The 541,168-nt window shown below is 44.7% G+C and overlaps 6 protein-coding genes and 2 long non-coding RNA genes across 8 annotated transcripts; all 8 read left to right on the top strand.

The window, feature by feature from the left end:
- Positions 1-97,695: 97,695 nt before the first annotated feature.
- Positions 97,696-106,928, top strand: LOC138666449 (oocyte zinc finger protein XlCOF6.1-like). The gene is made up of 3 exons (XM_069754673.1): positions 97,696-97,981; positions 98,159-98,508; positions 106,887-106,928. Exons 1-3 carry the CDS (start codon positions 97,696-97,698, stop codon positions 106,926-106,928), a joined length of 678 nt encoding a protein of 225 aa, XP_069610774.1.
- Positions 106,929-111,739: 4,811 nt separating this feature from the next.
- LOC138663355 (oocyte zinc finger protein XlCOF6-like) lies at positions 111,740-165,240 on the top strand. Its single transcript, XM_069749534.1, has 7 exons — positions 111,740-111,946; positions 114,102-114,251; positions 114,381-114,560; positions 114,644-114,767; positions 114,851-114,948; positions 139,462-139,552; positions 162,600-165,240. Exons 2-7 carry the CDS (start codon positions 114,174-114,176, stop codon positions 164,198-164,200), a joined length of 2,172 nt encoding a protein of 723 aa, XP_069605635.1. The 5' UTR covers positions 111,740-111,946; positions 114,102-114,173; the 3' UTR covers positions 164,201-165,240.
- A 10,382-nt stretch (positions 165,241-175,622) lies between these two features.
- On the top strand, positions 175,623-275,979 carry LOC138663356 (gastrula zinc finger protein XlCGF7.1-like). Its single transcript, XM_069749535.1, has 3 exons — positions 175,623-175,701; positions 257,007-257,089; positions 274,238-275,979. The coding sequence occupies exon 3, from the start codon at positions 274,279-274,281 to the stop codon at positions 275,032-275,034; it is 756 nt and encodes a 251-aa protein (XP_069605636.1). The 5' UTR covers positions 175,623-175,701; positions 257,007-257,089; positions 274,238-274,278; the 3' UTR covers positions 275,035-275,979.
- LOC138663357 (zinc finger protein 777-like) lies at positions 183,352-232,523 on the top strand. Its single transcript, XM_069749536.1, has 5 exons — positions 183,352-183,530; positions 183,619-183,716; positions 183,916-184,006; positions 188,817-188,911; positions 231,966-232,523. The coding sequence occupies exons 1-5, from the start codon at positions 183,398-183,400 to the stop codon at positions 231,969-231,971; spliced, it is 423 nt and encodes a 140-aa protein (XP_069605637.1). The 5' UTR covers positions 183,352-183,397; the 3' UTR covers positions 231,972-232,523.
- A 16,702-nt stretch (positions 275,980-292,681) lies between the features above and the next one.
- Positions 292,682-462,290, top strand: LOC138663353 (zinc finger protein 585A-like). The gene is made up of 13 exons (XM_069749533.1): positions 292,682-292,809; positions 295,220-295,369; positions 295,499-295,678; positions 295,761-295,884; positions 295,968-296,047; positions 316,638-316,654; positions 317,014-317,028; positions 321,557-321,568; positions 332,260-332,272; positions 332,774-332,804; positions 348,694-350,408; positions 356,884-356,888; positions 461,858-462,290. The coding sequence occupies exons 2-13, from the start codon at positions 295,292-295,294 to the stop codon at positions 462,144-462,146; spliced, it is 2,559 nt and encodes an 852-aa protein (XP_069605634.1). The 5' UTR covers positions 292,682-292,809; positions 295,220-295,291; the 3' UTR covers positions 462,147-462,290.
- LOC138663354 (uncharacterized) lies at positions 419,007-419,552 on the top strand. Its single transcript, XR_011318170.1, has 3 exons — positions 419,007-419,129; positions 419,218-419,315; positions 419,515-419,552. It is a non-coding gene; the product is annotated as an uncharacterized lncRNA (long non-coding RNA).
- Positions 428,327-435,358, top strand: LOC138667399 (uncharacterized). The gene is made up of 2 exons (XR_011318741.1): positions 428,327-428,422; positions 433,482-435,358. It is a non-coding gene; the product is annotated as an uncharacterized lncRNA (long non-coding RNA).
- A 12,733-nt stretch (positions 462,291-475,023) lies between the features above and the next one.
- On the top strand, positions 475,024-540,625 carry LOC138663352 (oocyte zinc finger protein XlCOF6-like). The gene is made up of 7 exons (XM_069749532.1): positions 475,024-475,243; positions 477,421-477,570; positions 477,700-477,879; positions 477,962-478,085; positions 478,169-478,266; positions 503,781-503,871; positions 537,957-540,625. Exons 2-7 carry the CDS (start codon positions 477,493-477,495, stop codon positions 539,555-539,557), a joined length of 2,172 nt encoding a protein of 723 aa, XP_069605633.1. The 5' UTR covers positions 475,024-475,243; positions 477,421-477,492; the 3' UTR covers positions 539,558-540,625.
- Positions 540,626-541,168: the final 543 nt, after the last annotated feature.

The raw sequence follows: 541,168 nt of genomic DNA, 5'->3' as shown, positions 1-541,168 counted from the left end.
GAGGTGAAGTTCTTGGTTGATAGGATGTACGAAAATGGGATACCACTGGACCCACTGACATTCCTACTCGGATTAAAACCACCGGGGGTTTCCAAAAACCTATATAGGTTGGTGATTTTATTGGGAATGGCGACCAAAATACACGTAGCATCAAAGTGGAGGACTTCCTCACTCTCAATGTCCCAGGTTAAAGACAAAATGAACCCTATCATGATGTATGAACGTATTCAAGCGACGAGAACTGACTGCTGGAATTCCTTTTTTCAAATCTGGTCTCCGTGGCTAGACTTAAACCCCGGAGATCAAATGACGCTTGCTCTTACACTTTCTCCGTGAGGCATTGACTGGTAGTCCCTAGATGGACCGAATTGCTGCACCCCTTTTTTTTTCTCTTCTTTCTTCTTCTTACTCTGTGAGTTGATGACCTAAAAATTAGCCTATGTCGGTGTCGGCCTGATGTTTATTATTATGAGGAAAAATTATTATAAAGTGGATTTATAATGCTCCTACCCTAATGTACTTACCCTATTGTATCTGTCCTGTCTTAGTCTTGTCTCAAACTAATATGCACAAATGTCCTTTATTTGTTATACTATGTTTTTGTTGATATAAGTGCAGTTTGTGTACTTTCAAAACTCCCATGTTGGGAGACCATTGTGTTATTCTCGAAATAAAAATTATTGAAACAAAAATAAAAGTAAGAAAGTGTTATTTTTTTCTAACATTTTGGGGAGCCCAGCCATATCTGATTTTTGTGCTATTTTGGGTGGATTCCTTTCGATTGCACACAGGGGGAGGAGAGCTCTGCTAAACACCTGTTGTTCAAGGTGCAGGAATTCCACTATTTCACGTCACAAGAATCAGACAGAGCCTACAGAGGAGTGAAGATTTGTGTCTCCAACCATAAAGAGCTGCATGTGTCCCATCCAGTCGGAGGTCTGAGGAGTCAGTAAAGATACGGAGGACCATCCATTGACCATTGGATCAATCCACTAGAGGAAAAGACATTCCATATGTGAGAAAATGGATTTTATTCATGATTATTCTGAGAAAAGTATTATAGAGTTTGTTTGATCATAGCCATACAGATTCACAATTATGGTCTAGTTTGTATAGCCAATGTGAAGCAGAGAATCTTAAAATTGATAAGAGGTTTTTCTCAGTAAAACAAGTTACAGAGAAAGCTTAAAAATGGAATGTACATGGTCTGAGTGTACAATAATTTAGTCTTTGAGAAAACTGAAACACAAACACATAAAGCATGTACTATCACACAAGACATTGGTCATACTGACACACAAGAGTCTGACGGGGATTACTTCGATTGTCCAAATTGTTTGATATTGTCAGAACATAATGAACAATTGGAAGATCAAATTGATACTTAAACAGAATTATTGTCCAAATTGCACCAAGATATAAAAAAGGCTTCTGTTGTTACACGATCAAACAAACAGGAAGACAATGCGCCACATCATTTTTACCAGGCACACAAAATCCAGATGTTTCAGTAGAAGATTTACAGGCAGATGAACTACAACAGAAAAAATTATATGACAGAGCAGCACAAATTAATCTGAAAATACACAATCAGTTAATGAAAATTGTAAAAGACGTTCCTAACTTCAATGACAAGATGGATGCCTATTATAATGTGGACATTTTTGAATCAAACACAGATGAATTCATAGTAACATAGTAACATAGTAACATAGTTAGTAAGGCCGAAAAAAGACATTTGTCCATCCAGTTCAGCCTATATTCCATCATAATAAATACCCAGATCTACGTCCTTCTACAGAACCTAATAATTGTATGATACAATATTGTTCTGCTCCAGGAAGACATCCAGGCCTCTCTTGAACCCCTCGACTGAGTTCGCCATCACCACCTCCTCAGGCAAGCAATTCCAGATTCTCACTGCCCTAACAGTAAAGAATCCTCTTCTATGTTGGTGGAAAAACCTTCTCTCCTCCAGACGCAAAGAATGCCCCCTTGTGCCCGTCACCTTCCTTGGTATAAACAGATACTCAGCGAGATATTTGTATTGTCCCCTTATATACTTATACATGGTTATTAGATCGCCCCTCAGTCGTCTTTTTTCTAGACTAAATAATCCTAATTTCGCTAATCTATCTGGGTATTGTAGTTCTCCCATCCCCTTTATTAATTTTGTTGCCCTCCTTTGTACTCTCTCTAGTTCCATTATATCCTTCCTGAGCACCGGTGCCCAAAACTGGACACAGTACTCCATGTGCGGTCTAACTAGGGATTTGTACAGAGGCAGTATAATGCTCTCATCATGTGTATCCAGACCTCTTTTAATGCACCCCATGATCCTGTTTGCCTTGGCAGCTGCTGCCTGGCACTGGCTGCTCCAGGTAAGTTTATCATTAACTAGGATCCCCAAGTCCTTCTCCCTGTCAGATTTACCCAGTGGTTTCCCGTTCAGTGTGTAATGGTGATATTGATTCCCTCTTCCCATGTGTATAACCTTACATTTATCATTGTTAAACCTCATCTGCCACCTTTCAGCCCAAGTTTCCAACTTATCCAGATCCATCTGTAGCAGAATACTATCTTCTCTTGTATTAACTGCTTTACATAGTTTTGTATCATCTGCAAATATCGATATTTTACTGTGTAAACCTTCTACCAGATCATTAATGAATATGTTGAAGAGAACAGGTCCCAATACTGACCCCTGCGGTACCCCACTGGTCACAGCGACCCAGTTAGAGACTATACCATTTATAACCACCCTCTGCTTTCTATCACTAAGCCAGTTACTAACCCATTTACACACATTTTCCCCCAGACCAAGCATTCTCATTTTGTGTACCAACCTCTTGTGCGGCACGGTATCAAACGCTTTGGAAAAATCGAGATATACCACGTCCAATGACTCACCGTGGTCCAGCCTATAGCTTACCTCTTCATAAAAACTGATTAGATTGGTTTGACAGGAGCGATTTCTCATAAACCCATGCTGATATGGAGTTAAACAGTTATTCTCATTGAGATAATCCAGAATAACATCCCTCAGAAACCCTTCAAATATTTTACCAACAATAGAGGTTAGACTTACTGGCCTATAATTTCCAGGTTCACTTTTAGAGCCCTTTTTGAATATTGGCACCACATTTGCTATGCGCCAGTCCTGCGGAACAGACCCTGTCGCTATAGAGTCACTAAAAATAAGAAATAATGGTTTATCTATTACATTACTTAGTTCTCTTAGTACTCGTGGGTGTATGCCATCCGGACCCGGAGATTTATCTATTTTAATCTTATTTAGCCGGTTTCGCACCTCTTCTTGGGTTAGATTGGTGACCCTTAATATAGGGTTTTCATTGTTTCTTGGGATTTCACCTAGCATTTCATTTTCCACCGTGAATACCGTGGAGAAGAAGGTGTTTAATATGTTAGCTTTTTCCTCGTCATCTACAACCATTCTTTCCTCACTATTTTTTAAGGGGCCTACATTTTCAGTTTTTATTCTTTTACTATTGATATAGTTGAAGAACAGTTTGGGATTAGTTTTACTCTCCTTAGCAATGTGCTTCTCTGTTTCCTTTTTGGCAGCTTTAATTAGTTTTTTAGATAAAGTATTTTTCTCCCTATAGTTTTTTAGAGCTTCAATGGTGCCATCCTGCTTTAGTAGTGCAAATGCTTTCTTTTTACTGTTAATTGCCTGTCTTACTTCTTTGTTTAGCCACATTGGGTTTTTCCTATTTCTAGTCCTTTTATTCCCACAAGGTATAAACCGCTTACACTGCCTATTTAGGATGTTCTTAAACATTTCCCATTTATTATCTGTATTCTTATTTCTGAGGATATTGTCCCAGTCTACCAGATTAAGGGCATCTCTAAGCTGTTCAAACTTTGCCTTCCTAAAGTTCAATGTTTTTGTGACTCCCTGACAAGTCCCCCTAGTGAAAGACAGGTGAAACTGCACAATATTGTGGTCGCTATTTCCTAAATGCCCGACCACCTGCAGATTTGTTATTCTGTCAGGTCTATTAGATAGTATTAGGTCTAAAAGTGCTGCTCCTCTGGTTGGATTCTGCACCAATTGTGAAAGATAATTTTTCTTGGTTATTAGCAGAAACCTGTTGCCTTTATGGGTTTCACAGGTTTCTGTTTCCCAGTTAATATCCGGGTAGTTAAAGTCCCCCATAACCAGGACCTCATTATGGGTTGCAGCTTCATCTATCTGCTTTAGAAGTAGACTTTCCATGCTTTCTGTTATATTTGGGGGTTTGTAACAGACCCCAATGAGAATTTTGTTACCATTTTTCCCTCCATGAATTTCAACCCATATGGACTCGACATCCTCATTCCCTTCGCTAATATCCTCCCTTAAAGTGGACTTTAGACAAGACTTTACATAGAGACAAACCCCTCCTCCTCTCCGATTTTTACGATCCTTTCTAAACAGACTGTAACCCTGTAAGTTAACTGCCCAGTCATAGCTTTCATCTAACCATGTCTCGGTTATTCCCACTATGTCAAAGTTACCTGTAGATATTTCTGCTTCTAGTTCTTCCATCTTGTTTGTCAGGCTTCTGGCGTTTGCGAGCATGCAGTTTAGAGGATTTTGTTTTGTTCCAATCTCCTCACTGTGGATTGTTTTAGAAATGTTCTTACCTCCCTTCAGAGTATGTTTTCCTGGGTCGTCTTTGTTCGAGTCTAATGTTTTTCTTCCCGTCCCCTCTTCTTCTAGTTTAACGCCCTCCTGATGAGTGTAGCGAGTCTTCAAGTGTAGCGAGTGTAGCGAGAATTCAATCTTAATGATGAACAAAAAAACAATATATTCAAAGTATGGTTACCCTCACATATGGGAAAAAGGTTACAGACCACACCCAGATTAAATGATAATGAATTGACACATAGCACAAAAGAAGACAGACTTAGACAATTAATACTGTTTACGACCGGCGAAGCCACTCCTACAATTGATGTCCTGGAAAATGTACGAACTAATATTAATGTTGACCCATTTGCATTTTTGGTAAAATTTGAACAGGCCTTTAGGATGGTGATGAATCTTAGGCCTCAACCGGAGCCAACATCCATGATCAGATTTTTTGTAAAAAAAAGTTCAAATATTTAGAGCCTGCCTCAGAGCAATTGGCTAGTGCTCAGCCATCATTGCAAGAAGCAACAGTTTTTGACTAAAATAGCTGTAGTTCATGAGAAAGAAATCAGCTGAAACCTAGACCCACAGTAACATCCAAGAACAGAGATTATATTGATCATAGAGGTAAAAATACTACACAAAGGAACAATATCCATTGTTATTTTTGTGGTATACCTGGACACTTAAAATGGCAGTGCAGAAAATTCTTGAGAGCAGAATCAGACAGGTACACAAGTTGCCAGTTTGAGGAAAAGAGGTTATGTAGATTCTTCTAATAAGACTCTTGTACATAGTGACACACTGAAAACAATTTTTGAAATAGCATCAAAAAACCCTAATGGTTTTGCTATTGTCAAAGTCCCTGCCCATAAAAAAATCTGATGAATTATCTGTTGGAAATGCAACCACAGATACTTTAGCCAAAGAGGCAGCCCTGACAGAAGAAGAAGTGTTTCACCCCAGTGGTGTAGGAAGGGGGGTGCGGGGTGGCGGGCCGCCACGGGCAGCACAATGCGGGGGGTGGGTCACCGGGCTGCGGCCAGCGCTGGCTGAAGAAAAGCGCGATTTGCGCTATACAACGGATTATCGCTGGCGGTGGCCATCTTCCGGAGGCCGCGCATGCGCAGATGGTAGTGCTCGGCTTCCCGGGGAGTCAGGAAAATGGCCAGGGAATGCCGCGCGTGCGCAGATGGAGATCGCGGCGGCCATTTTCCTGAAGCCGAGTTCGCATCTCGGCTTCAGGAAAATGGCCACTGCGATCTCCATCTGTGCACGCGCGGCATCCCGTGGCCATTTTCCTGAAGCCCCGGGAAGCCGAGCACTACCATCTGCGCACGCGCGGCCTCCGGAAGATGGCCGCCGTCAGCGATAATCCATTGTATAGCGCAAATCGCGCTCTTTTTCTTCAGCTGCGCAGTGGATTCGGCTGATGGGCATGCGCAAACCACGACGCCACCAACGGAAAGATGAGCAAGATCTGGGGGAGAAACAGCGATGTCAGCACGCCCATATTACCAGACCAGCGTGAGTGACAGCCCAAAATGGCGACTTTACAAAGGTATTTCGGCAGCATAGGTGGGGAATAAAGGCACAAAAAATACACTACTGTAAAGCACAGCTCTGCCCCTATTTAACGCTATTTTTATCTCATCTTGAAAAAATGGGGTGACAGGTTCCCTTTAACGCTATTCACGTGCGGGCCCGCACCCGCACGTCAATAGTTAACAGCCGCCAGCCAATCTGAGGCTGGCAGCTGACGTCAGTCCCAGCGTGCATGTCGCTGTCATCGCCAGTTAAACAGCGTGCATGTCGCTAGTTAAACAATAAAGAGTTTTGTTTCTGTGCGTGTTGTCCTGACTATTTTTGGTAACCTTTGTGTGTATTGAGCCGGAGGGGGGGGGGAATGGGGCAAACTCGGGAACAGCCCCGGGCAGCAAAAGCTCTAGCTACGTCTCTTTCACCTTGAAACTTTTGAGATTTTAGCAGTTCAAAGAACAGACACACATATCACTTCTTTTGTGGAAGAACAAGAAAAAGACACATCTCTTGTTGCTTCCCGGGTTGATCCAGAACCTCCCTTTGTTTTTGAAAACGGGGTTTTGTGCCATGACTTAAACGGGGAGTTGCGTCCTGTTGTACCAAAACATCTACAGGTTGAGTTCAGAAAATATAATCATGGGTCAACAGAAATTGTTAGGCATTCTCGGAGAGATATTTTACTGGGAAGAGACTGTATAACGTATTGTTCAATTATGTCTCATTTGTGCCCAAATGTATCCAAGACCAAAAGGACAGAAAGCGCCACTACTCCGAACCTCACCTACAGATGGTCCATGGTCTATGTTACAAATCGACTACATTGGATCATTACCATCAGGTAAAAATGGTCTCAAGTATGCATTGGTTGTAGTAGATGTTTTTTCTAAATGGGTTGAAATATTACCTGTCAGGAAAGATGATGCTTTGTCTACAGTTAGAGCATTAGTTTATCATGTCTTTTGTAATTGGGGATCCCAAGAATGATCTCCTCTGATCGAGGAAGTCACTTTACAGGAAAAATCATGCAAGCAGTTTGTACTATTCTAGGCGAACAACAACAATTCCTTGTACCTTACCATCCACAGTCTGCTGTTATTGTGGAAAGGATGAATAGACCAATAAAATCCAGAATTGCCAAAATGTTATTGGACAAAGGCAATACTTGGGTCGATGCCGTACCTTTGGTACTGTTGAGTGTGAGAGGAACAACTTCTTCCACAACTCAATTTACTCCTTTTGAACTAATGACAGGAAGAAAATGCCAATGATTTTTCCACTTGAACCATTTTTGTTCACACCTCAAAAAGATGCTGTTGCAAGATCCAAATGGTTGCAATTGTTGCCGGAAAACTATTCTTCCACATGTTGCATCAAGAATGCAGAGAATGGAGCCACCATATGAATCCAAATTCAAGAAAGGGGCTCTAGTGATGATTAAAACTTTCAGGATGAGTGGACCTTGGGAAAGTAACTGGGAAGGTCCCTTTGAGATAATCAAAACCATGGGACAAGGTATGATTCTTGTACAACAAGCATCTAATGTGGTTAAAAATACCTGCAGACAACAAAGAGTGTGGGTACATGTCGATCAATGCAAATTGTATGTTGCAAAATAATGATACTGCATTTCTTTTAGGAAGAAATGGATTCTAATAGGAGCTGTAATATGAAACAGCATGTCCTTGATGGAAGGGATTCAACATCAATCCTTCAGGAGAAGACATTTCCCAGGAAAAGCTACTCTCTGATGGGAATTAAATTTCTGCTACTTTGTACTATTTCAACTGTGATCTATGCAGAAGATATTTTATATCATGGAACGAATATTTGTGAAATTAATGAACCTTTCAAAAGAACTCTACATTCACAGAAACCAAGAGGATCTAGTCTACAAGACCTAATAGATAAAGAAATACTGGACGATTCAGTAAATATTACCGGAAACACTTGCATGGGTTATGGTGTAAAATGCTATTTTGAACTACACTTCATACATGACACTGACATAATATTACATTCTACCACAGGACCTAAGATGGGTTTATACAGTTACAAGGAGATTATCGTACACAATAATAAGATAGGCACATGGAAATGTAATCCTTCAGATGTTACTGGAATATAGAGGTAAGAGGTGAAGAAAAAGCTGTGTGCTCAGGTGATATTACAAATGATGTGATCACAAAACGGAAAGATGTAAGATCCAAAACAGATATTTGGTTAATGACACAACTTTTGGGAAAATTTTGAATCCTTCATTACTTTCTGTTACAGAAGGAGGTGAAGATTGGGTAAAAATATTGAACTTACAGAGAACCAGTACAAGTACAGGTATCTGTAGTTTTTACAGTAACAAATACTCTAGCTCCAGAAGTAAGGGTTACACCACAAGCAATACATAGTCAAGAAAATATGTCTCCTTTATTATTAAAATGCAACACAAGGTTAGAGTTACCTTGAGAATCTCCATTAACATGGATCATAGATAGATAGATTATTTTGGGAAGTTTTTCAAATGGTCCAATAAATGTTATACACAGAGGTGAATCCGGTAATGTGAGTTGGTTGAATAAGAATATTATTTTTTCTGTAGATAATCCACCTCCTTAGGATTCTGGACTTTACCAATGTTGCGTTTTAAGTAAAAATAACTACAAACAATGTAAAGATGTGAATGTGAAATGGATGATCAGCAGAAGACAAGGTTTCAACCATCTACTCCTTTCCAAATCAATCAATTCCAATCTAAACCTTTATTTCGAGATGGAGTGTTTATGACTATGATATGGACTTTTATCATGTCTAACTTCTATATATCCCCAGTGTCAATCACATCTCATTAACATGGAAATGGGAATAGAACAATGGTTGTCGGGAAGAGAAGAAACCCTGGTTCCTATAACTGTTCTGGGAATTCCTGTTAGTCATACACAATTGCTATATTATCAATTACAGGACACAGATTTTGCATTTGATGGCACAAACACTGAACAATTAGACATTTAGTCATGCTTAAATGTTGTTTCTAATGTAATGTGTCTACCTGGACAGGATAAAGTCATTAATTATTCATGTTTCCATAATCATACCTCATGACATGCCAGAGTGGAGAATGGACACTCGATACATGACTTGGTGACACCAGTAAGCGCTAACATTGTATTGCGGAAAATGTGAAAACTCTCAAAAAAGGAAGGAAGTATAAATATTACCGTACATCAACAGGCACAAGAAATCTGAAAATCCTCCCGATACAGTTCAGTTTGTCACAAATAATTTTCCTTGGGATATGTGGACAAATGAGATAAAGAAAGACAAGGGTTTGTTATAGGGAACCTGTCACCCCCAAAATCGAAGGTGAGCTAAGGCCACCGGCATCAGGGTCTTATCTACAGCATTCTGTAATGCTGTAGATAAGCCCGCGATTTAACCTGAAAGATAAAAAAAGAGGTTATATTATACTCACCCAGGGGTGGTCCCCCTGTGGTCTGGTCCGATGGGCGTCACTGTCCTTTCCGGGGCCTCCCATCTTCTTACGATGATGTCCTCTTCTTGTCTTCACGCTGCGGCTCCGGCGCAGGCTTACTTTGTCTTCCCTGTTGAGGGCAGAGCAAAATACTGCAGTGCGCAGGCGCCGGGAAAGGTCAGAGAGGCCCGGCTCCTGGGCGCTGCAGTACTTTGCTCTGCCCTCAACAGGGAAGACAAAGTACGCCTGCGCCGGAGCCGCAGCATGAAGACAAGAAGATGGCGTCATCGTAAGAAGATGGGAGGCCCCGGACCGCGACGCCCATCAGATCGGACCGCCCGCCCAGGTGTGTATAATCTAACCTCTTTTTCTCATCTTTCAGGATACAAAGGGGGCTTATCTACAGCATTACAGAATGCTGTATATAAGCCCCTGATGCCGGTGGGCTTAGCTCAACTTCGATTTTGGGGTTGATACAAAGTTTTCAGAATAAAGAATGAATGTGATATGAATGGTGAGAGAATGAGTTTAGGATTGATTATAATACTTCTCAAATCATAATCAGGGGGAATGCAAAATATCTATTTCAATAATGAAAAATATAGATTACTTAACATGCAGTTAAGTCTAACTCTGGTTAGTGGGCGACTGAGTTATTCTGAGGACTTTGGTAGATACATCTGTTCTCTGTTTGTCAGAACTATAGGGCTTTTGTCAGAACTGTCAATATGTGGCTATTTAGAGATAGTAAATGGTTCCTAAAGGTCATAGGCTATAGGCTTAAGTATTTCAAAATGAGGTAATGTACAAATAATTAAAAATCATATTCCATAAGTTACTAGTGTTGTTCTAATATGGTAGAGGGTATGAATATAGTGGCAAATCGCCATATGTGGTTAAGAGACAGGAAAAAGAGCAACCAATGTAAGTCTATGGGTCAAAATAGTATATAAGCCGACCTAACTCCTGTTCAGACAGAGCTCTCATACCTTGAGAATCTCCAACCCAGACCACATCAACCTCAAGACCATATGTAAGAACCAATGAATGCTTGTTTTCTCTTCTATAATCTCATACATATTTTTGTGTGCTATGAACTTTTCTTCATTTTTCTAATGGATCCAATCATTGTTTTATAAAAAAAAATCTACTTATTAAACGAACAAAGCTCAGCTCCATACACCTCGTACACACACGGCTCCGCTCCATACACCTCGTACACACACGGCTCCGCTCCATACACCTCGTACACACAGCTCTGCTCAGTACATGTCGTAGACACACAGCTTCGCTCTGTACAAACATAGCTCCTGTCCATACACAAACAACTCTGCTCTGTACATACAGTACACGCACGGCTCCGCTCCGTACACCCTGCACACACACAGCTCCACTCAACACACCCTGTACACAGGCGGCTTTACTCCATATATGACACATGGCTCCGCTCCGTACACACACGGCTCTGCTCCGTACACCTCGTACACACACGGCTCAGCTACATCCACACTGTAAACCCCTCCTGACCCCACACATAAACTTCCCCTCATCCAGCACCATGACAACCAGCACAGCAGAGTCCTGCATACACTGAGGCCCCTGATCATGTGACCCTGACTCCTCCCCTCCTGTGACCTCACAGGTCCTGTGCGCAGCGCACAGAGCAGCCATATATGTGGGTTTACCCATATATGTGGTGTGCGGCTCTGCAAGTGAAGGTATGTGGAGATTCCCCATTACTGGCGCATTAATATTAGAAATATATTGCTTGGTCTTCCAGACCTTATCTTGACCTCCACTGTTCCTGGTAACTGCTATTTCTAAATTACATTTAGGACTGAGGAAAGGGCAACTTGAAGACACTTTGTTATCTTCTTCTATCCTCCTCCTGCTTTGTGGCCTCCACCATTGTCAGAGCTCGGCAGCTGCTTAGAACCCATGGCTGCTGTTTTTTGGCATAAGGTTAGAGGAGGCTGGGTTTTTACAAAGTTGGTAAATTTGCATCACCTGACCTTTCCTAACAATGATAGTGAACAAGCGATAACCCTAACAGGTTAATTAAGGTGTGAAACTTGGGTCAAAGTTATCTGAGCGCACCAGAGGCGTAGCTAGGGGTTCAGCTCAGGGGGGGGCGAGATATCTGAGTGGGCCCCTAACCCCTGACTACAACTACGGTGTGGCACTATAATTGCGTGTATAAGAACCTCAGCCGATGATCCCCCAGTAACTAAAAAAAACTCCACAAAGACCATCACTACCAGTCCTACGGAACATAGATCACTGCACAGTTACAGATGGTGACTTACCACTGACGTTCTTTCTGATGGAGTCGTCACTTTTCCCGTCTTTTCCAACTGACCCAGACCGACATGACAACTTCTTCCAGCAACGACTCGGCTACAGAGAATACAACAAAGACACATTTCACTTCCAGCCCCATCACCATCTACTGAGCCGCTGCTGCCGTATGTGTCCTTATTACTGACCCTGATACCCCAATACTGAGCCACTGCTGCCGTATGTGTCCCTATTACTGCACCCGATACCCCAATACTGAGCCACTGCTGCCGTATGTGTCCCTATTACTGCACCTGATGCCCCAATACTGAGCCGCTGCTGCCCTATGTGTCCCTATTACTGCACCTGATACCCCAATACTGAGCCACTGCTGCCGTATATGTCCCTATTACTGCCCCTGATACCCCAATACTGAGCCACTGCTGCCGTATGTGTCCCTATTACTGCACCTGATGCCCCAATACTGAGCCGCTGCTGCCCTATGTGTCCCTATTACTGCACCTGATACCCCAATACTGAGCCACTGCTGCCGTATGTGTCCCTATTACTGCCCCTGATACCCCATACTGAGCCACTGCTGCCGTATGTGTCCCTATTACTGCACCCGATACCCCAATACTGAGCCTCTGCTGTCGTATGTGTCCCTATTACTGCCCCTGATACCCCAATACTGAGCCACTGTTGCCGTATGTGTCCCTATTACTGCACCTGATACCCCAATACTGAGCCGCTGCTGCCGTATGTGTCCCTATTACTGCCCCTGATACCCCAATACTGAGCCACTGCTGCCGTATGTGTCCCTATTACTGCACCCGATACCCCAATACTGAGCCACTGCTGCCGTATGTGTCCCTATTACTGCCCCTGATACCCCAATACTGAGCCACTGCTGCCGTATGTGTCCCTATTACTGCCCCTGATACCCCAATACTGAGCCGCTGCTGCCGTATGTGTCCCTATTACTGCACCTGATACCCCAATACTGAGCCACTGCTGCCGTATGTGTCCCTATTACTGCACCTGATACCCCAATACTGAGCCGCTGCTGCTGTATGTGTCCCTATTACTGCCCCTGATACCCCAATACTGAGCTGCTGCTGCCATATGTGTCCCTATTACTGCACCTGATACCCCAATACTGAGCCGCTGCTGCCGTATGTGTCCCTATTACTGCCCCTGATACCCCAATACTGAGCCTCTGCTGCTGTATGTGTCCCTATTACTGCCCCTGATACCCCAATACTGAGCCACTGTTGCCGTATGTGTCCCTATTACTGCACCTGATACCCCAATACTGAGCCGCTGCTGCCATATGTGTCCCTATTACTGCCCCTGATACCCCAATACTGAGCCACTGCTGCCGTATGTGTCCCTATTACTGCACCCGATACCCCAATACTGAGCCACTGCTGCCGTGTGTCCCTATTACTGCCCCTGATGCCCCAATACTGAGCCACTGCTGCCGTATGTGTCCCTATTACTGCCCCTGATACCCCAATACTGAGCCGCTGCTGCCATGTGTCCCTATTACTGCACCTGATGCCCCAATACTGAGCCGCTGCTGCCATATGTCCCTATTACTGCACCTGATACCCCAATACTGAGCCGCTGCTGCCATATGTCCCTATTACTGCACCTGATACCCCAATACTGAGCCTCTGCTGCCGTATGTGTCCCTATTACTTCACCTGATACCCCAATACTGAGCGGCTGCTCCATATAGGTCCCTATTACTGCACCTGCTGTGTGGTACAAAAGCATTATTCCAAATACTGCTTCACATAGTAATGCCACCATTGTGCTCTTACATACTAAAATGTCTATGTGCCTTCACAGTAGCCCCAAACCCTTTAAAGCCCCCACAGTGGTCCCAACACTGTATATACGCCCCTACACTGTATGATGGCCCGACAGCAGCTTCCAAACTGTATAACGGCCCTTGCATTATCTCTCACACTGTATAATGACCCCCGCAGTAGCTCCCATGCTGTATAATGGAACTTGCAATAGCTCCCACTCTTTAGAATCTGGTCACTGTCTGTCCCTGTCTGGGCTGCTACTTTTACAGGCCTGATATACTTAACAAAGAGCTAAATAGAAGAAAATAGAAACAGCCAGTGGGTGCGTATAGAGGCCAGTGTATTGGTATAGCTTCCAGAATTTATCCAGGTAAGGCTACTTTCACACTTGCATTGGTACGGGGCCATCGCCATGCGTCAGCCCGATGTACCGCTGGACAGTGTGTTAAATGTAGCACAACGTGGGCACGCACAAAAAAAGTTACATTGAACTTTTTTTGTGCGTCGCGTCCGCCAAAAACACTACGCATCCGTTGCACGACGGATGCAATGTGTGGCCATACGTCACAATGCGTTGCTAATGCAAGTCAATGGAGAAAAAACGCATCCTGCGGGCAACTTTGCAGGATGTGTTTTTTCTCCAAAACGACGCATTGCGATGTACGCCTAATAACACAAGTGTGAAAGTAGCCTAACCCTAAAAAAATACTGTTGTCTGGACAAGATCCCAAAGAGGGAAAAGGAAAGGAGCCAACCAGAAGAAAGAGGGGGAGGTAGAATATTACTTCTAAAGAAGAAAGTACACCCCCTGGCTTATCTACTCCCCTCTTTTTCCCTTCAACCCCTTTGGGGTCTTGTTGTCTAGACTGAGTATATGTTCAGGGGCCCGCACCCATATGTGATTTTCTATTCACACTTACTTATGATGCTTTTTTCTTCTGTCTGGCTATTTATCACACTGTATAAACTCACTGAAACTTTTATTTTAATAAAAGGTTTTATAATGGGGGTTTTGTGTTTACAACCTTGGATTTACTGATATGAGATCATACAGACACTGGACTAATAGATCCTGACCCCGGCTATAGGACTGCATTATTTATATATAGATATAGATATATATATATCTATATATATATATATCTATATATATATATATACATATATATCTACATATATATCTATCTCCTATAGCCGGGGTCCGGATCTATCAGTCCAGTGTCTGTATGATCTCATATCAGTAAATCCAAGGTATATATACTGACAAGACTGGTCAGCAATATACACTGATAGACGTGACCCCGACTGCAGGACCCCACAGATGAGGATATGTTTCTTTCCTATATATAAAAAGGAGACGTGTATCCTCATCTGTGGGGTCCTGCAGTCGGGGTCACGTCTATCAGTGCACATTACTGACCAGTCTTGTCTGAGGAACCATTAGATTCAGCTGCTCTCCAGTGTCTCAGAGAGTGCAGATACAGTATGTGGCTGGGTCTTCTGGAGAGAAGCAGCGTCCTGTCACCTCCTCCCTGCACAGTGCAGACACCTCAGGCCACTACGGACAGAAGTGTGAGCTGTTACTTAGGCTACGTTCAGACTAGCATTGTGCGCCGCTGCGTCGGCGACACAACGCACCGAAAAACGCGGCAAAACGCACGCAAAAACGCTGCGTTTTGCGACGCGTGCGTCGTTTTTTGCCGAAAATCGGACGCAAGAAAAATGCAACTTGTTGCGTTTTCTTGGTCCGACGCTTACGGCAAAAAAGACGCATGTGTCGCAAAACGCAACAAGCAAAAACGCATGCGTCCCCCATGTTAAACATAGAGGCGCATGACGCGTGCGTCGCCGCTGCGTCGTCCGACGCAAACCCGATGCTCACTAGCACAACGCTAGTCTGAACGTAGCCTAACAGCACGTTATGTCCTGCTCCTCTCTGGAGGGAAGCCCCAGCGCCATGGTCCTGACTTCTCTGCCACAGACACGTTCACTTCACTGAGCGTGCAATGTGGGCATGTCTGCTGGACACAGGTACAGTGTCAGCACTGGGGGAGGGGGCAAAGCTTCACTGCCTGTCTCCAGCCCCTGCCCGAGGTAGAGCAGGGAGATGGTATCTCCCTGCTCTATCACCAAGCTAATTAAGTGTAGCTCCAGGTGGGCCCCTGTGAGCTGTGGGCCCGGGGCGGCCGCACCCCCTGCCCCCCTGGTAGCTACGCTACTGGAGCGCACACATCTCCAAGCATGCCCAAACTTTTTCATCACCGTCTTTTCCTTTTTGTACTTTTTAAAATGTAAAAAATGCAAATATATATATATCTCTAAAATACAAAGGAAATCTGTCGTCTTTAACTTTAGTCCTTTTAGGGTATGTGCACACGATGTGGATTAGGCTTAGGAATTTCTGGTGCGGATTCTGCCTCTCCTGGCAGAAAACGCACCTGCGGATTTGTCGCATTTTTTGTGCGGTTCCGCAGCGTTTTTTGTGCGTTTTGGCTGCGGTTTTCTTGCGGATTTGCTGCGTTTTTTACCCCTGCAGTTTTCTATAATGGAATGGGTACAAAAACGCTGCAGATTCATAAAAAAAGAAGTGACATGCTACTACTTTTAAACCGCAGCGTTTCCGCAGCGGATTTTCTGCAAAGTGTACACAGCATTTTTTTTCACATTGATTTACATTGTACTGTAAGGGTATGTTCACACGTTCAGGATTTCCATCCTTTTTTTTTCAGGACAGTTTTTTTAAAAAACTGCAGCTCTTGGCAGAAAACGCAGGTCCTTTTTTTGGTCCTTTTTTTGTCCTTTTTTGATGCGTTTTTTTATGCGTTTTTTTATGCGTTTTTTTATCCTTTTTTTATGCAGTTTTCTATGCAGAGACTGTGTGTTTCCTAGGAAGCTTTTTAGGGCTAAAATGGCTGAAAATACCCTAACCCTACCCCTAACCCTACCCCTAACCCTACCCCTAACCCTAACCCTAACCCTACCCCTAACCCTACCCCTAACCCTAACCCTACCCCTAACCCTACCCCTAACCCTAACCCTACCCCTAACCCTACCCCTACCCCTAGTCTAACCTTAGTGAAAAAAAAAAAAAATTCTTAATTTTTTTATTGTCCCTACCAATGGGGGTGACAAAGTGGGGGGGTGTCATTTACTATTTTTTTATTTTGATCACTGAGATAGGTTATATCTCAGTGATCAAAATGCACTTTGGAGCGAATCTGCCGGCCAGCAGATTCGGCGGGCGCACTGCGCATGCGCCCGCCATTTTGCAAGATGGCGGCGCCCAGGGAGAAGACGGCCGGACGGACACCGGGACGCCGGGTAAGTATAAGGGGGGGAGATTAGGGCACGGGGGGGGCATCGGAGCACTGGGGGGGGGCATCGGAGCACGGGGGGGGCATCAGAGCACGGGGGGCGGGATCGGAGCACGGGGGGGCAGCCACACTCCGCCCACGCACTTCCGCCCGCTCCCCCGCACTTCCTGCTGCAGCGGTTCTGCACATCAAATCGCAGTAAAACCCGCAGATATATTTTTGATCTGCGGGTTTTACTGCGATTTTGACCTCACAATGGAGGTCTATGGGTGCAGAACCGCTGCGGTTCAGGAAAAAGAAGTGACATGCTCCTTCTTTTTTGCCGCAGCTATTCTGCGCGGCTTTTTAAACGAAATTACGGATCATGTGCACAGCAGTGACTGTTTTCCATAGGGTTACATTGTTATGTACCCTGCATGGAAAACAGCTGCGGAACCGCAGCGGCAAAACCGCTGCGGTTCCGCAGTAAAAAACACACTGTGTGAACATGGCCTAAATCAATTGCGGATCTGCAGTGTTTCTGCACTGTAAAAAACGCTGCAGATCCGCAGAGAATCCGCAATGTGTGCACATACCCTAAGACATCATTTAATCTTTAACTTACTTAACTGTTCACAATAACAGCAAAAAACATCTTCTACAATTGGGATAATTATCAGTTTAATACTTAGCAGCACATCTGCACTTTTATTATTTCCCTTTTTGCACAGTAACATTGCATACACTAGTCCCATATTTTCAGTTTTCTTTTTAAAATATTTTTATTTGGTTTTGTATTAAAAACTGGGATTAGGGAAATGAGGCAGGGGAAGGGTTTACAGTAGACAGAGGAAGGGATCAATAAAGTTAGAGAAGCCTAATAACAGTCTCTAAGGCTACGTTCAGACTAGCGTTGCGCGCCACTTCGTCGGCGACGCAACGCACGACGCACACAAAAACGCGGCAAAACGCACGCAAAAACGCGTGCGTCGTTTTTTGCCGAAAATCGGACGCAAGAAAAATGCAACTTGTTGCGCTTTCTTGGTCCGACGCTAGCGGCAAAAAAGACACAAGTGTTGCAAAACGCAACACACAAAAACGCATGCGTCCCCCATGTTAAACATAGGGGCGCATGACGCGTGCGTCGCCGCTGCGTCGCCCGACGCTAAGGCGACGCACACTAGCAGAACGCTAGTGTGAACGTAGCCTTACAAATACTGATTTGCAATTTGAAGAATGTTGTACGTAGATGTCATACTTTAAAGTATACAATTTTGAGGAAAGAGGCACAAAATGGCAATTTTAAACCTTAAATTTGCTGTTCCAGATCTTCCATTTCTTAAAATGTTTGTAAACACTGCTATTGTTAGCCGCAAATCTCCATTCCAGAGCGCTATGTTGGTGAATTTTGTCCAAAATATCTGAGAATTTGGATCTTTTGGGTTTTTTCCACCAGAGTGCCAATGCATTTTGACAACTAGAAGGATCTGTATGATGACATTTCTAACCGAGGGGTCAAATTGCTCCATGTCGAGGGAAAGAAGCGCCCTTTGAGGGGTGATCACAAAGTTTTCAGAAAAGGAGTTAATATGGTGCGATACCTGGAACCAGAGATTTTTTATTATTGGACAACCCCAAAATAAGTGAAAGAGAGTACCCCGTTGTCCGCAGTCTCTCCAACATAAGGGAGAGTGTTCCTGGTTTATATGTGACAATCTGATGGCTGTCAGATATCATCTTGTCATTATTTTAAAGTAGGACTCATGGATCGCTGTTGATATGTTTGACTGGCATGTGTTTTTTTATAGCGCTGTCCCATTGTTCAGTTCGCAAGTCTGTACCAAGGTCGGACTCCCACCTCTTCACATATACGTTTTTAGTGCTAACATTGTCCTTGATAAAGTACAGTGCCTTCCAAAAGTATTCGGCCCCCTGGAACATTTCGACCTTTTCTCACATATCATGCTTCAAACATAAAGATACCAAATGCAAATTTTTGGTGAAGAATCAACAACAAGTGGAACACAATTGTGAAGTTGGAAGAAATTTATTGGTTATTTTAAATTTTTGTGGAAATTCAAAAACAAAGTGGGGCGTGCAATATTATTCGGCCCCTTTAACTTAATACTTTGTTGCGCCACCTTTTGCTGTGATTACAGCTGCAAGTCGATTGGGGTATGTCTCTATCAATTTTGTACATCGAGAGACTGAAATTCTTGCCCATTCTTCCTTGGCAAACAGCTCGAGCTTAGTGAGAGTTGATGGAGATCATTTTTGAACAGCAGTTTTCAGCTCTTTCCACAGATTCTCGATTGGATTGAGGTCTGGACTTTGACTTGGCCATTCTAACACCTGGATATGTTTATTTGTGAACCATTCCATTGAAGATTTTGCTTTATATTTGGGATCATTGTCTTGTTGGAAGACAAATCTCAGTCCCAGTCTCAGGTCTTTTGCAGACTCCAACAGGTTTTCTTGAAGAATGGTCCTGTATTTGGCTCCATCCATCTTCCCATCAATTTTAACCATCTTCCCTGTACCTGCTGAAGAAAAGCAGGCCCAAACCATGATGCTGCCACCAACTTGTTTGACAGTGGGGATGGTGTGTTCTGGGTGATGAGCTGTGTTGCCTATATGCCAAACATATCATTTGGCATTGTTGCCAAAAAGTTCAATTTTGGTTTCATCTGACCAGAGCACCTTCTTCCACATGTTTGGTGTGTCTCCCACGTGGCTTGTTGCAAACTTTAAACGACACTTTTTATGGATATCTTTGAGAAATGGCTTTCTTCTTGCCACTCTTCCATAAAGGCCAGAGTGATCATGGGCCTCTTGGCTGCATCTCTGATTAGTCTTCTCCTTGTTTGAGATGAAAGTTTAGAGGGATGGCCGGTTCTTGTAGATTTGCAGTGGTTTGATACTCTTTCCATTTCAATATGATCGCTTGCACAGTGCTCCTTGGGATGTTTAAAGTTTTGGAAATAATTTTGTATCCAAATCCAGATTTACACTACTCCACTTCTCCATGTAACCTAGGCGCTCAATACAGTACTGTTGCCTCCGGTATATAGGTTAAATTGCTTCAGTGATTATCTGACTGTCATCCCAAACAGGGTGTTGTGTGAATATTATAGGAGGAAATGCAGGGCTATTGGTTTATAGGCGTATCCTCCCTGTCAGCACTGAGCAGCACCAAGCCCCCCTTTATTCTGTTATGCTTAGGGCCTTCCCTACACCGTCCCTCGGTTAGTCCTGCTGGGAGGGTTCCCTTGTACTTTAGGGTAGGCCGCTGCTGGATTCTTTGCACCGCTCCTTGATGGGTCCAAGTGGGCAACACTGGATCAGTCACTGACCACAGGGCTCCTCACAAGAGGCTCACTGGCAGACTCTGCAGTCTCTTCTGTGTCATGCTGCAACTAGATGCGAGGAGCGCCAAGAGCTGCTGTCACGTCTGAGCCTGGGTCTGTTGCAAGATGGCGCCTGTTATGTCTGCTAATGAAAGGTGTAATGAAGGCAATCCAGAGACACAGTGTGCCTAGCGATCAGAGCGCACACAGTGATCTGACAAATACCCAAAAACAAAAGAACGAGCTCTGAGACGTGGAAACTCTGTAGACTGCACACCTGATCCTATCCTAAACACAACTAAAAGTGGCTGTGGATTGCGCCTAACCACTACCTATGCAACTCGGCACAGCCTAAGAAACTAGCTAGCCTGAAGATAGAAAAATAGGCCTGACTTGCCCCCAGAGAAATACCCCAAAGGAAAAGGCAGCCCCCCACATATAATGACTGTGAGTAAGATGAAAAGACAAAACGTAGGGATGAAATAGATTCAGCAAAGTGGGGCCCGATATTCTTAGACAGAGCGAGGACAGTAAAGCGAACTTTGCAGTCTACAAAAAACCCTAAAGCAAAACCCACGCAAAGGGGGACAAAAAAGACCCACCGTGCCGGACTAACGGCACGGCGGTACACCCTTTGCGTCTCAGAGCTTCCAGCAAAACAAAAGACAAGCAGGACAGAAAAAAGGCAACAAAATAGCAAAAAAGCACTTAGCTATACAGAGCAGCAGGTCACAGGAACAATCAGGAGAAGCTCAGATCCAACACTGGAACATTGACTAGGAGCAAGGATAGCAGCATCAGGTGGAGTTAAGTAACGAAGCAGCTAATGAGCTCACCAGAACACCTGAGGAAGGAAGCTCAGAAGCTGCAGTACCACTTGTGACCACAGGAGTGAATTCAGCCACAGAATTCACAACAGTACCCCCCCCTTGAGGAGGGGTCACCGAACCCTCACCAGAGCCCCCAGGCCTACCAGGATGAGCCGCATGAAAGGCACGAACAAGATCGGGAGCATGAACACCAGAGGCAAAAACCCAGGAATTATCTTCCTGAGCATAACCCTTCCATTTAACCAGATACTGGAGTTTCCGTCTAGAAACACGAGAATCCAAAATCTTCTCCACAATATACTCCAATTCCCCCTCCACCAAAACCGGGGCAGGAGGCTCAACAGATGGAACCATAGGTGCCACGTATCTCCGCAACAATGACCTATGGAATACATTATGTATGGAAAAGGAGTCTGGGAGGGTCAGACGAAAAGACACAGGATTGAGAACCTCAGAAATCCTATACGGACCAATAAAACGAGGTTTAAATTTAGGAGAGGAAACCTTCATAGGAATATGACGAGAAGATAACCAAACCAGATCCCCAACACGAAGTCGGGGACCCACACGGCGTCTGCGATTAGCGAAAAGTTGAGCCTTCTCCTGGGACAAGGTCAAATTGTCCACTACCTGAGTCCAGATCTGCTGCAACCTGTCCACCACAGAATCCACACCAGGACAGTCCGAAGACTCAACCTGTCCTGAAGAGAAACGAGGATGGAACCCAGAATTGCAGAAAAATGGAGAAACCAAGGTAGCCGAGCTGGCCCGATTATTAAGGGCGAACTCAGCCAACGGCAAAAAGGACACCCAATCATCCTGGTCTGCAGAAACAAAACATCTCAGATATGTTTCCAAGGTCTGATTGGTTCGTTCGGTCTGGCCATTAGTCTGAGGATGGAAAGCCGAGGAAAAGGATAGGTCAATGCCCATCCTACCACAAAAGGCTCGCCAGAACCTTGAAACAAACTGGGAACCTCTGTCAGAAACAATATTCTCAGGAATGCCATGCAACCGAACCACATGCTGAAAGAACAAAGGTACCAAATCAGAGGAGGAAGGCAATTTAGCCAAGGGCACCAGATGGACCATTTTAGAAAAGCGATCACAGACCACCCAAATGACTGACATCTTTTGAGAAACGGGAAGGTCAGAAATGAAATCCATCGAAATATGTGTCCAAGGCCTCTTTGGGACCGGCAAGGGCAAAAGCAACCCACTGGCACGAGAACAGGAGGGCTTAGCCCTAGCACAAATCCCACAGGACTGCACAAAAGTACGTACATCCCGTGACAGAGATGGCCACCAGAAGGATCTAGCCACTAACTCTCTGGTACCAAAGATTCCAGGATGACCAGCCAACACCGAACAATGAAGTTCAGAGATAAGTTTATTAGTCCACCTATCAGGGACGAACAGTTTCTCCGCTGGACAACGATCAGGTTTATTCGCCTGAAATTTTTGCAGCACCCGCCGCAAATCAGGGGAGATGGTAGACACAATGACTCCTTCCTTGAGGATACCCGCTGGCTCAGATAAACCCGGAGAGTCGAGCACAAAACTCCTAGACAGAGCATCCGCCTTCACACTTTTAGAGCCCGGAAGGTACGAAATCACAAAGTCGAAGCGGGCAAAAAATAACGACCAACGGGCCTGTCTAGGATTCAAGCGCTTGGCAGACTCGAGATAAGTCAAGTTCTTATGATCAGTCAATACCCCCACGCGATGCTTAGCTCCTTCAAGCCAATGACGCCACTCCTCGAATGCCCACTTCATGGCCAGCAACTCTCGGTTGCCCACATCATAATTACGCTCAGCGGGCGAAAACTTCCTGGAAAAGAAAGCACATGGTTTCATCACTGAGCAATCAGAGCCTCTCTGTGACAAAACCGCCCCTGCTCCAATCTCAGATGCATCAACCTCGACCTGGAACGGAAGAGAAACATCTGGCTGACACAACACAGGGGCAGAACAAAAACGACGCTTCAACTCCTGAAAAGCTTCCACAGCAGCAGAAGACCAATTGACCAAATCAGCACCCTTCTTGGTCAAATCGGTCAATGGTTTGGGAATGCTAGAAAAATTACAGATGAAGCGACGATAAAAATTAGCAAAGCCCAGGAACTTTTGCAGACTTTTCAGAGATGTCGGCTGAATCCAATCCTGGATGGCTTGGACCTTAACTGGATCCATCTCGATAGTAGAAGGGGAAAAGATGAATCCCAAAAATGAAACTTTCTGCACACCAAAGAGACACTTTGATCCCTTCACAAACAAAGAGTTAGCACGCAGGACCTGAAAAACCATTCTGACCTGCTTCACATGAGACTCCCAATCATCTGAGAAGATCAAAATGTCATCCAAGTAAACAATCAGGAATTTATCCAGGTACTCACGGAAGATGTCATGCATAAAGGATTGAAACACTGATGGAGCATTGGCAAGTCCGAACGGCATCACTAGATACTCAAAATGACCCTCGGGCGTATTGAATGCAGTTTTCCATTCATCTCCTTGCCTGATTCTCACCAGATTATACGCACCACGAAGATCTATCTTAGTGAACCAACTAGCCCCCTTAATCCGAGCAAACAAGTCAGATAACAATGGCAAGGGATACTGAAATTTAACAGTGATCTTATTAAGAAGGCGGTAATCAATACACGGTCTCAGCGAACCATCCTTCTTAGCTACAAAGAAGAACCCTGCTCCCAGTGGTGATGACGATGGGCGAATATGTCCCTTCTCTAGGGATTCCTTCACATAACTGCGCTTAGCGGCGTGTTCGGGCACGGATAAATTAAATAATCGACCTTTAGGGAATTTACTACCAGGAATCAAATTGATAGCACAATCACAATCCCTATGCGGAGGTAGGGCATCGGACTTGGGCTCTTCAAATACATCCTGATAATCAGACAAGAACTCTGGGACCTCAGAAGGGGTGGATGACGAAATCGACAAAAATGGAACATCACCATGTACCCCCTGACAACCCCAGCTGGATACCGACATGGAATTCCAATCCAATACTGGATTATGGGTTTGTAGCCATGGCAACCCCAACACGACCACATCATGCAGATTATGCAACACCAGAAAGCGAATAACTTCCTGATGTGCAGGAGCCATGCACATGGTCAGCTGGGCCCAGTACTGAGGTTTATTCTTGGCCAAAGGTGTAGCATCAATTCCTCTCAATGGAATAGGACACCGCAAAGGCTCCAAGAAAAACCCACAACGTTTAGCATAATCCAAATCCATCAGATTTAGGGCAGCGCCTGAATCCACAAACGCCATGACAGAAAACGACGACAAAGAGCATATCAAGGTAATGGACAGAAGGAATTTGGACTGTACAGTACCAATGACGGCAGACCTAGCGGACCGCTTAGTGCGCTTAGGACAATCAGAAATAGCATGAGTGGAATCACCACAGTAGAAACACAGCCCATTCAGACGTCTGTATTCCTGCCGTTCCACTCTGGTCATAGTCCTATCGCACTGCATAGGCTCAGGTTTAACCTCAGGCAATACCGCCAAATGGTGCACAGATTTACGCTCGCGCAAGCGTCTACCGATCTGAATGGCTAAAGACAAAGACTCATTCAAACCAGCAGGCATAGGAAATCCCACCATGACATCCTTAAGAGCCTCAGAGAGACCCTTTCTGAACAAAGCTGCCAGCGCAGATTCATTCCACTGAGTGAGTACTGACCATTTCCTAAATTTCTGACAATATACTTCTATATCATCCTGACCCTGGCACAAAGCCAGCAAATTTTTCTCAGCCTGATCCACTGAATTAGGCTCATCGTACAGTAATCCGAGTGCCAGGAAAATCGCATCGACACTACTCAATGCAGGGTCTCCTGGCGCAAGAGAAAATGCCCAGTCTTGAGGGTCGCCGCGCAAAAAAGAAATAATAATCAAAACCTGTTGAATAGGATTACCAGAAGAATGAGGTTTCAAGGCCAGAAATAGCTTACAATTATTTTTGAAACTTGGAAACTTAGTTCTATCTCCAAAAAACAAATCAGGAATAGGAATTCTTGGTTCTAACATAGATTTCTGATCAATAGTATCTTGAATCTTTTGTACATTTATAACGAGATTATCCATTGAAGAGCACAGACCCTGAAAATCCATGTCCACACCTGTGTCCAGAAACACCCAAATGTCTAGGGGAAAAAAAAAAAAAAAAGTGAACACAGAGCAGAGAAAAAAAAAAATTGATGTCAGAACTTTTTCTTTCCCTCTATTGAGAATCATTAGTTGGCTCCTAGTACTGTTATGTCTGCTAATGAAAGGTGTAATGAAGGCAATCCAGAGACACAGTGTGCCTAGCGATCAGAGCGCACACAGTGATCTGACAAATACCCAAAAACAAAAGAACGAGCTCTGAGACGTGGAAACTCTGTAGACTGCACACCTGATCCTATCCTAAACACAACTAAAAGTGGCTGTGGATTGCGCCTAACCACTACCTATGCAACTCGGCACAGCCTAAGAAACTAGCTAGCCTGAAGATAGAAAAATAGGCCTGACTTGCCCCCAGAGAAATACCCCAAAGGAAAAGGCAGCCCCCCACATATAATGACTGTGAGTAAGATGAAAAGACAAAACGTAGGGATGAAATAGATTCAGCAAAGTGGGGCCCGATATTCTTAGACAGAGCGAGGACAGTAAAGCGAACTTTGCAGTCTACAAAAAACCCTAAAGCAAAACCCACGCAAAGGGGGACAAAAAAGACCCACCGTGCCGGACTAACGGCACGGCGGTACACCCTTTGCGTCTCAGAGCTTCCAGCAAAACAAAAGACAAGCAGGACAGAAAAAAGGCAACAAAATAGCAAAAAAGCACTTAGCTATACAGAGCAGCAGGTCACAGGAACAATCAGGAGAAGCTCAGATCCAACACTGGAACATTGACTAGGAGCAAGGATAGCAGCATCAGGTGGAGTTAAGTAACGAAGCAGCTAATGAGCTCACCAGAACACCTGAGGAAGGAAGCTCAGAAGCTGCAGTACCACTTGTGACCACAGGAGTGAATTCAGCCACAGAATTCACAACAGGCGCCTGGATGCGGCTGGATCTACTTTCTGCACCTCGAGGTAAGCACAGCCCAGAGAGTTGCAGACCTGCCGCGGTTATCCCATTCCCATTGTGCCTCACCTTAAGAGGTTGCTGTGGGTCCCTTGATTCGGGGAAGTCCGTCTTGTGTGTCCTCTGTGTGGGTAACGCTGGCACTATGGCGCAGAAGCACTCCAGAAAGATTAAATGATGAAAGAGAGGATCCCTCCGCCTCTCCTGCACCGCTGTTGTCCTCAGATTTTAAAACGCTGTGTCTTCTGATTTCTTTGTCCAAAACCCCCGATTTTGGTATCAAAATGGTCCAGGCACGATGAGAAACTGTTCTGGATCAGGAAGAGTCAGTTAGATAATATTCTTGTAGGCTTTGTGAGTCGGTTTTAAGATGTCAGGGTGGGAGCTCAGACCTTCTGCCTCCTACATTGCCAGAGCTCAAGCCACACCCCACCATATTTTCATTTTCCTTAAGTGTTTATCCACACTTTAACACTTTACAGCTCACCGCTAATATTCACACACATTAATGGGTTGCTCATAGAGGAAACACATTCTTCACCACTTCCCCCTCTATATGTATAATGCATCCTTTTTCATGTTTATCTCCATACATATTAGGCCCAGCACCCATTATACATTCCCTTGCTATTCTATTTACTGACAGCACATTATTAGTGATGAGCGAGCACTAAAATGCTCGGGTGCTTGTTGCTCTGGTTGAGCAAATTGGAATACTTGGGTATTCGACCCGAGCAACGAGCCCAAAGTAAGTCTATGGGAGACCCGAGTATTTTTACCACGATTCCCCCCAGGGGTCCTTTTAAGGTCTAAAAACATCTGAAAATGATGGAAACACTGCTCAAATGACACATGGACATCATGGGGATCCCCCCTGGCAGCATTCCTGACTCCTAGTTCACAGCTTTAAACAATTTTTTCTGAGATTCATGCCATTTTTCCTGGTGACACAAAAAACACACTAAAACGAAACCAAAACGGATTTTGCTAGGAAATATGTTAAGGCACATCCTTTGTAAGTTAATGACTTGCCTGTAAGGCCAAATAATTAACCCCAGACCACAAATTTCCTCCCCTACTTGGGCTTAGTTTAGACGCAGCGTTTTTGAAGCGTTTTTCAACTTTAACATTGCTTTCAACCACTACAAATACATTCACTAGAAAATGTCATTGTAACATTTAACACCCCTAGCTGCCCATGTCGTATGTGACATATAAGCAGACCCATCTTGTTTCATTTATGAAGGAGGGAGTCTTAGGCTGTGTGCACACGTTTAGGAATTTTTGCGTTTTTTCGCTATTAAAAACGCGATAAAGCCGCGAAAAAAACGCATACATTAAGCATCCTATTATTAGAATGCATTCCGCATTTTTTGTGCACATGCTTTTCTTCCGCAGCGGAATCACATTCCGGAAAAAAACGCAGCATGTTCATTCCTTGTGCGGAATCGTGGGGATTCCGCACGTACATAGGAATGCATTGATCAGCTTAATTTCCGCATGTGGCTATGCACACCATGTGGGAAGTAAGCGGATCATGTGCGGTTGGTAACCAGGGTGGAGGACAGGAGACTCTCCTCCAGGCCCTAGGTACCATATAATTGTTAAAAAAAATAATTGAAATAAAAAATAATGATATTCTCACCTTCCAGCATCCCCCCGGCAGGCTTCCTGCTCCTCGCGATGCTCCGGTCCCAGTAATGCATTGCAAAAATGACCTGTGATGACGTACGGGCTCGCGAGACCGCTACGTCATCTGGGGTCATGCCGGGGACGCTGGAAGGTGAGAATATCATTATTTTTTACTTTAAAAAAGAGAGAGGGAACAGCTGTCAGGGACGCCAGAAGGTGAGAATATCACGATTTATTATTTTTTTAATTATTTTTAACATTAGATCTTTTTACTATTGATGCTGCATAGGCAGCATCAATAGTAACAAGTTGGTCACACTTGTCAAACACTATGTTTGACAAGTGGGACCAACCTGTCAGTCACTTTTCCAAGCGATGCTACAGATCGCTTGGAAAACGCTAGCATTCTGCAAGCTAACTACGCTTGCAAAACGCTAGTGTTTATCGGGAAAGCGCATGCCAATTCTGCATGCGATATACCCGCGGCAGGAGTTGCGGAATTGCCGCGGAAATTTCCACAGCAATACTGCAACGTGTGCGCTTAGCCTTAAAGTCACAGAGCATATTTTTACTGGTGCATCAGGCAGCATTAATCTTCCTAAAGGGCCATTATTAAACAGTGGGTCTCCTAAGCTGTTGTAGCCTATGCTGTGAGTGGATGGGCTGCCAAGAATTACAACGCTCCACAATACCCCTGTCATAAGATGTCCAGGAGGGCCTCCTGAAAAAATGTTGCATTGACTGCAAGGCCTGCCCTGCTATCAATTCATATGCACCCCAATATGACTTTGAACCCACACACTGGATGGGCCCATGCAAATTCACTTCACAATATTCATTTTGTTCTCCCGTACTCATTTTTTTTTACACATTGGCAGCAAAGCCAGCCCTGCTGCAAAGTCAGTCATATGCACTCCATTACGCCTTGGAACCCACATACTGGATGGGCCCATGAAAATCCACTTCACAATAGTCATTTTGTACGTCCGTACTCCTTTGTTTTACACATTGTCAGGAAGGCCAGCCCTGCTGCATAGTCATATGCACCCCATTACGCCTTGGAACCCATATACTGGATGGGCCCATGAAAACCACTTCGCAATATTCATTTTGTACTCCATACTTCTTTGTTTTACACATTGGCAGGAAGGCCAGCCCTGCTGCATAGTCATCTGCACCCAATTACGCCTTGGAACCCACATACTGGATGGGCCCATGAAAATCCACTTCACAATATTCATTGTGTACTCCCGTACTCCTTTGTTTTACACATTGGCAGGACAGGAAGGCCAGCCCTGCTGCAAAGTCAGTCATATGCACTCCATTACGCCTTGTAACCCACATACTGGATGGGCCCATGAAAGTCCACTTCACAATATTCATTGTGTACTCCCGTACTCCTTTGTTTTACACATTGGCAGGAAGGCCAGCCCTGCTGCATAGTCATATGCACCCCATTATGCCTTGGAACCCACATACTGGATGGGCCCATGAAAACCACTTCGCAATATGCATTTTGTACTCCATACTTCTTTGTTTTACACATTGGCAGGAAGGCCAGCCCTGCTGCATAGTCATCTGCACCCAATTACGCCTTGGAACCCACATACTGGATGGGCCCATGAAAATCCACTTCACAATATTCATTTTGTTCTCCCGTACTCCTTTGTTTTACACATTGGCAGGAAGGCCAGCCCTGCTGCAAAGTCAGTCATATGCACTCCATTACGCCTTGTAACCCACATACTGGATGGGCCCATGAAAGTCCACTTCACAATATTCATTGTGTACTCCCGTACTCCTTTGTTTTACACATTGGCAGGAAGGCCAGCCCTGCTGCATAGTCATATGCACCCCATTATGCCTTGGAACCCACATACTTGATGGGCCCATGAAAACCACTTCGCAATATGCATTTTGTACTCCATACTTCTTTGTTTTACACATTGGCAGGAAGGCCAGCCCTGCTGCATAGTCATCTGCACCCCATTATGCCTTGGAACCCACATACTGGATGGGCCCATGAAAGTCCACTTCACAATATTCATTGTGTACTCCCGTACTCCTTTGTTTTACACATTGGCAGGAAGGCCAGCCCTTCTATATAGTCAGTCATATGCACCCCATTACGCCTTGGAACCCACATACTGGATGGGCCCATGAAAGTCCACTTCACAATATTCATTTTGTACATCCATACTCCTTTGTTTTACACATAGGCAGGAAGGCCAGCCCTTCTATATAGTCAGTCATATGCATCCCATTACGCCTTGGAACCCACATACTGGATGCGCCCATGAAAATCCACTTCACAATATTCATTTTGTACATCCATACTCCTTTGTTTTACACATTGGCAGGAAGGCCAGCCCTTCTATATAGTCAGTCATATGCATCCCATTACGCCTTGGAACCCACATACTTGATGGGCCCATGAAAATCCACTTCACAATATTCATTTTGTACATCCGTACTCCTTTGCTTTACACATTGGCAGGAAGGCCAGCCCTACTGCATAGTCATATGCACCCCATTACGCCTTGTAACCCACATACTGGATGGGCCCATTAAAATCCACTTGTATTTTTAATGATATGATGGTTTACAAGAGAATTTGGCAATTTTATTTGCCACGTTTTTGACACTAAGGTTCAGATACGGCTTTAAAGAAGGCTAATACTTGCAATACAACGCAATTTTATTGCAAATTACAAAATTCAAGGAATAGTATAATTGAATAGTATGAATGCGTACACTTTCATTTATGTACTTAACATACAAAGCTTAATCAGTACATATAAGGATTAAATACATATAATGATTATGAATATATAAAGATTAACTACATATAGTATATTTACATCATCAAGAGAATTTTAAACATCATCCATTTGAAATATCAGAGAAGCAACACCAAGACAGAGAACCCCTGGGGGATGACGGTATCATTGTATGTGTCAGGTTCCTATAAGGTGTCAGGATGTCGCCGTCTATTTCTCCATGGAGGAGTGGGAGTATTTAGAAGGACACAAAGATGTGTACAAGGACGTCATGATGGACATTCCCCAACCATTCACATCACCAGGTAATAGGATTAAATACACACGGCCTATAATTATCTGTATTATCTGTATGTAAGGAATGAATTCAGTCCCTGTGTGTGTTTCCTCCAGATCTATCCAGTAAGAGGACAACACCCGATAGAGCCCAATATTCAAAAAGGGCTCTAAAAGTGAACCTGGAAATTATAGGCCAGTAAGTCTAACCTCTATTGTTGGTAAAATATTTGAAGGGTTTCTGAAGGATGTTATTCTGGATTATCTCAATGAGAATAACTGTTTAACTCCATATCAGCATGGGTTTATGAGAAATCGCTCCTGTCAAACCAATCTAATCAGTTTTTATGAAGAAGTAAGCTATAGGCTGGACCATGGTGAGTCATTGGACGTGGTATATCTCGATTTTTCCAAAGCGTTTGATACCGTGCCGCACAAGAGGTTGGTACACAAAATGAGAATGCTTGGTCTGGGGGAAAATGTGTGTAAATGGGTAAGTAACTGGCTTAGTGATAGAAAGCAGAGGGTGGTTATAAATGGTATAGTCTCTAACTGGGTCGCTGTGACCAGTGGGGTACCGCAGGGGTCGGTATTGGGACCTGTTCTCTTCAACATATTCATTAATGATCTGGTAGAAGGTTTACACAGTAAAATATCGATATTTGCAGATGATACAAAACTATGTAAAGCAGTTAATACAAGAGAAGATAGTATTCTGCTACAGATGGATCTGGATAAGTTGGAAACTTGGGCTGAAAGGTGGCAGATGAGGTTTAACAATGATAAATGTAAGGTTATACACATGGGAAGAAGGAATCAATATCACCATTACACACTGAATGGGAAACCACTGGGTAAATCTGACAGGGAGAAGGACTTGGGGATCCTAGTTAATGATAAACTTACCTGGAGCAGCCAGTGCCAGGCAGCAGCTGCCAAGGCAAACAGGATCATGGGGTGCATTAAGAGATGTCTGGATACACATGATGAGAGCATTATACTGCCTCTGTACAAATCCCTAGTTAGACGGCACATGGAGTACTGTGTCCAGTTTTGGGCACTGGTGCTCAGGAAGGATATAATGGAACTAGAGAGAGTACAAAGGAGGGCAACAAAATTAATAAAGGGGATGGGAGAACTACAATACCCAGATAGATTAGCAAAATTAGGATTAATGAGTCTAGAAAAAAGACGACTGAGGGGCGATCTAATAACCATGTATAAGTATATAAGGGGACAATACAAATATCTCGCTGGGGATCTGTTTATACCAAGGAAGGTGACGGGCACAAGAGGGCATTCTTTGCGTCTGGAGGAGAGAAGGTTTTTCCACCAACATAGAAGAGGATTCTTTACTGTTAGGGCGGTAAGAATCTGGAATTGCTTGCCTGAGGAGGTGGTGATGGCGAACTCAGTCAAGGGGTTCAAGAGAGGCCTGGATGTCTTCCTGGAGCAGAACAATATTGTATCATACAATTGTTAGGTTCTGTAGAAGGACGTAGATCTGGGGATTTATTATGATGGAATATAGGCTGAACTGGATGGACAAATGTCTTTTTTCGGCCTTACTAACTATGTTACTATGTTACTATGTTAGATGTCCCCATCCTCTTCTTCCACAGGACTGTAAACAAAAAAATCCCAATGTTCCTCAGGATCATCAGGTAGATGGAGAGAAGGTATCATGAGATCTCCCCCATGATGTGTAGACAGCTGTGAAGATCTTGTCCTCAGTCTTGTGTTATCCACCAGTATTATATGTTTCATACTGGTGTCATGAGAACGGTGGAGATGGCAGGATTAGAGCTGATTATTGATGTGACTTTCTCCATCTGTCTGTGACTTTTACAATATTTGTTTCAGGGTGAAGATCTGCCCTATATTAATATTACAGAGACATATGTGAGGGGTGATGAGCGGTGTAAAGAGGAGATTCCTATATATGACTACCCAGGTGAGTAGTGACCACTAACTACAAAGAAGTCACAGATTCTTCTCAGTCACTGGCTGTGGCTGCTTTATCAATGGTGTAGTTCGGATGTGGCACAATCATGTGATCCCCATTTTGCCGATAGGGCATAACATTCTCCTCCATCCGAAAATATTTAAATGGCTTTGTGAAATTGTGAAAACCCTTTTGTATAGCTCTTACAACCTGCAGGTGTAAGGCGGCCAGGGTGATAGTCGTGGCAATGAGCTGTAGTGTTTCCACACCCTGGCGCCCCGCAGATGAAATACAGAGTCCTTTCTGTTTGTGTGTGTGATGTGTGCAGCAGAGTACTCATTTCATTTGCTGGAGTTCCCTCGGTCTCTTTCACTCCAGCTCCAGGATTCCAGGTTCCATAAAACACTGCAGCGTCACAGTCCTTTTCAAACAGTTCAACTTTACTGACAACATGGGCACCCATCACTTTTGCAGCACATTTCACACAAAGCATCATCTCTTGCACTTTCCCTGCCTTCTGGGCAGACTCCATTTCCTCTATAACCTCTCCTTCTCTCCTGGTAATCCATGCCATCTCTGTGGACAATCCGTGTCCTTCCGTACTTCCTGCATCACCAGCTCCCTGTCAGCCCCTTGTCTGATTCCATCTTGCAAAGGTGCCTGGGAGTTCCATCTTACTGACTCCAGCCCCAGTCGTAGATCCCAGAACCGCCCTGAGGATGATCCTATTGAGCTGATGCCCGACTGTACTATTCTCCAGCCTGGGGCGTCTTATTTCCATCCGCAGCTTTACCCCCCCCCCCACCCCCTCGGCCTATAGCTGTCTCATACATGGTATGCACCCTGCCCTGGGCAAGGCTGCCCGGGTGTCTGTCTCCAATCAGGGAGTATCCTAATTATACTTCCCTGCTCCTTGCTGTACCTCCCCATTAGTTAATCCCTGTGCTGCCTACCTCCTGCTCTATTCTATGTTATCTATCACTACTGTGCCCCCCTGTATTCTAGCCCCACTACAGTTCTAGCCTATCCTATATCCTATTCTAGCCCCAATACTATAAACAGTACCCATTGAGTACATTCACATTATGGTATATAAACATTACATCACATTACAATATATGAACAGTAATACACAGTGAGGTGCCACATGTGAACGTGCGAACAGAGTCCAAGAGAGAGAAGGCACACGAGGGCCCCCGCCACCTTCTTACACGGGATCCACCTACCCCTAGGGATTAGAACACGCTGACCGTTACCTGCCCAGGTCTGTAGACTTCAAAGCCAAATAACAATGTACGTAGAATGTGCTGACAAGATATTATGATGGGCCTGTAAGAGAAAGCGGAGGGTAATGATGCTGTTGGCTTCCTAGAACCATGATATCTTATTGGATGAATCTACCTTCTCCCCCTCCTGTGCTGCTGAATGTGCTCATATGGTCCCTACAAGACCAGGTCCAGTCTTTCTGGCCAAACTTCACTTTTATGATCAACAACATTAAATGTGCAGTGAGGCAGAGTGTGAATTTCTGTACAAAAACAGCAGAGTTTCCCTTTATCCTGACTTTTCAATTTGTATTAAAAACTAGCTGATTTCAAGGAGGATTGTGATAAACTACATAAAAAGCATTACACCTGTGCCATGATGTATCTCTAAGCTGTGCGTGGTTCATGTCTGTAATATACCGTATACAGGGTCGGACTGGGGCTCCGTGACACCGGAGAATCCTCCGGTGGGCCCCGCCCCCAGCTCCTGCCTCCTTCATGTGTGCCTGCCCTGCATGCTCGTAGGGTGCACCATCAGTGCGCACTTTATTATATAGCCGGCACCGGCTGGCAGACTGCACAGGTGATGGGAAGTGCAGGAGCAGCTCCTTCACATCACCTGCTGCCGCTGCCATTCCTCTGCCAGGAGAGCTATGTGTGCAGAGTGCCGACGCTCACTTCAGCCACCACAGTCAGAGGAACAGCTGACTGTGAGGCTGAGAGGAGACCCGCACACAGCAGCTGACCCCGCTGTCACCTGTCTCCTGTGCTGGGTATGATCTCTGCTCCTCTTTTACAAAGCCCTGCGCAGCAGTGTAAACGCTGATTGGTTGCAATTCAGCCAATCAGCGTTAGTTTTCTTTGTGTGAGCTCACAGCACAGCTCAGGCAAGGAGCTGTGCTGTGATTGGTCAGCAGTCCTACCCAAGCAGGCAGCATACAGCATGGCAGTGGAGCAGAGAGAGTCTGATGGCTGCAGTCAGTGTGACTGTAAGTACATAACTCTATGATGCCGGCACCCTGAGTAGATCTCCGGCCACAGAGGCAGTTAGGGGAGGGGGCCCATGCATCCTATAGGTGACACAGGGGAGGGGGCCCACAGTGATATTCTAATTTTCTTGTGGGCCCCCTCCCCCACCTGTATTTTAGGCTATGTGCACACGTATTCTGGGTCCACAGCGGATTTTTCTGCAGCGGATTTGATAAATCCGCAGTGGAAAACCGCGTTTTCCACTGCGGTTTTCCATAAGGGCAGTGGTAATACCACTGCAGAAAACGCAGAAAGAAGTGACATGCTGCGGAATGTAAACCGCTGCGTTTCTGCGCGTTTTTTTCCGCAGCATGGGCACAGCGTTTTTGGTTTCCCATAGGTTTACATGGTACTGTAAACTCATGGGAAACTCCTGCTGACCCGCAGCTGCGGAAACGCTGCGGATCTGCAGCGGAAACGCTGCGGATCTGCAGCAAAATCCGCATCGTGCGCACGTAGCCTTACTGTGGCTCCCCTTTCACTCTCTGAGCAGGCCCATAGGAAATTAGAGGGGAAATAGTGGGGGAGGGGGCCACAGGAAAATAGAGGTGAAACAGTGGGGGAGGGGGCCCATAGGATATTGGATGACACAGTGGGGGAGGGGGCCCATAGGAAATTAGAGGGGAAATAGTGGGGGAGGGGGCCACAGGAAAATAGAGGTGAAACAGTGGGGGAGGGGGCCCATAGGATATTGGGTGACACAGTGGTGAAGGGGGTCCTCAGGTGATTAACACCTTTACGACATCTGCCTTACATGTATGGCGCGTGTTAAATGCCAGTGTCAATCTCTGACTGCAGCATATAACACATGCCAGCATGCGTGCGTATCATTCTCTCACCCATTGGTGCCCATGAGGTGATCGTGGGTCGCCGATGGGTTTTAATGACAGCCAGGGGTCTTCTTCCTGTAGCCGAGCTTTAAAGGGAACCTGTCACCCCATTTTTCAGTATGAGATAAAAATACTGTTAAATAGGGCCTGAGCTGTGCATTACAATAGTGTATTTTGTGTACCCTGATTCCCCACCTATGGTGCCGAAATACCTTACCAAAGTCGCCGTTTTCGCCTGTCAATCAGGCTGGTCAGGTCATATGGGCATGGTGACATTGCTGTTTCTTCCCCCAGATCTTGCATATCTTTCCATTGGTGGCGTAGTGGTTTGCGCATGCCCAACTGCTGAATCCACTGCGCAGGTGAAGAAAAAATGCGCGATCGGCGCTACTTCCCTGGTGATCGGTGGGGGCAGACATCTTAATGAGGCTGCGCGTGCGCAGATGGAGTACTCTGCTGCCCGGGGCTTCAGGAAAATGGCCGCTGCGATCTCCATCTGCGCACGTGCGGCATCCCGCGGCCATTTTCCTGAAGCCCCGGGCAGCAGAGGACTCCATCTGCGCACGCGCGGCCTCATTAAGATGGCTGCCCCCACCGATCACCAGGGAAATAGCGCCGATCGCGCGCTTTTTCTTCACCTGCGCAGTGGATTTGCCTGTTGGGCATGCGCAAACCACTACGCCACCAACGGAAAGATATGCAAGATCTGGGGGAAGAAACAGCGATGTCACCACGCCCATCTGACCAGACCAGCCTGATTGACAGGCGAAAACGGCAACTTTGGTAAGGTATTTCGGCACCATAGGTGGGGAATCAGGGTACACAAAATACACTATTGTAACGCACAGCTCAGGCCCTATTTAACAGTATTTTTATCTCATACTGAAAAACGGGGTGACAGGTTCCCTTTAAAAGAGACCATAATTTCTTCTATATGCAGGGATGCTGTGGCATCACTGTATATAATAGCACATGCGATCGGAAGATTGCATCTTCATGTCCTCTAAGGCTATGTGCACATGTTACGGATTAGGCTTAGGAATTTCTGGTACGGATTCTTCCTCTCCTGGCAGAAAACACACCTGCGGATTTGTCGCATTTTTTTGTGCGGTTCCGCAGCGTTTTTTGTGCGTTTTTGCTGTAGTTTTCTTGCGGATTTGCTTCGGTTTTTACCCCTGCGGTTTTCTATAATGGAATGGGTACAAAAACGCTGAAGGTTCACAAAAAAGAAGTGACATGCTACTTCTTTTAAACCGCAGCGTTTCTGCAGCGGATTTTCCGCAAAGTGTGCACAGCCTTTTTTTTTTCTCATTGATTTACATTGTACTATAAATCAATTGCGGATCTGCAGCGTTTCTGCACTGCATAAAATGCTGCGGATCCGCAAAGAATCCGCAACGTGTGCACATAGCCTAAGGGGGCTAACTGTACCAGTGAAAGGTAAAAAGAAAATAAAAAAATTCCTAAAAGTTCAAATCAACCTTTTTATCCCATTGAAAATAAATATATTTTAAAAATAAAAAAACAACAAATATTTGGTATTGCTAGGTTCAGAAAAGTCCGATCGATCAAACTATAAAAACAATTAACTTGATCAGAAAACACCGTAAAAAGAAACAAATGCCAAATGTCCTTTTTTCTGTTCGCCACAATTCCACAAAAAAAGCTATAACAAATGATGAAAACATCACATCTATCCCAAAATCGTACTAATAAAAACAATGTCTCGCCCCCAACAGAAAGCTTCCCTGTGTGCAATAAAATACGCAGCAGTCACCGTCTTCTGCCGCTGTGTCGTTGCTTCTGTCTTCATTGCAGTGGAATATGGCCACCGGTAAGTATTTTACTACACACACTGGACTTACATTACTGCTCTCCTGTGTGGTGTAGTATATAGAGGATCTGTCAGCTCTCCTGTGTGGTGTAGTATATAGAGGATCTGTCAGCTCTCCTGTGTAGTGTAGTATATAGAGGATCTGTCAGCTCTCCTGTGTGGTGTAGTATATAGAGGATCTGTCAGCTCTCCTGTGTGGTGTAGTATATAGAGGATCTGTCAGCTCTCCTGTGTAGTGTAGTATATAGAGGATCTGTCAGCTCTCCTGTGTGGTGTAGTATATAGAGGATCTGTCAGCTCTCCTGTGTGGTGTAGTATATAGAGGATCTGTCAGCTCTCCTGTGTAGTGTAGTATATAGAGGATCTGTCAGCTCTCCTGTGTGGTGTAGTATATAGAGGATCTGTCAGCTCTCCTGTGTGGTGTAGTATATAGAGGATCTGTCAGCTCTCCTGTGTGGTGTAGTATATAGAGGATCTGTCAGCTCTCCTGTGTGGTGTAGTATATAGAGGATCTGTCAGCTCTCCTGTGTGGTGTAGTATATAGAGGATCTGTCAGCTCTCCTGTGTGGTGTAGTATATAGAGGATCTGTCAGCTCTCCTGTGTGGTGTAGTATATAGAGGATCTGTCTGCTCTCCTGTGTGGTGTAGTATATAGAGGATCTATCAGCTCTCCTGTGTGGTGTAGTATATAGAGGATCTGTCAGCTCTCCTGTGTGGTGTAGTATATAGAGGAACTGTCAGCTCTCCTGTGTGTTGTAGCATATAGAGGATCTGTCGGCTCTCCTGTGTAGTGTAGTATATAGAGGATCTGTCAGCTCTCTTGTGTGGTGTAGTATATAGAGGATCTGTCAGCTCTCCTGTGTAGTGTAGTATATAGAGGATCTGTCAGCTCTCCTGTGTGGTGTAGTATATAGAGGATCTGTCAGCTCTCCTGTGTGGTGTAGTATATAGAGGATCTGTCAGCTCTCCTGTGTGGTGTAGTATATAGAGGATCTGTCAGCTCTCTCGTGTGGTGTAGTATATAGAGGATCTGTCAGCTCTCCCGTGTGGTGTAGTATATAGAGGATCTGTCAGCTCTCCTGTGTGGTGTAGTATATAGAGGATCTGTCAGCTCTCCTGTGTGGTGTAGTATATAGAGGATCTGTCAGCTCTCCTGTGAGGTGTAGTATATAGAGGATCTCTCAGCTCTCCTGTGTGGTGTAGTATATAGAGGATCTGTCAGCTCTCCCGTGTGGTGTAGTATATAGAGGATCTGTATGCTCTCCTGTGTGGTGTAGTATATAGAGGATCTGTCAGTTCTCCCGTGTGGTGTAGTATATAGAGGATCTGTCAGCTCTCCTGTGTGGTGTAGTATATACAGGATCTGTCAGCTCTCCCGTGTGGTGTAGTATATAGAGGATCTGTCAGCTCTCCCGTGTGGTGTAGTATATAGACGATCTGTCAGCTCTCCTGTGTGGTGTAGTATATAGAGGATCTGTCTGCTCTCCTGTGTGGTGTAGTATATAGAGGATCTGTCAGCTCTCCTGTGTGGTGTAGTATATAGAGGATCTGTCAGCTCTCCTGTGAGGTGTAGTATATAGAGGATCTGTCAGCTCTCCTATGTAGTGTAGTATATAGAGGATCTGTCAGCTCTCCCGTGTGGTGTAGTATATAGAGGATCTGTCAGCTCTCTTGTGTGGTGTATATAGAGAATCTGTCAGCTCTCCTGTGTGGTGTAGTACATAGAGGATCTGTCAGCTCTCCTGTGAGGTGTGGTAATTAGAGGATCTGTCAGCTCTCCTGTGTGGTGTAGTATATAGAGGATCTGTCAGCTCTCCCGTGTGGTGTAGTATATAGAGGATCTGTCAGCTCTCTTGTGTGGTGTATATAGAGGATCTGTCAGCTCTCCTGTGAGGTGTAGTATATAGAGGATCTGTCTGCTCTCCTGTGTGGTGTAGTATATAGAGGATCTGTCAGCTCTCTCGTGTGGTGTAGTATATAGAGGATCTGTCAGCTCTCCCGTGTGGTGTAGTATATAGAGGATCTGTCAGCTCTCCTGTGTGGTGTAGTATATAGAGGATCTGTCAGCTCTCCTGTGTGGTGTAGTATATAGAGGATCTGTCAGCTCTCCCGTGTGGTGTAGTATATAGAGGATCTGTCAGCTCTCTTGTGTGGTGTATATAGAGAATCTGTCAGCTCTCCTGTGTGGTGTAGTACATAGAGGATCTGTCAGCTCTCCTGTGAGGTGTGGTAATTAGAGGATCTGTCAGCTCTCCTGTGTGGTGTAGTATATAGAGGATCTGTCAGCTCTCCCGTGTGGTGTAGTATATAGAGGATCTGTCAGCTCTCTTGTGTGGTGTATATAGAGGATCTGTCAGCTCTCCTGTGAGGTGTAGTATATAGAGGATCTGTCTGCTCTCCTGTGTGGTGTAGTATATAGAGGATCTGTCAGCTCTCTCGTGTGGTGTAGTATATAGAGGATCTGTCAGCTCTCCTGTGAGGTGTAGTATATAGAGGATCTGTCTGCTCTCCTGTGTGGTGTAGTATATAGAGGATCTGTCAGCTCTCTCGTGTGGTGTAGTATATAGAGGATCTGTCAGCTCTCCCGTGTGGTGTAGTATATAGAGGATCTGTCAGCTCTCCTGTGTGGTGTAGTATATAGAGGATCTGTCAGCTCTCCTGTGTGGTGTAGTATATAGAGGATCTGTCAGCTCTCCTGTGAGGTGTAGTATATAGAGGATCTGTCAGCTCTCCTGTGTGGTGTAGTATATAGAGGATCTGTCAGCTCTCCTGTGTGGTGTAGTATATACAGGATCTGTCAGCTCTCCCGTGTGGTGTAGTATATAGAGGATCTGTCAGCTCTCCCGTGTGGTGTAGTATATAGAGGATCTGTCAGCTCTCCTGTGTGGTGTTGTATATAGAGGATCTGTCTGCTCTCCTGTGTGGTGTAGTATATAGAGGATCTGTCAGCTCTCTTGTGTGGTGTAGTATATAGAGGATCTGTCAGCTCTCCTGTGTGGTGTAGTACATAGAGGATCTGTCAGCTCTCCTGTGAGGTGTAGTATATAGAGGATCTGTCAGCTCTCCTGTGTGGTGTAGTATATAGAGGATCTGTCAGCTCTCCTGTGTGGTGTAGTATATAGAGGATCTGTCAGCTCTCTTGTGTGGTGTATATAGAGGATCTGTCAGCTCTCCTGTGTGGTGTAGTATATAGAGAATCTGTCAGCTCTCCTGTGTGGTGTAGTATATAGAGGATCTGTCAGCTTTCCTGTGTAGTGTAGTATATAGAGGATCTGTCAACTCTCCCGTGTGGTGCAGTATATAGAGGATCTGTCAGCTCTCCTGTGAGGTGTAGTATATAGAGGATCTGTCAGCTCTCATGTGTGGTGTAGTATATAGAGGATCTGTCAGCTCTCCTGTGAGGTGTAGTATATAGAGGATATGTCAGCTCTCCTGTGTAGTGTAGTACATAGAGGATCTGTCAGCTTTCCTGTGTGGTGTAGTATATAGAGGATCTGTCGGCTCTCCTGTGTGGTGTAGTATATAGAGGATCTGTCAGCTCTCCTGTGTGGTGTAGTATATAGAGGATCTGTCAGCTCTCCTGTGTGGTGTAGTATATAGAGGATCTGTCAGCTCTCCTGTGTGATGTAGTATATAGAGGATCTGTCAGCTCTCCTGTGTGGTGTATATAGAGGATCTGTCAGCTCTCCCGTGTGGTGTAGTATATAGGGGATCTGTCAGCTCTCCTGTGTGGTGTAGTATATAGAGGATCTGTCAGCTCTCCCGTGTGGTGTATTATATAGAGGATCTGTTAGCTCTCCTGTGTGGTGTAGTATATAGAGGATCTGTCAGCTCTCTTGTGTGGTGTATATAGAGGATCTGACAGCTCTCCTGTGTGGTGTAGTATATAGAGGATCTGTCGGCTTTCCTGTGTGGTGTAGTATATAGGGGATCTGTCAGCTCTCCTGTGTGGTGTAGTATATAGAGGCTCTGTCAGCTCTCCCGTGTGGTGTAGTATATAGAGGATCTGTCAGCTCTCTTGTGTGGTGTATATAGAGGATCTGACAGCTCTCCTGTGTGGTGTAGTATATAGAGGATCTGTCAGCTCTCCCGTGTGGTGTATTATATAGAGGATCTGTTAGCTCTCCTGTGTGGTGTAGTATATAGAGGATCTGTCAGCTCTCTTGTGTGGTGTATATAGAGGATCTGACAGCTCTCCTGTGTGGTGTAGTATATAGAGGATCTGTCGGCTTTCCTGTGTGGTGTAGTATATAGGGGATCTGTCAGCTCTCCTGTGTGGTGTAGTATATAGAGGCTCTGTCAGCTCTCCCGTGTGGTGTAGTATATAGAGGCTCTGTCAGCTCTCCCGTGTGGTGTAGTATATAGAGGATCTGTTAGCTCTCCCGTGTGGTGTATTATATAGAGGATCTGTCAGCTCTCCTGTGTGGTGTAGTATATAGAGGATCTGTCAGCTCTCTTGTGTGGTGTATATAGAGGATCTGACAGCTCTCCTGTGTGGTGTAGTATATAGAGGATCTGTCGGCTTTCCTGTGTGGTGTAGTATATAGGGGATCTGTCAGCTCTCCTGTGTGGTGTAGTATATAGAGGCTCTGTCAGCTCTCCCGTGTGGTGTAGTATATAGAGGATCTGTCAGCTCTCCCGTGTGGTGTAGTATATAGAGGATCTGTCAGCTCTCCTGTGTGGTGTAGTATATAGAGGATCTGTCAGCTCTCCTGTGTGGTCTAGTATATAGAGGATCTGTCTGCTCTCCTGTGTGGTGTAGTATATAGAGGATCTGTCAGCTCTCCTGTGTGGTGTAGTATATATAGGATCTGTCAGCTCTCCTGTGTGGTGTAGTATATAGGGGAACTGTCAGCTCTCCTGTGTGGTGTAGTATATAAAGGATCTGTCTGCTCTCCTGTGTGGTGTAGTATATAGAGGATCTGTCTGCTCTCCTGTGTGGTGTAGTATATAGAGGATCTGTCAGCTCTCTTGTGTGGTGTATATAGAGGATCTGACAGCTCTCCTGTGTGGTGTAGTATATAGAGGATCTGTCGGCTCTCCTGTGTGGTGTAGTATATAGGGGATCTGTCAGCTCTCCTGTGTGGTGTAGTATATAGAGGATCTGTCAGCTCTCCTGTGTGGTGTAGTATATAGAGGATCTGTCAGCTCTCTTGTGTGGTGTATATAGAGGATCTGTCAGCTCTCCTGTGTGGTGTAGTATATAGAGGATCTGTCAGCTCTCCTGTGTGGTGTAGTATATAGAGGATCTGTCAGCTCTCTTGTGTGGTGTATATAGAGGATCTGTCAGCTCTCCTGTGTGGTGTAGTATATAGAGGATCTGTCAGCTCTCCTGTGTGGTGTAGTATATAGAGGATCTGTCAACTCTCCCGTGTGGTGTAGTATATAGAGGATCTGTCAGCTCTCCTGTGAGGTGTAGTATATAGAGGATCTGTCAGCTCTCATGTGTGGTGTAGTATATAGAGGATCTGTCAGCTCTCCTGTGAGGTGTAGTATATAGAGGATATGTCAGCTCTCCTGTGTAGTGTAGTACATAGAGGATCTGTCAGCTTTCCTGTGTGGTGTAGTATATAGAGGATCTGTCAGCTCTCCTGTGTGGTGTAGTATATAGAGGATCTGTCAGCTCTCCTGTGTGATGTAGTATATAGAGGATCTGTCAGCTCTCCTGTGTGGTGTATATAGAGGATCTGTCAGCTCTCCCGTGTGGTGTAGTATATAGGGGATCTGTCAGCTCTCCTGTGTGGTGTAGTATATAGAGGATCTGTCAGCTCTCCTGTGTGATGTAGTATATAGAGGATCTGTCAGCTCTCCTGTGTGGTGTATATAGAGGATCTGTCAGCTCTCCTGTGTGGTGTATATAGAGGATCTGTCAGCTTTCCTGTGTGGTGTAGTATATAGAGGATCTGTCAGCTCTCCTGTGTGGTGTAGTATATAGAGGATCTGTCAGCTCTCCTGTGTGGTGTAGTATATAGGGGGTCTGTCAGCTCTCCTGTGTGGTGTAGTATATAGAGGATCTGTCTGCTCTCCTGTGTGGTGTAGTATATAGAGGATCTGTCAGCTCTCTTGTGTGGTGTAGCATATAGAGGATCTGTCAGCTCTCCTATGTGGTGTAGTATATAGAGGATCTGTCAGCTCTCTTGTGTGGTGTATATAGAGGATCTGTCAGCTCTCCCGTGTGGTGTAGTATATAGGGGATCTGTCAGCTCTCCTGTATGGTGTAGTATATAGAGGATCTGTCAGCTCTCCTGTGTAGTGTAGTATATAGAGGATCTGTCAGCTCTCCTGTGTGGTGTAGTATATAGAGGATCTGTCAGCTATCCCGTGTGGTGTAGTATATAGAGGATCTGACAGCTCTCCTGTGAGGTGTAGTATATAGAGGATCTGTCATCTCTCCTGTGTGGTGTAGTATATAGAGGATCTGTCAGCTCTCCTGTGTGGTGTAGTATATAGAGGATCTGTCAGCTCTCCTGTGTGGTGTAGTATATAGAAGATCTGTCAGCTCTCCCGTGTGGTGTAGTATATAGTGGATCTGTCAGCTCTCCTGTGTGGTGTAGTATATAGAGGATCTGTCAGCTCTCGTGTGTGGTGTAGTATATAGAGGATCAGACAGCTCTCCTGTGAGGTGTAGTATATAGAGGATCTGTCATCTCTCCTGTGTGGTGTAGTATATAGAGGATCTGTCAGCTCTCCTGTGTGGTGTAGTATATAGAGGATCTGTCAGCTCTCCTGTGTGATGTAGTATATAGAGGATCTGTCAGCTCTCCTGTGTGGTGTATATAGAGGATCTGTCAGCTCTCCCGTGTGGTGTAGTATATAGGGGATCTGTCAGCTCTCCTGTGTGGTGTAGTATATAGAGGATCTGTCAGCTCTCCTGTGTGATGTAGTATATAGAGGATCTGTCAGCTCTCCTGTGTGGTGTATATAGAGGATCTGTCAGCTCTCCTGTGTGGTGTATATAGAGGATCTGTCAGCTTTCCTGTGTGGTGTAGTATATAGAGGATCTGTCAGCTCTCCTGTGTGGTGTAGTATATAGAGGATCTGTCAGCTCTCCTGTGTGGTGTAGTATATAGGGGGTCTGTCAGCTCTCCTGTGTGGTGTAGTATATAGAGGATCTGTCTGCTCTCCTGTGTGGTGTAGTATATAGAGGATCTGTCAGCTCTCTTGTGTGGTGTAGCATATAGAGGATCTGTCAGCTCTCCTATGTGGTGTAGTATATAGAGGATCTGTCAGCTCTCTTGTGTGGTGTATATAGAGGATCTGTCAGCTCTCCCGTGTGGTGTAGTATATAGGGGATCTGTCAGCTCTCCTGTATGGTGTAGTATATAGAGGATCTGTCAGCTCTCCTGTGTAATGTAGTATATAGAGGATCTGTCAGCTCTCCTGTGTGGTGTAGTATATAGAGGATCTGTCAGCTCTCCCGTGTGGTGTAGTATATAGAGGATCTGACAGCTCTCCTGTGAGGTGTAGTATATAGAGGATCTGTCATCTCTCCTGTGTGGTGTAGTATATAGAGGATCTGTCAGCTCTCCTGTGTGGTGTAGTATATAGAGGATCTGTCAGCTCTCCTGTGTGGTGTAGTATATAGAAGATCTGTCAGCTCTCCCGTGTGGTGTAGTATATAGTGGATCTGTCAGCTCTCCTGTGTGGTGTAGTATATAGAGGATCTGTCAGCTCTCGTGTGTGGTGTAGTATATAGAGGATCAGACAGCTCTCCTGGGAGGTGTAGTATATAGAGGATCTGTCATCTCTCCTGTGTGGTGTAGTATATAGAGGATCTGTCAGCTCTCCTGTGTGGTGTAGTATATAGAGGATCTGTCAGCTCTCCTGTGTGGTGTAGTATATAGAGGATCTGTCAGCTCTCCCGTGTGGTGTAGTATATATAGGATCTGTCAGCTCTCCTGTGTGGTGTAGTATATAGAGGATCTCTCTGCTCTCCTGTGTGGTGTAGTATATAGAGGATCTGTCAGCTCTCTTGTGTGGTGTAGCATATAGAGGATCTGTCAGCTCTCCTGTGTGGTGTAGTATATAGAGGATCTGTCAGCTCTCCTGTGTGGTGTAGTATATAGAGGATCTGTCAGCTCTCCCGTGTGGTGTAGTATATAGAGGATCTGTCAGCTCTGTTGTGTGGTGTAGTATATAGAGGATCTGTCAGCTCTCTTGCGTGGTGTAGCATATAGAGGATCTGTCAGCTCTCCTGTGTGGTGTAGTATATAGAGGATCTGTCAGTTCTCCCGTGTGGTGCAGTATATAGAGGATGTCAGCTCTCCCGTGTGGTGTAGTATATAGGGGATCTGTCAGCTCTCCTGTGTGGTGTAGTATATAGGGGATCTGTCAGCTCTCCCGTGTGGTGTAGTATATAGAGGATCTGTCTGCTCTCCTGTGTGGTGTAGTATATAGAGGATCTGTCAGTTCTCCTGTGTGGTGTAGTATATAGAGGATCTGTCAGCTCTCTTGCATGGTGTAGCATATAGAGGATCTGTCATCTCTACTGTGTGGTGTAGTATTTACAGGATCTGTCAGCTCTCCCGTGTGGTGTAGTATATATAGGATCTGTCAGTTCTCCTGTGTGGTGTAGTATATAGGGGATCTGCCAGCTCTCCTGTGTGGTGTAGTATATAGAGGATCTGTCAGCTCTCCTGTGAGGTGTAGTAATTAGAGGATCTGTCAGCTCTCCTGTGTGGTGTAGTGTATAGAGGATCTGTCAGCTCTTCCGTGTGGTGTAGTATATAGAGGATCTGTCAGCTCTCTTGTGTGGTGTATATAGAGGATCTGTCAGCTCTCCTGTGAGGTGTAGTATATAGAGGATCTGTCTGCTCTCCTGTGTGGTGTAGTATATAGAGGATCTGTCAGCTCTCTCGTGTGGTGTAGTATATAGAGGATCTGTCAGCTCTCCCGTGTGGTGTAGTATATAGAGGATCTGTCAGCTCTCCTGTGTGGTGTAGTATATAGAGGATCTGTCAGCTCTCCTGTGTGGTGTAGTATATAGAGGATCTGTCAGCTCTCCTGTGAGGTGTAGTATATAGAGGATCTGTCAGCTCTCCTGTGTGGTGTAGTATATAGAGGATCTGTCAGCTCTCCTGTGTGGTGTAGTATATACAGGATCTGTCAGCTCTCCCATGTGGTGTAGTATATAGAGGATCTGTCAGCTCTCCCGTGTGGTGTAGTATATAGAGGATCTGTCAGCTCTCCTGTGTGGTGTTGTATATAGAGGATCTGTCTGCTCTCCTGTGTGGTGTAGTATATAGAGGATCTGTCAGCTCTCTTGTGTGGTGTAGTATATAGAGGATCTGTCAGCTCTCCTGTGTGGTGTAGTATATAGAGGATCTGACAGCTCTCCTGTGTGGTGTAGTACATAGAGGATCTGTCAGCTCTCCTGTGAGGTGTAGTATATAGAGGATCTGTCAGCTCTCCTGTGTGGTGTAGTATATAGAGGATCTGTCAGCTCTCCTGTGTGGTGTAGTATATAGGATCTGTCAGCTCTCTTGTGTGGTGTATATAGAGGATCTGTCAGCTCTCCTGTGTGGTGTAGTATATAGAGGATCTGTCAGCTCTCCTGTGTGGTGTAGTATATAGAGGATCTGTCAACTCTCCCGTGTGGTGCAGTATATAGAGGATCTGTCAGCTCTCCTGTGAGGTGTAGTATATAGAGGATCTGTCAGCTCTCATGTGTGGTGTAGTATATAGAGGATCTGTCAGCTCTCCTGTGAGGTGTAGTATATAGAGGATATGTCAGCTCTCCTGTGTAGTGTAGTACATAGAGGATCTGTCAGCTTTCCTGTGTGGTGTAGTATATAGAGGATCTGTCGGCTCTCCTGTGTGGTGTAGTATATAGAGGATCTGTCAGCTCTTCCGTGTGGTGTAGTATATAGAGGATCTGTCAGCTCTCTTGTGTGGTGTATATAGAGGATCTGTCAGCTCTCCTGTGAGGTGTAGTATATAGAGGATCTGTCTGCTCTCCTGTGTGGTGTAGTATATAGAGGATCTGTCAGCTCTCTCGTGTGGTGTAGTATATAGAGGATCTGTCAGCTCTCCCGTGTGGTGTAGTATATAGAGGATCTGTCAGCTCTCCTGTGTGGTGTAGTATATAGAGGATCTGTCAGCTCTCCTGTGTGGTGTAGTATATAGAGGATCTGTCAGCTCTCCTGTGAGGTGTAGTATATAGAGGATCTGTCAGCTCTCCTGTGTGGTGTAGTATATAGAGGATCTGTCAGCTCTCCTGTGTGGTGTAGTATATACAGGATCTGTCAGCTCTCCCATGTGGTGTAGTATATAGAGGATCTGTCAGCTCTCCCGTGTGGTGTAGTATATAGAGGATCTGTCAGCTCTCCTGTGTGGTGTTGTATATAGAGGATCTGTCTGCTCTCCTGTGTGGTGTAGTATATAGAGGATCTGTCAGCTCTCTTGTGTGGTGTAGTATATAGAGGATCTGTCAGCTCTCCTGTGTGGTGTAGTATATAGAGGATCTGACAGCTCTCCTGTGTGGTGTAGTACATAGAGGATCTGTCAGCTCTCCTGTGAGGTGTAGTATATAGAGGATCTGTCAGCTCTCCTGTGTGGTGTAGTATATAGAGGATCTGTCAGCTCTCCTGTGTGGTGTAGTATATAGGATCTGTCAGCTCTCTTGTGTGGTGTATATAGAGGATCTGTCAGCTCTCCTGTGTGGTGTAGTATATAGAGGATCTGTCAGCTCTCCTGTGTGGTGTAGTATATAGAGGATCTGTCAACTCTCCCGTGTGGTGCAGTATATAGAGGATCTGTCAGCTCTCCTGTGAGGTGTAGTATATAGAGGATCTGTCAGCTCTCATGTGTGGTGTAGTATATAGAGGATCTGTCAGCTCTCCTGTGAGGTGTAGTATATAGAGGATATGTCAGCTCTCCTGTGTAGTGTAGTACATAGAGGATCTGTCAGCTTTCCTGTGTGGTGTAGTATATAGAGGATCTGTCGGCTCTCCTGTGTGGTGTAGTATATAGAGGATCTGTCAGCTCTCCTGTGTGGTGTAGTATATAGAGGATCTGTCAGCTCTCCTGTGTGGTGTAGTATATAGAGGATCTGTCAGCTCTCCTGTGTGATGTAGTATATAGAGGATCTGTCAGCTCTCCTGTGTGGTGTATATAGAGGATCTGTCAGCTCTCCCGTGTGGTGTAGTATATAGGGGATCTGTCAGCTCTCCTGTGTGGTGTAGTATATAGAGGATCTGTCAGCTCTCCCGTGTGGTGTATTATATAGAGGATCTGTTAGCTCTCCTGTGTGGTATAGTATATAGAGGATCTGTCAGCTCTCTTGTGTGGTGTATATAGAGGATCTGACAGCTCTCCTGTGTGGTGTAGTATATAGAGGATCTGTCGGCTCTCCTGTGTGGTGTAGTATATAGGGGATCTGTCAGCTCTCCTGTGTGGTGTAGTATATAGAGGCTCTGTCAGCTCTCCCGTGTGGTGTAGTATATAGAGGATCTGTCAGCTCTCCCGTGTGGTGTAGTATATAGAGGATCTGTCAGCTCTCCTGTGTGGTGTAGTATATAGAGGATCTGTCAGCTCTCCTGTGTGGTCTAGTATATAGAGGATCTGTCTGCTCTCCTGTGTGGTGTAGTATATAGAGGATCTGTCAGCTCTCCTGTGTGGTGTAGTATATATAGGATCTGTCAGCTCTCCTGTGTGGTGTAGTATATAGGGGAACTGTCAGCTCTCCTGTGTGGTGTAGTATATAAAGGATCTGTCTGCTCTCCTGTGTGGTGTAGTATATAGAGGATCTGTCTGCTCTCCTGTGTGGTGTAGTATATAGAGGATCTGTCAGCTCTCTTGTGTGGTGTATATAGAGGATCTGACAGCTCTCCTGTGTGGTGTAGTATATAGAGGATCTGTCGGCTCTCCTGTGTGGTGTAGTATATAGGGGATCTGTCAGCTCTCCTGTGTGGTGTAGTATATAGAGGATCTGTCAGCTCTCATGTGTGGTGTAGTATATAGAGGATCTGTCAGCTCTCCTGTGAGGTGTAGTATATAGAGGATATGTCAGCTCTCCTGTGTAGTGTAGTACATAGAGGATCTGTCAGCTTTCCTGTGTGGTGTAGTATATAGAGGATCTGTCAGCTCTCCTGTGTGGTGTAGTATATAGAGGATCTGTCAGCTCTCCTGTGTGATGTAGTATATAGAGGATCTGTCAGCTCTCCTGTGTGGTGTATATAGAGGATCTGTCAGCTCTCCCGTGTGGTGTAGTATATAGGGGATCTGTCAGCTCTCCTGTGTGGTGTAGTATATAGAGGATCTGTCAGCTCTCCTGTGTGATGTAGTATATAGAGGATCTGTCAGCTCTCCTGTGTGGTGTATATAGAGGATCTGTCAGCTCTCCTGTGTGGTGTATATAGAGGATCTGTCAGCTTTCCTGTGTGGTGTAGTATATAGAGGATCTGTCAGCTCTCCTGTGTGGTGTAGTATATAGAGGATCTGTCAGCTCTCCCGTGTGGTGTAGTATATAGAGGATCTGTCAGCTCTCCCGTGTGGTGTAGTATATAGAGGATCTGTCAGCTCTCCCGTGTGGTGTAGTATATAGAGGATCTGTCAGCTCTCCTGTGTGGTGTAGTATATAGAGGATCTGTCAGCTCTCCTGTGTGGTCTAGTATATAGAGGATCTGTCTGCTCTCCTGTGTGGTGTAGTATATAGAGGATCTGTCAGCTCTCCTGTGTGGTGTAGTAAATATAGGATCTGTCAGCTCTCCTGTGTGGTGTAGTATATAGGGGAACTATCAGCTCTCCTGTGTGGTGTAGTATATAGAGGATCTGTCTGCTCTCCTGTGTGGTGTAGTGTATATAGACGATCTGTCTGCTCTCCTGTGTGGTGTAGTATATAGAGGATCTGTCAGCTCTCTTGTGTGGTGTATATAGAGGATCTGACAGCTCTCCTGTGTGGTGTAGTATATAGAGGATATGTCGGCTCTCCTGTGTGGTGTAGTATATAGGGGATCTGTCAGCTCTCCTGTGTGGTGTAGTATATAGAGGATCTGTCAGCTCTCATGTGTGGTGTAGTATATAGAGGATCTGTCAGCTCTCCTGTGAGGTGTAGTATATAGAGGATATGTCAGCTCTCCTGTGTAGTGTAGTACATAGAGGATCTGTCAGCTTTCCTGTGTGGTGTAGTATATAGAGGATCTGTCAGCTCTCCTGTGTGGTGTAGTATATAGAGGATCTGTCAGCTCTCCTGTGTGATGTAGTATATAGAGGATCTGTCAGCTCTCCTGTGTGGTGTATATAGAGGATCTGTCAGCTCTCCCGTGTGGTGTAGTATATAGGGGATCTGTCAGCTCTCCTGTGTGGTGTAGTATATAGAGGATCTGTCAGCTCTCCTGTGTGATGTAGTATATAGAGGATCTGTCAGCTCTCCTGTGTGGTGTATATAGAGGATCTGTCAGCTCTCCTGTGTGGTGTATATAGAGGATCTGTCAGCTTTCCTGTGTGGTGTAGTATATAGAGGATCTGTCAGCTCTCCTGTGTGGTGTAGTATATAGAGGATCTGTCAGCTCTCCCGTGTGGTGTAGTATATAGAGGATCTGTCAGCTCTCCCGTGTGGTGTAGTATATAGAGGATCTGTCAGCTCTCCCGTGTGGTGTAGTATATAGAGGATCTGTCAGCTCTCCTGTGTGGTGTAGTATATAGAGGATCTGTCAGCTCTCCTGTGTGGTCTAGTATATAGAGGATCTGTCTGCTCTCCTGTGTGGTGTAGTATATAGAGGATCTGTCAGCTCTCCTGTGTGGTGTAGTAAATATAGGATCTGTCAGCTCTCCTGTGTGGTGTAGTATATAGGGGAACTATCAGCTCTCCTGTGTGGTGTAGTATATAGAGGATCTGTCTGCTCTCCTGTGTGGTGTAGTGTATATAGACGATCTGTCTGCTCTCCTGTGTGGTGTAGTATATAGAGGATCTGTCAGCTCTCTTGTGTGGTGTATATAGAGGATCTGACAGCTCTCCTGTGTGGTGTAGTATATATAGGATCTGTCGGCTATCCTGTGTGGTGTAGTATATAGGGGATCTGTCAGCTCTCCTGTGTGGTGTAGTATATAGAGGATCTGTCAGCTCTCCTGTGTGGTGTAGTATATAGAGGATCTGTCAGCTGTCTTGTGTGGTGTATATAGAGGATCTGTCAGCTCTCCTGTGTGGTGTAGTATATAGAGGATCTGTCAGCTCTCCTGTGTGGTGTAGTATATAGAGGATCTGTCAACTCTCCCGTGTGGTGTAGTATATAGAGAATCTGTCAGCTCTCCTGTGAGGTGTAGTATATAGAGGATCTGTCAGCTCTCATGTGTGGTGTAGTATATAGAGGATCTGTCAGCTCTCCTGTGAGGTGTAGTATATAGAGGATATGTCAGCTCTCCTGTGTAGTGTAGTACATAGAGGATCTGTCAGCTCTCCTGTGTGGTGTAGTATATAGAGGATCTGTCAGCTCTCCTGTGTGGTGTAGTATATATAGGATCTGTCAGCTCTCCTGTGTGGTGTAGTATATAGGGGAACTGTCAGCTCTCCTGTGTGGTGTAGTATATAGAGGATCTGTCTGCTCTCCTGTGTGGTGTAGTATATAGAGGATCTGTCTGCTCTCCTGTGTGGTGTAGTATATAGAGGATCTGTCTGCTCTCTTGTGTGGTGTATATAGAGGATCTGACAGCTCTCCTGTGTGGTGTAGTATATAGAGGATCTGTCAGCTCTCCCGTGTGGTGTAGTATATAGAGGATCTCTCAGCTCTCGTGTGTGGTGTAGTATATAGAGGATCTGACAGCTCTCCCGTGTGGTGTAGTATATAGAGGATCTGTCAGCTCTCGTGTGTGGTGTAGTATATAGAGGATCTGACAGCTCTCCTGTGTGGTGTAGTATATAAGAGGATCTGTCAGCTCTCGTGTGTGGTGTAGTATATAGAGGATCTGACAGCTCTCCCGTGTGGTGTAGTAAATAGAGGATCTCTCAGCTCTCCTGTGTGGTGTAGTATATAGAGGACCTGTCAGTTCTCCTGTGTGGTGTAGTATATAGGAGATCTGTCAGCTCTCCTGTGTGGTGTAGTATATAGAGGATCTGTCAGTTCTCCTGTGTGGTGTAGTATATAGGGGGTCTGTCAGCTCTCCTGTGTGGTGTAGTATATAGAGAATCTGTCTGCTCTCCTGTGGGGTGTAGTATATAGAGGATCTGTCAGCTCTCTTGTGTGGTGTAGCATATAGAGGATCTGTCAGCTCTCCTGTGTGGTGTATATATAGAGGATCTGTCTGCTCTCCTGTGTGGTGTAGTATATAGAGGATGTCAGCTCTCCCGTGTGGTGAAGTATATAGGGGATCTGTCAGCTCTCCTGTGTGGTGTAGTATATAGGGGATCTGTCAGCTCTCCTGTGTGGAGTAGTATATAGAGGATCTGTCAGCTCTCCTGTGTGGTGTAGTATATAGAGGATCTGTCTGCTCTCCTGTGTGGTGTAGTATATAGAGGATCTGTCAGCTCGCTTGTGTGGTGTATATAGAGGATCTGTCAGCTCTCCCGTGTGGTGTAGTATATAGGGGATCTGTCAGCTCTCCTGTATGGTGTAGTATATAGAGGATCTGTCAGCTCTCCTGTGTAGTGTAGTATATAGAGGATCTGTCAGCTCTCCTGTGTGGTGTAGTATATAGAGGATCTGTCAGCTCTCCCGTGTGGTGTAGTATATAGAGGATCTTTCAGCTCTCCTGTGTGGTGTAGTATATAGAGGATCTGTCAGCTCTCCTGTGTGGTGTAGTATATAGAGGATCTGTCGGCTCTCCTGTGTGGTGTAGTATATAGAGGATCTGTCAGCTCTTCCGTGTGGTGTAGTATATAGAGGATCTGTCAGCTCTCTTGTGTGGTGTATATAGAGGATCTGTCAGCTCTCCTGTGAGGTGTAGTATATAGAGGATCTGTCTGCTCTCCTGTGTGGTGTAGTATATAGAGGATCTGTCAGCTCTCTCGTGTGGTGTAGTATATAGAGGATCTGTCAGCTCTCCCGTGTGGTGTAGTATATAGAGGATCTGTCAGCTCTCCTGTGTGGTGTAGTATATAGAGGATCTGTCAGCTCTCCTGTGTGGTGTAGTATATAGAGGATCTGTCAGCTCTCCTGTGAGGTGTAGTATATAGAGGATCTGTCAGCTCTCCTGTGTGGTGTAGTATATAGAGGATCTGTCAGCTCTCCTGTGTGGTGTAGTATATACAGGATCTGTCAGCTCTCCCATGTGGTGTAGTATATAGAGGATCTGTCAGCTCTCCCGTGTGGTGTAGTATATAGAGGATCTGTCAGCTCTCCTGTGTGGTGTTGTATATAGAGGATCTGTCTGCTCTCCTGTGTGGTGTAGTATATAGAGGATCTGTCAGCTCTCTTGTGTGGTGTAGTATATAGAGGATCTGTCAGCTCTCCTGTGTGGTGTAGTATATAGAGGATCTGACAGCTCTCCTGTGTGGTGTAGTACATAGAGGATCTGTCAGCTCTCCTGTGAGGTGTAGTATATAGAGGATCTGTCAGCTCTCCTGTGTGGTGTAGTATATAGAGGATCTGTCAGCTCTCCTGTGTGGTGTAGTATATAGGATCTGTCAGCTCTCTTGTGTGGTGTATATAGAGGATCTGTCAGCTCTCCTGTGTGGTGTAGTATATAGAGGATCTGTCAGCTCTCCTGTGTGGTGTAGTATATAGAGGATCTGTCAACTCTCCCGTGTGGTGCAGTATATAGAGGATCTGTCAGCTCTCCTGTGAGGTGTAGTATATAGAGGATCTGTCAGCTCTCATGTGTGGTGTAGTATATAGAGGATCTGTCAGCTCTCCTGTGAGGTGTAGTATATAGAGGATATGTCAGCTCTCCTGTGTAGTGTAGTACATAGAGGATCTGTCAGCTTTCCTGTGTGGTGTAGTATATAGAGGATCTGTCGGCTCTCCTGTGTGGTGTAGTATATAGAGGATCTGTCAGCTCTCCTGTGTGGTGTAGTATATAGAGGATCTGTCAGCTCTCCTGTGTGGTGTAGTATATAGAGGATCTGTCAGCTCTCCTGTGTGATGTAGTATATAGAGGATCTGTCAGCTCTCCTGTGTGGTGTATATAGAGGATCTGTCAGCTCTCCCGTGTGGTGTAGTATATAGGGGATCTGTCAGCTCTCCTGTGTGGTGTAGTATATAGAGGATCTGTCAGCTCTCCCGTGTGGTGTATTATATAGAGGATCTGTTAGCTCTCCTGTGTGGTATAGTATATAGAGGATCTGTCAGCTCTCTTGTGTGGTGTATATAGAGGATCTGACAGCTCTCCTGTGTGGTGTAGTATATAGAGGATCTGTCGGCTCTCCTGTGTGGTGTAGTATATAGGGGATCTGTCAGCTCTCCTGTGTGGTGTAGTATATAGAGGCTCTGTCAGCTCTCCCGTGTGGTGTAGTATATAGAGGATCTGTCAGCTCTCCCGTGTGGTGTAGTATATAGAGGATCTGTCAGCTCTCCTGTGTGGTGTAGTATATAGAGGATCTGTCAGCTCTCCTGTGTGGTCTAGTATATAGAGGATCTGTCTGCTCTCCTGTGTGGTGTAGTATATAGAGGATCTGTCAGCTCTCCTGTGTGGTGTAGTATATATAGGATCTGTCAGCTCTCCTGTGTGGTGTAGTATATAGGGGAACTGTCAGCTCTCCTGTGTGGTGTAGTATATAAAGGATCTGTCTGCTCTCCTGTGTGGTGTAGTATATAGAGGATCTGTCTGCTCTCCTGTGTGGTGTAGTATATAGAGGATCTGTCAGCTCTCTTGTGTGGTGTATATAGAGGATCTGACAGCTCTCCTGTGTGGTGTAGTATATAGAGGATCTGTCGGCTCTCCTGTGTGGTGTAGTATATAGGGGATCTGTCAGCTCTCCTGTGTGGTGTAGTATATAGAGGATCTGTCAGCTCTCATGTGTGGTGTAGTATATAGAGGATCTGTCAGCTCTCCTGTGAGGTGTAGTATATAGAGGATATGTCAGCTCTCCTGTGTAGTGTAGTACATAGAGGATCTGTCAGCTTTCCTGTGTGGTGTAGTATATAGAGGATCTGTCAGCTCTCCTGTGTGGTGTAGTATATAGAGGATCTGTCAGCTCTCCTGTGTGATGTAGTATATAGAGGATCTGTCAGCTCTCCTGTGTGGTGTATATAGAGGATCTGTCAGCTCTCCCGTGTGGTGTAGTATATAGGGGATCTGTCAGCTCTCCTGTGTGGTGTAGTATATAGAGGATCTGTCAGCTCTCCTGTGTGATGTAGTATATAGAGGATCTGTCAGCTCTCCTGTGTGGTGTATATAGAGGATCTGTCAGCTCTCCTGTGTGGTGTATATAGAGGATCTGTCAGCTTTCCTGTGTGGTGTAGTATATAGAGGATCTGTCAGCTCTCCTGTGTGGTGTAGTATATAGAGGATCTGTCAGCTCTCCCGTGTGGTGTAGTATATAGAGGATCTGTCAGCTCTCCCGTGTGGTGTAGTATATAGAGGATCTGTCAGCTCTCCCGTGTGGTGTAGTATATAGAGGATCTGTCAGCTCTCCTGTGTGGTGTAGTATATAGAGGATCTGTCAGCTCTCCTGTGTGGTCTAGTATATAGAGGATCTGTCTGCTCTCCTGTGTGGTGTAGTATATAGAGGATCTGTCAGCTCTCCTGTGTGGTGTAGTAAATATAGGATCTGTCAGCTCTCCTGTGTGGTGTAGTATATAGGGGAACTATCAGCTCTCCTGTGTGGTGTAGTATATAGAGGATCTGTCTGCTCTCCTGTGTGGTGTAGTGTATATAGACGATCTGTCTGCTCTCCTGTGTGGTGTAGTATATAGAGGATCTGTCAGCTCTCTTGTGTGGTGTATATAGAGGATCTGACAGCTCTCCTGTGTGGTGTAGTATATAGAGGATCTGTCGGCTCTCCTGTGTGGTGTAGTATATAGGGGATCTGTCAGCTCTCCTGTGTGGTGTAGTATATAGAGGATCTGTCAGCTCTCATGTGTGGTGTAGTATATAGAGGATCTGTCAGCTCTCCTGTGAGGTGTAGTATATAGAGGATATGTCAGCTCTCCTGTGTAGTGTAGTACATAGAGGATCTGTCAGCTTTCCTGTGTGGTGTAGTATATAGAGGATCTGTCAGCTCTCCTGTGTGGTGTAGTATATAGAGGATCTGTCAGCTCTCCTGTGTGATGTAGTATATAGAGGATCTGTCAGCTCTCCTGTGTGGTGTATATAGAGGATCTGTCAGCTCTCCCGTGTGGTGTAGTATATAGGGGATCTGTCAGCTCTCCTGTGTGGTGTAGTATATAGAGGATCTGTCAGCTCTCCTGTGTGATGTAGTATATAGAGGATCTGTCAGCTCTCCTGTGTGGTGTATATAGAGGATCTGTCAGCTCTCCTGTGTGGTGTATATAGAGGATCTGTCAGCTTTCCTGTGTGGTGTAGTATATAGAGGATCTGTCAGCTCTCCTGTGTGGTGTAGTATATAGAGGATCTGTCAGCTCTCCCGTGTGGTGTAGTATATAGAGGATCTGTCAGCTCTCCCGTGTGGTGTAGTATATAGAGGATCTGTCAGCTCTCCCGTGTGGTGTAGTATATAGAGGATCTGTCAGCTCTCCTGTGTGGTGTAGTATATAGAGGATCTGTCAGCTCTCCTGTGTGGTCTAGTATATAGAGGATCTGTCTGCTCTCCTGTGTGGTGTAGTATATAGAGGATCTGTCAGCTCTCCTGTGTGGTGTAGTAAATATAGGATCTGTCAGCTCTCCTGTGTGGTGTAGTATATAGGGGAACTATCAGCTCTCCTGTGTGGTGTAGTATATAGAGGATCTGTCTGCTCTCCTGTGTGGTGTAGTGTATATAGACGATCTGTCTGCTCTCCTGTGTGGTGTAGTATATAGAGGATCTGTCAGCTCTCTTGTGTGGTGTATATAGAGGATCTGACAGCTCTCCTGTGTGGTGTAGTATATATAGGATCTGTCGGCTATCCTGTGTGGTGTAGTATATAGGGGATCTGTCAGCTCTCCTGTGTGGTGTAGTATATAGAGGATCTGTCAGCTCTCCTGTGTGGTGTAGTATATAGAGGATCTGTCAGCTGTCTTGTGTGGTGTATATAGAGGATCTGTCAGCTCTCCTGTGTGGTGTAGTATATAGAGGATCTGTCAGCTCTCCTGTGTGGTGTAGTATATAGAGGATCTGTCAACTCTCCCGTGTGGTGTAGTATATAGAGAATCTGTCAGCTCTCCTGTGAGGTGTAGTATATAGAGGATCTGTCAGCTCTCATGTGTGGTGTAGTATATAGAGGATCTGTCAGCTCTCCTGTGAGGTGTAGTATATAGAGGATATGTCAGCTCTCCTGTGTAGTGTAGTACATAGAGGATCTGTCAGCTCTCCTGTGTGGTGTAGTATATAGAGGATCTGTCAGCTCTCCTGTGTGGTGTAGTATATATAGGATCTGTCAGCTCTCCTGTGTGGTGTAGTATATAGGGGAACTGTCAGCTCTCCTGTGTGGTGTAGTATATAGAGGATCTGTCTGCTCTCCTGTGTGGTGTAGTATATAGAGGATCTGTCTGCTCTCCTGTGTGGTGTAGTATATAGAGGATCTGTCTGCTCTCTTGTGTGGTGTATATAGAGGATCTGACAGCTCTCCTGTGTGGTGTAGTATATAGAGGATCTGTCAGCTCTCCCGTGTGGTGTAGTATATAGAGGATCTCTCAGCTCTCGTGTGTGGTGTAGTATATAGAGGATCTGACAGCTCTCCCGTGTGGTGTAGTATATAGAGGATCTGTCAGCTCTCGTGTGTGGTGTAGTATATAGAGGATCTGACAGCTCTCCTGTGTGGTGTAGTATATAAGAGGATCTGTCAGCTCTCGTGTGTGGTGTAGTATATAGAGGATCTGACAGCTCTCCCGTGTGGTGTAGTAAATAGAGGATCTCTCAGCTCTCCTGTGTGGTGTAGTATATAGAGGACCTGTCAGTTCTCCTGTGTGGTGTAGTATATAGGAGATCTGTCAGCTCTCCTGTGTGGTGTAGTATATAGAGGATCTGTCAGTTCTCCTGTGTGGTGTAGTATATAGGGGGTCTGTCAGCTCTCCTGTGTGGTGTAGTATATAGAGAATCTGTCTGCTCTCCTGTGGGGTGTAGTATATAGAGGATCTGTCAGCTCTCTTGTGTGGTGTAGCATATAGAGGATCTGTCAGCTCTCCTGTGTGGTGTATATATAGAGGATCTGTCTGCTCTCCTGTGTGGTGTAGTATATAGAGGATGTCAGCTCTCCCGTGTGGTGAAGTATATAGGGGATCTGTCAGCTCTCCTGTGTGGTGTAGTATATAGGGGATCTGTCAGCTCTCCTGTGTGGAGTAGTATATAGAGGATCTGTCAGCTCTCCTGTGTGGTGTAGTATATAGAGGATCTGTCTGCTCTCCTGTGTGGTGTAGTATATAGAGGATCTGTCAGCTCGCTTGTGTGGTGTATATAGAGGATCTGTCAGCTCTCCCGTGTGGTGTAGTATATAGGGGATCTGTCAGCTCTCCTGTATGGTGTAGTATATAGAGGATCTGTCAGCTCTCCTGTGTAGTGTAGTATATAGAGGATCTGTCAGCTCTCCTGTGTGGTGTAGTATATAGAGGATCTGTCAGCTCTCCCGTGTGGTGTAGTATATAGAGGATCTTTCAGCTCTCCTGTGTGGTGTAGTATATAGAGGATCTGTCAGCTCTCCTGTGTGGTGTAGTATATAGAGGATCTTTCAGCTCTCCTGTGTGGTGTAGTATATAGAGGATCTGTCAGCTCTCCCGTGTGGTGTAGTATATAGAGGATCTGACAGCTCTCCTGTGAGGTGTAGTATATAGAGGATCTGTCATCTCTCCTGTGTGGTGTAGTATATAGAGGATCTGTCAGCTCTCCTGTGTGGTGTAGTATATAGAGGATCTGTCAGCTCTCCTGTGTGGTGTAGTATATAGAGGATCTGTCAGCTCTCCCGTGTGGTGTAGTATATAGTGGATCTGTCAGCTCTCCTGTGTGGTGTAGTATATAGAGGATCTGTCAGCTCTCGTGTGTGGTGTAGTATATAGAGGATCAGACAGCTCTCCTGTGAGGTGTAGTATATAGAGGATCTGTCATCTCTCCTGTGTGGTGTAGTATATAGAGGATCTGTCAGCTCTCGTGTGTGGTGTAGTATATAGAGGATCTGTCAGCTCTCCCGTGTGGTGTAGTATATATAGGATCTGTCAGTTCTCCTGTGTGGTGTAGTATATAGAGGATCTCTCTGCTCTCCTGTGTGGTGTAGTATATAGAGGATCTGTCAGCTCTCTTGTGTGGTGTAGCATATAGAGGATCTGTCAGCTCTCCTGTGTGGTGTAGTATATAGAGGATCTGTCAGCTCTCCTGTGTGGTGTAGTATATAGAGGATCTGTCAGCTCTCCCGTGTGGTGTAGTATATAGAGGATCTGTCAGCTCTCTTGTGTGGTGTAGTATATAGAGGATCTGTCAGCTCTCTTGCGTGGTGTAGTATATAGAGGATCTGTCAGCTCTCTTGCGTGGTGTAGCATATAGAGGATCTGTCAGCTCTCTGTTGTGAATTCTGTGGCTGAGTTCACTTCTGTGGTCACAAGTGGTATTGCAGTCTCTGGGCTTCCTCCCTCAGGTGTTTTGGTGAGCTCGTTGGCTGCCTTGCTATTTAGCTCCACCTGAGTCTGTCTTCCTTGCTCCTTGTCAATGTTCCAGTGTTGGATCTGAGCTACTGCATCTTTCCTTGGGCCTGCTGCTCTGCTAGATAAGTGCTTCTAGTTTGTTTTCTGTTTTTTCTGTCCAGCTTGCTATTAACTTTTGCTGGAAGCTCTGAGAAGCAAAGGGGTGCACCGCCGTGCTGTTAGTTCGGCACGGTGGGTCTTTTTGCCCCTTTGCGTGGTTTTCGTTTTAGGGTTTTTTGTAGACTGCATAGTTCTCTTTGCTATCCTCGCTCTGTCTAGAATATCGGGCCTCACTTTGCTGAATCTATTTCATTCCTACGTTTGTCTTTTCATCTTGCTAACAGTCATTATATGTGGGGGGCTGCCTATTCCTTTGGGGTATTTCTCTGAGGTAAGTCAGGCTTGTATTTCTATCTTCAGGCTAGTCAGCTCCTCAGGCAGTGCCGAGTTGCATAGGTAGTGATAGGCGCAATCCACTGCTGCTTATAGTTGTGTGAGGATAGATCAGGTACTGCAGTCTACAGAGATTCCACGTCTCAGAGCTCGTCCTATTGTTTTTGGTTATTGCCACATCTCTGTATGTGCGCTGATTACTGCACGCTGTGTTGCCTGATTGCCGGCCATAACAGTACAAGGAGCCACACCAATGATTCCCAATAGAGGGAAAAAAGAAATCCTGACATCATTTTTTTTTCTTAGCTCTGTCTTCAGTCTTTTTTTTCCCCTAGACATTAGAGTGCTTCAGGACACAGCTGTGGACATGGATATTCAGGCTCTGTGCTCCTCAATGGATAATCTCGTTGTAAATGTACAAAAGATTCAAGATACTATTGATCAGAAATCGATGCTAGAACCAAGAATTCCGATTCCTGATTTGTTTTTTGGTGACAGAACTAAGTTCCTGAGCTTCAGAAATAATTGTAAGCTATTTTTGGCCTTGAAACCTCATTCTTCTGGTAATCCTATTCAACAGGTTTTGATTATTATTTCTTTTTTGCGCGGCGACCCACAGGACTGGGCGTTTTCTCTTGCACCAGGAGATTCTGCATTGAGTAATGTTGATGCATTTTTCCAGGCGCTGGGATTGCTTTACGATGAGCCTAATTCAGTGGATCAGGCTGAGAAAAATCTGCTGGCTTTATGCCAGGGTCAGGATGATGTAGAAGTATATTGTCAGAAATTTAGGAAGTGGTCAGTACTCACTCTGTGGAATGAATCTGCACTAGCGGCTTTGTTCAGAAAGGGTCTCTCTGAAGCTCTTAAGGATGTAATGGTGGGATTTCCTATGCCTGCTGGTTTGAATGAGTCTATGTCCTTGGCCATTCAGATCGGTCGTCGCTTGCGCGAGCGTAAATCTGTGCACCATCTGGCGGTATTGTCTGAGAGTAAACCTGAGCCTATGCAGTGCGACAGGACTATGACTAAAGTAGAACGGCAAGAACACAGACGTCTGAACAGACTGTGTTTCTATTGTGGTGATTCTACTCATGCTATTTCTAATTGTCCTAAACGCACTAGGCGGTTCGATAGCTCTGCCGTTATTGGTACTGTACAGTCCAAATTCCTTTTGTCCATTACCTTAATGTGCTCTTTGTCATCGTATTCTGTCATGGCGTTTGTGGATTCAGGCGCTGCCCTGAATCTGATGGATTTGGATTATGCTAAACGTTGTGGATTTTTCTTGGAGCCTTTGCGGTGTCCTATTCCGTTGAGAGGAATTGATGCTACACCTTTGGCCAAGAATAAGCCTCAGTACTGGGCCCAGCTGACCATGTGCATGGCTCCTGCACATCAGGAAGTTATTCGCTTTCTGGTACTGCATAATTTGCATGATGTGGTCGTGTTGGGGTTGCCATGGCTACAAACCCATAATCCAGTATTGGATTGGAACTCTATGTCGGTAACCAGCTGGGGTTGTCAGGGAGTACATGGTGATGTTCCATTTTTGTCTATTTCGTCATCCATTCCTTCTGACATCCCAGAGTTCTTGTCGGACTTTCAGGATGTATTTGAAGAGTCCAAGTCTGATGCCCTACCTCCGCATAGGAATTGTGATTGTGCTATCGATTTGATTCCTGGTAGTAAATTCCCTAAGGGTCGTTTATTTAATTTGTCCGTACCTGAACACACCGCTATGCGCAGTTATGTGAAGGAGTCCCTGGAGAAGGGACATATTCGCCCATCGTCGTCACCATTGGGAGCAGGGTTCTTTTTTGTAGCCAAGAAGGATGGTTCGCTAAGACCGTGTATTGATTACCGCCTTCTTAATAAGATCACTGTTAAGTTTCAGTATCCCTTGCCATTGATTTCTGACTTGTTTGCTCGGATTAAGGGGGCTAGTTGGTTTACTAAGATTGATCTTCGTGGTGCGTATAATCTGGTGAGAATCAGGCAGGGAGATGAATGGAAAACGGCATTTAATACGCCCGAGGGTCATTTTGAGTATCTGGTGATGCCGTTCGGACTTGCCAATGCTCCATCTGTTTTTCAGTCTTTTATGCATGACATTTTCCGTGAGTATCTGGATAAATTCCTGATTGTTTACTTGGATGACATTTTGATCTTCTCAGATGATTGGGAGTCTCATGTGAAGCAAGTCAGAATGGTTTTCCAGGTACTGCGTGCTAATTCCTTGTTCGTGAAGGGATCAAAGTGTCTCTTCGGTGTGCAGAAAGTTTCATTTTTGGGGTTCATCTTTACCCCTTCTACTATCGAGATGGATCCGGTTAAGGTTCAGGCCATCCAGGATTGGACTCAGCCGACATCTCTAAAAAGTCTGCAGAAATTCCTGGGCTTTGCTAATTTTTATCGTCGCTTCATCTGTAATTTTTCTAGCATTGCCAGACCATTGACCGATATGACCAAGAAGGGTGCTGATTTGGTTAATTGGTCTTCTGCTGCCGTGGAAGCTTTTCAGGAGTTGAAGCGTCGTTTTTGCTGTGCCCCTGTGTTGTGTCAACCTGATGTTTCTCTTCCGTTCCAGGTCGAGGTTGATGCTTCTGAGATTGGTGCGGGGGCGGTTTTGTCGCAGAGAGGTTCTGGTTGCTCAGTGTTCAAACCATGTGCTTTCTTTTCCAGGAAATTTTCTGCTGCTGAGCGTAATTATGATGTGGGCAACCGAGAGTTGCTGGCCATGAAGTGGGCATTCGAGGAGTGGCGTCATTGGCTTGAGGGTGCTAAGCATCGCGTGGTGGTTTTGACTGATCATAAGAACCTTACTTATCTTGAGTCTGCCAAGCGCTTGAATCCTAGACAGGCCCGTTGGTCGTTATTTTTTGCTCGTTTTGATTTTGTGATTTCGTACCTTCCGGGCTCTAAAAATGTGAAGGCGGATGCTCTGTCTAGGAGTTTTGTGCCCGACTCTCCGGGGTTATCTGAGCCGGCGAGTATCCTCAAGGAAGGAGTCATTGTGTCTGCCATCTCCCCTGATTTGCGGAGAGTGTTGCAGAAATTTCAGGCTAATAAACCTGATCGTTGTCCGGCCGAGAAACTGTTCGTCCCTGATAGGTGGACTAGTAAAGTTATCTCTGAACTTCATTGTTCGGTGCTGGCCGGTCATCCAGGAATCTTTGGTACCAGGGAGTTGGTTGCTAGATCCTTCTGGTGGCCATCTCTGTCACGGGATGTGCGTGCTTTTGTGCAGTCCTGTGGAATTTGTGCTAGGGCTAAGCCCTGCTGTTCACGTGCCAGTGGGTTGCTTTTGCCCTTGCCGGTCCCGAAGAGGCCTTGGACACATATTTCGATGGATTTCATTTCTGACCTTCCCGTTTCTCAAAAAATGTCGGTCATTTGGGTGGTCTGTGATCGCTTTTCTAAAATGGTCCATCTGGTGCCCTTGGTTAAATTGCCTTCCTCCTCTGATTTGGTGCCTTTGTTCTTTCAGCATGTGGTTCGTTTACATGGCATTCCTGAGAATATTGTTTCTGACAGAGGTTCCCAGTTTGTCTCGAGGTTCTGGCGAGCCTTTTGTGGTAGGATGGGCATTGACCTATCTTTCTCCTCGGCTTTCCATCCTCAGACTAATGGCCAGACCGAACGAACCAATCAGACCTTGGAAACATATCTGAGATGTTTTGTTTCCGCTGACCAGGATGATTGGGTGTCATTTTTGCCGTTGGCTGAGTTCGCCCTTAATAATCGGGCCAGCTCAGCTACCTTGGTCTCTCCATTTTTCTGCAATTCTGGGTTCCATCCTCGTTTCTCTTCAGGACAAGTTGAGTCTTCGGACTGTCCTGGTGTGGATTCTGTGGTGGACAGGTTGCAGCAGATCTGGACTCAGGTAGTGGACAATTTGACCTTGTCCCAGGAGAAGGCTCAGCTTTTCGCTAATCGCAGACGCCGTGTGGGACCCCGACTTCGTGTTGGGGATCTGGTTTGGTTATCTTCTCGTCATATTCCTATGAAGGTTTCCTCTCCTAAATTTAAACCTCGTTTTATTGGTCCGTATAGGATTTCTGAGATTCTCAATCCGGTGTCTTTTCGTCTGACCCTCCCAGACTCCTTTTCCATACATAATGTATTCCATAGGTCGTTGTTGAGGAGATACGTGGCACCTATGGTTCCATCTGTGGAGCCTCCTGCCCCTGTTTTGGTGGAGGGGGAATTGGAGTATATTGTGGAGAAGATTTTGGATTCTCGTGTCTCTAGACGGAAACTCCAGTATCTGGTCAAATGGAAGGGTTATGCTCAGGAAGATAATTCCTGGGTTTTTGCCTCTGATGTCCATGCCCCAGATCTTGTTCGTGCCTTTCATGTGGCTCATCCTGGTCGGCCTGGGGGTTCTGGTGAGGGTTCGGTGACCCCTCCTCAAGGGGGGGGTACTGTTGTGAATTCTGTGGCTGAGTTCACTTCTGTGGTCACAAGTGGTATTGCAGTCTCTGGGCTTCCTCCCTCAGGTGTTTTGGTGAGCTCGTTGGCTGCCTTGCTATTTAGCTCCACCTGAGTCTGTCTTCCTTGCTCCTTGTCAATGTTCCAGTGTTGGATCTGAGCTACTGCATCTTTCCTTGGGCCTGCTGCTCTGCTAGATAAATGCTTCTAGTTTGCTTTCTGTTTTTTCTGTCCAGCTTGCTATTAACTTTTGCTGGAAGCTCTGAGAAGCAAAGGGGTGCACCGCCGTGCTGTTAGTTCGGCACGGTGGGTCTTTTTGCCCCTTTGCGTGGTTTTCGTTTTAGGGTTTTTTGTAGACTGCATAGTTCTCTTTGCTATCCTCGCTCTGTCTAGAATATCGGGCCTCACTTTGCTGAATCTATTTCATTCCTACGTTTGTCTTTTCATCTTGCTAACAGTCATTATATGTGGGGGGCTGCCTATTCCTTTGGGGTATTTCTCTGAGGTAAGTCAGGCTTGTATTTCTATCTTCAGGCTAGTCAGCTCCTCAGGCAGTGCCGAGTTGCATAGGTAGTGATAGGCGCAATCCACTGCTGCTTATAGTTGTGTGAGGATAGATCAGGTACTGCAGTCTGCAGAGATTCCACGTCTCAGAGCTCGTCCTATTGTTTTTGGTTATTGCCAGATCTCTGTATGTGCGCTGATTACTGCACGCTGTGTTGCCTGATTGCCAGCCATAACAGCTCTCCTGTGTGGTGTAGTATATAGAGGATCTGTCAGTTCTCCCGTGTGGTGCAGTATATAGAGGATGTCAGCTCTCCCGTGTGGTGTAGTATATAGGGGATCTGTCAGCTCTCCTGTGTGGTGTAGTATATAGGGGATCTGTCAGCTCTCCCGTGTGGTGTAGTATATAGAGGATCTGTCTGCTCTCCTGTGTGGTGTAGTATATAGAGGATCTGTCAGCTCTCTTGTATGGTGTAGCATATAGAGGATCTGTCATCTCTACTGTGTGGTGTAGTATATAGAGGATCTGTCAGCTCTCCCGTGTGGTGTAGTATATATAGGATCTGTCAGTTCTCCTGTGTGGTGTAGTATATAGGGGATCTGCCAGCTCTCCTGTGTGGTGTAGTATATAGAGGATCTGTCGGCTCTATATCAACGTACAGAGGAGGTTGCAGCATGCATAAGAGAGCTAGAAGGTGGTAAGACATTGATATAACACCAACGTACCTATTAGAAGTAAGAGCTGGGCATATGATTTTAACCCTTTAAGAGTGCGCTGGAATTTGGGGTAGGAAAAGGGATGCATATGAAGTGGTGTTTTGCCTCAATTAATAAGCCAGGTGTGTCAGCAAGGAGAGAAAAGACACCTACCAATTTATAGGATAAGCCAGGCGTACTGGTCTGTGGGGGCCGTTTAATGGTCTATCTGTAGATAATATGTACAGTAGGTTAATATCACTGAGGTACTCAAAAAGGTTGGGGCCTAACAGTGCATAAACTTACCAATACATCAGGAGCTATGTGCAAAGACACGGTATCCACCGCAGGTCTGGAGGGTGATCGTGGCGTGCCCGGGGTCCCTATTAATTTCTGGCTATGTGCGCACCTTATTGCTGTGTTCGAGGGCCAGAAGCAGCTAACCAGAAGTGACGTTTGCGTGTCAGGAGCCGGAACAAGCGGCTCAATGCGTTACACTTGCCAGAAGTGGCTAACAGGAAGTGACGTTTGCGTGTCAGGAGCTGGAACCAGCGGCTCAATGCGTTACACTTGCCGGAAGCAGCTAACCAGAAGTGATGTTTGCGTGTCAGGAGCTGGAACCAGCGGCTCAATGCGTTACACTTGCCGGAAGCAGCTAACCAGAAGTGATGTTTGCGTGTCAGGAGCTGGAACAAGCGGCTCAATGCGTTCCACTTGCCGGGAGCGGTTAACCAGTAGTGACGTTTTCATGTCAGGAGCCGGAACCAGCGGCGCTATGCGTTCCACTTGCCAGAAGTGGCTAACAGGAAGTGACGTTTGCTGTTGTGAAATCTGTTGTCGAACTCCCTCCTGTGGTCGTGAATGGTACTTCGGCGAGTTCTGTCCATGGACTCCCTCTGGTGGCTGTGAGTGAAGCTGCTGCTTCTGAGGTTCCTTACACAGGTGACGTGGTTTATCCTTTGGTTGGCTGCCCTATTTAAATCCACTCAGATCGTTACTCCATGCCAGCTGTCAATGTTCCTGCATTGGTTCAGTTCGCTCTTGGATCTTTCTGGTGACCTGTCTTCTCCAGCAGAAGCTAAGTTCCTGATAGTTATTATTTGTTCATTGTTTCCTTGTCCAGCTGGTTATCATGATTTTGTCTTGCTAGCTGGAAGCTCTGGGATGCAGAGTGGCACCTCCACACCGTGAGTCGGTGCGGAGGTCTTTTTGCACACTCTGCGTGGTCTTTTGTAGTTTTTTGTGCTGACCGCAAAGATACCTTTCCTATCCTCTGTCTGTTTAGTAAGTCTGGCCTCCCTTTGCTGAAACCTGTTTCATTTCTGCGTTTGTGACTTTCATCTTTACTCACAGTCAATATATGTGGGGGGCTGCCTTTTCCTTTGGGGAATTTCTCTGAGGCAAGGTAGACTTTATTTTCTATCTCTAGGGCTAGCTAGCTCTGAGGCTGTGAAGAGGCGTCTAGGGAGAGTCAGGAACGCTCCACAGCTATTTCTAGTTGTTGTGATAGTATTAGGGCCTGCGGTCAGCAGAGCTCCCACATCCCAGAGCTTGTCCTGCGTGAGTTTAACTATCAGGTCGTGCCGGGTGCTCCTAACCACCAGGTCCATAACAGTTTGCGTGTCAGGAGCCGGAACCAGCGGCGCTATACGTTCCACTTGCCGGGAGCGGCTAACCGGAAGTGACGTTTGCATGTCAGGAGCCGGAGCCAGCGGCGCTATGCGTTCCACTTGCCGGGAGTGACTAACCGGAAGTGACGTTTGCGTGTCAGGAGCCGGAACCAGCGGCTTTATGCGTTCTATCTGCCGGAACTAGGAGATGTGCGTTCCAAGGAGAGTGGTGATCGGTGTGTTACAGATTGGTGGGTGGAGACTTGAAGGTTGCAGTGGGGAATCTATGGATCCACGGTGAAGAAGTGACACAGTGGAGATGAAGTGCAGAAGATATTCAGTTCATGCGGCTCTGCAAAAAGAAAAAAGATGCCAAAATTCTGATATATGTGCACGGCTGTAATAAGAAATAGATAACATATTGCATTAAATGATACTCTGGCATAAACGCAAAATCAATATCAAACAACAATTACATGAATGATTACATAAAGGATTGCAAATCATAGTCTCTGTTAAGTCCTTTGGGAGTCAGGGTGTTTAGCTCATGGATCCAGTACGCTTCCCTCTGTGTTATTATTGAGATGCGGTCGCTCCCCCTGTGGGGGAAGGGAGGGTGAGACATGGTCGATCACTTGAAACCTTAATTGTGCCACGTTATGGCCCTTAGAGAAAATGTGTTGTGGAATGGAAAGTAAAAGGTTGTTGTACCTGATGGTAGACTTATGTTTCGAAATTCTGTCTTTGACCGATTGGGTAGTCTCACCCAGGTAAAGTAGGCCACAGGGGCACTTAATCAAATATACTACGAAATTGGAGTCACAGGTGAGAAATTGATTGATATTGTATCTCTTCCCAGTGTATGGATGATGGATAGTGTCTCCCTTCAGAACTTTGTTGCACTGATTGCAGTTGAGGCAGGGAAAAGTGCCCATTTTGGGATTCCGCAAGAAACGTTGTGTATTGGATGTACGAGTAGGGCCAGTGTCAGCTCTGACTAAGGTGTCACGTATATTGCGTGCTCATCTGAAAAGGGTTTTTGAAATCTTCAATTGTGGGATCGGCCGTCTGTAAGAGATACCAATGTTTGCAAATGGTTCTATGGCTAATATAGGCTGAAGGGTGATAATGATGTACAAAAGGGACCCGGCTACTCATAGTGTTATTGTGACTCCTAGTGGGATCATGGGTTGTGTTAACGCTTTGTGGGGGTAACCCCTATTGAGGAATTTAGACTTCTTTTCCCCAGTATTGGCATTTTCCCACTGTCCTGAGGTCACCGCAGTTCAGCCCGGCCTCGATGATGTCACCGCTGGTAAATGATGCTGTGCTCTCATCAGCTCATTCACCAGTGGTTTTAAGCCTGGACGGTTGCATCTTAGCACTGTCCAGGTTGAAAACTAATTATCCCCCAGACATGGATTACAGCGTGGGACAGAATGACAGACAGGTATGGTATATTGTTGTTCTGTTATTTTATTTTTATTACAGGAGATCGAGGACTTCGGTGGAATTAGGCGAGGTCGTAAGTATGGTTTAATTGAGAATATTAAAGGAGTCTGTGTCTTTTTTTTCAAATAAAGGACTTTATTCTGGCTGTGTCTTTATTTACCATATAAGTATAGGATTAGTAATGGAGAGATGTCTTATAGACACCTCTCCATTACTAAACTGTGGGCTTGATGTCACCTGACAATACAAAGATGAAATCAACCCCACAAATATTAACCCCTCTTGCCACCGCTACAGGGCAAGTGGGAAGAGTCGGGCAAAGCACAAAAATTGGCGCATCTAATAGGTGCGCCTTTTCTGGGCATCTGCAGGCTGCTGTTTTTAGGCTGGGGGGTCAATATCCATGACCCCTTAACAGCCTGAGAATACCAGCCCCCAGCTATGAGCTTTAGCAAGGCTGGTTGTCAAAAATGGGGGACAGGAAAGAGTGGGTACCCCTCTATTCTTGATAACTAACCTTGCTGAAGCTGACAGCTGAGGGTTGCAGCCCCCAGCTGTGAGTTTTGCTTGGTTGGTTCAAGAAAATAGGGGGGAACCCACACCGGGTTTTTCATTTATTTATTTCGATATATTGCAGGTGGCTGGTGAGGAAAATCCCCGATCATCCGCTTCTGCTGTCACTGTTATTAGCGGCAGCATTTGTCAGATGATGATAGTCCCAAAAGCCCCCACCTGCTGTCATCATTCCGACTTTAACCCCTTCATGACCTTGGGATTTTTCGTTTTTCCGTCTTCGTTTTTCACTCCCCTCCTTCCCAGAGTGATAACTTTTTTATTTTTCCGTCAATTTGGCCATGTGAGGGCTTATTTTTTGCGGGACGAGTTGTACTTTTGAACGACATCATTGGTTTTAGCATGTCTTGTACTAGAAAACGGGGAAAAAAATTCCAAGTGCGGTGAAATTGCAAAAAAAGTGCAATCCCACACTTGTTTTTTGTTTGGCTTTTTTGCTGAGTTCACTAAATGCTAAAACTGACCTGCCATTATGATTTTCCAGGTCAGTACGAGTTCATAGACACCTAACATGACTAGGTTATTTTTTATCTAAGTGGTGAAAAAAAAATCCAAACTTTGCTTAAAAAAAAAAAAAAAAAAATTGCGCCATTTTCCGATACCCATAGTGTCTCCATTTTTCGTGATCTGGGGTCGGTTGAGGGCTTATTTTATGCGTACCAAGATGACGTTTTTAATGATAGCATTTCGGTGCAGATACGTTCTTTTGATCGCCCGTTATTGCATTTTAATGTACTATCCCGTCCGAGGTCAGATAGGGGTTAATATAACTCTCATCTTTCTCCTCTGCTCGCGCCGACTGCCAGCAGAGCAGGGGAGAAGGATGAGAGCCGTTTTCAGCACCTGCCGCCGGGGAAGAGCGGTCACTGTAGCGCTTCTTCCCCGGTGCTGATGTGTGTCACACGGAGGACATAAGAGTGTGTTCTCCATGTGCAGTACGTTTTTCCGTCCATGCTGACAGTAAAAAAAGGACATGACTACTTGCAGGACACACGGTCCATGGAAACACACTGACGTGCACAGACATTCATTTGAATGGGTCTACATGTGTACGTGTCTCCGGTACGTGTGAAAACTGTCACCTCACGTACTGGAGACATGGACGTGTGAAAGAGGCTTTATGATGTTGTGGTAGTTCACTCACATGGTGGCACACAGAGGTAGGAAAAATGGGAACACTGTCTCTTTAAATCCTCATTGAGTTATTGTAAGGCAGCATAAACCAACTTGTGGGGAAAACAAACTCAGCCTTCTTGGATAAAACAGGAACAAAACGATAAAGGAATACAAAAATGCTGCAGCACAGTCCGTATGTTGTGGGTGGCACCCCGCTCTGGAGCAGGACAGGTTCTGTCTGTACTCGACGAGCCACATAGCCTCTAGAGGTTCCTCTCTCCAGGCTAGCTGAACCCAGACTGCCTGTAGAGCTCGGTTATTTCAACCCAAGCCTGTAACTTCCCCATCAAGTGATTGATCACATGATCATGACCTCATGCAGGTCCTGGCAGGTCAGCCAGGGGAGATGGACCTTCTCCCACCCGCTCTGTGAAGGTCCACATAAAACAAGCTCTATTTATGCAACTTAACCCTCACAACACGTAGTGTGCTGAAGAAAAAATGCTCTGGTTTCACATCACTGACGCCGTTAAGCGCAGTGACACAAATCTCCTCTATATCACCTTACCAGTGACTCTGTCACAATGTGTAGATGGCTGTGAAGGTCTTGTGTTCAGTGTTGCTTTATCCACCAGTATTATATGTTTTATACTTGTGTTATGAGAACGGTGGAGATGGCAGGATTAGAGCTGATCATAGATGTGACTTCTCCATCTGTCTGTGACCTTTACAATATTTGTTTCAGGGAGAATATCTGACCCATACTACAGAGACATGTGAGGGGTGATGAGCGGTGTTAAAGAGGAGATTCCTACATATGACTACCCAGGTGAGAAGTGACCACTAAATGCAGAGAAGTCACAGATTCTTCTCCGTCACCGGCTGTGGCTGCTTTATCGGTGGTGTAGTTTGGCCATGTCTCAATCGTGTGATCACAATTTTGCCTCTAGACCACAACATTCTTCTCTACCCAAAACTGTCTAAGTGACTTTGGGCATTGAAAGCCCTTTTCTATAGAACTTACAACCTGGAGGATCCACCTACCCCCTGAGATTAGAAGACTCTGACCGTTACCTCCCCAGATCTGTAAACTACAAATGACAGTGTACGTAGAATGTGCTGACAAGTTAGAAAAATATTGCGATGAGCCATTTAGAGAAAATGGAGGGTAATGATGCTGTTCCCTGATATGAGAGGAAGGAAAAAATAAGGGCTTTGAAAAGCGCTGCCAAGTGCTGAGCCATAAAATTGGCTATCAAAACAAATGAACGTAAAAAAAACCCAAACTTTTCATTTTAATACTCTGCTCATTTCCGATGTGAACCAGCTCCTTCCTCAGGCTCCTTCCTCAGGCATATACAAATGATACATTGTGGATGTTTTATATCCTCCAGAACGGCGTCACTGATCCAATTGCTTAATTCATTAATTAAACCGTGCATATAATAATAATCTTTATATAGCACTAACATATTCCGCAGCGCTTTACAGGTTGCACACATTATTATCGCTGTCCCGATTTGGGCTCACAATCTAAATTCCCTATCAGTATGTCTTTGGAATGTGGGAGGAAACCGGAGTACCCGGAGGAAACCCACGCAAACACGGAGAGAACATACAAACTCTTTGCAGATGTTGTCCTTGGTGGGGTTTGAACCCAGGACTCCAGCTGTTGTGAATTCTGCTTTTGGGCTCCCTCCGGTGGTTGTAGATGGTAATGCAGTTGGGCCTGGACTGCAGGATTGGACAGGTGTATCTGCTAATTGCCAAGCTGACTGGGGTATTTAGCTTTGCAGGACTCATTAGTTCCTGCCAGTTGTCAATGTTCTATTTCCAGTAATGGTTCTCTGCCTGGCCTCTCCTGCCTGCTGCCATTTCAGCTAAAGATAAGTGTCTTATTCTTTTTCTTAGGCTCACAGGCTGTGTGTCTATTTTTTCGTGCTGTTCATAGTTTCTATTTTGTTCCAGCTTCGACTGTCCTGTTGTTTTCTCAGTCTGGTTGGATTCGCTGGAGTTGCAGATATACTCTCCACACCTTTAGTTAGGTGGTGGATTTTTTGTATTTTTCTGCTGTGGATATTTTGTAGATTTTGTGCTGACCGCTCAGTATCCTGTACTATACTTCCCTATCTAGGTAGAAGTGGCCTCCTTTGCTAAATCTGTTTTCCTCCTGCGTGTGTCTTTTCCTCTTCTACTCACCGTCATTATTTGTGGGGGGCTGCCTATACTTTGGGGGTCTACTCTGAGGCAAGTCAGTTTTCCTATTTTCCATCTTTAGGGTTAATTAGTCCTCTGGCTGTGTCGAGGTGTCTAGGTCTGGATAGGTACACCCCACGGCTACATCTAGTGTCTGTGATAAGTTCAGGGTTAGCGGTCTGTATAGTTACCACTACTCCAGCGAAGGTTTTTTCATGTTGTTCCAAGGCCGCCGTGCTCCCCATGCATATGGTGCAGTTTTTTGTGTTAAAACTTTTCTTCGTATACAAAACAATACAAATAGATTTAAAATACATATTGGATGCACAATAAAATCCATATAAAGAAAAATATATGTACATGGAAAATCCTCCGGTTTAAGTGTGGATAGTTTAAAAATCCAATAGGATTCTCTATTCACAAGTCTTTGGGACCTATTAGACACATTTTCTGATATTTGTTCTAATATATTGAGTCTTAATCTGGTGGGATCTCGTTTATATTCTAAAGCGAAATGTCTAAACGGACTGTGACAGATTACACCTTTCCTAATATTATGTCTCTGCCTGGTCATCCCATTATGGATCGCTTGGGTCATTTTTAGATCCCTGATATTGGATGAATCCACCTTCTCCCTTTCTGTGCTGCTGAATGTGCTCATATGGTCCCTACAAGACCAGGTCCAGTCTCTCTGACCAAACTTCGATTTTTTGTTTGACAACATTAAATGTGCAGTGAGGGCCAAGTGCGAATTTCTGTACAATAACAGCCATTTGGTAAATTCAAAAAAGCTTATTTTTTTCTCATTAATGTACACTCTGCACCCCATATTGACTGAAAAAAAACAGGAATGTAGTAATTTTTGCAAATTTATTAAAAAAGAAAAACTGAAATATCACATGGTCGTAAGTATTCAGACCCTTTGCTCAGTATTGAGTAGAAGCACCTTTACAGCTACTACAGCCATGAGTCTTCTTGGGAATGATGTAAGTTTTTCACACCTGGATTTGGGGATCCTCTGCCATTCTTCCTTGCAGATCCTCTCCAGTTCCGTCAGGTTGGATGGTGAACGTTGGTGGACATCTATTATGATCCGGTGACCTTGGAGCTGCATGAGAACTTTCACTGGAGAAGGTGGCCACTGTTATGACCTGGTGGTCAGGACAATAATGGACCTGGAGGTTAAGAGCACACGGAATGACCTGATAGTTACTGATAATATAGGACGAGCTCTGGGACGCGGGAACTCTGCTGACCGCAATCCCTAATCCTATCAACCACACTAGAAATAGCCGTGGATTGCTCCTAACGCTCCCTATGCAACTCGGCACAGCCTAAGGAACTAGCTAGCCCTAAAGATAGAAAAATAAAGCCTACCTTGCCTCAGAGAAATTCCCCAAAGGAAAAGGCAGCCCCCCACATATAATGACTGTGAGTAAAGATGAAAATACAAACACAGAGATGAAATAGATTAAGCAAAGTGAGGCCCGACTTACTGAACAGACTGAGGATAGGAAAGGTAGCTTTGCGGTCAGCACAAAAACCTACAAAAAGACCACGCAGAGGGGGAAAAAGACCCTCCGCACAGACTCACGGTGCGGAGGCGCTCCCTCTGCGTCCCAGAGCTTCCAGCAAGCAAGACAACAATCCAAATAGCAAGCTGAACAGAAAAATAGCAAACCAGAGAAAAACAAGCAGTCACTTAGCTTCTGCTGGGAAGACAGGTCACAAGAACGATCCAGGAGAGAACTAGACCAATACTGGAACATTGACAGGTGGCATGGAGCAAAGATCTAAGTGGAGTCAAATAGAGGAGCCAGCTAATGATTTAACCTCGTCACCTGTGGAAGGAAACTCAGAAACACCCACAGCCACCAGAGAAAGTCCATGGACAGAACCAGCCGAAGTACCATTCATGACCACAGGAGGGAGCCCGACAACAGAATTCACAACAGGCCACTATACTGACCGCAATCCTGAACTTAACACCGCAACTAGAAGTAGCCGTGGAGTGTACCTAACACACCTAGATACCTCGTCACAGCCGGAGGACTAAATACCCCTAAAGATGGAAATAGGAATACTATCTTGCCTAAGAGAAAATCCCCAAAGGATAGACAGCCCCCCACAAATATTGGCGGTGAGTCGGAGAGAAAAAAACATACACAAGCAGAAAAACAGGATTTAGCACCGGAGGCCACTCTAGCTAAATAGGACAGGATAGGACAGAGTTCTGTGCGGTCAGTATTAAAACCCTTCAAAAACATCCACAGCAGAATATACAAAAACTTCCTACATCTAACTAAAGATGTAGGAGCGTCAATCTGCAACTCCAGTGAATCCTACAATCAGACCAGGAATAAAACTGAAACAAGCACACAGCAGTGTGCCACAGATACAAAAACCAAAAACTTATCCTTTGCTGAATTTGGCAGCAAGCAGGAGAAGCCAGAAAGTGATCCAACACTTCACAAGGAACATTGACAACTGGCAAGCGCTAAAAGATCCTGCACACCTAAATATCCCAGTCAGAATTGTAATCATCAGATACACCTGGCCAGGACTGCGACTCAGAGACAACTGCATTCCATACTGGAACATTGACAGGTGGCATGGAGCAAAGATCTAAGTGGAGTCAAATAGAGGAGCCAGCTAACGATTTAACCTCGTCACCTGTGGAAGGAAACTCAGAAACACCCACAGCCACCAGAGAAAGTCCATGGACAGAACCAGCCGAAGTACCATTCATGACCACAGGAGGGAGCCCGACATCAGAATTCACAACAGTACCTGTTGTGAGTTCTGTTTTTGGGCTCCCTCTGGTGGTTACTGATGGTACTGGGTGATTTGTGTTCTGCTGTCTCTGGTGTCCACCTGTTCTATTAGGATTTGGGAGTTTCCTATTTAACCGGGCTTTCTTGTCATTTCCCCGCCGGCTATCAAGGTTATCAGAGTGTTTTGTTACCTCAGCTTCTGGCTTCAGTAATCTTCAGGACAAGCTAAGTTTTTGATTTTCTTGTTCCACGTTTTGCTTTATTTTTGTCTTGTCCAGCTTGCATGTAATTTTTTCTTGCTGCTGGTTGCTCTAGTGGGCTGTAATTGCTCCTCATGTTCCATGAGTTGGAACATGAGTTCAAGTAATTGCAGGATGGTTTTTTGAAGGGTTTTTTGCTGACCGCGCAGTTTACTTTTGTATCCTCTGCTATCTAGTTTTAGCGGGCCTCATTTTGCTGAATCTGTTTTCATACTGTGTATGTGCCTTCCTCTCATTTCACCGTCATTATATGTGGGGGGCTGCTATTTCTGTGGGGTATTTCTCTGGAGGCAAGAGAGGTCTGCGTTTCTTCTAATAGGGGAAGTTAGATCTTCGGCTGGTGCGAGACGTCTAGGATCAACGTAGGCACGTTCCCCGGCTATTGTTATTTGTGTGTTCAGGTTTAGGGTCGCGGTCAGCTCAGGTTCCATCACCCTAGAGCTCGTTGGTGCTTGTCCTTTTGTGATTCCCTGCCATTGGAATCATGACAGTATAGCCGGCCCAAAATGTTTGGGCTGAAGTAGGAGGAAAAGTAGTCTGAGGAAGTTTTTTTTTTTCTCTCCTCTGAGGTTGCTGCCTAGCCTTAATTGCAGCCTGGCTGATTTTTTTTTTTTTTTTTTTTCCTCCTCTTAATCCTTGAATGGCTCTGACCTTAGCTGTTTATCATGGACGTCCAGAGTTTAGCTTCCAGCTTGAATAATCTTGCTGCTAAGGTTCAAAATATACAAGATTTTGTTGTACATGCTCCTATGTCTGAACCTAGAATTCCTATTCCAGAGTTCTTTGCTGGAGATAGATCTAGTTTTCTGAATTTTAGGAACAATTGCAAGCTGTTCCTTTCTTTGAAATCTCGCTCTTCTGGAGACCCTGCTCAGCAGGTTAAGATTATTATATCTTTCCTGCGGGGTGACCCTCAAAATTGGGCATTTGCATTGGCACCAGGGGATCCTGCGTTGCTTAATGTGGATGCGTTTTTTCTGGCATTGGGTTTGCTCTATGAGGAACCTAACCAGGAGATTCAGGCTGAAAAAGCTTTATTAGCTCTCTCTCAGGGGCAAGATGAAGCAGAAATATATTGTCAAAAATTTCGGAAATGGTCAGTGCTTACTCAGTGGAATGAGTGCGCCCTGGCTGCAAAGTTCAGAGATGGCCTTTCTGAGGCCATTAAAGATGTTATGGTGGGGTTCCCTGCGCCTACGGGTCTGAATGGGTCTATGACTATGGCTATTCAGATTGATCGGCGTTTACGGGAGCGCAAACCTGTGCACCATTTGGCGGTGTCTTCTGAACAGGCACTTGAGACAATGCAATGTGATAGAGTTCAGTCTAGAAGTGAACGGCAAAACTATAGGCGGAAAAATGGGTTGTGCTTTTATTGTGGTGATTCAGCTCATGTTATATCAGCATGCTCTAAACGCACAAAAAAGGTTGATAAGTCTATTGCCATTAGTACGTTACAGTCTAAGTTCATTCTGTCTGTGACTCTGATTTGCTCATCATCCATTTCCGTCGATGCCTATGTAGATTCAGGCGCTGCCCTGAGTCTTATGGATTGGTCATTTGCCAAGCGATGTGGGTTTAGTCTTGAGCCTCTGGAAGTCCCTATTCCTTTGAAGGGAATTGACTCTACACCTTTAGCTATGAATAAACCTCAGTACTGGACACAAGTGACCATGCGTATGACTCCCGTTCATCAGGAGGTGATTCGCTTCCTGGTATTGTATAATTTACATGATGTTCTAGTACTTGGTCTGCCATGGTTACAAACTCATAATCCAGTCCTTGACTGGAAAACAATGTCTGTGTTAAGCTGGGGATGTCAGGGGGTTCATGATGATGCACCTCCGATTTCTATCGCTTCATCTACTCCTTCTGAGGTTCCTGTATTTTTGTCTGATTATCGGGATGTTTTTGAGGAGCCTAAGCTCAGTTCGCTTCCTCCTCACAGGGATTGCGATTGTGCTATAGATTTGATTCCTGGTAGTAAATTTCCTAAAGGTCGTTTGTTCAATCTGTCAGTGCCAGAGCATACTGCTATGCGGGATTATGTTAAGGAGTCCTTGGAAAAGGGACATATCCGTCCATCTTCGTCCCCTTTGGGAGCAGGTTTTTTTTTCGTGGCCAAAAAAGATGGGTCCTTGAGGCCTTGTATAGATTATCGTCTTTTGAATAAGATTACCGTAAAATATCAGTATCCTTTGCCTTTGTTGACTGATTTGTTTGCTCGCATTAAAGGGGCTAAATGGTTCACTAAGATTGATCTTCGGGGTGCGTATAATCTTATACGAATAAAGCAAGGTGATGAGTGGAAAACCGCATTTAATACGCCTGAGGGCCATTTTGAGTATTTGGTAATGCCTTTCGGACTTTCTAATGCTCCTTCAGTCTTCCAGTCCTTTATGCACGATATTTTCCGTGAATATCTGGATAAATGTATGATTGTGTATTTGGATGATATTTTGTTTTTTTCTGATGACTGGGAGTCTCATGTTCAGCAGGTCAGGAAGGTGTTTCAGGTCCTGCGGGCTAATTCCTTGTTTGTAAAGGGCTCAAAGTGTCTCTTTGGAGTCCAGAAGATTTCTTTCTTGGGGTATATTTTTTCCCCTTCTACTATTGAGATGGATCCCGTCAAGGTTCGGGCTATTTGTGACTGGACGCAGCCTGCATCTCTTAAGAGTCTGCAGAAGTTCTTGGGCTTTGCTAATTTCTATCGTCGTTTTATAACTAATTTTTCTAGTGTTGTTAAGCCTTTGACGGATTTGACTAAGAAGGGTGCTGATGTTGCTGATTGGTCTCCTGCGGCTGTGGAGGCCTTTCAGGAACTTAAACGCCGGTTTTCTTCTGCTTCTGTGTTGCGTCAGCCTGATGTTTCGCTTCCTTTCCAAGTTGAGGTTGATGCTTCCGAGATTGGAGCGGGGGCGGTTTTGTCACAGAGAAGCTCCGATTGCTCGGTGATGAAGCCATGTGCGTTCTTTTCTAGAAAATTTTCGCCCGCTGAGCGGAATTATGATGTGGGTAATTGGGAACTTTTGGCCATGAAGTGGGCATTTGAGGAGTGGCGTCATTGGCTGGAGGGTGCTAGACATCGTGTGGTGGTCTTGACTGATCACAAAAATCTGATTTACCTTGAGTCTGCCAGGCGTCTGAATCCTAGACAGGCTCGTTGGTCACTGTTTTTCTCTCGTTTCAATTTTGTGGTTTCATACCTGCCAGGTTCAAAGAATGTGAAGGCGGATGCTCTTTCTAGGAGTTTTGTGCCTGACTCCCCTGGAAATTCTGAGCCCACTGGTATCCTTAGGGATGGGGTGATTTTGTCGGCCGTCTTCCCAGACTTGCGACGTGCTTTGCAGGAGTTTCAGGCGGGTAAACCTGATCGTTGTCCGCCTGAGAGACTGTTTGTTCCGGATAGTTGGACCAGTAGAGTCATCTCCGAGGTCCATTCTTCTGCGTTGGCAGGTCATCTTGGAATATTTGGTACTAGAGACTTGGTGGCCAGGTCTTTTTGGTGGCCTTCCTTGTCGAGGGATGTGCGTTCTTTTGTGCAGTCTTGTGAGGTTTGTGCTCGGGCTAAGCCTTGCTGTTCTCGAGCCAGTGGATTGTTGTCACCTTTGCCTATCCCGAAGAGGCCTTGGACGCACATTTCCATGGACTTTATTTCGGATCTCCCTGTCTCTCAAAAAATGTCTGTCATCTGGGTTGTGTGTGACCGCTTTTCTAAAATGGTTCATCTTGTACCCTTGCCTAAGTTGCCTTCCTCCTCTGAGTTGGTCCCTCTGTTTTTCCAGAACGTGGTTCGTTTGCATGGGATTCCGGAGAACATCGTTTCTGACAGGGGATCCCAGTTTGTGTCTAGATTTTGGCGGACATTCTGTGCTAAGATGGGCATTGATTTGTCCTTTTCGTCTGCATTCCATCCTCAGACGAATGGCCAGAGGGAGCGAACTAATCAGACCTTGGAAACTTATTTGAGGTGTTTTGTTTCTGCTGATCAGGATGACTGGGTTACCTTTTTGCCGCTGGCCGAGTTTGCCCTTAATAATCGGGCTAGTTCTGCTACCTTGGTTTCTCCTTTCTTTTGTAATTCGGGGTTTCATCCTCGTTTTTCCTCTGGTCAGGTGGAGCCTTCTGATTGTCCTGGAGTGGACATGGTGGTGGATGGGTTGCATCGGATTTGGAGTCATGTGGTGGACAATTTGAAGTTGTCCCAGGAGAAGGCTCAGCAGTTTGCTAATCGCCGTCGCCGCGTAGGTCCTCGACTTCGGGTTGGGGACTTGGTGTGGTTGTCTTCTCGTTTTGTTCCTATGAAGGTCTCTTCTCCTAAGTTCAAGCCTCGGTTCATCGGTCCTTATAGGATCTTGGAAATTCTTAACCCTGGAGGGCAACAAAATTAATAAAGGGGATGGGAGAACTACAATACCCAGATAGATTAGCGAAATTAGGATTATTTAGTCTAGAAAAAAGACGACTGAGGGGCGATCTAATAACCATGTATAAGTATATAAGGGGACAATACAAATATCTCGCTGAGGATCTGTTTATACCAAGGAAGGTGACGGGCACAAGGGGGCATTCTTTGCGTCTGGAGGAGAGAAGGTTTTTCCACCAACATAGAAGAGGATTCTTTACTGTTAGGGCAGTGAGAATCTGGAATTGCTTGCCTGAGGAGGTGGTGATGGCGAACTCAGTCGAGGGGTTCAAGAGAGGCCTGGATGTCTTCCTGGAGCAGAACAATATTGTATCATACAATTATTAGGTTCTGTAGAAGGACGTAGATCTGATGGAATATAGGCTGAACTGGATGGACAAATGTCTTTTTTTCGGCCTTACTAACTATGTTACTATGTTACTATGTTTCGTTTGGATCTCCCGGCATCGTTTGCTATTCATAATGTGTTCCATCGGTCGTTGTTGCGGAGGTATGAGGTACCTGTTGTTCCTTCGCTTGAGCCTCCTGCTCCGGTGCTGGTGGAGGGAGAATTGGAGTATGTTGTAGAGAAGATCTTGGATTCTCGTGTTTCCAGACGGAAACTCCAATATTTGGTCAAGTGGAAGGGTTATGGTCAGGAGGATAATTCTTGGGTGGTTGCCTCTGATGTTCATGCTGATGATTTGGTCCGCGCTTTTCATAGGGCTCATCCTGGTCGCCCTGGTGGTTCTCGTGAGGGTTCGGTGACCCCTCCTCAAGGGGGGGGTACTGTTGTGAGTTCTGTTTTTGGGCTCCCTCTGGTGGTTACTGATGGTACTGGGTGATTTGTGTTCTGCTGTCTCTGGTGTCCACCTGTTCTATTAGGATTTGGGAGTTTCCTATTTAACCGGGCTTTCTTGTCATTTCCCCGCCGGCTATCAAGGTTATCAGAGTGTTTTGTTACCTCAGCTTCTGGCTTCAGTAATCTTCAGGACAAGCTAAGTTTTTGATTTTCTTGTTCCACGTTTTGCTTTATTTTTGTCTTGTCCAGCTTGCATATAATTTTTTCTTGCTGCTGGTTGCTCTAGTGGGCTGTAATTGCTCCTCATGTTCCATGAGTTGGAACATGAGTTCAAGTAATTGCAGGATGGTTTTTTGAAGGGTTTTTTGCTGACCGCGCAGTTTACTTTTGTATCCTCTGCTATCTAGTTTTAGCGGGCCTCATTTTGCTAAATCTGTTTTCATACTGTGTATGTGCCTTCCTCTCATTTCACCGTCATTATATGTGGGGGGCTGCTATTTCTGTGGGGTATTTCTCTGGAGGCAAGAGAGGTCTGTGTTTCTTCTAATAGGGGAAGATAGATCTTCGGCTGGTGCGAGACGTCTAGGATCAACATAGGCACGTTCCCCGGCTATTGTTATTTGTGTGTTCAGGTTTAGGGTCGCGGTCAGCTCAGGTTCCATCACCCTAGAGCTCGTTGGTGCTTGTCCTTTTGTGATTCCCTGCCATTGGAATCATGACAAGTACCCCCCCTTGAGGAGGGGTCACCGAACCCTCACCAGAGCCCCCAGGCCGACCAGGACGAGCCAAATGAAAGGCACGAACCAGATCGGCAGCATGAACATCAGAGGCAAAAACCCAGGAATTATCTTCCTGACCATAACCCTTCCACTTGACCAGGTACTGGAGTTTCCGTCTCGAAATACGAGAATCCAAAATCTTCTCCACCACATACTCCAATTCCCCCTCAACCAACACCGGGGCAGGAGGATCAACGGATGGAACCACAGGCGCCACGAATCTCCGCAACAACGACCTATGGAACACATTATGGATGGCAAAAGAAGCAGGAAGGGCCAAACGAAATGACACAGGATTGATAACCTCAGAAATCTTATATGGACCAATGAAACGAGGATTAAACTTAGGAGAGGAAACCTTCATAGGAACATAACGAGACGACAACCAAACCAAATCCCCAACACGAAGTCGGGGACCCACACAACGCCGGCGGTTAGCGAAACGTTGAGCCTTCTCCTGGGACAATGTCAAATTGTCCACCACATGAGTCCAAATCTGCTGCAACCTATCCACCACAGTATCTACACCAGGACAGTCCGAAGACTCAACCTGCCCTGAAGAGAAACGCGGATGGAAACCAGAATTGCAGAAAAACGGCGAAACCAAAGTAGCCGAGCTGGCCCGATTATTAAGGGCGAACTCAGCCAACGGCAAAAAGGACACCCAATCATCCTGATCAGCAGAAACAAAGCATCTCAGATATGTTTCCAAAGTCTGATTAGTTCGTTCGGTTTGGCCATTTGTCTGAGGATGGAAAGCCGAGGAAAAAGACAAATCAATGCCCATCCTAGCACAAAAAGATCGCCAAAACCTCGAAACAAACTGGGAACCTCTGTCAGAAACGATGTTCTCCGGGATACCATGTAAACGAACCACATGCTGGAAAAATAATGGCACCAAATCAGAGGAGGAAGGCAATTTAGACAAAGATACCAAATGGACCATCTTAGAAAAGCGATCACAAACCACCCAAATGACCGACATCTTTTGAGAGACGGGGAGATCCGAAATAAAATCCATAGAAATATGCGTCCAGGGCCTCTTCGGGACCGGCAAGGGCAAAAGCAACCCACTGGCACGAGAACAGCAGGGCTTAGCCCGAGCACAAGTCCCACAGGACTGCACAAAAGAACGCACATCCCGTGACAAAGACAGCCACCAAAAGGATCTAGCCACCAAATCTCTGGTACCAAAGATTCCAGGATGCCCAGCCAACACTGAACAATGAATCTCAGAGATAACTCTACTAGTCCATCTATCAGGGACAAACAGTTTCTCTGCTGGGCAACGGTCAGGTCTATCAGCCTGAAATTTTTGCAGCACCCGCCGCAAATCAGGGGAGATGGCAGACAAAATTACCCCCTCTTTGAGAATACCCGCCGGCTCAGGAACACCCGGAGAGTCAGGCACAAAACTCCTTGACAGGGCATCAGCCTTCACATTCTTAGAGCCCGGAAGGTACGAAACCACAAAATCAAAACGGGAGAAAAATAACGACCATCGAGCCTGTCTCGGATTCAACCGTTTGGCAGACTCAAGATAAGTCAAATTCTTGTGATCTGTCAAGACCACCACGCGATGCTTGGCTTCTTCAAGCCAATGACGCCACTCCTCGAATGCCCACTTCATGGCCAACAACTCTCGATTACCAACATCATAATTGCGCTCAGCAGGCGAAAACTTTCTAGAAAAGAAAGCACATGGCTTCATCACCGAGCCATCAGAACTTCTTTGCGACAAAACAGCCCCAGCTCCAATCTCAGAAGCATCAACCTCAACCTGAAACGGGAGCGAAACATCTGGCTGGCACAACACAGGGGCAGAAGAAAAATGACGCTTCAACTCCTGAAAAGCCTCTACAGCTGCAGAAGACCAATTGACCACATCAGCACCCTTCTTGGTCAAATCAGTCAACGGTTTAGCAACACTAGAAAAATTAGCGATGAAGCGCCGATAAAAATTAGCAAAGCCCAGGAACTTTTGCAGGCTCTTCACAGATGTCGGCTGAGTCCAATCGTAAATGGCTTGGACTTTAACAGGGTCCATCTCGATAGTAGAAGGGGAAAAAATGAACCCCAAAAATGAAACCTTCTGAACTCCAAAGAGACACTTTGACCCCTTCACAAACAAGGTATTCGCATGAAGGACCTGGAACACCATTCTGACCTGCTTCACATGAGACTCCCAATCATCCGAAAAGACCAAAATATCATCCAAATACACAATCAGGAATTTATCCAGGTACTCTCGGAAGATGTCATGCATAAAGGACTGAAATACTGATGGAGCATTGGAAAGCCCGAATGGCATAACCAGGTACTCAAAATGGCCCTCGGGCGTATTAAATGCTGTTTTCCATTCATCGCCTTGTTTAATACGCACAAGATTATACCCCCCTTGAAGATCTATCTTGGTGAACCAACTAGCCCCTTTAATACGAGCAAACAAATCAGACAGCAACGGCAAAGTATACTGAAATTTGACTCTAATTTTATTGAGAAGGCGGTAATCAATACAAGGTCTCAAAGAACCATCCTTCTTGGCCACAAAAAAGAACCCTGCTCGTAACGGTGATGACGACGGGCGAATATAGCCTTTCTCCAAGGATTCCTTTATATAACTCCGCATAGCGGCGTGTTCTGGCACAGATAAATTGAACAATCGGCCCTTAGGAAACTTACTACCAGGAATCAAATTAATTGCACAATCGCAATCCCTATGAGGAGGTAGGGCACTGGCTTTGGGCTCATCAAATACATCCCGATAATCCGACAAAAACTCTGGAACTTCAGAAGGAGTGGAAGACGAAATAGACAAAAATGGAACATCACCATGTACCCCCTGGCAACCCCAGCTGGACACAGACATAGATTTCCAGTCCAATACTGGATTATGAACCTGTAGCCATGGCAACCCCAAAACGACCACATCATGCAGATTATGCAACACCAGAAAGCGGATATCCTCCTGATGTGCAGGAGCCATGCACATGGTCAATTGGGTCCAGTACTGAGGCTTATTCTTGGCCAAAGGCGTAGCATCAATTCCTCTCAATGGAATAGGATACTGCAAGGGCTCCAAGAAAAAACCACAGCGCCTAGCATACTCCAAGTTCATCAAATTCAGGGCAGCGCCTGAATCCACAAATGCCATAACAGAATAGGATGACAAAGAACAAATCAGAGTAACGGAAAATAGAAATTTAGACTGTACCGTACCAATGGTGTCAGACCTAGCGAACCGCTTAGTGCGCTTAGGACAATCGGAGATAGCATGAGTGGAATCACCACAGTAAAAACATAGCCCATTCCGACGTCTGTGTTCTTGCCGTTCAGCTCTGGTCAAAGTCCTATCACATTGCATAGGCTCAGGCCCATGCTCAGATAGTACCGCCAAATGGTGCACAGCTTTATGCTCACGCAAGCGTCGATCGATCTGAATGGCCAAAGACATAGACTCATTCAGACCAGCAGGCATGGGAAATCCCACCATGACATCCTTAAGGGCTTCAGAGAAACCCTTTCTGAAGATTGCTGCCAGGGCACATTCATTCCGCTGAGTGAGCACAGACCACTTTCTAAACTTCTGACAATATATCTCCGCTTCATCCTGACCCTGACACAAAGCCAGCAAGATTTTCTCTGCCTGATCCACTGAATTAGGTTCGTCATAAAGCAATCCAAGCGCCAGGAAAAACGCATCAACATCACGCAATGCCGGATCTTCTGGCGCAAGGGAAAACGCCCAGTCTTGAGGGTCACCACGTAACAAAGAAATAATGATCTTTACTTGTTGAACAGGGTCACCTGAGGAGCGAGGTTTCAAGGCAAGAAACAATTTACAATTATTTTTGAAATTCAAGAACTTAGATCTATCACCAAAAAACAAATCAGGAATTGGAATCCTAGCCTCTGACATCGGATTCTGAACCACAAAATCTTGAATGTTTTGTACACTTATAATGAGATTATCCATCAAAGAGGACAGACCTTGAATGTCCATGTCTACACCTGTGTTCTGAACCACCCAGATGTAAAGGGGAAAAGAGAGACAAAACACACTGCAAAGAAAAAAAAATGGTCTCAGAACTTCTCTTATCCCTCTATTGAGATGCATTAGTACTTTGGGCCACCTGTACTGTTATGACCTGGTGGTCAGGACAATAATGGACCTGGAGGTTAAGAGCACACGGAATGACCTGATAGTTACTGATAATATAGGACGAGCTCTGGGACGTGGGAACTCTGCTGACCGCAATCCCTAATCCTATCAACCACACTAGAAATAGCCGTGGATTGCTCCTAACGCTCCCTATGCAACTCGGCACAGCCTAAGGAACTAGCTAGCCCTAAAGATAGAAAAATAAAGCCTACCTTGCCTCAGAGAAATTTCCCAAAGGAAAAGGCAGCCCCCCACATATAATGACTGTGAGTAAAGATGAAAATACAAACACAGAGATGAAATAGATTAAGCAAAGTGAGGCTCGACTTACTGAACAGACTGAGGATAGGAAAGGTAGCTTTGCGGTCAGCACAAAAACCTACAAAAAGACCACGCAGAGGGGGAAAAAGACCCTCCGCACAGACTCACGGTGCGGAGGCGCTGCCTCTGCGTCCCAGAGCTTCCAGCAAGCAAGACAACAATCCAAATAGCAAGCTGAACAGAAAAATTGCAAACCAGAGAAAAACAAGCAGTCACTTAGCTTCTGCTGGGAAGACAGGTCACAAGAACGATCCAGGAGAGAACTAGACCAATACTGGAACATTGACAGGTGGCATGGAGCAAAGATCTAAGTGGAGTCAAATAGAGGAGCCAGCTAATGATTTAACCTCGTCACCTGTGGAAGGAAACTCAGAAACTCCCACAGCCACCAGAGAAAGTCCATGGACAGAACCAGCCGAAGTACCATTCATGACCACAGGAGGGAGCCCGACAACAGAATTCACAACAGGCCACTATACTGACCGCAATCCTGAACTTAACACCGCAACTAGAAGTAGCCGTGGAGTGTACCTAACACACCTAGATACCTCGTCACAGCCGGAGGACTAAATACCCCTAAAGATGGAAATAGGAATACTATCTTGCCTAAGAGAAAATCCCCAAAGGATAGACAGCCCCCCACAAATATTGGCGGTGAGTCGGAGAGAAAAAAACATACACAAGCAGAAAAACAGGATTTAGAACCGGAGGCCACTCTAGCTAAATAGGACAGGATAGGACAGAGTTCTGTGCGGTCAGTATTAAAACCCTTCAAAAACATCCACAGCAGAATATACAAAAACTTCCTACATCTAACTAAAGATGTAGGAGCGTCAATCTGCAACTCCAGTGAATCCTACAATCAGACCAGGAATAAAACTGAAACAAGCACACAGCAGTGTGCCACAGATACAAAAACCAAAAACTTATCCTTTGCTGAATTTGGCAGCAAGCAGAAGAAGCCAGAAAGTGATCCAACACTTCACAAGGAACATTGACAACTGGCAAGCGCTAAAAGATCCTGCACACCTAAATATCCCAGTCAGAATTGTAATCATCAGATACACCTGGCCAGGACTGCGACTCAGAGACAACTGCATTCCCACCTACAACCACTGGAGGGAACCCAAGAGCAGAATTCACAACAGTACCCCCCCTCTTGAGGAGGGGTCACCGAACACTCACCAGGGCCCCCAGGACAATCAGGACGAGCCAGATGAAAGGCACGGACCAAATCAGCAGCATGGACATCAGAGGCAAAAACCCAAGAATTATCCTCCTGGCCATAACCCTTCCATTTGACCAGGTACTGAAGCTTCCGCCTCGAAAAACGGGAATCCAAAATCTTCTCAACAACATATTCCAACTCCCCATCAACCAACACAGGGGCCGGTGGATCAACAGAGGGAACAACGGGCTCCACATATCTCCGCAACAAAGATCTATGGAAGACATTATGGATAGCAAAAGAGGCAGGAAGCGCCAGTCGAAAAGACACCGGATTAAAAATCTCAGAAATCCTATAAGGACCAATAAACCGAGGCTTAAACTTAGGAGAAGAAACCTTCATAGGAACATGACGGGAAGACAACCAGACCAGATCCCCAACCCGAAGCCGGGAACCAACACACCGACGACGATTAGCAAAACGTTGAGCCTCCTCTTGAGACCACACCAACTTGTCCACCACATGAGCCCAAATCTGCTGCAACCTGTCCACCACAGAATCCACACCAGGACAGTCAGAAGACTCAACGTGCCCAGAAGAAAAACGAGGATGAAAACCAAAATTACAAAAGAAAGGCGAAACCAAGGTAGCAGAACTAGCCCGATTATTAAGGGCAAACTCGTCCAATGGCAAGAAGGCCACCCAATCATCCAAACACAAGCAAACACAAAGCATCTCAAATAAGTCTCCAAGGTCTGATTAGTTTGCTCGGTCTGGCCATTTGTCTGAGGATGAAATGCAGAAGAAAAAGACAAATCAATGCCCAGCCTAGCACAAAAGGCCCGCCAAAACCTAGAAACAAACTGGGAACCTCTGTCGGACACAATATTCTCCGGAATACCATGCAAACGAACCACATGCTGAAAAAACAACGTAACCAAATCTGAAGAGGAAGGCAATTTAGGCAAGGGCACCAAATGAACCATCTTAGAGAACCGGTCACAAACAACCCAGATAACAGACATCTTCTGGGAGACCGGAAGATCAGAAATAAAATCCATCGAAATATGCGTCCAGGGCCTCTCAGGGACTGGCAATGGCAAAAGCAACCCACTAGCACGGGAACAACAAGGCTTGGCCCGCGCACAAGTCCCACAGGACTGCACAAAAGAACGCACATCACGTGACAATGAAGGCCACCAAAAGGACCTACCAACCAAATCTCTGGTACCAAAAATGCCAGGATGACCAGCCAACACGGAACAGCGAACCTCAGAAATCACTCTACTAGTCCATCTGTCAGGAACAAACAATTTCTCCACAGGACAGCGGTCAGGTTTGTCAGCCTGAAATTCCTGAAGACCCCGTCGTAAATCAGGGGAAATGGCAGAAAGGACCACCCCCTCTTTCAGAATACCGACCGGCTCTAAGACCTCAGGAGAATCAGGCAAAAAACTCCTAGAGAGGGCATCAGCCTTAATATTCCTAGAACCCGGAAGGTACGAGACCACAAAATCAAAATGGGAAAAAAACAAGGACCATCGAGCCTGTCTAGGATTCAGCCGTTTAGCAGACTCAAGGTAAATCAAATTCTTATGATCGGTCAAGACCACAATACGGTGCTTAGCTCCCTCAAGCCAATGTCGCCACTCCTCAAATGCCCACTTCATAGCCAACAACTCCCGATTGCTGACATCATAATTGCGTTCAGCAGGCGAAAACTTACGGGAAAAGAAGGCACACAGTTTCATTAAGGAACCAACAGGATCCCTCTGAGACAAAATGGCCCCTGGCCCAATCTCAGAAGCGTCAACCTCAACCTAAAACGGAAGAGAAACATCCGGTTGGTGCAACACTGGAGCAGAAGTAAATCGACGTTTAAGCTCCTGAAAGGCAGGAGGACCAATTCGCCACATCAGCGCCTTTCTTCGTCAAATCGGTCAAGGGTTTAACCACGCTGGAAAAATTAGCAACACTTCACAAGGAACATTGACAACTGGCAAGGGCTAAAGGATCCTGCTGTTGTGAATTCTGTGGCAGAGCTCCCTCCTGTGGTCACAAGTGGTACTTCGGCTGATTCTCTCTGTAAGCTTCCGTTGGTGGAGGGAAGTGGTACTGCGGCTTCTGAGTTTCCTCCCTCAGGTGATGTGGTGAGGTCGTTAGGTGCTGCTCTACTTAACTCCACCTAGTGCTTTTATCCTGGCTTCCTGTCAATGTTCCAGTATTGGACTTGTTTTCCTCCTGGATCGTTCCTGTGGCCTGCTGCTCTGCATAGCTAAGTTTTCCTTTGCTATTTTGTTTGCTTTTCTTCTGTCCAGCTTATCTATTTGTTTGCTGGAAGCTCTGGGACGCAGAGGGTGTACCTCCATGCCGTTAGTTCGGTACGGAGGGTCTTTTTGCCCCCTTTGCGTGGTTTTTAGGGTTTTGTGTTGACCGCAAAGTTATCTTTCCTATCCTCGCTCTGTTCAGAAAGTCGGGCCTCACTTTGCTAAATCTATTTCATCTCTACGTTTGTCTTTTCATCTTACTCACAGTCATTATATGTGGGGGGCTGCCTTTTCCTTTGGGGTATTTCTCTGAGGCAAGGTAGGCTTATTTTCTATCTTCAGGCTAGCTAGTTTCTCAGACTGTGCCGAGTTGCATAGGTAGCGTTAGGCGCAATCCATGGCTGCCTCTAGTGTTGTTGGATAGGATTAGGGATTGCGGTCAACAGAGTTCCCACGTCTCAGAGCTCGTTCTATGTTTTTGGATTATTGTCAGATCACTGTATGTGCTCTGACCTCTATGTTCACTGTGGTACTGAATTGCCTAATCATAACAGTACAGGAAGCCAAAGTACTAATGATTCTCAATAGAGGGAAAAAAGAAGTTCTGAGACCATTTTTTTTTCTCTGCACTGTGTTTTGCCTTTTTTTCCCCTAGACATTTGGGTGGTTCAGGACACAGGTGTAGCAATGGACATTAGAAGTCTGTCTTCATGTGTGGATCAGCTCTCGGCAAGAGTACAAAAGATTCAAGACACTATTGATCAGAAATCTATGTTAGAACCAAGAATTCCTATTCCTGATTTGTTTTTTGGAGATAGAACTAAGTTTCTGAGTTTCAAAAATAATTGTAAACTATTTCTGGCCTTGAAACCTCGCTCCTCTGGTGATCCAGTTCAACAGGTTTTGATCATTATTTCTTTTTTGCGTGGCGACCCTCAGGACTGGGCATTTTCTCTTGCGCCAGGAGATCCTGCATTAAGTAATATCGATGCGTTTTTCCTGGCGCTCGGATTGCTGTACGATGAGCCTAATTCTGTGGATCAGGCAGAAAAAAATTTGCTGGCTCTTTGTCAGGGTCAGGATGAGATAGAGTTATATTGTCAGAAATTTAGAAAGTGGTCCGTGCTCACTCAATGGAATGAATCTGCGCTGGCAGCTATTTTCAGAAAGGGTCTCTCTGAAGCCCTTAAGGATGTCATGGTGGGATTTCCTATGCCTGCTGGTTTGAATGAGTCTATGTCTTTGGCCATTCAGATTGGTCGACGCTTGCGTGAGCGTAAATCTGTGCACCATTTGGCGGTATTACCTGAGCTTAAACCTGAGCCTATGCAGTGCGATAGGACTTTGACCAGAGTTGAACGGCAAGAACACAGACGTCTGAATGGGCTGTGTTTCTACTGTGGTGATTCCACTCATGCTATCTCTGATTGTCCTAAGCGCACTAAGCGGTTCGCTAGGTTTGCCACCATTGGTACTGTACAGTCAAAATTTCTTCTGTCCGTTACCTTGATCTGCTCTTTGTCATCGTATTCTGTCATGGCATTTGTGGATTCAGGCGCTGCCCTGAATTTGATGGACTTGGAGTATGCTAAGCATTGTGGGTTTTAATTGGAGCCCTTGCAGTGTCCTATTCCATTGAGAGGAATTGATGCTACGCCTTTGGCCAAGAATAAGCCTCAGTACTGGACCCAGCTGACCATGTGCATGGCTCCTGCACATCAGGAGGTTATTCGCTTTCTGGTGTTGCATAATCTGCATGATGTGGTCGTGTTGGGGTTGCCATGGCTACAAGTCCATAATCCAGTATTAGATTGGAAATCCATGTCGGTGTCCAGCTGGGGTTGTCAGGGGGTACATGGTGATGTTCCATTTCTGTCAATTTCGTCATCCACCCCTTCTGAGGTTCCAGAGTTCTTGTTTGATTACCGGGATGTATTTGATGAGCCCAAGTCCGATGCCCTACCTCCGCATAGGGATTGTGATTGTGCTATCAATTTGATTCCTGGTAGTAAGTTCCCAAAAGGCCGATTGTTTAATTTATCTGTGCCTGAGCACGCCGCTATGTGCAGTTATGTGAAGTAGTCCCTGGAGAAGGGGCATATTCGCCCGTCATCGTCGCCATTAGGAGCAGGGTTCTTTTTTGTAGCCAAGAAGGATGGTTCGCTGAGACCTTGTATAGATTACCGCCTTCTAAATAAGATCACGGTTAAATTTCAGTACCCCTTGCCGTTGTTATCTGATTTGTTTGCTCGGATTAAGGGGGCTAGTTGGTTCACCAAGATAGATCTTCGTGGTGCGTATAATCTTGTGCGAATTAAGCGAGGCGATGAATGGAAAACTGCATTTAATACGCCCGAGGGTCATTTTGAGTATCTCGTGATGCCGTTCGGACTTGCCAATGCTCCATCAGTGTTTCAGTCCTTTATGCATGACATCTTCCGAGAGTACCTGGATAAATTCCTGATTGTGTACTTGGATGACATTTTGATCTTCTCGGATGATTGGGAGTCTCATGTGAAGCAGGTCAGAACGGTTTTTCAGGTCCTGCGTGCTAATTCTTTGTGAAGGGATCAAAGTGTCTCTTTGGTGTGCAGAAGGTTTCATTTTTGGGGTTCATCTTTTCCCCTTCTACTATCGAGATGGATCCTGTTAAGGTCCAAGCCATCCATGATTGGACTCAGCCGACATCTCTGAAAAGTCTGCAAAAGTTCCTGGGCTTTGCTAATTTTTATCGTCGCTTCATCTGCAATTTTTCTAGTATTGCTAAACCATTGACCGATTTGACCAAGAAGGGTGCTGATGTGGTCAATTGGTCTTCTGCTGCTGTGGAAGCTTTTCAAGAGTTGAAGCGTCGTTTTTCTTCTGCCCCTGTGTTGTGTCAACCAGATGTTTCGCTTCCGTTCCAGGTCGAGGTTGATGCTTCTGAGATTGGAGCAGGGGCTGTTTTGTCGCAGAGAGGTTCTGATTGCTCAGTGATGAAACCGTGCGCCTTCTTTTCCAGGAAGTTTTCGCCTGCTGAGCGAAATTATGATGTGGGCAACCGAGAGTTGCTGGCCATGAAGTGGGCATTCGAGGAGTGGCGTCATTGGCTTGAAGGAGCTAAGCATCGCGTGGTGGTCTTGACTGATCATAAGAACTTGACTCATCTCGAGTCCGCCAAGCGGTTGAATCCTAGACAAGCTCGTTGGTCATTGTTTTTTGCCCGTTTTGACTTTGTGATTTCATACCTTCCGGGCTCTAAAAATGTGAAGGCGGATGCTCTGTCTAGGAGTTTTGTGCCCGACTTTCCGGGTGTATCTGAGCCGGCGGGTATCCTCAAAGAGGGAGTAATTGTGTCTGCCATCTCCCCTGATTTGCGGCGAGTGCTGCAAAAATTTCAGGCTAATAAACCTGATCGTTGTCCAGCGGAGAAACTGTTTGTCCCTGATAGGTGGACGAATAAAGTTATCTCTGAGGTTCATCGTTCGGTCTTGGCTGGTCATCCTGGAATCTTTGGTACCAGAGAGTTGGTGGCTAGATCCTTTTGGTGGCCATCTCTGTCGCGGGATGTGCGTACTTTTGTGCAGTCCTGTGGGATTTGTGCTCGGGCTAAGCCCTGCTGTTCTCGTGCCAGTGGGTTGCTTTTGCCCTTGCCAGTCCCGAAGAGGCCTTGGACACATATTTCTATGGATTTTATTTCAGATCTTCCCATTTCTCAAAAGATGTCAGTTATTTGGGTGGTCTGTGATCGCTTTTCTAAGATGGTCCATTTGGTACCCTTGTCTAAATTGCCTTCCTCCTCTGATTTGGTGCCATTGTTCTTCCAGCATGTGGTTCGTTTACATGGCATTCCAGAGAATATCGTTTCTGACAGAGGTTCCCAGTTTGTTTCGAGGTTTTGGCGAGCCTTTTGTGGTAGGATGGGCATTGACTTGTCTTTTTCCTCGGCTTTCCATCCTCAGACTAATGGCCAGACCGAACGAACCAATCAGACCTTGGAAACATATCTGAGATGTTTTGTTTCTGCTGATCAGGATGACTGGGTGTCCTTTTTGCCTTTGGCTGAGTTCGCCCTTAATAATCAGGCTAGCTCGGCTACCTTGGTTTCGCCATTTTTCTGCAACTTTGGGTTCCATCCTCGTTTCTCGTCAGGACAGGTTGAGTCTTCGGACTGTCCTGGTGTGGATACTGTGGTGGACAGGTTGCAGCAGATTTGGACTCAGGTAGTGGACAATTTGACCTTGTCCCAGGAGAAGGCTCAACGTTTTGCTAATCACAGACGCTGTGTGGGTCCCCGACTTCGTGTTGGGGATCTGGTTTGGTTATCTTCTCATCATATTCCTATGAAGGTTTCCTCTCCTAAGTTTAAACCTCGTTTCATTGGTCCGTATAGGATTTCTGAGGTTTGGCGCATGGCCGTGCGGCCATGCGAGCCTTATATAGCTGCAGCAAGCAAAAGATCTTCCTAGAAGGACCAATGAGAGACTGCCATACCTGAGCATGTGACCCTAAATCTCCACTGAGAGATCTTGCCCTGGGCATGCTCAGTGTGTGCAAAGCAGGACTTAGTCCTAGCACTTACAGGACCTTCCTGAAAGGACCAATGGACTTAGCTGCAGTATCTGACCATGTGACCCTCGATCTCCACTGGGAGATCTTACTCTGGGCATGCTCAGAACAAGAAAAGCAGGACTTAGTCCTAGAAGCGTCTGCTCGCCGCTGCCCAGCACTGACTTCAATGGCAGAAGCAGGAAAAGCAGCAATAACTCTTTGTACAGAGTGGGACTGAGCAAGATGCTGGAACCGACCTCTCTGCTGAGCAGGCTCCACTGCGGCAGGAGAAGAATGGGAGATCGCAGCGGAGACGGACCGAGATTCCCCCCGTGCAGAGGTGGGAACTCGACCCCTAACACATAGTAGCTCCAGTAGTCCACCATAAACTCCGGTTTAGTGTTGGAGTTCTCCCCTCATACCTATGTTGTTGTTGAGGATGTAACTTTTTTTTTTTATACATGTTCATTCTGCATGATAGTTTGAATGTGGTGGGATCGGCCTGCCTCACTTATCTGAGTCTGTAGCTCCCTGGTAGTATTTAGAAAAAGGTTTCAGTTACCAAATGCCTGAGATCTAAATTTAATATCCCTCAGCTCTGCGCTATTATAAAAAGTTATATTTAAATGTCTAATATTTCTTCTTGACATTTATCTGACAGAAAATATTGGTCCTTACGATAGTTTATATTGCCTAGAGCCACCGAGTCCCATACTCCAATTACTCCAGAGAAGTTTCACCACTACTCATTTTTTTTTTCCTGAGGATGATTATTCAGCTTGATCATTTCAGTAGATGTGTTATTGTCTATAGTCACAGTTTTGCCCATTACCCTTTCACTTCTTTAACCCCTCTACATGGATTTGGACTTACACAGAGACCCCTAGGCTTGGGCCACAGTGTTACCTGCTGTTCTGTGGAGTAAAATGGGAAGAAGAAAAGACCGATAACCGTGTCAGAACCAAGAGGCCAGAGAAAATACTAACTCGGGAGACATAGGAGTAGTCAGTAAACAGGCTGGGGTAACAACAGCAAACAAATACACAAGCCGGGAGCTGAGCACAGAGGACTGAACTAGAGGAGATCAAGGCTGTATCTGGCAGATTCCAGCAATATGCTTCAAGCTTTAGTAAGGTGGGGTGCTTTCGAAGTCCAATTCTGATTGCCCAAGGTGTTCTCAATCTCAGACGGACATATTGCATATGCTTTGGGATTGTCCCAGATTTTCTCCTATTGGATTGTAGTGTTGAACTTCATTGGAGTGGTGTATGGGTACGTTATCCCTAGGGATCCGTTGATATCTATATTAGGGTATGTGGAGGAAATATTAACTGACAATACTGCTAAAATTGTAATTGCAAGATTATTGTTTGTTGCAAGGAAACTGATTGCAAAATATTGGGTTAGAGAGGAGCCTCCGAATTCATTGCTCAAATGAACCACATAATTCAACTTGAGATAAGTATTTACACCAGGAGAGACGAGCTGGATTTCTTCCATAAATTATGGCAGCCGTGGTTGGATAGGATTAATGTTCTATCAGTATATAGTATTATAGAGTACAACTTATGGTAAACTGCAACTCGGTTTGATATTGTCAACTATGGACGAATTATTGTTTGCTCCTGATATGGTTTCCATCGGGGGGTTAATTTACTGTAAAACATAAAATGAGTATGAACATGTGATCTGTTGTAAATCTTGTTATGGTTAATACAAATGTATCTGATTAAAAAGGTGTGGTGCATTCCAATTGGCTAAAACAGGGAGCAGATTACTGCAGCTGATAGCACACACACCCATACTGCCAGACTGGATGGTACTACAGATGCCAGGCACCCTAATCTTAGTGGCTGGGAAAAGCCTGCACCGCCAAGAGCTTCTGGTTCCAACCCCACCTCTGTTACCAGCATCGCCTGCAGAATTAGTAAGCCGCGTCTGGTGTCCGAAGCAGACGTTGCAGGAGCAGATCCCAGAGGAGATGGGGCACACCATTTGCAGAATCCCTAATATGACAAAATTGCAGAAAACCAGAGCAGATGAAATCCCTATAAAGTGACTCCATTTTGTAAATTATAACCCTCAATAAATTAATCTATAGGAATAGTGACTATTTTGACTGCACTGCAGTTTCCAGATATTAGCACGCGCAGTGGATGTTGGAGAGTGAAAATTGCAAATTTCCCAAGTTATTACCCAACACATAGTGCCCAAATTGTGCTCCAGGAGATACACATGCCGTAAAATAAGTGGTTTCTTCTCACTATAGTAATGCCAAAAGCATGGATGCTTAATGTGGTTTTGAGCACAGTCTGTAAACTGTAAACTGTCATTGTCTTGGTGAATAATTTAATAATTTTGCATAACTTACCATTTTTACAGACCGTTTAAATAGAAATGTTCAAAAATATAGAATTTAAGGATATTTTATTCTAAAATAATAATTGGTTTTATTCTTGGCAGATGACCGTACCAGGAGATCAGAGGGACAGCTGACATCTTCAATGTTTAAATCAGATAATCTTGAGATCCCGCAGGATACAATTGAAGTGAATGCCATTACTCCAAATATACCATCATCCCTTCACAGCAAAGATCTGTCATCTGATCATTTGGAACAGGTCCTGTCTTCTGATTCATTGCCTAGTACTAATGAAAATCAAAGTCACAAAATAAGCATTAAAAATCGAACTGCTCCTAAAGCAATGAAGACATTTTCATTTTCAGAATATGGAAATAGTTTTTCCCTAGAAAAGTCATTTCTCAAACAACAAAAACTTCACAAAGCAGACAATAGATTTTCTTGTTCCAAGTGTGGGAGATATTTTAACCAGAAATCAGATTTTGTCAGTCACCAGAGCATTCACACAGTGAAGAAGCCATTTTCCTGTTCAGAATGTGGGAAATGTTTTATTCGAAAAGTGCAGCTTGTTACCCACCAAAGAACCCACACAGGAGAGAAGCCTTTTTCCTGTTCAGAATGTGGGAAATGTTTTAACCACAAAGCGAATCTTGTTAGCCACCAGAAAACCCACACAGGGGAGAAGCCTTTTTCCTGTTCAGAATGTGGGAAATGTTTTAACCACAAATCGAATTTTGTTAGCCACCAGAAAACCCACACACGGGAGAAGCCTTTTTCCTGTTCAGAATGTGGGAAATGTTTTCTAGCTAAATCATTTCTTGTCATACATAATAGATCTCATACAGGGGAGAAGCCTTTTTCCTGTTCAGAATGTGGGAAATGTTTTAAACACAAAGCGAATCTTGTTAGCCACCAGAAAACCCACAGAGGGGAGAAGCATTTTTCCTGTTCAGAATGTGGGAAATGTTTTCTAGCTAAATCATTTCTTGTCAGACATCATAGATCTCACACAGGGGAGAAGCCTTTTTCCTGTTCAGAATGTGGGAAATGTTTTACCAGGAAAGCGAGTCTTGATAGCCACCATAAAACCCACACAGGGGAGAAGCCTTTTTCCTGTTCAGAATGTGGGAAATGTTTTAGCCAGAAATCGAATCTTGTTAGCCACCAGAAAACCCACACAGGGGAGAAGCCTTTTTCCTGCTCAGAATGTGGGAAATGTTTCGTGAAGAAACCATCTCTTTCTAGCCACCAAAGAATTCACACAGGGGAGAAGCTTTTTTAAGTTCTTAATTGTTTTTATATAGTCACATACAAGTGCTTCTAAATAAATTAGAATATTATCAAAAAGTTTATTTATTTCAGTTCTTCAATGCAAAAAATTAAACTCTTATATTAGTCATTACGGAGTGATCTATCTCAAGCGTTTATTTCTGTTGATGACTATATCCTACAGCCAATGAAAACCCAAAAGTCATTATGTCAGTAAATTAGAATAAAAACACCTGCAGTGGCTTCCTAAACATTTAAAAAAGGTCCCTTAGTCTGTTTCAGTAGGCTCCACATCTGCTGACTGGACAAATGTCTAGAAGGCAGTCATTGACACACCCCAGAAGGAGGGTAAGCCACTGTAAAATATTAGTATTTCAATAATAATAAAATGTAGATTACGTAACATATGCAGGTTCTAACTAGCAAATAGATACTCTGTATATTGAGGGAATTAGTTATTCTGAGGATATTGGCCAATACATCTGTTCTCTGTCAGAACTATAGGTCTTTTGTCAGAACTGTCAATATGTGGCTATTTGGAGATAGTAAATGGTTCTTAAAGATCACAGGCTATATGCTTAAGCATTTCAAAATGAGGTAATGTACAAAAAACTAATATTCATATTCCGCAAGTTACTAGTGTTCTTCTAATATGGTAGAGGCCATGAACATAGCGGCAGAACATCTTATGTTGTTATGAGACAGGAAAAATAGAAACCAATGTAAGTCTATGGGTCAAAATAGTATATAAGCCGACCTAACTCTTGTTCAGGAGATCTCTCATACTTTAAGAATCTCCAACCCGCACCACATCAACTTCAAGACCATATGTAAGAACCACTGAATGCTTGTTTTCTCTTTTATAATCTAATACTTATGTTTGGGTGCTATGAACTTTTCTTCATTTTTGTAATCACTTTTTGAATAAACATTAACAAGATTTGTTTTATCCACATAATTCAATATTGCGTTCCTTTCTATCCTCACCGTGCTCTTACTTAAAAAAAAAAAAAGTAAGAAAGTGTTATTTTTTTCTAACATTTTGGGGAGCACAGCCAAATCTGTTTTTTTGTGCTATTTTGGGTGGATTCCTTTCGATTGCACGCAGGGGGAGGAGAGCTCTGCTAAACACCTGTTGTTCAAGGCGCAGGAATTCCACTATTTCACGTCACAAGGATCAGACAGAGCCTACAGAGGAGTGAAGATTTGTGTCTCCAACCATAAAGAGCTACATGTGTCCCATCCAGGAGGAGGTCTGAGGAGTCAGTAAAGATACGGAGGACCATCCATTGACCATTGGATCAATCCACTAGAGGAAAAGACATTCCATATGTGAGAAAATGGATTTTATTCATGATTATTCTAAGAAAAGTATTAGAGTTTAAGTTTGTTCATAGCCATACAGATTCACAATTATGGTCTAGTTTGTATAGCCAATGCGAAGCAGAGAATCTTAAAATTAATAAGGCTTTTCTCAGTAAAACAAGTTACAGAGAAAGCTTCAAAATGGTCTGAGTGTATAATAATTTAGTTTTTGAGAAAACTGAAACACAAATACATAAAGCATGTACTATCACACAAGACATTGGTCATACTGACACACAAGGTGACACACAAGAGTCTGACGGGGATTACTTCAATTGTCCAAATTGTTTGATATTGTCAGAACATAATGAACAATTGGAAGATCAAATTGATACTTAAACAGAATTATTGTCCAAATTGCACCAAGATATAAAAAAGGCTTCTGTTGTTACACGATCAAACAAACAGGAAGACAATGCGCCAAATCATTTTTACCAGACACACAAAATTCAGATGTTTCAGTAGAAGATTTTCAGGCAGATGAACTACAACAGAAAAAATTCCATGACAGAGCAGCACAAATTAATCTGAAAATACAAGATCAGTTTATGAAAATTGTAAAAGACGTTCCAAACTTCAATGACAAGATGGATGCCTTTTATAATGTTGACATTTTTGAATTAAACACAGATTAATTCAATCTTAATGATGAACAAAAAAACAATATATTCAAAGTATGGTTACCCTCACATATGGGAAAAAGGTTACAGACCACACCCAGATTAAATGATAATAAATTGACACATAGCACAAAAGAAGACAGACTTAGACAATTAATACTGTTTACAACCGGCGAAGCCACTCCTACAATTGATGTCCTGGAAAATGTACGAACTAATATTAATGTTGACCCACTTGCATTTTTGGTAAAATTTGAACAGGCCTTTAGGATGGTGATGAATCTTAGGCCTCATGCGGAGCCAACATCCATGATCAGATTTTTTTGTAAAAAAAAGTTCAAATATTTAGAGCCTGCCTCAGAGCAATTGGCTAGTGCTCAGCCATCATTGCAAGAAGCAACAGTTTTTGACTAAAATAGCTGTAGTTCATGAGAAAGAAATCAGCTGAAACCTAGACCCACAGTAACATCCAAGAACAGAGATTATATTGATCATAGAGGTAAAAATACTACAAAAAGGAACAATATCCATTGTTATTTTTGTGGTATACCTGGACACTTAAAATGGCAGTGTAGAAAATTCTTGAGAGCAGAATCAGACAGGTACACAAGGAACAGGTAAGCTTGGAAGGGAAAATGGACTCGTGCCAAAATCATCCACCAAACCTTCTGCACCTCCATTACATTCTTCTGCACCTACTCACACTGACAACAGACAAACGCAGTCACCGTATGCACCATTAATCAGACAGATCAGAGAGACGACAGTGAAGGAGACTGAGTCCAGGGACAGAATTCCAAGTGCTTTTAAAAAGGACATTGGTCTTCTCCCATCTCCTCCATCTTCTGACAATCATAGACTACTCCTACACCCCATCCATTGGAATTTGTGACTCGTTAAATTGGATGACTCTGGAAGACCATTTATCAAAGGAAATTTATCAAGACCGAATGTTGTATTTCTTATTGATACAGGAGCTCAATTAAGTGTCACAAATCTTGATTTGATGCTACAACCAGATTCACCAGTTTGTAGGCAAGATTCATTAAAAAGCGTGGGACATGAGGGCTGCGTAGCCATGACACCGCATCAGGACACACTGCATCAATGAATCTTGCCTCCTGAGGAGCCGACATGGGGCGAAACGCGTAGAGGCGCTGTGGTCTGTGGCAAACGACGCATAGAGGTAGATAAGTGTTTGGACTATGGTATCGATACATGTGGTCACACATCTGTGTATCTCCGGGTGACACTGTTCAATTGGTTCAGCCATAGTTGGTGGGATTAGCCATGACTGGTATAATGAACCTATAAAAGACTGTGCTCCAAAAAGACTCCCTCAATAGCACATCATTGCCTGTTCGCCTTATGTGTTCTTTACATTTGTTTTTATATATGGGGATCTAGTATTCCTTTAGTGCAGGAGTATCTTTGTCTAGCCTGCAGTGGGTCCTAGGCTGTGGGTAGTGAGTGCCCCGTGGTTATCATAGGGTACATCAGGACATCCAGGGACAGCCACCGCGGAGTGGGGGTGCCATAACGTTTCCCTGTAGGGTGACAACCCCCACAGCCAGGCAGGTTGTGAGTGTAGTGCTCACTAGGCATACACAGTATACCCCATTTTTAAACTTAGTGTTTGTTTTTTGAGCATAGTATTTTTTCCTTGGTCAACGTTACAAATCAACTACATTGGACCGTTACCATAAGGTAAAAATGGTCTCAGGTATGCATTGATTGTAGTAAATGTTTTTTTCTAAATGGGTTGAAATATTACCTGTCAGGAAAGATTAAGCTTTGTCTACAATTAGAGCATTAGTTTATCATGTCTATTGTACTTGGGGATCCCAAGAATGATCTCCTCTGATCGAGGAAGTCACTTTACAGGAAAAATCATGCAAGCAGTTTGTACTATTCTAGGGGAACAACAACAATTCCTTGTACCTTACCATCCACAGTCCACTGGTATTGTGGAAAGGATAAATAGAACAATAAAATCCAGAATTGTCAAGATGTTATTGGACAAAGGCAATACTTGGGTCAATGCCGTAACTTTGGTACTGTTGAGTGTGAGAGGAACAACTTGTTCCACAACTCAATTTACTCCTTTTGAACTAATGACAGGAAGAAAAATGCCATTGATTTTTCCACTTGAACCATTTTTGTTCACACCTCAAAAAGATGCTGTTGCAAGGTCCAAATGGTTGCAATTGTTGCCGGAAAACTATTCTTCCACATTTGCATCAAGAATGCAGAGAATGGAGCCACCATATGAATCCAAATTCAAGAAAGGGGCTCTAGTGATGATTAAAACTTTCAGGAAGAGTGGACCATGGGAAAGTAACTGGGAAAGTCCCTTTGAGATAATCGAAACCATGGGACAAGGTATGATTCTTGTACAACAAGCATCTAATGTGGTTAAAAATACCCGCAGACAACAAAGAGTGTGGGTACATGTCGATCAATGCAAATTGTATGTTGCAAAATAATGATACTGCATTTCTTTTAGTAAGAAATGGATTCCAATAAGAGCTGGAATATGAAACACCATGTCGTTGATGGAAGTGATTCAACATCAATCCTTCAGGAGAAGACATTTCCCAGGAAAAGCTACTATCTGATGGGAATTAAATTTCTGCTACTTTGTACTATTTCAACTGTGATCTACGCAGAAGATATTTTACATCATGGAGCGAATACTAGTGAAATGAATGAACCTTTCAAAAGAACTCTACGCTCACAGAAATCAAAAGGATCTACACTGTGTTTCAAATTGTTATGCAAATTGTATTTAAGTGTCATAAAGATTTAATTGTTTTGTTTTTCAAATAAACTTGTGGATAGTATTGTGTCTCAGGGCTTAATGGATCACTGAAATCAATCTTAAACACATGTGATAATTAGTTTTGCAGGTGATTCTAATTAAAGGAAAACTACTTAAAAATGATATTTCACCTTATTAAGCAAGCCAGAGTTTTCAAGTAACATGGGAAAGAAAAAGGATCTCTCTGCTGCCGAAAAGCATCAAATAGTGCAATGCCTTGGTCAAGGGATGGAAACATTAGATATTTCCCGAAAACTTAAGTGTGATCATCGTACTGTTAAGAGATTTGTGGTTGAATCTGAGTACAGACGTGTTTGTGCTGATAAAGGCATAATGAGGAAGGTTTCTGCCAGGCAAGTTCATCGGATTAAGAGAGCAGCTGCTAAAAAGCCATTACAAACCAGCAAACAGATATTTGAAGCTGCTGGAGCCTCTGGAGTCCCTCGAACCTGAAGGTATAGGATCCTTCAAAGGCTTGCTGTGGTTCATAAACCTACAATTCGGCTACCCCTAAATAATGTTCACAAGCAGAAACGGTTGCAGTGGGCCCAGACATTCATGAAGACTAATTTTCCAACAGATGAGTGTCAAGCAACCCTGGATGGTCCAGATGGATGGAGTAGTGGATGGTTGGTGGATGGCCACCATGTCCCAACAAGGCTGCGATGTCAGCAAGGAGGTGGAGGAGTCATGTTTTGCACCGGAATCATGGGGAAACAGGTGGTAGGACCGGTTAAGGTTCCTGAAGGTGTGAAAATGACCTCGCTAAAGTATATAGAGTTTCTGACTGACAACTTTCCTCAATGGTATAAAAAGCAGAAACGTGCCTTCAGGAGGAAAATCATCTTCATGCATGACAATGCACCATCTCATGCTGCAAAGAATACCTCTGAGTCATTAGCTGCTATGGGCATAAAAGGAGATAAACTCATGGTGTGGCCACCATCTTCCCCTGACCTCAACCCTATAGAGAACCTTTGGAGTATCATCAAGCAAAAGATCTATGAGGGTGGGAGGCAGTTCACATCAAAACAGCAGCTCTGGGGGGCTATTCTGACTTCATACAAAGAAATACAAGCAGAAACTCTCCAAAAACTCACAAGTTCAATGGATGCAAGAATAGTGACGGTGATATCAAAGAAGGGTTCCTATGTTAACATGTAACTTGGCCTGTTAGGAGGTTTTGGAGTTAAATAGCCTTTTTGTTCAGTGAATGTGACCTCCTAATGCTGCAAATTCCACAAATGAGCATTTTCAGTTCTTTAAAACATATAAAATGTTTAGAAATTCTACTGTACCTAATAATTTGGAACAGTTCATTTTGAGATTTTATTCATTTTGGAGATTATACTGTTATCATTGGGAGGTTTCTTCAATAAAATTCGATATATATAATCTAACGGGTGATGACTTTTATTAGACTGACTGTCATTTGCACCGACCATTTAGGAAAATCCGAGAAAAATGTCATTTTCATAATAATTTGGAACATGGTGTAGTCTACAAAACCTAATAGATAAATACCGGATGATTCAGTAGATATTACCGGAAACATTTGCATGGGTTATGGTGTAAAATGCTGTATTGAGCTACACTTCATACATGACACTGACATAATATTACATGCTACCACAGGACCTAAGACTGGGTTTATACAGTTGAAAAAGCTGTGTGCTCAGGTGATATTACAAATGATATGATCACAAAACGGAAAGATGGAAGATCCAAAACAGATATTTGGCTAACGACACAACTTTTTTGGAAAATTTTGGATCCTTCATTACTTTCTGTTACAGAAGGAGATGAAGATTGGGTAAAAACATGGAACTTAAAGAGAACCAGTACAAGTACAGGTATCTGTAGTTTTTACAGTAACAACTACTCTAGCTCCAGAAGTAAGGGTTACACCACAAGCAATACATAGTCAAGAAAATGTGTCTCCTTTATTATTAAAATGCAACACAAGGTTAGAATTACCTACAGAATCTCTGTTGACATGGACCAAAGATAGATTCTTTTTGGGAAGTTTTTCAAATGGTCCAATAAATGTTATACACAGAGGTGAATCCGGTAATGTGAGTTGGTTGAATAAGAAATTAATTTTTTCTGTAGATAATCCATCTCCTTAGGATTCTGGACTTTACCAGTGTTGCGTTTTAAGTAAAAATAACTACAATGTAAAGATGTCAATGTGAAGTGGATGGTCAGCAGTAGACAAGGTTTCAACCATCTACTCCTTTCCAAATCAATCAGTTCCAATCTAAACCTTTATTACGAGATGGAGTGTTTATGAGTATGATATGGACTTTTATCATGTCTAACTGGAAAAAATCTTCTAGATATTCCCAGTATCAATCACATCTCATTAACATGGAAATGGGAATAGAACAATGGTTGTCGGGAAGAGAAGAAACCCTGGTTCCTATAACTGTTCTGGGAATTCCTGTTAGTCAAACACAATTGCTATATTATCAATTACAGGACACAGATTTTGCATTTGATGGCACAAACACTGAACAATTAGACATTTAGTCATGCTTAAATGTTATTTCTAAGGTAATGTGTCTACGTGGACAGGACAAAGTCATTAATTATTCATGTTTCCATAATCATACCTCATGACATGCCAGAGTGGAGAATGGACACACGATCCAGGACTTGGTGACACCAGTAAACGCTAAGAAGATTTGTTTCCAAGTTATGTCAGAAAAAGAAGTTGTTTCTGCATTCTTTTCATTTTGTGTACATGCTGAAAGTCTGACAATAGGTTTATATTGTATTGAGGAAAATGTGAAAACTCTCAAAAAAGGAAGGAAGTATAAATATTACATCAACAGGCACAAGAAATCTGAAAATCCTCCCGATACAGTTCAGCTTGTCACAAATAAATAATTTTCCTTGGGATATGTGGACAAATGAGATAAAGAAAGACAAGGGTTTGTTAAAGGGAACCTGTCACCCCCAAAATCGAAGGTGAGCTAAGGCCACCGGCATCAGGGGCTTATCTACAGCATTATGTAATGTTGCAGATAAGCCCCCGATTTATCCTGAAAGATAAAAAAAAGAGGTTATATTATACTCACCCAGGGGCGGTCCTGCTGTGGTCCGGTCTGATGGGCGTCACGGTCCTTTCCTCCCATCTTCTTACGATGATGTCCTCTTCTTATCTTCACGTTGTGGCTCTGGCGCAGGCGTACTTTGTGTGCCCTGTTGAGGGCAGAGCAAAGTACTGCAGTGCGCAGGCGCCGGGAAATGTCAGAGAGGCCCGGCTCCTGGGCGCTGCAGTACTTTGCTCTGCCCTCAATAGGGAAGACAAAGTACGCCTGCGCCAGAGCCGCAGCGTGAAGACAAGAAGATGACGTCATTGTAAGAAGATGGGAGGCCCCGGACCGGATCACGACGCCCATCGGACCGCCCTCCCAGGTGAGTATAATCTAACCTCTTTTTCTCATTTTTCAGGATACAAAGGAGGTTTGTCTACAGCATTACAGAATGCTGTAGATAAGGCCCTGATGCCGGTGGGCTCAGCTCACCTTCGATTTTGGGGGTGACAGGTTCCCTTTAAATGTGTTAACAAATCAATTAAAATAAGCTGAAACTGTATTCAGACATGAGCAAGGGAATTAAAATTATATTGAACATGAATGGACGAGTATGTCAGGCTCATCTTGGTGGAGAAATTTAGGAAAATCACTAACTAGTTGGTCCCAGTCTTCAGCGAAAATGGCAGCAGGAAATGTATTATCTAATCTGATTGTTATTATATTTATTGTAGTTTTGCTGTGTATAATATATCAAATAGTTATGTGTAAAATTAAGACAATTTAGAAAAAGATAAAGACAGAAATGAAAAGAGATATTTCAAGAAAGATAAAATGGAAAAATATATCTCTGGTTTAATTTTTATATAATTTTCAAAGCTCAGATGTCATTCAACACAGGTGTTGATACAAAGTTTTCAGAATAAAGAATGAATGTGATATGAATGGTGAGAGAATGAGTTTAGGATTGATTATAATATTTCTCAAATCATAATCGGGGGGACTGCAAAATATCTATTTCAATAATGAAAAATATAGATTACTTAACATATGCAGTTAAGTCTAACACCTCGCACACACACGGCTCCGCTACATAGACCTCGTACACACACAGCTCCGCTCCGTACACCTCGTACACACACGGCTCTGCTCCGTACACCTCGTACACACGGCTCTGCTCCGTACACCTCGTACACACACAGCTCTGCTCCGTACACCTCGTACACACACGGCTCTGCTCCGTACACCTCGTACACACACGGCTCTGCTCCGTACACCTCGTACACACACAGCTCCGCTCCGTACACCTCATACACACGGCTCTGCTCCGTACACCTCGTACACACGGCTCTGCTCCGTACACCTCGTACACACGCGGCTCCGCTACATAGACCTCGTACACACACGGCTCTGCTCCGTACACCTCGTACACACGTCTCTGCTCCGTACACCTCGTACACACGGCTCTGCTCCGTACACCTCGTACACACGGCTCTGCTCCGTACACCTCGTACACACGCGGCTCCGCTACATAGACCTCGTACACACACGTCTCTGCTCCGTACACCTCGTACACACGGCTCTGCTCCGTACACCTCGTACACACACGGCTCTGATCCGTACACCTCGTACACACGGCTCTGCTCCGTACACCTCGTACACACGGCTCTGCTCCGTACACCTCGTACACACACGGCTCTGCTCCGTACACCTCGTACACACGGCTCTGCTCCGTACACCTCGTACACACGGCTCTGCTCCGTACACCTTGTACACACGCGGCTCCGCTACATAGACCTCGTACACACAAGGCTCTGCTCCGTACACCTCGTACACACGGCTCTGCTCCGTACACCTCGTACACACGGCTCTGCTCCGTACACCTCGTACACACGGCTCTGCTCCGTACACCTCGTACACACACGGCTCTGCTCCGTACACCTCGTACACACGGCTCCGCTCCGTACACCTCGTACACACGGCTCTGCTCCGTACACCTCGTACCCACACGGCTCTGCTCCGTACACCTCGTACACACACACAGGGCTGCCACTAGAAATTTCGGGGCCCCATACTGGCAAAATTTTCGGGGCCCCCTTGAGACTCCGCCCAGGCTCCACCCCAGCCCCGCCTCCAGGCTCCACCCCTCGAACTGTCCACAGTCCCACCGCTCTCTCTTGGAAAGACTCCACTTCTCACCTATCACACATTAACAGTTCCCATCACCAGATCACACATATAGCAGGCAGCTTTTGTTTTGGCCAAAAGATTTTTTAAGCCGCCACCATAACACGGTAGACACTTTTGGCCGGGCCCTACTCTGCTGTAACCTATTAAATATTTGTTAAAATATGCAATACAATTTAGGTATATTTTTATTTATTTTTCAATTTTTAAAATGCCCAATAATATCACATAGAAGGAACAAATACCACAACACCGTGACCAGATGACATATTACCACCACAGTGATCGAATAATATAAAATACAAGGAACAAATACCACAACACCATGACCAGATGACATATTACCACCACAGTGATCGAATAATATCACATACAAGGAACAAATACCACAACACCATGACCAGACCACATATTACCACCACAGTGATCGAATAATATCACATACAAGGAACAAATACCACAACACCATGTCCAGACCACATATTACCACCACATAGTGACTGAATACTACAATTCTGATCAGTAATTTTTAAAAAAGCACCATACTATCACCATAAGTGCCATTATACACAGGAGATCTGTACTTAGTATGCAGTGTCTGTGTACAGATAATATAGTGATCACTAGTGAAATTATACACAGGAGCTCTGTATACAGTGTATAGTGTCAGTGTATAGGTAACACACTGACTCACCAGTGACGTCTCTAGGTGAAGTCCTTCATCTTTTATCCAGCACAGACCGCCATCATTTCATCCAGCCAGGACTTCTCTCTGCAGGAAATAACACAGTTATCTCGAGCTCCGCTTGCAGAACACATTACTTAATTTTTCACAACTTCTACATTACACCACATGAAGAAGGCGACATAGTATCACTCTATACAGTAACAGGACCGCCCCCCATTTAAAACAGTATACTCAAAAAATAAAATAAATACATCACTGCAGTAATAATATCCCTAAATTAGCCCCTATGGTATTAATAATATCACCCAGCCTGGCCCCGTGTGTCTCATTCCTGGCGTCAGCCAGATATTCTCCCATCCTGCCCTCATGAGTATCCATTCTGCCCCATATGATCTCCTTATCCTGCCCCATATGATCGCCCCATGTGATCTCTCCATCCTGCCCCATCTGTCTCCATCATATCCATCCTGCCCCATGATCCTGCACGATCTGTCTCCAATTCTGCCCCCAGTGTCTCCAATCATGCCCCATGTCTCCATTCTGCCCCCTATGTCTCCAACCATGCCATGTCTGCAATCCTGACACTTGTCTCCAATCATGCCCCCTGTGTCTCCATTCTGCCCCATCTGTCTCCAATCCTGCCCCATCTGTCTCCAGTCATGCCCCCATGTCTTTCATCCTGCCCCGTGTCTCCAATCATGCCCCGTATCTCCATTCTGCCCCGTGTCTCGCATTCTGCCACTGGGTCTCACAGTCTGCCCCTGTGTCCAGCATTCTGCACCTGTCACTGTGTCCAGCATTCTGCCCCTGTCACTGTGTCCAGCATTTCTGCCCCACTGTGTCCAGCATTCTGCCCCAATGTCCAGCATTCTGCCCCTGTCACTGTGTCCAGCATTTCTGCCCCACTGTGTCCACCATTTCTGCCCCACTGTGTCCAGCATTTCTGCCCCTGTGTGTCCACATTTCTGCCCCACTGTGTCCACCATTCTGCCCCACTGTGTCCGGCATTTCTGCCCCTGTGTCACTGTGTCCAGCATTCTGCCCCACTGTGTCCACCATTCTGCCCCTGTGTGTCCACCATTCTGTCCCACTGTGTCCAGCATTTCTGCCCCACTGTGTCCAGCATTTCTGCCCCACTGTGTCCAGCATTCTGCCCCACTGTGTCCAGCATTCTGCCCCACTGTGTCCGGCATTTCTGCCCCTGTGTGTCCAGCATTCTGCCCCACTGTGTCCACCATTCTGCCCCTGTGTGTCCACCATTCTGCCCCTGTGTGTCCACCATTCTGCCCCACTGTGTCCAGCATTTCTGCCCCACTGTGTCCAGCATTTCTGCCCCTGTGTGTCCAGCATTCTGCCCCACTGTGTCCAGCATTTCTGCCCCTGTGTGTCCAGCATTCTGCCCCACTGTGTCCAGCATTTCTGCCCCTGTGTGTCCAGCATTTCTGCCCCACTGTGTCCAGCATTTCTGCCCCTGTGTGTCCAGCATTCTGCCCCACTGTGTCCACCATTCTGCCCCTGTGTGTCCACCATTCTGCCCCTGTGTGTCCACCATTCTGCCCGTGTGTCCACCATTCTGCCCCTGTGTGTCCACCATTCTGCCCCACTGTGTCCAGCATTTCTGCCCCTGTGTGTCCACCATTCTGCCCCTGTGTGTCCACCATTCTGCCCCACTGTGTCCACCATTCTGCCCCACTGTGTCCAGCATTTCTGCCCCTGTGTGTCCACCATTCTGCCCCTGTGTGTCCAGCATTTCTGCCCCTGTGTGTCCATCATCCTGCCCCCCGGGCCCCCCTGGATCGCAGCAGCTCTCAAAGAAAAAAAAAAAACACAACTTCTTACCTGGCCAAGCTCCAGCGCCGGGTGAAGCTCCCTCTCCAGGCTCCACACTGACGCACTCGCCGCCGGGCCCGGCGGCTGACAATGACGTCAGACGCCGGCGGCGGCGAGTGCGCACTGCGGCCCTATTCAGCCGCCAGCCTCAGACTGGCTGGCGGCTGTTAACTATTGACGTGCGGGCGCGGGCCCGCACGTCAATAGTGTGCCGCTGCCACAGCGCCTGCAGGGGGGGCCCGGTGACCAGATGAGACGGGGCCCGATGCGGGCCCCCTCTGCTCACCGGGCCCCATACGCCAGTCACGGCTGTCATGCCCTGATGGCGGCCCTGCAAACACAGCTCTGCTCCGTACACCTCATACACACACAGCTCTGCTCCATACACCTCGTACACACACGGCTCCGCTACATCCACACTGTAAACCCCTCCTGACCCCACACATAAACCTCCCCTCATCCAGCACCATGACAACCAGCACAGCAGAGTCCTGCATACACTGAGGCCCCTGATCATGTGACCCTGACTCCTCCCCTCCTGTGACCTCATCACAGGTCCTGTGTGCACAGAGCAGCCGTAGAAATCTCAGGCCTCGGTGGTCTCCCCCAACTTCTGCTCTTTCTCCTCCTTTTCTTGCAGGGGCCGCAGTGGATTTCATCCTATATCCATAGATCCGAATAGAGGAGCGATGTTCCTTCAGTCTGAGGGTAATTGATGGTGATATTTGTCCAACGGCCACTTTACCGAGTAAATCCCACCAGGACTGTAGAAGGTAAAGACCCCAATATCCACAGGTGTCCCTTCTAATTGGGGGGAAAGTACCAAAGAAAATCCATCATATCCTGAGAAAAAGAAACTACATGGAGACATTGGCCTACAATCTTACCAACAATCTACTTGTTCTTACCAACAATCTACTATATAATTGTCTAAGGGTCACTTCCGTCTGTCTTTCTGTCCGTAACGGAAATCCCAAGTTGCTGATTGGTCGTGGCTGTTTTGCCGCGACCAATCAGTGACGGGCACAGTCCGGCAGCAAAATGGCCGCTCCTTCCTCCCCGCAGTCAGTGCTCGCTCCATACTCCCCTCCAGTCAGCGTTCACACAGGGTTAATGGCAGCGCTAATGGACCGCATTATGCCGGGATGTAACGCACTCCGTTAATGTGGCTATTAACCCAGTGTGACCAACTTTTTACTATTGATGCTGCCTATGCAGCATCAATAGTAAAAAGATCTAATTTTAAAAATAATTAAAAAAAGAAAAAAAAATCGTTATATACTTACTGTCCGTCAGCCCCTTGGATCCAGAACCGGCCTTTCCCACTCCTCGCGACACTTCAGTGACCGCTCCATGCATTGCGGTCTCGCGAGATGATGACGTAGCTGTCAGTGAGTATATAACTATTTTTTATTTTAATTCATTTCTTTAACAGGGATATGATGCCCACATTGCTATATACTACATGGGCTGTTCAATATACTGCGTGGGCTGTGCAATATACTACGTGGGCTGTTATACACTACGTGGCCTGTTTTGTACACTACGTGGCCTGTGTTATACACTACGTGGCCTGTGTTATACACTACGTGGCCTGTTATAAACTATGTGGCTGTGTTATATGCTATGTGAGCTGTGCAATATACTGTGTGGGCTGTGCAATATACTGCGTGGGCTGTGCAATATACTGCGTGGGCTGTGCTATATACTACGTGGGCTGTGCAATGTACTGCATGGGCTGTGCAATATACTACGTGGGCTGTACAATATACTACGTGGGCTGTACAATATACTACGTGGGCTGTGCAATATACTACGTGGGCTGTGCAATATACTGCGTGGGCTGTGCAATATACTGCGTGGGCTGTGCTATATACTACGTGGGCTGTGCAATGTACTGCATGGGCTGTGCAATATACTACGTGGGCTGTACAATATACTACGTGGGCTGTACAATATACTACGTGTGCTGTGCAATATACTGCATGGGCTGTGCAATATACTACGTGGGCTGTACAATATACTACGTGGGCTGTACAATATACTACGTGGGCTGTACAATATACTACGTGGGCTGTACAATATACTACATGGGCTGTGCAATGTACTACGTGGGCTGTGCAATGTACTATGTTAGCTGTGCAATATACTGCGTGGGCTGTGCTATATACTACGTGGCTGTGCTATTTACTACGTGGGCTGTTTTATACTATGTGGCTGTGCTATATACTATGTGGCCGGCCGCAAACAATCAGCGACCGGCGCAGTCCGGCCGCGATTTGGCACGGGATTTGAACCACACTTTGCTAATTGGTCGCGGCCGGCCGAATCCTGTGTATTCAATGTATTATTCTAAAATCTTCATAAATAAACTACATACATATTCTAGAATACCCGATGCGTTAGAATCGGGCCACCATCTAGTCTCTTATAAAAGCCTCAAACTTCTGTGTGTGAATCAGAGCTGAGATCTAACGTGATAGAAGATTACAGTGCGGGAAAGACGGGAAACCTTCATATAGACGGCCGGTGGTGATGGAGTCAGTGACCGACTCTGGACAAATAGGTTTCTAGAGCCGAAGTAGGAGATGAAGATGTCGTCCTCATCATGAAGTATTTATTTCTCCTGTCACGTGTAATGAATATCTCCTGCAGTATTGCTAATGCCGATTCCAGTGTCGGTAAATGAGACGAGAATTAGCGTTATGGAAGATGAGTCTATGAGAAACGTATTCAGCTGCCGACTCCGAGGAATAAACTGCTTGTTGTCTGTGACGTAAATATATAGGTTTTATTAGTAGATGTAAAGAAGGAAACTAAATGCTGTAAAATAATACATCTCCTCATGTTTCCCTTATTATCTCCAGTAATTGTATTATTACACAGGATATTTATGATGTTACATCGGCTCATCTTCTTCTCATTCAGGTCTCTACAATATCAGATCCTCTCAGTGAAGATCTTCTGTATAAGAGAATTTTCCTGATTTACCCATCAAAGATGGATATGGACAAAGACAAGATGGCGGAGAGGATATTACACCTCACCCTAGAGATCCTCTTCCGGCTTACTGGAGAGGTGAGAGATTTTAATTATGACACATCACATCATTCTTATCTATGGGAATAACAGATGGACAGAACTGGAGAGGTGAGGACTCTGGAAATGTCTGTAGTGAGATTTATTAATATGTCTCTCCATAACCAGGACTATACAGCAGTGAAGAAGACCTCTAGTGAGAGCTGTCAGGACCCTGTGTCTGAGGGATGGGGAAGACCCCTAAGTCCAATCATGGAGCCTCCACCTCACCCCCTGATACATGAGAACATCAATGACCAGAAGATCCTAGAACTCGCATACAAGATGATTGAGCTGCTGACTGGAGAGGTGACACTGCTGGGAATGCTGGGACATTATACAGTAACGCTATGAAGGGATCGGGGGGATGATGGTATCATTGTATGTGTCAGGTTCCTATAAGGTGTCAGGATGTCGCTGTCTATTTCTCCATGGAGGAGTGGGCGTATTTAGAAGGACATAAAGATCTGTTCAAGGACTCCATGATGGAGGTTCCCCAGTCCCTCACATCACCAGGTAATAGACAGCACTAAATACACACAGCCTATAATTATCTGTATGTAAAGAATGAACTCAGTCCCTGTATGTGTTTCCTCCAGATCTATCCAGTAAGAGGACAACACCAGAGAGATGTCCCCGTCCTCTTCTTCCACAGGACTGTAAACAGGAAGATCCCAATGTTCCTCCGTATTATCAGGTAGATGGAGAGAAAGTGTCATGAGATCTCCCTTAGGCCGATTTCACACTTCCTTTTATTTCCGATCCCGGAAAAACCAATACTGGAGATATCAGTGTCCATGTGTGTAATACTTGCGGCACATGTGTGGCAACCGTGTGCTGTATCAGTACCACACAGATGGCCACCTGGGAAGAAGCGCTACTGTAAGCGCTGTTCCCCGGTGGCGGGTGCTGAAGACGCCTCTCATCATTCTCCCCTACTCTGCCGGCGATCGGCGTGAGCAGGAGAGAATGATGAGTTATATTAAAGTCTGAACGATGACAGTAGGTGGGGGCTTTGGGACTCTTACTCCCATCATCCGACACTTGCTGCCGCTAATAACAGTGACAGCAGGAGCGGATGATCGGGGTATTCCTCAGCTGCCACTTGTGATATAATGAAATAAATGAATGAAAAACCTGGTGAGCGTTCCCCCCTATTTTCTTGAACCAACCAGGCAAAACTTACAGCTGGGGGCTGCAACCCTCAACTGTCAGCTTCAGCAAGGTTGGTTATCAAGAATAGAGGGTGTGAAGATCTGAGGTTGTGGGTTATAAAAATCACCTAGGCAGGTTAACGATGCTACTAATTTTTTTTATTCCATACATCCATGGTTGTACAACAAATCCAGATAGATGACCAACATACAATGTCCTCAGTCCACAAGTTCCCAATCTGAGATCAGTAGTTCCACTGGCTCCATACCAGGCGATGCCCACTGTCTCCCAACTTTTGGTTGGCCCACAGATTTTGTATCTCCAGCTGGTATAGTGTGCAGTCACAGCCTATGTTCCTCCAGACGATGGCTATCCTGACCGTAGCTCATGGATACCCCTCCAGCCAACAATCTCCAAAGCTCCATAGATCATCCATCCATTCCAGCTTGGATCCTCTTCCATCGAAATCCCTCCAACAACTCGCCTTAGGTTTTCATAAGCTCTAGTCTGCTCATCTTCCTCTGCTGACTGCCACTGAATAGATACATTGATTCCTGAGCATGAACTGATGAGCAAGAAAATCACTAATAAAACACAGCAAGAAAATAACTAATAAAACACATCAGGCAAAGTAACTATTAAAGTACAATAATATTGATGTAACCGGTGGTCCATACAGGAAAAAGTCTTTATGTCTCCACTCTACATCCATTTGTCCTATAGTCTTTAGTAAGCGGCCATATCCTCACACTGGGGTCCACATGCTGTGGTTTTTTTTTAAATATTTTAATAAATCATTTTTAAAAAATGGCATGGGGTCCCCCGCATTATTGGCAACCTGCCTTGTTAAAGCTCACAGTTGGGGGCTTGTATTCTCATGCTGGTAAGGGGCCATTGCTCCTCCAGCCTAAAAACGGCAGCCCACAGCTGCCCAGAAAAGGCACATCTATTAGATGCGCCAATTCTGGTGCTTTGCACAGGTCTTCCCTCTTGCCCTGTAGCGGTGGCAATTGCGGTTAATATTTGTGGGGTTGATGTCACCTTTGTATTGTCAGGTGACATCAAGCCCATGGCTTAGTAATGGAAAAGTGTCTATAAGACACCTATCCAATACTAATCCTATAGTTATACAGTACAGTCCAAAAGTTTGGACACACCTCATTTAAAGATTTTTCTGTATTTTCATGACTATGAAAATTGTAAATTCACACTGAAGGCATCAAAACTTTGAATGAACACATGTGGAATTATATAATTAACAAAAAAGTGTGAAACAACTGAAATTATGTCTTATATTCTAGGTTCTTCAAAGTAGCCACATTTTGCTTTGATGACTGCTTTACACACTCTTGGCATTCTCTTGATGAGCTTCAAGAGGTAGTCACCTGGAATGGTTATCACTTCACAGGTGTGCCCTGTTAGGTTTAATAAATGGGATTTCTTACCTTATAAATGGGGTTGGGACCATCAGTTGTGTTGTGCAGAAGTCTGGTGGATACACAGCTGATAGTCCCACTGAATAGACTGTTAGAATTTGTATTATGGCAAGTAAAAAGCAGGTAAGTAAAGAAAAACGAGTGTCCATCATTACTATAAGAAATGAAGGTCAGTCAGTCCGAAAAATTGGGAAAACTTTGAAAGTGTCCCCAAGTGCAGTGGCAAAAACCATCAAGCGCTACAAAGAAACTGGCTCACATGAGGACCACCCCAGGAAAGGAAGAGCAAGAGTCACCTCTGCTTCTGAGGATAAGTTTATCAGAGTCACCAGCCTCAGAAATCGCAGGTTAACAGCAGCTCAGATTAAAGACCAGGTCAATGCCACACAGAGTTCTAGCAGCAGACATATCTCTAAATCAACTGTTAAGAGGAGACTTTGTGCAGCAGGCCTTCATGGTAAAATAGCTGCCAGGATACCACTGCTAAGAACAGGCAACAAGCAGAAGAGAAGTTTGGGCTAAAGAAGACAAGGAATGGACATTAGACCACTGGAAATCTGTGCTTTGGTCTGATGAGTCCAAATTTGAGATCTTTGGTTCCAACCACTGTGTCTTTGTGCGACGCAGAAAAGGTGAACGGATGGACTCTACATGCCTGGTTCCCACCGTGAAGCATGGAGGAGGAGGTGTGATGGTGTTAGGGTGCTTTGCTGGTGACACTGTTGGGGATTTATTCAAAATTGAAGGCACACTGAACCAGCATGTCAACCACAGCATCTTGCAACGGCATGCTATTCCATCCGGTTTGCGCTTAGTTGGACCATCATTTATTTTTCAACAAGACAATGACCCCAAACACACCTCCTGGCTGTGTTAGGGCTACTTGACCAAGGAAGAGAGTGATGGGGTGCTACGCAGATGACCTGGCCTGCACAGTCACCAGACCTGAACCTAATCAAGATGTTTTGGGGTGAGCTCGACCGCAGAGTGAAGGCAAAAGGGCCAACAAGTGCTAAGCATCTCTGGGAACTCCTTCAAGATTGTTGGAAGACCATTCCCGGTGACTACTTCTTTAAGCTCATCAAGAGAATGCCAAAAGTGTGCAAATCAGTCATCAAAGCAAAAGGTGGCTACTTTGAAGAACCTAGAATATAAGACATATTTTCAGTTGTTTCACACTTTTTTGCTAAGTAAATAATTCCACATGTGTTAATTCATAGTTTTCATGCCTTCAGTGTCAATTTACAATTTTCATAGTCATGAAAATACAGAAAAATCTTTAAATGAGAATGTGTCCAAACTTTTGGTCTGTACTGTATGTAAATAAAGACACAGCCAGAATAAAATCCTTTAATTGAAAAAATGACACAGACTCCTTTATAATCTCAATGATACCATACTTACTGCATTGTCTAATTCCACCGAAGCCCTCGATCTATAATAAAAGTAAAATAAAAAAAACAACAATATACCGTACCTGTCCGTCTTTCTGTCCCACGCTGTAATCCATGTCTGGGGGCTAAATAGTTTTCAACCTGGACGGTGCCAAGATGTGACCGTCCAGGCTGAAAACCACTGGTGAATGAGCTGCTGCGAGCGCAGCCTCAATGGCTAGCGGTGACATCATCACTGGCATTTTCCCACTTATATAGTAATACTTGGCACACTCGGGTGGATGTGATGAAAAAACAGTTTTAATGTATTGTGAGATACATACAGTAGTCACAACAAACATTTCGGTCTTTCAAGACCTTCATCAGTGTACTACAAAATAAAGCAGAATAAACAATAAAGAAACCATATAAAGAAATTAGCGACAATCATACAGGAAGGTCACAGTGAGTGACATAAATACCACAGTAAGGTTATCCAACATAATCGACCCATATCAACCTACAGAGGAGGTTGCAGCATGCATAAGAGAGCTAGAAGGTGGTAAGACATTGATATAACACCAACATACCTATTAGAAGTAAGACTGGGCATATGATTTTAACCCTTTAAGAGTGCGCTGGAATCTGGGGTAGGAAAAGGGATGCATATGAAGTGGTGTTTTGCCTCAATTAATAAGCCAGGTGTGTCAGCAAGGAGAGAAAAAACACCTACCAATATATAGGATAAGCCAGGCATACTGATTTGTGGGGGCCGTTTAATGGTCTATTTGTAGATAATATGTACAGTAGGTTAATTGTTGTGAATTCTGTGGCAGAGTTCACTCCTGTGGTCACAAGTGGTACTTCGGCTGATTCTCTCTGGGATCTTCCGTTTGTGGAGGAAAGTGGTACTGCAGCTTCTGAGTTTCCTCCCTCAGGTGATCTGGTGAGCTCGTTAGCTTCTTCTCTACTTAACTCCACCTGATGCTTTGATCTATGCTTCCTGTCAATGTTTCAGTGTGGGACTTGTTTTTTCCCTGGATCATTCCTGTGGCCTGCTGCTCTGCAAAGCTAAGTTTTGCTTATGTTATTTTGTTGCTATTTTTCTGTCCAGCTTGCTTTATTGGTTTTTCTCGCCTGCTGGAAGCTCTGAGACGCAGAGGGACCACCTCCGTACCGTTAGTCGGTGCGGAGGGTCTTTTTGTCCCTTCTGCGTGGTTTTTTATAGGTTTTTGTGCTGACCGCAAAGTTATCTCCCCTATCCTCGTTCTGTTCAGCTAGTCGGGCCTCACTTTGCTAAATCTGTTTCATCTCTATGTTTGTGTTTTCATCTTACAGTCATTATATGTGGGGGGCTGCCTTTTCCTTTGGGGAATTTCTCTGAGGCAAGGTAGGCTTATTTTTCTATCTTCAGGATTAGCTAGTTTCTCAGGCTGTGACGAGGCGCCTAGGTTCTGGTCAGGAGCGCTCCACGGCTACCTTTAGTGTGGTTTGATAGGCTTAGGGATTGCGGTCTGCAGAGTTCCCACGTCTCAGAGCTCGTTCTATTATTTTGGGTTATTGTCAGTTCATTGTATGTGCTCTGACCTCCATGTCCATTGTGATTCTGAATTGCCTTTCATAACAGTACAGGAAGCCAAAAGTGCTAATGATTCTCAATAGAGGGAAAAAAGAAGTTCTGAGACCATTTTTTTTTCTTTGCACTGTGTTTTGTCTTTTTTTTTTCCCTAGACATTTGGGTGGTTCAGGACACAGGTGTAGCAATGGACATTAAAGGTCTGTCTTCATGTGTGGATCAGCTCACGGCAAGAGTTCAAAATATTCAAGATTTTGTGGTCCAGAATTCTTTGCTTGAACCGAGAATTCCTATTCCAGATTTGTTTTTTGGAGATAGAACTAAATTTCTGAGTTTCAAAAATAATTGTAAACTATTTCTGGCTTTGAAACCTCGCTCTTCTGGTGACCCAATTCAACAGGTTAGGATCGTCATTTCTTTTTTGCGCGGCGACCCTCAGGACTGGGTGTTTTCTCTTGCGTCAGGAGATCCTGCATTGAGTAATATCGATGCGTTTTTCCTGGCGCTTGGGTTGCTGTACGATGAGCCTAATTCAGTGGATCAGGCAGAAAAAAATTTGCTGGCTCTTTGTCAGGCTCAGGATGAGATAGAGGTATATTGTCAGAAATTTAGAAAGTGGTCAGTGCTCACTCAATGGAATGAATCTGCACTGGCAGCAATATTCAGAAAGGGTCTCTCTGAAGCCCTTAAGGATGTCATGGTGGGATTTCCTATGCCTGCTGGTTTGAATGAGTCTATGTCTTTGGCCATTCAGATCGGTCGACGCTTGCATGAGCGTAAACCTGTGCACCATTTGGCGGTATTACCTGAGCTTAAACCTGAGCCTATGCAGTGTGATAGGACCTTGACCAGAGTTGAACGGCAAGAACATAGACGTCTGAATGGTCTGTGTTTCTACTGTGGTGATTCCACTCATGCTATCTCTGATTGTCCTAAGCGCACTAAGCGGTTCGCTAGGTTTGCCACCATTGGTACTGTACAGTCAAAATTTCTTCTGTCCGTTACCTTGATCTGCTCTTTGTCATCATATTCTGTCATGGCATTTGTGGATTCAGGCGCTGCCCTGAATTTGATGGACTTGGAATATGCTAAGCGTAGTGGGTTTTTCTTGGAGCCCTTGCAGTGTCCTATTCCATTGAGAGGCATTGATGCTACGCCTTTGGCCAAGAATAAGCCTCAATACTGGACCCAGCTGACCATGTGCATGGCTCCTGCACATCAGGAGGTTATTCGCTTTTTGGTGTTGCATAATCTGCATGATGTGGTCGTGTTGGGGTTGCCATGGCTACAAGCCCATAATCCAGTATTAGATTGGAAATCCATGTCGGTGTCCAGCTGGGGTTGTCAGGGGGTACATGGTGATGTTCCATTTCTGTCAATTTCGTCATCCACTCCTTCTGAGGTCCCAGAGTTCTTGTCTGATTACCGGGATGTATTTGATGAGCCCAAGTCCAATACCCTACCTCCGCATAGGGATTGTGATTGTGCTATCAATTTGATTCCTGGTAGTAAATTCCCAAAAGGTCGATTGTTTAATTTGTCCGTGCCTGAACACACCGCTATGCGCAGTTATGTGAAGGAATCCCTGGAGAAGGGGCATATTCGCCCGTCATCGTCGCCATTAGGAGCAGGGTTCTTTTTTGTAGCCAAGAAGGATGATTCGCTGAGACCTTGTATAGATTACCGCCTTCTTAATAAGATCACGATTAAATTTCAGTACGCCTTGCCATTGTTATCTGATCTGTTTGCTCGGATTAAGGGGGCTAGTTGGTTCACAAAGATAGATCTTCGTGGTGCGTATAATCTGGTGCGAATTAAGCAAGGTGATGAATGGAAAACTGCATTTAATACGCCCGAGGGTCATTTTGAGTATCTCGTGATGCCGTTCGGACTTGCCAATGCTCCATCAGTGTTTCAGTCCTTTATGCATGACATCTTCCAAGAGTACCTGGATAAATTCCTGATTGTGTACTTGGATGACATTTTGATCTTCTCGGATGATTGGGAGTCTCATGTGAAGCAGGTCAGAACGGTTTTTCAGGTCCTGCGTGCTAATTCTTTGTTTGTGAAGGGATCAAAGTGTCTCTTTGGTGTGCAGAAGGTTTCGTTTTTGGGGTTCATCTTTACCCCTTCTACTATCGAGATGGATCCGGTTAAGGTCCAAGCCATCCATGATTGGACACAGCCGACATCTCTGAAAAGTCTGCAAAAGTTCCTGGGCTTTGCTAATTTTTATCGTCGCTTCATCTGCAATTTTTCTAGTATTGCTAAACCATTGACCGATTTGACCAAGAAGGGTGCTGATGTGGTCAATTGGTCTTCTGCTGCTGTGGAAGCTTTTCAAGAGTTGAAGCGTCATTTTTCTTCTGCCCCTGTGTTGTGTCAACCAGATGTTTCTCTTCCGTTCCAGGTCGAGGTTGATGCTTCTGAGATTGGAGCAGGGGCTGTTTTGTCGCAGAGAGGTTCTGGTTGCTCAGTGATGAAACCATGCGCTTTCTTTTCCAGGAAGTTTTCGCCTGCTGAGCGTAATTATGATGTGGGCAACCGAGAGTTGCTGGCCATGAAGTGGGCATTCGAGGAGTGGCGTCATTGGCTTGAAGGAGCTAAGCATCGCATGGTGGTATTGACTGATCATAAGAACTTGACTTATCTCGAGTCTGCCAAGCGCTTGAATCCTAGACAAGCTCGTTGGTCGTTGTTTTTTGCCCGTTTTGACTTTGTGATTTCGTACCTTCCGGGCTCTAAAAATGTGAAGGCGGATGCTCTGTCTAGGAGTTTTGTACCCGACTCTCCGGGTTTATCTGAGCCGGCGGGTATCCTCAAGGAAGGAGTAATTGTGTCTGCCATCTCCCCTGATTTGCGGCGGGTGCTGCAAAAATTTCAGGCTAATAAACCTGATCGTTGCCCAGCGGAGAAACTGTTTGTCCCTGATAGGTGGACGAATAGAGTTCTCTCTGAACTTCATTGTTCGGTGTTGGCTGGTCATCCTGGAATCTTTGGTACCAGAGAGTTAGTGGCTAGATCCTTTTGGTGGCCCTCTCTGTCGCGGGATGTGCGTGCTTTTGTGCAGTCCTGTGGGATTTGTGCTCGGGCTAAGCCCTGCTGTTCTCGTGCCAGTGGGTTGCTTTTGCCCTTGCCGGTCCCGAAGAGGCCTTGGACACATATCTCTATGGATTTTATTTCTGACCTTCCCGTTTCTCAAAAGATGTCAGTCATTTGGGTGGTCTGTGATCGCTTTTCTAAGATGGTCCATCTGGTACCCTTGTCTAAATTGCCTTCCTCCTCTGATTTGGTGCCTTTGTTCTTCCAGCATGTGGTTCGTTTGCATGGCATTCCAGAGAATATCGTTTCTGACAGAGGTTCCCAGTTTGTTTCGAGGTTTTGGCGAGCCTTTTGTGGTAGGATGGGCATTGACTTGTCTTTTTCCTCGGCTTTCCATCCTCAGACTAATTTCCAGACCAAGCGAACCAATCAGACCTTGGAAACATATCTGAGGTGCTTTGTTTCTGCTGATCAGGATGACTGGGTGTCCTTTTTGCCTTTGGCTGAGTTCGCCCTTAATAATCGGGCCAGCTCGGCTACCTTGGTTTCGCCATTTTTCTGCAACTTTGGGTTCCATCCTCGTTTCTCGTCAGGACAGGTTGAGTCTTCGGACTGTCCTGGTGTGGATACTGTGGTGGACAGGTTGCAGCAGATTTGGACTCAGGTAGTGGACAATTTGACCTTGTCCCAGGAGAAGGCTCAACTTTTCGCTAATCGCAGACGCCGTGTGGGTCCCCGACTTCGTGTTGGGGATCTGGTTTGGTTATCTTCTCGTCATATTCCTATGAAGGTTTCCTCTCCTAAGTTTAAACCTCGTTTTATTGGTCCGTTTAGGATTTCTGAGGTTCTTAATCCTGTGTCTTTTCGTCTGACCCATCCAGATTCTTTTTCCATACATAACGTATTCCATAGGTCATTGTTGCGAAGATACGTGGCACCTATGGTTCCATCTGTTGAGCCTCCTGCCCCGGTTTTGGTGGAGGGGGAATTGGAGTATATTGTGGAGAAGATTTTGGATTCTCGTGTTTCAATACGGAAACTCCAGTATCTGGTTAAATGGAAGGGTTATGCTCAGGAGGATAATTCCTGGGTTTTTGCCTCTGATGTCCATGCTCTCGATCTTGTTCGTGGCTTTCATGTGGCTCATCCTGGTCGGTCTGGGGGCTCTGGTGAGGGTTCGGTGACCCCTCCTCAAGGGGGGGGTACTGTTGTGAATTCTGTGGCAGAGTTCACTCCTGTGGTCACAAGTGGTACTTCGGCTGATTCTCTCTGGGATCTTCCGTTTGTGGAGGAAAGTGGTACTGCAGCTTCTGAGTTTCCTCCCTCAGGTGATCTGGTGAGCTCGTTAGCTTCTTCTCTACTTAACTCCACCTGATGCTTTGATCTATGCTTCCTGTCAATGTTTCAGTGTGGGACTTGTTTTTTCCCTGGATCATTCCTGTGGCCTGCTGCTCTGCAAAGCTAAATTTTGCTTATGTTATTTTGTTGCTATTTTTCTGTCCAGCTTGCTTTATTGGTTTTTCTCGCCTGCTGGAAGCTCTGAGACGCAGAGGGACCACCTCCGTACCGTTAGTCGGTGCGGAGGGTCTTTTTGTCCCCTCTGCGTGGTTTTTTATAGGTTTTTGTGCTGACCGCAAAGTTATCTTCCCTATCCTCGTTTTGTTCAGCTAGTCGGGCCTCACTTTGCTAAATCTGTTTCATCTCTATGTTTGTGTTTTCATCTTACAGTCATTATATGTGGGGGGCTGCCTTTTCCTTTGGGGAATTTCTCTGAGGCAAGGTAGGCTTATTTTTCTATCTTCAGGATTAGCTAGTTTCTCAGGCTGTGACGAGGCGCCTAGGTTCTGGTCAGGAGCGCTCCACGGCTACCTTTAGTGTGGTTTGATAGGCTTAGGGATTGCGGTCTGCAGAGTTCCCACGTCTCAGAGCTCGTTCTATTATTTTGGGTTATTGTCAGTTCACTGTATGTGCTCTGACCTCCATGTCCATTGTGATTCTGAATTGCCTTTCATAACTGTTAATATCACCGAGGTACTCAAAAAGAGTGGGGCCTAACAGTGCATAAACTTACCAATACATCAGGAGCTATGTGCAAAGACACGGTATCCACCGCAGGTCTGGAGGGTGATCGTGACGTGCCTGGGGTCCCTATTAATTCCTGGCTATGTGTGCGCCTTATTGCTGTGTTTGAGGGCCGGAAGCAGCTAACCAGAAGTGACGTTTGCGTGTCAGGAGCTGGAACAAGCGGCTCAATGCGTTCCACTTGCTGGGAGCGCCTAACCAGAAGTGACGTTTGCGTGTCAGGAGCCGGAACAAGCGGCGCAATGCGTTACACTTGCTGGAAGTGGCTAACAGGAAGTGACATTTGCGTGTCAGGAGCTGGAACCAGCGGCGCTATGCGTTCCACTTGCCGGGAGCGGCTAACCGGAAGTGACGTTTGCGTGTCAGGAGCCAGAAGCAGCGGCGCTATGCGTTCCACTTGCCAGAAGCGACTAACCGGAAGTGACGTTTGCTTGTCAGGAGCTGGAACCAGCGGCGCTATGCGTTCCACTTGCCAGAAGCGACTAACCGGAAGTGACGTTTGCGTGTCAGGAGCTGGAACCAGCGGTGCTATGCGTTCCACTTGCCGGGAGCGGCTAACCGGAAGTGACGTTTGCATGTCAGGAGCCGGAACCAGCGGCGATACGCGTTCCACTTCCCAGGAGCGGCTAACCGGAAGTGACGTTTGCATGTCAGGAGCCGGAACCAGCGGCGATACGCGTTCCACTTCCCAGGAGCGGCTAACCGGAAGTGACGTTTGCGTGTCAGGAGCCGGAACCAGCGGCGCTATGCGTTCCACTTGCCAGAAGAGACTATCTGGAAGTGACGTTTGCGTGTCAGGAGCTGGAACCAGCGGCGCTATGCGTTCCACTTGCCAGAAGCGACTAACCGGAAGTGACGTTTGCGTGTCAGGAACCGGAACCAGCGGCGCTATGCGTTCCACTTGCCGGGAGCAGCTAACCGGAAGTGACGTTTGCGTGTTAGGAGCTGGAACCAGCGGTGCTTTGCGTTCCACTTGCCGGGAGCGGCTAACCGGAAGTGACGTTTGCGTGTCAGGAGCCGGAACCAGCGGCGCTATGCGTTCTATCTGCCGGAACTAGGAGATGTGCGCTCCAGGTAGAGTGGTGATCGGTGTGTTACAGATTGGTGGGTGGAGACTTGAAGGTTGCAGTGGGGAATCTATGGATCCACGGTGAAGAAGTGACACAGTGGAGATGAGGTGCAGAAGATATTCAGTTCATGCGGCTCTGCAAAAAGAAAAAAGATTCCAAAATTCTGATATATGTGCACGGCTGTAATAAGAAATAGATAACATATTGCATTAAATGATACTCTGGCATAAAAGCAAAATCAATATCAAACAATTACATGAAGGATTACATAAAGGATTGCAAATCAGAGTCTCTGTTAAGTCCTTTTGGAGTCAGAGTGTTTAGCTCATGGATCCAGTACGCTTCCCTCTGTGTTATTATTGAGATGCGGTCGCTCCCCCTGTGGGGGAAGGGAGGGTGAGACATGGTCGATCACTTGAAACCTTAATTGTGCCACGTTATGGCCCTTAGAGAAAATGTGTTGTGGAATGGAAAGTAAAAGGTTGTTGTACCTGATGGTAGACTTATGTTTCGAAATTCTGTCTTTGACCGATTGGGTAGTCTCACCCAGGTAAAGTAGGCCACAGGGGCAATTAATCAAATATACTACGAAATTGGAGTCACAGGTGAGAAATTGATTGATATTGTATCTCTTCCCAGTGTATGGATGATGGATAGTGTCTCCCTTCAGAACTTTGTTGCACTGATTGCAGTTGAGGCAGGGGAAAGTGCCCATTTTGGGATTCCGCAAGAAACGTGTATTGGATGTACGAGTAGGGCCAGTGTCAGCTCTGACTAAGGTGTCACGCATATTGCGTGCTCATCTGAAAAGGGTTTTTGAAATCTTCAATTGTGGGATCGGCCGTCTGTAAGAGATACCAATGTTTGCAAATGGTTCTATGGCTAATATAGGCTGAAGGGTGATAATGATGTACAAAAGGGACCCGGCTACTCATAGTGTTATTGCGACTCCTAGTGGGATCATGGGTTGTGTTATCGCTTTGTAGGGGTAACCCCTATTGAGGAATTTAGGGTTCCGTCACACTATACGATTTACCTACGATCACGACCAGCGATGCGACCTGGCCGTGATCGTAGGTAAATCGTAGTGTGGTCGCTGGGGAGCTGTCACACAGACCGCTCTCCAGCGACCAACGATGCCGAGGTACCCGGGTAACCAGGGTAAACATCGGGTTACTAAGCGCAGGACCGCGCTTAGTAACCCGATGTTTACCCTGGTTACCAGCGTAAAAAAAAACAAACAGCACATACTTACATTCTGGTGTCCGTCAGGTCCCTTGCCATCTGCTTCCCGCACTCACTGACTGCCGGCCGTAAAGTGAAAGCACGTCACCGCTGTGCTCTGCTTTCACTTTACGGCCGACAGTCACAGTGCGGGAAGCAGACGGCAAGGGACCTGACGGACACCAGCATGTAAGTATGTGCTGTTTGTTTTTTTTTACGCTGGTAACCAGGGTACACATCGGGTTACTAAGCGCGGTCCTGCGCTTAGTAACCCGATGTTTACCCTGGTTACAAGCGAACGCATCGCTAGATCGCATCGCTAGATCGGTGTCACACACACAGATCTAGCGATGCCAGCGGGAGATCCAGCGACAAAAGAAAGTTCTAAACGATCTGCTAGGACGTACGATTCTCAGCAGGATCCCTGATCGCTGCTGCGTGTCAGACACAGCGATATCGTAACGATATCGCTGGAACGTCACGAATCGTACCGTCGTAGCGATCGAAATGGCAGTGTGTGACGGTACCCTTAGACTTCTTTTACCCAGATATAGCATTTTCCCACTATCCTGAGGTCACCGCAGTTCAGCCCGGCCTCGATGATGTCACCGCTGGTAAATGATGCTGCGCTCTCATCAGCTCAGTCACCAGTGGTTTTCAGCCTGGACGGTCACATCTTAGCACTGTCCAGGTTGAAAACTAATTATCCCCCAGACATGGATTACAGCGTGGGACAGAATGACAGACAGGTATGGTATATTGTTGTTCTGTTATTTTATTTTTATAACAGGAGATCGAGGACTTCGGTGGAATTAGGGGAGGTCGTAAGTATGGTTTAATTGAGAATATTAAAGGAGTCTGTGTTTTTTTTTTTCAAATAAAGGACTTTATTCTGGCTGTGTCTTTATTTACCATATAAGTATAGGATTAGTAATGGAGAGATGTCTTATAGACACCTCTCCATTACTAAGCTGTGGCTTGATGTCACCTGACAATACAAAGATGAAATCAACCCTACAAATATTAACCCCTCTTGCCACCGCTACAGGGCAAGTGGGAAGAGTCGGGCAAAGCGCAAAAATTGGCACATCTAATAGGTGCACCTTTTCTGGGCAGCTGCAGGCTGCTGTTTTTAGGCTGGGGGGTCAATATCCATGACCCCTTAACAGCCTGAGAATACCAGCCCCCAGCTATGAGCTTTAGCAAGGCTGGTTGTCAAAAATGGGGGGACCCCATGCCATTTTTTAAAATTATTTATTTAAATAATTTTAAAAATAGCATGGGTGCCCCTCTATTCTTGATAACTAACCTTGCTGAAGCTGACAGCTGAGGGTTGCAGCCCCCAGCTGTGAGTTTTGCTTGGTTGGTTCAAGAAAATAGGGGGGAACCCACACCGGGTTTTTCATTTATTTATTTCGATATATTGCAGGTGGCTGGTGAGGAAAATCCCCGATCATCCGCTTCTGCTGTCACTGTTATTAGCGGTAGCATTTGTCAGATGATGGGAGTAATAGTCCCAAAAGCCCCACCTGCTGTCATCATTCCGACTTTAACCCCTTAGCGACCGCCGATACGCCTTTTAACGGCGGCCGCTAAGGGTACTTAAACCACAGCGCCGTTAATTAACGGCGCTGTGGAAAAAGTCCATAGCGCCCCCCAGAGGCCGATTTTCTCCGGGGTCTCGGCTGCCGAGGGTAGCCGAGACCCCAGAGAACATGATTCGGGGGTTTTTTAACCCACCCCGCATTTGCGATCGCCGGTAATTAACCGTTTACCGGCGATCGCAAAAAAAAAAAAAAAGCGATCTCTTTTTAATTTCTCTGTCCTCCGATGTGATCGCACATCGGAGGACAGAGAAAAGGGGTCCCAGGTGGCCCCCCAATACTCACCTAGCTCCCCCGATGCTCCTCGTGTCTCCCGGTGGGCGCCGCCATCTTCAAAATGGCGGGCGCATGCGCAGTGCGCCCGCCGGCCGGCACCGGGAGAATCTTTGGGGTCTCGGCTGCCGGGGGTAGCCGAGACCCCAAAGAGCACGATCGGGGTCGGTATTACCGACCCCTGTTTTGCGATCGCCGGTAATTAACTGTTTACCGGCGACCGCAAAAAAAAAAAAAAAAAAGTAAAGTGTAATTCTCTGTCCTCTGATGTGATCGCACATCAGAGGACAGAGAAATAGGGGGATTCGGGGACCCTGGCATACTCACCTAGGTCCCTGGATCCTCTTGCTGCTCCTCCTGGCCGCCGGCAGCAGAACATGGCGGACGCATGCCCAGTGCGCCCGCCATCTGTCTCCATCTTCCGGCCGGCAGGAGAACAGCAGTTGGGGCTAAAATTAGGGGTAGGGTTAGGGGTAGGGTTAGGGGTAGGGTTAGGTTAGGGGTAGGGTTAGGGTTAGGGGTAGGGTTAGGGTTAGGGGTAGGGTTAGGGGTAGGGTTAGGTTAGGGGTAGGGTTAGGGTTAGGGTAGGGTTAGGGGTAGGGTTAGGGGTAGGGTTAGGTTAGGGGTAGGGTTAGGTTAGGGGTAGGGCTAGGGTTGGGGCTAAATTTAGGGTTAGGGTTGGGGCTAAACTTAGGGTTAGGCTTCTTTCACACTTACGTCGGTACAGGGCCGTCGCAATGCGTCGGCCCGACATACCGACGCACGTTGTGAAAATTGTGCACAACGTGGGCAGCAGCTGTAGTTTTTCAACACATCCGCTGCCCAATCTATGTCCTGGGGAGGAGGGGGTGGAGTTACGGCCACGCATGCGCGGTCAGAAATGGCGGATGCGACGTTCAAAAAAACGTTTCATTGAACTTTTTTTGTGCCGACGCTCCGCCAAAACACAACTGATCCAGTGCACGACGGACGCGACGTGTGGCCATCCGTCACGATCCGTCGGCAATACAAGTCTATGGGCAAAAAACGCATCCTGCGGGCACATTTGCAGGATCCGTTTCTTGTCCAAAACGACGGATTGCGACGGAATGCCAAACGACGCAAGTGTGAAAGTAGCCCTAGGGTTAGGGTTGGGGCTAAAGTTAGGGCTAGGGTTGGGGCTAAAGTTAGGGTTAGAGCTGGGATTAGGGTTAGGGTTTGGATTAGGGTTCGTATTAGGGTTAGGGTTGGCATTAGGGTTACGCTTGGGATTAGGGTTAGGTTTGGGATTAGGGTTAAGGTTAGGGTTGTGATTAGGGGTGTATTGGGATTAGGGTTAGGTTTGAGGTTAGGGTTGAGATTAGGATTAGGGGTGTGTTGGATTTAGGGTTTTGATTAGGGTTATGGTTAGGGTTGACATTAGGGTTGTTTTGGGGTAAGGGTTGTGATTATGGTTAGGGTTAGTGATTAGGATTATGGATCAGGTTGGGATTAGGGTTAGGGGTGTGTTGGGGTTAGGGTTGGAGCTAGAATTGGGGGGTTTCCACTGTTTAGGTACATCAGGGGCTCTCTAAATGTGACATGGTGTCCGATCTCAATTCCAGCCAATTCTGCATTGAAAAAGTCAAACGGCGCTCCTTCACTTCTAAGTTCTGCGGTGCGCCCTAACAGTGGTTTACCCCCACATATGGGGTATTGGCGTATTCAGGAGAAATTGCATAACAAAATTTATGGTTACATTTCTGTTTTTACACTTGTGAAAATAAAAAAAATGGTTCTGAATTAAGATGTTTGCAAAAAAAAGTTAAATGTTCATTTTTTCCTTCCACATTGTTTCAGTTCCTGTGAAGCACGTAAAGGGTTAATAAACTTCTTGAATGTGGTTTTGAGAACCTTGAGGGGTGTAGTTTTTAGAGTGGTGTCACACTTCATTATTTTCTATCATATAGACCCCTCAAAATGACTTCAAATGTGATGTGGTCCCTAAAAAAAAATGGTGTTGTAAAAATGAGAAATTGCTGGTCAACTTTTAACCCTTATAACTCCCTAACAAAAAAAAATTTTGTTTCCAAAATTGTGCTGATGTAAAGTAGACATGTGGGAAATGTTATTTATTAACTATTTTTTATGACATATCTCTCTGATTTAAGGGCATAAAAATACAAAGTTTGAAAATTGCAAAATTTTAAAAATTTTCGCCATATTTCTGTTTTTTTCATAAATAATCGCAAGTAATATCGAAGAAATGTTACCACTAACATGAAGTACAATATGTCACGAAAAAACAATCTCAGAATCAGCGGGATCCGTTGAAGCGTTCCAGAGTTATAACCTCATAAAGTGACAGTGGTCAGAATTGCAAAAATTGGCCTGGTCATTAAGTACCAAATTGGCTCTGTCACTAAGGGGTTAATATAACTCTCATCTTTCTCCTCTGCTAACGCCGACTGCCAGCAGAGCAGGGGAGAATGATGAGAGCCGTCTTCAGCACCTGCCGCCGAGGAACAGCGGTTACTGTAGCGCTTCTTCCCTGGTGCTGATGTGTGTCACACGGAGGATATAAATGTGTGTTCTCCATGTGCACATGTGCAGTACGTTTTTCCGTCCATGCTGAAAGTAAAAAACAGACATGACTACTTGCGGGTCACACGGTCCATGGAAACACACTAACGTGCACAGACCCATTCATTTGAATGGGTCTACGTGTGTACGTGTCTCCGGTACGTGTGAAAACTGTCACCTCACGTACCAGAGACACGGACGTGTGCAAGAGGCTTTATGATGTTGTGGTATTTCACTCACGTGGTGGCACACAGAGGTAGGAAAAATAGGAACAACGTCTCTTTAAATCCTCATTGAGTTATTGTAAGGCAGCATAAACCAACTTGTGGGGAAAACAAACTCAGCCTTCTAGAAAGGCCGTACTGGGGGCCCACGGCACGTAAAGGGAGGCCGCCATGACGGGGTTACGTGGGACCTGGGGAGCTGGAGCAGTTAGAAGGGATACGGTGGTAAGGGGTTAACTGGGAACTTGAGGGGTGGCTTTAGGGGCATTTTTTGAAAATAAGGGGTGGAACTAGGGGACTGTGGGGAGGGGGCACATAAAAAGGGGCACGCTCCTCACGCAGGCATCCATTTTAGGTGCCTGCGTGACAAGTGAGGAATCTCTGTCACACTTACCAGAATGGACGTGGAAGCGATCCTCCAGCGTCTCCGGACGGCAGCCAGCTCCCAGGGGACAGATTGGCTGAATGCATCCGTTAACAGCCTTCTCCAGGGGACATCGGGAGCACCATCGCAGGCACCGCAGGACGGGCGCCGGCCGCGGAGGACTAGGCCTCCGGCGCGCCTAAGCCCGGACATCATCCCCAGGGCCCGGCGCCGAAATAGGAGCCCCTCTGCGGACCCTCCGGTAAGCAGCGCTGTTCCCTCCACCTCACAGCGCGGCGCCGGGAGGAATCCTCCAGTGCGGCGGGGCCTACAACGGGGGGTGGATCCTTCCTCCCCTCCTTCAGTTTCCGGGCGACGTGGGGCGGCAGGAGCAGGAGCCGGTACGGCGGCCGTCAGCATGCCCGCTGGCGCCGCTCAGCGTGGGAGGCAGCGACAGCCGAGGAGACGGGGGCCAGGTGCGGTGGCCCCTCAGCGCCGAGGATTATGCGGGCGGCAGTCGGCTGGCCCTGGCATCAGCGTGCGGCCTTCTGCAGTGCACAGCTCTGGAGTCTTCAACGCAGCAGCGCCCTCTGCTGGTGGTGGCCTGGATATTGCAAGTTCGGCGCCCTCTTCTGGTGTTGGCCGGGATTTTCCTGCAGCTGCGCCCTCTGCTGGTGATGGCCGGGATTTTCCTGGATCTGCGCCCTCTGCTGGTGATGGCCGGAACTTTCCTGGATCTGCGTCCTCTGCTGGTGGTGGCGGAAATTTTCCGGATTCCGGCAGGCGACATTCCGTCGCTTCGGTACGCAGTGCCGGGGACGTATCCGTGGCAAGGAGCCGCACATCTTCCATCGGGCGGCAGGATGCTGGCTCGGCCTTTTCCCTTTCCGCAGCACCAGGGCAGTCGACGGCATCACCGAGTCGCCAGGACACGGATACGGCCGCCAGGAGTTCGGCGGGCAACATCGCGGATCAAGCCGGTCGGGATGCAGGACACCTTCGGCTGGGAGCTGGATCTTCGGCTGCTGGGCTCACAGCACCCAGGCAGCTAGGTGAGAACATTTTCCCTATCTTTAATTTGCCAGGCATAGTTTCCCCTGAAGCTAGGAATAGTGACATTACTTCGGGAGTTGCTAGCGGGGGTATGGGTTTAATCCTTAGAGGTTTAGGGGAGCTAGCGGGCTTGTGGGGGTCCGGTCTTAGCAGGGGGTCTTTGCCGTCAGCTGCTTGGTTGGGAAATACGGGGTCGTTTGAGGGGTCTAGACAGTTGTCTGAAGTTACGGGTACATCCAGCAGTGCGGGTCCTGCGGCAGACACGGGGAGCTCATCAAGGGAGAAGGACGGAACAGCACCAGGGCCTGGGTCAGGAATTGATGCACCAGGTGAGGGAGCTTTGCAGGATAAGGAAAAGGAGGATGTACCGCAACTAGACGATGCGGCTAGGGGGGAGGTCTATGTCTGCTTCGAGGGCCCGTTAGGGGCACATTTAAAACAAGAGGTTAGGGAAAAAATCTGGAAAGGGGAGTACATAGAAATATTTTCTCTTTTACCCCTAGAGAGATTTAATTTGGATAGACCTAGAAGGGAGGACTCTAAAAAAGAAGATGAGGAGAAACGGAGATATAGGCTGATTCCCAGATCATTTTCAAATTGGCTGCAAGCTTTCGCTATTATGGCTAGCGTAATCGGGGAGAAGGCCCCGGAAAATTGCTCGGCATTATTTTGTTACTTAGATGCCATAGGGGAGGCTTACAGGACCTATGGGGGACAGGGTTGGTTACGCTATGACGAACAGTTTCGTCAGCGTAAGGCTTTTAGGCCAAGTATCAGGTGGGATCACAAGGACATAGCGTTGTGGATGAGAGTTATGGTCCCGTCCCGTTTAGGTCAGACTAGCCAGCCTTTTCACGGGGGCGCCGGGAGTTCAGGGCAGTCAGGACACTCGGCGGCTTTGCAGAAGGGACTGTGTTTCGCCTTCAATGATGGCATATGCAGGTTCGGGAGCAAGTGTAAATATAGGCACGAGTGTTCAACCTGCGGGGGGGTGCATAGCGCTTCAAAATGTTTCAGGGGTAACAGGCAAAAAGTTGGAGATTCAGCTGACAAAAGGGGTGACTCCGTTGCAGTGGGTCGTGATGGAGGCCTTTCTAAGTAGATACCCTGATAGGTCAGCTGCAGTTTTATTGCGCGACGGTTTTAAGGAGGGTTTCAAAATCCCTTATGTTGAGCAGGATGTTAGTTTAAAAAGAAAAAATTTGAAATCGGCGTTACAATTCCCGGAGGTCGTGTCGGAGAAGTTGAATAAGGAAGTTGCTCTGGGAAGAATGGCAGGCCCGTTTGTCGCCCCTCCGATTGCAAATCTGAGGGTGTCACCTCTTGGCGTGGTCCCTAAGAAAGAACCTAATAAATTTAGGTTAATCCATCACCTGTCATTTCCGAAGGGATCTTCGGTTAATGATGGTATTGATCCCGAGTTGAGTTCGGTGTCGTACTTATCATTCGATTCAGCGATGGAGTGGGTTAGAGCATGTGGAAAGGGGGCTAAGCTGGCTAAGACCGACATCGAAGCGGCCTTTCGTTTGTTGCCAGTTCATCCTGACAGTTTGCATTTATTGGGTTGTTTTTGGGATGGCGGCTTCTTTGTTGATCGTTGTCTTCCCATGGGTTGCTCGATTTCATGTGCTTACTTTGAGGCCTTCAGCACGTTCCTAGAATGGGTGGTGAAAGATGTGTCTGGGATACGCTCATGTTCGCACTATCTGGATGACTTTCTGTTTATAGGGCCAGCGGAATCAGCAGATTGTTCGATTTTGTTGCATACAATGGAGAGTGTGACAAAAAACTTCGGGGTGCCTTTGGCGGAGGATAAAACAGTTGGTCCGGTGACAGTGTTGAGCTTCCTAGGCATTGAAATCGACACGGTAGCAATGGAATGTAGGCTACCTGCAGACAAGGTTACCGCGTTGCGCCAAGATGTGGTTAATACGATTGGTTTGAAGAAGATAAATTTGCGCAGTTTGCAATCGTTGTTAGTGAAACTGAACTTTGCATGTAGGATCATGCCGATGGGTCGAGCGTTCTGCCGCCGCCTATCCTTGGCAACAGTAGGGGTAAAGTCCCCTTTGCATTTCATCAGGATAAAGAAAGAGTTTCGGGACGATTTGAAGATGTGGGCGGATTTTCTGGACGAGTACAATGGCAGATCTCTGTGGATTCAGCCGGTGGCAGATGCTACCTCCTTGGGCATTTTGGTGCATGTCGTTGAAATGAGTGGCTTTGGTCTTTTCTTTCATGGTAGCTGGTCAGCAGCGGCTTGGCCGGAAGAATGGAAGGAGGAGGGGTTAACAAACAACCGGCTACTGTTGCATTTGTTCCCCAGGGTAGTTGCGTTGGCCCTGCGGGGTGACAAATTGAGGAATTTGAAGATTTCTTTTCATTGTGAGCATGTTGGAACGGTGACGGCGGTAAACTCGTTGTCAGCGGCTACGCCTGCAGTAGTGAAGGTCTTGCAGCACTTGGTTTTCCTGGGTCTTAAGTTTAACTTATGGATTGTATCTGAAGTTAGCTTGTCAGCGCCTGATCCAATAGTTGTTGCTCTTTCTCAATTTCAGTGGCAGCTTTTCCGGGATTTGGCACCACAGGCGGAGAGCGCGGGCCGGGATTGTCCAGTGGAGTTGTGGAACATGCCGCGAGGGCCGTAACAGAGTTATTTACCAAATCGCTCGCGGATTCATCTTGGTCTCATTATAATCAGGCTTGGAGCTTGTGGGAATCCTGGATGTCAAGTATGGACCAGGATATGGAGGAGGAGTATGGTTTGTTGTTGTTCTTAGGTCATCATTGGGAGGCAGGTTGGTCTGTGACACGTTTGAATAAGTTTCTGGCGGGGCTAGCCTTCAACCTTAAATGGAGGGGGGGTAAGGATATAACGAAATCCTTCTTGGTTCGGCAAGTTGTTCGGGGTTGGAAGAAAGGCTGGAAGGCTTCGGACGGTCGCCGACCCGTATCTTATGAGGTGCTCTCAGCCATTGAGCGGAAGTTGCAAGAGGTGTGTTTTTCCGAATGGGAAGTGGTTCTGTTCTGTGCAGCCTTTTCTTTGGCCTTCTTTGGGGCATTTCGGTTAGGTGAGTTGGTTAGCCCGTCCGTTAGTAAAAAAGGTATTTTGTTAAGAGAAAACGTGGATGTCGAAGGGAATAAGGTGGTAGTGTTTATTAAGGCTTCCAAAACGGACGTGTATGGGAAAGGGTGCAAAGTGGTGTTGTTCAATGTTGAAGGATCCCCGGTGTGCCCGGTGGCATCCGTGAAGAAGTACATGGCAAAGGGCGGGGTGTTAGACGAGCCATTCTTGGTGCACGAAAATGGGTCTTTCTTGTCCCGTTTTCAGTTTATTTCTGTTTTTAGGAAATGTTTGGCGGCAGCGGGCTTACCTGCAACACAATATAGTGGTCACTCCTTCAGGATCGGGGCAGCGACTGAGGCCGCTAGGTGGGGCCTTGGTGAGGATGTGGTTCGGAGAATTGGGAGGTGGGAATCTTCAAGATTCCAGTCGTATGTTCGCCCAAACCTATTGTGAGTTAGAAGCTGTGTTAAGTTAATTGTTTGTTGCCTTTCTTTCTGTGTTGCAGGGCCTGATCCGATGCTCGTCTGGATCATGGGGCATTCGTATGTTGTATGGGCTGCGTTGCGTGCTGCGGTTCGTCCGGACGGTCGTCAGTTGGGTCTTTCTCGAGAGACAGTGACTTTACGATGGATCGGTAAAAGGGGGATGGTGTGGAAGGAATGGTTACCTGAATTTCATCGTTTTGTTAGACTGGATAGAGTGCCAGAGATCGTGGTGATACATTTAGGGGGGAATGATTTGGCTAAACGGTCTTGTAGGGAGCTGATTAAGGATATCAAATTCGATATCCTGAGGTTCTGGGTCATGTTTCCAAAAGTGTTGTTGGTGTGGTCCGACATCATTCCCCGTAAAAGATGGAGAGGTGCTAGATCACACGAGGGGGTGAACAGGGCCCGGATTAAAATAAACAGGGCCATATCTCGGTTTATGGTGAGGAATGGCGCGTTGGCCGTGAGACATGTGGACTTGGAATCGGGTCACGGAGCTTACTGGAGAGCTGATGGCGTGCACCTGAACGCGGTGGGTAATGATATGTGGTGTTTGGCTATCCGTAGTGGCATTGAATTAAGCTTGAAGGTGTGGAGGGACATGAATGGCTAAGGTGTCAGGCCATTCGTGTTCGTGGCGGGGGTGGAGGTCCTCGAAGTCGGTGGAAATGGTAAATCGTGGTTCAATGGGGTGGGGATCTTGAGAGGTCCTGGACACCCCATGAGAGAATTTAACAAGGCGCGGTACGGTTATTCCGCGTGAGGTGGATTTATGGACCCCTGGCATGGGGGTGGGTTCGGTGGACCAGGATTGGTTGTTATCTATCCCTGAGCTGGTGCTTTACGGCTGGGGGTAAGACTCATCCTGGGCTGAACATTGTGGAGTTTTTGGGATACTGAGTTTTTTATAACTTTGGGGCTTCGAGGACTGCCCCTCCTATTCTGGGTTGTCATAAAAGTTCTGTTATCTTTTATTTAATAAAATGGCTGCTGTGGCCAATTAAATCCAACATATGTCTCCGTCTGCTGTTTTGAGTACGTTAGAAGTTTATTCTTTAGATTGTTAAGAGATCTGTTTAAGGGGGTTGGGGTAATTTTTTCCAGGTCACGGAACTCACGTATACCCTATGTCAAGAAAGGCCGTACTGGGGGCCCACGGCACGTAAAGGGAGGCTGCCATGACGGGGTTACGTGGGACCTGGGGAGCTGGAGCAGTTAGAAGGGATACGGTGGTAAGGGGTTAACTGGGAACTTGAGGGGTGGCTTTAGGGGCATTTTTTGAAAATAAGGGGTGGAACTAGGGGACTGTGGGGAGGGGGCACATAAAAAGGGGCACGCTCCTCACGCAGGCATCCATTTTAGGTGCCTGCGTGACAAGTGAGGAATCTCCCGCCCACCCTCCCTTTTTTGGTTAGGGTAATGGGGGGGGTGAAGTCGGCATATGTGGGCTTTTGGAGTATTGTTTTAAGAGGCGTCTAAATGTATTTATTTTGTTATGTGAATGCTGTCAGGGTATTGTCACGGCAGTTGGCGGGGGTGGAGGTCCTCGAAGTCGGTGGAAATGGTAAATCGTGGTTCAATGGGGTGGGGATCTTGAGAGGTCCTGGACACCCCATGAGAGAATTTAACAAGGCGCGGTACGGTTATTCCGCGTGAGGTGGATTTATGGACCCCTGGCATGGGGGTGGGTTCGGTGGACCAGGATTGGTTGTTATCTATCCCTGAGCTGGTGCTTTACGGCTGGGGGTAAGACTCATCCTGGGCTGAACATTGTGGAGTTTTTGGGATACTGAGTTTTTTATAACTTTGGGGCTTCGAGGACCGCCCCTCCTATTCTGGGTTGTCATAAAAGTTCTGTTATCTTTTATTTAATAAAATGGCTGCTGTGGCCAATTAAATCCAACATATGTCTCCGTCTGCTGTTTTGAGTACGTTAGAAGTTTATTCTTTAGATTGTTAAGAGATCTGTTTAAGGGGGTTGGGGTAATTTTTTCCAGGTCACGGAACTCACGTATACCCTATGTCATGGATAAAACAGGAACAAAACGATAAAGGAGTACAAAAATGCTGCAGCACAGTCCGTATGTTGTGGGTGGCCCCCCGCTCTGGAGCAGGCCAGGTTCAGTCTGTACTCGACGAGCCACAAAGCCTCTGGAGGTTCCTCTCTCCAGGCTAGCTGAACCCAGACTGCCTGTAGAGCTCGGTTATTTCAACCCAAGCCTGTAACTTCCCCATTATGTGATTGATCACATGATCATGTCCTCATGCAGGTCCTGGCAGGTCTGCCAGGGAAGATAAAGTGGACCTTCTCCCACCCGCTCTGTGAAGGTCCACATAAAACAAGGCCTGTTTATGCAACGTAACCCTCACAACACGTAGTGTGCTGGAGAAAAAATGCTCTGGTTTCACATCACTGACGCCGTTAAGCGCAGTGACACATATCTCCCCTCTATCAGCTTACCAGTGACTCTGTCACAATGTGTAGATGGCTGTGAAGGTCTTGTGTTCAGTGTTGCTTTATCCACCAGTATTATATGTTTTATACTTGTGTTATGAGAACGGTGGAGATGGCAGGATTAGAGCTGATCATAGATGTGACTTCTCCATCTGTCTATGACTTTTGCAATATTTATTTCAGGGTGAAGATCTGACCCATATTAATACTACAGAGACATATGTGAGGGGTGATGAGCGGTGTAAAGAGGAGATTCCTACATATGACTACCCAGGTGAGTAGTGACCACTAAATGCAGAGAAGTCACAGATTCTTCTCAGTCACCGGCTGTGGCTGCTTTATCGGAGGTGTAGTGCGGCCGTATCACAATTGTGTGATCACCATTTTGCCTCTAGACCACAACATTCTTCTCCACCCAAAACTGTCCAAGTGACTTTGGGCATTGAAAGCCCTTTTCTATAGAACTTACCACCTGGAGGATCCAACTACCCCCTGAGATTAGAAGACTCTGACCGTTACCTGCCCAGATCTGTAAACTACAAAGCCAAATGACAGCGTACGTAGAATGTGCTGACAAGTTAGAAAAATATTATGATGAGAAAACAGAGGGTAATGATGCTTTTGGCTTCCAAAATCCCTGATATGGGAGGAAGGAAAAAATCAGGGCTTTGAAAAGCGCTGCCAAGTGCTGAGCCATAAAGTTGGCTATCAAAACAAATGAACGTAAAAAACCCCCAAACTTTTCATTTTAATATTCTACCCATTTCCGATGTGAACCAGCTCCTTCCTCAGGCATATTATTATTATTATTATACATTTTTATTGCGCCATTTATTCCATGGCGCTTTACATGGGAATATGGGGCAAATATAGACAAATACATTAAACATGAGCAAATAACAAGGCACACGAGTACATAAGGATGGAGGACCCTGCCCGCGAGGGCTCACAGTCTGCAGGGGATGGGTGAGGATACACTAGGAGAGGGAAGAGCTGGCTGTGCGGCTGTTCAGTAGGTTGAGGATCACTGCAGGCTGTAGGCTTGTCGGAAGAGATGAGTCTTCAGGTTCTTTTTGAAGGTTTCTATGGTAGGCGCGAGTCTGATGTGTTGGGGTAGAGAGTTCCAGAGTATGGGGGAAGCACGGGAGAAGTCTTGGATGCGGTTATGGGAAGAAGAGATGAGAGGGGAGTAGAGAAGGAGGTCTTGAGAGGATCGGAGGTTGCGTGTAGGTATGTACCGGGAGACCATGTCACAGATGTATGGAGGATACAGGTTGTGGATGGCTTTGTATGTCAGTGTGAGGGTTTTGAACTGGAGTCTCTGGGTGATAGGAAGCCAGTGAAGGGCTTGACACAGGGGAGAGGCTGGGGAATAGCGGGGGGACAGGTGGATTAGTCGGGCAGCAGAGTGTAGGATGGATTGGAGTGGTGCCAGAGTGCTAGAGGGGAGTCCAGAGAGTAGGAGGTTGCAGTAGTCGAAGCGGGAGATGATAAGGGCATGCACTAGCGTTTTTGCAGTGTTGCGGTCAAGGAAAGCACGGATCCGGGAAATATTTTTGAATTTGAGACGACAGGAGGAGGCAAGGGCTTGGATATGTGGCTTGAAAGAGAGGGCAGAGTCGAGGATCACCCCGAGGCACCGGGCGTGTGGGACTGGGGATAGTGAGCAGCCATTGACATTGATGGATAGGTCTGGTGGAGGGGTAGAGTGAGATGGGGGAAAGATGATGAATTCTATTTTGTCCATGTTCAGTTGTAGAAAGCGAGCAGAAAAGAAGGATGAAATAGCAGACAGACATTGCGGGATTTTGGTAAGTAAGGAGGAGAGGTCAGGTCCGGAGAGGTAGATCTGCGTGTCATCAGCGTAGAGATGGTACTGCAAACCGTGGGATTCTATGAGCTGTCCCAAGCCGAAAGTGTAGATGGAGAAGAGTAGGGGTCCTAGAACAGAGCCTTGAGGAACACCGACTGACAAGGGGCGAAGTGAGGAGGTGGTGTGGGGGAGGGAGACACTGAATGTTCGGTCTGTCAGATATGACGAGATCCAGGAAAGGGCCAAGTCTGTGATGCCAAGAGATGAGAGGATTTGTAGCAAAAGGGAGTGGTCTACAGCAGAGGTCCCCAACCGCTGACAGCTAGCTTCGCGGCCCTGCGCCTGGTCAGAGCACGCTCTGTGACAGCTCGCAGCTCCCGGCAGAGAACATTATGCAGGACGGGGCGGGGCGTCAGGCGGGTCTTAGTGACGCAGCCCTCCTGCGCAGCATGGTGTGTTCCTGATGGGGTGGGGCGGCAGGCTCTCCTCACTGACACGCCCAGTGGCGTATCTAGGGGGGGAGGGCAGCCGGGGCATTTGCCCCGGGCGCAGCCGGCAGGGAGGGGCGCAGTCGGGCCGCCTCATTCGGCGGTCTGCAGTGTCTCCCCCGGCGGCTGCATTCTGCCGCCCCCGGTCAGGGAGTCAGCTGTTCTCTGTGCCGACTGTCAAGCTGACAGCCGGCACAGAGAAGCTGCAGAGCGCCGGCTCCCAACGTGTGCAGAGGTGGAGGGGAGCCCCTGCAGGGTGGCTGCGACGGGCAGGGAGAAATCCCCGCAGCTCCGCTGCCCAGCGATCTGTCTTCCTGCTTCCTCTCACACAGACGCGCCGCTGGATGACGTCATCATTCAGCGGCCGGCTGTGTCAGAGGAAGGCAATGAGATGCTGTGGTAGAGTGCGAGGAGAGGTGAGAGGGGTGTGTGAATGTGTGTGTGAGAATGTGTGTGCGAGAATGTGTGTGTGTGTGAATGTGTGTGTGTGTGAATGTGTGTGTGTGAATGTGTGTGTGAGAATGTGTGTGTGTGAATGTGTGAATCACATTCTCATTATAAATGTCATAATTACATGATAAGTATGCACTAAGCTCCACCCCTCCATAACCCCACCCCCATATGACCAGAGCCCCACCCCTGCCCCACCCCCACCCCACCGGGCCATGGAAAACTTGTCTTGCTTAAAGCCGGTCCCTGGTGCAAAAAAGGTTGGGGACCTCTGGTCTACAGTGTCAAAAGCAGAAGACAGGTCCAGGAGAAGGAGGACAGAGTAGTGTCGCCTGCTCCTGGCAGTTAGTAGGTCATTGGTGACTTTAGTTAGGGCAGTTTCAGTAGAGTGATGGGAACGGAAGCCTGATTGTAACCGATCAAAGAGGGAGCAGGAGGAGAAGTGGGAGGACAGTTCAAGATGGACGTGTTGCTCCAGCAATTTGGAGGCATAAGGGAGAAGAGATATTGGGCGATAGCTAGACACAGAGGATGGGTCGAGGGAGGGCTTTTTGAGGATGGGTGTGATCTTGGCATGCTTGAAGGATGAGGGAAAGACACCTGTTGTGAGTGAGAGGTTGAAGAGGTGCGTTAGGGTTGGGATGAAGACCGTGGAAAGGTTAGGGATGAGGTGGGATGGGAGCGGGTCAAGCGTGCAGGTGGTGAGGTGTGATCTTGACAGGAGGGTGGAGAGCTGATCTTCTGTCATGGTGGAGAAGCTGGTTTTTGAGGAGCAGGGTTGAGCAGCTAAGAGGGGTAGTGGGTGCTGTGGGCCAAAGCTTTCTCTGATCGTATTGATCTTCTGTTTAAAGAAAGAGGCGAAGTCATCAGCAGAAATGAGGGGGGAGGGAGGAGGTGTGGGGGGACGGAGTAGAGAATTGAAAGTGTTGAAAAGCTGTTTAGGGTTGTGGGACAGGGAGGATATGAGAGATGAGAAGTAAGTTTGTTTTGCGGCAGTGAGCGCAGACTTGAAGCTGGCGAGGGACTGCTTGTATGCAGTGAAGTGGTCGGCAGAGTGGGATCGCTTCCATCTCCGCTCAGCAATCCTGGAAGCCCGTCTCAATTCTTTGGTCAGGCTGGTCAGCCAGGGCTGCCTGTTAATTGTACGAGTTTTACTATGCATGAGCGGGGCGGCCGAATTGAGTGTTGCTGTTATTGTGGTGTTATAAAAAGTGGCAGCAGCATCTGTGTCATGAAGGGAGGGTATGTCTGTGAGAGGGAGAAGGGACTCCGAGAGTGATTGTAAGTTGAGATGTTTGAGATTTCTGCAAGGGTGAGTGAGTTTGTGGAGTGGGGGCTGCACACTAGGAGAGGAGAGGGACGAGAATGTCAGTAGGTTGTGGTCAGACAGGGGGAGGGGTGTGTTAGTGAGATTAGTAAGGGAGCAGAGGCGGGTGAAGATGAGGTCCAGCGTGTGGCCATCTTTGTGAGTGGCCTCAGAGGACCATTGAGTGAGACCGAAGGAAGCAGTCAGTGATAAAAGTTTAGAGGCAGCTGAGGTGAAAGTGTCAATGGGGACATTGAAATCACCCATGATGATAGTGGGGATATCAACAGAGAGCAAATGAAGTAGCCAGGTGGGGAAGTGGTCAAGAAAGGTGGAGATGGCTAGTTCTGGGGGGCGGTAGATGACAGCCAGCTGGAGGTTGGAGGGGGAATAGATGCGGACAGAGTGCACCTCAAATGAGGGAAGAGAAGCGGAGGGTGGTAGCGGGATTGGAGTGAAGGAGCAGGTGTCGGACAGGAGCAAGCCAACTCTTCCACCGCGTTTGTTGCTGGGGCGAGGGGTGTGAGAGAGGTGGAATCCGCCATAGGAGAGCGCAGCTGGAGAGGCCGAGTCAGAGGGGGTGAGCCAGGTTTCGGTGAGGCCAAGGAAGGAGAGTTTGTTGGTGATGAAGAGGTCATGGATAAATGGCAGTTTGTTGCAGATGGAGCGTGCGTTCCATAGTGCTCCAAGTAGTGGGAGCGGGGGAGTGGGGGCTGGATGAATGGGTATGAGGTTGTCATGGTTGGGAAAACATGCGGAGGATCGTGGCAGGGGGTTAGAAACGAGTGTGGGGATGAGTTGGGGAGGGCCGGGATTTGGGGATATGTCACCAGCGATGAGGAGTAGCAGACAGAATATTAGAAGGTGGGAGCAGGATAGGACATTATGCGGCCGTGTGTGTCTGGAGAAAAAGGATTGTATGTGGAGGAACAGTTCTGAGGAGAAGGTGAGATGGCTGGGGAGGATGGAGGAAGAAATGACTATTTCCTTACTAGGTGGAGGGATTGCAGGAGATTGTAAGAAGTAAAGTAGTATGGGGGTGAAAGAGAAAAGAAACCGAAGCATTGTAGTGGTCGGTGTTCTGTTACCTTCCAGTCAATTCTGTAGAATGTAAGCCCGCAAGGGCAGGGTCCTCGCCCCTCTGTATCAGTCCGTCATTGTTAGTTTGTTTACTGTAAGTGATATCTGTAACTTGTATGTAACCCCTTCTCATGTACAGCACCATGGAATCAATGGTGCTATATAAATAAATAATAATAATAATAATTCCAGTCCAATTCAGTCTAATTCAGAATCATAATTAAAAAGATGGAAGTTAAAAGATGAATTGCAGCAGACTGAGTCTGTAGCAGACTCCTGCATGTGAATATATCCCCAGTTAAGGGCAATCAGGTGTGAATGAGGAGGTGGATGGGTATGGGAGACCAGATGTAGAGACTTAAGCAGAGGTCATAAAGAGAGGGAGGGGTTGGAGTGACCACTCAAAGAGATGCCAGGATAACACAGAGATGAAGCCTCGGCTCCGGCGCAGGCGTACTTTGCTCTGCCCTGTTGAGGGCAGAGGATAGTACTGCAGTGCGCAGGCGCCGTAAAGGTCAGAGACCCGGCACCTGCGCACTGCAGTACTTTGTCTGCCCTCAACAGGGCAGAGCAAAGTACGCCTGCGCCGGAGCCGTGGCTGAAGATCAGAAGAGGACGTCATGGAAAGAAGATAGGAGGCGCCGCAGCGGACCGGAGACGCCCATCCGACCTGACCAGCAGCGGGACCGCCCCTGGGTGAGTATAATATAACGTCTTTTTTTCCCTTTTCAGGTTACATCAGGGGGCTTATCTACAGCATTACAGAATGCTGTAGATAAGCCCCTGATGCCGGTGGGCTTACCTCACCCGGGATTTTCGGGGTGACAGGTTCCCTTTAAAAGATGGAAGTTAAAAGATGAATTGCAGCAGACTGAGTCTGTAGCAGACTCCTGCATGTGAATAAATCCCCATATCTCCAGTTAAGGGCAATCAGGCATATACAAATGATACATTGTGGATGTTTTATATCCTCCAGAACGGCGTCACTGATCCAATTGCTTAATTCATTAATTAAACCGCACCTTTGGTGCAGTTTTTTGTTAAAACTTTTCTTCGTATACAAAACAATACAAATAGATGTAAAATGCATATTGGATGCACAATAAAATCCATATAAAGAAAAATATAGTACAGGGAAAATCCTCCGGTTTAAGTGTGGATAGTTTCAAAATCCAATAGGATTCTTTATTCACAAGTCTTTGGGACCTATTAGACACACGTTCTGATATTTGTTCTAATATATTGAGTCTTAATCTGGTGGGATCTCGTTTATATTCTAAAGCGAAATGCCTAAACAGACTGTGACAGATTACACCTTTCCTAATATTATGTCTCTGACTGGTCATCCTGTTATGGATCGCTTGGGCCATTTTTAGATCCCTGATATTGGATGAATCTACCTTCTCTCCCTTCTGTGCTGCTGAATGTGCTCATATGGTCCCTACAAGACCAGGTCCAGTCTTTCTGACCAAACTTCGCTTTTATGATTGACAACATTAAATGTGCAGTGAGGGCCAAGTGCGAATTTCTGTACAATAACAGTAAATTCAAAAAAGCTCATTTTTTTCTCATTAATGTACACTCTGCACCCCATATTGACTGAAAAAAACAGGAATGTAGTGATTTTTGCAAATTTATTAGAAAAGAAAAAATGAAATATCACATGGTTGTAAGTATTCAGACCCTTTGGTCAGTATTGAGTAGAAGCACCTTTACAGCTATTACAGCCATGAGTCTTCGTGGGTATGATGTAACAAGTTTTTCACACCTGGATTTGGGGATCCTCTGCCATTCTTTCTTGCAGATCCTCTCCAGTTCCGTCAGGTTGGATGGTGAACGTTGGTGGACAGCCATTTTCAGGTCTCTCCAGAGATGTTCAATTGGGTTTAGGGCAGGGCTCTGGCTGGGCCAGTCATGAATGGTCACAGAGTTGTTCTGAAGCCACTCCTTTGAGTGCTTAGTGTCATTGTCTTGTTGGAAGGTGAACCTTCGGCCAAGTCTGAGGTCCAGAGCACTCTGAAAGTGGTTTTCATGCAGGATATCTCAGTACTTGACCGCATTCATGTTTCCTTCAATGACAACCAGTTATCCTGTCCCTGCAGCTGAAAAACACCCCCATAACATGATGCGGTCATCATGTTGGGATTGTATTGGGCAGGTGATGAGCAGTGCCTGGTTTTCTCCACACATACCGCTTTGAATTTTCACTAAAAAGGTCCATCTTTGTCTCATCAGACCAGAGAATCTTATTTCTCATAGTCTGAGAGTCCTTCATGTGTTTTTTTAGCAAACTCTATACGGGCTTTCATATGTCTTGCACTGAGGAGAGGCTTCCGGGCCACTCTGCGATAAAGGCCCGACTGGTGGAGGGCTGCAGTGATAGTTGACTTTCTCCCATCCGCCTACTGCATCTGTGGAGCTCAGCCACACTGATCTTGGGGTTCTTCTTTACCTCTCTCACCAAGGCTCTTTTCCCACGATTGCACAATTTGGCGGATGGCCAGGTCTAGGAAGACTTCTGATGGTCCCAAACTTCTTCCATTTAAGGATTATGGAGGCCACTGTGCTCTTAGGAACCTTGAGTACTGCAGAAATTCTTTTGTAATCTTGGCCAGATCTGTGCCTTGCCACAATTCTGTCTCTGAGCTCCTTGGCCAGTTCCTTTGACCTCATGATTCTCATTTGGTCTGACATGCACTGTGAGCTATGAGGTCTTATATAGACAGGTGTGTGCCTTTTCAAATCAATTCCTATCAGTTTAACCCCTTACTGACATCGGGCGTACTACTGCGCCGATGTCAGACTTCCTCCCTTTGATGTGGGCTCCGGTGGTGAGCCCACATCTTTCATCATGTTTTGAACAGCTGACATGTGCCCGCAATAGCCACGGGTGGAATCGAGATCCAGCCACGGCTATTAACCAGTTAAATGCCGCTTCAAATTCTGAAGCGGCATTTAAATTTCGCTTCTGGCAATCGCGAAGGAAATACGCACACCAGTGACAACTCGTCAGGTGATCGCGGGTCACCGGTGTGTTGGCATGACAATCTGAGGTCTCCTGGAAACCTCTATGGTTATCAGTGCCGGCTTCCTGTGAGCGCCACCCAGTGGTCGGCGCTCATAGCAAGTGAGGAAATCAGCTACATAGAGATGATCTGAATATCGCCTCTATGTAGCAGAGCCAATCAGGTTGTGGCAGCTTCTAGTCTCCTATGGAGACTATTGAAGCATGCCAAAAGTAAAACCAAAAAAGTTTTTAAAAATATAAAATTAAAATCCCCCCCACCCTTTTGCTCATACAAAATAAAAATAAAATCAAACCTACACATATTTGGCCCTGCTGCGCTCAGAATCGCCTGATCTATCAATAAAAAAAAGGATTAATCTGATTTGCTAAACGACATAGCGAGAAAAAAAGTCAAAACACCAGAATTATGTTTTTTTGGTTGCTGCGACATTGTATTAAAATGCAATAACGGGCGATCAAAAGATCGTATCTGCACCAACATGGTATCATTAAAAACGTCAGCTCAGTGCGCAAAAAATAAGCGCTCACCCAACCTTTTATTTTTTAACAAAGTTTGTTTGTTTGTTTTTTTTTTCACCACATAGATAAAAAAGAACCTAGACATGTTTGGTGTCTATGAACTCGTAATGACCTGGAAAATCATAATGGATGGTCAGTTTCAGCATTTAGTGAACGTAGCAAAAAAGCCAAACAAAAACAAGAGTGAGATTGCACATTTATTTTTTAAATTTCACCGCACTTGGAATTTTTTCCAGTTTTCTAGTATACAACATGGTAAAATCAATGGTGTCATTCAAAAGTACAACTTGTCCCGCAAAAACAAGTCCTCACATGGCCATATTGATGGAAAAATAAAAAAGTTATGTTTCTAAGAAAAAGGGGAGTGAAAAACGAAAACGCAAAACTGAAAAAGGCTTCGGGGGTTAATTAAACACAGCTGGTTTCCAATGAAGGCGTAGAACCATCTTAAGGAGGATCGCAAGGAAATGGACAGCATGTGACTTAAATATGAGTGTCTGAGCAATGCGTCTGAATACTTATGACCATGTGATATTTCAGTTTTTCTTTTAGATTAAATTTGCAAAAATTTCTACATTTCTGTTTTGTTTTCAGTCGAGATGGGGCGCAGAGTGTACATTAATGAGAAAAATGAATTTTTTTTAATTTACGCAATAGCTGCCATGAAACAAAGAGTGAAAAATGTAAAGGGGTCTGAATACTTTTTGTACCCAATGTACATTTATTGACACCTGCAGAAGATGTGTTGGCATGGCTCGAGCCCTGGTTTCATGGATTCACTCCATGTCATAAAATACATTATGTTTTCAATCCTAAATACCGTATATACTTGAGTAGAAGCCAAGAATTTCAGCCCATTTTTTTAGGCTGAACTTGCCCCTCACGGCTTATACTCGAGTCATACCCAGGGGTCGGCAGGAGAGGTGGAGTGGCAGCTGTCTAAGCATACTCACCTGCTCCTGGCGCGGTGTCCCTGGTTCCCCAGCGCTGGCAGCTTCTTCCTGTAGTGAGCGGTCACATGGTATTGCTCATTACAGTAATGAATATGGACCCAACTCCACTCCCATAGGGGTGGAGCCGCATATTCATTACTGTAATGAGCGGTACCATGTGACCGCTCACTACAGGAAGAAGCTGCCGACGTCAGGGAAGCAGGGACCGCGCCAGGAGCAGATGAGTATAAGCAGTGCGCGATATTCACCTGCTCCCCGTTCCACCGCCGCTACGTTCCCCGTCCACTGCACTGATGCTCAGGTCAGAGGGCACGGTGACGCAATTAGTGCGCGCCGCCCTCTGCCTGAGCAGTCAGTGCAGTGGATGGGGAATGTAGCGGCGGCTGGCGGCGGTGGAAAGAGAAGCAAGTGAATATAAAAAGTGCCGGGGGCCTGAGCGACGAAAGGTGAGTATGTGATTGATTTTTTTTTTTATCACAGCAACAGCATATGGGGCAAATGACTGTATGGAGCATGTTCTGTCCTCACTAGATGAGGCAGGCTCATACGTAGCTATACAGTCAGCTAAACCGCTATACCGGGGTCCAATAAGGAGACTGTGGTTGAGTCTGTGCTTTATTAAACGTAGTGGTATATTGATGCGGTGAAACTGTGAACAATGATATACATAGAATCAGTGCATGGTATAGAACAAATACATACTACACATGATGTACATTATGCATAACATTTAGAAGGCTAGTAACTGAACTAGAAGTACAACTGGTTAAGCTAGGCTAATATAGAGCAGGGATTATCTAGAGAAAACATAAAGACATACCGGCAATGCAATCGCAAGGGGGATGAAGTACAAGCGTCTTTCCTTGAAAGCAGACTGAAGGAAGTGAAAGGGAAATGGAGGGAAATGGAGGCTGAGCTACCATAATGCATTGCAAAGGGGGAGGAGAATGAGAAATGGAAAATGCCAAAAACAGAAAATGGAACTGCCAACATAACTCTGACCGCTAGAGGGAGCCAAAGCATCACAAACAAAGGTATGAATATATCCATACTGAGAAACCTGCAATTATGCAAACAGATAATCGGGGTAACAATATTTGTTGGCAGAGACAGAACAGAGCATCTTATGGGGCAATAATCAGCATTTATGGACCATTACATGGGGTAAATGACTGTATGGAGCATCTTATGGGGCCATAATCAGCATTTATGGAGCATTACATGGGGCAAATGACTGTATGGAGCATCTTATGGGGCCATAATCAGTATTTGTGCAGCATTATATGGGGTGTATTTTGTATGGAGCATCTTATGGGGACCATCATGAACTGTATGGAGCATTATATGGGGCTCCTGATTCAATATGGATATTCAAAAACACTTAACCTACTGATGTCTCAATTAATTTTTCTTTTATTGGTATTTATTTTTATTTTTGACATTTACCGGTAGCTGCTGCATTTTCCACACTAGGCTTATACTCGAGTCATTAAGTTTTCCCAGTTTTTTGTGGCAAAATTAGGGGTCTCGGCTTATACTCGGGTAGGCTTATACTCGAGTATGTACGGTAATTCGGATTGTGCAGTAATCTCTCCTGAAATGGGGGCGCTAATACTTTCTCTACTCTTCTGGTCAGGACTCATAGTAGCTCCAGTAGTCCACCATAAATGAGTGCAACTCCGGTTTAGTGTTGGAGTTCTCCCCTCATACCTATGTTGTTGTTGAGGATGTAACTTTTTTTTTGATACATGTTCATTCTGCATGATAGTTTGAATGTGGTGGGATCGGCCTGCCTCACTTATCTGAGTCTGTAACTCCCTGGTGGTGTTTAGAAAAAGGTTTCAGTTACCAAATGCCTGAGATCTAAATTTAAGATCCCTCAGCTCTGCACTATCATAAAAAGTTCTATTTAAATGTCTAATATTTCTTCTTGACATTTATCTGACAGAAAATATTGGTCCTTACGATAGTTTTTATTGCTTAGAGCCACCGAGTCCCATACTCCAATTACTCCAGAGAAGTTTCACCACTACTCTTTTTTTTTCCTGAGGATGATTGTTCAGCTTGATCATTTCAGTAGATGTGTTATTGTCTATAGTCACAGTTTTGCCCATTACCCTTTAACTTCTTTAACCCCTCTACATGGATTTGGACTTACACAGAGACCCCTAGGCTTGAAGCACAGTGTTACCTGCTGTTCTGTGGAGTAAGATGGGAAGAAGAATAGACAGATAACCGTGTCAGAACCACGAGGCCAGAGAAAATACTAACTCAGGAGACATAGGAGTAGTCAGTAAACAGGCTGGGGTAACAACAGCAAACAAATACACAAGCCGGGAGCTGAGCACAGAGGACTGAACTAGAGGAGATCAAGGCTGTATCTGGCAGATTCCAGCAATATGCTTCAAGCTGTAGTAAGGTGTGGTGCTTTCGAAGTCCAATTCTGATTGCCCGAGGTGTTCTCAATCTCAGACGGACATATTGCATCTGCTTTGGGATTGTCCCAGATTGTCCTCCTATTGGATTGTAGTGTTGAACTTCATTGGAGTGGTGTATGGGTACATTATCCCTAGGGATCCGTTGATATCTATATTAGGGTATGTGGACGAAATATTAACTGGCAATACGGCTAAAATTGTAATTGCAAGATTATCATTTGCTGCAAGGAAACTGATTGCAAAATATTGGGTTAGAGAGGAGCCTCCGAATTCATTGCTCAAATGAACCACATAATTCAACTTGATAAGTATTTACACCAGGAGAGACAAGCTGGATTTCTTCCATAAATTATTGCAGCCGTGGTTGGATAGGATTAATTTATGGTATACTAGTATATAGTATTATAGAGTACAACTTATGGTAAACGGGAACTCTGATATTGTGAACTATGGACAAAATATTGTTTGCTCCTGATATGGTCTCCATGGGGGGTTAATTTACTGTAAAACATAAAATGAGTATGAACATGTGATCTGTTGTAAATCTTGTTATGGTTAATACAAATTTATCTGATTAAAAAGGTGTGGTGCTTTCCAATTGGCTAAAACAGGGAGCAGATTACTGCAGCTGATAGCACAAACACCCATACTGCCAGACTGGATGGTACTACAGATGCCAGACACGCTAATCTTAGTGGCTGGGAAGAGCCTGTACCGCCAAGAGCTTCTGGTTCCAACCCCACCTCTGTTACCAGCATCGCCTGCAGAATTAGTAAGCCGCGTCTGGTGTCCGAAGCAGACGTTGCAGGAGCAGATCCAAGAGGAGATGGGCACACCATTTGCAGAATCCCTAATTATGACAAAATTGCAGAAAACCAGATCAGATGAAAAGTGACTCCATTTTGTAAATTATAACCCTCAATAAATTAATCTATAGGAATAGTGACTATTTTGACTGCACTGCAGTTTCCAGATTAGGGTTGAGCGACCTTGACTTTTTTAGACTCAAAAGTCGAGTCGAGTGGAATCGGCCGATTATCGCGAAAAGTCGGGGATCGACCGAAACACGAAACCCAATGCAAGTCAATGGGGGAGCATAGTCGGCAGTGAGTGGAGGCCAGGAAAACACCTACAGTGCCCATTTTAATGGCAAAAAACATACATTCTTGTTACTGAAGCTTGTCAATCTAAATTTACCTTATAATAATAGTAAGGCATTGGAAATTGGGGGTCATTTGGCTAAAGTTGTGGTGGGTAGGGCTGGTTCAAGTATTTAGGGGGCCCAGGAAATGTGAACCACGTCACGGCAGTGGAGCAGGAAGAGGTAAGTATTTCAACTTTGCAAGTGCTGTGATCCTGAGGAAGCAGGGGGGGCCCACTCGTTGGCATTGGCACTGGCTCAGGGCCCCTCAAAGTACGGCGGTGTGTTTGCATGGCGGGGGCGCCTCCCACCGGCAGTGACACTTTTGCGTACTATGAGGGGCCCTGTGCCAGTGACGTCGCCAACGAGTATTCCTCCCCCCACCTGATGAAGGAACCTGCACCTTCATCTGCACCTTCCTCTTTGTCCCCGTGTAAGGTGGTATGGTATGCGGGAAGGGGAACCTGACTTTCAGCAGAGTCACAATCTTGCAGTGTAGCGTGCACGGGGAATGTTGCGTTATGGGTCAATGTACCAGCAGACTCATCTATCACTGGCTGGGCAATGGGCAGGATGAGGGGGAAACGGATATGGGCCCAAAGAATAAAGTGGGCTAAATGCAGTTCAAAATTGGTAACAGGACTAACCAGGGGGCATTGCAGTGGAGGACAACTGTAATGAGAGGCTGAGACAGAGAGTAGGCCAAAATCAGTAAGTAGTCTAAATGCAGTTCAAAATTGGCAACAGTAGTAAACAGGCAGCACAGCTTTGTTCACTGGAGAACAGCAAGGAGCGGCAGACACCGATAGAAGGCCCCAACCCAACTAGTAGGCCCACTGCAGTTTTAAAATTCCGATAGGCTGAAAACCAGATAATTGTTGGTCATTTTTTGTAAAGAGGACAGCTGTATTGAGTGGCGCAGCCAGACACTACAAGTAGGCCTTACACCACAAAGTTGGCTCGACGCAGGTTTAAAAAAGGTTACATGGGTACACGGTCTGCATTGGTGTGCTCAGTGGAGGACAATTGGAAGGAGGGACTGCAGAAAGACTTAGTAGGCGTAAAATAACAAAATAGGCTCTATGCAGCTTCGATTATGTGGCAACCTGGAGAACACCTTGGAGCGGCAGACACCGTCTCTACGACCCAGACCCAACTTGTAGGCCTAATGTAGTGTTGTTTTAACAACTACTTAAAACGAGCATGAAGATTGAAGCTACGGAGAGGCAACCTGGAGAACACCTTGGAGCGGCAGACACCGTCTCTACGACCCAGACCCAACTTGTAGGCCTAATGTAGTCTTGTTTCAACAACTACTTAAGACGAGCATGAAGATTGAAGCTATGGAGAGGCAACCTGGAGAACACCTTGGAGCGGCAGACACTGTCTCTACGACCCAGACCCAACTTGTAGGCCTAATGTAGTGTTGTTTCAACAACTACTTAAGACGAGCATGAAGATTGAAGCAATGGAGAGGCAACCTGGAGAACACCTTGGAGCGGCAGACACCGTTAGTAGGCCCTACCGAAGTAGTAGCCCCAATGCAGTTTTCAAATTCCTATAGGCTGAAAACCAGACTATTGACGCTCAGCTTTTATCAGAGGAGGACAGCTGTATTGAGTGGCGCAGACAGACACAGGTAGTAGGCCTTAAACACAAAATTTGGCTCAATGCAGTTTAAAAAAGGTTACAGGGGTACACAGGTAGCATTGGTCTGTTCAGTGGAGGACAATTTCAATTATGGACCGCAGACAGACTTAGTACGTCTACAATTAAAAAAAGAATGCTCTATGCAATTTAAAATAGGTTCCAGGGGTACACGGACAGCATTGCTCTGGTCAGTGGAGGACTAGTGGAAGGAGGGACCGCAGACAGGCTTAGTAGGCCTAACATAACAAAAGTAGGCTGTAGGCACTTTAAAATAGGTTCCAGGGGTACACGGGCAGCAGTGGTCTGGTCAGTGGAGGACTATTGGAAGGAGGGACCGCAGACAGGCTTAGTAGGCCTAACATAACAAAAGTAGGCTGTAGGCACTTTAAAATAGGTTCCAGGGGTACACGGGCAGCAGTGGTGTGGTCAGTGGAGGACTAGTGGAAGGAGGGACCGCAGACAGGCTTATTAGGCCTAACATAACAAAAGTGGGCTGTAGGCACTTTAAAATAGGATCCAGGGGTACACGGGCAGCAGTGGTCTGGTCAGTGGAGGACTAGTGGAAGGAGGGACCGCAGACAGGCTTAGTAGGCCTAATATAACAAAAGTAGGCTGTAGGCACTTTAAAATAGGTTCCAGGGGTACACGGGCAGCAGTGGTGTGGTCAGTGGAGGACTAGTGGAAGGAGGGACCGCAGACAGGCTTAGTAGGCCTAACATAACAAAAGTGGGCTGTAGGCACTTTAAAATAGGTTCCAGGGGTACACGGGCAGCAGTGGTCTGGTCAGTGGAGGACTATTGGAAGGAGGGACCGCAGACAGGCTTAGTAGGCCTAACATAACAAAAGTAGGCTGTAGGCACTTTAAAATAGGTTCCAGGGGTACACGGGCAGCAGTGGTGTGGTCAGTGGAGGACTAGTGGAAGGAGGGACCGCAGACAGGCTTAGTAGGCCTAACATAACAAAAGTGGGCTGTAGGCACTTTAAAATTGGTTCCAGGGGTACACGGGCAGCAGTGGTGTGGTCAGTGGAGGACTAGTGGAAGGAGGGACCGCAGACAGGCTTAGTAGGCCTAACATAACAAAAGTGGGCTGTAGGCACTTTAAAATAGGTTCCAGGGGTACACGGGCAGCAGTGGTGTGGTCAGTGGAGGACTATTGGAAGGAGGGACCGCAGACAGGCTTAGTAGGCCTAACATAATAAAAGTATGCTCTATGCACTTGGAATTATCTTGCAGGGGTACACAGGCAGCATTGGTGTTGTCAGCGGAGGCCGATTGTAATGAGTGTCTGACAGTTAGTACTCACAAAAAATAAATAGATGTTAATGTCTCACAATACAACAAAACCAAAACACAAAAGGGTGGCATACTTAGGTACAGGGGTGGGCTCCTCTGCTTAGTTTCAGACCTAGTAATTTGGCGCAAAGTATTTACTGGTGTAAATATAGGACACTGCCCCTGACTATTTTAAGTAGCATCATACATGTCAACACATTGGTATTGTCAGTGCCAGGCATTGAAGGATGTCAGCGCATAGACTAAACATTGGTGGAGCTGTGAGAGATAATTTTGCAACTGTTTGAGCTGGGGGGAACTCTCTTGTGGCCGGCGGTACAGGCCCAGGGCCCCTCATGTTACAACGGTGTGTCTGACGTTGGGTGCGCACCACCACCGCCAGAAACACTTTATTGTACTATGAGGGACCCAGTGGCAGTGCCGTCGACCAAAAGCGTGCACACCCACCTCTTCAAACAAACGGCACTCTCACGGGTGCTTGCGCCAAGTGGCGAGACCACGGCCCCGTGGGGGGAGTTTGGCCATTTAGGGAGGTGTAAACATGTCGTATGCTGGACAAACAGCTGCTGCAAATTACGAGATTGGAAAAGTCAGTCAGAGCAGTCCACAAGCAAGACCTTTTCATAGGAAAGCTAGGTGTCAGCCGGGAAAGGTGGGGCAAAACAATTCGAAATCCAGTAGTGTTTCATTTTAATGAAGGTTAGATCATCAACATTTTGGGTAGCCAGACGAGTCCTTTTTTCGGCTAATATTGAACCAGCAGCACTGAATACTCTTCCTGATAGCACACTAGCTGCTGGGCAAGCAAGCTCCTGCAATGCATATTCTGCCAATTCTGGTCAGGTGTCTAATTTGGATGCCCAGTAATCAAATGGGAATGACGGTTGAGGGAGAACGTCGATAAGGGATGAAAAATAGTTAGTAACCATACTGGACAAATGTTGTCTCCTGTCACTTTGAATTGATGCTGCAGTACCTGTCCTGTCTGTGGTCATAGCAAAATCACTCCACAACCTGGTCAGAAAACCCCTCTGTCCAACGCCACTTCTGATTTGTGCACCTCTAACACCTCTGGCCTGCTGCCCCTGCAGCTCGTGTGATAACGATCACCGGCGCTGTGTGCTGGGAATGCCTGAATCAAACGGTCAACAAGAGTTGATTGTTTGGTTGGTAATATTTGTTCCAGGTTCTCATGTGGCATAATATTTAGCAATTTTCCTTTATAGCGAGGATCAAGGAGGCAGGCCAACCAGTAATCGTCATTGGTCATCATTTTAATAATGTGTGGGTCCCTATTCAGGATACCTAAGGCATAATCCGCCATGTGGGCTAAAGTTCCAGTTGTCAAATCTGCGGTTGTGCTGGGTTGAGGGGCAGTTTCAGGCAAATCTACGTCACTTGTCTCCCTAAAAAAACCTGAACCCAGCCTTGCAACGCCACCAGTTGCTATTGGCCCCGGAGAAGCTTCCTCATTAAAAAAAATACTCATCCCCATCATCCTCCTCATCCTCCTGCTCCTCCTGTTCGCCCGCTACCTCGTCCTGTACACTGCCCTGACCAGACAATGGCTGACTGTCATCAAGGCTTTCCTCTTCCTCTGCTGCAGACGCCTGCTCCTTTATGTGCGTCAAACTTTGCATCAGCAGACGCATTAGGGGATGCTCATGCTTATTATGGCGTTGTCTGCACTAACCAGCCGTGTGCTTTCCTCAAAACACTGAAGGACTTGACACATGTCTTGTACCTTCGACCACTGCACACCTGACAACTCCATGTCTGCCATCCGACTGCCTGCCCGTGTATGTGTATCCTCCCACAAAAACATAACAGCACGCCTCTGTTCGCACAGTCTCTGAAGCATGTGCAGTGTTGAGTTCCACCTTGTTGCAACGTCGATGATTAGGCGATGCTGGGGAAGGTTCAAAGACCGCTGATAGATCTGCATATGGCTGGAGTGTACGGGCGAACGGCGGATATGCGAGCAAAGTCCGCGCACTTTGAGGAGCAGGTCGGATAACCCCGGATAACTTTTCAGGAAGCACTGCACCACCAGGTTTAAGGTGTGAGCCAGGCAAGGAATGTGTTTCAGTTGGGAAAGGGAGATGGCAGCCATGAAATTCCTTCCGTTATCACTCACTACCTTGCCTGCCTCAAGATCTACAGTGCCCAGCCACGACTGCGTTTCTTTCTGCAAGAACTCGGACAGAACTTCCGCGGTGTGTCTGTTGTCGCCCAAACACTTCATAGCCAATACAGCCTGCTGACGCTTGCCAGTAGCTGCCCCATAATGGGACACATGGTGTGCAACAGTGGCAGCTGCGGATGGAGTGGTTGTGCGACTGCAGTCTGTGGACAAGCTCTCGCTTCTGCAGGAGGACGAGGAGGAGGAGGAGGGGGTGCGAACGGCTACAGCCAACTGTTTCCTAGACCGTGGGCTAGGCAGAACTGTCCCAAAATTGCTGTCCCCTGTGAACCCTGCATCCACTACATTCACCCAGTGTGCCGTGATGGACACGTAACGTCCCTGGCCATGCCTACTGGTCCATGCATCTGTTGTGAGGTGCACCTTTGTACTCACAGATTGCCTGAGTGCATGGACGATGCGCTCTTTAACATGCTGGTGGAGGGCTGGGATGGCTTTTCTCGAAAAGAAGTGTCGACTGGGTAGCTCGTAGCGTGGTACAGCGTAGTCCATCAGGGCTTTGAAAGCTTCGCTTTCAACTAACCGGTAGGGCATCATCTCTAACGAGATTAGTCTAGCTATGTCAAACCCTGTGTATGCGGATGCGAGGCTAAGTACTTCCTTTTTCTAGCGAGAGTCTCATGTAGGGTGAGCTGGACTGGAGAGCTGGAGATCGTGCAACTAGCGGGGGTGCTGGTGGACATGGCAGACTGAGAGACGGTTGGAGACGGTATTCTTGCCGCTGCCCTACATGCAGTGTTTCCAACTAAGAAACTGCTGATTCCCTGACCCTGACTGCTTTGGCCTGGCAACGAAACCTGCACAGATACTGCAGGTGGTGCGGAAAATGGTGGCCTTACAGTGACGGAAGGGATGTAGTGTTGCTGACTAGCTTCATTGGCCGAGGGTGCTACAACCTTAAGGGACGTTTGGAAGTTAGTCCAGGCTTGCAAATGCATGGTGGTTAAATGTCTATGCATGCAACTTGTATTTATACTTTTCAGATTCTGACCTCTGCTTATGGTAGTTGAACATTTTTGACAGATGACTTTGCACTGATCAATTGGATGTTGTTTAAAAAAATGCCAGACTGCACTCTTTCTAGCATCGGATACCTTTTCAGGCATTGCAGACTGAGCTTTAACCGGATGGCCACGCTGTCCTCCAACAGGTATTGGCTTTGCCACGCGTTTTGGGCCAGATACGGGCCCGGCAGATGGAACCTGTTGCGATGTTGATGCCTGCTGCGGCCCCTCCTCCTCCGCTTCAGAACTACTGCCGCCTGCACCCTGTTCCCCCAATGGCTGCCAATCAGGGTCAACAACTGGGTCATCTATGACCTCCTCTTCTATCTCGTGTGCAACTTCGTCTGTGTCACCGTGTAAGCCGGTGGCATAGCGTTCATGACGGGGCACCATAGTCTCATCAGGGTCTGATTCTGGATCAGTACACTGCGAGGGCAATGTTGTGGTCTGAGTCAAAGGAACAGCATAGTAATCTGGCTGTGGCTGTGCATCTGTGCACTCCATGTCCGATTCAACTTGTAATGGGCATGGCCTGTTAACTGTTTCACTTTCTAACCCAGGAACGGTATGTGTAAAGAGCTCCATGGAGTAACCCGTTGTGTCGCCTGACGCATCCTTCTCTGTTGTTGTTTTTGCTGAACAGGACAATGGAGCGACTTGTCCCTGAGCGTGAACATCCACTAACAACGCGCTGCTTTTACATTTACCAGTTTCAGAAGAGGAGGCAAAAGAGCTAGAGGCTGAGTCAGCAAGGAAAGCCAAAACTTACTCTTGCTGCTCCGACTTTAAAAGCGGTTTTCCTACTCCCAGAAAAGGGAGCGTTCGAGGCCTTGTGTAGCCAGATGACGAACCTGGCTCCACAGCTCGAGACTTAGGTGCTATATTGTTTTTCCCACGACCACCTGATGCTCCACCACCACTACCATCATTACCAGCTGGCAATGAACGCCCACGGCCACGACCTCTTCCACCAGACTTCCTCATTGTTTTAAAAACGTAACCAAAGTAACGGTATTTGTTACTGTAAAACAACTTACAAGGTGAACTCAAACTTCTGTAGGATTTAGATATCCCTTTATAGGTGGGTGAGACTGCAAGGAAAATCAGGCACAATGTTACACACTCGGTTTTCTGTGGCACAAAATGAGAGAGATGCCACACACGCAGGACTGTCACTCAAGCACAAATGCCAATATTAATCTCCCACTATTTATTTTTTTTCACGGAGAAACAAAAACCAAAATAACCAAAAACAGACACTAGGCTTTCTGTGGCCCACAATTTGAGAGAGATGGCACACACGACTGGCACAGAAGCACAAAGGCCAATATTAATCTCCCACAATTTATTTTTTTTTCAGGGAGAATTTAAAAACCAAAATAAAAAAATAAAATACACTAGGCTTTCTGTGGCCCACAATTTGAGAGAGATGGCACACACACGACTGGCACAGAATCACAAAAGCCAATATTAATCTCCCACTATTTATTTTTTTTCAGGGAGAATTTAAAAACCAAAATAAAAAAAAAGCAGACACTAGGCTTTCTGTGGCCCACAATTTGAGAGAGATGGCACACACGACTGGCACAGAAGCACAAATGCCAATATTAATCTCCCACTATTTATTTTTTTTTCAGGGAGAATTTAAAAACCAAAATAAAAAAAAAACACTAGGCTTTCTGTGGCCCACAATTTGAGAGAGATGGCACACACACAACTGGCACAGAATCACAAAGGCCAATATTAATCTCACACTATTTTTTTTTTTTTTCAGGGAGAATTTAAAAACCAAAAAAAAAAAAAAAAACAGACACTAGGCTTTCTGTGGCCCACAATTTGAGAGAGATGGCACACACAGGACTGGCACTCTAGCAGAAATGCCATTCTTAATCTCCCACTACTTTTTTTGGTTAGGGAGAATTGCCAAGAAATCAGGGCAAGTATTACACACTAGGCTTTCTGTGGCCCACAATTGGAGAGAGATGGCACACACAGGACTGGCACTCTAGCAGAAATGCCATTCTTAATCTCCCACTACTTTTTTTGGTTAGGGAGAATTGCCAAGAAATCAGGGCCAGTATTACACACTAGGCTTTCTGTGCCCCAAAATTGGAGAGAGATGGCACACACAGGACTGGCACTCTAGCAGAAATGCCAATCTTAATCTCTCACTACTTTTTTTTGGTTAGGGAGAATTGCCAAGAAATCAGGGCCAGTATTACACACTAGGCTTTCTGTGCCCCAAAATTGGAGAGAGGTGGCACACACAGGACTGGCACTCTAGCAGAAATGCCAATCTTAATCTCCCTCTACTTTTTTTGGTTAGGGAGAATTGCCATGAAATCAGGGCCAGTATTACACACTAGGCTTTCTGTGCCCCAAAATTGGAGAGAGATGGCACACACAGGACTGGCACTCTAGCAGAAATGCCAATCTTAATCTCCCACAATTTTTTTTTTTTGGGAGAATTTAAAAACCAAAAAAAAAAAAAAAAAAAGCGGACACTAGGCTTTCTGTGGCCCACAATTTGAGAGAGATGGCACACACGACTGGCACAGAAGCACAAATGCCAATATTAATCTCCCACTATTTTTTTTTTTTTTCAGGGAGAATTTAAAAACCAAAATAAAATAAAAAAAAACACTAGGCTTTCTGTGCCCCAAAATTGGAGAGAGATGGCACACACAGGACTGGCACTCTAGTAGAAATGCCAATCTTAATCTCCCACTATTTTTTGGGGGGGAGAATTAAAAAAAAAAAAGGATTATAGACACTAGGCTTTCTGTGCCCCACAATTGGAGAGAGATGGCACACACGACTGGCACTCGAGCACAAATGCCAAGATTAATCTCCCACTATTTATTTTTTTTCAGGGAGAATTAAAAAAAAAAAAAAAAAACTGGGACTGTCCTACAATTACTATCTTCCTGCAGTAATCTCAGCCAGGTATGGCAGGCAGCAATAACAAGGAGTGGACTGCTGCACAAAGTAAATCAAAAGTGTGGACAAACAAACAAGATAGCTGTGCAGAAAGGAAGGAACTACAGGATTTGTGCTTTGAAAAAAGCAGTTGGTTTGCACAGCGGCGTACACACAGCAATGCAGCTATCAGGGAGCCTTCTAGGGCAGCCCAATGAGCTACAGCGCTGAGGAAAAAAAATGTAGCTTCCACTGTCCCTACAAACAAAAGGTGGTGTTGGACAGTGGATATCGCTACAGCACAAGCGGTTTGGGGGTTAATGGACCCTGCCTAACGCTATCCCTGCTTCTGACGAAGCGGCAGCAACCTCTCCCTATGCTCAGATCAGCAGCAGTAAGATGGCGGTCGGCGGGAACGCCCCTTTATAGCCCCTGTGACGCCGCAGACAGCAAGCCAATCACTGCAATGCCCTTCTGTAAGATGGTGGGGACCAGGACCTATGTCATCACGCTGCCCACACTCTGCGTCCACCTTCATTGGCTGAGAAATGGCGCTTGTCGCGTCATTGAAACGCGACTTTGGCGCGAAAGTCGCGTACCGCATGGCCGACCCCACACTGGGATCGGGTCGGGTTTCATGAAACCCGACTTTGCCAAAAGTCGGCGACTTTTGAAAATGAACGATCCGTTTCGCTCAACCCTATTCAGGATATTAGCATGCGCAGTGGATGTTGGAGAGTGAAAATTGCAAATTTCCCAAGTTATTACCCAACACATAGTGCCCAGATTGTGCTCCAGGAGATACACATGCCGTAAAATAAGTGGTTTCTTCTCACTATAGTGATGCCAAAAGCATGGATGGTTAATGTGGTTTTAAGCACAGTCTGTAATCTGTAAACTGTCATTGTCTTGGTGAATAATTTAATAATTTTGCATAACTTACCATTTTTACAGACCGTTTAAGAAGAAATGTTCAAAAATATAGAATTCAAGGATATTTTATTCTAAAATAATAATTGGTTTTATTCTTGGCAGATGACCGTACCAGGAGATCAGCAGGACAGCTGACATCTTCAATGTTTAAATCAGATAATCTTGAGATCCCACAGGATACAATTGAAGTGAATGCCATTACTCCAAATATACCATCATCCCTTCACAGCAAAGATCTGTCATCTGATCATTTGGAACAGGTCCTGTCTTCTGATTCATTGCCTAGTACTAATGAAAATCAAAGTCACAAAATAAGCATTAAAAATCGAACTGCTTCTAAAGCAATGAAGACATTTTCATTTTCAGAATATGGAAATAGTTTTTCCCTAGAAAAGTCATTTCTCAAACAACAAAAACTTCACAAAGCAGACAACAGATTTTCTTGTTCCAAGTGTGGGAGATGTTTTAACCAGAAATCAGATTTTGTCAGTCACCAGAGCATTCACACAGGGAAGAAGCCATTTTCATGTTCAGAATGTGGGAAATGTTTTATTCGGAAAGCGCAGCTTGTTACCCACCAAAGAACTCACACAGGAGAGAAGCCTTTTTCCTGTTCAGAATGTGGGAAATGTTTTATTCGAAAAGAGCATCTTGTTACCCACCAAAGAACTCACACAGGTGAGAAGCCTTTTTCCTGTTCAGAATGTGGGAAATGTTTTATTCGAAAAGACCAGCTTGTTATCCACCAAAGAACCCACACAGGAGAGAAGCATTTTTCCTGTTCAGAATGTGGGAAATGTTTTAACCACAAAGCGAATCTTGTTAGCCACCAGAAAACCCACAGAGGGGAGAAGCCTTTTTCCTGTTCAGAATGTGGGAAATGTTTTCTAGCTAAATCATTTCTTGTCAGACATCATAGATCTCATACAGGGGAGAAGCCTTTTTCCTGTTCAGAATGTGGGAAATGTTTTAACCACAAAGCGAATCTTGTTAGCCACAAGAAAACCCACAGAGGGGATAAGCCTTTTTCTTGTTCAGAATGTGGGAAATGTTTTCTAGCTAAATCATTTCTTGTCAGACATCATAGATCTCACACAGGGGAGAAGCCTTTTTCCTGTTCAGAATGTGGGAAATGTTTTAACCAGAAAGCGAGTCTTGTTAGCCACCATAAAACCCACACAGGGGAGAAACCTTTTTCCTGTTCAGAATGTGGGAAATGTTTTAACCACAAAGCGAGTCTTGTTAGCCACCATAAAACCCACACAGGGGAGAAGCCTTTTTCCTGTTCAGAATGTGGGAAATGTTTTAACCAGAAATCACATCTTGTTAGCCACCAGAAAACCCACACAGGGGAGAAGCCTTTTTCCTGTTCAGAATGTGGGAAATGTTTTACCAGTAAAGCGAGTCTTGATAGCCACCATAAAACCCACACAGGGGAGAAGCCTTTTTCCTGCTCAGAATGTGGGAAATGTTTTACCAGTAAAGCGAATCTTGTTAGCCACCAGAAAACCCACACAGGGGAGAAGCCTTTTTCCTGTTCAGAATGTGGGAAATGTTTTACCAGGAAAGTGAATCTTGATAGCCACCATAAAACCCACACAGGGGAGAAGCATTTTTCCTGTTCAGAATGTGGGAAATGTTTTAACCAGAAATCGAATCTTGTTAGCCACCAGAAAACCCACACAGGGGAGAAGCCTTTTTAATTTTCAGAATGTGGGAAATGTTTCGTGAAGAAACCATCTCTTTCTAGCCACCAAAGAGTTCACACAGGGGAGAAGCTTTTTTTTTACGTTCTTAATTGTTTTTACATAGTCACATACAAGTGCTTCTAACTAAATTAGAATATTATCAATAAGTTAATTTATTTCAGTTCTTCAATGCAAAAAATGAAACTCTTATATTAGTCATTACAGAGTGATCTATCTCAAGCGTTTATTTCTGTTGATGACTATATCCTACAGCCAATGAAAACCCAAAAGTTATTATGTCAGTAAATTAGAATAAAAACACCTGCAGTGGCTTCCTAAACATTTAAAAAAGGTCCCTTAGTCTGGTTCAGTAGGCTCCACAATCATGAGGAAGACTGCTGACTGGACAGATGTCTAGAAGGCAGTCATTGACACACTCCAGAAGGAGGGTAAGCCACTGTAAAATATTAGTATTTCAATAATAATAAAATGTAGATTACGTAACATATGCAGGTTATAACTAGCAAATAGATACTCTGTATATTGATGGAATTAGTTATTCTGAGGATTTTGGCCAATACATCTGTTCTCTGTTTGTCAGAACTATAGGGCTTTTGTCAGAACTGTCAATATGTGGCTATTTGGAGATAGTAAATGGTTCTTAAAGGTCATAGGCTATATGCTTAAGCATTTCAAAATGAGGTAATGTACAAAAAACTAATATTCATATTCCGCAAGTTACTAGTGTTCTTCTAATATGGTAGAGGCTATGAACATAGCGGCAGAACATCTTATGTTGTTCTGAGACAGGAAAAATAGAAACCAATGTAAGTCTATGGGTCAAAATAGTATATAAGCCGACCTAACTCTTGTTCAGGAGATCTCTCATACTTTAAGAATCTCCAACCCGGACCACATCAACTTCAAGATCATATGTAAGAACCACTGAATGCTTGTTTTCTCTTTTATAATCTAATACTTATTTTTGGGTGCTATGAACTTTTCTTCATTTTTGTAATCACTTTTTGAATAAACATTAAACAAGATTTGTATTATCCACATAATTCAATATTGCGTTCCTTTCTATCCTCACCGTGCTCTTACTTAAAGGGAACCTGTCACCCCAAAAATCGCGGGTGAGGTAAGCCCACCGGCATCAGGGGCTTATCTACAGCATTCTGTAATGCTGTAGATAAGCCCCCGATGTTACCTGAAAGAGGAGAAAAAGAGGTTAGATTATACTCACCTAGGGGCGTTCCCGCTGCTGGTCCGGTCGGATGGGTGTCTCTGGTCCGCTGCGGCGCCTCCCATCTTCATTTCAAGACGTCCTCTTCTGATCTTTAGCCACCGCTCCGGCGCAGGCGTACTTTGTCTGCCCTGTTGAGGGCAGAACAAAGTACTGCAGTGCGCAGGCGCTGGAAAGGTCAGAGAGGCCCGGCGCCTGCGCACTGCAGTACTTTGTTCTGCCCTCAACAGGGCAGACAAAGTATGCCTGTGCCGGAGCCGTGGCTGAAGATCAGAAGAGGACGTCTTGGAATGAAGATGGGAGGCGCCGCAGCGGACCAGAGACACCCATCTGACCGGACCAGCAGCGGGGTGAGTATAATCTAACGTCTTTTTCTCCTCTTTCAGGTAACATCGGGGGCTTATCTACAGCATTACAGAAGGCTGTAGATAAGCCCCTGATGCCGGTGGGCTTCCCTCACCCGCGATTTTCGGGGTGACAGGTTCCCTTAAAAAAAAAAAGTAAGACTAAATTTGTTATTTAATAGCCCAATGTTTCCTCCGGGGCTTGACCCCCAACCCTTTTCCTGGTGGATCTTGAAAGGCCAACCTACAATAAAACACCTCTGCTCCCCATTTAATGTCGCCTTATCTAGACAGGAATTTATCCAAAAACATGAACCTCCAATGTTAGAGAAGCGTTTCGCATGAATCAGATCTTTGATTTTGTTAGGAGAAGTGTACAAGGCAGGTATTCTTTTAGACTAACTGGATTTGAACAAAAATGTTCAAGCAATCCCCTGGGGAAAAGGGTTATCTCTTTATTATACTCTTCCTTTGCCACTACACAAGAGGAGAAAAAACTTAGATTTATGCGGCAATGGGAGGAAGATCTGGGGTTCGAAATATCACTAGAGGAATGGCAACGCTGTTGTGACGCTTTATCAAAGGGCTCCCATTAGGTATCCATGGTCGAATCTTCCCTCAAAGTCCTCCATAGAACATATCAGGTACCCACGAGGCTGCATGCCATTTATCCTCAGATATTAGACAAATGTTTTAGGGGTTGTGATGCGCCTGGGGACATGAGACACATATGGTGGACATGCCCGGTGGGGGTTGGCCTGTGGTGGGAGGTGAAGTTCTTGGTTGATAGGGTGTACGGAAATGGGATACCACTGACATTCCTACTCGGATTAAAACCACCGGGGGTTTCCAAAAACCTATATAGGTTGGTGATTTTATTGGGAATGGCGACCAAAATACACATAGCATCAAAGTGGAGGACTTCCTCACTCTCAATGTCCCAGGTTAAAGACAAAATGAACCCTATCATGATGTATGAACGTATTCAAGCGACGAGAACTGACGGCTGGAATTCCTTTTTTCAAATCTGGTCTCCGTGGCTAGACTTAAACCCCGGAGGTCAAATGACGCTTGCTCTTACACTTTCTCCGTGAGGCATTGACTGGTAGTCCCTAGATGGACCGAATTGCTGCACCCCTTTTTTTTTTTTCTTCTTTCTTCTTCTTACTCTGTGAGTTGATGACCTAAAAATTAGCCTATGTCGGTGTCAGCCTGATGTTTATTATTATGAGGAAAAATTATTATAAAGTGGATTTATAATGCTCCTACCCTAATGTACTTACCCTTTTGTATCTGTCCTGTCTTAGTCTTGTCTCAAACTAATATGCACAAATGTCCTTTATTTGTTATACTATGTTTTTGTTGATATAAGTGCAGTTTTTGTACTTTCAAAACTCCCATGTTGGGAGACCATTGTGTTATTCTCGAAATAAAAATTATTGAAACAAAAAAAAAAGTAAGAAAGTGTTATTTTTTTCTAACATTTTGGGGAGCCCAGCCATATCTGATTTTTGTGCTATTTTGGGTGGATTCCTTTCGATTGCACACAGGGGGAGGAGAGCTCTGCTAAACACCTGTTGTTCAAGGTGCAGGAATTCCACTATTTCACGTCACAAGGATCAGACAGAGCCTACAGAGGAGTGAAGATTTGTGTCTCCAACCATAAAGAGCTGCATGTGTCCCATCCAGGCGGAGGTCTGAGGAGTCAGTAAAGATACGGAGGACCATCCATTGACCATTGGATCAATCCACTAGAGGAAAAGACATTCCATATGTGAGAAAATGGATTTTATTCATGATTATTCTAAGAAAAGTATTATAGAGTTTGTTTGATCATAGCCATACAGATTCACAATTATGGTCTAGTTTGTATAGCCAATGTGAAGCAGAGAATCTTAAAATTGATAAGAGGTTTTTCTCAGTAAAACAAGTTACAGAGAAAGCTTCAAAATGGAATGTACATGGTCTGAGTGTACAATAATTTAGTCTTTGAGAAAACTGAAACACGAACACATAAAGCATGTACTATCACACAAGACATTGGTCATACTGACACACAAGAGTCTGACGGGGATTACTTCGATTGTCCAAATTGTTTGATATTGTCAGAACATAATGAACAATTGGAAGATCAAATTGATACTTAAATAGAATTATTGTCCAAATTGCACCAAGATATAAAAAAGGCTTCTGTTGTTACACGATCAAACAAACAGGAAGACTGCGCCACATCATTTTTACCAGGCACACAAAATCCAGATGTTTCAGTAGAAGATTTACAGGCAGATGAACTACAACAGAAAAAATTATATGACAGAGCAGCACAAATTAATCTGAAAATACACAATCAGTTAATGAAAATTGTAAAAGACGTTCCTAACTTCAATGACAAGATGGATGCCTTTTATAATGTGGACATTTTTGAATCAAACACAGATGAATTAAATCTTAATGATGAACAAAAAAACAATATATTCAAAGTATGGTTACCCTCACATATGGGAAAAAGGTTACAGACCACACCCAGATTAAATGATAATGAATTGACACATAGCACAAAAGAAGACAGACTTAGCCAATTAATACTGCTTACGACCGGTGAAGCCACTCCTACAATTGATGTCCTGGAAAATGTACGAACTAATATTAATGTTGACCCATTTGCATTTTTGGTAAAATTTGAACAGGCCTTTAGGATGGTGATGAATCTTAGGCCTCAACCGGAGCCAACATCCATGATCAGATTTTTTGTAAAAAAAAGTTCAAATATTTAGAGCCTGCCTCAGAGCAATTGGCTAGTGCTCAGCCATCATTGCAAGAAGCAACAGTTTTTGACTAAAATAGCTGTAGTTCATTAGAAAGAAATCAGCTGAAACCTAGACCCACAGTAACATCCAAGAACAGAGATTATATTGATCATAGAGGTAAAAATACTACACAAAGGAACAATATCCATTGTTATTTTTGTGGTATACCTGGACACTTAAAATGGCAGTGCAGAAAATTCTTGAGAGCAGAATCAGACAGGTACACAAGTTGCCAGTTTGGGGAAAAGAGGTTATGTATATTCTTCTAATACGACTCTTGTACATAGTGACACACTGAAAACAATTTTTGAAATAGCATCAAAAAACCCTAATGGTTTTGCTATTGTCAAAGTCCCTGCCCATAAACAAATCTGAATGAATTATCTGTTGGAAATGCAACCACAGATACTTTAGCCAAAGAGGCAGCCCTGACAGAAGAAGAAGTGTTTCACCCCAGTGGCGTAGGAAGGGGGGTGCGGGCCGCCCCGGGCAGCACAATGTGGGGGGTGGGTCACCGGGCTACGGCCGGCGCTGGCTGAAGAAAAGCGCGATTTGCGCTATACAACGGATTATCGCTGGCGGTGGCCATCTTCCGGAGGCCGCGCATGCGCAGATGGTAGTGCTCGGCTTCCCGGGGAGTCAGGAAAATGGCCGCGGAATGCCGCGCGTGCGCAGATGGAGATCGCGGCGGCCATTTTCCTGAAGCCGAGTTCGCATCTCGGCTTCAGGAAAATGGCCACTGCGATCTCCATCTGTGCACGCGCGGCATCCCGTGGCCATTTTCCTGAAGCCCCGGGAAGCCGAGCACTACCATCTGCGCACGCGCGGCCTCCGGAAGATGGCCGCCGTCAGCGATAATCCATTGTATAGCGCAAATCGCGCTCTTTTTCTTCAGCTGCGCAGTGGATTCGGCTGATGGGCATGCGCAAACCACGACGCCACCAACGGAAAGATGAGCAAGATCTGGGGGAGAAACAGCGATGTCAGCACGCCCATATTACCAGACCAGCGTGAGTGACAGCCCAAAATGGCGACTTTACAAAGGTATTTCGGCAGCATAGGTGGGGAATAAAGGCACAAAAAATACACTACTGTAAAGCACAGCTCTGCCCCTATTTAACGCTATTTTTATCTCATCTTGAAAAAATGGGGTGACAGGTTCCCTTTAACGCTATTCACGTGCGGGCCCGCACCCGCACGTCAATAGTTAACAGCCGCCAGCCAATCTGAGGCTGGCAGCTGACGTCAGTCCCAGCGTGCATGTCGCTGTCATCGCCAGTTAAACAGCGTGCATGTCGCCAGTTAAACAATAAAGAGTTTTGTTTCTGTGCGTGTTGTCCTGACTATTTTTGGTAACCTTTGTGTGTATTGAGCCGGAGGGGGGGGGAATGGGGCAAACTCGGGAACAGCCCCGGGCAGCAAAAGCTCTAGCTACGCCTCTTTCACCCTGAAACTTTTGAGATTTTAGCAGTTCAAAGAACAGACACACATATCACTTCTTTTGTGGAAGAACAAGAAAAAGACACATCTCTTGTTGCTTCCCGGGTTGATCCAGAACCTCCCTTTGTTTTTGAAAACGGGGTTTTGTGCCATGACTTAAACGGGGAGTTGCGTCCTGTTGTACCAAAACATCTACAGGTTGAGTTCAGAAAATATAATCATGGGTCAACAGAAATTGTTAGGCACTCTCGGAGAGATATTTTACTGGGAAGAGACTGTATAACGTATTGTTCAATTATGTCTCATTTGTGCCCAAATGTATCCAAGACCAAAAGGACAGAAACCGCCACTACTCCGAACCTCACCTACAGATGGTCCATGGTCTATGTTACAAATCGACTACATTGGATCGTTACCATCAGGTAAAAATGGTCTCAAGTATGCATTGGTTGTAGTAGATGTTTTTTCTAAATGGGTTGAAATATTACCTGTCAGGAAAGATGATGCTTTGTCTACAGTTAGAGCATTAGTTTATCATGTCTTTTGTAATTGGGGATCCCAAGAATGATCTCCTCTGATCGAGGAAGTCACTTTACAGGAAAAATCATGCAAGCAGTTTGTACTATTCTAGGCGAACAACAACAATTCCTTGTACCTTACCATCCACAGTCTGCTGTTATTGTGGAAAGGATGAATAGACCAATAAAATCCAGAATTGCCAAAATGTTATTGGACAAAGGCAATACTTGGGTCGATGCCGTACCTTTGGTACTATTGAGTGTGAGAGGAACAACTTCTTCCACAACTCAATTTACTCCTTTTGAACTAATGACAGGAAGAAAATGCCATTGATTTTTCCACTTGAACCATTTTTGTTCACACCTCAAAAAGATGCTGTTGCAAGGTCCAAATGGTTGCAATTGTTGCCGGAAAACTATTCTTCCACATGTTGCATCAAGAATGCAGAGAATGGAGCCACCATATGAATCCAAATTCAAGAAAGGGGCTCTAGTGTTGATTAAAACTTTCAGGATGAGTGGACCTTGGGAAAGTAACTGGGAAGGTCCCTTTGAGATAATCGAAACCATGGGACAAGGTATGATTCTTGTACAACAAGCATCTAATGTTGTTAAAAATACCTGCAGACAACAAAGAGTGTGGGTACATGTCGATCAATGCAAATTGTATGTTGCAAAATAATGATACTGCATTTCTTTTAGGAAGAAATGGATTCTAATAGGAGCTGGAATATGAAACAGCATGTCCTTGATGGAAGGGATTCAACATCAATCCTTCAGGAGAAGACATTTCCCAGGAAAAGCTACTCTCTGATGGGAATTAAATTTCTGCTACTTTGTACTATTTCAACTGTGATCTATGCAGAAGATATTTTATATCATGGAACGAATATTTGTGAAATTAATGAACCTTTCAAAAGAACTCTACATTCACAGAAACCAAGAGGATCTAGTCTACAAGACCTAATAGATAAAGAAATACTGGACGATTCAGTAAATATTACCGGAAACACTTGCATGGGTTATGGTGTAAAATGCTATATTGAACTACACTTCATACATGACACTGACATAATATTACATGCTACCACAGGACCTAAGATGGGTTTATACAGTTACAAGGAGATTATATACACAATAATAAGACAGGCACATGGAAATGTAATCCTTCAGATGTGTTATACTGGAATATAGAGGTAAGAGGTGAAGAAAAAGCTGTGTGCTCAGGTGATATTACAAATGATGTGATCACAAAACGGAAAGATGTAAGATCCAAAACAGATATTTGGTTAATGACACAACTTTTGGGAAAATTTTGAATCCTTCATTACTTTCTGTTACAGAAGGAGATGAAGATTGGGTAAAAATATTGAACTTACAGAGAACCAGTACAAGTACAGGTATCTGTAGTTTTTACAGTAACAAATACTCTAGCTCCAGAAGTAAGGGTTACACCACAAGCAATACATAGTCAAGAAAATATGTCTCCTTTATTATTAAAATGCAACACAAGGTTAGAGTTACCTTGAGAATCTCCATTAACATGGATCATAGATAGATAGATTATTTTGGGAAGTTTTTCAAATGGTCCAATAAATGTTATACACAGAGGTGAATCCGGCAATGTGAGTTGGTTGAATAAGAATATTATTTTTTCTGTAGATAATCCACCTCCTTAGGATTCTGGACTTTACCAATGTTGCGTTTTAAGTAAAAATAACTACAAACAATGTAAAGATGTGAATGTGAAATGGATTATCAGCAGAAGACAAGGTTTCAACCATCTACTCCTTTCCAAATCAATCAATTCCAATCTAAACCTTTATTTCGAGATGGAGTGTTTATGACTATGATATGGACTTTTATCATGTCTAACTTCTATATATCCCCAGTGTCAATCACATCTCATTAACATGGAAATGGGAATAGAACAATGGTTGTCGGGAAGAGAAGAAACCCTGGTTCCTATAACTGTTCTGGGAATTCCTGTTAGTCATGCACAATTGCTATATTATCAATTACAGGACACAGATTTTGCATTTGATGGCACAAACACTGAACAATTAGACATTTAGTCATGCTTAAATGTTTCTAAGGTAATGTGTCTACCTGGACAGGATAAAGTCATTAATTATTCATGTTTCCATAATCATACCTCATGACATGCCAGAGTGGAGAATGTACACACGATCCATGACTTGGTGACACCAGAAAGCGCTAACAAAATTTGTTTCCCTGTTATGTCAGAAAAAGAAGTTGTTTCTGCATTCTTTTCATCTTGTGTACATGCTGAAAGTCTGACAATAGGTTTACATTGTATTGCGGAAAATGTGAAAACTCTCAAAAAAGGAAGGAAGTATAAATATTACATCAACAGTCACAAGAAATCTGAAAATCCTCCCGATACAGTTCAGTTTGTCACAAATAATTTTCCTTGGGATATGTGGACAAATGAGATAAAGAAAGACAAGGGTTTGTTAAAGGGAACCTGTCACCCCCAAAATCGAAGGTGAGCTAAGGCCACCGGCATCAGGGTCTTATCTACAGCATTCTGTAATGCTGTAGATAAGCCCCCGATTTAACCTGAAAGATAAAAAAAGAGGTTATATTATACTCACCCAGGGGTGGTCCCGCTGTGGTCTGGTCCGATGGGCGTCACTGTCCTTTCCGGGGCCTCCCATCTTCTTACGATGATGTCCTCTTCTTGTCTTCACGCTGCGGCTCTGGCACAGGCGTACTTTGTCTTCCATGTTGAGGGCAGAGCAAAATACTGCAGTGCACAGGCGCCGGGAAAGGTCAGAGAGGCCCAGCTCCTGGTCGCTGCAGTACTTTGCTCTGCCCTCAACAGGGAAGACAAAGTACGCCTGCGCCGGAGCCGCAGCATGAAGACAAGAAGATGGCGTCATCGTAAGAAGATGGGAGGCCCTGGACCGCGACGCCCATCAGATCGGACCGCCCGCCCAGGTGTGTATAATCTAACCTCTTTTTCTCATCTTTCAGGATACAAATGGGGCTTATCTACAGCATTACAGAATGCTGTAGATAAGCCCCTGATGCCGGTGGGCTTAGCTCACCTTCGATTTTGGGGTTGTTACAAAGTTTTCAGAATAAAGAATGAATGTGATATGAATGGTGAGAGAATGAGTTTAGGATTGATTATAATACTTCTCAAATCATAATCAGGGGGAATGCAAAATATCTATTTCAATAATGAAAAATATAGATTACTTAACATGCAGTTAAGTCTAACTCTGGTTAGTGGGCGACTGAGTTATTCTGAGGACTTTGGTAGATACATCTGTTCTCTGTCAGAACTATAGGGCTTTTGTCAGAACTGTCAATATGTGGCTATTTGGAGATAGTAAATGGTTCCTAAAGGTCATAGGCTATAGGCTTAAGTATTTCAAAATGAGGTAATGTACAAATAATTAAAAATCATATTCCATAAGTTACTAGTGTTGTTCTAATATGGTAGAGGGTATGAATATAGCGGCAAATTGCCATATGTGGTTAAGAGACAGGAAAAAGAGCAACCAATGTAAGTCTATGGGTCAAAATAGTACATAAGCCGACCTAACTCCTGTTCAGACAGAGCTCTCATACCTTGAGAATCTCCAACCCAGACCACATCAACTTCAGGACCATATGTAAGAACCAATGAATGCTTGTTTTCTCTTCTATAATCTCATACATATTTTTGTGTGCTATGAACTTTTCTTCATTTTTCTAATGGATCCAATCATTGTTTTATAAAAAAAACTACTTATTAAACGAACAAAGCTCAGCTCCATACACCTCGTACACACACGGCTCCGCTCCATACACCTCGTACACACACGGCTCCGCTCCATACACCTCGTACACACACGGCTCCGCTCCATACACCTCATACACACAGCTCTGCTCAGTACATGTCGTAGACACACAGCTTCGCTCTGTACAAATATGGCTCCTGTCCATACACAAACAACTCTGCTCTGTACTCCCTGTACACACACTGCTCCACTCAACACACATATAGATCTCAAGGCAGGGTATACATCACAACATAGATCAGAATAAATCAAAATATCCAACTGTATGCATTATCTACTTGTGCCTGATCTGTAACCCATATGGACAAGAATTGTGGACAATTCGGAGATATATAAGCAAGAAGAAAAAAAGAAAACAAACCGAACTCAAGCCCAAATCAAGTTAATAGATGTTTATTAAAGGGTAGAGTACACCATATAGTAGGGGGGGGAAAGAGACCAAAAGAAAAGCACTAAAACCAGGAGACGAAAAAATGTATTCAAATGGCAGCACAAAATGAGCATGGCCAAAAAATAAAGAAAAAATAAAGAAAAAAAGAAAAAATAGTGGAATATTGCTACATGTGTGTAAAAATAAATAAATAACTATACATACAACGAATGTGTACACGCAGTATGAAAATTATATGTATATAAATCATATATGTACAAGTTGTCTCATGAATAAAAGTGCATGTGCATGAGTAATGTATACTATATTGAGAGATATTTAGGAGACCACTTTATACAATAAAGTGCATATAGTGCATGCGTGTTTTAAACATGTGCATATGCGTGGTACAAAAGAGAGATGGGCGGCCACTAGAGCAAAAAGTAACCAGATCCAGGTGAATGCGCTAAGGTATCGGTAAGTATAGGAAGAAAATACATTCAAAAATATTCCAGTAATATGGATACTAATACAATGACCAGAGCTGCAAATACCTGAATGAGTGAGAAATCGTCTCCTGGATGTGCCTATCCCCGACGCGCGTTTCGGCGTCAGCCTTCGTCAGCACACCCTGTACACAGCCGGCTTTACTCCATATATGACACATGGCTCTGCTCCGTACACACACGGCTCCGCTCCGTATACCTCGTGCACACACGGCTCTGCTTCATACACCTCGTACACACAGGTCAGATACATCCACACTGTAAACCCCTCCTGACCCCACACATAAACTTCCCCTCATCCAGCACCATGACAACCAGCACAGCAGAGTCCTGCATACACTGAGGCCCCTCATCATGTGACCCTGACTCCTCCCCTCCTGTGACCTCATCACAGGTCCTGTGCGCAGCGCACAGAGCAGCCATATATGTGGGTTTACCCATATATGTGGTGTGCGGCTCTGCAAGTGAAGGTATGTGGAGATTCCCCATTACTGGCGCATTAATATTAGAAATATATTGCTTGGTCTTCCAGACCTTATCTTGACCTCCACTGTTCCTGGTAACTGCTATTTCTTAATTACATTTAGGACTGAGGAAAGGGCAACTTGTAAACACTTTGTTATCTTCTTCTATCCTCCTCCTGCTTTGTGGCCTCCACCATTGTCAGAGCTCGGCAGCTGCTTAGAGCCCATGGCTGCTGTTTTTTGGCACAAGGTTGGAGGAGGCCGGGTTTTTACAAAGTTGGTAAATTTGCATCACCTGACCTTTCCTAACAATGATAGTGAACAAGCCGTAACCCTAACAGGTTAATTAAGGTGTGAAACCTGGGTCAATGTTATCTGAGCGCACACATCTCCAAGCATTGCCCAAACTTTTTCATCACCGCCTTTTCCTTTTTGTACTTTTCAAAATGTAAAAAATGCAAATATATATATATCTCTAAAATACAAAGGAAATCTGTCGTCTTTAACTTTAGTCCTTTTAGGGTATGTGCACACGATGTGGATTAGGCTTAGGAATTTCTGGTGCGGATTCTGCCTCTCCTGGCAGAAAACGCACCTGCGGATTTGTCGCAATTTTTGTGCGGTTCCGCAGCGTTTTTTGTGCGTTTTGGCTGCGGTTTTCTTGCGGATTTGCTGCGTTTTTTACCCCTGCAGTTTTCTATAATGGAATGGGTACAAAAACGCTGCAGATTCATAAAAAAAGAAGTGACATGCTACTACTTTTAAACCGCAGCGTTTCCGCAGCGGATTTTCTGCAAAGTGTACACAGCATTTTTTTTCACATTGATTTACATTGTACTGTAAATCAATTGCGGATCTGCAGTGTTTCTGCACTGTAAAAAACTCTGCGGATCCGCAGAGAATCCGCAATGTGTGCACATACCCTAAGGGTATGTGCACACGATGCAGATTTAGTGCAGAAAAATCTGCTGCAGTTCTGCACTAAATCTGCATCTCCTGGCAGAATCTGCAGGTGCGTTTTTTATGTGTTTTTGATGCGTTTTTGATGCGTTTTTTGAGCACAAATCTGCACAAAAAACACATGAAAAACGCATCAAAAACGCATCAAAAACGCATGAAAAACGCATCAAAAACGCACCTGCAGATTTCTATTATGGAGGGGTGCAGAAACGCTGCAGAACTGCACAAAAGAAGTGACAGGCACTTCTTTGAAAACTGCAGCGTTTCTGCACAGATTTTTCTGCACCATGTGCACAGCTTTTTTTTTTTCCCATTGATTTACATTGTACTGTGATCACAGTGCAGTTCTGCAGCGTTTCTGCTGCAGAAAAATCTGCAGCAGTTCTGCACTAAATCTGCATCGTGTGCACATACCCTAAGACATCATTTAATCTTTAACTTACTTAACTGTTCACAATAACAGCAAAAAACATCTTCTACAATTGGGATAATTATCAGTTTAATACTTAGCAGCACATCTGCACTTTTATTATTTCCCTTTTTGCACAGTAACATTGCATACACTAGTCCCATATTTTCAGTTTTCTTTTTAAAATATTTTTCTTTGGTTTTGTATTAAAAACTGGGATTAGGGAAATGAGGCAGGGGAATGGTTAACAGTAGACAGAGGAAGGGATCAATAAAATTAGAGAAGCCTAATAACAGTCTCTAACAAATACTGATTTGCAATTTGAAGAATGTTGTACGTAGATGTCATACTTAAAAGTATACAATTTTGAGGAAAGAGGCACAAAATGGCAATTTTAAACCTTAAATTTGCTGTTCCAGATCTTCCATTTCTTAAAATGTTTGTAAACACTGCTATTGTTAGCCGCAAATCTCCATTCCACAGCGCTATGTTGGTGAATTTTGTCCAAAATATCTGAGAATTTGGATCTTTTGGGTTTTTTCCACCAGAGTGCCAATGCATTTTTGACAACTAGAAGGATCTGTATGATGACATTTCTAACCGAGGGGTCAAATTGCTCCATGTCGAGGGAAAGAAGCGCCCTTTGAGGGGTGATCACAAAGTTTTCAGAAAAGGAATTAATATGGTGCGATACCTGGAACCAGAGATTTTTTATTATTGGACAACCCCAAAATAAGTGAAAGAGATTACCCCGTTGTCCACAGTCTCTCCAACATAAGGGAGAGTGTTCCTGGTTTATATGTGACAATCTGATGGCTGTCAGATATCATCTTGTCATTATTTTAAAGTAGGACTCATGGATCGCTGTTGATATGTTTGACTGGCATGTGTTTTTTTATAGCGCTGTCCCATTGTTCAGTTCGCAAGTCTGTACCAAGGTCGGACTCCCACCTCTTCACATATACGTTTTTAGTGCTAACATTGTCCTTGATAAAGTACAGTGCCTTCCAAAAGTATTCGGCCCCCTGGAACATTTCGACCTTTTCTCACATATCATGCTTCAAACATAAAGATACCAAATGCAAATTTTTGGTGAAGAATCAACAACAAGTGGAACACAATTGTGAAGTTGGACGAAATTTATTGGTTATTTTAAATTTTTGTGGAAATTCAAAAACAAAGTGGGGCGTGCAATATTATTCGGCCCCTTTAACTTAATACTTTGTTGCGCCACCTTTTGCTGTGATTACAGCTGCAAGTCGATTGGGGTATGTCTCTATCAATTTTGTACATCGAGAGACTGAAATTCTTGCCCATTCTTCCTTGGCAAACAGCTCGAGCTTAGTGAGGGTTGATGGAGATCATTTTTGAACAGCAGTTTTCAGCTCTTTCCACAGATTCTCGATTGGATTGAGGTCTGGACTTTGACTTGGCCATTCTAACACCTGGATATGTTTATTTGTGAACCATTCCATTGAAGATTTTGCTTTATATTTGGGATCATTGTCTTGTTGGAAGACAAATCTCAGTCCCAGTCTCAGGTCTTTTGCAGACTCCAACAGGTTTTCTTGAAGAATGGTCCTGTATTTGGCTCCATCCATCTTCCCATCAATTTTAACCATCTTCCCTGTACCTGCTGAAGAAAAGCAGGCCCAAACCATGATGCTGCCACCACCTTGTTTGACAGTGGGGATGAGCTGTGTTGCCTATATGCCAAACATATCATTTGGCATTGTTTGCAAAAAGTTCAATTTTGGTTTCATCTGACCAGAGCACCTTCTTCCACATGTTTGGTGTGTCTCCCACGTGGCTTGTTGCAAACTTTAAACGACACTTTTTATGGATATCTTTGAGAAATGGCTTTCTTCTTGCCACTCTTCCATAAAGGCCAGAGTGATCATGGGCCTCTTGGCTGCATCTCTGATTAGTCTTCTCCTTGTTTGAGATGAAAGCTTAGAGGGACGGCCGGGTCTTGGTAGATTTGCAGTGGTATGATACTCTTTCCATTTCAATATGATCGCTTGCACAGTGCTCCTTGGGATGTTTAAAGTTTTGGAAATAATTTTGAATCCAAATCCAGATTTACACTACTCCACTTCTCCATGTAACCTAGGCGCTCAATACAGTACTGTTGCCTCCGGTATATAGGTTAAATTGCTTCAGTGATTATCTGACTGTCATCCCAAACAGGATGTTGTGTGAATATTATAGGAGGAAATGCAGGGCTATTGGTTTATAGGCGTATCCTCCCTGTCAGCACTGAGCAGCACCAAGCCCCCCTTTATTCTGTTATGCTTAGGGCCTTCCCTACACCGTCCCTCGGTTAGTCCTGCTGGGAGGGTTCCCTTGTACTTTAGGGTAGGCCGCTGCTGGATTCTTTGCACCGCTCCTTGATGGGTCCCAGTGGGCAACACTGGATCAGTCACTGACCACAGGGCTCCTCACAAGAGGCTCACTGGCAGACTCTGCAGTCTCTTCTGTGTCATGCTGCAACTAGATGCGAGGAGCGCCAAGAGCTGCTGTCACGTCTGAGCCTGGGTCTGTTGCAAGATGGCGCCTGGATGCGGCTGGATCTACTTTCTGCACCTCGAGGTAAGCACAGCCCAGTGAGTTGCAGACCTGCCGCGGTTATCCCATTCCCATTGTGCCTCACCTTAAGAGGTTGCTGTGGGTCCCTTGATTCGGGGAAGTCCGTCTTGTGTGTCCTCTGTGTGGGTAACGCTGGCACTATGGCGCAGAAGCACTCCAGAAAGATTAAATGATGAAAGAGAGGATGCCTCCGCCTCTCCTGCACCGCTGTTGTCCTCAGATTTTAAAACGCTGTGTCTTCTGATTTCTTTGTCTAAAACCCCCGATTTTGGTATCAAAATGGTCCAGGCACGATGAGAAACTGTTCTGGATCAGGAAGAGTCAGTTAGATAATATTCTTGTAGGCTTTGTGAGTCGCTTTTAAGATGTCAGGGTGGGAGCTCAGACCTTCTGCCTCCTACATTGCCAGAGCTCAAGCCACACCCCACCATATTTTCATTTTCCTTAAGTGTTTATCCACACTTTAACACTTTACAGCTCACCGCTAATATTCACACACATTAATAGGTTGCTCATAGAGGAAACACATTCTTCACCACTCCCCCCTCTATATGTATAATGCATCCTTTTTCATGTTTATCTCCATACATATTAGGCCCAGCACCCATTATACATTCCCTTGCCATTCTATTTACTGACAGCACATTATTAGTGATGAGCGAGCACTAAAATGCTCGGGTGCTCGTTGCTCTGGTTGAGCAAATTGGAATACTTGGGTATTCGACCCGAGCAACGAGCCCAAAGTAAGTCTATGGGAGACCCGAGTATTTTTACCACGATTCCCCCCAGGGGTCCTTTTAAGGTCTAAAAACATCTGAAAATGATGGAAACACTGCTCAAATGACACATGGACATCATGGGGATCCCCCCTGGCAGCATTCCTGACTCCTAGTTCACAGCTTTAAACAATTTTTTCTGAGATTCATGCCATTTTTCCTGGTGACACAAAAAACACACTAAAACGAAACCAAAACGGATTTTGCTAGGAAATATGTTAAGGCACATCCTTTGTAAGTTAATGACTTGCCTGTAAGGCCAAATAATTAACCCCAGACCACAAATTTCCTCCCCTACTTGGGCTTAGTTTAGACGCAGCGTTTTTGAAGCGTTTTTCAACTTTAACATTGCTTTCAACCACTACAAATACATTCACTAGAAAATGTCATTGTAACATTTAACAACCCTAGCTGCCCATGTCGTATGTGACACATAAGCAGACCCATCTTGTTTCATTTATGGAGGGAGTCTTAGGCTGTGTGCACACGTTTAGGAATTTTTGCGTTTTTTCACTATTAAAAACGCGATAAAGCCGCGAAAAACGCATACATTAAGCATCCTATTATTAGAATGCATTCCGCATTCCGCAGCGGAATCACATTCCGGAAAAAAACGCAGCATGTTCATTCCTTGTGCGGAATCGTAGGGATTCCGCACGTACATAGGAATGCATTGATCAGCTTAATTTCCGCATGTGGCTATGCACACCATGTGGGAAGTAAGCGGATCATGTGCGGTTGGTAACCAGGGTGGAGGACAGGAGACTCTCCTCCAGGCCCTAGGTACCATATAATTGTTAAAAAAAATAATTGAAATAAAAAATAATGATATTCTCACCTTCCAGCATCCCCCCGGCAGGCTTCCTGCTCCTCGCGATGCTCCGGTCCCTGTAATGCATTGCAAAAATGACCTGTGATGACGTACGGGCTCGCGAGACCGCTACGTCATCTGGGGTCATGCCGGGGATGCTGGAAGGTGAGAATATCATTATTTTTTAGTTTAAAAAAGAGAGAGGGAACAGCTGTCGGGGACGCCAGAAGGTGAGAATATCACGATTTATTATTTTTTTTATTATTTTTAACATTAGATCTTTTTACTATTGATGCTGCATAGGCAGCATCAATAGTAAAAAGTTGGTCACACTTGTCAAACACTATGTTTGACAAGTGTGACCAACCTGTCAGTCACTTTTTCAAGCGATGCTACAGATCGCTTGGAAAACGCTAGCATTCTGCAAGCTAACTACGCTTGCAAAACGCTAGTGTTTATCGGGAAAGCGCATGCCAATTCTGCATGCGATATACCCGCGGCAGGAGTTGCGGAAATGCCGCGGAAATTTCCACAGCAATACTGCAACGTGTGCGGTTAGCCTTAAAGTCACAGAGCATATTTTTACTGGTGCATCAGGCAGCATTAATCTTCCTAAAGGGCCATTATTAAACAGTGGGTCTCCTAAGCTGTTGTAGCCTATGCTGTGAGTGGATGGGCTGCCAAGAATTACAACGCTCCACAATACCCCTGTCATAAGATGTCCAGGAGGGCCTCCTGAAAAAATGTTGCATTGACTGCAAGGCCAGCCCTGCTATCAATTCATATGCACCCCAATATGACTTTGAACCCACACACTGGATGGGCCCATGAAAATTCACTTCACAATATTCATTTTGTTCTCCCGTACTCCTTTTTTTTTACACATTGGCAGCAAAGCCAGCCCTGCTGCAAAGTCAGTCATATGCACTCCATTACGCCTTGGAACCCACATACTGGATGGGCCCATGAAAATCCACTTCACAATAGTCATTTTGTACGTCCGTACTCCTTTGTTTTTCACATTGTCAGGAAGGCCAGCCCTGCTGCATAGTCATATGCACCCCATTACGCCTTGGAACCCATATACTGGATGGGCCCATGAAAACCACTTCGCAATATGCATTTTGTACTCCATACTTCTTTGTTTTACACATTGGCAGGAAGGCCAGCCCTGCTGCATAGTCATCTGCACCCAATTACGCCTTGGAACCCACATACTGGATGGGCCCATGAAAATCCACTTCACAATATTCATTGTGTACTCCCGTACTCCTTTGTTTTACACATTGGCAGGAAGGCCAGCCCTGCTGCATAGTCATATGCACCCCATTATGCCTTGGAACCCACATACTGGATGGGCCCATGAAAGTCCACTTCACAATATTCATTTTGTACATCCATACTCCTTTGTTTTACACATTGGCAGGAAGGCCAGCCCTTCTATATAGTCAGTCATATGCACCCCATTACGCCTTGGAACCCACATACTGGATGGGCCCATGAAAGTCCACTTCACAATATTCATTTTGTACATCCATACTCCTTTGTTTTACACATTGGCAGGAAGGCCAGCCCTTCTATATAGTCAGTCATATGCATCCCATTACGCCTTGGAACCCACATACTTGATGGGCCCATGAAAATCCACTTCACAATATTCATTTTGTACATCCGTACTCCTTTGCTTTACACATTGGCAGGAAGGCCAGCCCTACTGCATAGTCATATGCACCCCATTACGCCTTGTAACCCACATACTGGATGGGCCCATTAAAATCCACTTGTATTTTTAATGGTATGATGGTTTACAGGAGAATTTGGCAATTTTATTTGCCACGTTTTTGACACTAAGGTTCAGATACGGCTTTAAAGAAGGCTAATACTTGCAATACAACGCAATTTTATTGCAAAAATTACAAAATTCAAGGAATAGTATAATTGAATAGTATGAATGCGTACACTTTCATTTATGTACTTAACATACAAAGCTTAATAAGTACATATAAGGATTAAATACATATAATGATTATGAATATATAAAGATTAACTACATATAGTATATTTACATCATCAAGAGAATTTTAAACATCATCCATTTGGAATATCAGAGAAGCAACACCAAGACAGAGAACCCCTGGGGGATTACGGTATCATTGTATGTGTCAGGTTCCTATAAGGTGTCAGGATGTCGCCGTCTATTTCTCCATGGAGGAGTGGGAGTATTTAGAAGGACACAAAGATGTGTACAAGAACGTCATGATGGACATTCCCCAACCATTCACATCACCAGGTAATAGGATTAAATACACACGGCCTATAATTATCTGTATTATCTGTATGTAAGGAATGAATTCAGTCCCTGTGTGTGTTTCCTCCAGATTTATCCAGTAAGAGGACAACACCCGAGAGATGTCCACGTCCTCTTCTTCCACAGGACTGTAAACAAGAAGATCCCAATGTTCCTGAGGATCATCAGGTAGATGGAGAGAAGGTGTCATGAGATCTCCCCCATGATGTGTAGACAGCTGTGAAGATCTTGTGCTCAGTCTTGTGTTATCCACCAGTATTATATGTTTCATACTGGTGTCATGAGAACGGTGGAGATGGCAGGATTAGAGCTGATTATTGATGTGACTTTCTCCATCTGTCTGTGACTTTTACAATATTTGTTTCAGGGTGAAGATCTGCCCTATATTAATATTACAGAGACATATGTGAGGGGTGATGAGCGGTGTAAAGAGGAGATTCCTATATATGACTACCCAGGTGAGTAGTGACCACTAACTACAAAGAAGTCACAGATTCTTCTCAGTCACTGGCTGTGGCTGCTTTATCAATGGTGTAGTTCGGATGTGGCACAATCATGTGATCCCCATTTTGCCGATAGGGCATAACATTCTCCTCCATCCGAAAATATTTAAATGGCTTTGTGAAATTGTGAAAACCCTTTTGTATAGCTCTTACAACCTGCAGGTGTAAGGCGGCCAGGGTGATAGTCGTGGCAATGAGCTGTAGTGTTTCCACACCCTGGCGCCCCGCAGATGAAATACAGAGTCCTTTCTGTTTGTGTGTGTGATGTGTGCAGCAGAGTACTCATTTCATTTGCTGGAGTTCCCTCGGTCTCTTTCACTCCAGCTCCAGGATTCCAGGTTCCATAAAACACTGCAGCGTCACAGTCCTTTTCAAACAGTTCAACTTTACTGACAACATGGGCACCCATCACTTTTGCAGCACATTTCACACAAAGCATCATCTCTTGCACTTTCCCTGCCTTCTGGGCAGACTCCATTTCCTCTATAACCTCTCCTTCTCTCCTGGTAATCCATGCCATCTCTGTGGACAATCCGTGTCCTTCCGTACTTCCTGCATCACCAGCTCCCTGTCAGCCCCTTGTCTGATTCCATCTTGCAAAGGTGCCTGGGAGTTCCATCTTACTGACTCCAGCCCCAGTCGTAGATCCCAGAACCGCCCTGAGGATGATCCTATTGAGCTGATGCCCGACTGTACTATTCTCCAGCCTGGGGCGTCTTATTTCCATCCGCAGCTTTATCCCCCACCCCACCCCCTCGGCCTATAGCTGTCTCATACATGGTATGCACCCTGCCCTGGGCAAGGCTGCCCGGGTGTCTGTCTCCAATCAGGGAGTATCCTAATTATACTTCCCTGCTCCTTGCTGTACCTCCCCATTAGTTAATCCCTGTGCTGCCTACCTCCTGCTCTATTCTATGTTATCTATCACTACTGTGCCCCCCTCTATTCTAGCCCCACTACAGTTCTAGCCTATCCTATATCCTATTCTAGCCCCAATACTATAAACAGTACCCATTAAGTACATTCACATTATGGTATATAAACATTACATCACATTACAATATATGAACAGTAATACACAGTGAGGTGCCACATGTGAACGTGCGAACAGAGTCCAAGAGAGAGAAGGCACACGAGGGCCCCCGCCACCTTCTTACACGGGATCCACCTACCCCTAGGGATTAGAACACGCTGACCGTTACCTGCCCAGGTCTGTAGACTTCAAAGCCAAATAACAACGTACGTAGAATGTGCTGACAAGATATTACGATGGGCCTGTAAGAGAAAGCGGAGGGTAATGATGCTGTTGGCTTCCTAGAACCCTGATATCTTATTGGATGAATCTACCTTCTCCCCCTCCTGTGCTGCTGAATGTAATCATATGGTCCCTACAAGACCAGGTCCAGTCTTTCTGGCCAAACTTCACTTTTATGATCAACAACATTAAATGTGCAGTGAGGCCGAGTGTGAATTTCTGTACAAATACAGCAGAGTTTCCCTTTCTCCTGACTTTTCAATTTGTATTAAAAACTAGCTGATTTCAAGGAGGATTGTGATAAACTACATAAAAAGCATTACACCTGTGCCATGATGTATCTCTAAGCTGTGCGTGGTTCATGTCTGTAATATACGGTATACAGGGTCGGACTGGGGCTCCGGGACACCGGAGAATCCTCCGGTGGGCCCCGCCCCCAGCTCCTGCCTCCTTCATGTGTGCCTGCCCTGCATGCTCGTAGGGTGCACCATCAGTGCGCACTTTATTATATAGCCGGCATCGGCTGGCAGACTGCACAGGTGATGGGAAGTGCAGGAGCAGCTCCTTCACATCACCTGCTGCCGCTGCCATTCCTCTGCCAGGAGAGCTGTGTATGCAGAGTGCTGACGCTCACTTCAGCCACCACAGTCAGAGGAACAGCTGACTGTGAGGCTGAGAGGAGACCCGCACACAGCAGCTGACCCCGCTGTCACCTGTCTCCTGTGCTGGGTATGATCTCTGCTCCTCTTTTACAAAGCCCTGCGCAGCAGTGTAAACGCTGATTGGTTGCAATTCAGCCAATCAGCGTTAGTTTTCTTTGTGTGAGCTCACAGCACAGCTCAGGCAAGGAGCTGTGCTGTGATTGGTCAGCAGTCCTACCCAAGCAGGCAGCATACAGCATGGCAGTGGAGCAGAGAGAGTCTGATGGCTGCAGTCAGTGTGACTGTAAGTACATACGGTAACTCTATGATGCCGGCACCCTGAGTAGATCTCCGGCCACAGAGGCAGTTAGGGGAGGGGGCCCCATGCATCCTATAGGTGACACAGGGGAGGGGGCCCACAGTGATATTCTAATTTTCTTGTGGGCCCCCTCCCCTACCTCTATTTTAGGGTATGTGCACACGTATTCTGGGTCCACAGCGGATTTTTCTGCAGCGGATTTGATAAATCCGCAGTGGAAAACCGCTGCGGATTTATTGTGGATTTACTGCGTTTTTTCTGCGTTTTCCACTGCGGTTTTCCATAAGGGCAGTTGTAAAACCACTGCAGAAAACGCAGAAAGAAGTGACATGCTGCGGAATGTAAACCGCTGCGTTTCTGCACGTTTTTTTCCGCAGCATGGGCACAGCGTTTTTGGTTTCCCATAGGTTTACATGGTACTGTAAACTCATGGGAAACTCCTGCTGACCTGCAGCTGCGGAAACGCTGCGGATCTGCAGCGGAAACGCTGCGGATCTGCAGCAAAATCTGCATCGTGCGCACGTAGCCTTACTGTGGCTCCCCTTTCACTCTCTGAGCAGGCCCATAGGAAATTAGAGGGGAAATAGTGGGGGAGGGGGCCACAGGAAAATAGAGGTGAAACAGTGGGGAAGGGGGCCCATAGGATATTGGGTGACACAGTGGGGGAGGGGGCCCATAGGAAATTAGAGGGAAAATAGTGGGGGAGGGGGCCACAGGAAAATAGAGGTGAAACAGTGGGGAAGGGGGCCCATAGGATATTGGGTGACACAGTGGGGAAGGGGGTCCTCAGGTGATTAACCTTTACGACATCTGCCTTACATGTATGGCGCGTGTTAAATGCCAGTGTCAATCTCTGACTGCAGCATATAACACATGCCAGCATGCGTGCGTATCATTCTCTCACCCATTGGTGCCCATGAGGTGATCGTGGGTCGCCGATGGGTTTTAATGACAGCCAGGGGTCTTCTTCCTGTAGCCGAGCTTTAAAGGGAACCTGTCACCCCATTTTTCAGTATGAGATAAAAATACTGTTAAATAGGGCCTGAGCTGTGCGTTACAATAGTGTATTTTGTGTACCCTGATTCCCCACCTATGGTGCCGAAATACCTTACCAAAGTCGCCGTTTTCGCCTGTCAATCAGGCTGGTCAGGTCATATGGGCATGGTGACATTGCTGTTTCTTCCCCCAGATCTTGCATATCTTTCCATTGGTGGCGTAGTGGTTTGCGCTTGCCCAACTGCTGAATCCACTGCGCAGGTGAAGAAAAAATGCGCGATCGGCGCTACTTCCCTGGTGATTGGTGGGGGCAGACATCTTAATGAGGCCGCGCGGCCATTTTCCTGAAGCCCCGGGCAGCAGAGGACTCCATCTGCGCACGCGCGGCCTCATGAAGATGGCTGCCCCCACCGATCACCAGGGAAATAGCGCCGATCGCGCATTTTTTCTTCACCTGCGCAGTGGATTTGCCTGTTGGGCATGCGCAAACCACTACGCCACCAACGGAAAGATATGCAAGGTCTGGGGGAAGAAACAGCGATGTCACCATGCCCATCTGACCAGACCAGCCTGATTGACAGGCGAAAACGGCGACTTTGGTAAGGTATTTCGGCACCATAGGTGGGGAATCAGGGTACACAAAATACACTATTGTAACGCACAGCTCAGGCCCTATTTAACAGTATTTTTATCTCATACTGAAAAATGGGGTGACAGGTTCCCTTTAAAAGAGACCATAATTTCTTCTATATGCAGGGATGCTGTGGCATCACTATATATAATAGCACATGCGATCGCAAGATTGCATCTTCATGTCCTCTAAGGCTATGTGCACATGTTACGGATTAGGCTTAGGAATTTCTGGTACGGATTCTGCCTCTCCTGGCAGAAAACACACCTGCGGATTTGTCGCATTTTTTTGTGCGGTTCCGCAGCGTTTTTTGTGCGTTTTTGCTGTAGTTTTCTTGCGGATTTGCTTCGGTTTTTACCCCTGCGGTTTTCTATAATGGAATGGGTACAAAAACGCTGAAGTTTCACAAAAAAGAAGTGACATGCTACTTCTTTTAAACCGCAGCGTTTCTGCAGCGGATTTTCCGCAAAGTGTGCACAGCCTTTTTTTTTTCTCATTGATTTACATTGTACTATAAATCAATTGCGGATCTGCAGCGTTTCTGCACTGCATAAAATGCTGCGGATCCGCAAAGAATCCGCAACGTGTGCACATAGCCTAAGGGGGCTAACTGTACCAGTGAAAGGTAAAAAGAAAATAAAAAAATTCCTAAAAGTTCAAATCAACCTTTTTATCCCATTGAAAATAAATATATTTTAAAAATAAAAAACAACAAATATTTGGTATTGCTAGGTTCAGAAAAGTCCGATCGATCAAACTATAAAAACAATTAACTTGATCAGAAAACACCGTAAAAAGAAACAAATGCCAAATGTCCTTTTTTCTGTTCGCCACAATTCCACAAAAAAAGCTATAACAAATGATGAAAACATTACCTCTATCCCAAAATCGTACTAATAAAAACAATGTGTCGCCCCCAACAGAAAGCTTCCCTGTGTGCAATAAAATACGCAGCAGTCACCGTCTTCTGCCGCTGTGTCGTTGCTTCTGTCTTCATTGCAGTGGAATATGGCCACCGGTAAGTATTTTACTACACACACTGGACTTACATTACTGCTCTCCTGTGTGGTGTAGTATATAGAGGATCTGTCAGCTCTCCTGTGTGGTGCAGTATATAGAGGATCTGTCAGCTCTCCCGTGTGGTGTAGTATATAGAGGATCTGTCAGCTCTCCTGTGTGGTGCAGTATATAGAGGATCTGTCAGCTCTCCCGTGTGGTGTAGTATATAGAGGATCTGTCAGCTCTCCCGTGTGGTGTAGTATATAGAGGATCTGTCAGCTCTCCTGTGTGGTGTAGTATATAGAGGATCTGTCAGCTCTCCTGTGTGGTGTAGTATATAGAGGATCTATCCTGTGTGGTGTAGTATATAGAGGATCTGTCGGCTCTCCCGTGTGGTATATTATATAGAGGATCTGTCAGCTCTCCCATGTGGTGTAGTATATAGAGGATCTGTCAGCTCTCCTGTGTGGTGTAGTATATAGAGGATCTGTCTGCTCTCCTGTGTGGTGTAGTATATAGAGGATCTGTCAGCTCTCCTGTGTGGTGTAGTATATAGAGGATCTGTCAGTTCTCCTGTGTGGTGTAGTATATAGAGGATCTGTTAGCTCTCCTGTGTGGTGTAGTATATAGAGGATCTGTCAGCTCTCCTGTGTGGTGTAGTATATAGAGGATCTGTCAGCTCTCCTGTGTGGTGTAGTATATAGAGGATCTGTCAGCTCTCCTGTGTGGTGCAGTATATAGAGGATCTGTCAGCTCTCCCGTGTGGTGTAGTATATAGAGGATCTGTCAGCTCTCCTGTGTGGTGCAGTATATAGAGGATCTGTCAGCTCTCCCGTGTGGTGTAGTATATAGAGGATCTGTCAGCTCTCCCGTGTGGTGTAGTATATAGAGGATCTGTCAGCTCTCCTGTGTGGTGTAGTATATAGAGGATCTGTCAGCTCTCCTGTGTGGTGTAGTATATAGAGGATCTATCCTGTGTGGTGTAGTATATAGAGGATCTTTCAGCTCTCCTGTGTGGTGTAGTATATAGAGGATCTGTCGGCTCTCCCGTGTGGTATATTATATAGAGGATCTGTCAGCTCTCCCGTGTGGTGTAGTATATAGAGGATCTGTCAGCTCTCCTGTGTGGTGTAGTATATAGAGGATCTGTCAGCTCTCCTGTGTGGTGTAGTATACAGAGGATCTGTCAGTTCTCCTGTGTGGTGTAGTATATAAAGGATCTGTCAGCTCTCCTGTGTGGTGTAGTATATACAGGATCTGTCAGCTCTCCAGTTTGGTGCAGTATATAGAGGATCTGTCAGCTCTCCCGTGTGGTGTAGTATATAGAGGATCTCTCAGCTCTCCTGTGTGGTGTAGTATATAGAGGATCTGTCAGCTCTCCCGTGTGGTGTAGTATATAGAGGATCTTTCAGCTCTCCTGTGTGGTGTAGTATATAGAGGATCTGTCGGCTCTCCCGTGTGGTATATTATATAGAGGATCTGTCAGCTCTCCCGTGTGGTGTAGTATATAGAGGATCTGTCAGCTCTCCTGTGTGGTGTAGTATATAGAGGATCTGTCAGCTCTCCTGTGTGGTGTAGTATACAGAGGATCTGTCAGTTCTCCCGTGTGGTGTAGTATATAGAGGATCTGTCAGCTCTCCTGTGTGGTGTAGTATATAGAGGATCTGTCAGCTCTCCTGTGTGGTGTAGTATATAGAGGATCTGTCAGCTCTCCTGTGTGGTGTAGTATATAGAGGATCTGTCAGCTCTCCTGTGTGGTGTAGTATATAGAGGATCTGTCAGCTCTCCTGTGTGGTGTAGTATATAGAGGATCTGTCAGCTCTCCTGTGTGGTGTAGTATATAGATGATCTATCCTGTGCGGTGTAGTATATAGAGGATCTGTCAGCTCTCCTGTGTGGTGTAGTATATAGAGGATCTGTCAGCTCTCCTGTGTGGTATATTATATAGAGGATCTATCAGCTCTCCTGTGTGGTGTAGTATATAGAGGATCTGTCAGCTCTCCTGTGTGGTGTAGTATATAGATGATCTGTCAGCTCTCCTGTGTGGTGTAGTATATAGAGGATCTATCAGCTCTCCTGTGTGGTGTAGTATATAGAGGATCTATCCTGTGTGGTGTAGTATATAGAGGATCTTTCAGCTCTCCTGTGTTGTGTAGTATATAGAGGATCTGTCAGCTCTCCTGTGTGGTGTAGTATACAGAGGATCTGTCAGTTCTCCTGTGTGGTGTAGTATATAGAGGATCTGTCAGCTCTCCTGTGTGGTGTAGTATATAGAGGATCTGTCGACTCTCCTGTGTGGTGCAGTATATAGAGGATCTGTCAGCTCTCCTGTGTGGTGTAGTATATAGAGGATCTTTCAGCTCTCCTGTGTGGTGTAGTATATAGAGGATCTGTCGACTCTCCTGTGTGGTGCAGTATATAGAGGATCTGTCAGCTCTCCCGTGTGGTGTAGTATATAGAGGATCTTTCAGCTCTCCTGTGTGGTGTAGTATATAGAGGATCTGTTAGCTCTCCCGTTTGGTGTAGTATATAGAGGATCTGTCGGCTCTCCCGTGTGGTGTAGTATATGGAGGATCTGTCAGCTCTCCTGTGTGGTGTAGTATATAGAGGATCTGTCGGCTCTCCCGTGTGGTGTAGTATATAGAGGATCTGTCAGCTCTCCCGTGTGGTGTGGTGTGGTGTAGTATATAAAGGATCTGTCAGCTCTCCTGTGTGGTGTAGTATATAGAGGATCTGTCAGCTCTCCTGTGTGGTGTAGTATATAGAGGATCTGTCGACTCTCCTGTGTGGTGCAATATATAGAGGATCTGTCAGCTCTCCCGTGTGGTGTAGTATATAGAGGATCTTTCAGCTCTCCTGTGTGGTGTAGTATATAGAGGATCTGTTAGCTCTCCCGTTTGGTGTAGTATATAGAGGATCTGTCGGCTCTCCCGTGTGGTATATTATATAGAGGATCTGTCAGCTCTCCCGTGTGGTGTAGTATATAGAGGATCTGTCAGCTCTCCTGTGTGGTGTAGTATATAGAGGATCTGTCAGCTCTCCTGTGTGGTGTAGTATACAGAGGATCTGTCAGTTCTCCTGTGTGGTGTAGTATATAAAGGATCTGTCAGCTCTCCTGTGTGGTGTAGTATATAGAGGATCTGTCAGCTCTCCTGTTTGGTGCAGTATATAGAGGATCTGTCAGCTCTCCCGTGTGGTGTAGTATATAGAGGATCTCTCAGCTCTCCTGTGTGGTGTAGTATATAGAGGATCTGTCAGCTCTCCCGTGTGGTGTAGTATATAGAGGATCTTTCAGCTCTCCTGTGTGGTGTAGTATATAGAGGATCTGTCGGCTCTCCCGTGTGGTGTAGTATATAGAGGATCTGTCAGCTCTCCTGTGTGGTGTAGTATATAGAGGATCTGTCAGCTCTCCTGTGTGGTGTAGTATACAGAGGATCTGTCAGTTCTCCTGTGTGGTGTAGTATATAGAGGATCTGTCAGCTCTCCTGTGTGGTGTAGTATATAGAGGATCTGTCAGCTCTCCTGTGTGGTGTAGTATATAGAGGATCTGTCAGCTCTCCTGTGTGGTGTAGTATATAGAGGATCTGTCAGCTCTCCTGTGTGGTGTAGTATATAGAGGATCTGTCAGCTCTCCTGTGTGGTGTAGTATATAGAGGATCTGTCAGCTCTCCTGTGTGGTGTAGTATATAGATGATCTATCCTGTGCGGTGTAGTATATAGAGGATCTGTCAGCTCTCCTGTGTGGTGTAGTATATAGAGGATCTGTCAGCTCTCCTGTGTGGTATATTATATAGAGGATCTATCAGCTCTCCTGTGTGGTGTAGTATATAGAGGATCTGTCAGCTCTCCTGTGTGGTGTAGTATATAGATGATCTGTCAGCTCTCCTGTGTGGTGTAGTATATAGAGGATCTATCAGCTCTCCTGTGTGGTGTAGTATATAGAGGATCTATCCTGTGTGGTGTAGTATATAGAGGATCTTTCAGCTCTCCTGTGTTGTGTAGTATATAGAGGATCTGTCAGCTCTCCTGTGTGGTGTAGTATACAGAGGATCTGTCAGTTCTCCTGTGTGGTGTAGTATATAGAGGATCTGTCAGCTCTCCTGTGTGGTGTAGTATATAGAGGATCTGTCGACTCTCCTGTGTGGTGCAGTATATAGAGGATCTGTCAGCTCTCCCGTGTGGTGTAGTATATAGAGGATCTTTCAGCTCTCCTGTGTGGTGTAGTATATAGAGGATCTGTTAGCTCTCCCGTTTGGTGTAGTATATAGAGGATCTGTCGGCTCTCCCGTGTGGTGTAGTATATGGAGGATCTGTCAGCTCTCCTGTGTGGTGTAGTATATAGAGGATCTGTCGGCTCTCCCGTGTGGTGTAGTATATAGAGGATCTGTCAGCTCTCCCGTGTGGTGTGGTGTAGTATATAAAGGATCTGTCAGCTCTCCTGTGTGGTGTAGTATATAGAGGATCTGTCAGCTCTCCCGTGTGGTGTAGTATATAGAGGATCTGTCAGCTCTCCCGTGTGGTGTAGTATATAGAGGATCTGTCAGCTCTCCTGTGTGGTGTAGTATATAGAGGATCTGTCAGCTCTCCTGTGTGGTGTCGTATATAGAGGATCTGTCAGCTCTCCTGTGAGGTGTAGTATATAGAGGATCTGTCAGCTCTCCTGTGTGGTGTAGTATATAGAGGATCTGTCAGCTCTCCTGTGTGGTGTAGTATATACAGGATCTGTCAGATCTATTATGTGGTGTAGTATATAGGGGATCTGTCAGCTCTCCTGTGTGGTGTAGTATATAGAGGATCTGTCAGCTCTCCTGTGTGGTGTAGTATATAGAGGATCTGTCAGCTCTCCTGTGTCGTGTAGTGTATACAGGATCTGTCAGCTCTATTATGTGGTGTAGTATATAGAGGATCTGTCAGCTCTCCTGTGAGGTGTAGTATATAGAGGATCTGTCGGCTCTCCTGTGTGGTATAGTATATAGAGGATCTGTCAGCTCTCCTGTGTGGTGTAGTATATAGAGGATCTCTCTGCTCTCCTGTGTGGTGTAGTATATAGAGGATCTGTCAGCTCTCCCGTGTGGTGTAGTATATAGAGGATCTGTCAGCTCTCCTGTGTGGTGTAGTATATAGAGGATCTGTCTGCTCTCCTGTGTGATGTAGTATATAGAGGATCTGTCAGCTGTCTTGTGTGGTATATATAGAGGATCTGACAGCTCTCCTGTGTGGTATAGTACATAGAGGATCTGTCAGCTCTCCTGTGAGGTGTAGTATATAGAGGATCTGTCAGCTCTCCTGTGTGGTGTAGTATATAGAGGATCTGTCTGCTCTCCCGTGTTGTGTAGTGTATAGAGGATCTGTCAGCTCTCCTGTGTGGTGTAGTATATAGAGGATCTGTCTGCTCTCCCGTGTTGTGTAGTGTATAGAGGATCTGTCAGCTCTCTTGTGTGGTGTATATAGAGGATCTGTCGGCTCTCCCGTGTGGTGTAGTATATAGAGGATCTGTCAGCTCTCCTGTGTGGTGTAGTATATAGAGGATCTGTCAGTTCTCCTGTGTGGTGTAGTATATAGAGGATCTGTCAGCTCTCCTGTGTGGTGTAGTATACAGAGGATCTGTCAGTTCTCCTGTGTGGTGTACTATATAGAGGATGTCAGCTCTCCTGTGTGGTCTAGTATATAGAGGATCTGTCAGCTCTCCTGTGTGGTGTAGTATATAGAGGATCTGTCAGCTCTCCCGTGTGGTGTAGAATATAGAGGATCTGTCAGCTCTCCTGTGTGGTGTAGTATATAGAGGATCTGTCAGCTCTCCTGTGTGGTGTAGTATATAGAGGATCTGTCAGCTCTCCTGTGTGGTGTAGTATATAGAGGATCTGTCAGCTCTCCAGTGTGGTGTAGTATATGGAGGATCTGTCAGCTCTCCTGTGTGGTGTAGTATATAGAGGATCTGTCAGCTCTCCAGTGTGGTGTAGTATATGGAGGATCTGTCGGCTCTCCCGTGTGGTGTAGTATATAGAGGATGTCAGCTCTCCTGTGTGGTGTAGTATATAGAGGATCTGTCAGCTCTCCTGTGTGGTGTAGTATATAGAGGATCTGTCAGCTCTCCTGTGTGGTGTAGTATATAGAGGATCTGTCAGCTCTCCTGTGTGGTGTAGTATATAGAGGATCTGTCAGCTCTCCTGTGTGGTGTAGTATATAGAAGATCTGTCAGCTCTCTCGTGTGGTGTAGTATATAGAGGATCTGTCAGCTCTCCTGTGTGGTGTAGTATATAGAGGATCTGTCTGCTCTCCCGTGTGGTGTAGTATATAGAGGATCTGTCGGCTCTCCCGTGTGGTATAGTATATAGAGGATCTGTCGGCTCTCCCGTGTGGTGTAGTATATAGAGGATCTGTCAGCTCTCCTATGTGGTGTAGTATATAGAGGATCTGTAGGCTCTCCTGTGTGGTGTAGTATATAGAGGATCTGTCAGCTCTCCTGTGTGGTGTAGTATATAGAGGATCTGTCAGCTCTCCTGTGTGGTGTAGCATATAGAGGATCTGTCGGCTCTCCCGTGTGGTGTAGTATGTAGAGGATCTGTCAGCTCTCCCGTGTGGTGTAGTATATAGAGGATCTGTCAGCTCTCTTGTGTGGTGTAGTATATAGAGGATCTGTCAGCTCTCCTGTGTGGTGTAGTATATAGAGGATCTGTCAGCTCTCCTGTGTGGTGTAGTATATAGAGGATCTGTCAGCTCTCGTGTGTGGTGTAGTATATAGAGGATCTGTCAGCTCTCTTGTGAGGTGTAGTATATAGAGGATCTGTCAGCTCTCCTGTGTGGTGTAGTATGTAGAGGATCTGTCAGCTCTCCTGTGTGGTGTAGTATATAGAGGATCTGTCAGCTCTCCTGTGAGGTGTAGTATATAGAGGATCTGTCAGCTCTCCTGTGTGGTGTAGTATATAGAGGATCTGTCAGCTCTCCTGTGTGGTGTAGTATATACAGGATCTGTCAGCTCTCCCGTGTGGTGTAGTATATAGAGGATCTGTCAGCTCTCCCGTGTGGTGTAGTATATAGAGGATCTGTCAGCTCTCCTGTGTGGTGTAATATATAGAGGATCTGTCTGCTCTCCTGTGTGGTGTAGTATATAGAGGATCTGTCAGCTCTCTTGTGTGGTATATATAGAGGATCTGACAGCTCTCCTGTGTGGTGTAGTACATAGAGGATCTGTCAGCTCTCCTGTGAGGTGTAGTATATAGAGGATCTGTCAGCTCTCCTGTGTAGTATAGTATATAGAGGATCTGTCAGCTCTCCCGTGTGGTGTAGTATATAGAGGATCTGTCAGCTCTCTCGTGTGGTGTAGTATATAGAGGATCTGTCAGCTCTCCCGTGTGGTGTAGTATATAGAGGATCTGTCAGCTCTCCTGTGAGGTGTAGTATATAGAGGATCTGTCAGCTCTCCTGTGTGGTGTAGTATATAGAGGAACTGTCAGCTCTCCTGTGTGGTGTAGTATATACAGGATCTGTCAGCTCTCCCGTGTGGTGTAGTATATAGAGGATCTGTCAGCTCTCCCGTGTGGTGTAGTATATATAGAATCTGTCAGCTCTCCTGTGTGGTGTAGTATATAGAGGATCTGTCTGCTCTCCTGTGAGGTGTAGTATATAGAGGATCTGTCACCTCTCTTGTGTGGTATATATAGAGGATCTGACAGCTCTCCTGTGTGGTGTAGTATATAGAGGATCTGTTAGCTCTCCTGTGTGGTGTAGTATATAGAGGATCTGTCAGCTCTCCTGTGTGGTGTAGTATATAGAGGATCTGTCAGCTCTCCTGTGTGGTGTAGTATATTGAGGATCTGTCAGCTCTCTTGTGTGGTGTATATAGAGGATCTGTCAGCTCTCCTGTGTGGTGTAGTATATAGAGGATCTGTCAGCTCTCCTGTGTGGTGTAGTATATAGAGGATCTGTCAGCTCTCCCGTGTGGTGTAGTATATAGAGGATCTGTCAGCTCTCCTGTGAGGTGTAGTATATAGAGGATCTGTCAGCTCTCATGTGTGGTGTAGTATATAGAGGATCTGTCAGCTCTCCTGTGAGGTGTAGTATATAGAGGATATGTCAGCTCTCCTGTGTAGTGTAGTATATAGAGGATCTGTCAGCTCTCCCGTGTGGTGTAGTATATAGAGGATCTGTCTCCTCTCCTGTGTGGTGTAGTATATAGAGGATCTCTCAGCTCTCCTGTGTGGTGTAGTACATAGAGGATCTGTCAGCTCTCCTGTGTGGTGTAGTATATAGAGGATCTGTCTGCTCTCTTGTGTGGTGTAGTTTATAGAGGATCTGTCAGCTCTCTTGTGTGGTGTATATAGAGGATCTGTCAGCTCTCCTGTGTGGTGTAGTATATAGAGGATCTATCCTGTGTGGTGTAGTATATAGAGGATCTTTCAGCTCTCCTGTGTGGTGTAGTATATAGAGGATCTGTCAGCTCTCCTGTGTGGTGTAGTATACAGAGGATCTGTCAGTTCTCCTGTGTGGTGTAGTATATAGAGGATCTGTCAGCTCTCCTGTGTGGTGTAGTATATAGAGGATCTGTCGACTCTCCTGTGTGGTGCAGTATATAGAGGATCTGTCAGCTCTCCCGTGTGGTGTAGTATATAGAGGATCTTTCAGCTCTCCTGTGTAGTGTAGTATATAGAGGATCTGTTAGCTCTCCCGTGTGGTGTAGTATATAGAGGATCTGTCGGCTCTCATGTATGGTGTAGTATATAGAGGATCTGTCAGCTCTCCTGTGAGGTGTAGTATATAGAGGATATGTCAGCTCTCCTGTGTAGTGTAGTGTATAGAGGATCTGTCAGCTCTCCTGTGTGGTGTAGTATATAGAGGATCTGTCTGCTCTCTTGTGTGGTGTAGTTTATAGAGGATCTGTCAGCTCTCCCGTGTGGTGTAGTATATAGGGGATCTCTCAGCTCTCCTGTGTGGTGTAGTATATAGAGGATCTGTCAGCTCTCCTGTGTAGTGTAGTATATAGAGGATCTGTCAGCTCTCCTGTGTGGTGTAGTATATAGAGGATCTGTCAGCTCTCCTGTGTAGTGTAGTATATAGAGGATCTGTCAGCTCTCCTGTGTGGTGTAGTATATAGAGGATCTGTCAGCTCTCCTGTGTGGTGTAGTATATTGAGGATCTGTCAGCTCTCCTGTGTGGTGTAGTATATATATATAGAGGATCTGTCAGCTCTCCTGTGTGGTGTAGTATATAGAGGATCTGTCAGCTCTCCTGTGTGGTGTAGTATATTGAGGATCTGTCAGCTCTCCTGTGTAGTGTAGTATATAGAGGATCTGTCAGCTCTCCTGTGTGGTGTAGAATATAGAGGATCTGTCAGCTCTCCTGTGTGATGTAGTATATAGAGGATCTGTCATCTCTCCTGTGTGGTGTAGTATATAGAGGATCTGTCAGCTCTCCTGTGTGGTGTAGTATATAGAGGATCTGTCAGCTCTCCTGTGTGGTGTAGTATATAGAGGATCTCTCTGCTCTCCTGTGTGGTGTAGTATATAGAGGATCTGTCAGCTCTCCCGTGTGGTGTAGTATATAGAGGATCTGTCAGCTCTCCTGTGTGGTGTAGTATATAGAGGATCTGTCTGCTCTCCTGTGTGATGTAGTATATAGAGGATCTGTCAGCTGTCTTGTGTGGTATATATAGAGGATCTGACAGCTCTCCTGTGTGGTATAGTACATAGAGGATCTGTCAGCTCTCCTGTGAGGTGTAGTATATAGAGGATCTGTCAGCTCTCCTGTGTGGTGTAGTATATAGAGGATCTGTCTGCTCTCCCGTGTTGTGTAGTGTATAGAGGATCTGTCAGCTCTCCTGTGTGGTGTAGTATATAGAGGATCTGTCTGCTCTCCCGTGTTGTGTAGTGTATAGAGGATCTGTCAGCTCTCTTGTGTGGTGTATATAGAGGATCTGTCGGCTCTCCCGTGTGGTGTAGTATATAGAGGATCTGTCAGCTCTCCTGTGTGGTGTAGTATATAGAGGATCTGTCAGTTCTCCTGTGTAGTGTAGTATATAGAGGATCTGTCAGCTCTCCTGTGTGGTGTAGTATACAGAGGATCTGTCAGTTCTCCTGTGTGGTGTACTATATAGAGGATGTCAGCTCTCCTGTGTGGTCTAGTATATAGAGGATCTGTCAGCTCTCCTGTGTAGTGTAGTATATAGAGGATCTGTCAGCTCTCCCGTGTGGTGTAGAATATAGAGGATCTGTCAGCTCTCCTGTGTGGTGTAGTATATAGAGGATCTGTCAGCTCTCCTGTGTGGTGTAGTATATAGAGGATCTGTCAGCTCTCCTGTGTGGTGTAGTATATAGAGGATCTGTCAGCTCTCCTGTGTGGTGTAGTATATAGAGGATCTGTCAGCTCTCCTGTGTGGTGTAGTATATAGAGGATCTGTCAGCTCTCGTGTGTGGTGTAGTATATAGAGGATCTGTCAGCTCTCGTGCGTGGTGTAGTATATAGAGGATCTGTCAGCTCTCTTGTGAGGTGTAGTATATAGAGGATCTGTCAGCTCTCCTGTGTGGTGTAGTATGTAGAGGATCTGTCAGCTCTCCTGTGTGGTGTAATATATAGAGGATCTGTCAGCTCTCCTATGAGGTGTAGTATATAGAGGATCTGTCAGCTCTCCTGTGTGGTGTAGTATATAGAGGATCTGTCAGCTCTCCTGTGTGGTGTAGTATATACAGGATCTGTCAGCTCTCCCGTGTGGTGTAGTATATAGAGGATCTGTCAGCTCTCCCGTGTGGTGTAGTATATAGAGGATCTGTCAGCTCTCCTGTGTGGTGTAATATATAGAGGATCTGTCTGCTCTCCTGTGTGGTGTAGTATATAGAGGATCTGTCAGCTCTCTTCTGTGGTATATATAGAGGATCTGACAGCTCTCCTGTGTGGTGTAGTACATAGAGGATCTGTCAGCTCTCCTGTGAGGTGTAGTATATAGAGGATCTGTCAGCTCTCCTGTGTAGTATAGTATATAGAGGATCTGTCAGCTCTCCCGTGTGGTGTAGTATATAGAGGATCTGTCAGCTCTCTCGTGTGGTGTAGTATATAGAGGATCTGTCAGCTCTCCCGTGTGGTGTAGTATATAGAGGATCTGTCAGCTCTCCTGTGAGGTGTAGTATATAGAGGATCTGTCAGCTCTCCTGTGTGGTGTAGTATATAGAGGATCTGTCAGCTCTCCTGTGTGGTGTAGTATATAGAGGATCTGTCTGCTCTCTTGTGTGGTGTAGTTTATAGAGGATCTGTCAGCTCTCCCGTGTGGTGTAGTATATAGGGGATCTCTCAGCTCTCCTGTGTGGTGTAGTTTATAGAGGATCTGTCAGCTCTCCTGTGTAGTGTAGTATATAGAGGATCTGTCAGCTCTCCTGTGTGGTGTAGTATATAGAGGATCTGTCAGCTCTCCTGTGTAGTGTAGTATATAGAGGATCTGTCAGCTCTCCTGTGTGGTGTAGTATATAGAGGATCTGTCAGCTCTCCTGTGTGGTGTAGTATATTGAGGATCTGTCAGCTCTCCTGTGTGGTGTAGTATATATATATAGAGGATCTGTCAGCTCTCCTGTGTGGTGTAGTATATAGAGGATCTGTCAGCTCTCCTGTGTGGTGTAGTATATAGAGGATCTGTCAGCTCTCCTGTGTGGTGTAGTATATTGAGGATCTGTCAGCTCTCCTGTGTAGTGTAGTATATAGAGGATCTGTCAGCTCTCCTGTGTGGTGTAGAATATAGAGGATCTGTCAGCTCTCCTGTGTGATGTAGTATATAGAGGATCTGTCATCTCTCCTGTGTGGTGTAGTATATAGAGGATCTGTCAGCTCTCCTGTGTGGTGTAGTATATAGAGGATCTGTCAGCTCTCGTGTGTGGTGTAGTATATTGAGGATCTGTCAGCTCTCCTGTGTAGTGTAGTATATAGAGGATCTGTCAGCTTTCCTGTGTGGTGTAGTATATAGAGGATCTGTCAGCTCTCCTGTGTGGTGTAGTATATAGAGGATCTCTCTGCTCTCCTGTGTGGTGTAGTATATAGAGGATCTGTCAGCTCTCGTGTGTGGTGTAGCATATTGAGGATCTGTCAGCTCTCCTGTGTAGTGTAGTATATAGAGGATCTGTCAGCTTTCCTGTGTGGTGTAGTATATAGAGGATCTGTCAGCTCTCCTGTGTGGTGTAGTATATAGAGGATCTCTCTGCTCTCCTGTGTGGTGTAGTATATAGAGGATCTGTCAGCTCTCCTGTGTAGTGTAGTATATAGAGGATCTGTCAGCTCTCCCGTGTGGTGTAGTATATAGAGGATCTGTCAGCTCTCCTGTGTGGTGTAGTATATAGAGGATCTGTCAGCTCTCCTGTGTGGTGTAGTATATAGAGGATGTCAGCTCTCCCGTGTGGTGTAGTATATAGGGGATCTGTCAGCTCTCCTGTGTAGTGTAGTATATAGAGGATCTGTCAGCTCTCCCGTGTGGTGTAGTATATAGAGGATCTGTCAGCTCTCCTGTGTGGTGTAGTATATAGAGGATCTGTCAGCTCTCCTGTGTGGTGTAGTATATAGAGGATGTCAGCTCTCCCGTGTGGTGTAGTATATAGGGGATCTGTCAGCTCTCCTGTGTGGTGTAGTATATAGGGGATCTGTCTGCTCTCCTGTGTGGTGTAGTTTATAGAGGATCTGACAGCTCTCCTGTGAGATGTAGTATATAGAGGATCTGTCATCTCTACTGTGTAGTGTAGTATATAAAGGATCTGTCAGCTCTCCTGTGTGGTGTAGTATATAGAGGATCTGTCAGCTCTCCTGTGTGGTGTAGTATATAGAGGATCTGTCAGCTCTCCTGTGTGGTGTAGTATATAGAGGATCTGTCAGTTCTCCTGTGTGGTGTAGTTTATAGAGTATCTGTCAGCTCTCCTGTGTGGTGTAGTATATAGAGGATCTGTCAGCTCTCCTGTGTGGTGTAGTATATAGAGGATCTATCCTGTGTGGTGTAGTATATAGAGGATCTGTTAGCTCTCCTGTGTGGTGTAGTATATAGAGTATCTGTCAGCTCTCCTGTGTGGTGTAGTATATAGAGGATCTATCCTGTGTGGTGTAGTATATAGAGGATCTGTCAGCTCTCCTGTGTGGTGTAGTATATAGAGGATCTGTCAGCTCTCCTGTGTGGTATATTATATAGAGGATCTGTCAGCTCTCCTGTGTGGTGTAGTATATAGAGGATCTGTCAGCTCTCCTGTGTGGTGTAGTATATAGAGGATCTCTCTGCTCTCCTGTGTGGTGTAGTATATAGAGGATCTGTCAGCTCTCCTGTATAGTGTAGTATATAGAGGATCTGTCAGCTCTCCCGTGTGGTGTAGTATATAGAGGATCTGTCAGCTCTCCTGTGTGGTGTAGTATATAGAGTATCTGTCAGCTCTCCTGTGTGGTGTAGTATATAGAGGATGTCAGCTCTCTTGTGTGGTATATATAGAGGATCTGTCAGCTCTCCTGTGTGGTGTAGTATATAGAGGATCTGTCTGCTCTCCTGTGTGGTGTAGTATATAGAGGATCTGTCAGCTGTCTTGTGTGGTATATATAGAGGATCTGACAGCTCTCCTGTGTGGTATAGTACATAGATGATCTGTCAGCTCTCCTGTGTGGTGTAGTATATAGAGTATCTGTCAGCTCTCCTGTGTGGTGTAGTATATAGAGGATCTATCCTGTGTGGTGTAGTATATAGAGGATCTTTCAGCTCTCCTGTGTGGTGTAGTATATAGAGGATCTGTCAGCTCTCCTGTGTGGTGTAGTATATAGAGGATCTGTCAGCTCTCCTGTGTGGTGTAGTATACAGAGGATCTGTCAGTTCTCCTGTGTGGTGTAGTATATAGAGGATCTGTCAGCTCTCCTGTGTGGTGTAGTATATAGAGGATCTGTCGACTCTCCTGTGTGGTGCAGTATATAGAGGATCTGTCAGCTCTCCCGTGTGGTGTAGTATATAGAGGATCTTTCAGCTCTCCTGTGTGGTGTAGTATATAGAGGATCTGTCAGCTCTCCTGTGTGGTGTAGTATATAGAGGATCTGTCAGCTCTCCCGTGTGGTGTAGTATATAGAGGATCTGTCGGCTCTCCCGTGTGGTGTAGTATATGGAGGATCTGTCAGCTCTCCTGTGTGGTGTAGTATATAGAGGATCTGTCGGCTCTCCCGTGTGGTGTAGTATATAGAGGATCTGTCTGCTCTCCCGTGTGGTGTGGTGTAGTATATGGAGGATCTGTCAGCTCTCCTGTGTGGTGTAGTATATAGAGGATCTGTCAGCTCTCCCGTGTGGTGTAGTATATAGAGGATCTGTCAGCTCTCCCGTGTGGTGTATTATATAGAGGATCTGTCAGCTCTCCTGTGTGGTGTAGTATATAGAGGATCTGTCAGCTCTCCTGTGTGGTGTCGTATATCGAGGATCTGTCAGCTCTCCTGTGAGGTGTAGTATATAGAGGATGTGTCAGCTCTCCTGTGTGGTGTAGTATATAGAGGATCTGTCAGCTCTCCTGTGTGGTGTAGTATATACAGGATCTGTCAGCTCTCCTGTGTGGTGTAGTATATACAGGATCTGTCAGCTCTCCTGTGTGGTGTAGTATATAGAGGATCTGTCAGCTTTCCCATGTGGTGTAGTATATAGAGGATCTGTCAGCTCTCCTGTGTGGTGTAGTATATAGAGGATCTGTCAGCTTTCCCATGTGGTGTAGTATATAGAGGATCTGTCAGCTCTCCTGTGTGGTGTAGTATATAGAGGATCTGTCTGCTCTCCTGTGTGGTGTAGTATATAGAGGATCCGTCAGCTCTCCCGTGTGGTGTAGTATATAGAGGATCTGTCAGCTCTCCTGTGTGGTGTAGTATATAGAGGGTCTGTCTGCTCTCCTGTGTGGTGTAGTATATAGAGGATCTGTCAGCTGTCTTGTGTGGTATATATAGAGGATCTGACAGCTCTCCTGTGTGGTATAGTACATAGAGGATCTGTCAGCTCTCCTGTGAGGTGTAGTATATAGAGGATCTGTCAGCTCTCCCATGTTGTGTAGTATATAGAGGATCTGTCAGCTCTCTTGTGTGGTGTATATAGAGGATCTGTCGGCACTCCCGTGTGGTGTAGTATATAGAGGATCTGTCAGCTCTCCTGTGTGGTGTAGTATATAGAGGATGTCAGCTCTCCCGTGTGGTGTAGTATATAGGGGATCTGTCAGCTCTCCTGTGTAGTGTAGTATATAGAGGATCTGTCAGCTCTCCCGTGTGGTGTAGTATATAGAGGATCTGTCAGCTCTCCAGTGTGGTGTAGTATATAGAGGATCTGTCAGCTCTCCTGTGTGGTGTAGTATATAGAGGATGTCAGCTCTCCCGTGTGGTGTAGTATATAGGGGATCTTTCAGCTCTCCTGTGTGGTGTAGTATATAGGGGATCTGTCTGCTCTCCTGTGTGGTGTAGTTTATAGAGGTTCTGACAGCTCTCCTGTGAGATGTAGTATATAGAGGATCTGTCATCTCTACTGTGAAGTGTAGTATATAAAGGATCTGTCAGCTCTCCTGTGTGGTGTAGTATATAGAGGATCTGTCAGCTCTCCTGTGTGGTGTAGTATATAGAGGATCTGTCAGCTCTCCTGTGTGGTGTAGTATATAGAGGATCTGTCAGTTCTCCTGTGTGGTGTAGTTTATAGAGTATCTGTCAGCTCTCCTGTGTGGTGTAGTATATAGAGGATCTGTCAGCTCTCCTGTGTGGTGTAGTATATAGAGGATCTATCCTGTGTGGTGTAGTATATAGAGGATCTGTTAGCTCTCCTGTGTGGTGTAGTATATAGAGTATCTGTCAGCTCTCCTGTGTGGTGTAGTATATAGAGGATCTATCCTGTGTGGTGTAGTATATAGAGGATCTGTCAGCTCTCCTGTGTGGTGTAGTATATAGAGGATCTGTCAGCTCTCCTGTGTGGTATATTATATAGAGGATCTGTCAGCTCTCCTGTGTGGTGTAGTATATAGAGGATCTGTCAGCTCTCCTGTGTGGTGTAGTATATAGAGGATCTCTCTGCTCTCCTGTGTGGTGTAGTATATAGAGGATCTGTCAGCTCTCCTGTATAGTGTAGTATATAGAGGATCTGTCAGCTCTCCCGTGTGGTGTAGTATATAGAGGATCTGTCAGCTCTCCTGTGTGGTGTAGTATATAGAGTATCTGTCAGCTCTCCTGTGTGGTGTAGTATATAGAGGATGTCAGCTCTCTTGTGTGGTATATATAGAGGATCTGTCAGCTCTCCTGTGTGGTGTAGTATATAGAGGATCTGTCTGCTCTCCTGTGTGGTGTAGTATATAGAGGATCTGTCAGCTGTCTTGTGTGGTATATATAGAGGATCTGACAGCTCTCCTGTGTGGTATAGTACATAGATGATCTGTCAGCTCTCCTGTGTGGTGTAGTATATAGAGTATCTGTCAGCTCTCCTGTGTGGTGTAGTATATAGAGGATCTATCCTGTGTGGTGTAGTATATAGAGGATCTTTCAGCTCTCCTGTGTGGTGTAGTATATAGAGGATCTGTCAGCTCTCCTGTGTGGTGTAGTATATAGAGGATCTGTCAGCTCTCCTGTGTGGTGTAGTATACAGAGGATCTGTCAGTTCTCCTGTGTGGTGTAGTATATAGAGGATCTGTCAGCTCTCCTGTGTGGTGTAGTATATAGAGGATCTGTCGACTCTCCTGTGTGGTGCAGTATATAGAGGATCTGTCAGCTCTCCCGTGTGGTGTAGTATATAGAGGATCTTTCAGCTCTCCTGTGTGGTGTAGTATATAGAGGATCTGTCAGCTCTCCCGTGTGGTGTAGTATATAGAGGATCTGTCGGCTCTCCCGTGTGGTGTAGTATATGGAGGATCTGTCAGCTCTCCTGTGTGGTGTAGTATATAGAGGATCTGTCGGCTCTCCCGTGTGGTGTAGTATATAGAGGATCTGTCTGCTCTCCCGTGTGGTGTGGTGTAGTATATGGAGGATCTGTCAGCTCTCCTGTGTGGTGTAGTATATAGAGGATCTGTCAGCTCTCCCGTGTGGTGTAGTATATAGAGGATCTGTCAGCTCTCCCGTGTGGTGTATTATATAGAGGATCTGTCAGCTCTCCTGTGTGGTGTAGTATATAGAGGATCTGTCAGCTCTCCTGTGTGGTGTCGTATATCGAGGATCTGTCAGCTCTCCTGTGAGGTGTAGTATATAGAGGATGTGTCAGCTCTCCTGTGTGGTGTAGTATATAGAGGATCTGTCAGCTCTCCTGTGTGGTGTAGTATATACAGGATCTGTCAGCTCTCCTGTGTGGTGTAGTATATACAGGATCTGTCAGCTCTCCTGTGTGGTGTAGTATATAGAGGATCTGTCAGCTTTCCCATGTGGTGTAGTATATAGAGGATCTGTCAGCTCTCCTGTGTGGTGTAGTATATAGAGGATCTGTCAGCTTTCCCATGTGGTGTAGTATATAGAGGATCTGTCAGCTCTCCTGTGTGGTGTAGTATATAGAGGATCTGTCTGCTCTCCTGTGTGGTGTAGTATATAGAGGATCCGTCAGCTCTCCCGTGTGGTGTAGTATATAGAGGATCTGTCAGCTCTCCTGTGTGGTGTAGTATATAGAGGGTCTGTCTGCTCTCCTGTGTGGTGTAGTATATAGAGGATCTGTCAGCTGTCTTGTGTGGTATATATAGAGGATCTGACAGCTCTCCTGTGTGGTATAGTACATAGAGGATCTGTCAGCTCTCCTGTGAGGTGTAGTATATAGAGGATCTGTCAGCTCTCCCATGTTGTGTAGTATATAGAGGATCTGTCAGCTCTCTTGTGTGGTGTATATAGAGGATCTGTCGGCACTCCCGTGTGGTGTAGTATATAGAGGATCTGTCAGCTCTCCTGTGTGGTGTAGTATATAGAGGATCTATCAGTTCTCCTGTGTGGTGTAGTATATAGAGGATCTGTCAGCTCTCCTGTGTGGCGTAGTATACAGAGGATCTGTCAGTTTTCCTGTGTGGTGTACTATATAGAGGATGTCAGCTCTCCTGTGTGGTCTAGTATATAGAGGATCTGTCAGCTCTCCTGTGTAGTGTAGTATATAGAGGATCTGTCAGCTCTCCCGTGTGGTGTAGAATATAGAGGATCTGTCAGCTCTCCTGTGTGGTGTAGTATATAGAGGATCTGTCGGCTCTCCCGTGTGGTGTAGTATGTAGAGGATCTGTCAGCTCTCCCGTGTGGTGTAGTATATAGAGGATCTGTCAGCTCTCTTGTGTGGTGTAGTATATAGAGGATCTGTCAGCTCTCCTGTGTAGTGTAGTATATAGAGGATCTGTCAGCTCACCTGTGTGGTGTATTATATAGAAGATCTGTCAGCTCTCCTGTGTGGTGTAGTATATAGAGGATCTGTCAGCTCTCCTGTGTGGTGTAGTATATAGAGGATCTGTCAGCTCTCGTGTGTGGTGTAGTATATAGAGGATCTGTCAGCTCTCCTGTGAGGTGTAGTATATAGAGGATCTGTCAGCTCTCCTGTGTGGTGTAGTATATAGAGGATCTGTCAGCTCTCCTGTGTGTTGTAGTATATAGAGGATCTGTCAGCTCTCCCGTGTGGTGTAGTATATAGAGGATCTGTCAGCTCTCCAGTGTGGTGTAGTATATAGAGGATCTGTCAGCTCTCCTGTGAGGTGTAGTATATAGAGGATCTGTCAGCTCTCCTGTGTGGTGTAGTATATGGAAGATCTGTCAGCTCTCTCGTGTGGTGTAGTATATAGAGGATCTGTCAGCTCTCCTGTGTGGTGTAGTATATAGAGGATCTGTCTGCTCTCCTGTGTGGTGTAGTATATAGAGGATCTGTCAGCTCTCCTGTGTGGTGTAGTATATAGAGGATCTATCCTGTGTGGTGTAGTATATAGAGGATCTGTCAGCTCTCCTGTGTGGTGTAGTATATAGAGGATCTGTCAGCTCTCCTGTGTGGTGTAGTATATAGAGGATCTATCCTGTGTGGTGTAGTATATAGAGGATCTGTCAGCTCTCCTGTGTGGTGTAGTATATAGAGGATCTGTCAGCTCTCCTGTGTGGTATATTATATAGAGGATCTGTCAGCTCTCCTGTGTGGTGTAGTATATAGAGGATCTGTCAGCTCTCCTGTGTGGTGTAGTATATAGAGGATCTATCCTGTGTGGTGTAGTATATAGGGGATCTGTCAGCTCTCCTGTGTGGTGTAGTATATAGAGGATCTATCCTGTGTGGTGTAGTATATAGAGGATCTGTCAGCTCTCCTGTGTGGTGTAGTATATAGAGGATCTGTCAGCTCTCCTGTGTGGTATATTATATAGAGGATCTGTCAGCTCTCCTGTGTGGTGTAGTATATAGAGGATCTGTCAGCTCTCCTGTGTGGTGTAGTATATAGAGTATCTGTCAGCTCTCCTGTGTGGTGTAGTATATAGAGGATCTATCCTGTGTGGTGTAGTATATAGGGGATCTTTCAGCTCTCCTGTGTGGTGTAGTATATAGAGGATCTGTCAGCTCTCCTGTGTGGTGTAGTATATAGAGGATCTGTCAGCTCTCCTGTGTGGTGTAGTATACAGAGGATCTGTCAGTTCTCCTGTGTGGTGTAGTATATAGAGGATCTGTCAGCTCTCCTGTGTGGTGTAGTATATAGAGGATCTGTCGACTCTCCTGTGTGGTGCAGTATATAGAGGATCTGTCAGCTCTCCCGTGTGGTGTAGTATATAGAGGATCTTTCAGCTCTCCTGTGTGGTGTAGTATATAGAGGATCTGTCAGCTCTCCTGTGTGGTGTAGTATATAGAGGATCTGTCGGCTCTCCCGTGTGGTGTAGTATATGGAGGATCTGTCAGCTCTCCTGTGTGGTGTAGTATATAGAGGATCTGTCGGCTCTCCCGTGTGGTGTAGTATATAGAGGATCTGTCTGCTCTCCCGTGTGGTGTGGTGTAGTATATGGAGGATCTGTCAGCTCTCCTGTGTGGTGTAGTATATAGAGGATCTGTCAGCTCTCCCGTGTGGTGTAGTATATAGAGGATCTGTCAGCTCTCCCGTGTGGTGTATTATATAGAGGATCTGTCAGCTCTCCTGTGTGGTGTAGTATATAGAGGATCTGTCAGCTCTCCTGTGTGGTGTCGTATATCGAGGATCTGTCAGCTCTCCTGTGAGGTGTAGTATATAGAGGATCTGTCAGCTCTCCTGTGTGGTGTAGTATATAGAGGATCTGTCAGCTCTCCTGTGTGGTGTAGTATATACAGGATCTGTCAGCTCTCCTGTGTGGTGTAGTATATACAGGATCTGTCAGCTCTCCTGTGTGGTGTAGTATATAGAGGATCTGTCAGCTTTCCCATGTGGTGTAGTATATAGAGGATCTGTCAGCTCTCCTGTGTGGTGTAGTATATAGAGGATCTGTCAGCTTTCCCATGTGGTGTAGTATATAGAGGATCTGTCAGCTCTCCTGTGTGGTGTAGTATATAGAGGATCTGTCTGCTCTCCTGTGTGGTGTAGTATATAGAGGATCTGTCAGCTCTCCCGTGTGGTGTAGTATATAGAGGATCTGTCAGCTCTCCTGTGTGGTGTAGTATATAGAGGGTCTGTCTGCTCTCCTGTGTGGTGTAGTATATAGAGGATCTGTCAGCTGTCTTGTGTGGTATATATAGAGGATCTGACAGCTCTCCTGTGTGGTGTAGTATATAGAGGATCTGTCAGCTCTCCTGTGTGGTGTAGTATATAGAGGATCTGTCAGCTCTCCTGTGTGGTGTAGCATATAGAGGATCTGTCGGCTCTCCCGTGTGGTGTAGTATGTAGAGGATCTGTCAGCTCTCCCGTATGGTGTAGTATATAGAGGATCTGTCAGCTCTCTTGTGTGGTGTAGTATATAGAGGATCTGTCAGCTCTCCTGTGTAGTGTAGTATATAGAGGATCTGTCAGCTCTCCTGTGTGGTGTATTATATAGAGGATCTGTCAGCTCTCCTGTGTGGTGTAGTATATAGAGGATCTGTCAGCTCTCCTGTGTGGTGTAGTATATAGAGGATCTGTCAGCTCTCGTGTGTGGTGTAGTATATAGAGGATCTGTCAGCTCTCCTGTGAGGTGTAGTATATAGAGGATCTGTCAGCTCTCCTGTGTGGTGTAGTATGTAGAGGATCTGTCAGCTCTCCTGTGTGGTGTAGTATATAGAGGATCTGTCAGCTCTCCTGTGTGGTGTAGTATATAGAGGATCTGTCAGCTCTCCTGTGTGGTGTAGTATATAGAGTATCTATCAGCTCTCCCGTGTGGTGTAGTATATAGAGGATCTGTCATCTATCCTGTGTGGTGTAGTATATACAGGATCTGTCAGCTCTCCCGTGTGGTGTAGTAAATAGAGGATCTGTCAGCTCTCCCGTGTGGTGTAGTATATAGAGGATCTGTCAGCTCTCCTGTGTGGTGTAATATATAGAGGATCTGTCTGCTCTCCTGTGTGGTGTAGTATATAGAGGATCTGTCAGCTCTCCTGTAAGGTGTAGTATATAGAGGATCTGTCAGCTCTCCTGTGTGGTATAGTATATAGAGAATCTGTCAGCTCTCCCGTGTGGTGTAGTATATAGAGGATCTGTCAGCTCTCTTGTGTGGTGTATATAGAGGATCTGTCAGCTCTCCTGTGTGGTGTAGTATACAGAGGATCTGTCAGCTCTCCTGTGTGGTGTAGTATATAGAGGATCTGTCAGCTCTCCCGTGTGGTGTAGTATATAGAGGATCTGTCAGCTCTCCTGTGAGGTGTAGTATATAGAGGATCTGTCAGCTCTCCCGTGTGGTGTAGTATATAGAGGATCTGTCAGCTCTCCTGTGTGGTGTAGTATATAGAGGATCTGTCAGCTCTCCTGTGTGGTGTAGTATATAGAGGATCTGTCAGCTCTCCCGTGTGGTGTAGTATATAGAGGATCTGTCAGCTCTCCTGTGTGGTGTAGTATATAGAGGATCTCTCAGCTCTCTCGTGTGGTGTAGTATATAGAGGATCTGTCAGCTCTCCCGTGTGGTGTAGTATATAGAGGATCTGTCAGCTCTCCTGTGTGGTGTAGTATATAGAGGATCTGTCAGCTCTCCTGTGTTTTGTAGTATATAGAGGATCTGTCAGCTCTCCTGTGTGGTGTAGTATATAGAGGATCTGTCAGCTCTCCTGTGTGGTGTAGTATATAGAGGATCTGTCAGCTCGCCTGTGTGGTGTAGTATATAGAGGATCTGTCAGCTCTCCTGTGAGGTGTAGTATATAGAGGATCTGTCAGCTCTCCTGTGTGGTGTAGTATATAGAGGATCTGTCAGCTCTCCTGTGTGGTGTAGTATATAGAGGATCTGTCAGCTCTCCTGTGTGGTGTATATAGAGGATCTGTCAGCTCTCCTATGTGGTGTAGTATATAGAGGATCTGTCAGCTCTCCTGTGTGGTGTAGTATATACAGGATCTGTCAGCTCTCCCGTGTGGTGTAGTATATAGAGGATCTGTCAGCTCTCCCGTGTGGTGTAGTATATAGAGGATCTGTCTGCTCTCCTGTGTGGTGTAGTATATAGAGGATCTGTCAGCTCTCTTGTGTGGTATATATAGAGGATCTGACAGCTCTCCTGTGTGGTGTAGTACATAGAGGATCTGTCAGCTCTCCTGTGAGGTGTAGTATATAGAGGATCTCTCTGCTCTCCTGTGTGGTGTAGTATATAGAGGATCTGTCAGCTCTCCTGTGTAGTGTAGTATATAGAGGATCTGTCAGCTCTCCCGTGTGGTGTAGTATATAGAGGATCTGTCAGCTCTCCTGTGTGGTGTAGTATATAGAGTATCTGTCAGCTCTCCTGTGTGGTGTAGTATATAGAGGATGTCAGCTCTCCCGTGTGGTGTAGTATATAGGGGATCTGTCAGCTCTCCTGTGTGGTGTAGTATATAGGGGATCTGTCAGCTCTCCTGTGTGGTGTGGTGTAGTATATATAGGATCTGTCAGTTCTCCTGTGTGGTGTAGTATATAGGGGATCTGTCAGCTCTCCTGTGTGGTGTAGTATATAGAGGATCTGTCGGCTCTCCCGTGTTGTGGTGTAGTATATAGAGGATCTGTCGGCTCTCCCGTGTGGTGTGGTGTAGTATATAAAGGATCTGTCAGCTCTCCTGTGTGGTGTAGTATATAGAGGGTCTGTCAGCTCTCCTGTGTGGTGTAGTATATAGAGGATCTGTCAGCTCTCCTGTGTGGTGTAGTATATAGAGAATCTGTCAGCTCTCCCGTGTGGTGTAGTATATAGAAGATCTGTCAGCTCTCTCGTGTGGTGTAGTATATAGAGGATCTGTCAGCTCTCCTGTGTGGTGTAGTATATAGAGGATCTGTCAGCTCTCCCGTGTGGTGTAGTATATAGAGGATCTGTCGGCTCTCCCGTGTGGTATAGTATATAGAGGATCTGTCGGCTCTCCCGTGTGGTGTAGTATATAGAGGATCTGTCGGCTCTCCTGTGTGGTGTAGTACATAGAGGATCTGTCAGCTCTCCTGTGAGGTGTAGTTTATAGAGGATCTGTCAGCTCTCCCATGTTGTGTAGTATATAGAGGATCTGTCAGCTCTCTTGTGTGGTGTATATAGAGGATCTGTCGGCACTCCCGTGTGGTGTAGTATATAGAGGATCTGTCAGCTCTCCTGTGTGGCGTAGTATACAGAGGATCTGTCAGTTCTCCTGTGTGGTGTACTATATAGAGGATGTCAGCTCTCCTGTGTGGTCTAGTATATAGAGGATCTGTCAGCTCTCCTGTGTAGTGTAGTATATAGAGGATCTGTCAGCTCTCCCGTGTGGTGTAGAATATAGAGGATCTGTCAGCTCTCCTGTGTGGTGTAGTATATAGAGGATCTGTCGGCTCTCCCGTGTGGTGTAGTATGTAGAGGATCTGTCAGCTCTCCCGTGTGGTGTAGTATATAGAGGATCTGTCAGCTCTCTTGTGTGGTGTAGTATATAGAGGATCTGTCAGCTCTCCTGTGTAGTGTAGTATATAGAGAATCTGTCAGCTCACCTGTGTGGTGTATTATATAGAGGATCTGTCAGCTCTCCTGTGTGGTGTAGTATATAGAGGATCTGTCAGCTCTCCTGTGTGGTGTAGTATATAGAGGATCTGTCAGCTCTCGTGTGTGGTGTAGTATATAGAGGATCTGTCAGCTCTCCTGTGAGGTGTAGTATATAGAGGATCTGTCAGCTCTCCTGTGTGGTGTAGTATATAGAGGATCTGTCAGCTCTCCTGTGTGGTGTAGTATATAGAGGATCTGTCAGCTCTCCCGTGTGGTGTAGTATATAGAGGATCTGTCAGCTCTCCAGTGTGGTGTAGTATATAGAGGATCTGTCAGCTCTCCTGTGAGGTGTAGTATATAGAGGATCTGTCAGCTCTCCTGTGTGGTGTAGTATATGGAAGATCTGTCAGCTCTCTCGTGTGGTGTAGTATATAGAGGATCTGTCAGCTCTCCTGTGTGATGTAGTATATAGAGGATCTGTCTGCTCTCCTGTGTGGTGTAGTATATAGAGGATCTGTCAGCTCTCCTGTGTGGTGTAGTATATAGAGGATCTATCCTGTGTGGTGTAGTATATAGAGGATCTGTCAGCTCTCCTGTGTGGTGTAGTATATAGAGGATATGTCAGCTCTCCTGTGTGGTGTAGTATATAGAGGATCTATCCTGTGTGGTGTAGTATATAGAGGATCTGTCAGCTCTCCTGTGTGGTGTAGTATATAGAGGATCTGTCAGCTCTCCTGTGTGGTATATTATATAGAGGATCTGTCAGCTCTCCTGTGTGGTGTAGTATATAGAGGATCTGTCAGCTCTCCTGTGTGGTGTAGTATATAGATGATCTGTCAGCTCTCCTGTGTGGTGTAGTATATAGAGTATCTGTCAGCTCTCCTGTGTGGTGTAGTATATAGAGGATCTATCCTGTGTGGTGTAGTATATAGAGGATCTTTCAGCTCTCCTGTGTGGTGTAGTATATAGAGGATCTGTCAGCTCTCCTGTGTGGTGTAGTATATAGAGGATCTGTCAGCTCTCCTGTGTGGTGAAGTATACAGAGGATCTGTCAGTTCTCCTGTGTGGTGTAGTATATAGAGGATCTGTCAGCTCTCCTGTGTGGTGTAGTATATAGAGGATCTGTCGACTCTCCTGTGTGGTGCAGTATATAGAGGATCTGTCAGCTCTCCCGTGTGGTGTAGTATATAGAGGATCTTTCAGCTCTCCTGTGTGGTGTAGTATATAGAGGATCTGTCAGCTCTCCTGTGTGGTGTAGTATATAGAGGATCTGTCGGCTCTCCCGTGTGGTGTAGTATATGGAGGATCTGTCAGCTCTCCTGTGTGGTGTAGTATATAGAGGATCTGTCGGCTCTCCCGTGTGGTGTAGTATATAGAGGATCTGTCTGCTCTCCCGTGTGGTGTGGTGTAGTATATGGAGGATCTGTCAGCTCTCCTGTGTGGTGTAGTATATAGAGGATCTGTCAGCTCTCCCGTGTGGTGTAGTATATAGAGGATCTGTCAGCTCTCCCGTGTGGTGTATTATATAGAGGATCTGTCAGCTCTCCTGTGTGGTGTAGTATATAGAGGATCTGTCAGCTCTCCTGTGTGGTGTCGTATACCGAGGATCTGTCAGCTCTCCTGTGAGGTGTAGTATATAGAGGATCTGTCAGCTCTCCTGTGTGGTGTAGTATAAAGAGGATCTGTCAGCTCTCCTGTGTGGTGTAGTATATACAGGATCTGTCAGCTCTCCTGTGTGGTGTAGTATATAGAGGATCTGTCAGCTTTCCCATGTGGTGTAGTATATAGAGGATCTGTCAGCTCTCCTGTGTGGTGTAGTATATAGAGGATCTGTCAGCTTTCCCATGTGGTGTAGTATATAGAGGATCTGTCGGCTCTCCCGTGTGGTGTAGTATGTAGAGGATCTGTCAGCTCTCCCGTGTGGTGTAGTATATAGAGGATCTGTCAGCTCTCTTGTGTGGTGTAGTATATAGAGGATCTGTCAGCTCTCCTGTGTAGTGTAGTATATAGAGGATCTGTCAGCTCTCCTGTGTGGTGTATTATATAGAGGATCTGTCAGCTCTCCTGTGTGGTGTAGTATATAGAGGATCTGTCAGCTCTCCTGTGTGGTGTAGTATATAGAGGATCTGTCAGCTCTCGTGTGTGGTGTAGTATATAGAGGATCTGTCAGCTCTCCTGTGAGGTGTAGTATATAGAGGATCTGTCAGCTCTCCTGTGTGGTGTAGTATATAGAGGATCTGTCAGCTCTCCTGTGTGGTGTAGTATATAGAGGATCTGTCAGCTCTCCCGTGTGGTGTAGTATATAGAGGATCTGTCAGCTCTCCAGTGTGGTGTAGTATATAGAGGATCTGTCAGCTCTCCTGTGAGGTGTAGTATATAGAGAATCTGTCAGCTCTCCTATGTGGTGTAATATATGGAAGATCTGTCAGCTCTCTCGTGTGGTGTAGTATAAAGAGGATCTGTCAGCTCTCCTGTGTGGTGTAGTATATAGAGCATCTGTCTGCTCTCCTGTGTGGTGTAGTATATAGAGGATCTGTCAGCTCTCCTGTGTGGTGTAGTATATAGAGGATCTGTCAGCTCTCCTGTGTGGTGTAGCATATAGAGGATCTGTCGGCTCTCCCGTGTGGTGTAGTATGTAGAGGATCTGTCAGCTCTCCCGTGTGGTGTAGTATATAGAGGATCTGTCAGCTCTCTTGTGTGGTGTAGTATATAGAGGATCTGTCAGCTCTCCTGTGTAGTGTAGTATATAGAGGATCTGTCAGCTCTCCTGTGTGGTGTATTATATAGAGGATCTGTCAGCTCTCCTGTGTGGTGTAGTATATAGAGGATCTGTCAGCTCTCCTGTGTGGTGTAGTATATAGAGGATCTGTCAGCTCTCGTGTGTGGTGTAGTATATAGAGGATCTGTCAGCTCTCCTGTGAGGTGTAGTATATAGAGGATCTGTCAGCTCTCCTGTGTGGTGTAGTATGTAGAGGATCTGTCAGCTCTCCTGTGTGGTGTAGTATATAGAGGATCTGTCAGCTCTCCTGTGAGGTGTAGTATATAGAGGATCTGTCAGCTCTCCTGTGTGGTGTAGTATATAGAGTATCTATCAGCTCTCCCGTGTGGTGTAGTATATAGAGGATCTGTCATCTCTCCTGTGTGGTGTAGTATATACAGGATCTGTCAGCTCTCCCGTGTGGTGTAGTAAATAGAGGATCTGTCAGCTCTCCCGTGTGGTGTAGTATATAGAGGATCTGTCAGCTCTCCTGTGTGGTGTAATATATAGAGGATCTGTCTGCTCTCCTGTGTGGTGTAGTATATAGAGGATCTGTCAGCTCTCTTGTGTGGTATATATAGAGGATCTGACAGCTCTCCTGTGTGGTGTAGTACATAGAGGATCTGTCAGCTCTCTCGTGTGGTGTAGTATATAGAGGATCTGTCAGCTCTCCCGTGTGGTGTAGTATATAGAGGATCTGTCAGCTCTCCTGTGTGGTGTAGTATATAGAGGATCTGTCAGCTCTCCTGTGTTTTGTAGTATATAGAGGATCTGTCAGCTCGCCTGTGTGGTGTAGTATATAGAGGATCTGTCAGCTCTCCTGTGAGGTGTAGTATATAGAGGATCTGTCAGCTCTCCTGTGTGGTGTAGTATATAGAGGATCTGTCAGCTCTCCTGTGTGGTGTAGTATATAGAGGATCTGTCAGCTCTCCTGTGTGGTGTATATAGAGGATCTGTCAGCTCTCCTATGTGGTGTAGTATATAGAGGATCTGTCAGCTCTCCTGTGTGGTGTAGTATATACAGGATCTGTCAGCTCTCCCGTGTGGTGTAGTATATAGAGGATCTGTCAGCTCTCCCGTGTGGTGTAGTATATAGAGGATCTGTCTGCTCTCCTGTGTGGTGTAGTATATAGAGGATCTGTCAGCTCTCTTGTGTGGTATATATAGAGGATCTGACAGCTCTCCTGTGTGGTGTAGTACATAGAGGATCTGTCAGCTCTCCTGTGAGGTGTAGTATATAGAGGATCTCTCTGCTCTCCTGTGTGGTGTAGTATATAGAGGATCTGTCAGCTCTCCTGTGTAGTGTAGTATATAGAGGATCTGTCAGCTCTCCCGTGTGGTGTAGTATATAGAGGATCTGTCAGCTCTCCTGTGTGGTGTAGTATATAGAGTATCTGTCAGCTCTCCTGTGTGGTGTAGTATATAGAGGATGTCAGCTCTCCCGTGTGGTGTAGTATATAGGGGATCTGTCAGCTCTCCTGTGTGGTGTAGTATATAGGGGATCTGTCATCTCTCCTGTGTGGTGTGGTGTAGTATATATAGGATCTGTCAGTTCTCCTGTGTGGTGTAGTATATAGGGGATCTGTCAGCTCTCCTGTGTGGTGTAGTATATAGAGGATCTGTCGGCTCTCCCGTGTTGTGGTGTAGTATATAGAGGATCTGTCGGCTCTCCCGTGTGGTGTGGTGTAGTATATAAAGGATCTGTCAGCTCTCCTGTGTGGTGTAGTATATAGAGGGTCTGTCAGCTCTCCTGTGTGGTGTAGTATATAGAGGATCTGTCAGCTCTCCTGTGTGGTGTAGTATATAGAGAATCTGTCAGCTCTCCCGTGTGGTGTAGTATATAGAAGATCTGTCAGCTCTCTCGTGTGGTGTAGTATATAGAGGATCTGTCAGCTCTCCTGTGTGGTGTAGTATATAGAGGATCTGTCAGCTCTCCCGTGTGGTGTAGTATATAGAGGATCTGTCGGCTCTCCCGTGTGGTATAGTATATAGAGGATCTGTCGGCTCTCCCGTGTGGTGTAGTATATAGAGGATCTGTCGGCTCTCCTGTGTGGTGTAGTATATAGAGAATCTGTCAGTTCTCCTGTGTGGTGTAGTATATAGAGGATCTGTCAGCTCTCCTGTGTGGTGTAGTATATAGAGGATCTGTCAGCTCTCCTGTGTGGTGTAGCATATAGAGGATCTGTCGGCTCTCCCGTGTGGTGTAGTATGTAGAGGATCTGTCAGCTCTCCCGTGTGGTGTAGTATATAGAGGATCTGTCAGCTCTCTTGTGTGGTGTAGTATATAGAGGATCTGTCAGCTCTCCTGTGTAGTGTAGTATATAGAGGATCTGTCAGCTCTCCTGTGTGGTGTAGTATATAGAGTATCTATCAGCTCTCCCGTGTGGTGTAGTATATAGAGGATCTGTCATCTCTCCTGTGTGGTGTAGTATATACAGGATCTGTCAGCTCTCCCGTGTGGTGTAGTATATAGAGGATCTGTCAGCTCTCCCGTGTGGTGTAGTATATAGAGGATCTGTCAGCTCTCCTGTGTGGTGTAATATATAGAGGATCTGTCTGCTCTCCTGTGTGGTGTAGTATATAGAGGATCTGTCAGCTCTCTTGTGTGGTATATATAGAGGATCTGACAGCTCTCCTGTGTGGTGTAGTACATAGAGGATCTGTCAGCTCTCCTGTGAGGTGTAGTATATAGAGGATCTGTCAGCTCTCCTGTGTGGTATAGTATATAGAGAATCTGTCAGCTCTCCCGTGTGGTGTAGTATATAGAGGATCTGTCTGCTCTCTTGTGTGGTGTATACAGAGGATCTGTCAGCTCTCCTGTGTGGTGTAGTATATAGAGGATCTGTCAGCTCTCCCGTGTGGTGTAGTATATAGAGGATCTGTCAGCTCTCCTGTGAGGTGTAGTATATAGAGGATCTGTCAGCTCTCCTGTGTGGTATAGTATATAGAGAATCTGTCAGCTCTCCCGTGTGGTGTAGTATATAGAGGATCTGTCTGCTCTCTTGTGTGGTGTATACAGAGGATCTGTCAGCTCTCCTGTGTGGTGTAGTATATAGAGGATCTGTCAGCTCTCCTGTGTGGTGTAGTATATAGAGGATCTGTCAGCTCTCCCGTGTGGTGTAGTATATAGAGGATCTGTCAGCTCTCCCGTGTGGTGTAGTATATAGAGAATCTGTCAGCTCTCCTGTGTGGTGTAGTATATAGAGGATCTGTCAGCTCTCCCGTGTGGTGTAGTATATAGAGGATCTGTCAGCTCTCCTGTGTGGTGTAGTATATAGAGGATCTCTCAGCTCTCTCGTGTGGTGTAGTATATAGAGGATCTGTCAGCTCTCCCGTGTGGTGTAGTATATAGAGGATCTGTCAGCTCTCCCGTGTGGTGTAGTATATAGAGGATCTGTCAGCTCTCCTGTGTTTTGTAGTATATAGAGGATCTGTCAGCTCTCCTGTGTGGTGTAGTATATAGAGGATCTGTCAGCTCTCCTGTGTGGTGTAGTATATAGAGGATCTGTCAGCTCGCCTGTGTGGTGTAGTATATAGAGGATCTGTCAGCTCTCCTGTGAGGTGTAGTATATAGAGGATCTGTCAGCTCTCCTGTGTGGTGTAGTATATAGAGGATCTGTCTGCTCTCCTGTGTGGTGTAGTATATAGAGGATCTGTCAGCTCTCCTGTGTGGTGTATATAGAGGATCTGTCAGCTCTCCTATGTGGTGTAGTATATAGAGGATCTGTCAGCTCTCCTGTGTGGTGTAGTATATACAGGATCTGTCAGCTCTCCCGTGTGGTGTAGTATATAGAGGATCTGTCAGCTCTCCCGTGTGGTGTAGTATATAGAGGATCTGTCAGCTCTCCTGTGAGGTGTAGTATATAGAGGATCTGTCTGCTCTCCTGTGTGGTGTAGTATATAGAGGATCTGTCAGCTCTCTTGTGTGGTATATATAGAGGATCTGACAGCTCTCCTGTGTGGTGTAGTACATAGAGGATCTGTCAGCTCTCCTGTGAGGTGTAGTATATAGAGGATCTCTCTGCTCTCCTGTGTGGTGTAGTATATAGAGGATCTGTCAGCTCTCCTTTGTAGTGTAGTATATAGAGGATCTGTCAGCTCTCCCGTGTGGTGTAGTATATAGAGGATCTGTCAGCTCTCCTGTGTGGTGTAGTATATAGAGTATCTGTCAGCTCTCCTGTGTGGTGTAGTATATAGAGGATGTCAGCTCTCCCGTGTGGTGTAGTATATAGGGGATCTGTCAGCTCTCCTGTGTGGTGTAGTATATAGGGGATCTGTCAGCTCTCCTGTGTGGTGTGGTGTAGTATATATAGGATCTGTCAGTTCTCCTTTGTGGTGTAGTATATAGGGGATCTGTCAGCTCTCCTGTGTGGTGTAGTATATAGAGGATCTGTCGGCTCTCCCGTGTTGTGGTGTAGTATATAGAGGATCTGTCGGCTCTCCCGTGTGGTGTGGTGTAGTATATAAAGGATCTGTCAGCTCTCCTGTGTGGTGTAGTATATAGAGGATCTGTCAGCTCTCCTGTGTGGTGTAGTATATAGAGGATCTGTCAGCTCTCCTGTGTGGTGTAGTATATAGAGAATCTGTCAGCTCTCCCGTGTGGTGTAGTATATAGAGGATCTGTCAGCTCTCCCGTGTGGTGTAGTATATAGAGGATCTGTCAGCTCTCCTGTGAGGTGTAGTATATAGAGGATCTGTCTGCTCTCCTGTGTGGTGTAGTATATAGAGGATCTGTCAGCTCTCTTGTGTGGTATATATAGAGGATCTGACAGCTCTCCTGTGTGGTGTAGTACATAGAGGATCTGTCAGCTCTCCTGTGAGGTGTAGTATATAGAGGATCTCTCTGCTCTCCTGTGTGGTGTAGTATATAGAGGATCTGTCAGCTCTCCTGTGTAGTGTAGTATATAGAGGATCTGTCAGCTCTCCCGTGTGGTGTAGTATATAGAGGATCTGTCAGCTCTCCTGTGTGGTGTAGTATATAGAGTATCTGTCAGCTCTCCTGTGTGGTGTAGTATATAGAGGATGTCAGCTCTCCCGTGTGGTGTAGTATATAGGGGATCTGTCAGCTCTCCTGTGTGGTGTAGTATATAGGGGATCTGTCAGCTCTCCTGTGTGGTGTGGTGTAGTATATATAGGATCTGTCAGTTCTCCTGTGTGGTGTAGTATATAGGGGATCTGTCAGCTCTCCTGTGTGGTGTAGTATATAGAGGATCTGTCGGCTCTCCCGTGTTGTGGTGTAGTATATAGAGGATCTGTCGGCTCTCCCGTGTGGTGTGGTGTAGTATATAAAGGATCTGTCAGCTCTCCTGTGTGGTGTAGTATATAGAGGATCTGTCAGCTCTCCTGTGTGGTGTAGTATATAGAGGATCTGTCAGCTCTCCTGTGTGGTGTAGTATATAGAAGATCTGTCAGCTCTCTCGTGTGGTGTAGTATATAGAGGATCTGTCAGCTCTCCTGTGTGGTGTAGTATATAGAGGATCTGTCAGCTCTCCCGTGTGGTGTAGTATATAGAGGATCTGTCGGCTCTCCCGTGTGGTATAGTGTATAGAGGATCTGTCGGCTCTCCCGTGTGGTGTAGTATATAGAGGATCTGTCGGCTCTCCTGTGTGGTGTAGTATATAGAGGATCTGTCAGTTCTCCTGTGTGGTGTAGTATATAGAGGATCTGTCAGCTCTCCTGTGTGGTGTAGTATATAGAGGATCTGTCAGCTCTCCTGTGTGGTGTAGCATATAGAGGATCTGTCGGCTCTCCCGTGTGTTGTAGTATGTAGAGGATCTGTCAGCTCTCCCGTGTGGTGTAGTATATAGAGGATCTGTCAGCTCTCTTGTGTGGTGTAGTATATAGAGGATCTGTCAGCTCTCCTGTGTAGTGTAGTATATAGAGGATCTGTCAGCTCTCCTGTGTGGTGTAGTATATAGAGGATCTGTCAGCTCTCCTGTGTGGTGTAGTATATAGAGGATCTGTCAGCTCTCCTGTGTGGTGTAGTATATAGGGGATCTGTCAGCTCTCCTGTGTGGTGTAGTATATAGAGGCTCTGTCAGCTCTCCCGTGTGGTGTAGCATATAGAGGATCTGTCAGCTCTCCCGTGTGGTGTAGTATATAGAGGATCTGTCAGCTCTCCTGTGTGGTGTAGTATATAGGGGATCTGTCAGCTCTCCTGTGTGGTGTAGTATATAGAGGATCTGTCTGCTCTCCTGTGTGGTGTAGTTTATAGAGGATCTGTCAGCTCTCTTGTGTGGTGTATATAGAGGATCTGACAGCTCTCCCGTGTGGTGTAGTATATAGGGGATCTCTCAGCTCTCCTGTATGGTGTAGTATATAGAGGATCTGTCAGCTCTCCTGTGTGGTGTAGTATATAGAGGATCTGTCAGCTCTCCTGTATGGTGTAGTATATAGAGGATCTGTCAGCTCTCCTGTGTGGTGTAGTATATAGAGGATCTGTCAGCTCTCCTGTGTGGTGTAGTATATAGAGGATCTGTCAGCTCTCCTGTGTGGTGTAGTATATAGAGGATCTGTCAGCTCTCGTGTGTGGTTTAGTATATGGAGGATCTGTCAGCTCTCCTGTGAGGTGTAGTATATAGAGGATCTGTCAGCTCTCCTGTGTGGTGTAGTATATAGAGGATCTGTCAGCTCTCCTCTGTGGTGTAGTATATAGAGGATTTGTCAGCTCTCCTGTGTGGTGTAGTATATAGAGGATCTGTCAGCTCTCTTGTGTGGTGTGGTGTATAGAGGATCTGTCAGCTCTCCCGTGTGGTGTAGTATATAGAGGATCTGTCAGCTCTCCTGTGTGGTGTAGTATATAGAGGATCTGTCAGCTCTCCTGTGTGGTGTATTATATAGAGGATCTGTCAGCTCTCCTGTGTGGTGTAGTATATAGAGGATCTGTCATCTCTCCTGTGTGGTGTAGTATATAGAGGATCTGTCAGCTCTCCTGTGTAGTGTAGTATATAGAGGATCTGTCAGCTCTCCCGTGTGGTGTAGTATATAGAGGATCTGTCAGCTCTCCTGTGTGGTGTAGTATATAGAGGATCTGTCAGCTCTCCTGTGTGGTGTAGTATATAGAGGATCTGTCAGCTCTCCTGTGTGGTGTAGTATATAGAGGATCTGTCAGCTCTCTTGTGTGGTGTATATAGAAGATCTGTCAGCTCCCCTGTGTGGTGTAGTATATAGAGGATCTGTCATCTCTCCTGTGTGGTGTAGTATATAGAGGATCTGTCAGCTCTCCTGTGTGGTGTAGTATATATAGGATCTGTCAGCTCTCCTGTGTGGTGTAGTATATAGAGGATCTGTCAGCTCTCCTGTGTGGTGTAGTATGTAGGATCTATCCTGGGTGGTATTTTTAAACTGCGTGGTGGGCCTGTAAATTTATTGATTATTACCTAAAACCATTGGTTGAGACCCTGCCCTCTTATGTCAGGGACTCTTCGGACGTCCTGGTGAGACTGGATGGAATCACCCTGGAACCTGATGTATGGCTGGTGACCGCAGACGTCGAGTCCCTATATACCTCTATTGGACATGAGGACGGAATAAGAGCTGTCCGCTTTTTCCTCGAATTGAGCAACCTGGATAGGTTATTAATTGAGTTGATTTTGGATTTATTGGATTTTGTTTTAAAACATATTTTTTTTACTTTTAAGGATCGTTTTTATTTGCAGGAGCGCGGCACTGCCATGGGTGTGGCATGCGCGCCGTCGTATGCCAACCTCTTTCTCGGATATTGGGAGAGGGAGGTTGTGCATTGTGACGGCGCGTGTGCAGCTGACCATGTGCAGTGCTGGCTCCGTTATATTGACGATCTTTTAATTTTTTGGAATGGGCCCAAAACTGAACTAGAAAATTTCTTCGTTGAATTAAATCAGAATCCATATAATATCAAATTAACATACAAAATCGAAAAAAGCGTTATAGATTTTTTGGACATCTTAATATCCGTAGACCATGATGGGACCATCCAAACGGATATTTTCCGCAAAAAGACATCGGTGAACTCGGTGTTAGGCTACGTTCACATTAGCGTCATGCGACACAGCGTCGCCGACGCAACGCACGACGCATTGGAAACGCACGCAAAAACGCACCTTTTTTGACGCAAGCGTCGGACGGATGCGTCGTAAAACGCAGCGTTTTTGGTGCGCTTTTGTTGCGTTTTTACAAAAAACGCATTTTTTTACGACGCATGCGTTGTCAAACACTGATTAGATCTTTACACACAATTTAGTGTCTAGACACTAGATAACACCACCAATGAATAGAAGAGGGTGGATTTAGTGTCTAGACAATCGATAATGCCACCAATGGGTAGATGGGGGTGGGTATTAATGTAATAGTGGTATATATACCCCGGCATACATTATTTCCAACCATAGAGCATCAAGATGGATCGTCCCATGGAGAGTATCTACCTCACTTTTCAGCTGGAATTAGCCCTTGCTATAGCTTATGCTTTTGCCTGTCATGAACAGAGGAGAAGAGACAAACTACGGAGAAGGAGTCGTCGGTGTTTTTGGCTACACCCTATAGTGGAAGTCCGAGAGAGTCGTGGAGCCTACCATTGTCTGTTTGGCGAATTAAATGAGAACCAGGACAAATACTTCGAATACACCAGGATGTCAAAAGACAGCTTCCGATATCTGCTGCGTCTGGTGGAAGGAACCATTTCCAGGCAGGACACGCAGCTCCGTAAATCGATTTCCCCCGAGGAACGTCTGCTGGTGACTCTACGGTACGTAATGGAATGTGAAGGATTTATATGTTCTTGCCATTTTTTAAAGTAACGTGTTTTGTTTTTGTGGGGTGGGGGATTGTAATTAAAAATGAAAAATTCTTTCATACCAATTTAATTAATTATATTTATTTATTTATCTTCTTGTCAGTTTCCTGGCTACCGGAGAGACATTGAGATCACTGCATTTCCAGTTTCGGATTGGAGTCTCAACACTGTCGGGTATTATTGCCGACACTTGCCGCGCATTGTGGGACAACCTCCGGGAGGAATTTTTACCCATCCCTACAAGAGAAATATGGCTTGCCAACGCCCAAAAATTTGAACAAGTGTGTTCTTTCCCTAACTGTATTGGAGCCGTGGATGGGAAGCACATTAGGATTACCAAGCCTTCAAGAAGTGGATCTCTTTTTTATAATTATAAAAAATACTTTTCCACCGTGCTGATGGCAATTGCAGGTGCGGACTGCAGGTTTCTCGCTGTGGACATTGGAGCTTTTGGTCGTGCAAATGATTCACAGACATTTAAGGAGTCTGATATGGGCCGAAGATTGTACAATAACAATTTTAATTTCCCCCAGCCACGACCTCTTCCCAACACCGACGGCCCGGCCCCGCCATTTGTTGTTGTTGGTGATGAGGCTTTTCAAATGAGTGGCAACCTACTTAAACCTTACTCAAGTCGTGGGTTGGACCGCACCAAAACTATATTTAATTACAGACTGTCCAGGGCCAGAAGAACTGTGGAGTGCGCCTTTGGCATCCTGGTCTCCAAATGGCGTATCTTAGGATCCGCCATAAATTTGAAAATTGAGACAGTGGATGAGGTGGTGAAGGCGTGTGTGGTTCTCCACAATTTTATTATTGATAAAGAGAGAGTCAACGTGGAACTTGATGAACCCATACCAAATCCATTGCCTGATTACCAAGCTCATCCTCTGCGGACAACTTTGGAGATTGCTCATATGAGGGACCAATTTGCTGCATACTTTGTTTCTGATGTTGGCCGTGTTTCATGGCAAGATCAAATGGTTTAATTCTTCGTGTTATGATGTCATGTAAACACCGTGTAGTCCATGTCATTTAACCATCCTATGTTTGGTTATTGTTATAATGTCCCCTGATTTTCTAATGCGTTGTTTTTTGAAATAAAGTTCTTGTGCCTTTCCGTTTTCACCAAACAAATCTCCCATACGTTTTTTCATAGTAATAGAATTGTAAAATCCAATATTGAAAGTAATGTGTGTCACACAAAATTTGTGTGTTCCATAGTTTTGACGTATAATAACATAATCGGCTCCCACCTTGTCAACCATTTTTAATCCTGCAGACTATTTGCATATGGAACCTGGCTTGACAAGGAGGGAGACGATCATGTTTGCAAAACTCTACAGAGTTAACACTATTGTACTCAGGATGCTAGAATTTGTCCAGAGTAAAATAGTGGCGACACTGTGAACATTGCTTCCACCTCACCTGACCAATAATCTTAAGGTACATTAATAAAAGTATTATACAACGATACCGACCAGTGATACGACTGGATCGAGATCGTTGTTTAGTTGTCGCGTGGTTGCTGGAGAGCTGTCACACAGACAGCTCTCCAGCGACCAAAAAAGAGCAAGTCCCGTGTAATCTGGGTAAAAGCGCTTTGCCACACTCACGATGTTTACCATTGTAAATGTTATTTTAAAAATTACAAAAAAACCTTACACTCCGGTGTGTGAAACGTCCATCGCCGTCAACTTCCCGTACTGTGGCAGCCCTAAAGCACAGCACAGCGTTTATTATTAAGTCAACGGTGTGCTCAGCTTTACGGGCAGTAATCACAGTGTCAGTGCGGAAAGATGACGGCGAGGGACGTGGTAGACACCTTTTAATATTTGTGGGGTATTGTTAACTTTTTATTTGAGTGTTTAAAACAGTGCACTAGTAAACCCAATATTCCCTTGTTTAAAACAAAGACATCGCTGGATCGGTGTCTAACTCGCCGATCCAACAATGACAGCGTCTGATCAGTTACCCAAAAAAAATTCCAAATCATTCGCTGACACCAAAAAACTCACAGCAGGGGCTCAATCGTTTTACGATTTCAGAAAAGATAACGTTGGTTACACATAAAAAAACAACTTTATCTATACTGAAATCGTTGTGTGATGGTACATTGTAAACTTGACATATTGAGCAATGCTGTTTGTGTTTGTAACATCTGAGTACAATGAGCGACAGCCCTATAAAAAAAGGAAAAAAAAAATTGATACAATATTGTCACACATTGCACATCAGGTGTTACAAAGACAAGATTTGTGTGTACGGCGCAAGGTGTGATTTGGTGCAAACTTTATTTGAGACAATAAAAACCAAATTTTTTTTGAAAAAATATAACAAATTTATTTAGGGTCCAAAAATAAAATTGGGGAAAATGTTTTTATGGGGTACCAATATTCGCAACAAAAGGGGATTCATATCCCACAGTTTTTTGGGGTGTAAAGGAGACCGAGGAGGAGGACGAGGGGGAGGAAGCAGCATACTCTATGACACTAGACGGGATGCCGACATCAATCCAGTCAGTGGATGGTGGCGAGACGTGGAAAGTAGCAGGTGAGGGAGGAGGAGGGACGACCAGTGTCCTTGGCTGGCTACTCCGGCTCCGGGTCGACCCAGGCTGTGTTGATGGTGTACTCCTCGTTGACCCAGGCTGGGTACTGGGTGTACTCCGTGTAGACCCAGCCTGGGTACTTGGTGTGCTCCGGGTCGACCCGGGGTGTTTTCGGGTGGTACTTTTGGGAGCAGCCATAGCCAAGGACGTAGTGCTTGTTGTCGTCGTCGTCGTCTTCTTCTTCTTTTTCCTCCTCTCTCCCTCTGGGTGGGGGTCGGCTTCCCGTCTGTGTCCCCTTGAAGGCCTGTCAGGCTCAGAACTTTGGGGCTCTGTTCTGTGGTGGCGGTGGCGGTGGTGGTGGCCCTCGGCACGCGGAGCTCTGTGGTGGTGCTCTGCAGCAGGAGTCGGAGTCATGGCAGCCAGCGATGGTACTGCGGGCATATTTGTCGCTGACTGCATGACCCGAGCCTGCTGCAGAGCACTGACATATAAATTGTTGCAGCCCTGCATGAACGAAATCTGGAGTTCCGGCGTAAGATGTTCAACCATGCCGTTGTGAATGGCAGTAAAAAAATGTTTGGCCGGCCTCGAGAGATCCGTTTCGATGTTTTCAAGACGCCGTTCGATATTGCACATTTTATCGCACAGCGCCTTGAAACCATTCTGAAATACGGTGCTCAGATGTAAAAATTCGGACATGGGCGCCCTGTCCGAGGCCCGCTGACGCTGTCGGGAAGACCCGAAGGAAGGAGCGACAGAGGCCTTGGCCAGGGGAACATCTGATGGACCGGCTGCCGGTTCGCCAGATTGTGTTGGTGCAGACCTGCTCTCGCTGTGGGATGGCTGCGACTGTTCAGATGGCGCTTCACAAAGGACCGCTCTTGAGGGTCGGACAGTCTCGCGGGTGCTGCTGTGTGTTCTGTGAAAACATAAGGAAACCATTAGTATACAAAATATCACATTTCACATGCGTCATTAAACTTTACCGCCAGGTATCCATTGCCGCCATGAATATTAAACTAATTTTAATATTGACACTGCATATGCACCATCAATATTAAAAAAAAAGGTATTTATTTATTTCTAAATAGTCACCCATGGTTGTGGTTTGCAACGCCAGACAATTATGCTTACGTTGGAACTGCCATGACGTCGCGGTCATGTGACCGAGACGTCATCACAGGTCCTGCGAGCTGAGCAACCATGGGAACCTGCTTTGCAGTAGAAGGTATGCCGTATCTATTATATTTTACTTTTTTGTGTATAAAAAATCGTGGATACACATGTATAGCCACTATACTACTCCACTATTAAATATTGGCTGGGCTTGGCCAATCTACTATTTTTATGTATACTTCAGATTTTAGTGAAATTGCTAAAAGTCAAGCTCACCATTGTTGTAATCCCAGAAGGGAGCCGCTGTGTCAAGTGTGAGAAGACCAGAAATGAATTACAAATTCAAGGTCAACGAGGTGTGAAAAGTAAAAACAAAATTCACTTTAATCAAAAGCAGAGGATGAAACATCTGCACAATACAATAAAAACACTATCTACGCGTTTCAGGTCTGATGGTCCCTGTCACCTGAAACGCGTAGATAGTGTCTATTGTATTGTGCTGATGTTTCATCCTCTGCTTATGATTGAAGTGGATAAAAGTATGTATTTTTGACTTTTCACACCTCGGTGAACTTGCCTTTTTTTCTTCATTTCTATACTTGGGACTTGCCAAAATAAATGGCTGGGCAATAAGCAACGTGGCTGGAATGTAGTATGTGAATATGCATGTTGTAAAAACTAGGTGTGTGCATAGGTACTATACTTACTCTCTGCTTTCAAGGACCGGTCGCAAGAACTGCAGTATACGGTTATACTTGTACACCGAGGTCCTTGAAGCGGCAGCACCACTACGAGTCTGTCCCTCCTTTTTCAGGCCCCTCCGGAAGCGGTCCTTCATGGAGCGCCATCTGGTCTTCAATTGTTTAACTGTGTATTAAAAATAAAAAATAAAAAAGGTTTTAGATAATATATTGAAAACGATTACGCAACTGTGTGCAATCCCAATAGAAGACATCACAGACGGTTGTGTAATCCTGGCATGATGGGTCACAGCAGCATTTTGGAAATACTTACGGAAACTAGCTTTTGCCTTGGAGGAAGCGCTGTCGAAGCCATCCCACAGCGTTTGTGCCACCTCCAACCACAGATGCCGCAATATGCCCTGGTCCACGTGTTGGGGGTCACGGCTGTCCCACAACGGGCCCCGTGCTTCTATTGATGCCACCATAAGGTCGATATTAAGTGGCTCATCCAGGGCCCGTTGTGAAACCTAAAAAAAAATAGAAAATATTAATGTTTGAAAGGTAAAAAAAATTGTCCCTACCTCCTCCACCGCCACCTACTACACACAACACCACAACCTCCCACCACCCCCCATACCCGCAAAAAATAAAAAAATAATAGGTTTGAAAGAAATACTTACGCTCCGTCCTGCAACCACAGCTTGGCCCCGTGGTCCCTGCTGCTGCTCCCTCTCTTCCTCCTGGTCCTCCTCCTCACTTGAAGAAGCCTGCAAAATAGTTTACCAAAAAGTTGAGTGACCCATCTACAAATGACAGCGAATATAGTAAGCAATAGTAGATCATGGACTCACCGGACTCCTCAGCGGTGGGGTATTGCTGGAATCACTGCCGCTGGCCATGACTAATAATGCAAATCTGAAATAAAGAACAAAATAACATTGATACTATCCTCCTATGCACACTCCAGCAATAAATAAAAAAAAAACAAAAAAGCCATTTAAACCACAATGAACATTGCACTCCAACTGAACTAACGCTGAGCAAACAACACTGCCACATTGATTAGATTAAAGAAACAATGGCAGAGACAACCCAATGGCAGAGTACAAAAGCCTAAAGATAAGAAAACAGACCCAATGTAGTAATCACAAAAAAAGGTTTTTTTGTTTTTTTTAAAAAGTACAGAATGCACGGAGCAACACAAAAAACACAATATTTTTTTTGGAAGTAACAACACCCAAAAATTAAGGGCATAAACATTAATAACACACCGTACTTTACAATAAAACAGACAGGGCCGGAGACAATAAAAGGGCATACAACGCCATACATCACAACCATAAACATACAACGATGTCTTTACACAACCACAGTGCTGAACATAATACACATCTTGCAATAAAAAATTAATAAATGTAATAAAAGGGCGCAGAATCATTCTATACTACCATACTTTAATATAAAACCGACAGGGCCGGAGACTATTAAACGCCATCATATAACGCAAGAAAACATCACAACTGAATTCAAAAAACACCACCAAACCAAAAAATGGAAACGAAAAATCTATCCTGGAAAGAACAATAATCAAGGCCGCAGACAATGAAACGCCATCCTATACAACGCCATACATCACAACCAGACTAAAAATACCACAATATCTTTAACCACAATGCAGAATATAAAACACAACTTGCAAAAATAATTTTAAAAAACATGTTGAAAATGCAGAGAATCATTCTATACTTACATCTCAGGACAGCGGATGAAAAGACTGTAGTAGGAGTAGATGTACTCTGTAGTGTAGCCTGCAGCAGAAGTGACAAACAATCCAACATTTTCTTTATATATGGGGGATGTTTTTCTCACTGTTTGCACTGTCTAGACACTGTCTAGACACTTTTTTGTTTCTTTTTATCTAACGACGAATGCGTCGCACAACGCACGCCAAACGCACACCCGCGACGCAAGTGCGTCGTCAATACGTTTCAATGGGAAATTGTAACGCATTGACGACGCACAAGCGACGCAAGTGCGACGCGCGCGTTTTTTCGACGCTACAAAAATGCTACATGTAGCGTCTCCGACGCCACCCAGGTGCGGTGAAACGACGCATGCGTCGTGCGTTTTACCGAAAACGCACGACAACGCAACGCATGCGTCCCCAATGATAAAGATAGGGGCGCATGACGCATGCGTTGCCGTGCGTCGGCGACGCTGCGTCGCATGACGCTAATGTGAACGTAGCCTTACATGCATCATCTTCTCATACACAGGCAACGAAAAAAGCAATCCCTATCGGTCAGTACTTAAGGGCAAAACGCACGTGCTCTACTGAAGGTAAATTTGAAGCACATGCTCTTCCCCTAAAGGAAAGATTCTTAGACAGAGGTTATAGTCACAGGATGATTAAGCACGGATATCACAGAGCCAAAAATACCTCTAGGGAGAAACTTCTAGTTACAACTAGGAAGGTGAAAGAGGAGGATTTTAAGACCAGATTCATCTCAGCCTTCAATTGTCGTTGGCATTCTGTCTGAAAAATTCTCACCAAGCATTGGCCAGTTCTGATGACCGACCCAGTGTTACAAAAAGAGATCTCACCAGCTCCTCTGATGACAGCTAGACGGAGCAAATATTTAAAAGACCATTTGGTTAGGAGCCATTACACCGTTAAACCTAAAAATCCATTTGGGGCTGGGAAACAAAGATGGGGATGTTTTCCATGTGGCGATTGCCTTGCATGCAACAGGGGCAATATAGTGAGAGGGAATTCCTTCTCTTCGTTTGATGGGACTCGATCCTTTGCGGTCACCAGCTATATATCATGTAGTACGACCTATGTCATATATCACGCAATCCGCCCTTGCCATAAGGTCTATATCGGATTAACATCAAGAGAGCTGCGTATCCGGACCAGAGAGCATGTGAGAGATATTGTTGCGGCAGGAGAGGTGGATGACCTTTCAGTTTTGAAGACCATACCGAAACACTTCAGAGTTTTTCATAACTCTGATCCAAGAGGTTTCAAAGTCATTGGTATTGATAGGCTTCATTGTGGCATTAGGGGAGGCAACACCAAACAAACCTTAGCCCAAATGGAATCCAAGTGGATTGTTGAGTTGGGAACCATGTCTCCAGATGGATTAAACGAAAAAATCAGTTTTGTACCATTTCTGTAATCCCTGTTTTTTAGAATGTGTGTTTCTGTGTGTTTTTAATTTTCTTCTTTTTCATATGTTTTATTAGCATTAATATCATCTTTGTGAGATTTTGGCAACTCCTGTTCCTATTTCTACTTAAAAGAAGATCTACCCCCGACCTCTTTACCTCCTGCGGTTATGTTCCGGATCAAGTCTTGTGACAATAATTATAACAATAATCACCGTGTATAGTAACAGTATGGACATTTTTGAAAAATTCTACATGTCCATGTGAACATCTCAAGGATTTGAGGATGCCCTGAATGGAAAATCTGGGTGTCCCCCTGTTAAGGATGGAATCCCTTGTTTAATGTATATTTTTCATATTTTTTATGTGTTATATTTGTTTCTATCAGCACTTTATTGGCCTCGCCTGTACGTACTCCGCGAGGGACGTTTGTGTTTAATAACACGGCGTACCCACCCGTTGGTTAATATGGACGATGCTGATGCATGAAATCAATATTTTAAACACTAGTGATCACTTAGTGTATGCTTTTTTCTATACCATCACTATTGATATTGATGGTGCTGATGCACGAAAGTAATATTTTTAACATAAGTGCTCACTTATTGGATGTCCTCACTAATTGCTATAATAATTTTTGTCAGCATTATATTATATAATGTATATTGTATTTGTATATGTTTTTCATATGATAATAATTTTTGATATTATTATCTTTTTCTATATATTTGTTTACATTTTATTAGTACCATATCAAGTATATTGCACTTGTGTGTGTTATCTGGATAGTGGGGCACTTCTGTACCAGGGAATTAGTTAGTACTTTTATTTTTATTTTTTGTATATGCCTCTTCTTTTTAGGTTGTTATATGAATTAATGTATTGCACATGACATGTGTATTTCTCTTAATAACTGTATACACGTTTAGAAAGAACGTAATGGAGTGCACTCAGCCTATAGCGAGGTGCTAGTGTAATAGACCAAAGGTCTCAACTATAGTAAATATAAAATTCACCGCACTCTCTTAGGTAACATAAAGTATAGTGTAAATTTATTGTATAAACAATCTGGGAGCGGAACAGAATATACAATTTCATGCGATCTTTTATTCAACGTTTCGGCTCAGCCTGAGCCTTTATCACGTGATCGCTGTGAAGAAAAGAAACATACGTAGAGCACAACAAAAATTAAATAAATATGGGAAAAAAAACAAACGAAAAAATTGGACAAACATATGGTATAAACATATGGTATAATCGCATCGGTGAAACAAGTTATCCAGGATTAGCGATAGGTCTAGTGGGTCCACCCACAGCATCCGCCATATATATAGATATGCCATTAGAAAAGGACAAAAGGTAGGAGACGAGACAAGTCAGAAATGTAGCATCAAGACATGGTGACATAGGGTAGTATAACGATCTTGAGTGCCCTGTGGGTAGAAGCGACACTGAATAGTGCGTCAGAACAAAACAGAACAACATAGCCAGTGGGCTAACTGAATAGGGTGCAAACACAAGTGACCAGAACCATATGCCCCCTAAAGCGTATAGTGTGTGAAGGTTCCCCGTTAGTAATATTCTGAGCTGGCATAAAGTTTACCTTATTTCAATATATATGCATAAGTAACTAATAGTAGTTCACATGGAGATCCTGTATTGTGTAGAAAAGCCAGTCAGTGTAAGACAAGGGGATAGCCCAATGCCGTGCCCATAGAGACTTATGTAATACCTAATGATATGTAAGAGTCCACCTGAAGCAGTCAAAAGCATGGATCTGAAAGGGTAAAAAATGTAAGTCAGGCTGGTCCCACTGTGGCTGGGTCGGGGGGGTGGCGGATAGGAAAGGGGGGAGGGGGGGTTTGGTGTTGGGTTGGTCGGAACGAGAGTATGCCCAAGTGGCCCCATGTTACCTGTGGTGTCCTGGTAGGTAAGCGGCGCTCCCACACCTAGCTGTGTCCGGCGTGCATGGGGGACCGCACTGATTCCATTTATGAGAGCCCGGGCCGCCGCATCGGAAGTGCGCGGCGTAAACCGGAAGTGACGCGTCGCAACCTCGCAGTGTGTAACGCGCATGTCAGTGGGTTGCTATGTTAACTAATAAACATGCCGCAGTTAATACTGTGAAGGAAGAGCTCTGTGTTGCATGTAGGTGGGGACTAATGGGCACCTGCATATTGGTAATATGGAGGGGGAAGTATATTAAAGAGGCAAATGTGACCGGATAAACAAATAAAGCGCATGTCGGTGGGTTTCTATGATAATGGGTACACACACTGAAGTTATAACTTTAAATATTGTGCTCAGTGCTGCATATCGGTGGGGACTGTCAGGTGGCCACATGTGGGCAGTATAAATGGGAAAGCATACTATATTAGGGAGGTGAGTAAAACAGTACTAAAGATGTAGAGGAGACTGGGCCTGCTCATAAAAATATGCGTCCAACGAAATGTATATAAGTACCTCTGAAAATAATCATATCCTAAAGAACTATCTCACATGTGGAAGGGAACCTATCCCAGTATGTGTATGCATGTATGTGCCACAGAAGAGATTATTGTCTACAGATGTACAGGGTAAAAAACGGCTAGACGTATAGCAATATGTTGGTGCAGTATGCAGGCAAAAGGGTAACTCACCTAAATTCAAAGAGGGGAGTGGATCTAATGTCGCCTAGTATTAGCGAGTCTAGAACAAGATAACAAAGAGGTTAGATAACTTTCAAAGAAAAAAGAAAAAACAAATGCTCATAACAACCAGTCAATTTCCCTGTTAAGACCCTTTGGGGCCAAGGTATCCAATTTATGGATCCAGTAAGTCTCACGCGACCTAAGCAATTTGATGTGATCACCCCCTCACCTAGGACGGGGGACATGCTCAATGACTTGAAATTTTAATTGGGCCACTGTGTGTCTGAATTTTGAGAAATGGTCTGGTAAGGGTAGCCAATTTTTGCCACATCTGATGGTAGATTTATGGCTGGCGATTCGTTCCTTGATATGCTGTGTGGTTTCACCCACATATAGGAGCCCACAAGGGCATTTGATCAAATAGATAACGAAATTGGAGTTGCACGTGAAAAAACCTTGTACGGGATAGGATTTGCCAGTCAAAGGGTGGGTTATACAGTCCGATTTTATGATGTTGGAACACGCTGCGCAGCTAAGGCAGGGGAAGGTGCCATGACGTCGGGTAGTCAGGTACGTCTGTGTGGTAGCAGGACGTGCACTGCCCAGGTCTGCCATAACCAGCCTATCCTTAATGTTGGTGGGTCTTTTACTACACATAAGTGCCGGTTCCCTGAACGGAGGGATGTCAGGGTATGCCTTTGCCAAAAGGGACCAGTGTCTTATGATGATAGAATAGACCTTAGGCATAAGTGGGTGGAAGACATGGACAAAAGGGACCCTCTCTGTGGGCCTATTGCGTGGAAGTGGAGATGGGGGTGAGAGTGTCCGTGTCTTCTCCTCAGTGAGGAGCCTAGTGGGATAGCCTCTAGTCTGGAATTTCTGTGTCATTGTGTCTAACCTGTCATTTAAAGTACTGGTGTCAGAGACAATCCGGGCAACCCTGTTAAACTGGGACCGTGGCAAACTGTTCTTCATGGCACGAGGATGGCAACTGGTGTAATGTAAAAGACTATTACAGTCAGTTGGTTTGCAGTATACATCCGTGGATAAGACCCCCAAGGTGTCCTTAGAGACCAGAGTGTCTAGAAAGGGTACTGATACAGTGTCATGATGGATGGTAAACTGTAATTCAGGAAAAATCGAATTCAGATAGGTATGGAAGGATATAAGCATATCGGAGGTGCTCGTCCAAATGAGAAAGATGTCATCAATATAGCGATGATATCCCACAGCGTGGCGAGTGAAAAGACTGTTAGTGAATACATGGGTAATCTCGAAGTAATTCATGAACGCGTTAGCATAAGCCGGCGCAACGTTCGAACCCATTGCTGTCCCGCACTTCTGGATGTAGAACGTATCTCTGTACAGGAAGTAATTTTCAAAAAGTACCAGATGAAGTAAGTCTAGGCAAAATTGAATAGCATCATCTGACATAGAGGATTGACTAAGCAAGTGCCTCGTGGCCTCAATGCCCTTGGTGTGCTGGATAGACGTATAGAGACTGTTCACATCGAGAGTAACAAGGGTGCTATCAGATGGAACAGTGCCAAGTTGTTTGATTACATTTAAGAAGTGCCCTGTGTCCAGGAGAAATGACCGAGTTGATTTGATCAGAGGTGTCAAGACTTTTTCCAGAAAGACCGAGAGGGGAGACAAAATAGAATCTGTCGAGGCCACAATAGGCCTGCCGGGCGGGTTTTGAAGTGATTTATGGATCTTTGGTAGTACGTAAAAAACCGGTGTGACCGGGTGAGGGTTAATGAGGAAAGTGGCTGTTTTCTGATCAATGGTATGTTGTGCCAAGTACATGTCTACAACTCTGCGGATTTTAAGACTAATGCTGGTGAGTGGGTCTCTAGGTAAGATACCGTAGGTGTTAGAGTCTGATAACTGACGATTGATCTCGTCCATGTACTGTATGCGATTCATCACCACGATTGCTCCCCCTTTGTCGGCCGGCTTTACAATAATGGAATTGTTGGTGTGAAGAGAAGAGAGTGCTTGTCTCTCAGTGGGAGAGGTATTAGAGTGTGAAGGAAAAAGACCAAGACGTTGTTGGTGAGTTAGAGAGTTTACCTCCTGGTCTACCAGGGAGATAAATGTCTCGGTGGCGTGGTATGTCCGAGGTGGACAGAAGTTGCTCCGATTGTAGAGACCAAGAGAAGAAATAGAAAGTGAAGAAACCACGTCACCCTCTGTGGGGTTTACCGATTCACGCGTATCCGTTTTATTTAAGCCAAAATGAGTCTTTAGTCTGACTGCCCGGTAAAAACGTTCGAGGTCCTTTTTCAACTGGAAAGCGTCCCAGGGTGGTGTAGGGCAGAACGAAAGTCCTTTCTGCAGAACTGAAAATTCAGCAGGGGAGAGAAGATGATCCGATATATTAATCACCAGATTGGTGGTCTCACCTGTGATCGCGTTGTCATTCTTTCGTTTGGATCGCCTTGTGGGTCTCCTTGATGATGTCCCCCCCTGCGTCCTTTGGATAAAAAACGTTGGCGGTTGGAGGTAGTTGAGGAGTCGCTTTCCGAGCTGTACGATCCATTTCTGCGTGGGTATCGTGGGCGACGCCAGGCGGAGGAAGAGGAGTCGGTCCATTTGTAGACCCTGTTGTTGGCGTAATCCTCGGAGTCCCTCTGAAACTTCTGGCGTTTGCGCTCCTGGAGAACTTTTTGGTGTTCCGTCAAGGCTTCTCCGTCTTGGTTTTCAAGGAAGACCACTCAGCCGAGGAAAGAGTTGTGGAAAGTTGCGCTTCTATGGTCTGAATATTCTGTTTTGTCTCAGATATGGCTTTTTGGAGAAACTCTATAGTTAATATAATTATGTCAAGGGAGCATTTGTTAAGTATTTTCTTGTACTTTTCGCAGTACTCGGGGTTATCAGAGAAGAGGGTGGGGTGTAAATTACATCTGAGCCCCCTGGGTATTTTGTTCTGTCTATGGTATTCTGCTAGGGTAGTGCAGTGAAGATGGTAGGAAATTAACCTACGTCTCTCTTTTTCAAAGTCCCTGGTCCTCAGTTCATGCACCGGGGTCCTGAGGAATTCACTCGAACTCGTCACATGGGATAATATGGTGGAGCTGGTGGTTTCATCATATGCAAAGGTGTCGGCAGTGATGCAAGGGAGCGGCCGGTGCGGACTCCAAGAATAAGTAGTATAGAAAGAACGTAATGGAGTGCACTCAGCCTATAGCGAGGTGCTGGTGTATTAGACCAAAGGTCTCAACTATAGTAAATATAAAATTCACCGCACTCTCTTAGGTAACATAAAGTATAGTGTAAATTTATTGTATAAACAATCTGGGAGCGGAACAGAATATACAATTTCATGCGATCTTTTATTCAACGTTTCGGCTCAGCCTGAGCCTTTATCACGTGATCGCTGTGAAGAAAAGAAACATACGTAGAGCACAACAAAAATTAAATAAATATGGGAAAAAAAACAAACGAAAAAATTGGACAAAAATATGGTATAAACATATGGTATAATCGCATCGGTGAAACAAGTTGTCCAGGATTAGCGATAGGTCTAGTGGGTCCACCCACAGCATCCGCCATATATATAGATATGCCATTAGAAAAGGACAAAAGGTAGGAGACGAGACGAGTCAGAAATGTAGCATCAAGACATGGTGACACAGGGTAGTATAACGATCTTGAGTGCCCTGTGGGTAGAAGCGACACTGTGAATAGTGCGTCAGAACAAAACAGAACAACATAGCCAGTGGGCTAACAGAATAGGGTGCAAACACAAGGTTAATTTCCTACGATCTTCACTGCACTACCCTACAGAATACCATAGACAGAACAAAATACCCAGGGGGCTCAGATGTAATTTACACCCCACCCTCTTCTCTGATAACCCCGAGTACTGCGAAAAGTACAAGAAAATACTTAACAAATGCTCCCTTGACATAATTATATTAACTATAGAGTTTCTCCAAAAAGCCATATCTGAGACAAAACAGAATATTCAGACCATAGAAGCACAACTTTCCACAACTCTTTCCTCGGCTGAGTGGTCTTCCTTGAAAACCAAGACAGAGAAAGCCTTGACGGAACACCAAAAAGTTCTCCAGGAGCGCAAACGCCAGAAGTTTCAGAGGGACTCCGAGGATTACGCCAACAACAGGGTCTACAAATGGACCGTCTCCTCTTCCTCCGCCTGGCGTCGCCCACGATACCCACGCAGAAATGGATCGTACAGCTCGGAAAGCGACTCCTCAACTACCTCCAACCGCCAACGTTTTTTATCCAAAGGACGCAGGGGGGGACATCATCAAGGAGACCCACAAGGCGATCCAAACGAAAGAATGACAACGCGATCACAGGTGAGACCACCAATCTGGTGATCAATATATCGGATCATCTTCTCTCCCCTGCTGAATTTTCAGTTCTGCAGAAAGGACTTTCGTTCTGCCCTACACCACCCTAGGACGCTTTCCAGTTGAAAAAGGACCTCGAACGTTTTTACCGGGCAGTCAGACTAAAGACTCATATTGGCTTAAATAAAACGGATACGCGTGAATCGGTAAACCCCACAGAGGGTGACGTGGTTTCTTCACTTTCTATTTCTTCTCTTGGTCTCTACAATCGGAGCAACTTCTGTCCACCTCGGACATACCACGCCACCGAGACATTTATCTCCCTGGTAGACCAGGAGGTAAACTCTCTAACTCACCAACAACGTCTTGGTCTTTTTCCTTCACACTCTAATACCTCTCCCACTGAGAGACAAGCACTCTCTTCTCTTCACACCAACAATTCCATTATTGTAAAGCCGGCCGACAAAGGGGGAGCAATCGTGGTGATGAATCGCATACAGTACATGGACGAGATCAATCGTCAGTTATCAGACTCTAACACCTACGGTATCTTACCTAGGGACCCACTCACCAGCATTAGTCTTAAAATCCGCAGAGTTGTAGACATGTACTTGGCACAACATACCATTGATCAGAAAACAGCCACTTTCCTCATTAACCCTCACCCGGTCACACCGGTTTTTTACGTACTACCAAAGATCCATAAATCACTTCAAAACCCGCCCGGCAGGCCTATTGTGGCCTTGACAGATTCTATTTTGTCTCCCCTCTCGGTCTTTCTGGAAAAAGTCTTGACACCTCTGATCAAATCAACTCGGTCATTTCTCCTGGACACAGGGCACTTCTTAAATGTAATCAAACAACTGTTCCATCTGATAGCACCCTTGTTACTCTCGACGTGAACAGTCTCTATACGTCTATCCAGCACACCAAGGGCATTGAGGCCACGAGGCACTTGCTTAGTCAATCCTCTATGTCAGATGATGCTATTCAATTTTGCCTAGACTTACTTCATCTGGTACTTTTTGAAAATTACTTCCTGTACAGAGATACGTTCTACATCCAGAAGTGCGGGACAGCAATGGGTTCGAACGTTGCGCCGGCTTATGCTAACGCGTTCATGATTTACTTCGAGATTACCCATGTATTCACTAACAGTCTTTTCACTCGCCACGCTGTGGGATATCATCGCTATATTGATGACATCTTTCTCATTTGGACGGGCACCTCCGATACGCTTATATCCTTCCATACCTATCTGAATTCGATTTTTCCTGAATTACAGTTTACCATCCATCATGACACTGTATCAGTACCCTTTCTAGACACTCTGGTCTCTAAGGACACCTTGGGGGTCTTATCCACGGATGTATACTGCAAACCAACTGACTGTAATAGTCTTTTACATTACACCAGTTGCCATCCTCGGGCCATGAAGAACAGTTTGCCACGGTCCCAGTTTAACAGGGTTGCCCGGATTGTCTCTGACACCAGTACTTTAAATGACAGGTTAGACACAATGACACAGAAATTCCAGACTAGAGGCTATCCCACTAGACTCCTCACTGAGGAGAAGACACGGACACTCTCACCCCCATCTCCACTTCCACGCAATAGGCCCACAGAGAGGGTCCCTTTTGTCCATGTCTTCCACCCACTTATGCCTAAGGTCTATTCTATCATCAGAAGACACTGGTCCGTTTTGGCAAAGGCATACCCTGACATCCCTCCGTTCAGGGAACCGGCACTTATGTGTAGTAAAAGACCCACCAACATTAAGGATAGGCTGGTTAGGGCAGACCTGGGCAGTGCACGCCCTGCTACCACACAGACGTACCTGACTACACGACGTCATGGCACCTTCCCCTGCCTTAGCTGCGCAGCGTGTTCCAACATAAAATCGGACTGTATAACCCACCCTTTGACTGGCAAATCCTATCCCGTACAAGGTTTTTTCACGTGCAACTCCAATTTCGTTATCTATTTGATCAAATGCCCTTGTGGGCTCCTATATGTGGGTGAAACCACACAACGTATCAAGGAACGAATTGCCAGCCATAAATCTACCATCAGATGTGGCAAAAATTGGCTACCCTTACCAGACCATTTCTCAAAATTCAGACACACAGTGGCCCAATTAAAATTTCAAGTCATTGAGCATGTCCCCCGTCCTAGGCGAGGGGGTGATCACATCAAATTGCTTAGGTCGCGTGAGACTTACTGGATCCATAAATTGGATACCTTGGCCCCAAAGGGTCTTAACAGGGAAATTGACTGGTTGTTATGAGCATTTGTTTTTTCTTTTTTCTTTGAAAGTTATCTAACCTCTTTGTTATCTTGTTCTAGACTCGCTAATACTAGGCGACATTAGATCCACTCCCCTCTTTGAATTTAGGTGAGTTACCCTTTTGCCTGCATACATGCACCAACATATTGCTATACGTCTAGCCGTTTTTTACCCTGTACATCTGTAGACAATAATCTCTTCTGTGGCGCATACATGCATACACATACTGGGATAGGTTCCCTTCCACATGTGAGATAGTTCTTTAGGATATGATTATTTTCAGAGGTACTTATATACATTTCGTTGGACGCATATTTTTATGAGCAGGCCCAGTCTCCTCTACATCTTTAGTACTGTTTTACTCACCTCCCTAATATAGTATGCTTTCCCATTTATACTGCCCACATGTGGCCACCTGACAGTCCCCACCGATATGCAGCACTGAGCACAATATTTAAAGTTATAACTTCAGTGTGTGTACCCATTATCATAGAAACCCACCGACATGCGCTTTATTTGTTTATCCGGTCACATTTGCCTCTTTAATATACTTCCCCCTCCATATTACCTATATGCAGGTGCCCATTAGTCCCCACCTACATGCAACACAGAGCTCTTCCTTCACAGTATTAACTGCGGCATGTTTATTAGTTAACATAGCAACCCACTGACATGACACTGACACTACCCACAGGGCACTCAAGATTGTTATACTACCCTGTGTCACCATGTCTTGATGCTACATTTCTGACTCGTCTCGTCTCCTACCTTTTGTCCTTTTCTAATGGCATATCTATATATATGGCGGATGCTGTGGGTGGACCCACTAGACCTATCGCTAATCCTGGACAACTTGTTTCACCGATGCGATTATACCATATGTTTATACCATATTTTTGTCCAATTTTTTCGTTTGTTTTTTTTCCCATATTTATTTAATTTTTGTTGTGCTCTACGTATGTTTCTTTTCTTCACAGCGATCACGTGATAAAGGCTCAGGCTGAGCCGAAACGTTGAATAAAAGATCGCATGAAATTGTATATTCTGTTCCGCTCCCAGATTGTTTATACAATAAATTTACACTATACTTTATGTATACACGTTTAAACATCTACCAATGTCAACCAACTTTTCTTTAGATTAGGTAACACCATCTTTTGAGATCACACATTATGGAGTATCATATGTAGGATAGCGTTCGGGCGCGCAAGCGCAGTTTACCAGCTTAGGACGAGAGATTATAGCTCCATATGGGCTCCTTTAAAATGGCGCTGATATGCGCATGCGTGTTTGTGCACCTCATTCTTTGTTAATTTACTAATACCCTCTTCAAAGCCTACACATATATGCGAAAAGCGCACCTGGTTAATCACCTCCTGGTGTGCTCTGGTGGACTCTGTGTAAATGGCGCTGAAACACGCACGCGCACTCACTTGTTATTTTGGTGGTACCAAATGTAAGATAGCGCTCGGGTGCGCAAGCGCAGTTGATTGTTTTAGGACAAGGAAAGATGGCAGTTCCTTATGGGCTTCTATAAAATGGCGCCGATGTGCGCATGCGTGTTCGCGCACCTTGTCCCTTGCATTGATGAAGGTCTCCTGCAATTTCCGGCGCGCGTTTAATGACGTCTATGAGGCATTTCCTCTAACACGCGCTGGAATGGAGTACCGAACTTAATGCACCTGGCGTCTTGGTGGAGCGTCCTCACATGCGACATATGATTGGCCAACCGGAACATGCAGGGGCTATTTAAGGAGGTAAGGTGGGGGCACAGTACACACTCCCCTTGAGAAAGCACGTCATTGGCGAAACGCGCGTCGGGGTATTCCTGCAGCAGTATTCATCATGGGTAAGCATTAAATTTATTCACTACTACTCCATAGGTGTTCAGTGCAATTGAGCTCTCACTATCCGGGTTGTATACATGAGATTAGGACCTTAAAGGATATGTATATGAGTCTTCTTTTGCTTGATCAAATGTATAATGGATATGGTATTAATATGCTCTCCATAAGACACTTTATTACATTTGCTGCTTAAATATGGAATTTTGTCTGAGTCTTTTTGATATCCTCATATGGTATTTTTGTATTGTTTTTAAATGGTATTTCAATAAACTTTATTGATTTTATTACATCTTTGTGTGCCATAGTGGTCTGTGAGTGCTTTGATGCACTCATATTTTGGTAGTAGTATTTGTTTGTCCACTATTCTTGAAATTGCTATATAATACTGGAGAAGCAAGTATAGCGATGCTTCTGGCTCAGACCGGTTACTTATGCTTGTTGTATCTATGTTTTGATGTAATTTTTTTTATTTTATACATCCATGGTTGTACAACAAATCCAGGTAGATGACCAACATACAATGTCCTCTGTCCACAAGTTCCCAATCTGAGATCAGTAGTTCCACTGGCTCCATACCAGGCGATGCCCACTGTCTCCCAACTTTTGGTTGGCCCACAGATTTTGTATCTCCAGCTGGTATAGTGTGCAGTCACAGCCTATGTTCCTCCAGACGATGGCTATCCTGACCGTAGCTCATGGATACCCTTCCAGCCAACAATCTCCAAAGCTCCATAGATCATCCATCCATTCCAGCTTGGATCCTCTTCCATCGAAATCCATCCAACAACTGGCCTTAGGTTCACATAAGCTCTAGTCTGCTCATCTTCCTCTGCTGACTGCCACTGAATAGAGACATTGATTCCTGAGCATGAAATGATGAGCAAGAAAATCACAAATAAAACACAGCAAGAAAATAATTAATAAAACACATCAATCAAAGTAACTATTAAAGTACAATAATATTGATGTAACCGGTGGTCCATGCAGGAAAAAGTCTTTATGTCTCCACTCTACATCCATTTGTCCTATAGTCTTCAGTAAGCGGCCATATCCTCAGCCATATCCTCACACTGGAGTCCACATGCTGTTTTTTTTTTTAAATATTTTTATAAATCATTTAAAAAAAAATGGCATGGGGTCCCCCGCATTATTGACAACCTGCCTTGTTAAAGCTCACAGTTGGGGGCTTGTATTCTCATGCTGGTAAGGGGCCATTGCTTTTGGCCCCCCTCCAGCCTAAAAACGGCAGCCCACAGCTGCCCAGAAAAGGCACATCTATTAGATACGCCAATTCTGGTGCTTTGCCCAGGTCTTCCCACTTGCCCTGTAGCGGTGGCAATTGGGGTTAATATATGTGGGATTGATGTCACCTTTGTATTGTCAGGTGACATCAAGCCCATGGCTTAGTAATGGAGAAGTGTCTATAAGACACCTATCCATTACTAATCCTATAGTTATATGTAAATAAAGACACAGCCAGTATAAAATCCTTTAATTGAAAAAATGACACAGACTCCTTTATAATCTCAATGATACCATACTTACTGCATTGTCTAATTCCACCGAAGCCCTCGATCTATAATAAAAGTAAAATAAAAAAAACAACAATCTACCATACCTGTCCGTCTTTCTGTCCCACGCTGTAATCCATGTCTGGGGGCTAAATAGTTTTCAACCTGGACGGTGCCAAGATGTGACCGTCCAGGCTGAAAACCACTGGTGAATGAGCTGCTGCGAGCGCAGCCTCAATGGCTAGCGGTGACATCATCACTGGCATTTTCCCACTTATATAGTAATACTTGGCACACTCGGGTGGATGTGGTGAAAAAACAGTTTTAATGTATTGTGAGATACATACAGTAGTCACAACAAACATTTCAGTCTTTCAAGACCTTCATCAGTGTACTACAAAATAAAGCAGAATAAACAATAAAGAAACCATATAAAGAAATTAGCGGCAATCATACAGGAAGGTCACAGTGAGTGACATAAATACCACAGTAAGGTTATCCAACATAATCGACCCATATCAACGTACAGAGGAGGTTGCAGCATGCATAAGAGAGCTAGAAGGTGGTAAGACATTGATATAACACCAACGTACCTATTAGAAGTAAGAGCTGGGCATATGATTTTAACCCTTTAAGAGTGCGCTGGAATTTGGGGTAGGAAAAGGGGTGCATATGAAGTGGTGTTTTGCCTCAATTAATAAGCCAGGTGTGTCAGCAAGGAGAGAAAAGACACCTACCAATTTATAGGATAAGCCAGGCGTACTGGTTTGTGGGGGCCGTTTAATGGTCTATCTGTAGATAATATGTACAGTAGGTTAATATCACTGATGTACTCAAAAAGGTTGGGGCCTAACAGTGCATAAACTTACCAATACATCAGGAGCTATGTGCAAAGACACGGTATCCACCGCAGGTCTGGAGGGTGATCGTGGCGTGCCCGGGGTCCCTATTAATTCCTGGCTATGTGCGCACCTTATTGCTGTGTTCGAGGGCCAGAAGCAGCTAACCAGAAGTGACGTTTGCGTGTCAGGAGCCGGAACAAGCGGCTCAATGCGTTACACTTGCCAGAAGTGGCTAACAGGAAGTGACGTTTGCGTGTCAGGAGCTGGAACCAGCGGCTCAATGCGTTACACTTGCCGGAAGCAGCTAACCAGAAGTGATGTTTGCGTGTCAGGAGCTGGAACCAGTGGCTCAATGCGTTACACTTGCCGGAAGCAGCTAACCAGAAGTGATGTTTGCGTGTCAGGAGCTGGAACAAGCGGCTCAATGCATTCCACTTGCCGGGAGCGGTTAACCAGAAGTGACGTTTGCATGTCAGGAGCCGAAACAAGCGGCTCAATGCATTCCACTTGCCAGGAGCGGCTAACCAGTAGTGACGTTTGCATGTCAGGAGCCGGAACCAGCGGCGCTATGCGTTCCACTTGCCAGAAGTGGCTAACAGGAAGTGACGTTTGCTGTTGTGAATTCTGTTGTCGAACTCCCTCCTGTGGTCGTGAATGGTACTTCGGCGAGTTCTGTCCATGGACTCCCTCTGGTGGTTGTGAGTGAAGCTGCTGCTTCTGAGGTTCCTTACACAGGTGACGTGGTTTATCCTTTGGTTGGCTGCACTATTTAGCTCCACTCAGATCGTTACTCCATGCCAGCTGTCAATGTTCCTGCATTGGTTCAGTTCGCTCTTGGATCTTTCTGGTGACCTGTCTTCTCCAGCAGAAGCTAAGTTCCTGATAGTTATTATTTGTTCATTGTTTCCTTGTCCAGCTGGTTATCATGATTTTGTCTGCTAGCTGGAAGCTCTGGGATGCAGAGTGGCACCTCCACACCGTGAGTCGGTGCGGAGGTCTTTTTGCACACTCTGCGTGGTCTTTTGTAGTTTTTTGTGCTGACCGCAAAGATACCTTTCCTATCCTCTGTCTGTTTAGTAAGTCTGGCCTCCCTTTGCTGAAACCTGTTTCATTTCTGCGTTTGTGACTTTCATCTTTACTCACAGTCAATATATGTGGGGGGCTGCCTCTTCCTTTGGGGAATTTCTCTGAGGCAAGGTAGACTTTATTTTCTATCTCTAGGGCTAGCTAGCTCTGAGGCTGTGAAGAGGCGTCTAGGGAGAGTCAGGAACGCTCCACAGCTATTTCTAGTTGTTGTGATAGGATTAGGGCCTGCGGTCAGCAGAGCTCCCACATCCCAGAGCTTGTCCTGCGTGAGTTTAACTATCAGGTCGTGCCGGGTGCTCCTAACCACCAGGTCCATAACAGTTTGCGTGTCAGGAGCCGGAACCAGCGGCGCTATACGTTCCACTTGCCGGGAGCGGCTAACCGGAAGTGACGTTTGCATGTCAGGAGCCGGAGCCAGCGGCGCTATGCGTTCCACTTGCCGGGAGTGACTAACCGGAAGTGACGTTTGCATGTCAGGAGCCGGAGCCAGCGGCGCTATACGTTCCACTTGCCGGGAGCGGCTAACCGGAAGTGACGTTTGCATGTCAGGAGCCGGAGCCAGCGGCGCTATGCGTTCCACTTGCCGGGAGTGACTAACCGGAAGTGACGTTTGCGTGTCAGGAGCCGGAACCAGCGGCTTTATGCGTTCTATCTGCCGGAACTAGGAGATGTGCGTTCCAGGTAGAGTGGTGATCGGTGTGTTACAGATTGGTGGGTGGAGACTTGAAGGTTGCAGTGGGGAATCTATGGATCCACGGTGAAGAAGTGACACAGTGGAGATGAAGTGCAGAAGATATTCAGTTCATGCGGCTCTGCAAAAAGAAAAAAGATGCCAAAATTCTGATATATGTGCACGGCTGTAATAAGAAATAGATAACATATTGCATTAAATGATACTCTGGCATAAACGCAAAATCAATATCAAACAACAATTACATGAATGATTACATAAAAGATTGCAAATCAGAGTCTCTGTTAAGTCCTTTGGGAGTCAGGGTGTTTAGCTCATGGATCCAGTACGCTTCCCTCTGTGTTATTATTGAGATACGGTCGCTCCCCCTGCGGTGGAAGGGGGGGTGAGACATGGTCGATCACTTGAAACCTTAATTGTGCCACGTTATGGCCCTTAGAGAAAAGTTGTTGTGGAATGGAAAGTAAAAGCTTCTTGTACCTGATGGTAGACTTATGTTTCGAAATTCTGTCTTTGACCGATTGGGTAGTCTCACCCAGGTAAAGTAGGCCACAGGGGCACTTAATCAAATATACTACGAAATTGGAGTCACAGGTGAGAAATTGATTGATATTGTATCTCTTCCCAGTGTATGGATGATGGATAGTGTCTCCCTTCAGAACTTTGTTGCACTGATTGCAGTTGAGGCAGGGAAAAGTGCCCATTTTGGGATTCCGCAAGAAACGTTGTGTATTGGATGTACGAGTAGGGCCAGTGTCAGCTCTGACTAAGGTGTCACGTATATTGCGTGCTCCAGGGGCGGACACAGACAGCTTGGGGCCCCTGTGCAGGAAATGTGTTTGGGCCCCCCCTTCTTTAAAGGCGACAAAGCTAATTATATACAGTGGGGCAAAAAAGTATTTAGTCAGTCAGCAATAGTGCAAGTTCCACCACTTAAAAAGATGAGAGGCGTCTGTAATTTACATCATAGGTAGACCTCAACTATGGGAGATAAACTGAGAAAAAAAAATCCAGAAAATCACATTGTCTGTTTTTTTATCACTTTATTTGCATATTATGGTGGAAAATAAGTATTTGGTCAGAAACAAACAATCAAGATTTCTGGCTCTCACAGACCTGTAACTTCTTCTTTAAGAGTCTCCTCTTTCCTCCACTCATTACCTGTAGTAATGGCACCTGTTTAAACTTGTTATCAGTATAAAAAGACACCTGTGCACACCCTCAAACAGTCTGACTCCAAACTCCACTATGGTGAAGACCAAAGAGCTGTCAAAGGACACCAGAAACAAAATTGTAGCCCTGCACCAGGCTGGGAAGACTGAATCTGCAATAGCCAACCAGCTTGGAGTGAAGAAATCAACAGTGGGAACAATAATTAGAAAATGGAAGACATACAAGACCACTGATAATCTCCCTCGATCTGGGGCTCCACGCAAAATCCCACCCCGTGGGGTCAGAATGATCACAAGAACGGTGAGCAAAAATCCCAGAACCACGCGGGGGGACCTAGTGAATGAACTGCAGAGAGCTGGGACCAATGTAACAAGGCCTACCATAAGTAACACACTACGCCACCATGGACTCAGATCCTGCAGTGCCAGACGTGTCCCACTGCTTAAGCCAGTACATGTCCGGGCCCGTCTGAAGTTTGCTAGAGAGCATTTGGATGATCCAGAGGAGTTTTGGGAGAATGTCCTATGGTCTGATGAAACCAAACTGGAACTGTTTGGTAGAAACACAACTTGTCGTGTTTGGAGGAAAAAGAATACTGAGTTGCATCCATCAAACACCATACCTACTGTAAAGCATGGTGGTGGAAACATCATGCTTTGGGGCTGTTTCTCTGCAAAAGGGGCCAGGGCGACTGATCCGGGTACATGAAAGAATGAATGGGGCCATGTATCGTGAGATTTTGAGTGCAAACCTCCTTCCATCAGCAAGGGTATTGAAGATGAAACGTGGCTGGGTCTTTCAACATGACAATGATCCAAAGCACACCGCCTGGGCAACGAAGGAGTGGCTTCGTAAGAAGCATTTCAAGGTCCTGGAGTGGCCTAGCCAGTCTCCAGATCTCAACCCTATAGAAAACCTTTGGAGGGAGTTGAAAGTCCGTGTTGCCAAGCGAAAAGCCAAAAACATCACTGCTCTAGAGGAGATCTGCATGGAGGAATTGGCCAACATACCAACAACAGTGTGTGGCAACCTTGTGAAGACTTACAGAAAACGTTTGACCTCTGTCATTGCCAACAAAGGATATATTACAAAGTATTGAGATGAAATTTTGTTTCTGACCAAATACTTATTTTCCACCATAATATGCAAATAAAATGTTAAAAAAAACAGACAATGTGATTTTCTGGATTTTTTTTTCTCAGTTTGTCTCCCATAGTTGAGGTCTACCTATGATGTAAATTACAGGCGCCTCTCATCTTTTTAAGTGGTGGAACTTGCACTATTGCTGACTGACTAAATACTTTTTTGCCCCACTGTATATATACTGTAGAATATGCCCATGTATAATAAACACCTGTGTCTACTGCATGTGTGACATAGTATACATTAATGTACAAGGGTATGGTTCCACGGTCAGGAATCGGCAGCGCTTTGGATGCAGCAAATGTCCGCTCAGTCCAAAGCGCTGCCGGCTTTTGTACGAGTGATGCTTCCGCATGTGTTCATTGAACACATGCGGAATCACCGCATCCTATACATTGGACTGTGATATTTATCTTGTGGAGACTGAGCGTCTCCGCAAGATAAATAGACATGCTACAGTCTAGAAAGATGTGCCGCATGTCCGTCTCTGCAGGGAAGCTGCGGGTGCCGCTGCATACATAGTGGACATTGGATTCCTTGAAATCTCATGCACTATGCTGTAACATCAGGAGCTGCGGACTGGATGCTGCGGATGTACACAGCGTCCAATCCGCAGAGTTTACTGACAGTGGAAACATACCCTTATATGTGTGTTTAATGCAATGCAACAGATACAGTATATGTGAAAAAGTCTTCACTGGGGGATGGGCTCAGGGGTCAGTCCCAGCCTGGATCTGATACTGCAGTGATGACTGGAGTCCCGTCAGAGAATAGACCCAGTGATTTAGTGACTGTGTTCCTGAGCTCTGAACTCTCTGGTCCCTGCTGTGTGTGGATGAAAATCCTGCACTGACCAGAGAACACAAAGCTCCGGGGGTCACAGTCAGTAAATCACTGCTTCTAGTCTCTGACTGCTGCCCCTGTCTCCCCTGTTTACTCTGCAAACAATCAGTCACATTCAGACCGTTCTTTACCTCCTGTTCAGGGGGTGATTGAGGTCCTGCACAGCTGCAGCTTCCTTCCAGGCATGAGTGTGCAGAAACCAGTGTGCGGCAGCTTCCTGTCTCGCACAGCCGCAGCGCGGAATGATGATGTCATTCAGCTGAGCCTCTGCTGTCTGTGTGAGAAAGGAAGCAGGAAGCATCCATTCCCTGCAGATCCGTTGCCATTTTCTCTTGCAGGCAGCGGAGCTGCAGGGATTGCTCTATGCCTGCCGCACATGAGGGCAATCTGGCCAGGGGGCCCCCGGAGCCTCGGGGCCGGATAGGCTGGCCAGATTGCCCTCTATATTAGCCGCCCTCAGGGGTGAACCTAGCCTCTCTGCTGCCTGAGGCGAACGGAAAAATGGCTCCTAACATAAATAAAAACATGAGAATTAGTTAGTATCACAAATAACATTTATATCCAGGTACCTTATAGATAACGTCGTCTCTGGAGCTGTTCTTCTTTTCTTCATCTTGTCCAGATCCCATGATGAGTTTTCTCAGCCACAGCCGTCTCTGCAGACTTCCATCTTTTCCGCTCTTTTGCAGAAAGTCTCCACAAGATGCCCTTAAAGATACAAGTGTCATTATAATGCTCCGGAATAAAAAATTGCCCATCACTATATTGTCTGCACAAAATATGACCCCCACACTGTCCCTCTTATGGTACATGCTCTTCACACTGACCTCTCCTTTCTATACCGGCCCCCTCTTCACACTGTCCACTCACACTGTGTCCCCCCTATAGGGCCTAGTATTTATACTCCATATTTATACTCCATCCTCCCACCCTGTGTGCATGGCTCCCCCATCCTTCTCCCCTGCGTTCACGGCTCCCGTAATTCCTTCTCCCCTGCGTTCACGGCTCCGCCATCCTTCTCCCCTGCGTTCACGGCTCCCCCATCCTTCTCCCCTGCTTTCACGGCTCCCCCATCCTTCTCCCCTGCGTGCTGGGCTCCCCCATCCTTCTCCCCTGTGTTCACGGCTCCCCCATCCTTCTCCCCTGCGTGCTGGGCTCCCCCATCCTTCTCCCCTGTGTTCACAGCTCCCCCATCCTTCTCCCCTGCGTGCTGGGCTCCCCCATCCTTCTCCCCTGCATTCACGGCTCCCCCATCCTTCTCCCCTGCGTGCTGGGCTCCCCCATCCTTCTCCCGTGCATTCACGGCTCCCCCATCCTTCTCCCCTGCGTTCACGGCTCCCCCATCCTTCTCCCCTGCGTTCACGGCTCCCCCATTCTTCTCCCCTACGTTCAAGGCTCCCCCATTCGTTCTCCCCTGCGTGCATGCCTCCCCTATCCTCCCACCCTGCGTGCATGGCTCCCCCATTCTTCTCCCCTGTGTGCATGGCTCCCCCATCCTTCTCCCCTGCGTGCTGGGCTCCCCCATCCTTCTCCCCTGCATTCACGGCTCCCCCATCCTTCTCCCCTGCGTGCTGGGCTCCCCCATCCTTCTCCCCTGCATTCACGGCTCCCCCATCCTTCTCCCCTGTGTTCACGGCTCCCCCATCCTTCTCCCCTGCGTTCACGGCTCCCCCATTCTTCTCCCCTGCGTTCACGGCTCCCCCATTCTTCTCCCCTGCGTTCACGGCTCCCCCATCCTTCTCCCCTGTGTTCACGGCTCCCCCATTCTTCTCCCCTGCGTTCACGGCTCCCCCATCCTTCTCCCCTGTGTGCATGCCTCCCCTATCCTCCCACCCTGCGTGCATGGCTCCCCCATTCTTCTCCCCTGTGTGCATGGCTCCACATCCTTTTTCCCTGTGTGCATGGCTCCACATCCTTTTTCCCTGCGTGCATGGCTCCACATCCTTTTTCCCTGCGTGCATGGCTCCACATCCTTTTTCCCTGCGTGCATGGCTCCACATCCTTTTTCCCTGTGTGCATGGCTCCACATCCTTTTTCCCTGCGTGCATGGCTCCACATCCTTTTTCCCTGCGTGCATGGCTCCACATCCTTTTTCCCTGCGTGCATGGCTCCCCATCCTTTTTCCCTGCGTGCATGGCTCCCCATCCTTTTTCCCTGCGTGCATGGCTCCCCATCCTTTTTCCCTGCGTGCATGGCTCCCCATCCTTTTTCCCTGCATGCATGGCTCCCCATCCTTTTTCCCTGCGTGCATGGCTCCACATCCTTTTTCCCTGCGTGCATGGCTCCACATCCTTTTTCCCTGCGTGCATGGCTCCCCATCCTTTTTCCCTGCGTGCATGGCTCCCCATCCTTTTTCCCTGCGTGCATGGCTCCACATCCTTTTTCCCTGCGTGCATGGCTCCACATCCTTTTTCCCTGCGTGCATGGCTCCACATCCTTTTTCCCTGCGTGCATGGCTCCCCATCCTTTTTCCCTGCGTGCATGGCTCCCCATCCTTTTTCCCTGCGTGCTGGGCTCCCCCATCCTTCTCCCCTGCATTCACGGCTCCCCCATCCTTCTCCCCTGTGTTCACGGCTCCCCCATCCTTCTCCCCTGCGTTCACGGCTCCCCCATTCTTCTCCCCTGCGTTCACGGCTCCCCCATTCTTCTCCCCTGCGTTCACGGCTCCCCCATCCTTCTCCCCTGTGTTCACGGCTCCCCCATTCTTCTCCCCTGCGTTCACGGCTCCCCCATCCTTCTCCCCTGCGTGCATGCCTCCCCTATCCTCCCACCCTGCGTGCATGGCTCCCCCATTCTTCTCCCCTGTGTGCATGGCTCCACATCCTTTTTCCCTGCGTGCATGGCTCCACATCCTTTTTCCCTGCGTGCATGGCTCCACATCCTTTTTCCCTGCGTGCATGGCTCCACATCCTTTTTCCCTGCGTGCATGGCTCCACATCCTTTTTCCCTGCGTGCATGGCTCCCCATCCTTTTTCCCTGCGTGCATGGCTCCCCATCCTTTTTCCCTGCGTGCATGGCTCCCCATCCTTTTTCCCTGCGTGCATGGCTCCCCATCCTTTTTCCCTGCGTGCATGGCTCCACATCCTTTTTCCCTGCGTGCATGGCTCCTCATCCTTTTTCCCTGCGTGCATGGCTCCCCATCCTTTTTCCCTGCGTGCATGGCTCCCCATCCTTTTTCCCTGCGTGCATGGCTCCACATCCTTTTTCCCTGCGTGCATGGCTCCCCATCCTTTTTCCCTGCGTGCATGGCTCCACATCCTTTTTCCCTGCGTGCATGGCTCCACATCCTTTTTTCCTGCGTGCATGGCTCCACATCCTTTTTCCCTGTCATACTTACCTCTCGCCGCGCAGCACAGAACATAACTTCCTTCCTGGCATCTCTTCTGCAGCGTCTTCCTTCCTGTCTTCAGCGGTCACATGATAGCGCTAATTAAGGTCATGAATATGCGCATATTCATGACCTTAAATTAGCGGTACCATGTGACCGCTGAAGACAGGACGCGCTGCCGGCGCTGGGACGCAGTTGCAGCCACCGCTGGAGGAAGGTGAGTATTACGTCTTCAGGGAGAGGGGCGGGAAGGAGGGAGGGAGGAGGGGGGGCGGGAAGGAGGAAGGGCGGAGAGGAGGGGGGGCGGGCACTTGACCCCGGAGTTTTAGAAAAAAAAAAAAAAAAACTAGCAGCGCAAATTCACTTACTATAGAGTCTGCCGCCCTCTCTTCTGCCGTCTAATAGTCAAATCGCCTAATGGTAGCAGCGTCCCTGGCCGCCCTGCAGGGGCCCCCCAGAGCCTCCGGGCCCCGGTGCAGCTGCACTGGTTGAACCGGCGGTATGTCCGCCCATGGCGTGCTCATCTGAAAAGGGTTTTGAAATCTTCAATTGTGGGATCGGCTGTCTGTAAGAGATACCAATGTTTGCAAATGGTTCTATGGCTAATATAGGCTGAAGGGTGATAATGATGTACAAAAGGGACCCGGCTACTCATAGTGTTATTGCGACTCCTAGTGGGATCATGGGTTGTGTTAACGCTTTGTGGGGGTAACCCCTATTGAGGAATTTAGACTTCTTTTACCCAGATATAGCATTTTCCCACTGTCCTTAGGTCACCGCAGTTCAGCCCGGCCTCGATGATGTCACCGCTGGCAAATGATGCTGTGCTCTCATCAGCTCATTCACCAGTGGTTTTCAGCCTGGACGGTCACATCTTAGCACTGTCCAGGTTGAAAACTAATTATCCCCCAGACATGGATTACAGCGTGGGACAGAATGACAGACAGGTATGGTATATTGTTGTTCTGTTATTTTATTTTTATTACAGGAGATCGAGGACTTCGGTGGAATTAGGGGAGGTCATAAGTATGGTTTAATTGAGAATATTAAAGGAGTCTGTGTCTTTTTTTTCAAATAAAGGACTTTATTCTGGCTGTGTCTTTATTTACCATATAAGTATAGGATTAGTAATGGAGAGATGTCTTATAGACACCTCTCCATTACTAAGCTGTGGGCTTGATGTCACCTGACAATACAAAGATGAAATCAACCCCACAAATATTAACCCCTCTTGCCACCGCTACAGGGCAAGTGGGAAGAGTCGGGCAAAGCACAAAAAATGGCGCATCTAATAGGTGCGCCTTTTCTGGGCATCTGCAAGCTGCTGTTTTTAGGCTGGGGGGTCAATATCCATGACCACTTAACAGCCTGAGAATACCAGCCCCCAGCTATGAGCTTTAGCAAGGCTGGTTGTCAAAAATGGGGGACCCCACGCCATTTTTTTAAATTATTTATTTAAATAATTTAAAAAATAGGGTGGGTACCCCTCTTTTCTTGATAACTAATCTTACTGAAGCTGACAGCTGAGGGTTGCAGCCCCCAGCTGTGAGTTTTGCTTGGTTGGTTCAAGAAAATAGGGGGGAACCCACACCGGGTTTTTCATTTATTTATTTCGATATATTGCAGGTGGCTGGTGAGGAAAATCCCCGATCATCCACTTCTGCTGTCACTGTTATTAGCGGCAGCATTTGTCAGATGATGATAGTCCCAAAAGCCCCCACCTGCTGTCATCATTCCGACTTTAACCCCTTCATGACCTTGGGATTTTTCATTTTTCCGTGTTCGTTTTTCACTCCCCTCCTTCCCAGAGCGATAACTTTTTTATTTTTCTGTCAATTTGGCCATGTGAGGGCTTATTTTTTGCGGGACGAGTTGTACTTTTGAACAACATCATTGGTTTTAGCATGTCTTGTACTAGAAAACGGGAAAAAAATTCCAAGTGCGGTGAAATTGCAAAAAAAGTGCAATCCCACACTTGTTTTTTGTTTGGCTTTTTTGCTAGGTTCACTAACTGCTAAAACTGACCTGCCATTATGATTCTCCAGGTCAGTACGAGTTCATAGACACCTAACATGACTAGGTTATTTTTTATCTAAGTGGTGAAAAAAAAATCCAAACTTTGCTAAAAAAAAAAAATTGCGCCATTTTCCGATACCCATAGCGTCTCCATTTTTCGTGATCTGGGGTCCGTTGAGGGCTTATTTTATGCGTGCCAAGATGACGTTTTTAATGATAGCATTTCGGTGCAGATACGTTCTTTTGATCGCCCGTTATTGCATTTTAATGTACTATCCCGTCCGAGGTCAGATAGGGGTTAATATAACTCTCATCTTTCTCCTCTGCTCGCGCCGACTGCCAACAGAGCAGGGGAGAAGGATGAGAGCCGTCTTCAGCACCTGCCGCCGGGGAAGAGCGGTCACTGTAGCGCTTCTTCCCCGGTGCTGATGTGTGTCACACGGAGGACATAAGAGTGTGTTCTCCATGTGCAGTACGTTTTTCCGTCCATGCTGACAGTAAAAAAAGGACATGACTACTTGCGGGACACACGGTCCATGGAAACACACTGACGTGCACAGACATTCATTTGAATGGGTCTACATGTGTATGTGTCTCCGGTACGTGTGAAAACTGTCACCTCACGTACTGGAGACATGGACATGTGAAAGAGGCTTTATGATGTTGTGGTAGTTCACTCACATGGTGGCACACAGAGGTAGGAAAAATGGGAACACTGTCTCTTTAAATCCTCATTGAGTTATTGTAAGGCAGCATAAACCAACTTGTGGGGAAAACAAACTCAGTCTTCTTGGATAAAACAGGAACAAAACGATAAAGGAATACAAAAATGCTGCAGCACAGTCCGTATGTTGTGGGTGGCACCCCGCTGTGGAGCAGGACAGGTTCAGTCTGTACTCGACGAGCCACAAAGCCTCTGGAGGTTCCTCTCTCCAGGCTAGCTGAACCCAGACTGCCTGTAGAGCTCGGTTATTTCAACCCAAGCCTGTAACTTCCCCATCAAGTGATTGATCACATGATCATGACCTCATGCAGGTCCTGGCAGGTCAGCCAGGGGAGATGGACCTTCTCCCACCCGCTCTGTGAAGGTCCACATAAAACAAGCCCTATTTATGCAACTTAACCCTCACAACACGTAGTGTGCTGGAGAAAAAATGCTCTGGTTTCACATCACTGATGCCGTTAAGCGCAGTGACACATATCTCCTCTATATCACCTTACCAGTGACTCTGTCACAATGTGTAGATGGCTGTGAAGGTCTTGTGTTCAGTGTTGCTTTATCCACCAGTATTATATGTTTTATCTTGTGTTATGAGAACGGTGGAGATGGCAGGATTAGAGCTGATCATAGATGTGACTTCTCCATCTGTCTGTGACCTTTACAATATTTGTTTCAGGGAGAATATCTGACCCATACTACAGAGACATGTGAGGGGTGATGAGCGGTGTAAAGAGGAGATTCCTACATATGACTACCCAGGTGAGTAGTGACCACTAAATGCAGAGAAGTCACAGATTCTTCTCCGTCACCGGCTGTGGCTGCTTTATCGGTGGTGTAGTTTGGCCATATCTCAATCGTGTGATCACAATTTTGCCTCTAGACCACAACATTCTTCTCTACCCAAAACTGTCTAAGTGACTTTGGGCATTGAAAGCCCTTTTCTATAGAACTTACAACCTGGAGGATCCACCTACCCCCTGAGATTAGAAGACTCTGACCGTTACCTCCCCAGATCTGTAAACTACAAATGACAGTGTACGTAGAATGTGCTGACAAGTTAGAAAAATATTGCGATGAGCCATTTAGAGAAAATGGAGGGTAATGATGCTGTTCCCTGATATGAGAGGAAGGAAAAAATAAGGGCTTTGAAAAGCGCTGCCAAGTGCTGAGCCATAAAATTGGCTATCAAAACAAATGAACGTAAAAAAAAACTTTTCATTTTAATACTCTGCTCATTTCCGATGTGAACCAGCTCCTTCCTCAGGCTCCTTCCTCAGGCATATACAAATGATTGTGGATGTTTTATATCCTCCAGAACGGCGTCACTGATCCAATTGCTTAATTCATTAATTAAACCGTGCATATAATAATAATCTTTATATAGCACTAACATATTCCGCAGCGCTTTACAGGTTGCACACATTATTATCGCTGTCCCGATTTGGGCTCACAATCTAAATTCCCTATCAGTATGTCTTTGGAATGTGGGAGGAAACCGGAGTACCCGGAGGAAACCCACGCAAACACGGAGAGAACATACAAACTCTTTGCAGATGTTGTCCTTGGTGGGGTTTGAACCCAGGACTCCAGCTGTTGTGAATTCTGCTTTTGGGCTCCCTCCGGTGGTTGTAGATGGTAATGCAGTTGGGCCTGGACTGCAGGATTGGACAGGTGTATCTGCTAATTGCAAAGCTGACTGGGGTATTTAGCTTTGCAGGACTCATTAGTTCCTGCCAGTTGTCAATGTTCTATTTCCAGTAATGGTTCTCTGCCTGGCCTCTCCTGCCTGCTGCCATTTCAGCTAAAGATAAGTGTCTTATTCTTTTTCTTAGGCTCACAGGCTGTGTGTCTATTTTTTCGTGCTGTTCATAGTTTCTATTTTGTTCCAGCTTCGACTGTCCTGTTGTTTTCTCAGTCTGGTTGGATTCGCTGGAGTTGCAGATATACTCTCCACACCTTTAGTTAGGTGGTGGATTTTTTGTATTTTTCTGCTGTGGATATTTTGTAGATTTTGTGCTGACCGCTCAGTATCCTGTACTATACTTCCCTATCTAGGTAGAAGTGGCCTCCTTTGCTAAATCTGTTTTCCTCCTGCGTGTGTCTTTTCCTCTCCTACTCACCGTCATTATTTGTGGGGGGCTGCCTATACTTTGGGGGTCTACTCTGAGGCAAGTCAGTTTTCCTATTTTCCATCTTTAGGGTTAATTAGTCCTCCGGCTGTGTCGAGGTGTCTAGGTCTGGATAGGTACACCCCACGGCTACATCTAGTGTCTGTGATAAGTTCAGGGTTAGCGGTCTGTATAGTTACCACTACTCCAGCGAAGGTTTTTTCATGTTGTTCCAAGGCCGCCTGATCATAACATCCAGCGCTGCAAGGCTGCTGTGCTAACTAACCACTGTGCCACCGTGCTCCCCATGCATATGGTGCAATTTTTTGTGTTAAAACTTTTCTTCGTATACAAAACAATACAAATAGATTTAAAATACATATTGGATGCACAATAAAATCCATATAAAGAAAAATATATGTACATGGAAAATCCTCCGGTTTAAGTGTGGATAGTTTAAAAATCCAATAGGATTCTCTATTCACAAGTCTTTGGGACCTATTAGACACATTTTCTGATATTTGTTCTAATATATTGAGTCTTAATCTGGTGGGATCTCGTTTATATTCTAAAGCGAAATGTCTAAACGGACTGTGACAGATTACACCTTTCCTAATATTATGTCTCTGCCTGGTCATCCCATTATGGATCGCTTGGGTCATTTTTAGATCCCTGATATTGGATGAATCCACCTTCTCCCTTTCTGTGCTGCTGAATGTGCTCATATGGTCCCTATAAGACCAGGTCCAGTCTCTCTGACCAAACTTCGATTTTTTGTTTGACAACATTAAATGTGCAGTGAGGGCCAAGTGCGAATTTCTGTACAATAACAGCCATTTGGTAAATTCAAAAAAGCTCATTTTTTTCTCATTAATGTACACTCTGCACCCCATATTGACTTAAAAAAAACAGGAATGTAGTAATTTTTGCAAATTTATTAAAAAAGAAAAACTGAAATATCACATGGTCGTAAGTATTCAGACCCTTTGCTCAGTATTGAGTAGAAGCACCTTTACAGCTACTACAGCCATGAGTCTTCTTGGGAATGATGTAAGTTTTTCACACCTGGATTTGGGGATCCTCTGCCATTCTTCCTTGCAGATCCTCTCCAGTTCCGTCAGGTTGGATGGTGAACGTTGGTGGACATCTATTATGATCCGGTGACCTTGGAGCTGCATGAGAACTTTCACTGGAGATGGTGGCCACTGTTATGACCTGGTGGTCAGGACAATAATGGACCTGGAGGTTAAGAGCACACGGAATGACCTGATAGTTACTGATAATATAGGACGAGCTCTGGGACGTGGGAACTCTGCTGACCGCAATCCCTAATCCTATCAACCACACTAGAAATAGCCGTGGATTGCTCCTAACGCTCCCTATGCAACTCAGCACAGCCTAAGGAACTAGCTAGCCCTAAAGATAGAAAAATAAAGCCTACCTTGCCTCAGAGAAATTCCCCAAAGGAAAAGGCAGCCCCCCACATATAATGACTGTGAGTAAAGATGAAAATACAAACACAGAGATGAAATAGATTAAGCAAAGTGAGGCCCGACTTACTGAACAGACTGAGGATAGGAAAGGTAGCTTTGCGGTCAGCACAAAAACCTACAAAAAGACCATGCAGAGGGCGCAAAAAGACCCTCCGCACCGACTCACGATGCGGAGGCGCTCCCTCTGCGTCCCAGAGCTTCCAGCAAGCAAGACAACAATCCAAATAGCAAGCTGGACAGAAAAATAGCAAACCAGAGAAAAACAAGCAGTCACTTAGCTTCTGCTGGGAAGACAGGTCACAAGAACGATCCAGGAGAGAACTAGACCAATACTGGAACATTGACAGGTGGCATGGAGCAAAGATCTAAGTGGAGTCAAATAGAGGAGCCAGCTAACGATTTAACCTCGTCACCTGTGGAAGGAAACTCAGAAACACCCACAGCCACCAGAGAAAGTCCATGGACAGAACCAGCCGAAGTACCATTCATGACCACAGGAGGGAGCCCGACAACAGAATTCACAACAGTACCCCCCCTTGAGGAGGGGTCACCGAACCCTCACCAGAGCCCCCAGGCCGACCAGGACGAGCCAAATGAAAGGCACGAACCAGATCGGCAGCATGAACATCAGAGGCAAAAACCCAGGAATTATCTTCCTGACCATAACCCTTCCACTTGACCAGGTACTGGAGTTTCCGTCTCGAAATACGAGAATCCAAAATCTTCTCCACCACATACTCCAATTCCCACTCAACCAACACCGGGGCAGGAGGATCAACGGATGGAACCACAGGCGCCACGAATCTCCGCAACAACGACCTATGGAACACATTATGGATGGCAAAAGAAGCAGGAAGGGCCAAACGAAATGACACAGGATTGATAACCTCAGAAATCTTATATGGACCAATGAAACGAGGCTTAAACTTAGGAGAGGAAACCTTCATAGGAACATAACGAGACGACAACCAAACCAAATCCCCAACACGAAGTCGGGGACCCACACAACGCCGGCGGTTAGCGAAACGTTGAGCCTTCTCCTGGGACAATGTCAAATTGTCCACCACATGAGTCCAAATCTGCTGCAACCTATCCACCACAGTATCTACACCAGGACAGTCCGAAGACTCAACCTGCCCTGAAGAGAAATGCGGATGGAAACCAGAATTGCAGAAAAACGGCGAAACTAAAGTAGCCGAGCTGGCCCGATTATTAAGGGCGAACTCACCCAACGGCAAAAAGGACACCCAATCATCCTGATCAGCAGAAACAAAGCATCTCAGATATGTTTCCAAAGTCTGATTAGTTCGTTCGGTTTGGCCATTTGTCTGAGGATGGAAAGCCGAGGAAAAAGACAAATCAATGCCCATCCTAGCACAAAAAGATTGCCAAAACCTCGAAACAAACTGGGAACCTCTGTCAGAAACGATGTTCTCCGGGATACCATGTAAACGAACCACATGCTGGAAAAATAATGGCACCAAATCAGAGGAGGAAGGCAATTTAGACAAAGGTACCAAATGGACCATCTTAGAAAAGCGATCACAAACCACCCAAATGACCGACATCTTTTGAGAGACGGGGAGATCCGAAATAAAATCCATAGAAATATGCGTCCAGGGCCTCTTCGGGACCGGCAAGGGCAAAAGCAACCCACTGGCACGAGAACAGCAGGGCTTAGCCCGAGCACAAGTCCCACAGGACTGCACAAAAGAACGCACATCCCGTGACAAAGACAGCCACCAAAAGGATCTAGCCACCAAATCTCTGGTACCAAAGATTCCAGGATGCCCAGCCAACACTGAACAATGAATCTCAGAGATAACTCTACTAGTCCATCTATCAGGGACAAACAGTTTCTCTGCTGGGCAACGGTCAGGTCTATCAGCCTGAAATTTTTGCAGCACCCGCCGCAAATCAGGGGAGATGGCAGACAAAATTACCCCCTCTTTGAGAATACCCGCCGGCTCAGGAACACCCGGAGAGTCAGGCACAAAACTCCTTGACAGGGCATCAGCCTTCACATTCTTAGAGCCCGGAAGGTACGAAACCACAAAATCAAAACGGGAGAAAAATAACGACCATCGAGCCTGTCTCAGATTCAACCGTTTGGCAGACTCAAGATAAGTCAAATTCTTGTGATCTGTCAAGACCACCACGCGATGCTTGGCTCCTTCAAGCCAATGACGCCACTCCTCGAATGCCCACTTCATGGCCAACAACTCTCGATTACCAACATCATAATTGCGCTCAGCAGGCGAAAACTTTCTAGAAAAGAAAACACATGGCTTCATCACCGAGCCATCAGAACTTCTTTGCGACAAAACAGCCCCTGCTCCAATCTCAGAAGCATCAACCTCAACCTGAAACGGGAGCGAAACATCTAGCTGGCACAACACAGGGGCAGAAGAAAAATGACGCTTCAACAACTGAAAAGCCTCTACAGCTGCAGAAGACCAATTGACCACATCAGCACCCTTCTTGGTCAAATCAGTCAACGGTTTAGCAACACTAGAAAAATTAGCGATGAAGCGCCGATAAAAATTAGCAAAGCCCAGGAACTTTTGCAGGCTCTTCACAGATGTCGGCTGAGTCCAATCGTAAATGGCTTGGACTTTAACAGGGTCCATCTCGATAGTAGAAGGGGAAAAAATGAACCCCAAAAATGAAACCTTCTGAACTCCAAAGAGACACTTTGACCCCTTCACAAACAAGGAATTCGCACGAAGGACCTGGAACACCATTCTGACCTGCTTCACATGAGACTCCCAATCATCCGAAAAGACCAAAATATCATCCAAATACACAATCAGGAATTTATCCAGGTACTCTCGGAAGATGTCATGCATAAAGGACTGAAATACTGATGGAGCATTGGAAAGCCCGAATGGCATAACCAGGTACTCAAAATGGCCCTCGGGCGTATTAAATGCTGTTTTCCATTCATCGCCTTGTTTAATACGCACAAGATTATACGCCCCTCGAAGATCTATCTTGGTGAACCAACTAGCCCCTTTAATACGAGCAAACAAATCAGACAGCAACGGCAAAGGATACTGAAATTTGACTGTAATTTTATTGAGAAGGCGGTAATCAATACAAGGTCTCAAAGAACCATCCTTCTTGGCCACAAAAAAGAACCCTGCTCCTAACGGTGATGATGACGGGCGAATATGGCCTTTCTCCAAGGATTCCTTTATATAACTCCGCATAGCGGCGTGTTCTGGCACAGATAAATTGAACAATCGGCCCTTAGGAAACTTACTACCAGGAATCAAATTAATAGCACAATCGCAATCCCTATGAGGAGGTAGGGCACTGGTTTTGGGCTCATCAAATACATCCCGATAATCCGACAAAAACTCTGGAACTTCAGAAGGAGTGGAAGACGAAATAGACAAAAATGGAACATCACCATGTACCCCCTGGCAACCCCAGCTGGACACAGACATAGATTTCAAGTCCAATACTGGATTATGAACCTGTAGCCATGGCAGCCCCAAAACGACCACATCATGCAGATTATGCAACACCAGAAAGCTGATATCCTCCTGATGTGCAGGAGCCATGCACATGGTCAATTGGGTCCAGTACTGAGGCTTATTCTTGGCCAAAGGCGTAGCATCAATTCCTCTCAATGGAATAGGATACTGCAAGGGCTCCAAGAAAAAACCACAGCGCCTAGCATACTCCAAGTCCATCAAATTCAGGGCAGCGCCTGAATCCACAAATGCCATAACAGAATAGGATGACAAAGAACAAATCAGAGTAACGGACAATAGAAATTTAGACTGTACCGTACCAATGGTGTCAGACCTAGCGAACCGCTTAGTGCGCTTAGGACAATCGGAGATAGCATGAGTGGAATCACCACAGTAAAAACATAGCCCATTCCGACGTCTGTGTTCTTGCCGTTCAGCTCTGGTCAAAGTCCTATCACATTGCATAGGCTCAGGCCCATGCTCAGATAGTACCGCCAAATGGTGCACAGCTTTATGCTCACGCAAGCGTCGATCGATCTGAATGGCCAAAGACATAGACTCATTCAGACCAGCAGGCATGGGAAATCCCACCATGACATCCTTAAGGGCTTCAGAGAAACCCTTTCTGAAGATTGCTGCCAGGGCACATTCATTCCGCTGAGTGAGCACAGACCACTTTCTAAACTTCTGACAATATATCTCCGCTTCATCCTGACCCTGACACAGAGCCAGCAAGATTTTCTCTGCCTGATCCACTGAATTAGGTTCGTCATAAAGCAATCCAAGCGCCAGGAAAAACGCATCAACATCACGCAATGCCGGATCTCCTGGCGCAAGGGAAAACGCCCAGTCTTGAGGGTCACCACGTAACAAAGAAATAATGATCTTTACTTGTTGAACAGGGTCACCTGAGGAGCGAGGTTTCAAGGCAAGAAACAATTTACAATTATATTTGAAATTCAAGAACTTAGATCTATCACCAAAAAACAAATCAGGAATTGGAATCCTAGGCTCTGACATCGGATTCTGAACCACAAAATCTTGAATGTTTTGTACACTTATAGTGAGATTATCCATCAAAGAGGACAGACCTTGAATGTCCATGTCTACACCTGTGTTCTGAACCACCCAGATGTAAAGGGGAAAAGAGAGACAAAACACACTGCAAAGAAAAAAAAATGGTCTCAGAACTTCTCTTATCCCTCTATTGAGATGCATTAGTACTTTGGGTGGTAAACTTACCTGGAGCAGCCAGTGCCAGGCAGCAGCTGCCAAGGCAAACAGGATCATGGGGTGAATTAAAAGAGGTCTGGATACACATGATGAGAGCATTATACTGCCTCTGTACAAATCCCTAGTTAGACCGCACATGGAGTACTGTGTCCAGTTTTGGGCACCGGTGCTCAGGAAGGATATAATGGAACTAGAGAGAGTACAAAGGAGGGCAACAAAATTAATAAAGGGGATGGGAGAACTACAATACCCAGATAGATTAGCGAAATTAGGATTATTTAGTCTAGAAAAAAGACGACTGAGGGGCGATCTAATAACCATGTATAAGTATATAAGGGGACAATACAAATATCTCGCTGAGGATCTGTTTATACCAAGGAAGGTGACGGGCACAAGGGGGCATTCTTTGCGTCTGGAGAAGAGAAGGTTTTTCCACCAACATAGAAGAGGATTCTTTACTGTTAGGGCAGTGAGAATCTGGAATTGCTTGCCTGAGGAGGTGGTGATGGCGAACTCAGTCGAGGGGTTCAAGAGAGGCCTGGATGTCTTCCTGGAGCAGAACAATATTGTATCATACAATTATTAGGTTCTGTAGAAGGACGTAGATCTGGGTATTTATTATGATGGAATATAGGCTGAACTGGATGGACAAATGTCTTTTTTCGGCCTTACTAACTATGTTACTATGTTACTATGTTACTATGTTGCGGAGATACGTGGCACCTATGGTTCCTTCTGTTGACCCTCCTGCCCCGGTTTTAGTGGAGGGGGAGTTGGAGTATATTGTGGAGAAGATTTTGGATTCTCGTGTTTCAAGACGGAAACTCCAGTATCTGGTTAAGTGGAAGGGTTATGCTCAGGAAGATAATTCCTGGGTCTTTGCCTCTGATGTCCATGCTCCCGATCTTGTTCGTGCCTTTCATGTGGCTCATCCTGGTCGGCCTGGGGGCTCTGGTGAGGGTTCGGTGACCCCTCCTCAAGGGGAGGTTACTGTTGTGAATTCTGTGGCAGAGCTCCCTCCTGTGATCACAAGTGGTACTTCGGCTGATTCTCTCTGTAAGCTTCCGTTGGTGGAGGGAAGTGGTACTGCGGCTTCTGAGTTTCCTCCCTCAGGTGATGTGGTGAGGTCGTTAGGTGCTGCTCTACTTAACTCCACCTAGTGCTTTTATCCTGGCTTCCTGTCAATGTTCCAGTATTGGACTTGTTTTCCTCCTGGATCGTTCCTGTGGCCTGCTGCTCTGCATAGCTAAGTTTTCCTTTGCTATTTTGTTTGCTTTTCTTCTGTCCAGCTTATCTATTTGTTTGCTGGAAGCTCTGGGACGCAGAGGGTGTACCTCCGTGCCGTTAGTTCGGTACGGAGGGTCTTTTTGCCCCCTTTGCGTGGTTTTTAGGGTTTTGTGTTGACCGCAAAGTTATCTTTCCTATCCTCGCTCTGTTCAGAAAGTCGGGCCTCACTTTGCTAAACTTTCTGAACAGAGCGAGGATAGGAAAGATAACTTTTGCGGTCAACACAAAACCCTAAAAAACACACGCAAAGGGGGCAAAAAGACCCTCCGTACCGAACTAACGGCACGGAGGTACAACCCCTCTGCGTCCCCAGAGCATTCCACAGCAAACAAATAGATAAGCTGGACCAGAAGAAAAGCAAACAAAATAGCAAGGAAAACTTAGCTATGCAGAGCAGCAGGCCACAGGAACGATCCAGGAGGAAAACAAGTCCAATACTGGAACATTGACAGGAAGCCAGGATAAAAGCACTAGGTGGAGTTAAGTAGAGCAGCACCTAACGACCTCACCCACATCACCTGAGGGAGGAAACTCAGAAGCCGCAAGTACCACCTGGCCAGGACTGCGACTCAGAGACAACTGCATTCCCACCTACAACCACTGGAGGGAACCCAAGAGCAGAATTCACAACAGACAGCCATTTTCAGGTCTCTCCAGAGATGTTCAATTGGGTTTAGGGCAGGGCTCTGGCTGGGCCAGTCAAGAAGTTGTTCTGAAGCCACTCCTTTGTGTGCTTAGTGTCATTGTCTTGTTGGAAGGTGAACCTTCGGCCAAGTCTGAGGTCCAGAGCACTCTGAAAGTGGTTTTAATCCAGGATATCTCAGTACTTGGCCGCACTCATGTTTCCTTCAATGACAACCAGTCATCCTGTCCGTGCAGCTGAAAAACACCCCCATAACATGATACGGCCACCATCATGTTTCATCATGTTGGGATTGTATTGGGCAGGTGATGAGCAGTGCCTGGTTTTCTCCACACATACCGCTTTGAATTTTCACTAAAAAGGTCCATCTTTGTCTCATCAGACCAGAGAATCTTATTTCTCATAGTCTGAGAGTCCTTCATGTGTTTTCTAGCAAACTCTATGCGGGCTTTCATATGTCTTGCACTGAGGAGAGGCTTCCGGGCCACTCTGCCATAAAGGCCTGACTGGTGGAGGGCTGCAGTGATAGTTGACTTTCTCCCATCCGCCTACTGCATCTGTGCAGCTCAGCCACACTGATCTTGGGGTTCTTCTTTACCTCTCTCACCAAGGCTCTTCTCCCACGTTTGCACAATTTGGCGGACGGCCAGGTCTAGGAAGACTTCTGATGGTCCCAAACTTCTTCCATTTAAGGATTATGGAGGCGACTGTGCTCTTAGGAACCTTGAGTACTGCAGAAATTCTTTTGTAACCTTGGCCAGATCTGTGCCTTGCCACAATTCTGTCTCTGCGCTCCTTGGCCAGTTCCTTTGACCTCATGATTCTCATTTGGTCTGACATGCACTGTGAGCTATGAGGTGTGTGCCTTTCCAAATCAATTCCTATAAGTTTAATTCCTTACTGACATCGGGCGTAATAGTGCGCCAATGTCAGACTTCCTCCCTTTGATGTGGGCTCCGGTGGTGAACACACATCTTTCATCATGTTTTGAACAGCTGACATGTGCCCGCAATAGCCACGGGTGGAATCGAGATTCAGCCACGGCTATTAACCAGTGAAATGCCGCTGTCAAACTCTGAAGCGGCATTTAAATTTCGCTTCTGGCAATCGCGAAGGAAATACGCACACCGGTGACAACTCGTCAGGTGATTGCGGCTCACCGGTGTGTTGGCATGACAATCTGAGGTCTCCTGGAAACCTCTATGGTTATCAGTGCCGGCTTCCTGTGAGCGCCACCCAGTGGTCGGCGCTCATAGCAAGTGAGTAAATCAGCTACATAGAGATGATCTGAACATCGCCTCTATGTAGCAGAGCCAATCAGGTTGTGGCAGCTTCTAGTCTCCTATGGAGACTATTGAAGCATGCCAAAAGTAAAACAAAAAAAGATTTTAAGAATTTAAAAATTAAAATCCCCCCCCCCCCTTGCCCATACAAAATAAAATAAAAATAAAATCAAACATACACATATTTGGCCCTGCTGCGCTCAGAATCGCCTGATCTATCAATAAAAAAAGGATTAAAAAAATAAGCGCTCACCCAACCTCAGATCACGAAAAATGAGACGCTAAGGGTATCGGAAAATGGCGCAAATTTTATTTTTTAACAACTTTTTTTTTTCACCACATAGATAAAAAAGAACCTAGACATGTTTGGTGTCTATGAACTCGTAATGACCTGGAGAATCATAACGGCCGGTCAGTTTCAGCTTTTAGTGAAGGTAGCAAAAAAGCCAAACAAAAAAAAAATGTGAGGTTGCACTTTTATTTTTTAAAGTTTCACCACACTTGGAATTTTTTCCCGTTTTCTAGTACACAACATGGTAAAATCAATGGTGTCATTCAAAAGTACAACTCGTCCCGCAAAAACAAGTCCTCACATGGCCATATTGATGGAAAAATAAAAAAGTTATGTTTCTAAGAAGAAGGGGAGTGAAAAATGAAAACGCAAAACTGAAAAAGGCTTCGGGGGTTAATTAAACACAGCTGGCCTCCAATGAAGGCGTAGAACCATCTTAAGGAGGATCGCAAGGAAATGGACAACATGTGACTTAAATATGAGTGTCTGAGCAAAGGGTCTGAATACTTATGACCATGTGATATTTCAGTTTTTCTTTTATATTAAATTTGCAAAAATTTCTACTTTTCTGTTTTGTTTTCAGTCAAGATGGGGTGCAGAGTGTACATTAATGAGAAAAATGAACTTTTTTGAATTTACCAAATAGCTGCAATGAAACAGAGTGAAAAATTTAAAGGGGTCTGAATACTTTCTGTACCCACTGTACATTTATTCACGCCTGCAGGAGATGTGTTGGCTCGAGCCCTGGTTCCATATGTCTACTGATATATATATATATATATATATATATATATATATATATATATATACCGTATATACTCGAGTATAAGCCGAGATTTTCAGCCCAAATTTTTGGGCTGAAAGTGCCCCTCTCGGCTTATACTCGAGTCAAGGTGGGTGGCAGGGTCGGCGGGTGAGGGCACTGAGGCATACTTACCTGCTTCCAGCGATCCTGGCGCTCCCCGCCTGTCGCACGGTCTTCTGTGCTGCAGCTCTTCCCCTCTTCAGCGGTCACGTGGGACCGCTCATTAGAGAAATGATTAGGCGGCTCCACCTCCCTTAGGGGTGGAGCCGCCTATTCATTTCTCTAATCAGCGGTGCCGGTGACCGCTGATAGAGGAAGAAGCTGCGGCACCGAAGACCAGCTGTGCGGGAGAAGGAGCCGGACGCCGGGACCAGGTCAGTATAGCATATTTACCTGTCCCCGTTCCAGCCGCTGGGCGCCGCTCCATCTTCCCGGCATCTCTCCACTCTGACTGTGCAGGTCAGAGGGCGCAATGACGCATATAGTGTGCGCGCCGCCCTCTGCCTGATCAGTCAGTGCAGAGAGACGCCGGGACCGGACGCTGGGGAGCTGCAAGCAAGAATGGTGAGTATGGCATTTTTTTTTTATTATTGCAGCAGCAGCAGTGGCACAGATTTATGTGGAGCATATATGGGGAAATGTGAACGGTGCAGAGCATATAGGGCACAGATATGGGGAAATATGAACGGTGCAGAGCACTATATGGGGCACAGATATGGGGAAATAATGAACGGTGCAGAGCACTATATGGCACAGCTATGAGGCAATAATGAACGGTGCAGAGCACTATATGGCACAGCTATGGGGCAATAATGAACGGTGCAGAGCACTATATGGCACAGCTATGGGGCAATAATGAACGGTGCAGAGCACTATATGGCACAGCTATGGGGAAATATGAATGGTGCAGAGCACTATATGGCACAGCTATGGGGAAATATGAATGGTGCAGAGCACTATATGGCACAGCTATGGGGAAATATGAACGGTGCAGAGCACTATATGGCACAGCTATGGGAAAATATGAACGGTGCAGAGCACTATATGGCAGCTATGGGGAAATATGAATGGTGCAGAGCACTATATGGCACAGCTATGGGGAAATATGAACGGTGCAGCGCACTATATGGCACAGCTATGGGGCAATATGAACGGTGCAGAGCACTATATGGCAGAGCTATGGGGAAATAACGAACGGTGCAGAGCACTATATGGCACAGCTATGGGAAATAATGAACGGTGCAGAGCACTATATGGCACAGCTATGGGGAAATATGAACGGTGCAGAGCAATATATGGCAGAGCTATGGGGAAATAATGAACGGTGCAGAGCACTATATGGCACAGCTATGGGGAAATAATGAACGGTGCAGAGCACTATATGGCACAGCTATGGGGCAATAATGAACGGTGCAGAGCACTATTTGGCACAGCTATGGGGAAATAATGAACGGTGCAGAGCACTATATGGCACAGCTATGGGACAATAATGAACGGTGCAGAGCACTATATGGCACAGCTATGGGGCAATAATGATCTATTTTTATTTTTGAAATTCACCGGTAATTCTGCATTTCCACCCTAGGCTTATATTCGAGTCAATAAGTTTTCCCAGTTTTTTGTGGCAAAATTAGGGGGGTCGGCTTATACTCGGGTCGGCTTATACTCGAGTATATACGGTATATATATATATATATATATATATATATATATATATATATATATATATACAGTATATGTGTTTTTTTTACACATGGATCCCTTGTATAGCCGTATGTCGGTTTTGCAAGCCTGCGAGAAAAACACGCAGTACGGATGCCATCCGGATTACATACGGAGGATGCCATGCGCAAAATACGCTGATACACCCTGCCTACGGAGGAGCTACGGACCACTATTTTGGGGACTTTTCAGCGTATTACGGCCGTAATATACGGACCGTATTGTCTTACGCTGAGTGTGACTCCAGCCTTATATGGTGCTCCTGATTCAATATGGCTATTCAAAATCATTTAAACTACTGATGTCTCGATTAATTTTTCTTTTATTGGTATCTATTTTTATTTTTGACTTTTACCGGTAGCTGCTGCATTCTCCACACTAGGCTTATACTCGAGTCATTAAGTTTTCCCAGTTTTTTGTGGCAAAATTAGGGGTCTCGGCTTATACTCGGGTCGGCTTATAGTCGAGTATATACGGTAATTCGGATTGTGCAGTAATCTCTCCTGAAATGGGGGCGCTAATACTTTCTCTACTCTTCTGGTCAGGACTCATAGTTGTTAGGGCTAGCGGAACGCACCGAGTAAAAATAGATGTTTATTATAAATGGTGCGTTCGCAGCCCGGGATCCACCGTGCAGGAGAACCTGCTGCTAGTGAATGGTGGCACTGTTTGGCGGTATAGACTAGCTCTGTTACCTCACAGAGCAGCCGCGAGAGGAAAGCACTGCGCCCTGTTAGCCTCACAGGAGCACAAGCTTACTGCTGAACTGATAGCAGTCATTGGTTAAGCACACACGCAATCTCCTCACCGGAGGTGCCGGTATTCTAGGGGCTTATTTCAGCCAGGTCCCTGAATCACGTTCACACAATCTCCTCGCCGGAGGTGCCAGCATTCTAGGGGCTTATTTCAGCTGGGTTCCTGAACAGATACATGCATAACCACACTGGCGCAAAGCACATATTAGAATTGATACTGGCGCATGGCCGTGCGGCCATGCGAGCCTTATATAGCTGCAGCAAGCAAAAGATCTTCCTAGAAGGACCAATGAGAGACTGCCATACCTGAGCATGTGACCCTAAATCTCCACTGAGAGATCTTGCCCTGGGCATGCTCAGTGTGTGCAAAGCAGGACTTAGTCCTAGCACTTACAGGACCTTCCTGAAAGGACCAATGGACTTAGCTGCAGTATCTGACCATGTGACCCTCAATCTCCACTGGGAGATCTTACTCTGGGCATGCTCAGAACAAGAAAAGCAGGACTTAGTCCTAGAAGCGTCTGCTCGCCGCTGCCCAGCACTGACTTCAATGGCAGAAGCAGGAAAAGCAGCAGTAACTCTTCGTACAGAGTGGGACTGAGCAAGATGCTGGAACCGACCTCTCTGCTGAGCAGGCTCCACTGCGGCAGGAGAAGAATGGGAGATCGCAGCGGAGACGGACTGAGATTCCCCCCGTGCAGAGGTGGGAACTCGACCCCTAACACATAGTAGCTCCAGTAGTCCACCATAAACTCCGGTTTAGTGTTGGAGTTCTCCCCTCATACCTATGTTGTTGTTGAGGATGTAACTTTTTTTTTTATATACATGTTCATTCTGCATGATAGTTTGAATGTCGTGGGATCGGCCTGCCTCACTTATCTGAGTCTGTAGCTCCCTGGTAGTGTTTAGAAAAAGGTTTCAGTTACCAAATGCCTGAGATCTAAATTTAAGATCCCTCAGCTCTGCGCTATTATAAAAAGTTATATTTAAATGTCTAATATTTCTTCTTGACATTTATCTGACAGAAAATATTGGTCCTTACGATAGTTTATATTGCCTAGAGCCACCGAGTCCCATACTCCAATTACTCCAGAGAAGTTTCACCACTACTCATTTTTTTTTTCCTGAGGATGATTATTCAGCTTGATCATTTCAGTAGATGTGTTATTGTCTATAGTCACAGTTTTGCCCATTACCCTTTCACTTCTTTAACCCCTCTACATGGATTTGGACCTACACAGAGACCCCTAGGCTTGGGCCACAGTGTTACCTGCTGTTCTGTGGAGTAAAATGGGAAGAAGAATAGACCGATAACCGTGTCAGAACCAAGAGGCCAGAGAAAATACTAACTCAGGAGACATAGGAGTAGTCAGTAAACAGGCTGGGGTAACAACAGCAAACAAATACACAAGCCGGGAGCTGAGCACAGAGGACTGAACTAGAGGAGATCAAGGCTGTATCTGGCAGAATCCAGCAATATGCTTCAAGCTTTAGTAAGGTGGGGTGCATTCGAAGTCCAATTCTGATTGCCCAAGGTGTTCTCAATCTCAGACGGACATATTGCATCTGCTTTGGGATTGTCCCAGATTGTCCTCTTATTGGATTGTAGTGTTGAACTTCATTGGAGTGGTGTATGGGTACGTTATCCCTAGGGATCCGTTGATATCTATATTAGGGTATGTGGAGGAAATATTAACTGACAATACTGCTAAAATTGTAATTGCAAGATTATTGTTTGTTGCAAGGAAACTGATTGCAAAATATTGGGTTAGAGAGGAGCCTCCGAATTCATTGCTCAAATGAACCACATAATTCAACTTGAGATAAGTATTTACACCAGGAGAGACGAGCTGGATTTCTTCCATAAATTATGGCAGCCGTGGTTGGATAGGATTAATGTTCTATCAGTATATAGTATTATAGAGTACAACTTATGGTAAACTGCAACTCGGTTTGATATTGTCAACTATGGACGAATTATTGTTTGCTCCTGATATGGTTTCCATCGGGGGGTTAATTTACTGTAAAACATAAAATGAGTATGAACATGTGATCTGTTGTAAATCTTGTTATGGTTAATACAAATGTATCTGATTAAAAAGGTGTGGTGCATTCCAATTGGCTAAAACAGGGAGCAGATTACTGCAGCTGATAGCACAAACACCCATACTGCCAGACTGGATGGTACTACAGATGCCAGGCACCCTAATCTTAGTGGCTGGGAAAAGCCTGCACCGCCAAGAGCTTCCAGCATCGCCTGCAGAATTAGTAAGCCGCGTCTGGTGTCCGAAGCAGACGTTGCAGGAGCAGATCCCAGAGGAGATGGGACACACCATTTGCAGAATCCCTAATATGACAAAATTGCAGAAAACCAGAGCAGATGAAATCCCTATAAAGTGACCCCATTTTGTAAATTATAACCCTCAATAAATGAATCTATAGGAATAGTGACTATTTTGACTGCACTGCAGTTTCCAGATATTAGCACGCGCAGTGGATGTTGGAGAGTGAAAATTGCAAATTTCCCAAGTTATTACCCAACACATAGTGCCCAAATTGTGCTCCAGGAGATACACATGCCGTAAAATAAGTGGTTTCTTCTCACAATAGTAATGCCAAAAGCATGGATGCTTAATGTGGTTTTGAGCACAGTCTGTAAACTGTAAACTGTCATTGTCTTGGTGAATAATTTAATAATTTTGCATAACTTACCATTTTTACAGACCGTTTAAATAGAAATGTTCAAAAATATAGAATTTAAGGATATTTTATTCTAAAATAATAATTGGTTTTATTCTTGGCAGATGACCGTACCAGGAGATCAGAGGGACAGCTGACATCTTCAATGTTTAAATCAGATAATCTTGAGATCCCGCAGGATACAATTGAAGTGAATGCCATTACTCCAAATATACCATCATCCCTTCACAGCAAAGATCTGCCATCTGATCATTTGGAACAGGTCCTGTCTTCTGATTCATTGCCTAGTACTAATGAAAATCAAAGTCACAAAATAAGCATTAAAAATCGAACTGCTCCTAAAGCAATGAAGACATTTTCATTTTCAGAATATGGAAATAGTTTTCCCCTAGAAAAGTCATTTCTCAAACAACAAAAACTTCACAAAGCAGACAATAGATTTTCTTGTTCCAAGTGTGGGAGATGTTTTAACCAGAAATCAGATTTTGTCAGTCACCAGAGCATTCACACAGTGAACAAGCTTGTTACCCACCAAAGAACCCACACAGGAGAGAAGCCTTTTTCCTGTTCAGAATGTGGGAAATGTTTTAACCACAAAGCGAATCTTGTTAGCCACCAGAAAACCCACACAGGGGAGAAGCCTTTTTCCTGTTCAGAATGTGGGAAATGTTTTAACCACAAATCGAATCTTGTTAGCCACCAGAAAACCCACACACGGGAGAAGCCTTTTTCCTGTTCAGAATGTGGGAAATGTTTTAAACACAAAGCGAATCTTGTTAGCCACCAGAAAACCCACACAGGGGAGAAGCCTTTTTCCTGCTCAGAATGTGGGAAATGTTTCGTGAAGAAACCATCTCTTTCTAGCCACCAAAGAATTCACACAGGGGAGAAGCTTTTTTAAGTTCTTAATTGTTTTTATATAGTCACATACAAGTGCTTCTAAATAAATTAGAATATTATCAAAAAGTTTATTTATTTCAGTTCTTCAATGCAAAAAATTAAACTCTTATATTAGTCATTACAGAGTGATCTATCTCAAGCGTTTATTTCTGTTGATGACTATATCCTACAGCCAATGAAAACCCAAAAGTCATTATGTCAGTAAATTAGAATAAAAACACCTGCAGTGGCTTCCTAAACATTTAAAAAAGGTCCCTTAGTCTGTTTCAGTAGGCTCCACATCTGCTGACTGGACAAATGTCTAGAAGGCAGTCATTGACACACTCCAGAAGGAGGGTAAGCCACTGTAAAATATTAGTATTTCAATAATAATAAAATGTAGATTACGTAACATATGCAGGTTCTAACTAGCAAATAGATACTCTGTATATTGAGGGAATTAGTTATTCTGAGGATTTTGGCCAATACATCTGTTCTCTGTCAGAACTATAGGTCTTTTGTCAGAACTGTCAATATGTGGCTATTTGGAGATAGTAAATGGTTCTTAAAGATCACAGGCTATATGCTTAAGCATTTCAAAATGAGGTAATGTACAAAAAACTAATATTCATATTCCGCAAGTTACTAGTGTTCTTCTAATATGGTAGAGGCCATGAACATAGCGGCAGAACATCTTATGTTGTTATGAGACAGGAAAAATAGAAACCAATGTAAGTCTATGGGTCAAAATAGTATATAAGCCGACCTAACTCTTGTTCAGGAGATCTCTCATACTTTAAGAATGTCCAACCCGCACCACATCAACTTCAAGACCATATGTAAGAACCACTGAATGCTTGTTTTCTCTTTTATAATCTAATACTTATGTTTGGGTGCTATGAACTTTTCTTCATTTTTGTAATCACTTTTTGAATAAACATTAACAAGATTTGTTTTATCCACATTATTCAATATTGCGTTCCTTTCTATCCTCACCGTGCTCTTACTTAAAAAAAAAAAAAGTAAGAAAGTGTTATTTTTTTCTAACATTTTGGGGAGCACAGCCAAATCTGTTTTTTGTGCTATTTTGGGTGGATTCCTTTCGATTGCACGCAGGGGGAGGAGAGCTCTGCTAAACACCTGTTGTTCAAGGCGCAGGAATTCCACTATTTCACGTCACAAGGATCAGACAGAGCCTACAGAGGAGTGAAGATTTGTGTCTCCAACCATAAAGAGCTACATGTGTCCCATCCAGGCGGAGGTCTGAGGAGTCAGTAAAGATACGGAGGACCATCCATTGACCATTGGATCAATCCACTAGAGGAAAAGACATTCCATATGTGAGAAAATGGATTTTATTCATGATTATTCTAAGAAAAGTATTAGAGTTTAAGTTTGTTCATAGCCATACAGATTCACAATTATGGTCTAGTTTGTATAGCCAATGCGAAGCAGAGAATCTTAAAATTGATAAGGCTTTTCTCAGTAAAACAAGTTACAGAGAAAGCTTCAAAATGGTCTGAGTGTACAATAATTTAGTTTTTGAGAAAACTGAAACACAAACACATAAAGCATGTACTATCACACAAGACATTGGTCATACTGACACACAAGGTGACACACAAGAGTCTGACGGGGATTACTTCAATTGTCCAAATTGTTTGATATTGTCAGAACATAATGAACAATTGGAAGATCAAATTGATACTTAAACAGAATTATTGTCCAAATTGCACCAAGATATAAAAAAGGCTTCTGTTGTTACACGATCAAACAAACAGGAAGACAATGCGCCAAATCATTTTTACCAGACACACAAAATCCAGATGTTTCAGTAGAAGATTTTCAGGCAGATGAACTACAACAGAAAAAATTCCATGACAGAGCAGCACAAATTAATCTGAAAATACACGATCAGTTAATGAAAATTGTATAAGACGTTCCAAACTTCAATGACAAGATGGATGCCTTTTATAATGTTGACATTTTTATTATTATTATTATTATTATTATTTATTATTATAGCGCCATTTATTCCATGGCGCTTTACATGTGAGGAGGGGTATACATAATAAAACAAGTACAATAATCTTGAACAATACAAGTCACAACTGGTACAGGAGGAGAGAGGACCCTGCCCGCGAGGGCTCACAATCTACAAGGGATGGGTGAGGATACAGTAGGTGAGGGTAGAGCTGGCCGTGCAGCGGTTTGGTCAATCGGTGGTTACTGCAGGTTGTAGGCTTGTCGGAAGAGGTGGGTCTTCAGGTTCTTTTTGAAGGTTTCGATGGTAGGCAAGAGTCTGATATGTTGTGGTAGAGAATTCCAGAGTAGGGGGGATGCACGAGAGAAATCTTGTATGCGATTGTGCGAAGAGGAGATAATAGGGGAGTAGAGAAGGAGATCTTGTGTGGATCGGAGGTTGCGTGCAGGAAAGTACCGGGAGACGAGGTCACAGATGTATGGAGGAGACAGGTTGTGGATGGCTTTGTATGTCATGGTTAGGCTTTTGTACTGGAGTCTCTGGGTGATGGGGAGCCAGTGCAGGGATTGACAGAGGGGAGAGGCCGGGGAATAGCGGGGGGACAGGTGGATTAGTCGGGCAGCAGAGTTTAGAATAGATTGGAGGGGTGCAAGAGTGTTCGAGGGGAGGCAACAGAGCAGGAGGTTACAGTAGTCAAGGCGGGAGATGATGAGGGCATGGACTAGGGTCTTTGCAGATTCTTGGTTTAGGAATTTGCGGATCCGTGAAATATTTTTGAGTTGGAGGCGGCAGGAAGTGGAAAGGGTTTGGATATGTGGTTTAAAGGAGAGATCAGTGTCAAGGATTACCCCAAGACAGTGGGCTTGTGGGACTGGGGAGAGCGGGCAGCCGTTTACTGTAATGGATAGGTTCGTTGGGGAGGTCGTGTGAGATGGGGGAAAGATGATGAATTCTGTTTTGTCCATGTTAAGTTTTAGAAATCTAGTGGAGAAGAAGGATGAAATAGCAGACAGACATTGAGGGATTCTGGTTAGTAGGGAGGTGAGATCTGGTCCAGAGATGTAGATCTGTGTGTCATCAGCGTAGAGATGATACTGAAAGCCGTGAGATTCTATGAGCTGTCCCAGGCCAAAGGTGTAAATGGAGAAGAGCAGGGGTCCTAGAACTGAACCTTGCGGGACTCCGACAGATAGGGGGCGAGGTGAGGAGGTGGTGTGTGAGTGGGAGACGCTGAATGTACGGTCAGTTAGGTATGATGAGATCCAGGATAGGGCCAATTCTGTGATTCCAAGGGATGAGAGGGTCTGCAGCAGCAGGGAATGGTCCACTGTGTCAAAGGCAGAGGACAGGTCCAGGAGGAGGAGGATAGAGTAGTGTCGCTTGCTCTTGGCGGTTAATAGGTCATTGGTGACCTTAGTTAGGGCAGTTTCAGTGGAGTGGTGTGACCGGAAGCCTGATTGAAAGCGGTCGAAGAAGGAGCAGGAAGATAGATGGGAGGACAGTTCAAGATGGACATGTTGTTCCAGTAGTTTTGAGGCAAAGGGGAGAAGTGATATAGGGCGATAGCTAGATACAGAGGATGGGTCAAGAGAGGGCTTTTTGAGGATAGGTGTGATTGAGGCATGTTTAAAGCTTGAGGGGAAAATGCCAGTTGTTAGTGATAGGTTGAAGAGATGGGTTAGGGTTGGGATGAAGACTGTGGTGAGGTTTGGGATGAAGTGGGATGAGAGTGGGTCAAGTGCACAGGTGGTGAGATGCGATCTTGAGAGTAGAGTGGAGAGTCCGTCTTCTGTAATGGTGGAGAAGTTGGTTTTGGAGGTGGAGGGCTAGGCAGTTGGGAGGAAGGGTTCTGGGGGTTGTTTATTAAAACTGTCTCTGATGTTCTCAATTTTCTGCTTGAAAAATGAGGCAAAGTCTTCAGCTGAGATGAGTGGGGAGGGAGGAGGTGCTGGGGGACGGAGGAGAGAGTTGAAGGTGTTGAATAACTGTTTGGGGTTGTGAGACAGGGAGGATATGAGAGATGAGAAGTAGGTTTGTTTTGCTGTGGCGAGCATTGTTTTGAAAGTAGTGAGGGACTGTTTGAATGTGATGAAGTGCTCGTTGGAGTGGGATCTTTTCCATCTGCGCTCAGCAGCTCTGGAAGCTCGCCTCAGTTCTTTGGTCATGCTGGTGTGCCAGGGTTGTCTGTTGATTTTGCGAGCTTTGGTATGTGTGAGAGGGGCAAGAGATTCCAAAGCTGCAGCTATTGTGGTGTTATATAGAGCGGCAGCATCATCCACATTGTGTAGGGAGCTTATGTCTGTGAGAGGGAGGAGGGATTCAGAGAGTGAGTGAAGATCAAGGTGTTTAAGATTTCTGCGAGGGTGTGAGAGTTTGTGGGGTGGGGGTTGTAGACAAGGAGTGGAAAGGGAAGAGAATGTGAGTAGGTTGTGGTCAGAAAGAGGAAGAGGTGAGTTTGAGAGGTTAGATAGGGAGCAGAGGCGGGTGAAAATGAGGTCCAGTGTGTGACCATCTTTGTGGGTGGCTGTAGAAGACCATTGAGTGAGGCCAAAGGAGGAAGTGAGAGATAGAAGTTTAGTGGCAACTGAGAGGGAAGTGTCAATGGGGATGTTGAAGTCGCCCATGATGATAGTGGGGATGTCAGCGGCGAGGAAATGGAGTAGCCAGGTGGTGAAGTGGTCAAAGAAGGTGGTGGCTGGCCCTGGGGGACGGTAGATGACAGCCAGTTGGAGGTTGGAGGGGGAGTAGATGCGCACAGAGTGCACCTCAAAGGAAGGGAGGGTAACAGAGGGTGGCAGTGGGATTGGGGTGAAGGAGCAGTTATCTGACAGGAGAAAACCAACTCCTCCGCCATGGTTGCTGCTGGGGCGGGGTGTGTGAGAAAGGTGGAAGCCACCGTAAGAGAGTGCCACAGGGGAGGCTGTGTCAGAAGGGGTGAGCCAGGTTTCAGTGATGCCGAGGAAGGAGAGTTTGTTATTGATAAAGAGGTCATGGATAAATGAAAGTTTATTGCAGACAGAGCGTGCGTTCCATAGTGCTCCAGATAGGGAAATTGGGGGAGTGGGGGCTGGATGAATGGGTATGAGGTTATTGAGGTTGCGAGGACGTATAGAGGATCGTGGCAGGGGATTAGAAATGAGTGTGGGAATGTGATGAGGAGGGCCAGGATTTGGGGATATGTCACCAGCAATGAGGAGCAGCAGACTGAGCGTTAGAAGGTGTGAGCTGGATAGGTCCTGATGTGGCCGTGTGTGCCTGGAGAGAATGGATTGTATGTGGAGGAACAGTTCTGTGGAGGAGGTGAGGTGGCTGGGGAGGATTGAGGAAGAAATGACTAGTTCCTTACTGGGTGGAGTGATTACAGGAGATAGGAAGAAATAAAGTAGTATGGGGGTGAATGTTAAAAGAAACCGAAACATTATAGTGGTTTTCTATTCCTTTACCTTCCAGTCAATTCCAGTACAATTCTAGTCTAATTCATAGCAATTAAAAAACTGCAATTTAAAAATGCAATTTCTAAGATGGTCAGATACTTCTGGTCAGACTCATGGCTTTGAATTTATGGGCACCTAAGGGCTCACAGCTGAGAGAGGGGATGTGGGCGTGTGTGTCCAGAGCACATGTTCACAGTTAAGCCAGGTCATAAAGAGGGGGTGGGGTAGATGGCTACTCAGGTATGCAAGGAAGACGCAAGAGAGGAGTGAAGTACATATGGATAGAAAATAACAGGTAAGGAAAGCATACCAGGTGGGAATTATATGCACTTCATATACACAGAAAACAGGAAAGCTGGGTGAAGCATACCAGGTGGGAATTATATGCACTTCATATACACAGAAAGCAGGAAAGCTGGGTGAAGCATACCAGGTGGGAATTATATGCACTTCATATACACAGAAAGCAGGAAAGCAGGGTGAAGCATAACTGTGGGTAGACAAAACAAATGGATTAGATGATACAGGTGGTGATGAGGATGATGAAAATACAGCAGTGATGAATGGTCAAATGCCCCATGGAATTCTAGTCTAATTCATAGCAATTAAAAAACTGCAATTTAAAAATGCAATTTCTAAGATGGTCAGACACGTCTGGTCAGACTCATGGCTTTGAATTTATGAATTAAACACATGAATTCAATCTTAATGATGAACAAAAAAACAATATATTCAAAGTATGGTTACCCTCACATATGGGAAAAAGGTTACAGACCACACCCAGATTAAATGATAATAAATTGACACATACATAGTAACATAGTAACATAGTAACATAGTTAGTAAGGCCGAAAAAAGACATTTGTCCATCCAGTTCAGCCTATATTCCATCATAATAAGTACCCAGATCTACGTCCTTCTACAGAACCTAATAATTGTATGATACAATATTGTTCTGCTCCAGGAAGACATCCAGGCCTCTCTTGAACCCCTCGACTGAGTTCGCCATCACCACCTCCTCAGGCAAGCAATTCCAGATTCTCACTGCCCTAACAGTAAAGAATCCTCTTCTATGTTGGTGGAAAAACCTTCTCTCCTCCAGACGCAAAGAATGCCCCCTTGTGCCCGTCACCTTCCTTGGTATAAACAGATCCTCAGCGAGATATTTGTATTGTCCCCTTATATACTTATACATGGTTATTAGATCGCCCCTCAGTCGTCTTTTTTCTAGACTAAATAATCCTAATTTCGCTAATCTATCTGGGTATTGTAGTTCTCCCATCCCCTTTATTAATTTTGTTGCCCTCCTTTGTACTCTCTCTAGTTCCATTATATCCTTCCTGAGCACCGGTGCCCAAAACTGGACACAGTACTCCATGTGCGGTCTAACTAGGGATTTGTACAGAGGCAGTATAATGCTCTCATCATGTGTATCCAGACCTCTTTTAATGCACCCCATGATCCTGTTTGCCTTGGCAGCTGCTGCCTGGCACTGGCTGCTCCAGGTAAGTTTATCATTAACTAGGATCCCCAAGTCCTTCTCCCTGTCAGATTTACCCAGTGGTTTCCCGTTCAGTGTGTAATGGTGATATTGATTCCCTCTTCCCATGTGTATAACCTTACATTTATCATTGTTAAACCTCATCTGCCACCTTTCAGCCCAAGTTTCCAACTTATCCAGATCCATCTGTAGCAGAATACTATCTTCTCTTGTATTAACTGCTTTACATAGTTTTGTATCATCTGCAAATATCGATATTTTACTGTGTAAACCTTCTACCAGATCATTAATGAATATGTTGAAGAGAACAGGTCCCAATACTGACCCCTGCGGTACCCCACTGGTCACAGCGACCCAGTTAGAGACTATACCATTTATAACCACCCTCTGCTTTCTATCACTAAGCCAGTTACTAACCCATTTACACACATTTTCCCCCAGACCAAGCATTCTCATTTTGTGTACCAACCTCTTGTGCGGCACGGTATCAAACGCTTTGGAAAAATCGAGATATACCACGTCCAATGACTCACCGTGGTCCAGTCTATAGCTTACCTCTTCATAAAAACTGATTAGATTGGTTTGACAGGAGCGATTTCTCATAAACCCATGCTGATATGGAGTTAAACAGTTATTCTCATTGAGATAATCCAGAATAACATCCCTCAGAAACCCTTCAAATATTTTACCAACAATAGAGGTTAGACTTACTGGCCTATAATTTCCAGGTTCACTTTTAGAGCCCTTTTTGAATATTGGCACCACATTTGCTATGCGCCAGTCCTGCGGAACAGACCCTGTCGCTATAGAGTCACTAAAAATAAGAAATAATGGTTTATCTATTACATTACTTAGTTCTCTTAGTACTCGTAGGTGTATGCCATCCGGACCCGGAGATTTATCTATTTTAATCTTATTTAGCCGGTTTCGCACCTCTTCTTGGGTTAGATTGGTGACCCTTAATATAGGGTTTTCATTGTTTCTTGGGATTTCACCTAGCATTTCATTTTCCACCGTGAATACCGTGGAGAAGAAGGTGTTTAATATGTTAGCTTTTTCCTCGTCATCTACAACCATTCTTTCCTCACTATTTTTTAAGGGGCCTACATTTTCAGTTTTTATTCTTTTACTATTGATATAGTTGAAGAACAGTTTGGGATTAGTTTTACTCTCCTTAGCAATGTGCTTCTCTGTTTCCTTTTTGGCAGCTTTAATTAGTTTTTTAGATAAAGTATTTTTCTCCCTATAGTTTTTTAGAGCTTCAATGGTGCCATCCTGCTTTAGTAGTGCAAATGCTTTCTTTTTACTGTTAATTGCCTGTCTTACTTCTTTGTTTAGCCACATTGGGTTTTTCCTATTTCTAGTCCTTTTATTCCCACAAGGTATAAACCGCTTACACTGCCTATTTAGGATGTTCTTAAACATTTCCCATTTATTATCTGTATTCTCATTTCTGAGGATATTGTCCCAGTCTACCAGATTAAGGGCATCTCTAAGCTGTTCAAACTTTGCCTTCCTAAAGTTCAATGTTTTTGTGACTCCCTGACAAGTCCCCCTAGTGAAAGACAGGTGAAACTGCACAATATTGTGGTCGCTATTTCCTAAATGCCCAACCACCTGCAGATTTGTTATTCTGTCAGGTCTATTAGATAGTATTAGGTCTAAAAGTGCTGCTCCTCTGGTTGGATTCTGCACCAATTGTGAAAGATAATTTTTCTTGGTTATTAGCAGAAACCTGTTGCCTTTATGGGTTTCACAGGTTTCTGTTTCCCAGTTAATATCCGGGTAGTTAAAGTCCCCCATAACCAGGACCTCATTATGGGTTGCAGCTTCATCTATCTGCTTTAGAAGTAGACTTTCCATGCTTTCTGTTATATTTGGGGGTTTGTAACAGACCCCAATGAGAATTTTGTTACCATTTTTCCCTCCATGAATTTCAACCCATATGGACTCGACATCCTCATTCCCTTCGCTAATATCCTCCCTTAAAGTGGACTTTAGACAAGACTTTACATAGAGACAAACCCCTCCTCCTCTCCGATTTTTACGATCCTTTCTAAACAGACTGTAACCCTGTAAGTTAACTGCCCAGTCATAGCTTTCATCTAACCATGTCTCGGTTATTCCCACTATGTCAAAGTTACCTGTAGATATTTCTGCTTCTAGTTCTTCCATCTTGTTTGTCAGGCTTCTGGCATTTGCGAGCATGCAGTTTAGAGGATTTTGTTTTGTTCCAATCTCCTCACTGTGGATTGTTTTAGAAATGTTCTTACCTCCCTTCTGAGTATGTTTTCCTGGGTCGTCTTTGTTCGAGTCTAATGTTTTTCTTCCCGTCCCCTCTTCTTCTAGTTTAACGACCTCCTGATGAGTGTAGCGAGTCTTCTGGCGAATGTGTGTTTCCCAGGTTTGTTGAGGTGTAGTCCGTCTCTGGCGAGGAGTCCATCATACCAGTAATTCACACCGTGGTCCAGTAATCCAAATCCTTGTTGTCTGCACCATCGTCTTAGCCAGTTGTTTGCATCAAGGATCCTGTTCCATCTCCTGGTGCCATGCCCATCTACTGGAAGGATAGAAGAAAAAACTACCTGTGCATCCAGTTCCTTTACTTTCTTCCCCAACTCTTCAAAGTCCTTGCAGATTGTCGGTAGGTCCTTCCTTGCCGTGTCATTGGTGCCAACATGTATCAGAAGAAATGGGTGGACGTCCTTGGAGCTGAAGAGCTTTGGTATCCTATCGGTCACATCCTTGATCATCGCACCTGGAAGGCAGCATACTTCTCTTGCAGTTATGTCCGGTCTGCAGATGGCTGCTTCGGTGCCTCTCAGTAGTGAGTCTCCCACCACCACCACTCTTCGTTGCTTCTTGGCTGTACTTTTTGCTGTCACTTGTTGCTGTGTGCCCTTTTCTTTTTTGCTTGCTGGTATTGCTTCATTCTTAGGTGTGCCATCTTCATCCTCTACAAAGATTTGATATCGGTTCTTCAGTTGTGTGGTTGGTGATTTCTCCATGGTCTTCTTGATTTCTCCATGGTCTTAGCACAAAAGAAGACAGACTTAGACAATTAATACTGTTTACGACCGGCGAAGCCACTCCTTCAATTGATGTCCTGGAAAATGTACGAACTAATATTAATGTTGACCCATTTGCATTTTTGGTAAAATTTGAACAGGCCTTTAGGATGGTGATGAATCTTAGGCCTCATGCGGAGCTAACATCCATGATCAGATTTTTTTGTAAAAAAAAGTTCAAATATTTAGAGCCTGCCTCAGAGCAATTGGCTAGTGCTCAGCCATCATTGCAAGAAGCAACAGTTTTTGACTAAAATAGCTGTAGTTCATGAGAAAGAAATCAGCTGAAACCTAGACCCACAGTAACATCCAAGAACAGAGATTATATTGATCATAGAGGTAAAAATACTACACAAAGGAACAATATCCATTGTTATTTTTGTGGTATACCTGGACACTTAAAATGGCAGTGTAGAAAATTCTTGAGAGCAGAATCAGACAGGTACACAAGGAACAGGTAAGCTTGGAAGGGAAAATGGACTCGTGCCAAAATCATCCACCAAACCTTCTGCACCTCCATTACATTCTTCTGCACCTACTCACACTGACAACAGACAAACGCAGTCACCGTATGCACCATTAATCAGACAGATCAGAGAGACGACAGTGAAGGAGACTGAGTCCAGGGACAGAATTCCAAGTGCTTTTAAAAAGGACATTGGTCTTCTCCCATCTCCTCCATCTTCTGACAATCATAGACTACTCCTACACCCCATCCATTGGAATTTGTGACTCGTTAAATTGGATGACTCTGGAAGACCATTTATCAAAGGAAATTTATCAAGACCGAATGTTGTATTTCTTATTGATACAGGAGCTCAATTAAGTGTCACAAATCTTGATTTGATGCTACAACCAGATTCACCAGTTTGTAGGCAAGATTCATTAAAAAGCGTGGGACATGAGGGCTGCGTAGCCATGACACCGCATCAGGACACACTGCATCAATGAATCTTGCCTCCTGAGGAGCCCGCATGGGGCGAAACGCGTAGAGGTGCTGTGGTCTGTGGCAAACGACGCATAGAGGGAGATAAGTGTTTGGACTATGGTATCGATACATGTGGTCACACATCTGTGTATCTCCGGGTGACACTGTTCAATTGGTTCAGCCATAGTTGGTGGGATTAGCCATGACTGGTATAATGAACCTATAAAAGACTGTGCCCCAAAAAGACTCCCTCAATAGCACATCATTGCCTGTTCGCCTTATGTGTTCTTTACATTTGTTTTTATATATGGGGATCTAGTATTCCTTTAGTGCAGGAGTATCTTTGTCTAGCCTGCAGTGGGTCCTATGCTGTGGGTAGTGGGTGCCCCGTGGTTATCATAGGGTACATCAGGACATCCAGGGACAGCCACCGCGGAGTGGGGGTGCCATAACGTTTCCCTGTAGGGTGCCAACCCCCACAGCCAGGCAGGTTGTGAGTGTAGTGCTCACTAGGCATACACAGTATACCCCATTTTTAAACTTAGTGTTTGTTTTTTGAGCACAGTATTTTTTCCTTGGTCAACGTTACAAATCAACTACATTGGACCGTTACCATAAGGTAAAAATGGTCTCAGGTATGCATTGATTGTAGTAAATGTTTTTTTCTAAATGGGTTGAAATATTACCTGTCAGGAAAGATTATGCTTTGTCTACAATTAGAGCATTAGTTTATCATGTCTATTGTACTTGGGGATCCCAAGAATGATCTCCTCTGATCGAGGAAGTCACTTTACAGGAAAAATCATGCAAGCAGTTTGTACTATTCTAGGGGAACAACAACAATTCCTTGTACCTTACCATCCACAGTCCACTGGTATTGTGGAAAGGATAAATAGAACAATAAAATCCAGAATTGTCAAGATGTTATTGGACAAAGGCAATACTTGGGTCAATGCCGTAACTTTGGTACTGTTGAGTGTGAGAGGAACAACTTGTTCCACAACTCAATTTACTCCTTTTGAACTAATGACAGGAAGAAAAATGCCATTGATTTTTCCACTTGAACCATTTTTGTTCACACCTCAAAAAGATGCTGTTGCAAGGTCCAAATGGTTGCAATTGTTGCCGTAAAACTATTCTTCCACATTTGCATCAAGAATGCAGAGAATGGAGCCACCATATGAATCCAAATTCAAGAAAGGGGCTCTAGTGATGATTAAAACTTTCAGGAAGAGTGGACCATGGGAAAGTAACTGGGAAAGTCCCTTTGAGATAATCGAAACCATGGGACAAGGTATGATTCTTGTACAACAAGCATCTAATGTGGTTAAAAATACCCGCAGACAACAAAGAGTGTGGGTACATGTCGATCAATGCAAATTGTATGTTGCAAAATAATGATACTGCATTTCTTTTAGTAAGAAATGGATTCCAATAAGAGCTGGAATATGAAACACCATGTCGTTGATGGAAGTGATTCAACATCAATCCTTCAGAAGACATTTCCCAGGAAAAGCTACTATCTGATGGGAATTAAATTTCTGCTACTTTGTACTATTTCAACTGTGATCTATGCAGAAGATATTTTACATCATGGAGCGAATACTAGTGAAATGAATGAACCTTTCAAAAGAACTCTACGCTCACAGAAACCAAAAGGATCTACACTGTGTTCCAAATTGTTATGCAAATTGTATTTAAGTGTCATAACGATTTAATTGTTTTGTTTTTCAAATAAACTTGTGGATAGTATTGTCTCTCAGGGCTTAATGGATCACTAAAATCAATCTTAAACACATGTGATAATTAGTTTTCTAGGTGATTCTAATTAAAGGAAAACTACTTAAAAATGATGTTCCACCTTATTAAGCAAGCCAGAGTTTTCAAGTAACATGGGAAAGAAAAAGGATCTCTCTGCTGCCGAAAAGCATCAAATAGTGCAATGCCTTGGTCAAGGGATGGAAACATTAGATATTTCCCGAAAACTTAAGTGTGATCATCGTACTGTTAAGAGATTTGTGGTTGAATCTGAGTACAGACGTGTTTGTGCTGATAAAGGCATAATGAGGAAGGTTTCTGCCAGGCAAGTTCATCGGATTAAGAGAGCAGCTGCTAAAAAGCCATTACAAACCAGCAAACAGATATTTGAAGCTGCTGGAGCCTCTGGAGTCCCTCGAACCTGAAGGTATAGGATCCTTCAAAGGCTTGCTGTGGTTCATAAACCTACTATTCGGCTACCCCTAAATAGTGTTCACAAGCAGAAACGGTTGCAGTGGGCCCAGACATTCATGAAGACTAATTTTCCAACAGTCTTGTTTACTGATGAGTGTCAAGCAACCCTGGATGGTCCAGATGGATGGAGTAGTGGATGGTTGGTGGATGGCCACCATGTCCCAACAAGGCTGCGATGTCAGCAAGGAGGTGGAGGAGTCATGTTTTGCACCGGAATCATGGGGAAACAGGTGGTAGGACCGGTTAAGGTTCCTGAAGGTGAAAATGACCTCGCTAAAGTATATAGAGATTCTGACTGACAACTTTCCTCAATGGTATAAAAAGCAGAAACGTGCCTTCAGGAGGAAAATCATCTTCATGCATAACAATGCACCATCTCATGCTGCAAAGAATACCTCTGAGTCATTAGCTGCTATGGGCATAAAAGGAGATAAACTCATGGTGTGGCCACCATCTTCCCCTGACCTCAACCCTATAGAGAACCTTTGGAGTATCATCAAGCAAAAGATCTATGAGGGTGGGAGGCAGTTCACATCAAAACAGCAGCTCTGGGGGGCTATTCTGACTTCATACAAAGAAATACAAGCAGAAACTCTCCAAAAACTCACAAGTTCAATGGATGCAAGAATAGTGACGGTGATATCAAAGAAGGGTTCCTATGTTAACATGTAACTTGGCCTGTTAGGAGGTTTTGGAGTTAAATAGCCTTTTTGTTCAGTGAATGTGACCTCCTAATGCTGCAAATTCCACAAATGAGCATTTTCAGTTCTTTAAAACATATAAAATGTTTAGAAATTCTACTGTACCTAATAATTTGGAACAGTTCATTTTGAGTTTTTATTCATTTTGGAGATTATACTGTTATCATTGGGAGGTTTCTTCAATAAAATTCGATATATATAATCTAACGGGTGATGACTTTTATTAGACTGACTGTCATTTGCACCGACCATTTAGGAAAATCCGAGAAAAATGTCATTTTCATAATAATTTGGAACATGGTGTAGTATACAAAACCTAATAGATAAATACCGGATGATTCAGTAGATATTACCGGAAACATTTGCATGGGTTATGGTGTAAAATGCTGTATTGAGCTACACTTCATACATGACACTGACATAATATTACATGCTACCACAGGACCTAAGACTGGGTTTATACAGTTGAAAAAGCTGTGTGCTCAGGTGATATTACAAATGATATGATCACAAAACGGAAAGATGGAAGATCCAAAACAGATATTTGGCTAACGACACAACTTTTTTGGAAAATTTTGGATCCTTCATTACTTTCTGTTACAGAAGGAGATGAAGATTGGGTAAAAACATGGAACTTAAAGAGAACCAGTACAAGTACAGGTATCTGTAGTTTTTACAGTAACAAATACTCTAGCTCCAGAAGTAAGGGTTACACCACAAGCAATACATAGTCAAGAAAATATGTCTCCTTTATTATTAAAATGCAACACAAGGTTAGAATTACCTACAGAATCTCTGTTGACATGGACCAAAGATAGATTCTTTTTGGGAAGTTTTTCAAATGGTCCAATAAATGTTATACACAGAGGTGAATCCGGTAATGTGAGTTGGTTGAATAAGAAATTTATTTTTTCTGTAGATAATCCATCTCCTTAGGATTCTGGACTTTACCAGTGTTGCGTTTTAAGTAAAAATAACTACAATGTAAAGATGTCAATGTGAAGTGGATGGTCAGCAGTAGACAAGGTTTCAACCATCTACTCCTTTCCAAATCAATCAGTTCCAATCTAAACCATTATTACGAGATGGAGTGTTTATGAGTATGATATGGACTTTTATCATGTCTAACTGGAAAAAATCTTCTAGATATCCCCAGTATCAATCACATCTCATTAACATGGAAATGGGAATAGAACAATGGTTGTCGGGAAGAGAAGAAACCCTGGTTCCTATAACTGTTCTGGGAATTCCTGTTAGTCAAACACAATTGCTATATTATCAATTACAGGACACAGATTTTGCATTTGATGGCACAAACACTGAACAATTAGACATTTATTCATGCTTAAATGTTATTTCTAAGGTAATGTGTCTACGTGGACAGGACAAAGTCATTAATTATTCATGTTTCCATAATCATACCTCATGACATGCCAGAGTGGAGAATGTACACACGATCCATGACTTGGTGACACCAGTAAGCGCTAAGAAGATTTGTTTCCAAGTTATGTCAGAAAAAGAAGTTGTTTCTGCATTCTTTTCATTTTGTGTACATGCTGAAAGTCTGACAATAGGTTTATATTGTATTGAGGAAAATGTGAAAACTCTCAAAAAAGGAAGGAAGTATAAATATTACATCAACAGGCACAAGAAATCTGAAAATCCTCCCGATACAGTTCAGCTTGTCACAAATAAATAATTTTCCTTGGGATATGTGGACAAATGAGATAAAGAAAGACAAGGGTTTGTTAAAGGGAACCTGTCACCCCCAAAATCGAAGGTGAGCTAAGGCCACCGGCATCAGGGGCTTATCTACAGCATTATGTAATGTTGCAGATAAGCCCCCGATTTATCCTGAAAGATAAAAAAAAAGAGGTTATATTATACTCACCCAGGGGTGGTCCCGCTGTGGTCCGGTCTGATGGGCGTCACGGTCCTTTCCTCCCATCTTCTTACGATGATGTCCTCTTCTTGTCTTCACGTTGTGGCTCTGGCGCAGGCGTACTTTGTGTGCCCTGTTGAGGGCAGAGCAAAGTACTGCAGTGCGCAGGCGCCGGGAAATGTCAGAGAGGCCCAGCGCCGGGAAATGTCAGAGAGGCCCGGCTCCTGGGCGCTGCAGTACTTTGCTCTGCCCTCAACAGGGAAGACAAAGTACGCCTGCGCCAGAGCCGCAGCGTGAAGACAAGAAGATGACGTCATCGTAAGAAGATGGGAGGCCCCGGACCGGATCACGACGCCCATCGGACCGCCCTCCCAGGTGAGTATAATCTAACCTCTTTTTCTCATTTTTCAGGATACAAAGGAGGTTTGTCTACAGCATTACAGAATGCTGTAGATAAGCCCCTGATGCCGGTGGGCTCAGCTCACCTTCGATTTTGGGGGTGACAGGTTCCCTTTAAATGTGTTAACAAATCAATTAAAATAAGCTGAAACTGTATTCAGACATGAGCAAGGGAATTAAAATTATATTGAACATGAATGGATGAGTATGTCAGGCTCATCTTGGTGGAGAAATTTAGGAAAATCACTAACTAGTTGGTCCCAGTCTTCAGCGAAAATGGCAGCAGGAAATGTATTATCTAATCTGATTGTTATTATATTTATTGTAGTTTTGCTGTGTATAATATATCAAATAGTTATGTGTAAAATTAAGACAATTTAGAAAAAGATAAAGACAGAAATGAAAAGAGATATTTCAAGAAAGATAAAATGGAAAAATATATCTCTGGTTTAATTTTTATATAATTTTCAAAGCTTAGATGTCATTCAACACAGGTGTTGATACAAAGTTTTCAGAATAAAGAATGAATGTGATATGAATGGTGAGAGAATGAGTTTAGGATTGATTATAATATTTCTCAAATCATAATCGGGGGGACTGCAAAATATCTATTTCAATAATGAAAAATATAGATTACTTAACATATGCAGTTAAGTCTAACACCTCGCACACACACGGCTCCGCTACATAGACCTCGTATACACACAACTCCGCTCCGTACACCTCGTACACACACAGCTCCGCTCCGTACACCTCGCACACACACGGCTCCGCTACATAGACCTCGTATACACACAACTCCGCTCCGTACACCTCGTACACACACAGCTCCGCTCCGTACACCTCGTACACACACGGCTCCGCTACATAGACCTCGTACACACACAGCTCCGCTCCGTACACCTCGTACACACACAGCTCCGCTCTGTACACCTCGTACACACACGGCTCTGCTCCGTACACCTCGTACACACACGGCTCTGCTCCGTACACCTCGTACACACACGGCTCTGCTCCGTACACCTCGTACACACACGGCTCTGCTCCGTACACCTCGTACACACACAGCTCCGCTCCGTACACCTCATACACACGGCTCTGCTCCGTACACCTCGTACACACACGGCTCTGCTCCGTACACCTCGTACACACACGGCTCTGCTCCGTACACCTCGTACACACACGGCTCCGCTCCGTACACCTCATACACACGGCTCTGCTCCGTACACCTCGTACACACACGGCTCCGCTCCGTACACTTCATACACACGGCTCTGCTCCGTACACCTCGTACACACACGGCTCTGCTCCGTACACCTCGTACACACACGGCTCCGCTCCGTACACCTCGTACACACACGGCTCCGCTACATCCACACTGTAAACCCCTCCTGACCTCACACATAAACTTCCCCTCATCCAGCACCATGACAACCAGCACAGCAGAGTCCTACATACACTGAGGCTCCTGATCATGTGACCCCTGACTCCTCCCCTCCTGTGACCTCATCACAGGTCCTGTGTGCACAGAGCAGCCGTAGAAATCTCAGGCCTCGGTGGTCTCCCCCAACTTCTGCTCTTTCTCCTTCTTTTCTTGCAGGGGCCGCAGTGGATTTCATCCTGGATCCATAGATCCGAATAGAGGAGCGATGTTCCTTCAGTCTGAGGGTAATTGATGGTGATATTTGTCCAAAGTCAACTTTACCGAGTAAATCCCACCAGGACTGTAGCAGGTAAAGACCCCAATATCCACAGGTGTCCCTTCTAATTGGGGGGAAAGTACCAAAGAAAAACCCATCATATCCCGAGAAAAAGAAACTACATGGAGACATTGGCCTACAATCTTACCAACAATCTACTTGTTCTTACCAACAATCTACTATATAATTGTCTAAGGGTCACTTCCGTCTGTCTTTCTGTCCGTAACGGAAATCCCAAGTTGCTGATTGGTCGTGGCTGTTTTGCCGCGACCAATCAGTGACGGGCACAGTCCGGCAGCAAAATGGCCGCTCCTTACTCCCCGCAGTCAGTGCTCGCTCCATACTCCCCTCCAGTCAGCGTTCACACAGGGTTAATGGCAGCGCTAATGGACCGCATTATGCCGGGATGTAACGCACTCCGTTAACGTGGCTATTAACCCTGTGTGACCAACTTTTTACTATTGATGCTGCCTATGCAGCATCAATAGTAAAAAGATCTAATTTTAAAAATAATTAAAAAAAGAAAAAAAAATCGTTATATACTTACTGTCCGTCAGCCCCTTGGATCCAGAACCGGCCTTTCCCACTCCTCGCGACACTTCAGTGACCGCTCCATGCATTGCGGTCTCGCGAGATGATGACGTAGCTGTCAGTGAGTATATAACTATTTTTTATTTTAATTCATTTCTTTAACAGGGATATGATGCCCACATTGCTATATACTACATGGGCTGTGCAATATACTGCGTGGGCTGTGCAATATACTACGTGGGCTGTTATACACTACGTGGCCTGTTTTGTACACTACGTGGCCTGTGTTATACACTACGTGGCCTGTGTTATACACTACGTGGCCTGTTATAAACTATGTGGCTGTGTTATATGCTATGTGAGCTGTGCAATATACTGTGTGGGCTGTGCAATATACTGCGTGAGCTGTGCTATATACTACGTTGTCTGTGCAATGTACTACGTGGGCTGTGCAATGTACTACGTGGGCTGTGCAATATACTACGTGGGCTGTGCAATATACTGCGTGGGCTGTGCAATATACTGCATGGGCTGTGCTATATACTACGTGGGCTGTGCAATGTACTGCATGGGCTGTGCAATATACTACGTGGGCTGTACAATATACTACGTGGGCTGTGCAATATACTGCGTGGGCTGTGCAATATACTGCGTGGGCTGTGCTATATACTACGTGGGCTGTGCAATGTACTGCATGGGCTGTGCAATATACTACGTGGGCTGTACAATATACTACGTGGGCTGTACAATATACTACGTGGGCTGTGCAATATACTGCGTGGGCTGTGCAATATACTGCGTGGGCTGTGCTATATACTACGTGGGCTGTGCAATGTACTGCATGGGCTGTGCAATATACTACGTGGGCTGTACAATATACTACGTGGGCTGTACAATATACTACGTGTGCTGTGCAATATACTGCATGGGCTGTGCAATATACTACGTGGGCTGTACAATATACTACGTGGGCTGTACAATATACTACGTGGGCTGTACAATATACTACATGGGCTGTGCAATGTACTACGTGGGCTGTGCAATGTACTATGTTAGCTGTGCAATATACTGCGTGGGCTGTGCTATATACTACGTGGCTGTGCTATTTACTACGTGGGCTGTTTTATACTATGTGGCTGTGCTATATACTATGTGGCCGGCCGCAAACAATCAGCGACCGGCGCAGTCCGGCCGCGAATTGGCACGGGATTTGAACCACACTTTGCTAATTGGTCGCGGCCGGCCGAATCCTGTGTATTCAATGTATTATTCTAAAATCTTCATAAATAAACTACATACATATTCTAGAATACCCGATGCGTTAGAATCGGGCCACCATCTAGTCTCTTATAAAAGCCTCAAACTTCTGTGTGTGAATCAGAGCTGAGATCTAACGTGATAGAAGATTACAGTGCGGGAAAGACGGGAAACCTTCATATAGACGGCCGGTGGTGATGGAGTCAGTGACCGACTCTGGACAAATAGGTTTCTAGAGCCGAAGTAGGAGATGAAGATGTCGTCCTCATCATGAAGTATTTATTTCTCCTGTCACGTGTAATGAATATCTCCTGCAGTATTGCTAATGCCGATTCCAGTGTCGGTAAATGAGACGAGAATTAGCGTTATGGAAGATGAGTCTATGAGAAACGTATTCAGCTGCCGACTCCGAGGAATAAACTGCTTGTTGTCTGTGACGTAAATATATAGGTTTTATTAGTAGATGTAAAGAAGGAAACTAAATGCTGTAAAATAATACATCTCCTCATGTTTCCCTTATTATCTCCAGTAATTGTATTATTACACAGGATATTTATGATGTTACATCGGCTCATCTTCTTCTCATTCAGGTCTCTACAATATCAGATCCTCTCAGTGAAGATCTTCTGTATAAGAGAATTTTCCTGATTTACCCATCAAAGATGGATATGGACAAAGACAAGATGGCGGAGAGGATATTACACCTCACCCTAGAGATCCTCTTCCGGCTTACTGGAGAGGTGAGAGATTTTAATTATGACACATCACATCATTCTTATCTATGGGAATAACAGATGGACAGAACTGGAGAGGTGAGGACTCTGGAAATGTCTGTAGTGAGATTTATTAATATGTCTCTCCATAACCAGGACTATACAGTAGTGAAGAAGACCTCTAGTGAGCGCTGTCAGGACCCTGTGTCTGAGGGATGGGGAAGACCCCTAAGTCCAATCATGGAGCCTCCACCTCACCCCCTGATACATGAGAACATCAATGACCAGAAGATCCTAGAACTCGCATACAAGATGATTGAGCTGCTGACTGGAGAGGTGACACTGCTGGGAATGCTGGGACATTATACAGTAACGCTATGAAGGGATTGGGGGATGACGGTATCATTGTATGTGTCAGGTTCCTATAAGGTGTCAGGATGTCGCTGTCTATTTCTCCATGGGGGAGTGGGCGTATTTAGAAGGACATAAATATCTGTTCAAGGACTCCATGATGGAGGTTCCCCAGTCCCTCACATCACCAGGTAATAGACAGCACTAAATACACACAGCCTATAATTATCTGTATGTAAAGAATGAACTCAGTCCCTGTATGTGTTTCCTCCAGATCTATCCAGTAAGAGGACAACACCAGAGAGATGTCCCCGTCCTCTTCTTCCACAGGACTGTAAACAGGAAGATCCCAATGTTCCTCCGTATTATCAGGTAGATGGAGAGAAAGTGTCATGAGATCTCCCTTAGGCCGATTTCACACTTCCTTTTATTTCCGATCCCGGAAAAACCAATACTGGAGATATCAGTGTCCATGTGTGTAATACTTGCGGCACATGTGTGGCAACCGTGTGCTGCATCAGTACCACACAGATGGCCACCTGGGAAGAAGCGCTACTGTAAGCGCTGTTCCCCGGTGGCGGGTGCTGAAGACGCCTCTCATCATTCTCCCCTACTCTGCCGGCGATCGGCGTGAGCAGGAGAGAATGATGAGTTATATTAAAGTCTGAACGATGACAGTAGGTGGGGGCTTTTGGGACTCTTACTCCCATCATCCGACACTTGCTGCCGCTAATAACAGTGACAGCAGGAGCGGATGATCGGGGTATTCCTCAGCTGCCACTTGTGATATAATGAAATAAATGAATGAAAAACCTGGTGAGCGTTCCCCCCTATTTTCTTGAACCAACCAGGCAAAACTTACAGCTGGGGGCTGCAACCCTCAACTGTCAGCTTCAGCAAGGTTGGTTATCAAGAATAGAGGGTGTGAAGATCTGAGGTTGTGGGTTATAAAAATCACCTAGGCAGGTTAACGATGCTACTAATTTTTTTTATTCCATACATCCATGGTTGTACAACAAATCCAGATAGATGACCAACATACAATGTCCTCAGTCCACAAGTTCCCAATCTGAGATCAGTAGTTCCACTGGCTCCATACCAGGCGATGCTCACTGTCTCCCAACTTTTGGTTGGCCCACAGATTTTGTATCTCCAGCTGGTATAGTGTGCAGTCACAGCCTATGTTCCTCCAGACGATGGCTATCCTGACCGTAGCTCATGGATACCCCTCCAGCCAACAATCTCCAAAGCTCCATAGATCATCCATCCATTCCAGCTTGGATCCTCTTCCATCGAAATCCCTCCAACAACTCGCCTTAGGTTTTCATAAGCTCTAGTCTGCTCATCTTCCTCTGCTGACTGCCACTGAATAGATACATTGATTCCTGAGCATGAACTGATGAGCAAGAAAATCACTAATAAAACACAGCAAGAAAATAACTAATAAAACACATCAGGCAAAGTAACTATTAAAGTACAATAATATTGATGTAACCGGTGGTCCATGCAGGAAAAAGTCTTTATGTCTCCACTCTACATCCATTTGTCCTATAGTCTTTAGTAAGCGGCCATATCCTCACACTGGGGTCCACATGCTGTGGTTTTTTTTTTTAAATATTTTAATAAATCATTTTTAAAAAATGGCATGGGGTCCCCCGCATTATTGGCAACCTGCCTTGTTAAAGCTCACAGTTGGGGGCTTGTATTCTCATGCTGGTAAGGGGCCATTGCTTTTGGCCCCCCTCCAGCCTAAAAACGGCAGCCCACAGCTGCCCAGAAAAGGCACATCTATTAGATGCGCCAATTCTGGTGCTTTGCACAGGTCTTCCCTCTTGCCCTGTAGCGGTGGCAATTGCGGTTAATATTTGTGGGGTTGATGTCACCTTTGTATTGTCAGGTGACATCAAGCCCATGGCTTAGTAATGGAAAAGTGTCTATAAGACACCTATCCAATACTAATCCTATAGTTATACAGTACAGTCCAAAAGTTTGGACACACCTCATTTAAAGATTTTTCTGTATTTTCATGACTATGAAAATTGTAAATTCACACTGAAGGCATCAAAACTTTGAATGAACACATGTGGAATTATATAATTAACAAAAAAAAGTGTGAAACAACTGAAATTATGTCTTATATTCTAGGTTCTTCAAAGTAGCCACATTTTGCTTTGATGACTGCTTTACACACTCTTGGCATTCTCTTGATGAGCTTCAAGAGGTAGTCACCTGGAATGGTTTTCACTTCACAGGTGTGCCCTGTTAGGTTTAATAAGTGGGATTTCTTACCTTATAAATGGGGTTGGGACCATCAGTTGTGTTGTGCAGAAGTCTGGTGGATACACAGCTGATAGTCCTACTGAATAGACTGTTAGAATTTGTATTATGGCAAGTAAAAAGCAGGTAAGTAAAGAAAAACGAGTGTCCATCATTACTATAAGAAATGAAGGTCAGTCAGTCCGAAAAATTGGGAAAACTTTGAAAGTGTCCCCAAGTGCAGTGGCAAAAACCATCAAGCGCTACAAAGAAACTGGCTCACATGAGGACCACCCCAGGAAAGGAAGAGCAAGAGTCACCTCTGCTTCTGAGGATAAGTTTATCAGAGTCACCAGCCTCAGAAATCGCAGGTTAACAGCAGCTCAGATTAAAGACCAGGTCAATGCCACACAGAGTTCTAGCAGCAGACATATCTCTAAATCAACTGTTAAGAGGAGACTTTGTGCAGCAGGCCTTCGTGGTAAAATAGCTGCCAGGATACCACTGCTAAGGACAGGCAACAAGCAGAAGAGACTTGTTTGGGCTAAAGAACACAAGGAATGGACATTAGACCAGTGGAAATCTGTGCTTTGGTCTGATGAGTCCAAATTTGAGATCTTTGGTTCCAACCACTGTGTCTTTGTGCGACGCAGAAAAGGTGAACGGATGGACTCTACATGCCTGGTTCCCACCGTGAAGCATGGAGGAGGAGGTGTGATGGTGTGGGGGTGCTTTGCTGGTGACACTGTTGGGGATTTATTCAAAATTGAAGGCACACTGAACCAGCATGTCAACCACAGCATCTTGCAACGGCATGCTATTCCATCCGGTTTGCGCTTAGTTGGACCATCATTTATTTTTCAACAAGACAATGACCCCAAACACACCTCCTGGCTGTGTTAGGGCTACTTGACCAAGGAAGAGAGTGATGGGGTGCTACGCAGATGACCTGGCCTCCACAGTCACCAGACCTGAACCTAATCAAGATGTTTTGGGGTGAGCTCGACCGCAGAGTGAAGGCAAAAGGGCCAACAAGTGCTAAGCATCTCTGGGAACTCCTTCAAGATTGTTGGAAGACCATTCCCGGTGACTACTTCTTTAAGCTCATCAAGAGAATGCCAAGAGTGTGCAAATCAGTCATCAAAGCAAAAGGTGGCTACTTTGAAGAACCTAGAATATAAGACATATTTTCAGTTGTTTCACACTTTTTTGCTAAGTAAATAATTCCACATGTGTTAATTCATAGTTTTCATGCCTTCAGTGTCAATTTACAATTTTCATAGTCATGAAAATACAGAAAAATCTTTAAATGAGAATGTGTCCAAACTTTTGGTCTGTACTGTATGTAAATAAAGACACAGCCAGAATAAAATCCTTTAATTGAAAAAATGACACAGACTCCTTTATAATCTCAATGATACCATACTTACTGCATTGTCTAATTCCACCGAAGCCCTCGATCTATAATAAAAGTAAAATAAAAAAAACAACAATATACCGTACCTGTCCGTCTTTCTGTCCCACGCTGTAATCCATGTCTGGGGGCTAAATAGTTTTCAACCTGGACGGTGCCAAGATGTGACCGTCCAGGCTGAAAACCACTGGTGAATGAGCTGCTGCGAGCGCAGCCTCAATGGCTAGCGGTGACCTCATCACTGGCATTTTCCCACTTATATAGTAATACTTGGCACACTCGGGTGGATGTGATGAAAAAACAGTTTTAATGTATTGTGAGATACATACAGTAGTCACAACAAACATTTCGGTCTTTCAAGACCTTCATCAGTGTACTACAAAATAAAGCAGAATAAACAATAAAGAAACCATATAAAGAAATTAGCGACAATCATACAGGAAGGTCACAGTGAGTGACATAAATACCACAGTAAGGTTATCCAACATAATCGACCCATATCAACCTACAGAGGAGGTTGCAGCATGCATAAGAGAGCTAGAAGGTGGTAAGACATTGATATAACACCAACATACCTATTAGAAGTAAGAGCTGGGCATATGATTTTAACCCTTTAAGAGTGCGCTGGAATCTGGGGTAGGAAAAGGGGTGCATATGAAGTGGTGTTTTGCCTCAATTAATAAGCCAGGTGTGTCAGCAAGGAGAGAAAAAAACACCTACCAATTTATAGGATAAGCCAGGCATACTGATTTGTGGGGGCCGTTTAATGGTCTATTTGTAGATAATATGTACAGTAGGTTAATTGTTGTGAATTCTGTGGCAGAGTTCACTCCTGTGGTCACAAGTGGTACTTCAGCTGATTCTCTCTGGGATCTTCCGTTTGTAGAGGAAAGTGGTACTGCAGCTTCTGAGTTTCCTCCCTCAGGTGATCTGGTGAGCTCGTTAGCTTCTTCTCTACTTAACTCCACCTGATGCTTTGATCTATGCTTCCTGTCAATGTTTCAGTGTGGGACTTGTTTTTTCCCTGGATCATTCCTGTGGCCTGCTGCTCTGCAAAGCTAAGTTTTGCTTATGTTATTTTGTTGCTATTTTTCTGTCCAGCTTGCTTTATTGGTTTTTCTCGCCTGCTGGAAGCTCTGAGACGCAGAGGGACCACCTCCGTACCGTTAGTCGGTGCGGAGGGTCTTTTTGTCCCTTCTGCGTGGTTTTTTATAGGTTTTTGTGCTGACCGCAAAGTTATCTTCCCTATCCTCGTTCTGTTCAGCTAGTCGGGCCTCACTTTGCTAAATCTGTTTCATCTCTATGTTTGTGTTTTCATCTTACAGTCATTATATGTGGGGGGCTGCCTTTTCCTTTGGGGAATTTCTCTGAGGCAAGGTAGGCTTATTTTTCTATCTTCAGGATTAGCTAGTTTCTCAGGCTGTGACGAGGCGCCTAGGTTCTGATCAGGAGCGCTCCACGGCTACCTTTAGTGTGGTTTGATAGGCTTAGGGATTGCGGTCTGCAGAGTTCCCACGTCTCAGAGCTCGTTCTATTATTTTGGGTTATTGTCAGTTCATTGTATGTGCTCTGACCTCCATGTCCATTGTGATTCTGAATTGCCTTTCATAACAGTACAGGAAGCCAAAAGTGCTAATGATTCTCAATAGAGGGAAAAAAGAAGTTCTGAGACCATTTTTTTTTTCTTTGCACTGTGTTTTGTCTTTTTTTTTTTCCCTAGACATTTGGGTGGTTCAGGACACAGGTGTAGCAATGGACATTAAAGGTCTGTCTTCATGTGTGGATCAGCTCAGATTTCAAAATATTCAAGATTTTGTGGTCCAGAATTCTTTGCTTGAACCGAGAATTCCTATTCCAGATTTGTTTTTTGGAGATAGAACTAAATTTCTGAGTTTCAAAAATAATTGTAAACTATTTCTGGCTTTGAAACCTCGCTCTTCTGGTGACCCAATTCAACAGGTTAGGATCGTCATTTCTTTTTTGCGCGGCGACCCTCAGGACTGGGTGTAATATCGATGCGTTTTTCCTGGCGCTTGGGTTGCTGTACGATGAGCCTAATTCAGTGGATCAGGCAGAAAAAAATTTGCTGGCTCTTTGTCAGGCTCAGGATGAGATAGAGGTATATTGTCAGAAATTTAGAAAGTGGTCAGTGCTCACTCAATGGAATGAATCTGCACTGGCAGCAATATTCAGAAAGGGTCTCTCTGAAGCCCTTAAGGATGTCATGGTGGGATTTCCTATGCCTGCTGGTTTGAATGAGTCTATGTCTTTGGCCATTCAGATCGGTCGACGCTTGCGTGAGCGTAAACCTGTGCACCATTTGGCGGTATTACCTGAGCTTAAACCTGAGCCTATGCAGTGTGATAGGACCTTGACCAGAGTTGAACGGCAAGAACATAGACGTCTGAATGGTCTGTGTTTCTACTGTGGTGATTCCACTCATGCTATCTCTGATTGTCCTAAGCGCACTAAGCGGTTCGCTAGGTCTGCCACCATTGGTACTGTACAGTCAAAATTTCTTCTGTCCGTTACCTTGATCTGCTCTTTGTCATCATATTCTGTCATGGCATTTGTGGATTCAGGCGCTGCCCTGAATTTGATGGACTTGGAATATGCTAAGCGTAGTGGGTTTTTCTTGGAGCCCTTGCAGTGTCCTATTCCATTGAGAGGAATTGATGCTACGCCTTTGGCCAAGAATAAGCCTCAATACTGGACCCAGCTGACCATGTGCATGGCTCCTGCACATCAGGAGGTTATTCGCTTTTTGGTGTTGCATAATCTGCATGATGTGGTCGTGTTGGGGTTGCCATGGCTACAAGCCCATAATCCAGTATTAGATTGGAAATCCATGTCGGTGTCCAGCTGGGGTTGTCAGGGGGTACATGGTGATGTTCCATTTCTGTCAATTTCGTCATCCACTCCTTCTGAGGTACCAGAGTTCTTGTCTGATTACCGGGATTTATTTGATGAGCCCAAGTCCAATACCCTACCTCCGCATAGGGATTGTGATTGTGCTATCAATTTGATTCCTGGTAGTAAATTCCCAAAAGGTCGATTGTTTAATTTGTCCGTGCCTGAGCACACCGCTATGCGCAGTTATGTGAAGGAATCCCTGGAGAAGGGGCATATTCGCCCGACATCGTCGCCATTAGGAGCAGGGTTCTTTTTTGTAGCCAAGAAGGATGGTTCGCTGAGACCTTGTATAGATTACCGCCTTCTTAATAAGATCACGGTTAAATTTCAGTACACCTTGCCATTGTTATCTGATCTGTTTGCTCGGATTAAGGGGGCTAGTTGGTTCACAAAGATAGATCTTCGTGGTGCGTATAATCTGGTGCGAATTAAGCAAGGTGATGAATGGAAAACTGCATTTAATACGCCCGAGGGTCATTTTGAGTATCTATTAATGCCATTCGGACTTGCCAATGCTCCATCAGTGTTTCAGTCCTTTATGCATGACATCTTCCGAGAGTACCTGGATAAATTCCTGATTGTGTACTTGGATGACATTTTGATCTTCTCGGATGATTGGGAGTCTCATGTGAAGCAGGTCAGAACGGTATTTCAGGTCCTGCGTGCTAATTCTTTGTTTGTGAAGGGATCAAAGTGTCTCTTTGGTGTGCAGAAGGTTTCATTTTTGGGGTTCATCTTTTCCCCTTCTACTATCGAGATGGATCCTGTTAAGGTCCAAGCCATCCATGATTGGACACAGCCGACATCTCTGAAAAGTCTGCAAAAGTTCCTGGGCTTTGCTAATTTTTATCGTCGCTTCATCTGCAATTTTTCTAGTATTGCTAAACCATTGACCGATTTGACCAAGAAGGGTGCTGATGTGGTCAATTGGTCTTCTGCTGCTGTGGAAGCTTTTCAAGAGTTGAAGCGTCATTTTTCTTCTGCCCCTGTGTTGTGTCAACCAGATGTTTCTCTTCCGTTCCAGGTCGAGGTTGATGCTTCTGAGATTGGAGCAGGGGCTGTTTTGTCGCAGAGAGGTTCTGGTTGCTCAGTGATGAAACCATGCGCTTTCTTTTCCAGGAAGTTTTCGCCTGCTGAGCGTAATTATGATGTGGGCAACCGAGAGTTGCTGGCCATGAAGTGGGCATTCGAGGAGTGGCGTCATTGGCTTGAAGGAGCTAAGCATCGCGTGGTGGTATTGACTGATCATAAGAACTTGACTTATCTCGAGTCTGCCAAGCGCTTGAATCCTAGACAAGCTCGTTGGTCGTTGTTTTTTGTTCGTTTTGACTTTGTGATTTCGTACCTTCCGGGCTCTAAAAATGTGAAGGCGGATGCTCTGTCTAGGAGTTTTGTACCCGACTCTCCGGGTTTATCTGAGCCGGCGGGTATCCTCAAGGAAGGAGTAATTGTGTCTGCCATCTCCCCTGATTTGCGGCGGGTGCTGCAAAAATTTCAGGCTAATAAACCTGATCGTTGCCCAGCGGAGAAACTGTTTGTCCCTGATAGGTGGACGAATAGAGTTCTCTCTGAACTTCATTGTTCGGTGTTGGCTGGTCATCCTGGAATCTTTGGTACCAGAGAGTTAGTGGCTAGATCCTTTTGGTGGCCCTCTCTGTCGCGGGATGTGCGTGCTTTTGTGCAGTCCTGTGGGATTTGTGCTCGGGCTAAGCCCTGCTGTTCTCATGCCAGTGGGTTGCTTTTGCCCTTGCCGGTCCCGAAGAGGCCTTGGACACATATCTCTATGGATTTTATTTCTGACCTTCCCGTTTCTCAAAAGATGTCAGTCATTTGGGTGGTCTGTGATCGCTTTTCTAAGATGGTCCATCTGGTACCCTTGTCTAAATTGCCTTCCTCCTCTGATTTGGTGCCTTTGTTCTTCCAGCATGTGGTTCGTTTGCATGGCATTCCAGAGAATATCGTTTCTGACAGAGGTTCCCAGTTTGTTTCGAGGTTTTGGCGAGCCTTTTGTGGTAGGATGGGCATTGATTTGTCTTTTTCCTCGGCTTTCCATCCTCAGACAAATGGCCAGACCAAGCGAACCAATCAGACCTTGGAAACATATCTGAGGTGCTTTGTTTCTGCTGATCAGGATGACTGGGTGTCCTTTTTGCCTTTGGCTGAGTTCGCCCTTAATAATCGGGCCAGCTCGGCTACCTTGGTTTCACCGTTTTTCTGCAATTCTGGGTTCCATCCTCGTTTCTCTTCTGGACAGGTTGAGTCTTCGGACTGTCCTGGTGTGGATACTGTGGTGGACAGGTTGCAGCAGATTTGGACTCAGGTAGTGGACAATTTGACCTTGTCCCAGGAGAAGGCTCAACTTTTCGCTAATCGCAGACGCCGTGTGGGTCCCCGACTTCGTGTTGGGGATCTGGTTTGGTTATCTTCTCGTCATATTCCTATGAAGGTTTCCTCTCCTAAGTTTAAACCTCGTTTTATTGGTCCGTTTAGGATTTCTGAGGTTCTTAATCCTGTGTCTTTTCGTCTGACCCTTCCAGATTCTTTTTCCATACATAACGTATTCCATAGGTCATTGTTGCGGAGATACGTGGCACCTATGGTTCCATCTGTTGAGCCTCCTGCCCCGGTTTTGGTGGAGGGGGAATTGGAGTATATTGTGGAGAAGATTTTGGATTCTCGTGTTTCAAGACGGAAACTCCAGTATCTGGTTAAATGGAAGGGTTATGCTCAGGAGGATAATTCCTGGGTTTTTGCCTCTGATGTCCATGCTCCCGATCTTGTTCGTGCCTTTCATGTGGCTCATCCTGGTCGGTCTGGGGGCTCTGGTGAGGGTTCGGTGACCCCTCCTCAAGGGGGGGGTACTGTTGTGAATTCTGTGGCAGAGTTCACTCCTGTGGTCACAAGTGGTACTTCGGCTGATTCTCTCTGGGATCTTCCGTTTGTGGAGGAAAGTGGTACTGCAGCTTCTGAGTTTCCTCCCTCAGGTGATCTGGTGAGCTCGTTAGCTTCTTCTCTACTTAACTCCACCTGATGCTTTGATCTATGCTTCCTGTCAATGTTTCAGTGTGGGACTTGTTTTTTCCCTGGATCATTCCTGTGGCCTGCTGCTCTGCAAAGCTAAGTTTTGCTTATGTTATTTTGTTGCTATTTTTCTGTCCAGCTTGCTTTATTGGTTTTTCTCGCCTGCTGGAAGCTCTGAGACGCAGAGGGACCACCTCCGTACCGTTAGTCGGTGCGGAGGGTCTTTTTGTCCCTTCTGCGTGGTTTTTTATAGGTTTTTGTGCTGACCGCAAAGTTATCTTCCCTATCCTCGTTCTGTTCAGCTAGTCGGGCCTCACTTTGCTAAATCTGTTTCATCTCTATGTTTGTGTTTTCATCTTACAGTCATTATATGTGGGGGGCTGCCTTTTCCTTTGGGGAATTTCTCTGAGGCAAGGTAGGCTTATTTTTCTATCTTCAGGATTAGCTAGTTTCTCAGGCTGTGACGAGGCGCCTAGGTTCTGGTCAGGAGCGCTCCACGGCTACCTTTAGTGTGGTTTGATAGGCTTAGGGATTGCGGTCTGCAGAGTTCCCACGTCTCAGAGCTCGTTCTATTATTTTGGGTTATTGTCAGTTCACTGTATGCGCTCTGACCTCCATGTCCATTGTGATTCTGAATTGCCTTTCATAACTGTTAATATCACCGAGGTACTCAAAAAGAGTGGGGCCTAACAGTGCATAAACTTACCAATACATCAGGAGCTATGTGCAAAGACACGGTATCCACCGCAGGTCTGGAGGGTGATCGTGACGTGCCTGGGGTCCCTATTAATTCCTGGCTATGTGTGCGCCTTATTGCTGTGTTTGAGGGCCGGAAGCAGCTAACCAGAAGTGACGTTTGCGTGTCAGGAGCTGGAACAAGCGGCTCAATGCGTTCCACTTGCTGGGAGCGCCTAACCAGAAGTGACGTTTGCGTGTCAGGAGCCGGAACAAGCGGCGCAATGCGTTACACTTGCTGGAAGTGGCTAACAGGAAGTGACATTTGCGTGTCAGGAGCTGGAACCAGCGGCGCTGTGCGTTCCACTTGCCGGGAGCGGCTAACCGGAAGTGACGTTTGCGTGTCAGGAGCCAGAAGCAGCGGCGCTATGCGTTCCACTTGCCAGAAGCGACTAACCGGAAGTGACGTTTGCTTGTCAGGAGCTGGAACCAGCGGCGCTATGCGTTCCACTTGCCAGAAGCGACTAACCGGAAGTGACGTTTGCGTGTCAGGAGCCGGAACCAGCGGTGCTATGCGTTCCACTTGCCGGGAGCGGCTAACCGTAAGTGACGTTTGCATGTCAGGAGCCGGAACCAGCGGCGATACGCGTTCCACTTCCCATGAGCGGCTAACCGGAAGTGACGTTTGCATGTCAGGAGCCGGAACCAGCGGCGATACGCGTTCCACTTCCCAGGAGCGGCTAACCGGAAGTGACGTTTGCGTGTCAGGAGCCGGAACCAGCGGCGCTATGCGTTCCACTTGCCAGAAGAGACTATCTGGAAGTGACGTTTGCGTGTCAGGAGCTGGAACCAGCGGCGCTATGCGTTCCACTTGCCAGAAGCGACTAACCGGAAGTGACGTTTGCGTGTCAGGAACCGGAACCAGCGGCGCTATGCGTTCCACTTGCCGGGAGCAGCTAACCGGAAGTGACGTTTGCGTGTTAGGAGCTGGAACCAGCGGTGCTATGCGTTCCACTTGCCGGGAGCGGCTAACCGGAAGTGACGTTTGCGTGTCAGGAGCCGGAACCAGCGGCGCTATGCGTTCTATCTGCCGGAACTAGGAGATGTGCGCTCCAGGTAGAGTGGTGATCGGTGTGTTACAGATTGGTGGGTGGAGACTTGAAGGTTGCAGTGGGGAATCTATGGATCCACGGTGAAGAAGTGACAGTGGAGATGAAGTGCAGAAGATATTCAGTTCATGCGGCTCTGCAAAAAGAAAAAAGATTCCAAAATTCTGATATATGTGCACGGCTGTAATAAGAAATAGATAACATATTGCATTAAATGATACTCTGGCATAAAAGCAAAATCAATATCAAACAATTACATGAAGGATTACATAAAGGATTGCAAATCATAGTCTCTGTTAAGTCCTTTTGGAGTCAGAGTGTTTAGCTCATGGATCCAGTACGCTTCCCTCTGTGTTATTATTGAGATGCGGTCGCTCCCCCTGTGGGGGAAGGGAGGGTGAGACATGGTCGATCACTTGAAACCTTAATTGTGCCACGTTATGGCCCTTAGAGAAAATGTGTTGTGGAATGGAAAGTAAAAGGTTGTTGTACCTGATGGTAGACTTATGTTTCGAAATTATGTCTTTGACCGATTGGGTAGTCTCACCCAGGTAAAGTAGGCCACAGGGGCAATTAATCAAATATACTACGAAATTGGAGTCACAGGTGAGAAATTGATTGATATTGTATCTCTTCCCAGTCTATGGATGATGGATAGTGTCTCCCTTCAGAACTTTGTTGCACTGATTGCAGTTGAGGCAGGGGAAAGTGCCCATTTTGGGATTCCGCAAGAAACGTGTATTGGATGTACGAGTAGGGCCAGTGTCAGCTCTGACTAAGGTGTCACGCATATTGCGTGCTCATCTGAAAAGGGTTTTTGAAATCTTCAATTGTGGGATCGGCCGTCTGTAAGAGATACCAATGTTTGCAAATGGTTCTATGGCTAATATAGGCTGAAGGGTGATAATGATGTTCAAAAGGGACCCGGCTACTCATAGTGTTATTGCGACTCCTAGTGGGATCATGGGTTGTGTTATCGCTTTGTGGGGGTAACCCCTATTGAGGAATTTAGGGTACCGTCACACTATACAATTTACCTACGATCACGACCAGCGATGCGACCTGGCCGTGATCGTAGGTAAATCGTAGTGTGGTCGCTGGGGAGCTGTCACACAGACCGCTCTCCAGCGACCAACGATGCCGAGGTACCCGGGTAACCAGGGTAAACATCGGGTTACTAAGCGCAGGACCGCGCTTAGTAACCCGATGTTTACCCTGGTTACCAGCGTAAAAAAAAACAAACAGCACATACTTACATTCTGGTGTCCGTCAGGTCCCTTGCCGTCTGCTTCCCGCACTCACTGACTGCCGGCCGTAAAGTGAAAGCACGTCACCGCTGTGCTCTGCTTTCACTTTACGGCCGGCAGTCACAGTGCGGGAAGCAGACGGCAAGGGACCTGACGGACACCAGAATGTAAGTATGTGCTGTTTGTTTTTTTTTTACGCTGGTAACCAGGGTAAACATCGGGTTACTAAGCGCGGTCCTGCGCTTAGTAACCCGATGTTTACCCTGGTTACAAGCGAACGCATCGCTAGATCGCATCGCTAGATCGGTGTCACACACACCGATCTAGCGATGCCAGCGGGAGATCCAGCAACAAAAGAAAGTTCTAAACGATCTGCTAGGACGTACGATTCTCAGCAGGATCCCTGATCGCTGCTGCGTGTCAGACTCAGCGATATCGTAACGATATCGCTGGAACGTCACGAATCGTACCGTCGTAGCGATCGAAATGGCAGTGTGTGACGGTACCCTTAGACTTCTTTTACCCAGATATAGCATTTTCCCACTGTCCTGAGGTCACCGCAGTTCAGCCCGGCCTCGATGATGTCACCGCTGGTAAATGATGCTGCGCTCTCATCAGCTCAGTCACCAGTGGTTTTCAGCCTGGACGGTCACATCTTAGCACTGTCCAGGTTGAAAACTAATTATCCCCCAGACATGGATTACAGCGTGGGACAGAATGACAGACAGGTATGGTATATTGTTGTTCTGTTATTTTATTTTTATAACAGGAGATCGAGGACTTCGGTGGAATTAGGGGAGGTCGTAAGTATGGTTTAATTGAGAATATTAAAGGAGTCTGTGTTTTTTTTTTTCAAATAAAGGACTTTATTCTGGCTGTGTCTTTATTTACCATATAAGTATAGGATTAGTAATGGAGAGATGTCTTATAGACACCTCTCCATTACTAAGCTGTGGCTTGATGTCACCTGACAATACAAAGATGAAATCAACCCTACAAATATTAACCCCTCTTGCCACCGCTACAGGGCAAGTGGGAAGAGTCGGGCAAAGCGCAAAAATTGGCACATCTAATAGGTGCACCTTTTCTGGGCAGCTGCAGGCTGCTGTTTTTAGGCTGGGGGGTCAATATCCATGACCCCTTAACAGCCTGAGAATACCAGCCCCCAGCTATGAGCTTTAGCAAGGCTGGTTGTCAAAAATGGGGGGACCCCATGCCATTTTTTAAAATTATTTATTTAAATAATTTTAAAAATAGCATGGGTGCCCCTCTATTCTTGATAACTAACCTTGCTGAAGCTGACAGCTGAGGGTTGCAGCCCCCAGCTGTGAGTTTTGCTTGGTTGGTTCAAGAAAATAGGGGGGAACCCACACCGGGTTTTTCATTTATTTATTTCAATATATTGCAGGTGGCTGGTGAGGAAAATCCCCGATCATCCGCTTCTGCTGTCACTGTTATTAGCGGTAGCATTTGTCAGATGATGGGAGTAATAGTCCCAAAAGCCCCCACCTGCTGTCATCATTCCGACTTTAACCCCTTAGCGACCGCCGATACGCCTTTTAACGGCGGCCGCTAAGGGTACTTAAACCACAGCGCCGTTAATTAACGGCGCTGTGGAAAAAGTCCATAGCGCCCCCCAGAGGCCGATTTTCTCCAGGGTCTCGGCTGCCGAGGGTAGCCGAGACCCCAGAGAACATGATTCGGGGGTTTTTTAACCCACCCCGCATTTGCGATCGCCGGTAATTAACCGTTTACCGGCGATCGCAAAAAAAAAAAAAAAAGCGATCTCTTTTTAATTTCTCTGTCCTCCGATGTGATCGCACATCGGAGGACAGAGAAAAGAGGTCCCAGGTGGCCCCCCAATACTCACCTAGCTCCCCCGATGCTCCTCGTGTCTCCCGGTGGGCGCCGCCATCTTCAAAATGGCGGGCGCATGCGCAGTGCGCCCGCCGGCCGGCACCGGGAGAATCTTTGGGGTCTCGGCTGCCGGGGGTAGCCGAGACCCCAAAGAGCACGATCGGGGTCGGTATTACCGACCCCTGTTTTGCGATCGCCGGTAATTAACTGTTTACCGGCGACCGCAAAAAAAAAAAAAAAAGTAAAGTGTAATTCTCTGTCCTCTGATGTGATCGCACATCAGAGGACAGAGAAATAGGGGGATTCGGGGACCCTAGCATACTCACCTAGGTCCCTGGATCCTCTTGCTGCTCCTCCTGGCCGCCGGCAGCAGAACATGGCGGACGCATGCCCAGTGCGCCCGCCATCTGTCTCCATCTGCCGGCCGGCAGGAGAACAGCAGTTGGGGCTAAAATTAGGGTTAGGGGTAGGGTTAGGTTAGGGTTAGGGGTAGGGTTAGGGTTAGGGGTAGGGTTAGGGGTAGGGTTAGGTTAGGGGTAGGGTTAGGGGTAGGGTTAGGGGTAGGGTTAGGTTAGGTTAGGGGTAGGGTTAGGGGTAGGGTTAGGTTAGGGTTAGGGGTAGGGTTAGGTTAGGGGTAGGGCTAGGGTTGGGGCTAAATTTAGGGTTAGGGTTGGGGCTAAATTTAGGGTTAGGGTTGGGGCTAAACTTAGGGTTAGGCTTCTTTCACACTTACGTCGGTACGGGGCCGTCGCAATGCGTCGGCCCGACATACCGACGCACGTTGTGAAAATTGTGCACAACGTGGGCAGCAGCTGTAGTTTTTCAACACATCCGCTGCCCAATCTATGTCCTGGGGAGGAGGGGGCGGAGTTACGGCCACGCATGCGCGGTCAGAAATGGCGGATGCGACGTACAAAAAAACGTTTCATTGAACTTTTTTTGTGCCGACGCTCCGCCAAAACACAACTGATCCAGTGCACGACGGACGCGACGTGTGGCCATCCGTCACGATCCGTCGGCAATACAAGTCTATGGGCAAAAAACGCATCCTGCGGGCACATTTGCAGGATCCGTTTCTTGTCCAAAACGACGGATTGCGACGGAATGCCAAACGACGCAAGTGTGAAAGTAGCCCTAGGGCTAGGGTTAGGGTTGGGGCTAAAGTTAGGGCTAGGGTTGGGGCTAAAGTTAGGGTTAGAGCTGGGATTAGGGTTAGGGTTTGGATTAGGGTTCGTATTAGGGTTAGGGTTGGCATTAGGGTTACGCTTGGGATTAGGGTTAGGTTTGGGATTAGGGTTAAGGTTAGGGTTGTGATTAGGGGTGTATTGGGATTAGGGTTAGGTTTGAGGTTAGGGTTGAGATTAGGATTAGGGGTGTGTTGGATTTAGGGTTTTGATTAGGGTTATGGTTAGGGTTGACATTAGGGTTGTTTTGGGGTAAGGGTTGTGATTATGGTTAGGGTTAGTGATTAGGATTATGGATGAGGTTGGGATTAGGGTTAGGGGTGTGTTGGGGTTAGGGTTGGAGCTAGAATTGGGGGGTTTCCACTGTTTAGGTACATCAGGGGGTCTCCAAATACGACAGCCAATTTTGCGCTCAAAAAGTCAAATGGTGCTCCCTCCCTTCTGAGCTCTGCCGTGCGCCCAAACAGTGGGTTACGCCCACATATGGGGCATCAGCGTACTCGGGATAAATTGGACAACAACTTCTGGGGTCCAATTTCTCTTGTTACCCTTGTGAAAATAAAAACTTGGGGGCTACAAAATCTTTTTTGTGAAAAAAATAATATTTTTTATTTTCACGACTCTGCATTCTAAACTTCTGTGAAGCACTTGGGCATTCAAAGTTCTCACCACACATCTAGATAAGTTCCTTGGGGGGTCTAGTTTCCAAAATGGGGTCACTTGTGGGGGGTTACTACAGTTTAGGTACATCAGGGGCTCTGCAATCGCAACATAATGCCCACAGACCATTCTATCAAAGTCTGCATTCCAAAAAGGCGCTCCTTCCCTTCCGAGCTCTGCCGTGCGCCCAAACAGTGGTTTACCCCCACATATGGCGCATCAGTGTACTCGGGATAAATTGGACAACAACTATTGCAGTCCAATTTCTCCTGTTACCCTTGTGAAAATAAAAACTTGGGGGCTACAATATCTTTTTTGTGGAAAAAAAAATATTTTTTATTTTCACGGCTCTGCATTATAAACTTCTGTGAAGCACTTGGGCATTCAAGGTTCTCACCACACATCTAGATAAGTTCCATGGGGGGTCTAGTTTCCAAAATGGGGTCACTTGTGGGGGATTTCTACTGTTTAGGCACATCAGGGGCTCTCCAAACGCGACATGGCGTCCGATCTCAATTCCAGCCAATTCTACATTGAAAAAGTAAAACGGCACTCTTTCTCTTCCAAGCTCTGCGGTGCGCCCAAACAGTGGTTTACCCCCACATATGGGGTATTGGCGTATTCAGGAGAAATTGCATAACAAAATTTATGGTTACATTTCTGTTTTTACACTTGTGAAAATAAAAAAAATGGTTCTGAATTAAGATGTTTGCAAAAAAAAGTTAAATGTTCATTTTTTCCTTCCACATTGTTTCAGTTCCTGTGAAGCACGTAAAGGGTTAATAAACTTCTTGAATGTGGTTTTGAGCACATTGAGGGGTGTGGTTTTTAGAATGGTGTCACACTTGGGTATTTTCTATCATATAGACCCCTCAAAATGACTTCAAATGTAATGTGGTCCCTAAAAAAAAAATGGTGTTGTAAAAATGAGAAATTTCTGGTCAACTTTTAACCCTTATAACTCCCTAACAAAAAAAAATTTTGTTTCCAAAATTGTGCTGATGTAAAGTAGACATGTGGGAAATGTTATTTATTAACTATTTTTCATGACATATCTCTCTGATTTAAGGGCATAAAAATACAAAGTTTGAAAATTGCAAAATTTTAAAAATTTTCGCCATATTTCCGTTTTTTTCATAAATAATCGCAAGTAATATCGAAGAAATGTTACCACTAACATGAAGTACAATATGTCACGAAAAAACAATCTCAGAATCAGCGGGATCCGTTGAAGCGTTCCAGAGTTATAACCTCATAAAGTGACAGTGGTCAGAATTGCAAAAATTGGCCTGGTCATTAAGTACCAAATTGGCTCTGTCACTAAGGGGTTAATATAACTCTCATCTTTCTCCTCTGCTAACGCCGACTGCCAGCAGAGCAGGGGAGAATGATGAGAGCCGTCTTCAGCACCTGCCGCCGAGGAACAGCGGTTACTGTAGCGCTTCTTCCCTGGTGCTGATGTGTGTCACACGGAGGATATAAATGTGTGTTCTCCATGTGCACATGTGCAGTACGTTTTTCCGTCCATGCTGAAAGTAAAAAACAGACATGACTACTTGCGGGTCACACGGTCCATGGAAACACACTAACGTGCACAGACCCATTCATTTGAATGGGTCTACGTGTGTACGTGTTTCCGGTACGTGTGAAAACTGTCACCTCACGTACCGGAGACACGGACGTGTGCAAGAGGCTTTATGATGTTGTGGTATTTCACTCACGTGGTGGCACACAGAGGTAGGAAAAATAGGAACAACGTCTCTTTAAATCCTCATTGAGTTATTGTAAGGCAGCATAAAACAACTTGTGGGGAAAACAAACTCAGCCTTCTTGGATAAAACAGGAACAAAACGATAAAGGAGTACAAAAATGCTGCAGCACAGTCCGTATGTTGTGGGTGGCCCCCCGCTCTGGAGCAGGCCAGGTTCAGTCTGTACTCGACGAGCCACAAAGCCTCTGGAGGTTCCTCTCTCCAGGCTAGCTGAACCCAGACTGCCTGTAGAGCTCGGTTATTTCAACCCAAGCCTGTAACTTCCCCATTATGTGATTGATCACATGATCATGTCCTCATGCAGGTCCTGGCAGGTCTGCCAGGGAAGATAAAGTGGACCTTCTCCCACCCGCTCTGTGAAGGTCCACATAAAACAAGGCCTGTTTATGCAACGTAACCCTCACAACACGTAGTGTGCTGGAGAAAAAATGCTCTGGTTTCACATCACTGACGCCGTTAAGCGCAGTGACACATATCTCCCCTCTATCAGCTTACCAGTGACTCTGTCACAATGTGTAGATGGCTGTGAAGGTCTTGTGTTCAGTGTTGCTTTATCCACCAGTATTATATATTTTATACTTGTGTTATGAGAACGGTGGAGATGGCAGGATTAGAGCTGATCATAGATGTGACTTCTCCATCTGTCTATGACTTTTGCAATATTTATTTCAGGGTGAAGATCTGACCCATATTAATACTACAGAGACATATGTGAGGGGTGATGAGCGGTGTAAAGAGGAGATTCCTACATATGACTACCCAGGTGAGTAGTGACCACTAAATGCAGAGAAGTCACAGATTCTTCTCAGTCACCGGCTGTGGCTGCTTTATCGGAGGTGTAGTGCGGCCGTATCACAATTGTGTGATCACCATTTTGCCTCTAGACCACAACATTCTTCTCCACCCAAAACTGTCCAAGTGACTTTGGGCATTGAAAGCCCTTTTCTATAGAACTTACCACCTGGAGGATCCAACTACCCCCTGAGATTAGAAGACTCTGACCGTTACCTGCCCAGATCTGTAAACTACAAAGCCAAATGACAGCGTACGTAGAATGTGCTGACAAGTTAGAAAAATATTATGATGAGAAAACAGAGGGTAATGATGCTTTTGGCTTCCAAAATCCCTGATATGGGAGGAAGGAAAAAATCAGGGCTTTGAAAAGCGCTGCCAAGTGCTGAGCCATAAAGTTGGCTATCAAAACAAATGAACGTAAAAAACCCCCAAACTTTTCATTTTAATATTCTACCCATTTCCGATGTGAACCAGCTCCTTCCTCAGGCATATTATTATTATTATTATACATTTTTATTGCGCCATTTATTCCATGGCGCTTTACATGGGAATATGGGGCAAATATAGACAAATACATTAAACATGAGCAAATAACAAGGCACACGAGTACATAAGGATGGAGGACCCTGCCCGCGAGGGCTCACAGTCTGCAGGGGATGGGTGAGGATACACTAGGAGAGGGAAGAGCTGGCTGTGCGGCTGTTCAGTAGGTTGAGGATCACTGCAGGCTGTAGGCTTGTCGGAAGAGATGAGTCTTCAGGTTCTTTTTGAAGGTTTCTATGGTAGGCGCGAGTCTGATGTGTTGGGGTAGAGAGTTCCAGAGTATGGGGGAAGCACGGGAGAAGTCTTGGATGCGGTTATGGGAAGAAGAGATGAGAGGGGAGTAGAGAAGGAGGTCTTGAGAGGATCGGAGGTTGCGTGTAGGTATGTACCGGGAGACCATGTCACAGATGTATGGAGGATACAGGTTGTGGATGGCTTTGTATGTCAGTGTGAGGGTTTTGAACTGGAGTCTCTGGGTGATAGGAAGCCAGTGAAGGGCTTGACACAGGGGAGAGGCTGGGGAATAGCGGGGGGACAGGTGGATTAGTCGGGCAGCAGAGTGTAGGATGGATTGGAGTGGTGCCAGAGTGCTAGAGGGGAGTCCAGAGAGTAGGAGGTTGCAGTAGTCAAAGCGGGAGATGATAAGGGCATGCACTAGCGTTTTTGCAGTGTTGCGGTCAAGGAAAGCACGGATCCGGGAAATATTTTTGAATTTGAGACGACAGGAGGAGGCAAGGGCTTGGATATGTGGCTTGAAAGAGAGGGCAGAGTCGAGGATCACCCCGAGGCACCGGGCGTGTGGGACTGGGGATAGTGAGCAGCCAGTGACATTGATGGATAGGTCTGGTGGAGGGGTAGAGTGAGATGGGGGAAAGATGATGAATTCTATTTTGTCCATGTTCAGTTGTAGAAAGCGAGCAGAAAAGAAGGATGAAATAGCAGACAGACATTGCGGGATTTTGGTTAGTAAGGAGGAGAGGTCAGGTCCGGAGAGGTAGATCTGCGTGTCATCAGCGTAGAGATGGTACTGCAAACCGTGGGATTCTATGAGCTGTCCCAAGCCGAAAGTGTAGATGGAGAAGAGTAGGGGTCCTAGAACAGAGCCTTGAGGAACACCGACTGACAAGGGGCGAAGTGAGGAGGTGGTGTGGGGGAGGGAGACACTGAATGTTCGGTCTGTCAGATATGACGAGATCCAGGAAAGGGCCAAGTCTGTGATGCCAAGAGATGAGAGGATTTGTAGCAAAAGGAAGTGGTCTACAGTGTCAAAGGCAGAAGACAGGTCCAGGAGAAGGAGGACAGAGTAGTGTCGCCTGCTCCTGGCAGTTAGTAGGTCATTGGTGACTTTAGTTAGGGCAGTTTCAGTAGAGTGATGGGAACGGAAGCCTGATTGTAACCGATCAAAGAGGGAGCAGGAGGAAAAGTGGGAGGACAGTTCAAGATGGACGTGTTGCTCCAGCAATTTGGAGGCATAAGGGAGAAGAGATATTGGGCGATAGCTAGACACAGAGGATGGGTCGAGGGAGGGCTTTTTGAGGATGGGTGTGATCTTGGCATGCTTGAAGGATGAGGGAAAGACACCTGTTGTGAGTGAGAGGTTGAAGAGGTGCGTTAGGGTTGGGATGAAGACCGTGGAAAGGTTAGGGATGAGGTGGGATGGGAGCGGGTCAAGCGTGCAGGTGGTGAGGTGTGATCTTGACAGGAGGGTGGAGAGCTGATCTTCTGTCATGGTGGAGAAGCTGGTTTTTGAGGAGCAGGGTTGAGCAGCTAAGAGGGGTAGTGGGTGCTGTGGGCCAAAGCTTTCTCTGATCGTATTGATCTTCTGTTTAAAGAAAGAGGCGAAGTCATCAGCAGAAATGAGGGGGGAGGGAGGAGGTGTGGGGGGACGGAGTAGAGAATTGAAAGTGTTGAAAAGCTGTTTAGGGTTGTGGGACAGGGAGGATATGAGAGATGAGAAGTAAGTTTGTTTTGCGGCAGTGAGCGCAGACTTGAAGCTGGCGAGGGACTGCTTGTATGCAGTGAAGTGGTCGGCTGTTGTGAATTCTGTGGCTGGGTTCACTTCTGTGGTCACGAGTGGTATTGCAGTCTCTGGGCTTCCTCCCTCAGGTGTTTTGGTGAGCTCGTTGGCTGCCTTGCTATTTAGCTCCACCTGAGTCTGTCTTCCTTGCTCCTTGTCAATGTTCCAGTGTTGGATCTGAGCTACTGCATCTTTCCTTGGGTCTGCTGCTCTGCTAGATAAGTGCTTCTAGTTTGTTTTCTGTTTTTTCTGTCCAGCTTGCTATTAACTTTTGCTGGAAGCTCTGAGAAGCAAAGGGGTGCACCGCCGTGCTGTTAGTTCGGCACGGTGGGTCTTTTTGCCCCTTTGCGTGGTTTTCGTTTTAGGGTTTTTTGTAGACTGCATAGTTCTCTTTGCTATCCTCGCTCTGTCTAGAATATCGGGCCTCACTTTGCTGAATCTATTTCATTCCTACGTTTGTCTTTTCATCTTGCTAACAGTCATTATATGTGGGGGGCTGCCTATTCCTTTGGGGTATTTCTCTGAGGTAAGTCAGGCTTTTATTTCTATCTTCAGGCTAGTCAGCTCCTCAGGCAGTGCCGAGTTGCATAGGTAGTGATAGGCGCAATCCACTGCTGCTTATAGTTGTGTGAGGATAGATCAGGTACTGCAGTCTACAGAGATTCCACGTCTCAGAGCTCGTCCTATTGTTTTTGGTTATTGCCAGATCTCTGTATGTGCGCTGATTACTGCACGCTGTGTTGCCTGATTGCCAGCCATAACAGTACAAGGAGCCACACCAATGATTCCCAATAGAGGGAAAAAAGAAATCCTGACATCATTTTTTTTTCTTAGCTCTGTCTTCAGTCTTTTTTTTCCCCTAGACATTAGAGTGCTTCAGGACACAGCTGTGGACATGGATATTCAGGCTCTGTGCTCCTCAATGGATAATCTCGTTGTAAATGTACAAAAGATTCAAGATACTATTGATCAGAAATCGATGCTAGAACCAAGAATTCCGATTCCTGATTTGTTTTTTGGTGACAGAACTAAGTTCCTGAGCTTCAGAAATAATTGTAAGCTATTTTTGGCCTTGAAACCTCATTCTTCTGGTAATCCTATTCAACAGGTTTTGATTATTATTTCTTTTTTGCGCGGCGACCCACAGGACTGGGCGTTTTCTCTTGCACCAGGAGATTCTGCATTGAGTAATGTTGATGCATTTTTCCAGGCGCTGGGATTGCTTTACGATGAGCCTAATTCAGTGGATCAGGCTGAGAAAAATCTGCTGGCTTTATGCCAGGGTCAGGATGATGTAGAAGTATATTGTCAGAAATTTAGGAAGTGGTCAGTACTCACTCTGTGGAATGAATCTGCACTAGCGGCTTTGTTCAGAAAGGGTCTCTCTGAAGCTCTTAAGGATGTAATGGTGGGATTTCCTATGCCTGTTGGTTTGAATGAGTCTATGTCCTTGGCCATTCAGATCGGTCGTCGCTTGCGCGAGCGTAAATCTGTGCACCATCTGGCGGTATTGTCTGAGAGTAAACCTGAGCCTATGCAGTGCGACAGGACTATGACTAAAGTAGAACGGCAAGAACACAGACGTCTGAACAGACTGTGTTTCTATTGTGGTGATTCTACTCATGCTATTTCTAATTGTCCTAAACGCACTAGGCGGTTCGATAGCTCTGCCGTTATTGGTACTGTACAGTCCAAATTCCTTTTGTCCATTACCTTAATGTGCTCTTTGTCATCGTATTCTGTCATGGCGTTTGTGGATTCAGGCGCTGCCCTGAATCTGATGGATTTGGATTATGCTAAACGTTGTGGATTTTTCTTGGAGCCTTTGTGGTGTCCTATTCCGTTGAGAGGAATTGATGCTACTCCTTTGGCCAAGAATAAGCCTCAGTACTGGGCCCAGCTGACCATGTGCATGGCTCCTGCACATCAGGAAGTTATTCGCTTTCTGGTACTGCATAATTTGCATGATGTGGTCGTGTTGGGGTTGCCATGGCTACAAACCCATAATCCAGTATTGGATTGGAACTCTATGTCGGTAACCAGCTGGGGTTGTCAGGGAGTACATGGTGATGTTCCATTTTTGTCTATTTCGTCATCCATTCCTTCTGACATCCCAGAGTTCTTGTCGGACTTTCAGGATGTATTTGAAGAGTCCAAGTCTGATGCCCTACCTCCGCATAGGAATTGTGATTGTGCTATCGATTTGATTCCTGGTAGTAAATTCCCTAAGGGTCGTTTATTTAATTTGTCCGTACCTGAACACACCGCTATGCGCAGTTATGTGAAGGAGTCCCTGGAGAAGGGACATATTCGCCCATCGTCGTCACCATTGGGAGCAGGGTTCTTTTTTGTAGCCAAGAAGGATGGTTCGCTAAGACCGTGTATTGATTACCGCCTTCTTAATAAGATCACTGTTAAGTTTCAGTATCCCTTGCCATTGATTTCTGACTTGTTTGCTCGGATTAAGGGGGCTAGTTGGTTTACTAAGATTGATCTTCGTGGTGCGTATAATCTGGTGAGAATCAGGCAGGGAGATGAATGGAAAACGGCATTTAATACGCCCGAGGGTCATTTTGAGTATCTGGTGATGCCGTTCGGACTTGCCAATGCTCCATCTGTTTTTCAGTCTTTTATGCATGACATTTTCCGTGAGTATCTGGATAAATTCTTGATTGTTTACTTGGATGACATTTTGATCTTCTCAGATGATTGGGAGTCTCATGTGAAGCAAGTCAGAATGGTTTTCCAGGTACTGCGTGGTAATTCCTTGTTCGTGAAGGGATCAAAGTGTCTCTTCGGTGTGCAGAAAGTTTCATTTTTGGGGTTCATCTTTTCCCCTTCTACTATCGAGATGGATCCGGTTAAGGTTCAGGCCATCCAGGATTGGACTCAGCCGACATCTCTAAAAAGTCTGCAGAAATTCCTGGGCTTTGCTAATTTTTATCGTCGCTTCATCTGTAATTTTTCTAGCATTGCCAGACCATTGACCGATTTGACCAAGAAGGGTGCTGATTTGGTTAATTGGTCTTCTGCTGCCGTGGAGGCTTTTCAGGAGTTGAAGCGTCGTTTTTGCTGTGCCTCTGTGTTGTGTCAACCTGATGTTTCTCTTCCGTTCCAGGTCGAGGTTGATGCTTCTGAGATTGGTGCAGGGGCGGTTTTGTCACAGAGAGGTTCTGGTTGCTCAGTGTTCAAACCATGTGCTTTCTTTTCCAGGAAATTTTCTGCTGCTGAGCGTAATTATGATGTGGGCAACCGAGAGTTGCTGGCCATGAAGTGGGCATTCGAGGAGTGGCGTCATTGGCTTGAGGGTGCTAAGCATCGCGTGGTGGTTTTGACTGATCATAAGAACCTTACTTATCTTGAGTCTGCCAAGCGCTTGAATCCTAGACAGGCCCGTTGGTCGTTATTTTTTGCTCGTTTTGATTTTGTGATTTCATACCTTCCGGGCTCTAAAAATGTGAAGGCGGATGCTCTGTCTAGGAGTTTTGTGCCCGACTCTCCGGGGTTATCTGAGCCGGCGAGTATCCTCAAGGAAGGAGTCATTGTGTCTGCCATCTCCCCTGATTTGCGGAGAGTGTTGCAGAAATTTCAGGCTAATAAACCTGATCGTTGTCCGGCCGAGAAACTGTTCGTCCCTGATAGGTGGACTAGTAAAGTTATCTCTGAACTTCATTGTTCGGTGCTGGCCGGTCATCCAGGAATCTTTGGTACCAGGGAGTTGGTTGCTAGATCCTTCTGGTGGCCATCTCTGTCACGGGATGTGCGTGCTTTTGTGCAGTCCTGTGGAATTTGTGCTAGGGCTAAGCCCTGCTGTTCACGTGCCAGTGGGTTGCTTTTGCCCTTGCCGGTCCCGAAGAGGCCTTGGACACATATTTCGATGGATTTCATTTCTGACCTTCCCGTTTCTCAAAAATGTCGGTCATTTGGGTGGTCTGTGATCGCTTTTCTAAAATGGTCCATCTGGTGCCCTTGGTTAAATTGCCTTCCTCCTCTGATTTGGTGCCTTTGTTCTTCCAGCATGTGGTTCGTTTACATGGCATTCCTGAGAATATTGTTTCTGACAGAGGTTCCCAGTTTGTCTCGAGGTTCTGGCGAGCCTTTTGTGGTAGGATGGGCATTGACCTATCTTTCTCCTCGGCCTTCCATCCTCAGACTAATGGCCAGACCGAACGAACCAATCAGACCTTGGAAACATATCTGAGATGTTTTGTTTCCGCTGACCAGGATGATTGGGTGTCATTTTTGCCGTTGGCTGAGTTCGCCCTTAATAATCGGGCCAGCTCGGCTACCTTGGTCTCTCCATTTTTCTGCAATTCTGGGTTCCATCCTCGTTTCTCTTCAGGACAGGTTGAGTCTTCGGACTGTCCTGGTGTGGATTCTGTGGTGGACAGGTTGCAGCAGATCTGGACTCAGGTAGTGGACAATTTGACCTTGTCCCAGGAGAAGGCTCAGCTTTTCGCTAATCGCAGACGCCGTGTGGGACCCCGACTTCGTGTTGGGGATCTGGTTTGGTTATCTTCTCGTCATATTCCTATGAAGGTTTCCTCTCCTAAATTTAAACCTCGTTTTATTGGTCCGTATAGGATTTCTGAGATTCTCAATCCGGTGTCTTTTCGTCTGATCCTCCCAGACTCCTTTTCCATACATAATGTATTCCATAGGTCGTTGTTGAGGAGATACGTGGCACCTATGGTTCCATCTGTGGAGCCTCCTGCCCCTGTTTTGGTGGAGGGGGAATTGGAGTATATTGTGGAGAAGATTTTGGATTCTCGTGTCTCTAGACGGAAACTCCAGTATCTGGTCAAATGGAAGGGTTATGCTCAGGAAGATAATTCCTGGGTTTTTGCCTCTGATGTCCATGCCCCAGATCTTGTTCGTGCCTTTCATGTGGCTCATCCTGGTCGGCCTGGGGGTTCTGGTGAGGGTTCGGTGACCCCTCCTCAAGGGGGGGGTACTGTTGTGAATTCTGTGGCTGGGTTCACTTCTGTGGTCACGAGTGGTATTGCAGTCTCTGGGCTTCCTCCCTCAGGTGTTTTGGTGAGCTCGTTGGCTGCCTTGCTATTTAGCTCCACCTGAGTCTGTCTTCCTTGCTCCTTGTCAATGTTCCAGTGTTGGATCTGAGCTACTGCATCTTTCCTTGGGTCTGCTGCTCTGCTAGATAAGTGCCTCTAGTTTGTTTTCTGTTTTTTCTGTCCAGCTTGCTATTAACTTTTGCTGGAAGCTCTGAGAAGCAAAGGGGTGCACCGCCGTGCTGTTAGTTCGGCACGGTGGGTCTTTTTGCCCCTTTGCGTGGTTTTCGTTTTAGGGTTTTTTGTAGACTGCATAGTTCTCTTTGCTATCCTCGCTCTGTCTAGAATATCGGGCCTCACTTTGCTGAATCTATTTCATTCCTACGTTTGTATTTTCATCTTGCTAACAGTCATTATATGTGGGGGGCTGCCTATTCCTTTGGGGTATTTCTCTGAGGTAAGTCAGGCTTGTATTTCTATCTTCAGGCTAGTCAGCTCCTCAGGCAGTGCCGAGTTGCATAGGTAGTGATAGGCGCAATCCACTGCTGCTTATAGTTGTGTGAGGATAGATCAGGTACTGCAGTCTACAGAGATTCCACGTCTCAGAGCTCGTCCTATTGTTTTTGGTTATTGCCAGATCTCTGTATGTGCGCTGATTACTGCACGCTGTGTTGCCTGATTGCCAGCCATAACAGTCGGCAGAGTGGGATCGCTTCCATCTCCGCTCAGCAATCCTGGAAGCCCGTCTCAATTCTTTGGTCAGGCTGGTCAGCCAGGGCTGCCTGTTAATTGTACGAGTTTTACTATGCATGAGCGGGGCGGCCGAATTGAGTGTTGCTGTTATTGTGGTGTTATAAAAAGTGGCAGCAGCATCTGTGTCATGAAGGGAGGGTATGTCTGTGAGAGGGAGAAGGGACTCCGAGAGTGATTGTAAGTTGAGATGTTTGAGATTTCTGCAAGGGTGAGTGAGTTTGTGGAGTGGGGGCTGCACACTAGGAGAGGAGAGGGACGAGAATGTCAGTAGGTTGTGGTCAGACAGGGGGAGGGGTGTGTTAGTGAGATTAGTAAGGGAGCAGAGGCGGGTGAAGATGAGGTCCAGCGTGTGGCCATCTTTGTGAGTGGCCTCAGAGGACCATCGAGTGAGGCCGAAGGAAGCAGTCAGTGATAAAAGTTTAGAGGCAGCTGAGGTGAAAGTGTCAATGGGGACATTGAAATCAACCATGATGATAGTGGGGATGTCAACAGAGAGGAAATGAAGTAGCCAGGTGGTGAAGTGGTCGAGAAAGGTGGAGATGGCTAGTTCTGGGGGGCGGTAGATGACAGCCAGCTGGAGGTTGGAGGGGGAATAGATGCGGACAGAGTGCACCTCAAATGAGGGAAGAGAAGCGGAGGGTGGTAGCGGGATTGGAGTGAAGGAGCAGGTGTCGGACAGGAGCAAGCCAACTCTTCCACCGCGTTTGTTGCTGGGGCAAGGGGTGTGAGAGAGGTGGAATCCGCCATAGGAGAGCGCAGCTGGAGAGGCCGAGTCAGAGGGGGTGAGCCAGGTTTCGGTGAGGCCAAGGAAGGAGAGTTTGTTGGTGATGAAGAGGTCATGGATAAATGGCAGTTTGTTGCAGATGGAGTGTGCGTTCCATAGTGCTCCAAGTAGTGGGAGCGGGGGAGTGGGGGCTGGATGAATGGGTATGAGGTTGTCATGGTTGGGAAAACATGCGGAGGATCGTGGCAGGGGGTTAGAAACGAGTGTGGGGATGAGTTGGGGAGGGCCGGGATTTGGGGATATGTCACCAGCGATGAGGAGTAGCAGACAGAATATTAGAAGGTGGGAGCAGGATAGGACATGATGCGGCCGTGTGTGTCTGGAGAAAAAGGATTGTATGTGGAGGAACAGTTCTGAGGAGAAGGTGAGATGGCTGGGGAGGATGGAGGAAGAAATGACTATTTCCTTACTAGGTGGAGGGATTGCAGGAGATTGTAAGAAGTAAAGTAGTATGGGGGTGAAAGAGAAAAGAAACCGAAGCATTGTAGTGGTTGGTGTTCTGTTACCTTCCAGTCAATTCTGTAGAATGTAAGCCCGCAAGGGCAGGGTCCTCGCCCCTCTGTATCAGTCCGTCATTGTTAGTTTGTTTACTGTAAGTGATATCTGTAACTTGTATGTAACCCCTTCTCATGTACAGCACCATGGAATCAATGGTGCTATATAAATAAATAATAATAATAATAATTCCAGTCCAATTCAGTCTAATTCAGAATCATAATTAAAAAGATGGAAGTTAAAAGATGAATTGCAGCAGACTGAGTCTGTAGCAGACTCCTGCATGTGAATATATCCCCAGTTAAGGGCAATCAGGTGTGAATGAGGAGGTGGATGGGTATGGGAGACCAGATGTAGAGACTTAAGCAGAGGTCATAAAGAGAGGGAGGGGTTGGAGTGACCACTCAAAGAGATGCCAGGATAACACAGAGATGAAGCCACGGCTCCGGCGCAGGCGTACTTTGCTCTGCCCTGTTGAGGGCAGAGGATAGTACTGCAGTGCGCAGGCGCCGTAAAGGTCAGAGGCCCGGCACCTGCGCACTGCAGTACTTTGTCTGCCCTCAACAGGGCAGAGCAAAGTACGCCTACGCCGGAGCCGTGGCTGAAGATCAGAAGAGGACGTCATGGAAAGAAGATAGGAGGCGCCGCAGCGGACCGGAGACGCCCATCCGACCTGACCAGCAGCGGGACCGCCCCTGGGTGAGTATAATATAACGTCTTTTTCTCCCTTTTCAGGTTACATCAGGGGGCTTATCTACAGCATTACAGAATGCTGTAGATAAGCCCCTGATGCCGGTGGGCTTACCTCACCCGGGATTTTCGGGGTGACAGGTTCCCTTTAAAAGATGGAAGTTAAAAGATGAATTGCAGCAGACTGAGTCTGTAGCAGACTCCTGCATGTGAATATATCCCCATATCTCCAGTTAAGGGCAATCAGGCATATACAAATGATACATTGTGGATGTTTTATATCCTCCAGAACGGCGTCACTGATCCAATTGCTTAATTCATTAATTAAACCGCACCTTTGGTGCAGTTTTTTGTGTTAAAACTTTTCTTTGTATACAAAACAATACAAATAGATGTAAAATGCATATTGGATGCACAATAAAATCCATATAAAGAAAAATATAGTACAGGGAAAATCCTCCGGTTTAAGTGTGGATAGTTTCAAAATCCAATAGGATTCTTTATTCACAAGTCTTTGGGACCTATTAGACACACGTTCTGATATTTGTTCTAATATATTGAGTCTTAATCTGGTGGGATCTCGTTTATATTTTAAAGCGAAATGCCTAAACAGACTATGACAGATTACACCTTTCCTAATATTATGTCTCTGGCTGGTCATCCTGTTATGGATCGCTTGGGCCATTTTTAGATCCCTGATATTGGATGAATCTACCTTCTCTCCCTTCTGTGCTGCTGAATGTGCTCATATGGTCCCTACAAGACCAGGTCCAGTCTTTCTGACCAAACTTCGCTTTTATGATTGACAACATTAAATGTGCAGTGAGGGCCAAGTGCGAATTTCTGTACAATAACAGTAAATTCAAAAAAGCTCATTTTTTTCTCATTAATGTACACTCTGCACCCCATATTGACTGAAAAAAACAGGAATGTAGTGATTTTTGCAAATTTATTAAAAAAGAAAAAATGAAATATCACATGGTCGTAAGTATTCAGACCCTTTGGTCAGTATTGAGTAGAAGCACCTTTACAGCTATTACAGCCATGAGTCTTCGTGGGTATGATGTAACAAGTTTTTCACACCTGGATTTGGGGATCCTCTGCCATTCTTTCTTGCAGATCCTCTCCAGTTCCGTCAGGTTGGATGGTGAACGTTGGTGGACAGCCATTTTCAGGTCTCTCCAGAGATGTTCAATTGGGTTTAGGGCAGGGCTCTGGCTGGGCCAGTCAAGAATGGTCACAGAGTTGTTCTGAAGCCACTCCTTTGAGTGCTTAGTGTCATTGTCTTGTTGGAAGGTGAACCTTCGGCCAAGTCTGAGGTCCAGAGCACTCTGAAAGTGGTTTTCATCCAGGATATCTCAGTACTTGACCGCATTCATGTTTCCTTCAATGACAACCAGTTATCCTGTCCCTGCAGCTGAAAAACACCCCCATAACATGATGCGGTCATCATGTTGGGATTGTATTGGGCAGGTGATGAGCAGTGCCTGGTTTTCTCCACACATACCGCTTTGAATTTTCACTAAAAAGGTCCATCTTTGTCTCATCAGACCAGAGAATCTTATTTCTCATAGTCTGAGAGTCCTTCATGTGTTTTTTTAGCAAACTCTATACGGGCTTTCATATGTCTTGCACTGAGGAGAGGCTTCCGGGCCACTCTGCGATAAAGGCCCGACTGGTGGAGGGCTGCAGTGATAGTTGACTTTCTCCCATCCGCCTACTGCATCTGTGGAGCTCAGCCACACTGATCTTGGGGTTCTTCTTTACCTCTCTCACCAAGGCTCTTTTCCCACGATTGCACAATTTGGCGGATGGCCAGGTCTAGGAAGACTTCTGATGGTCCCAAACTTCTTCCATTTAAGGATTATGGAGGCCACTGTGCTCTTAGGAACCTTGAGTACTGCAGAAATTCTTTTGTAATCTTGGCCAGATCTGTGCCTTGCCACAATTCTGTCTCTGAGCTCCTTGGCCAGTTCCTTTGACCTCATGATTCTCATTTGGTCTGACATGCACTGTGAGCTATGAGGTCTTATATAGACAGGTGTGTGCCTTTCCAAATCAATTCCTATCAGTTTAACCCCTTACTGACATCGGGCGTACTAGTGCGCCGATGTCAGACTTCCTCCCTTTGATGTGGGCTCCGGTGGTGAGCCCACATCTTTCATGATGTTTTGAACAGCTGACATGTGCCCGCAATAGCCACGGGTGGAATCGAGATCCAGCCACGGCTATTAACCAGTTAAATGCCGCTTCAAATTCTGAAGCGGCATTTAAATTTCGCTTCTGGCAATCGCGAAGGAAATACGCACACCAGTGACAACTCGTCAGATGATCGCGGGTCACCGGTGTGTTGGCATGACAATCTGAGGTCTCCTGGAAACCTCTATGGTTATCAGTGCCGGCTTCCTGTGAGCGCCACCCAGTGGTCGGCGCTCATAGCAAGTGAGGAAATCAGCTACATAGAGATGATCTGAATATCGCCTCTATGTAGCAGAGCCAATCAGGTTGTGGCAGCTTCTAGTCTCCTATGGAGACTATTGAAGCATGCCAAAAGTAAAACCAAAAAAGTTTTTAAAAATATAAAATTAAAATCCCCCCCACCCTTTTGCTCATACAAAATAAAAATAAAATCAAACCTACACATATTTGGCCCTGCTGCGCTCAGAATCGCCTGATCTATCAATAAAAAAAAGGATTAATCTGATTTGCTAAACGACATAGCGAGAAAAAAAGTCAAAACACCAGAATTATGTTTTTTTGGTTGCTGCGACATTGTATTAAAATGCAATAACGGGCGATCAAAAGATCGTATCTGCACCAACATGGTATCATTAAAAACGTCAGCTCAGTGCGCAAAAAATAAGCGCTCACCCAACCTTTTATTTTTTAACAAAGTTTGTTTGTTTGGTTTTTTTTTCACCACATAGATAAAAAAGAACCTAGACATGTTTGGTGTCTATGAACTCGTAATGACCTGGAAAATCATAATGGATGGTCAGTTTCAGCATTTAGTGAACGTAGCAAAAAAGCCAAACAAAAACAAGAGTGAGATTGCACATTTATTTTTTAAATTTCACCGCACTTGGAATTTTTTCCAGTTTTCTAGTATACAACATGGTAAAATCAATGGTGTCATTCAAAAGTACAACTTGTCCCGCAAAAACAAGTCCTCACATGGCCATATTGATGGAAAAATAAAAAAGTTATGTTTCTAAGAAAAAGGGGAGTGAAAAACGAAAACGCAAAACTAAAAAAGGCTTCGGGGGTTAATTAAACACAGCTGGTTTCCAATGAAGGCGTAGAACCATCTTAAGGAGGATCGCAAGGAAATGGACAGCATGTGACTTAAATATGAGTGTCTGAGCAATGCGTCTGAATACTTATGACCATGTGATATTTCAGTTTTTCTTTTATATTAAATTTGCTAAAATTTCTACATTTCTGTTTTGTTTTCAGTCGAGATGGGGCGCAGAGTGTACATTAATGAGAAAAATGAATTTTTTTTAATTTACGCAATAGCTGCCATGAAACAAAGAGTGAAAAATGTAAAGGGGTCTGAATACTTTTTGTACCCAATGTACATTTATTGACGCCTGCAGAAGATGTGTTGGCATGGCTCGAGCCCTGGTTTCATGGATTCACTCCATGTCATAAAATACATTATGTTTTCAATCCTAAATACCGTATATACTTGAGTAGAAGCCAAGAATTTCAGCCCATTTTTTTAGGCTGAACTTGCCCCTCACGGCTTATACTCGAGTCATACCCAGGGGTCGGCAGGAGAGGTGGAGTGGCAGCTGTCTAAGCATACTCACCTGCTCCTGGCGCGGTGTCCCTGGTTCCCCAGCGCTGGCAGCTTCTTCCTGTAGTGAGCGGTCACATGGTATTGCTCATTACAGTAATGAATATGGACCCAACTCCACTCCCATAGGGGTGGAGCCGCATATTCATTACTGTAATGAGTGGTACCATGTGACCGCTCACTACAGGAAGAAGCTGCCGACGTCAGGGAAGCAGGGACCGCGCCAGGAGGAGATGAGTATAAGCAGTGCGCGATATTCACCTGCTCCCCGTTCCACCGCCGCTACGTTCCCCGTCCACTGCACTGATGCTCAGGTCAGAGGGCACGGTGACGCAATTAGTGCGCGCCGCCCTCTGCCTGAGCAGTCAGTGCAGTGGATGGGGAATGTAGCGGCGGCTGGCGGCGGTGGAAAGAGAAGCAAGTGAATATAAAAAGTGCCGGGGGCCTGAGCGACGAAAGGTGAGTATGTGATTGATTTTTTATTTTATCACAGCAACAGCATATGGGGCAAATGACTGTATGGAGCATGTTCTGTCCTCACTAGATGAGGCAGGCTCATACGTAGCTATACAGTCAGCTAAACCGCTATACCGGGGTCCAATAAGGAGACTGTGGTTGAGTCTGTGCTTTATTAAACGTAGTGGTATATTGATGCGGTGAAACTGTGAACAATGATATACATAGAATCAGTGCATGGTATAGAACAAATACATACTACACATGATGTACATTATGCATAACATTTAGAAGGCTAGTAACTGAACTAGAAGTACAACTGGTTAAGCTAGGCTAATATAGAGCAGGGATTATCTAGAGAAAACATAAAGACATACCGGCAATGCAATCGCAAGGGGGATGAAGTACAAGCGTCTTTCCTTGAAAGCAGACTGAAGGAAGTGAAAGGGAAATGGAGGGAAATGGAGGCTGAGCTACCATAATGCATTGCAAAGGGGGAGGAGAATGAGAAATGGAAAATGCCAAAAACAGAAAATGGAACTGCCAACATAACTCTGACCGCTAGAGGGAGCCAAAGCATCACAAAGGTATGAATATATCCATACTGAGAAACCTGCAATTATGCAAACAGATAATCGGGGTAACAATATTTGTTGGCGGAGACAGAACAGAGCATCTTATGGGGCAATAATCAGCATTTATGGACCATTACATGGGGTAAATGACTGTATGGAGCATCTTATGGGGCCATAATCAGCATTTATGGAGCATTACATGGGGCAAATGACTGTATGGAGCATCTTATGGGGCCATAATCAGTATTTGTGCAGCATTATATGGGGTGTATTTTGTATGGAGCATCTTATGGGGACCATCATGAACTGTATGGAGCATTATATGGGGCTCCTGATTCAATATGGATATTCAAAAACACTTAACCTACTGATGTCTCAATTAATTTTTCTTTTATTGGTATTTATTTTTATTTTTGACATTTACCGGTAGCTGCTGCATTTTCCACACTAGGCTTATACTCGAGTCATTAAGTTTTCCCAGTTTTTTGTGGCAAAATTAGGGGTCTCGGCTTATACTCGGGTCGGCTTATACTCGAGTATGTACGGTAATTCGGATTGTGCAGTAATCTCTGCTGAAATGGGGGCGCTAATACTTTCTCTACTCTTCTGGTCAGGAATCATAGTAGCTCCAGTAGTCCACCATAAATGAGTGCAACTCCGGTTTAGTGTTGGAGTTCTCCCCTCATACCTATGTTGTTGTTGAGGATGTAACTTTTTTTTTGATACATGTTCATTCTGCATGATAGTTTGAATGTGGTGGGATCGGCCTGCCTCACTTATCTGAGTCTGTAACTCCCTGGTGGTGTTTAGAAAAAGGTTTCAGTTACCAAATGCCTGAGATCTAAATTTAAGATCCCTCAGCTCTGCACTATCATAAAAAGTTCTATTTAAATGTCTAATATTTCTTCTTGACATTTATCTGACAGAAAATATTAGTCCTTACGATAGTTTTTATTGCTTAGAGCCACCGAGTCCCATACTTCAGTTACTCCAGAGAAGTTTCACCGCTACTCATTTTTTTTTTCCTGAGGATGATTGTTCAGCTTGATCATTTCAGTAGATGTGTTATTGTCTATAGTCACAGTTTTGCCCATTACCCTTTAACTTCTTTAACCCCTCTACATGGATTTGGACTTACACAGAGACCCCTAGGCTTGAAGCACAGTGTTACCTACTGTTCTGTGGAGTAAGATGGGAAGAAGAATAGACAGATAACCGTGTCAGAACCACGAGGCCAGAGAAAATACTAACTCAGGAGACATAGGAGTAGTCAGTAAACAGGCTGGGGTAACAACAGCAAACAAATACACAAGCCGGGAGCTGAGCACAGAGGACTGAACTAGAGGAGATCAAGGCTGTATCTGGCAGATTCCAGCAATATGCTTCAAGCTTTAGTAAGGTGGGGTGCTTTCGAAGTCCAATTCTGATTGCCCAAGGTGTTCTCAATCTCAGACGGAGATATTGCATCTGCTTTGGGTTTGTCCCAGATTGTCCTCCTATTGGATTGTAGTGTTGAACTTCATTGGAGTGGTGTATGGGTACGTTATCCCTAGGGATCCGTTGATATCTATATTAGGGTATGTGGACGAAATATTAACTGGCAATACGGCTAAAATTGTAATTGCAAGATTATCATTTGCTGCAAGGAAACTGATTGCAAAATATTGGGTTAGAGAGGAGCCTCCGAATTCATTGCTCAAATGAACCACATAATTCAACTTGATAAGTATTTACACCAGGAGAGACAAGCTGGATTTCTTCCATAAATTATTGCAGCCGTGGTTGGATAGGATTAATTTATGGTATACTAGTATATAGTATTATAGAGTACAACTTATGGTAAACGGGAACTCTGATATTGTGAACTATGGACAAATTATTGTTTGCTCCTGATATGGTCTCCATGGGGGGTTAATTTACTGTAAAACATAAAATGAGTATGAACATGTGATCTGTTGTAAATCTTGTTATGGTTAATACAAATTTATCTGATTAAAAAGGTGTGGTGCTTTCCAATTGGCTAAAACAGGGAGCAGATTACTGCAGCTGATAGCACAAACACCCATACTGCCAGACTGGATGGTACTACAGATGCCAGGCACCCTAATCTTAGTGGCTGGGAAGAGCCTGTACCGCCAAGAGCTTCTGGTTCCAACCCCACCTCTGTTACCAGCATCGCCTGCAGAATTAGTAAGCCGCGTCTGGTGTCCGAAGCAGACGTTGCAGGAGCAGATCCAAGAGGAGATGGGGCACACCATTTGCAGAATCCCTAATTATGACAAAATTGCAGAAAACCAGATCAGATGAAAAGTGACTCCATTTTGTAAATTATAACCCTCAATAAATTAATCTATAGGAATAGTGACTATTTTGACTGCACTGCAGTTTCCAGATTAGGGTTGAGCGACCTTGACTTTTTTAGACTCAAAAGTCGAGTCGAGTGGAATCGGCCGATTATCGCGAAAAGTCGGGGATCGACCGAAACACGAAACCCAATGCAAGTCAATGGGGGAGCATAGTCGGCAGTGAGTGGAGGCCAGGAAAACACCTACAGTGCCCATTTTAATGGCAAAAAACATACATTCTTGTTACTGAAGCTTGTCAATCTAAATTTACCTTATAATAATAGTAAGGCATTGGAAATTGGGGGTCATTTGGCTAAAGTTGTGGTGGGTAGGGCTGGTTCAAGTATTTAGTGGGCCCAGGAAATGTGGACCACATCACGGCAGTGGAGCAGGGAGAGGTAAGTATTTCAACTTTGCAAGTGCTGTGATCCTGAGCAAGCAGGGGGGGCCCACTCGTTGGCATTGGCACTGGCACAGGGCCCCTCACAGTACGGCGGTGTGTTTGCACGGCGGGGGCGCCTCCCACCGGCAGCGACACTTTTGCGTACTATGAGGGGCCCTGTGCCAGTGACGTTGCCAACGAGTATTCCTCCCCCCACCTGATGAAGGAACCTGCACCTTCATCTGCACCTTCCTCTTTGTCCCCGTGTAAGGTGGTATGGTATGCGGGAAGGGGAACCTGACTTTCAGCAGAGTCACAATCTTGCAGTGTAGCGTGCACGGGGAATGTTGCGTTATGGGTCAATGTACCAGCAGACTCATCTATCACTGGCTGGGCAATGGGCAGGATGAGGGGGAAACAGATATGGGCCCAAAGAATAAAGTGGGCTAAATGCAGTTCAAAATTGGTAACAGGACTAACCAGGGGGCATTGCAGTGGAGGACAACTGTAATGAGAGGCTGAGACAGAGAGTAGGCCCATATCAGTAAGTAGTCTAAATGCAGTTCAAAATTGGCAACAGTAGTAAACAGGCAGCACGGCTTTGTTCACTGGAGAACAGCAAGGAGCGGCAGACACCGATAGAAGGCCCCAACCCAACTAGTAGGCCCACTGCAGTTTTAAAATTCCGATAGGCTGAAAACCAGATAATTGTTGGTCATTTTTTGTAAAGAGGACAGCTGTATTGAGTGGCGCAGCCAGACACTACAAGTAGGCCTTACACCACAAAGTTGGCTCGACGCAGGTTTAAAAAAGGTTACATGGGTACATGGTCTGCATTGGTGTGCTCAGTGGAGGACAATTGGAAGGAGGGACTGCAGAAAGACTTAGTAGGCGTAAAATAACAAAATAGGCTCTATGCAGCTTCGATTATGTGGCAACCTGGAGAACACCTTGGAGCGGCAGACACCGTCTCTACGACCCAGACCCAACTTGTAGGCCTAATGTAGTGTTGTTTTAACAACTACTTAACACGAGCATGAAGATTGAAGCAATGGAGAGGAAACCTGGAGAACACCTTGGAGCGGCAGACACCGTCTCTACGACCCAGACCCAACTTGTAGGCCTAATGTAGTGTTGTTTTAACAACTACTTAACACGAGCATGAAGATTGAAGCAATGGAGAGGCAACCTGGAGAACACCTTGGAGCGGCAGACACCGTTAGTAGGCCCTACCGAAATAGTAGCCCCAATGCAGTTTTCAAATTCCTATAGGCTGAAAACCAGACTATTGACGCTCAGCTTTTTTCAGAGGAGGACAGCTGTATTGAGTGGCGCAGACAGACACAGGTAGTAGGCCTTAAATACAAAATTTGGCTCAATGCAGTTTAAAAAAGGTTACAGGGGTACACAGGCAGCATTGGTCTGTTCAGTGGAGGACAATTTCAATTATGTACGCCTACAATTAAAAAAAGGATGCTCTATGCAATTTAAAATAGGTTCCAGGGGTACACGGACAGCATTGGTCTGGTCAGTGGAGGACTATTGGAAGGAGGGACCGCAGACAGGCTTAGTAGGCCTAACATAACAAAAGTAGGCTGTAGGCACTTTAAAATAGGTTCCAGGGGTACACGGGCAGCAGTGGTCTGGTCAGTGGAGGACTAGTGGAAGGAGGGACCGCAGACAGGCTTAGTAGGCCTAACATAACAAAAGTAGGCTGTAGGCACTTTAAAATAGGTTCCAGGGGTACACGGGCAGCAGTGGTGTGGTCAGTGGAGGACTAGTGGAAGGAGGGACCACAGACAGGCTTAGTAGGCCTAACATAACAAAAGTAGGCTGTAGGCACTTTATAATAGGTTCCAGGGGTACACGGGCAGCAGTGGTCTGGTCAGTGGAGGACTATTGGAAGGAGGGACCGCAGACAGGCTTAGTAGGCCTAACATAACAAAAGTGGGCTGTAGGCACTTTAAAATAGGTTCCAGGGGTACACGGGCAGCAGTGGTGTGGTCAGTGGAGGACTAGTGGAAGGAGGGACCGCAGACAGGCTTAGTATGCCTAACATAACAAAAGTAGGCTGTAGGCACTTTAAAATAGGTTCCAGGGGTACACGGGCAGCAGTGGTCTGGTCAGTGGAGGACTATTGGAAGGAGGGACCGCAGACAGGCTTAGTAGGCCTAACATAACAAAAGTAGGCTGTAGGCACTTTAAAATAGGTTCCAGGGGTACACGGGCAGCAGTGGTCTGGTCAGTGGAGGACTAGTGGAAGGAGGGACCGCAGACAGGCTTAGTAGACCTAACATAACAAAAGTGGGCTGTAGGCACTTTAAAATAGGTTCCAGGGGTACACGGGCAGCAGTGGTCTGGTCAGTGGAGGACTATTGGAAGGAGGGACCGCAGACAGGCTTAGTAGGCCTAACATAACAAAAGTGGGCTGTAGGCACTTTAAAATAGGTTCCATGGGTACACTGGCAGCAGTGGTCTGGTCAGTGGAGGACTATTGGAAGGAGGGACCGCAGACAGGCTTAGTAGGCCTAACATAACAAAAGTATGCTCTATGCACTAGGAATTATCTTGCAGGGGTACACAGGCAGCATTGTTGTTGTCAGCGGAGGCCGATTGTAATGAGTGTCTGACAGTTAGTACTCACAAAAAATAAATAGATGTTAATGTCTCGCAATACAACAAAACCAAAACACAAAAGGGTGGCATACTTAGGTACAGGGGTGGGCTCCTCTGCTTAGTTTCAGACCTAGTAATTTGGCGCAAAGTATTTACTGGTGTAAATATAGGACACTGCCCCTGACTATTTTAAGTAGCATCATACATGTCAACACATTGGTATTGTCAGTGCCAGGCATTGAAGGATGTCAGCGCATAGACTAAACATTGGTGGAGCTGTGAGAGATAATTTTGCAAGTGGTAGAGCACTGTTTGAGCTGGGGGGGAACTCTCTTGTGGCCGGCGGTACAGGCCCAGGGCCCCTCATGTTACAACGGTGTGTCTGACGTTGGGTGCGCACCACCACCACCAGAGACACTTTATTGTACTATGAGGGACCCAGTGGCAGTGCCGTCGACCAAAAGCGTGCACACCCACCTCTTCAGACAAACGGCACTCTCACGGGTGCTTGCGCCAAGTCGCGAGACCACGGCCCCGTGGGGGGAGTTTGGCCATTTAGGGAGGTGTAAACATGTCGTATGCTGGACAAACAGCTGCTGCAAATTACGAGATTGGAAAAGTCAGTCAGAGCAGTCCACAAGCAAGACCTTTTCATAGGAAAGCTAGGTGTCAGCCGTGAAAGGTGGGGCAAAACAATTCGAAATCCAGTAGTGTTTCATTTTAATGAAGGTTAGATCATCAACATTTTGGGTAGCCAGACGAGTCCTTTTTTCAGTTAATATTGAACCAGCAGCACTGAATACTCTTTCTGATAGCACACTAGCTGCTGGGCAAGCAAGCTCCTGCAATGCATATTCTGCCAATTCTGGCCAGGTGTCTAATTTGGATGCCCAGTAATCAAATGGGAATGACGGTTGAGGGAGAATGTCGATAAGGGATGAAAAATAGTTAGTAACAATACTGGACAAATGTTGTCTCCTGTCACTTTGAATTGATGCTGCAGTACCTGTCCTGTCTGCGGTCATAGCAAAATCACTCCACAACCTGGTCAGAAAACCCCTCTGTCCAACGCCACTTCTGATTTGTGCACCTCTAACACCTCTGGCCTGCTGCCCCCTGCAGCTCGTGTGATAACGATCACCGGCGCTGTGTGCTGGGAATGCCTGAATCAAACGGTCAACAAGAGTTGATTGTTTGGTTGCTAATATTTGTTCCAGGTTCTCATGTGGCATAATATTTTGCAATTTTCCTTTATAGCGAGGATCAAGGAGGCAGGCCAACCAGTAATCGTCATTGGTCATCATTTTAATAATGCGTGGGTCCCTTTTCAGGATACGTAAGGCATAATCCGCCATGTGGGCTAAAGTTCCAGTTGTCAAATCTGCGGTTGTGCTGGGTTGAGGGGCAGTTTCAGGCAAATCTATGTCACTTGTCTCCCTAAAAAAAACCTGAACCCGGCCTTGCAATGCCACCAGTTGCTATTGGCCCCCGAGAAGCTTCCTCATTAAAAAAATACTCATCCCCATCATCCTCCTCGTCCTCCTGCTCCTCCTGTTCGCCCGCTACCTCGTCCTGTACACTGCCCTGACCAGACAATGGCTGACTGTCATCAAGGCTTTCCTCTTCCTCTGCTGCAGACGCCTGCTCCTTTATGTGCGTCAAACTTTGCATCAGCAGACGCATTAGGGGGATGCTCATGCTTATTATGGCGTTGTCTGCACTAACCAGCCGTGTGCATTCCTCAAAACACTGAAGGACTTGACACATGTCTTGTACCTTCGACCACTGCACACCTGACAACTCCATGTCTGCCATCCGACTGCCTGCCCGTGTATGTGTATCCTCCCACAAAAACATAACAGCACGCCTCTGTTCGCACAGTCTCTGAAGCATGTGCAGTGTTGAGTTCCACCTTGTTGCAACGTCGATGATTAGGCGATGCTGGGGAAGGTTCAAAGACCGCTGATAGATCTGCATATGGCTGGAGTGTACGGGCGAACGGCGGATATGCGAGCAAAGTCCGCGCACTTTGAGGAGCAGGTCGGATAACCCCGGATAACTTTTCAGGAAGCACTGCACCACCAGGTTTAAGGTGTGAGCCAGGCAAGGAATGTGTTTCAGTTGGGAAAGGGAGATGGCAGCCATGAAATTCCTTCCGTTATCACTCACTACCTTGCCTGCCTCAAGATCTACAGTGCCCAGCCACGACTGCGTTTCTTTCTGCAAGAACTCGGACAGAACTTCCGCGGTGTGTCTGTTGTCGCCCAAACACTTCATAGCCAATACAGCCTGCTGACGCTTGCCAGTAGCTGCCCCATAATGGGACACCTGGTGTGCAACAGTGGCAGCTGCGGATGGAGTGGTTGTGCGACTGCAGTCTGTGGACAAGCTCTTGCTTCTGCAGGAGGACGAGGAGGAGGAGGAGGGGGTGCGAACGGCTACAGCCAACTGTTTCCTAGACCGTGGGCTAGGCAGAACTGTCCCAAAATTGCTGTCCCCTGTGGACCCTGCATCCACTACATTCACCCAGTGTGCCGTGATGGACACGTAACGTCCCTGGCCATGCCTACTGGTCCATGCATCTGTTGTCAGGTGCACCTTTGTACTCACAGATTGCCTGAGTGCATGGACGATGCGCTCTTTAACATGCTGGTGGAGGGCTGGGATGGCTTTTCTCAAAAAGAAGTGTCGACTGGGTAGCTCGTAGCGTGGTACAGCGTAGTCCATCAGGGCTTTGAAAGCTTTGCTTTCAACTAACCGGTAGGGCATCATCTCTAACGAGATTAGTCTAGCTATGTGGGCGTTCAAACCCTGTGTATGCGGATGCGAGGCTAAGTACTTCCTTTTTCTAGCGAGAGTCTCATGTAGGGTGAGCTGGACTGGAGAGCTGGAGATCATGCAACTAGCGGGGGTGCCAGTGGACATGGCAGACTGAGAGACGGTTGGAGACGGTATTCTTGCCGCTGCCCTACATGCAGTGTTTCCAACTAAGAAACTGCTGATTCCCTGACCCTGACTGCTTTGGCCTGGCAACAAAACCTGCACAGATACTGCAGGTGGTGCGGAAAATGGTGGCCTTACAGTGACAGAAGGGATGTAGCGTTGCTGACTAGCTTCATTGGCCGAGGGTGCTACAACCTTAAGGGACGTTTGGAAGTTAGTCCAGGCTTGCAAATGCATGGTGGTTAAATGTCTATGCATGCAACTTGTATTTATACTTTTCAGATTCTGATCTCTGCTTAAGGTAGTTGAACATTTTTGACAGATGACTTTGCACTGATCAATTGGATGTTGTTTAAAAAAATGCCAGACTGCACTCTTTCTAGCATCGGATACCTTTTCAGGCATTGCAGACTGAGCTTTAACCGGATGGCCACGCTGTCTGTTATGTTTGCTAATGACAGGTGTTATGAAGGCAATCCAGAAACACAGTGTGCTTAGCGATCAGAGCGCACACAGTGATCTGACAAATACCCAAAAATACAAGAACGAGCTCTGAGACGTGGAAACTCTGTAGACTGCACACCTGATCCTATCCTAAACACAACTAAAAGCGGCTGTGGATTGCGCCTAACAACTACCTAGGCAACTCGGCACAGCCTAAGAAACTAGCTAGCCTGAAGATAGAAAAATAGGCCTGACTTGCCCCAGAGAAATTCCCCAAAGGAAAAGGCAGCCCCCCACATATAATGACTGTGAGTAAGATGAAAAGACAAAACGTAGGGATGAAATAGATTCAGCAAAGTGGGGCCCGATATTCTAGGACAGAGCGAGGACAGTAAAGCGAACTTTGCAGTCTACAAAAAACCCTAAAGCAAAACCACGCAAAGGGGCAAAAAAAAACCACCGTGCCGAACTAACGGCACGGCGGTACACCCTTTGCGTCTCAGAGCTTCCAGCAAAACAAAAGACAAGCTGGACAGAAAAAAAGCAACAAAAAGCAAAAAGCACTTAGCTATACAGAGCAGCAGGTCACAGGAACAATCAGGAGAAGCTCAGATCCAACACTGAAACATTGACAAGGAGCAAGGATAGCAGCATCAGGCGGAGTTAAGTAATGAAGCAGTTAACGAGCTCACCAGAACACCTGAGGGAGGAAGCTCAGAAGCTGCAGTACCACTTTTGACCACAGGAGTGAATTCAGCCACAGAATTCACAACAGTACCCCCCCCTTGAGGAGGGGTCACCGAACCCTCACCAGAGCCCCCAGGCCGACCAGGATGAGCCGCATGAAAGGCACGAACAAGATCGGAAGCATGAACATCAGAGGCAAAAACCCAGGAATTATCTTCCTGAGCATAACCCTTCCATTTAACCAGATACTGGAGTTTCCGTCTAGAAACACGAGAATCCAAAATCTTCTCCACAATATACTCCAATTCCCCCTCCACCAAAACCGGGGCAGGAGGCTCAACAGATGGAACCATAGGTGCCACGTATCTCTGCAACAACGACCTATGGAATACATTATGTATGGAAAAGGAGTCTGGGAGGGTCAAACGAAAAGACACAGGATTGAGAACCTCAGAAATCCTATACGGACCAATAAAATGAGGTTTAAATTTAGGAGAGGAAACCTTCATAGGAATATGACGAGAAGATAACCAAACCAGATCCCCAACACGAAGTCGGGGACCCACACGGCGTCTGCGATTAGCGAAAAGTTGAGCTTTCTCCTGGGACAAGATCAAATTGTCCACTACCTGAGTCCAGATCTGCTGCAACCTATCCACCACAGAATCCACACCAGGACAGTCCGAAGACTCAACCTGTCCTGAAGAGAAACGAGGATGGAACCCAGAATTGCAAAAAAATGGAGAAACCAAGGTAGCCGAGCTGGCCCGATTATTAAGGGCGAACTCAGCCAACGGCAAAAAGGACACCCAATCATCCTGGTCTGCAGAAACAAAACATCTCAGATATGTTTCCAAGGTCTGATTGGTTAGTTCAGTCTGGCCATTAGTCTGAGGATGGAAAGCCGAGGAAAAGGATAGGTCAATGCCCATCCTACCACAAAAGGCTCGCCAAAACCTTGAAACAAACTGGGAACCTCTGTCAGAAACAATATTCTCAGGAATGCCATGCAACCGAACCACATGCTGAAAGAACAAAGGTACCAAATCAGAGGAGGAAGGCAATTTAGCCAAGGGCACCAGATGGACCATTTTAGAAAAGCGATCACAGACCACCCAAATGACTGACATCTTTTGAGAAACGGGAAGGTCAGAAATGAAATCCATCGAAATATGTGTCCAAGGCCTCTTTGGGACCGGCAAGGGCAAAAGCAACCCACTGGCACGAGAACAGCAGGGCTTAGCCCTAGCACAAATCCCACAGGACTGCACAAAAGTACGTACATCCCGTGACAGAGATGGCCACCAGAAGGATCTAGCCACTAACTCTCTGGTACCAAAGATTCCAGGATGACCAGCCAACACCGAACAATGAAGTTCAGAGATAAGTTTATTAGTCCACCTATCAGGGACGAACAGTTTCTCTGCTGGACAACGATCAGGTTTATTCGCCTGAAATTTTTGCAGCACCCGCCGCAAATCAGGGGAGATGGCAGACACAATGACTCCTTCCTTGAGGATACCCGCTGGCTCAGATAAACCCGGAGAGTCGGGCACAAAACTCCTAGACAGAGCATCCGCCTTCACATTTTTAGAGCCCGGAAGGTACGAAATCACAAAGTCGAAGCGGGCAAAAAATAACGACCAACGGGCCTGTCTAGGATTCAAGCGCTTGGCAGACTCGAGATAAGTCAAGTTCTTATGATCAGTCAATACCACCACGCGATGCTTAGCTCCTTCAAGCCAATGACGCCACTCCTCGAATGCCCACTTCATGGCCAGCAACTCTCGATTGCCCACATCATAATTACGCTCAGCGGGCGAAAACTTCCTGGAAAAGAAAGCACATGGTTTCATCACTGAGCAATCAGAACCTCTCTGTGACAAAACCGCCCCTGCTCCAATCTCAGAAGCATCAACCTCGACCTGGAACGAAAGAGAAACATCTGGCTGACACAACACAGGGGCAGAACAAAAACGACGCTTCAACTCCTGAAAAGCTTCCACAGCAGCAGAAGACCAATTAACCAAATCAGCACCCTTCTTGGTCAAATCGGTCAATGGTTTGGCAATGCTAGAAAAATTACAGATGAAGCGACGATAAAAATTAGCAAAGCCCAGGAACTTTTGCAGACTTTTCAGAGATGTCGGCTGAATCCAATCCTGGATGGCTTGGACCTTAACTGGATCCATCTCGATAGTAGAAGGGGTAAAGATGAACCCCAAAAATGAAACTTTCTGCACACCGAAGAGACACTTTGATCCCTTCACAAACAAAGAGTTAGCACGCAGGACCTGAAAAACCATTCTGACCTGCTTCACATGAGACTCCCAATCATCTGAGAAGATCAAAATGTCATCCAAGTAAACAATCAGGAATTTATCCAGATACTCACGGAAGATGTCATGCATAAAAGACTGAAACACAGATGGAGCATTGGCAAGTCCGAACGGCATCACTAGATACTCAAAATGACCCTCGGGCTTATTGAATGCAGTTTTCCATTCATCTCCTTGCCTGATTCTCACCAGATTATACGCACCACGAAGATCTATCTTAGTGAACCAACTAGCCCCCTTAATCCGAGCAAACAAGTCAGATAACAATGGCAAGGGATACTGAAATTTAACAGTGATCTTATTAAGAAGGCGGTAATCAATACACGGTCTCAGCGAACCATCCTTCTTGGCTACAAAGAAGAACCCTGCTCCCAGTGGTGATGACGATGGGCGAATATGTCCCTTCTCCAGGGATTCCTTCACATAACTGCGCATAGCGGCGTGTTCGGGCACGGATAAATTAAATAATCGACCTTTAGGGAATTTACTACCAGGAATCAAATTGATAGCACAATCACAATCCCTATGCGGAGGTAGAGCATCGGACTTGGGCTCTTCAAATACATCCTGATAATCAGACAAGAACTCTGGGACCTCAGAAGGGGTGGATGACGAAATCGACAAAAATGGAACATCACCATGTACCCCCTGACAACCCCAGCTGGATACCGACATGGAATTCCAATCCAATACTGGATTATGGGTTTGTAGCCATGGCAACCCCAACACGACCACATCATGCAGATTATGCAACACCAGAAAGCGAATAACTTCCTGATGTGCAGGAGCCATGCACATGGTCAGCTGGGCCCAGTATTGAGGTTTATTCTTGGCCAAAGGTGTAGCATCAATTCCTCTCAATGGAATAGGACACCGCAAAGGCTCCAAGAAAAACCCACAACGTTTAGCATAATCCAAATCCATCAGATTCAGGGCAGCGCCCGAATCCACAAACGCCATGACAGAAAACGACGACAAAGAGCATATCAAGGTAATGGACAGAAGGAATTTGGACTGTACAGTACCAATGACGGCAGACCTAGCGGACCGCTTAGTGCGCTTAGGACAATCAGAAATAGCATGAGTGGAATCACCACAGTAGAAACACAGACCATTCAGACGTCTGTATTCCTGCCGTTCAACTCTAGTCATAGTCCTATCGCACTGCATAGGCTCAGGTTTAACCTCAGGCAGTACCGCCAAATGGTGCACAGATTTACGCTCGCGCAAGCGTCGACCGATCTGAATGGCCAAAGACAAAGACTCATTCAAACCAGCAGGCATAGGAAATCCCACCATGACATCCTTAAGAGCCTCAGAGAGACCCTTTCTGAACAAAGCTGCCAGCGCAGATTCATTCCACTGAGTGAGTACTGACCATTTCCTAAATTTCTGACAATATACTTCTATATCATCCTGACCCTGGCACAAAGCCAGCAAATTTTTCTCAGCCTGATCCACTGAATTAGGCTCATCGTACAGCAATCCGAGCGCCAGGAAAAACGCATCGACACTACTCAATGCAGGGTCTCCTGGCGCAAGAGAAAATGCCCAGTCTTGAGGGTCGCCGCGCAAAAAAGAAATAATAATCAAAACCTGTTGAATAGGATTACCAGAAGAATGAGGTTTCAAGGCCAGAAATAGCTTACAATTATTTTTGAAACTTAGAAACTTAGTTCTATCTCCAAAAAACAAATCAGGAATAGGAATTCTTGGTTCTAACATAGATTTCTGATCAATAGTATCTTGAATTTTTTGTACATTTATAACGAGATTATCCATTGAAGAGCACAGACCCTGAATATCCATGTCCACACCTGTGTCCAGAATCACCCAAATGTCTAGGGGAAAAAAAAAAAGTGAACACAGAGCAGAAAAAAAAAAAAAAAAAAATGATGTCAGAACTTTTTCTTTCCCTCTATTGAGAATCATTAGTTTGGCTCCTTGTACTGTTATGTTTGCTAATGACAGGTGTTATGAAGGCAATCCAGAAACACAGTGTGCTTAGCGATCAGAGCGCACACAGTGATCTGACAAATACCCAAAAATACAAGAACGAGCTCTGAGACGTGGAAACTCTGTAGACTGCACACCTGATCCTATCCTAAACACAACTAAAAGCGGCTGTGGATTGCGCCTAACAACTACCTAGGCAACTCGGCACAGCCTAAGAAACTAGCTAGCCTGAAGATAGAAAAATAGGCCTGACATGCCCCAGAGAAATTCCCCAAAGGAAAAGGCAGCCCCCCACATATAATGACTGTGAGTAAGATGAAAAGACAAAACGTAGGGATGAAATAGATTCAGCAAAGTGGGGCCCGATATTCTAGGACAGAGCGAGGACAGTAAAGCGAACTTTGCAGTCTACAAAAAACCCTAAAGCAAAACCACGCAAAGGGGCAAAAAAAACCCACCGTGCCGAACTAACGGCACGGCGGTACACCCTTTGCGTCTCAGAGCTTCCAGCAAAACAAAAGACAAGCTGGACAGAAAAAAAGCAACAAAAAGCAAAAAGCACTTAGCTATACAGAGCAGCAGGTCACAGGAACAATCAGGAGAAGCTCAGATCCAACACTGAAACATTGACAAGGAGCAAGGATAGCAGCATCAGGCGGAGTTAAGTAATGAAGCAGTTAACGAGCTCACCAGAACACCTGAGGGAGGAAGCTCAGAAGCTGCAGTACCACTTGTGACCACAGGAGTGAATTCAGCCACAGAATTCACAACAGCTGTCCTCCAACAGGTATTGGCTTTGCCACGCGTTTTGGGCCAGACACGGGCCCGGCAGATGGAACCTGTTGCGATGTTGATGCCTGCTGCGGCCCCTCCTCCTCCGCTTCAGAACTACTGCCGCCTGCACCCTGTTCCCCCAATGGCTGCCAATCAGGGTCAACAACTGGGTCATCTATGACCTCCTCTTCTATCTCGTGTGCAACTTCGTCTGTGTCACCGTGTAAGCCGGTGGTATAGCGTTCGTGACGGGGCACCATAGTCTCATCAGGGTCTGATTCTGCATCAGTACACTGCGAGGGCAATGTTGTGGTCTGAGTCAAAGGAACAGCATAGTAATGTGGCTGTGCATCTGTGCACTCCATGTCCGATTCAACTTGTAATGGGTATGGGCTGTTAACTGTTTCACTTTCTAACCCAGGAACGGTATGTGTAAAGAGCTCCATGGAGTAACCCGTTGTGTCGCCTGACGCATCCTTCTCTGTTGTTGTTTTTGCTAAACAGGACAATGGAGCGACTTGTCCCTAAGCGTGAACATCCACTAACAACGCGCTGCTTTTACATTTACCAGTTTCAGAAGAGGAGGCAAAAGAGCTAGAGGCTGAGTCAGCAAGGAAAGCCAAAACTTACTCTTGCTGCTCCGGCTTTAAAAGCGGTTTTCCTACTCCCAGAAAAGGGAGCGTTCGAGGCCTTGTGTAGCCAGACGACGAACCTGGCTCCACAGCTCGAGACTTAGGTGCTATATTGTTTTTCCCACGACCACCTGATGCTCCACCACCACTACCATCATTACCAGCTGGCAATGAACGCCCACGGCCACGACCTCTTCCACCAGACTTCCTCATTGTTTTAAAAACGTAACCAAAGTAACGGTATTTGTTACTGTAAAACAACTTACAAGGTGAACTCAAACTTCTGTAGGATTTAGATATCCCTTTATAGGTGGGTGAGACTGCAAGGAAAATCAGGCACAATGTTACACACTCGGTTTTCTGTGGCACAATATGAGAGAGATGCCACACACGCAGGACTGTCACTCAAGCACAAATGCCAATATTAATCTCCCACTATTTATTTTTTTTCACGGAGAATTTAAAAACCAAAATAACCAAAACCAGACACTAGGCTTTCTGTGGCCCACAATTTGAGAGAGATGGCACACACGACTGGCACAGAAGCACAAAGGCCAATATTAATCTCCCACAATTTATTTTTTTTTTTCAGGGAGAATTTAAAAACCAAAATAAAAAAAAAAAACACTAGGCTTTCTGTGGCCCACAATTTGAGAGAGATGGCACACACGACTGGCACAGAAGCACAAAGGCCAATATTAATCTCCCACTATTTTTTTTTTCAGGGAGAATTTAAAAACCAAAAAAAAAGCAGACACTAGGCTTTCTGTGGCCCACAATTTGAGAGAGATGGCACACACGACTGGCACAGAAGCACAAAGGCCAATATTAATCTCCCACTATTTATTTTTTTTTCAGGGAGAATTTAAAAACCAAAATAAAAAAATAAAAAACACTAGGCTTTCTGTGGCCCACAATTTGAGAGAGATGTCACACACACGACTGGCACAGAATCACAAAGGCCAATATTAATCTCCCACTATTTATTTTTTTTCAGGGAGAATTTAAAAACCAAAATAAAAAAAAAGCAGACACTAGGCTTTCTGTGGCCCACAATTTGAGAGAGATGGCACACACGACTGGCACAGAAGCACAAATGCCAATATTAATCTCCCACTATTTATTTTTTTTTCAGGGAGAATTTAAAAACCAAAATAAAAAAAAAAACAGACACTAGGCTTTCTGTGGCCCACAATTTGAGAGAGATGGCACACAGAGGACTGGCACTCTAGCAGAAATGCCAATCTTAATCTCCCACTACTTTTTTTGGTTAGGGAGAATTGCCAAGAAATCAGGGCCAGTATTACACACTAGGCTTTCTGTGGCCCACAATTGGAGAGAGATGGCACACACAGGACTGGCACTCTAGCAGAAATGCCAATCTTAATCTCCCACTACTTTTTTTGGTTAGGGAGAATTGCCAAGAAATCAGGGCCAGTATTACACACTAGGCTTTCTGTGCCCCAAAATTGGAGAGAGATGGCACACACAGGACTGGCACTCTAGCAGAAATGCCAATCTTAATCTCCCACTACTTTTTTTGGTTAGGGAGAATTGCCAAGAAATCAGGGCCAGTATTACACACTAGGCTTTCTGTGGCCCACAATTTGAGAGAGATGGCACACACAGGACTGGCACTCTAGCAGAAATGCCAATCTTAATCTCCCACTACTTTTTTTGGTTAGGGAGAATTGCCAAGAAATCAGGGCCAGTATTACACACTAGGCTTTCTGTGGCCCACAATTGGAGAGAGATGGCATACACAGGACTGGCACTCTAGCAGAAATGCCAATCTTAATCTCCCACTACTTTTTTTGGTTAGGGAGAATTGCCAAGAAATCAGGGCCAGTATTACACACTAGGCTTTCTGTGCCCCAAAATTGGAGAGAGGTGGCACACACAGGACTGGCACTCTAGCAGGAATGCCAATCTTAATCTCCCACTACTTTTTTGGTTAGGGAGAATTGCCAAGAAATCAGGGCCAGTATTACACACTAGGCTTTCTGTGCCCCAAAATTGGAGAGAGATGGCACACACAGGACTGGCACTCTAGCAGAAATGCCAATCTTAATCTCCCACTATTTTTTTTTTTTTTGGGAGAATTTAAAAACCAAAAAAAAAAAAAAAAAGCAGACACTAGGCTTTCTGTGGCCCACAATTTGAGAGAGATGGCACACACGACTGGCACAGAAGCACAAATGCCAATATGAATCTCCCACTATTTATTTTTTTTTCAGGGAGAATTTAAAAACCAAAATAAAAAAAAAGCAGACACTAGGCTTTCTGTGGCCCACAATTTGAGAGAGATGGCACACACGACTGGCACAGAAGCACAAATGCCAATATGAATCTCCCACTATTTATTTTTTTTTTCAGGGAGAATTTAAAAACCAAAATAAAAAAAAAAAACACTAGGCTTTCTGTGCCCCACAATTGGAGAGAGATGGCACACACGACTGGCACTCAAGCACAAATGCCAAGATTAATCTCCCACTATTTATTTTTTTTCAGGGAAAATTTAAAAAAAAAAAAAAAAACTGGGACTGTCCTACAATTACTATCTTCCTGCAGTAATCTTAGCCAGGTATGGCAGGCAGCAATAACAAGGAGTGGACTGCTGCACAAAGTAAATCAAAAGTGTGGACAAACAAACAAGATAGCTGTGCAGAAAGGAAGGAACTACAGGATTTGTGCATTGAAAAAAGCAGTTGGTTTGCACAGCGGCGTACACACAGCAATGCAGCTATCAGGGAGCCTTCTAGGGCAGCCCAATGAGCTACAGCGCTGAGGAAAAAAAATGTAGCTTCCACTGTCCCTACAAACAAAAGGTGGTGTTGGACAGTGGAAATCGCTACAGCACAAGCGGTTTGGGGGTTAATGGACCCTGCCTAACGCTATCCCTGCTTCTGACGAAGCGGCAGCAACCTCTCCCTATGCTCAGATCAGCAGCAGTAAGATGGCGGTCGGCGGGAACGCCCCTTTATAGCCCCTGTGACGCCGCAGACAGCAAGCCAATCACTGCAATGCCCTTCTGTAAGATGGTGGGGACCAGGACCTATGTCATCACGCTGCCCACACTCTGCGTCCACCTTCATTGGCTGAGAAATGGCGCTTGTCGCGTCATTGAAACGCGACTTTGGCGCGAAAGTCGCGTACCGCATGGCTGACCCCACACTGGGATCGGGTCGGGTTTCATGAAACCCAACTTTGCCAAAAGTCGGCGACTTTTGAAAATGAACGATCCATTTCGCTCAACCCTATTCCAGATATTAGCATGCGCAGTGGATGTTGGAGAGTGAAAATTGTAAATTTCCCAAGTTATTACCCAACACATAGTGCCCAGATTGTGCTCCAGGAGATACACATGCCGTAAAATAAGTGGTTTCTTCTCACTATAGTGATGCCAAAAGCATGGATGCTTAATGTGGTTTTGAGCACAGTCTGTAAACTGTAAACTGTCATTGTCTTGGTGAATAATTTAATAATTTTGCATAACTTACCATTTTTACAGACCGTTTAAGTAGAAATGTTCAAAAATATAGAATTCAAGGATATTTTATTCTAAAATAATAATTGGTTTTATTCTTGGCAGATGACCGTACCAGGAGATCAGCAGGACAGCTGACATCTTTAATGTTTAAATCAGATAATCTTGAGATCCCACAGGATACAATTGAAGTGAATGCCATTACTCCAAATATACCATCATCCCTTCACAGCAAAGATCTGTCATCTGATCATTTGGAACAGGTCCTGTCTTCTGATTCATTGCCTAGTACTAATGAAAATCAAAGTCACGAAATAAGCATTAAAAATCGAACTGCTTCTAAAGCAATGAAGACATTTTCATTTTCAGAATATGGAAATAGTTTTCCCCTAGAAAAGTCATTTCTCAAACAACAAAAACTTCACAAAGCAGACAACAGATTTTCTTGTTCCAAGTGTGGGAGATGTTTTAACCAGAAATCAGATTTTGTCAGTCACCAGAGGATTCACACAGGGAAGAAGCCATTTTCATGTTCAGAATGTGGGAAATGTTTTATTCGGAAAGCGCAGCTTGTTACCCACCAAAGAACTCACACAGGAGAGAAGCCTTTTTCCTGTTCAGAATGTGGGAAATGTTTTATTCGAAAAGAGCATCTTGTTACCCACCAAAGAACTCACACAGGTGAGAAGCCTTTTTCCTGTTCAGAATGTGGGAAATGTTTTATTCGAAAAGACCAGCTTGTTATCCACCAAAGAACCCACACAGGAGAGAAGCATTTTTCCTGTTCAGAATGTAGGAAATGTTTTAACCACAAAGCAAATCTTGTTAGCCACCAGAAAACCCACAGAGGGGAGAAGCCTTTTTCCTGTTCAGAGTGTGGGAAATGTTTTAAACACAAAGCGAATCTTGTTAGCCACCAGAAAACCCACAGAGGGGAGAAGCCTTTTTCCTGTTCAGAATGTGGGAAATGTTTTCTAGCTAAATCATTTCTTGTCAGACATCATAGATCTCATACAGGGGAGAAGCCTTTTTCCTGTTTAGAATGTGGGAAATGTTTTAACCACAAAGCGAATCTTGTTAGCCACCAGAAAACCCACAGAGGGGAGAAGCCTTTTTCTTGTTCAGAATGTGGGAAATGTTTTCTAGCTAAATCATTTCTTGTCAGACATCATAGATCTCACACAGGGGAGAAGCCTTTTTCCTGTTCAGAATGTGGGAAATGTTTTAACCAGAAAGCGAGTCTTGTTAGCCACCATAAAACCCACACAGGGGAGAAGCCTTTTTCCTGTTCAGAATGTGGGAAATGTTTTAACCACAAAGCGAGTCTTGTTAGCCACCATAAAACCCACACAGGGGAGAAGCCTTTTTCCTGTTCAGAATGTGGGAAATGTTTTAACCACAAAGCGAATCTTGTTAGCCACCAGAAAACCCACACAGGGGAGAAGCCTTTTTCATGTTCAGAATGTGGGAAATGTTTTAACCAGAAATCACATCTTGTTAGCCACCAGAAAACCCACACAGGGGAGAAGCCTTTTTCCTGTTCAGAATGTGGGAAATGTTTTACCAGTAAAGCGAGTCTTGATAGCCACCATAAAACCCACACAGGGGAGAAGCCTTTTTCCTGTTCAGAATGTGGGAAATGTTTTACCAGTAAAGCGAATCTTGTTAGCCACCAGAAAACCCACACAGGGGAGAAGCCTTTTTCATGTTCAGAATGTGGGAAATGTTTTAACCAGAAATCGCATCTTGTTAGCCACCAGAAAACCCACACAGGGGAGAAGCCTTTTTCCTGTTCAGAATGTGGGAAATGTTTTACCAGTAAAGTGAGTCTTGTTAGCCACCAGAAAACCCACACAGAGGAGAAGCCTTTTTCCTGTTCAGAATGTGGGAAATGTTTTAACCACAAAGCGCATCTTGTTAGCCACCAGAAAACCCACACAGGGGAGAAGCCTTTTTCCTGTTCAGAATGTGGGAAATGTTTTACCAGGAAAGTGAATCTTGATAGCCACCATAAAACCCACACAGGGGAGAAGCCTTTTTCCTGTTCAGAATGTGGGAAATGTTTTAACCAGAAATCGAATCTTGTTAGCCACCAGAAAACCCACACAGGGGAGAAGCCTTTTTAATTTTCAGAATGTGGGAAATGTTTCGTGAAGAAACCATCTCTTTCTAGCCACCAAAGAATTCACACAGGGGAGAAGCTTTTTTTAAGTTCTTAATTGTTTTTACATAGTCACATACAAGTGCTTCTAACTAAATTAGAATATTATCAATAAGTTAATTTATTTCAGTTCTTCAATGCAAAAAATGAAACTCTTATATTAGTCATTACAGACTGATCTATCTCAAGCGTTTATTTCTGTTGATGACTATATCCTACAGCCAATGAAAACCCAAAAGTTATTATGTCAGTAAATTAGAATAAAAACACCTGCAGTGGCTTCCTAAACATTTAAAAAAGGTCCCTTAGTCTGGTTCAGTAGGCTCCACAATCATGAGGAAGACTGCTGACTGGACAGATGTCTAGAAGGCAGTCATTGACACACTCCAGAAGGAGGGTAAGCCACTGTAAAATATTAGTATTTCAATAATAATAAAATGTAGATTACGTAACATATGCAGGTTATAACTAGCAAATAGATACTCTGTATATTGATGGAATTAGTTATTCTGAGGATTTTGGCCAATACATCTGTTCTCTGTTTGTCAGAACTATAGGGCTTTTGTCAGAACTGTCAATATGTGGCTATTTGGAGATAGTAAATGGTTCTTAAAGGGAAGGTGCCACCAGTTTTCTTGTATTTTGTTTTTTGTGAAATTAAGCTTAAAATAGTAATTAAAATGTATTAATGCAATGTTTGCACTGTTTGCAAACATTTCTATATGAAAAATATTATATATTTTTCTACAAATATACATATTTACCACTAGGGGGAGCATTTTCCGTTTTAGACCTCAAGCAGCTATAGTAAGATTTAGCAGCTCTGCCCCAGGGATATTAGACCACCCAAAAGGGGAGGGAAATGGTGATGTCAGCAGTTACTGCTCCAACAGTAAGAATGAAGAGCAGCATCACAGGGCAGCACCATTTTGTGTGTGACTGCCCTGTGACCTGCTGTCACCAGCAGTTACTGCAGCGGAGTCACAGCTTGTTTACAGAGGAGCAGAACACAGTGGGCTCAGCAGCATCTGGACCCAAGAAGAGTGAAGACATGTGGTGTGCAAGGAGCAGCATTAGGAGCTGTCTGGGAGCTCCAGCTCTGCAGTGCATAGCCAGGCATTATGGAGGGAGGGGAGAGATGCATTGTATGGCTAAGGCCGGGGTCACACTAGACCGTAATACGGACGAGTGCAATGCGATAAAAAAATCGCATAGCACTCGTCCCAATGTTAATCTATGGGGCAGCTCCCATTATCCGATATTCTCTCGGCCGTATTCAGGATCCGAGTGATTGTCAGCGTATCTTGGCCGAGAATCACCAATGAAAGTCTATGGGGTAAGAAAAAAATCGCACAGCACATGGACCATCAGTGTGACTTGCGAGAAATTCTCAGGCATTGGGCAGGTGACAGGAAAGGCTCAGCCATTATTTGCTCATTTTGCAAGTGTTTGAGAAAATCTCACCATACGGATGTCACACGGATCATTGCATGCGAGAAAATCGCATCCTCGCACTGCACACGGATCACTGTTTTGGTAACATTTGTGCGATTCTCGTCCGTCAAAAACGGACCTTTTTTTATACGTTGTGTGTGTCCCCGGCCTAAGAATGACTGATGGGAGAGAAAGAGACGTGAAGTATGATGAGTGAGACACATATGGAGTGTGATGGGGAGATACACCTTGAGGCTGTGTGCACACGTTCAGGATTTTTTGCATTTTTTTGCGTTTGTTCGCTATAAAAATGCAATAAAAACTATTTAAAAATGCATACATATGCATCCCATCATTTATAATGCATTCAGCAGTTTTTGTGCAGATGTTGCGTTTTTTCTGGGGAAAAAAACGCATCGCAGTAAAAAACGCAACATGTTCTGCGCATGTCGTGTCTCCTCCTTTGATGTGGGCTCCGGCGCTGAGCCCACATCAAAGTCACGACATGTCGGCTGTTTTGTACAGCTGACATGTGCGCGTAATAGCGTCAGGATGGTCACCATAGAGGTCCTTGAGACCTCTATAGTTACTGATGCCGGTTTGCTGTGAGCGCCACCCTGTGGTCGGCACTCATAGCAAGCCTGTAATTCAGCTACGGAGCAGCAATCCGATGATCGCTGCTATGTAGCTGAGCCGATCGAGTTGTGCCTGCTTCTAGTTTCCCATGGAGGCTATTGAAGCATGGCAAATGTAAAAAAAAGTTTTTAAAAATATGAAAAAAAAAAAAAATTAAAGTTTAAATCACCCCCCTTTTGCCCCATAAAAAATAAAACAATAAAAAAATCAAACCTACACATATTTAGTATCACCGCATTCAGAATCGCCCGATCTGTCAATAAAAAAAAACATGACTGACATGTGCCCGCAATAGCGGCGGGTGAAATCGCGATTCAACCGTTCCTCTGTATGTGTTTTCCGTCCGGCGGAAACAGCTGTTTTGATGGATCCTGCAAAAAACGGATGAAACGTGTGGCCATCCGGCGCTAATACAACTCAATGAGAAAATAACGGATCCGGCGAAAAAAACCTGATCTGGCAGAAAAAAAAGGAACTTGTGGAAAAAAACGTATCTGGCGGGAAAAAACGGATCCGGCGGAAAAAACTGATCTGACAGAAAAAAAGGAACTTGTGGAAAAAAAACAGATCCGGCGGAAAAAAACGGATCAGGCGGGAAAAAAAGGATCCGATGGAAAAAAAACTGATCTGGCAGAAAAAAAAGGAAATTGTGGAAAAAAAACGGATCCGGCGGAAAAAAACGGATCAGGCGGAAAAAACTGATCTGGCAGAAAAAAAAGGAACTTGTGGAAAAAAAACGGATCCGGCGGGAAAAAAAGGATCCGATGGAAAAAAAACTGATCTGGCAGTAAAAAAAGGAAATTGTGGAAAAAAAACGGATCCGGCGGAAAGAAACGGATCAGGCGGGAAATAAAGGATCTGATGGAAAAAAAACTGATCTGGCAGTAAAAAAAGGAAATTGTGGAAAAAAACGGATAAGGCGGAAAAAAACGGATCAGGCGGGAAAAAAAGGATCCGATGGAAAAAAAACTGATCTGGCAGTAAAAAAAGGAAATTGTGGAAAAAAAACGGATCCAGCGGAAAGAAACGGATCAGGCGGGAAAAAAAGGATCCGATGGAAAAAAAACTGATCTGGCAGTAAAAAAAGGAAATTGTGGAAAAAAACGGATAAGGCGGAAAAAAACGGATCAGGCGGGAAAAAACGGAACTGGCAGATAAAAAGAACTTGTGTAAAAAAACGGATCTGGTGGGAAAAAATGGATCCGGCGGAAAAAACTGATCTGGCAGAAAAAAAAGGAACTTGTGGAAAAAAACCGGATCAGGCGGGAAAAAAAAGGATCCGATGGAAAAAAAAACCTGATCTGGCAGAAAAAAAAGGAAATTGTGGAAAAAAACGGATCCGGCGGGAAAAAACGGATCCAATGGAAAAAAAACCTGATCTGGCAGAAAAAAAAGGAAATTGTGGAAAAAAACGGATCCGGCGGGAAAAAACGGATCCGGTAGGAAAAAAGTGGATACGGCGGGAATTAACGGATCCAGCAGGAAAAAATGGATCTGGCGGGAAAAAACGGATCCGGCGGGAAAAAAATGGATCCGGTGGAAAAAACGGATCTGGCGGAAAAAAACGGATTCTGCAAATGTGCTCGCAGGATGCGTTTTTTTTCCCATAAACTTGTATTAGTGACGGATCGTGACGGATGGCCACACGTCGCGTGGTCGCGTCTGTCGTGCAACGGATCCGTCGTGTTTTGGCGGACCGTCGGCACGAAAAAACGTTCAAGTGAACTTTTTTGTCCAGCGCGTCCGCCATTTTCTACCGCGCATGCGCTGCCAAAGCTCCGCCCCCTCCTTCTAGACTTCAGAATGGGCAGTGGATGTGTTGAAAAACTGCATCCGCTGCCCACGTCGGGCACAAATTTCACAATGTGCGTCGGTACGTCGGCCCGACGCATAGAGACGGACTCGTACAGACGCAAGTGTGAAAGAGGACTTTATGAGGGTTGAATTAAAACAAAAAAAAAACAAAAAAACGCGTGGGCGCCCGTGCAATTTTCTACGCCAGAGGGGGAAAGCCGACGGCCGGGGGCCAATATCTGTAGCCTGCTATGAATATCAGCCCGCAGCTGTCTGTATAGCCTTTACTGGCTATTACAATAGGGGGACCCCAAAAAAAAAAATTGCGTGGGGTCCCCCTATATTTTATAGCCAGAAAGGCTACGCAGACAGCTGCAGGCTGATATTCATAGCCTAGAGAGGGGCCATGGATATTGCCCCCCCCGGGCTACAAATACCAGTCCACAGCCGCCCCAGAAATGGCGCATCTGTAAGATGCGCCAATTCCGGCACTTAGCCCCTCTCTTCCCACTCCCGTGTAGCGGTGGGATATGGGGTAATAAGGGGTTAATGTCACCTTGCTATTGTAAGGTGACATTAAGCCGGGTTAATAACAGAGAGGCGTCAACAAGACACCTATCCATTATTAATCCAATAGTAAGAAAGGGTTAAAAAAAACACGCACACATTAGGAAAAAAGTATTTTAATATTCTTCATTTCACCATACTTACCATACTTCAGCGCCTGAAAAAAACGTAAAATAATAAACCGTATACTACCTGTCCGCCGTAGTCCAATTAATATCGAGTGTCCCACGACGATCTCCCCTATAGAACAGTGACATTGGGTGATGTCACCGCTCTATAGGACCCTCAGTGACACACTGACAGGAGACAATGGCTCCTGCACTACATCACTGACAGGTTACCTTAGGACAAGGTCTCACTTTATGGCAATTGCTGCCTGGGAAAAATTCTCATACAGCAATGGCATAAAGTGAGACTAGGGACTTTTTTTTTACAGTGGCGGAGGAATACAGTGGTGGAAGGATACCTTCCTGCTGTCATTGTGTTCCTGGAGCCCCTAGAGAGCAGTCGCATTATCTGATGCTGCTGCTCTCCACGGGAGATCGTCGTGGGACACTCGTGGATTTCTGCGGACAGGGAGTATATTGGTTGTTTGTTTTTTTCATATTTTTTTACAGATGACACTGGCTTCGGGGAACAAAATGACAAGTAATGGTGAGTATGAAATCTATGTTTAATGTACTGTATGTCTATAAGTATGTAATGTATTGTATGTAGCATGCATGGAGTATGTATGTAGCATGTATGTATGGAGTATATATGGAGTATGTATGGAGTATTTATTTATTTTTTTTTCATTCAACACATTAGCCGGATGATGGGACTATTACTGTCCCATAATTGGCTAATGTGTCAATCACTGTCATTGTAGCAGGCATCATCCGATGGGACTTGTAGTCCCATCGGACGATGCTTGCATACACGCATAGAGACCCCCCCCACGCCGCACAGACCCCCCACGCCGCACAGACCCCCCACGCCGCACAGAGACCCCCCCACGCCGCACAGAGACCCCCCCACGCCGCACAGAGACCCCCCAAGCCGCAGAGACCCCCCCACGCCGCACAGAGACCCCCCCACGCCGCACAGAGATCCCCCACGCCGCACAGAGATCCACCCACGCCGCACAGAGACCCCCCCCAAGCCGCACAGAGACACCCCACGCTGCACAGAGACCCCCCCACGCCGCACAGAGACCCCCCCACGCCACACAGATCCCCCACGCCGCACAGAGACCCCCCCACGCCGCAGAGACCCCCCAAGCCAGAGACACCCCACGCCGCACAGAGACCCCCACACCGAACAGAGACCCCCCCCCATGCCGCACAGAGACCCCCCCCCATGCCGCACAGAGACCCCCCCATGCCGCACAGAGACCCCCCCACGCCGCACAGAGAGGGAGAGCGACACAGGGGGAGAGTGCAGTTTACCGGAGATCACTGGGATTGTGGGGAGGCGGAGACACAGCAGAGGGAAGCACACAGGGCAGCTGTGAGAGCAGAGGATGTCTGCCCAGAACGTGCAGTGCCTGGAGTACAGAGGAGCAGTCAGTGCTTCTGTCCTGCGATAGAGAGCAAGTGGAGCTCAACAGATAGCACTGGACTATAATAAAATGGCAGCTAGTCACACCTACAGCAGTGAGTTGTGCAGCCCACAGAGGCGTGCCCAGCTCACTGCTAATGCTGCTGCAATGTTACAGATAGGGTCCGAGCCGGTCTATTATCTCCTATGTCCATGGGGTGCCGTAATCTGACACTGATAGTGACGTGCTACTGCTGCAAAACCAAGATGTCAGCCCCCAGTGCATTCTTTCTACTCATATATCACACGAAATCTGTTTTACATGCATTCAAATCTGGGTTATAACAGCATGTTATGCTACATTACATTGATTAATTAATGATCTACAAACGCGGTACCTTCCCTTTAAAGGTCATAGGCTATATGCTTAAGCATTTCAAAATGAGGTAATGTACAAAAAACTAATATTCATATTCCGCAAGTTACTAGTGTTCTTCTAATATGGTAGAGGCTATGAACATAGGGGCAGAACATCTTATGTTGTTCTGAGACAGGAAAAATAGAAACCAATGTAAGTCTATGGGTCAAAATAGTATATAAGCCGACCTAACTCTTGTTCAGGAGATCTCTCATACTTTAAGAATCTCCAACCCGGACCACATCAACTTCAAGATCATATGTAAGAACCACTGAATGCTTGTTTTCTCTTTTATAATCTAATACTTATTTTTGGGTGCTATGAACTTTTCTTCATTTTTGTAATCACTTTTTGAATAAACATTAAACAAGATTTGTATTATCCACATAATTCAATATTGCGTTCCTTTCTATCCTCACCGTGCTCTTACTTAAAGGGAACCTGTCACCCCGAAAATCGCGGGTGAGGTAAGCCCACCGGCATCAGGGGCTTATCTACAGCATTCTGTAATGCTGTAGATAAGCCCCCGATGTTACCTGAAAGAGGAGAAAAAGAGGTTAGATTATACTCACCTAGGGGCGTTCCCGCTGCTGGTCCGGTCGGATGGGTGTCTCTGGTCCGCTGCGGCGCCTCCCATCTTCATTTCAAGACGTCCTCTTCTGATCTTTAGCCACCGCTCCGGCGCAGGCGTTCTTTGTCTGCCCTGTTGAGGGCAGAACAAAGTACTGCAGTGCGCAGGCGCCGGAAAGGTCAGAGAGGCCCGGCGCCTGCGCACTGCAGTACTTTGTTTTGCCCTCAACAGGGCAGACAAAGTATGCCTGTGCCGGAGCCGTGGCTGAAGATCAGAAGAGGACGTCTTGGAATGAAGATGGGAGGCGCCGCAGCGGACCAGAGACACCCATCTGACCGGACCAGCAGCGAGGTGAGTATAATCTAACGTCTTTTTCTCCTCTTTCAGGTAACATCGGGGGCTTATCTACAGCATTACAGAATGCTGTAGATAAGCCCCTGATGCCGGTGGGCTTCCCTCACCCGCGATTTTCGGGGTGACAGGTTCCCTTAAAAAAAAAAAGTAAGACTAAATTCGTTATTTAATAGCCCAATGTTTCCTCCGGGGCTTGACCCCCAACCCTTTTCTTGGTGGATCTTGAAAGGCCTAACTACAATAAAACACCTCTGCTCCCCATTTAATGTCGCCTTATCTAGACAGGAATTTATCCAAAACATGAACCCCCAATATTAGAGAAGCGTTTCGCATTAATCAGATCTTTGATTTTGTTAGGAGAAGTGTACCAGGCAGGTATTCTTTTAGACTAACTGGATTTGAACAAAAATGTTCAAGCGATCCCCTGGGGAAAGGGGTAATCTCTTTATTATACTCTTCCTTTGCCACTACACAAGAGGAGAAAAAACTTAGATTTATGCAGCAATGGGAGGAAGATCTGGGGTTCGAAATATCACTAGAGGAATGGCAACGCTGTTGTGACGCTTTATCAAAGGGCTCCCATCAGGTATCCATGGTCGAATCTTCCCTCAAAGTCCTCCATAGAACATATCAGGTACCCACGAGGCTGCATGCCATTTATCCTCAGATATCACACAAATGTTTTAGGGGTTGTGATGCGCCTGGGGACATGAGACACATATGGTGGACATGCCCGGTAGGGGTTGGCCTGTGGTGGGAGGTGAAGTTCTTGGTTGATAGGATGTACGGAAATGGGATACCACTGGACCCACTGACATTCCTACTCGGATTAAAACCACCGGGGGTTTCCAAAAACCTATATAGGTTGGTGATTTTATTGGGAATGGCGACCAAAATACACATAGCATCAAAGTGGAGGACTTCCTCACTCTCAATGTCCCAGGTTAAAGACAAAATGAACCCTATCATGATGTATGAACGTATTCAAGCGACGAGAACTGACGGCTGGAATTCCTTTTTTCAAATCTGGTCTCCGTGGCTAGACTTAAACCCCGGAGATCAAATGACGCTTGCTCTTACACTTTCTCCGTGAGGCATTGACTGGTAGTCCCTAGATGGACCGAATTGCTGCACCCCTTTTTTTTTTTTCTTCTTTCTTCTTCTTACTCTGTGAGTTGATGACCTAAAAATTAGCCTATGTCGGTGTCGGCCTGATGTTTATTATTATGAGGAAAAATTATTATAAAGTGGATTTATAATGCTCCTACCCTAATGTACTTACCCTTTTGTATCTGTCCTGTCTTAGTCTTGTCTCAAACTAATATGCACAAATGTCCTTTATTTGTTATACTATGTTTTTGTTGATATAAGTGCAGTTTTTGTACTTTCAAAACTCCCATGTTGGGAGACCATTGTGTTATTCTCGAAATAAAAATTATTGAAACAAACAAAAAAAAAAGTAAGAAAGTGTTATTTTTTTCTAACATTTTCGGGAGCCCAGCCATATCTGATTTTTGTGCTATTTTGGGTGGATTCCTTTCGATTGCACACAGGGGGAGGACAGCTCTGCTAAACACCTGTTGTTCAAGGTGCAGGAATTCCACTATTTCACGTCACAAGGATCAGACAGAGCCTACAGAGGAGTGAAGATTTGTGTCTCCAACCATAAAGAGCTGCATGTGTCCCATCCAGGCGGAGGTCTGAGGAGTCAGTAAAGATACGGAGGACCATCCATTGACCATTGGATCAATCCACTAGAGGAAAAGACATTCCATATGTGAGAAAATGGATTTTATTCATGATTATTCTAAGAAAAGTATTATAGAGTTTGTTTGATCATAGCCATACAGATTCACAATTATGGTCTAGTTTGTATAGCCAATGTGAAGCAGAGAATCTTAAAATTGATAAGAGGTTTTTCTCAGTAAAACAAGTTACAGAGAAAGCTTCAAAATGGAATGTACATGGTCTGAGTGTACAATAATTTAGTCTTTGAGAAAACTGAAACACAAACACATAAAGCATGTACTATCACACAAGACATTGGTCATACTGACACACAAGAGTCTGACGGGGATTACTTCGATTGTCCAAATTGTTTGATATTGTCAGAACATAATAAACAATTGGAAGATCAAATTGATACTTGAACAGAATTATTGTCCAAATTGCACCAAGATATAAAAAAGGCTTCTGTTGTTACACGATCAAACAAACAGGAAGACAATGCGCCACATCATTTTTACCAGGCACACAAAATCCAGATGTTTCAGTAGAAGATTTACAGGCAGATGAACTACAACAGAAAAAATTACATGACAGAGCAGCACAAATTAATCTGAAAATTACAATCAGTTAATGAAAATTGTAAAAGACGTTCCTAATTTCAATGACAAGATGGATGCCTTTTATAATGTGGACATTTTTGAATCAAACACAGATGAATTTAATCTTAATGATGAACAAAAAAACAATATATTCAAAGTATGGTTACCCTCACATATGGGAAAAAGGTTACATACCACACCCAGATTAAATGATAATGAATTGACACAGCACAAAAGAAGACAGACTTAGACAATTAATACTGTTTACGACCGGTGAAGCCACTCCTACAATTGATGTCCTGGAAAATGTACGAACTAATATTAATGTTGACCCATTTGCATTTTTGGTAAAATTTGAACAGGCCTTTAGGATGGTGATGAATCTTAGGCCTCAACCGGAGCCAACATCCATGATCAGATTTTTTGTAAAAAAAAGTTCAAATATTTAGAGCCTGCCTCAGAGCAATTGGCTAGTGCTCAGCCATCATTGCAAGAAGCAACAGTTTTTGACTAAAATAGCTGTAGTTCATAAGAAAGAAATCAGCTGAAACCTAGACCCACAGTAACATCCAAGAACAGAGATTATATTGATCATAGAGGTAAAAATACTACACAAAGGAACAATATCCATTGTTATTTTTGTGGTATACTTGGACACTTAAAATGGCAGTGCAGAAAATTCTTGAGAGCAGAATCAGACAGGTACACAAGTTGCCAATTTGGAGAAAAGAGGTTATGTATATTCTTCTAATACGACTCTTGTACATAGTGACACACTGAAAACAATTTTTGAAATAGCATCAAAAAACCCTAATGGTTTTGCTATTGTCAAAGTCCCTGCCCATAAAAAAATCTGATGAATTATCTGTTGGAAATGCAACCACAGATACTTTAGCCAAAGAGGCAGCCCTGACAGAAGAAGAAGTGATTCACACCAGTGGCGTAGGAAGGGGGGTGCGGGGTGGCGGGCCGCCCCGGGCAGCACAATGCGGGGGGCCGAGTTCGCATCTCGGCTTCAGGAAAATGGCCACTGCGATCTCCATCTGTGCACGCGCGGCATCCCGTGGCCATTTTCCTGAAGCCCCGGGAAGCCGAGCACTACCATCTGCGCATGCGCGGCCTCCGGAAAATGGCCGCCGTCAGCGATAATCCATTGTATAGCGCAAATTGCGCTTTTTCTTCAGCTGCGCAGTGGATTCGGCTGATGGGCATGCGCAAACCACGACGCCACCAACGGAAAGATGAGCAAGATCTGGGGGAGAAACAGCGATGTCAGCACGCCCATATGACCAGACCAGCGTGAGTGACAGCCCAAAATGGCGACTTTACAAAGGTATTTCGGCAGCATAGGTGGGGAATAAAGGCACAAAAAATACACTACTGTAAAGCACAGCTCTGCCCCTATTTAACGCTATTTTTAGCTCATCTTGAAAAAATGGGGTGACAGGTTCCCTTTAACGCTATTCACGTGCGGGCCCGAACCCGCACGTCAATAGTTAACAGCCGCCAGCCAATCTGAGGCTGGCAGCTGACGTCAGTCCCAGCGTGCATGTCGCTGTCATCGCCAGTTAAACAGCGTGCATGTCGCCAGTTAAACAATAAAGAGTTTTGTTTCTGTGCGTGTTGTCCTGACTATTTTTGGTAACCTTTGTGTGTATTGAGCCGGAGGGGGGGGAGGAATGGGGCAAACTCGGGAACAGCCCCGGGCAGCAAAAGCTCTAGCTACGCCTCTTTCACCCTGAAACTTTTGAGATTTTAGCAGTTCAAAGAACAGACACACATATCACTTCTTTTGTGGAAGAACAAGAAAAAGACACATCTCTTGTTGCTTCCCGGGTTGATCCAGAACCTCCCTTTGTTTTTGAAAACGGGGTTTTGTGCCATGACTTAAACGGGGAGTTGCGTCCTGTTGTACCAAAACATCTACAGGTTGAGTTCAGAAAATATAATCATGGGTCAACAGAAATTGTTAGGCATTCTCGGAGAGATATTTTACTGGGAAGAGACTGTATAACGTATTGTTCAATTATGTCTCATTTGTGCCCAAATGTATCCAAGACCAAAAGGACAGAAAGCGCCACTACTCCGAACCTCACCTACAGATGGTCCATGGCCTATGTTACAAATCGACTACATTGGATCGTTACCATCAGGTAAAAATGGTCTCAAGTATGCATTGGTTGTAGTAGATGTTTTTTCTAAATGGGTTGAAATATTACCTGTCAGGAAAGATGATGCTTTGTCTACAGTTAGAGCATTAGTTTATCATGTCTTTTGTAATTGGGGATCCCAAGAATGATCTCCTCTGATCGAGGAAGTCACTTTACAGGAAAAATCATGCAAGCAGTTTGTACTATTCTAGGCGAACAACAACAATTCCTTGTACCTTACCATCCACAGTCTGCTGTTATTGTGGAAAGGATGAATAGACCAATAAAATCCAGAATTGCCAAAATGTTATTGGACAAAGGCAATACTTGGGTCGATGCCGTACCTTTGGTACTGTTGAGTGTGAGAGGAACAACTTCTTCCACAACTCAATTTACTCCTTTTGAACTAATGACAGGAAGAAAATGCCAATGATTTTTCCACTTGAACCATTTTTGTTCACACCTCAAAAAGATGCTGTTGCAAGATCCAAATGGTTGCAATTGTTGCCGGAAAACTATTCTTCCACATGTTGCATCAAGAATGCAGAGAATGGAGCCACCATATGAATCCAAATTCAAGAAAGGGGCTCTAGTGATGATTAAAACTTTCAGGATGAGTGGACCTTGGGAAAGTAACTGGGAAGGTCCCTTTGAGATAATCGAAACCATGGGACAAGGTATGATTCTTGTACAACAAGCATCTAATGTTGTTAAAAATACCTGCAGACAACAAAGAGTGTGGGTACATGTCGATCAATGCAAATTGTATGTTGCAAAATAATGATACTGCATTTCTTTTAGGAAGAAATGGATTCTAATAGGAGCTGTAATATGAAACAGCATGTCCTTGATGGAAGGGATTCAACATCAATCCTTCAGGAGAAGACATTTCCCAGGAAAAGCTACTCTCTGATGGGAATTAAATTTCTGCTACTTTGTACTATTTCAACTGTGATCTATGCAGAAGATATTTTATATCATGGAACGAATATTTGTGAAATTAATGAACCTTTCAAAAGAACTCTACATTCACAGAAACCAAGAGGATCTAGTCGGGGCAGCACGGTGGCGCAGTGGTTAGCACAGCAGCCTTGCAGCGCTGGAGTCCTGGGTTCAAACCCAACCAAGGACAACATCTGCAAAGAGTTTGTATGTTCTCTCCGTGTTTGCGTGGGTTTCCTCCGGGTTCTCCGGTTTCCTCCCACATTCCAAAGACATACTGATAGGAAGTTTAGAATGTGAGCCCCAACGGGGACAGTGATGATAATGTGTGCAACTTGTAAAGCGCTGCGGAATATGTTAGCGCTATATAAAAATAAAGATTATTATTATTATTATTATTATTATTAGTCTACAAAACCTAATAGATAAAGAAATACTGGACGATTCAGTAAATATTACCGGAAACACTTGCATGGGTTATGGTGTAAAATGCTATATTGAACATACATGACACTGACATAATATTACATTCTACCACAGGACCTAAGATGGGTTTATACAGTTACAAGGAGATTATCGTACACAATAATAAGATAGGCACATGGAAATGTAATCCTTCAGATGTGTTATACTGGAATATAGAGGTAAGAGGTGAAGAAAAAGCTGTGTGCTCAGGTGATATTACAAATGATGTGATCACAAAACGGAAAGATGTAAGATCCAAAACAGATATTTGGTTAATGACACAATTTTTGGGAAAATTTTGAATCCTTCATTACTTTCTGTTACAGAAGGAGATGAAGATTGGGTAAAAATATTGAACTTACAGAGAACCAGTACAAGTACAGGTATCTGTAGTTTTTACAGTAACAAATACTCTAGCTCCAGAAGTAAGGGTTACACCACAAGCAGTACATAGTCAAGAAAATATGTCTCCTTTATTATTAAAATGCAACACAAGGTTAGAATTACCTTGAGAATCTCCATTAACATGGATCATAGATAGATAGATTATTTTGGGAAGTTTTTCAAATGGTCCAATAAATGTTATACACAGAGGTGAATCCGGTAATGTGAGTTGGTTGAATAAGAATATTATTTTTTCTGTAGATAATCCACCTCCTTAGGATTCTGGACTTTACCAATGTTGCGTTTTAAGTAAAAATAACTACAATGTAAAGATGTCAATGTGAAATGGATGATCAGCAGTAGACAAGGTTTCAACCATCTACTCCTTTCCAAATCAATCAATTCCAATCTAAACCTTTATTACGAGATGGAGTGTTTATGACTATGATATGGACTTTTATCATGTCTAACTGGAAAATCTCTTCTATATATCCCCAGTGTCAATCACATCTCATTAACATGGAAATGGGAATAGAACAATGGTTGTCGGGAAGAGAAGAACCCTGGTTCCTATAACTGTTCTGGGAATTCCTGTTAGTCATGCACAATTGCTATATTATCAATTACAGGACACAGATTTTGCATTTGATGGCACAAACACTGAACAATTAGACATTTAGTCATGCTTAAATGTTGTTTCTAAGGTAATGTGTCTACCTGGACAGGATAAAGTCATTAATTATTCATGTTTCCATAATCATACCTCATGACATGCCAGAGTGGAGAATGGACACTCGATCCATGACTTGGTGACACCAGAAAGCGCTAACAAAATTTGTTTCCAAGTTATGTCAGAAAAAGAAGTTGTTTCTGCATTCTTTTCATCTTGTGTACATGCTGAAAGTCTGACAATAGGTTTACATTGTATTGCGGAAAATGTGAAAACTGTCAAAAAAGGAAGGAAGTATAAATATTACATCAACAGGCACAAGAAATCTGAAAATCCTCCCGATACAGTTCAGTTTGTCACAAATAATTTTCCTTGGGATATGTGGACAAATGAGATAAAGAAAGACAAGGGTTTGTTAAAGGGAACCTGTCACCCCAAAATCGAAGGTGAGCTAAGGCCACCGGCATCAGGGTCTTATCTACAGCATTCTGTAATGCTGTAGATAAGCCCCCGATTTAACCTGAAAGATAAAAAAAGAGGTTATATTATACTCACCCGGGGTGGTCCCGCTGTGGTCTGGTCCGATGGGCGTCACAGTCCTTTCCGGGGCCTCCCATCTTACGATGATGTCCTCTTCTTGTCTTCACGCTGTGGCTCTGGCACAGGCGTACTTTGTCTTCCCTGTTGAGGGCAGAGCAGGCGCCGGGAAAGGTCAGAGAGGCCCGGCTCCTGGGCGCTGCAGTACTTTGCTCTGCCCTCAACAGGGAAGACAAAGTACGCCTGCGCCAGAGCCGCAGCATGAAGACAAGAAGATGGCGTCATCGTAAGAAGATGGGAGGCCCCGGACCGCGACGCCCATCGGATCGGACCGCCCGCCCAGGTGTGTATAATCTAACCTCTTTTTCTCATCTTTCAGGATACAAAGGGGGCTTATCTACAGCATTACAGAATGCTGTAGATAAGCCCCTGATGCCGGTGGGCTTAGCTCACCTTCGATTTTGGGGTTGATACAAAGTTTTCAGAATAAAGAATGAATGTGATATGAATGGTGAGAGAATGAGTTTAGGATTGATTATAATACTTCTCAAATCATAATCAGGGGGAATGCAAAATATCTATTTCAATAATGAAAAATATAGATTACTTAACATGCAGTTAAGTCTAACTCTGGTTAGTGGGCGACTGAGTTGTTCTGAAGACTTTGGTAGATACATCTGTTCTCTGTCAGAACTATAGGGCTTTTGTCAGAACTGTCAATATGTGGCTATTTGGAGATAGTAAATGGTTCCTAAAGGTCATAGGCTATAGGCTTAAGTATTTCAAAATGAGGTAATGTACAAATAATTAAAAATCATATTCCATAAGTTACTAGTGTTGTTCTAATATGGTAGAGGCTATGAATATAGCGGCAAATCGCCATATGTGGTTAAGAGACAGGAAAAAGAGCAACCAATGTAAGTCTATGGGTCAAAATAGTACATAAGCCGACCTAACTCCTGTTCAGACAGATCTCTCATACCTTGAGAATCTCCAACCCAGACCACATCAACTTCAGGACCATATGTAAGAACCAATGAATGCTTGTTTTCTCTTCTATAATCTCATACATATTTTTGTGTGCTATGAACTTTTCTTCATTTTTCTAATGGATCCAATCATTGTTTTATAAAAAAAATCTACTTATTAAACGAACAAAGCTCAGCTCCATACACCTTGTACACACACGGCTCCGCTCCATACACCTCGTACACACAGCTCTGCTCAGTACATGTCGTAGACACACAGCTTCGCTCTGTACAAACATGGCTTCTGTCCATACACAAACAACTCTGCTCTGTACACGCACGGCTCCGCACCGTACACCCTGTACACACACCGCTCCACTCAACACACCCTGTACACAGGCGGCTTTACTCCATATATGACACATGGCTCCGCTCCGTACACACACGGCTCCGCTCCGTATACCTCGTGCACACACGGCTCCGCTTCATACACCTCGTGCACACACGGCTCTGCTCCGTACACCTCATACACACAGCTCAGATACATCCACACTGTAAACCCCTCCTGACCCCACACATAAACTTCCCCTCATCCAGCACCATGACAACCAGCACAGCAGAGTCCTGCATACACTGAGGCCCCTCATCATGTGACCCCTGACTCCTCCCCTCCTGTGACCTCATCACAGGTCCTGTGCGCACAGAACTGCCATATATGTGGTGTGCGGCTCTGCAAGTGAAGGTATGTGGAGATTCCCCATTACTGGCGCATTAATATTAGAAATATATTGCTTGGTCTTCCAGACCTTATCTTGACCTCCACTGTTCCTGGTAACTGCTATTTCTTAATTACATTTAGGACTGAGGAAAGGGCAACTTGTAAACACTTTGTTATCTTCTTCTATCCTCCTCCTGCTTTGTGGCCTCCACCATTGTCAGAGCTCGGCAGCTGCTTAGAACCCATGGCTGCTATTTTTTGGCACAAGGTTAGAGGGGGACGGACTAAACTGCATATTGGGATGATGGGATGATGGGATGATGGGCTGCAATACTAGACTCCACCACTAGATGGCAGCACATTTTACAAATGCAGCCCAGGAAATGACTTCTTGTAATATAGCAAGAAGGGAATATGGGTATAATTATTGTTCTGTATGGGGATTATGGGTGAAATATCACAAATACACATGCCCAGGAACATACTTCATCTACTTCTGATAGGAATATGGGTATAATTATTGTTCTGTATGGGGATTATGGGTGAAATATCACAAATACACATGTTCAGAAACATACTTCATCTACTTCTAATAGGAATATGGGTATATCTATTGTTCTGTATGGGGATTATGGGTGAAATATCACAAATACACATGTTCAGGAACATATTTCATCTACTTCTGATAGGAATATGAGTATAACTATTGTTCTGTATGGGGATTATAGGTGAAATATCACAAATACACATGCTCAGGAACATACTTCATCTACTTCTAATAGGAATATGGGTATATCTATTGTTCTGTATGGGGATTATGGGTGAAATATCACAAATACACATGTTCAGGAACATACTTCATCTACTTCTAATAGGAATATGGGTATATCTATTGTTCTGTATGGGGATTATGGGTGAAATATCACAAATACACATGCCCAGGAACATACTTCATCTACTTCTGATAGGAATATGGGTATAATTATTGTTCTGTATGGGGATTATGGGTGAAATATCACAAATACACATGCTCAGGAACATACTTCATCTACTTCTGATAGGAATATGGGTATAATTATTGATCTGTATGGGGATTATGGGTGAAATATCACAAATACACATGCCCAGGAACATACTTCATCTACTTCTGATAGGAATATGAGTATAATTATTGATCTGTATGGGGATTATGGGTGAAATATCACAAATACACATGCTCAGGAACATATTTCATCTACTTCTAATAGGAATATGGGTATATCTATTGTTCTGTATGGGGATTATGGGTGAAATATCACAAATACACATGCCCAGGAACATACTTCATCTACTTCTGATAGGAATATGGGTATAATTATTGTTCTGTATGGGGATTATGGGTGAAATATCACAAATACACATGCTCAGGAACATATTTCATCTACTTCTAATAGGAATATGGGTATATCTATTGATCTGTATGGGGATTATGGGTGAAATATCACAAATACACATGTTCAGGAACATACTTCATCTACTTCTAATAGGAATATGGGTATAACTATTGTTCTGTATGGGGATTATAGGTAAAATATCACAAATACACATGCCCAGGAACATATTTCATCTACTTCTGATAGGAATATGGGTATAATTATTGTTCTGTATGGGGATTATGGGTGAAATATCACAAATACACATGCCCAGGAACATACTTCATCTACTTCTGATAGGAATATGGGTATAACTATTGTTCTGTATGGGGATTATGGGTGAAATATCACAAATACACATGCTCAGGAACATACTTCATCTACTTCTGATAGGAATATGGGTATAACTATTGTTCTGTATGGGGATTATGGGTGAAATATCACAAATACACATGCCCAGGAACATACTTCATCTACTTCTGATAGGAATATGGGTATATCTATTGATCTGTATGGGGATTATGGGTGAAATATCACAAATACACATGCCCAGGAACATATTTCATCTACTTCTGATAGGAATATGGGTATAATTATTGTTCTGTATGGGGATTATGGGTGAAATATCACAAATACACATGCCCAGGAACATACTTCATCTACTTCTAATAGGAATATGGGTATATCTATTGTTCTGTATGGGGATTATGGGTGAAATATCACAAATACACATGCCCAGGAACATATTTCATCTACTTCTAATAGGAATATGGGTATATCTATTGATCTGTATGGGGATTATGGGTGAAATATCACAAATACACATGCCCAGGAACATATTTCATCTACTTCTAATAGGAATATGGGTATAACTATTGTTCTGTATGGGGATTATGGGTGAAATATCACAAATACACATGCCCAGGAACATACTTCATCTACTTCTGATAGGAATATGGGTATATCTATTGTTCTGTATGGGGATTATGGGTGAAATATCACAAATACACATGCCCAGGAACATATTTCATCTACTTCTAATAGGAATATGGGTATATCTATTGATCTGTATGGGGATTATGGGTGAAATATCACAAATACACATGCCCAGGAACATATTTCATCTACTTCTAATAGGAATATGGGTATAACTATTGTTCTGTATGGGGATTATGGGTGAAATATCACAAATACACATGCCCAGGAACATACTTCATCTACTTCTGATAGGAATATGGGTATAACTATTGTTCTGTATGGGGATTATGGGTGAAATATCACAAATACACATGCCCAGGAACATACTTCATCTACTTCTGATAGGAATATGGGTATATCTATTGATCTGTATGGGGATTATGGGTGAAATATCACAAATACACATGCCCAGGAACATACTTCATCTACTTCTGATAGGAATATGGGTATATCTATTGTTCTGTATGGGGATTATGGGTGAAATATCACAAATACACATGCCCAGGAACATACTTCATCTACTTCTGATAGGAATATGGGTATATCTATTGTTCTGTATGGGGATTATGGGTGAAATATCACAAATACACATGCCCAGGAACATACTTCATCTACTTCTGATAGGAATATGGGTATATCTATTGTTCTGTATGGGGATTATGGGTGAAATATCACAAATACACATGCCCAGGAACATACTTCATCTACTTCTGATAGGAATATGGGTATATCTATTGTTCTGTATGGGGATTATGGGTGAAATATCACAAATACACATGCCCAGGAACATATTTCATCTACTTCTGATAGGAATATGGGTATAATTATTGTCCTGTATGGGGATTATGGGTGAAATATCACAAATACACATGCCCAGGAACATATTTCATCTACTTCTGATAGGAATATGGGTATAATTATTGTTCTGTATGGGGATTATGGGTGAAATATCACAAATACACATGCCCAGGAACATACTTCATCTACTTCTAATAGGAATATGGGTATATCTATTGTTCTGTATGGGGATTATGGGTGAAATATCACAAATACACATGCCCAGGAACATACTTCATCTACTTCTAATAGGAATATGGGTATATCTATTGATCTGTATGGGGATTATGGGTGAAATATCACAAATACACATGCTCAGGAACATACTTCATCTACTTCTAATAGGAATATGGGTATAACTATTGTTCTGTATTGGGATTATAGGTAAAATATCACAAATACACATGCCCAGGAACATATTTCATCTACTTCTAATAGGAATATGGGTATATCTATTGTTCTGTATGGGGATTATGGGTGAAATATCACAAATACACATGCCCAGGAACATCATACTTCATCTACTTCTGATAGGAATATGGGTATAACTATTGTTCTGTATGGGGATTATGGGTGAAATATCACAAATACACATGCCCAGGAACATACTTCATCTACTTCTGATAGGAATATGGGTATAATTATTGTTCTGTATGGGGATTATGGGTGAAATATCACAAATACACATGCCCAGGAACATACTTCATCTACTTCTAATAGGAATATGGGTATATCTATTGTTCTGTATGGGGATTATGGGTGAAATATCACAAATACACATGCTCAGGAACATACTTCATCTACTTCTAATAGGAATATGGGTATAACTATTGTTCTGTATGGGGATTATGGGTGAAATATCACAAATACACATGCCCAGGAACATACTTCATCTACTTCTGATAGGAATATGGGTATATCTATTGATCTGTATGGGGATTATGGGTGAAATATCACAAATACACATGCTCAGGAACATACTTCATCTACTTCTGATAGGAATATGGGTATATCTATTGATCTGTATGGGGATTATGGGTGAAATATCACAAATACACATGCCCAGGAACATACTTCATCTACTTCTGATAGGAATATGGGTATAATTATTGTTCTGTATGGGGATTTATGGGTGAAATATCACAAATACACATGCCCAGGAACATATTTCATCTACTTCTGATAGGAATATAGGTATATCTATTGATCTGTATGGGGATTATGGGTGAAATATCACAAATACACATGCCCAGGAACATATTTCATCTACTTCTGATAGGAATATGGGTATAATTCTTGTTCTGTATGGGGATTATGGGTGAAATATCACAAATACACATGCCCAGGAACATACTTCATCTACTTCTGATAGGAATATGGGTATATCTATTGATCTGTATGGGGATTATGGGTGAAATATCACAAATACACATGCCCAGGAACATACTTCATCTACTTCTGATAGGATTATGGGTATAATTATTGTTCTGTATGGGGATTATGGGTGAAATATCACAAATACACATGCCCAGGAACATACTTCATCTACTTCTGATAGGAATATGGGTATAATTATTGATCTGTATGGGGATTATGGGTGAAATATCACAAATACACATGCCCAGGAACATACTTCATCTACTTCTGATAGGAATATGGGTATAATTATTGTTCTGTATGGGGATTATGGGTGAAATATCACAAATACACATGCCCAGGAACATACTTCATCTACTTCTGATAGGAATATGGGTATAATTATTGTTCTGTATGGGGATTATGGGTGAAATATCACAAATACACATGCTCAGGAACATACTTCATCTACTTCTGATAGGAATATGGGTATATCTATTGTTCTGTATGGGGATTATGGGTGAAATATCACAAATACACATGCCCAGGAACATACTTCATCTACTTCTGATAGGAATATGGGTATAATTATTGTTCTGTATGGGGATTATGGGTGAAATATCACAAATACACATGCCCAGGAACATACTTCATCTACTTCTGATAGGAATATGGGTATATCTATTGTTCTGTATGGGGATTATGGGTGAAATATCACAAATACACATGCCCAGGAACATACTTCATCTACTTCTGATAGGAATATGGGTATAACTATTGTTCTGTATGGGGATTATGGGTGAAATATCACAAATACATATGTCCAGGAACATATTTCATCTACTTCTGATAGGAATATGGGTATAATTATTGTTCTGTATGGGGATTATGGGTGAAATATCACAAATACACATGCCCAGGAACATATTTCATCTACTTCTGATAGGAATATGGGTATAATTATTGTTCTGTATGGGGATTATGGGTGAAATATCACAAATACACATGCTCAGGAACATACTTCATCTACTTCTGATAGGAATATGGGTATATCTATTGTTCTGTATGGGGATTATGGGTGAAATATCACAAATACACATGCCCAGGAACATACTTCATCTACTTCTGATAGGAATATGGGTATAATTATTGTTCTGTATGGGGATTATGGGTGAAATATCACAAATACACATGCCCAGGAACATACTTCATCTACTTCTGATAGGAATATGGGTATATCTATTGTTCTGTATGGGGATTATGGGTGAAATATCACAAATACACATGCCCAGGAACATACTTCATCTACTTCTGATAGGAATATGGGTATAACTATTGTTCTGTATGGGGATTATGGGTGAAATATCACAAATACACATGCCCAGGAACATATTTCATCTACTTCTGATAGGAATATGGGTATATCTATTGATCTGTATGGGGATTATGGGTGAAATATCACAAATACACATGCCCAGGAACATATTTCATCTACTTCTGATAGGAATATGGGTATAATTATTGTTCTGTATGGGGATTATGGGTGAAATATCACAAATACATATGTCCAGGAACATACTTCATCTACTTCTGATAGGAATATGGGTATAATTATTGTTCTGTATGGGGATTATGGGTGAAATATCACAAATACACATGCCCAGGAACATACTTCATCTACTTCTGATAGGAATATGGGTATAATTATTGTTCTGTATGGGGATTATGGGTGAAATATCACAAATACACATGCCCAGGAACATACTTCATCTACTTCTGATAGGAATATGGGTATAATTATTGTTCTGTATGGGGATTATGGGTGAAATATCACAAATACACATGCTCAGGAACATATTTCATCTACTTCTGATAGGAATATGGGTAAATCTATTGTTCTGTATGGGGATTATGGGTGAAATATCACAAATACACATGCCCAGGAACATACTTCATCTACTTCTGATAGGAATATGGGTATATCTATTGTTCTGTATGGGGATTATGGGTGAAATATCACAAATACACATGCTCAGGAACATACTTCATCTACTTCTGATAGGAATATGGGTATATCTATTGATCTGTATGGGGATTATGGGTGAAATATCACAAATACACATGCCCAGGAACATACTTCATCTACTTCTGATAGGAATATGGGTATATCTATTGTTCTGTATGGAGATTATGGGTGAAATATCACAAATACACATGCCCAGGAACATACTTCATCTACTTCTGATAGGAATATGGGTATAACTATTGTTCTGTATGGGGATTATGGGTGAAATATCACAAATACACATGCTCAGGAACATACTTCATCTACTTCTGATAGGAATATGGGTATAACTATTGTTCTGTATGGGGATTATGGGTGAAATATCACAAATACACATGCTCAGGAACATACTTCATCTACTTCTGATAGGAATATGGGTATAATTATTGATCTGTATGGGGATTATGGGTGAAATATCACAAATACACATGCCCAGGAACATAATTCATCTACTTCTGATAGGAATATGGGTATAACTATTGTTCTGTATGGGGATTATGGGTGAAATATCACAAATACACATGCCCAGGAACATACTTCATCTACTTCTGATAGGAATATGGGTATAATTATTGTTCTGTATGGGGATTTATGGGTGAAATATCACAAATACACATGCCCAGGAACATATTTCATCTACTTCTGATAGGAATATAGGTATATCTATTGATCTGTATGGGGATTATGGGTGAAATATCACAAATACACATGCCCAGGAACATACTTCATCTACTTCTGATAGGAATATGAGTATAATTATTCTGTATGGGGATTATGGGTGAAATATCACAAATACACATGCCCAGGAACATACTTCATCTACTTCTGATAGGAATATGGGTATATCTATTGATCTGTATGGGGATTATGGGTGAAATATCACAAATACACATGCCCAGGAACATACTTCATCTACTTCTGATAGGAATATGGGTATAACTATTGATCTGTATGGGGATTATGGATGAAATATCACAAATACACATGCCCAGGAACATACTTCATCTACTTCTGATAGGAATATGGGTATAATTATTGTTCTGTATGGGGATTATGGGTGAAATATCACAAATACACATGCCCAGGAACATACATCATCTACTTCTGATAGGAATATGGGTATATCTATTGTTCTGTATGGGGATTATGGGTGAAATATCACAAATACACATGCTCAGGAACATACTTCATCTACTTCTGATAGGATTATGGGTATATCTATTGTTCTGTATGGGGATTATGGGTGAAATATCACAAATACACATGCCCAGGAACATACTTCATCTACTTCTGATAGGAATATGGGTATATCTATTGTTCTGTATGGGGATTATGGGTGAAATATCACAAATACACATGCTCAGGAACATACTTCATCTACTTCTGATAGGATTATGGGTATATCTATTGTTCTGTATGGGGATTATGGGTGAAATATCACAAATACACATGCCCAGGAACATACTTCATCTACTTCTGATAGGAATATGGGTATAATTATTGTTCTGTATGGGGATTATGGGTGAAATATCACAAATACACATGCCCAGGAACATATTTCATCTACTTCTGATAGGAATATAGGTATATCTATTGTTCTGTATGGGGATTATGGGTGAAATATCACAAATACACATGCCCAGGAACATACTTCATCTACTTCTGATAGGAATATGGGTATAATTATTGTTCTGTATGGGGATTATGGGTGAAATATCACAAATACTCATGCCCAGGAACATACTTCATCTACTTCTGATAGGAATATGGGTATATCTATTGATCTGTATGGGGATTATGGGTGAAATATCACAAATACACATGCCCAGGAACATACTTCATCTACTTCTGATAGGAATATGGGTATAATTATTGTTCTGTATGGGGATTATGGGTGAAATATCACAAATACACATGCCCAGGAACATATTTCATCTACTTCTGATAGGAATATGGGTATAATTATTGTTCTGTATGGGGATTATGGGTGAAATATCACAAATACACATGCTAAGGAACATATTTCATCTACTTCTGATAGGAATATGGGTATAATTATTGTTCTGTATGGGGATTATGGGTGAAGTATCACAAATACACATGCCCAGGAACATATTTCATCTACTTCTGATAGGAATATGGGTATAATTATTGTTCTGTATGGGGATTATGGGTGAAATATCACAAATACACATGCCCAGGAACATATTTCATCTACTTCTGATAGGAATATGGGTATAATTATTGTTCTGTATGGGGATTATGGGTGAAGTATCACAAATACACATGCCCAGGAACATATTTCATCTACTTCTGATTGGAATATGGGTATAATTATTGTTCTGTATGGGGATTATGGGTGAAATATCACAAATACACATGCTCAGGAACATATTTCATCTACTTCTGATAGGAATATGGGTATAATTATTGTTCTGTATGGGGATTATGGGTGAAATATCACAAATACACATGCCCAGGAACATATTTCATCTACTTCTGATAGGAATATGGGTATAATTATTGATCTGTATGGGGATTATGGGTGAAATATCACAAATACACATGCCCAGGAACATACTTCATCTACTTCTGATAGGAATATGGGTATAATTATTGTTCTGTATGGGAATTATGGGTGAAATATCACAAATACACATGCCCAGGAACATATTTCATCTACTTCTGATAGGAATATGGGTATATCTATTGTTCTGTATGGGGATTATGGGTGAAATATCACAAATACACATGCCCAGGAACATATTTCATCTACTTCTGATAGGAATATGGGTATAATTATTGTTCTGTATGGGGATTATGGGTGAAAAATCACAAATACACATGCCCAGGAACATATTTCATCTACTTCTGATAGGAATATGGGTATATCTATTGTTCTGTATGGGGATTATGGGTGAAATATCACAAATACACATGCCCAGGAACATACTTCATCTACTTCTGATAGGAATATGGGTATAATTATTGTTCTGTATGGGGATTATGGGTGAAATATCACAAATACACATGTCCAGGAACATACTTCATCTACTTCTGATAGGAATATGGGTATAATTATTGATCTGTATGGGGATTATGGGTGAAATATCACAAATACACATGCCCAGGAACATACTTCATCTACTTCTGATAGGAATATGGGTATAATTATTGTTCTGTATGGGGATTATGAGTGAAATATCACAAATACACATGCCCAGGAACATACTTCATCTACTTCTGATAGGAATATGGGTATAATTATTGTTCTGTATGGGGATTATGGGTGAAATATCACAAATACACATGCCCAGGAACATACTTCATCTACTTCTGATAGGAATATGGGTATAATTATTGATCTGTATGGGGATTATGGGTGAAATATCACAAATACACATGCTCAGAAACATACTTCATCTACTTCTGATAGGAATATGGGTATAATTATTGATCTGTATGGGGATTATGGGTGAAATATCACAAATACACATGCCCAGGAACATACTTCATCTACTTCTGATAGGAATATGGGTATAATTATTGTTCTGTATGGGGATTATGGGTGAAATATCACAAATACACATGCCCAGGAACATATTTCATCTACTTCTGATAGGAGTATGGGTATATCTATTGTTCTGTATGGGGATTATGGGTGAAATATCACAAATACACATGGCCAGGAACATATTTCATCTACTTCTGATAGGAATATGGGTATAATTATTGTTCTGTATGGGGATTATGGGTGAAAAATCACAAATACACATGCCCATGAACATATTTCATCTACTTCTGATAGGAATATGGGTATATCTATTGTTCTGTATGGGGATTATGGGTGAAATATCACAAATACACATGCTCAGGAACATATTTCATCTACTTCTGATAGGAATATGGGTATAATTATTGTTCTGTATGGGGATTATGGGTGAAATATCACAAATACACATGCTCAGGAACATATTTCATCTACTTCTGATAGGAATATGGGTATATCTATTGTTCTGTGTGGGGATTATGGGTGAAATATCACAAATACACATGCTCAGGAACATATTTCATCTACTTATGATAGGAATATGGGTATAATTATTGTTCTGTATGGGGATTATGGGTGAAATATCACAAATACACATGCTCAGGAACATATTTCATCTACTTCTGATAGGAATATGGGTATAATTATTGTTCTGTATGGGGATTATGGGTGAAATATCACAAATACACATGCCCAGGAACATATTTCATCTACTTCTGATAGGAATATGGGTATAATTATTGTTCTGTATGGGGATTATGGGTGAAATATCACAAATACACATGCCCAGGAACATATTTCATCTACTTCTGATAGGAATATGGGTATAATTATTGATCTGTATGGGGATTATGGGTGAAATATCACAAATACACATGCCCAGGAACATACTTCATCTACTTCTGATAGGAATATGGGTATAATTATTGTTCTGTATGGGGATTATGGGTGAAATATCACAAATACACATGCCCAGGAACATATTTCATCTACTTCTGATAGGAATATGGGTATATCTATTGTTCTGTATGGGGATTATGGGTGAAATATCACAAATACACATGGCCAGGAACATATTTCATCTACTTCTGATAGGAATATGGGTATAATTATTGTTCTGTATGGGGATTATGGGTGAAAAATCACAAATACACATGCCCAGGAACATATTTCATCTACTTCTGATAGGAATATGGGTATATCTATTGTTCTGTATGGGGATTATGGGTGAAATATCACAAATACACATGCTCAGGAACATACTTCATCTACTTCTGATAGGAATATGGGTATATCTATTGATCTGTATGGGGATTATGGGTGAAATATCACAAATACACATGCCCAGGAACATACTTCATCTACGTCTGCTAGGAATATGGGTATAATGGTTCTTTGTGGGTATTATAGGTGATAGATGATGATAGTGGCAGCACAGAAACAGCCACACAAAAAAAAAAAAAAATCTGCCCTGTATAGCGGGGAACAATATGAAAGTTTCCATTCCCATTTAAGTGAACCTGGATGGAAAACAGGCACATAAGATTCAATTATGCCTTGCCTACTGACGAAGAAGCAATACCGAGTCCTATATCAGACATGTGAACGTAAGCAGGATCATTTATTGTTCCATGAAAGCTATTTTGTCGGATTTGTTATGATGGCCTTCGTATTAACCTAGAGACCAGTATACACTAAAATACATGTTCCATTTCCAAATATTTTTGTTAAGATAAAACCTATTCTTTTATTAAAAGTTATTTAAAAAAAATTCTATATATCCCCATTAAAAGTTATTGATGTCAACAAACCTAAGTAACCAATAAAATCCTGCAAAAGATCCAACATCCTATAAAGAACAATGTATTGAGAATAATATAGGTATATAAGCAAGAAGTATGGTGCAAGACTGCTCATCTCTATGACATGGCCGGCGTAATAAGGAGGTGGGAACACTGGGTCAAAGACCTATGATGCCAGGGCTCACATCTCCCAGGGGTGGGAGAAGTCAATGGACATGTAATCCTGTCAGATGCAAATAGGTTACAGGATCTGTATCTCCATAGCATTCTGACCATAACCCCATATAGAATAATATACCCATATTCTTACCGGAAGTTAATTAAATGTTTCATCATATTTTACCAATAATCAACATATAAAACAATAATTGTACACATACGTGTTCTTACCAGGAATTGATCGAATATGACACTGGGCATGTGTATTCATGATATATCACCTATAATACCCACAAAGAACCATTATACCCATATTCCTATCAGAAGTAGATGAAGTATGTTCCTGGGCATGTGTATTTGTGATATTTCACCCATAATCCCCATACAGATCAATAGATATACCCATATTCCTATCAGAAGTAGATGAAGTATGTTCCTGGGCATGTGTATTTGTGATATTTCACCCATAATCCCCATACAGATCAATAGATATATCCATATTCCTATCAGAAGTAGATGAAGTATGTTCCTGAGCATGTGTATTTGTAATATTTCGCCCATAATCCCCATACAGATCAATAATTATACCCATATTCCTATCAGAAGTAGATGAAATATGTTCCTGGGCATGTGTATTTGTGATATTTCACCCATAATCCTCATACAGAACAATAGATATACCCATATTCCTATCAGAAGTAGATGAAGTATGTTCCTGGGCATGTGTATTTGTGATATTTCACCCATAATCCCCATACAGAACAATAATTATACCCATATTCCTATCAGAAGTAGATGAAGTATGTTCCTGAGCATGTGTATTTGTGATATTTCACCCATAATCCCCATACAGATCAATAGATATACCCATATTCCTATCAGAAGTAGATGAAGTATGTTCCTGGGCATGTGTATTTTTGATATTTCACCCATAATCCTCATACAGAACAATAGATATACCCATAATCCTATCAGAACAAAATTCTCATTGGGGTCTGTTACAAACCCCCAAATATAACAGAAACCATGGAAAGTCTACTTCTAAAGCAGATAGATGAAGCTGCAACCCATAATGAGGTCCTGGTTATGGGGGACTTTAACTACCCGGATATTAACTGGGAAACAGAAACCTGTGAAACCCATAAAGGCAACAGGTTTCTGCTAATAACCAAGAAAAATTATCTTTCACAATTGGTGCAGAATCCAACCAGAGGAGCCGCACTTTTAGACCTAATACTATCTAATAGACCTGACAGAATAACAAATCTGCAGGTGGTTGGGCATCTAGGAAATAGCGACCACAATATTGTACAGTTTCACCTGTCTTTCACTAGGGGGACTTGTCAGGGAGTCACAAAAACACTGAACTTTAGGAAGGCTAAGTTTGACCAGCTTAGAGATGCCCTTAATCTGGTAGACTGGGACAATATCCTCAGAAATAAGAATACAGATAATAAATGGGAAATGTTTAAGAACATCCTAAATAGGCAGTGTAAGCGGTTTATACCTTGTGGGAATAAAAGGACTAGAAATAAGAAAAACCCAATGTGGCTAAACAAAGAAGTAAGACAGGCAATTAACAGTAAAAAGAAAGCATTTGCACTACTAAAGCAGGATGGCACCATTGAAGCTCTAAACAACTATAGGGAGAAAAATACTTTATCTAAAAAACTAATTAAAGCTGCCAAAAAGGAAACAGAGAAGCACATTGCTAAGGAGAGTAAAACTAATCCCAAACTGTTCTTCAACTATATCAATAATAAAAGAATAAAAACTGAAAATGTAGGCCCCTTAAAAAATAGTGAGGAAAGAATGGTTGTAGATGACGAGGAAAAAGCTAACATATTAAACACCTTCTTCTCCACGGTATTCACGGTGGAAAATGAAATGCTAGGTGAAATCCCAAGAAACAATGAAAACCCTATATTAAGGGTCACCAATCTAACCCAAGAAGAGGTGCGAAACCGGCTAAATAAGATTAAAATAGATAAATCTTCGGGTCCGGATGGCATACACCCACGAGTACTAAGAGAACTAAGTAATGTAATAGATAAACCATTATTTCTTATTTTTAGGGACTCTATAGCGACGGGGTCTGTTCCGCAGGACTGGCGCATAGCAAATGTGGTGCCAATATTCAAAAAGGGCTCTAAAAGTGAACCTGGAAATTATAGGCCAGTAAGTCTAACCTCTATTGTTGGTAAAATATTTGAAGGGTTTCTGAGGGATGTTATTCTGGATTATCTCAATGAGAATAACTGTTTAACTCCATATCAGCATGGGTTTATGAGAAATCGCTCCTGTCAAACCAATCTAATCAGTTTTTATGAAGAGGTAAGCTATAGGCTGGACCACGGTGAGTCATTGGACGTGGTATATCTCGATTTTTCCAAAGCGTTTGATACCGTGCCGCACAAGAGGTTGGTACATAAAATGAGAATGCTTGGTCTGGGGGAAAATGTGTGTAAATGGGTTAGTAACTGGCTAAGTGATAGAAAGCAGAGGGTGGTTATAAATGGTATAGTCTCTAACTGGGTCGTTGTGACCAGTAGGGTACCGCAGGGGTCAGTATTGGGACCTGTTCTCTTCAACATATTCATTAATGATCTGGTAGAAGGTTTACACAGTAAAATATCGATATTTGCAGATGATACAAAACTATGTAAAGCAGTTAATACAAGAGAAGATAGTATTCTGCTACAGATGGATCTGGATAAGTTGGAAACTTGGGCTGAAAGGTGGCAGATGAGGTTTAACAATGATAAATGTAAGGTTATACACATGGGAAGAAGGAATCAATATCACCATTACACACTGAATGGGAAACCACTGGGTAAATCTGACAGGGAGAAGGACTTGCGGATCCTAGTTAATGATAAACTTACCTGGAGCAGCCAGTTCCAGGCAGCAGCTGCCAAGGCAAACAGGATCATGGGGTGCATTAAAAGAGGTCTGGATACACATGATGAGAGCATTATACTGCCTCTGTACAAATCCCTAGTTAGACCGCACATGGAGTACTGTGTCCAGTTTTGGGCACCGGTGCTCAGGAAGGATATAATGGAACTAGAGAGAGTACAAAGGAGGGCAACAAAATTAATAAAGGGGATGGGAGAACTACAATACCCAGATAGATTAGCGAAATTAGGATTATTTAGTCTAGAAAAAAGACGACTGAGGGGCGATCTAATAACCATGTATAAGTATATAAGGGGACAATACAAATATCTCGCTGAGGATCTGTTTATACCAAGGAAGGTGACGGGCACAAGGGGGCATTCTTTGCGTCTGGAGGAGAGAAGGTTTATCCACCAACATAGAAGAGAATTCTTTACTGTTAGGGCAGTGAGAATCTGGAATTGCTTGCCTGAGGAGGTGGTGATGGCGAACTCAGTCGAGGGGTTCAAGAGAGGCCTGGATGTCTTCCTGGAGCAGAACAATATTGTATCATACAATTATTAGGTTCTGTAGAAGGACGTAGATCTGGGGATTTATTATGATGGAATATAGGCTGAACTGGATGGACAAATGTCTTTTTTCGGCCTTACTAACTATGTTACTATGTAGAAGTAGATGAAGTATGTTCCTGGGCATGTGTATTTGTGATATTTCACCCATAATCCTCATACAGAACAATAGATATACCCATATTCCTATCAGAAGTAGATGACGTATGTTCCTGGGCATGTGTATTTGTGATATTTTACCCATAATCCCCATACAGAACAATAATTATACCCATATTCCTATCAGAAGTAGATGAAGAATGTTCCTGAGCATGTGTATTTGTGATATTTCACCCATAATCCCCATACAGAACAATAATTATACTCATATTCCTATCAGAAGTAGATGAAGTATGTTCCTGAGCATGTGTATTTGTGATATTTCGCCCATAATCCCCATACAGATCAATAATTATACCCATATTCCTATCAGAAGTAGATGAAGTATGTTCCTGGGCATGTGTATTTGTGATATTTCACCCATAATCCCCATACAGAACAATAATTATACCCATATTCCTATCAGAAGTAGATGAAGTATGTTCCTGAGCATGTGTATTTGTGATATTTCACCCATAATCCCCATGCAGAACAATAATTATACCCATATTCCTATCAGAAGTAGATGAAGTATGTTCCTGGGCATGTGTATTTGTGATATTTCACCCATAATCCCCATACAGAACAATTATTATACCCATATTCCTATCAGAAGTAGATGAAGTATGTTCCTGAGCATGTGTATTTGTGATATTTCACCCATAATCCCCATGCAGAACAATAATTATACCCATATTCCTATCAGAAGTAGATGAAGTATGTTCCTGGGCATGTGTATTTGTGATATTTCACCCATAATCCCCATACAGAACAATTATTATACCCATATTCCTATCAGAAGTAGATGAAGTATGTTCCTGAGCATGTGTATTTGTGATATTTCACCCATAATCCCCATGCAGAACAATAATTATACTCATATTCCTATCAGAAGTAGATGAAGTATGTTCCTGAGCATGTGTATTTGTGATATTTCGCCCATAATCCCCATACAGATCAATAATTATACCCATATTCCTATCAGAAGTAGATGAAGTATGTTCCTGGGCATGTGTATTTGTGATATTTCACCCATAATCCCCATACAGAACAATAATTATACCCATATTCCTATCAGAAGTAGATGAAGTATGTTCCTGAGCATGTGTATTTGTGATATTTCACCCATAATCCCCATACAGAACAATAATTATACCCATATTCCTATCAGAAGTGTTATGTTAAACTTACCTGGAGCAGCCAGTGCCAGGCAGCAGCTGCCAAGGCAAACAGGATCATGGGGTGCATTAAAAGAGGTCTGGATACACATGATGAGAGCATTATACTGCCTCTGTACAAATCCCTAGTTAGACCGCACATGGAGTACTGTGTCCAGTTTTGGGCACCGGTGCTCAGGAAGGATATAATGGAACTAGAGAGAGTACAAAGGAGGGCAACAAAATTAATAAAGGGGATGGGAGAACTACAATACCCAGATAGATTAGCGAAATTAGGATTATTTAGTCTAGAAAAAAGACGACTGAGGGGCGATCTAATAACCATGTATAAGTATATAAGGGGATAATACAAATATCTCGCTGAGGATCTGTTTATACCAAGGAAGGTGACGGGCACAAGGGGGCATTCTTTGCGTCTGGAGGAGAGAAGGTTTTTCCACCAACATAGAAGAGGATTCTTTACTGTTAGGGCAGTGAGAATCTGGAATTGCTTGCCTGAGGAGGTGGTGATGGCGAACTCAGTCGAGGGGTTCAAGAGAGGCCTGGATGTCTTCCTGGAGCAGAACAATATTGTATCATACAATTATTAGGTTCTGTAGAAGGACGTAGATCTGGGTATTTATTATGATGGAATATAGGCTGAACTGGATGGACAAATGTCTTTTTTCGGCCTTACTAACTATGTTACTATGTTACTATGTTACTATGTTTGCTAATGAAAGGTGTTATGAAGGCAATCCAGAGACACAGTGTGCCTAGCGATCAGAGCGCACACAGTGATCTGACAAATACCCAAAAACAAAAGAACGAGCTCTGAGACGTGGAAACTCTGTAGACTGCACACCTGATCCTATCCTAAACACAACTAAAAGCGGCTGTGGATTGCGCCTAACAACTACCTAGGCAACTCGGCACAGCCTAAGAAACTAGCTAGCCTGAAGATAGAAAAATAGGCCTGACTTGCCCCAGAGAAATTCCCCAAAGGAAAAGGCAGCCCCCCACATATAATGACTGTGAGTAAGATGAAAAGACAAAACGTAGGGATGAAATAGATTCAGCAAAGTGGGGCCCGATATTCTAGGACAGAGCGAGGACAGTAAAGCGAACTTTGCAGTCTACAAAAAACCCTAAAGCAAAAACCACGCAAAGGGGGCCAAAAAAAGACCCACCGTGCCGAACTAACGGCACGGCGGTACACCCTTTGCGTCTCAGAGCTTCCAGCAAAACAAAAGACAAGCTGGACAGAAAAAAAGCAACAAAATAGCAAAAAGCACTTAGCTATACAGAGCAGCAGGTCACAGGAACAATCAGGAGAAGCTCAGATCCAACACTGAAACATTGACAAGGAGCAAGGATAGCAGCACCAGGTGGAGTTAAGTAATGAAGCAGTTAACGAGCTCACCAGAACACCTGAGGGAGGAAACTCAGAAGCTGCAGTACCACTTGTGACCACAGGAGTGAATTCAGCCACAGAATTCACAACACAGAAGTAGATGAAGTATGTTCCTGGGCATGTGTATTTGTGATATTTCACCCATAATCCCCATACAGAACAATAATTATACCCATATTCCTATCAGAAGTAGATGAAGTATGTTCCTGAGCATGTGTATTTGTGATATTTCACCCATAATCCCCATACAGAACAATAATTATACCCATATTCCTATCAGAAGTAGATGAAGTATGTTCCTGTGCATGTGTATTTGTGATATTTCACCCATAATCCCCATACAGAACAATTATTATACCCATATTCCTATCAGAAGTAGATGAAGTATGTTCCTGAGCATGTGTATTTGTGATATTTCACCCATAATCCCCATACAGAACAATAGATATACCCATATTCCTATCAGAAGTAGATGAAGTATGTTCCTGAGCATGTGTATTTGTGATATTTCACCAATAATCCCCATACAGAACAATAATTATACCCATATTCCTATCAGAAGTAGATGAAGTATGTTCCTGGGCATGTGTATTTGTGATATTTCACCCATAATCCCCATACAGAACAATTATTATACCCATATTCCTATCAGAAGTAGATGAAATATGTTCCTGAGCATGTGTATTTGTGATATTTCACCCATAATCCCCATAAAGAACAATAATTATACCCATATTCCTATTAGAAGTAGATGAAGTATGTTCCTGGGCATGTGTATTTGTGATATTTCACCCATAATCCCCATACAGAACAATAGATATAGCCATATTCCTATCAGAAGTAGATGAAGTATGTTCCTGAGCATGTGTATTTGTGATATTTCACCCATAATCCCCATACAGAACAATAGTTATACCCATATTCCTATCAGAAGTAGATGAAGTATGTTCCTGGGCATGTGTATTTGTGATATTTCACCCATAATCCCCATACAGAACAATAGATATACCCATATTCCTATCAGAAGTAGATGAAGTATGTTCCTGAGCATGTGTATTTGTGATATTTCACCCATAATCCCCATACAGATCAATAGATATACCCATATTCCTATCAGAAGTAGATGAAGTATGTTCCTGGGCATGTGTATTTGTGATATTTCACCCATAATCCCCATACAGAACAATAATTATACCCATATTCCTATCAGAAGTAGATGAAGAATGTTCCTGAGCATGTGTATTTGTGATATTTCACCCATAATCCCCATAGAGAACAATAATTATACTCATATTCCTATCAGAAGTAGATGAAGTATGTTCCTGAGCATGTGTATTAGTGATATTTCGCCCATAATCCCCATACAGATCAATAATTATACCCATATTCCTATCAGAAGTAGATGAAGTATGTTCCTGGGCATGTGTATTTGTGATATTTCACCCATAATCCCCATACAGAACAATAATTATACCCATATTCCTATCAGAAGTAGATGAAGTATGTTCCTGGGCATGTGTATTTGTGATATTTCACCCATAATCCCCATACAGAACAATTATTATACCCATATTCCTATCAGAAGTAGATGAAATATGTTCCTGAGCATGTGTATTTGTGATATTTCACCCATAATCCCCATAAAGAACAATAATTATACCCATATTCCTATTAGAAGTAGATGAAGTATGTTCCTGGGCATGTGTATTTGTGATATTTCACCCATAATCCCCATACAGAACAATAGATATACCCATATTCCTATCAGAAGTAGATGAAGTATGTTCCTGAGCATGTGTATTTGTGATATTTCACCCATAATCCCCATACAGAACAATAGTTATACCCATATTCCTATCAGAAGTAGATGAAGTATGTTCCTGGGCATGTGTATTTGTGATATTTCACCCATAATCCCCATACAGAACAATAGATATACCCATATTCCTATCAGAAGTAGATGAAGTATGTTCCTGAGCATGTGTATTTGTGATATTTCACCCATAATCCCCATACAGATCAATAGATATACCCATATTCCTATCAGAAGTAGATGAAGTATGTTCCTGGGCATGTGTATTTGTGATATTTCACCCATAATCCCCATACAGAACAATAATTATACCCATATTCCTATCAGAAGTAGATGAAGAATGTTCCTGAGCATGTGTATTTGTGATATTTCACCCATAATCCCCATAGAGAACAATAATTATACTCATATTCCTATCAGAAGTAGATGAAGTATGTTCCTGAGCATGTGTATTAGTGATATTTCGCCCATAATCCCCATACAGATCAATAATTATACCCATATTCCTATCAGAAGTAGATGAAGTATGTTCCTGGGCATGTGTATTTGTGATATTTTACCCATAATCCCCATACAGAACAATAATTATACCCATATTCCTATCAGAAGTAGATGAAGTATGTTCCTGAGCATGTGTATTTGTGATATTTCACCCATAATCCCCATACAGAACAATAATTATACCCATATTCCTATCAGAAGTAGATGAAGTATGTTCCTGGGCATGTGTATTTGTGATATTTCACCCATAATCCCCATACAGAACAATTATTATACCCATATTCCTATCAGAAGTAGATGAAGTATGTTCCTGAGCATGTGTATTTGTGATATTTCACCCATAATCCCCATACAGAACAATAATTATACCCATATTCCTATCAGAAGTAGATGAAGTATGTTCCTGGGCATGTGTATTTGTGATATTTCACCCATAATCCCCATACAGAACAATAATTATACCCATATTCCTATCAGAAGTAGATGAAGTATGTTCCTGGGCATGTGTATTTGTGATATTTCACCCATAATCCCCATACAGAACAATTATTATACCCATATTCCTATCAGAAGTAGATGAAGTATGTTCCTGAGCATGTGTATTTGTGATATTTCACCCATAATCCCCATACAGATCAATAATTATACCCATATTCCTATCAGAAGTAGATGAAGTATGTTCCTGGGCATGTGTATTTGTGATATTTCACCCATAATCCCCATACAGAACAATAGATATACCCATATTCCTATCAGAAGTAGATGAAGTATGTTCCTGGGCATGTGTATTTGTGATATTTCACCCATAATCCCCATACAGAACAATAGATATACCCATATTCCTATCAGAAGTAGATGAAGTATGTTCCTGGGCATGTGTATTTGTGATATTTCACCCATAATCCCCATACAGAACAATAGATATACCCATATTCCTATCAGAAGTAGATGAAGTATGTTCCTGAGCATGTGTATTTGTGATATTTCACCCATAATCCCCATACAGAACAATAATTATACCCATATTCCTATCAGAAGTAGATGAAGTATGTTCCTGAGCATGTGTATTTGTGATATTTCACCCATAATCCCCATACAGAACAATAATTATACCCATATTCCTATTAGAAGTAGATGAAGTATGTTCCTGGGCATGTGTATTTGTTATATTTCACCCATAATCCCCATACAGAACAATAACTATACCCATATTCCTATCAGAAGTAGATGAAATATGTTCCTGAGCATGTGTATTTGTGATATTTCACCCATAATCCCCATACAGATCAATAGATATACCCATATTCCTATCAGAAGTAGATGAAGTATGTTCCTGGGCATGTGTATTTGTGATATTTCACCCATAATCCCCATACAGATCAATAATTATACCCATATTCCTATCAGAAGTAGATGAAGTATGTTCCTGGGCATGTGTATTTGTGATATTTCACCCATAATCCCCATACAGAACAATAATTATACCCATATTCCTATCAGAAGTAGATGAAGTATGTTCCTGAGCATGTGTATTTGTGATGTTTCACCCATAATCCCCATACAGAACAATAATTATACCCATATTCCTATCAGAAGTAGATGAAGTATGTTCCTGGGCATGTGTATTTGTGATATTTCACCCATAATCCCCATACAGAACAATTATTATACCCATATTCCTATCAGAAGTAGATGAAGTATGTTACTGAGCATGTGTATTTGTGATATTTCACCCATAATCCCCATACAGAACAATAATTATACCCATATTCCTATCAGAAGTAGATGAAGTATGTTCCTGGGCATGTGTATTTGTGATATTTCACCCATAATCCCCATACAGAACAATTATTATACCCATATTCCTATCAGCAGTAGATGAAATATGTTCCTGAGCATGTGTATTTGTGATATTTCACCCATAATCCCCATACAGAACAATAATTATACCCATATTCCTATTAGAAGTAGATGAAGTATGTTCCTGGGCATGTGTATTTGTGATATTTCACCCATAATCCCCATACAGAACAATAGTTATACCCATATTCCTATCAGAAGTAGATGAAATATGTTCCTGAGCATGTGTATTTGTGATATTTCACCCATAATCCCCATACAGAACAATAGATATACCCATATTCCTATCAGAAGTAGATGAAGTATGTTCCTGAGCATGTGTATTTGTGATATTTCACCCATAATCCCCATACAGAACAATAATTATACCCATATTCCTATCAGAAGTAGATGAAGTATGTTCCTGAGCATGTGTATTTGTGATATTTCACCCATAATCCCCATACAGATCAATAATTATACCCATATTCCTATCAGAAGTAGATGAAGTATGTTCCTGGGCATGTGTATTGTGATATTTCACCCATAATCCCCATACAGAACAATAGATATACCCATATTCCTATCAGAAGTAGATGAAGTATGTTCCTGAGCATGTGTATTTGTGATATTTCACCCATAATCCCCATACAGAACAATAATTATACCCATATTCCTATCAGAAGTAGATGAAGTATGTTCCTGAGCATGTGTATTTGTGACATTTCACCCATAATCCCCATACAGAACAATAGATATACCCATATTCCTATCAGAAGTAGATGAAGTATGTTCCTGAGCATGTGTATTTGTGATATTTCACCCATAATCCCCATACAGAACAATAATTATACCCATATTCCTATTAGAAGTAGATGAAGTATGTTCCTGGGCATGTGTATTTGTGATATTTCACCCATAATCCCCATACAGAACAATAGTTATACCCATATTCCTATCAGAAGGAGATGAAATATGTTCCTGGGCATGTGTATTTGTGATATTTCACCCATAATCCCCATACAGAACAATAATTATACCCATATTCCTATCAGAAGTAGATGAAATATGTTCCTGGGCATGTGTATTTGTGATATTTCACCCATAATCCCCATACAGAACAATAGATATACCCATATTCCTATCAGAAGTAGATGAAGTATGTTCCTGGGCATGTGTATTTGTGATATTTCACCCATAATCCCCATACAGAACAATAATTATACCCATATTCCTATCAGAAGTAGATGAAGTATGTTCCTGAGCATGTGTATTTGTGATATTTCACCCATAATCCCCATACAGAACAATAATTATACCCATATTCCTATCAGAAGTAGATGAAGTATGTTCCTGAGCATGTGTATTTGTGATATTTCACCCATAATCCCCATACAGAACAATAGATATACCCATATTCCTATCAGAAGTAGATGAAGTATGTTCCTGGGCATGTGTATTTGTGATATTTCACCCATAATCCCCATACAGAACAATAGATATACCCATATTCCTATCAGAAGTAGATGAAGTATGTTCCTGGGCATGTGAATTTGTGATATTTCACCCATTATCCCCATACAGAACAATAATTATACCCATATTCCTATTAGAAGTAGATGAAGTATGTTCCTGGGCATGTGTATTTGTGATATTTCACCCATAATCCCCATACAGAACAATAATTATACCCATATTCCTATCAGAAGTAGATGAAGTATGTTCCTGAGCATGTGTATTTGTGATATTTCACCCATAATCCCCATACAGAACAATAATTATACCCATATTCCTATTAGAAGTAGATGAAGTATGTTCCTGGGCATGTGTATTTGTGATATTTCACCCATAATCCCCATACAGAACAATAATTATACCCATATTCCTATTAGAAGTAGATGAAGTATGTTCCTGAGCATGTGTATTTGTGATATTTCACCCATAATCCCCATACAGCACAATAATTATACCCATATTCCTATCAGAAGTAGATGAAGTATGTTCCTGGGCATGTGTATTTGTGATATTTCACCCATAATCCCCATACAGAACAATAATTATACCCATATTCCTATTAGAAGTAGATGAAGTATGTTCCTGAGCATGTGTATTTGTGATATTTCACCCATAATCCCCATACAGCACAATAATTATACCCATATTCCTATCAGAAGTAGATGAAATATGTTCCTGGGCATGTGTATTTGTGATATTTCACCCATAATCCCCATACAGAACAATAATTATACCCATATTCCTATCAGAAGTAGATGAAGTATGTTCCTGGGCATGTGTATGTGTATTTGTGATATTTCACCCATAATCCCCATACAAAACAATAGATGTACCCATATTCCTATCAGAAGTAGATGAAGTATGTTCCTGGGCATGTGTATTTGTGATATTTCACCCATAATCCCCATACAGAACAATAATTATAACCATATTCCTATCAGAAGTAGATGAAGTATGTTCCTGAGCATGTGTATTTGTGATATTTCACCCATAATCCCCATACAGAACAATAATTATACCCATATTCCTATTAGAAGTAGATGAAGTATGTTCCTGGGCATGTGTATTTGTGATATTTCACCCATAATCCCCATACAGAACAATAGTTATACCCATATTCCTATCAGAAGGAGATGAAATATGTTCCTGGGCATGTGTATTTGTGATATTTCACCCATAATCCCCATACAGAACAATAATTATACCCATATTCCTATCAGAAGTAGATGAAATATGTTCCTGAGCATGTGTATTTGTGATATTTCACCCATAATCCCCATACAGAACAATAGATATACCCATATTCCTATCAGAAGTAGATGAAGTATGTTCCTGGGCATGTGTATTTGTGATATTTCACCCATAATCCCCATACAGAACAATAATTATACCCATATTCCTATCAGAAGTAGATGAAGTATGTTCCTGAGCATGTGTATTTGTGATATTTCACCCATAATCCCCATACAGAACAATAATTATACCCATATTCCTATCAGAAGTAGATGAAGTATGTTCCTGAGCATGTGTATTTGTGATATTTCACCCATAATCCCCATACAGAACAATAGATATACCCATATTCCTATCAGAAGTAGATGAAGTATGTTCCTGGGCATGTGTATTTGTGATATTTCACCCATAATCCCTATACAGAACAAAAGATATACCCATATTCCTATCAGAAGTAGATGAAGTATGTTCCTGGGCATGTGTATTTGTGATATTTCACCCATTATCCCCATACAGAACAATAATTATACCCATATTCCTATTAGAAGTAGATGAAGTATGTTCCTGGGCATGTGTATTTGTGATATTTCACCCATAATCCCCATACAGAACAATAATTATACCCATATTCCTATCAGAAGTAGATGAAGTATGTTCCTGAGCATGTGTATTTGTGATATTTCACCCATAATCCCCATACAGAACAATAATTATACCCATATTCCTATTAGAAGTAGATGAAGTATGTTCCTGGGCATGTGTATTTGTGATATTTCACCCATAATCCCCATACAGAACAATAATTATACCCATATTCCTATTAGAAGTAGATGAAGTATGTTCCTGAGCATGTGTATTTGTGATATTTCACCCATAATCCCCATACAGCACAATAATTATACCCATATTCCTATCAGAAGTAGATGAAGTATGTTCCTGGGCATGTGTATTTGTGATATTTCACCCATAATCCCCATACAGAACAATAATTATACCCATATTCCTATTAGAAGTAGATGAAGTATGTTCCTGAGCATGTGTATTTGTGATATTTCACCCATAATCCCCATACAGCACAATAATTATACCCATATTCCTATCAGAAGTAGATGAAATATGTTCCTGGGCATGTGTATTTGTGATATTTCACCCATAATCCCCATACAGAACAATAATTATACCCATATTCCTATCAGAAGTAGATGAAGTATGTTCCTGGGCATGTGTATGTGTATTTGTGATATTTCACCCATAATCCCCATACAAAACAATAGATGTACCCATATTCCTATCAGAAGTAGATGAAGTATGTTCCTGGGCATGTGTATTTGTGATATTTCACCCATAATCCCCATACAGAACAATAATTATACCCATATTCCTATCAGAAGTAGATGAAATATGTTCCTGAGCATGTGTATTTGTGATATTTCACCCATAATCCCCATACAGAACAATAGATATACCCATATTCCTATCAGAAGTAGATGAAGTATGTTCCTGGGCATGTGTATTTGTGATATTTCACCCATAATCCCCATACAGAACAATAATTATACCCATATTCCTATCAGAAGTAGATGAAGTATGTTCCTGGGCATGTGTATTTGTGATATTTCACCCATAATCCCCATACAGAACAATAATTATACCCATATTCCTATCAGAAGTAGATGAAGTATGTTCCTGAGCATGTGTATTTGTGATATTTCACCCATAATCCCCATACAGAACAATAGATATACCCATATTCCTATCAGAAGTAGATGAAGTATGTTCCTGGGCATGTGTATTTGTGATATTTCACCTATAATCCCCATACAGAACAATAATTATACCCATATTCCTATTAGAAGTAGATGAAGTATGTTCCTGGGCATGTGTATTTGTGATATTTCACCCATAATCCCCATACAGAACAATTATTATACCCATATTCCTATCAGAAGTAGATGAAGTATGTTCCTGAGCATGTGTATTTGTGATATTTCACCCATAATCCCCATACAGAACAATAATTATACCCATATTCCTATCAGAAGTAGATGAAGTATGTTCCTGGGCATGTGTATTTGTGATATTTCACCCATAATCCCCATACAGAACAATAATTATACCCATATTCCTATCAGAAGTAGATGAAGTATGTTCCTGGGCATGTGTATTTGTGATATTTCACCCATAATCCCCATACAGAACAATTATTATACCCATATTCCTATCAGAAGTAGATGAAATATGTTCCTGAGCATGTGTATTTGTGATATTTCACCCATAATCCCCATACAGAACAATAATTATACCCATATTCCTATTAGAAGTAGATGAAGTATGTTCCTGGGCATGTGTATTTGTGATATTTCACCCATAATCCCCATACAGAACAATAGATATACCCATATTCCTATCAGAAGTAGATGAAGTATGTTCCTGAGCATGTGTATTTGTGATATTTCACCCATAATCCCCATACAGAACAATAATTATACCCATATTCCTATCAGAAGTAGATGAAATATGTTCCTGAGCATGTGTATTTGTGATATTTCACCCATAATCCCCATACAGATCAATAATTATACCCATATTCCTATCAGAAGTAGATGAAGTATGTTCCTGGGCATGTGTATTTGTGATATTTCACCCATAATCCCCATACAGAACAATTATTATACCCATATTCCTATCAGAAGTAGATGAAGTATGTTCCTGGGCATGTGTATTTGTGATATTTCACCCATAATCCCCATACAGAACAATAGATATACCCATATTCCTATCAGAAGTAGATGAAGTATGTTCCTGAGCATGTGTATTTGTGATATTTCACCCATAATCCCCATACAGAACAATAGATATACCCATATTCCTATCAGAAGTAGATGAAGTATGTTCCTGAGCATGTGTATTTGTGATATTTCACCCATAATCCCCATACAGAACAATAATTATACCCATATTCCTATCAGAAGTAGATGAAGTATGTTCCTGAGCATGTGTATTTGTGATATTTCACCCATAATCCCCATACAGAACAATAATTATACCCATATTCCTATTAGAAGTAGATGAAGTATGTTCCTGGGCATGTGTATTTGTTATATTTCACCCATAATCCCCATACAGAACAACAACTATACCCATATTCCTATCAGAAATAGATGAAATATGTTCCTGAGCATGTGTATTTGTGATATTTCACCCATAATCCCCATACAGATCAATAGATATACCCATATTCCTATCAGAAGTAGATGAAGTATGTTCCTGGGCATGTGTATTTGTGATATTTCACCCATAATCCCCATACAGAACAATAATTATACCCATATTCCTATCAGAAGTAGATGAAGTATGTTCCTGAGCATGTGTATTTGTGATATTTCACCCATAATCCCCATACAGAACAATAATTATACTCATATTCCTATCAGAAGTAGATGAAGTATGTTCCTGAGCATGTGTATTTGTGATATTTCACCCATAATCCCCATACAGAACAATAATTATACTCATATTCCTATCAGAAGTAGATGAAGTATGTTCCTGAGCATGTGTATTTGTGATATTTCACCCATAATCCCCATACAGAACAATAATTATACTCATATTCCTATCAGAAGTAGATGAAGTATGTTCCTGAGCATGTGTATTTGTGATATTTCGCCCATAATCCCCATACAGATCAATAATTATACCCATATTCCTATCAGAAGTAGATGAAGTATGTTCCTGGGCATGTGTATTTGTGATATTTCACCCATAATCCCCATACAGAACAATAATTATACCCATATTCCTATCAGAAGTAGATGAAGTATGTTCCTGAGCATGTGTATTTGTGATATTTCACCCATAATCCCCATACAGAACAATAATTATACCCATATTCCTATCAGAAGTAGATGAAGTATGTTCCTGAGCATGTGTATTTGTGATATTTCACCCATAATCCCCATACAGAACAATAATTATACTCATATTCCTATCAGAAGTAGATGAAGTATGTTCCTGAGCATGTGTATTTGTAATATTTCGCCCATAATCCCCATACAGATCAATAATTATACCCATATTCCTATCAGAAGTAGATGAAGTATGTTCCTGGGCATGTGTATTTGTGATATTTCACCCATAATCCCCATACAGAACAATAATTATACCCATATTCCTATCAGAAGTAGATGAAGTATGTTCCTGAGCATGTGTATTTGTGATATTTCACCCATAATCCCCATACAGAACAATAATTATACCCATATTCCTATCAGAAGTAGATGAAGTATGTTCCTGGGCATTTGTATTTGTGATATTTCACCCATAATCCCCATACAGAACAATTATTATACCCATATTCCTATCAGAAGTAGATGAAGTATGTTCCTGAGCATGTGTATTTGTGATATTTCACCCATAATCCCCATACAGAACAATAATTATACCCATATTCCTATCAGAAGTAGATGAAGTATGTTCCTGGGCATGTGTATTTGTGATATTTCACCCATAATCCCCATACAGAACAATTATTATACCCATATTCCTATCAGAAGTAGATGAAATATGTTCCTGAGCATGTGTATTTGTGATATTTCACCCATAATCCCCATACAGAACAATAATTATACCCATATTCCTATTAGAAGTAGATGAAATATGTTCCTGAGCATGTGTATTTGTGATATTTCACCCATAATCCCCATACAGAACAATAGATATACCCATATTCCTATCAGAAGTAGATGAAGTATGTTCCTGGGCATGTGTATTTGTGATATTTCACCCATAATCCCCATACAGAACAATAATTATACCCATATTCCTATCAGAAGTAGATGAAGTATGTTCCTGGGCATGTGTATTTGTGATATTTCACCCATAATCCCCATACAGAACAATAATTATACCCATATTCCTATCAGAAGTAGATGAAGTATGTTCCTGAGCATGTGTATTTGTGATATTTCACCCATAATCCCCATACAGAACAATAGATATACCCATATTCCTATCAGAAGTAGATGAAGTATGTTCCTGGGCATGTGTATTTGTGATATTTCACCTATAATCCCCATACAGAACAATAATTATACCCATATTCCTATTAGAAGTAGATGAAGTATGTTCCTGGGCATGTGTATTTGTGATATTTCACCCATAATCCCCATACAGAACAATTATTATACCCATATTCCTATCAGAAGTAGATGAAGTATGTTCCTGAGCATGTGTATTTGTGATATTTCACCCATAATCCCCATACAGAACAATAATTATACCCATATTCCTATCAGAAGTAGATGAAGTATGTTCCTGGGCATGTGTATTTGTGATATTTCACCCATAATCCCCATACAGAACAATAATTATACCCATATTCCTATCAGAAGTAGATGAAGTATGTTCCTGGGCATGTGTATTTGTGATATTTCACCCATAATCCCCATACAGAACAATTATTATACCCATATTCCTATCAGAAGTAGATGAAATATGTTCCTGAGCATGTGTATTTGTGATATTTCACCCATAATCCCCATACAGAACAATAATTATACCCATATTCCTATTAGAAGTAGATGAAGTATGTTCCTGGGCATGTGTATTTGTGATATTTCACCCATAATCCCCATACAGAACAATAGATATACCCATATTCCTATCAGAAGTAGATGAAGTATGTTCCTGAGCATGTGTATTTGTGATATTTCACCCATAATCCCCATACAGAACAATAATTATACCCATATTCCTATCAGAAGTAGATGAAATATGTTCCTGAGCATGTGTATTTGTGATATTTCACCCATAATCCCCATACAGATCAATAATTATACCCATATTCCTATCAGAAGTAGATGAAGTATGTTCCTGGGCATGTGTATTTGTGATATTTCACCCATAATCCCCATACAGAACAATAGATATACCCATATTCCTATCAGAAGTAGATGAAGTATGTTCCTGGGCATGTGTATTTGTGATATTTCACCCATAATCCCCATACAGAACAATAGATATACCCATATTCCTATCAGAAGTAGATGAAGTATGTTCCTGAGCATGTGTATTTGTGATATTTCACCCATAATCCCCATACAGAACAATAGATATACCCATATTCCTATCAGAAGTAGATGAAGTATGTTCCTGAGCATGTGTATTTGTGATATTTCACCCATAATCCCCATACAGAACAATAATTATACCCATATTCCTATCAGAAGTAGATGAAGTATGTTCCTGAGCATGTGTATTTGTGATATTTCACCCATAATCCCCATACAGAACAATAATTATACCCATATTCCTATTAGAAGTAGATGAAGTATGTTCCTGGGCATGTGTATTTGTTATATTTCACCCATAATCCCCATACAGAACAACAACTATACCCATATTCCTATCAGAAGTAGATGAAATATGTTCCTGAGCATGTGTATTTGTGATATTTCACCCATAATCCCCATACAGATCAATAGATATACCCATATTCCTATCAGAAGTAGATGAAGTATGTTCCTGGGCATGTGTATTTGTGATATTTCACCCATAATCCCCATACAGAACAATAATTATACCCATATTCCTATCAGAAGTAGATGAAGTATGTTCCTGAGCATGTGTATTTGTGATATTTCACCCATAATCCCCATACAGAACAATAATTATACTCATATTCCTATCAGAAGTAGATGAAGTATGTTCCTGAGCATGTGTATTTGTGATATTTCGCCCATAATCCCCATACAGATCAATAATTATACCCATATTCCTATCAGAAGTAGATGAAGTATGTTCCTGGGCATGTGTATTTGTGATATTTAACCCATAATCCCCATACAGAACAATAATTATACCCATATTCCTATCAGAAGTAGATGAAGTATGTTCCTGAGCATGTGTATTTGTGATATTTCACCCATAATCCCCATACAGAACAATAATTATACCCATATTCCTATCAGAAGTAGATGAAGTATGTTCCTGAGCATGTGTATTTGTGATATTTCACCCATAATCCCCATACAGAACAATAATTATACTCATATTCCTATCAGAAGTAGATGAAGTATGTTCCTGAGCATGTGTATTTGTGATATTTCGCCCATAATCCCCATACAGATCAATAATTATACCCATATTCCTATCAGAAGTAGATGAAGTATGTTCCTGGGCATGTGTATTTGTGATATTTCACCCATAATCCCCATACAGAACAATAATTATACCCATATTCCTATCAGAAGTAGATGAAGTATGTTCCTGAGCATGTGTATTTGTGATATTTCACCCATAATCCCCATACAGAACAATAATTATACCCATATTCCTATCAGAAGTAGATGAAGTATGTTCCTGGGCATTTGTATTTGTGATATTTCACCCATAATCCCCATACAGAACAATTATTATACCCATATTCCTATCAGAAGTAGATGAAGTATGTTCCTGAGCATGTGTATTTGTGATATTTCACCCATAATCCCCATACAGAACAATAATTATACCCATATTCCTATCAGAAGTAGATGAAGTATGTTCCTGGGCATGTGTATTTGTGATATTTCACCCATAATCCCCATACAGAACAATTATTATACCCATATTCCTATCAGAAGTAGATGAAATATGTTCCTGAGCATGTGTATTTGTGATATTTCACCCATAATCCCCATACAGAACAATAATTATACCCATATTCCTATTAGAAGTAGATGAAGTATGTTCCTGGGCATGTGTATTTGTGATATTTCACCCATAATCCCCATACAGAACAATAGTTATACCCATATTCCTATCAGAAGTAGATGAAATATGTTCCTGAGCATGTGTATTTGTGATATTTCACCCATAATCCCCATACAGAACAATAGATATACCCATATTCCTATCAGAAGTAGATGAGGTATGTTCCTGAGCATGTGTATTTGTGATATTTCACCCATAATCCCCATACAGAACAATAATTATACCCATATTCCTATCAGAAGTAGATGAAGTATGTTCCTGAGCATGTGTATTTGTGATATTTCACCCATAATCCCCATACAGATCAATAATTATACCCATATTCCTATCAGAAGTAGATGAAGTATGTTCCTGGGCATGTGTATTTGTGATATTTCACCCATAATCCCCATACAGAACAATAGATATACCCATATTCCTATCAGAAGTAGATGAAGTATGTTCCTGAGCATGTGTATTTGTGATATTTCACCCATAATCCCCATACAGAACAATAATTATACCCATATTCCTATCAGAAGTAGATGAAGTATGTTCCTGAGCATGTGTATTTGTGACATTTCACCCATAATCCCCATACAGAACAATAGATATACCCATATTCCTATCAGAAGTAGATGAAGTATGTTCCTGAGCATGTGTATTTGTGATATTTCACCCATAATCCCCATACAGAACAATAATTATACCCATATTCCTATCAGAAGTAGATGAAGTATGTTCCTGAGCATGTGTATTTGTGATATTTCACCCATAATCCCCATACAGAACAATAGATATACCCATATTCCTATCAGAAGTAGATGAAGTATGTTCCTGGGCATGTGTATTTGTGATATTTCACCCATAATCCCCATACAGAACAATAGATATACCCATATTCCTATCAGAAGTAGATGAAGTATGTTCCTGGGCATGTGTATTTGTGATATTTCACCCATTATCCCCATACAGAACAATAATTATACCCATATTCCTATTAGAAGTAGATGAAGTATGTTCCTGGGCATGTGTATTTGTGATATTTCACCCATAATCCCCATACAGAACAATAATTATACCCATATTCCTATCAGAAGTAGATGAAGTATGTTCCTGAGCATGTGTATTTGTGATATTTCACCCATAATCCCCATACAGAACAATAATTATACCCATATTCCTATTAGAAGTAGATGAAGTATGTTCCTGGGCATGTGTATTTGTGATATTTCACCCATAATCCCCATACAGAACAATAATTATACCCATATTCCTATTAGAAGTAGATGAAGTATGTTCCTGAGCATGTGTATTTGTGATATTTCACCCATAATCCCCATACAGCACAATAATTATACCCATATTCCTATCAGAAGTAGATGAAGTATGTTCCTGGGCATGTGTATTTGTGATATTTCACCCATAATCCCCATACAGAACAATAATTATACCCATATTCCTATTAGAAGTAGATGAAGTATGTTCCTGAGCATGTGTATTTGTGATATTTCACCCATAATCCCCATACAGCACAATAATTATACCCATATTCCTATCAGAAGTAGATGAAATATGTTCCTGGGCATGTGTATTTGTGATATTTCACCCATAATCCCCATACAGAACAATAATTATACCCATATTCCTATCAGAAGTAGATGAAGTATGTTCCTGGGCATGTGTATGTGTATTTGTGATATTTCACCCATAATCCCCATACAGAACAATAGATGTACCCATATTCCTATCAGAAGTAGATGAAGTATGTTCCTGGGCATGTGTATTTGTGATATTTCACCCATAATCCCCATACAGAACAATAATTATACCCATATTCCTATCAGAAGTAGATGAAATATGTTCCTGAGCATGTGCATTTGTGATATTTCACCCATAATCCCCATACAGAACAATAGATATACCCATATTCCTATCAGAAGTAGATGAAGTATGTTCCTGGGCATGTGTATTTGTGATATTTCACCCATAATCCCCATACAGAACAATAATTATACCCATATTCCTATCAGAAGTAGACGAAGTATGTTCCTGGGCATGTGTATTTGTGATATTTCACCCATAATCCCCATACAGAACAATAATTATACCCATATTCCTATCAGAAGTAGATGAAGTATGTTCCTGAGTATGTGTATTTGTGATATTTCACCCATAATCCCCATACAGAACAATAGATATACCCATATTCCTATCAGAAGTAGATGAAGTATGTTCCTGGGCATGTGTATTTGTGATATTTCACCTATAATCCCCATACAGAACAATAATTATACCCATATTCCTATTAGAAGTAGATGAAGTATGTTCCTGGGCATGTGTATTTGTGATATTTCACCCATAATCCCCATACAGAACAATAATTATACCCATATTCCTATCAGAAGTAGATGAAGTATGTTCCTGAGCATGTGTATTTGTGATATTTCACCCATAATCCCCATACAGAACAATAATTATACCCATATTCCTATTAGAAGTAGATGAAGTATGTTCCTGGGCATGTGTATTTGTGATATTTCACCCATAATCCCCATACAGCACAATAATTATACCCATATTCCTATCAGAAGTAGATGAAGTATGTTCCTGGGCATGTGTATTTGTGATATTTCACCCATAATCCCCATACAGAACAATAATTATACCCATATTCCTATCAGAAGTAGATGAAGTATGATCCTGGGCATGTGTATTTGTGATATTTCACCCATAATCCCCATACAGAACAATAGATATACCCATATTCCTATCAGAAGTAGATGAAGTATGTTCCTGGGCATGTGTATTTGTGATATTTCACCCATAATCCCCATACAGAACAATAATTATACCCATATTCCTATTAGAAGTAGATGAAGTATGTCCCTGGGCATGTGTATTTGTGATATTTCACCCATAATCCCCATACAGAACAATAATTATACCCATATTCCTATCAGAAGTAGATGAAGTATGTTCCTGAGCATGTGTATTTGTGATATTTCACCCATAATCCCCATACAGAACAATAATTATACCCATATTCCTATTAGAAGTAGATGAAGTATGTTCCTGAGCATGTGTGTTTGTGATATTTCACCCATAATCCCCATACAGCACAATAATTATACCCATATTCCTATCAGAAGTAGATGAAGTATGTTCCTGGGCATGTGTATTTGTGATATTTCACCCATAATCCCCATACAGATCAATAATTATACCCATATTCCTATTAGAAGTAGATGAAGTATGTTCCTGAGCATGTGTATTTGTGATATTTCACCCATAATCCCCATACAGAACAATAATTATACCCATATTCCTATTAGAAGTAGATGAAGTATGTTCCTGAGCATGTGTATTTGTGATATTTCACCCATAATCCCCATACAGCACAATAATTATACCCATATTCCTATCAGAAGTAGATGAAGTATGTTCCTGAGCATGTGTATTTGTGATATTTCACCCATAATCCCCATACAGAACAATAATTATACCCATATTCCTATTAGAAGTAGATGAAGTATGTTCCTGAGCATGTGTATTTGTGATATTTCACCCATAATCCCCATACAGAACAATAATTATACCCATATTCCTATTAGAAGTAGATGAAGTATGTTCCTGAGCATGTGTATTTGTGATATTTCACCCATAATCCCCATACAGCACAATAATTATACCCATATTCCTATCAGAAGTAGATGAAGTATGTTCCTGGGCATGTGTATTTGTGATATTTCACCCATAATCCCCATACAGAACAATAATTATACCCATATTCCTATCAGAAGTAGATGAAGTATGTTCCTGGGCATGTGTATTTGTGATATTTCACCCATAATCCCCATACAGAACAATAATTATACCCATATTCCTATCAGAAGTAGATGAAGTATGTTCCTGGGCATGTGTATTTGTGATATTTCACCCATAATCCCCATACAGAACAATAGATGTACCCATATTCCTATCAGAAGTAGATGAAGTATGTTCCTGGGCATGTGTATTTGTGATATTTCACCCATAATCCCCATACAGAACAATAATTATACCCATATTCCTATCAGAAGTAGATGAAGTATGTTCCTGGGCATGTGTATTTGTGATATTTCACCCATAATCCCCATACAGAACAATAATTATACCCATATTCCTATCAAAAGTAGATGAAGTATGTTCCTGGGCATGTGTATTTGTGATATTTCACCCATAATCCCCATACAGAACAATAGATATACCCATATTCCTATCAGAAGTAGATGAAGTATGTTCCTGGGCATGTGTATTTGTGATATTTCACCCATAATCCCCATACAGAACAATAATTATACCCATATTCCTATCAGAAGTAGATGAAGTATGTTCCTGGGCATGTGTATTTGTGATATTTCACCCATAATCCCCATACAGATCAATAGATATACCCATATTCCTATCAGAAGTAGATGAAGTATGTTCCTGGGCATGTGTATTTGTGATATTTCACCCATAATCCCCATACAGATCAATAGATATACCCATATTCCTATCAGAAGTAGATGAAGTATGTTCCTGGGCATGTGTATTTGTGATATTTCACCCATAATCCCCATACAGATCAATAGATATACCCATATTCCTATCAGAAGTAGATGAAGTATGTTCCTGGGCATGTGTATTTGTGATATTTCACCCATAATCCCCATACAGATCAATAGATATACCCATATTCCTATCAGAAGTAGATGAAGTATGTTCCTGGGCATGTGTATTTGTGATATTTCACCCATAATCCCCATACAGATCAATAGATATACCCATATTCCTATCAGAAGTAGATGAAGTATGTTCCTGGGCATGTGTATTTGTGATATTTCACCCATAATCCCCATACAGAACAATAATTATACCCATATTCCTATCAGAAGTAGATGAAGTATGTTCCTGGGCATGTGTATTTGTGATATTTCACCCATAATCCCCATACAGAACAATAGATGTACCCATATTCCTATCAGAAGTAGATGAAGTATGTTCCTGGGCATGTGTATTTGTGATATTTCACCCATAATCCCCATACAGAACAATAATTATACCCATATTCCTATCAGAAGTAGATGAAGTATGTTCCTGGGCATGTGTATTTGTGATATTTCACCCATAATCCCCATACAGAACAATAATTATACCCATATTCCTATCAAAAGTAGATGAAGTATGTTCCTGGGCATGTGTATTTGTGATATTTCACCCATAATCCCCATACAGAACAATAGATATACCCATATTCCTATCAGAAGTAGATGAAGTATGTTCCTGAGCATGTGTATTTGTGATATTTCACCCATAATCCCCATACAGAACAATAATTATACCCATATTCCTATCAGAAGTAGATGAAGTATGTTCCTGGGCATGTGTATTTGTGATATTTCACCCATAATCCCCATACAGATCAATAGATATACCCATATTCCTATCAGAAGTAGATGAAGTATGTTCCTGGGCATGTGTATTTGTGATATTTCACCCATAATCCCCATACAGATCAATAGATATACCCATATTCCTATCAGAAGTAGATGAAATATGTTCCTGGGCATGTGTATTTGTGATATTTCACCCATAATCCCCATACAGATCAATAGTTATACCCATATTCCTATGAGATGTTGATGAGATATATCACCAGGCGTGTGTAACCCGATATTCTACACATAATCTCATATAGTTACAATCTTTTTTCCTGGTTCTATTATTAAACTTTAATCCAGCCCTGTGGTTGTTCTGATTCATTTAAGTATTTCCATCGAATTCCCTTCTTGCTATATTACAAGAAGTCATTTCCTGGGCTGCATTTGTAAAATGTGCTGCCATCTAGTGGTGGAGTCTAGTATTGCAGCCCATCATCCCATCATCCCAATATGCAGTTTCGTCCGTCCCTTTTTGCGGATTTCCTATCAAAAAGGACATTCCGGAAAATAAAATAAAAAAAACTCAAAAAATCCGCGCAAAAAACGCGCAAATTCCACGAGAAATCCGCGCGAAAAAAGCACGCGGATTTCTGGCAGAATTCTCAGGATTATGTCAGGAAAAAATCCTGACGTGTGCACATAGCCTAATCCTATGAAATACTGACTGCTGAGCCGTGTATCTAATCCTCTCCTGTGTGATACTGTCTGGTGAACCGTGTATCTAATCCTCTCCTATGCACTCCTCTCCCCCCTGCATATCTTTCCCCATTGCACACACAACTCAATGTGTGCGATAACAGGAGCTGCGGGCGTCATGCTGTATTATGGCATTATGTGAGATCTATATGACGGTATTATGTGATCTGTATGGTGGTATTATGCTTGATCAGTATTGTGAGAATTATATGGTGGTATTGTGTGTGATCTATATGGCGGTATTATGTGAGAACACTGGCAGCATTATGTGTGATATATATGGCGGTATTATATGAGAACACTATGGCAGTATTATGTGTGATCTATATGGTGGTATGTGAGAACACTGGCGGTATTATGTGTGATCTATATGGTGGTATGTGAGAACACTGGCGGTATTATGTGTGATCTATATGGCGGTATGTGAGAACACTGGCGGTATTATGTGTGATCTATATGGTGGTATTATGTGAGAACTGTATGACAGTATTGTGTGATCTATTTGATAGTATTGTGTGTGATCTATATGGCGGTATTATGTGAGAACACTATGGCAGTATTATCTTCAGAAAGCGGACCCATTCTATGGTGGTTCTGGCTGAGCACCTGCACGCGGGTCTGGGGTAATAGAGGGGGCAGCATGACCTCCAGTTAGGTGTAGTCAGGGGAAGGCTGGTGAGGCAGCTGAAGAGAGGAGTCTCATTTTTATCGTTAATATATGGCTACATTTCCTTCCCAGCGTCACCCCAGACTGCGCCTGTCGCCTCGCTTTCACACATTGCCAGGATGGGGAAGACAGGATCTGAGGAGGGGAATGGGGTCTGCATGCAAAGTCTGGATCAGAACAGGCCATCAATCCGCAGAAATGTTTCCTGGATTTCTGTGGAGCAGACGGTCCATCCATGTGTATAAAAGACAGCGTCCATGTACAATCCCTGGCTGCTCCGCACACCGAACAGGGGGCCCCCATAGACCAGCACACTGCTCTCCTGAAATACTCTGTGCTGCTGTCACCCTGCTCCCTCCACCACATAGCTCCAGGAATCCTTGCTGCCTGCCATCCTCGGTGACCGTCTACTTGTCAGTATAAGGCTGCTTTCACACTAGCATCGGTACGGGCCCGTCGCAGTGCGTCGTACCGACGCATGCTGTGAAAGAAATGCCCGACGTGGGCAGTGGAAGCAGTCTTACGACGCTTCCGCTGCCCCATTGTAAGGTCTGGGCATGAGGGGGCAGAGTTTCTGCCGTGCATGTGCGGTCGAAAATGGTGGACTCGATGCACAAACGTTACATGTAACTTTTTTTGTGGCGGCGGTCCACCAAAACATGACGCAACCGTCGCACGACAGTTATGACATGTGGCAATACGTCGCAATGCGTCGGTAATGTTAGTCTATGGGGAAAAAAACGCATCCTGCAGACAACTTTGCAGGATGCGTTTTTTCTCCTGAACGACGCATTGCAACGTACAGCCAACAACGCTAGTGTGAAAGTAGCCTAAGGCTGCCGTCCACTATCAGTATTTGGTCAGTATTTTACCTCAGTATTTGTAAGCCAAAACCAGGAGTGGGTGATAAATAAAGAAGTGGTGACGTGTTTCTATTATACTTTTCCTCTAATTGTTCCACTCCTGGTTTTGGCTTACACATACTGAGGTAAAATACTGACCAAATACTGCTAGTGTGACGGCAGCCATACTCTGCAGTCACCAACAAAATGGCTGCTCACTGGGTCCCTGAATATCATCCTCTCTAATCCCTTAGCAGACACCCAGAAGGGGAGGAGAGGAGACATCACACAGGTCAGCAGACTCCGCCCATAATTACTGCAGTGCAGTAATGTGAGCTAGTTGTACACTAGGTTTTTCTGAAATTTCAGCAGCTGCTCCCCCTAGTGTTGAAAAGTGGAAATTCCAAAACTTTTCAAATTATTTTTCATATTTTACTAAATTATAAACAAATGATAATATTTTTTAAGAAAATGTAATCATTAATTCTTTACATTTTTACAATTTCTGAAAAATTTTTTTTTTTTTGATGGCACCTTCCCTTTAAGTGTTTATCCACACTTTAACACTTTACAGCTCACCGCTAATATTCACACACATTAATAGGTTGCTCATAGAGGAAACACTTTCTTCACCACTCCCCCCTCTATATGTATAATGCGTCCTTTTTCGTGTTTATCTCCATACATATTAGGCCCAGCACCCATTATACATTCCCTTGCCATTCTATTTACTGACAGCACATTATTAGTGATGAGCGAGCACTAAAATGCTCGGGTGCTCGTTGCTCTGGTTGAGCAAATTGGAATACTTGGGTATTCGACCCGAGCAACGAGCCCAAAGTAAGTCTATGGGAGACCCGAGTATTTTTACCGCGATTCCCCCCGGGGGGTCCTTTTAAGGTCTAAAAACATCTGAAAATGATGGAAACACTGCTCAAATGACACATGAACATCATGGGGATCCCCCCTGGCAGCATTCCTGACTCCTAGTTCACAGCTTTAAACAATTTTTTCTGAGATTCATGCCATTTTTCCTGGTGACACAAAAAACACACTAAAACGAAACCAAAACGGATTTTGCTAGGAAATATGTTAAGGCACATCCTTTGTAAGGGTGGTTTCACACTTGCGTTTTTGTCTGCAGCGTTTTTACCAAAAAAAGCATACGGTTTTTTTCCCTATATTTAACATTGAAAACGCATGCGTTTTTTGGTGTACGCGTTTGCACGCGTTTGTGAACGCATGCGTTTTTTTACTGCATGCGTTCATTTTCTAAAATGCAACTTGTAGTATTTTGAGGGTCGTTTTTTATTCCCAAAAAAACGCATGCGTTTACATGCGTTTTTTTTTGGACAAAAAATGCATTGGAGTCAATGGGGACGCATGCGTTTTTTTGGACATGCGTTTGCATGCGTTTTTTTGACGCATGCGTTTTTTTTGGCACCATTGAATTAACTGTAGATAAGGATGTCTAGACACTGATAAGCCTCCCCCATAGCAGCAGGGTTATAAAAGAAAGGTTGGGGGAAGTTTCTGGTCACTTCTCATCAGACTCCAAAGAAGACAGCACCCTGCCCGGACGCATTGTTGGACAAGACACAGAGCAATGTGAGTATATCCTAGCCAATGCATTCATTTTCAATTTTTTGGATCTACATGTCCTAATTTCTTCAATTTTTTTCTTTCAACACGCATCAGAATGTCTTCTCCGGTTTCTTCGTCTGATGAGGAGTTCCAGCCACGGCAATCAGAAGTGGATCACGTGAGCGAGGTAATTTTTTTGTCCGTCAGCTTGGTAAGTATTGACTGTCACATCGACACATGAGGCAATTTTTTTTTTTAAATTTTATAGAGCACTTCAACTGAGGGACAGAGAGGTACTGAGCAGCGGAGTCAAGGTCCAGGTGGAAGACGGCAGTGGGTATGTATACCAGGCAGACTGTCCTTATTGTAATATTCTTTCCTTTTCTGTACCCTTGTTTTTCTTTACATTTTTCTTGTATCATCCTTTTCTGAAAGTTGTCTTTCATATTCCTGCCCTTTCTCATCTTCGTGTCTTATTTTTTCCAAATGTGGTTGAGCAAACGTAAATGATTTTCTTTTAATTTTAGGTTTCACAACGGGACGACGACCGGATTGATAATGACCTGCTGATCAGTCTGGTCCAGGAGCGAGTCCCGTTGTGGGACAGCCGGGATCAACAGCACGCCGTCAATAGTGTTCTCCGTCGTTTGTGGAGTGAGGTGGCCCAAGCGTTGTGGGATGGCTGGGAGAATTCCCCGCCACGGGTCCGTAATGCATTTGGTAAGTATTGCACGGTAGTGTGAAGCAACAGACCTTGGCCATGCTCTCTTGACTGTGTGTGATGAAAGAAACTTTTCGTAGTTTCTGTCATCACACACAGTCACGAGAGCACGGCCAAAAGTCCTTATTCTGACCATTATATTTTATTGTTATTTCACAGTGGACAAAGTAAGGACACGTTGGCATTCCATGAAGGACCGCTTCAACAAGGACCTGCGTGCAGAGAAGAGTGCAGCTAGTGGTTCCGGAGCAAGGCACCGGCTCTACAAATACCACCGTGTGTTGGCCTTCCTGAGACCGGTCCTTCTCATGAGAACGTAAGTATTTCTCACATGCCTCCGGTTGTATTGCATAGACATAATCTGTCATTTTTAATTCCACAGGATGTACCGTCTTGTTATAGTTTGGTATTAATTTTCTGTTTTCTTTTTTCACAGCACACACTGCACGACTGTCGCCACAGGTTCTGGAGCGGTCCTTCAGCCGGCAGCCACGGACCCGTCCCAGCCATCCAGCAGCGCAGCACCAGGTGGGTCTTCCACAATAACTGGACACCAGGGAGCTGGCCCATCAGGTCTTCCCCTTTCGCAGTCCTCTTTCGCTGCACCCATTTTTGCGGGCTCATCCCGGCAGCGACAGAGGGCTTCGGATAGGTCCCTCATGCCCGAGTTTTTGCACTTGAGCTCGGTTTTACACGAAGCTATCAAGGCTTTAGGTGACAGAATGGATGTGTCCCATAACCTGTTAGAGTGCCGCATCCAGGATATCGCCAAAAGCGTTGATCAAGTGAAAGCCGACCTCCAGAAGCCAGCTCATCATTTTTTTAATCAAATCGCACAGGGCATGTCGGAACACCTTAGCCCTGATCTCCAGCTGAGTGTGATGCAGGCCTGCAATGTTGCTTTTGTGCAGGCTATGCAGCAGAGTCAGAGTCGTAATGTGGCGGCATATCCAACTGTGCCGTCACTGTCACAAGTAAACACTATTCCTACCTCTGCTGCATACCACTGCACGGCCACCTCTATTCCCTCTACAGGTGTACTCCACTACAGCGCCAACACGATGACGAGTGCTGTTGGACATCCCACCGCCACCACCGTGACGACCGCTGCTCCGGCTTGGACCTCCTCCGCTCACACCACGATGATGCAGGACCCTGGCGTGGCTTATCGGCCCGGCACCCTCCCGATGCAGCAGGACCCATCCATGCAATATCGGACCGGCCCACCCCCGATGCAGCAGGACCGAGGCCTGGCATATCGGACCGGACCCACCCCGATGCAGCAGGACCGAGGCGTTGCTTTCCGGGCAGGACACCCCCCGATGCAGCAGGACCCATCCATGGCGTATCGCACCGGGCCCCCCATGATGCAGCACGACCAAGCCATACCTTTCCGGACAGGACCCACCCCGATGCAGCCCACCCCGATGCAGCAGGACCCATCCATGGCTTTATGTTCCCCCCCCCAACGATGCACCAGGAACCTGGGAGGGTGTTATGTTCCCCCCCCAACGAGGCACCAGGATCCTGGGAGGGTTTTTGTTTCCCCCCCCCCCCCAACGAGGCACCAGGACCCAGGCGGGACTTTATCTTTTCCCCCATTGGACTCAGACATTGCCGAGCGCTCCACAATGGAGACTGACTGTTTAATTGTGGAGCCGGGTCCTGGCGTGTCTCCCGCCTACACTTTACAACCTAGCCCCAGAAGACTTCCCCCAACCCGGAAAACCCAACGTAAAACTGGCAAAACTCATAAAAAACAAAAAACTTTGATTATTCCTCCCCCATCACCTACCGATGTGTCTCAACCTTCCAGTGTGTCTCAAGCCCCTCATGTTTTAAGCCCCATCCCCGAACTTCCAGACCCTTCAAGTTTTCTTGCCCATTCTCCTGCCACCTCTGCCTCCTCCACGGTGAGCCAGGCTTCAGTTCTGAATACCCCCCAGTTACGTCACTCAACCCCAAGCTGGCGTGGTTCAACCCGGCATGGTACCAAAAAATAAATTGTTGTTTTTCCTCAATAAAAAAAAAAGATTATTTGCAACAATTATGCTTGGTTTATTGTGTCTTTCACCGCTCTCAATACACACCAATAAAGTTCGTCACACACTTATTCTTTTGGCCTACACATATCTCCAGTAGTATAATATACCAGACAACATCTATATGTGTTTCTTTAGTATACAGATATGAGTTGGCCAAAAAAATGGCAGTTATTTTCCATACTCTTATTTTTAATTTTTAACTAGTGTAGTGTCACTGTCCAAAGAGAAAATGGTGGCAATCAAGTTCAGAACTCAACTGAACCGGTCAGATGTCAAAATAGACACCTGACCTGTTTAGTTGATTACTGACTTGTATATTCACCATATTCTATATAGCACATTATGTGACAATTTTTGTCAAACTGATGGGACAATGGTTGGCACACGCTAACTATCTATCCTCACCTGGGCAGGTGTAAGAAATTTTGAATTCATGATCATGTATATGTTCATCATGAATTCATTATTTCTTACACTTGACTTGACGGGTATAGAGAGCGTGCCAGTCTTGACGCAATGACGTCAAGAAGATTACCAATAAATAAATTTAAATCTGGTTACATTATTATAAGTATGCGTGTTTATATCATTCTTTGTAAACCAAAATAGGGAGTGCAACAGAGGTCAATTATGATTAAAAAAAATCTAATTATTACCTCATCAACTATCACCCACTCCTGGTTTTGGATTACAAATTATGATATACATATCTACTGCCCATCTTTGTTCAACCTTTTTTTAGAGAGGAAAAAGACAGGAGACCTGGTGAACACAAAAAAGTTTATTAATTAGAAAAATTTGTATCAGTATTTAATAATTGGTAAACATTAACATACAACAGGACATTTAAACAACATTGTCCTGCCATGAAACCCGTCCAATATCGGACACAAAATAGGCCGCAAATTGGTCCCGCATAAGACCAACGGCTGCAGTTGACCGCATCGGGTGATGCTGAAAATCTGGCAATGGGTGTGAAACTGGTTCATCAAGTTCAATGTGGGGTCGCTCCTTAGCCATTATATAATTGTGTAGAACCACACAGGCTTTGACCACCTCGTCCACAGTTTCCACTTTTAGATTGATGGCTGTTGCAAGAATGCGCCATTTAGCAACCAGAATGCCAAAGCTGCACTCTACGGTTCTTCTGGCCCTGGTCAGTCTGTAGTTGTATATTCTGCATGTGTGGTCCAAGTCCCTACTAGAATAGGGCTTCAGGAGATTTCACACATCTGGAAGGCCTCATCCCCAACCATAACAAATGGCAGCGGTGGGCCTTGAGTGTTGGGGAGAGGCTGTGGAGGGGGAAAATTAAAATTGTTGCCATATACCCGACGGCCCATATCCGAGCTCTTGAATGTCTGGGAATCATTGCCACGGCCAAAAGCTCCAATGTCCACGGCGATGAAGCGACACTCCGCATCTGCTATTGCCATGAGCACTACCGAAAAATATTTTTTATAATTAAAAAACTCAGATCCGGTTCTGGCAGGTTTAACAATGCGGATGTGCTTCCCATCCACCGCCCCTAAACAGTTTGGAAAATCACACACGTTTAAAAATGTTTTTGATATTTCCCGCCACATGTCCACGGTGGGTACGGGTATAAACTCCTCACGGAGTACATTCCATAACGCACGACAGGTGTCCACAACAATTCCGGACAGGGTTGAGATTCCAAGGCGGTATTGGAAGTGCAGGGAAGATAAACTCTCTCCTGTGGCCAGAAATCTAGAAGAAAAGGAAACAAAAAAAAAAATTAAAATCTGCTCTTAATGGTGTTTTTAAATAAGAAAAAGGTAAAAAAAAACAACCCAAAATACATGTCATAACCAAAAATTTGGACTGTCATTGGTTTAGTTTTGGAACGTACCGTAATGTCACTAACAGACGTTCCTCGGGTGGAATTGCTCTACGGAACCGTGTGTCCTGTCGCCGTATGGAACCTTCTACACGAGACAGTAAATCCCGGAAAGAATCCTGAGACATTCTGGTGTAATCCTGGAATTTCTCCGGGTTGGCATTCAGCTCCGCATAGAGCGTGTGATATGCTCCACGGGTCTCACGCACTTCAATGATGGGGTGCCTCCAAAAACGCCGACGCTGTCTCCTTCTCCATCTTTGGCGGTTTCGGTCTTGCTCCCAAGCAAAAACACAGGCAAGGAAAATCTTGAAGCTGAACTCCAGTTTGAAATAAAAGTTCGCCATTGAAAAATCCATCATGACACCGGAAACAGTAGCAAGCTCTGAAAATTTCTGTTCCCCTAGGGTCTATATATTGATTGCCAATCATGTACGCCCTCTCTATTCCCATTGGTTGTGTCTGGTAACCTTTTTTTTTATTTTTTTATTTTGTTGAAAATCCCCAAAAAAACGCAAACGCATGCAAAAACGCATGTAAACGCGTGTAAACGCTGCATTTTTTTTGACGCACGCGTTAAACGCGTGCGTAAAAAAAAAGCAGCGTTTACATGCGTTTACATGCGTTTTTGTACCATGCGTTTTTTTTTAAAACGCATGCGTTCAAAAACGCAAGGGTGAAACCAGCCTAAGTTAATGACTTGCCTGTAAGGCCAAATAATTAACCCCAGACCACAAATTTCCTCCCCTACTTGGGCTTAGTTCAGACGCAGCGTTTTTGAAGCGTTTTTCAACTTTAACATTGCTTTCAACCACTACAAATACATTCACTAGAAAATGTAATTGTAACATTTAACAACCCTAGCTGCCCATGTCGTATGTGACACATAAGCAGACCCATCTTGTTTCATTTATGAAGGAGGGAGTCTTAGGCTGTGTGCACACGTTTAGGAATTTTTGCGTTTTTTCGCTATTAAAAACGCGATAAAGCCGTGAAAAAAACGCATACATTAAGCATCCTATTATTAGAATGCATTCCGCATTTTTTGTGCACATGCTTTTTTTCCGCAGTGGAATCACATTCCGGAAAAAAACGCAGCATGTTCATTCCTTGTGCGGAATCGTGGGGATTCCGCACGTACATAGGAATGCATTGATCAGCTTAATTTCCACATGTGGCTATGCACACCATGTGGGAAGTAAGCGGATCATGTGCGGTTGGTAACCAGGGTGGAGGACAGGAGACTCTCCTCCAGGCCCTAGGTACCATATAATTGTTAAAAAAAATAATTGAAATAAAAAATAATGATATTCTCACCTTCCAGCATCTCCCCGGCAGGCTTCCTGCTCCTCGCGATGCTCCGGTCCCAGTAATGCATTGCAAAAATTACCTGTGATGACGTACGGGCTCGCGAGACCGCTGCGTCATCTGGGGTCATGCCGGGGACGCTGGAAGGTGAGAATATCATTATTTTTTAGTTTAAAAAAGAGAGAGGGAACAGCTGTCGGGGACGCCAGAAGGTGAGAATATCACGATTTATTATTTTTTTTATTATTTTTAACATTAGATCTTTTTACTATTGATGCTGCATAGGCAGCATCAATAGTAAAAAGTTGGTCACACTTGTCAAACAATGTGTTTGACAAGTGTGACCAACCTGTCAGTCACTTTTCCAAGCGATGCTACAGATCGCTTGGAAAACGCTAGCATTCTGCAAGCTAACTACGCTTGCAAAACGCTAGTGTTTATCGGGAAAGCGCATGCCAATTCCGCATGCGATATACCCGCGGCAGGAGTTGCGGAATTGCCGCGGAAATTTCCACAGCAATACTGCAACGTGTGCGGTTAGCCTTAAAGTCACAGAGCATATTTTTACTGGTGCATCAGGCAGCATTAATCTTCCTAAAGGGCCATTATTAAACAGTGGGTCTCCTAAGCTGTTGTAGCCTATGCTGTGAGTGGATGGGCTGCCAAGAATTACAACGCTCCACAATACCCCTGTCATAAGATGTCCAGGAGGGCCTCCTGAAAAAATGTTGCATTGACTGCAAGGCCTGCCCTGCTATCAATTCATATGCACCCCAATATGACTTTGAACCCACACACTGGATGGGCCCATGCAAATTCACTTCACAATATTCATTTTGTTCTCCCGTACTCCTTTTTTTTTACACATTGGCAGCAAAGCCAGCCCTGGTGCAAAGTCAGTCATATGCACTCCATTACGCCTTGGAACCCACATACTGGATGGGCCCATGAAAATCCACTTCACAATAGTCATTTTGTACGTCCGTACTCCTTTGTTTTACACATTGTCAGGAAGGCCAGCCCTGCTGCATAGTCATATGCACCCCATTACGCCTTGGAACCCATATACTGGATGGGCCCATGAAAACCACTTCACAATATGCATTTTGTACTCCATACTTCTTTGTTTTACACATTGGCAGGAAGGCCAGCCCTGCTGCATAGTCATCTGCACCCAATTACGCCTTGGAACCCACATACTGGATGGGCCCATGAAAATCCACTTCACAATATTCATTGTGTACTCCCGTACTCCTTTGTTTTACACATTGGCAGGAAGGCGAGCCCTGCTGCAAAGTCAGTCATATGCACCCCATTATGCCTTGGAACCCACATACTGGATGGGCCCATGAAAACCACTTCACAATAGTCATTTTGTACTCCCGTACTCCTTTGTTTTACACATTGGCAGGAAGGCCAGCCCTTCTATATAGTCAGTCATATGCATCCCATTAGGCCTTGGAACCCACATACTGGATGGGCCCATGAAAATCCACTTCACAATATTCATTTTGTACTCCCGTACTCCTTTGTTTTACACATTGGCAGGAAGGCCAGCCCTTCTATATAGTCAGTCATATGCATCCCATTAGGCCTTGGAACCCACATACTGGATGGGCCCATGAAAATCCACTTCACAATATTCATTTTGTACTCCCGTACTCCTTTGTTTTACACATTGGCAGGAAGGCCAGCCCTTCTATATAGTCAGTCATATGCATCCCATTAAGCCTTGGAACCCACATACTGGATGGGCCCATGAAAATCCACTTCACAATAGTCATTTTGTACTCCCGTACTCCTTTGTTTTACACATTGGCAGGAAGGCCAGCCCTTCTATATAGTCAGTCATATGCATCCCATTAGGCCTTGGAACCCACATACTGGATGGGCCCATGAAAATCCACTTCACAATATTCATTTTGTACTCCCGTACTCCTTTGTTTTACACATTGGCAGGAAGGCCAGCCCTTCTATATAGTCAGTCATATGCATCCCATTAGGCCTTGGAACCCACATACTGGATGGGCCCATGAAAATCCACTTCACAATATTCATTTTGTACTCCCGTACTCCTTTGTTTTACACATTGGCAGGAAGGCCAGCCCTTCTATATAGTCAGTCATATGCACCCCATTATGCCTTGGAACCCACATACTGGATGGGCCCATGAAAATACACTTCACAATAGTCATTTTGTACTCCCGTACTCCTTTGTTTTACACATTGGCAGGAAGGCCAGCCCTTCTATATAGTCAGTCATATGCATCCCATTAGGCCTTGGAACCCACATACTGGATGGGCCCATGAAAATCCACTTCACAATATTCATTTTGTACTCCCGTACTCCTTTGTTTTACACATTGGCAGGAAGGCCAGCCCTGCTGCATAGTCATATGCACCCCATTATGCCTTGGAACCCACATACTGGATGGGCCCATGAAAGTCCACTTCACAATATTCATTTTGTACATCCATACTCCTTTGTTTTACACATTGGCAGGAAGGCCAGCCCTTCTATATAGTCAGTCATATGCACCCCATTAGGCCTTGGAACCCACATACTGGATGGGCCCATGAAAATCCACTTCACAATATTCATTTTGTACATCCATACTCCTTTGTTTTACACATTGGCAGGAAGGCCAGCCCTTCTATATAGTCAGTCATATGCATCCCATTACGCCTTGGAACCCACATACTGGATGGGCCCATGAAAATCCACTTCACAATATTCATTTTGTACATCCATACTCCTTTGTTTTACACATTGGCAGCAAGGCCAGCCCTGCTGCATAATCATATGCACCCCATTACGCCTTGGAACCCACATACTTGATGGGCCCATGAAAATCCACTTCACAATATTCATTTTGTACATCCATACTCCTTTGCTTTACACATTGGCAGGAAGGCCAGCCCTGCTGCATAGTCATATGCACCCCATTACGCCTTGGAACCCATATACTGGATGGGCCCATGAAAACCACTTCACAATATGCATTTTGTACTCCATACTTCTTTGTTTTACACATTGGCAGGAAGGCCAGCCCTGCTGCATAGTCATCTGCACCCAATTACGCCTTGGAACCCACATACTGGATGGGCCCATGAAAATCCACTTCACAATATTCATTGTGTACTCCCGTACTCCTTTGTTTTACACATTGGCAGGAAGGCCAGCCCTGCTGCATAGTCATATGCACCCCATTATGCCTTGGAACCCACATACTGGATGGGCCCATGAAAGTCCACTTCACAATATTCATTTTGTACATCCATACTCCTTTGTTTTACACATTGGCAGGAAGGCCAGCCCTTCTATATAGTCAGTCATATGCATCCCATTACGCCTTGGAACCCACATACTTGATGGGCCCATGAAAATCCACTTCACAATATTCATTTTGTACATCTGTACTCCTTTGCTTTACACATTGGCAGGAAGGCCAGCCCTGCTGCATAGTCATATGCACCCCATTACGCCTTGTAACCCACACACTGGATGGGCCCATTAAAATCCACTTGTATATTTAATGGTATGATGGTTTACAGGAGAATTTGGCAATTTTATTTGCCACGTTTTTGACACTAAGGTTCAGATACGGCTTTAAAGAAGGCTAATACTTGCAATACAATGCAATTTTATTGCAAATTACAAAATTCAAGGAATAGTATAATTGAATAGTATGAATGCGTACACTTTCATTTATGTACTTAACATACAAAGCTTAATAAGTACATATAAGGATTAAATACATATAATGATTATGAATATATAAAGATTAACTACATATAGTATATTTACATCATCAAGAGAATTTTAAACATCATCCATTTGGAATATCAGAGAAGCAACACCAAGACAGAGAACCCCTGGGGGATGACGGTATCATTGTATGTGTCAGGTTCCTATAAGGTGTCAGGATGTCGCCGTCTATTTCTCCATGGAGGAGTGGGAGTATTTAGAAGGACACAAAGATGTGTACAAGGACGTCATGATGGACATTCCCCAACCATTCACATCACCAGGTAATAGGATTAAATACACACGGCCTATAATTATCTGTATTATCTGTATGTAAGGAATGAATTCAGTCCCTGTGTGTGTTTCCTCCAGATCTATCCAGTAAGAGGACAACACCCGAGAGATGTCCCCGTCCTCTTCTTCCACAGGACTGTAAACAAGAAGATCCCAATGTTCCTCAGGATCATCAGGTAGATGGAGAGAAGGTGTCATGAGATCTCCCCCATGATGTGTAGACAGCTGTGAAGATCTTGTGCTCAGTCTTGTGTTATCCACCAGTATTATATGTTTCATACTGGTGTCATGAGAACGGTGGAGATGGCAGGATTAGAGCTGATTATTGATGTGACTTTCTCCATCTGTCTGTGACTTTTACAATATTTGTTTCAGGGTGAAGATCTGACCTATATTAATATTACAGAGACATACAGTGGGGCAAAAAAGTATTTAGTCAGTCAGCAATAGTGCAAGTTCCACCACTTAAAAAGATGAGAGGCGTCTGTAATTTACATCATAGGTAGACCTCAACTATGGGAGACAAACTGAGAAAAAAAAATCCAGAAAATCACATTGTCTGTTTTTTTATCATTTTTTTTGCATATTATGGTGGAAAATAAGTATTTGGTCAGAAACAAAATTTCATCTCAATACTTTGTAATATATCCTTTGTTGGCAATGACAGAGGTCAAACGTTTTCTGTAAGTCTTCACAAGGTTGCCACACACTGTTGTTGGTATGTTGGCCCATTCCTCCATGCAGATCTCCTCTAGAGCAGTGATGTTTTTGGCTTTTCGCTTGGCAACACGGACTTTCAACTCCCTCCAAAGGTTTTCTATAGGGTTGAGATCTGGAGACTGGCTAGGCCACTCCAGGACCTTGAAATGCTTCTTACGAAGCCACTCCTTCGTTGCCCTGGCGGTGTGCTTTGGATCATTGTCATGTTGAAAGACCCAGCCATGCTTCATCTTCAATACCCTTGCTGATGGAAGGAGGTTTGCACTCAAAATCTCACGATACATGGCCCCATTCATTCTTTCATGTACCCGGATCAGTCGTCCGGGCCCCTTGGCAGAGAAACAGCCCCAAAGCATGATGTTTCCACCACCATGCTTTACAGTAGGTATGGTGTTTGATGGATGCAACTCAGTATTCTTTTTCCTCCAAACACGACAAGTTGTGTTTCTACCAAACAGTTCCAGTTTGGTTTCATCAGACCATAGGACATTCTCCCAATACTCCTCTGGATCATCCAAATGCTCTCTAGCAAACTTCAGACGGGCCCGGACATGTACTGGCTTAAGCAGTGGGACACGTCTGGCACTGCAGGATCTGAGTCCATGGTGGCGTAGTGTGTTACTTATGGTAGGCCTTGTTACATTGGTCCCAGCTCTCTGCAGTTCATTCACTAGGTCCCCCCGCGTGGTTCTGGGATTTTTGCTCACCGTTCTTGTGATCATTCTGACCCCACGGGGTGGGATTTTGCGTGGAGCCCCAGATCGAGGGAGATTATCAGTGGTCTTGTATGTCTTCCATTTTCTAATTATTGCTCCCACTGTTGATTTCTTCACTCCAAGCTGGTTGGCTATTGCAGATTCAGTCTTCCCAGCCTGGTGCAGGGCTACAATTTTGTTTCTGGTGTCCTTTGACAGCTCTTTGGTCTTCACCATAGTGGAGTTTTGAGTCAGACTGTTTGAGGGTGTGCACAGGTGTCTTTTTATACTGATAACAAGTTTAAACAGGTGCCATTACTACAGGTAATGAGTGGAGGAAAGAGGAGACTCTTAAAGAAGAAGTTACAGGTCTGTGAGAGCCAGAAATCTTGATTGTTTGTTTCTGACCAAATACTTATTTTCCACCATAATATGCAAATAAATTGTTAAAAAAACAGACAATGTGATTTTCTGGATTTTTTTTTCTCAGTTTGTCTCCCATAGTTGAGGTCTACCTATGATGTAAATTACAGACGCCTCTCATCTTTTTAAGTGGTGGAACTTGCACTATTGCTGACTGACTAAATACTTTTTTGCCCCACTGTATGTGAGGGGTGATGAGCGGTGTAAAGAGGAGATTCCTACATATGACTACCCAGGCGAGTAGTGACCACTAACTACAAAGAAGTCACAGATTCTTCTCAGTCACCGGCTGTGGCTGCTTTATCAATGGTGTAGTTCGGACGTGGCACAATCATGTGATCCCCATTTTGCCGATAGAGCATAACATTCTCCTCCATCCAAAAATATTTAAATGGCTTTGTGAAATTGTGAAAACCCTTTTGTATAGCTCTTACAACCTGCAGGTGTAAGGCGGCCAGGGTGATAGTCGTGGCAATGAGCTGTAGTGTTTCCACACCCTGGCGCCCCGCAGATGAAATACAGAGTCCTTTCTGTTTGTGTGTGTGATGTGTGCAGCAGAGTACTCATTTCATTTGCTGGAGTTCCATCGGTCTCTTTCACTCCAGCTCCAGGATTCCAGGTTCCATAAAACACTGCAGCGTCACAGTCCTTTTCAAACAGTTCAACTTTACTGATAACATGGGCACCCATCACTTTTGCAGCACATTTCACACAAAGCATCATCTCTTGCACTTTCCCTGCCTTCTGGGCAGACTCCATTTCCTCTATAACCTCTCCTTCTCTCCTGGTAATCCATGCCATCTCTGTGGACAATCCGTGTCCTTCCGTACTTCCTGCATCACCAGCTCCCTGTCAGCCCCTTGTCCGATTCCATCTTGCAAAGGTGCCTGGGAGTTCCATCTTACTGACTCCAGCCCCAGTCGTAGATCCCAGAACCGCCCTGAGGATGATCTTATTGAGCTGATGCCCGACTGTACTATTCTCCAGCCTGGGGCGTCTTATTTCCATCCGCAGCTTTATCCCCCACCCCACCCCCTCGGCCTATAGCTGTCTCATACATGGTATGCACCCTGCCCTGGGCAAGGCTGCCCGGGTGTCTGTCTCCAATCACGGAGTATCCTAATTATACTTCCCTGCTCCTTGCTGTACCTCCCCATTAGTTAATCCCTGTGCTGCCTACCTCCTGCTCTATTCTGTGTTATCTATCACTACTGTGCCCCCCTCTATTCTAGCCCCACTACAGTTCTAGCCTATCCTATATCCTATTCTAGCCCCAATACTATAAACAGTACCCATTGAGTACATTCACATTATGGTATATAAACATTACATCACATTACAATATATGAACAGTAATCAATAGAACATACGTACAAATATGAGGGTAAGGTGTATGATACAAAGCAGAACACTTACACTGGAAAGTGCACATACTAAATAGGCACAAAATAAAGTGCCTTACACAGTAAAAAACGCAAAGTGCGAATCCTGGGCAACAAGACACACTCGTGTGTGCAGCTACGCTAGACCGTGTAATAGAATGGCAGCAACTTTACATATACGTGGCTCAAAGGAGCCACGTTATACAATGGCAGGAGAGCTACAAAAACGTAGCTCAAAGAGAGGGAGGCTACGTAAATGCTGCCATCTACCCATGCAAATACACAGAATACGTCTATATACATATGCTAGGCAAGTGCCAAACATAGGGGTAACATAACATGAAACCTAGTAATGATACTACCGCCCAAGCCTAAGCGGCACCTATCTGTGTAGCACCTGCCTGAATACAATAAGCTGCCGTAAGGAAGAACCCGCCATCTGTCTAGCGCTTACCCATTATGTGCAACAAACCCGATGTGGAGTGTCCTCCCGAAAGCCCCGACGCGCGTTTCGCGTATTGTGTTGCTTCCTCGGGGGGCTGTGTGGTCACTCTAACACTCCTGGTCTTTATACTAAAGACGGAACCAACTTTGAACAAAATTCTACCTGATCGCCCCCTTCTCACTGCTAGAAGAGGGAGGAGTTTAAAGGACCAGTTGGTGAGGAGCCATTATGTTCCGGTTACCCCTGGTATTTTTGGATCAGGACCTCAGAGATGGCGGTGCTACCCTTGTGGGTCATGCAAGGCCTGCGCTAAAATCATCAGAGCTACGAACTTTTCGGCGGCAGGGGGAGGTAGGGACTTTCGCATTACGAGTTATATATCTTGTAGCACCACTTTCGTGGTGTATTACGCCACCTGTGCGTGCAATCTCATTTATATTGGCCTCACATCACGGGAGCTTCGTGTCAGGGTCCGGGAACACGTTAGGGGTATTGTAGCGGTGAAAGATGCGTCTGAGATATCGGAACTCAATACCATTCCGAGACATTTCAGGCTTCATCATGCCTGTAACCCGGCATCATTCAAAGTACGTGGGATCGATAGGGTACATGCTGGTAGTAGAGGAGGGGACCTTAAGCGTATCCTGGCACAAATGGAGTGCCAATGGATAGTGGCACTGGGTACCATGGTCCCTAATGGTCTTAACGAGCAGCTATCATTTGTCCCTTTTCTATAGGCGTAGGGGCTATATCCTCTGTTCTTTTGGTTTTATCTTTATTGTTTTTAATTGTTTGTGTTCTTTTGATGTGTTTTTCAGAGTTTTTTATTTTTATATCTCGTGTATATTGATATAATTATTGTGATGTGAGTCTGGAACAAGCGGCTACAGTCTGGTCCACCTACTGGCTACAACTCCTGGATGATTTGGAGCACATTTCACTAACTTGAGGTCTCTCGACATGAAACAACGTGGACGCTGAAGTTATGGCATCAAGAACACTCCATTAAATTGGAAAGGACTGTTTAACGGTGTTATTGATACTGTTACCCATTTGGGATTTATGCCACGTGTGATTTGTCATTGATCCGGTGCTAGTTACCTGCAGTGTCCGGTGCCAGTAGGTTTTGCCAGTTTTCATCATGGCTGCCGCGGTGGAGCGCATGCGCGTTGGTACTTGGGTAGCGCCGCGCCTTTGAAGGCTTCCGTACAGCGACGCCGAGCTACAATGACGTCACGAGGGATTTCCCTCTATGCTCGGCGCCGCTGGGAAGGCCGGATATGACGTGGCGTTCTCCACTGTTTCCGCCCCCATGCGCCGCACGTCGCTGCGGTTAATCAGCTACAGCCGCACAAACAGTATAAAGACCAGGAGTGTTAGAGTGACCACACAGCCCCCCGAGGAAGCAACACAATACGCGAAACGCGCGTCGGGGCTTTCGGGAGGACACTCACATCGGGTTTGTTGCACATAATGGGTAAGCGCTAGACAGATGGCGGGTTCTTCCTTACGGCAGCTTATTGTATTCAGGCAGGTGCTACACAGATAGGTGCCGCTTAGGCTTGAGCGGTAGTATCATTACTAGGTTTCATGTTATGTTACCCCTATGTTTGGCACTTGCCTAGCATATGTATATAGACGTATTCTGTGTATTTGCATGGGTAGATGGCAGCATTTACGTAGCCTCCCTCTCTTTGAGCTACGTTTTTGTAGCTCTCCTGCCATTGTATAACGTGGCTCCTTTGAGCCACGTATATGTAAAGTTCCTGCCATTCTATTACACGGTCTAGCGTAGCTGCACACACGAGTGTGTCTTGTTGCCCAGGATTCGCACTTTGCGTTTTTTACTGTGTAAGGCACTTTATTTTGTGCCTATTTAGTATGTGCACTTTCCAGTGTAAGTGTTCTGCTTTGTATCATACACCTTACCCTCATATTTGTACGTATGTTCTATTGATTTTTGTTTAATAAAATTTATTGACTTTCTATGGTATTATTGTATATTATATTTATTCTTTGGTTATGGGGCATGATGCTCTTTTGAATTTGTAGGTTCATAGTATTGGGGAGTTTTGCCCATGTTTATCCCCGGTGGAATGCGATGGGCATGTCCTATAAAAGGGAGTTTTTCATTACTAATTACGTCCTTAGTGTTGGTTTTTGTTTTGATATGAACAGTAATACACAGTGAGGTGCCACATGTGAACTTGCGAACAGAGTCCAAGAGAGAGAAGGCACACGAGGGCCCCCGCCACCTTCTTACACGGGATCCACCTACCCCTAGGGATTAGAACACGCTGACCGTTACCTGCCCAGGTCTGTAGACTTCAAAGCCAAATAACAACGTACGTAGAATGTGCTGACAAGATATTATGATGGGCCTGTAAGAGAAAGCGGAGAGTAATGATGCTGTTGGCTTCCTAGAACCCTGATATCTTATTGGATGAATCTACCTTCTCCCCCTCCTGTGCTGCTGAATGTGCTCATATGGTCCCTACAAGACCAGGTCCAGTCTTTCTGGCCAAACTTCACTTTTATGATCAACAACATTAAATGTGCAGTGAGGCCGAGTGTGAATTTCTGTACAAATACAGCAGAGTTTCCCTTTCTCCTGACTTTTCAATTTGTATTAAAAACTAGCTGATTTCAAGGAGGATTGTGATAAACTACATAAAAAGCATTACACCTGTGCCATGATGTATCTCTAAGCTGTGCGTGGTTCATGTCTGTAATATACCGTATACAGGGTCGGACTGGGGCTCCGGGACACCGGAGAATCCTCCGGTGGGCCCCGCCGCCAGCTCCTGCCTCCTTCATGTGTGCCTGCCCTGCATGCTCGTAGGGTGCACCATCAGTGCGCACTTTATTATATAGCCGGCACCGGCTGGCAGACTGCACAGGTGATGGGAAGTGCAGGAGCAGCTCCTTCACATCACCTGCTGCTGCTGCCATTCCTCTGCCAGGAGAGCTGTGTGTGCAGAGTGCCGACGCTCACTTCAGCCACCACAGTCAGAGGAACAGCTGACTGTGAGGCTGAGAGGAGACCCGCACACAGCAGCTGACCCCGCTGTCACCTGTCTCCTGTGCTGGGTATGATCTCTGCTCCTCTTTTACAAAGCCCTGCGCAGCAGTGTAAACGCTGATTGGTTGCAATTCAGCCAATCAGTGTTAGTTTTCTTTGTGTGAGCTCACAGCACAGCTCAGGCAAGGAGCTGTGCTGTGATTGGTCAGCAGTCCTACCCAAGCAGGCAGCATACAGCATGGCAGTGGAGCAGAGGGAGTCTGATGGCTGCAGTCAGTGTGACCGTAAGTACATAACTCTATGATGCCGGCACCCTGAGTAGATCTCCGGCCACAGAGGCAGTTAGGGGAGGGGGCCCCATGCATCCTATAGGTGACACAGGGGAGGGGGCCCACAGTGATATTCTAATTTTCTTGTGGGCCCCCTCCCCTACCTCTATTTTAGGGTATGTGCACACGTATTCTGGGTCCACAGCGGATTTTTCTGCAGCGGATTTGATAAATCCGCAGTGGAAAACCGCTGCGGATTTATTGTGGATTTACTGCGTTTTTTCTGCGTTTTCCACTGCGGTTTTCCATAAGGGCAGTTGTAAAACCACTGCAGAAAACGCAGAAAGAAGTGACATGCTGCGGAATGTAAACCGCTGCGTTTCTGCGCGTTTTTTTCCGCAGCATGGGCACAGCGTTTTTGGTTTCCCATAGGTTTACATGGTACTGTAAACTCATGGGAAACTCCTGCTGATCCGCAGCTGCAGAAACGCTGCGGATCTGCAGCGGAAACGCTGCGGATCTGCAGCAAAATCCGCATCGTGCGCACGTAGCCTTACTGTGGCTCCCCTTTCACTCTCTGAGCAGGCCCATAGGAAATTAGAGGGGAAATAGTGGGGGAGGGGGCCACAGGAAAATAGAGGTGAAACAGTGGGGGAGGGGGCCCATAGGATATTGGGTGACACAGTGGGGGAGGGGGCCCATAGGAAATTAGAGGGGAAATAGTGGGGGAGGGGGCCACAGGAAAATAGAGGTGAAACAGTGGGGGAGGGGGCCCATAGGATATTGGGTGACACAGTGGTGAAGGGGGTCCTCAGGTGATTAACACCTTTACGACATCTGCCTTACATGTATGGCACGTGTTAAATGCCAGTGTCAATCTCTGACTGCAGCATATAACACATGCCATCATGCGTGCGTATCATTCTCTCACCCATTGGTGCCCATGAGGTGATCGTGGGTCGCCGATGGGTTTTAATGACAGCCAGGGGTCTTCTTCCTGTAGCCGAGCTTTAAAGGGAACCTGTCACCCCATTTTTCAGTATGAGATAAAAATACTCCATCTGCGCACGCGCGGCCTCATTAAGATGTCTGCCCCCACCGATCACCAGGGAAGTAGCGCCGATCGCGCGTTTTTTCTTCTCCTGCGCAGTGGATTCAGCAGTTGGGCATGCGCAAACCACTACGCCACCAGTGGAAAGATATGCAAGATCTGGGGGAAGAAACAGCGATGTCACCACGCCCATCTGACCAGACCAGCCTGATTGACAGGCGAAAACGGCAACTTTGGTAAGGTATTTCGGCACCATAGGTGGGGAATCAGGGTACACAAAATACACTATTGTAACGCACAGCTCAGGCCCTATTTAACAGTATTTTTATCTCATACTGAAAAACGGGGTGACAGGTTCCCTTTAAAAGAGACCATAATTTCTTCTATATGCAGGGATGCTGTGGCATCACTATATATAATAGCACATGCGATCGCAAGATTGCATCTTCATGTCCTCTAAGGCTATGTGCACATGTTACGGATTAGGCTTAGGAATTTCTGGTGCGGATTCTGCCTCTCCTGGCAGAAAACACACCTGCGGATTTGTCGCATTTTTTTGTGCGGTTCTGCAGCGTTTTTTGTGCGTTTTTGCTGTAGTTTTCTTGTGGATTTGCTTCGGTTTTTACCCCTGCGGTTTTCTATAATGGAATGGGTACAAAAACGCTGAAGGTTCACAAAAAAGAAGTGACATGCTACTTCTTTTAAACCGCAGCGTTTCTGCAGCGGATTTTCCGCAAAGTGTGCACAGCCTTTTTTTTTTCTCATTGATTTACATTGTACTATAAATCAATTGCGGATCTGCAGCGTTTCTGCACTGCATAAAATGCTGCGGATCCGCAACGTGTGCACATAGCCTAAGGGGGCTAACTGTACCAGTGAAAGGTAAAAAGAAAATAAAAAAATTCCTAAAAGTTCAAATCAACCTTTTTATCCCATTGAAAATAAATATATTTTAAAAATAAAAAAACAACAAATATTTGGTATTGCTAGGTTCAGAAAAGTCCGATCGATCAAACTATAAAAACAATTAACTTGATCAGAAAACACCGTAAAAAGAAACAAATGCCAAATGTCCTTTTTTCTGTTCGACACAATTCCACAAAAAAAGCTATAACAAATGATGAAAACATCACATCTATCCCAAAATCGTACTAATAAAAACAATGTCTCGCCCCCAACAGAAAGCTTCCCTGTGTGCAATAAAATACGCAACAGTCACCGTCTTCTGCCGCTGTGTCGTTGCTTCTGTCTTCATTGCAGTGGAATATGGCCACCGGTAAGTATTTTACTACACACACTGGACCTACATTACTGCTCTCCTGTGTGGTGTAGTATATAGAGGATCTGTCAGCTCTCCTGTGTGGTGTAGTATATAGAGGATCTGTCAGCTCTCCTGTGTGGTGTAGTATATAGAGGATCTGTCAGCTCTCCTGTGAGGTGTAGTATATAGAGGATCTGTCAGCTGTCCTGTGTGGTGAGGTATATAGAGGATCTGTCACCTCTCCTGTTTGCTGTAGTATATAGAGGATCTGTCAGCTCTCCTGTGTGCTGTAGTATATAGAGGATCTGTCAGCTCTCGTGTGTGGTGTAGTATATAGAGGATCTGTCAGCTCTCCTGTTTGCTGTAGTATATAGAGGATCTGTCAGCTCTCCTGTGTGCTGTAGTATATAGAGGATCTGTCAGCTCTCGTGTGTGGTGTAGTATATAGAGGATCTGTCGGCTCTCCCGTGTGGTGTAGTATATAGAGGATCTGTCGGCTCTCCCGTGTGGTGTAGTATATAGAGGATCTGTCAGCTCTCCTGTGTGGTGTAGTATATAGAGGATCTGTCAGCTCTCCTGTGTGGTGTAGTATATAGAGGATCTGTCAGCTCTCCTGTGTGGTCTAGTATATAGAGGATCTATCCTGTGTGGTGTAGTATATAGAGGATCTTTCAGCTCTCCTGTGTGGTGTAGTATATAGAGGATCTGTCAGCTCTCCTGTGTGGTATATTATATAGAGGATCTGTCAGCTCTCCTGTGTGGTGTAGTATATAGAGGATCTGTCAGCTCTCCCGTGTGGTGTAGTATATAGAGGATCTGTCAGCTCTCCTGTGTGGTGTAGTATATAGAGGATCTGTCAGCTCTCCTGTGTGGTGTAGTATATAGAGGATCTGTCAGCTCTCCTGTGAGGTGTAGTATATAGAGGATCTGTCAGCTCTCCTGTGTGGTGTAGTATATAGAGGATCTGTCAGCTCTCCTGTGTGGTGTAGTATATAGAAGATCTGTCAGCTCTCTCGTGTGTTGTAGTATATAGAGGATCTGTCAGCTCTCCTGTGTGGTGTAGTATATAGAGGATCTGTCAGCTCTCCTGTGTGGTGTAGTATATAGAGGATCTGTCAGCTCTCCCGTGTGGTGTAGTATATAGAAGATCTGTCAGCTCTCTCGTGTGGTGTAGTATATAGAGGATCTGTCAGCTCTCCTGTGTGGTGTAGTATATAGAGGATCTGTCAGCTCTCCCGTGTGGTGTAGTATATAGAGGATCTGTCGGCTCTCCCGTGTGGTGTAGTATATAGAGGATCTGTCGGCTCTCCCGTGTGGTGTAGTATATAGAGGATGTGTCGGCTCTCCCGTGTGGTGTAGTATATAGAGGATCTGTCGGCTCTCCCGTGTGGTGTAGTATATAGAGGATCTGTCAGCTCTCCTGTGTGGTGTAGTATATAGAGGATCTGTCAGTTCTACTGTGTGGTGTAGTATATAGAGGATCTGTCAGTTCTCCTGTGTGGTGTACTATATAGAGGATGTCAGTTCTCCTGTGTGGTCTAGTATATAGAGGATCTGTCAGCTCTCCTGTGTAGTGTAGTATATAGAGGATCTGTCAGCTCTCCCGTGTGGTGTAGTATATAAAGGATCTGTCAGCTCTCCTGTGTGGTGTAGTATATAGAGGATCTGTCAGCTCTCCTGTGTGGTGTAGTATATAGAGGATCTGTCAGCTCTCCTGTGTGGTGTAGTATATAGAGGATCTGTCAGCTCTCCTGTGTGGTGTAGTATATAGAGGATCTGTCAGCTCTCCTGTGTGGTGTAGTATATGGAGGATCTGTCAGCTCTCCTGTGTGGTGTAGTATATGGAGGATCTGTCGTCTCTCCCGTGTGGTGTAGTATATAGAGGATCTGTCGGCTCTCCCGTGTGGTGTGGTGTAGTATATAAAGGATCTGTCAGCTCTCCTGTGTGGTGTAGTATATAGAGGATCTGTCAGCTCTCCTGTGTGGTGTAGTATATAGAGGATCTGTCAGCTCTCCTGTGTGGTGTAGTATATAGAGGATCTGTCAGCTCTCCCGTGTGGTGTAGTATATAGAAGATCTGTCAGCTCTCTCGTGTGGTGTAGTATATAGAGGATCTGTCAGCTCTCCTGTGTGGTGTAGTATATAGATGATCTGTCAGCTCTCCCGTGTGGTGTAGTATATAGAAGATCTGTCGGCTCTCCCGTGTGGTATAGTATATAGAGGATCTGTCGGCTCTCCCGTGTGGTGTAGTATATAGAGGATCTGTCAGCTCTCCTGTGTGGTGTAGTATATAGAGGATCTGTCAGCTCTCCTGTGTGGTGTAGTATATAGAGGATCTGTCAGTTCTCCTGTGTGGTGTAGTATACAGAGGATCTGTCAGCTTTCCTGTGTAGTGTAGTATACAGAGGATCTGTCAGCTCTCCCGTGTGGTGTAGTATATAGAGGATATGTCAGCTCTCCTGTGTGGTGTAGTATATAGAGGATCTGTCAGCTCTCCTGTGTGGTGTAGTATATAGAGGATCTGTCAGCTCTCCAGTGTGGTGTAGTATATAGAGGATGTCAGCTCTCCCGTGTGGTGTAGTATATAGGGGATCTGTCAGCTCTCCTGTGTGGTGTAGTATATAGGGGATCTGTCAGTTCTCCTGTGTGGTGTAGTATATAGAGGATCTGTCAGCTCTCCAGTGTGGTGTAGTATATGGAGGATCTGTCTGCTCTCCTGTGTGGTGTACTATATAGAGGATGTCAGCTCTCCTGTGTGGTGTAGTATATAGAGGATCTGTCAGCTCTCCTGTGTGGTGTAGTATATAGAGGATCTGTCAGCTCTCCAGTGTGGTGTAGTATATGGAGAATCTGTCTGCTCTCCTGTGTGGTGTACTATATAGAGGATGTCAGCTCTCTTGTGTGGTGTAGTATATAGAGGATCTGTCAGCTCTCCTGTGTAGTGTAGTATATAGAGGATCTGTCAGCTCTCCCGTGTGGTGTAGTATATAGAGGATCTGTCAGCTCTCCTGTGTGGTGTAGTATATAGAGGATCTGTCAGCTCTCCTGTGTGGTGTAGTATATAGAGGATCTGTCAGCTCTCCTGTGTGGTGTAGTATATAGAGGATCTGTCAGCTCTCTTGTGTGGTGTATATAGAGGATCTGTCAGCTCCCCTGTGTGGTGTAGTATATAGAGGATCTGTCAGCTCTCCTATGTGGTGTAGTATATAGAGGATCTGTCAGCTCTCCTGTGTGGTGTAGTATATAGGGGACCTGTCTGCTCTCCTGTGTGGTGTAGTATATAGAGGATCTGTCTGCTCTCCTGTGTGGTGTAGTATATAGAGGATCTGTCAGCTCTCCTGTGTGGTGTAGTATATAGAGGATCTGTCAGCTCTCCTGTGTGGTGTAGTATGTAGGATCTATCCTGGGTGGTATTTTTAAACTGCGTGGTGGGCCTGTAAATTTATTGATTATTACCTAAAACCATTGGTTGAGACCCTGCCCTCTTATGTCAGGGACTCTTCGGACGTCCTGGTGAGAGTGGATGGAATCACCCTGGAACCTGATGTATGGCTGGTGACCGCAGACGTCGAGTCCCTATATACCTCTATTGGACATGAGGACGGAATAAGAGCTGTCCGCTTTTTCCTCGAAATGAGCAACCTGGATAGGTTATTAATTGAGTTGATTTTGGAGTTATTGGATTTTGTTTTAAAACATAATTTTTTTACTTTTAAGGATCGTTTTTATTTGCAGGAGCGCGGCACTGCCATGGGTGTGGCATGCGCGCCGTCGTATGCCAACCTCTTTCTCGGATATTGGGAGAGGGAGGTTGTGCATTGTGACGGCGCGTGTGCCGCTGACCATGTGCAGTGCTGGCTCCGTTATATTGACGATCTTTTAATTTTTTGGAATGGGCCCAAAACTGAACTAGAAAATTTCTTCGTTGAATTTAATCAGAATCCATATAATATCAAATTAACATACAATATCGAAAAAAGCGTTATAGATTTTTTGGACATCTTAATATCCGTAGACCATGATGGGACCATCCAAACGGATATTTTCCGCAAAAAGACATCGGTGAACTCGGTGTTACATGCATCATCTTCTCATACACAGGCAACGAAAAAAGCAATCCCTATCGGTCAGTACTTAAGGGCAAAACGCACGTGCTCTACTGAAGGTAAATTTGAAGCACAGGCTCTTGACCTAAAGGAAAGATTCTTAGACAGAGGTTATAGTCACAGGATGATTAAGCACGGATATCACAGAGCCAAAAATACCTCTAGGGAGAAACTTCTAGTTACAACTAGGAAGGTGAAAGAGGAGGATTTTAAGACCAGATTCATCTCAACCTTCAATTGTCGTTGGCATTCTGTCCGAAAAATTCTCACCAAGCATTGGCCAGTTCTGATGACCGACACAGTGTTACAAAAAGAGATCTCACCAGCTCCTCTGATGACAGCTAGACGGAGCAAATATTTAAAAGACCATTTGGTTAGGAGCCATTACACCGTTAAACCTAAAAATCCATTTGGGGCAGGGAAACAAAGATGGGGATGTTTTCCATGTGGCGATTGCCTTGCATGCAACAGGGGCAATATAGTGAGAGGGAATTCCTTCTCTTCGTTTGACGGGACTCGATCCTTTGCGGTCACCAGCTATATATCATGTAGTACGACCTATGTCATATATCACGCAATCTGCCCTTGCCATAAGGTCTATATCGGATTAACATCAAGAGAGCTGCGTATCCGGACCAGAGAGCATGTGAGAGATATTGTTGCGGCAGGAGAGGTGGATGACCTTTCAGTTTTGAAGACCATACCGAAACACTTCAGAGTTTTTCATAACTCTGATCCAAGAGGTTTCAAAGTCATTGGTATTGATAGGCTTCATTGTGGCATTAGGGGAGGCAACACCAAACAAACCTTAGCCCAAATGGAATCCAAGTGGATTGTTGAGTTGGGAACCATGTCTCCAGATGGATTAAACGAAAAAATCAGTTTTGTACCATTTCTGTAATCCCTGTTTTTTAGAATGTGTGTTTCTGTGTGTTTTTAATTTTCTTCTTTTTCATATGTTTTATTAGCATTAATATCATCTTTGTGAGATTTTGGCAACTCCTGTTCCTATTTCTACTTAAAAGAAGATCTACCCCCGACCTCTCTACCTCCTGCGGTTATGTTCCGGATCAAGTCTTGTGACAATAATTATAACAATAATCACCGTGTATAGTAACAGTATGGACATTTTTGAAAAATTATTCATGTCCATGTGAACATCTCAAGGATTTGAGGATGCCCTGAATGGAAAATCTGGGTGTCCCCCTGTTAAGGATGGAATCCCTTGTTTAATGTATATTTTTCATATTTATTATGTGTTATATTTGTTTCTATCAGCACTTTATTGGCCTCGCCTGTACGTACTCCGCGAGGGACGTTTGTGTTTAATAACACGGCGTACCCACCCGTTGGTTAATATGGACGATGCTGATGCATGAAATCAATATTTTAAACACTAGTGATCACTTAGTGTATGCTTTTTTCTATACCATCACTATTGATATTGATGGTGCTGATGCACGAAAGTAATATTTTTAACATAAGTGCTCACTTATTGGATGTCCTCACTAATTGCTATAATAATTTTTGTCAGCATTATATTATATAATGTATATTGTATTTTTATATGTTTTTCATATGATAATAATTTTTGATATTATCTTTTTCTATATATTTGTTTACATTTTATTAGTACCATATCAAGTATATTGCACTTGTGTATGTTATCTGGATAGTGGGGCACTTCTGTACCAGGGAATTAGTCAGTACTTTTATTTTTATTTTTTGTATATGCCTCTTCTTTTTAGGTTGTTATATGAATTAATGTATTGCACATGACATGTGTATTTCTCTTAATAACTGTATACACGTTTAAACATCTACCAATGTCAACCAACTTTTCTTTAGATTAGGTAACACCATCTTTTGAGATCACACATTATGGAGTATCGTATGTAGGATAGCGTTCGTGCGCGCAAGCGCAGTTTACCAGCTTAGGACGAGAGATTATAGCTCCATATGGGCTCCTTTAAAATGGCGCTGATATGCGCATGCGTGTTTGTGCACCTCATTCTTTGTTAATTTACTAATACCCTCTTCAAAGCCTACACATATATGCGAAAAGCGCACCTGGTTAATCACCTCCTGGTGTGCTCTGGTGGACTCTGTGTAAATGGCGCTGAAACACGCACGCGCACTCACTTGTTATTTTGGTGGTACCGTATGTAAGATAGCGCTCGGGTGCGCAAGCACAGTTGATTGTTTTAGGACAAGGAAAGATGGCAGTTCCTTATGGGCTTCTATAAAATGGCGCCGATGTGCGCATGCGTGTTCGCGCACCTTGTCCCTTGCATTGATGAAGGTCTCCTGCAATTTCCGGCGCGCGTTTAATGACGTCTATGAGGCATTTCCTCTAACACGCGCTGGAATGGAGTACCGAACTTAATGCACCTGGCGTCTTGGTGGAGCGTCCTCACATGCGACATATGATTGGCCAACCGGAACATGCAGGGGCTATTTCAGGAGGTAAGGTGGGGGCACAGTACACACTCCCCTTGAGAAAGCACGTCATTGGCGAAACGCGCGTCGGGGTATTCCTGCAGCGGTATTCATCATGGGTAAGCATTAAATTTATTCACTACTACTCCATAGGTGTTCAGTGCAATTAAGCTCTCACTATCCGGGTTGTATACATGAGATTAGGACCTTAAAGGATATGTATATGAGTCTTCTTTTGCTTGATCAAATGTATAATGGATATGGTATTAATATGCTCTCCATAAGACACTTTATTACATTTGCTGCTTAAATATGGAATTTTGTCTGAGTCTTTTTGATATCCTCATATGGTATTTTTGTATTGTTTTTAAATGGTATTTCAATAAACTTTATTGATTTTATTACATATTTGTGTGCCATAGTGGTCTGTGAGTGCTTTGATGCACTCATATTTTGGTAGTAGTATTTGTTTGTCCACTATTCTTGAAATTGCTATATAATACTGGAGAAGCAAGTATAGCGATGCTTCTGGCTGAGACCGGTTACTTATGCTTGTTGTATCTATGTTTTGATGTAATTTTTTTTATTTTATACATCCATGGTTGTACAACAAATCCACGTAGATGACCAACATACAATGTCCTCTGTCCACAAGTTCCCAATCTGAGATCAGTAGTTCCACTGGCTCCATACCAGGCGATGCCCACTGTCTCCCAACTTTTGGTTGGCCCACAGATTTTGTATCTCCAGCTGGTATAGTGTGCAGTCACAGCCTATGTTCCTCCAGACGATGACTATCCTGACCGTAGCTCATGGATACCCCTCCAGCCAACAATCTCCAAAGCTCCATAGATCATCCATCCATTCCAGCTTGGATCCTCTTCCATCGAAATCCCTCCAACAACTGGCCTTAGGTTCACATAAGCTCTAGTCTGCTCATCTTCCTCTGCTGACTGCCACTGAATAGAGACATTGATTCCTGAGCATGAAATGATGAGCAAGAAAATCACTAATAAAACACAGCAAGAAAATAATTAATAAAACACATCAATCAAAGTAACTATTAAAGTACAATAATATTGATGTAACCGGTGGTCCATGCAGGAAAAAGTCTTTATGTCTCCACTCTACATCCATTTGTCCTATAGTCTTCAGTAAGCGGCCATATCCTCAGCCATATCCTCACACTGGGGTCCACATGCTGTGTTTTTTTTTTTTAAATATTTTTATAAATCATTTAAAAAAAATGGCATGGGGTCCCCCGCATTATTGGCAACCTGCCTTGTTAAAGCTCACAGTTGGGGGCTTGTATTCTCATGCTGGTAAGGGGCCATTGCTTTTGGCCCCCCTCCAGCCTAAAAACGGCAGCCCACAGCTGCCCAGAAAAGGCACATCTATTAGATACGCCAATTCTGGTGCTTTGCCCAGGTCTTCCCACTTGCCCTGTAGCGGTGGCAATTGGGGTTAATATATGTGGGATTGATGTCACCTTTGTATTGTCAGGTGACATCAAGCCCATGGCTTAGTAATGGAGAAGTGTCTATAAGACACCTATCCATTACTAATCCTATAGTTATATGTAAATAAAGACACAGCCAGTATAAAATCCTTTAATTGAAAAAATGACACAGACTCCTTTATAATCTCAATGATACCATACTTACTGCATTGTCTAATTCCACCGAAGCCCTCGATCTATAATAAAAGTAAAATAAAAAAAACAACAATCTACCATACCTGTCCGTCTTTCTGTCCCACGCTGTAATCCATGTCTGGGGGCTAAATAGTTTTCAACCTGGACGGTGCCAAGATGTGACCATCCAGGCTGAAAACCACTGGTGAATGAGCTGCTGCGAGCGCAGCCTCAATGGCTAGCGGTGACATCATCACTGGCATTTTCCCACTTATATAGTAATACTTGGCACACTCGGGTGGATGTGGTGAAAAAACAGTTTTAATGTATTCTGAGATACATACAGTAGTCACAACAAACATTTCAGTCTTTCAAGACCTTCATCAGTGTACTACAAAATAAAGCAGAATAAACAATAAAGAAACCATATAAAGAAATTAGCGGCAATCATACAGGAAGGTCACAGTGAGTGACATAAATACCACAGTAAGGTTATCCAACATAATCGACCCATATCAATGTACAGAGGAGGTTGCAGCATGCATAAGAGAGCTAGAAGGTGGTAAGACATTGATATAACACCAACGTACCTATTAGAAGTAAGAGCTGGGCATATGATTTTAACCCTTTAAGAGTGCGCTGGAATTTGGGGTAGGAAAAGGGGTGCATATGAAGTGGCGTTTTGCCTCAATTCATAAGCCAGGTGTGTCAGCAAGGAGAGAAAAGACACCTACCAATTTATAGGATAAGCCAGGCGTACTGGTTTGTGGGGGCCGTTTAATGGTCTATCTGTAGATAATATGTACAGTAGGTTAATATCACCGAGGTGCTCAAAAAGGTTGGGGCCTAACAGTGCATAAACTTACCAATACATCAGGAGCTATGTGCAAAGACACGGTATCCACCGCAGGTCTGGAGGGTGATCGTGGCGTGCCCGGGGTCCCTATTAATTCATGGCTATGTGCGCACCTTATTGCTGTGTTCGAGGGCCAGAAGCAGCTAACCAGAAGTGACGTTTGCGTGTCAGGAGCCAGAACAAGCGGCTCAATGCGTTACACTTGCCAGAAGTGGCTAACAGGAAGTGACGTTTGCGTGTCAGGAGCTGGAACCAGCGGCTCAATGCGTTACACTTGCCGGAAGCAGCTAACCAGAAGTGATGTTTGCGTGTCAGGAGCTGGAACCAGCGGCTCAATGCGTTACACTTGCCGGAAGCAGCTAACCAGAAGTGATGTTTGCGTGTCAGGAGCTGGAACAAGCGGCTCAATGCGTTCCACTTGCCGGGAGCGGTTAACCAGAAGTGACGTTTGCATGTCAGGCGCCGAAACAAGCGGCTCAATGCATTCCACTTGCCAGGAGCGGCTAACCAGTAGTGACGTTTGCATGTCAGGAGCCGGAACCAGCGTTGCTATGCGTTCCACTTGCCAGAAGTGGCTAACAGGAAGTGACGTTTGCTGTTGTGAATTCTGTTGTCGAACTCCCTCCTGTGGTCGTGAATGGTACTTCGGCGAGTTCTGTCCATAGACTCCCTCTGGTGGCTGTGAGTGAAGCTGCTGCTTCTGAGGTTCCTTTCACAGGTGACGTGGTTTATCCTTTGGTTGGCTGCCCTATTTAACTCCACTCAGATCGTTACTCCATGCCAGCTGTCAATGTTCCTGCATTGGTTCAGTTCGCTCTTGGATCTTTCTGGTGACCTGTCTTCTCCAGCAGAAGCTAAGTTCCTGATAGTTATTATTTGTTCATTGTTTCCTTGTCCAGCTAGTTATCATGATTTTGTCTTGCTAGCTGGAAGCTCTGGGATGCAGAGTGGCACCTCCGCACCGTGAGTCGGTTCGGAGGTCTTTTTGCACACTCTGCGTGGTCTTTTGTAGTTTTTTGTGCTGACCGCAAAGATACCTTTCCTATCCTCTCTCTGTTTAGTAAGTCTGGCCTCCCTTTGCTGAAACCTGTTTCATTTCTGCGTTTGTGACTTTCATCTTTACTCACAGTCAATATATGTGGGGGGCTGCCTTTTCCTTTGGGAAATTTCTCTGAGGCAAGGTAGACTTTATTTTCTATCTCTAGGGCTAGCTAGCTCTGAGGCTGTGAAGAGGCGTCTAGGGAGAGTCAGGAACGCTCCACAGCTATTTCTAGTTGTTGTGATAGGATTAGGGCCTGCGGTCAGCAGAGCTCCCACATCCCAGAGCTTGTCCTGCGTGAGTTTAACTATCAGGTCGTGCCGGGTGCTCCTAACCACCAGGTCCATAACAGTTTGCGTGTCAGGAGCCGGAACCAGCGGCGCTATACGTTCCACTTGCCGGGAGCGGCTAACCGGAAGTGACGTTTGCATGTCAGGAGCCGGAGCCAGCGGCGCTATGCGTTCCACTTGCCAGGAGTGACTAACCGGAAGTGACGTTTGCGTGTCAGGAGCCGGAACCAGCGGCTCTATGCGTTCTATCTGCCGGAACTAGGAGATGTGCGTTCCAGGTAGAGTGGTGATCGGTGTGTTACAGATTGGTGGGTGGAGACTTGAAGGTTGCAGTGGGAAATCTATGGATCCACGGTGAAGAAGTGACACAGTGGAGATGAAGTGCAGAAGATATTCAGTTCATGCGGCTCTGCAAAAAGAAAAAAGATGCCAAAATTCTGATATATGTGCACGGCTGTAATAAGAAATAGATAACATATTGCATTAAATGATACTCTGGCATAAACGCAAAATCAATATCAAACAACAATTACATGAATGATTACATAAAGGATTGCAAATCATAGTCTCTGTTAAGTCCTTTTGGAGTCAGGGTGTTTAGCTCATGGATCCAGTACGCTTCCCTCTGTGTTATTATTGAGATGCGGTCGCTCCCCCTGCGGGGGAAGGGGGGCTGAGACATGGTCGATCACTTGAAACCTTAATTGTGCCACGTTATGGCCCTTAGAGAAAAGGTGTTGTGGAATGGAAAGTAAAAGCTTCTTGTACCTGATGGTAGACTTATGTTTCGAAATTCTGTCTTTGACCGATTGGGTAGTCTCACCCAGGTAAAGTAGGCCACAGGGGCACTTAATCAAATATACTACGAAATTGGAGTCACAGGTGAGAAATTGATTGATATTGTATCTCTTCCCAGTGTATGGATGATGGATAGCGTCTCCCTTCAGAACTTTGTTGCACTGATTGCAGTTGAGGCAGGGAAAAGTGCCCATTTTGGGATTCCGCAAGAAACGTTGTGTATTGGATGTACGAGTAGGGCCAGTGTCAGCTCTGACTAAGGTGTCACGTATATTGCGTGCTCATCTGAAAAGGGTTTTTGAAATCTTCAATTGTGGGATCGGCCGTCTGTAAGAGATACCAATGTTTGCAAATGGTTCTATGGCTAATATAGGCTGAAGGGTGATAATGATGTACAAAAGGGACCCGGCTACTCATAGTGTTATTGTGACACCTAGTGGGATCATGGGTTGTGTTAACGCTTTGTGGGGGTAACCCCTATTGAGGAATTTAGACTTCTTTTCCCCAGTATTGGCATTTTCCCACTGTCCTGAGGTCACCGCAGTTCAGCCCGGCCTCGATGATGTCACCGCTAGCAAATGATGCTGTGCTCTCATCAGCTCAGTCACCAGTGGTTTTCAGCCTGGACGGTTGCATCTTAGCACTGTCCAGGTTGAAAACTAATTATCCCCCAGACATGGATTACAGCGTGGGACAGAATGACAGACAGGTATGGTATATTGTTGTTCTGATATTTTATTTTTATTACAGGAGATCGAGGACTTCGGTGGAATTAGGCGAGGTCGTAAGTATGGTTTAATTGAGAATATTAAAGGAGTCTGTGTCTTTTTTTTCAAATAAAGGACTTTATTCTGGCTGTGTTTTTATTTACCATATAAGTATAGGATTAGTAATGGAGAGATGTCTTATAGACACCTCTCCATTACTAAGCTGTGGGCTTGATGTCACCTGACAATACAAAGATGAAATCAACCCCACAAATATTAACCCCTCTTGCCACCGCTACAGGGCAAGTGGGAAGAGTCGGGCAAAGCACAAAAATTGGCGCATCTAATAGGTGCGCCTTTTCTGGGCATCTGCAGGCTGCTGTTTTTAGGCTGGGGGGTCAATATCCATGACCTCTTAACAGCCTGAGAATACCAGCCCCCAGCTATGAGCTTTAGCAAGGCTGGTTGTCAAAAATGGGGGACCCCACGCCATTTTTTTAAATTATTTATTTAAATAATTTAAAAAATAGCGTGGGTACCCCTCTATTCTTGATAACTAACCTTGCTGAAGCTGACAGCTGAGGGTTGCAGCCCCCAGCTGTGAGTTTTGCTTGGTTGGTTCAAGAAAATAGGGGGGAACCCACACCGGGTTTTTCATTTATTTATTTCGATATATTGCAGGTGGCTGGTGAGGAAAATCCCCGATCATCCGCTTCTGCTGTCACTGTTATTAGCGGCAGCATTTGTCGATGATGATAGTCCCAAAAGCCCCCACCTGCTGTCATCATTCCGACTTTAACCCCTTCATGACCTTGGGATTTTTCGTTTTTCCGTGTTCGTTTTTCACTCCCCTCCTTCCCAGAGCGATAACTTTTTTATTTTTCCGTCAATGTGGCCATGTGAGGGCTTATTTTTTGCGGGACGAGTTGTACTTTTGAACGACATCATTGGTTTGAGCATGTCTTGTACTAGAAAACGGGAAAAAAATCCAAGTGTGGTGAAATTGCAAAAAAAGTGCAATCCCACACTTGTTTTTTGTTTGGCTTTTTTGCTAGGTTCACTAAATGCTAAAACTGACCTGCCATTATGATTCTCCAGGTCAGTACGAGTTCATAGACACCTAACATGACTAGGTTATTTTTTATCTAAGTGGTGAAAAAAAAATCCAACCTTTGCTAAAAAAAAAAAAAAAAATTGCGCCATTTTCCCATACCCATAGCGTCTCCATTTTTCGTGATCTGGGGTCGGTTGAGGGCTTATTTTATGCATGCCAAGATGACGTTTTTAATGATAGCATTTCGTTGCAGATACGTTCTTTTGATCGCCCGTTATTGCATTTTAATGCAATGTCGCGGCGACCAAAAAACCGTAATTCTGGCGTTTTTCATTTTTTCCCCCTACGCTGTTTAGCGATCAGGTTAATGCTTTTTTTTAGTTGATAGATCGGGCGATTCTGAGCGCGGCGATACCAAATATGCGTAGATTTTATATTTTTTTGATTGATTTATTTTGATTGGGGCGAAAGGGGGGTGATTTAAACTTTTATATTTTTTTTTATTTTTTTAACTTTTTTTTCAATTTTTTTTTTTACTTATGCCATGCTTCAATAGCCTCCATGGGAGGCTAGAAGCAGGCACAACGCGATTGGATCTGCTACATAGCAGCGATCTGCTGATCGCTGCTATGTAGCAGAAATGGAGGTGTGCTGTGAGCGCCAACCACAGGGTGGCGCTCACAGCCACCGGTGATCAGTAACCATAGAGGTCTCAAGGACCTCTATGGCTACAATGGAGACGCATCGCCGACCCCCGATCATGTGACAGGGTTCGGCGATGACGTCATTTCCGGCCGCCCGGCCGGATGCGGTAGTTAAATGCCGCTGTCTGCGTTTGACAGTGGCATTTAACTAGTTAATAGGTGCGGGCAGATCGCGATTCTGCCCGCGCCTATTACGGGCACATGTCAGCTGTTCAAAACAGCTGACATGTCCCGACTTTGGTGCGGGCTCACCGCGGAGCCCTGCATCAAAGCAGGGGATCTGACCTCGGACGTACTATCCCATCCGAGGTCAGATAGGGGTTAATATAACCCTCATCTTTCTCCTCTGCTCGCGCCGACTGCCAGCAGAGCAGGGGAGAAGGATGAGAGCCGTCTTCAGCACCTGCCGCCGGGGAAGAGCGGTCACTGTAGCGCTTCTTCCTCGGTGCTGATGTGTGTCACACGGAGGACATAAGAGTGTGTTCTCCATGTTCAGTACGTTTTTCCGTCCATGCTGACAGTAAAAAAAGGACATGACTACTTGCGGGACACACGGTCCATGGAAACACACTGACGTGCACAGACATTCATTTGAATGGGTCTACATGTGTACGTGTCTCCGGTACGTGTGAAAACTGTCACCTCACGTACTGGAGACATGGACGTGTGAAAGAGGCTTTATGATGTTGTGGTAGTTCACTCACATGGTGGCACACAGAGGTAGGAAAAATCCTCATTGAGTTATTGTAAGGCAGCATAAACCAACTTGTGGGGAAAACAAATTCAGCCTTCTTGGATAAAACAGGAACAAAACGATAAAGGAGTAAAAAAATGCTGCAGCACAGTCCATATGTTGTGGGTGGCACCCCGCTCTGGAGCAGGACAGGTTCAGTCTGTACTCGACGAGCCACAAAGCCTCTGGAGGTTCCTCTCTCCAGGCTAGCTGAACACAGACTGCCTGTAGAGCTCGGTTATTTCAACCCAAGCCTGTAACTTCCCCATCAAGTGATTGATCACATGATCATGACCTCATGCAGGTCCTGGCAGGTCAGCCAGGGGAGATGGACCTTCTCCCACCCGCTCTGTGAAGGTCCACATAAAACAAGCCCTATTTATGCAACTTAACCCTCACAACACGTAGTGTGCTGGAGAAAAAATGCTCTGGTTTCACATCACTGACGCCGTTAAGCGCAGTGACACATATCTCCTCTATATCACCTTACCAGTGACTCTGTCACAATGTGTAGATGGCTGTGAAGGTCTTGTGTTCAGTGTTGCTTTATCCACCAGTATTATATGTTTTATACTTGTGTTATGAGAACGGTGGAGATGGCAGGATTAGAGCTGATCATAGATGTGACTTCTCCATCTGTCTGTGACCTTTACAATATTTGTTTCAGGGAGAAGATCTGACCCATACTACAGAGACATGTGAGGGGTGATGAGCGGTGTAAAGAGGAGATTCCTACATATGACTACCCAGGTGAGTAGTGACCACTAAATGCAGAGAAGTCACAGATTCTTCTCCGTCACCGGCTGTGGCTGCTTTATCGGTGGTGTAGTTTAGCCATATCTCAATCGTGTGATCACAATTTTGCCTCTAGACCACAACATTCTTCTCCACCCAAAACTGTCTAAGTGACTTTGGGCATTGAAAGCCCTTTTCTATAGAACTTACAACCTGGAGGATCCACCTACCCCCTGAGATTAGAAGGCTCTGACCGTTACCTCCCCAGATCTGTAAACTACAAATGACAGTGTACGTAGAATGTGCTGACAAGTTAGAAAAATATTGCGATGAGCCATTTAGAGAAAATGGAGGGTAATGATGCTGTTCCCTGATATGAGAGGAAGGAAAAAATAAGGGCTTTGAAAAGCGCTGCCAAGTGCTGAGCCATAAAATTGGCTATCAAAACAAATGAACGTAAAAAAAAACCAAACTTTTCATTTTAATACTCTGCTCATTTCCGATGTGAACCAGCTCCTTCCTCAGGCTCCTTCCTCAGGTATATACAAATGATACATTGTGGATGTTTTATATCCTCCAGAACGGCGTCACTGATCCAATTGCTTAATTCATTAATTAAACCGTGCATATAATAATAATCTTTATATAGCACTAACATATTCCGCAGCGCTTTACAGGTTGCACACATTATTATTGCTGTCCCGATTTGGGCTCACAATCTAAATTCCCTATCAGTATGTCTTTGGAATGTGGGAGGAAACCGGAGTACCCGGAGGAAACCCACGCAAACACGGAGAGAACATACAAACTCTTTGCAGATGTTGTCCTTGGTGGGGTTTGAACCCAGGACTCCAGCTGTTGTGAATTCTGCTTTTGGGCTCCCTCCGGTGGTTGTAGATGGTAATGCAGTTGGGCCTGGACTGCAGGATTGGACAGGTGTATCTGCTAATTGCAAAGCTGACTGGGGTATTTAGCTTTGCAGGACTCATTAGTTCCTGCCAGTTGTCAATGTTCTATTTCCAGTAATGGTTCTCTGCCTGGCCTCTCCTGCCTGCTGCCATTTCAGCTAAAGATAAGTGTCTTATTCTTTTTCTTAGGCTCACAGGCTGTGTGTCTATTTTTTCGTGCTGTTCATAGTTTCTATTTTGTTCCAGCTTCGACTGTCCTGTTGTTTTCTCAGTCTGGTTGGATTCGCTGGAGTTGCAGATATACTCTCCACACCTTTAGTTAGGTGGTGGATTTTTTGTATTTTTCTGCTGTGGATATTTTGTAGATTTTGTGCTGACCGCTCAGTATCCTGTACTATACTTCCCTATCTAGGTAGAAGTGGCCTCCTTTGCTAAATCTGTTTTCCTCCTGCGTGTGTCTTTTCCTCTCCTACTCACCGTCATTATTTGTGGGGGGCTGCCTATACTTTGGGGGTCTACTCTGAGGCAAGTCAGTTTTCCTATTTTCCATCTTTAGGGTTAATTAGTCCTCTGGTTGTGTCGAGGTGTCTAGGTCTGGATAGGTACACCCCACGGCTACATCTAGTGTCTGTGATAAGTTCAGGGTTAGCGGTCTGTATAGTTACCACTACTCCAGCGAAGGTTTTTTCATGTTGTTCCAAGGCCGCCTGATCATAACATCCAGCGCTGCAAGGCTGCTGTGCTAACCACTGTGCCACCGTGCTCCCCATGCATATGGTGCAGTTTTTTGTGTTAAAACTTTTCTTCGTATACAAAACAATACAAATAGATTTAAAATACATATTGGATGCACAATAAAATCCATATAAAGAAAAATATATGTACATGGAAAATCCTCCGGTTTAAGTGTGGATAGTTTAAAAATCCAATAGGATTCTCTATTCACAAGTCTTTGGGACCTATTAGACACATTTTCTGATATTTGTTCTAATATATTGAGTCTAAAGGTACCTTCACACATAACGATATTGTTAACGATATCGTTGCTATTTGTGACGTAGCAACGATATCGTTAATGAAATCGTTATGTGTGACAGCGACCAACGATCAGGCCCCTGCTGGGAGATCGTTGGTCGCTGAATAAAGTCCAGAACTTTATTTCGTCGCTGGACTCCCTGGAGACATCGCTGGATCGGCGTGTGTGACACCGATCCAGCGATGTCTTCACTGGTAACCAGGGTAAACATCGGGTAACTAAGCGCAGGGCCGCGCTCAGTAACCCGATGTTTACCCTGGTTACCATGCTAAAAGTAAAAAAAAACAAACACTAGATACTTACCTACCGCTGTCTGTCCTCCAGCGCTGTGCTCTGCACTCCTCCTGTACTGGCTGTGAGCCGGAAAGCAGAGCGGTGACGTCACCGCTCTGCTTTCCGGCTCCCAGACAGTACAGGAGGAGAGCAGAGAAGCAGAGCACAGCGCTGGAGGACAGACAGCGGTAGGTAAGTATCTAGTGTTTGTTTTTTTTTACTTTTAGGATGGTAACCAGGGTAAACATCGGGTTACTGAGCGCGGCCCTGCGCTTAGTTACCCGATGTTTACCCTGGTTACCGGCATCGTTGGTCGCTGGAGAGCGGTCTGTGTGACAGCTCTCCAGCGACCAAACAGCGACGCTGCAGCGATCCGGATCGTTGTCGGTATCGCTGCAGCGTCGCTAAATGTGAAGGGGCCTTTAATCTGGTGGGATCTCGTTTATATTCTAAAGCGAAATGTCTAAACGGACTGTGACAGATTACACCTTTCCTAATATTATGTCTCTGCCTGGTCATCCCATTATGGATCGCTTGGGTCATTTTTAGATCCCTGATATTGGATGAATCCACCTTCTCCCTTTCTGTGCTGCTGAATGTGCTCATATGGTCCCTACAAGACCAGGTCCAGTCTCTCTGACCAAACTTCGATTTTTTTGTTTGACAACATTAAATGTGCAGTGAGGGCCAAGTGCGAATTTCTGTACAATAACAGCCATTTGGTAAATTCAAAAAAGCTCATTTTTTTCTCATTAATGTACACTCTGCACCCCATATTGACTGAAAAAAAACAGGAATGTAGTAATTTTTGCAAATTTATTAAAAAAGAAAAACTGAAATATCACATGGTCGTAAGTATTCAGACCCTTTGCTCAGTATTGAGTAGAAGCACCTTTACAGCTACTACAGCCATGAGTCTTCTTGGGAATGATGTAAGTTTTTCACACCTGGATTTGGGGATCCTCTGCCATTCTTCCTTGCAGATCCTCTCCAGTTCCGTCAGGTTGGATGGTGAACGTTGGTGGACATCTATTATGATCCGGTGACCTTGGAGCTGCATGAGAACTTTCACTGGAGAAGGTGGCCACTGTTATGACCTGGTGGTCAGGACAATAGTGGACCTGGAGGTTAAGAGCACACGGAATGACCTGATAGTTACTGATAATATAGGACGAGCTCTGGGACGTGGGAACTCTGCTGACCGCAATCCCTAATCCTATCAACCACACTAGAAATAGCCGTGGATTGCTCCTAACGCTCCCTATGCAACTCGGCACAGCCTAAGGAACTAGCTAGCCCTAAAGATAGAAAAATAAAGCCTACCTTGCCTCAGAGAAATTCCCCAAAGGAAAAGGCAGCCCCCCACATATAATGACTGTGAGTAAAGATGAAAATACAAACACAGAGATGAAATAGATTAAGCAAAGTGAGGCCCGACTTACTGAACAGACTGAGGATAGGAAAGGTAGCTTTGCGGTCAGCACAAAAACCTACAAAAAGACCACGCAGAGGGCGCAAAAAGACCCTCCGCACCGACTCACGGTGCGGAGGCGCTCCCTCTGCGTCCCAGAGCTTCCAGCAAGCAAGACAACAATCCAAATAGCAAGCTGGACAGAAAAATAGCAAACCAGAGAAAAACAAGCAGTCACTTAGCTTCTCCTTGGGAAGACAGGTCACAAGAACGATCCAGGAGAGAACTAGACCAATACTGGAACATTGACAGGTGGCATGGAGCAAAGATCTAAGTGGAGTCAAATAGAGGAGCCAGCTAACGATTTAACTTCGTCACCTGTGGAAGGAAACTCAGAAACACCCACAGCCACCAGAGAAAGTCCATGGACAGAACCAGCCGAAGTACCATTCATGACCACAGGAGGGAGCCCGACAACAGAATTCACAACAGGCAACTATACTGACCGCAATCCTGAACTTAACACCGCAACTAGAAGTAGCCGTGGAGTGTACCTAACACACCTAGACACCTCGTCACAGCCGGAGGACTAAATACCCCTAAAGATGGAAATAGGAATACTATCTTGCCTAAGAAAATATCCCCAAAGGATAGACAGCCCCCCACAAATATTGGCGGTGAGTTGGAGAGAAAAAAACATACACAGGCAGAAAAACAGGATTTAGCACCGGAGGCCACTCTAGCTAAATAGGACAGGATAGGACAGAGTTATGTGCGGTCAGTATTAAAACCCTTCAAAAACATCCACAGCAGAATATACAAAAACTTCTTACATCTAACTAAAGATGTAGGAGCGTAAATCTGCAACTGCAGTGAATCCTACAATCAGACCAGGAATAAAACTGAAACAAGCACACAGCAGTGTGCCACAGACACAAAAACCAAAAACTTATCCTTTGCTGAATTTGGCAGCAAGCAGGAGAAGCCAGAAAGTGATCCAACACTTCACAAGGAACATTGACAACTGGCAAGCGCTAAAGGATCCTGCACACCTAAATATCCCAGTCAGAATTGTAATCATCAGATACACCTGGCCAGGTCTGCGACTCAGAGACAACTGCATTCCCACCTACAACCACTGGAGGGAACCCAAGAGCAGAATTCACAACAGTACCCCCCCCCCTTGAGGAGGGGTCACCGAACCCTCACCAGGGCCCCCAGGACGATCAGGACGAGCCAGATGAAAGGCACAGACCAAATCAGCAGCATGGACATCAGAGGCAAAAACCCAAGAATTATCCTCCTGGCCATAACCCTTCCACTTGACCAGGTACTGAAGCTTCCGCCTCGAAAAACGGGAATCCAAAATCTTCTCAACAACATATTCCAACTCCCCATCAACCAACACAGGGGCCGGTGGATCAACAGAGGGAACAACGGGCTCCACATATCTCCGCAACAAAGATCTATGGAAGACATTATGGATAGCAAAAGAGGCAGGAAGCGTCAGTCGAAAAGACACCGGATTAATAATCTCAGAAATCCTATAAGGACCAATAAACCGAGGCTTAAACTTAGGAGAAGAAACCGTCATAGGAACATGACGGGAAGACAACCAGACCAGATCCCCAACCCGAAGCCGGGAACCAACACACCGACGACGATTAGCAAAACGTTGAGCCTCCTCTTGAGACCACACCAACTTGTCCACCACATGAGCCCAAATCTGCTGCAACCTGTCCACCACAGAATCCACACCAGGACAGTCAGAAGGCTCAACCTGCCCAGAAGAAAAACGAGGATGAAAACCAAAATTACAAAAGAAAGGCGAAACCAAGGTAGCAGAACTAGCCCGATTATTAAGGGCAAACTCGTCCAATGGCAAGAAGGCCACCCAATCATCCTGATCAGCAGACACAAAGCATCTCAAATAAGTCTCCAAGGTCTGATTAGTTCGCTCAGTCTGGCCATTTGTCTGAGGATGAAATGCAGAAGAAAAAGACAAATCAATGCCCAGCCTAGCACAAAAAGCCCGCCAAAACCTAGAAACAAACTGGGAACCTCTGTCGGACACAATATTCTCCGGAATACCATGCAAACGAACCACATGCTGAAAAAACAACGTAACCAAATCTGAAGAGGAAGGCAATTTAGGCAAGGTCACCAAATGAACCATCTTTGAGAACCGGTCACAAACAACCCAGATAACAGACATCTTCTGGGAGACCGGAAGATCAGAAATAAAATCCATTGAAATATGCGTCCAGGGCCTCTCAGGGACTGGCAATGGCAAAAGCAACCCACTAGCACGGGAACAACAATGCTTGGCCCGCGCACAAGTCCCACAGGACTGCACAAAAGAACGCACATCACGTGACAATGAAGGCCACCAAAAGGACCTACCAATCAAATCTCTGGTACCAAAAATGCCAGGATGACCAGCCAACACGGAACAGCGAACCTCAGAAATCACTCTACTAGTCCATCTGTCAGGAACAAACAATTTCCCCACAGGACAGCGGTCAGGTTTGTCAGCCTGAAATTCCTGAAGAACCCGTCGTAAATCAGGGGAAATGGCAGAAAGGACCACCCCCTCTTTCAGAATACCGACCGGCTCTAAGACCTCAGGAGAATCAGGCAAAAAACTCCTAGAGAGGGCATCAGCCTTAATATTCCTAGAACCCGGAAGGTACGAGACCACGAAATCAAAACGGGAAAAAAACAAGGACCATCGAGCCTGTCTAGGATTCAGTCGTTTAGCAGACTCGAGGTAAATCAAATTCTTATGATCGGTCAAGACCACAATACGGTGCTTAGCTCCCTCAAGCCAATGTCGCCACTCCTCAAATGCCCACTTCATAGCCAACAACTCCCGATTGCCGACATCATAATTGCGTTCAGCAGGCGAAAACTTACGGGAAAAGAAGGCACACGGTTTCATTAAGGAACCAACAGGATCCCTCTGAGACAAAACGGCCCCTGCCCCAATCTCAGAAGCGTCAACCTCAACCTAAAACGGAAGAGAAACATCCGGTTGGCGCAACACTGGAGCAGAAGTAAATCGACGTTTAAGCCAGTTTTTGAGATCTGCCCCCTTACGAGTTAAATCTGTGAGGGGTTTGGCCACCTGAGAAAACCCCTTAATGAATTTTCTATAATAATTAGCGAAACCCAGAAAACGCTGAAGACCCTTGAGATCTCTGGGTTGCACCCAATCCACAATAGCCTGTACCTTCCTAGGGTCCATATGAAACCCCTTAGCGGACAAAATGACCCCTAGAAAGGCTAATTCCTGAGCAAAAAATGTACATTTCTCTGGTTTAGCAAATAGTGAGTTCTCCCTAAGCCTCAGAAGAACTGCACGGAGGTGGTCCATGTGACTCTGTTTGTCGGAAGAATATATGAGGATGTCATCCAAATAAATTACCATAAAACGCCCAATAAAATCTGTGAAAACATGATTCATGAAATTCTGAAACACAGCTGGTGCGTTAGTCAGGCCAAAGGGCATAACCAAATTCTCAAACAAACCTTCAGAGGTGAGAAAAGCAGTTTTCCACTCATCCCCCTCCCGCATACGGATGAGATTGTATGCCCCCCTGAGATCCAACTTAGAGAACCACCTGGCCCCCGACAATTGGTTATACAAATCGGGGATCAGTGGGAGAGGATAAGTATTTCTTATGGTGATTTTATTAAGTTCTCGAAAATCGAGGCATGGGCGTAAACCACCATCCTTTTTCTTCACGAAAAAGAACCCCGCAGCCACAGGAGAGACAGATGGCCGAATGTGCCCTTTGCGGAGACTATCGGAGATATACTCCTTCATGGCAGCCCGCTCAGGGGCGGAGAGATTGTATAGACGGGCTTTGGGCAATTTGGCACCAGGAACAAGATCAACAGCACAATCGAATGGGCGGTGTGGTGGCAGAACCTCAGCCTCCTTTTCGGAGAACACATCCTCAAAGTCCTTCAGGTACTCCGGAATACCCTCCAGACTAACGGATGACACAGATACAGAAGCAAGACATTTCTTAGAACAATTGGGACCCCATTTAACAATGTCCCGGGATTCCCAATTTATAACAGGATTATGTAATTGCAACCAGGGAAGCCCCAACACCAGTCCCGCAGGCAGATTGTCCATAACAAAACATGAAATACGTTCTTGGTGTAAAGCACTCACTTTAAGGAGAAACTCTTCAGAAACCAGTTTGATGACATTCTTAGCCAGAGGTGTTTTGTCAATGGCAACAACATGAATAGGAGTCTCCAGCCTAACTGTCCCTAACTTACACCTGGACACCAAGTCAGAGTTAATAAAGTTCATAGACGACCCGCTATCCACGAAGGCAGAAGTGGACACGGAGCCACTCCCACAACAAAGTTCCACTTCCAACAAAATTTTTGAAAATGCCAAAAAAGGTACCTGAGAGTTGGGGTGACTACCACGACAATCACCCAGACTCAGCTGCTTGTAGGATGGTGGACAGGAGGAGCAGTCTTTTTTCCAATGTCCAGGATCTCCACAGTAGAAACACAACTTAGCTTCAAACCGTCGTCTCCTCTCCTTCTCCTTGAGAATGGCGACTCCCACCTCCATAGGTTCAGACGGGGATAAAACAAGACCAGCAGGAAAAAAACGGACCCTTTTGCTGTGCAATACCTCTCTCTCTCAGCCTCCGATCCATGCGGATAGCCTGAGTCATGGTCTCCTCCAATGAGCTGGGAGGTGGATGAAAGGCCAGAGCGTCCTTCAGGTAATCCGCCAGTCCACTCCTGAACAGACATCTAAGCGCGGAGTCATCCCAGAACATCTCAGTGGACCATCGGCGGAACTCAGAACTGTACCACTTGGCTGAGCGCTCCCCCTGAACCAGACCCATAATAGTGTCCTCTGCCAACCTGACACGGTCCGGTTTGTCATAGATAAGTCCTAGGGCCTCAAAGAACCTATCTACTGACATGCGTTCAGGAGCAGTGAGAGGCAGTGAGAAAGCCCAAGATTGAGGACCCTGCCTAAGTAAGGAGATAATAATCCCTACCCGCTGAGTCTCATTCCCAGACGATCGAGGTCTAAGGGAAAACAATAACTTACAGCTTTCCCTGAACAGGTGAAATTTATCTTTTTCCCCTGAAAAAGTGTCAGGAAGCTGAACCAAGGGTTCGGCAGAATGCAAAGCAACATCTACAGACTCACCAGATTGACTAACAGCATGGGGAATGGTTCCCTGCATGGTCAAAACAGTCTCTGTCAGTTCTTTTTGTAAGAGAGCATGAGACGTGACAAGGGCCCGATGTTCCACCAAAAAATCCCGCACCATCTGTGTCAAACTGGACACTTGATCCGCCAGGTTGCAAAGCGGATCCATGACCAAAGAAAAAAAAAAAAATGGCAAAATCCCCTTTAAATGTCTGGTCAGCTATAATGTGATGTGCTGCTGCAGTGCAGTATGGCGCAATCTCCACCAGGGGGTGCTGGATAAGGAAAGGAGGCTGCACACACAGCACAGCTACACTGAACAACAACACAGGTGTCACAGGTAATGAAAGGGACATGAAACAAGCCAAGGTCATACACGGAGATAGCAGCGCGGTACAGAAGGGGCGAGCAGAGAATCGTCGGGGGCAAGCAAGATGTCAGAACCTACCGAGAACGTGGTAACCAAAACGTGAGGTGTAAAACAGAGTCGGGGTACAGGCCAAAGGTCAGAACAAGTAACAAACGGGTGCAGTCAGTCAGAGGCAAAGAGGAACACTTAGAACAGGGATCCAGGTCAGGAGCTCAAACAGTGCAGGATGAACTTATAGCTGACACTGGCCCCCAGGCTGCAGAGGACTTAAATAGCACAGCCAGCTCCAGGGTGAGGTAGAGAGGATTAACTCCCACATGACCAGTCCAGAGACAAGAGAGCTGAACATAATCTCAGAACTGGATCATGACAAGAGACAACTGCATTCCCACCTACAACCACTGGAGGGAACCCAAGAGCAGAATTCACAACAGACAGCCATTTTCAGGTCTCTCCAGAGATGTTCAATTGGGTTTAGGGCAGGGCTCTGGCTGGGCCAGTCAAGAATGGTCATAGAGTTGTTCTGAAGCCACTCCTTTGTGTGCTTAGTGTCATTGTCTTGTTGGAAGGTGAACCTTCGGCCAAGTCTGAGGTCCAGAGCACTCTGAAAGTGGTTTTCATCCAGGATATCTCAGTACTTGGCCGCATTCATGTTTCCTTCAATGACAACCAGTCATCCTGTCCGTGCAGCTGAAAAACACCCCCACAACATGATGCGGCCACCATCATGTTTCATCATGTTGGGATTGTATTGGGCAGGTGATGAGCAGTGCCTGGTTTTCTCCACACATACCGCTTTGAATTTTCACTAAAAAGGTCCATCTTTGTCTCATCAGACCAGAGAATCTTATTTCTCATAGTCTGAGAGTCCTTCATGTGTTTTCTAGCAAACTCTATGCGGGCTTTCATATGTCTTGAACTGAGGAGAGGCTTCCGGGCCACTCTGCCATAAAGGCCTGACTGGTGGAGGGCTGCAGTGATAGTTGACTTTCTCCCATCCGCCTACTGCATCTGTGCAGCTCAGCCACACTGATCTTGGGGTTCTTCTTTACCTCTCTCACCAAGGCTCTTCTCCCACGTTTGCACAATTTGGCGGACGGCCAGGTCTAGGAAGACTTTTGATGGTCCCAAACTTCTTCCATTTAAGGATTATAGAGGCGACTGTGCTCTTAGGAACCTTGAGTACTGCAGAAATTCTTTTGTAACCGTGGCCAGATCTGTGCCTTGCCACAATTCTGTCTCTGCGCTCCTTGGCCAGTTCCTTTGACCTCATGATTCTCATTTGGTCTGACATGCACTGTGAGCTATGAGGTGTGTGCCTTTCCAAATCAATTCCTATCAGTTTAACCCCTTACTGACATCGGGCGTAATAGTGCGCCGATGTCAGACTTCCTCCCTTTGATGTGGGCTCCGGTGGTGAACACACATCTTTCATCATGTTTTGAACAGCTGACATGTGCCCGCAATAGCCACGGGTGGAATCGAGATTCAGCCACGGCTATTAACCAGTTAAATGCCGCTGTCAAACTCTGAAGCGGCATTTAAATTTCGCTTCTGGCAATCGCGAAGGAAATACGCACACCGGTGACAACTCGTCAGGTGATTGCGGCTCACCGGTGTGTTGGCATGACAATCTGAGGTCTCCTGGAAACCTCTATGGTTATCAGTGCCGGCTTCCTGTGAGCGCCACCCAGTGGTCGGCGCTCATAGCAAGTGAGTAAATCAGCTACATAGAGATGATCTGAACATCGCCTCTATGTAGCAGAGCCAATCAGGTTGTGGCAGCTTCTAGTCTCCTATGGAGACTATTGAAGCATGCCAAAAGTAAAACAAAAAAAGATTTTAAGAATTTAAAAATTAAAATCCCCCCCCCCTTGCCCATACAAAATAAAATAAAAATAAAATCAAACATACACATATTTGGCCCTGCTGCGCTCAGAATCGCCTGATCTATCAATAAAAAAAGGATTAAAAAAATAAGCGCTCACCCAACCTCAGATCACGAAAAATGAGACGCTAAGGGTATCGGAAAATGGCGCAAATTTTATTTTTTAACAACTTTTTTTTTCCACCACATAGATAAAAAAGAACCTAGAAATGTTTGGTGTCTATGAACTCGTAATGACCTGGAGAATCATAATGGCCGGTCAGTTTCAGCTTTTAGTGAAGGTAGCAAAAAAGCCAAACAAAAACAAATGTGAGGTTGCACTTTTATTTTTTAAAATTTCACCGCACTTGGATTTTTTTCCCGTTTTCTAGTACACAACATGGTAAAATCAATGGTGTCATTCAAAAGTACAACTCGTCCCGCAAAAACAAGTCCTCACATGGCCATATTGATGGAAAAATAAAAAAGTTATGTTTCTAAGAAGAAGGGGAGTGAAAAACGAAAACGCAAAACTGAAAAAGGCTTCGGGGGTTAATTAAACACAGCTGGCCTCCAATGAAGGCGTAGAACCATCTTAAGGAGGATCGCAAGGAAATGGACAACATGTGACTTAAATATGAGTGTCTGAGCAAAGGGTCTGAATACTTATGACCATGTGATATTTCAGTTTTTCTTTTAGATTAAATTTGCAAAAATTTCTACTTTTCTGTTTTGTTTTCAGTCAAGATGGGGTGCAGAGTGTACATTAATGAGAAAAATGAACTTTTTTGAATTTACCAAATAGCTGCAATGAAACAGAGTGAAAAATTTAAAGGGGTCTGAATACTTTCTGTACCCACTGTACATTTATTCACGCCTGCAGGAGATGTGTTGGCTCGAGCCCTGGTTCCATATGTCTACTGACATATATATATATATATATACCGTATATACTCGAGTATAAGCCGAGATTTTCAGCCCAAATTTTTGGGCTGAAAGTGCCCCTCTCGGCTTATACTCGAGTCAAGGTGGGTGGCAGGGTCGGCGGGTGAGGGCGCTGAGGCATACTTACCTGCTTCCAGCGATCCTGGCGCTCCCCGCCTGTCGCACGGTCTTCTGTGCTGCAGCTCTTCCCCTCTTCAGCGGTCACGTGGGACCGCTCATTAGAGAAATGATTAGGCGGCTCCACCTCCCATAGGGGTGGAGCCGCCTATTCATTTCTCTAATCAGCGGTGCCGGTGACCGCTGATAGAGGAAGAAGCTGCGGCACCGAAGACCAGCTGTGCGGGAGAAGGAGCCGGACGCCGGGACCAGGTCAGTATAGCATATTTACCTGTCCCCGTTCCAGCCGCCGGGCGCCGCTCCATCTTCCCGGCGTCTCTCCACTCTGACTGTGCAGGTCAGAGGGCGCAATGACGCATATAGTGTGCGCGCCGCCCTCTGCCTGATCAGTCAGTGCAGAGAGACGCCGGGACCGGACGCTGGGGAGCTGCAAGCAAGAATGGTGAGTATGGCATTTTTTTTTTATTATTGCAGCAGCAGCAGCGGCACAGATTTATGTGGAGCATATATGGGGAAATGTGAACGGTGCAGAGCACTATATGGGGCACAGATATGGGGAAATATGAACGGTGCAGAGCACTATATGGCACAGCTATGAGGCAATAATGAACGGTGCAGAGCACTATATGGCACAGCTATGGGGCAATAATGAACGGTGCAGGGCACTATATGGCACAGCTATGGGGAAATATGAATGGTGCAGAGCACTATATGGCACAGCTATGGGGAAATATGAATGGTGCAGAGCACTATATGGCACAGCTATGGGGAAATATGAACGGTGCAGAGCACTATATGGCACAGCTATGGGGAAATATGAACGGTGCAGAGCACTATATGGCAGCTATGGGGAAATATGAACGGTGCAGAGCACTATATGGCACAGCTATGGGGAAATATGAACGGTGCAGCGCACTATATGGCACAGCTATGGGGCAATATGAACGGTGCAGAGCACTATATGGCAGAGCTATGGGGAAATAACGAACGGTGCAGAGCACTATATGGCACAGCTATGGGAAATAATGAACAGTGCAGAGCACTATATGGCACAGCTATGGGGAAATATGAACGGTGCAGAGCACTATATGGCAGAGCTATGGGGAAATAATGAACGGTGCAGAGCACTATATGGCACAGCTATGGGGAAATAATGAACGGTGCAGAGCACTATATGGCACAGCTATGGGGAAATATGAACGGTGCAGAGCACTATATGGCACAGCTATGGGGAAATAATGGACGGTGCAGAGCACTATATGGCACAGCTATGGGGAAATATGAACGGTGCAGAGCACTATATGGCAGCTATGGGGAAATATGAACGGTGCAGAGCACTATATGGCACAGCTATGGGGAAATATGAACGGTGCAGAGCACTATATGGCAGCTATGGGGAAATATGAACGGTGCAGAGTACTATATGACACAGCTATGGGGAAATAATGAACGGTGCAGAGCACTATATGGCACAGCTATGGGGAAATAATGAACGGTGCAGAGCACTATATGGCACAGCTATGGGACAATAATGAACGGTGCAGAGCACTATATGGCACAGCTATGGGGCAATAATGATCTATTTTTATTTTTGAAATTCACCGGTAATTCTGCATTTCCACCCTAGGCTTATATTCGAGTCAATAAGTTTTCCCAGTTTTTTGTGGCAAAATTAGGGGGGTCGGCTTATACTCGGGTCGGCTTATACTCGAGTATATACGGTGTATATATATATATATATATATATATATATATATATAGACAGTATATGTGTTTTTTTTACACATGGATCCCTTGTATAGCCGTATGTCGGTTTTGCAAGCCTGCGAGAAAAACACGCAGTACGGATGCCATCCGGATTACATACGGAGGATGCCATGCGCAAAATACGCTGATACACCCTGCCTACGGAGGAGCTACGGACCACTATTTTGGGGACTTTTCAGCGTATTACGGCCGTAATATACGGACCGTATTGTCTTACGCTGAGTGTGACTCCAGCCTTATATGGTGCTCCTGATTCAATATGGCTATTCAAAAACATTTAACCTACTGATGTCTCGATTAATTTTTCTTTTATTGGTATCTATTTTTATTTTTGACATTTACCGGTAGCTGCTGCATTTTCCACACTAGGCTTATACTCGAGTCATTAAGTTTTCCCAGTTTTTTGTGGCAAAATTAGGGGTCTCGGCTTATACTCGGGTCGGCTTATACTCGAGTATATACGGTAATTCGGATTGTGCAGTAATCTCTCCTGAAATGGGGGCGCTATTACTTTCTCTACTCTTCTGGTCAGGACTCATAGTTGTTAGGGCTAGCGGAACGCACCGAGTAAAAATAGATGTTTATTATAAATGGTGCGTTCGCAGCCCGGGGTCCACCGTGCAGGAGAACCTGCTGCTAGTGAATGGTGGCACTGTTTGGCGGTATAGACTAGCTCTGTTACCTCACAGAGCAGCCGCGAGAGGAAAGCACTGCGCCCTGTTAGCCTCACAGGAGCACAAGCTTACTGCTGAACTGATAGCAGTCATTGGTTAAGCACACACGCAATCTCCTCACCGGAGGTGCCGGTATTCTAGGGGCTTATTTCAGCCAGGTCCCTGAATCATGTTCACACAATCTCCTCGCCGGAGGTGCCAGCATTCTAGGGGCTTATTTCAGCTGGGTTCCTGAACAGATACATGCATAACCACACTGGCGCAAAGCACATATTAGAATTGATACTGGCGCATGGCCGTGCGGCCATGCGAGCCTTATATAGCTGCAGCAAGCAAAAGATCTTCCTAGAAGGACCAATGAGAGACTGCCATACCTGAGCATGTGACCCTAAATCTCCACTGAGAGATCTTGCCCTGGGCATGCTCAGTGTGTGCAAAGCAGGACTTAGTCCTAGCACTTACAGGACCTTCCTGAAAGGACCAATGGACTTAGCTGCAGTATCTGACCATGTGACCCTCGATCTCCACTGGGAGATCTTACTCTGGGCATGCTCAGAACAAGAAAAGCAGGACTTAGTCCTAGAAGCGTCTGCTCGCCGCTGCCCAGCACTGACTTTAATGGCAGAAGCAGGAAAAGCAGCAATAACTCTTTGTACAGAGTGGGACTGAGCAAGATGCTGGAACCGACCTCTCTGCTGAGCAGGCTCCACTGCGGCAGGAGAAGAATGGGAGATCGCAGCGGAGACGGACCGAGATTCCCCCCGTGCAGAGGTGGGAACTCGACCCCTAACACATAGTAGCTCCAGTAGTCCACCATAAACTCCGGTTTAGTGTTGGAGTTCTCCCCTCATACCTATGTTGTTGTTGAGGATGTAACTTTTTTTTTTATACATGTTCATTCTGCATGATAGTTTGAATGTGGTGGGATCGGCCTGCCTCACTTATCTGAGTCTGTAGCTCCCTGGTAGTATTTAGAAAAAGGTTTCAGTTACCAAATGCCTGAGATCTAAATTTAATATCCCTCAGCTCTGCGCTATTATAAAAAGTTATATTTAAATGTCTAATATTTCTTCTTGACATTTATCTGACAGAAAATATTGGTCCTTACGATAGTTTATATTGCCTAGAGCCACCGAGTCCCATACTCCAATTACTCCAGAGAAGTTTCACCACTACTCATTTTTTTTTTCCTGAGGATGATTATTCAGCTTGATCATTTCAGTAGATGTGTTATTGTCTATAGTCACAGTTTTGCCCATTACCCTTTCACTTCTTTAACCCCTCTACATGGATTTGGACTTACACAGAGACCCCTAGGCTTGGGCCACAGAGTTACCTGCTGTTCTGTGGAGTAAAATGGGAAGAAGAAAAGACCGATAACCGTGTCAGAACCAAGAGGCCAGAGAAAATACTAACTCGGGAGACATAGGAGTAGTCAGTAAACAGGCTGGGGTAACAACAGCAAACAAATACACAAGCCGGGAGCTGAGCACAGAGGACTGAACTAGAGGAGATCAAGGCTGTATCTGGCAGATTCCAGCAATATGCTTCAAGCTTTAGTAAGGTGGGGTGCATTCGAAGTCCAATTCTGATTGCCCAAGGTGTTCTCAATCTCAGACGGACATATTGCATCTGCTTTGGGATTGTCCCAGATTTTCTCCTATTGGATTGTAGTGTTGAACTTCATTGGAGTGGTGTATGGGTACGTTATCCCTAGGGATCCGTTGATATCTATATTAGGGTATGTGGAGGAAATATTAACTGACAATACTGCTAAAATTGTAATTGCAAGATTATTGTTTGTTGCAAGGAAACTGATTGCAAAATATTGGGTTAGAGAGGAGTCTCCGAATTCATTGCTCAAATGAACCACATAATTCAACTTGAGATAAGTATTTACACCAGGAGAGACGAGCTGGATTTCTTCCATAAATTATGGCAGCCGTGGTTGGATAGGATTAATGTTCTATCAGTATATAGTATTATAGAGTACAACTTATGGTAAACTGCAACTCGGTTTGATATTGTCAACTATGGACGAATTATTGTTTGCTCCTGATATGGTTTCCATCGGGGGGTTAATTTACTGTAAAACATAAAATGAGTATGAACATGTGATCTGTTGTAAATCTTGTTATGGTTAATACAAATGTATCTGATTAAAAAGGTGTGGTGCATTCCAATTGGCTAAAACAGGGAGCAGATTACTGCAGCTGATAGCACACACACCCATACTGCCAGACTGGATGGTACTACAGATGCCAGGCACCCTAATCTTAGTGGCTGGGAAAAGCCTGCACCGCCAAGAGCTTCTGGTTCCAACCCCACCTCTGTTACCAGCATCGCCTGCAGAATTAGTAAGCCGCGTCTGGTGTCCGAAGCAGACGTTGCAGGAGCAGATCCCAGAGGAGATGGGGCACACCATTTGCAGAATCCCTAATATGACAAAATTGCAGAAAACCAGAGCAGATGAAATCCCTATAAAGTGACTCCATTTTGTAAATTATAACCCTCAATAAATGAATCTATAGGAATAGTGACTATTTTGACTGCACTGCAGTTTCCAGATATTAGCACGCGCAGTGGATGTTGGAGAGTGAAAATTGCAAATTTCCCAAGTTATTACCCAACACATAGTGCCCAAATTGTGCTCCAGGAGATACACATGCCGTAAAATAAGTGGTTTCTTCTCACTATAGTAATGCCAAAAGCATGGATGCTTAATGTGGTTTTGAGCACAGTCTGTAAACTGTAAACTGTCATTGTCTTGGTGAATAATTTAATAATTTTGCATAACTTACCATTTTTACAGACCGTTTAAATAGAAATGTTCAAAAATATAGAATTTAAGGATATTTTATTCTAAAATAATAATTGGTTTTATTCTTGGCAGATGACCGTACCAGGAGATCAGAGGGACAGCTGACATCTTCAATGTTTAAATCAGATAATCTTGAGATCCCGCAGGATACAATTGAAGTGAATGCCATTACTCCAAATATACCATCATCCCTTCACAGCAAAGATCTGTCATCTGATCATTTGGAACAGGTCCTGTCTTCTGATTCATTGCCTAGTACTAATGAAAATCAAAGTCACAAAATAAGCATTAAAAATCGAACTGCTCCTAAAGCAATGAAGACATTTTCATTTTCAGAATATGGAAATAGTTTTTCCCTAGAAAAGTCATTTCTCAAACAACAAAAACTTCACAAAGCAGACAATAGATTTTCTTGTTCCAAGTGTGGGAGATATTTTAACCAGAAATCAGATTTTGTCAGTCACCAGAGCATTCACACAGTGAAGAAGCCATTTTCCTGTTCAGAATGTGGGAAATGTTTTATTCGAAAAGTGCAGCTTGTTACCCACCAAAGAACCCACACAGGAGAGAAGCCTTTTTCCTGTTCAGAATGTGGGAAATGTTTTAACCACAAAGCGAATCTTGTTAGCCACCAGAAAACCCACACAGGGGAGAAGCCTTTTTCCTGTTCAGAATGTGGGAAATGTTTTAACCACAAATCGAATTTTGTTAGCCACCAGAAAACCCACACACGGGAGAAGCCTTTTTCCTGTTCAGAATGTGGGAAATGTTTTCTAGCTAAATCATTTCTTGTCATACATAATAGATCTCATACAGGGGAGAAGCCTTTTTCCTGTTCAGAATGTGGGAAATGTTTTAAACACAAAGCGAATCTTGTTAGCCACCAGAAAACCCACAGAGGGGAGAAGCATTTTTCCTGTTTAGAATGTGGGAAATGTTTTCTAGCTAAATCATTTCTTGTCAGACATCATAGATCTCACACAGGGGAGAAGCCTTTTTCCTGTTCAGAATGTGGGAAATGTTTTACCAGGAAAGCGAGTCTTGATAGCCACCAGAAAACCCACACAGGGGAGAAGCCTTTTTCCTGCTCAGAATGTGGGAAATGTTTTACCAGGAAATCGAATCTTGTTAGCCACCAGAAAACCCACACAGGGGAGAAGCCTTTTTCCTGCTCAGAATGTGGGAAATGTTTCGTGAAGAAACCATCTCTTTCTAGCCACCAAAGAATTCACACAGGGGAGAAGCTTTTTTAAGTTCTTAATTGTTTTTACATAGTCACATACAAGTGCTTCTAACTAAATTAGAATATTATAAAAAAGTTTATTTATTTCAGTTCTTCAATGCAAAAAATTAAACTCTTATATTAGTCATTACAGAGTGATCTATCTCAAGCGTTTATTTCTGTTGATGACTATATCCTACAGCCAATGAAAACCCAAAAGTCATTATGTCAGTAAATTAGAATAAAAACACCTGCAGTGGCTTCCTAAACATTTAAAAAAGGTCCCTTAGTCTGTTTCAGTAGGCTCCACATCTGCTGACTGGACAAATGTCTAGAAGGCAGTCATTGACACACCCCAGAAGGAGGGTAAGCCACTGTAAAATATTAGTATTTCAATAATAATAAAATGTAGATTACGTAACATATGCAGGTTCTAACTAGCAAATAGATACTCTGTATATTGAGGGAATTAGTTATTCTGAGGATATTGGCCAATACATCTGTTCTCTGTCAGAACTATAGGTCTTTTGTCAGAACTGTCAATATGTGGCTATTTGGAGATAGTAAATGGTTCTTAAAGATCACAGGCTATATGCTTAAGCATTTCAAAATGAGGTAATGTACAAAAAACTAATATTCATATTCCGCAAGTTACTAGTGTTCTTCTAATATGGTAGAGGCCATGAACATAGCGGCAGAACATCTTATGTTGTTATGAGACAGGAAAAATAGAAACCAATGTAAGTCTATGGGTCAAAATAGTATATAAGCCGACCTAACTCTTGTTCAGGAGATCTCTCATACTTTAAGAATCTCCAACCCGCACCACATCAACTTCAAGACCATATGTAAGAACCACTGAATGCTTGTTTTCTCTTTTATAATCTAATACTTATGTTTGGGTGCTATGAACTTTTCTTCATTTTTGTAATCACTTTTTGAATAAACATTAACAAGATTTGTTTTATCCACATAATTCAATATTGCGTTCCTTTCTATCCTCACCGTGCTCTTACTTAAAAAAAAAAAAGTAAGAAAGTGTTATTTTTTTCTAACATTTTGGGGAGCACAGCCAAATCTGTTTTTTGTGCTATTTTGGGTGGATTCCTTTCGATTGCACGCAGGGGGAGGAGAGCTCTGCTAAACACCTGTTGTTCAAGGCGCAGGAATTCCACTATTTCACTTCACAAGGATCAGACAGAGCCTACAGAGGAGTGAAGATTTGTGTTTCCAACCATAAAGAGCTACATGTGTCCCATCCAGGAGGAGGTCTGAGGAGTCAGTAAAGATACGGAGGACCATCCATTGACCATTGGATCAATCCACTAGAGGAAAAGACATTCCATATGTGAGAAAATGGATTTTATTCATGATTATTCTAAGAAAAGTATTAGAGTTTAAGTTTGTTCATAGCCATACAGATTTACAATTATGGTCTAGTTTGTATAGCCAATGCGAAGCAGAGAATCTTAAAATTAATAAGGCTTTTCTCAGTAAAACAAGTTACAGAGAAAGCTTCAAAATGGTCTGAGTGTATAATAATTTAGTTTTTGAGAAAACTGAAACACAAACACATAAAGCATGTACTATCACACAAGACATTGGTCATACTGACACACAAGGTGACACACAAGAGTCTGACGGGGATTACTTCAATTGTCCAAATTGTTTGATATTGTCAGAACATAATGAACAATTGGAAGATCAAATTGATACTTAAACAGAATTATTGTCCAAATTGCACCAAGATATAAAAAAGACTTCTGTTGTTACACGATCAAACAAACAGGAAGACAATGCGCCAAATCATTTTTACCAGACACACAAAATTCAGATGTTTCAGTAGAAGATTTTCAGGCAGATGAACTACAACAGAAAAAATTCCATGACAGAGCAGCACAAATTAATCTGAAAATACAAGATCAGTTTATGAAAATTGTAAAAGACGTTCCAAACTTCAATGACAAGATGGATGCCTTTTATAATGTTGACATTTTTGAATTAAACACAGATTAATTCAATCTTAATGATGAACAAAAAAACAATATATTCAAAGTATGGTTACCCTCACATATGGGAAAAAGGTTACAGACCACACCCAGATTAAATGATAATAAATTGACACATAGCACAAAAGAAGACAGACTTAGACAATTAATACTGTTTATGACCGGCGAAGCCACTCCTACAATTGATGTCCTGGAAAATGTACGAACTAATATTAATGTTGACCCATTTGCATTTTTGGTAAAATTTGAACAGGCCTTTAGGATGGTGATGAATCTTAGGCCTCATGCGGAGCCAACATCCATGATCAGATTTTTTTGTAAAAAAAAGTTCAAATATTTAGAGCCTGCCTCAGAGCAATTGGCTAGTGCTCAGCCATCATTGCAAGAAGCAACAGTTTTTGACTAAAATAGCTGTAGTTCATGAGAAAGAAATCAGCTGAAACCTAGACCCACAGTAACATCCAAGAACAGAGATTATATTGATCATAGAGGTAAAAATACTACAAAAAGGAACAATATCCATTGTTATTTTTGTGGTATACCTGGACACTTAAAATGGCAGTGTAGAAAATTCTTGAGAGCAGAATCAGACAGGTACACAAGGAACAGGTAAGCTTGGAAGGGAAAATGGACTCGTGCCAAAATCATCCACCAAACCTTCTGCACCTCCATTACATTCTTCTGCACCTACTCACACTGACAACAGACAAACGCAGTCACCGTATGCACCATTAATCAGACAGATCAGAGAGACGACAGTGAAGGAGACTGAGTCCAGGGACAGAATTCCAAGTGCTTTTAAAAAGGACATTGGTCTTCTCCCATCTCCTCCATCTTCTGACAATCATAGACTACTCCTACACCCCATCCATTGGAATTTGTGACTCGTTAAATTGGATGACTCTGGAAGACCATTTATCAAAGGAAATTTATCAAGACCGAATGTTGTATTTCTTATTGATACAGGAGCTCAATTAAGTGTCACAAATCTTGATTTGATGCTACAACCAGATTCACCAGTTTGTAGGCAAGATTCATTAAAAAGCGTGGGACATGAGGGCTGCGTAGCCATGACACCGCATCAGGACACACTGCATCAATGAATCTTGCCTCCTGAGGAGCCGACATGGGGCGAAACGCGTAGAGGCGCTGTGGTCTGTGGCAAACGACGCATAGAGGGAGATAAGTGTTTGGACTATGGTATCGATACATGTGGTCACACATCTGTGTATCTCCGGGTGACACTGTTCAATTGGTTCAGCCATAGTTGGTGGGATTAGCCATGACTGGTATAATGAACCTATAAAAGACTGTGCTCCAAAAAGACTCCCTCAATAGCACATCATTGCCTGTTCGCCTTATGTGTTCTTTACATTTGTTTTTATATATGGGGATCTAGTATTCCTTTAGTGCAGGAGTATCTTTGTCTAGCCTGCAGTGGGTCCTAGGCTGTGGGTAGTGAGTGCCCCGTGGTTATCATAGAGTACATCAGGACATCCAGGGACAGCCACCGCGGAGTGGGGGCGCCATAACGTTTCCCTGTAGGGTGCCAACCCCCACAGCCAGGCAGGTTGTGAGTGTAGTGCTCACTAGGCATACACAGTATACCCCATTTTTAAACTTAGTGTTTGTTTTTTGAGCACAGTATTTTTTCCTTGGTCAACGTTACAAATCAACTACATTGGACCGTTACCATAAGGTAAAAATGGTCTCAGGTATGCATTGATTGTAGTAAATGTTTTTTTCTAAATGGGTTGAAATATTACCTGTCAGGAAAGATTATGCTTTGTCTACAATTAGAGCATTAGTTTATCATGTCTATTGTACTTGGGGATCCCAAGAATGATCTCCTCTGATCGAGGAAGTCACTTTACAGGAAAAATCATGCAAGCAGTTTGTACTATTCTAGGGGAACAACAACAATTCCTTGTACCTTACCATCCACAGTCCACTGGTATTGTGGAAAGGATAAATAGAACAATAAAATCCAGAATTGTCAAGATGTTATTGGACAAAGGCAATACTTGGGTCAATGCCGTAACTTTGGTACTGTTGAGTGTGAGAGGAACAACTTGTTCCACAACTCAATTTACTCCTTTTGAACTAATGACAGGAAGAAAAATGCCATTGATTTTTCCACTTGAACCATTTTTGTTCACACCTCAAAAAGATGCTGTTGCAAGGTCCAAATGGTTGCAATTGTTGCCGGAAAACTATTCTTCCACATTTGCATCAAGAATGCAGAGAATGGAGCCACCATATGAATCCAAATTCAAGAAAGGGGCTCTAGTGATGATTAAAACTTTCAGGAAGAGTGGACCATGGGAAAGTAACTGGGAAAGTCCCTTTGAGATAATCGAAACCATGGGACAAGGTATGATTCTTGTACAACAAGCATCTAATGTGGTTAAAAATACCCGCAGACAACAAAGAGTGTGGGTACATGTCGATCAATGCAAATTGTATGTTGCAAAATAATGATACTGCATTTCTTTTAGTAAGAAATGGATTCCAATAAGAGCTGGAATATGAAACACCATGTCGTTGATGGAAGTGATTCAACATCAATCCTTCAGGAGAAGACATTTCCCAGGAAAAGCTACTATCTGATGGGAATTAAATTTCTGCTACTTTGTACTATTTCAACTGTGATCTACGCAGAAGATATTTTACATCATGGAGCGAATACTAGTGAAATGAATGAACCTTTCAAAAGAACTCTACGCTCACAGAAATCAAAAGGATCTACACTGTGTTTCAAATTGTTATGCAAATTGTATTTAAGTGTCATAAAGATTTAATTGTTTTGTTTTTCAAATAAACTTGTGGATAGTATTGTGTCTCAGGGCTTAATGGATCACTGAAATCAATCTTAAACACATGTGATAATTAGTTTTGCAGGTGATTCTAATTAAAGGAAAACTACTTAAAAATGATATTCCACCTTATTAAGCAAGCCAGAGTTTTCAAGTAACATGGGAAAGAAAAAGGATCTCTCTGCTGCCGAAAAGCATCAAATAGTGCAATGCCTTGGTCAAGGGATGGAAACATTAGATATTTCCCGAAAACTTAAGTGTGATCATCGTACTGTTAAGAGATTTGTGGTTGAATCTGAGTACAGACGTGTTTGTGCTGATAAAGGCATAATGAGGAAGGTTTCTGCCAGGCAAGTTCATCGGATTAAGAGAGCAGCTGCTAAAAAGCCATTACAAACCAGCAAACAGATATTTGAAGCTGCTGGAGCCTCTGGAGTCCCTCGAACCTGAAGGTATAGGATCCTTCAAAGGCTTGCTGTGGTTCATAAACCTACAATTCGGCTACCCCTAAATAATGTTCACAAGCAGAAACGGTTGCAGTGGGCCCAGACATTCATGAAGACTAATTTTCCAACAGATGAGTGTCAAGCAACCCTGGATGGTCCAGATGGATGGAGTAGTGGATGGTTGGTGGATGGCCACCATGTCCCAACAAGGCTGCGATGTCAGCAAGGAGGTGGAGGAGTCATGTTTTGCACCGGAATCATGGGGAAACAGGTGGTAGGACCGGTTAAGGTTCCTGAAGGTGTGAAAATGACCTCGCTAAAGTATATAGAGTTTCTGACTGACAACTTTCCTCAATGGTATAAAAAGCAGAAACGTGCCTTCAGGAGGAAAATCATCTTCATGCATGACAATGCACCATCTCATGCTGCAAAGAATACCTCTGAGTCATTAGCTGCTATGGGCATAAAAGGAGATAAACTCATGGTGTGGCCACCATCTTCCCCTGACCTCAACCCTATAGAGAACCTTTGGAGTATCATCAAGCAAAAGATCTATGAGGGTGGGAGGCAGTTCACATCAAAACAGCAGCTCTGGGGGGCTATTCTGACTTCATACAAAGAAATACAAGCAGAAACTCTCCAAAAACTCACAAGTTCAATGGATGCAAGAATAGTGACGGTGATATCAAAGAAGGGTTCCTATGTTAACATGTAACTTGGCCTGTTAGGAGGTTTTGGAGTTAAATAGCCTTTTTGTTCAGTGAATGTGACCTCCTAATGCTGCAAATTCCACAAATGAGCATTTTCAGTTCTTTAAAACATATAAAATGTTTAGAAATTCTACTGTACCTAATAATTTGGAACAGTTCATTTTGAGTTTTTATTCATTTTGGAGATTATACTGTTATCATTGGGAGGTTTCTTCAATAAAATTCGATATATATAATCTAACGGGTGATGACTTTTATTAGACTGACTGTCATTTGCACCGACCATTTAGGAAAATCCGAGAAAAATGTCATTTTCATAATAATTTGGAACATGGTGTAGTCTACAAAACCTAATAGATAAATACCGGATGATTCAGTAGATATTACCGGAAACATTTGCATGGGTTATGGTGTAAAATGCTGTATTGAGCCACACTTCATACATGACACTGACATAATATTACATGCTACCACAGGACCTAAGACTGGGTTTATACAGTTGAAAAAGCTGTGTGCTCAGGTGATATTACAAATGATATGATCACAAAACGGAAAGATGGAAGATCCAAAACAGATATTTGGCTAACGACACAACTTTTTTGGAAAATTTTGGATCCTTCATTACTTTCTGTTACAGAAGGAGATGAAGATTGGGTAAAAACATGGAACTTAAAGAGAACCAGTACAAGTACAGGTATCTGTAGTTTTTACAGTAACAAATACTCTAGCTCCAGAAGTAAGGGTTACACCACAAGCAGTACATAGTCAAGAAAATATGTCTCCTTTATTATTAAAATGCAACACAAGGTTAGAATTACCTACAGAATCTCTGTTGACATGGACCAAAGATAGATTCTTTTTGGGAAGTTTTTCAAATGGTCCAATAAATGTTATACACAGAGGTGAATCCGGTAATGTGAGTTGGTTGAATAAGAAATTTATTTTTTCTGTAGATAATCCATCTCCTTAGGATTCTGGACTTTACCAGTGTTGCGTTTTAAGTAAAAATAACTACAATGTAAAGATGTCAATGTGAAATGGATGATCAGCAGTAGACAAGGTTTCAACCATCTACTCCTTTCCAAATCAATCAGTTCCAATCTAAACCTTTATTACGAGATGGAGTGTTTATGAGTATGATATGGACTTTTATCATGTCTAACTGGAAAAAATCTTCTAGATATCCCCAGTATCAATCACATCTCATTAACATGGAAATGGGAATAGAACAATGGTTGTCGGGAAGAGAAGAAACCCTGGTTCCTATAACTGTTCTGGGAATTCCTGTTAGTCAAACACAATTGCTATATTATCAATTACAGGACACAGATTTTGCATTTGATGGCACAAACACTGAACAATTAGACATTTATTCATGCTTAAATGTTATTTCTAAGGTAATGTGTCTACGTGGACAGGACAAAGTCATTAATTATTCATGTTTCCATAATCATACCTCATGACATGCCAGAGTGGAGAATGGACACACGATCCAGGACTTGGTGACACCAGTAAGCGCTAAGAAGATTTGTTTCCAAGTTATGTCAGAAAAAGAAGTTGTTTCTGCATTCTTTTCATTTTGTGTACATGCTGAAAGTCTGACAATAGGTTTATATTGTATTGAGGAAAATGTGAAAACTCTCAAAAAAGGAAGGAAGTATAAATATTACATCAACAGGCACAAGAAATCTGAAAATCCTCCCGATACAGTTCAGCTTGTCACAAATAAATAATTTTCCTTGGGATATGTGGACAAATGAGATAAAGAAAGACAAGGGTTTGTTAAAGGGAACCTGTCACCCCCAAAATCGAAGGTGAGCTAAGGCCACCGGCATCAGGGGCTTATCTACAGCATTATGTAATGTTGCAGATAAGCCCCCGATTTATCCTGAAAGATAAAAAAAAGAGGTTATATTATACTCACCCAGGGGCGGTCCTGCTGTGGTCCGGTCTGATGGGCGTCACGGTCCTTTCCTCCCATCTTCTTACGATGATGTCCTCTTCTTGTCTTCACGTTGTGGCTCTGGCGCAGGCGTACTTTGTGTGCCCTGTTGAGGGCAGAGCAAAGTACTGCAGTGCGCAGGCGCCGGGAAATGTCAGAGAGGCCCGGCTCCTGGGCGCTGCAGTACTTTGCTCTGCCCTCAATAGGGAAGACAAAGTACGCCTGCGCCAGAGCCGCAGCATGAAGACAAGAAGATGACGTCATTGTAAGAAGATGGGAGGCCCCGGACCGGATCACGACGCCCATCGGACCGCCCTCCCAGGTGAGTATAATCTAACCTCTTTTTCTCATTTTTCAGGATACAAAGGAGGTTTGTCTACAGCATTACAGAATGCTGTAGATAAGCCCCTGATGCCGGTGGGCTCAGCTCACCTTCGATTTTGGGGGTGACAGGTTCCCTTTAAATGTGTTAACAAATCAATTAAAATAAGCTGAAACTGTATTCAGACATGAGCAAGGGAATTAAAATTATATTGAACATGAATGGACGAGTATGTCAGGCTCATCTTGGTGGAGAAATTTAGGAAAATCACTAACTAGTTGGTCCCAGTCTTCAGCGAAAATGGCAGCAGGAAATGTATTATCTAATCTGATTGTTATTATATTTATTGTAGTTTTGCTGTGTATAATATATCAAATAGTTATGTGTAAAATTAAGACAATTTAGAAAAAGATAAAGACAGAAATGAAAAGAGATATTTCAAGAAAGATAAAATGGAAAAATATAACTCTGGTTTAATTTTTATATAATTTTCAAAGCTCAGATGTCATTCAACACAGCTGTTGATACAAAGTTTTCAGAATAAAGAATGAATGTGATATGAATGGTGAGAGAATGAGTTTAGGATTGATTATAATATTTCTCAAATCATAATCGGGGGGACTGCAAAATATCTATTTCAATAATGAAAAATATAGATTACTTAACATATGCAGTTAAGTCTAACACCTCGCACACACACGGCTCCGCTACATAGACCTCGTACACACACAGCTCCGCTCCGTACACCTCGTACACACACGGCTCTGCTCCGTACACCTCGTACACACGGCTCTGCTCCGTACACCTCGTACACACACGGCTCTGCTCTGTACACCTTGTACACACACAGCTCCGCTCCGTACACTTCATACACACGGCTCTGCTCCGTACACCTCGTACACACGGCTCTGCTCCATACACCTCGTACACACGCGGCTCCGCTACATAGACCTCGTACACACACGGCTCTGCTCCGTACACCTCGTACACACGTCTCTGCTCCGTACACCTCGTACACACGGCTCTGCTCCGTACACCTCGTACACACGCGGCTCCGCTACATAGACCTCGTACACACACGTCTCTGCTCCGTACACCTCGTACACACGGCTCTGCTCCGTACACCTCGTACACACGGCTCTGCTCCGTACACCTCGTACACACACGGCTCTGCTCCGTACACCTCGTACACACGGCTCTGCTCCGTACACCTCGTACACACGGCTCTGCTCCGTACACCTTGTACACACGCGGCTCCGCTACATAGACCTCGTACACACAAGGCTCTGCTCCGTACACCTCGTACACACGGCTCTGCTCCGTACACCTCGTACACACGGCTCTGCTCCGTACACCTCGTACACACGGCTCTGCTCCGTACACCTCGTACACACACGGCTCTGCTCCGTACACCTCGTACACACGGCTCCGCTCCGTACACCTCGTACACACACGGCTCTGCTCCGTACACCTCGTACACACACGGCTCTGCTCCGTACACCTCGTACACACACACAGGGCTGCCACTAGAAATTTCGGGGCCCCATACTGGCAAAATTTTCGGGGCCCCCTTGAGACTCCGCCCAGGCTCCACCCCAGCCCTGCCTCCAGGCTCCACCCCTCGAACTGTCCACAGTCCCACCGCTCTCTCTTGGAAAAACTCCACTTCTCACCTATCACACATTAACAGTTCCCATCACCAGATCACACATATAGCAGGCAGCTTTTGTTTTGGCCAAAAGATTTTTTAAGCCGCCACCATAACACGGTAGACACTTTTGGCCGGGCCCTACTCTGCTGTAACCTATTAAATATTTGTTAAAATATGCAATACAATTTAGGTATATTTTTATTTATTTTTCAATTTTTAAAATGCCCAATAATATCACATAGAAGGAACAAATACCACAACACCATGACCAGATGACATATTACCACCACAGTGATCGAATAATATAAAATACAAGGAACAAATACCACAACACCATGACCAGATGACATATTACCACCACAGTGATCGAATAATATCACATACAAGGAACAAATACCACAACACCATGTCCAGACCACATATTACCACCACATAGTGACTGAATACTACAATTCTGATCAGTAATTTTTAAAAAAGCACCATACTATCACCATAAGTGCCATTATACACAGGAGATCTGTACTTAGTATGCAGTGTCTGTGTACAGATAATATAGTGATCACTAGTGAAATTATACACAGGAGCTCTGTATACAGTGTATAGTGTCAGTGTATAGGTAACACACTGACTCACCAGTGACGTCTCTAGGTGAAGTCCTTCATCTTTCATCCAGCACAGACCGCCATCATTTCATCCAGCCAGGACTTCTCTCTGCAGGAAATAACACAGTTATCTCGAGCTCCGCTTGCAGAACACATTACTTAATTTTTCACAACTTCTACATTACACCACATGAAGAAGGCGACATAGTATCACTCTATACAGTAACAGGACCGCCCCCCATTTAAAACAGTATACTCAAAAAATAAAATAAATACATCACTGCAGTAATAATATCCCTAAATTAGCCCCTATGGTATTAATAATATCACCCAGCCTGGCCCCGTGTGTCTCATTCCTGGCGTCAGCCAGATATTCTCCCATCCTGCCCTCATGAGTATCCATTCTGCCCCATATGATCTCCTTATCCTGCCCCATATGATCGCCCCATGTGATCTCTCCATCCTGCCCCATCTGTCTCCATCATATCCATCCTGCCCCATGATCCTGCACGATCTGTCTCCAATTCTGCCCCCAGTGTCTCCAATCATGCCCCATGTCTCCATTCTGCCCCCTATGTCTCCAACCATGCCATGTCTGCAATCCTGACACTTGTCTCCAATCATGCCCCCTGTGTCTCCATTCTGCCCCATCTGTCTCCAATCCTGCCCCATCTGTCTCCAGTCATGCCCCCATGTCTTTCATCCTGCCCCGTGTCTCCAATCATGCCCCGTATCTCCATTCTGCCCCGTGTCTCGCATTCTGCCCCTGGGTCTCACAGTCTGCCCCTGTGTCCAGCATTCTGCACCTGTCACTGTGTCCAGCATTCTGCCCCTGTCACTGTGTCCAGCATTTCTGCCCCACTGTGTCCAGCATTCTGCCCCAATGTCCAGCATTCTGCCCCTGTCACTGTGTCCAGCATTTCTGCCCCACTGTGTCCAGCATTTCTGCCCCACTGTGTCCACCATTTCTGCCCCACTGTGTCCAGCATTTCTGCCCCTGTGTGTCCACATTTCTGCCCCACTGTGTCCACCATTCTGCCCCACTGTGTCCGGCATTTCTGCCCCTGTGTCACTGTGTCCAGCATTCTGCCCCACTGTGTCCACCATTCTGCCCCTGTGTGTCCACCATTCTGTCCCACTGTGTCCAGCATTTCTGCCCCACTGTGTCCAGCATTTCTGCCCCACTGTGTCCAGCATTCTGCCCCACTGTGTCCAGCATTCTGCCCCACTGTGTCCGGCATTTCTGCCCCTGTGTGTCCAGCATTCTGCCCCACTGTGTCCACCATTCTGCCCCTGTGTGTCCACCATTCTGCCCCTGTGTGTCCACCATTCTGCCCCACTGTGTCCAGCATTTCTGCCCCACTGTGTCCAGCATTTCTGCCCCTGTGTGTCCAGCATTCTGCCCCACTGTGTCCAGCATTTCTGCCCCTGTGTGTCCAGCATTTCTGCCCCACTGTGTCCAGCATTTCTGCCCCTGTGTGTCCAGCATTCTGCCCCACTGTGTCCACCATTCTGCCCCTGTGTGTCCACCATTCTGCCCCTGTGTGTCCACCATTCTGCCCATGTGTCCACCATTCTGCCCCTGTGTGTCCACCATTCTGCCCCTGTGTGTCCACCATTCTGCCCCACTGTGTCCAGCATTTCTGCCCCTGTGTGTCCACCATTCTGCCCCTGTGTGTCCACCATTCTGCCCCACTGTGTCCACCATTCTGCCCCACTGTGTCCAGCATTTCTGCCCCTGTGTGTCCACCATTCTGCCCCTGTGTGTCCAGCATTTCTGCCCCTGTATGTCCATCATCCTGCCCCCCGGGCCCCCCTGGATCGCAGCAGCTCTCAAAGAAAAAAAAAAAACACAACTTCTTACCTGGCCAAGCTCCAGCGCCGGGTGAAGCTCCCTCTCCAGGCTCCACACTGACGCACTCGCCGCCGGGCCCGGCGGCTGACAATGACTTCAGACGCCGGCGGCAGCGAGTGCGCACTGCGGCCCTATTCAGCCGCCAGCCTCAGACTGGCTGGCGGCTGTTAACTATTGACGTGCGGGCGCGGGCCCGCACGTCAATAGTGTGCCGCTGCCACAGCGCCTGCAGGGGGGGCCCGGTGACCAGATGAGACGGGGCCCGATGCGGGCCCCCTCTGCTCACCGGGCCCCATACGCCAGTCACGGCTGTCATGCCCTGATGGCGGCCCTGCACACACAGCTCTGCTCCGTACACCTCATACACACACAGCTCTGCTCCATACACCTCGTACACACACGGCTCCGCTACATCCACACTGTAAACCCCTCCTGACCCCACACATAAACTTCCCCTCATCCAGCACCATGACAACCAGCACAGCAGAGTCCTGCATACACTGAGGCCCCTGATCATGTGACCCCCTGACTCCTCCCCTCCTGTGACCTCATCACAGGTCCTGTGTGCACAGAGCAGCCGTAGAAATCTCAGGCCTCGGTGGTCTCACCCAACTTCTGCTCTTTCTCTTCCTTTTCTTGCAGGGGCCACAGTGGATTTCATCCTGGATCCAAAGATCCGAATAGAGGAGCGATGTTCCTTCAGTCTGAGGGTAATTGATGGTGATATTTGTCCAAAGTCAACTTTACCGAGTAAATCCCACCAGGACTGTAGCAGGTAAAGACCCCAATATCCACAGGTGTCCCTTCTAATTGGGGGGAAAGTACCAAAGAAAAACCCATCATATCCCGAGAAAAAGAAACTACATGGAGACATTGGCCTACAATCTTACCAACAATCTACTTGTTCTTACCAACAATCTACTATATAATTGTCTAAGGGTCACTTCCGTCTGTCTTTCTGTCCGTAACGGAAATCCCAAGTTGCTGATTGGTCGTGGCTGTTTTGCCGCGACCAATCAGTGACGGGCACAGTCCGGCAGCAAAATGGCCGCTCCATCCTCCCCGCAGTCAGTGCTCGCTCCATACTCCCCTCCAGTCAGCGTTCACACAGGGTTAATGGCAGCGCTAATGGACCGCATTATGCCGGGATGTAACGCACTCCGTTAACGTGGCTATTAACCCTGTGTGACCAACTTTTTACTATTGATGCTGCCTATGCAGCATCAATAGTAAAAAGATCTAATTTTAAAAATAATTTAAAAAAGAAAAAAAAATCGTTATATACTTACTGTCCGTCAGCCCCTTGGATCCAGAACCGGCCTTTCCCACTCCTCGCGACACTTCAGTGACCGCTCCATGCATTGCGGTCTCGCGAGATGATGACGTAGCTGTCAGTGAGTATATAACTATTTTTTATTTTAATTCATTTCTTTAACAGGGATATGATGCCCACATTGCTATATACTACATGGGCTGTGCAATATACTGCGTGGGCTGTGCAATATACTACGTGGGCTGTTATACACTACGTGGCCTGTTTTGTACACTACGTGGCCTGTGTTATACACTACGTGGCCTGTGTTATACACTACGTGGCCTGTTATAAACTATGTGGCTGTGTTATATGCTATGTGAGCTGTGCAATATACTGTGTGGGCTGTGCAATATACTGCGTGAGCTGTGCTATATACTACGTGGGCTGTACAATATACTACGTGGGCTGTGCAATATACTGCGTGGGCTGTGCAATATACTGCGTGGGCTGTGCTATATACTACGTGGGCTGTGCAATGTACTGCATGGGCTGTGCAATATACTACGTGGGCTGTACAATATACTACGTGGGCTGTACAATATACTACGTGGGCTGTGCAATATACTACGTGGGCTGTGCAATATACTGCGTGGGCTGTGCAATATACTGCGTGGGCTGTGCTATATACTACGTGGGCTGTGCAATGTACTGCATGGGCTGTGCAATATACTACGTGGGCTGTACAATATACTACGTGTGCTGTGCAATATACTGCATGGGCTGTGCAATATACTACGTGGGCTGTACAATATACTACGTGGGCTGTACAATATACTACGTGGGCTGTACAATATACTACATGGGCTGTGCAATGTACTACGTGGGCTGTGCAATGTACTATGTTAGCTGTGCAATATACTGCGTGGGCTGTGCTATATACTACGTGGCTGTGCTATTTACTACGTGGGCTGTTTTATACTATGTGGCTGTGCTATATACTATGTGGCCGGCCGCAAACAATCAGCGACCGGCGCAGTCCGGCCGCGAATTGGCACGGGATTTGAACCACACTTTGCTAATTGGTCGCGGCCGGCCGAATCCTGTGTATTCAATGTATTATTCTAAAATCTTCATAAATAAACTACATACATATTCTAGAATACCCGATGCGTTAGAATCGGGCCACCATCTAGTCTCTTATAAAAGCCTCAAACTTCTGTGTGTGAATCAGAGCTGAGATCTAACGTGATAGAAGATTACAGTGCGGGAAAGACGGGAAACCTTCATATAGACGGCCGGTGGTGATGGAGTCAGTGACCGACTCTGGACAAATAGGTTTCTAGAGCCGAAGTAGGAGATGAAGATGTCGTCCTCATCATGAAGTATTTATTTCTCCTGTCACGTGTAATGAATATCTCCTGCAGTATTGCTAATGCCGATTCCAGTGTCGGTAAATGAGACGAGAATTAGCGTTATGGAAGATGAGTCTATGAGGAACGTATTCAGCTGCCGACTCCGAGGAAGAAACTGCTTGTTGTCTGTGACGTAAATATATAGGTTTTATTAGTAGATGTAAAGAAGGAAACTAAATGCTGTAAAATAATACATCTCCTCATGTTTCCCTTATTATCTCCAGTAATTGTATTATTACACAGGATATTTATGATGTTACATCGGCTCATCTTCTTCTCATTCAGGTCTCTACAATATCAGATCCTCTCAGTGAAGATCTTCTGTATAAGAGAATTTTCCTGATTTACCCATCAAAGATGGATATGGACAAAGACAAGATGGCAGAGAGGATATTACACCTCACCCTAGAGATACTCTTCCGGCTTACTGGAGAGGTGAGAGATTTTAATTATGACACATCACATCATTCTTATCTATGGGAATAACAGATGGACAGAACTGGAGAGGTGAGGACTCTGGAAATGTCTGTAGTGAGATTTATTAATATGTCTCTCCATAACCAGGACTATACAGTAGTGAAGAAGACCTCTAGTGAGAGCTGTCAGGACCCTGTGTCTGAGGGATGGGGAAGACCCCTAAGTCCAATCATGGAGCCTCCACCTCACCCCCTGATACATGAGAACATCAATGACCAGAAGATCCTAGAACTCGCATACAAGATGATTGAGCTGCTGACTGGAGAGGTGACACTGCTGGGAATGCTGGGACATTATACAGTAACGCTATGAAGGGATTGGGGGATGACGGTATCATTGTATGTGTCAGGTTCCTATAAGGTGTCAGGATGTCGCTGTCTATTTCTCCATGGAGGAGTGGGCGTATTTAGAAGGACATAAAGATCTGTTCAAGGACTCCATGATGGAGGTTCCCCAGTCCCTCACATCACCAGGTAATAGACAGCACTAAATACACACAGCCTATAATTATCTGTATGTAAAGAATGAACTCAGTCCCTGTATGTGTTTCCTCCAGATCTATCCAGTAAGAGGACAACACCAGAGAGATGTCCCCGTCCTCTTCTTCCACAGGACTGTAAACAGGAAGATCCCAATGTTCCTCCGTATTATCAGGTAGATGGAGAGAAAGTGTCATGAGATCTCCCTTAGGCCGATTTCACACTTCCTTTTATTTCCGATCCCGGAAAAACCAATACTGGAGATATCAGTGTCCATGTGTGTAATACTTGCGGCACATGTGTGGCAACCGTGTGCTGCATCAGTACCACACAGATGGCCACCTGGGAAGAAGCGCTACTGTAAGCGCTGTTCCCCGGTGGCGGGTGCTGAAGACGCCTCTCATCATTCTCCCCTACTCTGCCGGCGATCGGCGTGAGCAGGAGAGAATGATGAGTTATATTAAAGTCTGAACAATGACAGTAGGTGGGGGCTTTGGGACTCTTACTCCCATCATCCGACACTTGCTGCCGCTAATAACAGTGACAGCAGGAGCGGATGATCGGGGTATTCCTCAGCTGCCACTTGTGATATAATGAAATAAATGAATGAAAAACCTGGTGAGCGTTCCCCCCTATTTTCTTGAATCAACCAGGCAAAACTTACAGCTGGGGGCTGCAACCCTCAACTGTCAGCTTCAGCAAGGTTGGTTATCAAGAATAGAGGGTGTGAAGATCTGAGGTTGTGGGTTATAAAAATCACCTAGGCAGGTTAACGATGCTACTAATTTTTTTTATTCCATACATCCATGGTTGTACAACAAATCCAGATAGATGACCAACATACAATGTCCTCAGTCCACAAGTTCCCAATCTGAGATCAGTAGTTCCACTGGCTCCATACCAGGCGATGCCCACTGTCTCCCAACTTTTGGTTGGCCCACAGATTTTGTATCTCCAGCTGGTATAGTGTGCAGTCACAGCCTATGTTCCTCCAGACGATGGCTATCCTGACCGTAGCTCATGGATACCCCTCCAGCCAACAATCTCCAAAGCTCCATAGATCATCCATCCATTCCAGCTTGGATCCTCTTCCATCGAAATCCCTCCAACAACTCGCCTTAGGTTTTCATAAGCTCTAGTCTGCTCATCTTCCTCTGCTGACTGCCACTGAATAGATACATTGATTCCTGAGCATGAACTGATGAGCAAGAAAATCACTAATAAAACACAGCAAGAAAATAACTAATAAAACACATCAGGCAAAGTAACTATTAAAGTACAATAATATTGATGTAACCGGTGGTCCATGCAGGAAAAAGTCTTTATGTCTCCACTCTACATCCATTTGTCCTATAGTCTTTAGTAAGCGGCCATATCCTCACACTGGGGTCCACATGCTGTGTTTTTTTTTTTAAATATTTTAATAAATCATTTTTAAAAAATGGCATGGGGTCCCCCGCATTATTGGCAACCTGCCTTGTTAAAGCTCACAGTTGGGGGCTTGTATTCTCATGCTGGTAAGGGGCCATTGCTCCTCCAGCCTAAAAACGGCAGCCCACAGCTGCCCAGAAAAGGCACATCTATTAGATGCGCCAATTCTGGTGCTTTGCACAGGTCTTCCCTCTTGCCCTGTAGCGGTGGCAATTGCGGTTAATATTTGTGGGGTTGATGTCACCTTTGTATTGTCAGGTGACATCAAGCCCATGGCTTAGTAATGGAAAAGTGTCTATAAGACACCTATCCAATACTAATCCTATAGTTATACAGTACAGTCCAAAAGTTTGGACACACCTCATTTAAAGATTTTTCTGTATTTTCATGACTATGAAAATTGTAAATTCACACTGAAGGCATCAAAACTTTGAATGAACACATGTGGAATTATATAATTAACAAAAAAGTGTGAAACAACTGAAATTATGTCTTATATTCTAGGTTCTTCAAAGTAGCCACATTTTGCTTTGATGACTGCTTTACACACTCTTGGCATTCTCTTGATGAGCTTCAAGAGGTAGTCACCTGGAATGGTTTTCACTTCACAGGTGTGCCCTGTCAGGTTTAATAAATGGGATTTCTTACCTTATAAATGGGGTTGGGACCATCAGTTGTGTTGTGCAGAAGTCTGGTGGATACACAGCTGATAGTCCTACTGAATAGACTGTTAGAATTTGTATTATGGCAAGTAAAAAGCAGGTAAGTAAAGAAAAACGAGTGTCCATCATTACTATAAGAAATGAAGGTCAGTCAGTCCGAAAAATTGGGAAAACTTTGAAAGTGTCCCCAAGTGCAGTGGCAAAAACCATCAAGCGCTACAAAGAAACTGGCTCACATGAGGACCACCCCAGGAAAGGAAGAGCAAGAGTCACCTCTGCTTCTGAGGATAAGTTTATCAGAGTCACCAGCCTCAGAAATCGCAGGTTAACAGCAGCTCAGATTAAAGACCAGGTCAATGCCACACAGAGTTCTAGCAGCAGACATATCTCTAAATCAACTGTTAAGAGGAGACTTTGTGCAGCAGGCCTTCATGGTAAAATAGCTGCCAGGATACCACTGCTAAGGACAGGCAACAAGCAGAAGAGAAGTTTGGGCTAAAGAAGACAAGGAATGGACATTAGACCACTGGAAATCTGTGCTTGGGTCTGATGAGTCCAAATTTGAGATCTTTGGTTCCAACCACTGTGTCTTTGTGCGACGCAGAAAAGGTGAACGGATGGACTCTACATGCCTGGTTCCCACCGTGAAGCATGGAGGAGGAGGTGTGATGGTGTTAGGGTGCTTTGCTGGTGACACTGTTGGGGATTTATTCAAAATTGAAGGCACACTGAACCAGCATGGCTACCACAGCATCTTGCAACGGCATGCTATTCCATCCGGTTTGCGCTTAGTTGGACCATCATTTATTTTTCAACAAGACAATGACCCCAAACACACCTCCTGGCTGTGTTAGGGCTACTTGACCAAGGAAGAGAGTGATGGGGTGCTACGCAGATGACCTGGCCTGCACAGTCACCAGACCTGAACCTAATCAAGATGTTTTGGGGTGAGCTCGACCGCAGAGTGAAGGCAAAAGGGCCAACAAGTGCTAAGCATCTCTGGGAACTCCTTCAAGATTGTTGGAAGACCATTCCCGGTGACTACTTCTTTAAGCTCATCAAGAGAATGCCAAAAGTGTGCAAATCAGTCATCAAAGCAAAAGGTGGCTACTTTGAAGAACCTAGAATATAAGACATATTTTCAGTTGTTTCACACTTTTTTGCTAAGTAAATAATTCCACATGTGTTAATTCATAGTTTTCATGCCTTCAGTGTCAATTTACAATTTTCATAGTCATGAAAATACAGAAAAATCTTTAAATGAGAATGTGTCCAAACTTTTGGTCTGTACTGTATGTAAATAAAGACACAGCCAGAATAAAATCCTTTAATTGAAAAAATGACACAGACTCCTTTATAATCTCAATGATACCATACTTACTGCATTGTCTAATTCCACCGAAGCCCTCGATCTATAATAAAAGTAAAATAAAAAAAACAACAATATACCGTACCTGTCCGTCTTTCTGTCCCATGCTGTAATCCATGTCTGGGGGCTAAATAGTTTTCAACCTGGACGGTGCCAAGATGTGACCGTCCAGGCTGAAAACCACTGGTGAATGAGCTGCTGCGAGCGCAGCCTCAATGGCTAGCGGTGACCTCATCACTGGCATTTTCCCACTTATATAGTAATACTTGGCACACTCGGGTGGATGTGATGAAAAAACAGTTTTAATGTATTGTGAGATACATACAGTAGTCACAACAAACATTTCGGTCTTTCAAGACCTTCATCAGTGTACTACAAAATAAAGCAGAATAAACAATAAAGAAACCATATAAAGAAATTAGCGACAATCATACAGGAAGGTCACAGTGAGTGACATAAATACCACAGTAAGGTTATCCAACATAATCGACCCATATCAACCTACAGAGGAGGTTGCAGCATGCATAAGAGAGCTAGAAGGTGGTAAGACATTGATATAACACCAACATACCTATTAGAAGTAAGAGCTGGGCATATGATTTTAACCCTTTAAGAATGCGCTGGAATCTGGGGTAGGAAAAGGGATGCATATGAAGTGGTGTTTTGCCTCAATTAATAAGCCAGGTGTGTCAGCAAGGAGAGAAAAAACACCTACCAATTTATAGGATAAGCCAGGCATACTGATTTGTGGGGGCCGTTTAATGGTCTATTTGTAGATAATATGTACAGTAGGTTAATTGTTGTGAATTCTGTGGCAGAGTTCACTCCTGTGGTCACAAGTGGTACTTCGGCTGATTCTCTCTGGGATCTTCCGTTTGTGGAGGAAAGTGGTACTGCAGCTTCTGAGTTTCCTCCCTCAGGTGATCTGGTGAGCTCGTTAGCTTCTTCTCTACTTAACTCCACCTGATGCTTTGATCTATGCTTCCTGTCAATGTTTCAGTGTGGGACTTGTTTTTTCCCTGGATCATTCCTGTGGCCTGCTGCTCTGCAAAGCTAAGTTTTGCTTATGTTATTTTGTTGCTATTTTTCTGTCCAGCTTGCTTTATTGGTTTTTCTCGCCTGCTGGAAGCTCTGAGACGCAGAGGGACCACCTCCGTACCGTTAGTCGGTGCGGAGGGTCTTTTTGTCCCTTCTGCGTGGTTTTTTATAGGTTTTTGTGCTGACCGCAAAGTTATCTTCCCTATCCTCGTTCTGTTCAGCTAGTCGGGCCTCACTTTGCTAAATCTGTTTCATCTCTATGTTTGTGTTTTCACCTTACAGTCATTATATGTGGGGGGCTGCCTTTTCCTTTGGGGAATTTCTCTGAGGCAAGGTAGGCTTATTTTTCTATCTTCAGGATTAGCTAGTTTCTCAGGCTGTGACGAGGCGCCTAGGTTCTGGTCAGGAGCGCTCCACGGCTACCTTTAGTGTGGTTTGATAGGCTTAGGGATTGCGGTCTGCAGAGTTCCCACGTCTCAGAGCTCGTTCTATTATTTTGGGTTATTGTCAGTTCATTGTATGTGCTCTGACCTCCATGTCCATTGTGATTCTGAATTGCCTTTCATAACAGTACAGGAAGCCAAAAGTGCTAATGATTCTCAATAGAGGGAAAAAAGAAGTTCTGAGACCATTTTTTTTTCTTTGCACTGTGTTTTGTCTTTTTTTTTTCCCTAGACATTTGGGTGGTTCAGGACACAGGTGTAGCAATGGACATTAAAGGTCTGTCTTCATGTGTGGATCAGCTCACGGCAAGAGTTCAAAATATTCAAGATTTTGTGGTCCAGAATTCTTTGCTTGAACCGAGAATTCCTATTCCAGATTTGTTTTTTGGAGACAGAACTAAATTTCTGAGTTTCAAAAATAATTGTAAACTATTTCTGGCTTTGAAACCTCGCTCTTCTGGTGACCCAATTCAACAGGTTAGGATCGTCATTTCTTTTTTGCGCGGCGACCCTCAGGACTGGGTGTTTTCTCTTGCGTCAGGAGATCCTGCATTGAGTAATATCGATGCGTTTTTCCTGGCGCTTGGGTTGCTGTACGATGAGCCTAATTCAGTGGATCAGGCAGAAAAAAATTTGCTGGCTCTTTGTCAGGCTCAGGATGAGATAGAGGTATATTGTCAGAAATTTAGAAAGTGGTCAGTGCTCACTCAATGGAATGAATCTGCACTGGCAGCAATATTCAGAAAGGGTCTCTCTGAAGCCCTTAAGGATGTCATGGTGGGATTTCCTATGCCTGCTGGTTTGAATGAGTCTATGTCTTTGGCCATTCAGATCGGTCGACGCTTGCGTGAGCGTAAACCTGTGCACCATTTGGCGGTATTACCTGAGCTTAAACCTGAGCCTATGCAGTGTGATAGGACCTTGACCAGAGTTGAACGGCAAGAACATAGACGTCTGAATGGTCTGTGTTTCTACTGTGGTGATTCCACTCATGCTATCTCTGATTGTCCTAAGCGCACTAAGCGGTTCGCTTGGTCTGCCACCATTGGTACTGTACAGTCAAAATTTCTTCTGTCCGTTACCTTGATCTGCTCTTTGTCATCATATTCTGTCATGGCATTTGTGGATTCAGGCGCTGCCCTGAATTTGATGGACTTGGAATATGCTAAGCGTAGTGGGTTTTTCTTGGAGCCCTTGCAGTATCCTATTCCATTGAGAGGAATTGATGCTATGCCTTTGGCCAAGAATAAGCCTCAATACTGGACCCAGCTGACCATGTGCATGGCTCCTGCACATCAGGAGGTTATTCGCTTTTTGGTGTTGCATAATCTGCATGATGTGGTCGTGTTGGGGTTGCCATGGCTACAAGCCCATAATCCAGTATTAGATTGGAAATCCATGTCGGTGTCCAGCTGGGGTTGTCAGGGGGTACATGGTGATGTTCCATTTCTGTCAATTTCGTCATCCACTCCTTCTGAGGTCCCAGAGTTCTTGTCTGATTACCGGGATGTATTTGATGAGCCCAAGTCCAATACCCTACCTCCGCATAGGGATTGTGATTGTGCTATCAATTTGATTCCTGGTAGTAAATTCCCAAAAGGTCGATTGTTTAATTTGTCCGTGCCTGAGCACACCGCTATGCGCAGTTATGTGAAGGAATCCCTGGAGAAGGGGCATATTCGCCCGTCATCGTCGCCATTAGGAGCAGGGTTCTTTTTTGTAGCCAAGAAGGATGGTTCGCTGAGACCTTGTATAGATTACCGCCTTCTTAATAAGATCACGGTTAAATTTCAATACGCCTTGCCATTGTTATCTGATCTGTTTGCTCGGATTAAGGGGGCTAGTTGGTTCACAAAGATAGATCTTCGTGGTGCGTATAATCTGGTGCGAATTAAGCAAGGTGATGAATGGAAAACTGCATTTAATACGCCCGAGGGTCATTTTGAGTATCTCGTGATGCCGTTCGGACTTGCCAATGCTCCATCAGTGTTTCAGTCCTTTATGCATGACATCTTCCGAGAGTACCTGGATAAATTCCTGATTGTGTACTTGGATGACATTTTGATCTTCTCGGATGATTGGGAGTCTCATGTGAAGCAGGTCAGAACGGTTTTTCAGGTCCTGCGTGCTAATTCTTTGTTTGTGAAGGGATCAAAGTGTCTCTTTGGTGTGCAGAAGGTTTCGTTTTTGGGGTTCATCTTTTCCCCTTCTACTATCGAGATGGATCCTGTTAAGGTCCAAGCCATCCATGATTGGACACAGCCGACATCTCTGAAAAGTCTGCAAAAGTTCCTGGGCTTTGCTAATTTTTATCGTCGCTTCATCTGCAATTTTTCTAGTATTGCTAAACCATTGACCGATTTGACCAAGAAGGGTGCTGATGTGGTCAATTGGTCTTCTGCTGCTGTGGAAGCTTTTCAAGAGTTGAAGCGTCATTTTTCTTCTGCCCCTGTGTTGTGTCAACCAGATGTTTCTCTTCCGTTCCAGGTCGAGGTTGATGCTTCTGAGATTGGAGCAGGGGCTGTTTTGTCGCAGAGAGGTTCTGGTTGCTCAGTGATGAAACCATGCGCTTTCTTTTCCAGGAAGTTTTCGCCTGCTGAGCGTAATTATGATGTGGGCAACCGAGAGTTGCTGGCCATGAAGTGGGCATTCGAGGAGTGGCGTCATTGGCTTGAAGGAGCTAAGCATTGCATGGTGGTATTGACTGATCATAAGAACTTGACTTATCTCGAGTCTGCCAAGCGCTTGAATCCTAGACAAGCTCGTTGGTCGTTGTTTTTTGCCCGTTTTGACTTTGTGATTTCGTACCTTCCGGGCTCTAAAAATGTGAAGGCGGATGCTCTGTCTAGGAGTTTTGTACCCGACTCTCCGGGTTTATCTGAGCCGGCGGGTATCCTCAAGGAAGGAGTAATTGTGTCTGCCATCTCCCCTGATTTGCGGCGGGTGCTGCAAAAATTTCAGGCTAATAAACCTGATCGTTGCCCAGCGGAGAAACTGTTTGTCCCTGATAGGTGGACGAATAGAGTTCTCTCTGAACTTCATTGTTCGGTGTTGGCTGGTCATCCTGGAATCTTTGGTACCAGAGAGTTAGTGGCTAGATCCTTTTGGTGGCCCTCTCTGTCGCGGGATGTGCGTGCTTTTGTGCAGTCCTGTGGGATTTGTGCTCGGGCTAAGCCCTGCTGTTCTCGTGCCAGTGGGTTGCTTTTGCCCTTGCCGGTCCCGAAGAGGCCTTGGACACATATCTCTATGGATTTTATTTCTGACCTTCCCGTTTCTCAAAAGATGTCAGTCATTTGGGTGGTCTGTGATCGCTTTTCTAAGATGGTCCATCTGGTACCCTTGTCTAAATTGCCTTCCTCCTCTGATTTGGTGCCTTTGTTCTTCCAGCATGTGGTTCGTTTGCATGGCATTCCAGAGAATATCGTTTCTGACAGAGGTTCCCAGTTTGTTTCGAGGTTTTGGCGAGCCTTTTGTGGTAGGATGGGCATTGACTTGTCTTTTTCCTCGGCTTTCCATCCTCAGACTAATTTCCAGACCAAGCGAACCAATCAGACCTTGGAAACATATCTGAGGTGCTTTGTTTCTGCTGATCAGGATGACTGGGTGTCCTTTTTGCCTTTGGCTGAGTTCGCCCTTAATAATCGGGCCAGCTCGGCTACCTTGGTTTCACCGTTTTTCTGCAATTCTGGGTTCCATCCTTGTTTCTCTTCTGGACAGGTTGAGTCTTCGGACTGTCCTGGTGTGGATACTGTGGTGGACAGGTTGCAGCAGATTTGGACTCAGGTAGTGGACAATTTGACCTTGTCCCAGGAGAAGGCTCAACTTTTCGCTAATCGCAGACGCCGTGTGGGTCCCCGACTTCGTGTTGGGGATCTGGTTTGGTTATCTTCTCGTCATATTCCTATGAAGGTTTCCTCTCCTAAGTTTAAACCTCGTTTTATTGGTCCGTTTAGGATTTCTGAGGTTCTTAATCCTGTGTCTTTTCGTCTGACCCTTCCAGATTCTTTTTCCATACATAACGTATTCCATAGGTCATTGTTGCGGAGATACGTGGCACCTATGGTTCCATCTGTTGAGCCTCCTGCCCCGGTTTTGGTGGAGGGGGAATTGGAGTATATTGTGGAGAAGATTTTGGATTCTCGTGTTTCAAGACGGAAACTCCAGTATCTGGTTAAATGGAAGGGTTATGCTCAGGAGGATAATTCCTGGGTTTTTGCCTCTGATGTCCATGCTCCCGATCTTGTTCGTGCCTTTCATGTGGCTCATCCTGGTCGGTCTGGGGGCTCTGGTGAGGGTTCGGTGACCCCTCCTCAAGGGGGGGGTACTGTTGTGAATTCTGTGGCAGAGTTCACTCCTGTGGTCACAAGTGGTACTTCGGCTGATTCTCTCTGGGATCTTCCGTTTGTGGAGGAAAGTGGTACTGCAGCTTCTGAGTTTCCTCCCTCAGGTGATCTGGTGAGCTCGTTTGCTTCTTCTCTACTTAACTCCACCTGATGCTTTGATCTATGCTTCCTGTCAATGTTTCAGTGTGGGACTTGTTTTTTCCCTGGATCATTCCTGTGGCCTGCTGCTCTGCAAAGCTAAGTTTTGCTTATGTTATTTTGTTGCTATTTTTCTGTCCAGCTTGCTTTATTGGTTTTTCTCGCCTGCTGGAAGCTCTGAGACGCAGAGGGACCACCTCCGTACCGTTAGTCGGTGCGGAGGGTCTTTTTGTCCCCTCTGCGTGGTTTTTTATAGGTTTTTGTGCTGACCGCAAAGTTATCTTCCCTATCCTCGTTCTGTTCAGCTAGTCGGGCCTCACTTTGCTAAATCTGTTTCATCTCTATGTTTGTGTTTTCATCTTACAGTCATTATATGTGGGGGGCTGCCTTTTCCTTTGGGGAATTTCTCTGAGGCAAGGTAGGCTTATTTTTCTATCTTCAGGATTAGCTAGTTTCTCAGGCTGTGACGAGGCGCCTAGGTTCTGGTCAGGAGCGCTCCACGGCTACCTTTAGTGTGGTTTGATAGGCTTAGGGATTGCGGTCTGCAGAGTTCCCACGTCTCAGAGCTCGTTCTATTATTTTGGGTTATTGTCAGTTCACTGTATGTGCTCTGACCTCCATGTCCATTGTGATTCTGAATTGCCTTTCATAACTGTTAATATCACCGAGGTACTCAAAAAGAGTGGGGTCTAACAGTGCATAAACTTACCAATACATCAGGAGCTATGTGCAAAGACACGGTATCCACCGCAGGTCTGGAGGGTGATCGTGACGTGCCTGGGGTCCCTATTAATTCCTGGCTATGTGTGCGCCTTATTGCTGTGTTTGAGGGCCGGAAGCAGCTAACCAGAAGTGACGTTTGCGTGTCAGGAGCTGGAACAAGCGGCTCAATGCGTTCCACTTGCTGGGAGCGCCTAACCAGAAGTGACGTTTGCGTGTCAGGAGCCGGAACAAGCGGCGCAATGCGTTACACTTGCTGGAAGTGGCTAACAGGAAGTGACATTTGCGTGTCAGGAGCTGGAACCAGCGGCGCTATGCGTTCCACTTGCCAGAAGCGACTAACCGGAAGTGACGTTTGCTTGTCAGGAGCTGGAACCAGCGGCGCTATGCGTTCCACTTGCCAGAAGCGACTAACCGGAAGTGACGTTTGCGTGTCAGGAGCCGGAACCAGCGGTGCTATGCGTTCCACTTGCCGGGAGCGGCTAACCGGAAGTGACGTTTGCATGTCAGGAGCCGGAACCAGCGGCGATACGCGTTCCACTTCCCAGGAGCGGCTAACCGGAAGTGACGTTTGCATGTCAGGAGCCGGAACCAGCGGCGATACGCGTTCCACTTCCCAGGAGCGGCTAACCGGAAGTGACGTTTGCGTGTCAGGAGCCGGAACCAGCGGCGCTATGCGTTCCACTTGCCAGAAGCGACTAACCGGAAGTGACGTTTGCGTGTCAGGAACCGGAACCAGCGGCGCTATGCGTTCCACTTGCCGGGAGCAGCTAACCGGAAGTGACGTTTGCGTGTTAGGAGCTGGAACCAGCGGTGCTATGCGTTCCACTTGCCGGGAGCGGCTAACCGGAAGTGACGTTTGCGTGTCAGGAGCCGGAACCAGCGGCGCTATGCGTTCTATCTGCCGGAACTAGGAGATGTGCGCTCCAGGTAGAGTGGTGATCGGTGTGTTACAGATTGGTGGGTGGAGACTTGAAGGTTGCAGTGGGGAATCTATGGATCCACGGTGAAGAAGTGACACAGTGGAGATGAAGTGCAGAAGATATTCAGTTCATGCGGCTCTGCAAAAAGAAAAAAGATTCCAAAATTCTGATATATGTGCACGGCTGTAATAAGAAATAGATAACATATTGCATTAAATGATACTCTGGCATAAAAGCAAAATCAATATCAAACAATTACATGAAGGATTACATAAAGGATTGCAAATCAGAGTCTCTGTTAAGTCCTTTTGGAGTCAGAGTGTTTAGCTCATGGATCCAGTACGCTTCCCTCTGTGTTATTATTGAGATGCGGTCGCTCCCCCTGTGGGGGAAGGGAGGGTGAGACATGGTCGATCACTTGAAACCTTAATTGTGCCACGTTATGGCCCTTAGAGAAAATGTGTTGTGGAATGGAAAGTAAAAGGTTGTTGTACCTGATGGTAGACTTATGTTTCGAAATTATGTCTTTGACCGATTGGGTAGTCTCACCCAGGTAAAGTAGGCCACAGGGGCAATTAATCAAATATACTACGAAATTGGAGTCACAGGTGAGAAATTGATTGATATTGTATCTCTTCCCAGTCTATGGATGATGGATAGTGTCTCCCTTCAGAACTTTGTTGCACTGATTGCAGTTGAGGCAGGGGAAAGTGCCCATTTTGGGATTCCGCAAGAAACGTGTATTGGATGTACGAGTAGGGCCAGTGTCAGCTCTGACTAAGGTGTCACGCATATTGCGTGCTCATCTGAAAAGGGTTTTTGAAATCTTCAATTGTGGGATCGGCCGTCTGTAAGAGATACCAATGTTTGCAAATGGTTCTATGGCTAATATAGGCTGAAGGGTGATAATGATGTACAAAAGGGACCCGGCTACTCATAGTGTTATTGCGACTCCTAGTGGGATCATGGGTTGTGTTATCGCTTTGTAGGGGTAACCCCTATTGAGGAATTTAGGGTACCGTCACACTATACGATTTACCTACGATCACGACCAGCGATGCGACCTGGCCGTGATCGTAGGTAAATCGTAGTGTGGTCGCTGGGGAGCTGTCACACAGACCGCTCTCCAGCGACCAACGATGCCGAGGTACCCGGGTAACCAGGGTATACATCGGGTTACTAAGTGCAGGACTGCGCTTAGTAACCAGATGTTTACCCTGGTTACCAGCGTAAAAAAAAACAAACAGCACATACTTACATTCTGGTGTCCGTCAGGTCCCTTGCCGTCTGCTTCCCGCACTCACTGACTGCCGGCCGTAAAGTGAAAGCACGTCACCGCTGTGCTCTGCTTTCACTTTACGGCCGACAGTCACAGTGCGGGAAGCAGACGGCAAGGGACCTGACGGACACCAGCATGTAAGTATGTGCTGTTTGTTTTTTTTTACGCTGGTAACCAGGGTACACATCGGGTTACTAAGCGCGGTCCTGCGCTTAGTAACCCGATGTTTACCCTGGTTACAAGCGAACGCATCGCTAGATCGCATCGCTAGATCGGTGTCACACACACAGATCTAGCGATGCCAGCGGGAGATCCAGCGACAAAAGAAAGTTCTAAACGATCTGCTAGGACGTACGATTCTCAGCAGGATCCCTGATCGCTGCTGCATGTCAGACACAGCGATATCGTAACGATATCGCTGGAACGTCACGAATCGTACCGTCGTATCGATCGAAATGGCAGTGTGTGACGGTACCCTTAGACTTCTTTTACCCAGATATAGCATTTTCCCACTATCCTGAGGTCACCGCAGTTCAGCCCGGCCTCGATGATGTCACCGCTGGTAAATGATGCTGCGCTCTCATCAGCTCAGTCACCAGTGGTTTTCAGCCTGGACGGTCACATCTTAGCACTGTCCAGGTTGAAAACTAATTATCCCCCAGACATGGATTACAGCGTGGGACAGAATGACAGACAGGTATGGTATATTGTTGTTCTGTTATTTTATTTTTATAACAGGAGATCGAGGACTTCGGTGGAATTAGGGGAGGTCGTAAGTATGGTTTAATTGAGAATATTAAAGGAGTCTGTGTTTTTTTTTTTCAAATAAAGGACTTTATTCTGGCTGTGTCTTTATTTACCATATAAGTATAGGATTAGTAATGGAGAGATGTCTTATAGACACCTCTCCATTACTAAGCTGTGGCTTGATGTCACCTGACAATACAAAGATGAAATCAACCCTACAAATATTAACCCCTCTTGCCACTGCTACAGGGCAAGTGGGAAGAGTCGGGCAAAGCGCAAAAATTGGCACATCTAATAGGTGCACCTTTTCTGGGCAGCTGCAGGCTGCTGTTTTTAGGCTGGGGGGTCAATATCCATGACCCCTTAACAGCCTGAGAATACCAGCCCCCAGCTATGAGCTTTAGCAAGGCTGGGTGTCAAAAATGGGGGGACCCCATGCCATTTTTTAAAATTATTTATTTAAATAATTTTAAAAATAGCATGGGTGCCCCTCTATTCTTGATAACTAACCTTGCTGAAGCTGACAGCTGAGGGTTGCAGCCCCCAGCTGTGAGTTTTGCTTGGTTGGTTCAAGAAAATAGGGGGGAACCCACACCGGGTTTTTCATTTATTTATTTCGATATATTGCAGGTGGCTGGTGAGGAAAATCCCCGATCATCCGCTTCTGCTGTCACTGTTATTAGCGGTAGCATTTGTCAGATGATGGGAGTAATAGTCCCAAAAGCCCCACCTGCTGTCATCATTCCGACTTTAACCCCTTAGCGACCGCCGATACGCCTTTTAACGGCGGCCGCTAAGGGTACTTAAACCACAGCGCCGTTAATTAACGGCGCTGTGGAAAAAGTCCATAGCGCCCCCCAGAGGCCGATTTTCTCCGGGGTCTCGGCTGCCGAGGGTAGCCGAGACCCCAGAAAACATGATTCGGGGGGTTTTTAACCCACCCCGTATTTGCGATCGCCGGTAATTAACCGTTTACCGGCGATCGCAAAAAAAAAAAAAAAAGCGATCTCTTTTTAATTTCACTGTCCTCCGATGTGATCGCACATCGGAGGACAGAGAAAAGGGGTCCCAGGTGGCCCCCCAATACTCACCTAGCTTCCCCGATGCTCCTCGTGTCTCCCGGTGGGCGCCGCCATCTTCAAAATGGCGGACGCATGCGCAGTGCGCCCGCCGGCCGGCACCGGGAGAATCTTTGGGGTCTCGGCTGCCGGGGGTAGCCGAGACCCCAAAGAGCACGATCGGGGTCGGTATTACCGACCCCTGTTTTGCGATCGCCGGTAATTAACTGTTTACCGGCGACCGCAAAAAAAAAAAAGTAAAGTGTAATTCTCTGTCCTCTGATGTGATCGCACATCAGAGGACAGAGAAATAGGGGGATTCGGGGACCCTAGCATACTCACCTAGGTCCCTGGATCCTCTTGCTGCTCCTCCTGGCCGCCGGCAGCAGAACATGGCGGACGCATGCCCAGTGCGCCCGCCATCTGTCTCCATCTTCCGGCCGGCAGGAGAACAGCAGTTGGGGCTAAAATTAGGGGTAGGGTTAGGGGTAGGGTTAGGTTAGGGGTAGGGTTAGGGTTAGGGGTAGGGTTAGGGTTAGGGGTAGGGTTAGGGGTAGGGTTAGGTTAGGGGTAGGGTTAGGGTTAGGGGTAGGGTTAGGGTTAGGGGTAGGGTTAGGGGTAGGGTTAGGTTAGGGGTAGGGTTAGGTTAGGGGTAGGGCTAGGGTTGGGGCTAAATTTAGGGTTAGGGTTGGGGCTAAACTTAGGGTTAGGCTTCTTTCACACTTACGTCGGTACAGGGCCGTCGCAATGCGTCGGCCCGACATACCGACGCACGTTGTGAAAATTGTGCACAACGTGGGCAGCAGCTGTAGTTTTTCAACACATCCGCTGCCCAATCTATGTCCTGGGGAGGAGGGGGCGGAGTTACGGCCACGCATGCGCGGTCAGAAATGGCGGATGCGACGTACAAAAAAACGTTTCATTGAACTTTTTTGTGCCGACGCTCCGCCAAAACACAACTGATCCAGTGCACGACGGATGCGACGTGTGGCCATCCGTCACGATCCGTCGGCAATACAAGTCTATGGGCAAAAAACGCATCCTGCGGGCACATTTGCAGGATCCGTTTCTTGTCCAAAACGACGGATTGCGACGGAATGCCAAACGACGCAAGTGTGAAAGTAGCCCTAGGGTTAGGGTTGGGGCTAAAGTTAGGGCTAGGGTTGGGGCTAAAGTTAGGGTTAGAGCTGGGATTAGGGTTAGGGTTTGGATTAGGGTTCGTATTAGGGTTAGGGTTGGCATTAGGGTTACGCTTGGGATTAGGGTTAGGTTTGGGATTAGGGTTAAGGTTAGGGTTGTGATTAGGGGTGTATTGGGATTAGGGTTAGGTTTGAGGTTAGGGTTGAGATTAGGATTAGGGGTGTGTTGGATTTAGGGTTTTGATTAGGGTTATGGTTAGGGTTGACATTAGGGTTGTTTTGGGGTAAGGGTTGTGATTATGGTTAGGGTTAGTGATTAGGATTATGGATGAGGTTGGGATTAGGGTTAGGGGTGTGTTGGGGTTAGGGTTGGAGCTAGAATTGGGGGGTTTCCACTGTTTAGGTACATCAGGGGGTCTCCAAATACGACAGCCAATTTTGCGCTCAAAAAGTCAAATGGTGCTCCCTCCCTTCTGAGCTCTGCCGTGCGCCCAAACAGTGGGTTACCCCCACATATGGGGCATCAGCGTACTCGGGATAAATTGGACAACAACTTCTGGGGTCCAATTTCTCTTGTTACCCTTGTGAAAATAAAAACTTGGGGGCTACAAAATCTTTTTTGTGAAAAAAATATTTTTTATTTTCACGACTCTGCATTCTAAACTTCTGTGAAGCACTTGGGCATTCAAAGTTCTCACCACACATCTAGATAAGTTCCTTGGGGGGTCTAGTTTCCAAAATGGGGTCACTTGTGGGGGGTTACTACAGTTTAGGTACATCAGGGGCTCTGCAATCGCAACATAATGCCCACAGACCATTCTATCAAAGTCTGCATTCCAAAAAGGCGCTCCTTCCCTTCCGAGCTCTGCCGTGCGCCCAAACAGTGGTTTACCCCCACATATGGCGCATCAGCGTACTCGGGATAAATTGGACAACAACTATTGCAGTCCAATTTCTCCTGTTACCCTTGTGAAAATAAAAACTTGGGGGCTACAATATCTTTTTTGTGGAAAAAAAAAATATTTTTTATTTTCACGGCTCTGCATTATAAACTTCTGTGAAGCACTTGGGCATTCAAGGTTCTCACCACACATCTAGATAAGTTCCATGGGGGGTCTAGTTTCCAAAATGGGGTCACTTGTGGGGGGTTTCTACTATTTAGGCACATCAGGGGCTCTCCAAACGCGACATGGCGTCCAATCTCAATTCCAGCCAATTCTACATTGAAAAAGTAAAACGGCGCTCCTTCTCTTCCAAGCTCTGCCGTGCGCCCAAACAGTGGTTTACCCTCACATATGGGGTATCGATGTATTCAGGAGAAATCGCACAACAACTTTTGTGGTCTAATTTCTCCTGTTACCCTTGTGAAAATAAGAATTTGTGGGCGAAAAGATCATTTTTGTGTAAACAAAAGCGATTTTTTATTTTCACGGCTCTACGTTATAAACTTCTGTGAAGCACTTGGGGGTTCAAAGTGCTCACCACACATCTAGATAAGTTCCTTAAGGGGTCTAGTTTCCAAAATGGTGTCACTTGTGGGGAGTTTCCACTGTTTAGGTACATCAGGGGCTCTCTAAATGTGACATGGTGTCCGATCTCAATTCCAGCCAATTCTGCATTGAAAAAGTCAAACGGCGCTCCTTCACTTCTAAGTTCTGCGGTGCGCCCTAACAGTGGTTTACCCCCACATATGGGGTATTGGCGTATTCAGGAGAAATTGCATAACAAAATTTATGGTTACATTTCTGTTTTTACACTTGTGAAAATAAAAAAAATGGTTCTGAATGAAGATGTTTGCAAAAAAAAGTTAAATGTTCATTTTTTCCTTCCACATTGTTTCAGTTCCTGTGAAGCACGTAAAGGGTTAATAAACTTCTTGAATGTGGTTTTGAGAACCTTGAGGGGTGTAGTTTTTAGAATGGTGTCACACTTCATTATTTTCTATCATATAGACCCCTCAAAATGACTTCAAATGTGATGTGGTCCCTAAAAAAAAATGGTGTTGTAAAAATGAGAAATTGCTGGTCAACTTTTAACCCTTATAACTCCCTAACAAAAAAAAATTTTGTTTCCAAAATTGTGCTGATGTAAAGTAGACATGTGGGAAATGTTATTTATTAACTATTTTTTATGACATATCTCTCTGATTTAAGGGCATAAAAATACAAAGTTTGAAAATTGCAAAATTTTAAAAATTTTCGCCATATTTCCGTTTTTTTCATAAATAATCGCAAGTAATATCGAAGAAATGTTACCACTAACATGAAGTACAATATGTCACGAAAAAACAATCTCAGAATCAGCGGGATCCGTTGAAGCGTTCCAGAGTTATAACCTCATAAAGTGACAGTGGTCAGAATTGCAAAAATTGGCCTGGTCATTAAGTACCAAATTGGCTCTGTCACTAAGGGGTTAATATAACTCTCATCTTTCTCCTCTGCTAACGCCGACTGCCAGCAGAGCAGGGGAGAATGATGAGAGCCGTCTTCAGCACCTGCCGCCGAGGAACAGCGGTTACTGTAGCGCTTCTTCCCTGGTGCTGATGTGTGTCACACGGAGGATATAAATGTGTGTTCTCCATGTGCACATGTGCAGTACGTTTTTCCGTCCATGCTGAAAGTAAAAAACAGACATGACTACTTGCGGGTCACACGGTCCATGGAAACACACTAACGTGCACAGACCCATTCATTTGAATGGGTCTACGTGTGTACGTGTCTCCGGTACGTGTGAAAACTGTCACCTCACGTACCGGAGACACGGACGTGTGCAAGAGGCTTTATGATGTTGTGGTATTTCACTCACGTGGTGGCACACAGAGGTAGGAAAAATAGGAACAACGTCTCTTTAAATCCTCATTGAGTTATTGTAAGGCAGCATAAACCAACTTGTGGGGAAAACAAACTCAGCCTTCTAGAAAGGCCGTACTGGGGGCCCACGGCACGTAAAGGGAGGCCGCCATGACGGGGTTACGTGGGACCTGGGGAGCTGGAGCAGTTAGAAGGGATACGGTGGTAAGGGGTTAACTGGGAACTTGAGGGGTGGCTTTAGGGGCATTTTTTGAAAATAAGGGGTGGAACTAGGGGACTGTGGGGAGGGGGCACATAAAAAGGGGCACGCTCCTCACGCAGGCATCCATTTTAGGTGCCTGCGTGACAAGTGAGGAATCTCTGTCACACTTACCAGAATGGACGTGGAAGCGATCCTCCAGCGTCTCCGGACGGCAGCCAGCTCCCAGGGGACAGATTGGCTGAATGCATCCGTTAACAGCCTTCTCCAGGGGACATCGGGAGCACCATCGCAGGCACCGCAGGACGGGCGCCGGCCGCGGAGGACTAGGCCTCCGGCGCGCCTAAGCCCGGACATCATCCCCAGGGCCCGGCGCCGAAATAGGAGCCCCTCTGCGGACCCTCCGGTAAGCAGCGCTGTTCCCTCCACCTCACAGCGCGGCGCCGGGAGGAATCCTCCAGTGCGGCGGGGCCTACAACGGGGGGTGGATCCTTCCTCCCCTCCTTCAGTGTCCGGGCGACGTGGGGCGGCAGGAGCAGGAGCCGGTACGGCGGCCGTCAGCATGCCCGCTGGCGCCGCTCAGCGTGGGAGGCAGCGACAGCCGAGGAGACGGGGGTCAGGTGCGGTGGCCCCTCAGCGCCGAGGATTATGCGGGCGGCAGTCGGCTGGCCCTGGCATCAGCGTGCGGCCTTCTGCAGTGCACAGCTCTGGAGTCTTCAACGCAGCAGCGCCCTCTGCTGGTGGTGGCCTGGATATTGCAAGTTCTGCGCCCTCTGCTGGTGTTGGCCGGGATTTTCCTGCAGCTGCGCCCTCTGCTGGTGATGGCCGGGATTTTCCTGGATCTGCGCCCTCTGCTGGTGATGGCCGGAACTTTCCTGGATCTGCGTCCTCTGCTGGTGGTGGCGGAAATTTTCCGGATTCCAGCAGGCGACATTCCGTCGCTTCGGTACGCAGTGCCGGGGACGTATCCGTGGCAAGGAGCCGCACATCTTCCATCGGGCGGCAGGATGCTGGCTCGGCCTTTTCCCTTTCCGCAGCACCAGGGCAGTCGACGGCATCACCGAGTCGCCAGGACACGGATACGGCCGCCAGGAGTTCGGCGGGCAACATCGCGGATCAAGCCGGTCGGGATGCAGGACACCTTCGGCTGGGAGCTGGATCTTCGGCTGCTGGGCTCACAGCACCCAGGCAGCTAGGTGAGAACATTTTCCCTATCTTTAATTTGCCAGGCATAGTTTCCCCTGAAGCTAGGAATAGTGACATTACTTCGGGAGTTGCTAGCGGGGGTATGGGTTTAATCCTTAGAGGTTTAGGGGAGCTAGCGGGCTTGTGGGGGTCCGGTCTTAGCAGGGGGTCTTTGCCGTCAGCTGCTTGGTTGGGAAATACGGGGTCGTTTGAGGGGTCTAGACAGTTGTCTGAAGTTACGGGTACATCCAGCAGTGCGGGTCCTGCGGCAGACACGGGGAGCTCATCAAGGGAGAAGGACGGAACAGCACCAGGGCCTGGGTCAGGAATTGATGCACCAGGTGAGGGAGCTTTGCAGGATAAGGAAAAGGAGGATGTACCGCAACTAGACGATGCGGCTAGGGGGGAGGTCTATGTCTGCTTCGAGGGCCCGTTAGGGGCACATTTAAAACAAGAGGTTAGGGAAAAAATCTGGAAAGGGGAGTACATAGAAATATTTTCTCTTTTACCCCTAGAGAGATTTAATTTGGATAGACCTAGAAGGGAGGACTCTAAAAAAGAAGATGAGGAGAAACGGAGATATAGGCTGATTCCCAGATCATTTTCAAATTGGCTGCAAGCTTTCGCTATTATGGCTAGCGTAATCGGGGAGAAGGCCCCGGAAAATTGCTCGGCATTATTTTGTTACTTAGATGCCATAGGGGAGGCTTACAGGACCTATGGGGGACAGGGTTGGTTACGCTATGACGAACAGTTTCGTCAGCGTAAGGCTTTTAGGCCAAGTATCAGGTGGGATCACAAGGACATAGCGTTGTGGATGAGAGTTATGGTCCCGTCCCGTTTAGGTCAGACTAGCCAGCCTTTTCACGGGGGCGCCGGGAGTTCAGGGCAGTCAGGACACTCGGCGGCTTTGCAGAAGGGACTGTGTTTCGCCTTCAATGATGGCATATGCAGATTCGGGAGCAAGTGTAAATATAGGCACGAGTGTTCAACCTGCGGGGGGGTGCATAGCGCTTCAAAATGTTTCAGGGGTAACAGGCAAAAAGTTGGAGATTCAGCTGACAAATGGGGTGACTCCGTTGCAGTGGGTCGTGATGGAGGCCTTTCTAAGTAGATACCCTGATAGGTCAGCTGCAGTTTTATTGCGCGACGGTTTTAAGGAGGGTTTCAAAATCCCTTATGTTGAGCAGGATGTTAGTTTAAAAAGAAAAAATTTGAAATCGGCGTTACAATTCCCGGAGGTCGTGTCGGAGAAGTTGAATAAGGAAGTTGCTCTGGGAAGAATGGCAGGCCCGTTTGTCGCCCCTCCGATTGCAAATCTGAGGGTGTCACCTCTTGGCGTGGTCCCTAAGAAAGAACCTAATAAATTAAGGTTAATCCATCACCTGTCATTTCCGAAGGGATCTTCGGTTAATGATGGTATTGATCCCGAGTTGAGTTCGGTGTCGTACTTATCATTCGATTCAGCGATGGAGTGGGTTAGAGCATGTGGAAAGGGGGCTAAGCTGGCTAAGACCGACATCGAAGCGGCCTTTCGTTTGTTGCCAGTTCATCCTGACAGTTTGCATTTATTGGGTTGTTTTTGGGATGGCGGCTTCTTTGTTGATCGTTGTCTTCCCATGGGTTGCTCGATTTCATGTGCTTACTTTGAGGCCTTCAGCACGTTCCTAGAATGGGTGGTGAAAGATGTGTCTGGGATACGCTCATGTTCGCACTATCTGGATGACTTTCTGTTTATAGGGCCAGCGGAATCAGCAGATTGTTCGATTTTGTTGCATACAATGGAGAGTGTGACAAAAAACTTCGGGGTGCCTTTGGCGGAGGATAAAACAGTTGGTCCGGTGACAGTGTTGAGCTTCCTAGGCATTGAAATCGACACGGTAGCAATGGAATGTAGGCTACCTGCAGACAAGGTTACCGCGTTGCGCCAAGATGTGGTTAATACGATTGGTTTGAAGAAGATAAATTTGCGCAGTTTGCAATCGTTGTTAGTAAAACTGAACTTTGCATGTAGGATCATGCCGATGGGTCGAGCGTTCTGCCGCCGCCTATCCTTGGCAACAGTAGGGGTAAAGTCCCCTTTGCATTTCATCAGGATAAAGAAAGAGTTTCGGGAAGATTTGAAGATGTGGGCGGATTTTCTGGACGAGTACAATGGCAGATCTCTGTGGATTCAGCCGGTGGCAGATGCTACCTCCTTGGGCATTTTGGTGCATGTCGTTGAAATGAGTGGCTTTGGTCTTTTCTTTCATGGTAGCTGGTCAGCAGCGGCTTGGCCGGAAGAATGGAAGGAGGAGGGGTTAACAAACAACCGGCTACTGTTGCATTTGTTCCCCAGGGTAGTTGCGTTGGCCCTGCGGGGTGACAAATTGAGGAATTTGAAGATTTCTTTTCATTGTGAGCATGTTGGAACGGTGACGGCGGTAAACTCGTTGTCAGCGGCTACGCCTGCAGTAGTGAAGGTCTTGCAGCACTTGGTTTTCCTGGGTCTTAAGTTTAACTTATGGATTGTATCTGAAGTTAGCTTGTCAGCGCCTGATCCAATAGTTGTTGCTCTTTCTCAATTTCAGTGGCAGCTTTTCCGGGATTTGGCACCACAGGCGGAGAGCGCGGGCCGGGATTGTCCAGTGGAGTTGTGGAACATGCCGTGAGGGCCGTAACAGAGTTATTTACCAAATCGCTCGCGGATTCATCTTGGTCTCATTATAATCAGGCTTGGAGCTTGTGGGAATCCTGGATGTCAAGTATGGACCAGGATATGGAGGAGGAGTATGGTTTGTTGTTGTTCTTAGGTCATCATTGGGAGGCAGGTTGGTCTGTGACACGTTTGAATAAGTTTCTGGCGGGGCTAGCCTTCAACCTTAAATGGAGGGGGGGTAAGGATATAACGAAATCCTTCTTGGTTCGGCAAGTTGTTCGGGGTTGGAAGAAAGGCTGGAAGGCTTCGGACGGTCGCCGACCCGTATCTTATGAGGTGCTCTCAGCCATTGAGCGGAAGTTGCAAGAGGTGTGTTTTTCCGAATGGGAAGTGGTTCTGTTCTGTGCAGCCTTTTCTTTGGCCTTCTTTGGGGCATTTCGGTTAGGTGAGTTGGTTAGCCCGTCCGTTAGTAAAAAAGGTATTTTGTTAAGAGAAAACGTGGATGTCGAAGGGAATAAGGTGGTAGTGTTTATTAAGGCTTCCAAAACGGACGTGTATGGGAAAGGGTGCAAAGTGGTGTTGTTCAATGTTGAAGGATCCCCGGTGTGCCCGGTGGCATCCGTGAAGAAGTACATGGCAAAGGGCGGGGTGTTAGACGAGCCATTCTTGGTGCACGAAAATGGGTCTTTCTTGTCCCGTTTTCAGTTTATTTCTGTTTTTAGGAAATGTTTGGCGGCAGCGGGCTTACCTGCAACACAATATAGTGGTCACTCCTTCAGGATCGGGGCAGCGACTGAGGCCGCTAGGTGGGGCCTTGGTGAGGATGTGGTTCGGAGAATTGGGAGGTGGGAATCTTCAAGATTCCAGTCGTATGTTCGCCCAAACCTATTGTGAGTTAGAAGCTGTGTTAAGTTAATTGTTTGTTGCCTTTCTTTCTGTGTTGCAGGGCCTGATCCGATGCTCGTCTGGATCATGGGGCATTCGTATGTTGTATGGGCTGCGTTGCGTGCTGCGGTTCGTCCGGACGGTCGTCAGTTGGGTCTTTCTCGAGAGACAGTGACTTTACGATGGATCGGTAAAAGGGGGATGGTGTGGAAGGAATGGTTACCTGAATTTCATCGTTTTGTTAGACTGGATAGAGTGCCAGAGATCGTGGTGATACATTTAGGGGGGAATGATTTGGCTAAACGGTCTTGTAGGGAGCTGATTAAGGATATCAAATTCGATATCCTGAGGTTCTGGGTCATGTTTCCAAAAGTGTTGTTGGTGTGGTCCGACATCATTCCCCGTAAAAGATGGAGAGGTGCTAGATCACACGAGGGGGTGAACAGGGCCCGGATTAAAATAAACAGGGCCATATCTCGGTTTATGGTGAGGAATGGCGCGTTGGCCGTGAGACATGTGGACTTGGAATCGGGTCACGGAGCTTACTGGAGAGCTGATGGCGTGCACCTGAACGCGGTGGGTAATGATATGTGGTGTTTGGCTATCCGTAGTGGCATTGAATTAAGCTTGAAGGTGTGGAGGGACATGAATGGCTAAGGTGTCAGGCCATTCGTGTTCGTGGCGGGGGTGGAGGTCCTCGAAGTCGGTGGAAATGGTAAATCGTGGTTCAATGGGGTGGGGATCTTGAGAGGTCCTGGACACCCCATGAGAGAATTTAACAAGGCGCGGTACGGTTATTCCGCGTGAGGTGGATTTATGGACCCCTGGCATGGGGGTGGGTTCGGTGGACCAGGATTGGTTGTTATCTATCCCTGAGCTGGTGCTTTACGGCTGGGGGTAAGACTCATCCTGGGCTGAACATTGTGGAGTTTTTGGGATACTGAGTTTTTTATAACTTTGGGGCTTCGAGGACCGCCCCTCCTATTCTGGGTTGTCATAAAAGTTCTGTTATCTTTTATTTAATAAAATGGCTGCTGTGGCCAATTAAATCCAACATATGTCTCCGTCTGCTGTTTTGAGTACGTTAGAAGTTTATTCTTTAGATTGTTAAGAGATCTGTTTAAGGGGGTTGGGGTAATTTTTTCCAGGTCACGGAACTCACGTATACCCTATGTCAAGAAAGGCCGTACTGGGGGCCCACGGCACGTAAAGGGAGGCCGCCATGACGGGGTTACGTGGGACCTGGGGAGCTGGAGCAGTTAGAAGGGATACGGTGGTAAGGGGTTAACTGGGAACTTGAGGGGTGGCTTTAGGGGCATTTTTTGAAAATAAGGGGTGGAACTAGGGGACTGTGGGGAGGGGGCACATAAAAAGGGGCACGCTCCTCACGCAGGCATCCATTTTAGGTGCCTGCGTGACAAGTGAGGAATCTCCCGCCCACCCTCCCTTTTTTGGTTAGGGTAATGGGGGGGGTGAAGTCGGCATATGTGGGCTTTTGGAGTATTGTTTTAAGAGGCATCTAAATGTATTTATTTTGTTATGTGAATGCTGTCAGGGTATTGTCACGGCAGTTGACGGGGGTGGAGGTCCTCGAAGTCGGTGGAAATGGTAAATCGTGGTTCAATGGGGTGGGGATCTTGAGAGGTCCTGGACACCCCATGAGAGAATTTAACAAGGCGCGGTACGGTTATTCCGCGTGAGGTGGATTTATGGACCCCTGGCATGGGGGTGGGTTCGGTGGACCAGGATTGGTTGTTATCTATCCCTGAGCTGGTGCTTTACGGCTGGGGGTAAGACTCATCCTGGGCTGAACATTGTGGAGTTTTTGGGATACTGAGTTTTTTATAACTTTGGGGCTTCGAGGACCGCCCCTCCTATTCTGGGTTGTCATAAAAGTTCTGTTATCTTTTATTTAATAAAATGGCTGCTGTGGCCAATTAAATCCAACATATGTCTCCGTCTGCTGTTTTGAGTACGTTAGAAGTTTATTCTTTAGATTGTTAAGAGATCTGTTTAAGGGGGTTGGGGTAATTTTTTCCAGGTCACGGAACTCACGTATACCCTATGTCATGGATAAAACAGGAACAAAACGATAAAGGAGTACAAAAATGCTGCAGCACAGTCCGTATGTTGTGGGTGGCCCCCCGCTCTGGAGCAGGCCAGGTTCAGTCTGTACTCGACGAGCCACAAAGCCTCTGGAGGTTCCTCTCTCCAGGCTAGCTGAACCCAGACTGCCTGTAGAGCTCGGTTATTTCAACCCAAGCCTGTAACTTCCCCATTATGTGATTGATCACATGATCATGTCCTCATGCAGGTCCTGGCAGGTCTGCCAGGGAAGATAAAGTGGACCTTCTCCCACCCGCTCTGTGAAGGTCCACATAAAACAAGGCCTGTTTATGCAACGTAACCCTCACAACACGTAGTGTGCTGGAGAAAAAATGCTCTGGTTTCACATCACTGACGCCGTTAAGCGCAGTGACACATATCTCCCCTCTATCAGCTTACCAGTGACTCTGTCACAATGTGTAGATGGCTGTGAAGGTCTTGTGTTCAGTGTTGCTTTATCCACCAGTATTATATGTTTTATACTTGTGTTATGAGAACGGTGGAGATGGCAGGATTAGAGCTGATCATAGATGTGACTTCTCCATCTGTCTATGACTTTTGCAATATTTATTTCAGGGTGAAGATCTGACCCATATTAATACTACAGAGACATATGTGAGGGGTGATGAGCGGTGTAAAGAGGAGATTCCTACATATGACTACCCAGGTGAGTAGTGACCACTAAATGCAGAGAAGTCACAGATTCTTCTCAGTCACCGGCTGTGGCTGCTTTATCGGAGGTGTAGTGCGGCCGTATCACAATTGTGTGATCACCATTTTGCCTCTAGACCACAACATTCTTCTCCACCCAAAACTGTCCAAGTGACTTTGGGCATTGAAAGCCCTTTTCTATAGAACTTACCACCTGGAGGATCCAACTACCCCCTGAGATTAGAAGACTCTGACCGTTACCTGCCCAGATCTGTAAACTACAAAGCCAAATGACAGCGTACGTAGAATGTGCTGACAAGTTAGAAAAATATTATGATGAGAAAACAGAGGGTAATGATGCTTTTGGCTTCCAAAATCCCTGATATGGGAGGAAGGAAAAAATCAGGGCTTTGAAAAGCGCTGCCAAGTGCTGAGCCATAAAGTTGGCTATCAAAACAAATGAACGTAAAAAACCCCCAAACTTTTCATTTTAATATTCTACCCATTTCCGATGTGAACCAGCTCCTTCCTCAGGCATATTATTATTATTATTATACATTTTTATTGCGCCATTTATTCCATGGCGCTTTACATGGGAATATGGGGCAAATATAGACAAATACATTAAACATGAGCAAATAACAAGGCACACGAGTACATAAGGATGGAGGACCCTGCCCGCGAGGGCTCACAGTCTGCAGGGGATGGGTGAGGATACACTAGGAGAGGGAAGAGCTGGCTGTGCGGCTGTTCAGTAGGTTGAGGATCACTGCAGGCTGTAGGCTTGTCGGAAGAGATGAGTCTTCAGGTTCTTTTTGAAGGTTTCTATGGTAGGCGCGAGTCTGATGTGTTGGGGTAGAGAGTTCCAGAGTATGGGGGAAGCACGGGAGAAGTCTTGGATGCGGTTATGGGAAGAAGAGATGAGAGGGGAGTAGAGAAGGAGGTCTTGAGAGGATCGGAGGTTGCGTGTAGGTATGTACCGGGAGACCATGTCACAGATGTATGGAGGATACAGGTTGTGGATGGCTTTGTATGTCAGTGTGAGGGTTTTGAACTGGAGTCTCTGGGTGATAGGAAGCCAGTGAAGGGCTTGACACAGGGGAGAGGCTGGGGAATAGCGGGGGGACAGGTGGATTAGTCGGGCAGCAGAGTGTAGGATGGATTGGAGTGGTGCCAGAGTGCTAGAGGGGAGTCCAGAGAGTAGGAGGTTGCAGTAGTCGAAGCGGGAGATGATAAGGGCATGCACTAGCGTTTTTGCAGTGTTGCGGTCAAGGAAAGCACGGATCCGGGAAATATTTTTGAATTTGAGACGACAGGAGGAGGCAAGGGCTTGGATATGTGGCTTGAAAGAGAGGGCAGAGTCGAGGATCACCCCGAGGCACCGGGCGTGTGGGACTGGGGATAGTGAGCAGCCATTGACATTGATGGATAGGTCTGGTGGAGGGGTAGAGTGAGATGGGGGAAAGATGATGAATTCTATTTTGTCCATGTTCAGTTGTAGAAAGCGAGCAGAAAAGAAGGATGAAATAGCAGACAGACATTGCGGGATTTTGGTAAGTAAGGAGGAGAGGTCAGGTCCGGAGAGGTAGATCTGCGTGTCATCAGCGTAGAGATGGTACTGCAAACCGTGGGATTCTATGAGCTGTCCCAAGCCGAAAGTGTAGATGGAGAAGAGTAGGGGTCCTAGAACAGAGCCTTGAGGAACACCGACTGACAAGGGGCGAAGTGAGGAGGTGGTGTGGGGGAGGGAGACACTGAATGTTCGGTCTGTCAGATATGACGAGATCCAGGAAAGGGCCAAGTCTGTGATGCCAAGAGATGAGAGGATTTGTAGCAAAAGGGAGTGGTCTACAGCAGAGGTCCCCAACCGCCGGTCCGCGGACCAGGACCGGGCCGTTGAGGTTTTTCAGCCGGTCCGCGGCGCCGCTGACAGCTAGCTTCGCGGCCCTGCGCCTGGTCAGAGCACGCTCTGTGACAGCTCGCAGCTCCCGGCAGAGAACATTATGCAGGACGGGGCGGGGCGTCAGGCGGGTCTTAGTGACGCAGCCCTCCTGCGCAGCATGGTGTGTTCCTGATGGGGTGGGGCGGCAGGCTCTCCTCACTGACACGCCCAGTGGCGTATCTAGGGGGGGGGGCAGCCGGGGCATTTGCCCCGGGCGCAGCCGGCAGGGAGGGGCGCAGTCGGGCCGCCTCATTCGGCGGTCCGCAGTGTCTCCACCGGCGGCTGCATTCTGCCGCCCCCGGTCAGGGAGTCAGCTGTTCTCTGTGCCGACTGTCAAGCTGACATCCGGCACAGAGAAGCTGCAGAGCGCAGGCTCCCAACGTGTGCAGAGGTGGAGGGGAGCCCCTGCAGGGTGGCTGCAACGGGCAGGGAGAAATCCCCGCAGCTCCGCTGCCCAGCGATCTGTCTTCCTGCTTCCTCTCACACAGACGCGCCGCTGGATGACGTCATCATTCAGCGGCCGGCTGTGTCAGAGGAAGGCAATGAGATGCTGTGGTAGAGTGCGAGGAGAGGTGAGAGGGGTGTGTGAATGTGTGTGTGAGAATGTGTGTGCGAGAATGTGTGTGTGTGTGAATGTGTGTGTGTGTGTGTGAATGTGTGTGTGTGAATGTGTGTGTGAGAATGTGTGTGTGTGAATGTGTGAATCACATTCTCATTATAAATGTCATAATTACATGATAAGTATGCACTAAGCTCCACCCCTCCATAACCCCACCCCCATATGACCAGAGCCCCACCCCTGCCCCACCCCCACCCCACCGGGCCATGGAAAACTTGTCTTGCTTAAAGCCGGTCCCTGGTGCAAAAAAGGTTGGGGACCTCTGGTCTACAGTGTCAAAAGCAGAAGACAGGTCCAGGAGAAGGAGGACAGAGTAGTGTCGCCTGCTCCTGGCAGTTAGTAGGTCATTGGTGACTTTAGTTAGGGCAGTTTCAGTAGAGTGATGGGAACGGAAGCCTGATTGTAACCGATCAAAGAGGGAGCAGGAGGAGAAGTGGGAGGACAGTTCAAGATGGACGTGTTGCTCCAGCAATTTGGAGGCATAAGGGAGAAGAGATATTGGGCGATAGCTAGACACAGAGGATGGGTCGAGGGAGGGCTTTTTGAGGATGGGTGTGATCTTGGCATGCTTGAAGGATGAGGGAAAGACACCTGTTGTGAGTGAGAGGTTGAAGAGGTGCGTTAGGGTTGGGATGAAGACCGTGGAAAGGTTAGGGATGAGGTGGGATGGGAGCGGGTCAAGCGTGCAGGTGGTGAGGTGTGATCTTGACAGGAGGGTGGAGAGCTGATCTTCTGTCATGGTGGAGAAGCTGGTTTTTGAGGAGCAGGGTTGAGCAGCTAAGAGGGGTAGTGGGTGCTGTGGGCCAAAGCTTTCTCTGATCGTATTGATCTTCTGTTTAAAGAAAGAGGCGAAGTCATCAGCAGAAATGAGGGGGGAGGGAGGAGGTGTGGGGGGACGGAGTAGAGAATTGAAAGTGTTGAAAAGCTGTTTAGGGTTGTGGGACAGGGAGGATATGAGAGATGAGAAGTAAGTTTGTTTTGCGGCAGTGAGCGCAGACTTGAAGCTGGCGAGGGACTGCTTGTATGCAGTGAAGTGGTCGGCAGAGTGGGATCGCTTCCATCTCCGCTCAGCAATCCTGGAAGCCCGTCTCAATTCTTTGGTCAGGCTGGTCAGCCAGGGCTGCCTGTTAATTGTACGAGTTTTACTATGCATGAGCGGGGCGGCCGAATTGAGTGTTGCTGTTATTGTGGTGTTATAAAAAGTGGCAGCAGCATCTGTGTCATGAAGGGAGGGTATGTCTGTGAGAGGGAGAAGGGACTCCGAGAGTGATTGTAAGTTGAGATGTTTGAGATTTCTGCAAGGGTGAGTGAGTTTGTGGAGTGGGGGCTGCACACTAGGAGAGGAGAGGGACGAGAATGTCAGTAGGTTGTGGTCAGACAGGGGGAGGGGTGTGTTAGTGAGATTAGTAAGGGAGCAGAGGCGGGTGAAGATGAGGTCCAGCGTGTGGCCATCTTTGTGAGTGGCCTCAGAGGACCATTGAGTGAGACCGAAGGAAGCAGTCAGTGATAAAAGTTTAGAGGCAGCTGAGGTGAAAGTGTCAATGGGGACATTGAAATCACCCATGATGATAGTGGGGATATCAACAGAGAGCAAATGAAGTAGCCAGGTGGGGAAGTGGTCGAGAAAGGTGGAGATGGCTAGTTCTGGGGGGCGGTAGATGACAGCCAGCTGGAGGTTGGAGGGGAAATAGATGCGGACAGAGTGCACCTCAAATGAGGGAAGAGAAGCGGAGGGTGGTAGCGGGATTGGAGTGAAGGAGCAGGTGTCGGACAGGAGCAAGCCAACTCTTCCACCGCGTTTGTTGCTGGGGCAAGGGGTGTGAGAGAGGTGGAATCCGCCATAGGAGAGCGCAGCTGGAGAGGCCGAGTCAGAGGGGGTGAGCCAGGTTTCGGTGAGGCCAAGGAAGGAGAGTTTGTTGGTGATGAAGAGGTCATGGATAAATGGCAGTTTGTTGCAGATGGAGCGTGCGTTCCATAGTGCTCCAAGTAGTGGGAGCGGGGGAGTGGGGGCTGGATGAATGGGTATGAGGTTGTCATGGTTGGGAAAACATGCGGAGGATCGTGGCAGGGGGTTAGAAACGAGTGTGGGGATGAGTTGGGGAGGGCCGGGATTTGGGGATATGTCACCAGCGATGAGGAGTAGCAGACAGAATATTAGAAGGTGGGAGCAGGATAGGACATTATGCGGCCGTGTGTGTCTGGAGAAAAAGGATTGTATGTGGAGGAACAGTTCTGAGGAGAAGGTGAGATGGCTGGGGAGGATGGAGGAAGAAATGACTATTTCCTTACTAGGTGGAGGGATTGCAGGAGATTGTAAGAAGTAAAGTAGTATGGGGGTGAAAGAGAAAAGAAACCGAAGCATTGTAGTGGTCGGTGTTCTGTTACCTTCCAGTCAATTCTGTAGAATGTAAGCCCGCAAGGGCAGGGTCCTCGCCCCTCTGTATCAGTCCGTCATTGTTAGTTTGTTTACTGTAAGTGATATCTGTAACTTGTATGTAACCCCTTCTCATGTACAGCACCATGGAATCAATGGTGCTATATAAATAAATAATAATAATAATAATTCCAGTCCAATTCAGTCTAATTCAGAATCATAATTAAAAAGATGGAAGTTAAAAGATGAATTGCAGCAGACTGAGTCTGTAGCAGACTCCTGCATGTGAATATATCCCCAGTTAAGGGCAATCAGGTGTGAATGAGGAGGTGGATGGGTATGGGAGACCAGATGTAGAGACTTAAGCAGAGGTCATAAAGAGAGGGAGGGGTTGGAGTGACCACTCAAAGAGATGCCAGGATAACACAGAGATGAAGCCTCGGCTCCGGCGCAGGCGTACTTTGCTCTGCCCTGTTGAGGGCAGAGGATAGTACTGCAGTGCGCAGGCGCCGTAAAGGTCAGAGGCCCGGCACCTGCGCACTGCAGTACTTTGTCTGCCCTCAACAGGGCAGAGCAAAGTACGCCTGCGCCGGAGCCGTGGCTGAAGATCAGAAGAGGACGTCATGGAAAGAAGATAGGAGGCGCCGCAGCGGACCGGAGACGCCCATCCGACCTGACCAGCAGCGGGACCGCCCCTGGGTGAGTATAATATAACGTCTTTTTTTCCCTTTTCAGGTTACATCAGGGGGCTTATCTACAGCATTACAGAATGCTGTAGATAAGCCCCTGATGCCGGTGGGCTTACCTCACCCGGGATTTTCGGGGTGACAGGTTCCCTTTAAAAGATGGAAGTTAAAAGATGAATTGCAGCAGACTGAGTCTGTAGCAGACTCCTGCATGTGAATAAATCCCCATATCTCCAGTTAAGGGCAATCAGGCATATACAAATGATACATTGTGGATGTTTTATATCCTCCAGAACGGCGTCACTGATCCAATTGCTTAATTCATTAATTAAACCGCACCTTTGGTGCAGTTTTTTGTTAAAACTTTTCTTCGTATACAAAACAATACAAATAGATGTAAAATGCATATTGGATGCACAATAAAATCCATATAAAGAAAAATATAGTACAGGGAAAATCCTCCGGTTTAAGTGTGGATAGTTTCAAAATCCAATAGGATTCTTTATTCACAAGTCTTTGGGACCTATTAGACACACGTTCTGATATTTGTTCTAATATATTGAGTCTTAATCTGGTGGGATCTCGTTTATATTCTAAAGCGAAATGCCTAAACAGACTGTGACAGATTACACCTTTCCTAATATTATGTCTCTGGCTGGTCATCCTGTTATGGATCGCTTGGGCCATTTTTAGATCCCTGATATTGGATGAATCTACCTTCTCTCCCTTCTGTGCTGCTGAATGTGCTCATATGGTCCCTACAAGACCAGGTCCAGTCTTTCTGACCAAACTTCGCTTTTATGATTGACAACATTAAATGTGCAGTAAGGGCCAAGTGCGAATTTCTGTACAATAACAGTAAATTCAAAAAAGCTCATTTTTTTCTTATTAATGTACACTCTGCACCCCATATTGACTGAAAAAAACAGGAATGTAGTGATTTTTGCAAATTTATTAAAAAAGAAAAAATGAAATATCACATGGTCGTAAGTATTCAGACCCTTTGGTCAGTATTGAGTAGAAGCACCTTTACAGCTATTACAGCCATGAGTCTTCGTGGGTATGATGTAACAAGTTTTTCACACCTGGATTTGGGGATCCTCTGCCATTCTTTCTTGCAGATCCTCTCCAGTTCCGTCAGGTTGGATGGTGAACGTTGGTGGACAGCCATTTTCAGGTCTCTCCAGAGATGTTCAATTGGGTTTAGGGCAGGGCTCTGGCTGGGCCAGTCATGAATGGTCACAGAGTTGTTCTGAAGCCACTCCTTTGAGTGCTTAGTGTCATTGTCTTGTTGGAAGGTGAACCTTCGGCCAAGTCTGAGGTCCAGAGCACTCTGAAAGTGGTTTTCATCCAGGATATCTCAGTACTTGACCGCATTCATGTTTCCTTCAATGACAACCAGTTATCCTGTCCCTGCAGCTGAAAAACACCCCCATAACATGATGCGGTCATCATGTTGGGATTGTATTGGGCAGGTGATGAGCAGTGCCTGGTTTTCTCCACACATACCGCTTTGAATTTTCACTAAAAAGGTCCATCTTTGTCTCATCAGACCAGAGAATCTTATTTCTCATAGTCTGAGAGTCCTTCATGTGTTTTTTTAGCAAACTCTATACGGGCTTTCATATGTCTTGCACTGAGGAGAGGCTTCCGGGCCACTCTGCGATAAAGGCCCGACTGGTGGAGGGCTGCAGTGATAGTTGACTTTCTCCCATCCGCCTACTGCATCTGTGGAGCTCAGCCACACTGATCTTGGGGTTCTTCTTTACCTCTCTCACCAAGGCTCTTTTCCCACGATTGCACAATTTGGCGGATGGCCAGGTCTAGGAAGACTTCTGATGGTCCCAAACTTCTTCCATTTAAGGATTATGGAGGCCACTGTGCTCTTAGGAACCTTGAGTACTGAAGAAATTCTTTTGTAATCTTGGCCAGATCTGTGCCTTGCCACAATTCTGTCTCTGAGCTCCTTGGCCAGTTCCTTTGACCTCATGATTCTCATTTGGTCTGACATGCACTGTGAGCTATGAGGTCTTATATAGACAGGTGTGTGCCTTTCCAAATCAATTCCTATCAGTTTAACCCCTTACTGACATCGGGCGTACTAGTGCGCCGATGTCAGACTTCCTCCCTTTGATGTGGGCTCCGGTGGTGAGCCCACATCTTTCATCATGTTTTGAACAGCTGACATGTGCCTGCAATAGCCACGGGTGGAATCGAGATCCAGCCACGGCTATTAACCAGTTAAATGCCGCTTCAAATTCTGAAGCGGCATTTAAATTTCGCTTCTGGCAATCGCGAAGGAAATACGCACACCAGTGACAACTCGTCAGGTGATCGCGGGTCACCGGTGTGTTGGCATGACAATCTGAGGTCTCCTGGAAACCTCTATGGTTATCAGTGCCGGCTTCCTGTGAGCGCCACCCAGTGGTCGGCGCTCATAGCAAGTGAGGAAATCAGCTACATAGAGATGATCTGAATATCGCCTCTATGTAGCAGAGCCAATCAGGTTGTGGCAGCTTCTAGTCTCCTATGGAGACTATTGAAGCATGCCAAAAGTAAAACCAAAAAAGTTTTTAAAAATATAAAATTAAAATCCCCCCCACCCTTTTGCTCATACAAAATAAAAATAAAATCAAACCTACACATATTTGGCCCTGCTGCGCTCAGAATCGCCTGATCTATCAATAAAAAAAAGGATTAATCTGATTTGCTAAACGACATAGCGAGAAAAAAAGTCAAAACACCAGAATTATGTTTTTTTGGTTGCTGCGACATTGTATTAAAATGCAATAACGGGCGATCAAAAGATCGTATCTGCACCAACATGGTATCATTAAAAACGTCAGCTCAGTGCGCAAAAAATAAGCGCTCACCCAACCTTTTATTTTTTAACAAAGTTTGTTTGTTTGTTTTTTTTTTCACCACATAGATAAAAAAGAACCTAGACATGTTTGGTGTCTATGAACTCGTAATGACCTGGAAAATCATAATGGATGGTCAGTTTCAGCATTTAGTGAACGTAGCAAAAAAGCCAAACAAAAACAAGAGTGAGATTGCACATTTATTTTTTAAATTTCACCGCACTTGGAATTTTTTCCAGTTTTCTAGTATACAACATGGTAAAATCAATGGTGTCATTCAAAAGTACAACTTGTCCCGCAAAAACAAGTCCTCACAGGGCCATATTGATGGAAAAATAAAAAAGTTATGTTTCTAAGAAAAAGGGGAGTGAAAAACGAAAACGCAAAACTGAAAAAGGCTTCGGGGGTTAATTAAACACAGCTGGTTTCCAATGAAGGCGTAGAACCATCTTAAGGAGGATCGCAAGGAAATGGACAGCATGTGACTTAAATATGAGTGTCTGAGCAATGCGTCTGAATACTTATGACCATGTGATATTTCAGTTTTTCTTTTATATTAAACTTGCAAAAATTTCTACATTTCTGTTTTGTTTTCAGTCGAGATGGGGCGCAGAGTGTACATTAATGAGAAAAATGAATTTTTTTTAATTTACGCAATAGCTGCCATGAAACAAAGAGTGAAAAATGTAAAGGGGTCTGAATACTTTTTGTACCCAATGTACATTTATTGACACCTGCAGAAGATGTGTTGGCATGGCTCGAGCCCTGGTTTCATGGATTCACTCCATGTCATAAAATACATTATGTTTTCAATCCTAAATACCGTATATACTTGAGTAGAAGCCAAGAATTTCAGCCCATTTTTTTAGGCTGAACTTGCCCCTCACGGCTTATACTCGAGTCATACCCAGGGGTCGGCAGGAGAGGTGGAGTGGCAGCTGTCTAAGCATACTCACCTGCTCCTGGCGCGGTGTCCCTGGTTCCCCAGCGCTGGCAGCTTCTTCCTGTAGTGAGCGGTCACATGGTATTGCTCATTACAGTAATGAATATGGACCCAACTCCACTCCCATAGGGGTGGAGCCGCATATTCATTACTGTAATGAGCGGTACCATGTGACCGCTCACTACAGGAAGAAGCTGCCGACGTCAGGGAAGCAGGGACCGCGCCAGGAGCAGATGAGTATAAGCAGTGCGCGATATTCACCTGCTCCCCGTTCCACCGCCGCTACGTTCCCCGTCCACTGCACTGATGCTCAGGTCAGAGGGCACGGTGACGCAATTAGTGCGCGCCGCCCTCTGCCTGAGCAGTCAGTGCAGTGGATGGGGAATGTAGCGGCGGCTGGCGGCGGTGGAAAGAGAAGCAAGTGAATATAAAAAGTGCCGGGGGCCTGAGCGACGAAAGGTGAGTATGTGATTGATTTTTTTTTTTATCACAGCAAGAGCATATGGGGCAAATGACTGTATGGAGCATGTTCTGTCCTCACTAGATCAGGCAGGCTCATACGTAGCTATACAGTCAGCTAAACCGCTATACCGGGGTCCAATAAGGAGACTGTGGTTGAGTCTGTGCTTTATTAAACGTAGTGGTATATTGATGCGGTGAAACTGTGAACAATGATATACATAGAATCAGTGCATGGTATAGAACAAATACATACTACACATGATGTACATTATGCATAACATTTAGAAGGCTAGTAACTGAACTAGAAGTACAACTGGTTAAGCTAGGCTAATATAGAGCAGGGATTATCTAGAGAAAACATAAAGACATACCGGCAATGCAATCGCAAGGGGGATGAAGTACAAGCGTCTTTCCTTGAAAGCAGACTGAAGGAAGTGAAAGGGAAATGGAGGGAAATGGAGGCTGAGCTACCATAATGCATTGCAAAGGGGGAGGAGAATGAGAAATGGAAAATGCCAAAAACAGAAAATGGAACTGCCAACATAACTCTGACCGCTAGAGGGAGCCAAAGCATCACAAACAAAGGTATGAATATATCCATACTGAGAAACCTGCAATTATGCAAACAGATAATCGGGGTAACAATATTTGTTGGCGGAGACAGAACAGAGCATCTTATGGGGCAATAATCAGCATTTATGGACCATTACATGGGGTAAATGACTGTATGGAGCATCTTATGGGGCCATAATCAGCATTTATGGAGCATTACATGGGGCAAATGACTGTATGGAGCATCTTATGGGGCCATAATCAGTATTTGTGCAGCATTATATGGGGTGTATTTTGTATGGAGCATCTTATGGGGACCATCATGAACTGTATGGAGCATTATATGGGGCTCCTGATTCAATATGGATATTCAAAAACACTTAACCTACTGATGTCTCAATTAATTTTTCTTTTATTGGTATTTATTTTTATTTTTGACATTTACCGGTAGCTGCTGCATTTTCCACACTAGGCTTATACTCGAGTCATTAAGTTTTCCCAGTTTTTTGTGGCAAAATTAGGGGTCTCGGCTTATACTCGGGTAGGCTTATACTCGAGTATGTACGGTAATTCGGATTGTGCAGTAATCTCTCCTGAAATGGGGGCGCTAATACTTTCTCTACTCTTCTGGTCAGGACTCATAGTAGCTCCAGTAGTCCACCATAAATGAGTGCAACTCCGGTTTAGTGTTGGAGTTCTCCCCTCATACCTATGTTGTTGTTGAGGATGTAACTTTTTTTTTGATACATGTTCATTCTGCATGATAGTTTGAATGTGGTGGGATCGGCCTGCCTCACTTATCTGAGTCTGTAACTCCCTGGTGGTGTTTAGAAAAAGGTTTCAGTTACCAAATGCCTGAGATCTAAATTTAAGATCCCTCAGCTCTGCACTATCATAAAAAGTTCTATTTAAATGTCTAATATTTCTTCTTGACATTTATCTGACAGAAAATATTGGTCCTTACGATAGTTTTTATTGCTTAGAGCCACCGAGTCCCATACTCCAATTACTCCAGAGAAGTTTCACCACTACTCTTTTTTTTTCCTGAGGATGATTGTTCAGCTTGATCATTTCAGTAGATGTGTTATTGTCTATAGTCACAGTTTTGCCCATTACCCTTTAACTTCTTTAACCCCTCTACATGGATTTGGACTTACACAGAGACCCCTAGGCTTGAAGCACAGTGTTACCTGCTGTTCTGTGGAGTAAGATGGGAAGAAGAATAGACAGATAACCGTGTCAGAACCACGAGGCCAGAGAAAATACTAACTCAGGAGACATAGGAGTAGTCAGTAAACAGGCTGGGGTAACAACAGCAAACAAATACACAAGCCGGGAGCTGAGCACAGAGGACTGAACTAGAGGAGATCAAGGCTGTATCTGGCAGATTCCAGCAATATGCTTCAAGCTGTAGTAAGGTGTGGTGCTTTCGAAGTCCAATTCTGATTGCCCGAGGTGTTCTCAATCTCAGACGGACATATTGCATCTGCTTTGGGATTGTCCCAGATTGTCCTCCTATTGGATTGTAGTGTTGAACTTCATTGGAGTGGTGTATGGGTACATTATCCCTAGGGATCCGTTGATATCTATATTAGGGTATGTGGACGAAATATTAACTGGCAATACGGCTAAAATTGTAATTGCAAGATTATCATTTGCTGCAAGGAAACTGATTGCAAAATATTGGGTTAGAGAGGAGCCTCCGAATTCATTGCTCAAATGAACCACATAATTCAACTTGATAAGTATTTACACCAGGAGAGACAAGCTGGATTTCTTCCATAAATTATTGCAGCCGTGGTTGGATAGGATTAATTTATGGTATACTAGTATATAGTATTATAGAGTACAACTTATGGTAAACGGGAACTCTGATATTGTGAACTATGGACAAAATATTGTTTGCTCCTGATATGGTCTCCATGGGGGGTTAATTTACTGTAAAACATAAAATGAGTATGAACATGTGATCTGTTGTAAATCTTGTTATGGTTAATACAAATTTAACTGATTAAAAAGGTGTGGTGCTTTCCAATTGGCTAAAACAGGGAGCAGATTACTGCAGCTGATAGCACAAACACCCATACTGCCAGACTGGATGGTACTACAGATGCCAGGCACCCTAATCTTAGTGGCTGGGAAGAGCCTGTACCGCCAAGAGCTTCTGGTTCCAACCCCACCTCTGTTACCAGCATCGCCTGCAGAATTAGTAAGCCGCGTCTGGTGTCCGAAGCAGACGTTGCAGGAGCAGATCCAAGAGGAGATGGGGCACACCATTTGCAGAATCCCTAATTATGACAAAATTGCAGAAAACCAGATCAGATGAAAAGTGACTCCATTTTGTAAATTATAACCCTCAATAAATTAATCTATAGGAATAGTGACTATTTTGACTGCACTGCAGTTTCCAGATTAGGGTTGAGCGACCTTGACTTTTTTTAGAGTCGAGTCGGGTTTCGCGAAACCCAACTATCTCAAAAGTCGAGTCGAGTGGAATCGGCCGATTATCGCGAAAAGTCGGGGATCGACCGAAACACGAAACCCAATGCAAGTCAATGGGGGAGCATAGTCGGCAGTGAGTGGAGGCCAGGAAAACACCTACAGTGCCCATTTTAATGGCAAAAAACATACATTCTTGTTACTGAAGCTTGTCAATCTAAATTTACCTTATAATAATAGTAAGGCATTGGAAATTGGGGGTCATTTGGCTAAAGTTGTGGTGGGTAGGGCTGGTTCAAGTATTTAGGGGGCCCAGGAAATGTGGACCACGTCACGGCAGTGGAGCAGGAAGAGGTAAGTATTTCAACTTTGCAAGTGCTGTGATCCTGAGGAAGCAGGGGGGGCCCACTAGTTGGCATTGGCACTGGCACAGGGCCCCTCAAAGTACGGCGGTGTGTTTGCATGGCGGGGGCGCCTCCCACCGGCAGTGACACTTTTGCGTACTATGAGGGGCCCTGTGCCAGTGACGTCGCCAACGAGTATTCCTCCCCCCACCTGATGAAGGAACCTGCACCTTCATCTGCACCTTCCTCTTTGTCCCCGTGTAAGGTGGTATGGTATGCGGGAAGGGGAACCTGACTTTCAGCAGAGTCACAATCTTGCAGTGTAGCGTGCACGGGGAATGTTGCGTTATGGGTCAATGTACCAGTAGACTCATCTATCACTGGCTGGGCAATGGGCAGGATGAGGGGGAAACAGATATGGGCCCAAAGAATAAAGTGGGCTAAATGCAGTTCAAAATTGGTAACAGGACTAACCAGGGGGCATTGCAGTGGAGGACAACTGTAATGAGAGGCTGAGACAGAGAGTAGGTCCAAATCAGTAAGTAGTCTAAATGCAGTTCAAAATTGGCAACAGTAGTAAACAGGCAGCACAGCTTTGTTCACTGGAGAACAGCAAGGAGCGGCAGACACCGATAGAAGGCCCCAACCCAACTAGTAGGCCCACTGCAGTTTTAAAATTCCGATAGGCTGAAAACCAGATAATTGTTGGTCATTTTTTGTAAAGAGGACAGCTGTATTGAGTGGCGCAGCCAGACACTACAAGTAGGCCTTACACCACAAAGTTGGCTCGACGCAGGTTTAAAAAAGGTTACATGGGTACACGGTCTGCATTGGTGTGCTCAGTGGAGGACAATTGGAAGGAGGGACTGCAGAAAGACTTAGTAGGCGTAAAATAACAAAATAGGCTCTATGCAGCTTCGATTATGTGGCAACCTGGAGAACACCTTGGAGCGGCAGACACCGTTAGTAGGCCCTACCGAAGTAGTAGCCCCAATGCAGTTTTCAAATTCCTATAGGCTGAAAACCAGACTATTGACGCTCAGCTTTTATCAGAGGAGGACAGCTGTATTGAGTGGCGCAGACAGACACAGGTAGTAGGCCTTAAACACAAAATTTGGCACAATGCAGTTTAAAAAAGGTTACAGGGGTACACAGGTAGCATTGGTCTGTTCAGTGGAGGACAATTTCAATTATGGACCGCAGACAGACTTAGTACGTCTACAATTAAAAAAAGAATGCTCTATGCAATTTAAAATAGGTTCCAGGGGTACACGGACAGCATTGCTCTGGTCAGTGGAGGACTAGTGGAAGGAGGGACCGCAGACAGGCTTAGTAGGCCTAACATAACAAAAGTAGGCTGTAGGCACTTTAAAATAGGTTCCAGGGGTACACGGGCAGCAGTGGTCTGGTCAGTGGAGGACTATTGGAAGGAGGGACCGCAGACAGGCTTAGTAGGCCTAACATAACAAAAGTAGGCTGTAGGCACTTTAAAATAGGTTCCAGGGGTACACGGGCAGCAGTGGTGTGGTCAGTGGAGGACTAGTGGAAGGAGGGACCGCAGACAGGCTTATTAGGCCTAACATAACAAAAGTGGGCTGTAGGCACTTTAAAATAGGATCCAGGGGTACACGGGCAGCAGTGGTCTGGTCAGTGGAGGACTAGTGGAAGGAGGGACCGCAGACAGGCTTAGTAGGCCTAATATAACAAAAGTAGGCTGTAGGCACTTTAAAATAGGTTCCAGGGGTACACGGGCAGCAGTGGTGTGGTCAGTGGAGGACTAGTGGAAGGAGGGACCGCAGACAGGCTTAGTAGGCCTAACATAACAAAAGTGGGCTGTAGGCACTTTAAAATAGGTTCCAGGGGTACACGGGCAGCAGTGGTCTGGTCAGTGGAGGACTATTGGAAGGAGGGACCGCAGACAGGCTTAGTAGGCCTAACATAACAAAAGTAGGCTGTAGGCACTTTAAAATAGGTTCCAGGGGTACACGGGCAGCAGTGGTGTGGTCAGTGGAGGACTAGTGGAAGGAGGGACCGCAGACAGGCTTAGTAGGCCTAACATAACAAAAGTGGGCTGTAGGCACTTTAAAATTGGTTCCAGGGGTACACGGGCAGCAGTGGTGTGGTCAGTGGAGGACTAGTGGAAGGAGGGACCGCAGACAGGCTTAGTAGGCCTAACATAACAAAAGTGGGCTGTAGGCACTTTAAAATAGGTTCCAGGGGTACACGGGCAGCAGTGGTGTGGTCAGTGGAGGACTATTGGAAGGAGGGACCGCAGACAGGCTTAGTAGGCCTAACATAACAAAAGTATGCTCTATGCACTTGGAATTATCTTGCAGGGGTACACAGGCAGCATTGGTGTTGTCAGCGGAGGCCGATTGTAATGAGTGTCTGACAGTTAGTACTCACAAAAAATAAATAGATGTTAACCCCTTCATGACCCAGCCTATTTTGACCTTAAAGACCTTGCCGTTTTTTGCAATTCTGACCAGTGTCCCTTTATGAGGTAATAACTCAGGAACGCTTCAACGGATCCTAGCGGTTCTGAGATTGTTTTTTCGTGACATATTGGGCTTCATGTTAGTGGTAAATTTAGGTCAATAAATTCTGCATTTATTTGTGATAAACACGGAAATTTGGCGAAAATTTTGAAAATTTCGCAATTTTCACATTTTGAATTTTTATTCTGTTAAACCAGAGAGATATGTGACACAAAATAGTTAATAAATAACATTTCCCACATGTTTACTTTACATCAGCACAATTTTGGAAACAAAATTTTTTTTTGTTAGGAAGTTATAAGGGTTAAAATTCGACCAGCGATTTGTCATTTTTACAACGAAATTTACAAAACCATTTTTTTTAGGGACCACCTCACATTTGAAGTCAGTTTGAGGGGTCTATATGGCTGAAAATACCCAAAAGTGACACCATTCTAAAAACTGCACCCCTCAAGGTACTCAAAACCACATTCAAGAAGTTTATTAACCCTTCAGGTGCTTCACAGCAGCAGAAGCAACATGGAAGGAAAAAATGAACATTTAACTTTTTAGTCACAAAAATTATCTTTTAGCAACAATTTTTTTATTTTCCCAATGGTAAAAGGAGAAACTGAACCACGAACGTTGTTGTCCAATTTGTCCTGAGTACGCTGATACCTCATATGTGGGGGTAAACCACTGTTTGGGCGCACGGCAGGGCTTGGAAGGGAAGGAGCGCCATTTGACTTTTTGAATCAAAAATTGGCTCCACTCTTTAGCGGACACCATGTCACGTTTGGAGAGCCCCCGTGTGCCTAAAAATTGGAGCTCCCCCACAAGTGACCCCATTTTGGAAACTAGACGCCCCAAGGAACTTATCTAGATGCATAGTGAGCACTTTGAACCCCCAGGTGCTTCACAAATTGATCCGTAAAAATGAAAAAGTACTTTTTTTTCACAAAAAAATTCTTTTAGCCTCAATTTTTTCATTTTCACATGGGCAACAGGATAAAATGGATCCTAAAATGTGTTGGGCAATTTCTCCTGAGTACACCAATACCTCACATGTGGAGGTAAACCACTGTTTGGGCACATGGTAAGGCTCGGAAGGGAAGGAGCGCCATTTGACTTTTTGAATGAAAAATTATTTCCATCGTTAGCGGACACCATGTCGCGTTTGGATAGCTCCTGTGTGCCTAAACATTGGCGCTCCCCCACAAGTGACCCCATTTTGGAAACTAGACCCCCCAAGGAACTAATTTAGATGCCTAGTGAGCACTTTAAACCCTCAGGTGCTTCACAAATTGATCTGTAAAAATGAAAAAGTAATTTTTTTTCACAAAAAAATTCTTTTCGCCTCAATTTTCTCATTTTCACATGGGCAGTAGGATAAAATGGATCATAAAATTTGTTGGGCAATTTCTCCCGAGTACGCCGATACCTCATATGTGGGGGTAAACCACTGTTTGGGCACTCGGCAGGGCTCGGAAGAGAAGGCGTGCCATTTGACTTTTTGAATGGAAAATTAGCTCCAATTGTTAGCGGACACCATGTCGCGTTTGGAGAGCCCCTGTGTGCCTAAACATTGGAGCTCCCCCACAAGTGACCCCATTTTGGAAACTAGACCCCCCAAGGAACTTATCTAGATGCATATTGAGCACTTTAAACCCCCAGGTGCTTCACAGAAGTTTATAACGCAGAGCCATGAAAATAAAAAATAATTTTTCTTTCCTCAAAAATGATTTTTTAGCCTGGAATTTCCTATTTTGCCAAGGATAATAGGAGAAATTGGACCCCAAATATTGTTGTCCAGTTTGTCCTGAGTACGCTGATACCCCATATGTGGGGGTAAACCACTGTTTGGGCGCACGGCAGGGCTCGGAAGGGATGGCACGCCATTTGGCTTTTTAAATGGAAAATTAGCTCCAATCATTAGCGGACACCATGTCACGTTTGGAGAGCCCCTGTGTGCCTAAACATTGGAGATCCCCCAGAAATGACACCATTTTAGAAACTAGACCCCCAAAGGAACTAATCTAGATGTGTGGTGAGGACTTTGAACCCCCAAGTGCTTCACAGAAGTTTATAACGCAGAGCCATGAAAATAAAAAAAAAAAATATTTTCTCAAAAATGATCTTTTAGCCTGCAATTTTTTATTTTCCCAAGGGTAACAGGAGAAATTTGACCCCAAAAGTTGTTGTCCAGTTTCTCCTGAGTACGCTGATACCCCATATGTGGGGGTAAACCACTGTTTGGGCACATGCCGGGGCTCGGAAGTGAAGTAGTGACGTTTTGAAATGCAGACTTTGATGGAATGCTCTGTGGGCGTCACGTTGCGTTTGCAGAGCCCCTGATGTGGCTTAACAGTAGAAACCCCCCACAAGTGACCCCATTTTGGAAACTAGACCCCCAAAGGAACTTATCTAGATGTGTGGTGAGCACTTTGAACCCCCAAGTGCTTCATAGAAGTATATAATGCAGAGCCGTGAAAATAATAAATACGTTTTCTTTCCTCAAAAATAATTATTTAGCCCAGAATTTTTTAATTTTCCCAAGGGTAACAGGAGAAATTTGACCCCAATATTTGTTGTCCAGTTTCTCCTGAGTACGGTGATACCCCATATGTGGGGGTAAACTACTGTTTGGGCACATGCCGGGGCTTGGAATTGAAGTAGTGACGTTTTGAAATGCAGACTTTGATGGAATGCTCTGCGGGCGTCACGTTGCGTTTGCAGAGCCCCTGATGTGCCTAAACAGTAGAAACCCCCCACAAGTGACCCCATTTTGGAAACTAGACCCTGAAAGGAACTTATCTAGATGTGTGGTGAGCACTTTGAACCCCCAAGTGCTTCATAGAAGTTTATAATGCAGAGCCGTGAAAATAATAAATACGTTTTCTTTCCTCAAAAATAATTATTTAGCCCAGAATTTTTTATTTTCCCAAGGGTTACAGGAGAAATTGGACCCCAAAAGTTGTTGTCCAGTTTCTCCTGAGTACGCTGATACCCCATATGTGGGGGTAAACCACTGTTTGGGCACACGTCGGGGCTCAGAAGGGAAGTAGTGACTTTTGAAATGCAGACTTTGATGGAATGGTCTGCGGGTGTCACGTTGCGTTTGCAGAGCCCCTGGTGTGCCTAAACAGTAGAAACCCCCCACAAGTGACCCCATTTTAGAAACTAGACCCCCCAAGGAACTTATCTAGATATGTGGTGAGCACTTTGAACCCCCAAGTGCTTCACAGACGTTTACAACGCAGAGCCGTGAAAATAAAAAATCATTTTTCTTTCCTCAAAAATTATGTTTTAGCAAGCATTTTTTTAGATTCACAAGGGTAACAGGAGAAATTGGACCCCAGTAATTGTTGCGCAGTTTGTCCTGAGTATGCTGGTACCCCATATGTGGGGGTAAACCACTGTTTGGGCACACGTCAGGGCTCGGAAGTGAGGGAGCACCATTTGACTTTTTGAATACGAGATTGGCTGGAATCAATGGTGGCGCCATGTTGCGTTTGGAGACCCCTGATGTGCCTAAACAGTGGTAACCCCTCAATTCTACCTCCAACACTAACCCCAACACACCCCTAACCCTAATCCCAACTGTAGCCATAACCCTAATCACAGCCCTAACCGCAACACACCCCTAACCACAACCCTAACCCCAACACACCCCTAACCATAACCACAACCCTAATTCCAACCCTAACCCTAAGGCTATGTGCCCACGTTGCGGATTCGTGTGAGATATTTCCGCACCATTTTTGAAAAATCTGCAGGTAAAAGGCACTGCGTTTTACCTGCGGATTTACTGCGGATTTCCAGTGTTTTTTGTGCGGATTTCACCTGCGGATTCCTATTGAGGAACAGGTGTAAAACGCTGCGGAATCCGCACAAAGAATTGACATGCTGCGGAAAATACAACGCAGCGTTCCCGCGCGGTATTTTCCGCACCATGGGCACAGCGGATTTGGTTTTTCATATGTTTACATGGTACTGTAAACCTGATGGAACACTGCTGCGAATCCGCAGCCAAATCCGCACCGTGTGCACATAGCCTAATTCTAAAGGTATGTGCACACGCTGCGGAAAACGCTGCAGATCCGCAGCAGTTTCCCATGAGTTTACAGTTCAATGTAAACCTATGGGAAACAAAAATCGCTGTACACATGCTGCGGAAAAACTGCACGGAAACGCAGCGGTTTACATTCCGCAGCATGTCACTTCTTTGTGCGGATTCCGCAGTGGTTTTACAACTGCTCCAATAGAAAATCGCAATTGTAAAACCGCAGTGAAATGCGCAGAAAAAAACGTGGTAAATCCGCCATAAATCCGCAGCGGTTTAGCACTGCGGATTTATCAAATCCGCAGCGGAAAAATCCGCAGAGGACCAGAATACGTGTGCACATTCCTAACCCTAACCCTAGCCCTAACCCTACCCCTAACCCTACCCCTAACCCTACCCCTACCCCTAACCCTAACCCTAACCCTACCCCTAACCCTAACCCTACCCCTAACCCTAACCCTATTCTAACAGTGGAAAAAAAAAAATTTCTTTATTTTTTTATTGTCCCTACCTATGGGGGTGACAAAGGGGGGGGGGGGTCATTTATTATTTTTTTTATTTTGATCACTGAGATAGATTATATCTCAGTGATCAAAATGCATTTTGGAACGAATCTGCCGGCCGGCAGATTCGGCGGGCGCACTGCGCATGCGCCCGCCATTTTGGAAGATGGCGGCGCCCGGGAGAAGAAGGACGGGACCACGGCTGGATCGGTAAGTATGATAGGGTGGGGGGGGACCACGGGGGGGGGGATCGGAGCACGGGGGGGGGAATCGGAGCGCGGGAGGGGTGGAACGGAGCGCGGGGGGCGTGGAACGGAGCACGGGGGGGCTGGAATGGAGCACGGGGGGGTGGAACGGAGCACGGGGGGGGGTGGATCGGAGTGCAGGGGGGGTGATTGGAGCACGGGGGGGTGATTGGAGCACGGGGGGAGCGGGCACGAGCACGGGGGGGGAGCGGAGCACAGGACGGAGGGGAGCCGGAGCAGTGTACCGGCCAGATCGGGGGGGTGGGGGGGCGATCGGAGGGGTGGGGTGGGGGCACACTAGTATTTCCAGCCATGGCCGATGATATTTCAGCATCGGCCATGGCTGGATTGTAATATTTCACCCGTTATAATGGGTGAAATATTACAAATCGCTCTGATTGGCAGTTTCACTTTCAACAGCCAATCAGAGCGATCGTAGCCACGAGGGGGTGAAGCCACCCCCCCTGGGCTAAACTACCACTCCCCCTGTCCCTGCAGATCGGGTGAAATGGGAGTTAACCCTTTCACCCGATCTGCAGGGACGCGATCTTTCCATGACGCCGCATAGGCGTCATGGGTCGGAATGGCACCGACTTTCATGACGCCTACGTGGCGTCATGGGTCGGGAAGGGGTTAATGTCTCACAATACAACAAAACCAAAACACAAAAGGGTGGCATACTTAGGTACAGGGGTGGGCTCCTCTGCTTAGTTTCAGACCTAGTAATTTGGCGCAAAGTATTTACTGGTGTAAATATAGGACACTGCCCCTGACTATTTTAAGTAGCATCATACATGTCAACACATTGGTATTGTCAGTGCCAGGCATTGAAGGATGTCAGCGCATAGACTAAACATTGGTGGAGCTGTGAGAGATAATTTTGCAACTGTTTGAGCTGGGGGGAACTCTCTTGTGGCCGGCGGTACAGGCCCAGGGCCCCTCATGTTACAACGGTGTGTCTGACGTTGGGTGCGCACCACCACCGCCAGAAACACTTTATTGTACTATGAGGGACCCAGTGGCAGTGCCGTCGACCAAAAGCGTGCACACCCACCTCTTCAAACAAACGGCACTCTCACGGGTGCTTGCGCCAAGTGGCGAGACCACGGCCCCGTGGGGGGAGTTTGGCCATTTAGGGAGGTGTAAACATGTCGTATGCTGGACAAACAGCTGCTGCAAATTACGAGATTGGAAAAGTCAGTCAGAGCAGTCCACAAGCAAGACCTTTTCATAGGAAAGCTAGGTGTCAGCCGGGAAAGGTGGGGCAAAACAATTCGAAATCCAGTAGTGTTTCATTTTAATGAAGGTTAGATCATCAACATTTTGGGTAGCCAGACGAGTCCTTTTTTCGGCTAATATTGAACCAGCAGCACTGAATACTCTTTCTGATAGCACACTAGCTGCTGGGCAAGCAAGCTCCTGCAATGCATATTCTGCCAATTCTGGTCAGGTGTCTAATTTGGATGCCCAGTAATCAAATGGGAATGACGGTTGAGGGAGAACGTCGATAAGGGATGAAAAATAGTTAGTAACCATACTGGACAAATGTTGTCTCCTGTCACTTTGAATTGATGCTGCAGTACCTGTCCTGTCTGTGGTCATAGCAAAATCACTCCACAACCTGGTCAGAAAACCCCTCTGTCCAACGCCACTTCTGATTTGTGCACCTCTAACACCTCTGGCCTGCTGCCCCCTGCAGCTCGTGTGATAACGATCACCGGCGCTGTGTGCTGGGAATGCCTGAATCAAACGGTCAACAAGAGTTGATTGTTTGGTTGCTAATATTTGTTCCAGGTTCTCATGTGGCATAATATTTAGCAATTTTCCTTTATAGCGAGGATCAAGGAGGCAGGCCAACCAGTAATCGTCATTGGTCATCATTTTAATAATGTGTGGGTCCCTATTCAGGATACCTAAGGCATAATCCGCTGTTGTGAATTCTGTGGCTGAGTTCACTTCTGTGGTCACAAGTGGTATTGCAGTCTCTGGGCTTCCTCCCTCAGGTGTTTTGGTGAGCTCGTTGGCTGCCTTGCTATTTAGCTCCACCTGAGTCTGTCTTCCTTGCTCCTTGTCAATGTTCCAGTGTTGGATCTGAGCTACTGCATCTTTCCTTGGGCCTGCTGCTCTGCTAGATAAGTGCTTCTAGTTTGTTTTCTGTTTTTTCTGTTCAGCTTGCTATTAACTTTTGCTGGAAGCTCTGAGAAGCAAAGGGGTGCACCGCCGTGCTGTTAGTTCGGCACGGTGGGTCTTTTTGCCCCTTTGCGTGGTTTTCGTTTTAGGGTTTTTTGTAGACTGCATAGTTCTCTTTGCTATCCTCGCTCTGTCTAGAATATCGGGCCTCACTTTGCTGAATCTATTTCATTCCTACGTTTGTCTTTTCATCTTGCTAACAGTCATTATATGTGGGGGGCTGCCTATTCCTTTGGGGTGTTTCTCTGAGGTAAGTCAGGCTTGTATTTCTATCTTCAGGCTAGTCAGCTCCTCAGGCAGTGCCGAGTTGCATAGGTAGTGATAGGCGCAATCCACTGCTGCTTATAGTTGTGTGAGGATAGATCAGGTACTGCAGTCTACAGAGATTCCACGTCTCAGAGCTCGTCCTATTGTTTTTGGTTATTGCCAGATCTCTGTATGTGCGCTGATTACTGCACGCTGTGTTGCCTGATTGCCAGCCATAACAGTACAAGGAGCCACACCAATGATTCCCAATAGAGGGAAAAAAGAAATCCTGACATCATTTTTTTTTCTTAGCTCTGTCTTCAGTCTTTTTTTTCCCCTAGACATTAGAGTGCTTCAGGACACAGCTGTGGACATGGATATTCAGGCTCTGTGCTCCTCAATGGATAATCTCGTTGTAAATGTACAAAAGATTCAAGATACTATTGATCAGAAATCGATGCTAGAACCAAGAATTCCGATTCCTGATTTGTTTTTTGGTGACAGAACTAAGTTCCTGAGCTTCAGAAATAATTGTAAGCTATTTTTGGCCTTGAAACCTCATTCTTCTGGTAATCCTATTCAACAGGTTTTGATTATTATTTCTTTTTTGCGCGGCGACCCACAGGACTGGGCGTTTTCTCTTGCACCAGGAGATTCTGCATTGAGTAATGTTGATGCATTTTTCCAGGCGCTGGGATTGCTTTACGATGAGCCTAATTCAGTGGATCAGGCTGAGAAAAATCTGCTGGCTTTATGCCAGGGTCAGGATGATATAGAAGTATATTGTCAGAAATTTAGGAAGTGGTCAGTACTCACTCTGTGGAATGAATCTGCACTAGCGGCTTTGTTCAGAAAGGGTCTCTCTGAAGCTCTTAAGGATGTAATGGTGGGATTTCCTATGCCTGCTGGTTTGAATGAGTCTATGTCCTTGGCCATTCAGATCGGTCGTCGCTTGCGCGAGCGTAAATCTGTGCACCATCTGGCGGTATTGTCTGAGAGTAAACCTGAGCCTATGCAGTGCGACAGGACTATGACTAAAGTAGAACGGCAAGAACACAGACGTCTGAACAGACTGTGTTTCTATTGTGGTGATTCTACTCATGCTATTTCTAATTGTCCTAAACGCACTAGGCGGTTCGATAGCTCTGCCGTTATTGGTACTGTACAGTCCAAATTCCTTTTGTCCATTTCCTTAATGTGCTCTTTGTCATCGTATTCTGTCATGGCGTTTGTGGATTCAGGCGCTGCCCTGAATCTGATGGATTTGGATTATGCTAAACGTTGTGGATTTTTCTTGGAGCCTTTGCGGTGTCCTATTCCGTTGAGAGGAATTGATGCTACACCTTTGGCCAAGAATAAGCCTCAGTACTGGGCCCAGCTGACCATGTGCATGGCTCCTGCACATCAGGAAGTTATTCGCTTTCTGGTACTGCATAATTTGCATGATGTGGTCGTGTTGGGGTTGCCATGGCTACAAACCCATAATCCAGTATTGGATTGGAACTCTATGTCGGTAACCAGCTGGGGTTGTCAGGGAGTACATGGTGATGTTCCATTTTTGTCTATTTCGTCATCCATTCCTTCTGACATCCCAGAGTTCTTGTCGGACTTTCAGGATGTATTTGAAGAGTCCAAGTCTGATGCCCTACCTCCGCATAGGAATTGTGATTGTGCTATCGATTTGATTCCTGGTAGTAAATTCCCTAAGGGTCGTTTATTCAATTTGTCCGTACCTGAACACACCGCTATGCGCAGTTATGTGAAGGAGTCCCTGGAGAAGGGACATATTCGCCCATCGTCGTCACCATTGGGAGCAGGGTTCTTTTTTGTAGCCAAGAAGGATGGTTCGCTAAGACCGTGTATTGATTACCGCCTTCTTAATAAGATCACTGTTAAGTTTCAGTATCCCTTGCCATTGATTTCTGACTTGTTTGCTCGGATTAAGGGGGCTAGTTGGTTTACTAAGATTGATCTTCGTGGTGCGTATAATCTGGTGAGAATCAGGCAGGGAGATGAATGGAAAACGGCATTTAATACGCCCGAGGGTCATTTTGAGTATCTGGTGATGCCGTTCGGACTTGCCAATGCTCCATCTGTTTTTCAGTCTTTTATGCATGACATTTTCCGTGAGTATCTGGATAAATTCTTGATTGTTTACTTGGATGACATTTTGATCTTCTCAGATGATTGGGAGTCTCATGTGAAGCAAGTCAGAATGGTTTTCCAGGTACTGCGTGCTAATTCCTTGTTCGTGAAGGGATCAAAGTGTCTCTTCGGTGTGCAGAAAGTTTCATTTTTGGGGTTCATCTTTTCCCCTTCTACTATCGAGATGGATCCGGTTAAGGTTCAGGCCATCCAGGATTGGACTCAGCCGACATCTCTAAAAAGTCTGCAGAAATTCCTGGGCTTTGCTAATTTTTATCGTCGCTTCATCTGTAATTTTTCTAGCATTGCCAGACCATTGACCGATTTGACCAAGAAGGGTGCTGATTTGGTTAATTGGTCTTCTGCTGCCGTGGAAGCTTTTCAGGAGTTGAAGCGTCGTTTTTGCTGTGCCCCTGTGTTGTGTCAACCTGATGTTTCTCTTCCGTTCCAGGTCGAGGTTGATGCTTCTGAGATTGGTGCAGGGGCGGTTTTGTCACAGAGAGGTTCTGGTTGCTCAGTGTTCAAACCATGTGCTTTCTTTTCCAGGAAATTTTCTGCTGCTGAGCGTAATTATGATGTGGGCAACCGAGAGTTGCTGGCCATGAAGTGGGCATTCGAGGAGTGGCGTCATTGGCTTGAGGGTGCTAAGCATCGCGTGGTGGTTTTGACTGATCATAAGAACCTTACTTATCTTGAGTCTGCCAAGCGCTTGAATCCTAGACAGGCCCGTTGGTCGTTATTGTTTGCTCGTTTTGATTTTGTGATTTCATACCTTCCGGGCTCTAAAAATGTGAAGGCGGATGCTCTGTCTAGGAGTTTTGTGCCCGACTCTCCGGGGTTATCTGAGCCGGCGAGTATCCTCAAGGAAGGAGTCATTGTGTCTGCCATCTCCCCTGATTTGCGGAGAGTGTTGCAGAAATTTCAGGCTAATAAACCTGATCGTTGTCCGGCCGAGAAACTGTTCATCCCTGATAGGTGGACTAGTAAAGTTATCTCTGAACTTCATTGTTCGGTGCTGGCCGGTCATCCAGGAATCTTTGGTACCAGGGAGTTGGTTGCTAGATCCTTCTGGTGGCCATCTCTGTCACGGGATGTGCGTGCTTTTGTGCAGTCCTGTGGAATTTGTGCTAGGGCTAAGCCCTGCTGTTCACGTGCCAGTGGGTTGCTTTTGCCCTTGCCGGTCCCGGAGAGGCCTTGGACACATATTTCGATGGATTTCATTTCTGACCTTCCCGTTTCTCAAAAAATGTCGGTCATTTGGGTGGTCTGTGATCGCTTTTCTAAAATGGTCCATCTGGTGCCCTTGGTTAAATTGCCTTCCTCCTCTGATTTGGTGCCTTTGTTCTTCCAGCATGTGGTTCGTTTACATGGCATTCCTGAGAATATTGTTTCTGACAGAGGTTCCCAGTTTGTCTCGAGGTTCTGGCGAGCCTTTTGTGGTAGGATGGGCATTGACCTATCTTTCTCCTCGGCCTTCCATCCTCAGACTAATGGCCAGACCGAACGAACCAATCAGACCTTGGAAACATATCTGAGATGTTTTGTTTCCGCTGACCAGGATGATTGGGTGTCATTTTTGCCGTTGGCTGAGTTCGCCCTTAATAATCGGGCCAGCTCGGCTACCTTGGTCTCTCCATTTTTCTGCAATTCTGGGTTCCATCCTCGTTTCTCTTCAGGACAGGTTGAGTCTTCGGACTGTCCTGGTGTGGATTCTGTGGTGGACAGGTTGCAGCAGATCTGGACTCAGGTAGTGGACAATTTGACCTTGTCCCAGGAGAAGGCTCAGCTTTTCGCTAATCGCAGACGCCGTGTGGGACCCCGACTTCGTGTTGGGGATCTGGTTTGGTTATCTTCTCGTCATATTCCTATGAAGGTTTCCTCTCCTAAATTTAAACCTCGTTTTATTGGTCCGTATAGGATTTCTGAGATTCTCAATCCGGTGTCTTTTCGTCTGACCCTCCCAGACTCCTTTTCCATACATAATGTATTCCATAGGTCGTTGTTGAGGAGATACGTGGCACCTATGGTTCCATCTGTGGAGCCTCCTGCCCCTGTTTTGGTGGAGGGGGAATTGGAGTATATTGTGGAGAAGATTTTGGATTCTCGTGTCTCTAGACGGAAACTCCAGTATCTGGTCAAATGGAAGGGTTATGCTCAGGAAGATAATTCCTGGGTTTTTGCCTCTGATGTCCATGCCCCAGATCTTGTTCGTGCCTTTCATGTGGCTCATCCTGGTCGGCCTGGGGGTTCTGGTGAGGGTTCGGTGACCCCTCCTCAAGGGGGGGGTACTGTTGTGAATTCTGTGGCTGAGTTCACTTCTGTGGTCACAAGTGGTATTGCAGTCTCTGGGCTTCCTCCCTCAGGTGTTTTGGTGAGCTCGTTGGCTGCCTTGCTATTTAGCTCCACCTGAGTCTGTCTTCCTTGCTCCTTGTCAATGTTCCAGTGTTGGATCTGAGCTACTGCATCTTTCCTTGGGCCTGCTGCTCTGCTAGATAAGTGCTTCTAGTTTGTTTTCTGTTTTTTCTGTCCAGCTTGCTATTAACTTTTGCTGGAAGCTCTGAGAAGCAAAGGGGTGCACCGCCGTGCTGTTAGTTCGGCACGGTGGGTCTTTTTGCCCCTTTGCGTGGTTTTCGTTTTAGGGTTTTTTGTAGACTGCATAGTTCTCTTTGCTATCCTCGCTCTGTCTAGAATATCGGGCCTCACTTTGCTGAATCTATTTCATTCCTACGTTTGTCTTTTCATCTTGCTAACAGTCATTATATGTGGGGGGCTGCCTATTCCTTTGGGGTGTTTCTCTGAGGTAAGTCAGGCTTGTATTTCTATCTTCAGGCTAGTCAGCTCCTCAGGCAGTGCCGAGTTGCATAGGTAGTGATAGGCGCAATCCACTGCTGCTTATAGTTGTGTGAGGATAGATCAGGTACTGCAGTCTACAGAGATTCCACGTCTCAGAGCTCGTCCTATTGTTTTTGGTTATTGCCAGATCTCTGTATGTGCGCTGATTACTGCACGCTGTGTTGCCTGATTGCCAGTCATAACAATCCGCCATGTGGGCTAAAGTTCCAGTTGTCAAATCTGCGGTTGTGCTGGGTTGAGGGGCAGTTTCAGGCAAATCTACGTCACTTGTCTCCCTAAAAAAACCTGAACCCGGCCTTGCAACGCCACCAGTTGCTATTGGCCCCGGAGAAGCTTCCTCATTAAAAAAAATACTCATCCCCATCATCCTCCTCATCCTCCTGCTCCTCCTGTTCGCCCGCTACCTCGTCCTGTACACTGCCCTGACCAGACAATGGCTGACTGTCATCAAGGCTTTCCTCTTCCTCTGCTGCAGACGCCTGCTCCTTTATGTGCGTCAAACTTTGCATCAGCAGACGCATTAGGGGATGCTCATGCTTATTATGGCGTTGTCTGCACTAACCAGCCGTGTGCATTCCTCAAAACACTGAAGGACTTGACACATGTCTTGTACCTTCGACCACTGCACACCTGACAACTCCATGTCTGCCATCCGACTGCCTGCCCGTGTATGTGTATCCTCCCACAAAAACATAACAGCACGCCTCTGTTCGCACAGTCTCTGAAGCATGTGCAGTGTTGAGTTCCACCTTGTTGCAACGTCGATGATTAGGCGATGCTGGGGAAGGTTCAAAGACCGCTGATAGATCTGCATATGGCTGGAGTGTACGGGCGAACGGCGGATATGCGAGCAAAGTCCGCGCACTTTGAGGAGCAGGTCGGATAACCCCGGATAACTTTTCAGGAAGCACTGCACCACCAGGTTTAAGGTGTGAGCCAGGCAAGGAATGTGTTTCAGTTGGGAAAGGGAGATGGCAGCCATGAAATTCCTTCCGTTATCACTCACTACCTTGCCTGCCTCAAGATCTACAGTGCCCAGCCACGACTGCGTTTCTTTCTGCAAGAACTCGGACAGAACTTCCGCGGTGTGTCTGTTGTCGCCCAAACACTTCATAGCCAATACAGCCTGCTGACGCTTGCCAGTAGCTGCCCCATAATGGGACACATGGTGTGCAACAGTGGCAGCTGCGGATGGAGTGGTTGTGCGACTGCAGTCTGTGGACAAGCTCTCGCTTCTGCAGGAGGACGAGGAGGAGGAGGAGGGGGTGCGAACGGCTACAGCCAACTGTTTCCTAGACCGTGGGCTAGGCAGAACTGTTCCAAAATTGCTGTCCCCTGTGGTCCCTGCATCCACTACATTCACCCAGTGTGCCGTGATGGACACGTAACGTCCCTGGCCATGCCTACTGGTCCATGCATCTGTTGTCAGGTGCACCTTTGTACTCACAGATTGCCTGAGTGCATGGACGATGCGCTCTTTAACATGCTGGTGGAGGGCTGGGATGGCTTTTCTCGAAAAGAAGTGTCGACTGGGTAGCTCGTAGCGTGGTACAGCGTAGTCCATCAGGGCTTTGAAAGCTTCGCTTTCAACTAACCGGTAGGGCATCATCTCTAACGAGATTAGTCTAGCTATGTCAAACCCTGTGTATGCGGATGCGAGGCTAAGTACTTCCTTTTTCTAGCGAGAGTCTCATGTAGGGTGAGCTGGACTGGAGAGCTGGAGATCGTGCAACTAGCGGGGGTGCTGGTGGACATGGCAGACTGAGAGACGGTTGGAGACGGTATTCTTGCCGCTGCCCTACATGCAGTGTTTCCAACTAAGAAACTGCTGATTCCCTGACCCTGACTGCTTTGGCCTGGCAACGAAACCTGCACAGATACTGCAGGTGGTGCGGAAAATGGTGGCCTTACAGTGACGGAAGGGATGTAGTGTTGCTGACTAGCTTCATTGGCCGAGGGTGCTACAACCTTAAGGGACGTTTGGAAGTTAGTCCAGGCTTGCAAATGCATGGTGGTTAAATGTCTATGCATGCAACTTGTATTTATACTTTTCAGATTCTGACCTCTGCTTAAGGTAGTTGAACATTTTTGACAGATGACTTTGCACTGATCAATTGGATGTTGTTTAAAAAAATGCCAGACTGCACTCTTTCTAGCATCGGATACCTTTTCAGGCATTGCAGACTGAGCTTTAACCGGATGGCCACGCTGTCCTCCAACAGGTATTGGCTTTGCCACGCGTTTTGGGCCAGATACGGGCCCGGCAGATGGAACCTGTTGCGATGTTGATGCCTGCTGCGGCCCCTCCTCCTCCGCTTCAGAACTACTGCCGCCTGCACCCTGTTCCCCCAATGGCTGCCAATCAGGGTCAACAACTGGGTCATCTATGACCTCCTCTTCTATCTCGTGTGCAACTTCGTCTGTGTCACCGTGTAAGCCGGTGGTATAGCGTTCGTGACGGGGCACCATAGTCTCATCAGGGTCTGATTCTGGATCAGTACACTGCGAGGGCAATGTTGTGGTCTGAGTCAAAGGAACAGCATAGTAATCTGGCTGTGGCTGTGCATCTGTGCACTCCATGTCCGATTCAACTTGTAATGGGCATGGCCTGTTAACTGTTTCACTTTCTAACCCAGGAACGGTATGTGTAAAGAGCTCCATGGAGTAACCCGTTGTGTCGCCTGACGCATCCTTCTCTGTTGTTGTTTTTGCTGAACAGGACAATGGAGCGACTTGTCCCTGAGCGTGAACATCCACTAACAACGCGCTGCTTTTACATTTACCAGTTTCAGAAGAGGAGGCAAAAGAGCTAGAGGCTGAATCAGCAAGGAAAGCCAAAACTTACTCTTGCTGCTCCGACTTTAAAAGCGGTTTTCCTACTCCCAGAAAAGGGAGCGTTCGAGGCCTTGTGTAGCCAGACGACGAACCTGGCTCCACAGCTCGAGACTTAGGTGCTATATTGTTTTTCCCACGACCACCTGATGCTCCACCACCACTACCATCATTACCAGCTGGCAATGAACGCCCACGGCCACGACCTCTTCCACCAGACTTCCTCATTGTTTTAAAAACGTAACCAAAGTAACGGTATTTGTTACTGTAAAACAACTTACAAGGTGAACTCAAACTTCTGTAGGATTTAGATATCCCTTTATAGGTGGGTGAGACTGCAAGGAAAATCAGGCACAATGTTACACACTCGGTTTTCTGTGGCACAAAATGAGAGAGATGCCACACACGCAGGACTGTCACTCAAGCACAAATGCCAATATTAATCTCCCACTATTTATTTTTTTTCACGGAGAAACAAAAACCAAAATAACCAAAAACAGACACTAGGCTTTCTGTGGCCCACAATTTGAGAGAGATGGCACACACGACTGGCACAGAAGCACAAAGGCCAATATTAATCTCCCACAATTTATTTTTTTTTCAGGGAGAATTTAAAAACCAAAATAAAAAAATAAAATACACTAGGCTTTCTGTGGCCCACAATTTGAGAGAGATGGCACACACACGACTGGCACAGAATCACAAAAGCCAATATTAATCTCCCACTATTTATTTTTTTTCAGGGAGAATTTAAAAACCAAAATAAAAAAAAAGCAGACACTAGGCTTTCTGTGGCCCACAATTTGAGAGAGATGGCACACACGACTGGCACAGAAGCACAAATGCCAATATTAATCTCCCACTATTTATTTTATTTTCAGGGAGAATTTAAAAACCAAAATAAAAAAAAAACACTAGGCTTTCTGTGGCCCACAATTTGAGAGAGATGGCACACACACAACTGGCACAGAATCACAAAGGCCAATATTAATCTCACACTATTTTTTTTTTTTTCAGGGAGAATTTAAAAACCAAAAAAAAAAAAAAAACAGACACTAGGCTTTCTGTGGCCCACAATTTGAGAGAGATGGCACACACAGGACTGGCACTCTAGCAGAAATGCCATTCTTAATCTCCCACTACTTTTTTTGGTTAGGGAGAATTGCCAAGAAATCAGGGCAAGTATTACACACTAGGCTTTCTGTGGCCCACAATTGGAGAGAGATGGCACACACAGGACTGGCACTCTAGCAGAAATGCCATTCTTAATCTCCCACTACTTTTTTTGGTTAGGGAGAATTGCCAAGAAATCAGGGCCAGTATTACACACTAGGCTTTCTGTGCCCCAAAATTGGAGAGAGATGGCACACACAGGACTGGCACTCTAGCAGAAATGCCAATCTTAATCTCTCACTACTTTTTTTTGGTTAGGGAGAATTGCCAAGAAATCAGGGCCAGTATTACACACTAGGCTTTTTGTGGCCCACAATTGGAGAGAGATGGCACACACAGGACTGGCACTCTAGCAGAACTGCCAATCTTAATCTCCCACTACTTTTTTTTGGTTAGGGAGAATTGCCAAGAAATCAGGGCCAGTATTACACACTAGGCTTTCTGTGGCCCACAATTGGAGAGAGATGGCACACACAGGACTGGCACTCTAGCAGAAATGCCAATCTTAATCTCCCACTACCTTTTTTGGTTAGGGAGAATTGCCAAGAAATCAGGGCCAGTATTACACACTAGGCTTTCTGTGCCCCAAAATTGGAGAGAGGTGGCACACACAGGACTGGCACTCTAGCAGAAATGCCAATCTTAATCTCCCTCTACTTTTTTTTGTTAGGGAGAATTGCCATGAAATCAGGGCCAGTATTACACACTAGGCTTTCTGTGCCCCAAAATTGGAGAGAGATGGCACACACAGGACTGGCACTCTAGCAGAAATGCCAATCTTAATCTCCCACAATTTTTTTTTTTTTTTGGGAGAATTTAAAAACCAAAAAAAAAAAAAAAAAAGCGGACACTAGGCTTTCTGTGGCCCACAATTTGAGAGAGATGGCACACACGACTGGCACAGAAGCACAAATGCCAATCTTAATCTCCCACTATTTTTTTGGGGGGAGAATTAAAAAAAAAAAAAGGATTATAGACACTAGGCTTTCTGTGCCCCACAATTGGAGAGAGATGGCACACACGACTGGCACTCGAGCACAAATGCCAAGATTAATCTCCCACTATTTATTTTTTTTCAGGGAGAATTAAAAAAAAAAAAAAAAACTGGGACTGTCCTACAATTACTATCTTCCTGCAGTAATCTCAGCCAGGTATGGCAGGCAGCAATAACAAGGAGTGGACTGCTGCACAAAGTAAATCAAAAGTGTGGACAAACAAACAAGATAGCTGTGCAGAAAGGAAGGAACTACAGGATTTGTGCTTTGAAAAAAGCAGTTGGTTTGCACAGCGGCGTACACACAGCAATGCAGCTATCAGGGAGCCTTCTAGGGCAGCCCAATGAGCTACAGCGCTGAGGAAAAAAAATGTAGCTTCCACTGTCCCTACAAACAAAAGGTGGTGTTGGACAGTGGATATCGCTACAGCACAAGCGGTTTGGGGGTTAATGGACCCTGCCTAACGCTATCCCTGCTTCTGACGAAGCGGCAGCAACCTCTCCCTATGCTCAGATCAGCAGCAGTAAGATGGCGGTCGGCGGGAACGCCCCTTTATAGCCCCTGTGACGCCGCAGACAGCAAGCCAATCACTGCAATGCCCTTCTGTAAGATGGTGGGGACCAGGACCTATGTCATCACGCTGCCCACACTCTGCGTCCACCTTCATTGGCTGAGAAATGGCGCTTGTCGCGTCATTGAAACGCGACTTTGGCGCGAAAGTCGCGTACCGCATGGCCGACCCCACACTGGGATCGGGTCGGGTTTCATGAAACCCGACTTTGCCAAAAGTCGGCGACTTTTGAAAATGAACGATCCGTTTCGCTCAACCCTATTCAGGATATTAGCATGCGCAGTGGATGTTGGAGAGTGAAAATTGCAAATTTCCCAAGTTATTACCCAACACATAGTGCCCAGATTGTGCTCCAGGAGATACACATGCCGTAAAATAAGTGGTTTCTTCTCACTATAGTGATGCCAAAAGCATGGATGGTTAATGTGGTTTTAAGCACAGTCTGTAAACTGTCATTGTCTTGGTGAATAATTTAATAATTTTGCATAACTTACCATTTTTACAGACCGTTTAAGAAGAAATGTTCAAAAATATAGAATTCAAGGATATTTTATTCTAAAATAATAATTGGTTTTATTCTTGGCAGATGACCGTACCAGGAGATCAGCAGGACAGCTGACATCTTCAATGTTTAAATCAGATAATCTTGAGATCCCACAGGATACAATTGAAGTGAATGCCATTACTCCAAATATACCATCATCCCTTCACAGCAAAGATCTGTCATCTGATCATTTGGAACAGGTCCTGTCTTCTGATTCATTGCCTAGTACTAATGAAAATCAAAGTCACAAAATAAGCATTAAAAATCGAACTGCTTCTAAAGCAATGAAGACATTTTCATTTTCAGAATATGGAAATAGTTTTTCCCTAGAAAAGTCATTTCTCAAACAACAAAAACTTCACAAAGCAGACAACAGATTTTCTTGTTCCAAGTGTGGGAGATGTTTTAACCAGAAATCAGATTTTGTCAGTCACCAGAGCATTCACACAGGGAAGAAGCCATTTTCATGTTCAGAATGTGGGAAATGTTTTATTCGGAAAGCGCAGCTTGTTACCCACCAAAGAACTCACACAGGAGAGAAGCCTTTTTCCTGTTCAGAATGTGGGAAATGTTTTATTCGAAAAGAGCATCTTGTTACCCACCAAAGAACTCACACAGGTGAGAAGCCTTTTTCCTGTTCAGAATGTGGGAAATGTTTTATTCGAAAAGACCAGCTTGTTATCCACCAAAGAACCCACACAGGAGAGAAGCATTTTTCCTGTTCAGAATGTGGGAAATGCTTTAACCACAAAGCGAATCTTGTTAGCCACCAGAAAACCCACAGAGGGGAGAAGCCTTTTTCCTGTTCAGAATGTGGGAAATGTTTTCTAGCTAAATCATTTCTTGTCAGACATCATAGATCTCATACAGGGGAGAAGCCTTTTTCCTGTTCAGAATGTGGGAAATGTTTTAACCACAAAGCGAATCTTGTTAGCCACAAGAAAACCCACAGAGGGGATAAGCCTTTTTCTTGTTCAGAATGTGGGAAATGTTTTCTAGCTAAATCATTTCTTGTCAGACATCATAGATCTCACACAGGGGAGAAGCCTTTTTCCTGTTCAGAATGTGGGAAATGTTTTAACCAGAAAGCGAGTCTTGTTAGCCACCATAAAACCCACACAGGGGAGAAACCTTTTTCCTGTTCAGAATGTGGGAAATGTTTTAACCACAAAGCGAGTCTTGTTAGCCACCATAAAACCCACACAGGGGAGAAGCCTTTTTCCTGTTCAGAATGTGGGAAATGTTTTAACCAGAAATCACATCTTGTTAGCCACCAGAAAACCCACACAGGGGAGAAGCCTTTTTCCTGTTCAGAATGTGGGAAATGTTTTACCAGTAAAGCGAGTCTTGATAGCCACCATAAAACCCACACAGGGGAGAAGCCTTTTTCCTGCTCAGAATGTGGGAAATGTTTTACCAGTAAAGCGAATCTTGTTAGCCACCAGAAAACCCACACAGGGGAGAAGCCTTTTTCCTGTTCAGAATGTGGGAAATGTTTTACCAGGAAAGTGAATCTTGATAGCCACCATAAAACCCACACAGGGGAGAAGCATTTTTCCTGTTCAGAATGTGGGAAATGTTTTAACCAGAAATCGAATCTTGTTAGCCACCAGAAAACCCACACAGGGGAGAAGCCTTTTTAATTTTCAGAATGTGGGAAATGTTTCGTGAAGAAACCATCTCTTTCTAGCCACCAAAGAGTTCACACAGGGGAGAAGCTTTTTTTTTACGTTCTTAATTGTTTTTACATAGTCACATACAAGTGCTTCTAACTAAATTAGAATATTATCAATAAGTTAATTTATTTCAGTTCTTCAATGCAAAAAATTAAACTCTTATATTAGTCATTACAGAGTGATCTATCTCAAGCGTTTATTTCTGTTGATGACTATATCCTACAGCCAATGAAAACCCAAAAGTTATTATGTCAGTAAATTAGAATAAAAACACCTGCAGTGGCTTCCTAAACATTTAAAAAAGGTCCCTTAGTCTGGTTCAGTAGGCTCCACAATCATGAGGAAGACTGCTGACTGGACAGATGTCTAGAAGGCAGTCATTGACACACTCCAGAAGGAGGGTAAGCCACTGTAAAATATTAGTATTTCAATAATAATAAAATGTAGATTACGTAACATATGCAGGTTATAACTAGCAAATAGATACTCTGTATATTGATGGAATTAGTTATTCTGAGGATTTTGGCCAATACATCTGTTCTCTGTTTGTCAGAACTATAGGGCTTTTGTCAGAACTGTCAATATGTGGCTATTTGGAGATAGTAAATGGTTCTTAAAGGTCATAGGCTATATGCTTAAGCATTTCAAAATGAGGTAATGTACAAAAAACTAATATTCATATTCCGCAAGTTACTAGTGTTCTTCTAATATGGTAGAGGCTATGAACATAGCGGCAGAACATCTTATGTTGTTCTGAGACAGGAAAAATAGAAACCAATGTAAGTCTATGGGTCAAAATAGTATATAAGCCGACCTAACTCTTGTTCAGGAGATCTCTCATACTTTAAGAATCTCCAACCCGGACCACATCAACTTCAAGATCATATGTAAGAACCACTGAATGCTTGTTTTCTCTTTTATAATCTAATACTTATTTTTGGGTGCTATGAACTTTTCTTCATTTTTGTAATCACTTTTTGAATAAACATTAAACAAGATTTGTATTATCCACATAATTCAATATTGCGTTCCTTTCTATCCTCACCGTGCTCTTACTTAAAGGGAACCTGTCACCCCAAAAATCGCGGGTGAGGTAAGCCCACCGGCATCAGGGGCTTATCTACAGCATTCTGTAATGCTGTAGATAAGCCCCCGATGTTACCTGAAAGAGGAGAAAAAGAGGTTAGATTATACTCACCTAGGGGCGTTCCCACTGCTGGTCCGGTCGGATGGGTGTCTCTGGTCCGCTGCGGCGCCTCCCATCTTCATTTCAAGACGTCCTCTTCTGATCTTTAGCCACCGCTCCGGCGCAGGTGTACTTTGTCTGCCCTGTTGAGGGCAGAACAAAGTACTGCAGTGCGCAGGCGCTGGAAAGGTCAGAGAGGCCCGGCGCCTGCGCACTGCAGTACTTTGTTCTGCCCTCAACAGGGCAGACAAAGTATGCCTGTGCCGGAGCCGTGGCTGAAGATCAGAAGAGGACGTCTTGGAATGAAGATGGGAGGCGCCGCAGCGGACCAGAGACACCCATCTGACCGGACCAGCAGCGGGGTGAGTATAATCTAACGTCTTTTTCTCCTC

Source organism: Ranitomeya imitator, chromosome 2 (assembly GCF_032444005.1).
Source record: "Ranitomeya imitator isolate aRanImi1 chromosome 2, aRanImi1.pri, whole genome shotgun sequence".
NCBI lineage: Eukaryota > Metazoa > Chordata > Amphibia > Anura > Dendrobatidae > Ranitomeya > Ranitomeya imitator.
This window is presented reverse-complemented; position numbering and strand designations above follow the sequence as displayed.

Bases quoted from the DNA above. Each gene is read 5' to 3' on its own strand.
- LOC138666449 (XM_069754673.1), top strand. From the start codon at position 97,696: ATGAAGACATTTTCATTTTCAGAATATGGAAATAGTTTTTCCCTAGAA. The intron at 97,982-98,158 runs GTTTTAACCACA...AATGTTTTCTAG, and splicing joins CTGTTCAGAATGTGGGAAAT to CTAAATCATTTCTTGTCATA. The intron at 98,509-106,886 runs GTTAGCCACCAG...CTCATTTTTCAG, and splicing joins TTAGCCAGAAATCGAATCTT to GATACAAAGGAGGTTTGTCT.
- LOC138663355 (XM_069749534.1), top strand. From the start codon at position 114,174: ATGGATATGGACAAAGACAAGATGGCGGAGAGGATATTACACCTCACC. The intron at 114,768-114,850 runs GTAATAGACAGC...TGTTTCCTCCAG, and splicing joins CCAGTCCCTCACATCACCAG to ATCTATCCAGTAAGAGGACA. The intron at 114,949-139,461 runs GTAGATGGAGAG...TATTTATTTCAG, and splicing joins ATGTTCCTCCGTATTATCAG to GGTGAAGATCTGACCCATAT.
- LOC138663357 (XM_069749536.1), top strand. From the start codon at position 183,398: ATGTGTCAGGTTCCTATAAGGTGTCAGGATGTCGCCGTCTATTTCTCC. The intron at 183,531-183,618 runs GTAATAGGATTA...TGTTTCCTCCAG, and splicing joins CCAACCATTCACATCACCAG to ATTTATCCAGTAAGAGGACA. The intron at 184,007-188,816 runs GTGAGTAGTGAC...CGCCCCCAACAG, and splicing joins TCCTATATATGACTACCCAG to AAAGCTTCCCTGTGTGCAAT.
- LOC138663356 (XM_069749535.1), top strand. From the start codon at position 274,279: ATGTTTAAATCAGATAATCTTGAGATCCCGCAGGATACAATTGAAGTG.
- LOC138663353 (XM_069749533.1), top strand. From the start codon at position 295,292: ATGGATATGGACAAAGACAAGATGGCGGAGAGGATATTACACCTCACC. The intron at 295,370-295,498 runs GTGAGAGATTTT...CTCCATAACCAG, and splicing joins TCTTCCGGCTTACTGGAGAG to GACTATACAGTAGTGAAGAA. The intron at 295,679-295,760 runs GTGACACTGCTG...TGTATGTGTCAG, and splicing joins TTGAGCTGCTGACTGGAGAG to GTTCCTATAAGGTGTCAGGA.
- LOC138663352 (XM_069749532.1), top strand. From the start codon at position 477,493: ATGGATATGGACAAAGACAAGATGGCAGAGAGGATATTACACCTCACC. The intron at 478,267-503,780 runs GTAGATGGAGAG...TATTTATTTCAG, and splicing joins ATGTTCCTCCGTATTATCAG to GGTGAAGATCTGACCCATAT. The intron at 503,872-537,956 runs GTGAGTAGTGAC...TATTCTTGGCAG, and splicing joins TCCTACATATGACTACCCAG to ATGACCGTACCAGGAGATCA.